A 576,716-nucleotide genomic window follows, 5' to 3' on the forward strand; every position below is an offset into this window, starting at 1 on the left:
AGACACTATTTAAGTCAACAGACATATAGCAATGACACCACAGGGTTTTAAAAAAGTCCCTGTTATCCTAAAGCTAACTTTCCATTAGCTTATTGAAAATGATATTTTTCAATGTGAAGGAGCTAACTCACATTTGGAATGGGTGTTCCTTCTAGGAGTCCGTATCAAAATTATCATTTGTATTTTTTGCCCGATGGGAAGTTGTATTGTGAACTGTGCTATGGCTGATGTGTTTATCTGGCGTATTCTTCAGTTATTCCAACTAGTTTCTATGTCCTATTTTAGAATTTAATTAAAATTCATGTGGTTTCATTCTTCCCTTCTGACTCTGGAGGGCTCTGCAATATGCTTGTAATCCTTTCTAGGCCCACAGCAAGGAGGAAAACCTGTTTCTACTTGAAGTTGGGGTTCTGTGCTGAACTTGTTCTGTGTTGTCTCCCTCCTGGCAACGGTACGTAACTGTGAGATACTGATTTGCGCACAGTGCTGTCTGGCTTTGCTTCTAAAAGGAATAATGTGCATGGCTGGTCTCTGATTGATGTGTGGGAGCTGCCATTTGGGGGCATAAAACACTTTATTTTCCATCCTGCTTAGAATTCTAAGGCTCAATGGCCAACATCTGCCATCCTTCACTTTGAAATTTTTAAATTACCTTTTAAAAAATGATTATAACAGTAATATTATTTATTATTAAAAATTTAGCAAATATAAAAAGTGTAATGAAGAAAATAAAAATAACTCATAATCCAATGGCTCTGAGTTAACCATCATTAGCCTTCTATTTGCATATATTTTATAATACATGCAGTTTTAGACCCTGTTTATATTTTGTCCTCAGCAGTCTATTGTGAGAATAGTCTCAATATTATTAAAAATCTTTAAAGATCAAATTTTAATGGCTGCATAGTATTCAATCATATAGTTTTATCACAGTTTATTTAGCCAATACCTTGTTGTTGGATGTAGTTTCTAATTTATTTCTCTTTAAAAATACTGTGGGTAATAGTCATATGATATATTTTGAATCTCTAAGTAATTCCTTAGGAAAAATTTTGAGTAATAAAATTATGGGATTAAATGACATGAACTTTCTAAGGCTTTTGACACATGTCACCTAATGGTTTGGAAACTGTACTCTTGCATTCACATTTCAGAAAATGCATTCACATTTTAGAAAAATCTTCGGCAATTTATCAGGCAAAAGAAGTATCTCACTCTTGTTTTCTTTTCTAGTTGTTAGAATTCTAGTGAGATTGAACATGTATTTCATGGGTTTATTGGGCATTTATTTGTTTTTTTATTCTATGTGTTGTCTCTTTTTTTTCTATTGATGTGTGCCAGAAAGAATATGGGCTCTCAAAGATGTCCATAATCTTGTCCCTGAACATGTGAATATATTTGCTTACATGGCAAAATGGACTTTGCAGATGTGATTAAATTAAGGACCTTGAGATGAGGATATTATTCTGAATTATTTATGTGGAGTCGTTATTGGAGGGAGACAGGAGAGTTAGAGTCAGAGCAGGAGAGTTGACAAAGGAAGCTGAGGTCACAGGAGGGTGATCTGAAATATTACATTGCTGGCTTTGAAGATGGAAGAAGAGGCTGTAAGGCAGGAAAGGCAGGTGGCCCGCAGAAACTGGGAAAGGGAGGGAAAGGATTTTCTCCGAGAGCATGGAACAAGCTAGCCCTGTTGAAATCTTGACTTTAGCTCAGTGAGAATGCTTTCAGACTTCTGACGGCCAGGAATGTAAGAGAATAAATTTGTGTGGTGTAAGCCACTAAATTGGTGATAATTTGTTACAGCAGCAGTAGGAAAGAAAACACAGAATGTTCTTATTTTTTATTGATATGTGAATATTTTTATATGCAGTAGTCATTAACTTGTCATATATATTGCAAAATTTTTTTCAAGGTTGCCATTTGCTTTTAAATAATTTTATGGTGTTTTCTGATACAGAGTTTTGTTGTTAACTTTTAAAATATCCTTGATGTTATATTAGATAAGCTTTATTTCAGTGATATACAAATTTTAAATATTATGCAGTTAAATCTATGTATCTTTTCCTTGGTGACATATTCTATTGCTTTTAAATCAGTTTTATATTCACCAGTGTTACTTCCAACATTTTTATGGTATGTGATTTTTCATTTATCATTCTTCATTAAGTTTTTATATATTTTTAGTCCTATTTCAGGACTATCTAGTCTTTCCTATTAATCTGTCAAGGCCTGTGCTATTACCACATCATCTAAATTATTGTAGTTTCATAAAAGTTTTTATGTCTAGTAGCTAAATCCTTATTCATTACTCTTTTCTTTAATTTTTTAAAAGCTGGTCTCAATGTTTTATTTTTCTAGATGAATCTTAGAATCACTTAGACAAGTTGAAAAATTTTATTTGAGGGGGAGGAGCCAAGATGGCCGAATAGGAACAACTCCGGTCTACAGCTCCCAGCCTGAGCGACGCAGAAGACGGTGATTTCTGCATTTCCATCTGAGGTACAGGGTTCATCTCACTAGGGAGTGCCAGACAGTGGGCGCAGGCCAGTGAGTGCGCGCACCGTGCGCGAGCCGAAGCAGGGCGAGGCATTGCCTCACTTGGGAAGCGCGAGGGGTCAGGGAGTTCCCTTTCCGAGTCAAAGAAAGGGGTGACGGACGCACCTGGAAAATCGGGTCACTCCCACCCGAATACAGCGCTTTTCCGACGGGCTTAAAAAACGGCGCGCCACGAGATTATATCCCACACCTGGCTTGGAGGGTCCTATGCCCACGGAGTCTCGCTGATTGCTAGCACTGCAGTCTGAGATCAAACTGCAAGGTGGCAGCGAGGCTGGGGGAGGGGCACCCGCCATTGCCCAGGCTTGCTTAGGTAAACAAAGCAGCCAGGAAGCTCCAACTGGGCGCAGCCCACCACAGCTCAAGGAGGCCTGCCTGCCTCTGTAGGCTCCACCTCTGGGGGCAGGGCACAGACAAACAAAAAGACAGCAGTAACCTCTGCAGACTTAAATGTCCCTGTCTGACAGCTTTGAAGAGAGCAGTGGTTCTCCCAGCACGCAACTGGAGATCTGAGAACGGGCAGACTGCCTCCTCAAGTGGGTCCCTGACCCCTGACCCCCGAGCAGCCTAACTGGGAGGCACCCCCCAGCAGGGGCACACTGACACCTCACACTGCAGGGTATTCCAACAGACCTGCAGCTGAGGGTCCTGTCTGTTAGAAGGAAAACTAACAAACAGAAAGGACATCCACACCAAAAACCCATCTGTACATCACCATCATCAAAGACCAAAAGTAGATAAAACCACAAAGATGGGGAAAAAACAGAACAGAAAAACTGGAAACTCTAAAAACCAGAGCGCCTCTCCTCCTCCAAAGGAACGCAGTTCCTCACCAGCAACGGAACAAAGCTGGATGGAGAATGACTTTGAGGAGCTGAGAGAAGAAGGCTTCAGACGATCAAATTACTCTGAGCTACGGGAGGACATTCAAACCAAAGGCAAAGAAGTTGAAAACTTTGAAAAAAATTTAGAAGAATGTATAACTAGAATAACCAATACAGAGAAGTGCTTAAAGGAGCTGATGGAGCTGAAAACCAAGGCTCGAGAACTATGTGAAGAATGCAGAAGGCTCAGGAGCCGATGCGATCAACTGGAAGAAAGGGTATCGGCGATGGAAGATGAAATGAATGAAATGAAGCGAGAAGGGAAGTTTAGAGGAAAAAGAATAAAAAGAAATGAGCAAAGCCTCCAAGAAATATGGGACTATGTGAAAAGACCAAATCTACATCTGATTGGTGTACCTGAAAGTGATGGGGAGAATGGAACCAAGTTGGAAAACACTCTGCAGGATATTATCCAGGAGAACTTCCCCAATCTAGCAAGGCAGGCCAACGTTCAGATTCAGGAAATACAGAGAACGCCACAAAGATACTCCTCGAGAAGAGCAACTCCAAGACACATAATTGTCAGATTCACCGAAGTTGAAATGAAGGAAAAAATGTTAAGGGCAGCCAGAGAGAAAGGTCAGGTTACCCTCAAAGGGAAGCCCATCAGACTAACAGCGGATCTCTCGGCAGAAACCCTACAAGCCAGAAGAGAGTGGGGGCCAATATTCAACATTCTTAAAGAAAAGAATTTTCAACCCAGAATTTCATATCCAGCCAAACTAAGCTTCATAAGCGAAGGAGAAATAAAATACTTTACAGACAAGCAAATGCTGAGAGATTTTGTCACCACCAGGCCTGCCCTAAAAGAGCTCCTGAAGGAAGCACTAAACATGGAAAGGAACAACCGGTACCAGCCGCTGCAAAATCATGCCAAAATGTAAAGACCATCAAGACTAGGAAGAAACTGCATCAACTAAAGAGCAAAATAACCAGCTAACATCATAATGACAGGATCAAATTCACACATAACAATTTTAACTTTAAATGTAAATGGACTAAATGCTCCAATTAAAAGACACAGACTGGCAAATTGGATAAAGAGTCAAGACCCATCAGTGTGCTGTATTCAGGAAACCCATCTCATGTGCAGAGACACACATAGGCTCAAAATAAAAGGATGGAGGAAGATCTACCAAGCAAATGGAAAACAAAAAAAGGCAGGGGTTTCAATCCTAGTCTCTGATAAAACAGACTTTAAACCAACAAAGATCAAAAGAGACAAAGAAGGCCATTACATAATGGTAAAGGGATCAATTCAACAAGAAGAGCTAACTATCCTAAATATATATGCACCCAATACAGGAGCACCAAGATTCATAAAGCAAGTCCTGAGTGACCTACAAAGAGACTTAGACTCCCACACATTAATAATGGGAGACTTTAACACCCCACTGTCAACATTAGACAGATCAACGAGACAGAAAGTCAACAAGGATACCCAGGAATTGAACTCAGCTCTGCACCAAGTGGACCTAATAGACATCTACAGAACTCTCCACCCCAAATCAACAGAATATACATTTTTTCAGCACCGCACCACACCTATTCCAAAATTGACCACATACTTGGAAGTAAAGCTCTCCTCAGCAAATGTAAAAGAACAGAAATTATAACAAACTGTCTCTCAGACCACAGTGCAATCAAACTAGAACTCAGGATTAAGAATCTCACTCAAAACCGCTCAACTACATGGAAACTGAACAACCTGCTCCTGAATGACTACTGGGTACATAACAAAATGAAGGCAGAAATAAAGATGTTCTTTGAAACCAACGAGAACAAAGACACCACATACCAGAATCTCTGGGATGCATTCAAAGCAGTGTGTAGAGGGAAATTTATAGCACTAAATGCCCACAAGAGAAAGCAGGAAAGATCCAAAATTGACACCCTAACATCACAATTAAAAGAACTAGAAAAGCAAGAGCAAACACATTCAAAAGCTAGCAGAAGGCAAGAAATAACTAAAATCAGAGCAGAACTGAAGGAAATAGAGACACAAAAAACCCTTCAAAAAATTAATGAATCCAGGAGCTGGTTTTTTGAAAGGATCAACAAGATTGATAGACCGCTAGCAAGACTAATAAAGAAAAAAAGAGAGAAGAATTGAATAGACGCTATAAAAAATGATAAAGGGGATATCACCACCGATCCCACAGAAATACAAACTACCATCAGAGAATACTACAAACGCCTCTACGCAAATAAACTAGAAAATCTAGAAGAAATGGATAAATTCCTCAACACATACACTCTCCCAAGACTAAACCAGGAAGAAGTTGAATCTCTGAATAGACCAATAACAAGATCTGAAATTGTGGCAATAATCAATAGCTTACCAACCAAAAAGAGTCCAGGACCAGATGTATTCACAGCTGAATTCTACCAGAGGTACAAGGAGGAACTGGTACCATTCCTTCTGAAACTATTCCAATCAATAGAAAAAGAGGGAATCCTCCCTAACTCATTTTATGAGGCCAGCATCATTCTGATACCAAAGCCAGGCAGAGACACAACAAAAAAAGAGAATTTTAGACCAATATCCTTGATGAACATTGATGCAAAAATCCTCAATAAAATACTGGCAAACCGAATCCAGCAGCACATCAAAAAGCTTATCCACCATGATCAAGTGGGCTTCATCCCTGGGATGCAAGGCTGGTTCAATATACACAAATCAATAAATGTAATCCAGCATATAAACAGAGCCAAAGACAAAAACCACATGATTATCTCAATAGATGCAGAAAAAGCCTTTGACAAAATTCAACAACCCTTCATGATAAAAACTCTCAATAAATTAGGTATTGATGGGACATATCTCAAAATAATAAGAGCTATCTATGACAAACCCACAGCCAATATCATACTGAATGGGCAAAAACTGGAAACATTCCCTTTGAAAACTGGCACAAGACAGGGATGCCCTCTCTCACCACTCCTATTCAACATAGTGTTGGAAATGCTGGCCAGGGCAATTAGGCAGGAGAAGGAAATAAAGGGTATTCAATTAGGAAAAGAGGAAGTCAAATTGTCCCTGTTTGCAGACGACATGATTGTATATCTAGAAAACCCCATTGTCTCAGCCCAAAATCTCCTTAAGCTGATAAGCAACTTCAGCAAAATCTCAGGACACAAAATCAATGTACAAAAATCACAAGCATTCTTATACACCAACAACAGACAAACAGAGAGCCAAATCATGAGTGAACCCCCATTCACAATTGCTTCAAAGAGAATAAAATACCTAGGAATCCAACTTACAAGGGATGTGAAGGACCTCTGCAAGGAGAACTACAAACCACTGCTCAAGGAAATAAAAGAGGATACAAACAAATGGAAGAACATTCCATGCTCATAGGTAGGAAGAATCAATATCGTGAAAACGGCCATACTGCCCAAGGTAATTTACAGATTCAATGCTATCCCCATCAAGCTACCAATGCCTTTCTTCACAGAATTGGAAAAAACTACTTTAAAGTTCATATGGAACCAAAAAAGAGCCCGCATCGCCAAGTCAATCCTAAGCCAAAAGAACAAAGCTGGAGGCATCACACTACCTGACTTCAAACTATACTACAAGGCTACAGTAACCAAAACAGCATGGTACTGGTACCAAAACAGAGATATAGATCAATGGAACAGAACAGAGCCCTCAGAAATAATGCTGCATATCTACAACAATCTGATCTTTGACAAACCTGAGAAAAACAAGCAATGGGGAAAGGATTCCCTATTTAATAAATGGTGCTGGGAAAACTGGCTAGCCATATGTAGAAAGCTGAAACTGGATCCCTTCCTTACACCTTATACAAAAACCAATTCAAGATGGATTAAAGACTTAAATGTTAGACCTAAAACCATAAAAACCCTAGAAGAAAACCTAGGCATTACCTTTCAGGACATAGGCATGGGAAAGGACTTCATGTCTAAAACACCAAAAGCAATGGCAACAAGCCAAAATTGACAAATGGGATCTAATTAAACTAAAGAGCTTCTGCACAGCAAAAGAAACTACCATCAGAGTGAACAGGCAACCTACAAAATGGGAGAAAATTTTTGCAACCTACTCATCTGACAAAGGGCTAATATCCAGAATCTACAATGAACTCAAACAAATTTACAAGAAAAAAACAAACAACCCCATCAAAAAGTGGGCGAAGGACATGAACAGACACTTCTCAAAAGAAGACATTTATGCAGCCAAAAAACACATGAAAAAATGCTCATCTTCACTGGCCATCAGAAAAATGCAAATCAAAACCACAATGAGATACCATCTCACACCAGTTAGAATGGCAATCATTAAAAAGTCAGGAAACAACAGGTGCTGGAGAGGATGTGGAGAAATAGGAACACTTTTACACTGTTGGTGGGACTGTAAACTAGTTCAACCATTGTGGAAGTCAGTGTGGTGATTCCTCAGGGATCTAGAACTAGAAATACCATTTGACCTAGGGATCCCATTACTGGGTATATACCCAAAGGACTATAAATCATTCTGCTATAAAGACACATGCACACGTATGTTTATTGTGGCATTATTCACAATAGCAAAGACTTGGAACCAACCCAAATGTCCAACAATGATAGACTGGATTAAGAAAATGTGGCACATATACACCATGGAATACTATGCAGCCATAAAAAATGATGAGTTCATGTCCTTTGTAGGGACATGGATGAAGTTGGAAATCATCATTCTCAGTAAACTATTGCAAGAACAAAAAACCAAACACCGCATATTCTCGCTCATAGGTGGGGATTGAACAATGAGATCACATGGACACAGGAAGGGGAATATCACACTCTGGGGACTGTTGTGGGGTGGGGGGAGGGGGGAGGGATAGCACTGGGAGATATACCTAATGCTAGATGACGAGTTAGTGGGTGCAGTGCACCAGCATGGCACATGTATACATATGTAACTAACCCGCACATTGTGCACATGTACCCTAAAATTTAAAGTATAATTAAAAAAAAAAATGTGAAAAGAAAAGGCAAAAAAAAAAAAAGAAAAATTTTATTTGAATTTTAAATTTGCAATAAATCTATAAATTAATTTGCAATGAATCTATAAATTAATATCAGCTCTTACCAGGGAAGAACATGGTGTTTTTCCATTTATAAAAATTAAAGAAATATATTTCTATAAAGTTTGATCATTTCATTGATGTAATCTCAGATGTTATTCAATAAGATCAGTTTTGGGCATTTTAGATGTTGTGTTGCTATTGGGATTAGAATGTTTTCTTCATAGTACTTATTAACTAATTTTGGCTAATATATTGGAAGGCTTTCGACTTTTGTAAACATGTCTTGTGCTTTACTGAACTTTGCTATTTATGTTTTCAGTATTTTTTTGATATATAAGTATATCACATGCAAATGGTGGTGGTTTCATTTTCTACATCCTAAAGTTTACCCTTTCTTTTGATTTCAAAATTTTAAAGTACTGACTAGACCTTCCAGAACCATGTTGAATGTTAACAGTAAAACAATGTGTCTTCATCGTATTTATCAGTATAGTGCTGGCTATTGTAAGATTGGCCTTATTTTTCATTTTAAGGAATTATTCTCTTCCTAGTTTAAAGCATGGATTGAAATTATTTGAGTCTTCATTTTTTTTTTCCAGTTGGATCTGTGGAACTAATATATGAATTATTTTCTGAATGATAAACTCAATTTATATTTCTATGATAAACTTAACTTTGATTATTGGACATTCTTTGCAATACAGTATAGAATCTAGTAGGTTTGTTTTTTTAAAAAAATTAGGATTATTGAATCTATATTTACAAATAAAACAAAACTATAGTTTTAATATTTTTTTCCATCAGATTTTCTTATGGAACAGTGTTTAGCTACTTAAAATATACTGGGTGCTTTACAGTTTTTTTCTGTTTCCTGGAGCTTACATTGGATGAGGATTTGAAAGAACTCACCCATAAAACTAGCTGCTTTGGACCATTTTCAGAAGTTACGTTTTTTTGAAGTTATTCAATTTTTTAATGATTTCTTCTAAATAGATTTCCTTTAAGTCATTTGTTTATTTATTTATTTATTTTACAATATTATCATTTCATTGAGATCTAGATAAATGAGGCTTCCAAAGAAAGATTATAGTGGTTATGTTTTCAATTTTCCTAAGATGGAACATAACTGCTACAATTCTAGAGGCAGAGGAGAGAAGTTGAACTGGTTGAAAAGGGCTGGTATTGAGGTAAACATAACACTTTCTTTTCTTTTCTTTTTTTTTTTTTAACTTTTAAGTTCAGGGGTACATGCGCAGGATGTGCAGATTTGTTACATAGGTAAACGTGTCATGAGGGTTTGTTGTACAGATTATTTCATCACCCAGGTATTAAGCTTAGTATTTATTAGTTGCTTTTCCTAATCCTCTGCATCTTCCCACCCTCCACCCTCTGGTAGGCCCCAGTACATGTTGTTCCCCTCTATGTGTCCCTGTGTTCTCGTTATTTAGCTTCCACTTATAAGTGAGAATATGCGGTATTTGGTTTCTGTTCTCGCATTGGTTTGCTAAGAATAATGGCCTCTAGCTCCATCCATGTTCCTGCAAAGGACATGAGCTCATTCTTTTTTATGGCTGCATAGTATTCCATGGTGTATATGTACCACACTTTCTTTATCCAGTGTACCATTAGTAGGCATTTAGGTTGCCTAAATGGTATGCCTAATAAGCATGCATGTGTCTTTATTATAGAATGATGTATATTCCTTTGGGTATATACCCAGTAATGGGACTGCTGGGTCAAATGGTAATTTTGTCCTTAGGCCTTTGAGGAATTGTCACACTAATTTATACTCCCACCAACAGTGTATAAGCTTTCCTTTTTCTCTGCAACCTCGCCAGACTCTGTTAGTTTTTGACTTTTTAATAATAGCTATTCTGACTGGTGTGGGATGATATCTCATTGTGGTTTTGATTTGCATTTCTCTAATGATCAGTGATGCTGAACTTTTTTTTATATGATTTTTGGCCACATAAATAATACTTTCAAATAATTGTAAGACTCACCTTATCAATTTTTATATTCTCTATGCTTTTTACATTTACTTACATGTGGTCTAAATTTCTAAAATTATGTTTGTTACATTTTTTTCCCCAATGAATCAGCTCTTGGATTTAATTTATAATTTTAATATGATTCTGTTTACTAATTTGGTTATATTTGCTTTTATTATTTCCTTTATACTAGATGAGTTTTTTTGTTGCATACTTTCTAATGGCTTGATTTTAGTATTTAACTAATTTCAAACAATAATAGGAGCACTCTGAGTTGAGTTGAATGCTTAAGGTAAAGGATGGGGGCAGGGGTAGATAAAGATACCAGCTTGGAAGGCTGGTATATATAGGACCAAGGAGGGCCATGCATGCAAAAACAGAAGCTTTATTTTGAAAAGCCTCTGTTTTTGTAGGAATCGCTGAATGTTAGTGGTTGTACAGCTAGAATAAGTTATATACTGTATGAACAATTTTACCCTAGAGGGTGCCCAGAGTCCACTTGCTTGTAAAGACAATCTGTGCTGATTAACCCAGTCTTTGATCATAAAGTATTTGTAGAAGAGTTGCTTCAAGTGTTATGAATGGGGCATCATCCTAGGGGCAACCCAGAACATGCAAGAGGAGCTGAGAAACTTTGAGCATTTGGTGACAAAAGCCAACTAAGTATGTAGTAGCCATTCAAAGAATAAATATAGTAGAATTTGGGATAAGCAGAAAAAGCTTTCTGGAGGCAGAATTTGAGATGAGTCTGAAAGGAGGTAGAAGAGCTCAGTAATACATGCAAAAGATTTGGAGGGCAGTGTAGAGACAGTCTAAGAGATGGGAGTGTACATTGCGGATGATTAGAGAATGAGTTGAGCATAGCCGAAGCATATTAAGTTTATGGAGAACCTAAAAGTCAGTAGAGTTGGCACTGTAGTGGTAGTGCAGTCAATGGTAGGGAACCATTGAAGGTTCTTGAATGGGGAGTGACCCAATGAAAGATTCTTTTCACATGCTTTGTATTCAGGCTGGACTGGAGTGGGGAGACCTGACCTTGAAAATCAGTTCATGCGTAAAGTAGTAAGGGTATGACCCTAGTGACCATTGGGATACAAATGAAAGGGTGATTCTGAGAGGTGGCAGATGGAAAATCAGAGAACCATGGGGGAAGATTAGGCATCTCTCAATTTTGATTCTTAAATACTTAAAATCAAATGGTTGTAAAAGGGTTCTATTTAAGATGAAATACAGTGTATTGAATTTTTAGCCTCTTGAGTTTGAGGTTGTGGCTGGACATCCACTTGGGATGCCTGGAGCTGGCTGGAAATGTGAAACTAATGTGCATAGGAATAGGGGCGAAAGAGTTGGGTTTGACTGGAACCAGGACTTGGATGAGTCCATCAAAAGGATAAATGCAAATGAAGAAGAACAGAGGACACGGTCTTATGGAGATAAAACACACTTTTGGAGATGCTGGAGATTAAATTTAATATGTATAAGCTACAATGAGGGTGGGAGATATTACATGGGAATTGAGTCCAGTAGATGTAAAATAACACGTTGGGTTAGTTGTACAGCAAAAGGAGAGACGTGCTGCTTGAAAGAAAGTAAAAAGGATTAAGTAAACAATAAAAACATTAATGATAACAATCATAATGATAGAAAAGGTTTTATTTAGTACAAACATCAGGTTGTATTTGAAGATATGCAAAGAAAGGCAGAAAGAAGTTATACAGAGAAAGAGATTGAAGTGCAGGAGTAAATTTTAGTCTTTCTCTGAAATATATGATCCATACTAAACTGAATACATTAATCAAATTGAACAAACTGAACTTGGTAGAAGTTAGGATAAAAAACTGGAATTAGTCTCATCTCAGAATATAGTATGTTCAAGGTGGTTATAAAGGCCTATTCAATATTAGTTAGCATGTAATATCCAAAAGCAAAGGAGTTGGCTACTGATGACAAATATGGACCAAGATGACTTTAAGAAGTTGTAGGATGGTTAAAATCCAGGGTTAATCTCTTCTAAAGAATAAGGACAGTTTTGTCAATATTACTGACTGGTTGGCCCTTCAATAAATGAAATCTGCGTGTCTTTGAAGTTTTTAAATCAAAGTGACTTTGATATAAGTTTCTTTGGAATAATTGAAAAAATAATGGCTTTTTAAATTTTTTTTCTCTTGAGTTGTTACTTGGAATTTGCGTACTTCTTTCAGAGCAATAAAATTTAATCTAAAGTTCAAGGTAGCTATTTATATTTTATTAAACCCTTAAGTTTAAGATAATATTTCTTGGAGTGGTGATTTATATATAGCTGAAAATTTTATAGGGAAGAATCAGTTACATAGGCCGTTTTTTCTTTTTTAGTGTGGTGGTGGGGGTGGGGGGAGGTTAGAAAGCCCTGGGAGAAACAAAGTAGAAAGACATTTTTGTTTCTAATCAGAGAAAAGAATAATAAAAATATAGGTGTCAAGGTGTGATTTCAAAAACCTTGCCCTTGCTTATGCTAAGGAGGAGGGTGAGGAGCTGGAGGACTGAAATTAGACATAGGGTGAGGGTGCTTGGAAATCAGGTTACCTAGGAGGACACCAGTGTGAAGATCAGCGTGTGAAGATGCCTAAATGAGAACAAAGAAAGACTGACAAGGAAGACAGAGAAGGACCCAAGAAGAGTCTGTAGGAATCCCCTGAACTGGTCTAATAGGGTTCTTTTGTGCAGAGCCATCTCTGAAGGCCCAAGGCCTTCACAGTTACTCTCTACATCAGGGGTTACCAACCCCCAGGTCACAGACTGGTACTGGTCTGTGGCCTGTTAGGAACCAGGCCACACAGCAGGAGGTGAGCAGCCTGCAAGCAAGAGCATTACCACCTGAGCTCCGCCCCTGTCAGATCAGCAGCTACATAGGAGCGTAAACTCTATTGTGAATAGTGCATGTGAGGGATCTAAGTTGCCCACTTTTTATGAGAATCTAATGCCTGATGTTCTGAGGTGGAGCAGTTTCATCTGGAAACCATCCTCCCCAATAGCTGCTTCCTCCATGTCCCCCACTCCTCTGTGGAAAAATTGTCTTCCACAAAACTGGTCCCTGGTGCCAAAAAGGTTGGGGACCATTACTCTGCAGTGTTAAAGACCTACCATATGGAAGCCATCATCTGAGTAGCATAATATACTCCCTATAGTTGCCAAAGGAACAGTCTTTCTTCAAGTAGAAATGTAGTTTCTCTTAAACACAGCATAATATTCTTTCTCTAGAAATCTTTCTTATTAGGCTCAATTTTGCTCTCTGATATGGTTTGGCTGTGTCCACACCCAAATCTCATCTTGAATTTCCACGTGTTGTGGAAGGGACCCGGTGGGTTGTAACTGAATCATGGGGCAGGTCTTTCCTGTGCTGTTCTTGTGATAGTGAGTAAGTCTCACAATATTTGGTGGTTATAATAAGGGGAAGTTTTCCTGCACAAGCTCTCTTTGCCTGCTGAAATCCACGTAAGATGTGACTTGTTCCTCCTTGCCTTCTGCCACGATTGCAAGGCCTCCTCAGTCATATGGAACTGTAAGTCCAATTAAACCTTTTTCTTTTGTAAATTGCACAGTCTTGGGTATGTCTTTATCAGGAGCATGAAAATGGACTAATACAGTAAATTGGCATGAGTAGAGTGGTGTGCTGCTGAAAAGACACCTGAAAATGTGGAAGCGATTTTGGAACTGGGTAACAGGCAGGGGTTGGAAGAGTTTGGAAGGCTTAGAAGAAGAGAGAAAAATGTGGGAAAGTTTGGAACTTCCTAGAGACTTGTTAAATGTCTTTGACCAAAAGCCTGATAGCAATATGGACAATAAAGTCCAGGCTGAGGTTGTCTCAGATGGAGATGAGGAACTTGTTGGGAACTGGAGCAAAGGTGACTCTTGTTATGTTTTAGCAAAGACACTGGCAGCATTTTGCCCCTGCCCTAGAGATTTGTGGAACTTTGAACTTGAGAGAGATAATTTAGGGTATCTGGCAGAAGAAATTTCTAAGCAGCAAAGCATTCAAGAGGTGACCTGGGTGCTCTTAAAGGCATTCAGTTTTATAAGGGAATCAGAGCATAAAAGTTCAGAAAATTTGTAGCCTGACAATATGATAGAAAAGAAAAACCCATTTTCTCAGGAGAAATTCAAGCTGGCTGCAGAAATTTGCATAAGTAACAAGAAGCCAAATGTTAATTGCCAAGACAATGGAGAAAATGTTTCCAGGGCATGTCAGAGGTCTTCATGGCAGCCTCTCCCATCACAGGTCCAGGGGCCTAGGAGAAAATGGTTTCATGGGCCCTGCCTAGGGTCCCCGTGCTGTGTGCAGTCTAGGGACTTGGTACTGTGTGTCTTAGCCACTCCAGCCATGACTAAAAGGGGCCAAGGTACAGCTTGGGCTGTTACTTCAGAGGTAGAAGCCCTAAACCTTGGCAGCTTCCATGTGGTGTTGAGCCTGCTGGTGCACAGAAGCCAAGAATGGAGGTTTGGGAACCTCCGCCTAGATTTCAGAAGATGTACGGAAATGCCTGGATTCCCAGGCAAAAGTTTGCTGCAGGGGTGGGGCCCTTATGGAGAACCTCTGCTAGGGCAGTGCAGAAGGGAAATGTGGGGTTGGAGCCCCCATGCAGGGTTCCTACTGAGGTGCTGCCTAATGGAACTGTGAGAAGAGGGCCACTGTCCTCCAGACCCCAGAATGGTAGATCCACTGACAGGTTGCACCATGTGCCTGAAAAGCTGCAGACACTCAATGCCAGCCCATGAAAGCAGCTGGGAGGGAGGATGTGCCCTGCAAACCCCCAGGGATGGAGCTGCCCAAGACCATGGGAACCAACCTCTAGGATCAGTGTGACCTGGATGTGAGACATGGAGTCAAAGATCATTTTGGAGCTTTAAGATTTGACAGCCCCGGTGGATTTTGGACTTGCATGGGGTCTGTAACCTCTTTGTTTTGGCCAGTGTTTCCCATTTGGAATGGCTGTATTTTATGCAATGCCTGTACCCCCATTATATCTAGAAAGTAACTAACTTGCTTTTGATGTTACAGGCTTATAGGCGGAAGGTACTTGCCTTGTCTCAGATGAGACTTTGGACTGTGGACTTCTGAGTTAATGCTGAAATGAGTTAAGACTTTGGGGGATTGTTGGGAAGGCATAACTGGTTTTGAAATGTGAGGACATGAGATTTGGGAGGGGCCAGGTGTGGAACGATATGGTTTGGCTCTGTCCCCACCCAAATCTCATCCTGAATTCCCATGTCTTGTGAGAGAGGCCTGGTGGGAGGTAATGGAATCATGGGGGCAGGTCTTTCCCATGATGTTCTCATGATAGTGAGTAAGTCGCATGAGATCTGATGGTTATTATAAGGAGGAGTTTTCCTGCACAAGCTCTCTTTGCCTGCTGCCATCCACAGAAGATGTGACTTGCTCCTCCTTGCCTTCTGCCATGATTGTGAGGCTTCTCCAGCCACGTGGAACTGTGAGTTCTCCATTAAACCTTTTTCTTTTGTAAGTTGCCCAGTCTCAGTATGTCTTTATCAGTAATGAGAAAATGGACTAATACACTCTCCAATCTGGAAATAGTCCTTACAGAAAAGAGTGATTTCATTGCACCTGTCCAGATTCATTTTTTTTCTTTTTCTCAAAGGAGCCCAAATTAAAACACAAGAGCCTGTCTCGATGCAGACTGATTCTCTCTGTGCTGCTGGAAGTCATTTAGAATAAGACTATGAGGAAACTTGGGGGCATATATGCTATGCTGCTGCTCCGTTTGTGGGATGTTCTCAAGTGAGCCAAGGTTCACGGTTCACTGCCGATGTAGTTCCCAAGGGTCATGTAGCAGAAGAGAAAGATGTTTTCTGTCATCTTTGAAATTTTGCAGGAACTTTCTTCTATGGGTTTAGCAAATCCATTATCTTGATTGTGAAAAGACCTAGGCTTGCTTTAGGTAAATTAGATATTTTGGAAAAATTATAGAACAAACTGGAGAAGAAGGACAGTGAAATGGTTAGGGTGTGGAATCTGGAGTCAGACTAACTGGATTCACCTCCCAGAGCTACCACTAACCAGTTGGGTGACCTTGGACAAGGGCTGAACCTTTCTGTACCTCATTTCCTCATCCATTAAGTGGAGATGATGATAATGTGATAGTATCTATCCCATAATGTAATACATGATATTACTAAAATAATAATAAAATAGTAATAATATTTATAATTTTTTGGCTGATTAAATGAATTGGTATATGTTCAAAAATCAACTCAAGATGGATCAAAGACTTAAATGTAAAACCTAAAACTATAAAAACTCCAGAAGACAACCTAGGCAATACCATTCTGGACATAGGAATGGGCAAAGATTTCATGTCAAAGACACTAAAAGCAATTGTAACTAAAGCAAAAATTGGCAAATGAGATCCAATTAAAGGGCTTCTTCACAGCAAAATAAACTATCAACAGAGCAAACAGACAACCTACAGAATGGGAGAAAATTTTTGCAAACTATGCATCTGACAAAGGTCTAATATCCAGCATCTATAAGGAACTTAAATCTACAAGAAAACCTCAAACAACCCCATTAAAAAGTGGACAAAGGAAATGCACAGACAATTTTCAAAAGAAGAGATAAAAGAAGAGATATGTGGCCAACAAGTGTATAAAAAAAAGCTCAACATAATTGATCATTAGAGAAATGAAAATCAAAACCACAATGAGATACCATCTTACACTGGTCAGAATGGCTATTATTAAAAAGTCAAAAAACAACAGATGCTGGCAAGGTTGCAGAGAAAAAGGAATGCGTATACACTGTTAGTGGAATGTAAATGGGTTCAACATTGTGGAAGACAGTGCGGCAATTCCTCAAAGTCCTAAAGACAGAATTACCCAAGGGAATATAAATCATTCTATTATAAAGACACATGCATATGCATGTTCATTGCAGCACTATTCACAATAGCAAAGACATGGAATCAACATAAATGCCCATTAATGGTAGACTGGATAAAGAAAGTGTGATACATATACACCACGGAATACTATGCAGCTATAAAAAAATTGAACTCATGTCCTTTGCAGGAATATTGATGGAGTTAGAGGCCATTATCCCTAGCAAACTAATGCAGTAAACAGAAAACCAAATACTGCATGTTCTCACTTACAAGTGGGAGCTAAATAATGAGAATACATGAACACAGAAGATGGAGGATGGGAGGAGGGAGAGAATTAGGAAGAATGAATAGGGGGTACTAGTCTTAATACCTGGGTGACAACAAACTCCCATGACATGAATTTACCTATAAAACAAACCTGCACATGCTGAACTTAAAATAAAAGTTAAAAAATAAGTGAATTGGTATATATAAAGAAGAACTTTGAACTGTGCCCGATGCATACAGAGCACTTTATAATTTAGTTGTTGTTATTATTAAATATTAAATTCAAAAGCATCAGAGACTGATTCCATACTTGCTGTTTTCTGTAACTTGTGGTTTACATGAGGTCAACATTGTCTTATAAAGTATTCCTCATTCCCCTAATATTTCCCATGTTTCTGTAGAAACCTAATTTTACTTTTTCTATTTGAAAATGACAACAATGTTGTTTACTTGCCATCTGGATATTGTGTTCCACATTTTTGTTCTTGTGCCAAGATAGAAATGAAGATCTTTGACTAACTACTTCAATATAGCTCAATTGATTTAGTCAGTAAGTTGCTCCTGGCAACATTCACGCAGGCGACTCTGCAAGTTGTTGTTGTTGTTGTTTATTGGCATTTCTGAGAGTCACTTCCTAATTTTTTAAAAAAGAATTTCCTTATTGGAGTTGGGACACAAAACTCATTGGCTTCTAAGGCACTAAAAATTATGAATAAGGTTACTAAAGTCAGTGATAGAAAAATCTGAAGGAAATTGTTTATTTTCTCTGCCTTTCAAAAAACTGGTGATGCTTGAACATCATGACCATGAGTTTAGGTACCTTTTTCATTTCTCATAGGCTTATGTCTCTAGGAGTAGAATTTATCCATCCGTTCAATGTATTTATTATGAAATCTTTACTGAACGTCTACTCTGAGTAAGGCAAACCACTGTCCTAGATGCTAGCAATACAAAGATAAATGAGACAAATGGTTAAACATTTTGAGGTGGGAATAAAATGCTATATGCATAATTAAAATGTATGACATAATTTACCAAATGGTACATCAAAAAGATAAGAGGAGTGCCATAAAGGTTTAGAGGAGGGAGGCAGTGAGACTAGTTTAAAGAGTTAGCAAAATTTTCATGAATTAAATGATATTTAAGTTAAGTCTTGAAGGACTGGAAGAATTTAGACAATGAGAGAAATTGGCAAAGGGAAGTTTTGGCTAACAGAGTAGCATGAGTAAATAAACATAGAGAGATGGGAAATAGTAGGGAAATTTTTAGGGAAAAAACCTATTATTCAGTTTGGTGAACAAGGTGTAGGGTGCAAACTTTAAACAATGAGCATCTATTATATGCCTGGGGCTGCTCTAGGCTCTGGAGATACAGAGCCGAACAAGCAGACTAGGCACCCAAGCCTAGCATGCATTTTAGAGAGTGGACACAGGAAATACGTAAGTACACAAATAAGGTAACGGTGAGAGGTGCTATAAAATAAAAATGAAATAATGAATGAAATAAGAAGTGACAGGATTGGGAGAAGTTACCTTAAAATGGATAGGTCAGGGAAGACTTCTCTGAAGTGAAATTTGATGTGAAACCAGAAGGAGAAGGATCTAGCCGTGTGATGGCCTAGGGAGAGGGAGCTGCAAGGCCATTGATAAAACAGGCTTGCTGGATGGCCAGGAAGGCTAGTGTGGCAGAATAGTCATGGTCAGCGGTGAGAATGATAATAATTGAGGGCAGAGACAGATGGAAGTGAGATCACATGGGTTCTTGAAGATTATGGCTACATTTTGGATTTTATTCTAAATGCAATGGGACACCATTGGGGGGTTTTATGCAGAGGAGTGATGTTATCTACATTACATTTCAGAAAGAACACCTAGGCTGCTGTGTGGAGAAGGAACTGTTGAGTGTGGAGGGAAAATACACAAATTAGGGAGATCTCTTGGAATTTACTGCAGCTAATCAGGACTAGGGTGGTAGCAGCAGAGATGGAAGTTAATTCTCGAGTGACAGCAAGTCACAGGTGAAGGGCTTTGCATTCCCTCAGTCTGAGGATTTGAAATTTATTCTGGAGGCTGAAAAGAAAGTAAAAAGTATTTACTGATTTAGATTTTTCTATACTAGGAGAGGGGGTCACTAACAATAAAGTTTTATTTGTCTCACAGATGCTCTAGTCTGAGGAATCAAAAAAGCATATATCCATCTAAAGGTGAGCTGTCGATTTTCTTGTTGGAATGTGGATATTCTAATAAAAAAAGAAGCTGAATATTTCCTGATTTTTAAAGATGGCAACTAATTTAAAACAGTAACACACTGTGTAGGCCAACACAAAATGTATTAGTAGGCCGGTTTCAACCCTGGGGCCACCACCTTGCAACGTCTGAAATGAAGTATTCACCAGCAACCCACAGGAAGGCTTGCTTTGGCTAATCTATGGTCAAGACAGAAACAAATTTCAACACCGTGAAAACTGGGACTCATTGGAGATGGCATAGAGGCAGAAAAGACTGAGCGAGTTGTGGAAAAGGCTGAGCAGGAAGAGGAAGCAGAAGAATGGTAGAAGGATGTTCAGTGAGGTATGTGGTATAGGCTGATGATGATGGGCTGAAAAAATTAGAGAAACATTCTACACACTTATCAGGACTCCATGAGTGTTTGTGGTGATCTGACAGTAAGGCCATTTTCTTTGTGGTAACAAATTGTACCTGCATCTTTCCAAACACTACAGGTAAATCTAAGGGGTTGTACAATCTGGAAGTGATATAGACATAAGTTAACTTTGAAACTAAAAAAAAAAAAATTCAGTTTCCCAATTGAAATCTCTTCCTCATTTAAACTGGACTTCCCATTGGTCTGCTGGCCCATACTGCTGGACACATCAATTTATAGTGGTGCTCCCATCAGCTGAGTATACAGTTTTGATTATGGATAATATTTAGAAATCAATCTGTTAGGTGCTCTTTTGTGACATCTTTGCATTATAATATTTGACAACGATGAATTAACTTCAGTTTTTTGTATATTTATTTTGTCTTCCTAAATACTGAGTAATCTTGAAGGCTGAAGGCCTTAGCATATTCTCCTTGTATCCAGCAGGGTTTGGCATGAAACCCTGTAGCTACCCCTAAAATGTTTCCTATCTACAAGATAACAAAACACGAAGTTGAAAAGGAAAGAGTCAAAGGTAGCCAACTGCATTGTCGAGTCCAAAAACCTATTTGATTTTTTTCCCCTACTGGATTGAGAATTGATTTTTTTTTCAAAAACTTAATTGATGGCTATTTTGTCATTGCCCAGACACAGCTTCTGTGTTATGGAAACCAAGAATACCTCTATCCAAAACAGAAGATGGTAGTAATTCTCAATCCTGAAATTAACCCATGCCACTTAATTAGCAAGTATTTAATGAAAACTTTTTTTTTTTTCGCCAACCAATCTCTATAATTGTGGCTGTTTCGTGGCTCTGTGTCTACTATAGATACAGCATCACCATTTGGATCAAGGATCATCAGAGAGAGACATAGCCAAGGAAATATGCAGTTGCAGAGCACAGAGAAAAGAGACATTGTCTTTCTTTTTCTTCCCCACAGTACGTTACTAGCTAAAAGAGAACTGCCTTGCAGTCTAGTCAGAGAAATGATTAAAAAAACCTCTAGCAGGTATTTGAAACTAAATCTTAGTATGACATAGAAAACAATGATGTAGACTTTTTAAATCTTTTAATCTTTATTAATTTAATCTAAATTAAATAAGTATAAATTAATCTATTATAAAGTTCTAGGGTACATGTGCACAACGTGCAGGTTTGTTACATATGTAAACATCTGCCATGTTGGTTTGCTGCACCCGTCAACTTGACATTTACATTAGGTATTTCTCCTAATGCTATCCCTCCCCCAGACCCCCACCCCACAACAGGCCCTGGTGTGTGATGTTCCCTGCCCTGTGTCCATGTGCTTTCATTGTTCAACTCCCACCTATGAGTGAGAACATGTGGTGTTTGGTTTTTCTGTCCTTGTGATAGTTTGCTGAGAATGATGGTTTCCAGCTTCATCCATGTCCCTGCAAAGGACATGAACTCATCCTTTTTTATGGCTGCGTAGTATTCCATGGTGTATATGTGCCACATTTTCTTTATCCAGTCTACCATTGATGGACATTTGGGTTAGTTCCAAGTCTTTGCTATTGTGAATAGTGCTTCAATAAACATACGTGTGCATGTGTCTTTATAGCAGAATGATTTATAGTCCTTTGGGTATATACCCAGTAATGGGATCACTAGGTCAAATGGTATTTCTAGTTCTAGATCCTTGAGGAATTGCCACACTGCTTTCCACAATGGTGGAACTAATTTACACTCCCAACAGTGTAAAAGCCTTCCTATTTCTTCACAACAATGATGTAGAGTTTCAACAAGAATAGGCAACATACCAGGTACTACTCTGTCAAGGTCCTATTGGAAAGCATTCACTGTATATCATAAATATGTCTTGGGAATTATTTAGTCATAAGCCTCTTGGAACCATGGGAAACATAAGGAAAAAACCATGTAATCCCTACTCTTGAGGTCTTCAAAATTTAGTGGGGGAAAAAGACTCCCTAAGTAATAGAAGTAATATAAGTAATAGTATTATAAGATGTTATGTAATATAAGTAATGTAAGTAATAGTAATATAAGATGTTATGTAATATAATTAATGTAAGTAATAGTAATATAAGATGTTATGATTTCAATGACACTAAATACACAGTGAAGAAATGAAGGGGAGGATTAATCTAGTTGGGAAAATCTGAGAATCTAATAGAGAATTTAGGATTTGATCAGAGCTGGAAGAGTGAGTGCTCACAGGAAGGAGGTGAAGGGAAAAATTTCCAGATAAGAGGACTAGATGAACAAAGGCGCAGAGTAGGAAAGTGCTGTGTACCCTTAAGGATTGCAGATTGGCCCAGATGGCTTGAGGGGAGCATTTCTGTCTGTGGTGTGTTGGGGACAAGAGGGTGGAATGTAAGTGGGCATTAAGGCCAAGAGTAGAAGCAGCCTCTTCTTCGTGCTACTCCATGGTGCTCTACAGAGTTTGTTATGTGTCTTCACTGAATTGTAGCATGGTGTTTGTTGATGTGTCTGCCTCCCAGCTAGATGAGAACTTTTTCTGGGACAATCATATTTTATTCTTTTTCCCCCTTAATACCAATAAACGCTTAATATTCTTGGTACTTTTCATTTTCATAGCCTTGGTGTTTACATGAATGCCTAGAAAATGAGGCCCTTTATAAATGTTAAATCTGATAAGCAGGGAACCCAGCTACGTACGGTTTTGTAAGCCAGGCAAGGGAGTTTGGGTTTGGTCCTGTATGCAGTGAGGAGCCTCCGAAACTTTTTAAGACGGGAAATTCTATGATCAGAGCCGTGCTTTGTGAAGATAACATAAATAACAGCATGGAGGAGAACAACTCAGAGAAGAAAAGCCCAAGGCAAGGACACCTGTCAGCAGTTGTCACGAGCATCTCAGTGAGGGGTGCAGAGCCTGGACAAAGGGGGCAGAGGCTGTGGGAGTAGAAAGAGGAATAAACTCATTTAGATCTGGCAACATTTGGATGCAGACAATGTAGAAAATGAAAGCGAGGGCTTGGGGTTGCAGTTATCTATCAAACTCGGGTTACTTGAAAACCTTTCAGCCAGTTTGCCACTTCTATGTAATTAAATAGGCTGTCTTGATTCTCTAATATCTCTCTCATTAATGAAGTCTGGCATGAAACGTGAGCCTTCAGAAAAAAAGGTAGACAAAACCAACAGCTTGATACTATCCCCAAATTATTGTGATTAATAAAAACATTTTTTTAAACAGAGACAGGGTCTCTCTACATTGCCCAGTTTGAGGCTAGATTAAAACTCCTGGCTGAAGCAATCCTCTACCTCAGCCTTCCTTCCAGGTATCTGGGAATGCAGGCACGCGCCGCCACACCCAGCTGATGAAAACTTATGAGGAGTCTTGAATACTGGAGCCAGTCGTATGAACCATGAAGGTCCCCAAAGAGAGGATTAGGGGTTAGTAAACACAGTGGCTCCCGTCAAATTTTTCAGATAAGAAATTAAAGTATCAATTACGTCTAGAAATTCTGCTTACTGGTTTGGGGTTTGTCTTCAAAATAACAAGTTCACACACCTAGATTCAATAATGTCTTTAAAGTATTTGCCTATTTGAGGTTTGTGATGATGAGGAGGCATATGCTGACTGCTTTAAAGGAATTCTATTTTTTTCTCAACTTGAAAAGTTTTGCATGAAATCAGTGAACTGTACTTCACGATAAATTGTTTTCCTCTAGTAAGGAAATATTTTGGCTGCTGTCATCAGCATCATGCTTACATGAACTGAAAGGGAGCATTCATAGCACATGTATACAGTAACTTGTCAAATTTCTTGTCCATATATTGAATGAACCATTATCTTTCTCAACACCAGCACCAAATAGATCCATTATTAGACATCACCCTAATGCTACCACAGGAATGTACCATTGTAATATCTGTGAAGGGTGAGAAATACCTCTTTTTTAAAAAGTGGCTGGAGAAATATCACAAAAGGAGAAGTGAGAACCTGACACTGGGTCAACATGTTGACTGTACTTGCTCTTGGCCAGATGAATTTTTTTTCCTTTTTTAATTTTTATTTTAGGAAAGGGAACAAATGAAAAACTGAGATCTTGGAAAGTCTTTTCTCATTCCTAGTTTATGTATACTTAATATATTAGTCTTCTCATGAGTACATTTACATATTAGGTGAAGATAGTTAGGGAAATGTGGTTAATTTAAATACATTAACTCTTGAAGGTAATAACTTGTGGATGGAGTGTTCTCCCCACCAGAATCTCTCAGATCCTACGTCATGGGCACATAGACAACTGCAAATTTCACCTATATTTTTTAAAACTTGCCTGATTGGTATTTGAAAAAGGTTTCATGAATTAATTAAAGTAAATTTACAAATCAAAGATATAAACTATGGGTGCTACTTAATAGAAATGTAGTGCAAATTACACATGTAATTTAAAATGTTCTGGTAACCACACTGAAAAGGTAAAAAGAAAAAAGGTGAAATTAATTTTAATGATATAGTTTATTTAACTCAATAAATCACAATATTGTTTCAACATGTTATCAATATAGAAATCGTTAATGATGTCTTTTATAGTCTTATTTTTGTATTATGCCTTTGAAACCCAGTATGTATTTTATACTTATAGCAAGTCTCAATTCATACTAGTTAGATTTCAAGTGCTCAGTAGCCATCTGTGCTTAGTGGCTACTGTGTTGGGCAGCATAGCTATGGATGATTGGAAATTCAACTTTGTGTATTCTCTAATAATGTGTGGCAGAAGTAAAACTAATTCTTTGTCAGTAGAGTGAGACACGTGACCATTAATTTGCATTTGACTAAATGACATTCTTTACTCCTCCTCCTACTCACACTCTGTATGAAATCTGGCACTTTACTGAAGTTCTAACTAGCTACTGATTTTTGCAGTGTTCATCACTATTTGGTAAATGTGTCATGGTATAGTATTTATCATACTCTTAAATTACATTTGAAGTAGAATAATCAAGTCTATTTTTCATTAACACTGATTTTCTCCAGCACTTTATTAGTTCTATTAGCTCCCTATAATCTGCAAAACTCAGTAATTTTTTAGATGTTCCTCAAGCAACATTCTCAGATTGAGTTAAGATCTGCTTCTAGTTCCCATTACCATGATAATTTTGGCTCCCTCGCTCCTATTTCTCTTTCTACTCTTGCTCCTCTTCTTTTTGTTTCATGGCCAGTCCTCACTGCTGCTCTCCTCCCTTTATGGCCATCGAAAGCCCAATTTTAACTTAGGCAATAATGTGCCCAGTTCCACTGGGATGAATAATGATTGGTCCAAGCCAGTTATTATGATATGATTCTACTTTGTCAGAGATTGGGACAGAGGCTCTCAAAACTTAGTGTGCATCAGAATCACCTGGAGAACTTGTTGCAGTCCAGAATTCTAGGCCCTAACTCTGGAGTCTCTAATTCAGTGTGTTTGGGTCAGATCTGATAATTTGCATTTTAATCAAATTTCCAGGTGAGGATGATGCTGGTCTGGGAACTGCACTTTAACAACCATTGGTGTAGGATATAGACATGTGGTTCATTTTGGTCAATGAGTTGTGAGAGATACTTGGCAAAGTTTGTCCTTCCTGATAAGAAGGCAACTAGGTAATAAAGACATTATTTCCTTCTCTCTCTCTCCTTGCTTCCTGCTTTAGATGTTGCCATGCAAGGGCAAGGTTATTAGAGCTGCTGCAGCCATCTTGTGACAATAAAAGAGAACCAAGAGGATTTCAGAAATACCATCCCACATCCTGACATTATGTAGCTTCTGAACCATCTATCTCCATGGATCTTGCTATGTGAGGTAATTTGAAAAATCTTTTTTTTAAAATTATTATACTTTAGTTCTGGGGTACATGTGCAGAACATGAGGTTTGTTACATAGGTATACACGTGCCATGGTGGTTTGCTGCACCCATCGACCGTCATTTACATTAGGTATTTCTCCTAATGCTGGCCCTCCCCTAGCCCCTCACTCCCTGACAGGCCCCCACGTGTGATGTTCCCCTCCTGGTGTCCACGTGTTCTCATTGTTCAACTCCCACTTATGAGTGAGAACATAGTGTGTTTGGCTTTCTGTTCTTGTGTTAGTTTGCTGAGAATGATGGTTTCCAGCTTCATCCATGTCCCTGCAAAGGGCATGAACTCATCCTTTTTTATGGCTGCATAGTATTCCATGGTGTATTTGTGCCACATTTTCTTTATCCAGTCTTTCATTGATGGGCATTTGGGTTGTTTCCAAGTGTTTGCTATTGTGAATAGTGCCGCAATAAACATACATGTGCATGTGTCTTTATAGTAGAATGATTTGTAATCCTTTGGGTAGCCACCATGTCTTACTATTTTCTGTTGTTTGCAGCCAAAGTGTTCACTACAGATACAGTGACCAACTGTCTGAAACCGCCATGCCACCCTCTTGCATGATTGAAATGGTGACATAGACTTAATGTCTTCACAGAATTGTGGTACTCAAATCATAATGCCTTTCCTTAAAATAATGCGAAGTATTTTTCTGATATACATGCCATATCTGTGTATGGTATACCAAGGCTAAGAAGTTACAGAAAGCTGTGTAAACAGAATGCTTCTGCGAGTAGGCTGAATCTCAGCAAGCTGACATAGTGTACCTAGATTGCTGTTTCATGGGCTAGAGTTAAACTATGGAGGACATGCTAATCACGTGTGCTGATGACACATAACTGGAAAGACTGGAGAATGTGTGAGGTATCCAGGATTCTCTAGTGGGAAGGAAATATTGCTTATTCCAGGTACTTCAGAGAAAAGAACTGGTACTAATGGGCAGAATTTATAAAGAGGCACATTTTTGCTTTCTATAAGGAGACACATTTTCCAGCAACTAGAGCATGTGCATAAGCTTTCACCATGAAATGGTAAGCTCTGCATTACTTTACTGTTCATTGGGAAATTGAGAGCACACTTGCAGCTCTTGTGGTTTTATCTTTCAGCAAAAAGCATCACAACAAACTAAAAATTTCCCATAACATATATTAGGTTTAAGCATATGAAAATGCTGCTACTCAATCATTTTTGACTTACAAAAATGGCAATTTCATGTGATTCAATCTAATGGAAATAGAATAATACCCTGGAGTAGAATATGAAATCTATTTTAGATCACTGATTGGAAGGGCAACCCTTAAGCTGTTGCCATCCATCTTTATGTAGGCAGTGTGGGTTGCATAAACCACAAAGTTGTATTTTGTTCCTGGAAACTGCTAAGAAGACTTGATAAGAGAAGAGCTGCTATTCTAAGAATGAGCTTTTCTTCCAACTCGATCAGTTTATTTTTTTTTCTTTTTGGGGTTGGGGGAGGTGGCACCTCCTTCAAAAGTAAGGATATATCTCCAGAATATCTTAGTTTTTGTTTTTGTTTCTGTGTGGCTTTTTTTTTTTCCCAGGAAGCCGCTGTTTATTTTGAATCTGTGTTACTTTGTTGGGAAATTAGCTTCCTACTTTTACAATCAGGGAAGTGGCTGCACTTTCTTCTATTGGCTCTATTTACTCTTTCAAGTATCTTGGGGATCTTCTAAATTTTAGCATTTTGGGATATTTTTCTGTTTTATCCATGATGTTTATAGTTTTCTACACTATTAATATGTATATTCTTGACCTCTAGCTTTCTGGAATTTGAAAGTCTCAATCTCTTTAATTTGGTCCCTACTGTTGTCCTGATATTTTTAGTTGTCTTTCATGGGCATTTTAAGTTCTAGCTATACAGACACCACTCTATTCTCTTTACTTTCACTCTGTAGTGGCTACTCTTGCTCCTTCAGATCTAAAGAGCATCCTTGACTTCTCCTACACTAGGTTAGGCACACTTGCAATGAACTCCCAGAGCAAAATATACTTCCCAGATCATAATGCTTTCCTACTATCTGTTTTTTTTTTTAATTTTACAAATACTTGATAGCACTTTTTTATGTGCTGGACACTTCTTTAAGGGCATTACAGTATTAAGTTATTTGACCTTCACAACAAATATCTGAGGTAGAACCATTACTGTCTCGATCTTATCAATGAGGCTAATGAGGTACAGTGAGGTTAATCAACTTTCCTAAGATTTCAGCTAATCAATGAGGGGGCAGGATTTGAACCAGGGTGTCTGGCTCCTGACGTCCTCTTTCCCAGCCTGTTTGCCACCACATCCAGCTGGCTCTTACTTTATGCTGATTGCCTGTTTAATGGTAATGTCATAGGCCCCCTTTCTCTCTAGCCATCATGTCTATCTCAACCACTGTCTGCCTCCATGAGATGGAGACTTTGTTCCCTGTTGAATTCTAGTACCTTCTAAGACAATGTTTAACACTTAGTTGGTGATCAAAAACCATTTTTTTTAATAAATGAACACACATATGTTTCTGTAAACAGTCAAGGATGGTAATATTTCTAAGAAGAATGAAATAACTGCAACATCTTTTAAGTGCAAGTCAAATGTGAACCAGCTATACTGGAGGAAAAGGGAACTTACCCTGACAAGCAGTATTTTGAAAATTTCAAATGTCTAAAAAAGATTAAAGCTAAAGGGGATTTCATGGTCGGTATCAGACAGTTCAATTTGAAGCAAAGCTGTTGCTATTCAAACTCTCACCACTTCCAGCCACAGGAAAAAGCAGACGGTTGTGAAAGCTTGCAGGCTAGAAGGAAATTCTAATTTTTTGGAATGCCCTGAAGAAGGAGGTAGAGTTGTAGACTCTGACTACTTTACTATAAGACTGATAACCCTGAAAAAATATAAAAAACACATAAAAGAGGGCACGAGCCTGATTAGAGGACCAAGTTGGAGCTGTGTTATCACAGGTCCTCAAGAAATCAGCAGGGCCAGAAATGAGGCAGGCTGCAGGCAATTACAGATTGTCATTAAAGTTAAAAACATGACCCACAGCACTGTTGCTGTATCGCTTTAGGCTACTAAAGCTCCATGCTGTCAGTTATGACACAAAGCACGGGAAAGGACAGTCAGAATTCTATGCTATTTCTGCATTTTTTAACAAAAGTAAAAATTTGTACAATTCTCTACAATTAAAATAAGTAAGCATGGACTGATTTTTAGAGAAAGACAGGAAACAGAGCAGAGGTATTATATCTACTTGAAAAATCGCATTCAAAGGCTACTTCCTCATTGTTTGGGTTTGGGTAGTAATATAATCAGCAACAAGGATGATTTCGTCCAACTGGTTCTTCTTTGACAGTTTTCTAAGTCAAGAATTGCAGAAAATAGACAATGTTGGTATTGTGTCTGATGAATTAAAAAAATGAGTGAGGATTATAACCAAGTAAATAACACTTCAAGTAGGTGTTTAAAGTAATGTGTGGAAAAAAATCACAACAATAGAAAGGCTTAGATGAAAGAAGATTGAATTCTGAATGAGGGCAGAAGGATTAAGTGAATGTCAAGAAGAACATCCCAGTATGGATCCATTCCTTGCACAACAATTGAACCCCTTACTTCACAATGTGGTAGAGCTTAATTTAACTTAAGAGGGGTAAACGTGCTAAATGGAAATGATTTGGTAAAGAAGGAAGGATTTTTAATGCCAAGGACAAAGCAATTTGTAATTTGATTTTTAATCTGCAGACGGTAGGTAGTATCAAGTCATCAAACAGTGCAAAGAATAGGCCACTAATTGAAACAGAACGTGGAGATGTTAATGAAATTGATTAGAAGTGACAAAGCAGCTGGATTTGTCAGCATTTCAGCAGATGGAATAGCTCTGATTGATGAAATGACAAGGCTCTGAAACAAAACTGAAAATTAAATGTACAGCCAGATAGTCCTGGCACCAAAAATGTACAATTGCATAAAATTTCAGGAGCAAACTATAAAGAGATCTGGAGAAATGCTCCCAAATGATTTACAGAATACAATTATTTATCACTTGGCTCAAATCTGCAACTTCAGATGACTGGTAGAAGTTTGAGAGTTGGTGTAGCAAAGTACTTGATGCCATTGCTTGGGTTAGATGGCAGTATCACACGTAACAGGACTGCTTTAGAATGACTGTCACTTCATTCTAATTTTGCAACCACTACTCCATAGTCTTTCTTATATTACATGAATGCCACGTTTTCCTAACTGTGTTCCTTAAAGCACTAGGGACCCCATGAGACGCTAAAAGACTCCGTGAAAAGAGTTTTTGGTCAAATAAGTATATTGTAAGTATGAGTCACTCTTAGAGAGTCTCAACACACATTAGCATAGCAAAGGCAAAGTCTGTGGTAAAGTGGGAATTTCCTAAGCTCCCATGCCTACTTAAATGAATTTTTAAGAAGTATCTATAGTATTTCGGAAGGACTATTGCTCTTTGGAGTGAAGTTTGGAAAATATTACCTTGGTAGCTCAAAAGCACTTATTGGCCAAGCACTTTACTTACTGCATTCTGGAAGAATGACTTCAGCCCTGAAAAGAATCCACCTTTCCATGAAGCAGTTTGCATTACAGTTGAGACTTCAAATATGTTTGAATGTATTTGGAAAGACGTTGCCTTGCTCTTTCTGCTTATGTTTGTGCAGATCACAGACTCATTTTCTGTCGATGATCATAGACAGGCTGCAGTTCTGTTATGCTGAGAGTATTTGTCTAGTGCCTAGTTTCTATTTCAGGTGGAAATTCTGGGTAAGGAAAATGACTCTAGTCACAAGTGCAAGTTGTGTGGTACATAGGAGCATCTCTTTAAGTTCTCTTTTAAAAAAACGAGACATCTGATTACATCGAATGTTATTTCCTTCTCTTTACACTATTATTTTTAAAGTTAAAGCACTGGTCTGAAAGGAAGCTGGGAATATTTCCCTATATTCATAGAATAAAGCCAATTTTGAATTACTTTAATTTAGAAAGTAACAACGTATGTGCCACAGGACATTTTTGGAGGGTGGGTCTCGAGGGATGAAATTAAGCAATGATTGTTTCAGACATATTTTTAAACGTTGGGAATTCAGTGAGCACTGAAACAGTTCTCAAGAGAACCATTTCAGAATTTAAAGGAATGTTCTACAACTCAGTTAAAACCACTGCATCTTCTGTCTCCTTAACTCTCTGTGATCCATTTACACAAGGCAACCCTGAAAATCATGATTTTGTGAAATATTTAGCTAAGGGTGCATCTTTTACAACTCTTTATTTGGGCATTTTAACCATGACTGTTTACAGACCTGTGACACAGTCTCATAGAAGACCGCACTGTTTGGATTCCTAGGATCTCTCTATTCTGTCTGCATCAGCCTGATTGCAGCATATCTTCTCCTATTTCATAGCAAACTCACTCACTGTCCTAGTTTTAGACATTTTATCTATAAGTGAACACTCTGTTTTTGAAGTGATTACTTCTGCTGTCCTGATTTTTCCCAAGGCTTTAATCTCAACAATTAAAGTTGAGATTGAGAGTAAAGCAATCAGAAGTATACTCTTAAGAAAGAATATCTCAGGAATGGGATTTAGTTAATGAAATATTTTCTTTGGTTTCAATTTTCTTATAAAAGAGAGTTTTTCCTGTATTTCTTATAATTAGGATAGATCTTATCTTTCCGATATGACTGGATATAGTTTATACAATGTCAGCAGTATCTTTCATTGGTGGTTTTATTTATTTATGAAGTTTTACTGGCAGAACCAGGAAGAATGCTTCACCTTGGGCTTGTTGGGACTAATTCATGGATAGCCATTTGGAGGGAATAAGAACACTGAAATTTTGGATACTTATACTACTTAAATTTGTGCTCATTTCAACTCTGTCTTCTGGGCAGGAGTGAGACAAACACAGTTTGATCAAGTTGTTCATTTGTTTCACATTCCTTTTTCGTATAAGAGAGCAAGAAGGAAAGTGGGAGGGAGATGAAAGGCAGACATTTGAACGCTAATTTACATGCGTTTCCAAGATCTTTAAATTTCTAAAGCTGAGCTATGATTTACGTATACATCAAAGTTCAAGACATTGCTTGGCTTTAAGAAGTACAGATTGTCATTGGCTAAAATGGCAAGAAAAGCGGACCCAATTTAGGATAGAATCTGTCTTATGCTCTGGTGGGCAAGTCTTCACCAGACTCTCCCCTGAGGCTTGGGGAGCAGAATAGTGGCACACTATTGGTTACTGCCTCCAGAGACTGTGAGATCCTCATTGAGACTCCAGTAACTGTAGCATGTCATTGGTTACTGCCACCAAGAAATGTCGGATGTCCATCTCAGTGATCCTGTTGGGGACTGACCCTTTGGGGATGGTCAGTTGTTTTCGTTTGTCTTGGGAAATTACACACTCTGGATGGCTTAATAAAAAACAACCCAAATATAAAGATCACAATAGAATATATGTCTCTACAAATACAGTTTTCCAAAACCCAGAACTGAATGACTTTAGAGTTGTAGGGCATGTCAGGACAGAGTCAGTGTCTGGTGTCCTGAGACTGCCTAAGCAGGGACATTTCTCTTGGTATGTGACAAGCTGTCACTAGAAAGTGAACCGTTCCCCTTTATTGGTTTCTAAGAGTTTGGCCCTTTAGAGAGTTTCCTTATCTAATTGAGCTTTTGGTGACATATTTTATTCTCTCAACAACTTTCACAGGATGAAATATTATCTTAACTAGGTCAGCCAGACCTTCCATGAACTAACTCTTTCTTGCTGGATACTTTTATCTTAGGGAATGACTGGAATCCTGAAACCTGATTCTGCTCTGCTGTGGAAAGAATGAGCACCTCATATATACCATCCTCACATCTTGGGCAGCGGGTTGCTAAAAACCATAGCTGTGTGCCATGTAAAAACTCGAGGCATGGTGAAGTAGAACTAGCAGTTTTGGAGTATTTTGGAAAGACTGGTTCACTTGATTTCTGTACAAGTCTTCCTCACTTTCTTTAACCATAGGAACTGCATATTTTCAGGTTTGAAAGATCCTTAAATCAGCTTATATGATGAAGACTCACTGCCTGTCGGAAAATCCCTTCCCTCTTTCCTGAAGATGTACTTGAGGGTGTCTCCCCATTCTCTTTTCTTTCAGCATTTCTTTGTTCATTATTTTTTCCCCATGCCAGCCACCTTAAATTCTTTTAGAATTAATTCTTTATAGAATTAGAATTCTTTTCTGGATTATGACAATGGGAGTAGAAAACAGTGTTATTCAGTGGACCTTTATCCAGAGAACAGGCAAGAGAGGAGATAGATTGGGGAGCAGGGAGAAGGATATGGAAGAATCACAGGCATCTAGCCTCGACCTGGAAGAAAGGCAGGGTAACAGACCATGTAGGATAGTCTGGGAGAGGAATCATAGTTGGGAAGAGGATGACGAGCTTAGTATTGGATGTGTTGCATTGGGATTGTCAGGGGTAAACTGAAATAGAGACACAAACAGCCTAATGTCAGAAGCTCAGGTTCACAAGGCAAAATTTGTGAGTGTATTAGTTTCCTACAGCTGCTGTAAAAAAAATTATCAAAAATGCAGTGGCTTGAAACAATACACATTATCCTCTTATAGCTTTGGAGATCAGAAATCTCAAATGAGTCTCACTGAAATTAAGTTGTCAGCTGGGCTGCATTCCTTCTGGAGCCTCCAGGGAAATAATTTGTCTCTGTGTCTTTTCCAGCTTCTCTATGCCACCTGAATTCCTTGGCTTGCAGCCCCTTCTTCCATCTTCAAAGCGAGTAGTTGAGTGTCTTCAAGTATTTCTGATTGTTACTCTCCTGCCTCCTTCTTTTACGTATAAGGATCTTTGTGATTACATTGGTCCCACCAGGAAAATCTACACACCTGCAAAGTCCCTTTTGCCACGTAAGACAACTTATTCTCAGGTTCCAGGAGTTAGGACATACACACCTTTGTGGGGGTGGGGAGCAGTATTCTGTCTACCACAGGAAGCATTTATATAGAGGTAATAATTAAATTTAACTTTTTATTATTCTCTATGCCCAAGAGAATGTGGGTAAAAAGAGAAGTCCAGAGTGCTAAAGAACAAGACTTTCTCATCGTGTTTTCCCATATCCTCTTCCTGTTTCTCTTTTCAGTATCAGGGTTAATTCTTGTCACCCACTGTATTTCCCTCCCCACTCTTTTAACTGCTCTCCAGTGTCTTATCAACAAAGGCTTCAACTCTGGTGCTAAAAGAGAGTGATTTCATTTTTTTAAGTTAATTTTTACCTGTATACTTGCAAAGCACTAGAATTTTCTTTTAAATGCAAAGGGAGTCCTTATTTTTATTTTTCTAGTCTTAGTGTTATCTTCAGTCATATCTGCTTAGGTTGAATTTCATACAATAACATTGTAGTTGCACTACTGCTAAGTCACTCACATATAGTTCATCCTTTTCCTCCACTTAAATAATGAGAAACTAATTATGTTTTCAATAGTAGGACTAAACTGCTGTGCTATTGACAAAGTCTTGATTGATTTGAAATATGAGAAAGCTGATGCCCTTCACTGAAATAATTGGCTTAGACTCTGGGGAGTCCACCTGAATTTAACTGTTGAAAATGCTTATTGAGTGCTGGCTTCCCAGTGGGTCCTGTGCTTGGTGCTGCTACACACTTGATCTAAGAGGCGGTGTGCTGTAGGCTGAGATACCACTTAACCTGTGGCAGCAGGGTGTGTGAGCTTTGGAGTCTGCATCCACTCATTTGACCATTGATTTTTTTCTTCAGTAAACATTGGAGTCCCTCTGATGTGCTAGGCATCATATTAAACCTGAGGGAATAGAATATTGAATAGACCATAGTCCCTAGTAATCAAGATACTTCAGTGATTGGGGTGAGTGGAAGAGACCCACAAGGAAATAGGCAACTATATTACACCATGATAAGTGCAGTGCTGTGACAGAGGGTGGTATACCTAGAGTATCATGGGGACAGATACAAGAAGAATCCAATCCAGATGTGGGGTTCCAGGGAAGGCTTCCTATAGAAGGTAATATCTAAGTTAGTCCTCCAAGGCCAGTAAGAGTTATTCAAGCAAATACAAAGATGTGGAGAGGGCATTATGATCCTTCCTGAGAGAAGTGCTTTCAGGTGGAAAAGATGAGGCAAGATAGCAGGTTTGAAATTCCTACTCAACTATTCTGGATATCCTTAAGAAATTACTTAAGCTGTCCAAGATTGAGTTCCTTCATTCTGTAAAATGTAAAATGTAAAATGAGCCTAACAGTGTCTCAAGGACTTGTCAAGGACATTGTGGAGTTGGGATTTAAAATATTATCTAAGGATAATGTGTTTCTTTTTTTATTTAATTTTTTCATCTTTATAAAACATTTGTTATATAGTAATACACCAGTGATCCTTACTGTGTTAGTCCATTCTCATACTATTGTAAAGAACTGCCGGAGACTGAATAATTTATAAAAGACAGAGATTTAACTGACTGACAGTTCCGCATGGCTGGGAGGCCTCAGGAAACTTACAATCATGGCGGAAGGGGAAGCAAACACATCCTTCTCCCCATGGTGGCAAGGAGAATTGCCAAGCAAAGATGGAAAAGCCTCTTATGAAATCATTAGATCTCATGAGACCTCACCCACTAGCATGAGAACAGCAGTATGGGGGTAACTGCCCCCATGATTCAATTACCTCCCACTGGGTCCCTCCCGCGACACACGGGGATTATGGGAACTACAATTCAAGATGAGATTTGGATGGGGACACAGCAAAACCGTATCACTTATCACTTCACAAAAGAACTAAAACACAAAATAACAAAAATAAAATCCCAACCTGAATACATTCTCAACCTAGCATGAATCAGGGTTACCTGTTCTGATAGCATCAATGTAATTTAGATTATTAAATAATTAACAATAATTTTATTTTGCCAATCACAGTTGAAGAACTTTTATCCTTAGTCCAATACATATGTATACACACACACACACACACACACACACACACACACACATATACACATATATATGTGTGTGTGTATACATATGTATATACATATATACACACATATATGTGTGTGTGTGCTAAATAAAGCTTGTTGATAAAGACTTATCATTTATTTTTTGAGACATTTTGACAAATCAGATGAATACACACCCACATGGCTTAAAATAGACCAATCATGGGCCTAAAATATAGCATGTGTTTTCTTTGATTTTTGTAATGTTTTTTCATAGGAAGTTTTCTTCCAGGGAAACCGTGAGTTTATTAAACTGGAGGTTCTCTTTCTGTTGTTGGTAGCAGCTGGGGACAGTGGTCATGACTAAGAGGGAATGAGAAGCATTATTTTAAGTGAGGACAGTTTAATCATGCTGACTGATGAACGCATCCTGCAATTTAGAACAATTTGTCCTTTCTATGCAAGTCTGCATCATCATTTGCTGTTGCTCTTGTTATAAATATATTAAGGACATAAGGATGCTGGGAACTACTTATTCTGGGGGAGCAGTCTTATAAAAATTATTTATTGTTTGGCATCATGAATTCATGGAAAATTGAAAAGTGGACATGGCATTGTGAGTCATAGAGTGTCAATGACAAGGTTAAGAATAACAGCTTTAATGTCAGAGAGACCTTGCTTTGAATTTAGGCCGCACTAGATAGGTCTGAAAAATTATCATTACCTTCACGCATCAGTTTTCTCATCTGTAAAATAGAGATATCAATAGTACTTTCCTCAAAAGGTACTTAAAGAAATTAAATGAAATAATCCACTAGAAGTAATTATGTTTGCTACAGTATTCCATGACAGATCAATACTATTAGATATCATTATCAAAGAACGTTTCTTGTTTTTTAAGAGATGAGCTCTTTTCATGATTGAATGGCCTTTTGAAAGTATAAGAGGAAGTAAAAAAAATACCTATTAGGTATGTGGAAGTAATCTCTGTACTGAATGTAGAGTCAAGAGATAGGAGGGAATACCTAATTCTAGAAATCTTTTCCAATGAGACCATCAAAGGAAAGCAGTCGTATATGGGCCAGAGTGGGAAAGGACATGAAACCTGAGATCTCAGGTGTGAATTTTTGTAGGCTGGCTTCGTACCATGCATGCATAGGTCCTGCATAAGTTGTTTGAATAATTATAAAGGTAATGAGATGTCAGTAAAACGAGTCAAGAAAGGTTCAAGTTAAAGTGATATGATCTTGAAAGCAGGCCCCTAAAGATTTTTTAAATTGTTGCCTTCTGAATATGATTTTATTCTAATAAGCTAATTAAAAGTGTAAAAATGAGCCTGAACATAGACTTATGTTTGACTCTTGTCTTATTTTTAAAAAATAAGTGCAGTGCTTTCTATTCCTCCCTCTTAAGATATAATTCCCAGCTAGGACACTTCAGGATAGATTGGTCAGGCTACTTCCATTAGCACGGCTATTCTTCCCATTGCAGGTGTGGGCCTGATCTATACACCTCTGAATTAATGGAGCCTCACTCCCTGTCACACAGGCAACTTGCCAAGTGGACTTCTTCTCTCCCTCAGCTCTGCAGAGGGCACTGCTGAATGCCTGTGAGTAGGCATGCTTAATTAAGTAGGGGTCCTTACTTTTAATAATGTTCTATTTTTAATTCTGAAATATTCTTAATTCTAAGGACAAGTCCACTCTTAAAAGGATCTGGACTGCAGGCTAAAAATGGTTTTTGGTGAATTTATTAGCCATTATTTAGGCTGAAAATAATCTGTTTTGTAAATCAGGAGAACTTGAACAATTACCCAGAGGTACCCTGAGCAAGTATCACATTGGGTCTGAACAGATTGCTGCTTTTTCTTTTTCTCCCCAGTGCTTCATATTACCTTTATGCCTCTAAGAGTGTGCTTAACTATAAAAGAGGCGATATAAACACGAATCTATGCGACAATATGCCGCATGACCCAGATCAAAGGCACTCTGGCTTTCCCTGAATAAAGGCTTCATGACAAGCCATTGCAAGAAATACTTCAGGGCTTTATAAGCCTAATTAGAATTTCATTAACTTAATCATAAATTACCCCTGGCTCAGGTCGGCTTGTTACCTTTTCCCTCTCAGTTCAGATTTTGACCCATGGGTTTCCTGTTTAATGTGGCAGCTGCTGAGATTCTATGTGAAGGATAGGCTTGAAATGCACGCAGTCAAGGGGCTATCTTTCTCAGTCTGTTTGAAGTACACCTGGAAATTGCAGGCTTAGCAGGAAGAGAAAAAGCTCAAATGCCCACAGATACTGCAGCTTGAAGTGGTAAATGGACTGCACTCTAAGGGAACATGGAGATATGCTGCCGCTGCACCAAGGCCGCTTTGGTCTTAGACAAATTCAGATCTCATTTAAAAAGACTTAATGTTCCTGATCTAAGTTTTAAGATTCACTTAGAATTTAAATCAGGCAACAGATAAAAATCAAAAGTTTGAAATGTCACACATAAACTTATCAGCTTATGGAAATGGAAGAATACTGAGGAAGCTGCAGCTGGACTGTTGTCCAGTAGCTGTGAGAGTTATGTGCTGCTCAAAGGCATGAATCCTGTATCACTTAAGACAATCTGCTGGCTGCTATAAGTTTGACAGTTCATGGCACATTGTAAATTCACCTGAATCTGATTTATGTGCGTGCAAACACTATAATGAGAAAAATTACTACAACTGTTAGTGGGAGATGCTATCTGAATGGGTGCCAAGATGCTGGCTGATTGTTGGTGCAATGCCAAGCTTTTTTTAAATATATATATATATGTATTCTTTCAAATCACAAAATTGCTTTGCCTGAGGGTCAATTTATAAATGCCTATGGAGTGTTTTTTATTTAATGTAGATAAATCATTCTGCATTTTAAATTGTTCAGGGTTTTAATTGGCAATATGTATGACATCTTATCTTGTTTAGTTTGATCTGGTTTTCTTTGCAGCCAAGGGCACAAGAGTTGACTGTCTCTGATAACAGTTATAAAAATGCCTTGATACTTATCTATACATTGCCTTAAAAAATACAACAGTATTTTTTTAAGTTGTTGGTGCAAGTGACTGAAATTCTTGAAAGATTTTTATTTCCTTTAGTGTTCATATCTTGAGGACTTCAGTTGGAATTCTAATTGCACTTAATTTCTGCCTCTTCACCCATCTGGAACATATCATGGCCCTAGACCAAGAGTTCTTAAACTATTTAATTTCTCTAGCTCTTGAAGGAAAAGCCCATTTACTTTTACAATTCTCTTATGAGGTTATGGGAATGGGTTCTTTAAAAATAAAGATTTTCGAGAAAATCTTTAAACTTTTTTGAAAAAAAAATACAGTTTATTTTAACTTTGGAAAACCTGAGGGAAATCTTGTTGAACTCTAGATGCATAACTCAATCCAGGATGGTGAGAACTACCTGGCCATCTCTGGAGTGTTTTCTGTTTAGAGCCAAATAAGTGATTGCTCAAGGTAGGGGAGAGAGTCTATCACTTCTGGTTTCACGAGTCCTGAGATTACTTTTTGTAATTATCTCAAACTAGCATTATAGTTCAGCATCAGGCCATTTCTCTCTGTCCTACAATATCACCCTGATAGGTCCAGCTAAACCCAGAGGCCCGAAATGTTCCTCTTCTTCTAATGTAAGCATGGCTGGGAAGAAGGGCAAACAACTGGGGCCTCAGACAAAGAAAAAGAATCGTAAGGTAACTGGCATTCCAAACCCGTTTAATGTAATCAGGCCAGAATTGATCTTTCAATCCAACATTCAAACCCCAAATTTATACTGAGTGCATACTACATTCAAGATACTCTATGAGGTATTGTGTTGTCAGGAAAAATTCTGAGAGACTGAATGGGCCCAAAAAGTGGGGGAGGGTTGGGTGGGAGAGGGAGAAAGAGAATTTGCTGTGTCTAGCATGACCTTCTGGGATATCTCTGATTTTCATTGTCTTTCTGCTATTTTATGATGCCGTAAGTTGTATAAAAAAAGGATAATAATGCAAATGATTCTTGTCCATGGAAAGGTAAATTAATTGTGTCTGGTGGGAAGAAATTGATTATAGCTCAGTGAATAGATCTGTTAGGCATCTACTTGTAAATTTATTTCGGAATTCCTTAACTGATTATATGGTTGGTACTTTAAATTATCCTCCGAATGGGTTATAACATCTTACTAGTCCCCTCACTCATTATTGTACTAAATAAAATATTTGACATGTGTTCATTTTGCATTTGTATAAAGGTCATGATTATCCCTCTTTTAAACATTGTCTTTGACAATTAAAAAATGACTCATACTTGCTCTTAAATTATTTGGTTTTTAATTGGGAAAATAAGATATATAACTACAAACAGATACACAGTTCTGAGCTCTGTCAGTCAATGAGGTTGGTGTTACTACATTTTTTTCAGAGGGAGGGGAGATCATTCTAATCAATAACTATTGTACTTATTATTCTTTCATTTCCTTTAACTAGTTGATTACTATTTGCAAGCAAGAAAATTCATGTGAAAAGATAAAAGAATAAAATTATAGGCTACTGTAGCCCAGAGAATGTTTTAAAAACACATTTTTGACAAGATTTTTTTATTATCAAAATAATAATATTATTTGGGAAATAATAAATCATAGAAAATAATAAAATTTGGAAACCATGGAAAAGTAGAGAAAATAAAAACAGTAACCCACAGTTTTACTAAGCAATGTGACCAACGTGGTATCTTTTCATCCAGATTTTCTATGCTTAGTTTTGTTGTTACTTGTTTTTGCTTCAGCTCAGTTTGGTTGGTTGGTTTGTTTCTCTTGCACAGTACATGCAGGCTGAATAATCCCCCTTCCCCTGCTTAGATATCCACATCCTAGTCCCTAATTCATGTAATTTGTGAATATATACAATTACGTGGCAAAGTAGAATCAAGGCTGCAGATGAAATAAAGGTTGCTGATCAGCTAACTTTAAAACAGGGAGAGTATACTGGATTATTCAGGTGGGCCCAATGTAGTCATAAGAAAATGTGGCACATATACACTATGGAATACTCTGCAGCCATAAAAAAGGATGAGTTCGTGTCCTTTGCAGGGACATGGATGAAGCTGGAAACAATTATTCTCAGCAAACTATCACAAGGACAGAAAACCAAACACCACATGTTCTCATTCATAGGTGGGAAATGAACAATGAGATCACTTGGACACAGGGCAGGGAACATCACACACTGAGGCCTGTTGTGGGGTGGGGGTTGGGGGAGGGATAGCATTAGGAGAAATACCTAATGTAAACGATGAGTTGATGGGTGCAACAAACCAACATGGCACATGTATACCTATGTATCAAACCTGCACGTTGTGCACATGTACCCTAGAACTTAAAGTATAATTAAAAAAAAAAAAGTGGAAGAGAGAGGCAGAAAAGGGAGAACCAGACAGATGGCAGCACAAGAAGGACTCCATCTGTTGCTAGAGAAGAGAGCCACAAGCCAAGGAATGTAGACAGCTTCTAAAAGCTGGAAGAAGTGAGGCATTTGGGTTTTCCCCTAGAGCATGCAGGAGGAATGTAGTTTTGCTACATCTTGATTTTAGGTCACTGAGATGCATTTCAGACTTCTGACCTCCAGGGCTGTGAAATAATAGTTCATATTGTTTAAGCCTCTGAGTTTGTGGTAGTTTTTTTACAGCAGCAGTAGGAAACTAATGTAGTGCATGTATGTAGATTTTTTGTCTATAAAATTATATGCACCTATGTGTTATTTAAAACATTTTTCAAACATAATTTGTAATGATACCTAATCATTTACTTATTATTTCCATTATTAAAATGATACTCCAATTCGTATCTTTGGGCATAAAGCTTTTTCTATATTTTACATTATTTTCCTAGGATAGAATCACTGTGTCAAAAGGTAGAAGTATGTTTAGAGCAAAAGGGTTGTGAAGAAAAGGCAGATTAAATGTTATAGAATTCATATTTCTGACCCATGAAGGATATATTTTCAACTTTTACCAAACTCATTCAAAAGAACCGAGTAAATAATCCTTCCTGCCGCCTTTTCTACCCCCCTTAGTTGTCTAGTGTGTTACAATCCAAAAACAAGATGAGGCAAATTCCAGAGATCTGGAATGATCTGCGTGAACATCCTGTAGACTCAGGTATAGAAAGCTGCAGAGTGGTGTCATTAATCTTAGAAATAAGTTAAGTGGCTAGGGTCCAGAATTTAGCAGAGCGCAATGAAGAAAAAAACGTTTCCTTCAAGTACATTAAGAGTGACAGTTTTATGCAATCAGGATTCATACATGACAGTGACCATCTTCGGATGGGGCCTCAGAGGCTAATGAGTACAACCTTTAGAATGCAAGAAGGTATTTTGAGGATAAACAAGTGATGCTGTATTTGGTACCATGGTTCAAGTGTTTGCTAATTTCTTACAATGAATAATTTAAGCTAAATGTTAGAACCAACTGTATTATTTTAAATATGTTATTATAATCAGCTGCAGTGTAACCCATCTGTAATTCTTACTCCATAGGGCAGGCTCAGTGATTCCCAATAAATTCTTTTATTGTCTTCCAAGGGTTATAATAATGAACCTCTACAGGTATTTTTATAGCTAGAATCTGACAGTGTTGACACACTTGACAACTGCAGTCATAATGCCTGTATCTGGAGCATGCAAACCAAGTAAATAATGCCTTCTGCCTCTTTCTTCTCCCATGTTCGTATTAAATATTGCCTTTGTCTGGATGTACTACACAACACCCTATCACATCTTAAGCTTTGTACTTTCAGAGGCGAATTCTTGAACAAAGATAAAACGATGCAATCAGTTTGGGAGGAAAAAAGTGAAGCACTGTGTCGATTAGCTCTTTTCTGGATTCCCTAGATAACTAGCGGAAGGGAGGTTTTGAACTTTGAAGCCAAACAGTGAAATGAAGAAGCCCTGATTTTTACATATGAAGGAAAAAAATGAAACTGGGGAATAGAAATGAACTCAAAGGTCCAAGCATAGTGTTAATTATTATATTTTAATTTTTCAATTTATGTAAAGTTTCTCAGCTATCACTTTATTATCTCTTTAACTTATTTTACAGGTTCTTTAATGTAATATGCTATGAGAAGGTAGATCAGGACAAGTTGGACTGTTTATTAGTGGGGTTTATGGGCTGGGAGATGATCTCATGTGAGACATTCCCCCAGGAATGATGCTCATCGTTAAACAGCAAGAGGATAGCTGGGTGGAAAATGTGTCATTCCAGGATGGAGTTGAACCTTAACTCTGCTGTGAAATGGTATAAAATTAGAAAAGGAGAGCATTAAGTGTTGACCTAGAAGACTGAAGAAAGGTTATAACTTCATTAGAATACATTTTTTTTTGAATGGGGTAAATTTTATATGGGATTACAAGGAGGATGGGGACTATTATAGATATTTATTTAAACTATTGGGAGTAATAAGGAAGAACACTGAATAAAATGGCAACAATCGCCAGAAGTAGCTCTATTTATTTTCCCAGGGTAAAGACATTTGCTTGGAATAAAATGGATTTCTGAATAATCACCTTCATCCTAAATGAGTCTACCTGGGAAGAAAAAGCTATTAAGCCATCAATGTACCCCCTCCTCCTTCCTCACCTAGGTATTAGAACAAAATGTTTGCAAACCAATGACCTCATTTTCAGGTAAGGATTGTAAGTTAACAACCTTGCTTATGGAACCTCAATTTGCAAACATATTTCAAATATTTACCTAAATACTTAAGTCTCTAAAATGTCAATTGTTTGAAGATGAGATTTTGAGGACCATGAGGCTATATAAAGAAGTACATGATAAGGCTACTTTGGAGATGTGAATTTGCAAAAAAAAAGTGTCTGAATTTGCAGTTGTTTCAACATTCAATTGTGTGAATAAATTAAGTATTCTAATTTCTTGTTCTTGCTTTGCATATGTAAATATGGTATTTTGTACTTGTGGAATTATTTAGATAATTGGAGAGTTGGATGCTGAGCTCAAATATCAAATCTTTCAAAGGCACATTTGGTTGAAAAAAGAGTCGGACAATTTTTTTCTTCTTTAGTTTTTTGAGTTTTGAGAAAAAGAGTCCTTTTGGTCAACTTATTTTGCTACCAACCTTTCAGAGAGAAATGGCAGTTTATGTGTGGAAATTAATGAGTCAAGGAGAAAACATAATTAGTGACTTAGAAAGGGAAAGTGAGATTAATGTGGAAAAACTCAAATGCATATGTGCCACACACTCTGCCACTGGGCAGCATCAGGGAACTGTGTGCTAAGGGGAAGTCTTAGGTCAGGTGTTGATTGGCCATTGATTTATTCAATAAATATTTATTGAGCACCTAATATATAGCGGGCAGTCTGTTAAGTGCTGGTGATTCAGGAGTGAGTGAGACAGATGAAACTAGGGCCCAATGGAGAAGACCCAGAAAAATGATCATCGAAGGGTGTGGGCCCACTAGAGTGAATTGTAGTGTTGACCACGAGGTGAGTACACTTTTCATTTCTACCTCATTGGCTCCCTGTTAACTAGGGAAGTTTCTGAAAAGGTCTTATGGAACATTACATACCTCACAGTTTCCCTGGACCTTGCAAGGCAAGGGTTGGGTTGCAGATGATACTCAGAGAATGGCCCTTCTGAATACACAGCCACGTGCTGCATGATGACGTTTCTATCAATGATAGACCACATATATGACGGTGGTCCCATAAGATTATGATGGGGCTAAGAAATTCCTATCATCTAGTGATGTAGTCATAGTAATGTCATAGCACAATTGCTTAACTTTAAAAATAAATTTAATGTATCCTAAGTGTACAGTGTTTATAAAATCTACAGTAGCGTACAGCAGTGTCTTAGGCCTTTACATTCACTTATCACTCACTGATTGACTCACCCAGAGGGACCTCCAGTCCTGCATACTTCGTTCATGCTAAATACTGTAGACGGGCATATCATTTTTTATCTTTTACACTGTATTTTTACTGTCTCTTTTCTATGTTTAGATATGTCTAAATACATAAATAATTACTGTGTTATAATTACCTACATTTTTCAGCACAGTAATAGGCTATACAGGTTTGTAGCCTAGGAGGAATAGGCTATGCCACCATAGAGCCTAGGTGTATAGTAGCCATCCCATCTAGGTTTCTGTAAGTACACTATATGTTGTAAGAATATTTCGTTCTCACAACAACAAAATTACTAATGATGCATTCCTCAGAACGTATCCCTGTCATTAGCTGATGCATGATTACTTTGGTGATCTAGGTTTTGTGTTTCTCAAGCAGGGTCAGACCATTCATGTTGTTAACAAAGAGTTATTTAGCTTCTTCTGGGTTCCAGGAATGGTAAGGTTGCGATGGTGATGAATCATTCATAGACCCTGCTCTCATGGGTCTTCCAGGCTAGTGGGAGGGATAGATATTAATCAAATAGTCAAGGAAACAAAGATGTGATTACAAACTGCGATTCGAAGTATGAAGCTCTGCAAAAGCACAGAACGGAGTCTTTCATACCGTGCTGCGATCTGAAGGGATGGAGAGAGTTTAGTAGGGGAGTGGGAGGGAGACGCACATTCCAGAAAAAGGCCCGTTTATGACAATTCCTGGGATTGGGGAGGAATAAGGCCGTTACGGCTGGACTGCAAAGAATTTAACAAAAGAGACAAGATTATGATCAGGGAACATAGATACAAACAGATGGAATCCTGCTGATGCTAGCTGGGTGGCTGGAGATTTCTAGCAAGCACAGAGAAGCTCTCTGCTTCTAGTCAAGAAAGGGGCTATGCAGGAACATTAGATAACTTGTTTTTTCAAAGTTAGGTTAACATTAGACAAATTTACTGAATGGGAGTATTTTGTTGTAACACTTTAAATCCAAATGGAGTATGATACTATTATGAAATACCAACATGCCATTTAGGAGTTCATCTACATCTAGTCATTTTCTCTATGTCATGGGCATTAAGGTGTGATCTGATAACACATTTCTTACAATCTAGCACAGTGCCTGCCTGGAGTAGGCACTAAAACATTTTTCTGGTAGATTAAGTTTAATTTAATCACAATAATGATTACCCTGTAGTCTAAAACCTAATGAAAACCTTTATGTAAGGGGGACAGAATAAGGAAGACAAAAGGAGGCCATAACTAAATAATTTACATTTGCATCGCAAAGGCTGAGTTGCACAAGTCCTGGAGAAAGGATTTTTTTTTTTTAATTACTGAAATTTTGGGACAATTCAGAGGCATTTTCTTATGTTAAATCTTGAGACTTTATGATTGTGAGAATTTTATCTGCATAATCTACCTGCAAAAGGTGCATCTTATCTGACAAAAAGCTTCAAACTCATTAGAAGAGGGAGTCCTATATGTTTTCATGAGTGTGTTGTACTGTAAGCTCTGGTATCAAGACTTGTATTCTGATTTAATAAATCCACTTCTAGTTTTGGTTGGATAGAATATTTCTGCTTATCTTGATTGCATTTATAACGGCAATTTTCAAACAAGAGTCCATATAAACCTGGGGGTACACAGACTTTCTAGGAGCTACAAGGTCATGGATACCTTTAAGGGAACCAATGGCCAAATCCCCAGCTTGTATGTGTGCTATGGTTTAAATGTGTCCCCTCCAAAATTCAGGTGTTGCCAATGCAACAGTATGGAGGGTTGAGACCACTAAAAGGTGATGAGGTCATGAGGGCTTTTCCTTCATTAATGGGATAAAGGCCGTTGTGAAAGAGGCTTCAGGCAGTCCTCAGCTGGCTCTTCAGCTCTTCTTCTAGGTAAGCCCACAGCATTCTGCCCCTCTGGAGGATGCAGCCTTGATCTCGTACCTCCCAGATTAAAGAAGCGTGAGAAATACATGTGTCTTCTTGTTAAATGACCCAATCTACAATATTTTGTTGTGGTAGCACAGACTAAGACAATGTGTATGTTTTCCTAACACTAATCTTCTGGACAGAATGACTGTGGTGGGCCAGTTTTCCTACCCCACTTCCCCTTTTATAATCACTCTCCTCTATTCTCTATAAGAAAATTACATCTCTCACCCATCTCTAATCTTACCATGGTGTACAGTGCTGGTATTTGAGATTGCATCATTCCCATAAAAGTGAAAGCTTTGGTGAGAATTACTGAAACATGATACATCTTATTTTCATATTCTGGTAACAAACTCATGTCTTTCTGTCTCAGTCTATCTAAAAATGAATTTGAATTCATAGGTAAGGAAGTACAAGATGCAATTTAGTGGTGTTTCTTAAAAATAGACAAGGAAGCTAGACATTTTCTGTTAGTAAGTCTGACTTGGTTGATTGGTTTGACAGTGAAGACAAGGTTTGCCAATTAGTTCCGTTGACATTTTCTATAAGCTTAACGAATGAAATTTTCAGCCCCAAGATTTTTGAAAAATATACATTTGATGCATATGTTAATGTGTAAATAATCATAATCATTTAAACTTACAGTAAAAGTTTCAGAAGTCAAACTTAATGATATGAGAAGGGATACATAGTTTTTCAAAAAGTCATGGATTTGAAATATTAGCTGATAGGAAGAAGAAAAAGTATGGTGGCTCAGTGAATGAAAAGGACTATCCCAATTATCTCACTAGGAAAATGACTTCATGTTAATTAAATAATTTAAACATTAAGAAAACAGGTTTCCTGGAGAATGATTGTATATACATTTATAAATAAGTAAATACACGCACACACACACACACACACACACACACACTTCCCACAGTTGTTCTGAGGGCAAGTGTTGGATTTGTAGTTTTTTCATTGACACTCTCCTCTTCTTATAGGGGAGCATAGGTTATGATGATCAGCAAAGTAGTCTTCTAGACATTGAGAAACAAATCTGTCATTCCAATTTTTAAACACTCTGAAGTCAGGGCCAAGATAAAATAATGTTTTGACCCTCGATTTATTATCAAAAGTCTATTTTCTCATTAGAAAAGTAATATTTGTTTCAGAAAATTTTGAAAATAGCAAAAATTATAAGGAAAACAAAGTCAAAACCAGCAATATATTATTGTTTAGCTGTATACAGATACTCTTCAATTTATGATAGGGTTATTTCTGTAAGTTGAAGAGTATTTGTTTTTGGGAAATAAACTCATTGTAAGTTGAGAATATCATAAATTGAAAATGTATTTAATGCACTGAACCTACTGAACATTGCAGCTTATCCAAAGCTACCTTAAATGTGTGCAGAACACATACATTGGCCTACAGTTGGATAAAATCATCTAATGAAAACCCTATTTTATAATAAAGTGTTGAATATCCCATCTAAGAGTATTGTATTGCATACCATTAGCCTGAGAAAAGATCAAAATTCCAGTTTCAAAGTATGGTTTCTACTGAATGCATATTGATTTTGTACCAATATAATGTCAAAAAATCATAAGTCAAACTATTATAAATTGGGGACCATCTGTATCTTTCTGTTCATTTTTCTATGTATAGAAATTTATTTCTTTTTATTAGAAATAAATTTTATTTATTTCTAATTTATTATTTATTTATTTATTAATTCATTAGAAATAAATAAAACTGTTACATTAGAACCTTACTGTGACAGTTTGTAACTACTTTTAAATTTTATCAACATATTCTGATCATTTCACCATTTCATTAAATGTTTTTTATGACATCATTCCTAATGATTGAATAGTATTCCATTAGGAGGAGCAACATAATTAATTAACTCTACATTTTTCATACTTGAGCAAATGTATGGATCCTTTTCAAAAGAAAGATAAATTTTCATGCTCCCTCCAGGCTTGATTTATGTTATTTTCATTATGTTTTTCCCCCGCTATGTAGAAATATAAAATTAGAATAAATTTTTTTATGATGCTAACAACTACAAAACCAATACAAATTTATGTTTAAATTTTGACATAAAATTAATATAAGTGAAATGTCAACAGTCACTTAAAGTGATAGCTGATATTTAATAGTAGGATGATAAGTGTTTTATATTTTCTTGGTGTGCTTCATTTGATTTTGAGCCTGATGGACTATCATTTCAGTCATCTTGAATATAATAATATTTTTCTTCTACAATAAACTTATTTTAAGCCAATGATTCATTGTTTTTATGGATCAGTCAGTTTAACAGTGCACCTCAAAGTACAGTACCATCAAAAGTTTAAACAAAAATTCTTAACTACTAAACTTAATCTTGTTAGATTCAAAAATAGCTCCTCACAGTGTAAATATGACATTGACAGCTATTTTCTAAGTGATAATTCAGCTCTCCCACAACTGCTGTGGCCTCCTTGTTCTCTAGGAGGTTTGCCTTTCCTTGGCACTATTGTGACTATAAGTGCAAACACAAACTTGGCATCAAAATCATAGCAGAGCTGAGGTGGTCTACCAGATCATCCAGAATATCTTTACATTGACATTCTTTAGATTATTTTCAACATAAAGACACTAGATTAAAAAAGGAAACCTAGGCAATACCATTCAGGACACAGTCATCGGCAAAAACTTCATGAATAAAAGACCAAAAGCAATGGCAACAAAAGCCAAAATAGACAAATGGGATCTGACTAAACTAAAGAGCTTCTGCACACAGCAAAAGAAACTATCATCAGAGTGAACAGGCAACCTACAGAATGGGAGAAAATTTTTGCAATCTATCCATCTGACAAAGGGCTAATATCCAGAATCTACAAAGAACTTAAACAAATTTACAAGAAAAAAAGAACCCCATCAAAAAGTGGGCAAAGGATATGAACAGAGACTTTTGAAAAGAAGACATTTGTACAGCCAACAAACATATGAAAAAAAGCCCATCATCACCGGTCATTAGAGAAATGCAAATCAAAACCACAATGAGATACCATCTCACGCCAGTTAGAATGGCGATCATTAAAAAGTCAGGAAACAACAGATGCTGGAGAGGATATGGAGAAATAGGAATGCTTTTACACTGTTGCTGGGAGTGTAAATTAGTTCAACCATTGTGGAAGACAGTGTGTATGGTGATTCCTCAAGGATCTAGAACTAGAAATATCATTTGACCCAGCAATCCCATTACTGGGTATATACCCGAGGATTATAAATCATTCTACTATAAAGACACAGGCACATGTATGTTTATTGTGGCACTATTCACAATAGCAAAGACTTGGAACCAACCCAAATGCCCATCATTGAAAGACTGGATAAAGAAAATGTGGCACATATACACCATGGAATACTATGCAGCCATAAAAAGGATGAGTTCATGTCCTTTGCAGAGACATGGATGAAGCTGGAAACCATCATTCTCAACAAACTAACACAAGAACCGAAAACCAAACACCATATGTTCTCACTCATAAGTGGGAGCTGAACAATGAGAACACATGGACACAGGTACGGGAACATCACACACCAGGGCCTGTCAGGGGTGCCGGGTTAGGGGAGGGATAGCAGTAGGAGAAATACCTAATATAGGTGACGAGTTGATGGGTGCAGCAAACCACCATGGCACGTGTATACCTATGTAACAAACCTGCATGTTCTGCACATGTACACCAGAACTTAAAGTACAAAAAAAAAAAAGAATTAAAAACATAAAAAAATAAAAAAGACCGTCTTTTATAACTCAGACCCTTAAGAATAAGGCTTTTGGAGTCCTCAGTCGCTTGGAACAATACAAAATTTATTATCTTATAGTTCTAGAGGTCAGAAGTCCTAAAATCAGTGTGTCAGTATGGCCATGTTCCTTTTAGAGTCTCTAGGGGGAAAAGCCTGTTTCCTTTTCCAACTTCTAGAGCCTGCCTGCATTCCTTGGCACATGGGCCCTTCTTCCACCTTCAAAGAGCATCACATCAAACTCTGCTTCCATTGTCCCATCACCTTCTATGACTTGGACTCATTTGCCTTCCGCTTATAAGGACCCTTGTGATTTCACTGGGCCCACCCAGGTAGTTCAGCCTAATCCTTCCATCTCTAGATCCTTAGCTTAATCACATCTGCAAAGTACTTTCAACCAAGTAAGGTAATATATTCACAGGTTCCAGGGATAAGGACGTGGACATCTTTGGGGAGGCCATTTTTCAGCCTACCACATCCGAATGCTAAAAACTTGTTGTATATAAATTAAATAAAAAAGCTGTGATGTTGTATGTTGCATTCATTAGCCATGATTATTCTTTTAGGACAAAAGTCTAATGCTAGAATGTACCAACCACAAGATATATACATTAAAAAAAAGACTTTTAGTAAACAATGCCAAATTACCCTCTAGAAGGGTTACTTTGAATTACACTTTTGACAGTAGTGCATAGTTGCTTGACCGCATTGGTATTATTTGTTAAAAATCCTTTGCTATTTGATAGGAAAAAAATTCATTGTTATTTTACTTTTGAGTAATTTGCTGTTAGTTATTTTGATGATATTGAACATGTAAAAATATATTCACTGGTTATTACAGAAATAATTTAGATGGAAATTTTATTCAAGGCTCTACTGCTTTATAGGGTTTACTTTGTAATGTAGAAATCTCCTAACCTGTAAAATTACAGCATCAGGAGGAAAACGTAGAATGCCTTTGAACTAAAGTTCACATCTCAGAGTGTTTAGGAGAGTGAACTAATTGTTTAAACGGATGCAAGGATGATACTGTTCAGGATGAAATAACTGTTCAGTGCATTTTGTGTATATAGTTGTTACGCTCTTCTAACAGGGATAGCCTGTTCAATTATAGATGTGTGCCCAAGTTAGAGCATGTCACTTGTTTCTGCTACACTAGGCGTGGTCTTTCCGGGGAAAACATCTTATGATAAATTTACATTATTGCTAAATAAGAACTAAATATTTTATCTGAGAGCAATTATCATCTAATTCTTGTCATGAAAATATTGGCAGCAGGAAAATTTTCTTAATAGATAAAAATTGAAGGATTTTTATAAATTGTTTTATTACACAACTATTACATACTCATTCAATAAAGAATTTTCATTGCAGATCATCGGAAGAAACAAAAACAAGCTGTGGTGAAGAAGAAACGTTTTCTAAAGCCTCTTTTATCCCCAGGATGGTTGAGAAGTCAGAGGCCTGCAATGCTAGGAAGAGAGGGTCTAAAGTGGTAAGATTAAACACATAATATAAGATGGGTAGGGGTGTATAGGTGGCTATATTTTGTTTGCTTATACTCTATCTTTTCTCCCTCCAAAGCATCACTTGTTGCTGAGTTAGGGAATCCAGAAACAATGCAAGGCAAGCCTTGAGAAAAATCATGCAAAATATTGCTTTCAGAGTTTGGAGAGGCAACAATATCCTTTCTTCTTTGCTCAGTCCCGCTGGGGCTTTGCTTTCCTTGAAGAAGATGCGTCAGTGGTTTTCTTTCTTTAAGATATCTAGGAGGAGGCTGTTTTTAGCTGAGAGCTGCTGCTTTGCCTATCACTGCAGTGTCGTGTAGGATGCCTGGTAGAGAAGGCAGCTGGAGAGGAGGAAGTCGGAAAGTGAATGCCTGTAAAGAAAGAGCTCAGGAATAAAAAGAGAATATGCTAGGCTGTGCGCACCCAGCAGGTGCAGCTTTCAGGCGTGGCAGAACAGGGTGGGTGCCTTTGGCAATCTCTAGTCTCTTGGGATCTTTTATTTGTTTGGTATTCTAAGAAGATCTGACTTATTTGTACCATTTCAATGATATTGTGAGATTAATATGTTTCCTGGTGCATAGTAATTAACATCAGGCTCTGCAGAATGGAATATTCCAGGACTTAGAGAATGCTGGACATTTTATGGGCTGCAGCCAGCAGATGGTGATAGCGTACCACAAAAAAGCCAATGAAGCGGGCTTGGTGAAGCTGGGAGGTTCAGTTTTGTTTTGCTTTGTTATTTAAGCTTGACAATACCCATCTATATATCCTGTGGGTGCACAGTGTTTGAGCCCAGTCTGGTCTTAAACTTGTTTTATGATGATATCATTATTTTTTACTGCTACAAATTAACTGTCGGTTTCAATCTACCCCATGTTTCAGCTGCCTTCAGGGATCATCTTGTCAGTTATGCAGCTTTCCAATTTTATGGCTGAGATCAAGAATGATTCCTTAAAGGCACATGGGAAACACAGTGAAATGTGGGAGAGTGGATGTGAGCTCTGCTACATGGCCGATATTATAGGTGCACAGGAAAGATAGATAAGGGCAAACCACTAAGGCCCCAATTCAGTTTGAAATTTGACTGTCTTGACATTTACTTAGGTGCAATCATTTATCTAGATATTGATGGTGACCTACTATCACTGGAATAAAATGGAGCTAGAGGAGTTTCAGTATTATTTTACAGAGTTATGTTCAAACATGTGAGAATGTAAGGACTTGTGGGCACACCAATATTTTCAGGTCCACAGGAAATTCTTTCACTAGGACATAAAGTCATTCATTCATTCTTCCTTGTGTCCAGTGCTTCTTGAGTGCTTATTGGGTGCTTATCCTTGTTCCACGCGCTAGGAAGTCCTTGCAGACTTACCTCACAGGAACTCCTCGTTGCTGCCTATCTTTTCTTGAAGTGTAAGGGCGAAAGGAGGTTAGGATCCCCTTTATAGAGAGCTGGCAGAGCACCATTGATTGATGATAAACTTGAAGGAGAAAAGGGTCATATTCTAGTTTGCTCCAGTCAAAGATTTCCATCAGGAATAGACTGTTGTAAATCTGCTGCTGAATTCTGCTACTGGCCGGCATACTGTCCAAAGATGTACTGAGAGACATTGGGAAATCCCAAAAGTCAGTTAGAAAGGTCAGGCTATTCTTCAAATGTTAGATGGACAAAGTAAGCATGGGTTCAAGCCCCCTGTCAAATCATCTGCAGTCTACAAATAGCTTATTTCACCAGCTTCCTAACTAATGTGGTATCTTCTTCTAGAACTTGGCGAGTTTTATCAGGATTAAGTAACGATGGTTCCCCTATAGCCTGCCCATTATGAGCCAGGTCCTTTCCAGGTATTACTTTAATCTTTATGACACTCATTCAAGCTGGGCATTATTATACTGTTTTGATATATAAGATAACTGAAGCTTAAAGAAGTTGATTAATTTGCCAAGTATGTAGCCAAGTTGGGAATTAAACCAAGGTCTGTCCATGCCCCTCCGACTATGCCATACTCTCTCTCTTTTGAAGAATTGTTTGCTATAACATTGTTTCATTGGCCAGAACAAGTATGGAAGGGAAATAAAGGAAGCAGTCCCAGGATTTGTGCTGAGAGAGGCTGACATCTGTAAGGGGATCAGGCAGAAGATATAATATACAGGAACCCAGAAGTGTCCCATCATTTGGTCTGCAGGGCTTTGGAATATTGGGAAACAAAATCATCAGAATTTTCTGGGAGGTGGGTGGTTAGCCTGCAGAAATAGGGTGTCTTGTTCCAAACAGAGGCTTCAGAGCATCAGACAGACTGTGGAGTTAAAAGACGAGAAGCAAAGTGCAATTAGAACTGCCATACCAGGAAAACCTTTGCTTGAATGCAGGCTACAAAAGATGGATAGCGATGCATTGGTCTTTTCAGCTCCACTCTCAGGCAGGGATAACAACATGACCGGCAGCAGCATTTTGAAACACAGACAGCCACCACCACTGATATTTATTTATAGAGAGAAAGTGCGCGAGGTGCACAGAAACACTTTGAACACTAAGCGCAGTGCAAATGGGCTCACTATTGATTCTTAGTGGAAACGTTCATGTCTGCCTCATGAACAAATATTACTCCTGAGACCATCTTTAACAAAATATTTAGTCTGACCTCTCCAGACTGCATTTACAAACTCATTTCTCTTTTCGTTATGTTTTAGTCCTTTTCACCGTGATGTAAGTAGGCTCTCCAGCAGTCCCAGAAGACTTTCACAAGAAGAGTTTCAACAACAGAAAATAAGCCTAAGTGATTGTGTGGTAGGTTCCATCAAAAGGTATCGTGGAAATACTACAGAAGAAGAATGAGAAATTATAGGAAGTTAACATAAAGGGACACAAGGGCACATCAGGGTGTAACATCAGCTGGTGTGGCAGATCTTGGAATGCCAGGAAGCAAAGTTGTCAGACAGTGTCTGTGGGGTTTTCCACCCCCATCGTGGCTCCATTTCCACACGTGTGTCATTAAGTCCATTGTGACTGGACACAGCCAAGTGTGGAGAACCACTTAGGAAACTTTAAGAATCCATTAGAACCATTAGATCTCTTCTGAGCTAGCCAGAATAATTAAATCTATGTCCAATTGGAGACTAGTGTAGCTGCCGATTTTACTTACCTTTCAAAATAATCGAGAGGAAATTCTTATGTGAGATTCACTCACAGATGCCTCCTAATGCATCTTTAAAACATTCTACTCATCTCCAGTCAAAAATGGCTTCTTATTTATGTTGCTGAAGGGCATTTTTCATAATGTACTGTGACTTTATTTTAGTAGTCTGTGAACTAAGGTTACCCATAGAATGGTTGGAAATTAAGCAGTTTGTGACTATAAGTGATGTAAAAAAAATCAAACTGGATATTTATTTGATTGCTCAAAGTTCTGAGTGCATTATCTAGATAGCTTGTCCATTTTTGTCTGGGTTAATGTCAGAAGTTTTCAATTGCAAGTCCCTCCAGAGCAGGACTGATGCCATCTCCATCAGTTTAAGAGCCCCAGGTTCCTCATCCAATAAGCATGTCTTGAGTGCCTATGATGAAACACAAGTTCTTGACCGGCACAGGGTGCTCTTGTCTGGAGATGGCAGTGAAGACATTTTTCTTCCTGCATAAATATGTGCAGGAAATCAAAGCTTTTTTTCTTGCAAACTTACCTTTCCCCTCTCCTGATCCTGTAGAAAGACAGGGAAAATGAGGCCTTTTTTTGTTTATTATTATTATTTTTTAATTTTGAGTATTCAATTCAAAGCTAAAGTTGAGGTACATATAAATGATAAATGGCTCTATGCTAAGGAGCTTGCCATTGTGTATATGGCTGTGTAGCAGACATTTGGCTGTGTTTGTTTTTTTTTCCCTTTTGCTTTAATCCCCTCATAGAAAATAAACATAAACTGGGCACGGTGGCTCACGCCTATAATCCCAGCACTTTGGGAGGCCGAGGCTGGTGGATCACCTGAGGTCAAGAGTACGAGACCAGCCTGACCAACATGGTGAAGCCCTGTCTCTACTAAAAATACAAAGTTATCCGGATGTCGTGCTGCATGTCTGTAGTCCCAGCTACTTGGGAGGCTGAGGCAGGAAAATCGTTTGAACCCAGGAGGCGGAGGTTGCAGTGAGCCGAGATCGCGCCATTGCACTCCAGCCTGGGCAACAAGAGTGAAACTCTGTCTCAAAACAAACAAACAAACAAAAACAAACAAACAAACACCATAATGCAGTCTCCCAGTTACTACACTTTCTCTACCATTGCTTCCCTTTTAACCTTTTAATTCTCCCACCAACAGCTTAGAGGCACTTTTGGCCATCTAGCAGCCTGAAGCCTGCAAACCCCATAGTATTTGCAGTCTATTTAGGGATAGACAGGACAGAACCCAAGGGCATCTATCAGTCTTGGGAGCCTCATATGTTCACAGATTTTCTCCATGGAAATGTGTTTTTTTTTTTTTTTTTTTTTTTTTTTTGAGACGGAGTCTTGCTCTATCACCCAGGCTGGAGTGCAATGGCGCAATCTCGGCTCACTGCAACCTCTGCCTCCTGGCTTCAAGCGATTTTCCTGCCTCAGCCTCCTGAGTAGTTGGGACTACAGGCACGTGCCACCATGCTGGGCTAATTTTTGTATTTTTAGTGGAGACAGGGTTTCAGGAAATGTTCTTGGTTCACCTATATGGAATCTAAAGTATTCGCCTCTTGATACAAATTATTTATATTTATAGAAAATTTATTGTATTTCTATACCCTCTAATCACCTATTCTGGAAAATGTTTCCAAAAGTAGAGAATGAAGTGTAGGAAAAAGCCCAGGGGACTAGAGATAAGACGCTACTTCAAAACTTTAAGGCTGGAGCAAGTCACTTTTATAAGTCTCAGAATTCCCACCAGTTAAAGTGGGAGTAATAATGCCTTTCTTAGCTTTGCTTAATAGAAAAGAAGTACAAATCACTTAAAATTCCAAGGTACGTTGCAAGTGTATGGTTAGAAGAAAAAAAATAAAAACATTTATTAGGTTTCTTCTATATGTAACAAGCCATGCTAAGGTCATACTATTGTATAAGGAGAGAGCCTTATCTAAATATTCCTTACTGTGATTTTTGTACATAAACAGATCACCACAACCACAAGCAACAAGGCAGTATTGGTTTCACAGTTAAAACACTGGGTTTTAGGACGGGCAGACGTGGGTCCAAATTCTAGCTCTGCCATTTTGTGATCTTGTTATTTAACCTCTCTATTTTCTCATTCATAAAACAAAGCTAATAATTTCTACTTCATGGTGTTTCAATAGAGATGAAATGAGACATGGTATGATATAGTATTGGGCACAACTTGAGGATAAAATGATTATTTAGGAACATGGGTACCCATCTACCACAAAAGGTAATTTCTCTTTGCTTTAAGTGAAATATTATGCCCTCACAAAAGCTGTAAATTCATGAGTTTTTTTTTTAATTTCATAATCATACCTTAATTTCACATGAGAGAAATCTAGTTTTAGCCAAGAACCTTTCCCACCTCAAGTCTTTTCGTGGAGAATTGAGGGTCTTCCTTCCCACTGTCTTCAAATTTGTGGCACCATCAGCCCATCAGCCTTTGTAGTAGCTACTAATTCTTAGACTCATGGTCTGCCACAAGCTGTTGGCCAAAAGGAACCCATGGGTGTCTGATTGCTGTGCTGCTTCTGCCACATCAGGTAGGGCTGAGTCCAATCACATTGAGTCCTTGGGGATGTGCTTATCAGGGAGGTGTTAAGGTTTACCGCAAAAGCACATGGACTTTGAGCTAGACCACCTGCATTCAAATCTCAGCTTTGCCCATCTTTCCCTGCATGACCTTGAACAAATTACCCTTTTAAACCTCCACTTTTTCATTTAATGAGTGGATAATAGTAATAACCAACATTTATATAAGCTCTTTCCCGGTGCCAGGTTCTGTGCCGGTGTTTTACATGCACTAACTGATTTAACTTTATAGCATCTTGTGAAGTAGGGATTTAGTATTTTCAGTTTTCAAAAAAAAATTGTAGTAAAAAAATTTAAAATGAGATCTACCGCCTTAATACATTTTTAAGTGTACAACACGTTATTGTTAACAATAGGCACAACACTGGAGGGCAGGTCTCTAGAACTGATTCATTTTGCGTAACTAAAACTCTACACCCATTGAACAATAATTCCTCATTTCTCCCTCCCTGAAGGTTTGGCAACCACTGTTCTTCTCTCTGTTTCTAGTCTGAATGTGACTATTCTAGATACTTTATGTAAGTCAAATAATATAATGTTTCTCTTTCTATGACTAGTTTATTTCACTTAGGATAATGTCCTCAAGATTCATCCATGTTATCAGAAGTGGCAGGATTTCCTTCTTTTTTTTTTTAAAAGCTGAATACTATTTTTATTGTATGTATATACCACACTTTAAAAAACCATTTATCCACCTATAGATGTTTAGGTTGTTTCTACATTTTGGCTTTGTAAATAATGCTGTAATGAAGTTGAGAATGTGGATATCTGTTCACGATCTTAAATTGAAATGAGGTGAGGATTATTTCTAACACCAATTTTACAGCTGAAAAAAAAAACAACCAGAAGCATAGAGAGGTTAAATACATTTTTGCAGGGCACACAGCTAGCAATTGTTACAGCTGGGCTTCAGTCCCACTGACTAGTGTGGAGATTGTGTTCTGGAAGTGATAACACTTCACCCTAGCATTGGACTCTTAACAGTACCTGGCACCTGCAAATACAAAATAAATGTCAGCTAATTTTATTAGCAAGGAGGATGTGCCTCTGGCTTTAGTGCTTTTGCCCACCTACCTTGCATTTTTTTAAAATTATATTTCTGAAGAGCTGAAACTCTTTGTTATGAGACTGAACTTAGGCTCGTTAAAGAGGTAAGTCTGTATTAATGTTAACTTAGAAAGTCAGTTCTAACCTCAGACTTCTATAAATTCTGGCAAAATTCTAGTGGGAAGTTTTCCCCCACTTTTCATTTTCTACACCTTCTCTCTCCTTCTAACTGGCATTTCATAAATGTATTTACTGACCCCCACACCTAAATTCAAATATTAAAAGCAAAGCCTTATTCTCTTGTACCAAAAATAAAACCAAAGCTACCATTCACTCTTTCAAACTAGAATTCTAATCCTAGAGATGATGTATTAACTCTATCCAAACATGAACAAAACTGTCCTGACCCTCAGTATCCTCTCTGGAGAAGGTCAGAACGCAGTTGTGGCCACAAAAATCGCCACTGAGCCCCGATATAAATAGCAGTGAATTGGCCATGCAAAAACGGAGAGACTGAAGGGTCAATGAAGCTAATTATAACTTGAGGGTCTTGCCTGATTGTGGGAGGGCAGGGTCAGAAGCCTTGCAAAGCTGACATTTTACTCCCAGATGAGTCTACTTTTGGGAAACTATTTCTTTATGGATGTGTATACAGCCTAGGAATTAGAGGCGGATGCCAGAGGGAGCCTTGTAAGAGCTTACGGCTGTCCTGTAACCGGAAGTTAATCTGCCATTCTCCTCTTATCCTCTGGTTCCTGGTTTGTGATTTTTCACTGCAGCAAGTATTCTGCTTCTTCCCCTTCACAGAAAATGTGGCTTTTCTTATCTGTAAGGTGTCTCAATTTAGTGGAAAAAAGAATTGAGTCCACTGCCCACTCCCTGTTCCAGGACTGTTTTTTCTCAAAATAGGAAATATATAATGTGTAGGCTGGGTGGCTAGAATTAGGTTGAATCAGTACGAAACAGGGAGATTTGTTTGCTTCAGAAGAAAATCTCCCACTGCCTTGGCTGGCTGCAGAATCCAGGACAAATATCAAGACTTGGAGCTATAGAAATCAAATCATCTTGAGTGGATTATTATAATGATGACCCTCTCCATGGATTCCTACATGCCCTTTTAACAAAGCCTTTTGTGGCCAAACTGGCATTTCTAGTTAAGATTTTGAAACCATTATATTTAATGCCTTCTCATTGATTAGGTCAAAAAAGAAAGAAATCGACTTTCCTATGGAGATAGGCAAATCTTTTCTTTCTTTTTCTGTTTTTATAATGAACTGAAATATAAAGCCATCTTGTTCTCTAGATATCCAGAGGAAATTAATCACCTCAAAATAGAGAAGGAGAAAGTTGGAAGTACAAAATGACATGTCTGAGTTTTTCTGTGGCTTCAAAATACCCACCTGGGTAAAGATACCACCAGATTTATTGTTAACCAGCCTTGGGTTCTTATTTCTGATCTACCTATTGGGTAATAAAAGATTCAATTTATTTTGATTGTTTCAGAATATCACAGAGCAACAGAGAAAATGTAGATCACTCCAGTTCTAGCACAAGGTCGGGGAGGAAAAAGAATCAGAGAGTTTGGAATTTCTAAATGCTCGTGTTTGAGAAATGGGGAGCATCACAAACTAACAGCAGAGGTGGACATTTTTTACAGGGTAAAGGATTCCCATGGAACACCACTCGTCAAATGCAAATAAAAATTGTACAAAGAAGGTAACTTCTTTCTCTGTCCCCACATCTCTCCATCTGAAACTTCATTCTTCCATTAAAACAGAATTGTGCTTTGTGATGTATAAAGTCTCTTTCTTTCTCTTCAAGTTGAATGTTAACGTTCTGCTTTGTGCCCTTAACTTAATGGATATTCTCAAAACTGGCAGCTTTTTCTTCATGCGGGAAGAAGAAATAATTCTGAATTAAGAACACCAAAATAGGTTAAGGATACATTATGTCAGAGGCTGTAGATTGTTAACAAGCAAAGGAAGCACAAAGCATGGAGTATAATACAATTAAGCGCACCCGGGTAAGATTGCCAGCCATTTCATCCCAATGACTTCACCTGTTGATGCCAGAGGTGACCCTTTCCAGTCTGTCTAACATTTTACAGAGCCCAGGTGGTTTTCTAATTGCTGAGTGATCTGCAATTAGCAAGTGTAGTAGATGCTGTGGTGCCCTGCCTGGATCCCTTACCCAGCCCATCACTCCCTTCTCCAATTGCTGTGAGTGTAGACTTCTAATGACCCACAGCTGCCCCCTATTTTTAGAGAATTGCGAATGGCAGCTGCATCTCCCAGGAGGTCATGCTCCTCGCCCCAACTAAGGGCAGCCAATGACTGATGAATGTGGGACTACAAATGGCCCCCTTACATCGAAGGTGAGGGCCATAATTTTGTGGTGTGATCCCCTGGATCAGGTCAAGACTGGCCTTTGTACGGGACCACATCCTTGCTGAGCTCTTTCCTCTCTCCTCTCCCGCTTTGCACCCCACTCTGCTGGCTTTCTCTGAAGAGCACGGCTTCACTAAACCTTATGCACCAGAACTTCCGTCTGAGGCTCTGATTCCAGTGTGCCCAGAACTAAAAGAGTGAGTTTGCTCATATATCTTTCTTAATGGATTCAATAACATAATATCATTGTTAACTAGAATTCTCTTGAAAAATGATAGACTATTCTCTCTGAATTGCTGAAGTCTTTTCTTCAATTAGAAAAGTTCTTTCAGTTCAGGTTGAAGTCTTTTCTTCAATAAGAAAAGTTCTTTCAGTTCAGCAGTGTTCTCTGTGTAGCCTTTATCCATCAGCTTACGTGGAAAAATCATGGTTGGCAAAGGATCAAAGTCACAAAGGTTGAAAATTTGAACCCTATGACTGATTCCTACTTGCCTCTTTTTCATTTTTTTAGTTTGTCTAGTATTCAACTCTATTTACAGAACTCCTCTTAAAAGCTTGGCTTTTCAAGTTAGAACAATGTTCTGCCACAATAGGAATAATTATGATGGCCTTAGTATATGGTAGTCATCTGGGTGACAAAATAAAAGATTTTTGCTTGGAATCAAATAGTCCATTCAAGTCTGAAATGATATGTATTTTCTGGGCCCTCTGTAATTAGAAATGTGATTGTATAAATGTCTGAAAATCTGTTCTGGTTTTAAAGAAATTGGCCTACAGCCTGTTCTAATCCGGACACAAAATTCACAGAATTTGAAGGTCTCCTTGTATCACTACCAGCTAGTGGTATGAGGGTGGGCTGATTCAGCAATTGGAAGAACGGTGATTCCAGCTGACAGGTGCAGTCCTCCAGGAAATGCCAGGTTGACCCTGCTGCTTAGAAAAGCAGAACAGAGAGGTGATGGCAAAGGATACAGGGAACGGAAATATTTGAAAGGCATTATTATTTATGTTGGGTGGGGCAAGGATACATGATTGCACAGTGGAAGAGTTGGAATCCTTCACCCACTTCACAATTGTGCTTTGTATCAAACATAATGTCCAAACATATTGACTGATGCACTGAATTGGATGTTACTGATTCTCAATACTATATTTTGCTCTAAACAAATTGGCTTTTTGTTTCTACCATGTTATTGCTTATTTATAATCAACATCTTCTATCCTAAAACATTCCTAAAGCAAGCAGGTTCTTGCTGTTTTCTATTTAGACATTTGATGTTCATTTGGGTCCAATGTCTTCATGTTTACAAGTGATTTTTGCTGGATTTGTAGGATGTAAAGTTTTTGCCATTTGATCTGTGACTGGGATGCATCCATTAGAAGGTCAGTGCTGAAAAGCCAGGAAATTGCTTTTAATTTTATGTAATTTACGGTTTATTTGTAAAATTCACAGAATTTCACATCCTAAGATTATTTTCCTGGGATTCTGTTTCAAAAAGGCCACTGGATCTTAAGGAAAGATGAACTCATTCTGTTATTGTTGTTGAATTTCCAAACAAAAAGGCTTAAGGCTTGGAATTTGCCATTTATTACTGAGAAAGTAGAGGTAACTATTCTAGTTGCTAATGTCCTTTTTCAATAAATATCCTTTCCCTGCCTGCCACAGGATTGTCATCCCACTTTAAAGGGTTAGATCACAGAAGAGGCGTCTCTCAAAGTTAGGTACTTCCTATCCCTCTTTGATAGGAGGAAAGCAATACTTGGTGAGTTAAAAGAAAAATACATCAGAAAATCTGAATTGTTCTATTCTCTTTCCTATGACCATAATGCATTTTATAACTGTCTTTATCGAAATGGAAACATATGTCAAATTTTTAAAAACAAGAATGGTGGCACTGACAGTATGCTTTTCTTTAAGCTTGCTTACCAAGCAGCAACTGGAAATACAAAAATTAACTACAGATTTTATATTTCAATATACTATGTTATTGGAATGTTTTGTTCTCTAACATGTATTTGTAAGATTTACTGAAAAGAAATTCAATGATATTTGAAATTTTAAAATCCTGTGGGAGTTAAAATTTTGACCTTGATTAGCTTAGGCATCTCTAGTAGTAGTTTCTACAATTAGAATCTGGCAAGGAGAAAAAAAATCAGTGGATAAGAGGAAGGACACTTTGGGAGGCTGAGGCGGGCGGATCACGAGGTCAGCAGATCGAGACCATCCTGGCTAACACGGTGAAACCCCGTCTCCACTAAAAAATACAAAAAAAAAAAAAAATTAGCCGGGCGCGGTGGCGGGCGCCTGTAGTCCCAGCTACTCGGGAGGCTGAGGCAGGAGAATGGCGTGAACCCGGGAGGTGGAGCTTGCAGTGAGCCAAGATGGCGTCACCGCACTCCAGCCAGAGAGACAGAGCGAGACTCCGTTTCAAAAAAACAAAAACAAAAACAAAAAAGAGGAAGGACACAAGGATATTTTCATATGCTTATAAATTGGCTATGTCACCGCTTTAAGTTGGTTTAATATGTTGGTTTAAAATTCAGTCTTCTTCTCTAATTATTTCTTGCCTCCCTCTAGAAATAAGCCAAGATTCCTTGAACTAGAACTGAAACTAGAAGTTCATTATTAGCCTCTCTTAGTTGTTTGGCTAGTAATTGCATGATTAGACTAATACTTTAAGTCGTCAAGGAAGATTAATCACTTGTGAATAAGTAATTATTTTTGTAGATACGACTGTGGGAAAAACAGACCATTGGTAAAACGGAATCCTTAAAATATAGTTAATCCTTAATTATCCATGTTCATAAAAAAGGAAAAGATCCAAGAGATATTTCAGCAATAACCTGTATATGTTATTAACATGCATTTATATGTTTTTAGAGCAGGTTTTCTTCTATAATTAAAATATTTAAGGCTAACCTGAAAATTACTTTACATTCTCTGAGTTTTTACCAATTAATGACAGTGATGTCATCCAAAAATACTCTGGGTGTTGAAGGTCAGTCTAGAAAGAACTCTTTTACTGCAGTTGATTGACTAAGTAAGTAAGCAAGCCTCATCTGAACACTTGAGAACCCTCTTCAAGCAGGAAAAAATGCAACAGACCAACAGCTACCAAAAAAAAAAAAAAAAAAAAAAAAAGGTGCAAAAGTCCCGTCTGTGTCAGAGGGTCTTTGTATCACAGAGTGGTAATTATTTCGTTGCATATGTAAAATATTTGTTGCATTAAGTCATGAAGATTCCAAAACCATGTAATATGAAATCTATATTGAGAAAAGATGAAACTGTATGTTGGAAGGTTAGCTGCTTCCTTTCCCCAAGAGTTTTCCTCAGGGTCATCCCAAAAATGTGCAGGGCCTCAGGTAAATAGTTTTTGTGGGTCCTCTGTCTGTATAAACAATTTGATTTAAAAAGTGTTACAAAGTTTATTCTTCAGAAAATGGGTAAAGTGGAGCTACTTACACATTCGTTTATTGTCCAATCATTGCTTGTAATGATTCCTTATATCAGCCAGTAGATTGGCATTGTATCTTCTGGTTCTTTATTGTCAAATGTGTGGTTCCTGGCTAATTTCATATCTTCCACCATGTGAGAAACAGGTAGCAATGCTGTTATTATTCACAATGCAACGGCTCTTTAGATTCTGTTTGTGCTGAAACAGTATAGACCTCTGCCTCTGCAGTTCTCTAATACCATTTATTTAATGCTGGTTGCATCATTACTCATGAGGCTGCATCATTCATATTGTCACCCATGACTACTGGTTTCTCATGACTGTCTCAAAGGCTGTTACTACGCTTTGTTGATGATGACCACAAATGCAAATCTTATCCAGCATATGCAGAAAAATGTGAATGATACATTGTTTTCTGGTCATGTAAAATTTACTGTATAGAATTTTACAGCATGTAAACTTAGAATACTGTATTTTCCAGTATGTCTTCTGCTGAATGCTTTAGGCAGTGGCCACTGTATTCCTACAATGTGATCTCTTTTAGTGCTGGCTGTATGTTTGCCTTCCACCACTTCTACCAGTGGGGAAAATAAGTGAGGGACCTACAGAGGATAAGAAGAGTGGTCCCATTTGCACAAGAAATGTCCATCCCTTGTCTAGCATGGCTCAAGACCAGCCTGGCACATTACAACATCAACACATGATGTAAGGCAAGAGAGAAAATGGATCTGAAGAGTCACGGGGTAAAGGAGAGCAAAGATCTTGAAAGCTCTTTGTGCAGATGGGCAAGGCCACCCCAAAGCCTGACCCATGGTGTAGAGCCTGTGGAGGAAGTAGAATGACAGCTCTAGGTAGAGGATACCTTGTGCCATCCTGGTTCCTTCATACACTGGAGGTGGCACCGCAGTCTAAAGAGCTATTATGCCAGCTCACGTGTGTGGCTTAAGCCCAGGAATCGGCAGAGTCCTGAATTGTTCTGTGTCCCTCCAAAGTCAGGGTCACTGTCACCCTAAGACAGCATGTCAGCACCATTCCAGAGGCCCAATTTTATCCAATCTTTCACGGTCTCATATAAAAACTATTCTCCTGGGCAGCAGTGCTTTCCTCCTAGAGGTTCTTTGGGGAATTTGGTTTACCTCATGCATGAGGCAGATAATAATTTAATTTTTTTTTTTAAGTGACAGGGTCTTGCTCTGTCACCCAGGCTGGAATGCAGTGGCACAAACATAGCTCACTATAATCTCGAACTCTTGGGCTTAAACAATCGTCCTGACTCAGCCCTGAGAAGCTAGGACTATAGGCACATGCCACCATACCCAGCTAATTTTTTAATTTTTTGTAGAGATGGGACCTTGCTATGTTTTCCAGTCTGGTCTCAAACTCCTGGCCTCAAGTGATCCTCCTGCTTTAGTCTCCCAAAGTGCTGGGATTATAGGCATGAACTACCACGGCTGGCCCAGGTAGAGGCTTAGTGAGTGCTCTGTAGAGGAGAAATGGAGACATAGGTCCTGATCTAGTCTGAGACTTCCCGACCAAATAGCAGAGGGGCTGGTGCCAGGCACCAGATGGGGACTTAGAACATTTCTTGGAAGGTGCTTTAAGGCAGGGTGCTCCCTGAGGTGCAGGCCCAGGTCAGGTTTCCTGCTTACCTGGATCAAAGGATGGTACTGGATCTCCTCTCAGCTTCTTTGTTTTGCTTCATCACTAACAATTGCCTCATACAGTCTTGAGGTTTGTTCTTAAATTGCTGCCTAGTTACTACTAAGTGCCCTCCTTGATGTCCCGGTAGGTAATCTGCAGAGATGTGCTTTTAGGGTCTCTCTGCAGCAGAGGTGAGGAAGTTTAAGATTCTGAGAGCAAATTACCACATTCTTCAAGAATTAACATAAATTCATATGCATTAGCATTATATGTAATAGTTCATCTCCATTTCAGAACAGTGGACTGATCTCTGAAGAGAAACTTTCAGCTCATGGACTCTTCACACAGAGAAACAGCTCACGAAAATGGGGCCATTATTATTGCTTACTGTGTTTCCATTTAAATTGATGAAAGCAGAGCAACTTGTCACTTCAGTAGAAAAAAGTAGAATATATGAGTTTTGTGGAAGCTTCAGGAGTCACAAGTTATGACTAGCAATGTAAATCTATTTTTTAGTATCTAGTCCCATTCAAAGAACAATGAAAGGTAGTGGAAGTCTCTTTGTCTTTTTGTGCTTAGAAGAAATAGATATGAAAAATTGGTATTCTAAAGTCATAGATCAAACATTGTAGTTTAAGAATTTTAGAATGACAATAATTAGAAAGAAATACATCTTTTATGGAAAAAGTAATACTTTTTATTTCTTTGGTGTTGCTGGGGAGAAAAGATGTGGTAATGTTCAGAGGGTAGAACTTTCTTCCTGCTCTGAAGCATAGATGAACTCCAGACTTCAGTTTTAACTTTAATCTAATCCCTTCTGCTTTTCTGTTTTCTTTTTCTTATGCTTTATCTTCTTTTTTATGGTGCCATTTCTTCACAGGTAAGGACATACTGTTAAAAGCCTTTTGTGTGTAAAGGGATCACTTCCTTCAGAAGTTGTTATTTAAATTTGCCTTAGCGGAAAATTAGTTGACTCTATTCCAAAATAGAGACTCTTGTAGGACTCGTCTGTTCTAAGAGAAGAAGGTGTTTCAGGTAGAACAATGGGTCTGATGCAAACTCTGTCCATAAATTAAAAAAGGAAATAATAAATAATTTGTCTCCGTTTTAGGGATGATTCATTGCTGATCTCTTTGCTTATTCTTATGTAACTATTAAAGAAATAAAAAGCTACTCTTAATGTGTAATGAATAATGCTGATCCACATTTGTCACTAAGGAAGGAGCTCCAAGCAAGATTAAAAGAGAAAAGCAATTTGATTCCTTTTATTTAAATTCAAAGAGGAGATACAGAGACATATTTGCATTTTATATATATATATATTTTTTCCTGGAAAGATGTGTAAGAAAACTGTTGACCATGATTATCACTGTGGTGTGGGGTTGGGAGAAGTAGGATAGGAGTAGCTTGTTTATATCCTGTTTAATACCTTTTTGCAGTATTTCAATTTCCTTACTATGTTTCTTTATGTGGTAGGCAAAATTCTCAAATGGCTCCCAGATTTCCTACCTCCTCAGTGGACATGCCCTGTGTAATCCCCAGGTCTGTGACTATGATGGGTTTTACTCTTGTGATTTAATGATGTTGTGTGGCACCATTTACTTTAAGAGGGATGATCCAAGTGGGCCTGACCCAATCACAGGAGCCCTTTAATAGCAGAGAGTTTTCTCTAGCTGGTGGAAGCAGATGATGAGGAAGTCAGACATTTAAAGCATGAGATGGACTGGACTTGCCATTGCTGGCTTGAAGATGGAGGGCACTACACGGTGGGGAATATGGGCAGTCTCTAGGAGTTGAGAGCAGTCTCTAGCAGACAGCCAGCGAGGGAATGGCGACCCATTCCTATTACTGCTGGGAACTGAATTCTGCCAACAAGAATGAGCTTGGAAGTGAATTTTCCCAGATCCTCCAGACAAGAACTCAGTCCAACTGACACCTTGATTTCAGCCTTTAGCTACTCTGAGCAGAGAACTCAGACTGGGAAATTTATTATTTTCCAGTTATTTCTTATTTCCCACACTGGATTTCTGACCTGCCAAACTGTGGGCTAAAAAATGAGTGCTGTTTAATGTCACTACATTTGTGGTAATTTGTTACACAACAATAGAAAACTACTATTACACTTTGGGAGGCCGAGGCGGGCAGATCACCTGAGGTAAGCAGTTCAAGACCAGCCTGACCAATATGGAGAAACCTGGTCTCTACTAAAAATACAAAATTAGCCGGGCGTGTTGGCACATGCCTGTAATCCCAGCTACTTGGGAGGCTGAGGCAGGAGAATCGCTTGAACCCGGAGGTTGTGGAAGCTTCAGAAGTCACAAGTTATAACTAGCAATGTAAATCTATTTTTTTGGATGTTGCAGTGAGCCGAGATTGCGCCATTGCACTCCAGCCTGGGCAATAAGAGCGAAACTCTGTCTCAAAAAAAAAAAAAAAAAGAAGAAGAAGAAAGGAAACTACTATTAGTTTTCCATAATATTTTAATGTAAGAAAGTAAATAATTACAGTAGGAATTATCTGGACAGTGAGATTATGGGTCATTTATTCCCTACTTAATATTTTTTAAAATAAATAAAAAACCTTAATAAATAGAATTAAAAAAACCAAGGATGAGTTGTTATCGTAAGGAGAATATGCCCTCTTTCAAAGTTGGATATAAAGTTACTATACCTGAAGGGAGCCATATTTTCTCATTGATTTCCATTTTATGTTTTCATTTATACATTCCTACCTCATCCTATAACATTATAAATTAGCAATGTGACTTCATGAGAGAAAATTTCCTTAAAACCAAAAAGCAAACCAATTTGAAAACTTTCATCAAGAGAGTGACCAAGCAGTTTATTGAGGGACACTAGGACTATAGGATGGAAAAGGAATGTCTGTTTGCTTTTGCCGGTAAACCCAGCCCCTCTCACAGGTCTTGGCATACTGTCTGCTTCAACACTTATTTGTCAGTTAAAACAAATGAATGTGCTTGTTGTCAATGTTTCATTTTAAAGACTTTATAAGGTTCCTTCCACTCAGGGCTTCTCTTCCACCATTTTGTTTCCTGCTTTAGAGGCAGAAACTCCTATTCCTGTGTGATTGTATCATTAAGTCCAAACAACTTAGCTTCCATAGCAAAGTCACAGCTTAGCTTCCTGCCAGCTCTATCCTGGACATTTATGGTATCTGCTATGGTCTGAATGTTTATGTCCTCCCCTACTCCCTGCCAAATCCATTTGTTGACAACAAATCCCCAGTATGATGGTGTTAGGATGGGTGCTCTTTGGGAGGTGATTAGATCATGGGGGCTCAGTCCTCCTAAACAGGATTAGTGCCTTTATAAAAGATGCCCTAGAGACCTGCCTTGTCCTTCCCACCATGTGAAGATGCAGTGAGAAAGTAGCCTCTTTGATCCAGAAATTGGCACTGTCACCAGACACTGAATCTGCTGGTGCCTTGATCTTGGAATTCCCAGCCTCCAGAATTGTGAGAAATACATTTCTGTTGTTTATAATCCATCCAGTTTATAATATTTTTATTATAGCAGCCGGAAAGGACTAAGACAATAACTTACAAAGCTAAGCTACAGTATCTCCATTTAACCATCTTGGGTGACTCTTTTACAAATTATTTGTTTCCTATTGCTTTGCTATTATAAGTTTAAATTCTCTATATACAGGATTCTCAGCACTTTCACCTTCCTCAAAGATGGGGAATTTATAGATGGCAAAGACTATTCTTATTCCTCTGTTTTATCTACATACCCAGCACAGGGCCTGGCACATATAGCTGCCCCATAAATGTAATAAATGTTAATAAAACAAAATGAATATCTGTATTGGGGAAATGTTTTTTGAAGATAAAAACGCCCTGCAGTTACTGGAAAATTTAGGCCAACTTCTTTTATTTAATCATTTAAAAGTCTAGCTATGAGATAGTTGGGAAGGACATTTTAGTCTCATAATTAAAAAGAGTGATGGCAGAAAGAAAAAAGAAAACACTAAAGATTGTAGTGAAATTACAGCCAATGGGCATCAGTTTCCCTTTCTCTGGTTGATTTCAGGGGCAATCTCACAGGGTAAGAAACTGCTTTTCTCCATCCGTCCTGGCAGGGAGGCCTTCCTTTTATTATGTAGGTATGTAAAATTATTGATTTAAAGTCCCCAGGAAATTTGACTTTTCAAATAAGGGCACATTCACTGGAATATGCTGCCTTTCCCTGCGTGCCGTTAGGGTCATAGAGACAATTAACATGCAGTGGACCTAAGAGAACACAGCTAATCCTCGTGCTTCCTTAGATCTTCAAGTGGTTGCCAACATAAAAAGTTTCTCCTTAACAGAGGACATCTTGACCCTTGTGCTAAATCTGTATCAGTTTTTTTTTTTTCCCAACTCTGAGCTCTGAAGGCTCAATTTAGCATCCAAAGAAATTGAGCTGTGTCCTTTCTCTTTTGTACGTCATTACCAACAATAAAGAGTTGAAGAAGAACTGGTGTGTTGGCTGACAATTTTGTGATGATATATGACAGAGCAGAATACAGCCTTACTTTTTGTCATCTATAGGGCCTCAGGTTATTGACAAGAGTAGGTATTTTTCAACTGGAACACAGAAGTGGGATGGTAACTTCATATGCTCAGGTTACCAAGAACACCAATCCCTTTGACACCCAGGGGCTGCGCAGGTGGCTAGCAATGTTGATAACAAGGTGGGGTGCTTTTCCGTTAGAGACCGTACAACCACCCTCCAATGTGATTGACTACTTCTCCTCACACAGCATTAACAGCAATCTTTTCATAAATTCGGGAAGTGGCAATAGGGAAACTTCTTGTAAGTACTGGCAAGGGTGTTTTGCATTTTATATCCCCCTAAGAAGGCGTCTGTGTTTTTTCTTAAGGCAAATCTAATCCTGTCACTAACTTTCTCTTATTGTGTTTATGCCTCCAGGAGGGAAAGAAGCACCCAAGAGCCTTCATCTCTGTAGACCAGGAGTCCGAAATGGATGGTCTATGCCTGTGCCACATCCAGCCAGCAGGCATTTACATTTGGCTTGCATAACGTTTAAAATGATTTGAATCAGTTGCCAAAAACTAAAAGCCAGGAGATTTTCATGTAAAAAGAAATCTAAATTTTGGCTCTTCTTAAAAGAGGCCTATGTTTTGGACCGGGAAGTCATTGGACCCCATTTCTCACACAGCAAGTGGAACTGGGTAGTGATTGCCAGTTTACCACACGCAGGGTGGCTCCTAGAACATACTTTCCCTGTGTGGGAATTAGAAAGAAGCACTGCCTCTGCACAGGTGGATTTTAAGGGTGCCCCATTGGACAGGACACGGCCCATGTGTAATAGCTTTGCCACAATTGCCACCATCTCCTTGAGTCAGTTTACTCATGTCTGAGCTTTCAGGCATTTGAGTTTGTGACCCCTGCCAAAGCCTTTGGAGGAAGTAGCTGCCTGCAGCATACATCTTGATGAAAGAGGGCTGGCCAGAGGGCTTTCTCTGATTGCTTGCACACAGAGATGGAGACACCAGCATTTGTTTGACTTAGCTCCTGTGTTTTTCTGAGAACACAGCTGGATAATTTTGCAGGAATTATATTCATAGGCTAGGTCTCTGTATCCTCATGATTCACTCTACTTCCTGAACCTCCACAATCCCCCACCCCTGGCCGCATGCTGATTTGCCATTTGTTCCTTTTTTCAGCTTATGAGAGGAAGTGTCCAAGGAGAATATAGCAAGTTCTCTCCTATGACACAGGGATATAACTCCTTTAACTTGAAGAGTTTGAGGCAGACTTCATGAACCATTTTTGAATGAGCTGATTCTAGTATCTATCTCTGTTGACAGCTTGCTCTTATTATACCCTTCCCCAAAGTGAACCCTGCAGCTACTGACAATGGATGAGGCCAAGGAGCTAAGGAGCCCCTCTGTGGCCTCAGCATACCTGAATAATAGTCTCTCTGTGGCTCTCCAAGAACAGTGAGGTTTTCTTTTTTTCTTTTTTTTTTTTTTTTTTAGCACTGGAATGACAATCATCAAAATCATTTACAAAATGCAGTGTAAGTGATGCTGTATAAGGGGTGGTAAAATGAAGTTAATATTATACCATTTGATAGCTTATAAACTGACTTATAATTAAGCAGTTGTAGGATAATTAAGTGTCTGTTTTGGCAGTAGCATGGATTTCAGATTGGAATTGAACACTGGCGTTGACACTAGTTATTTGAACTGGACTAATCATTCAATTCTGTGACCCTTAATAGAAAAGTAGTTAAATTATAACATGAAGGGTGAGACCTTAGAGTAGTTAAGAACTCAGGAGTCCTTTCTCCATTCTATCTTACTGGTTGGATTCAGTAAACTTCAAAATTCTCTACTCTTAAAATGGAGGTAAAAATCATACCTTCCAAATAGGATTTTATATGATTAAATGAGATAATGCATGTATCTAACATGTGATAGGTACACAGTACTGCTGGCATTGGAGTGCTCAGCTGGTATAAAGTAGGTTTTCAAAAATATTGGTTTCCTCCATCTTTCTTGGGTCTTACTGCTTTGGTGCTAAAAATTTTAGCAAATACGAGGAACTAAAGATTGCTTTGCTCAATAAATATTTAACAAATTGCTTTTTACAGTGAAAAGTGTATATATGTATGAAAATCAAGCTGCTTAGTTTAAAGGTGTGACTCCTTAACTAGGGCAGTTTATGTGGAGAGTTAAAAATAATTTTAGAGTTTCAAATACTGCAGGATAATGTAATGGTTAAAACAAAAATAAGAAAATATCTTTAATAATGCAAGTTACTGCCTGTTCCCTTTAGGAATGAGTTCCTGGCTACAGAAGTCTTTATCTAGACACCCAGATCAAGCAGAATACAAAGGTCACAATGCCAATTTCATCTGAAACTTGTTTTGCAGTGCTTGAGTCTTGGTTTTTAGGAAAAGACTTGTGGTTGCTATGGAACTGTTAATAATGATTGCTGCCTGTATCTCAATTCTTCATACTCCCAATCTTCAATATAAAATCACTTAGATTTGGGCTCCAGGGCAGTAAACACACTTTTGAGCAGGAATTAACTGGACTTGGGCATTAGTGTCTTAATGTAGGAAATGACTTTCATTATAACCTTTACTTATACTGGCAGTTAGGCTATGTTAAGGTTTCCTAATAGTGGGCTTAATCGCATGAGTGTCAAACTTTGCTCTTCTGGGTGAGCACTGCTAAAAGCAGAAACATTTTGGGTTTTCATCAGACAATAAATATCAGAAGTCCTTGTTTTGTACAGAACTAGTCTTAGTGAGAGTATTTTGTTTTCACATATAAAAAGAACCAGTAATTCAGCCACATACTGGATTCCTAAGCAGAAAGAAGAAAATATTCCTGTTGAAATATATACCTATTTACTTTTAAAAGAAATCTCACAGAAAAATGACTTCTTTTTTGCTATATTTCTGTGAGATTTGTGACCCATGTAATAGATGCTTACATCTATTACAATAGACCCATGTAATAACTCTAAAATTCTTACTCCTGAATTATATTTGTAAGATATGGATATCAGTCCTTATTAATGTATAACCGATCTTTGGGGAAAACTAATCCAGTTCTTGAGCTCCAGGCATAGAAAGTTAGGAATGGGTTGTTGGATGGGTGGGGAGAAGACATATCTAATTTGGGGACGTTGCTGCCTCACCAGTTTGCAAGAATAATACGAATAAATCGCTTCAATTTCCACAACTGTTTCTCTCTCTAATCCCTACAGTGTGTGATTTTCAACAATTATCTGGCCTTATTCTCTGTTTTATTGCTTAGGATTTTAATGCTTCAAATGTGGAACATAGAATAAATGTGATTGCCAGTGAAACTTTAAAAAAATGCTCAAGTGCAGTTTTCAGCTGACATACAGCTAGTTTCCAACTTCTCAGCTGCAAGAAGTAACAACTCCATAAAGGTTAAACAGGCTTGCTTTGGGCCCTGAGTAAAATTAAGTCTTCTACCAACTCTATGGCACTGCAGAAGACAAAGGATTATCTGTATGAATAAACTGAATTTACAGGTCAATACATTCATGTTTGCAGGACTATTTAAAGTATTAGAAGTTCTGATATAATACAAGAAAAATGCAGATGTAACTATCAAACTCATCAAGCTGCTGCAGTAAATTCAGATACTCTCCAAGGCTGGCAAGGTGATGTCAAAAAAGTTAAACTTGAAAAATGAGACTTAGATTTCTAAATGAGATCGGTTGGGGGAAGCAGAGTTAATAGGGGAAATCAAGACTGAAACAATCAACATTACTGCTACGTTTGGAGGACAGTTTAAAAATCAATTCTTTCTGCTTGTTCTAAAACTGTTCTGCCAAAGAAACTGACATTGTTTCATGCTTTTTATTTTTCGGTTTATTTAATCTTCTTTAACACAGCCATTGTTGGTTCAACAATCCAATATTTGAGGTTACATTATTGCAAAAATAAGGACATAGCTGAATAGGTTATGCCATCAATATGTTTGTTAATCCTATCCCTTTTATTAAAGACAAAGCACAGTTTGTTAATATTGTCTTGGATTAACTCTATTTGTAAGGTTACTTATAGTGGTTCATACTAAAGGCAGGGGATTTGCTTCCTGGGCCAATTGTCTTTAAACTATAATTTAAGAAATCATTAGCATTTTGTAATTAAAAACAGATAAAGCAATATTTTAGTACAATGTTAGGCAGCAGATAAAATTACCCTGTCTGAATATATGTGTACATATACATAAAACGCTAGCATGCTTTAAGAAGTTAAGAAATATTAATATTCTGTGAAATTAATATGTAAATAAAATATAATCTGGAATGAAATTCCCATTATGTACAAAAAAAGAAAAAATAGAATCTTTCACTTCCAAAACCTATAGATTTTAGCATCTTATAAGCCTACATCACATCACATGGAATGTAAGGGTTAGTTTAAATTTGAAGAGCATTAAAGAATAGTATGAGCTAAGTTTCCACAAAACAGTATATATTAATTGTATTTTGAAGATTTATATTCGTTCCAGTGTTAACAAGACAACATCCTTTTGAACTTCCTTAAAGAAATATTTGTAATGTCCTTTATTTATTAAGAAAAATACAGCTTTAACACTATAAAATGTTTATTATTAAAAATATTAGAAAATAAAAATATTTTGAAGATGACATGTTATTCCAGGATATACGAACTTCTTTAGTATTTTTATTTAAAGAGTGAAATAGTTAAGCTACTATTGTAAGTATTTTACTTTCAAGCACATACATTTTTTCTCTGTTTTCATTCTTTTCGGCATTCTTTGTTTCCTGTTTCTCTCATTTTCCAAATTTTCTTTCTTACTTTTTGAATAGTCCTGACTTTACTACGTATCTTACTTCATTAGCTGACTTTTATAATCTCTTCATTTTTCCTTCGTTTGCAATAAAACAATGGTTTCTAGCAAGTAAACAACCAACTGATCATCTCTTTTTACCTTTCGTAGATGTTTTCTTCTTAAAACATATAGTTATATGTTTAGCTTACATATTTATGTATATTATATATCAACACTTAAAGAATAATAATTAGATTCACAGAGTACGGTGGAAATACAATATATTACCGGTACACTATTCAGCAAGCTTATGGAATGACAAAAAAGAATGAATCACTTTTCATGACTAGTATCTTAATTATCCTCTGTTTTTTTCTGACTAAGTCAAAGAGATTAGCATTTTTCAACTGCTCAGTTTCTTCTTCAATCTTGGAGACATTCTACAGAGATAGAACCTAAGAGCAAATTAAAAGTGGAGTCCGTGACAGGTCGCTTTCATGGTAAAGCCTGGTCTCGTGTGTCTTACTATGACTATATGGTCAATGATTACTGCCTGGACAGGAACGCAGGAGTGGGTGAGTCGTGCTGGAGATGTGCAAGAGTTTGTTCTTCAGCCCTGGCTGCCCGCTTGAGCACAGCACAGGATGGCACGGTGGCTCTAAGCTCAGGAGGTCTGGTGCACCTGGAGCACGGCGGGCTGCACGGGGTCCCCATCGGAGCGCTCCGCCTCCTCGGATGTTAGCGCGTAGCTACCCTCATAGCGTACCTTCTGTGCCTGTTCCAGGGCCACTGACTCCTCCTCTTCATCTTCCACAATAGTCAAGTCGATGTTGCTGTCCATCCCCGAGTTACTCCCCCTGGAGGTCGCCTTCTCAGCAGCCTCCTCTGCAATTTCCCCTTCCACCAGAGCGCTGGCGAGGGACGCTTCGGAATGACCCTCTGCAAAGGACTCCTCTTCCTGGTCATTTGGCATCTGCTCACTGCTAGGCAGGTCTTCTGACTTGGTCTCATTTTCTGCATGGCTTTCTCCCTCTCGGACTTTCTTCCGCCCGAAAGTGAGGGGAGAAACCTTGAAGGGGGAGCTTTTTCCTGAGGATATTTTCTGGTGATTTGACGTGAGAGATTTCTTAATCTTCTCTCTCCTCTCTACAGATACGATCTTTGTCCCCAGCTTGTTCATCTTTTTCTCGATGTTCTGGCGAGAAAATGCTTTCTTGAGGCTATCCACTTTCTTCAGGCTGGATCTTTTTATTTTCTCTGCCCTACTTTCTTCCACCTTTTCCTCGGCACTGTCTTCCAGGGCCTCCTCATCGTGGGGCAAATCATCATCTGAGGAGAGGTCCACGGTGTGCAGGGTTTCCTCCAGGGATTTGTTTTCATCCGGAAGCTCCTCCTTCCCTTCCACGGCACCGGAAACGGGCTGTTTCACAAACACGCTGGCAGGGATCTCATTTTCCTCCTGAAAAGACGGACAATGTAGGTTTCATGTTAATAACATATTTCACAAATAGTCCTGAGCTGCTGTAATACGTGTGTCTGTTTTGGAGACACGGTGATGGTAAAAAAACAAATGTTTGTGGCTTGAGTTTTCTAGAATAGGAAGAGTTAATTCTAAACTCGTCAAGTCATTCTATTTAGGCTGGATAAGGCCAAGGGCAGCCTGTTGGGAATATCAGGAGGACAACCGGCAGAAACTGTATCAGTGACAGGCAGAGGGGAAGTGGGCAGTGACTGAGATAGACCAGGAAGCTGCCTAGATAACAGAGCTAAAGAACGTTACTGTGCTGTGAACCCAGAGGCCCTCTCTCTCCTATCCTCTTTTGAGGTCAGAGGGCTTGGGCCTGCCAAAATCCCACTGCAGGAGAGCCTGAAGATCAAGTTGGCAGATAAAAGATAGGGCAAGGGTGAGAACTGAGAAGTCTTCAAGTACCAGACACACACACATAAAGCCTTGACTGGGTTCCCTCTCCAACTAGGAGTCAGAAGTAAAGGTAGGGCCAGCCTTAGTATCTGCTCAAAGGTGCACACTAATTTTGCTGAGGACATCGTTTAAGAGTGAGAGAAGCAAGGACTAGGCTTCCTGGGGGTGCACTCAGGAAGCCTTCTGGTTTAGAATATCCTTTGGGGAGTTACTAAGCGGAGGTGAGATCTTAGGGTTATTTTTAGAGTAGTGAGGGGAAATTATGCTGCCAGCCATAGTTTATCAATTCTCTAGTGTTACACAGAGCTTCTTTGGGCAAGAATACTTTGGCCCTCACTTCCAGCGAAGAGTGAGGAGAGAAGCACAGAAAGCTGCCCCCTTCACCGTTGCCAGCACTCTCCTCCAGCTGCCGGGCACACAGGCAAAGATGGCTCCTCTTGGCTCTCAAGGAGCAGCACCTGAACACTCAACTCTAGAGTGGAAGGGGGATGGTGTTGCAACATTGCTCACTGGGGAGTTTTGAATGCAGACAGACTCGGGTTACACAGCTAAAGAACTCTTGATTTTTAAATATTTTTCTTTGAATACTGGAAAAGGAGAGCCAGTCAGCAAGATGTCTTCACATCTTTTTTGAAAGAAATGGCACAGTAGTGAATGTGTGGCCAGAGGCCTGAGTCTCAGTCTTTGCTGTACTACTGAATAGCAGGACAGCTTTCAGCAAATAACTTAATCTCCTTGGGTCTCAGTTTCTTCCAGATATGAACAAGAGATTTGACCTAGATTAGCAGCTTTCATACTGCACTCCCAGGGGTACCAGGGGCTCTGCTGGAATGCCAGAGGGGGGCAAAGCTCCAGACCCCCCTGCCACCTCTCCTGCAACCAGAGCCTCAGGATTGCCTGATTATATCTAAGGCTGTTCAGTAAACTTTCAGTTTGAAAAATAACTGGATTTAGTGGATTTTAAAGTCTACCTGGGACTTAAACGTCATGCAAAGTTTATGTTAATGGCAAGAACTTCCCTTCTTGTTTTGTAATTTTGATTGACCGAAAAGATGAAAACATGCTTTAAGAGTGTCACTTTATATTTGATACAAAGACTAAATAAAGTTTAGATATTATACAGAAACTTAAAAAAACCCTCTCCTTGTTAACAACTGAATGGTAGAATTATGATATTCCTTGAAAAATACAACCCTGTGTCTCCCCTTATACACACTATACAGAGTCCTTTCCATAAATTGGTTAGAAACAAAGGGTAATGTCTTGTGTCGACGCAAAAAGCAGAAAAGTCCAATTAAATAGAATTCCTCGTTAGAGTGACGATATCATATATTGTGTTTCCCAAAACTCTCTCCACACTCTGCCATTTTGAATGTCATGGTTAAGTGTCCAGGCCATAGTAAAAGACAAAGTAAAAAAATAAATAAAAGGAGCATGGGACTGCCACAGGTTATTTATAACATGGCCTTTTACAAGCACTGCTTTCCCGTGTTTCAAGTTGCGGTTGCCTCTAGTTCCCCGGAGTGTACTCCCCATGAGGGCAGGGATTTTTGTCTCTTGTCCATGCTGTGTCCCAGCACCTAGAGCTCAACAGCTGCTTGTTAAATGAGTGCATGTTGGGTGAGGTGGCTTTCTAAGAACGCCCTGAGAGTGGCTGGAATGGAGATTGCCCCTCTTTTGGGCAGGCTTGAGGACTATAAAAGAACAAGTTCAGCTCTGTGTCTAGAAGGAAGTTTGCTGACTGCTGGTGCCATTGGGAAATCAAGAGAACCTAAGTCCCAATGGGGACAATGATCTCCATTTTTAAGGAAGGATTTTCTTTGCAGTGGATGGGTGTTACTAAAAGAGGGTTAGACAACTGAAATAGCTAAGGCTTGGATGCTTAGTCTAGAAGCAAAATTACTTCTGGGGTTTGACAAGAGGGTTGAGAAGGTTTGACAGGAGTTGCTTACAGGAAAGGAAGAAACCAAGAGATCAGTGAAATGTCATTAAAAGTCCTCAGTGAGGAAAGCAGAAATTCAGGCAGAAAACTGTAAAAATAATCCTTGGCTACCAGAGAAGAGGTACATTTTGCATAGTATAATCTCTCAGGGTAATCAAAGGTAGTAAGTTGTATAACTTCCCTTTATTTAATCCCAACAAAAGGTAGGCATATTAACTGAACTTCTAAAGGAATTAAACTAATAATATTACAGTTTTTCCTTAAATATACATTTTATTATTACAAAAGCATAGTTGCTGTTGAGTTTTAGACTCTTTCGATTCTTTTATCATGTATCTTTTGAGGACAGCTTTGAGGAAAGTTATTATAAGGTGAATCATATATGATCTGTGGTAGATACACACTGTGTATATGAATGGGTATTGGGGGAAGGTAGGAAACCCAATTGAACTCTTTTGTAAAATGCCAGGGAAATTATATGAGAGCTTTTTTGATGCCAGCTATAAAAATAAACCCAGCAGGAACAGAGATAATCCAGAATGAGTTGGATGTGTCTTTATGCAACTGGAAACAAGTGAGATATGTCTTCTTGGCTAACTGCTATGCTTCTGCTGTCATTTTAATTACACAAACAGGATTTAATGTTCTGTATATTGAACAGTGTTTATTTTGTGGCTTCTGATGGCATCTACTCTGAAGGTAAGCCCTTTCTTTTCACACAAAAATCTGTGAATGTCCAAGCACATGTAGCTCTTACCTTTCCATAATGTTTGTTTGGAAGCAGAAAAATACTGATACTTTTCAAAATTTCTGTTCTATAGTAAAACATGTGAGTGGTGTTTGACAGTGAAGTAACTCTTATGGTGGTGGAAACTCAGTCTAAACTTAAGATAATGGATGCTGGATAACTGCCCTCTCCTGAGGTGCCTAATCTCACCTGCACACGTGCCCTGTGCTCAAGCTCCCCCACACACCTCGTGGAAACACTTGATATTTCATATGCCTATAAGCAAGGTGACACTTCTGCCTTCAGCCTCCTGTTGTAGTGTTTCTGATTTGCTTTCTCTTACAGGTTGCAAGACTGATGACGATTTCAAGAGAGAAGATCAAGTACACATCCTCAATTCTGTCACTGCTTCCCTGCCCTAGTTACTTCTAGGTCTACTTAGGGTTCGTAGCTCCTGAAAATGGCACTAGGAATCCCTTGTGGGCTGCACTGCTTCCTTTGGTAGTTCTGCCCAGTAGAGGCCCCAAGAGAGCTGATTATTTACCCTTTGTTTTCAAAAAGGTCCTCAGCTCCCCTGATGCAGGTGTTCCCGGTTCTGACCTTTCACGAGAACCCTTAGGAGTTTTTCAAAGGAAGGGGAATAAAACAGCACACTTCAAACATATATGACTGATATGCTCACAGCATAAAAATGAATGGAAAGAACTGAAAAAGTAGCATTTCTCCTTGTACTTTAACTTGTTTGCTGTTCATATCGATCCTAGTGAACTAATAGTCCTATTTGTATCAACACAGACAAACTTGCTAACATGCTGGACACTTCTTGGTTTGAAGCTCATGGAAGCAAATCTTCTGTGTACATATCTAAATACCTAGATATGCACACCTTAACAGAAAAGAAGACTCTATGACTCTCCTTAGAAAGGAAATCATGGTAAGTCATTTAAAAGCTTGAATAAGGAGAGAAAAAACAACAGTTTGCTTTCCTGTCACTAACTCATCATTCCTGTTGGCAGAAGAAAATAACAAAGGATGTCATATTCCCACTGGGATGCAGTAGAATCCTGGAGGGATATGAAGACCATAAATTTGTGTCCATGGAATATTTTATCCAATAATCTCTAAATACTAGTTACTAAAATGAAACTGTGCCCACCTGACATTCTGATTTATAGGTCTCTTTTACACATTGATGGTTTTCTCCGATTTGTGTTTCTGAGGTATGGATTGCCAAGTGGATACAGTCATTGATTAGAACTGCACCCCTAAGGCAGCTGTCGGTGGAATCAGCAAGTCATAAGAATAAAATGCATTAGTTATAATCCCTGAGCAGTCTTTCACATTCTGGAGGATTTAAAAGTTTCATTATTTTTCAGTGTTATCAAGGGTTCAATTCTTTTTTAAGACACACTGGTTAGGTGTTCTTTGTTACAAATAAACACAAAACAAAACCAAACAAAAAAACCAAAGCACACTGAATTATTTAAAAGCTGATGTAGAAAACCCAGTAAACATGAACTTTACCAAGGTGGGATTATAGTGTTTGTTTTTACTCATTTTGCAATTCAATTCTATAATCTCTATTATTAATAATAAAATGAAACCTTGCTAGTCACTGTTTCTCAGGGCCTCTGTTTCTTTGACACAAAACGAAGTTAAACTGAACAATTATTAAGGTGCTTTCCAGCTCTAACATGTTTGATTCTGTGATGTTAACATAAACCCCACAAAAAGAATTAACAAATTACAGAGTTGATTCCATAGTGTACTGATACCAAATGTGTTTTGTTTTATGTAAGAATCAAAACTCTAGGACCTGAGTTGCATTGGAGAACATTTTTCATTCATTCAATTCAAATAGATATAGATTACAAAGCAGTGGAAGGGGCAGCATTTACTTGGAAGGGCTGCATCTGAAGGAGTCTAGTTTTTTTTTACATAAGAGTATGCAATGATTCTTTCTAAAAAATACCAGCAATAATCAGTTATTCACTTAAAGTGCCTGGGACAGTGCTCACATTCACTAAATGTAAATAATAACAATAAGAACTAATATTTTGTTTATCTCATAAAGTAAAAGGGCACTGGATAAGTAACACATCAAAACTAATATCCCATATGGGAACATTGTAGCGTGATAGAAACATGGCGAGTTGTCATATGAAGGCGTCTTTTATTACCTATATCCTCATTTCTTCCAGGTCTGTACTAATGTAACAGTCTTCAAAGCAGTGACTTTGGATAAAGTACAGGCTTTTTAAAAATGGTCTGAAGATGTTACACTTTTAGCGTCTCTCTAAAATTCTGACCTTATCAAAGGAACCCAAAGGATGAAGATTTGAACACATTTATAGGCTCCATTCTCCAGAAATGTATCCACTGCAAATAGCTAACCTTTCTACTTTTTTCACCCAGTTTCCCAATTTTATGTGGACGAAAGTGTAAGCTGTCCAAGAGTACTCTCATTTTGCTCCCTGGATTTGAAATCATCTCCCAACTGCTTTTTCAAATAATCATTACTAGAACCTAAGAGGACGTAAGAGGCTACTGCATCCTCAGGGCCAGTTACCTGTGAAATTCTAGTCTCTTAAATCAAAAGAGAAAATTTCCTCATAAGTGTAGAGTAACTGATTTTCTGTACAAATTCTATTTTTTCTTTTAGTAAATGATCGCTGTGCTTAGAAGCAAAGTCTCAGTCTTTCTTTAGCATTTGCTTTTTGATCAGCAATGCCTATGAGTCTTATTTTATTTATGCTGGGTCATGTCACAGTATTTTGAATTCAAATATTGATCTGAAGCTATTACAAAAAAGTTTAAAAGAGAAAACTGCTGAATTTAACTAGGATTTTAAGATTTATTTTATTGCTGAAAGAGAGATGAATGTTTCTTCAGTTTTAGACACTACTGGTTATAATTTAAAGTAATTGCTAAGAAATTAGATGCTTAACAGCTATAACAATGTTGTAACACTCAGTACAGACTTAAAGAAGTAATGTCACGTTTTGAGTGGGACAAATTAAGGACAAAGTTTGGAATTTAAAAAATGCAATTATGGCCAGGCATAGTGGCTCACGCCTATAATCCCAGCACTTTGGGAGACTGAGGCGGATGGATCACCTGATGTCAGGAGTTCAAGACCAGCCTGACCAACATGGTGAAACCCTGTCTCTGTTAAAAATACAAAAATGAGCTGGGCGTGGTGGCAGGGGCCTGTAATCCCAGCTACTTGGGAGGCTGAGGCAGGAGAATTGATTGAACCCAGGAGGTGGAGTTTGTAGTGAGCTGAGATTCCACCATTGCACTCCAGCCTTGGCAACAGAGCGAGACTCCGTCTCAAAGAAAAAAAAGAAAAAAAATGTGTAAGTATCTTCAACCACTAACCAAAACAGACCTGTAGATTTCGGCGGGCTCAACAGGATTCCACAAACTGAAAATGTACTCTTCTCAACAGTACCATACCAAATATGCTCAGGTCATGGGATAGATTTTCCTTTCTCGCTCTCTTATTTTTACATAATTTTTTGTCTTAAATTAGAAACAGTAGATTTAATAAGGGGAAGTCTGGCATAGGGTTCAGATGGGCTGAAAATGATAAATTACCTAAAGACACTGAGTAACACCTGGTACATATTTGCCCTCCACATTCTCCACAGGTCTAGGAAGCAGTCCCCTTATGCTCCACTGTGAAGATTATGCTGTGACTGGAGGGTTCGTTGAGTAGGTCTTTTGGGAAGATTCCTTTGCTTTCATGGAGATGAGATATAATGTTGATTTCAACATGGCGGTAGTTATACAATACATGGTTCTCTGTGTGTAGCGGAGCTGTTTTAAGATCCTGGGCAAGGTGAGGTCAGTTTTTACCCAAGGACCATATTTCTAACCAAGCAAAAGTGTAGCCTTCTTTCTGAGCAAATGAATTTCAGATCCACTCAGTAATATCTTCTATTCATTGAGCACTTATACCATGCCAGTCCTTGCTAACTATTTTAAATGTTATTTCTTTCATTCCTCACTCTATGAGAGAGATAGGAGGGAAGAAGCATTAGTGTTCAAGAGTACGTGCTTTGAAATCAATTAAACATGAGTTTGAATCCCAGTTTCACCACTTGCTTACTAACTAGCTTCAGACAAGCCATAAACGTTTTCGAATCTCAACATCCTCATCTGTAGATTCGGGATAAATGAGATAAGATGCTTACCAATGTATGCTGGGTTTATTAAGTGCTTGATTTTTTTTGCTCTTATTAATATCATCAGTGTATAGATGAGGAAACAGGTTTGGAGAAGCTACAAACTGTGTCCAATATCACATATTTAGCAAGTGGTAGAACTAGGATTTGAACTACTGTTTGTGTGACTCCAAAATTTATCTTCTGAACTACTATACTGGACCACTCTCTAATACAAATTATTATTTTATCCATTGGCATAATTACTACTCTGGGGAAACTGCTACTTTTAGAAGGAACAAGAGAGTCCACTGAGGGACTGTGCTTGCATTAGTTTTATACAAAACAATCATCTTGCGATGCCTTGAGAGTTGAGAATTCTAATATCCTTTAGGCTAATAAAGGATCTTACACGGCTTAAGAAAGGTCCAGTCACTTGCCTCTAGTTTCCTGCCTCCTAAAATGCTCTTTAAAGGTGTCCTTGGGGATTGTTTTCTAAAGGGCCCAGAATGGAGTCCGAGCACATTTCTGTGGATATTCTTAGCTTCCAGTTTGGTCTTGAGCACCCCTGTTTCAGCTTTTACTCACTATATGGAGAATTTCTACCATATCTGGCTGCAATTTCACACCTGTCAATTCAATGTGACAAAACAGGAGACCATGTCAGACCCTCACAACAGCATATGCCTTTAAGTTCCCAAGCAGTTTTTTTTTAATGTCAGATTTATAATTCTCCTGAATTTCTACTAGCATATCCTCTCCATCCCTCCCCCCAACATCTGCAGAACATCCATGACAAAACAAAACAAAACCCAATCCTGACGAATTGTGACTTTCCTCTACAAGATAAATACTTTTTTCCTCCTCCTTAACTGAGGGATGGGACAAGAGATAATTTGCCTGATTCATACTGGAAGCAGGAAAATTTCCTTTGGTGTCTCAGACTTAAACAGGTCTGTACATGTTTGGTTTTGTTTGGAGATCAGTATTTAATTTAGAAATGGCTTGAGAGCTGAGATTTCTAATATCTCTTAGGCTAATAAAGTAAGGATCTCATATGGCTTAAGAAAGGCCCAGTTACAGTATCTCTTTTCAATTCATCTGGTGCATGAAAAGCTACTGCATTTGCATTAAAAGCTGAAAAGTTTTCAGCTGCAAAAGCCTGCAAGGTAGAGGAGGACATAGGCTCCCTAAACCTTTACAATATTCAAGTGCAATTTGAGGAGGACAAAAAAGCAGCGAGATGAGTCTTTCCTTTTATGGGGGTAGGAAGGCTTCTAACTTGGCAGAGCAGATTCATTTTGAAAAAGAAGACTCCCTCGGTTTAAATCCCAATTTCTAAATCTCTCTTGGGAGATGAAGGCTTTCCCTGTGTGCCTTTCACAATCAAACTGTTGGTTATAGCCTCTCCCCTCCATGGCTTTGAAATCCTCTCCTATTCATATGGTCACAACGAGACAGCCCTGGAGCGAGGATGGCAATCGCTTCCTGGGCTCTGTGCTGGCTGGATTCCACTGGGCGGAAGGGCTTCCAGCATTAGGCAGGGCTGCCCTGGGATTCACAAATGCCCACCACTTGGCGGAACAAGAGCCCCACGCAATCTCCCTGTCCCCAGATAGCCTCTTGCTACATTAATTGCATCATTGATGCATTAAAAAAAATTAAGTGGCCTTTTTATTCTAAGGCAACCGTTTGAAGGAGAAACATTTAAGACTAGCCTTTGTGACTATAACTGATAACACTCCTTTTATTTTACTTAACAGTTGTGGTCTCTCTGAACAAGGAGAGGCACGTCTAGTGTGTTTGTACTCTCTTTTTCTAGTGCATTTGCTAGAAAAGAACTCCACAAGATTGCTTTGCCCCAAAAAAGTCTTAAAAGAACAAGGCTAACTCTAATGGAATCAATCCTCTATTTGATTGGTCCCCAAAACGTTGATAGCCTTTGTATAAAGGGATAGTTTGACTTTTTGGTTAAAAAAACCACAAAATACCTCACATGATCACTTCATTTCCACTAAGAGTTAATGAACAGCCACTGAATTAATTTGCCCTGTCCAGCTAACAGCTGCAGCCAGAGCCCTAAGCTCCTAATGCAAAGAGACAAATGAATTTGACTAGGGTGCACGCACCTGCACATCTTCCCAACCTGTACAGAGTGCATCCAGGTGCTCCCTGACAAATGACCCGGGGCCTACTAAGCCCGGGGACATCTTCTTTGGATTAGTCTGTAGTGACCTGGGAAATTCCCACCCCTGTGTGAAGATTTCACATTTGCTTTCCGCAGGCAGACAGGGGACAGTGCCTTGTATGTGTGATCCCTGACAGGCAGGACAAATGTAAAAATGGCTGTGAGAGCCAGGATGAGCGAGATCAAGAATGATAAGGAGTTCCAGCCCGCCTGTAAGGAGGCATAGGGGGAACTGACCTGGAAGATGAGCACTTTGAAATGGTTGCGTCGGAGGAGCTGGGCGTGGTTGTTCTCCAGCCGCTTCACCTGTGCGCACTGCCTATCCATGCGCTCTTTGACCGCGCGCGTGTGGGCGCTGACCTTGCGGGACTTCTCCAGCAGCTTGCTCACCGTGTTGCTGGTGGAGGCCTGGTACTTGGAGAGCTTGGTGAGGTCATTCTGGATGCCCTTCACGGAGCCCTCCAAACTGATCTGTCGCTGCTCCATCTTGTGCTGGTTCTCCTGCACAGCGTCTAGCATGTTCACCAGCTTGTCCAGGAGCGTGAGCACCGTGACTGCGTTCACCTGTGAGTTGTCCCGGATGGCCTCCTCTGTGTTCCCTAGGTTCAGGCTGGGGCTTGGTGTGGAGGAAGGCATCGGGCTGGGGCTCGAGGGCTTTTCCTGCCGCATGTCAGACCCAGGGTGCTGGAACTTTTCGGCCTGTGCAGCGTCCTCTCCCATGGCTAGGCAGGTGGGAACGTTCTTTCTCTCTGGGAGCTGCTTCTTGCTCGGGTGAGAAGTTGCGGTGGTGAGGGTGTAGGATGAGGCCCGCTGGTTGGAGCTCAGGGCACCAGTCTCCAGGACTGGCAGAGGTTCAGACAGGCAACAACTGGCTACGCTGATCAGGGGAACTGCATTCCAGCTGCTCTTAAAGGCCCTACTCCACCCAGTGGGAGGAGAAGTTTACAGAACTGAGAACCATTTAGGGTTCAGACGTATGCACACACTTCCTAACCGCGTTCTGGGCACAGGACACTTTGTTGCAGGTTTAGCTTTTCTTTCCTGTTCCCCTTCCCTTTCAATGTCATATTTCAATCATGACTTCATCTAGAGGCGGAGAAAAACATGCTAACTTGGCCCAGCTCCACAGCTTCCAATTGGCTAAAGCTGGTAAACTTTTCTCTGGCTGCTATGCTGCAGATGCAACAGGGTGCCTGTTTCTTTTTCCTGGATACAAGTTATTGTAACGGAAAGTATTGTTTGCATTTGCCCTAGAACTGACTGATGGGTTGCAGAACACCGGGTGTCCTACTGGGAGGCATAGAGTTTAAAGGGTACTGCAGCCAAGTTTGTATTATTAGTTTCTCATTTGCAAAGGAATGGGACTAACTCTGATAATGATAAGGAAAACAGCTCAGTTCTTATTACTCTTGCAGTTGCAGATACAAAATAAGTTAAAAGAGATTGAACTTCAGGGATATTTAAAAAAAGTAATACTGCTGTTATGACTGTTATGTAATATATGGAAACTTTTTGAATGACCACATTTAAAAAAATGATTGTTTTTTTCAAGAAGTGAGACTGAGGAAAAATAAAATGTGGTCTTTTTAAGAACCTACCGTGATGATTTGTTTTAACTAACTTTGAGTTGGTGAGGAGAGACTTTCTCAAATGCCCATCTCTGCAAGGCATTTATTGACACGTGCCCAGAAGTGTCTGTTGGCAGGCTGAGTTGGAGTTTCTCAAGTGGTTCTAATGTTTGACATTTTAAAATTCCTGCTCAGTGAAGTGGCACACCTGTTCTCAAATGTGGCCCTCCTCAGCTGAACCTTGGGATGTGGGGCTTATTTTCCTAAAATGGCTTTACATGCTTGAGTTGATTTTAAACGTATCCAGCCTTTGAAAGTGCTTTCAGCAGGAAGTTTGTAATAGGCCTTCTATGAACAATTTTGAGACGAACAAATGCCAGCTCATACCAGGTCAGGGATTGATAATGGAACAATGCCATTCGTCAATAGTAACACCTACATGTAAGCCAATCAATCAGCAGGCCATTGGTTATCACGTTGGTTGAATCTCTGCCTTCTGCTATATGCATGAAGCACTATCCAGAAGACATTGGCAAAGCATGACGGAGACCCTGCTCTCAATGAGTATAGCTGCCAGTTAGGAAGATGAACTAAAGATATTTACAGAGGCCTTCAATTTCTTCAGATAATTGGTGCCACCAAAACCCACTTAAAGCAAATGCTTTAAAAATAGAGACCAAAAAAGGTGAAAAGAAGGTTTGGTTGAGATGTTATCTTTTAAAAAAGTAAGAACATTATTAAAATTAATTTACCTTATATTTAATAAAATTTAGTTGGTCAAAAATGTGTTAAATATTAGAATAAAGGATGAATCAAGTGTTGATTTTAAGAAGCATAATTTTCTAACAAAATTATATGATATCATGACACGACGTCCTTTTACATTTGACTTTTGTGGGCAAATCATAGAGTGTCACTATTTCAAAAATATTTGAGGGCTTCATCAATTTTCCAAGAGCCTCTCTTAAATTTTGACATTCAAATCATTTCTTTTTGAAGCACTTATTGTGCCATCATCCATGTAGATTTGTTCTTCTTCAAATGTTAATGTTAACTATTCCAGCTGCAGATTCTCATTTGTCAGAGGAGTTGCCCATGATTCAAGGGCTTCTCTAACATTACCTTCATCAACTTCATGATTTCCTACATATTTTGCAAAATTTGCGATTTCACATTATAATCACTTCACCCTGATTTTGCATTGATTTGCGCTGATTTTGCATTGCATTGTTGGATATTGTATAATCAGCTAGATGAATAGAGACATTAAAGAGATGGGGTGTGAGGTGGTAAAAGGAAAGAGGCTAGTTGTTAAATAGAAAGAAAGGTTTGCGTGTGGGCTTATTTATTTTTAAAATATATATTTTGAATAACACAAGTAATATCAGTCATCTATTGCTGTGTAACATACCAGCATGAAACTCAGTGGCTTAAAATAACGTTTTATTTACTCATGATTCTGTGGTTGGCTAGTCAGGGCTCAACTAGAATGGATTATTTCTGCTAGGCATATGCATTCATCTGTAGTTTGAGCTGAGGAATCTGAGATGGACTCATTCACGTGTCTGCCTCCTCAGCTGGGGCAACTAGGATATTGGGATTTCTCTCTTTTCCATTTTTCAGCCTCTGGGGCCTCTCCATCTGATCTCTCTAGTAGGGAAGTCAAACTTTTTTTACATGGTACTTCAGGGTTCTAAGAGAGTAGAAGCAAAGCTGCAGGGTGTCTTAAGGCTGCAGGGTATCTCTGGAACTCTCCCCTTGTCACTTCTACATTCTGTGTTCCAAGTAGGTCACAGGCCAAGATCAGATTCAAGGGGTGGAAATAGACTCCACCTCTTTAAGAGAGAGAAGCAGTAATGTCCCATGACAAAAGGGTGAGCCGCTTGGGAGAGACTGTTGTAGTCACCTTTGAAAACAATCACCACGTGAATAGATTGTTCTTTTAAAAGGCTATCACAGATAAAGTGGAGCCCCTTTTGATCACCATTTCCATTTTATTCCCTTCCCTCTCTTGTCAGGTAATCATTTTAATGAATTTGGCATATATCCTTTAAAAATTATATTTAAAAGTGATCAGTTCATTAGTGAATAGTTTCATGCTGTGATGCAATTTGTTTTGTTGGACAACCTTACAATCAGGGGAGCTAGAAGGAGCTATGTAATGGGAACATACAAGATGGCCTGAAACTAAGTAATAGACTACCCTGAGCAGCCAGACTTACCATTTAGTTGTCCTAAATTAAGTCTTCTTTCTGTCTGAGAGAAATCAGTGAATTTCAGCGGTCAGTTCTTAAAAGAAATGCTTAAAATAATTAATTCTACCTACCACATATTATGAAGTTTCTTGGAAATTAGGTAGTGGAGTTTAGACTTGATACAGTGACAGGCTGGGGAGGTTTTTGAACACGTGAAGGTGATGTGTTTAAGAAGAATCTGTACAGCAATAAGATGTAGAGATGGGTCACTTGGCTGGTGGGAAATAAGTGCTAGGCACTGGGGATGCAAAGATGAATGGTGTGTATTTGTTACCCTTTAAAATCTCCCACCTTAGGAGGATAGGTAGGTAGACAAATCCTAGGGATAGAGGTACAGGTGTGGGCACAGAGAGGGAATGATTAGCTCTGCTGGAGTCTAGGACCATGAAGGCTTTAGTCATGACAGGGTATGGTTAGGACTCAGAATCCTCCAGCTGATCACCAGCTCCCCCGAACACCAGTTAACCTCAGAGGTTTAAGTCACAGAAGCACAGAAGTCATTCCAGGAAAATACCTACTTTATTATCAGTTAAGGAATTGGTCCCAATTTCTATGTGGTTTCCTATTCTGAACCACTAGCCCATAATTCCTAGACCAGAGGCAGCTCAGTGGTCTCTTTTGTTGACCTTTTCCATGTAGGTCCATAAAGTAATCTGGGCACTCTTGGTCTGACAGCAATAGGAGACCTGGAATGAGGATCCCACAGAAAAGAAAGCCCTTTGCCCCAGTGGCTAAAGAAACAAAGAAAGCTAAGCAGGCTACTCCATATATATTTTCCCCTGTCCTCTATGTTGGAGTTTGAAAGCCTTTCAAAGGGTGGGTTTCCTCTTGAACAGGAGGCAGTCCTAGGGTTGTATATTCACCATATGGAAAGAAAGAAAAACCATGTGATGACACATCCACGTGTTTTATGTCATCGAGTTTTGGGGTGATTTTTTAATGCAACAGTAGATAACTGGGAACTGTAGTTTGCAATGACAGTGTAATTCTAAAATAATTATTGTTAATAGTCTAGGTTTGTTCCTAGAACCCCTCTATCTAATATGTTTTATGCATACTACTGTTTCCAAAACTTAACTGCTAAGGTAGTGTTATAAAGCAAAATAAAGGACTTTGTGTGATTATTCTCACCTTAAGAAAAACTTAACACTGGGTTTAATACCAAAAGGTGGTAGGAAAAAAGCATATTACCAGGATAAAATGCATTATGCAGAAAGGAAGGTGGAGTTGAAAGATCATCTGACCCTATCTGGGCGAACTCTATATCGAGTCATTGAATCCTGCAGTGGGTGTGGATAGAAAGTGAGGGTGCAGTTTGCAGAATGCCTGAACGTCTTGCCTTATCTTTTTCTACGGCAGTGAAGAGGAATCAAGTGTTTACTTTCACTAGAAATATTAATGATGAAAAGCACATGATTATATGATTCGAATCTCTTCCAACCAAAGTCCTTGTGTATCAATGATGTCAGTAAGAAGTAGAGAAATGTATAAGGAAATCCTACATAAATGAGTGATGAAGCATAAATAATGTATAGTGTTTACATATAAGGTAAATTTTACCCACTTCCCATGTGCTGTCATTTAGGAACTCCAAGATTTTAGAAAACTCTAGAGGAGCTTACATTCTCAAGGCCTTCTCTGGCTCTTGGGTTTAAATAAGTGTTTCTCTATGTGCCATATCTGTACTTCTCCATAACTGCCCGGTTGTAAACTCCAACCCCTTCTTTAAGTATCATACAATCCACTCACATAAAGTATTTCTAAGTGGAGTAGATGTTAATGAAGTTTTAGAGTCACAGTTAGGAAGATTTCTGACATCTTGCTGGTTTTTCTCCTCCTAGTTTTCTTTCTTCTGTTTTCTCCTTACCTCCATCCACTCTCTGTATCATGAAAAGAAATATTACTCAAACACTGGACATTAGGTTTTATGTTCTACCCCAAGAAGATATGTTATTATTATCATAAAAGAAAGTTTTCTCCCTTTCTAAGAAGAATTCTGGTGCTCTGGTGCCAGTTAACTCTTTTTTACTTTTTTTTTTGTTTTTGTCAAGAACACAGGTAGGAAGACACATTAGAACATTGTTCCTTCATAAGTCATTCATTTAACAAATATTATTGAGTAAATATTAAGTGCTAGGAATACAGCAGTGAACAAGAGACAAAGCCCCTGTTCTTATGGAGCATATATTTTTGGCAGGGGGAGGGGTGTGAGATTGGAAACAGATAATAAATAAAACACAATGTAATATCAGATAATGATAAACACTAGGAAGAAAACTAAAGCAGACTAAGCGGCCTGAGAGTGATGAGGATGCTATCTTAGGGTGGTCAAGGAAGTCCTCTTTGAACCAGGACCATTTAAGCAGAGATATGTTGCAGGAATCTGGATGAGAGGAAAGGGCTTTCTTCTGTAGCAATTTGTCGTTTTTAACATGGTGATATAGTTTTAGTTGGGCACATGGGCATCCAGCTAAAGACAACACTTCCCAACCTTTCTTTGAGCTGGGTGTGGACGTTTTACTGACTTCTGTTCAATAGATGTGAAAAGTGATATGGGCCCCTTCCAAATGCTGCCCTTCAAATAATTAGTTGTGTGCCCTGTTGATTCTTACCTTCTTTTCCCCGTATTTCTTTTTTTTTTTTTTTTTTTAAGGAGATGTCAAAAGCTGACTGTCGACACAGAAATAGAAACCATTGACTTAATGATTGAAGATGGCAGCTCTTCCTGCTCTCTCACTCTTGTCCCCTTACCTCTCTCTCCCGCCACCTTTTCTCATTGCCCTTGGTCAACAGAGTAACAGTTAAGAGCATGGACTCTCAAACCAGATTTCCCAGTTTCTGATTCCAGCAAGGTTGTATGACCTTGGACAAATTGCTTTTCCTTTGTAGGCCCCAGGTTCTTATTATAAAATGAGGATAATGATAATTCTTACTATTATGGGTTGTTACAGAGATTAAATGAGTTAATATTTGTGAAATATTTGGACCAGTGCCTGGAACAGGTAAGCAGCACATGTGTTAAATACATAAATTAAATAAAAACCCTTACTAATATAACTATTTAGTTCAGCCTCATGGCTTTGAAGGTGTGACTTTATTTCTTTTCAAAAATATGTTGATATCTTGTATTGCATATGCCATAGTAAAAATTAATGCCTCTTCTGCTGTCTCTATCTGCCCTGTTCATTCACTCAGTACTGTGTGGCGTACCTTAGGGAAATATATGGGAGTGCCTTGGCCTTTCTTACACATAAGTTAATCAACTGCCTTAAGTGAATTGCTATATGCTCAGCACAGACTTAGACTTTCAGACAATATGAAATAAATATAAATCAACATCTTCATCCTGGAGAGGTTCAGAGTCTTACAGGAAGAGCAAGATTTACGCACAAGAAACAGTTAGAAGACAATACAAGGCAATACCTGATGAAGTGTTGAATTTGTCCTTTTTTAGTTTCAGGAAACACTTAATATCACAATAACCCTTAGTTTTTGTTTTTCATTGCAGACCCCTAAAGCAAACAGGAATTGAGGCAAAGAGCTTTAAATTAAAAGGATAATTTAGTAATAATGCTTTTCTTATAATACAGCATTTTTCATATATGATGTCTTGAGATACTGTAAAACCTTGGAAAATAATGCTTGAAGGAAATGGGTGGGTATCTATTGTTTTTCCATGACCAAATTGATGCTTAGGGGAAGTCTAGGGCTCTGCAAAGAACAGCAAGATGAGCAGATAGATATAATATGCTCTTCCTTCCCCGGCTAGAGGCAGCGTTTCCACCCTTTTCCTCAGTTTTCCTTTCCCTGTCTCGTGACACCTAACTGCTGTTTATTGAATCTTAAATCTCTCCCATGAAGGCGATTTTAGAGATTCCTTTGGTCACGTTTCAGCGTTTAATAAGCCTTATTTTGAAATTGTTAGTTTTGAGGTCTATCTTGTGAATTTGTTCTTTGAAGTTTCATGATAGATGGATGTCAAGAAGTCATAAAATTCTGTCCTCTATTAAAGCAAACAAACAAGCCCATAAAAGCCAAGGACAACAACGGAAATGTGTTACCCTGTCTGAAAAGAAAGTTATATTAATTTGAAAGCTTTAGAGAAGGAAATTCTAAAACCATTTTGCTAACCAAGTCTGTTATATGTCAGGAAGTTCTTCATAAATGATTTAAATCCTTATCATAGCAACATAAAACCATTTCCTCTCATTCTGCTGTTTTTTGAGTTAATGAATAGTCATATAATGTATTTTTATGAACTACCTATTGTCATTTTTCTGTAATTACTACATATTCATATTAAAATTTAGGATTCCTGGTTAAATCAAGGCTATCTGGATAGAACCCACTGCTTATAAATAACTTTGTATCAAAAATATTTTGGCAATGCAACTTGATTCAGCAATAAAATATTTTTGTAGGTGAATAATGGTGGCAGCTAGAAGCATTTGCCTGGTGGTTTACACTTAGGAAGTACTTGAACTATCTTGAATTATCTCTGAATGCTAAAAATGTGTGATTCCAAATTCCTTTCCCTCTGGCCTCACATTTGTTGGCTTCAAAGAACTATTGTCTTAGTGGAAGCTATGGCTCTATTCCAGTTGAAAAAATAAATAAATATTGAGCGAGCCAGAAATCCAGGTAACAAGCAGAGGTGACAAGAGCAGAGGGAATAAGGGTTTGGCTGACTGTCCTCATGTACCTGACTGCTTCATTAAAACATATTTTCAGTATCTCCTCCTAAAACAATTATGGGCTGTTGCACAGGCACAGTCATCATATCAGGGCTGATTAACACAAAACATGATGGAATTTATTATAATGTGAAAGGAATTTCGTGTCTTTGGGGCTTACTTTCCTCATTTGTAAAACTGGTCTCTGATTTCGGAGGCCTTTTCCAGTGATATTATTTTATAATTTAATGAACACTTTAACACATTTTTTTGCAGAGTAATTTTGTTAGTATTGTCTCGCATTCTCAACTTTAAAAACAGAAACAATACAGCATTTTTTGGTCACTAGATTTCACCTCTTCTCACAGTCGAGGTAGTTTGACAAAGTGTAGTGTTTCAGTGGACTGAGAAATCAAAAGACCTGAACTAGATTTTTGGCTCTGACACTAACTGGATGACATTGAACACTCAACCTTGTGGGCACTGGCTTTCCTTATTTATAACATGAATGGTTTCACTGTATGATCTAATTCAATTCAACAAACAGTTATTAATTGCTTCCTGAGTTTAAGACCTTTGAATAGGACATAAGGGTGAAGTTGGGGAAAATACAAATTAAAAGCATGGAGAAAGAAACTGTTAATGAAATATGCGGCCAGTGAGAGAAAAGGACAGAGTTAAGCATTACAATAGAAAAAAACCAAAGTTCTAGGAGCACAAAGGAGGCAATGAATACATTTCGAAGTTTTCAAGTATTATGAAAGATAATGTTAACCTATAATGGAAGAGCCCTTCAGGGAAAGATGTATTTGGCCTGCATTTTGGACACCGTAGCTAGCGGATATAGTTCATTGCAGCAGCTACTTAGAGCCACAATCTACTATGGTGATTAGGCATGTCCATCTCTCGCTGCTAATTTCACTCCTCTGCAGGGTGTAAGAGAAATGAAAACGTGGGAAGATAGAGTTTTTCCAGTTCAGGGATTGACCTTTAAAGGAATCAGGGCAGAGAGAGGGTTATGTCAGTAGAGTAAATGAGTGTAAATATCCCTGACATAAGATTGAACTAATTAAGTTTAAATGGGAGGGAGCCTGATCTAAATTAGAGAAAAATATTATCTAAATTATAGGATCTTTCTTTCAAAAAATGCAATGTAATTATATTATTTTCAAGTATATGTGGTAAGTTGAACTAATTGCTAGAAAAACATTTCTAAGTTTAAGTGCTATTGGAATCTTCTTTTAATGAATAGATAAATTTGGATTCATGCGGACTATCCTTTGGAATGCATATAATTTATGTGTTAATATGTTTGAAACAAAATGGCTAATCAAGCTCTTTAAATTTTGTTCATGCTGCTAATTTGTTTAGTGACCCCCTTTATATAAATAGTTCAGAGGTAAACTCAAGTCCAATATGGTTCTAATTTTCAAAAGTTCGTTACGAATTAGTGGAGTCTGAATGAATGCTGTCTCACTCAGGTTCTTATGTGCTAGAAATGGTGCAACTTGTTGACAATCAGATCTGGCACTGTTATCCCTAAAAAGCTGTCGATAAAATCAAATCATAAAGGGAGACCAGCTAACTGCTTCAGGCTGTCATATACCATGTCATAGTAAGGGACATGACTGATGAGGTTCTGGAGGCTCTTTTTGGACACAAATATATTGATAGCAGTTGGAAGATGGAAGTAAAACAAAGTGGTCAGGAGAGTTCCTCACAGTGTCTGTTCAAGCTTAGCTATTGTTCAGGTAGGAAGAAGGTCAGATCCAGGCAAGAATTAAGGAGAAGCCGAGATGACAAAAGTTTAAAAGAAATCCTGAAAGAGGAAGCAGTCTGGATGCAGGAGCAGGCAGAAGCAAGGAGATACCGGGTGGTTTTCTTGAAGAGCATTCAAAACATGGGAAACGCCATGTGAAATTCTGGGGTCAGCTTTTTGAGCTAATCACACTGGTATTCATAATGGCAGGAACTGTTGTGAGCTGATCTTTGACTCTGCCTCCCAGAGTCACATGGTCTAAAATACCCAAATCTCCAGTATGTAGGTCCAGAAATGTAATCTTATCCGCTCATTCTTAGATAATATTTGGGGAAAATTAACTCACTCTACTGAAACTCACAGGAGAGAAATATATGAATCCAAGTATCTGTGTATTAATTAATAAAAAGAGAGCTAATTGGTATAACAAAGCACAGTGGCCATTTTGGAAGCCTAGTAAATGCTAAGATGGCATAAAAGAAGATTGATATTCCCGAGAAATGTTTTATTGAGTTGTGGGTAACTATATGTACTGATCTTTCATATTTTGGGTACATTATGCCTTGCCATGGGGGGTTTCATGAATCTGTAGAGAAATGAAAAAAATAAGGGCAATACAGTGGACTTACCATAAAACTAAATGTATTTAATTTAGAAGAATGTGCTTTATTTTTGATTATGTCATTGTTATTACTGATGTCAAAATGTTGATTTTAAGACATTATAGTACAATTTTTTTTAAATTACTTTTAACTTTACAGAATAAGAATACTGGCGACCCTATCAGGTCCCAATTTTTCCTTTTTTGGAGTGTGATTTGATTTATGGTTTCATGAAATCCCAAAGTCTGAGAACCCCTGGCTTAGAAAACTTCAATAAGATTTGTCTACCAATGGTTTTCATTTATTCATCCACAGAGTGAAATGCATTATCATATCAAAAAGTACATGCACACTCAGACATACATGAATATGTAAATATTTATAATAGAAACAGAAGTTTCACAAAACAATACTTAATCTTACCTCATTCAGTGTACTCTGATCTATTTCATTTTACTTGTTAAAAATGTCAGTTGCTATCCAATAATTTGATTTCATGACCTACTAATGAGTCACAACCCACAATTTGAAAAACACTGTTGTAGACCCAGAGTCCTCTCTTCCCAGGACGTAGCTGAATAAACACTGACAGGTGTTTCCTTTTTGGATCTCCTTTTCTAGATTCCACACAGACCATATCCCTTCTGGTGCACATTTGTTGCCCTGGATAGGTTACAATACAATTGATTAAATACAAACTTTCTATATGTTAGCTGTAATTCCGCCCTTAGGATACACCCTTGTCACCTTATTTAGTTTGAGAAATATTCTCTACTTTGTTTGGATTTAGAAGTCACTTTGGTCTTATTTTTACAAAACAAGGAAGTCCCCTGGTCTTATTAGCCCCACTTTTACAAAATACTTATTACAATAGGTTATAATGTAGACAAGCAATTTGCACTCATTTTAATTAATTTTTTTTAGCCTCAATTGCAGAGCATAACATTTTAGTTACTAATCAAATTTGAGATTTGGGTAGGGACGGGAGAGAACATCTTACTCCAGCCCTGGCCACTGGCCAAGCAATGGAAGATAACTAGACAGTCCAGAGGAAAAGAAAAAAGGCAACTAAAATGAATTACATTAATGATGACGTTAAAATGTCCAAATGTACGTTACATAGTTTAGCTATGTAAACTTGACACCAGAGTAATGAGGAACAGAATATATGCTATGTATGTTTTGGAGTAAGTATTATTTTATTTTGGATCATAGGTTTGATACCAGTGCAGCAGTGTCATGTGCTGGTTGAGTGTGGGCTGTGGTGCCAGACTGTCTGGGAAAAGGTCCATGTATTGAGGCCCCATTTTAGGATAAAGGGACTAAGCCTTACAAGGGTTAAGTGACCTTGTGCAAGTCTCTTAACCTCTCTGAGATTTAGCTATAAAATGAGTTATAAAATGAGAAACATTAAGAGTACCTACTTCATGGGGTTGGTCTGAGGGTTAAATTAGTTCTACATGTAATGTGCTTGGTCTAATGCCTTTCGTGTGGTTAAAAACTCAGTGCATTTTAGTCGTCATTGCAATCATCTTACAGCTAGTGGTTCACAGGCTGGGATTTAGAGTCAGTTACCTAGATTCGAGTTCCAGCTTATTATTCTAGTTGTATAATATTGAGAAAATTACTTAATCTTTTGAAGCCTCACTTTTCTTATTAAATAAAACTGTGCTAATAATAATACCTATTGTGGTGTTAATGTTTTGTGGATTTGATGACACCACAGAGTGCCTATTACATACAGCTCAATAAATACTAGTCAGCTAGCCAAAATTACCTATGCTACCTCATTTTGCATGTATTCACTTCATATAGTCTTTCTGCTGTATATTTCATCATTCAGATCTTGACTTATACATCAGAGGTCTTGGATAGAGTACAATTTAATTGCTGTTTATCTTTATGTCCTCCTAACAGGAGACAACATTCTACCCTAAAAGAATCAAACAAACATGAAACTTTAAATAAAGTTGCAGCATTCATTTCAATTCAATAACTGTCTTTTTGAATTTCCATTATGTGCTAAGTGTGAGTCCTATAAGACACATTTCCACCTGGCAAAGGTTGAAGAAAAGCCAAATTTAAAAGGCTACTATAATTAGAACTTTCGCTAACGGCAGTTAAACCGATTAATGTCCAATGGGACCCACTCTACTGAAACATATTTTTTAGGCAGTTATACATTTATATTAAATTAAACATTCAGTGAATAAATGAGCTTATGTATCAGTGTCTCCATGTGGTTCTTGGAGTTAATTTTGTAATGATATAGCCAGTGCCGCTGAGGGCATCTCCCTTGCTGTTTTCTCTGCCTGGAGTTCTTCCTATTCATTCTCATATGGCTGGCTTTTTTCCCTCTCATTATTCAGCTAGTCTTCCCTGACCATCCTACCTTATAGGGGTGCCATCCTCAGTCTTTCTCTCCCTGAGCACCCTGTTGCATACTCTTCACATACCACTGTGTAATTGAAATAATACTGTTTGTGAGCTGCTCTTTGCCTGTGTCACTCACTAGATCTAAAGCTCCAGGAAGGCAGGGACTTTGTCTATATTTTTCATGGTTTGTATTATGTTTCTATTATTTGTAACAAATTACCATAAACTTAGCAGTTTAAAACAACGCACAGTTATTGTCTCACAGTTTCTGTGAGTCAGGAGTCCAGGGTTAGATTTGCTGGGTTTCACTAGGGTTAGCTCAAAATTTCACCAGGCAGATATCAAGGTATTGGCTAGGCTGCAGTCTCATCTAAGACTTGGAGTCCTCTTTTGAGGTCATTCAGGATGTTGGCACATTTCAACTTCTTGTGGCTGTAGAACTAACATCCTTTTTTTCTTGCTGGCTGTAAACCAGGGTGAGGGGGAGTGCTCTCAGTTCCTGGAGACTACCCAAGGGTCTAGACATGAGACATTCTTACAACATGGCAGTTTATTTCTTCAAGGCCAGCAGGAGAGTCTCCTATCTCTAGACCCTCTTTTAGGGGTTTGCCTAATTAGGCCAAACACACCCAGGATAATCTCCTTGTCATTAACTCAGAGTCAACTGATTAGAGACCTTAATTACATCTGCAAAATATCTTCACCTTTGCTACTTAATGTAACGTAATCAGAGGAGTGATATCTCATCATATTCACAGGTGTCACCATACTCGAGGGGTGAGGATTATACAGGGCAGGTAGACCAGCGGTGGGGATCCTGGAGGCCACCTTATAATTCTGCCTACCCACTGTTGTAGCCCATTTAAATGACAGTAGGTATTTAAACACATATTTGTGCATGAATGAGTGAATGAATGAGTAAATGTCAATTAAATAAATAAGAACGGAGGAATCAGTGAGAAATGTAAATAAACTGTTGGTTGTGTTCAGATATATGTTTAGCATCCTATATTGAGTTCAAAACAATCTTGTGATTGGATTGTCCACTTAATTCACTTTTCTTACTGAGGGACTTGTGACTATTACACCGTGTAAAGAGGAATCAAGTAGTATTTTTTGTATTATATTAGCAAAGTTTCTGTAGTATAGTCTTGATTAATATTTCTAACCAAAGGTCTTATGCAGATGAAGTTGTTAAACCTGAGGATACTAGAATGGCTTGCACATGAAAGCCCGGTTTATCATTAGCAAATCAGGATTAATTGATATTAGAACTTGGACTTCTGCTGTCTGTCATTGGAAATTTAATATTCCACTGTTTCCTCAAAACCAGAGAGAAGGAAGGCATTTTAATTTCTAGGAGAAATAATACAAAATTAGGTTCAGAAAAATGTTTTCCTGACTGTAGCTAAGATACTACTTTGTGGAATGACCCTGTAAAGGAAATGTAGGCACTCCTATTATTTGAGATATAGGAAACTACAGGGATGGGGCAGGCATAGGATAGTGTATTAGGCTACTCTAGCTGCCATAACAAAATACTACATGCTGGGTGGCTTAAAAACAGATATTTATTTTCTCACAGTTCTGGAGGCTAGAAGTCCATGATCAAGGTGCCAGCAAATCCTGTTTCCAGGGAAGGTCTCTTCCTGACTTTTAGATGGCCTCCTTCTCACTCTGTCCTCTTGCAGCCTTTCCTTGGTGCACACACAGGGAGAAAGCTATGCTCTTTCTTCCTTTTCTCATAAGGACATCAATCCTCTTAGAATAGGACTCCACTTAAGGTTAAATGATTAGGACCTTGTTCAGCCTTATTATCCTTGTAGGCCCAATCTCCAAATACAGTCACCTTGGGGGTTAAGGCTTCAACATGTGAAGTTAGAGAGGACATAGTTCAGTCCACAATAGATAGCTTAGAGAGCTATGAGGAACAAAGGAATCTTTGAAAGGGAGCAGGTTCAGTAGGGGGAGTAGGATTTCAGGCTTTCGCATTGGATCACTTGCATTTGAATTCCAGCTTCATCTCTTGCTTGCATTAGGGGCAAATCCAATTCTTATGGGGCCTAGGACTTAGACAATTTTAGAAACCCTCTTTAAGATAGAGAATATAAAGTTAGGTACAGAGTCTTGGAAGGGGGCTTATGCAAATAAGGGCCTCAGAAGCTTAAACTTTATTAATTTCTCAGTAAGTTCACCTCTGTTTGCCATTGAGCTAAGGAAATTACTATATCTGAGCCTGTTTTCTCAATGATACAATGGAGACAATTATTTTAAATCACAGGGATGTTGAAAGGATTAAATGATCACTACCAAGCTCTCCCACCTGTCTATTATTATTGCTACCTTTATTATTATTGTCACCATCATTATTATTCAGCCCTTTCATTTTACAGATGATAAAACAGGCAAAAAACTATTATATGACTTGCCTTACATCATACAACCAGTGAGCTGGGAGGTTGGGCCAGAGTCACCCCTCCTGCCTCCTGGTCTACACTCTTTCCATGGCTCCACAGAGACAGCTTTTTGTACCCCTTTCCCGGTGTTCACATCCCTGAAGAGGATGTTGGAATAGTATCATAATCTTCACCTATAATATTTACTCTATAGCTACTAAAAAATGAAAGAGGTCTAAAAAGCAGAGTTAATTTGGTTGAATTTAAGCTTCTTTTTTATTTTTATATACATTGAATGGGGATAAGGTCAATGAAATATAAAGCCATAATCATTAAATACACATTCTCATCATTTGTGGAAATTTCCAATTGGAAAGCTTAGCTTCCATCTTCATTTGGAGGAAATGATGACTTGGAAACAAAGATGTTTCTATGTTATCTCATTGCGAGTGATTCCCAAGGTCCCATTTGTGAATTCTGTTAGGGACATTAGAAGACTTTCCTGGGAAAGGTCTGAGGAGTCAGTCCCAGGGGCTCTAGTCGGCCCCTTGGAAATATGCACCAGATGACAGAACTTGGCTCTTCGTTTCTCTCGTGGCTCCAAGTACATGAAAATTTTTTCATGTTATCTTGGCTCTGGGAAAACCTGTGTCTCAGAGCTGGTTTTTAACACTTTTAAAGTACAGTTAATGTTGATTCCAATGTACCTAAACATTTTTTTCCCTATGACCCACCACATATATTTTGGCTTGCTCATCAGGGCTTGGCAATCCAAATATGACTGGTGTTAGACCCAAAGATGCTAGTCCTTGAAATTAGTACAGTGGAGAATAAATAATATTTGACTCAGGCTTTAAATCTTTGGTCTGAGTCTGAAGGGAAAAAATACAACCCTGTAATAAACATTTTTCTAATTTCTTTCATTTTCAAATATGGCACCACTATAGAATTTTTGTGAAACCATCAAAACAAACCATGTAGCAATCTAATAGAATCTATACATGTGTATGGTGTAGACCAGCATGGGGCTTTCTGACTCTGCTACTGACAACAATAAGCATGGGTAAATTGTTTAACCTGTAATTCTTACTTATGTACAAATAATAACATGAGGTTTTTGAAGTTTCTAGAGGAAAAAATGTCACTTATCAATAAGATGGTTATGAATACTTTATGGTTGTTGTTATTATTGTTATTAATATACCTATCAGAAATAATGTTTTGTGGCTAGAAAACCAGTGCTAATGTTTGCCTGCAGGATCTTCATGCCGACACTCCTGGTTCATCCATCTACCAGATCTGCTAATTGTTAAACAGGCATGAACATATAATAAAACAGAACAATTATTAGAACTAAGGGGACAGCCAAGCACATTTGTCAAGGAGCCTGTCCATTCTCTTTTTCATCCTTCAAGGTGGGCAGTGGAGAGGCTGGTGGGCTATTCCTCTGAGCTCTGCCCCTTTGCCTGGCCTCCTGACTGCAGGCCCTCTGCTCTGCTGGTTTCTGGCAACCATACCTTTACCCTGCAGTTTCAGTCTCACATCTCTATTGGCACTGAGTCCTCCACATTCCAGTTTTTCAATCTTACTAGAGATGTCTATTGGCATCAGGGCTCAACTCATCTGTCCTATTGTTTTAATACCTTGCAATTGCTTGAGTTAAGAGAGTTATAAAAGTTATAAAAGTTTAAATTCCTAGTAGACACGAAGATGAAAACACCTGATTGTGAGGACTACCAGTCTTTTCTTCATAAACTTGTTCGGATAAAATCAAAAGATATGAAAAACGATCTCTTGGTCAGTAAAACATCAACGCAACTTTTTATATGTACATGGATCCAAATATTATCTTCTACGGAGGCTCCTCATTTAACGTCCATCACCATGTTAGTCTGTATGCTGATATTTGCTAGCAAAGGATTGTTTACTTCTTAATGTTTCTAAGCAGAATAGTGGGTCCAGCAGCAGTATTTTCTCAGAACTGGATTTGGGACAGTGATTCTCAGCCATATCATTCATTCAACAAATGTGAGCTAGGCACTGTTCTGGGTGCTTGGGATAAATCAGTTAACAAGACAGACCCTTCCCCCACCAAAAATTTCCTGCCCTTATGGTACTTATTTTCCATGTAACATACATATATAAAAATACAGGTGGATTTCTACACTACAAATATTTCAGTGTTTTGCTTTTGGGATGCAGCAGTTTGTGTTGCATAGGAAGTAGAGTTCCTCCCAAGAAAGTGAACATTATGTTGCAGGCTAGCTTTTCAAACAGGATTGGTTTTGGCAGGCTTCTCTTGAAATATGAGTGTGAGATAACTTCCATGCTTCTACAGAATACCAGTATGACACGCCTTTCATCTCTAGCAGGGTTGTGCTACTGGTGGAGAAATGCTACAGTCCCAGTGCAGGTTTGCATAAGCAAGATGTAGTCAGTGTTAGCTAGAGTCACCATGCAGGGCTTTCATTTATTTTTCTTTTGACAAGACGGAGTTCAAAAACAGCTTAAAAAAGTTCACTGTCACATTTCTACAAGTACTAACCACTGTGTCATTATTTTCAGTGGTAAGTATGAAAAGTTCAGGAGTAGACTTTAGACAAAACATAGAGAATTGATTGTCATTGCTTAGGAGAATTGGAAAGTAAATAATTACGCTTGAATTAAAAGAAAACTATTATCAAACACACACACACACACACACACACACACACCCCATGCTGATCCATGTCCTTTGTGTGTGCATATTTTAGGAACAGAGGAAACGTGAGTTGTGAGTGGGGGAAAATGTAAGGTATCCCCTCGCTTGAGAACCAGTAATCTTTTAGATGCCTCATAAATGCACAAGATGGTCCCTGGGCTGGATTTTTAAATTTCCGAATTAGCTGAAACAGTTGTAAAATCACAGGGAGCCAGACAGTTTACAATCAACTGCAAATCAAAGGAGGCTCCTCTATGTTGTTTGTTCTAGCAGGCACAGGGAATGTATTGAACTTGCGAAATGTGCTTTTCATATCCCTGTGATTACAACCTCCTACCTTTCCAACCCTCATTTTTCTCTTCTTACCCCAGAATCAGACAGAGTTAAAATCTTCAGCACCAGGAGCATCTAGGAGGCGGCTTTCAAGACAGGCTGTGATGGCTCATTGAGTGCACCTGGTCTGTGTTCCTAGTTAGATCCTACACATACCCAGTCCTGACATCAGAGCTGATTTCTGTCAGCTCTAATGTGCCTGAAAAATTTCTTTCAAGGCAGTTTCCTCTTCTAACACATCCCCGGGGAATTTCCCCTAGGGGGTGTGAGGCAACATTAGATTGTGACTATGATAAGATATTCCTGTGTTGGAAGAGTTTTGTATGAAAAGCAGCACATTACATCTGTTGTTTTCTTTATATAGGGTATATTTCACACTGAATGATACTGGAACACAACCCAGGACTCTGTCTTGACTCCCCTGCAGTCTTGTACTTCCTCCTCCTCAATGACGGCAGATCCCGAAACACTTAGTGACATATGGTAGCCTATCTGTGAAGTATGCTGAATAGTACATTTGCTTTCTGACTCTGGAGTATTGTGTTTCATTTTGGGCATCATATTTTTTAAAGGAGTATTGACAAACTGGAACTCAGCCACCAGAAATCTTTTTGGAACAAGGTAGAAAAACGTAACTACATTCATGTCTGCATAACTAGTACCTGTATAGAAAAGAGCTATACAAAATGGCGAAGAGTCCGCAAAGTGCCATAAGAAACCATTGAAAGAAACTGGAGATGTTCAGCCTAGAGGGATCAATTATTATTATTATCGTTATTATTTTTTGGAGGAGGGTAGTGGCCATGATTCAAACTTTGGAAAGGCTGTCATGTGAAAATGCAAATGATTATTTTTCTTTTTCCATGCAGTTCCAGTCAGCAGAACTAGAATCAATATGTAGGATTCATGGGTAAACAGATTTTTATTCTATATAAGGACGGTCATTCTGCTTATTAGTTGTACAATGATGGAATGTATGTCTGCAAGCAAAAGCTACAAGATCTTATGGAGAAAATTCCTGCACTGAGTAAGTAGTTGAGCCAGACCTGTAAAGATTCCGTGTAATTCAAATATTCTATAATTTTCTGAATCAGGAGTTTCTTGTTCTATTTTCATTTTGACAGAGGACGGACAAAGGCTTGAAAGTCTATTTCTTTCTTCCTACATTCCTTAGTAAGATAATCGAACCAATTACATGGCTGTAATGAAGTTGGTCTTATGTCCTTTATTTTTATTTTTTAGTTGTTTTCTCTGTTTGAGTACATAATCCTATATGAAGGAAAACTTACAACATCAACCAGTTATCCATGGCTCCTCATTATTGCCTGACCAACGTTCTAAAAATCCGAACTGAGCTTGGCCATCTTGTTACCTTCTTGTTTGCAGAGCTAACCTGTGGATTTTCCTACCTAGTATACATTCCCGTAACCTCTGGTAACAGCACCCTCATTTTTCTTTGGGAGACCCCTGCAGGCTGTTTTGATGCTTCCTCGGATAAAGAATCTTGGCCTCTCCCAGGCTAACGGATGAGAACTGACTGATGCTTGGCCAAGTGTCTCTTTCTTTGAATTTGAATGTTGAGTGCTATGACACAGGACAAAGAAAAGTTGGAGCTAATTGTTTCACTACAGCTCCAAGAAGGGAATGCCCTTCAGTTCTTGTTTCCTAGGTTCACATGCAGATGGCAAATAGATCTCACAAGTTGTGTATGTTTGTTATGTAGCCATATTGCTTGATTGTTAGATGAGGAACTTGTGTCAAGATTTGGAATGTGTGACCTTGTATGTTTTCAGTGAGAAGGGAAAATGATACATATGTGGTGTGTACAATTAACCATCTTTTGGAAAGAGATTTCCATGGGTTCATTTAACTCGAGGCCTAAGGGTGTGAGAATTCCTGCTTCCTGAAGTGTTGGAAAGTTAAGGTCAAATGCTGGGTGCGTTTCAAGTTCTGAGACAATACCAGCCGATTTCAAAGCTGGTGTTTGTGTGTGCGTGCATATGTGTGTGTACAGAACTGGGGAGGAAAAGCAGCCTCTAAAACTTTGCTTTGAAAGATGCCAAAACACTGAGCCACATATTTGTGCGAGAAAGATCTGTGTGTTTGGATGAAACCTGCCTCTTTTGTAAACACAAGGCACAGAGAGGCCTGCCTCCTCTTGCCCTGCTTTTGAACTTTTGTTCACATTAGCAGTTTCCCTCACCTTGGCTCTTGAACTTCCCTTTGTAGTGAAATTCACAAGTACTGTGAACTGGCAAGAAACTGTTGGAAAGAAAGGGTGTGCTGCACTAGATTGCATTTTTTCCTGAACACTCTGAAATATCAGGAAGTATGGAACATGAGTCATCACTTTCTGTTGGAAACTTCATGACCTTTACAGAGTAGGTCAAATTCCTCCCAAGCTGTGCTTCTTCACACCCCAGTGCATGACAGTAAAAGGGCAAATCCGAGGGAGGCAGAAGCATATTCATATTTTTTCTTGCAATCTGTTACACATTATCGTTTTTTGACATACTTTGCTTCACATGACAGTACTAATGGTGGAAACTGAGGTCAAGTGTGAGAGAAACTTGCCTGGTCTACCTGGTGTGACTGTTCAAAAACTCAGTTTGGATAAACCCAGAGCCTGCTAGGATTAGGACAGTGTTGAAGGGGAGAGCATTCCACTGAGGACTTGGGGAAATAACTGAGTAAAAGGAGAAATCCCTGAGGGAAGAAGGCCACATTCCAAACTGTGAATCCCAGCCACCTTGCAAACTAGCATTTGATATTATGTACCAGGACAAAAATAGGCAAAAGTACTGCAACAGTGTTCTGGCCAGGTGCCCCTTTGTAGAGGGTTATACAGTTCTACAACTCTGCCCTCAGGCATCACCGTTTTGACCAAGGATATCAATAGAGAAGAACCTGAATTATGAAGAAAAGTTTATGTTGCATACATTATACACTTAAGAATCCAGGAATTGAGAGTGTGGTGTAAGGGAGCAGGCTGGGAAAGGTCACTGGAAAATCAACAACTTTTTGAGTTGAAGTACTCAGCCATTTGAAGACCTTGGTCATGGAAGAACCTAGCTGTGTCAACACCCTTTTTAATTCTATTGGAATATTTCATCTTCCTAAAATCATTCAGAAACAAGAAAGTCTACACAGTAAAATTTTCTTTTATTTATTTATTTATTTATTTTGAGACAGAGTCTTGCTCTGTTGCCCAGGCTGGAGTGCAGTGGTATGATCTCAGCACACTGCAACCTCTGCCTCCCAGGTGCAAGTGATTCTCCTGCCTCAGCGCCATGTGTAGCTGGGATTACAGGCACCTGCCACCACACCGGCTAATTTCTGTATTTTTAGTAGAGATGGGATTTGGCTAGGCTGGTCTCGAATCCCTGACCTCAAGTGATCTGCCCGCCTTGGACTCCCAAAGTGCTGGGATTACAGGTGTGAGCCACTGTGCCTGGCCGTAGTAAATTTTTCTTATCTAAAACGAATACTTTTAATGCCTCTGGCCACTTTTTACTTTAACCGATTTCTTTTTGTCATTGTTTTTTAAGACAGGATCTCACTCTGTTGCCCAGGCTGGAGTGCAGTGGCATGATCTCAGCTCACTGCAACCTCTACTTCCTGGGCTCAAGCGATTCTCCTGCCTCAGCCTCCCTAGTAGCTGGAATTACAGGCATGAGCCAGTACACCTGGCTAATTTTTTGTATGTTTTTGTAGAGATGGGGTTTTGCCTTGTTGCCCATGCTGGTCTTCAATTCCTGAGCTCAAAGTGATCTGCCCACCTTGGCCTCCTAAAGTGCTGAGATTATAGGCATGAGCCACCACACCTGGCCTTAACAAATTTTAATACTAATCTTTCTACATGAATTACACATTTTGCTTTCATAAAAGATTTAGTTAAGATAATGTAGCATTTTCATTTTTCTATTTACTGTCAGATGCTTGGCTGTCACTTCTCATGGCTGCCACTATCTCTAATAGACTTTCTTCTGCTGTTTAATCTGCTGCTTTTCAATGGCCATGGCTAAAAATCCAACATGGCTAACTTTAGAAATTTATTTATATTGATAATATATGTCTTTGAACGGGGCAGAAGAACCTCTCTTGTCAATTTCCTGAACTTTAGTGAATGAGTTTGGTGACATGTGTTTCGCCTTCTTGGAGACCTTTAACCACATTTCATGGGTTTTTTTGTGTGTCCATCTTTGGTTCTCAGTGGGGTCCTAGACATTTGAAGTTGCCATATAAGTGATCCTCAGATAAGTATGAATTCATTGGACTGACTGCTCTTCAATGGTTAGAAAAAGAATCAAGCATATCTATGGCTGAGTTGGGAGTTGAAGTCAGCTGCAGCGTAGCTGGCAAAGTCATTAAAATGCAACAGCTTAATGGCTACTCACATGCTGACTTTCTGTGCAAGTGCAAAGGAGTCTTTCATGGTTAAGGTAGCTGTGTCAACATGAGGAGGGGCTGCAGGCAGCTCGTAAAGGTGTTGCTCACTGGGGATAGGCAGGAAGTGCAGTGTTTAGATGTAAACAGACAAGACAGAGAGGAGCCTTCTGCAGAGGGAGATGAGGACTCTGACTATGACCAACGGGTGGCGCTCTGAGCTGCTAATTGAGTCAGCCGTAAATCTGTGAATGACCTGTTCTTTGCAACTGTATTTATCAAGAAGTCAAGCGTCCTGTAAAATTTAGAGCATCTTGGAGGTGGGAGGAAGTATCCCTCTTACCTTGACCCCTACTTTTTTTTATCTTCTTTACATTTCCAGTGGAAACCCCACTTTTATTTTAGAATAAGAAAATTAAGCTGAGAACATGAGTCTGTGCTCTTGGATGAGGGGTCACCTAGAGTCTGTGACTCCAAAGCCGATATTTTTCCTATATGATAATGCTTTCAAATGTAAAATGTGTCTACAACCAAAGGTTTTCCACTAGAAGCAAAACTATCGCTAGTTTATGTATGTGAAAATCCTGATGTATTAGGTGATTTTTCACATTCAAGCAAAAGATGGCAGTTGATCGTCTATGGTATAATGGCCAAATGATTCAGAAAAGTTGTTTTTATCTTTTTTATCTATCAGTAGATGGCAGGAGATACCATCAAATCAAGCTATAAAAAGGGACACGAATGATGAAATTCAGTCATTGTTTCTTGTATTACCTAAAAAAAATTAGTATCCAGGGTAGTCAGTGTGCTGTTATGTGGGCACCCAGGGAGAGAGCATTTTTGAATATGGATTGGAGTTCAGTTATTAGCTTCCTCATTAATATGGCAGGCTTACGGTTGATTTAAAACAATAGTCAAATGTTGGAACTAAATTTACTTTATTTTGAAGAGACACCTGGAGAAATGATTCATCACTCATGTTGCTAAGATTAATTGGGCATTATAATTGTGTTAAGTGGATTCACACACCATGTAAGAATTCAGGAGCTTTTCCTATTTTCTTTCTGTTTTTTTTTCTCTTCAAAGAGAGAAGAGAAAAGAGTTAGGGAAATCCAGCATCATAATGGGCTTTTTCCAAGATTAATGCAAATAAAGCACTACAGTTAAAACAATACTAACAACACACAAGAATGTTTTCAACATTCCTTAATAGACTCTGGCTCCGTGAGTTAATATTTCCATATCCAAATAAAGGTCATTTTCATCAATATTAAACTTGCTTTTACATATTAGTTTTTCTGAAGTATAGAGTTCTCTGAGCAGTACTGACCACATGTTCCCTAATTTAGAGATTACAGAGAGGTGGAGTACCTGTGGAATTTTCAAGAGTTGAAATTTGCAGTCTTTGAGTGTGTGGTTCTCTTTTTATCCACTTGTCACCACTTAATAATGATATGATTCTTCTCTTTGGTACAAAGCATTTGAATCAGCTACTTTTTTTTAACTTATTTGAATTTTATATTTTGGAGAATTTTTTAGAAAAAAATCAGTCTATGTATATTTTTTCTTTTAGACAACAACTTAACTAAAAAGCATCTCTGGGGTAGCAAGAGCATTTACATGGGAATCAAGTTGAACATCAATCTTGGTTAATGCCAAGTTGGAGATCATAATAGGCATGACCCAGTGGCTCCCCAAGTGGAGGCTGTGTGCTGCAGAAAGTATTTAGCTCCTGAAAACAGAGATGGAACTGGGTTTGCTTGCAAGTGGACCCTTCCACTTTTCCTTATAAATTTCTCCACTAGAGAAAATTTTCACTCAAAAGCACATCATTTTTTCCCTCTTTAAAAAAATCCAAACTGTGGCTAGTACTAAAATATCCTATCAAAGAATACAAAAAAAAAAAAAAAAAAACCTCCCCAGTCTACGTGCTATGCCGTATGAAATTTCTACATTTGACAATCAACCTGTTACTGAGCTTAGCACTGTGCTGTTGTACTATTGGATGAAGATGCTCTTTTGAGTCAGGGTACAGAACCTCTAGGTGTGAGAAATTAGGTAGAACCAAGCAGTTCTGCAATGGGGTTCTAGGGTAGCTTGAATATTCTTGTTACAGTGGTTTTGTCATTTATTGTAAGCTATAAATTTACTACTCTTTATTTAATTTATTGTTCAGTAACATCCTGTTATACTCTGAAGTGACCATGAATTACATGGTCACTCTATTCACAGGTTGCCTGCTTCTACCCACTTCCCTTTGAAGAGAATTCACTTTCCTGTTTTGTGTACCAGTATCTACTGAGCTCAATTGCTAAGGGTGAAAGTTCATATTCTCCCCTATCTAAACTTGTTTTTATTAAAATTTGTGTAAATTCGTTCACATAGTAAATTATAAATGATTGATAAAGCTTAAGTCCTATCCCTCCTGAATGTATGTACATATTAATAGAAAACAAACTTTTAAAGGTGGCTAAATACATCTCACCTCTCATATAACTGTCAAGCATTGTAAAGGGTTTGAGACTTTGTTGTACTTGCAAGCTAACTAGTTGGCTTTCCATAGTTTCATGGATGCTGGAAGAAGATAAGAGACTTCTGGGTCAGAAATAGAGGACAATGTATTACTCAAAGCAATTCTAGTAGCCAGATATTCATTGTTTCAATTCTCACAAGGTGTTTCAAAGAGGGCCAGGTGACACCAGCACATGCAGTGGGTTGTATTACAACAGGGTAATCCAGAAACTTAGTGAACCGGAATCTATTATAATGGGCAGCAAGCATGTATACCCTTTGTTTTCAAGAGAGACACTATATATTCCAAGACTGTTCACAAAGCAAACATACTAGGTAAGATAATTGAGAATAAAGGCTGGGTGTGGTGGCTTATGCCTGTAATCCCAGCACTTTGAGAGGCTGAGGCAGGCGGATCACTTGAGCTCAGATGTTCAAAACCAGCCTGGGCAATGTGGCAAAACCCTGTCTCTACCAAAGATACAGAAAAAATTAGTTGGGCAAGGCGGCATGTGCCTGTGGTCCCAGACACTCAGGAGGCTGAGGCAGGAGGCACACCTGAGCTGGTGGCAGAGGTTGCAGTGTGGAGAGATTGTACCACTGCACTCCAGGCTGGATGACAGTGAGACTCCATACCCCTCTGCCCCCCCACCACCCCCAACAAAGAGAATAAAGACATGCAGACACAAGAGAGATCTGTAGAGATTTTTCCCCCAACAACAATTGCAAATCAATAAGAAGACTAGGATAGATCATTGTGGGAATTTGTTTTTGGCAAATTTAAAGTCATACTAAAGTCAAATGTCTACTTTGCTTATGCATGAGTCTGACTTGTTTTTAAAGTTATTCCAGAAAGTAAGTCTTCCTACTTTAAGTATGTTTTTATCAATAAATACATAACTAAGATCTTATTTTTCCCTGACAATGATAGTAATATTATCATACATGGTCATTATAGAAAATGCTGAGAAGTATAAAGAAAAATATAGAAATCACTTATAATTTCATTACTCAAGAGGTAATAGCTATTAATATATTGGCTTTTAATGCCTCTATATGTATATTTTTAATATACATAACTGAGATTATGTGATGTACTATGTAGTATCATGATAGTTTTGTTTTTTTACATACTAAAAACATTGCTTCAAGTCATGATTTTGAAATTTGAAAACATTACTTGTCTCATTTGTGATTTTAAAAATAATTGCATAATATTCTATCGTGAATATAACCATTTTCAAAACAATTTTTTCAGTGTTAGAAAATTTGCTACCAAATACTATTATGATGAATATTCTGGTACATAAATGCTTCTTAGTGCCTTTGGTTAGATTCCTATGGGAAGAATTATTGGGTTAAGTGTCTAATTTTATTATAAGTTCTTTATCTTTATTGCCTGATCACTTTCAAGAAAGATCACATCAGTTATACACATGGCACAATATTTATGACCACTTTTTTCCCCAACATTTTCATCACAATTGAATATTTTAATTAAAAAAACTTTCAATAGATATTTTTTAAAATATATTTTTTCAACTTATGATTTCTTAGATTATTAGTGAGGAGAAAATATTTTCTTCTGTTAGTTGGTCACTTGTATTTGTTGTTGTGTAAAATATCTGTTCATGTTCTTTGCACATCTTCTGGTAATGTTTTAGTATTTTTCTTAATAAGGGAAAGCTTTCCGATAACATTACATGTAACATTTTGTGTACTAGAATTTTGTGCGCTATTTCTCCAATATATTATTTATTATTAAATTATACTAATGTTATTTTTTGGTGTTTTGAACTTGAAAATTGGCCAGGCATGGTGGCTCATACCTGTAGACCTAATAATTTGGGAGGCCAAGGTGGGAGGATCACTTGAGTTCAGGAGTCCAAAACCAGCCTGGGCAATATGGTGAGACCCCATCTCAAAAAAAAAATTATCTAGTAAAATAATTAACCATTATTCATATGCTTTCTTCTACTGCTTAGAAATTCTTGTCCACCATGGTGGCAGGTGCCTGTAATCCCAGCTACTTAGGAGGCTGAGGCAGGAGAATCTCTTGAGGCAGAGGTTGCAGTGGCCTGAGATCACGCCATTGCACTCTGGCCTGGGAGAGCAATACTTCATCTCAAAAAAAAAAAAAAAAAAAGAAAGAAATTCTTGCCCACTCAGGGGTTAAATATTTACTACATTTTCACATATTTTTTTTTAATATTTAGTTTTTAAAATCTATGCTTCTAAGGGCACCTTGACAGCCAATTTCCCCAACAGTGAGTGAGCTCTACCTTGCTCAATTGTTTGTGGTGGTTTCTTGGTCATTCACTAATGTTATACATTGTAGGGTGTCTATAAAACCTAGTGTTTGAAGTATATTCTTCTTTCCCCTCAGAAATTTATTAGTGAGTGACAATCTTGCTTTGGATACAGGCTACATCTTTATGCTCATCTATTAGGGACTAGCATAGATATATTCAAAATACTTAATTTCATGTATTGATAGGAATAAATAAAATAACAATACTTACTGTAACTCCAACATATGCTCCGGAACCATAACAAAAAATATCTTCCAAAAGGTAACCAACTATTTAAGTGTCAAAACATATTATGATTTTTTTTTGGTCAGTTTCAAGTTTAAACATTTTTAATATGTTGAATTTTGGGGAAGTAAAAAAAATCGTATTCTTCCAGTGTAAAGTAACCTGCTTTAATATTCAGTTGCTACCCATTTAGAGAAGAAAATTGCTCTTCAAATAGCATAATGCATTTTTGTGTGTGTGATACTGGCAAAGGTAGGGAGGATTTAAGAAACATTTTACACTCTTTGGCAGTGGTGTTGATGGGGAGAAATAGAAAAATAAGAAAGGATTGAACTCGTTACTATTTTTTTTTTCCTTCAGCCAGATAATAAAAGGCAAAGCCCGATTTCATACAAAATCAATGGGGGTGAGTTATTTTGACAGAAATTTGCCATCCTTCACTGATCATGTGGTACTCCGGATAATAAATATTTTAAGTCAGTACATTACTGGTAATTTATTAGGTCATATGAAATAATAAAAACAATACAAAAGTCTGGAGATGAAAAAGTCTGGTGAAACAGAAGGTCTATGTAAATGTTCAATATTTTCTAGAGTTTTACTATTAATATTATATATTATTGGAAGAAAAGGAGATGTTTACTAAGTAGAGATGTGCATTTTTATTTCTTTTTAAATTGTCTCTCTCATTATTTTCCTACTAGGCTTATGCTTTTTCTCCTCTAAAAGAAGAAACTCAGAAATGCCTTTTTTTGTTTTAAGTCTGGTTTGTAGTTTTATTTCAATTTCATTTCTATTTCCTTCCAAAGCTAGGCAATACATTCACATCTCTAAGTTCAGATGTTGTTCATGAGGATCAATGCAAAAATTACTTTCTAGGCTGAATGCAGAAATACTTGGGTCTATGAAACTCATTCTCAATAAATTCAAGTTATTATTTTCAAAAAAATCCTAGTGGGTCACCAACTATTGAAGCCAGTGTTGGAGGAACACGACAGCTTACAGGATGCTTGGAATATAAGAGTAGCATGTACTCTGACCTTGGGGAGCCATAGGGGTCTTCAGACAGATCAAGAAGCATCACAAGGAACGGGTCTTTGAAACTAATATATTTCCACAACATTTTGAGGGTGATGATGATTTAGATAATTCCCCTGCCAGGTAGAGAATGAGTGACGCCATTGCAGTGGCTTTGTGGAGAGGTTGGGTCATGATCCTCACGTTGAGGAGTAAGTTGGGCGCTAGGTGCTCCTGAGAAAGCAGCTGTTCCATGTGGTTGAAGCAGAGAGGCAGGGTGGAGGCAAGGTAAAGAGCAGGACTGTAGACTCAGGTTGTCAGAGGCCCATCCTGGCTCTGCCACTCAGCTTGAAATTGTGGAAATCACTTTACCTCTCTCTATTTTAGTTTCTCATTTGTGAAGTGGGTAATAGCACCCATAAGCATTGTTCTGAGGATTAAATGAGCTCATCGTGTAATGCACACATGCATTACATGTATGTAATGTGGATGTATGTAACAGGACATGTGTATGTAGTAGGCACAGTGACTGAGCAGACTAAGACCTTGATATAAATGTTGTGAAATAAATAAAATAAACTTCTTGGGAAAGTTATGAGGGCAGGAAAGGAAGAACCAGGCACATGAGGTCTCCAGAGACCTACAAGGGCCTTAAATGGAGAATTCTGGGTTAGGAAAAGTAGAAAAAAAAATTAGTCCTTAGAAGACTCTGTTGGCTGCAACCAAAGTTTACATTCACTTGACAGAGTGATATAAAACTGTGATTATTGGAATGAAGTGACCTCTGTCTGAGTGTGGAGCATGGATGGGAACGACAATGGTAAAGCTGAGGACAGTGAGAGGGAGAGCTGGGGAGGCCATTTCTTATTTCTCTCTTTACACCCCCGATTTGCTCATGTGTTTTTAGGACACCTCAGATTCCTTTTGAAAGTAGGAGATAAAATACTTTTTTGTTAAGTAAAAAAGAAGTCCAGGTAATAAATAAAACAAGGAAATCCTGGGCAAAGGGATCATGGGCTGAAGAGGAGGAACACTGAGGTAATACTAATGCTTAGGCTGTACACTGACCAAGTGTTGGAGTGCAGCACACACCTCATCTGCAGGTATTGGGCTCAAGGAAAGGGAGTTATAGACAAATTCACCATAGTGGTAGATGAGCAGAGACTCTGAATACATCTGTGAAAACATTTTACTTTTCCTTTAAGTAGAGATGTTTTCAAAATAGTGGGTGATATGATGATATGAGATTAGATGGAAACAGAAAAGAGGAAAGGGGAGTACATGAAGAATTATTTTAATGTTGGGATGGCTTTGTCCACTGCAGCGAACATCCAGAGATGCAGTGACTACCATCTGCCACTGAAAAAGAACCATTGATGGAAGTACTATTTTCAATGATAACTCCTGGTAGCAGTAAAAACATGGTTTTAAATTAAATTTGGAATTTTCCTCCTCAATGCTGCTTCTTCAAAGACAAATGAGCCTCTTACAGTATGTCTAGTTAAATAAAATAATGGATGTGAAAGGCTTTACAAAACATTAATGTGCTATATAAATGGAATGTGTTATCATTGTGTACTGTGTACTAAAAAACATGCAGTAAAAAGATATTATTTTTGTAGACTAAATAGTCAAATATGGGCTGCATGACAGCACTGTGAAGTGAAGTCATAATTGATGAACGACTGTGCCCAGGGAGGGTTGATTTATGTGTGGATGCTAACCTGGAAGAATACTTCTGGTGCAATGTTAAAGGGTGTTTGTCTTGTTTTCTTTCTTTGCCCTTTTCTCACTTAAAGGTTTTCCAGTCAGTTGATGGCATACTTATCAAATTTAATGATAAGACTAGTATGGGGTAGGAAACTAACATATATCAACTTTAGAAAGTATATTGCTATATGAATAAACCAAGCTCAGATAGGCTAGTAACTTGCCCGAGACCACTCATTTAATAGTAGATGGTATTATGTGAGTAACCTAAGACTAGTAACTTGCCCAGTAGAGTGGCAGAGAGCTGGAATTTGAAACTAGGCAACCTGAGTCTAGAGAATGTACATCTAAACCACTTTGCTTAATTATTGATTCATTTACTTAACAAACAAACCGCTCACACTTACATGAGAGACTGATCTGAGCATTATACAACTGTTACTCACTCCTTGTAACAACCCTATGGGGTAGATACTATTATTATTTTCATTTCATTATGGCTTAGAAACTGAGGCACAAGGAAGTTAAATACTCTCCCCAAGGTCACGCAGTTAGTAAGCAGATTGAAACATAGGCAGTCGAGCTGGGGAGTCCATTCCTCTGACCATCATGTTATGCCACCTCTGCTCTATGCTGTGCTCCTTTCAATAATGTGCCCAGCTTCACACAGGTGATCCTGCCCTCTCCTTATACCCTGGGAACCAGGGAGTCTTTGAGGTTTCAAAGGAAGCAGTGAGCATCTATGATTCCGTTGATGCTCTTTTGACCTACCTTGGAGCATCCATGCCTAAAGACATCTTTTGTGATGCCACCAATTCAATCCTAGACTCTTAAATCCTCATCTTTGGTTCTTACTGCCAGATAGCATTCCCCCCTGCATAAAATACATCCTTATTCTCATTACATCTCCCCATAAAACTTTCATCAATTTGAAAATTGTAAAACGCATTCCTTTTTATGCAGACATTTAATCTATGGTTAAATGACAATTGCGCAATATATCCTCCTGCATACCCAAATACCATCCCAACTTGGCACTTTGAAAATAAATTGGCATAGGTTTCGAGGAAATAGAATATTCTCAACCATAGACTTTAGAGGATGCTTATCTGTAAAACAAATTACAGGGCACACTTTGGCTTGATCAACACATCGTACTTAAGAGAGGTTTCAGATAGAACCACCAGCTTAGCAAATGTGATTTGAATTTGTCTGTGGACAAGACACTATGTTCCTTTCTTATGTGAATGGATGAAACCAGAGCTTTCAACCTCTCAGCCTTTCAAACTCTCACTTTCAGAAACACTGAAGTTTAACATATAAAGGTGTTGTTTTTGCTTCACACTCAAATGTTAGATTTTCTGATTTCTTTTGATTGGCTCCAGGTGATGTTAAGTGCAATGAAGAAAATTATCAAAATCAATCTATCTTCAAAGACTTTCTTTGAAATTATAGGATCTGAATCAAAAGGTAAAATAACAGTATTTTTATTCAAAGTTCTCTTCCATGATTTTCATAGCTCTTGCTCTACTAAGGAGCAAGTAAAATTGGTAAAATAGATTTTTTTTCCCTCTTGAAAGGTGATTGTTAGGGCCTTGATATTTTCCAAAGAAATTCAGTATTTCTTAAGCAATCTGACTCTTGCTTACTGGATTTTTAAAGGATTTAATTACCAACTTCAACACATCAGCAAAGTGACTTACATTACGTATTAACAGTAAATGTAGTGCATGAATCATAGCCAAAGAATGCAGCTAACACTGGGAAACATAATACATAACCAACTATAGTCATTAAAAAGTTGAAGTATTAAAGCCTGTCACCAGAGAACTTCCAAGCACTGGAAGACCAATGGTCCTGATCAAAAGTCAAATCCAGTAGAAAACTAGCATATTCTAGGAAGCAAAACAAAATCCAGAGTAATCAAAAATATAATGCTGAAGGTAATGGTTAGTCTTGCTACACAAAATGTGATTGGCAGACTGACAACATTGACTTTTACCCACGAGTTTATTAAAAATGCAGAATTTTAGGCCACACCCCAGACCCTCTGAAGCAGAATCTAATTTTTAGCAGGATCTTCAGGTGATTCATAGGCACATTAAAATTTGGAAAGCACCACTTTAAAGTATTTTTGTTAATGGTATTATGTGAATAATTGTTGTTTTCCAAAAACAGTGTCATACTCAGAGGTAATGGTCATCCTTATTTTACAATGGGGCTATCATCTTATAGTGGGAAAAAATTCTCATACTCTATTGCTTAGGAAAGATAATAACTGATATAGAATTATTTTTCCTGAAGGAGGAAAAGCAGTTATAGGGGAAGGAATAGCAGCTCATCACTTTTAGTAACAACAAATGCCAGCTTGACCTGCATTGTTATTTCACCTTGCACTTCTCATCACATTATGCTGGTGGATTCTTCTCCTTCCTTTCTTATTTTTGAGTCAGAGAAGGAAACTGACCTAGAGGTTGCTGTAGGCATTTAGAAATATGGTTTTCTTTATCAATTCTATTCGATCTGCTGCAGCAGTTCTTACCTGAGTGATTTTAAGAGTTTATCAGTCATGTGACTGTTGAGATACCCAAGCCATCATGCAAGTACCTCTCCCATGACATGATAACTTGTGTTAATAATAAAATGAAGCTGTGATAGGAGATGTGAAACATATAGAAATCAGAGTGGTACCATGAAGGCGTGAGGGAGAAGATGAGGGAGCCAGGACTAAGTGAGGAGAACTGTATCCCTAAGTCACCTGGAAGGTTGTGGAGCAAACAGATCATTAGGCAGCACTAGTGATGGGGAGAAAATGGTCATCAGTCACTCCCTGTTCTTTCTTTGCTGCCTAAAAGCACAGATAATGCCACACATTTTCTTATCTAAGGTCTTGGAGAAGGTTTATGGCAAATTTACCAGGAAAGAAGAAAAGAAGTGGCTTTTTTTTTTTTTTTTTTAATTAAGGCTTAGCATCAGTCTTTAATGCTGTCATGCAGCATTGACAAGTCACACACTTTGGTCTCATGTTGGCAGTGGCAACTTACAGTAAGTCTAAAGGTCTGAGCACCAGACTGGCCTCCAGGGAACAGACATTTGTTCCAACTCCCCCTCCCTCCCCAAGATTTCTTCAGAATTCCATTATGGCCCTATACAAAGAGCAGTGGCTGCTGGGGACAGGTTTTATTTGAGTGTACATCAACTATACATGGAATTATAAAAACATATTTATAGATGTTCCACAGTGCTCCTGTAATCAGAAGCAAAGACCCATTTATGAAAAGGGATTATATCTAGGGCTGTGCAAAATTCAAAAGGATCATATCCCTTTGAAAGAGTCCATAGTCCATGAAACAAAAAATTACCTGGGCCACTGGTAAGCCCCAGGTGTGCCAAGATTGCCTTACAGAAATGGAAAGAGTGTGACCCACAAAGTGAGGACATTCAGCTTCACTAGAGCCAGAGGTCAGGAGGGCCCCTTGATGGGTCCAGGCTCCCAGACTCTCAAGAGAGAGGTGGCTGCACTTGCTGGAGTCACTCACTGGAGGCTGGCTCCCTTGGTGCTGCTGGAAAAAGGGGTATTGCTTGTGGGCACCAGCCAGGCAGTTCTGCAGGAATAGTTTAGGTTCTCAATTTGAGATGGCCAAAGAGAAGACAGAATTCTTCAGGGGAAGAGCAAGACATGGGAGACAAATACAGAATAAGCCAAGAACTGATCATACAACAGAAACGGAGGAGCGTACAGGGTCTGGGAACCAAGACAGCGGGTCGACATTATCTACCAGCCAGAAGCAAAGGGACTCAGAGGGATCAAGTCCAGCTGCTGGTCTGCCTCTTGACCCTGGACGGGGACTGCAGGAGGAGGATGTGGGCCCATCCTGGGAGGGCTGCGGACCCAGTGGGGCAGACTGGAATGCTTTTTCCTGCTGTTCCCACTACCTGATGCCCTATTACTCCAAAACCACCGAAGTCTAGTGTATGACTTTGAAAGATTGTAATATATGCTCTGGAAAACATTCAGCAGTACAAAAGCCCTCCCTGGGCCCTCCCACCCTCTCATGGTCCACAACTGGTAGAAAGATCCAGAAATCCTTGAGCTCTGGATAGGTCCCTGGTCAGTCCTTGGGGAGCTCAGGTAGCTCAGGTAGCTTGAAAGAATCTGCTCAAGTATGGTTCTTGATGTCTGGGGAATCCTTTCGGGGAAGATCACTTCCAATTCAATAATGAGGTCCCCACGTTTCTCTGGCGTTTTGGGGAGGGGAAGGCCTTCTCCACGAACTTTTCGTCGCATGCCAGGCCTGATGGCATCTTTGAACACGACGGGAATGGTCCTGCCGTCCAGAGTGGGGACGTTCACTGTGTGCCACACAGAGCCTCCGGGAGGCTGATCCTGGAAGGATAAATGACATCAGAACCATCTCTCTTAAAGGTATTGTGTGGCTTGTCCTTTAAAACAAAGACGATATCAGCTGGAATGTTGTTGGAGGTCTGGTCTCCTTCTTTGGGGAAGGTGATCTTGGTCCCTTCTTTCCACCCCTTCTTCACTTCGATGGTCAAGATTTTGTCTTCGTTTCGAATGCTCTTTCCGTCGGGGTTTAGCCGCTTGTGGGAGATTTTCATCTTCTTGGTACATCTTCTTGGTACAACCGCTGTAGATCTCTTCAAGGGAGACTCGAAGGTCGTGGGTGACTGGGGGATCTTGCTTCTTTCGGGTGGGCTCTTGGGCAGGGCGGGAGCGGCCAAAGTTCATGTTGGTGAAGCCACCCATTCCCATAGGGAAGCCAGAGAATGGGTCAGCAATGTCCATGACTTCCTCCCCGTTCCGCTGCCCAAAAAAGGCGTCAAACGGATTTTTGCCACCGAAGAACTCAGCAAACATGGCAAGAGGCTCTCCATGGAATGTGTAGCTGAAAGAGGTAGCATTGGCACCACCGCCGCTACCGCCACTGGGGCCGCTGCCCTTTAGGGCTTCCTCCCGGTAGTGGTCGAAGATCTCGCGCTTGCGCGGGTCTCTGAGCACCTCATAGGCCTCGGCGATCTCCTTGAACTTCTCCTCGGCGCCGGGCTCCTTGTTCTTGTCTGGGTGGTAGCGCAGCGCCTGGCGGCGGTAGGCCCGCTTGATCTCCTCGTCTGACGCGCCGCGGGCCAGGCCCAGCGTCTGGTAGTAGTCTTTGCCCACGGCCCCCGCCTGCAGCCCACTGACCTGCTGTCGCCATCCCCCGGCTCCGCCACCGCCCGGTCCCGGACTCTGTATACCCATCCGGCCAGAAGTGCCTGTTATACAAAGAGATCACATTCTTTCTTTAATGGTTAATGACAGTTACAGGAGTAAAGGAGTGCAGTTGGCTTTTTAACCTTAGTTCTCATTTTAGCTGTGACTGGAGAGAACTGCAGTTTCAAAGTCCTGGGTGAGAGTGTCCACAGTGACAATGTCACTAATGCTATAGTCAAATAAGTTGCAACACCATTGCAATCACTTCTTGTCCTGCTTGCAGAGGTTGACATTATAGCTGGGACTTCAGAGGAATCGAAGTTAACTTTGATGGTTGTACATTTTGAATAATATGATTGTCAGGGTCAAACTACCATGCAGCTGTGTAAGCTACACTTTTGTAAATAAAGAAAACGTGGCCAATTCAAACTAAGAATAAGCACCCTATGAATGCTGTTTTAAACCTTTTCTTGCCCTTAGAAGATTCACATTCACAATTCACTTCTCCTTCATGCCACCATCATCTCTTTTCCGCACTGTTCTTGTCTGTCCTGTTGCTGTGGTCTTCTAACTGGACTCTCAGATTCCATGCTTACCATCTCTTGTCTATCTTTTACACAGCAGTTGTAGTATTCATCTCAAAATGTAGTTAGGTTATGCCACTTCTCTGCTCCAAAACTTCCAGAGTGTTCTTATCTCATCCAAAGGAAATCCCAAATTCTATCTCTGTCAGACAAGCCCTGAGAATGTGGCAGGACACCCTCTGCCTGGGCCAACTCTCTGGTATCCATCTCCTGCCTCCTTCACCTTTGCCCAGCCATCTAGCCTTCTTTCTCCACCCATACTAGACAGGTCTTGCCTCAGGGTCTCTGCTTGGATTATAAGTCTCAAAGATACACACTTAATTTACCCTTCACTTACTTTAGGTGTCTGCTCAAAAGTTATCTTACCAGCCAGGTGCAGTGGCTCATGCCTGTAATCACAGGACTTTGGGAAGCCAAGGCAGAAGGATGGCTTGAGCCTAGGAACTTGAGACCAGCTTGGGCAACATAGTGAGACCCTGTCTCTACAAAAAATAGAAAAATAAGCCAGACGTGGTGGCCCGTGCCTGTAGTCCCAGTTACTCGGGTGGCTGAGGCAGAAGGGAACACCTGAATCTGGGAGGTGGAGGCTGCAGTGAGCCACTATTGTGCCACTGCACTGCACTCCAGCCTGGGCGACAGAGTGAGACCCCATTTCAAAAAACAAAGTTGCTTTATTGAGGAAATTCCTCTGAACACTTCCTATAACCCCTATGCTCCAATACTTACATAATTTTAAACCATGTAATACACTATACTTTTTTTTAATGTTTGTCTTCCCCAGCTAGAATATAACCGTGAGAGTCGACATCTTGTTTTGTTCACTTCTGTCTTCTCAGTGCTCCAGAGTGCCAGACATATATTAAGAGAAGTGCTCAGTTAATATTTGTGAATAGATGATTTTCAAGGATTGTTTATGCACCTGGTACTCTGGCCATTTACTCACTCTCCTTGGCTCACAAGCACTTTTGTACCTTCTTGCTTTTGTTGAGATCCTTCCTCTGTTCCTTTCTGCTTTCTCAAAGCTGCATGTTCAAGTCTCACCTTTGCTTCAGGTCTCACCTGAAACCTTCCTTCATTCTATTCTCAAAGCTGAACATGTCTCTCCTCTGGTCCCCCCAGAACTATCCGTGTTCCCTGTGTCTCTGTTTTGCACTAGAATGATTCCTCTTCATGAACTGGAAGCTTCCAAAGGTGGAACTCTGTCTGATTTATCTTTAGCCCCTGACACCCCCATCTCCACTCCACCTCCCCCCATCCCACAGAATCTACTTCTTGTATACAAAGAAGATACTGAATGAACATTTGGTCAATAAATATTGCTGAATAGATTTACCTTACTGTGACAATATTGATTTGATGGTGCAGCACTTGGGTAAGAAATGGTAGTAGAGTGCTCTCATAATTCTGTGCTTTTTTTTCCCCACCAAATTTCCCCTGATGACTTTTTGGTTTGGTGTTTTGTGTGTGAGGGGAGTAGAAAAAAAAGTTGCTCCTGGGTGTTACCATTTCGCTTTATATTAATAAGTGCTGAAAGAGAAAACATTCATACAGAAGACAAAATACCTAATAATCAGAATGTCAGGTTGTCTGCCCAGCTGTCTCAATCCAGGTTGGGTTAGTAACTAAGGGAAAGGTTTCTATTACAGAAAATTCTGTTAGCATCCTTCACTGCCTGAAAAACTTTTTCCCCACCTTTCTGATGGAACCCTTTCCTATATCCTAGTAGGGAGAATCAAGAGCAAGAAGTAGCTGTGCTTAGAAGTAGATACCTTTTTAAAAATCTGATTTTTCTTAGCATGAGTTTTCAACTCCAAGCTGTCAAGATTCTGCATTAGAGGTTCACAGTGTACTTCTCTGTGGAACAGCTGGTCTAATTGGGCAAGTTTTGCTGTGGTGACATTAGGGCTCATTAGGCTTTCTCTTATCAGTGGTATAAGCTGTGAGATTTCCACCAAGCAGAAGGTTTAGGTTCTAAATGAGAAATATAGATTAGCATTTCACATAATGAAATAATGGACTTTAGTGTTACCTTTCTAGTGACAAAAGCAGGAACTTAAATCCATTGTAGGGTTCCTTGTTTAATCAATAAATAAACGAGAGACACAGAAGATTTATTTCTTCTGTGGCAACAAATACCATCATTTTTCTTAATTATCCTTAGGTTTGCTTTTCCTGCTTTCAGATTCTTTGCAAGTTAAAAACTGCCTACACTAAGAAAGGGACATCAGATCTCTTTTTTTTTCTCCATCTCTTTCATACATATAGAGAGTTTTGCTTTTTTGCTGCGAGTCTTATGTTTCTTAATGAAAACCCAATAAAGTCAAAGGTTTCCCAAGGTTGTCCAGGAGGCCTTAAAGGCCAGAGGATCCAGCTGAGGAGGGAAATATCAAGGCAGATGTAGGAGAGAAAACAAATAGTTTGAACTTTGGATCCACAGATGGTTATGCCTGCCAACTGTTATGAGCCAATGAATATCTGGCCTATCATTTGTCATATTTATTGCAGTACATAATGCTGTAATTTCTCATGGCATGGTTATTTATCTTGCTGTGTTCTCTGAACAGCAAAAATTGCAGCCATGTTGAAGCATATGTATACCTTTTGGGTTTCATCTTTAAATAGCAGTCATGCAAATTGGCACAGGCCTGCCCATCAAAGGACTGGGATTATAAATGTTGCAAAAGCAATGAGTTGTCAGATTATGGAAAATTCTGACAATAATTGAAACTATGCTCCCAGTCTTTTTCCTGTGTGCTTAACTACAGAGATTAAGGGAAACAGAAGCTCTCCCCTGCAGTTTGTTTTCTCTCCAAGGTGCCAGGGTGGCTTCCTAAAGTGGTGGCTTGCTAGAGTTGTGAATGCTCTATCTGGAGATCTCTCTGGAGCATGCAGAGACCTGTCCAATTTCACAGTAAGCAAATGGGCTCTGGAAAGAGGGGAGTTTGAGAATGGGAGGAAGAAGGCATGAGGTAAACTCAGTCACTGATTTCTGACAGCAGTCGTGGGGGCACTGTGACATCAAAAGGAGCAGCAGGAACACCTGTCTTTACTGGCACCTCCGCGATTGGCAGTGGTGAGTCGTGAGTAGAGGCCACACGATGCCTTGTGACAGAAGGTGTGACTCACAGGTGGGCAGAGTCTTCAGGGCACTGTTGCTCACCTGGCACATCTCGTTATCCAGGATGATCATTGGGTCCAAATGAGCCTTGGAGTTGGGGCAAATTTGCGTGCACATTGAAGCCTCAGTGGGTGGCAGATGTGAAAATGTGGGTGCCTCCCATCCATACTGGATAAGCTGCATTCATTTCCTGGGCTGTAGAAACTCACAATCTGTTGTAGGCCCCTCTGCTGTTGGTGATGAAGGGCCTGTTGGGCATTGAGACTCCTGAGAACACAGGCAACTTCAAATCTCACTTAGGCATTGGTTTTCCTCACAATGGCTTCAATCAGAAATGTTAACACTTACTATTCCAAAGGGTTCTGAGAGCGCTCTCTTCTTTCTTTCCCTGCAAGGCAATGAAATGGGCCTACAATGTTTAGCAGAAGACAGAAGAGACCCTGACATCATTCTAATTATTATTAAGGCTAACTTTAAAAGTCTGAAGTTTAAGGCATCAAAACCCTTAAGCCCTGGCTTAACCACTTTAGTCTCACCTCTTACCACCTTTCGGTTCCTAGAATGGGTGAGGGTCCCTTCTGCCTCAGGACTCTGCACAGCCAAGACCCTAAAAGGCAAGATAACTCTGGAGAAAAAAGAAGGCTCTAAAAATGTAACCCTGATGGTATAATTCTAAATTGTTCCCTTTCCTCATGAAATAAAAAGAGTGGACTCTATGGAGTCTCTAAAGTTGGCTGAGGACCAACCACTTGGGTTGTCTTAAGTTTAAAAGGCTCTGCTCAAAGAAAGAAAAGATGGGCAGATGACCTAGTACAAACATGAAATACATGCAGGAACCTGCATGAAGAGAGGCAGAAAGGTTAAGACTCAGAGAGAACAGAGACTTTTGAAAAAATACCAAAGAGGACAAGAGGCTTTTAAAATTATCTGCAGTGCTTAGTGCTTGTGGCAGTACAAGGTCAATGGACAACAACAAAAAAAGCCACTATTTTGAGTCCTCTTTTGCATCTGTCTCCTAGGTTAGACAGAATGCTTTTAAGAGTGGAAGAATAATTGGTAAGGGAACTGGAAGGCCAAGATATGTAAAAAGATCATCAGAGAGCCCTGCTCAGATATTTAAGTCTAGACACCTATGTCCACTTCCTAGGGAGACATGAATCACTCTGGATAGCACTTGAGGGAGCAGAGACATTGGGGGAAATGCAAGCAGCCCTGAATTGAATAAATGTCCCCATTTTCAAGAAAGGAGAGTATATTATTAAACAAATGATTTGTGTACATTTGAAAAGTGAGCAAAATTGGGAATGAGTACTATAGTCACGGAAGAAGGTTGCAGAGCTAAGGGAGCATAGCAGGGAGGCAAAGACAGAACTGGATTTAGTCAAATATGTGATGAGAGCAATGGGAAGGTAACATACACAAACTCTAGGATAGGCCATCTGTGCACAAAGAACAAAAATCCTTAACACGCGGCAGCAATTCAACTGTGGTTTTAGGCCTTGGTGATAGATGAGAGAATTGCGGTTCTCCTGAAGTTCCTCTAAGCAGGCCTCTTCTGCCCCTTTCAATACAGCCAGGCTTTAAAGGTGCTTTTCTAGGATATGACTCTTTACTCTTTGTCCTTCCTTCCTTTGATCATCTCTTACACCCTAACTTGAACTGATAGGTTCAGTAGAAGAGCTATTTACATTGGAAAGGCAATTAAGAATAAATTAGGAAAGGTCTAGTTAGCAGCTGTTGGAAAAGTAGCTGAAAGAAGATTTGATAAATATATGCTTCCTGGTCACCTTGGGCAAGGTAATGACTCTCATCCTTGGTTTCTCCTCTCGGAAATGGGAGCAATAGCTAGGCAGCAATCAGATGTCTCTCACTCCAGGTTCCCTGCCCATACCCTTGCTTTTCTTGGTCTGTTCTTGGGCTTTCTATTAATTTTACTTTTGGTTTATTACCTAGCACATTTCATCAGATTCATAGGCATTTTGTTTCGCGACTACTCTAAATAAACAGCAAAGTCTCTTAAATCAGTGATATGTGACAAGAAAAGAAAATGCAATAGCAATTCAGTCAGAGCATGTTTGGTCTAATTGTCTGCTGTTTAAACTATAGTAAATAATGTCAAGGTGCCCTTCTGTTTTCTGCATCTCCTCATAGCAGCTTATGCCCTATGTGATACAAATGAGAGACAGTGACTGAAAAGGGATGCAGGTTCTAGCAGGAGCTTTGCCACTAATAAGCAATGTGACTTTGGACAAATCTTTTTACATCCTGGCATTGTTTCTTCATCAGCGCAGTAAATGCGTTGATCTATCTTATCTCCCAGGTTCTTTCCAAGTCCAGAATTTTAAAGAGCCCATGATTTAACGCCAAAAACTGTATTATGGGATGAGCTGACAGCATACATAAGTGCAAGTTGATTAGGGAAATGGCATGGAATTATTTTTTAAATTGGCTTTCACAATAATAAATCATGGACTAAAGATACAGAGAAGAGAGATCATTTAATGTAAGTGTTCAAAGAAGCATAGCTTATTTTAAACAACGGTTCAAAATAACCTTTCATTCTTTGCCCTTATATTTTTCCTAATGGATGGCCTAAAATGGATACTCAGCTTGAATAGTGGCTTTCATTCAATTTTAAGTCACCCTGTCATGTTGTGTTCTGCTACTTTCTACGTTAGCTGACATTGCAAGAGGTAGCACAATGCAGAATGAAGAGATAGAAATGTGACATGGCATGTCTGAAACAATACTTGCTTTTTGCAGATCAGTTATCATTTAAAGGCTGGTATTTAGAAACATTCTTAGATAATTCAATATCTCTATGTCTCTGGTAGGAAGGATGTCAACCTGAGTTAATTTTTTTGTTTATCAGAAATGATAGGACAAGATGACATTAAAACGGTTGAAAGAAGCCATCCAGAATGCATATTAAAATAATCAAGCAAATCTTTAAGGAGCTTAGGAGTTGCTTGGATTGATTTCCTGCAACCACAGAACTAAAGAATAAGTGATAATTGTCACAGACCATTGTCCAGAATAAACCCAGATATTTCCCATTGTTATCCTTCATCCTGATATGTTACAGTTGGCTGTGACATCACAGTCTTCTGATTTTGATTGAAGTAAAATCTTGTGAAGGAAAAGTGCTCTACAGTGACTGGGGCTTAGTCATTTATTTGTTCCCTGAGTTTACTCAGGCTCACTAATTTGTAGGTACAATAGAGTCACATTATCAGTACTGTTCCAAATTTTGCAGGCTCTCACTGACACCCACTTAAACCATGTCTGTGCTCCCCTGAAATGGTCATTTCAGAGATTCTAACATATGCCTGTGAGATGTCCAGTTGGTCTTCATGTGGTTGTTCCACTCTCTCAGTCAGGCACTGGAGTCTCCTGGTGGGCACATGAGGGATGTGACAGAGCCCTCTAAGTGGCCAAGCTGCAGGATGGTTTGCAACAAAGTGGGGGATGAGGTCTTTCTCCTGTTTTGTGTGTAAATCTTTTAAGGTATATCAACATTACATTGTTGGTGTCTCTTTCTGTATGGATTTTTAATGAAATAGGACCTTGAGGTTTTACCTGAAGCCCTCTCTTTTCCTGGGTACCAGACGGGCATCCAGCAGGAGAGAATGAGAAGTAAGTGCCAGCTTGGGTTCTTTCATCAGCAACCAAGGCAGTGTTTTGGGGTCATTTTTATCTTTTAGGATGACTTTCTTTGGAAATTTCTTCATTCTCTGAAGCAAATAAACTTTAATCAGGTCTTCCTTATCAGTTTTCCTGAGATGTCCAGATAGAATTTTCTGAAATGCAGTGGCAACATAGCCTCAAGTTGGAATCTCTAAACCTGTTCATTCAACAAACATTTTCTGGGCATAGTTTTTGTGCAAAAGACTCTCTTTGCCTTTTTATTCCTCTTTTTCCTAAATAATTTTTTTTTCTTTGGAACTGGCTTAAGTAAAAGAGTTGACATTTAGGACTTCTCTTAACAGAGACTGTATTAGTCCATTCTCACACTGCTCATAAAGACATAGCTGAGACTGAGTAATTTATAAAGGAAAGATGTTTAATTGACTCATAGTTCAGCATGACTGGGGAGGCCTCAGGAAACTTACAATCATGGTGGAAAAGGAAGCAAACATGTCCTTCTTCATATGGCAGCAGAAAAGGAGAAGTGCAGAGTGAAGAGGGGAAGAGCACCTTATAAAATCATCAGATCTCATGAGAACTCTTTCACTATCACAAGAAGAGCATGGGGGAAACCACCCTCATTATTCAATTACTTTTCACTGGGTCCTTCCCATCACATGTGGGGATTATGGGAACTACGGTTCAAGATGAGATTTGGGTAGGGAAACATCCACATCACATCAGAGACTACGAAGACATTTTCAAATAAAGCACAATTAGTAAGGGATGTACTTTTGAAATGTGGGTTTCTACAGCCAGTGCTTTTATTTACACAGAGGGCCATTACTAAATGCTTTGATTTAACTGGCTGATTAGACATCTTCGTAGAGGAAGAGGAATAATTAGAAAACTGCAGAAGTATTTGAACTCTCCAGAAAAAGCCAATGATTGATCTTTTGTAATTTATTGTTGAAGTAGATCTATGTTTATCCAGGGAAAGCATGTTTGGTTGTTTTTGAATTGCCTAGCATTTTTATTGATATTTATTTTAGAATCAGAATGTTATTATAGTAAATTATTTTTCATATGTATCCCAGTACAAAATTGTTTTATTGCATTGCATATAATCATATTTTGCATGAACGGAGTATGAGATTTACTTAATATTTATTTTTGCCTGCACATTGCTACCAAAAATTACCACCATTTAAAAAGAGCTTTGTGCTTACAGCCATCCATAAATTGCATGTTAACATTAATGGACTACAATGTTGATTTAGAAATGGCTAAGTACTGACATATTTTATATAATCATTTATATAACATTCTCAATTTCAATAAAGAATGCCTGCTGTCTAATTGTGTCCCTGCAATGTATGGTAGTTCTTCATATTAATGGCAAAATATCGTTGCCCTTCATGTTTGGAAATGATGTTACTGACAAAGATCTTTAGGAATGTATCTACCAGATCAATAGGTGATCAATAGTTTTCTGTACTCCGTGTGGAAAATACCATAGTCACTACAAGCAGAGTCTAAAATTTTTTTTAGCTGTGTCTTAAAGTTGTGGGTTCCATATACAAATTATTGTATGGACTTAAATAATTAATCAAGAAATAGTCTAGTGGATATACATGTACACACAATACCTTGGTTTTTCATCTTAACAGACTTTTGTTCAAAAGGTCGTCCCACTTCTTTTTCTGTGAAGTTGTGTGGTCAACTTAAAGCATTGCCTATCTATATCCCAGTCCATGCTTTTGGCAATATCTACTGCAATATGTGAAGACTGAAACAATTAAGAACTACAGTTTATTTCTATATACTTCACCTCTTTCCCTCTCTCAGATTATTTTGGAACAAATCCCAAATCAATTCATCTGCAAATATTCCAGAGTGTATCTTAAAATAAGAATTATCTCTCTCTCACTCTCTTTTAAACATAACACAATACAATGATCAAATCTAAAAAAACAATTTAATCATCTTTCTTCTGTATCATCAATACGCATTCAGTGTCTTTGTTTCCTGCCTGGTCTTTTGTGGTCTCCAAGTCACATTTGCCTGCCCTGATGGAAGTCAGCCTCACGGTTCTGTATGAACTCAGGCTCACTCAGTGTCTCATTCAAGCATGCATCCCAAGCCTTTCTGCACCAAGGCAGACAGCACACCACTGGGCCAAACTACAATGCATCCAAAAAGTGAGGGGATAAAAGCCCAAGGATAACACTGACCTAATGGGGACAGGAGCCTGTAGAGCAGGGTTCCAGCCTCCTATCCTTCGAATAGACAATTCCTGGCAGACTGCCGCATGCTTCTCGGAGGTCCAGCAAAATCAGCCCCCTGTGCCTATAGTGGCAACCTCCCTAATGCACTTCTGTTGGCTTTTCCTCCTTTCCAGTAAGATTTTCCTTATTCCCACAGTTCTCTTTCTTGGAATTAAATCTCAAGTCCGTGAGGTATGCAAATTATGATATCCCATACTTTTAATAGTTTGAATTCAGATCCAAATAACATTGCAATATGTTGATATGCAACTGAATTCACTTTCAAAAATTGTAGCAAAATAAATATAACATGAGGTTTATCATCTTAGCCATTTGTTTTTCTCTTTTGATACAAGGTCTCACTCTGTCACCCAGGCTGGAGTGCAGTGGTATGATCACAGCTCACTGCAGCTTCGACATCCAAGGCTCAAGCGATTCTCCTGCCTCAGCCTCCTGAGTAGCTGGAACTGTAGGCATGCACACCATGCCCAGCTAATTTTTGTATTTTTTGTAGGTGGAGTTTTGTTGACCAGTCTGGTCTTGAACTCCTGGGCTCAAGTAATCTGCCTGCCTTGGCCTCCCAAATTGTTGGGACTACAGGCATGAGCCACCACACCTGGCCCTTAGCCAGTTTTAAGTGTGTAGTTCTGTGGTATTAAGCACATTCACATTGTTGTGCAATCATCACCAGCATCTGTCTCCAGAATTCTTTTCATCTTGCATAACTAAAACTCTGTATCTATCAAAATTAAAAATACTCTCCATTCTCTCAGCCCCTGGCAATGATCGTTTTACTTTCTGTTTCTATGAATTTGACTACTCTAGGTACCTATATGTAGAATCACGTGGTATTTATCTTTTCGTAACTGGCTTATTTCCCTCTGCATAATGCCCTCAAGGTTCATCCATGTTGTAGCATGGGTCATAACTTCCTTCCTTTTAAAGCTGAATAATATTCCATTGTATGTTTATACCACATTTTGCTTTTTTATTCATCCATTGATAGACATTTGGGTTGCTTCCACCTTTTGGCTATTTTGAATAAATGCTGCTATGAACATGAGTGTATCAATATCTCTTTAAGACCTTGCTTTCAATTATTTGGGTATATATCCAAAAATGCAATTGTTGGATCAGATGGCAATCACATTTTATATTCCTACTAACAGTGCACAAGGGTTTAAATTTTTCCATATTCTTATCAATACTTGTCATTTTCTGTTTGCTTTGATTTTTAAATAATGGCTATTTTAATGGATATAACTTAATTCTCTTCTGATTAGTAAATTTCTCCTCCATTGTCTTGCTTCTATCTCTGTTTTCCTCTCTTTCTCTTTTTAAAGAAACATGATTGTCCTGTTTTTCCATAATCAGGGTTTTTCTGACTATGTGCCTATACTGTCAATTTATAATGCAAAACTTATAAAAATCCTTTAATTCTGAATTTGAATGGGAAGTATCAGTGTGGTCTGGATACATGACATATTTTTGCCTTTTTCCAAATTACACACTTCCTACTTCTGTTTTCTGTAAAGGCCTAGAACAATAACCAATCCAGCAGCAAATGAGCACCACCAGCTCATAGATTAGGGTCTCTAAAACCAGGACATTTTGGAAAAGAGGCTGATTTAAGGAGCAGGAAAACAGGGCTGTCTGGGGCAGGAAATGTACAAGATAAGGAGGGAAATCTTGTCATATTTGAAAGCAAAGCTACTATCAAAGACTGTAGGAATTGTTTTAATAGGACTCTGGAGCCAATTTGAGCAGGTTGCCACTGATCAAGGATGGACTAACTTGTGCATCAGTAAAGATAATAGTTGCAATGGATTACAACATATCAAATATATTTAAATAAATGCATTCATAATGATGCTAAAAGAGAAGAGAAAAACTCATTGCTCACCTTTGAAGGATGCTATGGGTCCAGTTCATTACTTTGAGAACTGGTAAGTAAATTGATAGAATCCAGCTTTTATTCTTCTTTTCCTATGCTAAATGTACCTAAAGCAATCACATTATTAATAAGGAATGATTTCTCTTTATAAACCATTCAAGTTAATAAATGAAGAAAAACCTACTACAATAGCATTTTGCAGCTCCTACGGACTTGAAGGAGCTGGGCATTGAGCAGCAATGGCTGCTGGCATCATGAAAGGGAAGATGGCCAGACAGTACGTGCCTCTCAATGGAAGTTCACAACACCACCTCTGATGTAGTCCTGCCAAAAAAGGAACACTTGAATCATATTAAGCCTACAGACTTATCTACCAATTTGTAGGAAATATAGGAAAGGGGAATGATTATTAATATGTTTTTCCTTAATTTATTTTTCATAATCCCTGAAAAAAATAGAAATTGAACTGTGAATGGATGCATATTCATTTTGAAAACTAAACCTGAATGTCTGTAGATATTCACACAAAAGTATACAGGTGTCTGCCTAGTTCAGATTTTTGTCTTAGGAAGGGGTTAATCTTAGTGGCAAAGGAGCCATTTTTAAAGAGGTTGACACTTAACAGGATGTCTATTATTTCTTCTGACATCCTATCTTCTTATCTTGCTTTTAGTTATGTGGAGTAAGATGAAAGAAAATTGTTAACACTCCATAGCACTGTGTGCTTGGTTTTAGTAATCTCAGCTGTGATTTAGATATTGTAAATGTTTTCCTCTCTAAAAAGGGGAAAAAATGTGAGACTCAAATAAAAAGCCAACAGGGAGAGGGGCAGATAAATTGCATTCCATAGTGTTCAGTTTTGTGACTGCAAGATTAATCCTATTAATTATCTTGTCTTCTGACCTTATGTAGTTTGGATTCTTTGTTCGCTACCTCTTGAATACACACATCTTTCAGTGAATAGTAAAAATCTGAAAATTTTGAAATGTTAAGTTAAAAGCTATTTGCTTCACTTGGAAACCAAAGAAGAATTGTAGGAGTTCTCCCCCATATCAAGTCCAGGAATATTTGATTTTTTTCAGTTTAATGACTAATACAGAATTCTTTTTGTGTGTGTGAGCAAGCTGCAAATTTCAAGATGACTCATAATGAATCTTCATCTGAAGGCTAGTTACTTACTGCTTGTCTTGAATCTATTTATGATTAATACTTATTGCTAAAGATCTGTTGTGTAGTGTCAATTCATTCCTTCAAACATTTTACACGGTTTTATTAAATATATATTGAGCAACAGCTATATATCAGGTACCGTATTGGGTCATAGGACTATAGCAGTGAATAAGATCTGTACATTCTGTCCTCTCTTGGAAGTTCTCGTTTGGTGAGTTTTTCAGGAAAGCATATGCCAAGATGTAATTAGAACTGTAAGAGATTTATTGAAGGCAATACCCATGAGGGATAACTGAGAAAGGGAATGGGAGTATATGCAGAGAGCCTCAGACCATGATGCACGCCTGACAATTTTGCAGAAGGAAAAGACGAAGGAAGGAGGATTAGGTGGAAAGAACCTAAGACTACAGTGCAGGTCTGCGAAAGTCTCAGCTAGGCTGATGGGGAGCCCTGAGCAAAAATTGCTTTTTAGAAGAGTCCCACATTGGCCAATACTGGCCCAGCTCTAATGCCTCTGCTGCATTGAGTTACCGGCTCAGAGCAGCCCTGAAAGCATATGGTCTGTGTTGCACACCATGGTGGATCTGGGGGATATGACAGCAGGAGGCTGTCAGCTAACTGCACAGGCCCTTTCCTGATGGGCCATCTGAAAGGTACATTGTTGAATGGATACAAGGGTGAAACATATTACAGTAAGTATACTATGGAGGTATTTTAGTAGTATAGCAGGACAAGTTTATATGCATTTACTTTTCTTCCAGTGCTCTGCTCTGGGTCATAGCAAGCAATGTTACCAAAATTCTTTTGCCCTAGGCCTATTAGATAGGGTCAGCCACTGGCAGGAACTGGCAGGAGATTGAAACGTGGAAGAGAGGAGAATTCAATTTATTTTCCCCTTCTTTATTTGTCTCCCCTCATCTCTCCAGCAATAGCTGCATCTCTTGTTTCCAGATCCTATCACAGTTCCTCACTTTGTGGTCCTAACTGTCTCTGAACAGCCATGGTCTCTCTCTGAGACACTGCTTGTGGCCACTGTCCTTTTATTCCATAGAGATTAAAGATCGTACTAGAAACTTCCTGCTGTTACCAGTCTCTGTGTTGCTTCACTGCCCCCTATTTGGCTTCCCAACACTTTCATCACCTTTGCTAACCAATTCCTTGTATTAGGTCCCCTTATTCTGAAATATATAGAGTGCTCTAATTTCCTGGTTATACCCTGATGGACAGACCTAGTCTGAAAGGGGTGAAAAGAGAGATCTCCTTAATGAAATGACATTTAAGCTAAAACCTGAGGTATGATTGGAGCTATCATAAATGAACTGAACGTGGCACTATCACTAGTTCAGTAGTAGTGCATTATCTTTTGTACTATTTGTTTATTTTCAAAACAATTTAACAGCAAAAAGTACAGATTCTTGAACTGCAGGGACTGGGTTCAAATCTGAGTATCTGCCACTTTCTAAATATGTGACCTCAGGTGGGTTATCAAATTCCTTGTGCTTCAGTGTTCCTTTTTTTGTTAAATAAATAAAACAATAACTTCACCTTTTATGGAAGCTATGAGAAGTCAATAAGTTAATATGTATAGGCAGCTTAATGTTTGTTATTCTTTTTCACACACATCGCAGGACTTTGGCAGAAACTGTACTATGTCAATGTGCATGTTGAGCCTTCAGGAAGATAATATTGAATATGGAGTAGACACTGCTTCATTTTTTTTCTAAAATCTAATGTTTCAGGGGAGATGTTTGAGGACAGCCTGGTTTTTTGTTACTTATTCTGGGTCACCTTCTCTTTCTGCCTGTATTCTTGTGGGTTTCTTTCTCATCCTAAAAATTCAGTAAGTTTATTAGGATACGTAAAGCTGTTGGTCACTTTTAATAAGTTTTGCTTAATGTACAGGTATGTCTTATTCTTTTCCAGGTTTGTTTATTCTTTCCTTTTGGGAGAGGTTTTTGCTTTTTTTTTTTTTTTTTTTTTTTTTAATTATACCATAGACGTTTTTCTGTTACATTAGTCTGGGGGAAGCCAGTGTTTTCCCTTCAATTTACAAATTGACTCAGTAAATTCACTTGGCATTTTATCTAAAATGTACCAGGGTCTTATGACTAAGGTAACAGATTATGGCACATGCCATCTAAATTAAGGCCAAATATGGAGATATTTTTATCTTTCTTTGGACACTTAATGACCTGTCTGATATAGACAGGACTCTGTGCAGTTGTTAGAGCTTGGGTGATTAATTGGAATCTGCTTGGTCAGTTAGAAAGCTGAGTTTGCTCTCATAGCCCATTGATTCTTTTCTATTTTCCCCTGTCCCTTACCTTTTCTGTTGTTGTTGTTGTTGTTGTTTTCTCTTCCTCATTTGGAGAAGTCCACAGTTTCACTTACAAGGAATAGCAGACTTACTAGGCCACATTAGTGATTAATACAGTTCTGGGTTATGGCCAATAATAAGCTACAAATTTCCATATATCATAGAAACAATAAAAACTTAACTGGGCAAAGAAACTTGGAGGTTGATTTGCTCATAGTAGAGATCCAAACTATTGTTATTCTTTCATTGGCTACATTGGCTCTGGAGCTACCACAAAGGAACATCTTGGGAATGAGCATTATAATTCAGGATAACCAGGACTTTCAGAACCGTTGTTCCATGGCAACATCAAGGTAAGTAAGAGCATGCATTCTGGAGAAAGATAAATGGGGCTCAAGTTCCTGTTCTTCCTTCTCCTAACTGTAACTGTTGACCAATTACTTAATCATGCTAAGCTGTAAGTTACTAACTAGTACAATGGAGATGAGAATAGAACTTTCCTCATAGGACTGTTAGTGGCTATGAAATTAGATAATGCCACTTGTGTGGTGTCTCACGCCTGAAATCTCAGCACTTTGGGAGGCTGAGGTGGGTGAATCACCTGAGCCTGAGGTCAGGAGTTCAAGACCAGCCTGGCTAATATGGTGAAACCCCATCTCTACTAAAAATAGAAAAATTAGCCGGGCATGGTGGCGGGCGCCTATAGTCCCAGCTACTCGGGAGGGTGAAGCAGGAGAATCGCTTGAACCCAGGAGGCGGACGTTGTGGCGAGCTGAGATCATGCCATTGCACTCCAGGCTGGGTGACAGAGCGAGACTGTCTCAAGAAAAAAAAAAAAAAAAAAAAATTAGGAAATGCTTCCCACAGTCCCTGAAACAGGAAATATTCAATATACCTAAGTTGTTATTATTATTACTAGTCAATATACAAATCAATACCATATATTTCACAGCTGTGCCTTTCTTTCTTTTTTTGTCTAATAAATACATTTATTCTCTTTCAAGACAAGAAATTAGAGTTGCTACTTTCAAATTTGATTCCTGAGGAAAACAACCCACAATATGGGCATGGGGATCAATGAATTGAACATTTGAGCTAGCATTCAGTTTTTAGCAAGGGTGAACTAGAAGAGAATGCTCAAAGTGTAAAACCCTATTTCTTAAGTGGCTTTGGACTGGACTCTTCTATTTTTTTCATCAGAGAAGATCAACTATCTAGTTGATCAGATTTCTGCTGCTTGCTCTTCTATTTTGTTCTTTTCCTCTGACTTTTATGGTTTAAATGTCGTTTGTCCTGACCAAAACTCATGTTGAGGCTTGGCCTCCAATATAGTGGTATTGGGAAGTGGTGCCTTTAAAAGGTGATTAGGTCATTAAGAGGGATTAATGCCTTTCACATGAGAGTGAGTTCTTGCTGTCAAGGGGCTGAACTAGTTACACTGAGAGGGTATTGTTATAAAACAAGGCTGCCTCTGATGTTTGATCTCTTTGCACATGCCTGCTTCCTCTTCCTCCTCTCCACCATGTTATAATGCAGCAAGAGGCTCTTCCCAGTAGCCAACCAGATGCAGCCTCCTGATCTTGGACCTCCCAGCCTCCAGAATTCCAAGCTAAATAAACTTCATTTCTTTGTAAATTACCTAGTCTCAGGTATTATATTATAGCAACGGGAAATGAACCATGACACTGATTTTTAATCTCTTTTTCCTTTACCTTTGCTCTCTGAAAGAGTGTGTCAAATCTTTCTTCACAGCCCAGGTTTAATGTTCTGCAAGGTCAATTTAGCTCTTTATGGCTTAAAGTGATATTTTAAATACTATCATGACGTTATTAGTTACCTTACCTTCTTTAGATTTTTTTTTCCCCAAATGCAGTCAACTCTCTTCCAAAAATATCTTCCTATATCTTATCTTTCATTTTAAGTATTATAAAAGCAAGTGTTCTAAAATGTTTGTTTCTTGGAACAAATCTTTATAAAAATACACTCCTCCAGTTTTATCATGCTATCTTGATTTTCTTGCCAAAACTTCAAAGGACTTAACACTGTTTATTTTCTGTATACTTATTTTTGATAGAAGGCAGGTCTATTTTGATCTGTTATTTGAATAAAAATTAACATGGTACATTTTTCTGAGTCTGCTCACTGTTTAGCTTGACATTTTCTACTCCTCCTTTTTATGTTATAATAAAAAAGAGATGATATGGATTTATATTAATAGTTTGGTTATTAGGCAGACAGAGAAGGATGAAGAGAAAATTGAGGCATGAACAGTCCCAAAAGAAGCAGAAGGAAAACGGTACTTTATATATTTGTTGAAGAGACAAAGTTTCCGCATCTAATTTTGCTGTTAACTTAGTGATTGCTTTTAGGCAGATGACATCATTTTCTTGTTGTCTGCCTGCCAATCTGGGCAAATGTTGTTTTGTTTTAGGAAAATGCCTCTGAGTCAGGATGAATATGTCAGTTGGTGGGAAGCTGACTGATTGTAACTCCTTTTTGTATGGCCTTATTTATTTCCTCAGCTCAGTGCTTCTGCCTCAGAGGGTTTTATTTATTTATTGATTGAGGAATCATTGAAACTGACTATAAGGCAAGTAGTTTGTTTTTCCTATAGTTTTTTGCTCCCCCTCTTCTTCCTTCCTTTCTTTCTTCCTTTTGTTTCTCACTTCCTTTCTCTCTCTCTCTTTTTTTGTTTTGGAGACAGAGTCTCCCTCTGTCACCCAGGCTGGAGTGCAATGGTGTGATCTTGGCTCACTGCAACCTCTGCCTCCCGGGTTCAAGCAATTCTCCTGCCTCAGCCTCCCAAGTAGCTGGGACTACAGGTGCCCACCACCACGCCTGGCTAATTTTTTTGTATTTTTAGTAGAAATGGTGTTTTACCATGTTGGCCAGGCTGGTGTTGAACTCCTGACCTCAGGGGATCCACCCGCCTTGACCTCCCAAAGTGCTGGGATTACAGGCGTGAGCCACCGTGCCTGGCCCCTTTCTCTTTTAGGACAGTTTTCTCATTAATTCAGAAAAGTATTTATCACAGTGGGGAGGGATGAACCATAGTAGGAAATTAGGGTTGGTAGAAATTCCTACCTTTTCTTCTATTTGGTGTAGCTTACTCCCAGGTTACTGATGCAATGGTGCAAAGAGTTCCAAGTGGAGTTGTTACTCTCTGTCTCTTGTCTCTCTTCCTTATAACCCTTAATGATCTGATGGTTTTATCAGGGGAAATCCCTTTCACTTGGCTCTCATTTTCTCTCTTGTCTGCCACCATGTAAGACATGCCTTTTACCTTCTGCCATGATTGTGAGGCCTCCCCAGCCATGTGGAACTGTGATTCCATTAAATCCTTTTTTCTTCATAAATTACCCAGTCTCAAGTATGTCTTTATCAGCAGTGTGAAAACAGACGAATACAGTAAATTGGTACCAGGAGAGTGGGGCGCTGCTATAAAGATACCCAAAAATATATATGTAAGTGACTTTGGAACTGGGTAACAGGCAGAGGCTGGAACAGTTTGGAGGACTCGGAAGAAAACAGGAAAATGTGGGAAAGTTTGGAACCTCCTAAAGACTTGCTGAATGGCATTGACCAAAATTCTGATAATTATATAGACAATGAAATCCAGGCTGAGGTGGTCTCAGATGAGTAACTTGTTGGGAACTGGAGTAAAGGTGACACTTGCTATGTTTTAGCAAAGAAACTGGTGGCATTTTGCCCCTGCCCTGGAGATCTGTGGAACTTTGAACTTGATGGAGATGACTTAGGGTATCTGGCAGAAGAAATTTCTAAGCAGCAAAGCATTTAAGGGTTGACTTGGGTTACAAACTTTCAGTCTCAAAAGAGAAGCACAGCATAAAAGTTCAGAAAATTTGCAGCCTGATGATACAATAGAAAAGAAAAACCCATTTTCTGAGGAGAAATTCAAGCCTTTAAGCCGGCTGCAGAAATTTGCATAAATAACAAGGAGTCAAATGTTAATCACCAAGACAATGGGGAAATGCCTCCAGGGCATGTCATAGACCTTTGCAGCAGCCCCTCCCATCACAAGCCAGGCAGCCTAGGAGGAAAACATGGTTTCATGGGCTGGGCCCAGGGCCCCCCTGTTGTGTGCAGCCTAGTGACTTGGTGCCCTGCATTTCAGCCATTGCAGCTGCTTTAGCCCTGGCCAAAAGAGGCCAAGGTACAGCTTGGGTCATGGCTTCAGAAAATGCAAAGCTCAAGCCTTGGCAGCTTTCATGTGGTGTTGAGCCTGTGGGTGCATAAAAGTCAAGAATTGAGGTTGGGTAACCTCCGCCTAGATTTCAGAGGATGTATGGAAACACCTGGATGTCCAGGCAGAAGTTTGCTGCAGGGGCGGGGTCCTCATGGAGAACCTCTGCTAGTGCAGTGAGATAGGGAAATATGGGGTTGAGGCCCCCACACAGAGCCCCTATTGGGGCACTGCCTAATAGAGCTGTGAGAAGAAGGCCACCGTCCTCCAGATCCCAGAAAGGTAGATTCACCAACAGCTTATACCATGCACCTAGAAAACTGCAGACACTCAACACCAGCCCATGAAAACAGCTGGGAGGAAGGCTGTACCCTGCAAAGCCATAGGGGCAAAGCTGCCCAAGACCATGGGAACCCATCTGTTGCATTAGTGTGACCTGGATGTGAGACATGGAGTCGAAGCAGATCATTCTGGAGCTTTAAGATTTGACTGCTCTGCTGGATTTTTGACTTCTATGAGGCCTGTAGCCCCTTTGTTTAGGCCAATTTCTCCCATTTGGAATGGCTGTATTCACCCAATGCCTGTACCCCCATTGTATCTAGGAAGTAACTAAGTTGGTTTTGATTTTACAGGCTCATAGGCAGAAGGGACTTGCCTTGTCTCAGATGAGACTTTGGATTGTGAACTTTTGACTTAATTCTGAAATAAGTTAAGACTTTGGAAGACTGTTGGGAAGGCATAATAGGTTTTAGAATGTGAGGACATGAGATCTGGGAGGTGCCAGAGGTGGAATGATATGGTTTGGCTGTGTCTCCACCCAAATCTCACCTTGAATTCCCATGTGTTGTGGGAGGGACTCAGTGGGAGATAATTGAATCACGGTCGCAGTTTTCCCCATATTGTCTTCGTGGTAGTGAGTAAGTCTCACAAGATCTGATGGCTTTAAAAGGGGAAACCTCTTTCACCTGGCTCTCATTCTCTCTCTGCCTGCCACAAATATAAGATGTGCCTTTCACCTTTTGCCATGATTTTGAGGCCTCCCCAGCAATGTGGAACTGTGAATTTATTAAACCTATTTTTCTTTATAAATTACCCAGTCTCAGGTACATCTTTTTCATCAGTGTGAAAACGGACTAATACAAGTAGGTTGTCATTGTACAAGAGCACTTGTCTGAGTGGAGGCTGAAATCCATACTCCTGCTGCCCAAGCTGTGTGACCTAGAGGAAGAAGCCCTATATAAAAATAATTATAAAGACATGGTTTATTTGCCCAGTTTGGAGACCTGAGTTATCCTAGAGCAAGTGCCCATTTCTATTCCATGCACAAAAGTTTAGTATGGTCTATTAGTGGTCCGTGCCACATTAGGTGAGTTTGTGAACTGTGCTTTCTTGGAAAGGAGAGCATCTTGATGGCTCGCTTTCATCTTATTCTGTCTGGGCCATCTCTGGGAGAAATTTTTTTTATGTACTTTGCTTATTTTTCAGCTGGTATGTAAGAGGCATTTGACCCTATTCTTCTGTTCTTACCTCTCTGTGAAGTCCCTACTTTATTAAAGAAAAATGTATTAAGTGGATAAAAACCTAAAGAAAAGAAGAAAAAGAAAGAAAGGAAGAAAGAAGGAAAGAAAAAAGAAAGAAGGAAAGATAGGAAGGATATAGTGAAATGTCTTTGTTCTATTCTTGTCTCCAATTTGCTGAGTTTTTTACTCTACTGTCATAAGTAGCCACCTTTAATAGTGTCCTATGTTTGCATCTATAATTTATGCATGCACAAACCAATAGAAATATAAATACTTTCTTATTACTCAATATTCTCTTAAATAGACAGGATATTCTATATGTGGCTTACATTTGAATTTTTGTTTTCATCCAACAATGTCTTCAAGGATTTTCAAATTTGCACATCGAATGGCTTTTCATTATTTTGTTCAGCTACGTAATATTCCATTTATGAATAATTCATTTAACCAGTCAATTCTAGATAAACATTAGAAATGTTTTCAATCAATTGTTCTTACAAACAATGCCATAATAAATAACCTTGTACATTATTCATTTTTGCACATGGCAAATACGTCTGTAGGATAAATTCCTAGAAGCAGAAGAGCTGAGTCAGATGGTATTTAAATTTGTAATATTGATAGATATTGCCAACCTTTCATTCATAAGATTTCAGCAGTTCAAATTCCTACCAATGAAGTTTGAAAATGTTTCCCTAATGACTTACTAGAATAGTGTCTTATCAAGCTTTTAGATTCTACCCATGCTGATAGGTGATATTTCAGTGTCATTTTAATTTGCATTTCTGTTAATGTGAATGATATTATCTTTTAATAGGACTGTGAGATATTTATATTTCACTTTCTGTGAAGTCTGTTTATATCCTTTGCCCATTATTTTGTTGAGTTATTGGTCTTTGATTATTTAAATCAATTTTTAGGAGCATTTCATATTTTAATTTAGCTCTTTCTCTGTTAAATGAGTTGTAAATACAGTTTTTTAAAAAAGAGTTTGTTTTATGTCTTTTGCCTTTGTTTTTATTTTATTTCAACACATAAAAGTCTTTTTAAATGTAATCAAATTTATCAGTCTTTTATGGCTTCTGGAATTTGAATGAGATTTTGAAAGAACTCCTTGAAACAAAGTTTATAAAGGAATTCTGCCATATTTACTTCTATGATTTAATTATTTCCAAGTAAACCTTTGATTGATTTGGATTTCGTCCTGATATAATCATAAGGTATCATATATAAGGTGGATCATATATAAGGGTTCAATTATTTTTCCGGAATGCCACTCACTTTAATCAAGAGTGAGACACGTATTCCCATGATGAACACTTTTATTTGACTTTGTACTGAAGAATAGTCCATAAAATTATACTAAAGACAGACAGCAGTGGTACAAAATTTTAAAGCTACCAGAAAAAAAAAACACTATTTGTAGATAAGATTTTATACCTGGAAAACCCAAGAGAATGAACTGAAAAAGAAACACTAAAACAATAAGAGGTTAAATAAGGTAGTGTGGTAACGGGTTTTTAGACATAAATCAGTAGCTTTCATATACAAGTAACAACTATGTGCGAGATCTGATAGACAAGATCTCATACAGCAGCAGCATAAAAAATAAAATACCTAGAAATACACTTAATAAAGTATGTGCGTAATCTATGTAAAGGAAAGTTTGGGGTACTGTTGAAAGGCAATAAAATACTGCTGAGCAAATTGAAAGATACATTGTATTTTGGACAGGAATAGTCAATAAAGGTATCATTCTTTCTAAGCTATTTCATAAATTGGCAACCCAATAAAAAGGTTAATGGCATTTTTTTTGAAATATTCATATTGATGCAAAAGTATACACGGAAAAATATAAATAGATAGTAAATTTTAAAAAATAAACTTTGAAGGGGAACTAATGCTACCAGATATTAAACTTATTGTAGAGTCTCAGAACCTAATGCAGTTTTCTATCAGTGCATAAATAGACAGATTAGAGGAATAAATAGGAAGTTTAGAAATAGACTCCAAATAATAGCGGAAATTTTTTACATGATAAGGGTACAGTCTCAACCTAGTGGGAAAAAGATGATGTTGGAACAACTCATATATTTTAAATTGCATGTTGTGAATCACCCTATAAACATAGTAAACATTCTAAAATGCATCACAACAGCCCCACTTTCTGGAAAAGCTAATGAGATTAAAAATGCACTTTACATTCTACTAAACCCAGAACTTCAGCGAAGACATAACTTATTTCCTGATCCAAAATGAAGTAAGTTACTGAATTCCATCTCTACCAATCAGAACAGAATTTGTATGTACTATATTCTTTTCACATTCCCCAGTGCATAGGCGTTATAGAGGGGGAGACGAATTAGACTTTTTACAAAGACAAAACATAATACTTTTAACCTCTAGGAGTCATTTATTAAAATTGCCTTTAAACAATGCACAGTGCTTCTGGAGAAAACAAGGTGGCATTCTTGAATAATTTCTATCATTCCTGTTTCACTCAATGTAAAGGAAACTCTAGGACGATGGGATAGTTGACCTTTATTGTGCTTTCTTCTATGCTCTCACGAAGAACACATCCAAGGCATTGGTAATCCACCAGCATGCAGGATATGCGTGGAGGCAAGCTGTGTGCAGTGTTGATTGCTTTCATTAGTGCTCAGGAATTCTTAGGGAAGTAGCATGGCTTATAAACGCAGCTCCAGGTTTTTCATCTCCAGGTGTTCTTATTCTAGGCTTGTTGCTTTATTGCCTTGCTTGCCTAATTTCACTTTCACCCATTTTCTGGTTAAATTTGAATAAAATTTCTTCAGATCTTTTGGAGATATTGGGCAAGAGAGCTGTGTTGTGTATATTAACTAATTCAGGGTCTTAAAGTCATTTGATTCAGGGTGCAGTATAAAGGCAAAGCAGCATGCACAGTAAAGCAAAATGCTAATTATTGCAGGCAATGCAGATGCTGCTTTTATAGGTACCAGATGTGTATCACTTCTCAGTTTCATGGGCTGGCTCCTGGAAAAGAACATGAGGCAGGTGAATGGTATAAACTGAGTAAAACAAATCACTTGGGAGAATAAAAACATCCAAGTAAACAGGGCTACAATTATCTTCAGAAAAATTAGAACGCTACTTTCCGAAGACATCCAGGTCAAATGGGCAACAAAAAATGTAGCAAAATACCGAGGTCCCCAATTTTTTTGAACACTGATGAATTATACTTTTGTTTGTTTTCTTTATACATTGTTTTACGGTTTAATAAAAGGTTGAAATGCCAATGAGTAGATTTGGACACAATTCAATCTAATGTGTGAGAATTTTTCAAGATAATTTTTTTTTCAATGTAGGCTCAGGATTTTAGAGCAAAGTTGGGTATTTAGCTTATACAAATGCATTATGTGCTGTGAATACCAGGTAAACACATAAGTGTTCGTGGAGAAATTGAATTGCTTTCAACCAACCACAAGGTTAAGTTGATCTCTTAATTAATTAATTTGTATCACACACCCCAAAAGGATATTTCCAGGAGGGACACATCAATTCAGGATAACAGATTAGAAGGTGACATTTGAAACCACAAAGTGGAAATAGAGATATATGCTAACTACAAGGACAAGTACAGTTGCTCTGAGTAGACATAAAAATTTCTCTGTGGCTATGTCAAAGGAGAGGGGACCTAAAAAGTTGCATAAAATTTGTTATCAGGATAGAGGGAGCATATCAATTATTCAAATGAGATCATTTTAGCATTTTATTCTGAATGCAATTTAATGCATGAGATCTAATAAAGGGATATCCCAGCAATATAATGTACTGTATTTTTGATGACAGTTTTACAAAAAATGAAGACGGGATTAGTAAAATAAATTTAGCTCAAATCTGAAAAGTTTAATATCTTATAGAATATGGGAGATACAAAAGAATCTGCCATTTCACAAGTATTTAGTGCTAGACTCTTTTATTTGTGGTAGACTTCACTATATTGATATCACAGGGACCCCAAAGTCTAACATGAATGTAAGAATAGACAAAAACAAATATTCAAGAAGATTCTGAAACCCATCCTATACAGAAATGGTTTATCATTTCAATTAAAAGGGAGCTTTATATTAGGAAAATATCTTGCTTATTTTTTTTCTGACAAGCTCCATTATCTACCTCTTTAACTCCATTTTGTCTAGCCTAATTTCATCTATAATATTTAGTACTTCAACTAACCCTTCAAAAAATAGCAGGATACACATGAAGAGCCCATGTTAGTGAATTGGTAATTTCAGGGACAAAATGAAGCACCCACATGCATAATCAGTGAAGGTGGCAAAGGAGATGAATCATCTCTGCAAACCTCTCCTATGTCCTCCCTCTCTCTCAGCAGATAACCTTGCATCCCATTTCAGAGGAAGTAGAAGCTGTTACTCAGAAATAATCTCTGCTTCTTGCTCTGCCCCTACTCAGTGCCTGCCTTCCACCCTTGCTCCTTCTCTTCTCTCATCTGGGCCAAAGCATCCCTCTCTTCTTGGATTCTCAACCCCTCTGCCTTCTCTGAGATCTCCCTTTGTAAATACGTTCCATTCTCTGCTCTTTTCCATTAGTCTTTGTGCTGACGTCTCTAGGAAAAGCAACAGTTACAGAAGAGATGACAAAGATGATGACAACTCTACTCTTCCACCCAATTTCTTTTTTCCTCTCCCACACAAACCTCCTGACATTTACAGCCCATTTCCACTTTTTCACCTCCCATACTCTCCCATACTCTCTTCAGTTTGCTGCCACCTGGCTGTTTCCTTCACTCTGTCTATAAACAGCTCTTGGCAAAGTCACTAATAATGTCCTTGTTGCTATATCCTGTGGGCGCTCCAGACCTTTGTCTTCTGAATCTCAGCAGCAATGGACCTGTACTGCCTTCCTGACATCTTTTCCTCTTTGTTCGGTGAAACATTGTACTTCTGACTTCCTGCTGCTCTGACGGCTTGTTCCCAGTTTCCTTTGTGGTCTTTTCTTCTTCCACCAATCTCTTATATTTTTGTGGAATTCTTCTCCCTGCTGGCTTTTGTTTGTTTGCACCTAGCACACCCACCATAGAGGTTCTCTATCTACTGCCATGTTTTAATTATTATCTCTCTTGAATTTTAGATTTTCATATCCAACTACCTACTGGATATCACCTGCTGGATAAACATTGGGCCGCCTACATAGAGCATGTCCAGGCCTGAACTTGTGTCTTGCCTCTAACTTGCTCCTTCTGTATGTCCTGTGCTACCCCTCCACCCAAAAATGCAGGAAGCATTCTTGACTTCCCCCTTTCTGTCAACCCCACCCCCAGCCAGTCACTAACTTCTGTCGTTTTTGCCTCCTCAATATCTCTCAAATATCTACTATTCTGGATCAAGCAGTGACAATCTCTCACCTGGATTACTTCTAGCACCTCCTTGTCTCCCTGCCTGTGGCCTTTTATTTTATTCATTTTTTTTGAGATGGAGTCTTGCTCTGTCACCCAGCCTGGGGTAAAGTGGCACAATTTTGGCCTGTCACCACGCCCGGCTAATTTTTGTATTTTTTAGTAGAGATGCGGTTTCACCATATTGGCCAGGCTGGTCTCGAACTCCTGACCTCATGATCCACCTGCCTCGGCCTCCCAAAGTGCTGAGATTACAGGCATGAGCTGCCGTGCCCGGCTGGCCTTGTTCTTTCTAATTGGTTCTCCTCGTAGCCAGAGGGATCTTGGTACAAAGCAAATCAAATTATGTCATTTCTTTCTTTCTTTTCTTTTCTTTTTTTTTTTTTTTTGAGACAGAGTCTCATTCTGTTGTCCAGGGTGGAGTGCGGTGGCATGATCACAGCTCACTGTAACCTCCACCTCCCGCACTCAGGTGATCCTCCCATCTCAGTTTCCCAAGTAGCTGGGATTACAGGCATATGCCACTGTATTAATCAGGGTTCTCTAGAGGGACAGAAATAATGGAATATATATATATATACCTAGTAAACTCCCATATATATATTCCATATATATAAATACCATATATATATAGTATATACCATATATACCATATATATAGAGTATATACCATATATACCATAGAGTATATACCATATATACCATATATACCATATATATAGCATATACCATATATACCATATATAGAGTATATACCATATATACCATATATATACCATATATACCATAGAGTATATATACCATATATATGGTATATATGGTATATATACTCTATATATAGTATATATGGTATATACTCTATATATATGGTATATATGGTATATACTATATATATATATTGTATTTATATATATGGAATATATATATGGGAGTTTACTAGGTATTAACTCACACAATCACAAGGTTCTACAATAGGCTGTCTGCAGGCTGAGGAGTGAGGAGAGCCAGTCTGAGTTCCACAATTGAAGAACTTGGAGTCTTCAATTAAACTTGGATGTTTAAGGGCAGGAAACATCCAGCATGGGAGAAAGATGTAGGCTAGGAGGCTAGGCCAGTCTCTCTCTTGACATTTTTCTGCCTGCTTATATTCTAGCTGTGCTGGCAGCTGATTAGATTGTGCCCACCCAGATTAAGGGTGGGTCTGCCTTTCCCAGCCCACTGACTCAAATGTTAATCTCCTTTGGCAACACCGTCACAGACACACCCAGGATTAATACTTTGTATCCTTCAATCCAATCAAGTTGACACTCAGTATTAACCATCATAGCCACCATGCCTGGATAATTTTTGTATTTTTAGTAGAAATGGGGGGTTTTGCCCTGTTGCCCAGGCTAGTCTCAGACTCCTGGGCTCAAATTTTCTGCCCACCTTGGCCACGCAAGGTGCTGTGATGAAAGTCTTGAGCCACTGCCCCCAGCCAAATAGTCATTTTTATGCTTAAAAACCTTCAAAGGCTCATTCTCTCATGAAGTAGTTCCAACTCCTTGATAGGGCTCATCAGACCCTTCATGATATTGTTCTTAATTTTTCTTTAGCCTCAACTTTTAGGTATGTCTACGAGCCATAGGGAAGTTATTTCACTTCCCCAACATATGGGTACAAAGTTTGTAGTTAGGAGCCCAGACTTTGGCACCAGACTATAGGGGTTCAAATTTCAGCTTTGTCACTTAATAACATCATGACCCCAGCCTGCTTACTTAATTGCTCCCTCTCAGTTTTCCCATCTATAAAATCAGATGATAATAGAATTATTGTGAGGCTTAAATGAGTCAAGGAGTATAAAACACTCAGAGCAATGCTGGGGTATAACTGATATTCGGCAAACATCACCCACTATCAATATTGCCACCAGTTCTAGGCACTGAAAAGACTGTGGGACCTCACTTTTGTGATTCAAAATAAAAACAATTCAAGACTGTAAAATACATTTCAGCCAGTAAGTCAGCCTAAGAAAGGAGTGATTTTTTTTCAATGATTTTTACTTTGATCTGTTTTGAAAACGCTAGATTGAAAAATAGAAATAGAACTTTTGTTGCTTGTGCTTTGTTGGTGAATTGACCCTGTGTTCAGTCTGGTTCTCTGTTCCAGAAAATGCTTTTCCCTCTTTCTAGGACACTCTTCCAACTTCTCACTGACTCTTCTTGGCATGTTCTTTTCCTCATTTAGGTCTCATGTTACAAGTTAGTTCTTCTCAAAGGTTGTCCTAGACCTGGAATCTGACCTAGTCCCTGATTACAAACTCTCTTCTCATTCTATATTCCCCCAGTATGACACTTCCTGTTCTGTGTCATAAATTCCATGTCATAATTTCCCCTTTACCGTATCTCGCATTATAATGCTATCACCACAAAGACAAGACCACTTCTATCTTGTTCACATTATTTTCCTTCTCTGCATAGCATAGCATGTGCTCAGTGAATCAGAGACTGACTAAGCATCAGAAACCTCACTTGCCTTTAGACATCATCTCACTAGTACAGAAATAATTCTGTGTAAGAGTATATTTACCTTTTATAAAATACTATTTGTTTTTTTTTCTTCTGACATGATGACTCTGCCTTCAGCATCACTCATAACCCAAAGAACTACTAAGTTGCTCTTTGCTGTTTTCAAATTCAAATAACAAAAATGAGATAATGAGTCTTTTTTTTTTTTTTTGAGACAAAGTCTCACTCTTGTCCCCCGGACTGGAGTGCAATTGTGCGATCTCGGCTCACTGCAACTTCTGCCTCCCAGGTTCAAGCGATTCTCCTGCCTCAGCCTCCCCAATAGTTGGGATTACAGGTGCCTGCCACCACGCCCAGCTAATTTTTGTATTTTTAGGAGAGACGGGATTTCACCATGTTGGCCAGGCTGGTCTCGAACTTCTGACCTCAGGTGATCCGCCTGCCTCGGCCTCCCAAAGTGCTGTGATTACAGGCGTGAGCCACTGTGCCCGGCCGATAATGAGTCTTTTAAGACTGAGTTTGAAAACCTTTTCATACAGTGATGGGAGTTTTCCCTGTGCTGGGTTGTGAGAACTAGTTATGAAGGCATTGCTTTTGGATCTCTTAAGTCTTAAGTCTACCACAAAATCCCTAGTGGTGGGAATCTCAATCTGGGGCTGACCGATAAAGAAGTTTCTGGCTAGCAGCCCCTCAAATCAGGGTCTTGGGGCAGTTACCTGCAAACACAGCAGCTCCTGTGTTTCATACTTGAAGGCCCCTGGGAAGTCCCTGTTCCCTATTTGGCAGTTAGGAGCTGAGATTTCATCTCACCATTATAAATTATTCAACAAACTTTCATAAGTTCTTCCTAGGAGGTTTGTACTAGTGCCTGTAGAGGCATTATGTGATACACAAAGACAAAGACGTGGTCCTGCCCTTCAGGAGTAGTAATCCAGATATCACCTGCTGCTCTTAAGAACCTCTACCCCATGTCTTAAGGGAAATCCAATAACTGCTCTAGGAGTTTTGCAGTGCTCAGGGATTTGTGCTTCATTTAGTCATCTTGGGCTTTGCTATCTTACTGATGCTGGATTTTTGTTTATTGTGTCTTCTGGGTGTTTCTTTATCTTTGCCCTAGTATCAACTCAGACATAGGATGCAGTTTCTTCCCCTTAATTCTTTGCTCTTAGTCCTAAAATATCACTCTGGGGAGCAGCTGTGGGTGGTAGCGTTTTACTAAAGAGATGGGTAATGGTGAGAGAAGTTATATGGCATTCCATAGTTAGATAATCAACAATTGAACATTGGGCTCTTGAAGAAGTTCTTCAGCCATTTCTCTCAACGTGAGTACTGGGCACCTGCTATGTTTTTTGGCCCCCTCTGTCTTTCCTCTCTGTGCTGCCTTTCAGCCACTCCAAAAAGAAAAATAGTATTTTCTCATACTGATTTATAGTGAGCAATCCAGCTCTCTCTCTTCCTACCCATAAGCTGTGCTTGGGATTCAGCTGCATGGCTGTTATTCACCAACGTACTCTGCTAAACAGTGCACTAATGATTCCATGTCCCACCCATTCTCCTTTCTGTCTGATTAGGTGAGTTATATCGCTGCCACCGCCCCCCCGCCAACTCCTCTGGAAGTACAAATGGAGATAGCCACATTCCGTTTATATGACATTTTCTCTTATTTTCCTTGCAGACGTTTGAGACCTAGAAAAATCTTGGAAGAATTTATTTATTGAATTCTTCATTTCCACACTTAAAGGACAAGGGCAAGCCTTGTTCGCCATTGTATTCCTATCACCTACACACAAAGTAAGCACTCAACGAATATTTATTATGTAAGTGAGTTTACACTTCCAGGAGAGCTGCACTGGAGTTAAACGTGTTCATTTTTTCTTTAAATAGCTCGGCACCACCTAATGTTCATCTTATCTAATATATACTGTATTCTAGTCATCATTTCAGGGTACTATTAATTTAAAAACAGGTATAATTTATCAGGCTTGCATTCTGTTCACAGCATTCTCATTGACATCTAAGGCAAAACAGTGAGGACCTGGCAAAACGTTTTTGCTTTGCTGACTGTGGCTCTGTTCTCTTCAGGAGCCATGGCTGCCAATATTCCCAAGAGAGAATGAACTTTTGACTCTGGGCATCATACAAAGCCTCAAGCTGTTCCCTGTAGAGTGAAGAGCTTGGATGGAGTTAAGGACTTCAGTGGTTCTTGCTAATGCTTTCAGGCAGCTTCACCTGTATTTGCATCATCCAGGCAGTCTGCGCCTGAGAAGCACACAGAACAGCTAAAGATCACGGCTTGTTTTGAATATGCCAGCCAGGATTCCTGGGAATCTGAGTATTGGAATCAATGTCTGACAATTTTTTTTCTTTAAATAACCCCCAACAGCTTTGCCACCACCAGTTGTCACCTGTGTGTTTTTAAGCCATCGTGTCCTTGAAAGGAGTGCCATCTCTTACGTATCCTGTTTATTTTCTCAGGTGAAATGATCTCACAAAAACATCTTAACTTAATGAAATTACCAGCCTGTACCAAAAAGCTTTCTGTTTGAATAGGGCATTTCTTTACTTCCCAAGTAGCTTTGCAATGAGAAAACTGATGGTGATATAGCTGTTGACCTTAAAGATGCAATATTTGTGAACTTTCTCAGGAGAAGGTTGTGCTATTTACCTGGTCCTTCAGTGAAATATGATGCTTCCTTACAGAGGTAGAAACGCTTTGGATTTTAGATCCACAATGTGACAGGTTTCCTTACTTTCATTGCCCACTGCCTGCATTTTGTTTGGAAGCTGGAACAAGAGAGCTGCTGATACTGTTTCAGTGGATTCCTTTGTTGTGTTCTCTTCTCAATTTGAAAACCATAAGAATTGCTACTCAATAAAAAAAATAACAGTTGAACTTCATTTTAGTATTGGTTTTGTGATTCCAGCAGTGAGCACTGCAGCAAGCTCTGGAGGAAGCTTTTGGGAGTCTCCATAATTTTGTCCTGACCCCAGCTGGTGATCAGTTTATGTCCTGAAGCTTGCAGAAGAATAGCCCTAATAATTCCTTTCCTAGTGCGGGTGCATTCTAGCTTGCTGTATCTGAAAGGAAAATCTGAAAGGTGACAGTGTTTTGAAATGTTATACCTCTGGAAACAGGAAGAGAAACACCTTGAATTAATGATCTTCTTATTTGCTAAAAAGAGGAAGCATTTTGTGTTCACATGAGAATGCTGTTCAACAACTCTAACTTATTACAATGTTTATGATCCATTTATGATTTATTTCTCCTCCCTTTTCTTTAACATATTATTTTAATCATCCAGTCACTCAATTGTGCTATTATTCTTGTATTCTTTATTCATGTATTCTTTTACTTAATACTTATCTGTTAAGTACTTTTTATGTGCAAGACACTGTGTAGAATAATTGCCCCTGCCTTCCTCAAAAAAATTATTTTTTACACCTAGAGGTTTATAAGCTAACAGGCAGATAGTAATTGACTATAGAGCTATATACAATACCAGGTGGTTAAAAATACATTCCTCTTGCATATTTTTAAACACCATTCAGATTACTTCTACTTATATTATCTGATTTAGTTCATTTTCACACTGCTTGTAGAGTTGGGATTAGAATCCATGTATTCTGGTTTTCTTTCCTTTTGTGATTGTGACTAGACCATCCTTATGCCAAGTGAATTTTACTTAGCATTGAACTACATTTACAGGATACATTTGCTTTTCTGAAAGTTTTGTCAAGGAATGCATGCAGACATTTTCCTTTATCATAATTCTTCCTTTGTTAGAAAAGTTTTTCATTATGATGTTCTTTACATGCCTGTTTGTTTCACTCATCCTGAGACCATTTGGAAGAGGGGGCATATTGCAATTAGAATGTTTGCAGAAAAGTGTGGTTGCCAGACTGGGGATGGCAGCAAAGAGACAAACAAAACATTCTAAAAGGTACTAGTAATTACTGTTTAAAATATGTGCAAAAAGAAAAGAATTCCCTGTTCTGGAAGATATAGTTAATTTACTTTTAAGAAGGGACGCAACAATCTGGAGCAGATTGCACTGGTCGTTTAACCAACGAAAGGGAAAAATAAAATTATATCTCCCAGATAAACTTTACTCTCAATTATGATCTCTATGGTCTCTTCCAGCTCTAAAATTCAATGATTCTAATTATGTTCTCTATGAACGCGTTGTTTCAACTTCTCTAACAAAATAGACTATGAGGCTGCTTCTCCCTAACTCAGGGTAGAGTGGAGAGATGAGAATATCCAGTTAACATAATAGATATAGAAAGTGAGGCCAGATAATTTTTTTCTGGCTTTTGCAATTCAGCTCACTTTATGTTATATAAATTCAATCTGAAAAAAGACCCACATAGATGAGTCTACGGTGGCAGAGACAGAATGATAGATTATCAACAACAAATTATTCCATAATGGGTAGTTAGACATGTTTATGTTACTCCAAAGTGTCATATTTGGAGTTTGTTTTTTCCCTTATAAGGCAATTTCATATTTGACATCATCTTTGCTTTTCTAATAACCCTGTGATATGACAAATATGATTAACAGCATGATGTAAACCATAAGTTCTAAAAATTTTTTTCTTCTTCAGATATCCAAATGACATCATACACTCAAATCAATAATAGAGCTCACAATGGTAGAAGTTCTCAGCAGGAGGGCTTTTCCATCCTCTCCAGGATGCATACTGGAATCTGAGGAGGGGTTTGCTCCACAGTGAATTTTATTTGCATTTCACTTCCAACCAAAATGATGCTCCTCCCAACCTCTTCCTATTGTAAACTATTATTTCTAACTGATGACCCTCTTTGATTATCTAGGAATCCTGTAAACGTCAATTGAGGGAGATGAAGGAAGTCATTAGTATTTCTAAACAGCCAGAGGAGAAGGATCAGGAAAGAGGAACACTGGATACCATCACTTTTTCAACTAATCTTTACCTCCAGATACTTGGGTGGACATAAAGACCATGCGATGGGCTATGTAGGGAACCCCTTTGGAGAACACTGAGACTAATCAGCTGTGCCAGTCATTTCTCCCAGTTAATTGAATTTGTTTACTAACCCAATTATAAGGATACTTAATTTTCATTTATGTCATAGGGAAGACTCATAATTACATGCCTATCTGCATTTTGCTTCCATAAAATGATCTTAACAGACACAAGCCTTGCTATCTTGCTTTCAAAGACAATAGAGACAAAACTTATGAATGCTAACTAACATTCATCAGGGCCCTTGAGTTAGTAGTTTATCTGTGCAGAAGACACGGAAAATACCTCCTGAAGAATATAGGATTTGAGCAGTCTCAATCATGGGTAGGATGTGACACGAAAAATTGTGTAGTTGGTATATTAGTGCATTTTAAACAAAAGTGGTTGTTTTGGAAAATGTACAATTTCCTGGGCAAAACAAAGCAACACCAAGTGGTGGAACATTAAAATAAATGAGGGAAAACTGGAGTAATTGGCCCCAGTCATGTCACAATGGGTCTTCAGTGCCAGATTCTTTATATAGAAGCATGACAGTTTTTGAGTAGGGATATGCCATGATTACATTCATGTTTCCCAAAGCTAATCTTTTAGCAATGTTTGTAGAAAAGACCAAGATGAGGCTCTTGCAATGCTCCAGTGAAAGTTTTGAGAGCAAAAATCACAATACTAACAGGACTCTATCTGGAGGTAGCAAACATAAGGAGGTAGAGGTGGAGATATGGAGGCAGAGTCACAAGATTTCGAACTGACTGGATATAAATTTGGGGTGTAGTAAACAGAGTCAGGAATGAGTTTAAGTTGGGACAGAATCAGAAGCGAGTTACAGAGGGTCAGGAATGAGTTGAAGTTGGTTGGTTGGTAGGTATATAGAATATATTTTCCCAGTGAAATAATATTGCGATGGTATGTTTCCAGTTTTGTCCATAAAACACTGTTTAATTCATAAGGTGGCTCCTACATTAGAAAAGTATGGTGGGAACAGCAGACAAGGATCAATGCAAGAGATGTGAGAGAGTTAATCAACAAAATTTACATCAAATTGGGTATGGGAGACAAGAGGAGATGATTCCAAGGTTTTGAACTGGGTGAATAAAAAGATAATGATGTTATTCATAGAAATGGGAACATAGAAGGAGGAGTTTTGGACAAGTGAAATTGAGCTGGTGGATGTGAGTCAAAGCATCTTGCTTGCCAGCTCTGTGTTCATCATTAGTGCTCTTCAACAGGCCAGTAAAATTTGGGGCCCGGAGTTTACAGATAATTGGGTTTTTGAGAGAGGTTGGTAACTATTTCCATTGTGGTGATAGTTGAAATTGCAGGAATTGGTGAAGGGGTGGGATGCATTGCTCAAATACAAAAGGAGGAGAGAAAGAGCCAGGGGAGATCTTTGGAGAAAATACATGAGAAGTATAGCTAATAAATATACTGGCTTTGTTCTATGCAGAAATCAAAAGTGTGCCAGTGAAATATACTGCCTCTCTGAAATAACAGCGTTGTGTGTGGGGAGTGAGGGGGGATAGGGTTGAATATTATATCCTGGTTCCCACTTTTAAATCAAACCGAGCAAAGATGACATGATTTGTAAATGTTCTCAGTTGTCAATCCTGTTGTAATGTTTATTTTCAGTTGGGGAATGTTTTCCCTTGTAAAGATCAAAGAAAGCTAAAGCTCCAGGTTTGTGCACAGGGAGGGTTTGTAACACACACGCTTCCCCATTTGTTGAGCCAGTGACCTCCAACTTGATTCAGAAGTAGCATTCACTGCAGAATGAGAAATGATTCATTTCTGGTTCAACTTTAGCCTTGGGCCTGTTCCTACATAAAGAATTGCTGGGTGAGCTTGATTATATTCAGAGGCTTAGAGGATTGAACTTCCAGAAAGTACTCCCTTAATCATTTCAGTCTGGTCCTCAACCTGACAGAACCAAGAGCCCTGAAGGGGAAATGCCAAAGGCTTATCTGTTTTTGACCAACATCTTAAGGGATTTTACTACTCTTGGGGCTTCTGTGGCCTGTTGCGTCCTTTGCCTTGTTTGCTTTCTGTTCTTTCTCCAATGCGTGAACGTCAAAACCAATTGATGTAAACCATGTAAGTTATCATCGCTCCTAACAGAGATTCTGAAACACCTCACTTAATTCTCGCTCCCTTGCAAGGCTCTGACAACCTCTCTATCTTATTTCTATCTTTCCTCAGCTTTATTTTCTTTCACAGACTGTTTCCCATGTCCCCTCCCTTTTGACGGCCCATTTAGTACCCTGCTCTCCCCAGTGGAGAGAGAGTTGCTCAGCAGAGTGTCATGCTGTAATGGAAGCGGGGTCCCACAGGTGCCCACTGCCTGTCCCTGAAAGCTTTTTCATCTTGTCCCTTGTTGCCCTGGAGAATAATTACATCAAAGACCAGTCCCAATGCCTGATATTTCATTACCTCCGTTTTTTTTTGTTTTTGTTTTTTTTGTTTTTTTGCCAAGCCCGCCAGTGGTGCCAGAAATCAAATCAGGGTTGCTGGCAGTGTTGCCTGCCTAGCATGTTCAGCCTCTCCACTGCCCGACACTCTAATGTTCCCTGATTGCAAACCCTGTCATCATCTTCTTTGAATTAGCTGCACCTCCTGAAATGGCATAATGGCCATGCAGAGCTGGAGTGCTGATGCGGTGTCCTGTTTTAACTGTCGGTCAAAGCTCAGGCTAATGAATGCTATTAGCATATTAGCCTGCCAGCTTTGGGAGCCCAGAAGGAGCCGGGCAGCCAAACACAGTTGGCAAAGCACAGCCACAGTGCTTCAGAGAGCTCCTTGGCAATTGTGGCACCAGAGACTCCACAATGTAAATGTACAGACATGGGAATGTATGCAGAATTGGAAAGGTTATTGTTATAATATACGCTAGCAGTAGAAAATGGGATGAGAGATGACATTTTTTAACTGTGGGGCCCACCTCAGGCATTTTAAAGAATAGGATAGCCTTGGGAGTGCCCCGGGGCACTCATAGTCTAATCTTATATTCTTTTAGAAATTAGAATGTGTGGAAGCGAGGTATACTTTCCACATGACTCTTTTTTTAAAGATGGCTTGAGATACTCACCAGACATTAATTTCATTTTAGTTGTAATGACCAGTGATGGGCATCATTGCTTTAATAATTAGGCATCATTCTTAGGACTGCTTGTTGAGAGTAGACGGCAGCTTAATGACCAGGACACCACCCTCCCAACCTTCCATTAAAATTCAGCTTGCCAGAATAGCAAAATATGAAACCAATAATAACTAAAAAAATGCAGTTTTCTAGTAAATAGAGACTTGAAGTGGATATATATTCATCACTAATTTTTACATTAGTGTTTAGGATAAACATAATGTAAGAGCAGGTACCATGGTTGCTAGGTAACCAGTGGTGATTGTCATGCCCGATATTCAACTCTTAAAGGGTATGCTTAATGGGTATAATCTTCAATTTAATTTGAGATTAATTTAAAAATGTATTGCTTGAAATATTTTATGTTAATAAACTTTTAAATATTGCAACATGGTATTAACACTAAATGTGTGACAGGCACTGAATTCCAGAAAGGTTTCTTAAAACTGTATTAACTTGTGGTTAGAGCTAAATTATTCTACCCACAAAAATAACTTTTGAATAAATTAACAAATTAATTAGTGTTATCCTTAAAGACTTGGTGAGAACCTGCATATTTCTGGGTGAAGGATTGCAGACATAGCAAGTGTAATTATAAGGCCTGTAGCTAGAAGTTGGGTCTCTGGCTGTTTTTATTTGTCTATTGTTTCTTCTATTACATATGATCACTCTTCAATCTTTACTGTTAACAAGAGAAATATATGAAGGAACTTCGACTTATTACACCTGAATGCAGCACTAGCATTTTAATTTTAATTTTGGAAAAATAATTTATAATAGTGGATCATGGCATTTTTTCACTCAAAGATCATGGTGCTTAAAATTCCTTATAATCTTCTTATTTTTATAATCTTCCTCCTGCTTGCTTATTTTTTGAAGTATTATTTATTCATTTATTCTTTCTTAAAGGTAAATACACGTATGCCTTTTTTTGGGTAAAATATGGTTAACCTGTTGTTTATTTAACCCCTTGGGAGTTGGATGAGTGTGATAAAATAAAGTTAAATAGGCCATTGGCTATTGTGGACACTGTTGGTTGCTTATTTAACAACAAACCTTACTTGTGTTTCTCCACCCCTTAATTCCTTGCTTCAGATCCTTATTTCATTCACATTTCTGGAGGATGCCTCTCAATAAGGTGGATCTTGATTAATCTGTGGCTAAGGCAAGCACAAGAATTCCAGTTCCCTTGACTGTCATTGGCTAAGGACTGGGCATGTGGTACAATTTGGTCAAAGAAACATGAGGAATATATTGAAAAAGGAGGTACCCTAATTTCCAATCTGGCATTTGAATATTATGTGATCCCGTGACGTTTGAAGCTACAACACCAAACTATAATCACAAATACGGCAATCAGGACTAAAAGAACGAAGATGGCAGATAAAAAAGATGTCATTGTTAAAACACTGAATTAATCAACTCTGGAACTTTAGACTTCTCATGTGAGAGAATACATTTTCCTTATTGCTTAGACAATACATTTTCCATTTCTTGTAGCCAAGACATTGTAAATGATATAACCTTACCATTATTTTATTTTTAGTTAGAATTCATGCAAGGATAAATGCTTATGATTTCTCATTTGCCTTCCCCTCTTTGGCCATTAAAATTGCAGACAATGTACAATATATTCCATTGCTTCAACTGGCTGCCTGCACATGGCATATGCTTCCACCCTTGCCTTCAATGCAGCAAGCAGATGAACTGATTGATTGATTGTTCTGTTCATCAATCACTTGTAGGCAAGCCCCGCTGTCAGTTACCTAGGAAAAGCTATAAATACAATACAATCCCTATAATCACAGCGTATTCAAAAAGACAAAACTGAGTTTGTGAGTGCATATTTGGAATGCATCTTTGACTGGAGTGTGGAGGAAGATGATGGATAAGGATGAGGAAGGGAAGAAAGACCTTAATTTGTATTTTCGGCAATAAAGCCCTGTTAGGAATTGCATTTTTATAAAAATTCATTGGCTCCCTCAGTGTCAATTTTCCTTCTAAGTGTTTGTAAGCAAGGTGAGCAGAGCTTATGATGAAGCACAAATGGAAGTCAATCATGCAGCATGGCAGCACCAGTTGAATATGGGGTGATAGCAGAACTTCAATTTGGACCAAAATTACTCAACTCAGGGAACCCCAACAGACTTATCTCTGTAAATAGCTCCCATTACGTGGATGGTTGGATAATATACATATACTTACAGGACAGTGCTCTCATTATTGTCCACATTACATTCCAGCCACACCAAATTATTAACAGTTCCCAACACACTAGGTTATTCTACATTCTGTTCTTTTGCACATACTGTGAACTTTACATGAGTTGCCCTCCATTCCTTTTTTGTTGACTAAATTTAACTTATTCTTCAAAGGCATCTATCTAGCCACCAATTCCTAGATCACCATCTGCTGTGAGCCCTTTCTGGCTGGGTTTCTACTCCTAAAAGAGTTAATAGTCTTATTCCACTGCTTGTATCTTAAACAGTATCATACTGAGAGGTGACAGCGTGCTGGCAGTCCTCACAGCCCTTGCTAGCTCTCTGCGCCTCCTTTCTGGGCTCCCACTTTGGCGGCACTTGAGGAGCCCTTCAGCCCGCTGCTGCACTGTGGGAGCCCCTTTCTGGGCTGGCCAAGGACGGAGCCGGCTCCCTCAGCTTGCCGGGAGGTGTGGAGGGAGAGGCGCGGGCGGGAACCGGGGCTGCGCGCGGTGCTTGCGGGCCAGCGCGAATTGCGGGTGGCCGTGGGCTCGGCGGGCCCGCTGCCCCAGGCAGTGAGGGGCTTAGCACCTGGGCCAGCAGCTGCTGTGCTCAATTTCTCGCCGGGCCTTAGCTGCTTTCGGGTGGCGCAGGGCTCGGGACCTGCAGTCCACCATGCCTGAGCCTACCCCCGCCTCTGTGGGCTCCTGTGCGGCCCGAGCCTCCCCGACGAGCGCTGCCCCCTGCTCCATGGCGCCCAGTCCCATCGACCACCCAAGGGCTGAGGAGTGTGGGCGCACTGCATGGGACTGGCAGGCAGCTCCACCTGCGGCCCCGGTGCGGGATCCACTGGGTGAAGCCAGCTGGGCTCCTGAGTCTGGTGGGGACTTGGAGAACCTTTATGTCTAGCTAAGGGATCTATATCGGCACTCTATATCTAGCTCAAGGTTTGTAAACACACCAATCAGCACCCTGTGTCTTAGCTCAAGGTTTGTGAATGCACCAATCGACACTGTATCTAGCTACTCTGGTGGGGACTTGGAGAACCTTTATGTCTAGCTAATGGATTGTAAATACACCAATCGGCACTCTGTATCTAATTCAAGGTTTATAAACACACCAATCAGCACCCTGTGTCTAGCTCAGGGTTTGTGAATACACCAATGGACACTCTGTATCTAGCTACTCTGGTGGGGACGTGGAGAACCTTTGTGTGGACACTCTGTATCTAGCTAATCTAGTGGGGACGTGGAGAACCTTTGTGTCTAGCTCAGGGATTGTAAATGCACCAATCAGCACCCTGTCAAAACAGACCACTCGGCTCTCTGTAAAATGGACCAATCAGCAGGATGTGGGTGGGGCCAGATAAAAGAATAAAAGCAGGCTGCCCGAGCCGGCAGTGGCAAGCTGCTGGGCTTCCCTTCCACATTGTGGAAGCTTTGTTCTTTTGCTCTTTGCGATAAATCTTGCCCCTGCTCACTCTTTGGGTCCACACTGCCTTTATGAGCTGTAACGCCACGAAGGTCTGCAGCTTCACGAACCCATCGGGAGGAACGAACAATTCCAGACGCGCTGCCTTAAGAGCTGTAACACTCACCGCGAAGGTCCGCAGCTTCGCTCCTGAGCCAGCGAGACCACGAACCCACCAGAAGGAAGAAACTCCGAACACATCCCAACATCAGAAGAAACAAACTCCAAACACATCCGAACATCAGAAGGAACAAACTCCAGACGCGCCACCTTAAGAGCTGTAACACCGCGAGGGTCCGCGGCTTTATTCTTGAAGTCAGTGAGACCAAGAACCCACCAGTTCCGGACACAATACTTTTCACACTGCATGATGAAGAAATTTAGCTTTATTGTTAGGTAAGTACATGTGCTTCCCTTCAACCCAGTATTGGACTACATTGGTCAATCTGGGCTTCATACCAACATGTTTGTTGAACCAACTCACTTCCGTGTGTATTATTGCATTTATAATTATCTGTGCCTTTTGTTTCTCTCTACTGAGTGTCATCTGTGACTTTCAGGTGTTGATCATTATGCTTTGGAATGGAACAAAGAGAAAAGATGAGACTCAAGAAAGTCATTGTTTCTCTTAGTAATGAGAAGGAAAAAGTGAAGTGAAACTTAACAGCGAATGTGAGAGTTTTTGATTGCCTGTGGGCTTTCATTTTTTCTTTCCATCTGGACCTACTAATTGAGATAATAGGTCAGGGAGACCTGGGTCTGTATTGGTAGGTATGATTGGATGGGCCCCAAGGAACTTCACTTTATTTTAGAATTAGGAGCTCATAGATGAGGTAACTTGATTTGACCTTTGCCTTCATTCTCTTTATCTTGAGGTGACCCCAGTAGAGTCTGCCTTTAGCGGTCTCCTTGGGTCTTTGATAAACAAAGCAGTTAGGGCTGAATGAGCTGTGAAATGAATAAGGGAATATTGATGCCCCACTATTTAATTGCCTCCTAAATCCATGGTAAATTTTTCAGTGATTTTAAACTCTGTAAGAATAGCAGACTCATTGATTTCTGTAATTCATTTATTTAGGGATTTCTATTATCAACTGAATTTGATTGATGGCTTTATGACAAATAGCTGTGTGCTCAGCATATACCAGCATTCTGTAAGCTCACTCAGCCATAAACAATTTGTGAATAATTCTTGGGTCCTTTTGCTGAGTCTGTACTTTGCTATTTAGGGAACAACTGATTGAGATTCCTTAGGTGAATGAGGTAAAGTGAAATTCCCACCTAGTTTGCTTGGATATATATATGTAGTGTGTGTGTGTGTGTGTGTGTGTATTTGTATGTGGACCCTGAGAATTCTCAAAGTCCTCTTTGAGATTCTGAGGCATTTTACTCTCAAACGTCAAGCCCCGTCTCATGATTCAGAATACATCAGAATCACTTGGACACGGAAATAGTGGTATCCTATGTGTGCTGTGATAATTGAGCCCTTCTCTAACTCTGTCTACCCAGACATAAGATATAGTAGGTAGTGATGTTATATGTTCATCAAAAATTAAAATGGATCCCCATACATCTTTTTAGTCTGTTCTTCTTGTTAAAGATTTTGATTCGCAACTTCCTCATGGATAGAAAACAAGTGTAATTTCTATTTTAGAGAAAATCAGATTTTATAAGACACCAGACTTGAAAACTTCTTTGCCAGTGAGATATTTTTGACTATAAATATTGCTTCCAGATTAATGGAAAATTGTGGCATGTATTTTAAAATCCTCTTCGTGATTTTCCTGATTATAAATCAATTTATCTATATTAGAAAAATTGAAAAATAAAAAATGTAAAGAAGGAAATAAAATTACCAATAAAACTACTAACCAGAATCACCACTATTACATTTCTAGTTATAATAGTCATTTTAACTAAATAATTTTCTTCTTAGAACAGTACACAGGCAAAGGTTATTATTTAGCAAAGGTTAATACTGGTCATAATGATGAGGCTTTTGTATTTTTGCTATTTACCTAAGATGGGCAAGCGAGTGTAGAGATTGAGTCAGAAGCTGGGTCAGGGACACTGTACCAAGTTGGACAAGTGTGTGGCTGAACGGAGCACCAGGCTCCCTTTACCTATTGTGGATGAGACATAAAACTTTTACTACAATCTGCAGAGAAAGACAACTGGGACAAATTAAAGTTTGACTTTAATCTCACATTTGGTTTTATAACTTATAAATTCACTAATAAAAGTTTCAGCTGTCTAAAATAAAATGAACCTGCAAAGAAGCAATACTGAGAGAGATTAGAAAATTATGCTGTCTTTCCAGATATATCGCATGAAAATATTTCTCTTGGAGTATGACGATTAGATGATATTTTTCGTATAGATTATGATAATTGGAAAATACTGTGATAATTTTAAAGCTAGGTAAAATAAGCAGATATTTTGAAGGCCAACATTCCTGTTGTCATCTAATGTTTATTTACACTAGCTTCCCTGAGTATAAAATAACTGTTCTTGGTTATTTGATGAAATGAGTTACCTATTTCACACTTAATTTCTTGGGATTTAGAAGTCAGTGCTGTGATGGCCAGGTGTGGGTAGTTCACGCCTGTAATCCCAGCACTTTGTGGGGCCGAGACAGGCAAATCACCTGAGTCAGGAGTTTGTGACTAGCCTGGCCAACGTGGTGAAACCCTGCCTCTACCAAAAATCCAAAAATTAGCCGGGCATGGTGGCACACGCCTGTAATCCCAGCTACTTGAGAGACTGAGTGAGGCAGGAGAATCACTTGAACGGAGGAGGGGGAGGTTGCAGTGAGCTGAGATCGCACCACTGTACTCCAGCCTGGGCAACTGAGCAAGACTCAACTTTAAAAAAAAAAAAAAAAAAGAAGTCAATACTGTGAATAACACATTAAAATAATAATATCTTATTGAAATATCATCTTTTAGGATGAGTAAAGGATTTAGCCAACTAATGTTCATAAAATTATTGCTAATTGTTCTTAGGGAAAAACTAAAGAAAATAATTTATTAATGCTAATTTTCTAGTCAATGATGAGTTAAACTCTTTGTATACAAATAATATAACAAAACAAATATTTGGAACTTTTAATGGACACTTTTTGTTACATGAGTTGTAGTTGATTGTCTCTTCATAGTAAAGTTATGGTTTGTGATACTGAACTATGCAACTAAAAGTTTGGTGTCATAGTTAATGTTCAATTATAGTGAAGGAGAAAAGTGACACCAATATATCAAAGATGAAGCTAATCCAATACGTGTACACTAGAGTTGTCCATGTAGCTTACTATTCCAACTCTGAGGGGTACCAAGAAATATTGTAGTATTTTTGATCTTATTAGTTTCTTCTCTACAAAAAAGTGGATTTGTTATTCTAAGTATCTACCAGTGATCTTTAATAACTTGGACATAAATGTATGGAAACTTTACTTTCCATGCCTTTGTACTTTTAGTTGCAACACTTTCTTGGGGGTAACATCTTTTTAAAGTTTACTCACACCGTATAGTGTTTTATTAATTTAGTTTGAGAACTAAAGAGGTAACATTTCAAGAAGTCCTTAGTTCTAGGAACTGGTAAATGAAGCCACATTCAGTCATTTTGTATGCTTTTTTTACTCAATAAATATTGATCTTAATATATCACCTAAGCTTTGTGTTTCTCAGCTTAGAAGTTTTAATTGTTTGAGTCTATCTTGATACAGAGTCTAGTCAACCTCTCTAATGATTCTACATGCTGCTCTCTATACTTCATTCAGTTTAGTTGTACTGTCATTGAGATGTGAATTCATCCAGGAAAAGCAGATACTTTGCTGCCTCAGACATATCTAATTTTAAAAATGTTTTATTTCCAAAACCCTTTCCTAGGGGTGCCCAGCATTGTGTTTCTCCTTAACTACAGAAGCAAAGTAAGCTGATTTTAGGAAAAATTGTTTCTAGTTCTTTCTAAACATTGGTTTAGACTTTTAGTAATTGATAAGATCTCATATCTTACACATATATGTCTATATCACTGTTCTCTAAGGTTAATCCTTTAACAATGGCACATGTTAAAGATCATACACCAGTTTTCTTTCTACTTAGGCAGTGTTGGAAGTGTTGATGTTGTAGTTGTTTGTATTTTATTTTCCCTGTAAGCTCAGACAGTTCACTACTGAAGTGAGTTTCATATCACCTACAAACTTGAAACCCACTGTGTGTGTGTGTGTGTGTGTGTGTGTAAAATGTTGGTGTGAAACTTTGTCAAAATGTTTCGAAAGTCTAAATAAATAGCACTCAGTGGTTTCCCTTTGGACATATGCTTATTTCTATATTCCCTTCTTGATTAATTTTTAGCTTTATTATGGAGGTTTTCAAACACACAAAAGTGGAGAGAAAAGGTTATAAACTACTGTGTACCCATCTTAGCAACATGTTGCTTTCTTTTTTGTTGTTGTTATATCTATCCTTTTCCCTCAGTTCTTTTTTCTAGGAATATTTTAAGGTGAATCCTGAATACCATATAATTTCATCCATACATACATCTATCTGATAACAGAAAAGTACTCTTTAAGAAATTCAACAGAATTTCCATAACTTCTTAGTATCTGGTCCAAGTCATCTAAATTGTCTCTCAAAGGTTATTAGCCAAGACTCCTCAATATATAAACCGTAACTCTCATGGATATTGCATCTGTAACTTTTATGGAGATGCCATTATCATATCAAGATTAGAAATCAGATTGAGAGCCTTTTGTTTCCAGAATCTCCTCTGGAGTCCTTCTTATGGGTGTGAGTCACACTGGCAAGCTGCCATTCTTCTCACATAGTAGTGGTTATTAACAACAGGTCACACATTTTGGCCACCGGTTCCATATTTTACCCTTGAGTTCCTTTAGCAGTCTTGGGTGAATGCCATCTGGGCCTGGTGATTTATTTACATTTCGTTTGCCACTTGGGTCTGGGAAAGTCCTGTTTTCCACTGTTTGTTCCAATTCCTCTGACCTGACGGCTTTAAAGCAAGATGCAAGTGAGACTCTTTTCTAAAGTCTTCTTCAGTAAAGACTGAAGCAAACAATTCATCGATCCTTCCTGCTATCACCTTTTCATCCCTGAATGGCCTTTGCATTTTCTAGCTGGCTTCCTGACTTTGTTATACTTAAAGGGGTTTGCATTTTTGCTTTGGACTCCCCTGTGAGGTGCTCTATTGATTTCTTCATGGACCATTTGTTTTTAGTTTGCTTCTGACCTGCTCTACATTCCTTTTCTTTGAGAGTAGCAAGTTTTACATTTAAAAATATTTGTATGGCCTTTTCGTGTTACCAACTTGGCATTTGAGGCTCTTGTTGAAGAGCTCTCTGTTCTGATTGTAGCTCACATTTCTCCTGGTCTCCCAATGAGGTGTTTTAATGTGGTCTCTATGGGGTACTTGTTTATTTTGAAAACGTTTCCTACCCATATGTGTACTTTTCTCTTCCTTTCCCTTTCACGAATTGCAAAATCACAAGATGGAAATGGAACTTGAGGCTTTCCCTGTCCCACTTGAATGTCTGGCTCATAAGTGTAATTGCTGTTAATGAGTGGTTCTCCCACAAGCTACTTCTGGCTTTATTTCACAATCCACTCCTGAGAATCATAGGATCCATGTCTAGTTTTGGGAGGTGCTATCCAACTTCCTTCTGTAGCCACAGACCAGCCTTGTGGGCAGTTGTTAAGGCTAGCGTTTCCATACTTGCATTTAACTGACTGGACAAGGGGGAGAAGTGAGTGGTAACTTGTTCAAAATTTAGGAAGAGCCAACTCGAGATTCATCATTTTATCATTTGGTTTATTACTTACAACATGGATAATATGCCACAGATAATTAAGGTTTGATCTTACATGTTGGTTAGATGATATAGAGCATCAGAGTCTAAGAGAAATGTATTGTGCATTACATGCCCAACTTAAAATTTTCTGGTTACCATATTCTGAAAAGTAAAAAGCAACAGGTGAAATTTTCAATGATATATTTTATTTAACCCCAGTAGTTAAAATGTAATGATCTTAACATGTAATCAATATATACATTATTAATACGATTTTTATATGTTTTATACTAAATCTTTGAAATCCAGTGTGTACTTTCTATTTACAGCACATTTCAATTAGAACCAGCCATATGTCAAGTACTTAGTAGCCACATTTGAAAGTGTCTATCATATTGGACAGTGTAGCCTTTGAGAGGGTTATATAGGGTCCTCCTCAGAAAACAGTCTTTTATTCATGAATTCTACAGAAATCATTCAGAATTCACACACACACACACACACACACACCCACACACCATTTTACTTACATCTGTGATAGCCCATCAGAGTAACAAACTCTGAAGGAGGCATTTTACCTGACAAGAACAAAGTTGATGAATATATTTAACTGTATTACTCTAATGTACTTGGTATATCTCCTCTAATTAAAATAAGATTATCTTACAACTTATGAAATGAAGATCTGGCATAATAGACTTAGAATATGATGAAAATGTTTTCATTAACTGCAAAGATACCCTGCAAGGCACGGCATTTTATCTCAAGTCCCCGATAACATTAATATACCCTTTTAATCTCTGAAGCATTTAAGACTTAATAGGAACTCCTTAAAGAATGACAGAATTGTAAGACTTTACAAGGTTGCTTTAATTGGAAAGTCCTTACAGCCCTCCATGATTTTGAACAAGTATAAAATAAAATTCTTCATTGGTGGAATGTACGAGTATAGTCTTGTTTACTCTGCGCAAAACTCAAAAGCCAGACGTGGGGGTGGGTGTAAAAGAAAGGAAAGTAGGGGTTAATGGTGTTTTCCGGTGATTGTCCTTAGCTTCAGTTATAGCATGTGACTTGGCTGCTCTTCCTGCTAGGGGCTGTGTGTACATAAGTTGGGAACTCAGTGCATGTGGTTTGGGAATTTTATCATCACTCTACAAAGCAATTTTTGAGAAAACTGCAGTTACTAGATCTCTACCTTCTTTCACATCATTTTTTTGCATGTGTGTATTTATTTGTTGCTTTTCTCTAATAGATGAGCTATGTACACAGATAGTAAATATTATTTTGTTATCTGCATTACTGCAGATCCCATTTGCCATTCAAATTACAGAATGCAATATTGGGGATTCCATTGAGTGCTTTATCCCATTACCCACACTTGATGTTGAATAGATAGATATAGCAATATTCTACTGAGGATTGGGACAACTGGAGTTTATTTCTCCCCTTTCCAATTGGTAATACCGGCCAGGCACAGTGGCTCCTGCCTGTAATCCCAGCACTTGGGAGGCTGAGGTAGGCGGATCACTTGAGGCCAGGAGTTCGAGAACAGCCAGGCAGAGGTTGCAGTGAGTTGAGATCAGGCCACTGCACTCCAGCCTGGGTGATGGAGTGCAATTCTCTCTCAGGAAAAAAAAATACCCACTTTGGGTGACTCAATATTTATTTTGTTTTGTCTTACTTTTATAGCTATTCTAATGGAACAGCTTAGAGCTCATTAGGGAAAAGTTGCTACATTAATCTGAGAGACCAATATGGTAATACCTCGTTACACTAGTGAGAAAATGATATTCTTTGGAATTGTCTCAAGTACGTGTTCCCTTTTGACATGATAACACTATTAGCCTGTAATGTTTTGTCCTGTAACTTTTGGTCTACACAAAACTTTTAGTGAACAATCTATATGCCCTTCTGACCCTCCACTCTGCTAGATCCAATATGACTTTTCAAAGGAAATAAACAAGAGTCCTGAGATAAAGACGCTAACATCTGCTTGCATTAAATGAGATAGGAGGGAGGAGGAGGAAAGTTGAATAAAGCATATTGGAAGAGCTCCTTACATAGTGGGCCTCCAGCTTTAGTGGATGAACATAGAAGCAACTGTGGGAGTTCAGCCCCACCCTTGGAGAGTTTCATTCAGTATACTTGATCAAATGAATCTGAAATTTAACTCATGCTCTGGATGGTTATGAAGTCAGTGATATGGACACTTCAGTTGGGAAACATTGCCAGGATCAGCAGAAAGACCACAAGATCCCTTTATTTTATACCGATTCCTGGGCTCTAGCAGCTGACCAGTGTAGAGGGTTTTATTTCTTTGTCTTGCTTCAATTCTCTTAGACTTTGACTTACTGACTATATAGCTTCTCATCCATTTTGTGGAGTCTCTGGTGGAACAAGCATTCATACTTCTAATGGCCTATTTACTTGGTGTGAAGCCCTTGGCTTTTTTTTTTTTTTTTTTGACAGTCTTGCTCTGTCTCCCAGGCTAGAGTGCAGTGGCACGATCTCGGCTCACTGCAACCTCCACCTCCTGGGTTCAAGCGATTCTTCTGCCTTAGCTTCCTGAGTAGCTGGGATTACGGGTGCGCGCCACCATGCCTGGCTAATTTTTATATTTTTATTAGAGACGGGGTTTCACCATGTTGGCCAGGCTGGTCTCTATCTCTTGACCTCATGATCCACCCACCTCGGGCTCCCAAAGTGCTGGGATTACAGGCGTGAGCCACTGCAACCAGCCCAGCCCTTGGCTTTTGACCCTGCTCCTGATCACATCCCTGTCTTATCTGTTGCCTTCCACCTGGATCCCTGAGTTTCCTGTTACCTTTAGCCAGAAACCCTGGTCAGTTTAAGCATCACCTGTCATTCAGTTTAATGGACTCAATTTTAGCATTCCCTGATACTCCATTATCCTGGAAACCTGCACAGTCATTGAAAACCCATCACCCTCAGGGTGAGCTTGGGTAAAACAGATAGGTTAGTTGTACTAACTGCAAGCTTAAAAATTTTTTTTTAGTTAGCGAATTTGTGGCTGTGGAAAGACAAAAAGAGGAAGCAATGTATAGTGGTCACAATGGCTCAAATAAACACCTCTGCTGAGAACATCATGGAGGTTAAATTGTGCCTGACACATAGCAAAGGCACTAGGTCTGCAGGTCTTAAGAGAAGTTGTCTGACAACATCATTCTAAAAGCAATCAGATCTGTGGAGCTGGTGCCAATAAAACAATGCCATTATAGGCTGATTTTCCAAACATTCTAAACAGAAACTCTTTCTTAGAACAAAATGGTCTTTTTTTCCTTATTTGACTAGCATTCAGAATGCTGGTCCTCAGCTACAACTGAGCTTCCAAGGCCTTATTACCAAGATGCCAAGAGACCCAGACTGAGCAGTGCTCATACTCACATTGACCTTTTCTCCTCCCTGGAGCTTTCTTTGCTCGTTTGAACTTTTGGTTGACTCACCTTTTTACTTAGTGCAAGCCCCCAGGTCAGAAGGAATTCCTTTTGGGTTGTGAGATGGCTTGGTAATGTGATTGGGTTCATAAGAACTAAGAGTTTTTGTGTGTGTTTATTCAATCAAGAACTGATTGGCTTAAAACTGAGCTCACTTCAATATTTAAGAATTTTTTTAAGATGTGGGCAGGCAGATGATTTTCATCAGAATCCCCTAGAGATCTTTATTAAATATTTAAATTCCCAGGTCCTTTCTGGATCAACTGAATCTGAATTGATGGGACTACTATCAAAACAACTTCTTAAGGTGATTCTCATGCACACACAAAAATATTGAAATGTATTACTCCAGTTGCCAGATGTCATTTTTATAATTTAAAGTACTTATGAGATTTTTAACAAATGTGAAGCAAAGAGCAATACCACTTAGTGTACACTGTTTTAACACAGCTTCAGGAGTATATGAACACATTTCAGGGCAGATGCACAGTGTTCCTATTTGTGTACCTAATGACTTGTGTTAAACAAAAGCCATTCACTGCCTGTAAAGGTATGTTTATGACTTCTTCACTACTACAACTGTTGTTGCCCTTATTTGGCACGAACATTACTAGGGTGTTATAACTTCTTATCAGACAGTCATTCACTGAGTGAATAAAACTTACTTACAGCAAAGGGATAAAAGTCCAATGACAAGGAAAACTATACCCTCCCTACAATGTTAGAAAGCATCTCTAGGTAGCTTTTCTGCTTATGATAGCCTGACCAAAGTGTGGCAATAGTGAGTATTACTGAATAAAATCAAGACAACTGTGTCATACATATTAAATCTTAGTTCCACTTTGAAGTCCTTAAGCAATTATAATAATAAGAGGCCAAATAGGTAATTGTCATAAATGACATACACATGTAGCTTTATGGGGTTTCAATGTGGCTTGAGCACATTGTGTGTAGACTGTGAACCACACTGATGAATTAATTTGAACTTCAAATGGTACTTTTGGCTATGTTGAGGTGAGCTGTGAGTAGTTCATAGGAAGTTATGATTCCCATGGGTGGGATAAATCGGATGAGAAAGACTGGAAGCCGGCAGAACTTTCAGGAAGCCACTGTGGCCTGCCTGGCTGTTAGCTTTGCTCTTCTTTTCCAGAATCTGTATCTCTATACGTTTTTTACCATGTAATACTCCCAACGCCCAGCTGATTGGTCAAGGGGAGGGTAGCTGATTCCAGTTGGATCAATCAAGTTATCTCTCAAGAATATAGAATTTTGGACTAAGAGACCCAAGAAGGGACTACGAGACCCAAGATGGTAGAGCTAGAGAGAGAGCTCAACTAACTCCTGCTGTTGGCTACTGTGGCTCCTAGCTTTCCTAGACTTTTTGGTAAAACCTTTATTGAACTTATGAAATTTGAGGTATTTGACCTTTCACAATTGCAGGATCTGCTTAAGCAGCCTCTATAAGATTGTAAACTAAACATACATATGGCCCAGAAGTCAGAGATGCTGAAGGGGAAAGCCCCGTGGGAAGGTGGAACAGCTGTTGGAGGGGAAAGCCCCATGGGAAGGTGGAACAGCTGTTGGAGGGGAAAGCCCCATGGGAAGGTGGAACAGTTGTGGGCCTGGCCACTGCCTTGTGCTGATGAGTAACTGCCAGGTCAGCAAGGCTGTTTGTGTCTCCATTTCCACAATCCATCTTTCCTTTGAGAGTCACAGAATGCAGAACCCATTCAGAGGATCCTTAAAATTCTGTTTCTAGAGTCACTCTGGAATTAAAATGAAGTGGTGGATTTTCACATAACATATTACCCCAAAAGTTAGTAGCTGAGAAAAACAAACCATAGTTTCTGTGGGTCAAGAATCTGGGAGCCACTTAGCTGGGGGGTTCTGGCTCAGGGTCTCTTGCAGACTGCAATTAAGATATTGGCTGGAACCATGGTCATCTGAAAGACCAACTATAGAAGGATCCACTTCCAAGCTCACTCCTGTGGTTATTGAAAGGCCTCAGGTCCTGGCTGCATGGGCTGCTTCACAATGTAGCAGCTGGCTTTCCCCAGAGAGAATCAATAAGAATGGGTGAGAGACAGCAAGCAGCCAAGACTGAAGCCATTGTTTAAAAATAACCTAATCTTAGAAGTGACATCCCGTTACTTTTGACATATTCTATGCATTAGAACTCAATAAATATAGCCAACACACAAGGGACGGGGGTTGCACAGAGCTTGAATACCAGTGAGGATCATGGGGCTATTTGAGGCTGCCTACCATAACCCTAGATTAGTTTTCTTTTTGTCTTATGTGAAACTTGAATTGTTTGCTGTTACGTAAAACTGAATAAATCTTCCCTAATATGATAGAATTGCAATAGTCTAGGTAAGAGTTTGGGTTTTACAGTGATAAGGGCAAGAGACAGACTAATACAATAAATATTATGAAGTTAGAATTGATCATCTTGGCAATACTGTGCAGTAGTTCAGAGTTAGAAAAATAGTATTACACTTTGACCATTGCGTTTATTAGATACTTGACCTGGGGCAAGTGCTAAACCAATTTTAAGTCATAGTTTTCTCACCTAAAAAAGGGTAGCTATCTTATAGAGAACATGGCACACCCAAGCAGGGTGACTGAGAAAAGTTTAACAAAGCGAATGTTTACCACGGTATGGGCAGGATTAAAGCAAAGAGCCAGGGATGGTGATGTGGATCAGTTACCACCCCTAGGACTGAGGAAGAATACGTAGGGAACTGTAGCTTTAGGAGACACTGCTGGTTAGGGTTTTGGATAGAAGGACATAGCCAACTTGCTGTGACAGGGCAGAGAGGCAGTAGCATCCTGACCTTATTTTTTTCTTTCCCACCAATATGCTTCAAGTGACTTGCATGTAAGCTGAACCCATCCAGAAACCTGAAGACAAAGAAGTGTGAAGATGCTGTCCAGAGTGGTCAGCCTCCCAGGGCACAGACACTGGCTCTGAGGGGCAGATGAAAATTATTCAGCATAGCCTGTAAAGCACTTAACACTAATTATGTCGAAGAGTAAGAGCTCAATAAGTGACAACTATTATTATAATGATTATTGCCCGCTAATGGGATCTGTGAATGGTGATAAGCTGGGTGAGAATGTATGTGTGGGAAACTTTGATGAAACCTCATTTTTTCCTACCCAGGAAGACTGGATCTATGTGTCCCAGTATTAGGAAATTCGGGCAGAGTGGAGTTTATTGAATTGCCTAGCATCATTTACCTAGGCCAAACTAAGAGAAGAACCTCATTCAATACAATACTCTATTCCCTGGCCCATTAACAAGAGTTCTTTTCTTCATTTTCTGACCATTTTGGAATGGTGGAAAGCTCCCTATTTGATTTCTAGAAACTCTCGAGATAAGCCTTCCGCTCTACCTTTGAGAGCTGGTCTTGCTAAGCATGGCAGGTTGCTCCAGCAAGGCCCTTCTGTCCAACTCTCCTCCCACCCAGCTGCCTGCCTCTTTCAGTTCAAGTATCTGTGAAAGGTGACACTCCCACATAATTCAGTGCAGAGTATTCTGGGATTTCCTAAGCAGCAGGCTGGCAACCAGCACCAGATGGAGAAGCTGTGTAACACCGAGTGGAGGCTGCAAAGAGAGGTAGGCAATGAGGCAGATAGCCAAGTGGGCAGTCTGGGAAATGGAGGGCCAAAAAGCAGGCAGAGCTCTTGCTGCCAAGATAGAAAGATTTTTATGAAGTTGTAAATTTCACATTGCCACCTTTCTTCTTCCCACCCTCTCCCCCACAACCTATCTCCAAATTCAGCAACTCTCATTTACCCATTTTTCCAAGGTAGTAATGTGTCATCACTGCCCCCAAGTCTGATGTTCCCCGTAAGGCTGAACTTCAGCAACTCTATTGTGCCTTTAAGGAAGAAATCAACATGGTACAGATGGTATTTCAAACATATTTGTTTCTATGTCATCTGCTCTGAACATAAATATCAATTCAGTAACTTCACTGTTGTAAGTGATAAGTTGAAACATCATCAGTTGTTTTTCAGTTAAATGACAGTAACAAAATGAAAAATCACCATTAAAAAGGCTATATTTGCATATTTTTATGCTGTCAAAGAACATGGCACTAATGTAGCATAAGGAGAATTCTTAAACAGAAACATTACCGTTTTCAAAATCTAAAGAAGATCAAAAGATAAATGCTGAAATTTCATTTATAAAAAGAAATGGAACAGTTATTTCATGGCAGAATAATAAAAGCACTTTCTAGTGGCATTTTTAATAGCATATTAATTCAAAATTGTAATTTTGAGGAGTGATTCCATCTACATAAACACCAAATGCATTTTAAATGCTTAGTATTATCATGACTAGAAATTAAATTAATAATGCTAGGATAGTTAAATCTGATGTAACTTTCTTAAATCTTTGTAATTACACGAATTTTAATCTACATTCATGTTGAACTCTCATCCTGAACTTTGTTTGTTGTTTAAATTTTTCAAAGAACTGAACATTCCTTCGCTTTTAGGAGGTTTGCTTTGGGAAGTTAACTTTCAAAGACATTTATAGTAATTTGAACCCAACAAGCATTTTAATAGCTGTAGGGCCTGACTGGTCTAAGACACATATACACACACACAATCATATTGTCAGTAATTGTCTTGCTATGTTGCTGATTTTATTTTAACTAAGATGGCTGAACTGAAATAGGTACCATTTTAATCCTGACTGAATGAAGGATTCTTTTCAATCTAAGTTATAATATCTGAGCAAAATTTCATAAAATCAAGACACCCATAAGTCAGGGGAAAAGATTTCTCTCCTCCATTAAAGAAGACTATAAAAGTACTACAAAAGGTTTTGGTAAACGATTCCTTAGGAAGAGTTCTTTGTTTCTTTTCTTCTCTTTCAAGTGTACAACAGGATGGTCAGCAAGTCTAATCCTGCTGATCGTAAGGCCTTTAATGAGACATAGGGCAGCAGGTAGTCTAGATTTCAAAAGGTACATACTATTTAGGGCTTCATAGACTCAGAGTCAAACCTAGAATTTGATTGTCTAATGTATGAGTATCTAGGGTAATTCATAAAAAGTGGACAATTCTCCCAGGTAATGTAAACACTATTCAAAACATTAAGCAATGTGCTTTGTTTCACCACCTTACTACTTGGCAAGCTTTTGTTAGTATTGTACAGGTCCTTGGGTCTCTTTGTTTCCTAGACTATATTCAGCCTTCAAAAGTGATTAGGACATGCGACTGATTCTGTAATACAGCATAAAACAAGGCAGATTGTGCTTCACACAGGATTATCCTTCACTGCCAGAACACCCTGCTGCCAAAATGTCAGTGTGGTGGAGTCCTTGGCCATAATAGCTATGGCCATTGTAGTGCCCAGATGAGATTTTTCAAAGGCTGTGCAAAACAGCCGCCTTACCAAACCTGGTGTTTGTGCTTTCAGACTTGGATCCTCATTACCCCTTTCCCTAGGCCTCCCAAACCCCAAACTCAAGAATGGAAAAAAATCAAGGAAATGCTAAATTGTAGATTTCCATAGTCAGAAATTATTTATTTTGATAGCTTGATTTCAACTGGAAAACCATGGTGATATTTGTTAAACAAACAAACAAACAAACAAAAAAGGAACCAGCAACTAGTGTGTATTATTCATAGGTAGCTTGGCTTCAGAGATTTCCTTGCAGTTTGTTTTTAGAGCAAATCTCTGCTCAGAAGTAGAAAATGCATGGCTAACATTCTGCCTCAATTCCCATGTACGCAATATGGAAGTCCTTGCAGTTGGCACATCCCTTTATAGTTAGCTAAGGTTGTCCTTGCACTGAATTTGTTGTCCCTAATATAGTTCTGTCCCCATTGCCTCTTTCTGGAATAGTTCATTGGACCCAGGACAGATTTGAATGGATCCAATTCACAATAACAAACACAACATGATATCTGCTTGGATTTCTAGTTTACTTTTTTTATACCAAAGAAGGAAAGAGTAATCAAATTTTAATAATAAATGTGCAAACACATAATAGTAACATATACAATTAAAAACAGTTTTATTTCCGGTAGTATCTTATGGATTTTTTCTCTCTAGCACATTTTGGGTCTGACAGATCCAGGGTCTTCTACCTACTAATCATTTTAACTATTAACAAGCAGGCTTTTATTTATTTGAAATTTTAAACCAGGCGGGGGTGGAAATGCACATCCTTAGAATTAGGTAATTTAAAATGGCTTTTCCTCATTTCACCCCTCAACTCTTCCATATGACATCAAAAGCCTGGTTGATGAATGTTGTTGCTGGTGGTAATTTATTCTGAATACATCTCTTTCATTTATGGCTGATCTCATGGAAGGAAAGGTTCATTTTACACCTTTTACCTCAGTAGCTTTGGAAGTACGCTTCTTAGATAACATTATTTTTTCTTTTTTTCTTGAATCCCTTCACATGAATGGCCAATGATAAAATCAGAGCCTGTGTCTTCAACAAATGAAACAGGACTAGGTGCCCCTTGTTCCTTTATTCCTGTCTAGTTTTGTGTTTGAGTTTTATTCTACATATCCTTTCACTTTTTAGCCACTCTGATCTCTGCCAACAAGAGCCACTTAAAAAGTTTTCCTTCTTTGAGTAAAGGTCAAAAATAAGTGATATTAATAAGAAATAAAACGAGAGCACATTTGCATTTTGACAATTGTAAGGATGTATATATGACGTCTGAAAATTCCAATAATGACTTGACAATCATTGATTTTTTTCTGAATGAGCTTTAGGATGTGCCTTTCTTTGGCAATCAAGGTGGTCACAATACATTGTCCCCTCATGCTGCTTTGTACTAAGTATTGAAAGGATACAACGAGAGACAAAGGAAAGAGAACAACATTTACAAATGAATCTTAGAGTTGGAATGCCTTTCAGTGGCAGCAAATCATTTTTAATCTGACAGCTCCTAATTACATAGATTGCAAGATAAAATGCACCTAACAAGTGTCAGACTCACGTGAGTTAAAAAACCTGGTGGGTTGCAAAAGGCATTTGATGCTCCTAAACCTTCCTGAAAGTGAATGTCCTTGAAAGCTCTCATGGCAGTGAGTTAAAGAGCTCAGCTGGGGGGTCTGCTGACATGTTGTAATGACTATAATTTATAGCACACCAGCTCCATACTACCCTTTACCCCAGCAGGGTGTTTCCTGGAAACTGGTATGGCTTATGGAGAATTGGAAGGAAGAAAGAGGAAAGGAAAACATGACTCTGAGGCCCTTTTAGCTGCTTCTGTACTGTTAGCTTACACTTTTGGGGCTCCATTTAGAGACCAGTAACTTTCATACTGAACATATCTTATTCATCTTCTGCTGATTAATGTCATAATGGCATAGTTACGTTCTTGACTGGCATAGAGCAGTCATATCACACAACTTGGAAGAAGCTTGGGGATGACTTAAATTTCACCCATTTATTCATTCATCAAGTTTAATTGGGCACCTACAAAATGCCAAGAACTGTTCTTAGAACTGGGGTCGTATCAACTAGACAGGCTTCTTGATCTCACGAAGAGTAACATTCCTTGGGCGTGAAAAGGTGTAAGAGGGAAAAGATCCAAAAGAAAAAACAACTAAACATACACATGAACAAGATAATTTCTGATATGATATCACTTATAAGACTCTGAAGCTATCTTGTTTAGCCTTTTTCCCTGGCAACTATACTTTAGGCAAGAAGAACTTTGTGTGTGGTTAAGTTTGTTAAAATTGGGAGAATGATGAAGAGGCATGAACAGAAAGGTAGAAATTGAAAGACAGCATCCTTATAATATGTTAAAACAGGCATTCTGGTGTGGTTCATAAACTATCTCTGAGGATAATTTCCATAGCAAAATTTCAAAATAATTGAAGCAATTGCACCATCATTGGAGTAAAAATTTGGATGCCAACATGTAACTTCAAAAGATGTATTATTTCTTCAATTCTAGTATAAAACAGAACATAAAAAAACAGCATAATATGGTGGAGCAGAATAGATTTTGGTTTGATTTGGGTTCAAATCTTGGCAGTGGCTCATCCTGACTCTGTGACCTTTGCCACATTATTTGCAACATTACCTGTTACTTTATGTCATTTCATCCTAAAATTGGCAAAATAATAAAATATCTGGGAATTTTTATAAAAAATAATCAAAATAATATTTAGAAAGTGCCCCAAACAATCCCACTCCTATATAGGATGAGTAGGAGGTTCATACATGTTCCTGTTTTTATCCTTAGTCATAAATTATAATTTTATATACATTACACATTATTACAATCAATAAACCATGATATCAATTCTTAAAATCTTCAAATGCAGCTAGAGAGACAAATTCAGTGCTTTAAGGACAGCTTCATTCCATTACTATCAGGTCAAATAAAGGGTTTCATGTGAAATGTAAGGCGTTTTGATTTTGTGTATTCAGGATCAAGCCTGTCATACTGTTCCTTTGAGTATGGCCACTATTCAAGTCATAGCTTTTGAGGCTTTTTGATATTGTGAAACAACAACTCAATGAAGGATCAAAGGATGGAAAATTGAAGGTTGATTCATGCATTTTAGAGTAAGGATGCCTTATAGCATCGGGCACAATATGAAAGAGCCAGTGCCAGGGAGATGATAACTCGGGAGAACAGAAAGACCTTGATTTCAAAGGAGCAAACAAACAAACAAAAAAAAATCAAGAACTTAATCTCTCTAATGCCTCAGATCCTGACAGAAAAATTTACAATGATGAAAGAAAGAAATAAAATACAGATGACTGGAAAAATTTCCCCCACAAACTGCCAAGTGACCCTGTACTATCTCCAGACTTTCCAAAGATACCTTTGAAAACCTCTCCCACAGAAGCCTTCCTAAATTTAAGGACTTGAAAAGGTCGGTACATTTAACATTTTGTTGCAAAATAAGTGGGCAGGGATTATGAAGTAAAATAATTTTGTATTATATACCATGCTTGCACATATTAAATGCAATTCTTGGTTAATGATTTCTGGTTAATGATTCTTTTATAAAAAAGTGCTTGGTATGTTATAGGTATCTAGTTTATTAGGAATAGTGTTTAGAAGTATTTCTGAAGAAGTTAAGTACTGAGCCCTGAGTTAGGAATGTGATTTTTTTTTCAATATTCTGAAGATAAGATCCAATTTGCTTAATTTCAATTTATAATCCTTTCTTCCAAATGCAATCTGCTCTAAGATCTTGTTCTTCCACGCTTTTCCTAGGTGCTCACAGGTTATCTTGTTTTCTTTCCCTCCTTCAAAGCCTTTTCTCTACCTATGGTATCTGGTGCTTCTATGTACTAGGTGAAAAAAGGTTGACGATGTGGCAAAATGAAATTGCCATCTTTTGTGGTTAGCCAGTGCAGTGAGTGTTCAGTCCCCTTGAGGTATTTTTGTGCAGCTTTTTAGAGAAGCATTTTCACGTCCCCACTGAACTGATAACGATGAAACTTCAATCCCTGTTGCCTTCAATCATTTTCTCATTGTGCCAGCTCAATGAATTTTCTTCGACTCCAGTTCTGGCACCTGGTCTGGCAGAGGCGGAGAAAAGGAAAAATTCTTTTGGGGTGGTTTGCAATGAACTTCACTTTTAATTCTCTGTTAATGTGCATTCTGAAGTCCTATTCAGAGAAAAATTCTGTTCATGTTTGTGACAAAAAGCAGGATGCAGAAAAGTGACAGATGTAAGATGAGAGAAGGGGCAGCCTTTAATCATCTTGTTGTCAAAGCAGCTTTGGATTGCCCTTTAAAGAAAGCGTTTTCTTTGCTGCTTCTGGAAAACTGGAGACTCATTCTCTTGCCCTTTGCAGATTCCTTACCCAGAGGGTTAAACTCCACATTGTATGCCAAACTTCAAAACCCTAGATCTTTGCTACAAAGCAATCCAGTTTATACATTCACATTTCAAAAGAATTGGATTCCTTTGCTCTAACTAGATAAAAACTCTGGTGACTCATTTTACACATAATTCTGAGGGAAGTTTACACATAGTCCTGACTCAGTTTACACATTATCCTGATCCATAAAAATATATGGCAAATCTCAATGACTAAAGAACTCATTTTCATTTATGATTGGACTAGTTACTTCATGGAGAGGCTAAGTGTTAAAGCAGGTACTGTTTACAAAGCAAAAGCCCCTTCTCCCTTAATCCCTGTGTGACTGTAATTAAGCAGGAGAGTTAATTTTATGTAAATCATGCATTACTGTAATTGGGCACAAGTGAACATTCATGTACATCTTATTTAAAAGTGAAATATAATGTTATTTTGAGGATGCTGGTGTAGCAAAGTCTCAATCCTCTGGGGGGAAGCCAGCAACATCACTGGCTGTTTATAAGACTCACTCTTTAGTCTGTGAGCTTAATTACAAATCACCCAGCTCTGTTTAGCACTATTCTGTGAAGAACGAGTCACGTGCCTTTGGAATAGCTGAGAAGTGGAACACTGGGGCTTCCATTCCTATTTCTTTCTTAACCTCCACTTAAAGAGCAGTCATTTTTCTCTTTCTACTCATCTTTTCAAACCTAAACAATACTTTCCAATGGTTTGCTCCGCTTGGCAGTTCTGACCCATATATCCCCAGGCAGACTACAGATGGATTTGTCTTCTACATGCAGGGGCTAGTCTGCTTCCTTTTTTAGCTTGTCTTTTCTAATGCTTCTCAGGGCTGCTTTATAACCCTAGGATTTTGTTTTCCAGGAGTAGCCAGATCAGATACTATCCAGCAGCCTGCACTTGTGATTGCTACAGCACCTCCACATCCCTGGGAGGGAGGGCTAGCCTCTGGGTGGAGAGGATGAGCCTTTCTTTTATTCTTTATCTGGAGAGCAGACCTAGTGCTTTGGGACAAGGTTGCCCTGCAGAATATACAAAATCTAATTTACATATCTTGAGGTCAAGATTTGTAAGGAAGAAAATATGCACATGACAAAACTTTTATTTTAAACATATTCTCCTTCTCACCCAGAGTCCTGAAAATCATTTTTTGGAGTTGTGCCTTGGCCTGATTCTGCCCAGCCTGCCAAGCCAGCTCCTCTGCCTGCAAACTCTGTATACACAGAAGGTTAACCTTCTCAGACTTCGGGGCAAGAGGCCTTCCCAGCGATGCCACCTTTCTGCTCCCTGCTTTCTTGCTGTCATTTCATAGTCCTGAAATCCTGATCAGATATTTTAGACTCAGTTCTTCTAGAAGGATTATTTGAATGGACAATCTCTTACATTCCTCTTCCCATAATTGCCCTCCTCCTACAATTCAATAGTTTGTTATCTTCATTCCTTTCACCTTTCCAGGGCTTCTGATTTCCCACTTAGCTCTTTCCGGTTCACTTTCTTTTTTCCCCCATACCATATATTGTCATTTCTCATGCTGAGGGTGACTTACAGGAACTGTCATTGGTGAAGAGGTTACGGATGTGAACAGATGAAGTAATTTCTAGCTAAGAATTTTGTTTTCCCCGCAAGTGAGTAGTAAGGAGATAAGTGTGTTCTTTAGTGGCCATAACATTTTCTCTTCCTCTTGGTTCTTAGAAAAAGACTCCTTTAGGTAACATGTAGTGAAGCCTGTTAGTAGAATTCAGTCTGTCTTTGCTGAAGTAATTCTTCCAGTAAAATTCAATGCCATTTTGTATTAGCTAACTTCAGCTCAGGTAATGGGTAGCAGCTATTTGTATATTACTTAAAGGAATGTACATGATTTTTTTACATTATTTTTAATTATTCAATTTTATGTTGTGTTTAGGCTTGAGAGTTGGTTTGAGTGCTTTTGAATATTATCAGGTGTTGCATTTTTGAATAAATAGAAGTAAAAATATGTACACTTAATGTCATTGCTGTTGTTGTTCAATGTTACACTACTTATACAAACTCCTGGTTCTGAACCAAGCTGAATGCCTTAACTAATGGCAGTGAACAGCTCTTTACTCATACTGTGCAAGGCAGAGGAAGAGACATCAGTGGGGAAGGAGAGCTCCAGTTTGAGAAAAATAACTCAGCTTTGAGGCTAGCACCAATTATGAGATGAGTTTAACTTAAGTGTGAACTGGTGAAAGAATGGCAGCTTCAGCATAATGTGTTGTGAGCATGCGATGGTTAAGTGGCAAAACCCTGGGCTTCTCCAGCTTAGGGATCAGAGGAAGAGACCTCCACAAGGTGAAAAGAGAAGAAACAAAGCATCTTTAGAGTGAGTGGGGGGAAAAACTGCCTTAGCATCTCTGGATCTAGGTAGATACGACTTAGGCACAGGGATAATGAGGGAGAAACTGTCAATAAGGTTTCCATGCTTTATGGGTACACTTTGGACAGATGCAGAGCATGAGACTGAGAATGCCTTCAGCTGGCATGAAAGTGCGAAGACAAAAGGCCCCTTTTAAGTAGTATGTGAGATGGTGGAAGGAAAGGTAAAGATGCAGTGCAATAGAGATGATCCTCAGCTAAATTCTTTAAAGGCCTCACTGACTCGTAACTGAGAGTGATTGAAATGTACACAAAAGCTACACTGTATATGTGTAGTTTGACAAATTATGCTTAATAACTATTAAACTTCATATTCTTTAGTGAGGATTCAGTTTATTAATAAATTATTTTGTCTTAGAAAAACTCAACATATATTAATATATTCATATAAATTATTTGAAACGATATACACAAACACCATGGTGCTTTTCTCTTGGTGGTGATACTATTTTATGCCTCCGGCTTATCTATATTTGCTAATTTTGCCAGTTAATAAAGTAATAAAGTGTTACGTATGTAATATATTTATTAATTATTTGATGTACTTCATGATAATTTGGGCTTTGTTTTCATGTCTAGATTCATTAGAAGGCCCCTGTTTTCAAGGTCTAAGTTCATGGAAAAGAATGAAGCTAGATTGTGGCAGAGAAGGGCTATAATGGAGGATGGCTATTGCATGAGGTGAAGAAAAAAGAGGTGGTTATTACTTCGAGAAAGAGAGAAAGCCCAATAAGGGGAGACATCCATAGAGAGGAAGGGAATAAAGCCCTCTCAAAATACAGCCAAACCCAAAAGAATGGGTTTGACTGTGTGGGTCTTGACAGACGCTGCCTCGGGACGATCACCGTGGCTGAGCCACTCGTGTGGGGAGTTCCTGTGATGGATCAGGAAGACAGGGAGGTTTAGCCATGGCAATGGGACCACTGAGAACGGAGGGTGGGGCCTTGCTCCTGTTCGTCTCTCCCTTTCCCCTATAATACCTGATTTGGAACTTCTCATTAGTTCTGAGTTAGGTTCTTGTCCTGGATTAAATTTGGCTTGGAAAAATAAAATATTATTTCTTTCATTTCTTACCTGATACAAGAGAAAGAGTAAAAATTAATTAAAAATTAAAAATGTACAAAAGATTCAAGTTAAAACAACACATTTAGTATTACTGGAAGTAGATATCAACCAAGGTGCCATACCCAGAGTGGAGGTGTCAGTAGATTTCTGTCCACGGTGAGGCTGGAAGGAGGCTTTGAATGTGCTGGGTAGCAGGTGGGACATCACACATAACTTCCTGATGTTGATTTCAAAGGTTCGTATTCATTTGTATATTTATGCACTTGTTATAAAACCCACCCCATTACTTTGTATCATCCTCTGTTTCTCCTTTATCCGTCCTTTATGTGAGCTTCCTGAGGATGATCGTATGCATGTATCAATTAATTCAGTGAAAAACCTTTTATCATTGATATTCAGATGATTAATTATATAACTAACACGTCTACTGTAACTGGGGAGGAACAACAGGTGGTGCAGGGGTTGCATAATTTTGGCAAAGGGAAGGAGCATCTGAAGACAAACATTAGTAGAGAGTCTAATATGACATAGAGATAATCTCTGTCATATTTCAATAGTCTGCACTGATTTCTCCAGGATCCATGCAAGGGAAGACTTTGATCCTGCAAAGTCACTGCAATATTGACTCACTCATTCCCTGTCTGAAATCACACAAGAGGTTTAATGGTATGTGCTTTATCAGGATAGACCTATTTTAAAGTAGCAGAATGACCCCCTCTTATTCAGACACAATACCAGTGGACCCATTTGAAAAAGAGAATTAGAGATGCTGTGTTGTTTCTTAACTCTATATTGTCTTATTTTCCAGAACCAAAACCAGCTCTCTTGTCTTCAAAGAGATGAGAGATGGTTTTTTTTTTTTTTGAGTAAGGATAACTGCTTGATTCCTTCTGTGACCATATGATTCCCCCATGATGCAATATTTAACTGATGAAATGTGGTTTCTTCTTATTTATTTACTTTTACAACACTTATTTATCAAATCTCTATAAAATAATTTCCATATATTGGAAGTTCACTGTGTGCATGTCACTATTCTGAGCACAAGTATGGATTGTCATGTTCATTTCTCAAACTAGTCATATTCGACATGGAATATATTTTTTTCTCCATTTAAAATATGAGGCATAATGAAGTTAGGCAACTAGCCCAAGGTTAGTTAGTAAAGTGAAGCTTAGACTGGCAGTCATATCTGCCTTGCTTCAGAGGCCAAGTTTTAAACATTATGCTCACTTTGGAGGCACCCAGTCCTCACTCACTACCCAGTCACCTTGTCCTATTTTTAATTCTTTGTGTAGAACTTGAAACTTTTCAGTTTTTTTCTTTTTTTATTGTTTGATGAACCCTCTCCCCTCATGCACCTTCACCTCCTCTGCTGAAATGTGAGCCCGTGAGCAGAGACCTGTTAGGCACTTTATTGCTACATCACAGTACTTAGAATAGTGTCTGGCATGGTGTAGTATCCAATAAATGTTTCTTAAGCAAACGAAAACAATTGGCAAGGCACTGATTTTCTGTTTTTTTGTCACTCCTTTGCTAAGGGAAAAACAGACTTGCATGGACAATTAAGGAACAACATGAAAAGCACTATAAGATAATTAGGAAGATGGCCAAGGGAGTCAGAGGGGCTTCACTGATAAGCTGTTATTTGCTCTGGGTTTTGTGAAGAGAAGGGTGTGAAGAAAGCATGAGGAGCATGTAAAATATCAGAAGCAAGAAGTCAGAGTATGTGTGGAGAATGATGAAGTCATTCTGTGTTAAGAGGACACCTCTCCAGCCTTGCAGTTCCTCTTTCAGGGTCCCCAAGCACTCTGAGCTGACCAGTATCAGAGCCTTTGTCACATTCTTCATAATTTTTTTATTTACTTCTCAGTCTTCCCCATAGGACTGTGAGATCTCTGATGCAAGGAACTGGGATGTTCTGATGGTGAACTACTTTCAGGCAGGGACTCTGCCTTATTTATCTTTGTCTTTTTGTAACTTAGCATGGTGCTGGTAACTGAAGGCCCTTGGTAAATTGATAATAAATGTATAATGAATGAATGAGTAAATGAGGGAATGACATGGCTTATTAGCAGTTTATTTATTTATTTGTTGAGACAGAGTGTTGCTCTTTCACCCAGGCTGGAGTGTAGTGGCGCAATCTCGGCTCTCTGCAACTTAGCCTCCCAGGTTCAAGTGATTCTCTGCCTCAGCTTCCCAAGTAGCTGGGACTACAGGTGGCGCCACCATACCTGATTAATTTTGTATGCTTTTTTTTTTGTAGAGATAGGGTTTCGCCATGTTGGCCAGACTGGTTTTGAACTCCTGGACTCAAGTGATCCACCTGCTTCGGCCTTCCAAAGTGCTGGGATTACAGGTGTGAGCCACCACGCCTGGCCATTAGCAGTTTACTTTAAAAGGATTTTGAATTTAAGTTGAGGATAAGCAATAAAAGTAGTTAATATGGTCCTTGGTAGCAATAATATAAGTATAGTGCCTTTTTCCTGAATATATAGAATCTTGATAGAGAGACAGAAGTGATCTTATGGACGAAGAAACTGAGATCTGAGATATGAAATGGCTTGTTCATGGTTCCACAGCAAAATTGCAGGTCTAAGTAGAACATGAATTTAAGAATCACAGCTCTCAATTAAACTTGCTTTCTACAAGTTCTGCTATATAGCGTGCTGGTCAGACAACTGTAGTAGACTGTGCAATTCTGAGCTCTACACTCAAAGAAATATAATGATAAAGGAGAATTTGTCCAAGGAAGGATGATGCAGATGCTAGGGGGATGTGGAAGTGATATCACATGAAGAACAGATGAGGAAATTAAGGATGTTTCACTTGGAGATGAAGAGAGTTGCAGGAAGGCTGTGGGGTGAATGGGAAAACATGATTTCTGTCTTTTTATTTTAAATTCATAAGTCATTATTCCTTTGCTCCCAAGAGAAAAAATAGGAGCCCTGGGTAGAAACCACGTAGAAATAAGCATCATCTTGATATAAGAAAGAATTGTCTGAAAAATTATAATTGCCCAAGGATGAAATTCCAGATTATCAGAAATATGCCAGTAGAGGCTGGGTGATTATCTGTTAGTTCTAGATTGTGAGTTTTTTTTTTTTTTTTTTTTTTTTTTTAAAGCAGAGACCATGTTTTATTTGTATTTCCCTAGGACCTTAAATAGTGCCTCTCACATAGTATGTGCTCACTTAAGATTGTCATGCATCTTTTAAAAGGAATTCCTTCATGGGTTGGGTGAGCATGGAAATGGGCAAGAGTGTATTGTACTATGAACTCCAAGGACTTAGGTTTATGATCATTTGATAAAAATTCACATACAGCAATGCATCCATATCTAACAAGTCAAATCATTTCACCCTCCTACAAGCAAGAGTCAGTGGAATTTTTTCTTTTAATCTCTATAAGTCTCTGTGGATGTTGCATTTTTTCCTCTTCCTTTATGGGGAGGAAGGGTTTCTTTGTCACAAGTATCTTACAAAGGAGACCCTGGCTCGTTACATCTTTCTATCTGTTAACCAAACTAAACTTCCACGAAGAAGTTGAAAAGGAATTTGTCTTGTACAGGTGGTATAGGGCAGATTTATGGGAACATTTGAGTGATGGTTGTGCCAATAGAGTCACACTTTTCACAGTGATGACTAATCTAGAAAACCAGGTTTTTCAGAGTCCTAAATCCTACTTAGATTGTCACCTTTATTTATGTTTTAACGAGTATTTTAAACAAACATCATTTCAGAAAATAAATTTTCACTGAATATTTTATATTCAGAATATGTTGATTTGATATTTGGAGTGTCCTTTTTTTTTTAAAGTCCACGCACAGGTTATTTGAAGGAGACAAAGAGAGCTTTATTTAAATTTACTGTGTTAGCCATGGAAAGCTTTGCAGAGCTAAATGATAATAATTGATTTATTTTCATCTTATTCCTTGAGAATTTTCACAGCTTATTTTTTCCAGATCAAGTTGTGATACCTATTTGTATGCACAAATCAAACAAAAATCCATACCAACTTCCCAGTGAGGTCTTTCAGATGCTATAGGATTAATTTTCTTTCTTACCTCACCACATAAATATGCTCAAAACATCTCTCTGTTTTCATGAAATATCGTCATCATCATCTTAGTTCCATTACAAATTATGGTGCTGCATTAGCCACAAAGCTATTCATGGGGTATTGGTTGTGATTCTAACTTCTTTTCAAAGAACTATATACTATACATATTGTATGGTGCTTTTGAGAATTCACGATTTTGGTGTTTCACATCTAGTGGTGTTATTACATTTTTCCCCTGGTAATTCCACCCACCTAAATGGAATATATTTTGCCACTCTGTGTATACCTAGTATGTAACTTGTTCAGTAAGTTCAGATATATGCACTTAACTGGGGGATTCTAAGCTACTTCCCCAATAAAAACCAATATTTTCTTTCCCTCTCCTTTATGAGTTATAAAACACTTTCCCTCCCCTTCTTCTTTTATTTAGTTTATATGCCAGAGATTTTTCTGCTCTAGGGATGAAAATGGAAGACCAGGGAAGAAAGTTGATGAAATAGAGATGATTCAAAGATCGGAAATATTTTATCCTCACTCGATATAAAGTAAATTATTTTTTCTCTTTTCCAATAACCATCATTTCCCTTGATCTTGGAATCATTCAAAACCTAGCCACTGAGTCCTGTACGAACTAATGTGCTGTCTCAAGATGAGAAGAAACATGAAATATTGGTAGCTGTACAGATTGTACTAGTCTGATTATATTTACAGTTATGAGATACCGCAAATTTAAGAATGCCAATTTTTTCTCATCACTGAGTATTTATTATATATAACAAATACATGGGAAAGAAAAAACTATATTGTGTGATATAAATAGTTTATTTACATTACAGAAAAAACATCAAGACAATGTATACTATTTCAAATATATCCATACATAATCAAATATAGCTGTAGTACATGTTTTCATTGGTGTAGATTACCACAAATGCAAGGCAACATGTGTAGATCTCTTGTCTTATTCTTTTGTCTATAATACTGTATTGTGTAGTCCAAGCTCTCGGTAGTCCAGCCACTGTGAAACATGCTCCCTTTAGATTAACCTCGTGGACGCTCTTGTTGTATTGTCTGAACTGTAGTGCCCTGTATTTTGCTTCTGTCTGTGAATTCTGTTGCTTCTGGGGCATTTCCTGGAAGGTTGGAAAGTTTACAAATCTCAGTCCAATGCTATTACCTAAAGTTTGGCCCTACAATCACAGAATAAAGATGTGGATTAAGCAAATTATTAAAATATTTCAGATGAAAGAATTTATCATTAGTAGAAGCTTGGATTATTTTGGAAAAGTTATTATTTTGCTTTTCTGTGCAGTTGTCTTTAAATTTTTGTTGGGAATTGAACACAGGCAGAAGTTGAAGAGGAAGACATTTACTTTGTCCTTAACTGCTTACTCATTAAGGCACAAAGAATGACTCAGCACAATGCAATCAAGCAAGTCATGGGCCCATTTTATCTCACTTTAAAGGTCTTCAACAATTTTATATTTCAAATGTCCTAAGAATGAATGTTATATTGACTTTTCAATGTTATGAGTTTAAATCCTATCAAACCAGAGAATGAACCAACTGTTAATATCTGATATGTAATGGAAAGGAATATTGTTTTGGACCAGCCTAATATCATTTTTGTACATTACTAGTATAAATTAGGGACATAAATTGGTACCAGTTATTTAGCATCTATAAAAATCTAATATTCAGTCAAATTATCTGAAAATGTCTGACTTTTTTCTCTTGTAACAAAAAATGCTTTGACTATGCAAATGAGAATAGTGGAAAGTTCATATAAAATTCTATTATAATAATCTGTGAAGTATCAGAATATATAAAAATATATGAATATACATACACATATATATCACGTGTGTATATGTGGGTTTATGTGTATGTATGTGTGTGTGTGTATGTATGTGTATATAAATATATATATGTATAGTTTTAGAGGGAGGATAGATCTGTTAAAGAGAACATGGAGCTGAAATCACATTCCCAGCAAATGGCAGCTAGAGATAAAAAGATCAAAAATCCAACTTCTCAACAGGGCAACTCTTCATTTTGAAACATGTCTCCAAATGTCCATACTTTTTGTGACACATGTGGTGTTTAGGAGGAGGGCAGGTGTTTGGCTAAAATAGTGATGCAAAAGAGAAAAGATTTTTTTAAAAAAAGAAAGTAGAAAGAAGGAGAAGAGATAGAAGAGAGATGTAGAAGACAGGAGAGACCAGATGAGGAAGACGAAAAATCAAAGGAAATGGGAGGACTTCTGCTTGTTGCAATTTTGTAAATCTTTTAGCAAGACCTATTTTGAAATAGGTCTTGACAGACAAATGTGGCCAGGTCATCAGGAAAGTAGGGTTTCTGGGGTTTGGAGACAGACAGCCTAGTTGGAAAGTCTGGTTTCAGAGCAGAATGTTTTCAGGTGAGTGAAATGAATCCACACTGGGAATTGGTGTGCTTTATTGACTAGTATGAATCCTGGAAAGGCTCTAGAAGGTTTGGTGGTCTTAAGGCAGATTTGTAAAAGGCATTACAAAATACTAATACAGTTTATGTGCTATGCCTTCCCCTCAAAAGCCAATAAATTGAGGACAGGTTTTATTTTATTATAACATGGAAAATGAGTAAGTCTATGTGCCTTGGAAAAATAGCTTACTCTAATTTGGAGCTCAGTTTAGATAATCTTGAGCAGCAGAATACACAAAATCCTTCCCAGACACAGTGCAGTATGAGCATGGTGAAGTGTCCAGGCTCTGGCACTAGGCCACCTGGACACCATTGCTGCCCTTGTTGCTCAGCTGTGTGAAGTCAGCAATTTGCCAACTTCTACCTCAGGGTCTCTATCTTGAAAGTGGAGATAATTGTTTCTTCTTTGTAATGTTATTAAATGTGCATATATATGTGTGTATATGTGTATACACATATACGATACACACACATAATATGTGCTTACACAATTCCTAGTGAGGAAAGGACCCTGTATATTTCTGTTGCTTTTATTATGTATGGGAATGCAACTGTGATTCATAACAGAATTGAAAACATGAGCTAAAGTATTTACAGTTTTGCATTTGTGTCAGTAGTCGAAGTAGCAATCAAATTGTTGAGATTATATCCATTAAATATAGGTTTTGTTTTTCATGTACTGATATTGGCTAGATATTAGAGTAATATGGCATAGTTTCCTATGTTTTAGATTCTTTTCTTTTTCTTTTTATATGCAGTATTTTTGGTTTCTTGTAATCCTTATGTTCCCCAGAATCTATTTTAATATAATCACTTGGCATCTAAACGTGAGAGTCGAGTTGATGAACTCAACTCGGCTTAGAGCAGCCCAAAGCTTTAGTCAATGACCTGCCCTTAAGCCTTGAGGCCAGGCGAGGATTTATGAACCATATTTTGTCTTTTTCAAGAGCAAATGCCACACTTGTCCTCAAAGAAGATTGTGCAATACCATACTGAAATGCATTATGACCCTTATTTTCTAAAGATACGATACTTTCTTTTATTTTTGTATCTGTTCAAAACAATTTTTAGAGAAACATTCTGATTTACTGGAGAGCTGCACAAATGAAGAAAGTCTAAACGCCTTGTGAATTTGGTGAAAATCTTAAAAACTTCCTTGGAACTTTTTATAGAAGAGTGAAATCAAGTCAGTAAGGACTATCTTCAATGACTTTTCTGGTTACACAGAACATAAATGATACGCATTTTGCTTAAAGTCCAATTCTTGGTTGGTTTGCATTTGGCTTGAAGTCCAATTCTTGGTTACCACTGGTTTGCATGCAAATGAAATTAAGCAAGTACTGGCCTCATTCCTTTACTCCAAGCCCAACGTCAGACATTGCTAATTAATCATGGTTTTCTTTTCTGTTGAAACTAAAGGAAACCCCTGTGTCTTTTAACCTGATTCTCCAGGAAACAATTACCTTTTGATTAGGCTGGGAATTTGATATAAAAGGTTGTTGTGATATTTGCTGCATGTTTTTCTGTATCTAAGGTTTTCATTTACCATAAAAGTACAACTACTTGTATTTTTGCATTTTGTGACTGAAAACTATTTTGTCATCCTAAGATAAAAATGTGTTTGTTATTATACCAAGATATGTTAAAACTGATTCAGATACATAAGGATACTAATCCAGGTAGATAAGGATACTAGTTCAAGCAGGTAAAAAAAACAATCTTTATCATCAGGCAAAATTAAGGAAAATAATTTGTACCACCCCAATATGCTATTGTACCACTCCATTGGCTATTCAAATACTCTTATGCTAAGGACATAGGACTCATAGAGAATGGATGGCTGCAGAGTCCATGAAGGAACTCACCTCGGAGGGATCTGATTAAATAAAAGAGTAACAATATATCCCTTTATTTGGGTAGCCACCAAGTGCTGTTACTGACCTTGTGATGCAGAGGACCACCACACAGATGACAGCAATCTGAATTGTTCCAATCACAGCTGCGATTAAGACATACTGAAATCGTACAGGACCGGGAACAACGTATAGAACACTGTAGTCCTTTTTTTCACAGTGTTGTCCAGTATAACCAGCATCACACCTGGAAGAAATTATAGTGCCCAGTTACCTGTAGGGTGCTGCATTCATTTTTTTTTTTTTTTTTTTTTTTTGAGACGGAGTCTCGCTCTGTCGCCCAGGCTGGAGTGCAGTGGCGCATCTCGGCTCACTGCAAGTTCCGCCTCCGGGTTCACGCCATTCTCCTGCCTCAGCCTCCCGAGTAGCTGGGACTACAGGCGCCCGCCACTATGCCCGGCTAATTTTTTGTATTTTTAGTAGAGACCGGGTTTCACCCTGTTAGCCAGGATGGTCTCGATTTCCTGACCTCGTGATCCGCCCACCTCAGCCTCCCAAAGTGCTGGGATTACAGGCGTGAGCCACCGCGCCCGGCCTGCATTCATTTTTATAGTTGATTGATGGGCATTTATTTTCATCACAAAATTAGGGCTTTTTGTGTCCCTTTCTAAATAAATATTACTTTGTGGCTATGGCTCTCAACTACTTATTTTCAACAAGATGTCTTTGTGTTTCTCGGTTATCAGATATGTGGTTTCCTTTTACATTTATGATAATAATTTCAAAGGTAGGAGGATTACTAGATAATTTGTTTTTGGTGACAATATAGAGAGATAATACATGTCCAGGAATGACTGTTATTTCTATATTTTCTGGAAGGTGAGCTTTACATTTTATTTAATTTGCTCTTTAATCAACCTAAGTCAACATGTTTACTTGAAAAAATATGTGTTTCTGATGACATGGGTACAAAAATTAGTCTGTTTTGGATGAAACATTCTCTATGCCATTGTCAGAATAAATGTTGAGAAATATTAGGATCAGAGTTACAGGATGAGTCATTAATTTTCTGGTCAAAAAAATCATCTGCTGATGATAGAGTCAAATTTTGTTAGAAAAAAGTAAGTATGACGTAGGCAACATAGTTCTGCAAAACAAGACGAGGTATTGTTCATCTGAGAATGAATGTTGCCTCCTCTCACTCAACCCTCATGGAAAGCTCAGGTAGACAATCTACATAGGAAAATTAGCATGTGTCAATGAAATGAGAAAATAGCTCATAAGAAAACAATACTTAAAGAGGATCAACATATCATTGATTTTGTGGAACTATTCTATTACTTCACTTTGAATTTCTCATAACTACATCCTGAGAAATTTTTTCTCTCCATCAGGAAGGGTTTAATAATAATGACACTGCTGGGGAGTGAGGGGGTAGCAAGAGTAACTTCTCAGTTTTGTTCACTCTGCCTTACTTCAGTTGAAGGCCTGTGCTAGTATATTTTGTGGAGGGAAAACATGAAAGGAAGACAGCTCTAGGTGGGGGGCGGGGAGGGGGGAGGGAGGAAGAGTGGGAGAGAGAGGGAGAGAGAGAGAGAGAGAGAAATCTTCTGTTGTAAATGAAAATACAATCTATTTCATCATATGTCACTTGTACTTAATGTAAATAAAAATAAAAATAAATTATGTTTTCATTTTGGCTTTGCCATCTCTGAAATAATTATATTTTAGACATACAGTAGGTATTTAAATACATATATATTAATATATATATAAGAGGCGGGGTCTTGCTCAGTTGCCCAGGCTGGAGTGTAGTGGTGTGACCATAGCTCACTGCAGGCTTGAACTCCTGGGCTCAAGGGATCATCCCATCTCAGCTCTCAAGTAGCTCCTGGACTACAGGTTGCATGCCACCGTGCCTGGCTAATTCTTAATTTTTTTTTTTTTTTTTTTTTTTTAGAGATAGGATCTCCCTTTGTTGCCCAGGCTGGCTTCAAGTGATCCTCTCACCTTGGCTTCCCAAAATGCGGGATTACAGGTGTGAGCCATCATGCCTGGCCAGTATTTATATTTATAAACTAAATCCAGATAAACAACTTCTTTGTGTCTCTACTGAGTTTGAAACTGGGGGGGTATGGCTAATGATTTCACTTTGCACGGCTCCATGGGAGAGCAGATCTATAGAAAATAGTGAATGCCTGGCAAAACAAGGATTGATGATATTTATGAGAAGACCTGAAGGACTTAGGAAAAGATGAACTCTGAGAAGCAACTATGCAATCTAATATACATAAGGCTTCATCCATTCATTTGTCTGATAAATACTTATTGAGCAACTATTCTGTGTTCAGGAGAAAGAGTGGTAATATGGAGGAACTTGTACCTTTAAGGAGCTTATAATGCACAAAGTACAATTTCAAATTCTAGAACAGTTCAGTAATGTGTTATATAGTACTTGAGTGTGTAAGGTGCACATATTTTTGTTTTTTTTTAGTGTGTGAGTATGTGTGTATGTGTGTATGCATGCACAGGAGGAGCAGAGAAAAGTTTTGTTGCTGATTACCCATTCAAGAAGAATGTCTACCAATTTTCTATAAACATCTACAATTTAGTTTCTACATATTAACTTTATACATTAACTATTCTTGCGAGTAAAAATGTTACCTGCAAGATGGCTCCTGCATATTGATAGAATGCTCACACTTCCCATGCATGCAGAAGCCATTGTAATGTTCCGGACAAGGTATGTGGTGTTCTCTGGCACTTTCTTCTAATTTGTTAGCATTCTCTGTGAATACAGATAAAAGTAAGCACCCCCTGTAAATACTTAGCCTGGTAAGATCAACCAGTACATTAAGAAGCAAAGCTATGGTAGGCAAAGATATTTAAAAGGGCAAGAACTAAAGGGCTATGCTTCAGAAATAAGAGGAAGAAAGAACTGAAAGACGTCTTTACAATTGTGTTTAGAGATGAAATTTGCAAAATTACCCAGTGCTTTTTATGCTTTCATGCAATTTCCTACATCTTTAACAGCTAGTGGTGTTTCTAGGACTTGTCAGACAGCTTTAATTTTCCTCACATAGGGACCGTACATTGATCATGAAATACTCCAAGAAGAAATATCCTATTTTTTAAATTTCAAAGCCCAGCATAATGTCCTTAAGAGTAAATTGCTGTAATACCTTGATACTTTCGCAATACGAAAGCTTAAAAGTTAAAATATGGCCGTGTTCAATTGTTAAACACACATTTTCCAAACCGAATGCAAATTTCAACAAATGTATTCTTTCAGGCTTTTAAAATCTACTGCAAACATGATTTTCACTAGCATCCACACATTTTTTTGTTGCCACAATAAACCTATTAAATAAGAAAACGTTATTTCAAAATCACTTATGTAGATATTCACATAGTATACACTGAATACTGTAAGTGTATTTAAATGCATATTTGGCCTGTATTAACAATGCTATGTGAAACCTAAACTTACGATAACGAATAAACGTGGATTCTAAAGTGAACACTTTTGCCTGCCATTACAACATGTTCTACTTGTTTTGCCATGTTTTCATAGATATTTGAAATTTTTTGACCTTTGTTAGTCCAAAAACGTTTGCTTCATATTTGTAATGCCATATTTAAGTGTCTTTTGAGTCTTAATATGTTCATTTTATGATAAAACTTTTGAGTTTTCCCTAAATCTGAAATATGATATTCTTGAAAATTTCTGCCCAAACACATGAGAAATATAGCTTTTATGAACTCAATCTGAAGACACTCTTCAATCTGAAGGTACTCTTCAACACCCTAGTAATTAGTCAGCAGTAATGGAAAATGGCAAATGAATTCCTATTTTTATGAAATGGTTTATTTCCATATAAGGGTATAGGTTTTATTATTAGCAGTCACGGATGATAAGCATATTCATTGGAAGAAAAAAACATGCCTCTGGTATTAGCGAATCAGACAAATCTATTATTTATGATTAAACAGAGCTGCAAAATATCTATACATCTTTAAGATCCAGATGCCATCTGCAAAACAAAGTCTGAAAAAAGTTGTAAAAGATGTATAGTGCTTTCTTGTGTAGAGATATTTATATGCATCATTATGATGGGCAATATTTTATGTTACACACCCAAATTTGTAAGGGATTTACCATCAAGATACTAGAGAGCCTGTAGATGACATTTAAATCATTAGTTTGTTTCTTATCTGTGTCTCTTTAGCTAGGATGGTTGGTGATTTTTTTGTTTGAATTACAGTATTTGCACATCGATAGCAGCTATTTAACTGAACATACCACTTCCATGGAGAAAACTAAGAATGTATAGAACTTTTTTGGTTTCTTCCCTCTTCTTTGAAGTTACTTTGGAATTTTGTGGTATAATGTTTTTGGTAGCAAGTGCAGCTGCAGTAAGCAAATACACCAAAATTAAAGTGGGTAGTGTTGGGTGAAATTTCCCACATGGGAACGTGTGACCAAAATGGAAGCGGGGCAGTTCATGAACCCATGGAGGAGGCTGTGTTCATTCTGTGCCAGGGCCGGGGGCTACACACTATAGCGATCAAACCATGCACCTGCTGTTTAAAGGAGACTTTAGCAGTGGGGTTTGCCAGTCACACTGCTGGTGTAATGAACCAGCTCTGATTTTCACTTTTATTTCTGGACCTTCTTCCCATAACAAACTATTCGACACTTCTATGGTTCATTAATAACCCCTCAGTGCTTCTGAACACCTGCATGCAGGGAAATTTTCTGTGACTTCCCTAAATTTCAGTTATACACTGTCTTTTCAGATATAGTATTTTCCAAACACATCTTATTAGGACTATTTTTCTTTCTGTCAGTTACAAAAGAATGTCAAGAATTTTTTAAAGTGAAAATCCGGTTTTTAGTCTATTTTATTTTTAACACTGTACCTCACCCCATACTGACAGTTTGTTTCTGGATTCGTGCCATATTCACAATTATGAACTGAAGTATAAGGGAAAAATAAGAGCTTGTCTGAATGAGGCTGCTGCCTTAGTGTGGTAAGAGATGGATATTTTCACAAAGTTCATTATCCAGCCAGGGTGATCACATGGGTAGGGAATAGTTTCCATTGTAAAATCTGCTAATTAGTTTACACTATTCCTTATGAGCTTGGAGTGCTCTGTTATGCTGCTCATAGGATACTGTCAAATAAGAAAGCAGAGAGATTGAAAATAAATTAGTAGAAGAAATGATCTCTGGGCAAGAAAATGAGGAATCATCAATATATGTCAACAAATTTATAGTCAATCCAACCAAGTAAATCAGTTGATTGAAAACCTGAATATATAACCACTGCTAGTAATGCAATAGACATATTTTAGAAACAAGATTTTAGTATATTAAGAGTAGAAACACAGAAATCTAATATCCAAACAAACATGTATATGAACCATAGTGTTTGTGATCTTAATGTTTATGTATAGTAGGTATTAAGCAATAACAAAGCATTAAAACATTTTAAATTATATAAAAATTATATATTTCTGGAAGTCTGCATGTTTCCTTCAGTAGCTTATGATTTAGACATTGATTTCTCTGTCCTCCATTTAAAAAGAGGTTTAATGTAAGGGTTGTGCTCTTTCTTCTAAAATAGATAAAAGGCTATGGTAGAAACTCTTCATGTCTGTGTTTAAAATCCTCAACTAGTTTCCTGTTTAAATGTTTACAAATGGTTTGTTCTAGAGAGTTCCTGACCCTTTGAAAAAACAATTCTGATACAATCTGAGTTATCTGCAGCAGAGCTAATAGGGCTCCATGCCCATTGCTAGTCAACACTTCAGTCAAGAGCTATTGAAGTGGGCTGTTCTATAGTACAGCTACTCATATTGTTTCTACCCTGGTGCTTGCAGGGAAAGAAACAGGGAAAGCTAAAGAGACAGAGAATGGCAAATGGTGAGGCCTTACCTTACTGCAAGTCAAGTAAGGTTAAGTGGGTAGAAAGGGGGCAAAGCCAGATTTAGCAGTTCAGACTTAAATCAATACAGTCCAGTATGTACATGTGTGTGTATGTGTTTACCATTGCCCCTGTATTCCTTTCCCTAAAAAGTTGAAAATAAGATGTTGTTTAGATAATTAATCTATCAAAGGAACACATTATGGATCAAAGCAGAAATATTACAGTGTAAAATTTGACTAAATCTATCCATATTTCTAAAAAAGAGAATGTTTTCCTTTGGACAAAGATTAAAGGTTGGCCAAAGAAGTCCTGAAAGTTAAGTTGTATTATCTATCCAAGTGCTCTCCAAGCTGGTGTGTCTTTGTTTTTTAGTTTGAGAGTCTTACTCTATTACCCAGGATGGAATGCAGTGGCGTGATTTTGGCTCACTACCACCTCCACCTCCTGGGCTCAAGTGATTCTCGTGTCTCTGCCTCCCTCTTAGGTGGGACTATAGGCATGTGGGACTAGCTAACTTTTTGTATTTTTTAGCAGAGATGGGGGTTTTCCATGTTGGCCAGGCTGGTCTTGAACTCCTGGCCTCAAGTGATCCACCTGCCTCAGCCTCCCAAAGTGCTGGGATTACAGTCGTGAGTCACTACACCCAGCCCAAGTTGGTGTGTCTTAAAAAACCAGCCTGAACTAGCCAACCCAGAGTCCCAGGTGCAGAGATAGATGCACCAGGTTATTAGTTTCTGATGCTATTAAATATTTATTCAGTTAACCCATTTCTCTTGTTCTGATGCTCTGTTGTCTAGTCATTCTTAAAATAATTCGACTTCTATGTAGCCTTCACATTGGAATGGCTTTGACAAAACAACATGAATATCTTACCCATTTAACAGTTAACATATTTCATTTCAGAGAATTGACTAGTTCTGAATTTCTGTTTATTTTTTGAGGGGGTCACATGTCATCTTCATCCCACTCAATTCTGAAGTTTTTTAAGGTCAAACTTGTGCTGTATAGACCAGAGAACTAGACCCTACCCGTTGTTCACTACAGTCTGCGAGGCCTTTGGGGGCTGGTCAAATGATATTTCTCTGGTAATGCCCCACTTTAATCAGGACTTTATTGCAAATGTATACAAATTCTTAGGCCATTGATTCATACAGAAGAGTCTGATTCTGTGTAAGCGTTTCTGAGAAAATTGAAAAGATCCTAAACTAGAGGAAACATCAGGAATTTAGTGGATGTTTTAGGTGGGCAGATCTCCACTGCATATTTTTAAACAACTAGAGCTGTTCAGTAGGAGAATGAGTGAGTTCCATTGTAAAATAGTGGGCTTCTGGTGGTATTGAAAGGAGCTGTGTGGCCATTTCTCAGGGATGTTGTAGACTGTTAATGTATATCGGTTAGATTACTTCAGAGCTCTAAGTTCATTGAATTCTGAAAGTAACATTTATTTCTATTGCTAATATTTACTTATGATTAATCATGAATATTTACTAACATTTACTAGAGAATATTATTTTTGATACGCTAGGAGAAAGACGTAGAGAAATAGAGATATTATTTATATATATTAAACAAAATAAATTACTTTTGCCTTAATTATGGGACATGCTACCTTTTGAAAGGGTATAAAATATCTTAAATTTTGACTGTGTCTATAATTCAGACATTCTAGCAGAGAGGACCTTTACTATGTAATGTATTGCCTTTCTTTTGTTTAGTGGACCTAAGTTCAATTTTTAAAATCATGCTTTAACATCCCATATGATCTTGACACGCACATGCGAGTATTACAGTTTGGTTTATTATCTTTTCAACTATCTTTTGCTGTTGGTCCACAAAATGTGTCATACTTCTATAGAAAAACAAAAATTTTCAGTTTTGAATGTGTTTATGTAATCTTGCTATTTTTTACATGTAATGACAGTAGAGGGAAACTCCAGTATTGAAATATTCATATTCTTACACACCTTTTGTAATTACTTAATTTTACCCTCCCCGACTTACTGCCATTTCTCCAAAGCAAAATGAAACTACTTTTATTTAACTAGAAAAGGAAAAAACTGTTCTGTTCTCCTTATATTTACATTGTGCCTGGGACAGAAATAAATTATAAATACAGAAATAAAGTCATGATTGTTCCCATTGTTGGTTAGAGTTGGTTTCAAAGAAGATATACAGTTCTTATGATTTCCTCTCCTTATCTTATCAGGTATAAACATATGAGGCAGTAAAACCTCATATCTAGCTTGAGTTGCAATCCAAGTTTTTTAAAGACTAGAAAAGCATTCCTATTGAATGGGTTCTGAATGTAATGAAGTCTGAGTTCCTGCAACTTAACAGATTCCACAATAACCTCACCTGCTGTCATAGCTTCTGCAAGGCATATACGAGTAGATGAGAAGAGTCTCTCCTTTTTAAAGCTTCTGGGACACAGACTCAAATAAAAATGCTAGTTAAAAGTGACAGCCTAGCATGAGGGACACAGAGAATTTAAGGATACAATCAATTCTCAAGTTTTGTAAAGAGCAGAGACCCAGTCATAACATTCTTGTTATTTAATCTCTGTTAAAGACTTAGAAAATAACACTTCAAAACAGAGACCAAGTCCTTCAACATTCTTGCTACAAATTTAACATTTCTTCTGCAAGTTGAACATTATTCTATTTTTTTCAGAAAAATAATTGAAACTACTTGGATCAGAAACTTTGCTAGTGAGGCAGTGGTATGGGTTGGGAACAGGATGGATGCAAACAAACAGAAATTCCTCTTCATTCCACCATTGATAGGCACTAATATAAAATGTGAAATGTGATTATCCTTATCGTTGCTTGCATATGCTATAAATATTCTTATTGAACATAAAATTAAAATAAAGTGTAAGAAAACTAATTTCCATGTTACTGGATTATCAGGCAAGGCCTTGATGACATGATTCAGGGATTGCTAGAATTTAAATTGGAAAAAGTACCAGCATCTGAAATATACATAGTAATTTGGGGACTGGAGTAATTGAAATGCAACAATAGTGGATGATTATTTGCATGGGCTTTTATTAACTCAGTTTCTATTTGTAATATATTTACATAGATAAATACTGAAAAATCTGTAAAATCTTGGGAGAAAAACTTGTATGCAACATTTTCACTTGACATCCAAATACAATTATAATCCAATAATTTGGCATAACAAGGCTCATGTAGATTTAGTTAGAAATCCTGGACCTCAAAAAATTTTATTATTAATTGCAAAATAAGTAGCTCCTTAGCTGTTTGCTCTGTTTTTTGACTCGGCAATGCCCTGCCTGGCTTTCGATGGCAGAGCCCTCAGAAGAGTGAAGAGAGCAGGCCGCTGGGAGAAGTTGTGTTCTGTCTCTAATGGTCCTTTTCAAACTTCACCACTCAGTCCAGAGCCTATTAACTCTCAGCAAGTGGGTAACTCCTATCAGTTTACAGGTCTTGGTTTGAAGACCTTTTAAAAATACAGTATTTAATGGAACTTTAGAAGTCTTTGACAACATTTCTGTAAGTATCAGGCCTTGGGAAGAGGTAGGAATCTATGGTTCATTAGCCTCTTGGGAGTCCAGAGCTGGAGTTGCCTTAAGCTTATCTGGGGCAATTTGTTGCAGCTCTCCCCATTGAGTTTTCCCCTCAGCATCTCCTTGCTTTCAAGCTGCTCTCAGGAGACAAAGTTTGCTATAAACTTTAGAGAAAGAAAATGCCATGGGAAGCCATTTTATGCTAAGAATATATTTATTCTCTTCCTTTTTGTCTTGAACTAAATCTATGCATTTTTGGCCAAAATTATTTGCTTGTGGTTAATCCAGGCATCCTTTCTTAGTGAGCTTCATTGGTGACAATGCTGAAAATGACACTAAGTAACAGAAGAAAGAAGCAACGGGTCAGGTCCCATCTACTCTAGTCTTCTGGGCCATGTGAGCCAAGCAGTTTTCTTCTTTGTAGGCTGCGTGTGCAGAAATGGATAGTCAAGACAAACCTCCTCAGGTGATGTAACCGTTTTCTTCTGTGACCCTGAAGTGACTAACTGGCAGAGAGTGAAGAGGATTGAGGCTAGAGCATTTACTGGAATATAGTGAAAGCAAAGGTCTGAATAACACAGATAGAACACCAAAGCTGTCTTTCAGTAATTTATTATATGAATATTTCTTGAGTAGCTATTATGTGTCTGGCACTATGCTATGTGTTGTGTATCCATACGCTAAAGCTATTGGTTGTCGCTCAGTGATTTTGCTTATTATCTTCTAAAGACAATCAAGAAAACTGATTCTTAAGACAAGATGATAGTAATTATGTCTTAAATTACTTGAGAATCTTACAACAGGACCATCATTGTGTTAATACTTAACATGGTCAAAATGTATTCCTTAGTATAGCCTTTCAAGGTAGATTTATAAAATTTCCATTTTTTTATAGATTAGGAAAATGAAATTAAAGTAGGTTAAATTACTTGTCTTAGTAATTTACACAACTTGTAAACAGAATTGCTGTCGAAGTCAGGGCTCTTTCCAGTGTGATATGTACAGTATGATAGTTAGGAACTTATAAAAATACACGACAACATCTGGCCTTCATATCTTATTTATCATTTGTGTTTGATGACTCCTGACTCTTTATCCCACCTAGATTCTATTGCTACTCTAAAAAACAATTTCCTTCCTTTCTCTTTCTTTCTCTCTTTCTGTCTGTCTTTCTTTCCTTCCTTCCTTCCTTCCTTCCTTCCTCCTTTCTTTTCTTTTTTCTTTTCCTTTTCCTTCTTTCCTTCTTTCCTTCTTTCTTTCCTTCCTTCCTTTCTTTCCTTCTTTCTTTCTTTCTTTCTTTCTTTCTTTCTTTCTTTCTCTTTCTTTCTTTCTTTCTTTCTTTCTCTTTCTTTCTTTCTTTCTTTCTTTCTTTCTTTCTTTCTGCCTTTTAACCCATGTACCTTGTCTAGGGCCAATCCCTCATGAATCTCAACCCCTCCATCATCCTCAAGGGCTCTCCGTCAATTATCTCCCTTTGTTCTTGTATCTTCAACTCTTCCTCACTCTTTGCTCATTTCCATCAGCATTTCAACACACTCAAGTGTCTTCCTTCTTAAAATAAAAATGAAAAAGGCCCTCTCAATCCATGTCCCTTGGTAGACCTCGTTTCCTTTATTCCATTTACAGTGAAACTTACAAGTGTTGTCTCTGCTCCTTTTCTTCACTTCTGCACTCACCTCTCCTCATTCTTGCAGCTCTCTGGTCACCCCTTCAGAGAAACTATTATGACCAATGTTACCAACAACACTGTTGTTAAAACTAGTAGTCTCTTCTCAGGCCTCAGCCATCACAATCTCTCAGTAATATTCACTACAGCTGACCACATCCTCCTTTTTGAAGCCCTCTCTTCCCTGGGTTTCCATGATACCACCCAGTTCTTGTTCTTTTTGGTTGGTCCTTCATAGTCTACTGTGTAGGCTCCCATTTTCCAACTGATTCCTTAAATGTTGATACTTCCCTAAGGTTCTTCTCTTGTTGCAGTTTAAACATTTTCCCTGAGAGAGCTCATCATCACCCAAGGCCTTTATTTGTCATTTTACTGCCTCTGACTTCCAAATATTGATTAGTCAGCCCAGATCAACTTTTTATAGGTGATGAGGTGATCACACTTTTATGGAGTTTCATATCTATATATCAACATTCCTAGGGTCTCCCAGGTACCTCAAACTCATCAGATCCTTCTCCCACTTCCTTCCCCTGCTTCTTATCCCAGGCATATTTATCTACTCATTGACCAAACAGGAAATCTGGGTTTCACTTTTAAATTCTAACTGAGTAAATCACCAAGATTTCTACTTCTTAAGTATCTCCCAAATTTGTCTATTTCTCTACATTTCTACTGCTACTCACTAAAGTCAGACCATATGTCAGCAAATCACCATGCCTCCAATTTTGCCCTCTCGAAATATGTTTTCCACCTAGGCCAGAGTGATCTTTCTAGAAGAGAAAACGTGAGTACATTTTGATCGCCCTTAAAACTTCCCAAAGAAATAATTCTCAAGTTATTCCTCACTGTTCCTTTAATGAGCCAAATGCTAACAGTACTCAGAAGGCAATTCAGAATCTAGTCCCAGCTTCTCCATTCTCACCTTTTGCAATTCTTCTGCATCTTCTTACATTCATCATATGAAATTTTTCTCTCCCCTCTGGGACTTCCCATATGCTATTCCCTTTGCCTGGAATGCTCACTTTCCTTCCTTTTCGTTTACCAAAGTCCTGCTCATCACTTAGGTCTCATCCTTGGCATTATTTCCTCTAAGAAACTTCTGCAATGTTCTCTTCTGTCTCCTCAGTCTGGGCTCACTGCCCCTCTGACCTAAAACCACTCTCCTATTCTGGCACCATCCACACCAAATCTTCATTATTGTTTACTTGTCTGTGTGACACGTTAGTTCAGAAACTCCCTTTTAAAGGCTGGTAATATATTTGATTTAAGAAAAAAAAAAAAAACTTGCGTAGTCTCTGTACGTAGCACAGAACATAGCACAAGATGATGAATACATAGTTTTTAAAATAAAGGAATGTTTCCCTAGGTTTCTCTACTGATATTGGGAAGTTTCCAGAAAATATACAAAAGTAAAAGCAGTAGAAAAGGAATCTTAACTTTGCTTCATGGGAACAACTTTTTGTAGGTGAGGGTGGCATGTCAAAGGGGACTGTAAGTACTGCCTTATGAAAGAATATCTGCCAGAGGGGAGTGGCTGCAGATCCTGGAGAAGTGGAGCCAGAGAAGGGGATGTGGTTTCTTCTTTCCACAGCTTCTGGTGAGGCTAATGGAGAAATGAACAGATCATCGAGTTTTAAAAATAATATCACTTCTGTTAGCCAGGGATGTGTGTGATCCTGAAAGGAAGAATTTATTACCCCTTTCATTTAAAGATTGAAGTATGGGAACTTTAGTTCTAGGTGGAAAAATTTGTCATTTGTATGCATGTCATACCTCAAAAATCACAGTGGAACTATGTATGGTCAATTCTGAATTAACAGATTCTAATTTGGCCATTCACACTGTGTGTATAGCATTGTCCAGAAGTGAGAATATTGAAAATTTTCAGGGCAGAAGGAAACTTTTATTTAAAAAAGCAAAACAAAACAAAAAACAGGCAAATGAATTTCAAAATAGAAACTAGTATTTTAAATTAATAAAACATTTTCCTTACTTGTCAGCTTCAGAATAAAACCATGCATTTATTCTCATACTTAAAAGTATTTTATGGTAATAGATGCTAAACACCACAATTAGCAGCACAGATATACTTGATGATACTGTGATAAATAAAACTAGTGATCAGTTTGGTTTTCTACAAGAGCATCCTAAAAAGAACTGGAGGGGTTTTTATAATTTATTAAACTAAGGAACAGAGGTATAGCTTTTACTCTTCAATAGGCTTTCTTGAGCACAGTCTCAAAAGTGCTTGAGAAAAGACACTAGAAGAAATGTAAAATTCTCGATGAAAACTGGTTTAAAACTGAACTTCTGAGAAAAAAAAAAAGGAAACTGAAAAGTTCCATAAAATTGGTAGTAAAAGTGCTTCTAATAGCTAGAAATGTTTTGTATTATTTAAATGGAATATTTAAGTTTAATGTTTAATTCTAAACACTAATGAACTACCCAGTTTAGAAATTGTAGATAGCCACAGTTGGGGATATTATGCAATGCTAGATACCTGAGCAGAATTTATAGGTATTATAGGTACAGCACCTTAGTACTGTATTTGGACATCACAGGATCTTAGAGGATGCTGTTGATGCTCTGACACCCCTCACAGAAGTATGTATATAGATATATATATATCTGTGAGTTTTGTATAAACACAATTCTACTATGATCTCTTACAAATAGCTAATTTTAAGGATAAAATAGAATTATAGTACACTAAAATTCCCATTTTAAGGGCAATGCTTCTTGTTCTAGTGCAGATTGACCTCCTTCCCTTGTGAAAAATAGATTTCCAGGCTTTGGTCTTGATCAGCTCAATCAGAATTACCAGCTGAGGGGCCTGGATCTGTCTTTTAAAAGGTGCTTTAGGTGATTCTGACGTGCAAATAGTGTGCAGCCTGGTGTTCCTGACCTCACGTCACCATTTTTTCTTACCTCTCGCAGGCTTTGGCTATCTGATGCTAGGCTTTCCTGCACCCTGGATCCCCCTTCCTTCCCCTGATAACTGTCCTACAGTGGCCCACCTTTCTGGTCCCAGGTCTATCTTAGCTCCTCTCTGTAAAGTGCCAGTCTCCGCTGTGGTCTATGAGTGTGTGAGCCATGGTTTGCCCTCTGCTGCTCTTCCCGCATCCACTCTTGGATGTTACGGGAAGTCCTCAGGGGACCTCAGCTTGCCAAGCCTTCCTTACCCTTCGTAGTCAGCCTGGAAAACTCACTCTGTTTTAGAATGTCTTTGTCTCTTTTGAGAACACTCCACTCCATGTATGGCCTGTGTGCCTGTAACAAGTGCCAACATCTGTGAGAGATTTCTAGATTTTGTCAATTCTCAGATATTTGGAGACCAATTTTTTCAAATCTCCAGGCTTCTTTAATGACTCTGTTGTATAACTAACAGAATTGACAACAAGAACACCCTGTGTGAAAGCAAATGAAGCATCCTTGCAAATACAGGAACAGATAACACAGCTGAGAAAAGGTGCAGATTATACCAATGTTTATGATTGCTTCAATTTACAGATGAGAGTAAAGGAGCATTGGGCCACTGGTGATATCTATATCAGCTCAGCTAGTCCGTGGGAAAGATGAAGTCACAAGAAAGGTAACAGCGGCAGGAAAGAAGACAAATAGAGGAAAACAATTGGAGGCAAAATTACTATTTGTGTCACTGTGGCAACTGAGATAAATGATATTAAAACAAAGAGTGGGTATTGACAGCAGAATAGAAGAGGCAGAAGTTGAGAAATATCTCTTTGGTTTCATGGGGCAGGACAAATGGCCACCTGTGCTTCTAAATTGCAGGCCTTACGGACATAGAACATGCTCTTTAGACCAGAGTTTCCTGAGGGGAGCTCTGTTGATGCCTGACTACTTCTGTAGCAGAATTCACGGGAAAAAGGGGTTCTGTAGTCAAATAAATTTGGGATAGAGTGGATTAAACCAAATTATATTGGTTTCTTTACTGCTGCTTTCCTCAGAGCCCTTAAAAGGCTAACTTACACTGTGAGATGCCAGGAGGGGACAAGCATTATGTAGTGCTTCTAGACTCATTTCTCAATGGAACCTCCCTGCTCTTTGGAGGAACATTTTGTGGGACTATTCCATCAGACTTCATTCTGGGAAACACTGCATTAGATTATGGCATCTCCAAATTTTTAACATCACCATACATACAGAAAAAAATAAATTGAGTTTTTGGTAAAAAGAGGACATTATAAGCCTTGGGGCTCTAGCCACCCAAGCCACCCAGAAGGCTAAGGTGGATCACTGCACTAACACACCTGTTACCTATTCAGGGCACATAAGAAAGTTTTGCACTAGATTATACCCTCTCTTTGGGCAGAGACTGTGTATTGTTTCCAGGTTTATATATATATATATATGTTTGTGTATATATGTATGTATGTTTGTGTATGTGTGTGTGTATCTATGTGTGTGTGTGTATATATATATATAGAGAGAGAGAGCTAACGTTTAGGACAGAGACTGACACAAAGTGTTCAATATATAGAATGAATAAATAAATGAATATTATAGGCATAGGAGATATGTTTGGCAGCTACTTCTACCTCAGTGTGGTGGCTTTGAAAAAATTAATGCCCCTGGTTGTTTGCATCAGAGCCAGCTCATCACCACTTCAGTGAAATGTCCATAAAGGTACAATCAATCCCTACCTTAGGTGACAAGGTAAGGTGCAATATGGCAGAGAAGTCTACTCAATAGAAAGTATACATTCCAGTACAAAAAGACTAGGTGCATAGGTAAGAGCCATATTTCCTATGTATTTCAGTCTCCTTCAGCAAAAGGTAAAAATATGCAGAGCAAAAATGTGTTGCTAATCATGAAAGACAAGAAGGATATCCATGAATGGTGTGAAAGGTCAAGCATAAGCAAATGTTGATGGGTTTGTGTATGTCTCCTGAATGATGTCATGGCCCAGAAATGGCAATGAGAGAATTTATTGTGTAGATCTGAATTAATTTATAAATCTGGAGTACTGCCATTTGACAGTACCTGACCAAATTAGTGTAAGCAATTCTCATTGAAAGAGCCAGAAGGCATACCATCTCTTCTCATAGTCAGGAATAAGATAAAATTATTTAAAGAAACAAATGTAGCTGATTGTGCTATGAGTATTTCTGAAGGTGGGTTTGACATGTTAAATGAGCATTCTAAATAAAACTGGCAATAAAAAAGTCATGGAATCACTCTAAGAAAATCACAGAATTTTATAGGTTTTGCTAAAAAATAACTTCCAAAGCCAGTATAAGCCCTGAAGAATTTAACAACTTTTGGTATTTCTCAATCATCTATTGGTACATGTCAGTGAATCAAATATCTTTGTGTTTAAGCACAGTAAGACTGTCATTGAATGTGATAATGCTGCCTAAAATAAAACTTTTAAGATGTGAAGATCCATGGTAGATTTCCGTGTTGTCCCTCTATTTAACCTGTTAAAGAGACACAGTAATACCAATGAGCAAGTTTTTTTCATGCCCAGCATTACTTTTTTTTTCTATCAGCAAAATATTATATCTAGTGATTGGTAAAATAATGGAACCAATAGTTTATTGGTTACTGTCTTTGGTAGATCCATGTTTACCCCAAATTCACATTCACCTGGAACCTCAGAATGTAATCTTATTTGGAAATAAGTAATTACTTAAAATGAGGTCATACTGGATGAGGGTGGGTCCCAAATCCATGACTGGTGTCCTCAAGAGGAAGGGCAAGGGAAGACGCACAAGCAGAAGGTCATATGAAAATGGCAGCAGACATTGGAGATGTGCCACTAAAACCAAAACATGCAGGAGCCACCAAAAGCTGGAACAGCCCAGGAAAAATTCTCCTTTTGAAACTTGAGAGAAAGTGTGGCCTTTCTAATGCCTGAATTTCAGTCTTTTAGCCTCTAGAAATGTGAGATAATAAATTTCTGTAGTTTTAAGTCTCCTCATTCATGGTAATTTTGTTATGGCAGCCCTAGAAAAAGTAGGGTTTGTACATGGTTGGTAACCATTTACCAATCAAACTCATATTGATAGAGTGTATCTTTTAATAGTCCAAATGGAGTCAATGAAAGTGAGCTGAAAGATTGGTTTCGGCTAGGATGTGACCTGGAAAGTCTTCCTTTATTTATGTCTATTTTCCCAGCATAAATTATTAATCGTGTACTGTTTTACTCTCAAAAGTTTCCTACTTTGAATGATGAATTGTATGATCACCTTAGCTTAAGCTTAAGTTGAAGTACCCGTGATTCATTGCATTTGCATCCCCAAAATTATGTTTTTAAGAGCTGATGTGTAGCTAAGATTCATTTTTTTTTCTTCCCAGTTTTGAACAACTGACTTGCTTCTGGCACTTCCTTAATTTCTAGTCAGTGATAACTGGAGTGCAAAAAACTACTTTAGAAACAGTTAAGGATCCAATGTGAGTCTAAACAGTTTACTTCTACATGGACATCATTTAGGGCTGGAGATTAGTTATTAACTAAATGGTACCTTGTGATCTTATAGTGTTAGTTTACCTTTTAACAGGTTTAACACCCTCCAGGTATATAATTACACTCCTTTCTAAGTACATGGTTAACCACTCAAGAAATCAATAGGGGTTATAAAACATGTACAAATTTGAATTTGGAGAGAGTCAAACTTCTATCTTGTTCCTAGAAGTAAAATGGCTAACATTTAGAATTGGGCTTATAGGGAGCCATTTATTTTGAAATAGAAAAAGCACAAAATAGGTATGTTCAGAGTTGGGAGCGAAATATGACATTGATAAATCAAACAGAGCCCCTCACTTTTGCTTTGATTGATGTTGTCAATAGCAACCCACAACTTTTGTTTCTTGATGTGTGACTATATAGCCCCCTGGATCCAGAGAAGGTAACAAACATGTTTTCTCTCATGAGGTTTCTAAATTTACTAGAGCTTGATCCTACTCACACCTAATTAATTCATCAATAATATTCATTCATTTAAAATATTGATGGTTTCCTTCTATGTGTTAAATACTACAGGTATAGTATGTACAGTGGTGAGTTAAATAGACAGTTTCTCTCTGGAAGAGCATGCATATTAGAGAGTGAGATAGGCAATAGATAAAAACAAAAATCAACATCTAAATTAGAAATGTCACAGGAAAAAATAGGGTGCTCAGATACAGAATAGTAGCGTGGGATACTAGAGAGGTGATAAAAGTCATATTGAGGAAAGGAAGGATGAGAAAGAGCTGGTCAGAGATAGCCCCGGAAGAGCTTCTGACTGAGTGAACACAGAGAGAAAGACAAATGCAGGAAAGAGGTGTTCCAGGAAACAGCCTTGTGGCTAGAATGGAGAATGTGCCAGCTATGGTGGAGAGAGGGATAAAATGAAGTTGGAGAGGTCAGTAAGATCCTTACTATACACCAAGCTAAGAAGTATTGCGTTAGTGTTTTTTTGTTTTTTTTTTTTTTTAGACCGAGTCTCACTCTGTTGCCCAGGCTGGAGTGCAGTGGTGCAATCTTGGCTCACTGCAACCTCCGCCTCCCGGATTCAAGTGATTCTCCTGCCTCAGCCTCCCGAATAGCTGGGATTACAGGCACCCACCATCATGCCCAGCTTTTTTTTTTTTTTTTTTTTTTTTTTTGTATTTTTGTAGAGATGGAGTTTCACCATGTTGTCCATGCTGGTCTTGAACTCCTGACCTCAGGTGATCTGCCCACCTCGGCCTCCCAAAGGGTTGGGATTACAGGCATGAACCACTGTGCCTGACCTAGTTTAAAGATCAATGGGAAAGCATTTGGGTAGTTTCCAGCACATCTGTCTGTTACTAAAAATTGATCATTAAGGGGACACAGAGGAAGCAGGGAGAGCAAACAGGAGACCAGTACAGTGGTGTGGGAGAAAGACAATGTCCCAGTCTTCAACTTGGGTAGTAGCAATGGAAGAAGGGAAAAAATTACTTTTATTTCCCTTGTACCTTACAGGTGGATTGAATATGACCTGTTTATGTATTGCAAAATGGTAGGAACTATTCCAAGATGATGCAGTTTTTGGCTAAAACATCTTGGTAGTGCTATTTTGTACAATGGGAAAAATTAGAAGAAACATTTAAGCTCCAATGTATAAACATGACAGATATCCCTTATTAGGATTTTTGAGATTACATTGAAAATTCTATGTTTATATTTGGGTATGTCTACAGTAGAATTGATGTTAACTGGAAAGAATCCGTAGTTCAGTGGAAAATTATTAAGGGGTGAACTAGCTACTAAATAATAGTAAGATAATGTATGATTAAGAAATGAAAACTTACAGCTACGTGATATCTAAAGTAGGAGGAAGGACATTTGTAATTGTCTACGAAGAATTTGGGGATGTAAATTTAAAGGCAAGATAAGTAAATCATGAAGTGAAAGGAAAAAATTAGACTATGCAGAAACATCAGTGAGAAATGCTTTTAAGCAAAACTTTGCTTTCTTTTTGAAAAATTTATCACAAGAAAATAAGAGTTCTTTTAAGATAAAAAGTTCATAGATTTGGTCTCTTCAATGTCCATTATATAACGTAGGTTTTCTACTTGCCAAAAGATTATTAAATAATATTATTATTTTATAATCATATAGTGACTTAAAATTTTGTTTTTGTAGCTCTTATTTTGTTTGAGACTGCAACACTCCTAACAGGTATGTAAGTTTAAGAACATGAATACATATTTATATATATGTGTGTGTATATACACATACACGCACATGCATATATACACATATGCATATATATACCTATACATGCATACATATATATTTATGTGTTTGTGTATAGATACGGTTTTTTCTTTGATAAAGTAGGAGCTTGAGGTCAGAAATATTCAGTGAATCTCTAATGTCATGAGAGGGCTAAAGGCAGAGAACTCCAGAAGCCATGTGTGTCTCCTAAAAATCTACTTTAAAATAGATTTAGGTTTAGAGAAAAGTTAACAAAGATAGTGACATGGTTTGGCAGTGTCCCCACTCAAATCTCATTTTGAACTGTAGTTCCCATAATCCCCACATGTCACAGGAGGGATCCGGTGGGAGGTAATTGAATCATGGGGGCAGTTACCTCTATGCTGTTCTCATGATAGTTAGTGAGTTTTCAAAAGATCTGATGGTTTTATAAGGTGTTTTTCCCCACCTTCACTCTGCACTTCTCCTTGCTGTCACCATGTGAAGAAGGATGTGTCTACTTTCCCTTCCACCATGATTGTAAGTTTCCTGAGGCCTCCCCAGCGCTCAGATCTGTGAGTCAATTAAACCCCTTTCCTTTATAAATTATCCAATCTTGGATATGTCTTATTAGCAGAATGAGAATGGACTAATACCCAGAAAGTACGGAGAATTATTACATACTCATGCCCAATTTTTCTGTGTGTTCTCATTTTTAATCTGGTGTTTTCTTCACAATTTTTCAGTGGTAAATAATTGTCTTAGAGTTTTACATGTAGAGTTAGAAGAAAAATGAAAGAGTCAGTCATCTGGATAATTCCAGATCAGAAAACAATTTTGTGTGAAAGCTATAGATAATTGAGACAGAATTTTTTTTGTGTGTGTGTGTGGCCTGGAGAGATTCCTATGATTGCCTTCTTCTTTCAGTTGAGTCTGTAGGTACAGTCATAACTATAGGTGTTTCGCATACTACTGTAATAGGATACTGTATATCATTCAATATGAAGAATGTGGTTTTTTTTTGGAGGACTAAATTGCTTGGTTCTATATATCTTTTTCTTAAAAATAAAGTATATTGGCTTTTTTGCTATAAAAGCAATTCACATTGATTTGAGAATAGTAGAAAATATAGATAGGAAAAGAACAAAAGTACTGAAAGTTCACAACCTAAAGAAGGCCAAAATCAAAATTTTATTTATTTACATCTGGTCTTTTTACTATGTATATATTTTGGATCTGTTTGCTTAGTTTATGCAAATGGCATTCTTTTTTATGTTTCTTTATTTTTTTTAATTGTAAGCTTAATTTCCAGCCATGTCTATAAAAGCTGCTCTAAAATATCAGGGAAGTTAATGTTCAGTGTGGGTCATTGTAAGTAGACCATTTAGTCTATCTGGAGAAGAATTGTAGTTTTTGGAAGTCCACTTATTATGTTAGTTGGCCAGTGGTTAATGGTGCAGAGAAAATTTAAGATACCATCAATTGGAAAGAATATGGTAGAGACTTTCAAAGAGGAATGTAGTAGCTCATATATCAAGAGCCTCAAGCACAAAGACTCAGGTTACAAAGAGATTAATTAATTATAACATCATCCAAAATGGTAAAAAATGGGAAATTACCTAAATTTTCCACAACAGTGTAATGGTTAAATAATGTTACAACAAAATGATAAAATGTTATTTAAATAGAAAAAAATCATGAAGAATTTTGATGACATAGAAAATGAGAAGGATGCTAATTAAAAAAATATATAGGAAATATAAAAAACTAGAAGGAAATTCACCAAAATTTGACAGTGATTATTTCTAGGTAGTAGAGATAACTCTAATAATTGAAAAATGAAGGTCATCAGGTGATTTTTTTCTTTTTCTTCTTTTTTTTTTTTTTTTGCCTAAAAAGGGATGGTCAAGTTTTTGAATTTAAGATTTTATTCTCACTTCGTCTGTTTAGATTTGTTATATCAGAGCCTTTCTTTACTTATTAACAATCTCTTGTAGTAAACATGTGTAATCTGATTTCCCTCAACTTTCTCCAAACTCAAATATCTACAAATCACCTTCATGTCTTCATACTATTTTGGAAAATAGTTTCTCCAGTTCTCAAATGTTACTGAGTGTATTTCCATGTCCCAGGAGCTTGGCAATTTTTTTCTATCATAATTGGCAATACCAGGAATGGGCTAATTGCCTTTGGAGGTCAGAACTTCTTTAGTAGTTTTATTTTTTTATTGGTCTTGGGTCACTAGAAGGAACTGTTACTGTGTCCTGGCTGTGGCTAGCAGTGACAAGACTGTCTTTTGAGGGCGCTGCCAGGCTTAATTGCATCCAATATAGGGATCTTCATCTGAGATTTGGAACAATGAATCTTCCATGCCAATTAAAGATGAGTTTAATATAGAGAATATGAAGTATGCCTAGCAGAGGAACAGTTTTACAGAGCCTCAGGATCCCATCTGCCTTTCTACAACACAGAATTGGACCCATACAAGCCCTTTATCATCTCTTCAAGCTAGGACATTCCAAAGAAACCAGGAGCAAAATATGAGCATGGAGAGCTTTAGGCATATTCATTTCTCTCTTATTCTCTAAATATTTCTCAGTGTTTTCTAAAGGATTCTGAACATAAGGTATGTTTGCTGTTTGTCTCACAACACATAATTGATATGTTATCTAAGTCAAATAGTTTGGTAATTGACAGTGAATTTTTGCAATACTGAAAATAATCTCACTTCTTATACAAATAAAGAGTAATTGTGTCAAATTGAGTTTAAAAGCCAGTGCCTCTGCCTATTAGTTATGGGGCCCAAATCAAGTCAAATACTCCTCTGTAGATATTTCCTTATCTGTGAAATGGGGATAATCATAGTATTTGCCTTACAGGTTTATTATGAGGAATACATGAGAGGATCCATATAAAACCCTCAGCAAAAGAGCTGGCAAATAATCAGCACTTAATAAATGTTTTAGTTGTTATTAGTCATTAGAATCACATCTTCACACTCTTATTTTCAAACGAATAAAAAGGAACCATTGAGAAGGAAGAAATGGACATAGACATACATTTTCTCTGTGCTTTTCAGGTCACTTTGGCTTTGTTTTTATGGGATATCCATCTGTGGAGAAATGCCCTGGCTTACAATTACAAGGGTCATTCCGCAGAAAGAAAAGTGCAGACTGTGGAACAGAGGGCTTAGTCATTTATTATTGTTAATGGTCTTTTGGCAATTTCCTTCATTCCTCAAGGCTTTTGTTTCCTTATCTAGAAAGAAAGAGTCTGAAAAGCAAACAGGCAAATACAATGCAATGTGATGACTGGGAAGAGATAGGAGGCCCATGTTGGACACAACAGGACTTAGGCCCAGACTCCGGGTGGAAGGTGGGGAGTGAAGACCTCCATTTAAAACGGGTGAAATAACAGATACCTATACACACTTATGAAGTAATAAGATCACAGGCTTGGGAGTTTGAATGTCTTGGTTCAAATCCTATTTTCGTTTGTTTTCCTTTTTTCCTATCTGTGACCACGGGCAACTTATTAACCTTTATGCCTGTCTGGCACACAGTAAGTACTCAATAAACTATAGCTATTTTAAACTAATGTGTGTCATGAGTAAAAGAGTTTTAAATGTGAAGTCTTTGTTTAGCCAAGTTCCTGGCACATAGTAAGTGCTCAATAAATGAAAGTGGCTGTTATATTATTTTCATTCTCAGAGGAAGGCTATCTGAAGCCGATACATGAAATATGAACATGAATTAGCCAAAGACAAAAGCAGAAGAGTATTCCATGCTGGACCAATAGACACAAAAAACTTAGACGGGAGAGAGAGCATGGCTTGTGGGGGAACTAGTTGTGCCTGGAGCAGGCTAGAGGGCATGGATTGAGGAGTGTGGTCCATGCCATAGGAGCTATTGTACAGTCCCGCTGCAAAGGCGGCACCCACTAACCATCACCTGCTATGCTCTCACCTATGGGCAGTCCCACTGCCAGGCTTGTTTTAGCCTCTGAGCGTGTGTCATTGCTGGCATTTTGTGGAAGACAGTCAATTGTATTCAGTAATGAATTTTTTTTAAAGGCTTGCATAGTTGAAGGAGCTCTAGACAGAAGCCAGGGAGAAGATTACAGGGTCAGTAAAGATACACTTCATTTTGACAATTTACAAAGGAAACAAAAGCCATGGTGTGTCTGTTGCTAATAAAATAATCTCTCCTTCCATGAAATCTTAGAAATGGATTTTTTGTCTTGACAAAATAAATATATATTAGGTTTAGGTCATTTCTCAAACTAAAGGCAATATTAAAATTGTAATTTGAATTACTTATTAATAACAACAAATCTTATGACTTGAAGTGTATCTCATCTCTTAGAAACAGAGTTGCTGACTCAATGTGATCTATTCTGATGGAAACAAGTTTGTTATAATAAGATAATATCCATATTCCTCTTTTCAAAAATAACTATGTTTTTATGTTTGATGGAATGATGAGATTCTGTAATACACTGGAAAAAATGCATGGTATTCATTCATTGTGGCAGTATATCATAATTACTCAGCTTTTATCATTAATAACAGAAGATTGTGAATAAAAACATACTAATATCCACCAGATGTTCAGAAAAACATAAATATCCCCACATGTCAGCACTTTTAGCAGAAACTCAACAAAATTTTCTCTACTTCTTTTTTCCTTTTTTAGTTTCCTGAACATGTTCTTTTGATACGATATTTTTAATCCTCATTAGGGATTTGTTTGGGTTCCTTTAATATCTGCCACAAGAGACTGTATAGTTTCGGATGTAGCCAGTATGCATCTTGCTACCTTTTCCCTGTTACTCAATTTATCGAGAGGCAGGCCGGTATAATGGAAAGCGATCGGCCAGCTTTGTGGTCAAAGGGATCTCAGTTTATACATACTCTCAGCTTCTTAAATAGGTGGGTGGCCTTGGAAAAATTGCTTAATCTTTCTGAGCCTAAATTTCTTTATCTTTGTAATGGTGATAATAATTCTTTCATTGAAAAGTCATTTCAAAGAGAAGCACTAATAAAATTGCCAAGCATTCAGCCCTATTAAAAAAAAAAAAGCAATTATATTGATCTATCTGAAGACCACCCTGATTTCTTGCTTTCCTTTGACTATTGAATTTTCCTTTTTCTTCCCCATTGATACCTTAAGCTTACTAAAATGTCTTTTTCTCTAAAATACAAGTATTGCCCTTCAGTTATCATTCTAGAAGCTTATTTTCTCAGCCTGAGCTCCCTTATAAATATGCTATATAAGGGCCAGGGCAGGCTTTGGTATGCTTTTTAGCACCTAAAATGAAATTGTGGTGCAGGCACCCCTGGTAGATTGCAGTCAGCTCTTCCTGGTAGGGAAACATAACTCCCACATGGACTGCATGAAATGGTCAGTAAAAATTACATAAAATAATTTATTAAGATTTTTTTCTTCTTATGGTGAATTCCGTAGCCTCAACTTGGAAAGCAGCAAATGGCCTATTGTAAAAATAATACCAGGGCACCTCGTCTCCAGGAATGGGCTGCCTATTCAAGTGAGGCCAATTAACTCCTCCAGGAGCTGGGAGAACCATACAATGTAGGAAAAATATAGTTTAATTGAATGGTACTCTGGTCTTCTGGAGGAAAAATTCATTTAATACAAGGAGTTATTTATCCCTATATGGTAGTTTACATATTAGGATTTACCGGAGAAATGTTCCCAAAGTGACCGTCTTGTATATGGGCAATGAAACAAATATGAAATAGGAAAGAGGTAAAAATTAAATCTTTTCTTCTTTTGGCTTAACCTTTAGGACCCCACCTGAAAAACAATTCTGGCATAGAGGCTAAGTGTAGGAGACCTCACGAAGCCTTTGGTTTTCATGTCACTGTTTAGAAAGGAAGCAAATACTTGATAGGAAGTTCTCAGTTTTTTGATCTGTGAATCCCTTTTCTTCCAGCTGATTCATTTCTATTGCCATTCAAACACTGTGGGATTTGATTTCATTTAGGTTTGGATTTTGGCCAGGTGGTCTTTGACCTGGAGTGCCACAACTGTATTAAGAGGTAGTAAAGATGTGCTTTTCTATATCTTGAGTCACTGCTATTCTATTAGTTTACTTTACTTTGATAGAGAAATTGGCTAACGCTATACAAAACTCTCCCCTTCCCTGGAATTCAGAGAGCAGCTTATTTATATGTAGATGTAGCTATATGACATTTTCAAATGCCATACATTTGCATATGAAGGTCTCTTTTTTCCCCTCTCAGTAAACAGGCTGTGCTATTACTTCCAAAGCAATGTTTGGAATTATATTTTCTATACAAGTTCTTCCTTAAAATGTTTTTTAAATGCCCAGTAGAGATAAAAAAAAAAAATTAAACCCTCTAACTAGGATCCATTTTGTCAGGAGTGAAAATTTTTAATTTATGATTAATATATATCTATATATATCTCTATCTATCTATCGATCTATCTATCTATCTATATGTTTTAGCACCTGTATGTGGCTTTGCATTATAAGTTGGTTAAATAATATTAGTATGGTTAGAATTTCTTGAGAAGAAAGCAAAGAGATATTAATTTGGTATGGAGCTTCCTTTAAAATTTTATGTAGTTTGGTTTCTAGAGAGGTAGCTCTCAGTCTTATTCGTTTACTCAACAAATAATTACTGAGAGTCTACTATTTGTCAGGCATTCTTTTAGGCACTGCATTTACAGGGAGGAGCAAGACAAATTCCCTGCCCTCATGGAGTTTCTATTATGAGAAAAGATGACATAAAATAAAAAGGTAAAAGCATAAATACATAAATAAATCTGCTCACATTAAACACAGTGAAGGAAATAATACACTATTGGCAGAGAGAATGCATGGAGTGACATGGACAGGAAAGAGAGTGGCCCAGCAGCCCTACCCTGGAAGGTGTGAAGGGCAGGCCAGGAGACGATGAGGAAGCACATCTTTGTGAGCACAGAAAACAACCAGGGCATATTGTGTTAGGCCCCAGTGTACAGAAAAATAAGTGTTGCAACAGGAACAACATTTTAAAATACAACTCTCACAGTGAAATCATTATTCATCTGGCATTAAAGAAAAACATGAAGCAAGAAGAAAGGAAGAAAACAAAGGAGAAAGAAGCTAATGAGTGTTTTCACAATTTCCATCTGCTTCCAGGGCTTCTTGTTATTTGCCCCATGGTTACCCAGGTATTTATTTGGTCATCTTTGCTTTTTCCTCCACTTGAATTCACTGCCACCCCCAGCGTCTGCCTCTACTTGAGGGTTACCACATAATCATTTCCATGCCCTCTTCTCTCCAGACCTCCAGTCATCTATGTTGATGAAGACATCAACATAGAAATGAACATATTCATTATTTGGCCCCGAGTCCTACTCTTCCTGATACTTTTTTCCCTATCTATCTTAGGGAATGGAACTGTCATTCATCTAGGCAGCCAGATGAACCAGGAACCTTCGTATTTTTCCTGACTTTCCACTTCTCTTTGCCTGGTCAGTTAGCAAATCTGGTAACCTTTTATCTCCTAAATCCAACTAAAATCTATGTATTTCTCTCTGTTGCTACCATCATCCACAACACTCATTCTTCATTGTTATGACCGTAGTCTTCTAATTAATCTTGCCTAATGCCCTCCCTCTCTAGCCTGTTCTTCACTCTGCTGCCAGGTTTTTTTTTTTTATTTAATAAAAAATACGACATGATTTAAAATACCTTAGTGACTCCCCTATTGAGCAGAAGATAAATTTTAACTTCTATTGCAAATGAGGAAAGAGACTTAATTGAAGCAACAAACTACTACTCTCACTTAGCTCCAGTTGCTCCACTTTTTCATTCCATGCTTTAGCCATGAAACTATTTGTCATTCCCTGGGCATTCCCACTCACTGAAGCCTCTTTGCCTTTTAAATGTTGTTCCCTATGTCTATAACATTTTTTCTCTTCTCTGCCAGGCACACTCAATGCAAACACTACCATTTTCTGAAACACTCTTGACTTCCCTTGTTGCCAGTTATAGTTACACACATCAGCTGGAATCCCTGTTCTATTGCATCAACATTTCTGAGCTATGCTTTCCTCATTATACCTGATCCCCAGGCAGGTTGTGAAGAGATGAGATAGCGTGTTGTATATATAATGCATGACACAAAGTAAATGCAAAATTAAATGTGTTTCTATTATTTCTACTTTAGCATTCTTAATGCTTTATTTTCTATTTGCCATAAAAGTTATTTGAATAATTATAATTTGGCATATGTGTATTTGTTTGAGTAACATGGGTTTCTGAATATAAAGTTAGAGAAGCTTGGGTGCAGTTTGCCCCTGAATTTCCTTATTTCCAAAAAGTCATAACAAATATTACCAGCATCGGTAATACATTTATCAATCCTCATAAGGAAATTACTAATTAAAATTCTGATCCCAACTAGCTAATTAAATCATAAGCTCCCTAAGCCCCTTCATCTTCCACATGAATAGATTTCGTAGGTCTTAGGTTGCTTTGTTATATCTGCCGCTTTGAAGTCCTGGATACCAGCAAGCCTAAGAACCAGGACACGTGACTTTATGAATGTCACAGTTAAACTCAAGTCACTTGATACTGTCTGAAAATCACTGGTACTTTTCTAGGCTTACAATTTATCATTTTGATGGTTTGGGCCAGCAACGTTGACTACAGCAACAACAATTCTGAAGAGACACTCTGAATTTGCTACCCATTTTCAGGATTCTACCATATCCATATTTATGCAAATTCTGGGAAAAGTCATTATTTACCAAGGACTGAGCACTTCAGTCCATGGCTTTATGTGTCATTATTGTACAAATTAATAGAAAGGTAGGCTATTATATGAAACAGACATTAGAGATTATCTATCTAAGATCTGTAATTTACAGATAAGAAAACAAAGACTCACGGAGGTTATGGTCAAATGTAATACCTAATACAGGTCTTCCTCCTGAGGATTAGTGTATAGCAACAACTAGAACCAAGGGTGCATTAAATCTCAGTTCTGAGATTTTCCCATCTACATGGAAATGCCTCACTTCTAAGATATTATAACCTGTTTCACAGGTGTTAGCACAAGACAATGAAAACAGGCAAAAAAAAAAAAAAAGTCAAAGAGCATGGAGAAAGTTACACTAGTTTCAAAATTACATTAGATGTAAAATACAAATGTTAAAAAGTGACTTGACACCAGTGAACAATTTGACTGACTAGCTAGTTTTAGAAGTTATGAGTTTTATACTAAGAATAATAGATGAGACATACCAAGATATTGCTTGAGTTTCTCATGCTACATCATATTTTTCTATCAAAATTTCCATTTCATTTTAAATTTTGAATGTAATATAATATTACTAGGCATTTGAGTATGTACAGTTTTATCAGAACAGCTCTTCTTTGACTCCTTAATTTTAAAAGTTTTGTTTATTTGTAAGGTGTGTTTTAACCTCTTAGAACAATTTCCCAAGATAGAAATATGGTGGATTTTATAATAAAAGTCATTAGAAACAATAATTCATTTACCAGAAATAAGATTGAGGTGGAGCTTGCAGTAGAAATGGGAGTCCGAAATGTCTGCATATTCTATGAAGCATGAGGGGACACCGAGTGTAGCAATTTATTGGTGGGAACTCTGGCCTCCAGTAGGATTCTACTGTCTCCTATTTGACAGTTTCAAAAACATCCTACACTCTAATGCTTTAAAAACACAATGCAAAAGAGGAATGACCAATAATAGACAATGGTAGATCAGGATAATATTACAAATTGGATGAACTGACAGGCAGGTGGTGAATAATTTTAACATGACCCTAAAAATAGTGGAAGGATGTTTGCACATTGACACTTCTCTAAAGGCAGATGGATATGCATGACCTGAGTTTTTAGACAGGTGTCAGGAATATTGATGGGTAGTACAAGGATGATCATTTTCTTGGCACTGTTGCAGTAGACAGTTTCCATGATTAATGATGCATCTTAGCCTTTTTTTTTTTTTCTCCTGGGGCAAAAAGGGATATGAACCTTTGTTACTCCAAGGAATGTAAGAATTTTGCCTGAAGGCTAAGGCAGGAGAACTTTAGTCACCTAAAAGCACCATATGCTTTCTACAGGTGAAGAAATAGTGGTAAAATATGCAAGTGCTCTTGATATATAAGATGACAGTGCCTGGTAGAATGATTATAACATGCCTCTTATTAAGAGGGGTCTACCCCAGGGCATAGGAGCCTTGCACAGCTCTGAAGTACAGAGCCCAGTAAACCTGGGCTCTGACAAAAGTGACAGCAAACTGTGGCTCTGGGATACATCTGAACACATACAATGTTTGAATGAATATTAAGAACCACTCAAAGGAAACAGAACAGGACTAAAGCAGGAAATAAGAGGTGAGATCATCTGCCTAATGTTTATATTCATTTCAAGTTTTTAGAGACAATTTTCTGATTCAAATCAATTCAATATCGTTTCTAAATGGTGAATCCAGTGAGAAAGAACTTTTCTTTTCCAAGAATAATATTGTTTGTTCAGCTTTTTAAAATGTCACATACAGCAATGAATGAACTATGCTATTTCAAGGCTCAAAATGTAATCCAAAGTCGAATAATAGTTTGTATGTATTCTGCTAAACCCTAGTAGTCCATCTGCTGAAAATATTATGTTAATTAAAGGTAATATAAGCTATGGAGGTAAACTTCGTAAGTTCTTTTTTTCTTTTATTTTTCTTTTTAAAGTAATAAAGGGCACTGTTGGAAATCAAGTCCAGTGAAAAAATTTTGTTAATTAAAAAAATGAATTTCCTTTTTATACAAGGGATATTAGCTATTGGATTAGGTGATCAAGAAAACTTAGAAAATCTGTTTTTCCAAAGTTAATCTAAGTTTCTCCAAATAAATTTAAAAACAGGATAAAGTCTCATATATATGATGGGAGGGGTTAGAATTTAATCTTCCTGAACCCCAGTAACTACATTGGTGACTTCCTTACTTTCTGTTTATCCAGAGAGAGAACAAGAGCTACAACGTAAAATCCTTCCTTTGATGATACTAGAAAAGTTTATGTTTCTATTCATTGAGAAAAAAATCTCAATGAAATCCCTGAAATGAGGGAATGAAATGTAGGAACGATGGGGTAACATGCTCTTAACATTTTAAACTCATAAATTTAATGGGCATTACTATTACATTCAAATTATATAATAGATTTCTTTTCTAAGGCTAAATAATATCATCTTAGACTAACATAGTATACTTTGTGCACACATTCTGAAACATTCTAAACATGTTGAGCCCAATAAACTCGTCCATTAGTTAGAAACCCATTAGGGGAGGGGAAAAAAACTCATTGTAATAATATGAACAGTTGCTCCAAAGAGCCCTTATCCTTTTGGGAAATGGAGTTTGAATGAGATTTAAGCCAATCAGTGGGGAACAGAACTACGTGGAGCATAAATTTGAAGCTTTATATATATATTAACATATATCAAAAAAGAGTCCATCATCCTTATCATCTAATTTTTAAAAATATTACCCAGTTAATATACTGATACACAAAAATGGGAAAATAAAAATGTAGAATTTAAAAATCTTCAGTCTGAATTTTGTTAAGATTAGATCAAATTATGCTATCCAAATGAAACAATTACTTCTATCTAGAAAATATGAATTTGATGACAATATGAAAAACACTTAGAATGAGGCATATCCATATCCTAAATCTTTGTCAATAATAATCTCTTACAATTCCATAGTGAGTTATATCTCACAAAGGGCTTTAATATCTGAAACATAGGAAAAAGGAAAAAAAAGAGATGTAGATACAATATTTTACAGATTCTCAGAGAAGTTATATAACATTTATAAATTTAGGAGCTAGGTATAGAATTTAGTTTTTTTGATAATTTGTCCCAAGTATTTTTCACAAAACCAAAACATTTCAGTAGGAACTAACAAATCACATATGGAATAACATTCACAAAATAGGTTATAAATAATTGTATATTATTTCACCAGTCTGTATCAGAGGGATTTACCTCAGTTTTTCTTTTAATGACTTTTAGCATAAAACTAGTGAAGATAAAAAACAAAACAACTGTTCCATCTTTCAGAGATAGTCTGTTTTCACAAGACATTGTAAGTTTTCTGAAACATTAACACAAATTTATCAGACAACTTATTAACCAACTCCTCCTTCTTAGATATTTTTCCCAGTAAAAGAGCAATGGTGCACATACTGTATGAATAGGTAGTAGTGTAATCTAAGACAGAAAATAACATTGCTGTGAAAGTTATTCATTTGTTTCAATACTACAGTAATTATTGTGGCAAAGTCTTGCTCGTTTATCATTTCCTGTTGTCTTTGCTATTTTTTCAAGCTGTCTTTTTAAACAAATATCCTCACTGTCCTTGTTGCAAGACCAATAACTTTATTTCAGTAGGTAAGACAGCACACCAATACAATCAGGTCTATTCCTGTTCCAAGGAGGGTCTGTTACTTGGAGCCACCTAACAGTATTGCACATTCCTGTCCTTCCCAGAAGAATGTGACACAGTGTATCTGGGTACTAAGTTGCCATTTAAGAACCTCTTCAGGTTCCCCGTCTCCTTGAGCTATGAAAGTTTTCATGAACACTTCAGTTTTAATGGCATGCCAAACATTTTGTTCCATGAGCAACACAACAGTTTTAAAAATTGCCATTGAGTGTTTTAATAGAATTTAGCCAGTTGTTTTTAAATATATTTCTATGAGCCAAGGCTTACAAAAATGTATAAAGAGGAAGTGCCCAGATATAAAGAAGCTTTGAAATGGTTGCTGTTGCCTCCTTAAAAATCATCATTAAACAATCTTTCAAACAGTCAGTGTTTGGCTCAGTAATTTAATCAAAATTTGTAAGAAGTAGCTAGAATGAACAAAAGGATGACATGGCTTTGAACAGAAGAAAAGCAGGGACCCAAGTTATGCAAATACTAGTTAGGAATACTGAATAAGATAAGCGATCCAATTATGTCTGTGAGACTTTCCTCAATAACCTATAACTAAAAGAAAAACAACTTCTTTAGCCAGATGAATTTTCATCATTCTAATGAGCCTTTGTAGAGACAGATATTGCCTCTTATTTGTGAAACCTCACATTTCTATTTTGGGACAACTATCTTTTTTTTTTTTTTTAAGTGGGGCCGAGTGTGGTAGCTCACGCCTGTAATCCCAGCACTTTGGGAGGCCAACGTGGGCAGATCACAAGGTCAGGAGTTTGAGACCAGCCTGACCAACATGGTAAAACCATGTATCTACTAAAAATACAAAAATTAGCCAGGCATGGTGGCGCATGCCTGTAATCCCAGCTACTCAGGAGGCTGAGGCAGGAGAATCACTAGAACCAGGGAAGCAGAGGTTGCCGTGAGCTGACATGGTGTCACTGCACTCCAGGCTGGGCGACAGAGTGAGACTCCGTCTCAGAAAAAAAAAAAAAAAAAAAAGTGTGTTTGAAGCAGCAAGATGAAATGACTGAGCTGGTGATCTTCATTCTGGGATTTTGTCTCCTTTTGGGGAACGGGAGAATTCAAGAATGATTAGGCAGGCCAACTCTGGACTCCACAATACCTCCTAACTTCTAGACCTCATCTAATATGTACTTTCCCCTAATCCCTAGCACCAAAAAGCAGGATTTTAAACACAACACGATTGACATTCTGGCTGGATAATGTTGTCCTGTGCATTGTAGGATGTATAGCCGTATATCTGGCCTCCACCCACTAGATGCCAGCAGTACTTACCCCTGCCCCTTCCCCAGACAATCAAAAATGTCTCCAGATAATGCCAATGTCCCCTGAATGGGAGGTGGGAGGGAAATGAGGAGGAGGAAGGTTGGTAGAGGCAAAATTGAGAACTGCTGCCATAAGGTGATGGTCAACAATTTTCCCTCAATCATGATTTCTGAACTAAAGCTATATACTTTGTTATAGACATCGAAAGTTGGAAAGACAACATCATAATCTTACTTTCTTTTTACTTTTTTTTTTTTGAGACAGAGTCTCACTCTGTTATCCAGGCTGGAGTGCAGTGGCATGATCTTGGCTCACTGCAACCTTGGACTCTGGGGCTCAAGCTATCCTATCACTTTAGCCTCCTGAATAGCTGGGACTACAGGCGCATGCCACCACACCCAGCTAATTTTCGTGCTTTTTGTAGAGACAGGATTTCACCATGTTGCCCAGGCTGGTTAATCTTACTTTCAAATGTTACTGATGAGAAAACAGGTTCTGAGAAGCTAAGTAACTAAATTTAGATGAATTAGAACAGAGATGAGACTAAGTCAAAAGTTCTGCATCCTACTCCAAGCTCTTCTGCAAAATGCTATTTGTAAGTCATTGGCTCTAAAATCCAAGTGAAATTAAAAATATGATTATCCATGTCATTGGAGAATAGCCTTGTAGAGAATCCAAAACAACAGATAACACACATATAATTTCTAGGTGATTTTGGAATGAACTAAAATGAGCCTATTCCAGTGGTATTATTTTCCTGATGATTATAATCATGATGATAATCATGAGTATAATGAAGATGATAATGGTTTTCTTAGGATAACATTACAATTAGCTATGTTTCCTGAGTACGTATCAATTCATGGCTAAGATGAACAGCTCGGAAGTATGTTAAGCTGCAGAAAACAACCAGCTTCAATATTAGAATATAGCACTGACAATCTACTTAGACACATAAGCATTAATAGTTGCCTATCACTGTTGATGGAATGTTAGGCTTACTCTTAATTTTTCTACATATAGAAGACAATGTGGACACTTTATTAAAACCATCTTACAGATAAGTTTCCCTGGTCTGCCTGTTGGTTGTTTCTCATGCTTCTATAGCTATATTTCATTAAAAATCAAAAATCAATAACAAAGGCCTATGTGCCAGCTGTAGGGAATGAGTGAGTGGCTAGGGGTGTGAGGATAGCTCAGAGATTATTTCAAACAACAGGAAACCTTCAACTTCCCTGGTGCTCTTTAAATAATAGAAAAGTAAATAGGAAAAAATCCAGTGGTGCAAGATTTGTAGAATAATTTTGACATTACACGAACAGCCAATCTGCAGAAGTGAATTTGGATGTGTACTGCCTGACAAAGCACTGATCGCTTGTTCGTTTAAAGTCTATAGACTAATAACATGGTCTTTCTGGAATACTGACTTTCTAGAGGACAAATGGAGCTTGATTTTAGTCTCCATTTTATGAATACTTAAAAACTATTTTTTTTTTTAGCTAAACAGACATTTATTTTCATTAGTAAATGAAATTTTTAAAGACATACTTTTGGGAGGGAGTTTTCTAATCTATGACACACACAGCTTTCAACCTCAGAAGATGTGAAAGAAAGATTAAGGCAGAGGTTTTTTTTTTTTGTTTTTTTGAAAATCATGTGAAATATATTTTACAGGAACATTACGTAACGCTATCAAACATTGATAATGCATCAATAACTCTGCAGAAATGCAGGATAATTAGTACATTCACTCTGTGTTTTATTAAGTTAAACATTAACAACGTCACCATAAAAAGCATTTGCTAGCATAAATGCTGATCTACCATAGGAAAAAATATTCACTTTTCTTTGTTATTGGCCAAACCACTTTAAACTATATGTTAAAAAATGCCTTTCAAAGTTAACTTTGTGAAAAAACATTTGCAGGTTTCCCATTGCAGAAGGACATAGCAATCCAATAAGGACTGAGATATATACTAAAATGGTCATTTCTTGGGGGCTACTGAGCTACAGATCCCAGAGGAGCTCAGGCTTAAAGTCATGAAATGGCTTCCGTGAAACCAGGCCTCAATTTTATCCTGATTAAATTTACTATATCTGAGAACACAGGTGGACTGAGTGGGAGGCCACCCAGAAATGGAAACTCAGACCAAGGATGGTCAGGTCAAGAATGTTAGAGCAAGTTATGACAGTTGGGGAGGAGGTCCTAGCCAAGGACACTTATTTATCCTAATTTGAGGGCAGTGGAATCCCTATTGTGTTGACATTTGCATCAGGCTGTTTTAGCTCGATGCCTTGATGCCCTAAACATCTAAAGAATATATGCTCTAGTTAGGCTTACCAAGTAACCTCAGTATAACTGGGCTTCTCAGGCAATTCAACTCTAGGAAGAGAAAACACTGGTCAGAGGATGTAAATTGTCTGTGAACATTAACATTTCTGAGTGAAAATTTAGATATCTGAGTCCACAAGTCTGAGAGCCATACCTGCCCTGATCATGAATTTAGTCACTATCCAAAGTATAATTCTGGCATATCCTGTCCAGTTATCCATCTTGCACCAAATCATCAGACCCACAATGTGCTGCCCTTGTTGGTTCTTGGCCCTTGATTAAGCCCATTTCTCTGCCCCCCAACTTCCAAAAACTTCCCAAAGCTCACCCAAAACTATGCTCCAGAACTGGCAAATTCCCTTCTAGCCTCAGATGCTTCAATGAAATTCTCACCTTTCTTCTTGCATACTGAAACACTAGATTTTTCTGAGAATACCAAACCCCTTCCACCCTCTCACAAAGTGGCTGTATATTCTACCCTCCTCCCCTGCACTTCAGGACTCAGAGGTGGAGTACTGTCCTCCTTAATCCTCATTACTATTCCTAGATTACTAGGCCACCACTTCCCTCAAGCCTTAGCACTGATTACTACATTCTTGTTATGCCTGGAGTTTGGTCCACAAGTTTGGTTCCTTTTGATTACATCCAAGTTCAAAAGTAAAAGTGTGTTTTCTGAATGAACAACTGGAGGAAACAAACTACAACCATGAAACAAATAGCTGTTTAGAAATGTAATTTCTTTGAGACATTTTGTTGTATAGATATTTTAAGACTTTTTTAGTTGATAATGTTTATATATAGTTTCAAATCATTAAGATGTGAGAACTGCATTTTTAAAGCTCTTGATAATGTTGGCTTATATATTTGGGGCATGTCAGACTCTTTAACAAAAGCAGCAAATCAAAGTGCTCAGAATAGTGTGTGTGTGTGTGTGTGTTGTTTTTGTTCGAAATGGCTTAAATTCTATTTACTAGGTTTATGGAAAACATTGTGCCTTGAAATTATACAGAGCATTGGGATATATCCTACTCTTCTTTAAGCTTCATACATTCTACCTGCACTTACATTACTCTTCCTAGGAATTGAAATAACATATACTTGAGGTAAAAAGATAAATTAAGGTGGAGAATTATGGCATTCCACTAGCAATTGTCTAGATGTTTGAACTCACATAGCTTTTTTCTCTTCGTCTTCCATGCTAAATAGACCTGTCTTTTCTTTACTATGAGTTCATTAAAAACATTTGTTTTGATCTCTTTGCGGGGTGTGTGTGTGTGTGTGTGTGTGTGTGAATTATTGACATGTGAACATTAACATTTCTGAGTGAAAAATAATGTTTTATGTAAACAGAAATACATTTCCATATACTACATTCCTTTTTTTAAATAATGAATATTTAGGTCCTCTAAACATATGGACTAGAGTATAAGTGATTGACTTTGAAGGTTACATTGAGGAAAGCATATGATATCATCATTCTGCAGTTGTGTCATAAGCTATGTCTTCCTACTGAATTTCTATTTGAATTTCATGTTGTAATAATCTCATGATCATATTATATTTTATGTGATCTAAATATACCATACATAAATTATGTTGACTAGAGGAAAACCAGAAAATTTGCTTTGTGAATATTTAGACGTGTTAATGTGCTGAAAACTTATAAATAAGTATTCAATAAATATTTCTTTATAGATGAATTAAAAAGTCAGCCAAGGTCTCTTGCAACAAGCTGTTAGATGACTTGGGTAGGAAAAATAATCCAGAAACTTCTTGTAATTGTACGAGTCCATAAAGGATAATATATGTATAACAACTCTGAACACATATCATACAGATAGACTATATTCCATAAAATGTGCTCTATTTCCCATAAAAATCAATTCTCTTCAATTTTCAGACCAAAAGGAAAGTAACAATAGCTAGCTTGCTAATTTGCTTGTTAATGCCTTACATGATGTCTTTTAATTTAAACTTCAATCCTTTGGAAGTAGACTTATTATCTCCATTAAACAGATCAAGAAACTGAGGCTTCAACTAATCAAGAAACCGAGCCTTCAACTAATTTAACAAGGTTAAATTACCACGATAGCATGGCCAATGTTTAAACTCAGTTCCCTCTAATCTTGTGGTTACAACCGCTAAACCAGCTGCTGCACACTTATGGCAGAGAAGAGTAGATAAGTAACACTGCAAGGTGAACGATTTGTATCAGAAAGGAGCATTTCAAATAGGAAAAAGTGCACATAAATGATGCAGGATGCGTTTATGAACTGGTGCATAAATACAAAGTTTTCCAGAGTGTCTACCAGGGCCCAAGGCAACTCTTCAGTGGAAAATCTTCATCTGTATTGGAAATACCATTTCTATGTTTATCTATAACCATGAACATAACATAATATTACAGATGACTGGCTACATGATTTTATGGGGAAAACAATGAAAGCACAGAAGTTCAAGAGAGCAGGAAAAATTGTGAGTTAGAGTTCATAGAAAGCTTTATGAATTTTGCAGCACTCTAATGTAAATCCCAGAGGGGAAAATACTTGCAATGAGACACTTTCCCTCAGAAATCTTGAAAAAATCTTGACATCTTAATTCATTTCCTAGGCTTAAATATTCTAGGCTAGTCTGGTGGCACTGTAATAGCCTGGGCAAACATTTTTATTTATTTCACTGTTGATACCAATATTTGTGCTACAAGCTGCTGCCTGCATTTGCTGCTATTTATTTATTTCCTACAGATCAAATTATTGGCCCAGACAAAACGTGGTTTCTGGTGAAGTGCTCCTTGTGTTCACGAGCAAATGGAAAAAGCTTCCATTTTAAATGTAGGTTTTTGCCACATGACTGAATTAATTCATTTTATAAATATGATATGAAATCATTTGATATCCATGCCTAAATATGTACAGTTGAGGCATAATCAAGGCAAATATTAGGTAAATCAAGCAAGCACCCTATTTACACAGGTAGGCAGTCAAAATGTCAAAATACTGTGTCCGGTTCCGGCTCAGCCACTTAGCTTCTTTGAGACTCAATTTTATTTCCTCTAGTATTTGTACCCTTAGTGCTTTATTGGGTTGACATAGAAGAAATGAAGCAATGTGAGTGAATCTTAGTAAAGCTATGACATATCACAATATGGCTAAAAATTTTTACTTTCTGTTTATTTTTATTTTTTTATTAATGCAGGATTACTCAGTAGCAAACACTTTCCTCTTGCTTTCTCTTCTCTATGTGGAAAAATAGGAAACAGAAGAAGGAAAAATTTAAAAGCAAACATTATATCACTTATAGGATGCTTAGAATATATAGATTTGAGTAACTCTTTTGAGCATCTCACAAAACGTAACATCATGATGAAATATTTTTGGGTCTGGAACTGCCAAATGGTTAACGCTTAGGGTGCAGAGTCAGTCCCAAAGCTGGGACTTGTTAGATAGTGACACTTCTTCCCTGGTCCTCACACTTGCTGGATTCTGGAATTAGCAATGATGGTTTTAACCTTAGTTCTATCACATTCTCTTTTTATTTAATCTCCCTGAACCTCATATCTCACCTGTCAAAAGCATATAGTATCTCTTTCACATGTTTGTTGTGAAGACTGAAGGAGACAGTATATATGAAAAGGCTTTGTAAATTGCAATGGCTTCTACAGAGAACAAGTTATTAGGACAACTCACTTAAACTATCTAGATACCCTTTCCAGATGTCAGCTTCCTTTAATGTGGAAAAACGGGATGTTACTAATAGGATGGACAGAATGTCGTTTAACTATTTCTGATTTCTTTCTTCCACATTTCAGACCTGAGATTAATGTATAAATTATTGTTTGAAGATGAGGAATGGAAATTTTCCTAAAAATAAATATTACAAGAAATAATGAATTGCCACAGTATAATGTTCAACAAGTAAACACAGGAACTCGACGCAGGCCTGTAGCTAGACTCAGAGATAGGGAGGCCCTGTCTCCCCTCCGAGGACATGAAATCCAGGACTTACATTTTTCACGAACAGCCAGGGGAAATATCTTCTCCCCACATACATACTATAATCCAGCATAGTCTTTATCTTAACTTTACTCCTGTTCCTGTTCAACCTATGTATCCATGAGGAAAATAAGCTCAACATGCTCCTCCTCATAGCTATTTCCTCTGTATTTTTTCCAATTTGGAAAATTGGAAATACCCATAAATGAAAGTCATTACTTTAGTCTGTCATAGAAACACTGTCCTTGAGTTATACATATTTTAATTCTATGCTCTAGGATGTTGTCAAAAATTGATTTTAAAAATTCCCAGCCATACGGAGAGCCTCTTGGCGTATTTTGTAAAAATCATTGTTGAAGATTTTATTCATTTTATGTTTTTCACTGATGCCTTGTAGAAAGATCTATGCTAAATAGTTCCTTTATAATTTAGCATAGAGAAACTTTGTCTTTTGTCTCTGAACTTATTTTTTATTTTTTATCAGACAATAAAAATCTAAGTTTCATTTAGCAGATACCTATGTTGACTTGTTCACCTTTGTAAAACCCCAGGACAGGGGCTTGCATATTGCGGTGACTGCAAATATTTGTTGAATGAATTGATTCAACCATAATTTCTTCTTTTGTATTGGTTGCAAAGAAACTTAGGGCTAAATACAGTAACTGTAATAGTCTGTGTTGCTGGTATATGTATTTTCTTTAACAATTCTGATTTTATGTTTTCAATTTCTATTTAAACAATTTCAATTTAAAAAATATGGAAGAAAAATACAAATGTATTTTAATTATAAAACACTCCAAACTCTGAAAACTGGTGTAGGATGTCATAAAATAAAAAACATTTTATTTTCTAGATAATTAAAACCAATATCATCTGACTTCATTTTATAAAATATCTAACAACTTATAAAATTAAGTACATTTTTACTGGAAAAAATATAGCCTTTTTTTTTTTGAAGCATGACCAAACTTTTAGACAGAAAAACAACACAATCAGAAAATATACATATATATACTGGATAAAGAAAAACAAATAGTTGAACTTCATTTTTCTTTTCCATTAGAAGACATGAGGGACACACACACACACATATATACACATATATATGAAAGAAAATGTTGCAAATTTCAAGAGGTGTAAAACATTTGCTATTTAAAAACTTCCCAAAGGACAGTTTAATTTTAGCAATTTAAGACAATGAAAAGCCTGGAAAGCCCTAGCTTTGTGTGTTTGTAAAATTTGTGTTCCCGAATCTTTCTGTGGGTGTAGAGACAGACCTAACTCTAAGCCCAAGTCTTATATTGATGAAGGGAGAATAACATTAAATGGCCTGGTTAGCTCATCTGACAAGTATCCTGTCACTGGGCTTTGAAATGAAGAGATCCAAAGCCCTTTATTCAAAGCTCTGTAATGCCTTGGGTCTCATTAAAGGAGAGAGGGCAGAATAGAGATCCAAATCAAATGCAACCAGAAAGTAATACTGGCAGGGATGATTGAGCAAATTCTTTGGTTTCCTAGTGTTGACTACATTTATGTGCCTTTGAGGATCATGGAATTCACATCTCTGAGCAAGTATGCCACACTCTAGTATACTGCACATATTAGTTTTGTTGAAGGCATTGCTCCCTTCGTTTGCATTTATTGCACGTTTTGGTAATTCACCTCCTGCTGATCCTTGCTGGGATCTCTTTTAACTGATATTAAAAATGAGATACAATTAATTTATTTTAAGATTTAGACTTTCTTTCAAGAAGATCTCCATTTTTATAATCAGAAACATGTGTTCCTGTATTAATAGCTCTTAAAGTAGGCTCAAAGAAAAAACTGAGAGGGATAAATAAGGGTTTTTAATCTATAGTGTTAACTAGATATAAGGCAAAAATGATAGTATGTTAGATCCTTACTTCCCTCAGGTGGGAGAGTCCGTGAATGTGTGTCTAACAAGGGAAGTGGCTGTGACATTAAATGAGCTGTGAGCACACAGCAAAGTTTGAGGGATACGAGTCACACAGTTCCTGTTTTCCCTCCTTGGACAGATTTTAGCATATGAAATAGTAATTAAGAGGACAATGACACATAGACTCTCTATTTGGTTCCTTTTAATTTTTTCCACAGTTTGTGTTCCCAAATTCAGGAAACTGTAAATACTATTGGAAGCTTGGAAATGTTGAGGAACATGACTATTACTTAAATGATTTCTAAAGAGGGTGTATATTGTATTCTAATGAAACCATTAATGAAGACAAATATATCTAAAATTTCTTGAGAATCTTGACGTATGCAATCTATGTTTAACTAGGAATTACAAGCTTCAATTGACATTATCTTTGTTCCTGTCTTATACTTGGATTTCAACAAACATGTATTTTTAAAATTTACTTTTATCTTAAAAGTTTTTCTTTAGAGTTTGCAGGATAAATCTGACACCAAACTAGAAGATCCTGGACTACAATGAGTGACAGAAGAGTTTTCATTTGCATGTATTAAAAATGTATTTTTTTCTTCCTATGCCTAATAAAGCAGTAAGATAGGAAAAAAAAATGCCAATTAAGAACAGTGACACTCAACATTAGAGATAATCTGTTTAAAAAACCAAACCCATATATAAATACTTTTTGGAATAAAAATTCAATTATCAAATCTCTTTGAAATGGGCAAAATGTTAACATGCAATATGAATGACTTTGAGAGATCAGTAGAATCTCTCATGATATTTATTGGAATAACTTTATAAATGCATATATATTTGTATATTGACACTGATCAACTTGAAGAGTTCTTTGTTTCAGGAACAAAATTCTCAGGGAGAGGCTTGATTTTTCAATGAGTACAAAGACGGATGGTTCACTAAAGAAGATATGCATAAATTCTACATTTTTGAAGATTTTTCCAAATGAATTAGTTTGCAAAATAGGAGTAAAGGTATTTTAATTGCAGTTAGTAGCAGTGGCTTATAATACCATCAAAATATAATAATTGTTTATAAAATATATACAATTTAAATTTGTTTTCATTTAAAATTTAAAATATATACAATTAGCCTCAGACTTTTATTTTTCATTATTATCTTTTATTATTTTTGATAATATTTCTGTGGATCAGCATATCACAATGTACATTCTTGGAAACAATACTGCAAAACATGCCACAAAAATGTGTTATCAAACAATTTTGTTAAAAGCTGTGTACTATAAGGAACTATTCATAATTTTATTAGGTATGATTACAGTATTGTAACTTTGTTAAAAAATTGTTGATTTTTTTTCAAGATGCATGCTAAAGTATTTGTGAATGAAATGATAAAATTTTCAGGATTTGCTTCCACATATTATGAAAGTATGGAAAAAGGATAGGGGTGAGGACAGGGCTGGGTTAGCCACGGGTTGGTGTTACTGGGCTTGAATGATGAGTACTTGTGGGTTCAGTAAGCTATAGAACCTACATTTGTGTATTTTACCTTTATTTGAAATTCTCCACAACAAAAAGTAAAATAAATAAATAAAAGATGTATGTCTCTTAAATATTTTATAATGAACATAAGAGCTGTGAGAAGTTCTGGGTAGAAGACCCATTTGTCTGTATGAGCTCTTCCAAACTTACAGATCACTGAACTATTCTTTTCAAGGAACATCTGTAAATTTCTCTCCTGGACGCTTTGGGAATGGCTATACATTGGTAGAACCAATGTTTTTCCATGTATAATTGTCCATGATAATTTCTGTCTTATAGCACATAAAAAATCCATCTACATATTGAAAAACATTAAGATAAAATGTGGAAAATGTTTAAAATATAAATGTTTAAAATATCTTTTTTATTTCCAAATTCTAAGAGATTTCAGATCTCTATATTAACTAATTTTTTAAATTTCATACACATTTATCCTGATGTTAAAGAAAATGAAATTTCAGAAAGAAAGAATAGATGGTAGTATATATTTTAAAAGACAAGAAACAACTCTTTTTGATTGAATATTTACCATAAATCTAGTTATGATTGCTTAATATCTAAATGAAAAGCTCTGCCTAAAAAACTTCACATATCATTATCAACCTATATACTATTTATATATTTTATCCCAAATTTCTATAAAATTTAAGTATCTGTTAAAATTTCAGTTGTATACCCATGAATTATTTCTCACTCTAGAAAAGTTAGATTAGCTAGAGACATTCTTCAAAGTGAAATAATTGTTAAATATGATTTATATTTATATAAAATGCTTTATAATTTTGCATGTCTGAGAAACTACATTTTAGTTTCAAAATAAGTTAAAGAAATTTACTATTAAAAAAACCTATACATACATTTTTAACTTTGCATCTAAATAAAGACAACCTGCATTATTATTTGTAGCTGTCCTTTCTAGCTTTTTAGAGACTAGCAAACTTTTCATTGTTGACTTTTATGAAAATTTAAACAAGAACATTTGCATTTATTATAATATATTGCCAGAAATTGCATTCATTTCCATTGATGCTATTAATTTGATAAATGTTTTGTTATTTGTACTATTTGCACTGTAAAGACAAGCTAATTATATCTTAGTGACATTTTTGACAATTGCTTTAACTCTGGCAAAAACCGTATGTCTTCTTTGCTTCAACAAAAAATTACTCTTGCCTAATGAAAGCTTGAACTAAGCAAGAGAAGGCTAGCACATGTTAGAAGTCTTGCAAGCTTCACTTTGGAATAAGTAGTAAACAACCATTTCCCAGGACTCTCTTTTAATAGAAGAGCTCACATTTTGTAGAAGAAAATATTATGTACCTGCATAATCTGTTCTTGCATAATGCCCATCTTCAGACTTAGTAGTTGTAGTTGTGTTATCTGTGTTAAAAAATTAACAATAAAAATTGATTAACTGCTTCCTAAATATCTAATATCAAACTTATATATTTCCTCCAACAATATCTTCATTGCAATTAAGGAATTTTTACAACTGTAGTTCTAAGCAACCTGCATCATACTAAGACAGATTTACAATGTCAATTTCTGTCTGAGAGCAAATAATAAAATGAAGAGAGCTTTCTAAAGTTTGGGAGAAGAAGAAGATTCACAATTATAACTGAGAAAAATTGGTCAAAGGAGTAACAAAACCTAAGAAAATGCTTGTTTCTGAACAAGAAAGAAAATAGAACATTCTAGTACCTCTTGCTTTTAAAAATGCATTTTAAATATTTGTACTGAATCAATACATAAAAATGAAGTGATTTGCTTTTAGTTTCAAGGATGTCTAATAAATTCTTAGATTCGTTTTAAAAATGTTTTTGAGTTTCTTTTTTCCCTTTGCAAGAAAATTGTCTGCTATCTTGTGAATATTGGCTTCTGTGTTTATGGCATTGTGACAATACAGTTCCATTGTATAGAGACAGATCTGGACGGTTGCTGAGAGCCCCTCAAAATCCTATAATCGACACAAATGCTACAGTAGACTCTACTATCCATTGTAAATAAGCACTGCATTTTGGAAATGGAATAGCTGCCTAATAAGGAGTTTTCTTCACTTTTCATTTTTGCACAAAGACTAAAATCATTCTTTGAAATGAATTTTGGTATGAACATTACCTTGACATCGACCCAAAGACATGACTTCAATTTTCTCCTGTTTCTGACACGATGCTTCTTTGATTTGGCATGCATTATCATAAGATTTCCCATCAGAAGCGCAGAGGGGATTGAAGTTGGTTTGAGAACAGTCAATATTACACACACACCTAAAAAAAGAGAGAAATAAAAACATGTAACATCAATAGTGTTGTTACCACATTATAAATAAAACACAAATGAAAGAATTGCTAAGTTGACAAAATGCAAGTTGGCAAAATTGAATTGTATCCTTCCAGGGAAGTTCCTTCACTTTTCTAACTGAGAAGAAAAGAAACACAGAACTAATGGAAAATAATTCAAACAACTGAGCAATGGATAAAAAATAAAAGGAAAAACTCAAAAATGATCATCAGTTAATTTCTGCCCTGGAACTTTTAAAACATGTACATAAATTTCCATGCTGATATCTGCAGAATATGAATAGGCTGAGGTCATGAAACTCTGCTTTAGAGTTTTCTTAAATTGAATCTTACTCTTCCTTCTTTTCTTGGGATATTTGAATGGTTAAAGCTTGTGGAAAACTGACTCAGAGGACAGTTCAGAGAAAGCAAACAAGTAAATTATTTGGCATGCAATCAGGAGTCGTATTTCTTTGGCATAAATAAGGACGCACATAAAATGTACTAAAAGGACCAATCTTCAATGGTCCTTAACATTTTGGGGGGGCCACAAAACCCTTTGGAAAAATGAAAGCTATAGATCTCTCCCCAGAAATATCCATATTCATATAAACAACCCTTCTGTATAAAATTTCAGGGTTGTCTTGGGCCCCTTTAAGCATATCCTATGAAACCCCTTCCGAGATATACACTACTATTTTTCTACCTCTCATTTTAAATAATAAAATAATAAATACAAGTTGATTGCCACTCATGATGTTAATATTTTTCTATAATCTAAATAAAAATTCAGTGATTTAATGAGAATTAGGTTACCTAAAGAAGAATTAAACATTTTCAAGAAAATTTTATATGATTGTTCCTATATCTTTACACTTCTCTATTTTATTATTCTGAATATTGTGTCTTGTGTGTTTTCTGGTGTATGTGTACAACCATGTTACAGCTTTAGAATATAAACTCATATTTTAAATTTTTATTAATATTTATGTTGTTTTTGTAAATAGATTATATGTTTCTCAAAGTCATGAAGCATACATTTTTACTTCTGTATATTTTACTGAGAGCTAGGCATACAATGGCAAGCAGGTTACTACATGCTAGACTCTCAACATGTATTGCTTTATTTAATCCTCACAACAGCTGTTTTACAGACCAAAGACATTACATAAGGTTAGACACTAGTAAATTGTGGAATAAGGTCCCACTCATAGATTTGTTAAGCTAAAACCCAACCCCCTCTCTCTAATACCACAGACTGTGTTATTAGAATCTCCTGGAGAACTTTTAAGTATACAGATTCATAAGCAGATTTCTGGGCTCCAGTAAATCTAGGGTAGCTTCTAACATTCTATATTCTTAAGTAGTCATCCTGGCACCAGACTCAATTCCTGGGAATCACTGCTTGATCAGTCTGTTGATTGAGAGAGGCTTTGTATACACACCAGTGCATCTCAGAGTGTAGTCCTTAGACCATCTGTGTCAGAATTACCTAGATTGCTGTTTAAAAATGCTGGCAGAAAATGTGCTAATGAACTTACTTATTTATTTATTTATTTTGTAAGAGAATTGCTGTAGGAATGCCTGGTTATTTTTACATTTACCTATTTAGGAACAAATAGCTACAACAGATGGCAACCATCTCTAAACACTTAACTCATTGAGGAGCGGTGTTCCTACCTTAGCTTTGATGTTGCCATGTGATCACAAGCTACTGGAACATGACATTGCTACCTCAGCTGATTCTTGGCATCTGAAAACCTGAGATCAGGAGCTGCCTACATGTTCAAAGAGCTTCTGGTTCTTATAGAGCGGATGTGGATAAGTGACTCTGTAGGCCAAGCCTTAATCATTGTATTAAATAAAAAAGGAGTGAGGAGGTTGACATTTGCATTTTTAAAAAGGTAGTTTCTTTTGCCTTCAAACCAGTTTAGATTCTGACTGTTGTTGTGTTAGACTCTAGGAATTATCTCCTTCAAGGTCTTCTATAAAGTTGTTTGTTAGCAACTGAAAAACAGAAAGGTATGTTCTGTCACTTGTCTACCTAAATGGTAAATTAGATAAGATATTAGGGCTTTGACGGTATATCCAAATTAAGTCCAAAGAAATTTAGAAATGTACACTATATATATATTTTACATTTTTATTAATATTTATGTTTTTGTAAATGTTTTGTAAATAGATTATATATATATACAGTGTACATTTCTAAATGTTTCAGTGAAAAAGTCACATATATATATAGACAGAAAGTAATTGGCAGTTCAGAAACCCATTTGATAGCATGACAAAATGGTGCAAAGGGAATAGAGATGGTGATATAGTTTGTCTGTGTCCCCACCTAAATTTCATCTTGAATTGTAGCTCCCATAATTCCTATGTGTTGTGGGAGCGACCTGGTGGGAGATAATTGAATCATGGGGGCAGGTATTTCCCTTGCTGTTCTCATGATAGTGAATAAGTCTCATGAGATCTGATGGTTTTATAAAGGGAAGTTTCCCTGCACAAGCTCTCTTCTCTTGTCTGCTGCCACACCTTTCACCTTCTGCCATGATTGTGAGGCCTCCCTACCCACGTGGAACTGTGAGTCCATTAAACCTCTTTCTTTTGTAAATTGCCCAGTCTTGGGTATGTCTTTATCAGTAGGGTGAAAACAGACTAATACAGACAGAAAGATAAAATTTGATTGAATTGGACTGGTTAGAATCAGTGTTTCACTGAAAAATTCACTTAAGCTTTAACACCAAATTGAACAATTGTGTGGGATATTTTACAAGATTCTCCAATTGGTGTATTTATTTATTTATTTATTTATTATTTTTCAGTTTGACTAATCTGATTTTGGTCCCACAGCTTTTCTGCTGCTGACATCCTTCCCCCTTTCCTTTCCTAGCATCGCTTGCTCAAGGCCTCCTTTTAAGATTTGTTTCCTCTCAAAATTCCTGGCTCTTGTTGCCTCAAATAAAGCCTTTCATGGAATGGCTAAGAAACAGGTATAGATGGTTGATGTTTTTATTCTCAGCCCAAGAGGAGGACATAGATTCATTCCTTGAGGTGAAAGTTTCCCTGGGATATAAGCTTCAGGAATGCATGGATTATATTGGTCTTTTTCTCAATTGCATATCCTCATCATTAACTTCCATCTTTGCTCCCTACTCTATATACTTGCATATATTAAATAAATGCAAGAGTACATTTTAAAAATACTTCCTGTGACTCTCAGCAATCACTGGAAATTGGAAATCTATGGAGAATATTTTTTTTTTTTTTGTGAATAAGTGGAAGAAACTTCAAAGATTTGCTAAAATGGCTTGAAAACAATAAGCTGGCCGGGCGTGGTGTCTCATGCCTGTAATCCCAGCACCCTGGGAGGCCAAGGTGGGCGGATCACCTGAGTTCAGCAGTTGGAGACCAGCCTGGCCGACACGGTGAAAGGCTGACTCTACTAAAAATACAAAAAGTAGTCAGATGTGCTGTTGGGCACCTGTAATCCCAGCTACTCAGGAGGCTGAGGCAGGAGAATCACTTGAACGGGGGAGGCGGAGGTTGCGGTGAGCTGAGATCCCACCACTACACTCCAGCCTGGGCAACAGAGTGGGACTCTGTTTCAAAAACAAAACAAAACAAAACACAAAAACGATGAAGCTTGGGGAAAAGGAAATGTTGTGACTGGATTACCAAGGACCTACCATTTCTATGTTTCCAAAAGACCAATAAACTCTGATTACATAATCATTATTTACTATATTCCATGTATATATGTCTATTAAGCTTATTCAGTCAGAAAAACATGCAGGATTCCAAGACCATGGTCTGAAACTCTAAGTCCATCTTGATCTCTATTTGCAGTGATTGAATTATCTTTGCAATCCCCAACCCGCCCAATATCTTGCACACATGAAACTTTCAATAACTACATGTTGGATAGCTAAATGAAATGAATGAATACACTAACAATTTTACATTCTTAAAGAAAGGTTGCTATTCTAAAAGTTACTATTACTATGCCCATCTTACAGATAAGAAAATTGAGACTTGGAGAAGTCTCACAGCTTGAAAATCGAAGAGCCTAAATTCAAATTTAGGCAGTCTGATGTCAGAGCCTGCCCTGTTCTACATACTGAAAGTACAAAGAAAGACAGACCCAAACTCCTATCACAGACCCAAATTCCTATCACTCTCTGATTAAAGGAATCCTTTGAGTAAATAGGATTTGAAAACCAAGGCTATGTCTACTCTTGGAATATGTCATGATTTTATGAATTTAAATCATATTGACTCTTGGTCCTTGTCTTCTCAAACAAGCAATCCAGACTTTTTGTGCATCACTGGGATATATCAGTGAATGTTAGTTTTAAGACATTGCAAATTAAAACCTGGTTTTAGAATTAGTAACTAATTTTATGGGCATTAGATTAACCTGACTATCTAAAGCATCAGTTGCTCAAAATATTTTATCCTTAAATAAAATGCTATATAAAGATCCACATGAAAACTAATATTTACACGCAAATACACATACACACAAACACACAAATGTATAGCTCAATGAACTCTACTGAAATTACAAAATTAGAGAGTTTTAGCATTAATTTTTTTCCAGGTGTCTGCTTCAAAACTTTCAAAGAGGAATTTGGGGAAGTTTACATTCATGGGGTAGAGGTGGTTTTGTGTGTTTATATGAGTGAAAAAATTTGTGTGTGTGTGTGGGGGGGGGGCTCACACTCACCTCCATGGTGCATTTACTGCATTGGTAATGCACCTGTTTACTTGTTTATACCTCTACTTTTCTGCAACCTTCTCAAGGGCAAGGTGTTTTACTTACCTTTGACATCCTGGTACCTAGTACAGTGCATTACAAACATCTTCAATAAATGGTTGTTGAATAAATTACTGAGAATGGCAGATGGTGTTGAAAGAGTTGAAAATATTCATTGTGCTATATATTAACACCTAGGAGAGATAACTTTGTGCTACTTGGCAGATGTGGGGTCTCCAAAGGAGAGGGGGTTCCTGAAGAACTAAGGCTCACTGTCCTCCTTTTATTTGTGTTTCCACAGACAAAGGAAACAGGAAACAAACAGTTAGTAATCTTGATGGCATCAAAGTCCAACTGGGGCAAGAAAATGTTTTCACCAGGCAGGCTACTACTTCTCATTTGTGGTATTTGGGTACAGTTTCAGGCACCAATATAATTTGAACATGATAGCAACTTGTCAGTTTATTGCTACATTAAACCACTGAAAAACATAAGGCTCTGATAAAAAGGTGACAGAAGAGCCAGGTTCAGTGGTGTATGCCTGTAGTCCCAGCCACTCAGGAGGCTGAGGCAGAAAGATCACTTGAGGTCAGGAATTTGAGAGCAACCTGGGCAAAATAGTGAGACCCCGTCTCTAAATAAATAATTAAAAATACGTTTTGAAGATTAAAAAAGAAAAAGAAAAAAGGTAGCAATTATCATATAATGTAATGGTGAAACTGCAGGTCACTTTACCAACTTATGTAAATTAATCAAGGGTTTTTCTTTCTGCAGAAATGAAAAGCACACGTTTTTGAAAACAGAAACTATCCCTTCACTGCTTTTGGCAAATAATTGCATTATTATTCATTCTGAGAGGAGTAACTAGTTAATTATAGCATGTCACAAGTATTTTATGTGAGCCAAAGATTTGTAAGGCTGAGGACTGCACGAATGCCTTTAAGGTTTTTTGTGTTTTCTTTTCTTTTCTTCTTCGTTTTTTCAACCTATCTCAGTCTTTTGACATTTTGACACTGCGATTACATAGATCTCTTTTCTTCTAGGCTACAAAGAAAAAGAATCAGCCTTACTCGAAAATAATAATTTCAGGGGTCTGTATGTGGTAATACTACCCTCTGAAAATCCTTCAAAGAAAATTAACATTGACTGAAAACCTTAGCTCTCTGAATTATAAGATAGAAGAGAAATAGGAAATAATTTTTAAAGACCACTTGATGGAGTAAGGAACTTAAATTATAGCAGTAAAAGGTAGCATTTGAGACAACTCACATACATTTGTAACTATCTCATCAATATTTTCGGGGGGTTTGACATTAATTTAATTCCCTGCCTCACTTGAAATGGCTCTTCCAAGGATGATCTGCAATGAGTTAAATAAGCTTCTCTGTGTATTTAGAAGTGCCTTGTCATCTGCCAGAGTGTGAGAATGCAGAACCTGGCAGCTAGCAAATTACATATTCATGTGTCTGGTTTGTGGCTGCCCTCTAATTTCACTAGATTTTGTTTCATCTATTAAACATGGCTGTCACTTATTCCTCTCCCAAGGTCTTTGACTTGGTGTCCATTCCGTATTTTGACCATACAATATTCCTAGTTAGTTTCAAAGCACCCAACTATACCGCAGTGAGGCTGGCTTTCTGGTTGTTTCGGACCTTAACTGTGGTTTTTTTGTTTCTCTTGAGGGTGTCTGTCTCTGGGGCCATTACGCAGACCCTCTCTGGCCTGGCCAGTAAATAAGGTCAGAGCTGCTGTCTGTGATCCCTGTCAGATCTGTAATGGATGAACTGCATTATATTAATAACAGTAAAAACAGTGTGTACCTTTCATTCAAGATGCTTATGATACTTTAAGCCCATTTACTCATTAACTCTCACATCACTCCTTTTGATGGAACTTGATTATAAGTATTTTATCTGTAAGGAAACTGCAGTGCAGGAATGACTGTGAGTTGTGAGAGAAAATGAGGTAAGAGATGTGAAAATGCATTGAAAAATTAAACCCTGTATTCAAAGGGTAGAAAAGCATTAACTGACTGGTAAGGCTAATAAGTCTCCCATGTCATTACTCAGGTCTCAGGTGACTTTTTTTTTTTTTTTTAACTTATAGTGGGCAATCCTTTTAGTTTTGAAATCTAGGAGGAATGAATAATGCCCTTCTCCAGAAACATTACCCAGGACTGCACTCAGGTTTTCCAGGGTGGCCAGGCTCATCTTGCACGTGGAAAAAGCTTAGTTGCCATTAGTATCGATCTCTTTATAAGGATGCAAAACATAGAAGTTGGCCCATTACATGGGGAAGGTCTTGGGAATACTGGTCCTCACTGATCAGAAATAGACTAGGACAACAAATAGCCAATCAGAGGAAAACTGAGCTGCGAAACTCTTGCCCTGGGTGGTCCCAGGACTTCCAAAAAACGGAATCACATTTTGAAGAGAGGGAACTATTGCTGGGAAAGAGACTGATGGCCACATATTGAAATAATGTCTAATTATAATAAAGACAGATGGAGAATGTGACTACAGGTTGGAACTTGGTATTAGACCTCTATTTAATGAGGCTTATTTACTAGCTGGATGGCACTGGGCTACTTCACTTTCCCAAGCTTTAGAATCCTCACCTGTGAAAATGGAGATAATGACTCAAGACTGTAGTCACTAAATGCATATCAACTGCTTAACAAAGTTTCTGAGAAGTTGTAATCAAATACATACTGTCCATCATTAACTTCTGGCTTTCAAATCCTGGATTTCAAATTCTGGATGCAGATCAAAATCTTCTGTGGCATACTTAAAAAAACCAGATGACTGGGTTGCAACTCAGAGATTCTCATTTAGGAGGTCTGGTGTGAGGCCTAGGTAGTCGCTGTTGTCAAAAATGCTACGGGTGATTCTGATGTGCAGACATGGTGAGTTGGAGTTATATTAGATACTCTTTCTCACCCTCTAAGACTAAGAGATTTTCCAGATTTACTGTATATAAGATTTATTGTGACAAATTTTGGTGCAATAATATCTGGAGGGGCATTCAGAAATCAGTATCTTAAAGCAAGTTAGCTCTTTCTGTGGGAGAAGGTTTGCATCCCCTATTGAGAAATCTCAGCTACTCTGACTCCAGCCACATCTTTTTTCCCTTTCCTATTCATTCCATTTTAAGAAATTTAATATTCTTGTTTAATGTACACTATTCAGTGACATGCTTTAAAAGGCTTTATTCATATGGCACATACTCCATGCAATGTGTTTGGTGTCAGATGAGAGGGACAGGTGATTAAACACACTGATCTAAAAAACATCAGTGGCAAAGCTGTCAGCAGAATTAATTTGCCAAGTAAAACCAAGACCAAGTGGCAGAAAAGGGGGTGAAATTATCATGAGGTTCCCCTGTGTCTGGCGCCTTGCTCCTACTTCCTTAAGACTCTTTTGTTTAATGCTCATAAGATAGGGAGGAGGAGGTGGAAAGTGAACTGTCTGGAAAGAAGAGTAGGATTTAGATGAAGAAGAGTGGTGGAGAGAATGCCTGGGGAAATGTATGGAGGAAGACAGTATACAGTGTGCTGGGAGGATCACAGATCAGTCTGATTAGAATGAACTCTTCCCATCCAATGTGGCTGAACACAACGCTCTAGACAGATTGCAAAGGGCCTCAATTCCAGTCCAAGGAGTGACCTTTATCTTCTGGGGAATGAGGAGGCCTGAAAGGTTTTTGAGCACAGTGTGATGAGAAGGTCAACATGATGAAAGCGGTGCTTTAGAAAGATGGCGCTAGCAGTAGAGTGCAGGCAGAGGGACTAGTTCCCAGGCTACTGCTGTTAGGTATAGAGACAAGGAAGGAAAGCCCCAGAGTGAGGCATTCACTATATGGAAGAAAAGGAAGAATCATTAGGGTTTGGTGGCTCGCTACTTAAGGCATATTGTAGTGAAGCACTAAGGCAAAAATGTCACCCCATGTCCTTCCTGCTCTACTCTTTCCTGCTTTTTTCCTGATCTGTACTACGTTCCAAACTAGAAACTTATTATAGGAGCTGCCAAGCTCAGGGAGGGAGGCAGCTGTGTGTGTGACTCAGGAAAGCTTTCTTTCCTCATAGGGAGAGTTTTCTGCCCTCACTATTGGGACAGAAGCAAACAGGCTTCTATCACAACAGTGACAGCATGCAAGCACCCTTAACTACAGCTGAAGGAGAATAATGCCTTGTATTAATGTATACTCTGCCTGGTTCCAGGGTTGATTTAAAATGACTGAAACAAAACCACAGGGGCAGCAGAGACTTATTAACGCCCACTGTGTTAGTGAGCAAACAAGGCTCCTTTCGAGGCAGAAGTTGCTCCCACGTCCCTCTTCAGTGCATATGATAGATGGAAGCAGGATTTAATTCTCCATCCATTGTCATAGGTCACGATTGCCTTTTCCTCAGGATTATTCTTTCTTTTTAGAAGTAGCTGCATTTACATCTTAAAATACTCAAAGCAAACAATTCTTCCTCATGTACGTTTTTAAAAGTATCTTGAAGCAAAATTCCTCATTAGCATCATGTGTATGTGCTTGCTCATTAAGCTGGAAAACATATTCAATAACCAAGGGTAACTTCATGATCACAGAGAAGTGCGGTCGCTCCGACTGGATGGGTCTTTATACACACCTGAGTCAGGAAGCATGAAAACCCCAGAATAAAAAGTTGGAAGGAAAAACAATACAATAAAGTTACTTAAAAAAATCACTTTTGAATCATGTGGTAGACTAGATTCCCACTTGCTGCATTCTGTCATTATCATATTGAACGTTTAAGCACATTCCCAAGCGCCAGGATTCCCACACCCACTTTAGTGATCGGGGTGGCTTCATGTTTGTGTTTTACCAACTGGCCCTCTGTTATGCTTTCACTTGACAAAAGGCTTTTAGGAGTAAATGTGTATGAACATCATTACAGTTTAGATTTCCCACGAAACTGCAATTTCACATCATGCCCTTGGATTTTATCCATGAAAGATAAGAAACAACAGACAAATTACAGCTTTGCATTCTGGTAAAGTTGCTAGTTTGAAAATAATTGGCCACTACATTGTTCAGGTGGCTTTTATTTGTTTGGCTTATGTTTGTTTATCTTATTGTAAGAACACTCATGATAATTATTTTCAGAGAACACAAGGTAGTCCTACCTGGTGATATGGCACATCTCCTTTTATTAGATAATCGAGTCAGTTATAAGATCTTTTGTATTTTCCTTTGGTCTTGGCTCTCAGGGAGCTCAGAGATAAGCAGTGAGTAAGTGTGTGTGATTGTGCGTGTGTGTATATAAAATGAAGGACAGGTGGTATATGAAAACAACAAATCCTCAATTTCACAAGTTTCAATAGATTTTTTCATCTTATGATATAAAGGTAGGAAAATAAGGTGACATTTGTGCACTTGCAACAAATCATCATGGAATTAATTCTTAGTGTTTTTGTAACATGTTATTTCCCAATTGATGTTTGCTAAAGATTATACTGCTATAATTGAGTATAAAAATAAAGTACTAATGAAATCATGCTGGTATTAACTCTTCATAATTAGAACTGATACCAAATGTTTATCCTTCATGATTATATCAATCTTTTACTTACTGATTTTGGGGTCAATTTACTTTAAATTTACTTTAAAAAATAATATTTAATACATATTATACCATGCTATAATAAATATCATATTTGAATGAAGACAAATATAATAGAAATATTTATAGGAGTACTGTACTTGAAACCTGGAAAGAGAAGACGGGAAATATGATTAAGGTAGGAGAACACCTTAATTTTATCTGTAATATTATGGTTCTTAAGATCAAAAGCAAATATGCTAAATGTTTGCATCTGTTCAAATTAGGTGGTAGAGCACAAGTATTATATTACTTTTAATATTTTCAAAACACTGTACTTTATCATTTAAAATAAAAATATTAGTTTTGACATTTTGCTTAAAAATGTTTAAATTATCAACCTTGGTAAATAGTTTTTGCATGATTTTGATCAGGAAAGTTTATTTCTAAGTTGTTTAAACAAACTTTGAAAAAGAAATATGTGCATGGAGACATTCCACTGGACCAAGATAATGTTTCTTTGTAAACAACTATTTGAGTTTGTGTCTGTATAAAAGCGACTTTCAAGCAGAGTTTATCATATGAAGGGAATCATCTCTCTCTTTGTCCTCATCTTATGTGTTTGTCCACTAAAATGTTAAACTCAAAAACACATGGTGGCATTTTAGTTTACAGGCTCAAACCAGCCGTTCCTCACTGACTTCCTGCAGTATTGCCGGTGAGTTCTGATTGCTCCGAGAGAGGACTGTGTGGTCAGAAATAGTTGTGAGCTATTCTGAAACTCTTGCGATGAAGGACTTTAAGTAGAAATATTTCAACATTTTGCCTTGAAATAAAAATGCTTCTGAGTTTCTCAAAAATATTAAGCTTTAAAAAGTAAGAAAGGAAAGGATCTGTGAGTACCCTCCTAGAGTGAACCCCAGGTAAGGTCCTCTGGTCAAAGGTGTTTGGAGGTCTGCAGCTATTACTGCCACTTTTTTTTCCCCCCACTGAGGCATATACCTTTTAGTTTACCATAGATCTCATTTAATTCAATTGAATCACATAAGTGTAGCTGAGCACCTACTTGGTACCAGGTACTAGGCTGAACATCAGAGACAAAGATGATGCTTGTGATTACGGTTGGCAACAGAGATCACAACAGAAGGAGGAAAACAAATATTCATAAAACAGAGTCATCAGAGCTTGGGCTTGTTAGCATGAAAATGTATTTTGCTATCACTGAGCAGTAATAACTACTTACACCTGGCGGGTACAAAAAAGCTTTCACGGAGGATGTGATGCTTAAGCTGGAACTTGGAAAAGGAGTAGAATTTCAGCAGGTGGTCTCCCTGGTGCCTTCTAACAAGAGGACATGTAAATCCTTTCTCCACTGAGGATTTCCCCCTAACAGTGTCATTCTCATCCCAGATAAGTCAAGTAACTCAGAATTGTATTTTAACCTAAATCTATCATTCACTCAAAAGCATTTTTTAGGTACTGATAATGGGCTGAATTCCTCATTGCAAGATTCATGGGTCTATGTATTTTTCACTAAACTGTGTGAAGAAAACGGGTTGGAGATTAAGTGACTATAGCTACAGATAAAGAAGGAACAAAGAACCTAGGAGCATCCACCCCAGGAAGGAAGCATTCCCCAATGATAAAGAGCATAGTTGGAACCCTGGACACTTACAAATCACTGAATAATTTACTGATTGGAAGGACATTAAAGAAATGCTGAAAAATCAAACAGGAATCCTCATTAATCCATTCATTCACTCAACCATTCTATGTGGAGTGGCTACTCTGTGCAAAACACTGTGCTAGGGGTCAGGGAAGGCAGAGGAACTTGCTAAATTCACGTAGCAAAGGATCCAGCAGAGAAGAATCAGCAAAGACTGCAAGGGTGGTAGGAAGACAAGAATGAGCTGGATAAACAATTGATATTATTCTTAAGCCTGAGTGTACAAAATGGTTTTGCTCTTGGCTTCATCTCAGAAGACTTTTTAAGCTGCATAAACAAATGTAGACTTTTCTTTCAATAATAGTAAGTGGATGCTACAGGAATATAATATGTTTTTTTAAATGGGTGTTTTGAATTACTTCTAAGAGGAAATATCATTTTTATGAAACCAACAAGCTATTGACAAACATTAGACTTATCAGTTATTACCTGAAATTTGGCAGTATTTTAATTACTGTAATTTGTTTGGTCAATGTATATATTATATATAGTGTGTAAGAGAGATCTGATTCATCTTTACCCAGTCTAGTCATCCATTTTATACATTGTCAGTCTTCTATTTTAAGCAAGCTCAGTTATAAACTCTAAATTCAAAATATTTTTTATTTTTACATATTATCTTTTTTTTTTGAGACAGCGTCTCGCTCTGTCATCCAGGCTGGAGTGCAGTGGCGCAGTCTCCGCTTACTGCAAGCTCTGCCTCCCAAGTTCTCGCCATTCTCCTGCCTCAGCCTCTCGAGTAGCTGGGACTATAGGCGCCCACGACCTCGCCCGGCCCACCACCAGGCCCGGCTAATTTTTTGTATTTTTAGTAGAGACCAGGGTTCACTGTGTTAGCCAGGATGGTCTCAATCTCCTGACCTCGTGATCCACCCGCCTCGGCCTCCCAAAGTGCTGGGATTACAGGCGTGAGCCACTGCGCCTGGCCTACATATTATCTTTTATCTTGTTTTCAAAATAAATATCTTTAAGTGTCACACTATATATGGACATAGCATAAAACATAAATTCTGTTTAAATAAGTTAGCTTATAGTTGATTACAATTTAAAATCACTGGGTGATAACTTTTGTTGTGTCTCTGAATAGTATGTGTTCTATACCTTTGTCACTGACATAAGGTCTACTGAGACTTGACAGTTATCAGGCAGGCAGATTTGGAGCATGCTTAGATAGATTATCATCACACACATATCAAGGTACAATGGGACCTGGGCCAACAAACCATGCAGGATACTTTCATTATTCATCCAAATGTTGTATTAGCTAGGGGCCCCTTCACAGGAGTTGAAGTTTAAGCTTATGTTTTCCTTGATAAAATGCTAGCCCCTAAATAAATGAACTAGTTTGTTCTCTAATTTAGGATTTTTTTTCCTAATCGGCAAAAGTACTTTTAAAATGTAAAGTTCTAATCAAAAGTAACAGAATATAATTAAAAATATGTAAAATATTTAGAAAGAAATGTGATGACTTTAACTTTGTATCATACTCATAGATTACAGAGTCACTTGGATCACAAAATACTCATTATAATGTTAGGAAAAATTACCAGTATATAAATTGGAATACAAAGGTATAGAAAAATTAGTAAAAATGTATACAAATTAAAAATACTCCTCCTTGATTATAGAAAAACCTAGAGGCTAGTCCACAATTAGGATACTAAGATGCTCAGGATATAAAAAACAGCAAAAGATAAGTCCATATGTATAAATTACCAGGGAAATAAGAGAGTTTCTGAATTGCTCTCCCATTTCTACTTGCCTTTCCTCAAGTCAGTTCATGCTGCAGCTAGGGCAATGCCTTTAAAATGTAAATGAGAATCAGTCCCTTGCTCAAAATCTAGCAAAGGCTTCCTTCCCCTGGACCTTAGAATAAAACTTGTAGTCCTTACCGTGGTTCATGAGGCCCTGTGTGATCCGGCTCTTGACTACCTATGCCATTTTATTTCTGATCAATCTTATACACTCTTTCCGTGCTCCAACCACACTAGACTTTTACTGCTCCTCCAACATGCCACATGCTTCTGCCACCAGCACTTTTCACTTGCTGTTCCCTCTGCCTGGAATGTCCTAATCTCAGATACTTGCATGGCTCAAATATTACTTTTCTAACAAACCTACCCTGAGTGCCCTATCTAACACAGCACCTATTTCCTCTCTGAATCATGGTATATTACATACTTTTTTTTTTTTTTTGAGACAGTCTCGCTCTATCCCCCAGGCTGTAGCGCAGTGGCACAATCTCACTGCACTGTAACCTCCGCCTCCTGGGTTCAAGCGATTCTCATGCCTCAGCCTCCAAGTAGCTGGAATTACAGGCGCCCACCACCATGCCCAGCTAATTTTTCTATTTTTAGTAGAGACAGGGTTTCGCTATGTTGACCAGGCTAGTCTCAAACTCCTGACCTCAGGCGATCCGCCCGCCTTGGCCTCCCAAAGTGCTGGGATTTACAGGCATGAACCACTGCACCTGGCCCATACTTGATTTTTTTAATTGTCTGTTTTCTTCACTAGAATGTACACTTACACATAGAAAGTGACCTTGTCTGCTTTGTTCAGTGTTGTACTCTTCACAACTAGAACAATGGTTGATGCAAAATAGGCACTCAATAAATATTTGTTGAAAAAATGAATAAGTAAATGAATACATTCTGAATTTAAAATATGCTTATATTTCAGTGATCTAGACATAAAGTTTAGATTCAAATTACATGTTAATTAGATCAATGCATATTGTTTTGCTCCAATTATCAAAAAGTATTAGTTCATTTATACATATGATAAATATTTGTTAATTTTTGTTAAATGACTAGCTCATAGTGGATGTGCAATAGATATTTGTTGAATAAATGGAGTACCTACCATGTACAGGTTATTAGACATTTTGGTATTTAATTACCAAACAATGGTCCAAATAGTCCTATTAGGTAGAACAGGTTATTTTAAACATGATGATGAATTTTGTGCCCTAATGATCAGTCTTCAGTAATCAATGTGAACGGTAAAGGTCCCCAGAGTTTGAGAGCCCTAGGCTACATGCAGTGCATACAATTAGCCTTTTCACTATCTATATACATTCTTAGTATTAAAATCCATATTATATAATTTTCATATTTTTTCATTGTCATGCCCAAAATGCTTTAGATTCTCTGTCTGAATCTCCTTATTCTGAACAAAAACTCAATCAGCCTTTTCTTTCAATGGTTAGTTAATCTGTACCAATCTTTGTTGTTAGTATCCTTAAGATCACCTATCCTTCAAAATATGACTCAATATTTATTCCAGAGGTGGAAAATGATTGAAGGTTACTGTCTGCTGTAAGCCTTTCCCAACTGAGCAGTTTCTTCTTTAGGCAATTCAGTATGTGTCTAATTTAAGTAATTTGATCATTTGATTATTCTGATCTGACTTCCGATTATACTTGCATCAAGACATCTATTTCATTTCAAAGATGCAGGGACAGCTACTGAGAAAGCAAATAAACTTGGGCCTGTTTTGGTTGAAACTACTTTCTGTGGGTTCAAAAGTTTAGGTAGAACAAGAGGAAAAATGAGTATCAATGTATTACTTATGCAACTATTATTAAATCATGAACTACAACAGAAGGATGTTAAATATTACATAAATACTTTGAAGTGAAAGATGTTGCCTTTTCACAGGCAATGTTTTTATTTTGACTATGATTTCCAGAGCCTAGTACTCATAAGGCATCTTTGCAGTAAATGTAGTTAATAAGGCAAGCAACTGCAAAGCGGATAATACCTCCCTTTGCATACTTAAAGAGACTTCTTAGGCAGCAATGTTCTTCTGCCTTTCTGATACACATGTTCTGCCTGGGGAGACAGCATGCTGTTAGGTTTGTGCCTAGTTAACATTAGGGATTGGGCTGTATCTTGATATATAAGGTTTAGGCTAAACAAAGATTTATAAAAATTGAATCTAAAGATGATAACTGTGACTTGTCATTGGAATATTTTTATTGACAGAGGGACATTAAAATGGTTCAATGGCATTCTAGAGGCTATCACTGAAGCTTTTTTTTTTTTTTTTTTTTTTTTGCCAGTCTGGTAATGACTAAAATGTATACAGGGTTTTAGATGCTCATTCCAAACTTGGTCCATTCAGCTACATAATCTGCGATATGTGTGCCCCTTTAAAATAATTTATGATTAAAGTCTGCAACTGTGGCTAAATTGCACACATTAGGGTCTACTGTTTTTTAAAGGCTAAAGAATGATTATCATATTCACGATGTTTTTAAACAGCAGAAAGCACAAGCCTTTAAAATATAATACACTTTGAAGTAATTGTATTTAAGCAGTCCACACTAAATAAAAGGGCAACTATATTTTTAAAAGATAATACATATGCAGGAAACAATGGTGACCACTTAATAAGTAGCTGAAAACATTTGAAATGTGACATTTAGGGGAAGGCTCGTTTCTATGAGAAAATACATGTGATTTTACTTGGTATCATATTGTGGAAAGTGGAACCAGAGCTGTCAGGTTACTTAAGAGACTAGGGTCCATTCTCTTTTCTTTGAAGCATAATGCCAGTGTCACAAATGTTGGTGTTGTCTCACTGTATCATAATACAGTGTCATAGTTCAAGCAATCACTGTCAGCCTAAACTAACTAAAAGTATAGGCTTATAGTCTTAGAAAATGATAGAAGTTTTCACAGGACAAGACACTTAAAATGAATGTTGATTAAACATAAGGTCTGTACAGAGATGTATCAATATATCTATTCAATGCCTTGGGTCACACAGAAAGGTACTCACTTTTTGGCCTATAAATTCTAAAGACTACTTTAAACAGAGAACAATGATGGTACCAATATTTGGGGTTGTGGCCATATCATAAGACAGAACTTGCACATGGACCAAAGCTGACAGCATCCCCTGAATTGAGAGATACAATTAACTCTTAAGAAAATCATTAGAAATCAGGGTATAGGGAGCTGAATGGGATGATTTTCATTTTCATTCAACATTGTCTAATTAATTGGTGAATACATGTCTACCTTTCTTTATTAACAAGTCAAAATTAGGTTAGATTGATCAAGGGTCATTTATTTTATAATCTTTTTGGACACTACAGTTTGATCATGGCAACCTAAAACTCTGCAGTAACTATCTGCATAAGGCACTCAATCAAATGACTAATATCATTTTGATCCCATGCCTCATCAACCGAAACATGAGCTGTGAGACACTAATACTGACTCCTGGCTTAAGAAGACCCTGCTCTCAGTAGATGAAATATGCCAAGGATCCTGTGAGTCCATCTTACAGCCTTTCACACTTTCATTCATGTTCTTTTAGCAGCTAGTTATTAGAAGTCCAGTAAAACTGGATGTTTCTCTTTTGCAGCCAAAGAATGAAAATCAGAGTCCAAAAGGTGCTATCCTCAAATGAAATGAGGAAAAAGAAGCTAAGTTGTGTTTTCTTGAGCATTACCAAATATTACATCTTCCAATTGAGTAATAAAGAAGTATGGCAGAAAGCTGTAGAAGAAAAATTGCAAAGCAGAATTTTAGTGTTTTCATTCATTTAGTCATTTACTCAACAGATCTGTGCTGAATATCTAACATGTCGCATCACTGTTTTTTTGGATACAAAGATGGGCAAGACAATACCCTACAATTAAGAGGAAAAGACAAAAAAATTAATTACAGAGTGTTGTTTTAGAGGCAAATGCAAGGCTGCATGATTAACTGAGCTTGGGGTGTGGTGGAGTGTCAAGGTTTCCTAGAGAAGGAATGTAAGTCGAGTAGGACTTGGTCGGGCACAGAAGTGGGAGACAAATCTCCAATATAGAGGAAAGAGTTTATGCCCAAACACAGAGGCATGAAGCCATTGTTTAAGGAGCTACAGGTGGCTTGGTAGAGCTGGAGGTTCCCATGCACTGGGGAGAGGAGTGCAGTGAGGCTGGAGAGGCAGGTGGGGCCAGGTCATGCAGCAGGTATATGACCTGCTAAGGACTTTGAAATTAACCATGTGGTAGGTGTATGAACTGCTAAGGACCTTGAAGACACAGGGAGCTTTGAAGAATGGGAGCAGAAGAATGACAGAGAGAGTTGCCTATTTTAGAAGTACCCTCTGTCAGGAGGAATAGGAATCGATTGGAGAGATTGAGACAGGAAGCAGGGAGACCAATTCAAAAGCCATATATCAATATAGTGGAGAAATGTGGAGGCCTGGATTAACTATCTCATTATGCCTTTTGGCAGCACTCACCATAGATGAACATTCTATTCTTTTTCTCACTTGTTGTGTTACCACTCTCGCTGGTTTTCCTTGTACCTCTCTTTCCCCCTTCTCAGCCTGTTTAATATCTCTTTTTATCTTTCATGCTTTATAGGTTGGTGTTCTTTAAAGCTCAGTCCTAATTCCCCTTTTTCTCTCTTTGCAGTTTCTCTATAGGCAGTCTCTTCAATTCAGTCTGATACGTTCAAATTTATTTCTCCAGGCCAGAATCCATTAGAACCCAACCACTAGAATTCAACTGCCTGCTTCATATATCCACTTGGGTGTCTCATAGGCACCATAAACTAACATTAAAAATTAAACACTTGTTCTTTTCTCAGAAATTTGCTTCTACTTGAGTTGACCCTCCTCAGTAATTGGCATCTACATCCACCTAGGCAAGTTAGAAGCCTATGAGCCAGAGTTGATATATCCTTTCTTACCTCTCACTGTAATCTTTCACCTCTTTACCCTCACTTTCTCCACTGTTACCTCAGGTGACAAGCTTATCAAAGATAACAAGCCTTTGGCTTGTTGATGGAGTCACAGCAAGAGATTGGAGGGGAGGGGGAGAATTTGTACCATTTGATTCTATGAGGATGATAAATTCTACTGGAGTCTGTAAGAATGCAAGCCTTGTTAGAGGCAGTTTTTGTTTATCTGAGTCTCAGATTTCTATTCTCTCTCAATAAACAAATATTCTTTCTAATTGGCAAACTCACTTGAGATAGCCAGGAGGAAAAACTATCTAGCTGTGTTAGAATTTCTATACATCACAGAGTGAGAGGTAAAGGGCTTCAACGTTTCCTCTTTGCTTTTAGCTTATCCTTATTATATTAAATTTCTTTTTTTACCCTTACATATTGAGACACCATAAATAACCACTTCCCGATTCTCCTTCCTTCTCAATTTTGCAAACATTTTTCACTTATTCATACGCTTTAATCATTTAGAGTACTTGATTTTCTTCCCCTCATTTTATTTTATTCAACCATTACTTAAAAGAGGATTTGACTGACTTCATCCTATTGAATTGGTGTCCTGTAGCTTGGCAATGCTGGGTGGGGATCAGCTGGAAATAGTGCTAGACTAAATCTCCTCTCCTCCTTCTTCCCCTCTTGCTCTTCCCCATCCAAATCCCCTGATGATATTCACTTGAAATTTTGATCCAATATATTTTCAGGCAGCAAAAGTATAATTATTTAAACATTTTAAATTCGTGAATTTGAGAATCTCATGTATTAACTGGCAAAATTATAGTTTTTCCATGAAATTAGGCAATTTTTTGTCCACTTGTATTTTTTTCAAGGTAGCAAAATAACTTTGCTACATTTATGTAGTAGCCAGGATATGCTGAGATCTTATTCTTAATTTGCTGTACTTATGTGATCAAATAAATTCCTTCTAGCCACAATCATATTAATATTATTATACAATATTATTATTCTCAATTACACACATTCAGACAACATCTACTGTAATGCTTGGTGTTTAAAGAAAAATCTTCTTAGAAATAATTTTACATTTTGTACATATCTATTATAAATAAAACGAATAAATAAAAGTAAATAAATAGTTGCTATTTTTCTATTAGACTGCCACTATCGCAATATATTATGTTGAATGTGTTCTTTTTTATGTTAATCATCACATGCCATCTATTTGATTTCAGTAAAAGAGTAGAAGTAGGCTATTTTTTTTTAACTTGTACTATCAGAACTCTTAAAACATAAAAGATGGTAATAAATTACTCAATACATCTTCATTAGAATCATTATTGAGAAGTATTATAAATATTTTTAGTTAGATAAGTTATACAAAATTTGTTATTTCAGCTCACAGTGCCCTCAAACATATAAATAAGTAGTTGCTGATCTCACTTTGGCTAAACAATTTAAATAACAAAAAAAATAAAGCCACATTGCATACCAGGAAATTGACTTAATTCTGAGCTTAAGGAAGGAAAAGATAACTCTACTATAATGGATGCACATTTAGAAAAAATAATGTTAATGTAAAAATAGCTTTGAAAATTTGTTTTTAGAATTGCTTCCTTCCTCTGAAATGATGATTATAACATGCACAAAATATTACATTTTTAAATGTTGTCTTTTTTTTTTCTTTTTCAGGGTCCTTGTATTTTGCATTGGCTTTTCCTGATGATATATTAAAGTTTGCACATTTTTCTTTACTAAGAATAAAGGGCATTGAAAAGGTGCTGGATGGTGATTCAATAGGACAGGCGCGGTTAATCAAATAATTAGAATAATATGTAAACTATGTTCAAAATGATTAGAACACTACATGGAGAATTGGTTTTGGATGATGAGAATTATTTTAAAGGCCTTGAGGTTTCATAATGTGAAAATTTTACTGCAGTTATACTATTTTTCTTTGCTCACATAGATAAAGTGTTCTCTTTCAGAAATGTGTCTGAGCAGATACACACACTAAAATAGTAGGTTTCATACTATGCTTCTAGGAAACCATTCTGTTGGGAGCACAACCAAGATGTTCTGCCACTAAAATAAAATAATAACAGCTTTTTTCCAGGCTCTGAGGAAAACAAGCTAAAAAAGAAATTGTTCTGAATTGTAAGTTTTTCTTCCCTACCCTCTTTTCCCTAGTATTGTTGGTTCTTCAATTTGCCTAGTGGCATGTGCTGCTAAATTTGACAAAATGAATGAACCAAGAATATGTAAGAAGCAAGGCAAATCTTACATATGTTAATTCTCAAATATATGTTATGAATCATTACTTTTTATGTGTAGAGACTTGCATACATATAAAAAGTCATATTTCTGCAGGTGAATTTCCTTCTAATTCAGTTCAATTAAAATGTCGTTATTTCATGAACATTTTCACCAAATATCAAGATTTTCAGGTGCTCAAGCACTTAAACATGACTGCAAACCACTGAATTATAATGCTAAATTTACTCATTTTATATATATGTATATACTTAGTATAAATTGCAATCCAGATATTTTCAACTATATTTGAGAATCAGGAGTAAGTATGATGATTATATCTTATATCATTTGAGCTCATGAATTTCTCTGAAATAGCAAAGAAAATACAAATAAGTTAGAAAATGGATTAGCCCATCTCTGTGTTGGGAAAGTTATTTTCAAAAAGTGTTATGGTAAGGGATACTATTAATGGCTGCATATCTAATTTAACTTGAGACCTTGAAGATGGTCTCTAGTTTGCATTCCATTAAAAGTTTTTAATAAGATTTCAACAAAAATAATAGTAAAAGCATTCCATTTCACCTTTGCTTCTCCTTAACAATTCAAAGTATCAATTATAATATAACCTTCATTTGACTTGCAACCATCTCTGTGTCTGTGCTTTCAACAGCATATTGAATTGTATGCTAATACTTTAAGGGCAAAATACATTTCTTGTTTTACTTTTGAACTTTTGTTCCATTTTAAAGTGACCTCTCAAATGTGTAATACTCAACAACACTTTATCTATTTAATAGTTTTTCTTAAGCATTGATCATTCAGAGTAGTTTGAAAAGCATATTAAAAAGTTTAAGAATACCTAGTCCTCCCTTACATCTTAAAGAGAGACTGTATCTTTGCAAGCACAGGTGTTGTCTTTCTTTTTAAATTCTCACACCAATACTACTCTGGGGTTGAGGACACTTACTTACTCAATTTTCTTTGATTTTACCAGTCACTTTCCTAGGAGAACTGATCACAGGGCTCTTAGAAGAACTAGGCTGAAGCAGAACATCAAAGAAAGAAAATAGAATTTTGATTATTGAAGGTTCCAGAGTACTTTCTCCCTTTAGATAAGTATAGAAATTAAGAAAGGGAATAGAATAAAATTTGAAAAAGTAAGAAAAATGAGAAGATATAGAAAATGAGAAGATATAGAAAAAGACAAAGGGTGAAACAGACACAAGAGAATTATCTTTCAAAGCAGACTCTACCATTCCTCCTAGGTACTGATTTTGTGGTATGTGTGGGCCCCAAACTGAAAGAACAGAGACCATAGTAAACCTGAGAGCAATTTAAAGAATAACGTGGCTAGAACCAAAGTGGAAAGAAGAGATAGAAAGGTAGTGTGATAGAATAACATGCAGGACTCCATGTGCCATAACTAAGTGACAAGACGCAAGCAAAAGTGTGAATTTGAGAACTGCCCCCAAGAGCATCATAGTACATGGTAACATTGGGCTGTGGAGAAGAACTTCAAACTGAAAAGGAGCAGGGGCAGATGGAGGTGTGGGAAATCTAAGGAATTTTGAAAATCTGTGTGAGCTGAAGTAAGGAGGATAGATGTCTTCGGATACGAAAAAAGCAAATACAGGAACTAAGTCCTTAGCTCATAGCTTAGTTCTTTCATAATTCAGTTGCCATTGTTCCATTGTTGCCTGGAATTAAGATTTGTAGAAGAGAAGCCTGAGGTCATTCTCATTTTTGTTCCTTTGTAGGTATCTAAGTTGCAACTGCATTTCACAGAAATCCTCTTGTGCACGGTTTTGGGTTAGTGTTGGCCATAAGAGAATTGTCTGGAAGTGAAGCTATACCCATTAGTCTCTGCACATCTATGGAGGGTGCCAGGTGCACCTGCTGATCACACTGATCACTGCTGATCTGTTGCTGCCTCAAGTTGTTGGTGTGGGGCAGCAGGGAGGCCTGCAGCATCTCAAGCTCCCACTAGATCTCCTCCATAAGCCTCTCTGAGTCCAAACCCAGGTGGGTGTGCAGCTTCATAGTAAAGGTTTCATCTTCTACAGGTCATCCTCATCATTGAAGTTGAAGGCTAGGAGAGAGAGATATGTGGTCCAGTTTGTCCTTGCATGTTCTGGTTTGTCCTTGACTCACATTCAACTTTTCTTCCTGATTAATAACCCTGTTAGTCTATAGTGACTTTGGGACCAACTCAACATGCAGAGGCAACCCCCTACCATGTTCTACTTTATTACTTTAGCAGCTCTCACAAATGTGTAGGGGCTTATTCTCATGAAACATCCCTAATTTTGTAACATTAGTAGTGGCTTTGTTTCTTTGGTAGAACCCTTCTGATAGAGGAAGCAAAGTGTTTCTTTGTACCTGGATATTTGTCAGTTTTTCTTCTCTGTCTTTATAATTAAAATCTTATTTTATGATATATCTTGGAGTGGGCATCTATTCACTAATTCACTGATTTTGCCTGAGATTTTTTCTTTTAATCTGCACTGAGTTTTTGTTTTTTGGATTTACTTGGACTCAGGAAAGCAGTTTTTGAGTCATCTCTTTAGTTTCAATTGTTTATCAATAATAATAATACTTACTCTTTATTGGATGTTTACTACTTGCCAGGAGCTGTGCTAAGTGCTTTCTAGATAAATTACATTCTTTATCTTATTACAATAAGCTTATGAAGTAAGTATCTCCCAATCAGTCACACTAAGTATTATGTTTGATTTCCTTTTGTTATGAAGTATGGAAGATAGAAAAGACATTGAAGATTTTTTTATCTTTTTTTTTACTTGCTTATTCATCTTTGAATAAGTCCTGATTTACCTAAACCTAGTTTGCCAATATGCAAGTTGTACGGATTGTGATTTATGCTATTTTCTGTTTTCTTGCACACTGGCCATATTCCCTTATTTGTCTATGTTGGCAGGTTGATGGACAAAGTTCTTAGTTCAAAGCCGAGTGCCTAGGCTTTTATCTAAAATGGCTGACCTTTGCCCTCTAAGACATGAATAGATTGAGTACACACAAATCTATAATCATGGATATTTTCAACATCCATGACTCTGCCTATATTCTCTACCTCTTCTGCCTGTAGCATTTTTTTCTTGTGGGAACTACATCAACACCAGGTACTTCCTATTTCTATGTCATGCCTAATTATACGCTAGGAACTGTAATTTCTGCCTGAGTTTTGAGAGAGAGGTGACAACTCATGGGAAACAGAAAGGTGATGACAGTATTATTTTTTTCTCCAAAAGCAACATCAATCTATAAAGGAAAGGCTGCACAGTTTTTGATTGGTTTGTCCTTATGTTCTTCAAAATAGGCTGGAGGTAGGGGTGGGCACTCTTTGTTTCTGCAGACAAAGAAATGGAGGGTGTTGATTAAATTTTTAAGTCCAGTTTTATTGGCTTTGCACTTATGCTAATTTGACTTTTTCATATCTCTGTCTGTCTGTTTGTTTATCTTCTATCTATGTTTCTATTTATTAGTTGGGAAAATTTCATTAGGTCTGCTAGTCAGACACAGAATTAAACTGGGAGAGCTTTCCTCTCATCACCTCTATAGCTCCTTTTTAGTGATATGTCTATTATCCTTAGATCACCTGACTTGGGGGCAGACTATACTCATTGGATGAAGGTTTAGCAACTTTCATTGAGTAAAGATAATCACAAGCTTCAAAGTGATTAAAAGGCATGCTAAAGAAAGATTAACACTAAATAGAGTGTTTCTTCTGGAATTCTGTGAAAGAACACTGCCAAGGGGACAGTTTGGGGATGAATGTGTGACAAATTCACAGATATTCCTTGTGACAGTCACAAATCTCCTATGCATATCTTTATGATTGCTAAGGCACAATATTCCCATATTTCTCTATTCATGTGATAATTTTGAATGTATTTCCCATAGATGAGGGTTTTCCATAGTTGATTTATCATAAATACTAAAATAGAATTATATTTTATGGATACTTCCCACTCTTCATTCTACTATAAGCTGCATTAAGTCAACACAAGCTGTATTAGGCCAACACATTATTTCAATTTATATATAGCATAAAATTGTATATTGTAAAAAATTCAGGAGTGCCCTTCAGTATTTTGTTCTTTTTGTTTTGCTTTTAAAAATATGATGGATTCTTGTTCTTTCATAAGCAGAAAGAGAGAAGCTTTACAATTTATCAAAGTAAGTGAAATGCTTCCTTATGTTAGCATGGTATAGAATAGAGCTGTGTCAGGCATGTGGAGAACACTGGTAGTTCCTGAATGAATTTAAAAACAATTATTCTACAGTAAAATTTTAAAATTTGAGTTAGAATTCACCTATTTTAAGTGTGCATAGCAGGCACATTTTCTAATAATGGAGACACGTTTTAAAATATATACTCGCGGAGTACATATATGGTTGGTGTTTCATGAGAGTTTTTCCCCATTAAGGGATAAGGAAGATGAATGCCAGAATTTTACTTTTTTAAGCACTTTATTTGGAGTCTAGCCTCGGCTTTATTTATCAATCGTCCAATGACTTTTGCAAAAACATTTTAAATTAAGCATCTATTTCTATGTCAATGACTGTTGAAATGCTGTAGCATGAAAGTCAACATAGACTGGACTATGAGAAGAATAATTCTGCCACCTCTTTATGCAGCAGAGTTTTCTAAATTAAGTTCATTGCATGGATAATTTCCTATAACCACAGGGAGCCAGAGTTGGCTGGTTGGCCAGGAGAAAATTAACGAAAAGCAGAGAGGCCCGAACAAAGAGGGAATGAATGAGGTATACTGTTGCCTATTATAAAGGAAATAGACTAATGCCAAGATGAAGGGAGGTGATCAGAAGTTTACTCACTCAGGACTAAGTAATGATCCGAGGGAAATGCATGGTAGTTAGTGAGGAATCCAGACTTCAAGCTATATCAAGCATTGTGTTGGTGATGGACAGAGTGCCTATGGTTGTTTTGTTTGAATGATGCCCACTTTTCTAGGACTGTTAATGGTGTGTTCAATTTCAATTTAAAGCATTTCTATTGAGCTTTTGAATTATTGATCGGGGATGATGAAGGATGAGCCTACAACCAAGTGTGAAGTTACTGGTTAAGCTGATGCTGGGTAAGGTCTTATCTGAGGCAAAAATTCAGCTAACAGAAGGGTTTTTTTTTTTTTTAATTTAATGATATAGCGTTCTTGTTAAAAACCAAAAACCCAAACTTGCTTCATAAGAAGACATGGAAAACAGCACAGTTCAAATCTAAGAAGTTGGTGCAACTCTCACTTAGGCATCACTTATAAAGTGTAGAAATTGTTTTCTGTGTAGCAAAAAGCAAAATTTCTGCTTCAGCATATTATCGTGGGGTATAAAATTCAGTACTTGCATTTTCTATGGGAAGAGATCTGTAGATGTGCCATAATAATAAAAAACTCTGTCTGGAAGCAATATGTTGATTTTTCGGCATATGTCTTTTTAAATTGGAAGATTTAGAATTGCATAAACAGATTCCTGGTGCTTCCTTCCTATTTAGGTGTGGTACTATTCTAAAATGAAGCAGGATATGGGATGGGTGCTAGCTCGAGGGGGCCTGATCCACAAGGGGGAGATACAATGTCTGAATGCAGGGCACAGATACAGCACAGCTGCTTTTGCCGCTTAATACAAAGAGAAAAATACATCCCTGACTGAACTATTTAACCAACACATTTATTTCTAAACTGCGGAGTTGACTTGTTGCTTGGTTATTCATACATTCTTACATAAAACATGATAAAAAGACAATGCATTTATTGCTAACATGCTGGGAAGAAAATGGTAAAGAAAAAAAATACAATTCATTGCTTGTGAACTCCTGCCCCTGTGCGCCCCTCCCCACCCTAAGCCCCCAAGTGGCTTTCACTTTTGCTCAGTTCACAGTATCATAAACCTGAAACAATAAATGTCAATCCTCTCTTGATCACACATTAGCCCAATAGGCGTTTTATTTTAACTAAACAGGCCACCAGTCACTTGGCTGCCAGACCTTCCTGGAGTTGCTCCTTAGGGTACAGAGTGCTTTGTTTTACTTAGGCATGGGAAGTGGAGGGAAAGCTCAAGTGTAAAGACAAAGGTGAAGGGAGGCATAACCCTATAGCAGCTCACTGTGGGTACTTTCCTGCTGTAATAGACGACTGTGTGTCAATGCACATTAATATTTGATGCGCATCATCGTTATCATCCTTTATGTGCCCTTTCACAATATTGTGAAGCAGCAAGGTTGCTTCAGACAAGGATTTATGTGGCCAAGTGCAGTGGCTTTTACTTGTTGAAATTAGCACACATCCTGTCCTTACAACGTCAAAAGGGATGCTTCTGTTTATATTGAATAAACAGGCAGAGGTTGAGTCCAGCCTTTTTTTAAAACACTGTATTATCTTGAGTGCATAAACAAGACTGACAAAACAGTTTTTCTTAAATGGCACACTGATGCATTCTGTATTCTGCTACTTGGAAACAAAGACTTAGCTTCTGTCATTATAAAAGACCCTTGAAACAGATCTAGAAGTGAAAGCTTATGCATTGTGGGATAGACCGAAGAAGAAAACTGAAGAAAATGCTTAGATCTACAAAGACTTCTGTTCATTTTTATTTTCTTTTTCTGAAAATTGAATACAAGCACTGGGAAGCATTATTTGCTCACACAATGCCTGACCACATGTGCAAGCCATTAAAAGGGCGTAGCTCCCCTGCCATTTTGATGCAGTCCAAAATAAAAATATAAATGCCAATGGAACAGTTTCTCCAGATATTCTCCAGCTGTCCCTTGTATCATTAATTTTCTTTTCAAGTACAATAATTCACCCCTAACAATAACTTAAATAAGATTTTTTAAGAGGTCAGAAAAAATCCATGTTTAGAGGGGGGACAGTTCATGACAAGGGGGAATAAAGAGAAATCAGTATATGTGGCTTGTGCAAAAATAAGGATCTGAAATAATAACGACAGTCTTAATCTTGCAATATTTGAGGAAAATATTAAGGTCAACTTCTCATTATGGTAATTTTTCACGAAGACTGATTACCAGAATTTAAATCAAAGTTCCACTGCATCATTAATTCACTTATTCATTCATTCCAAAAGCATGTATTCAGTCCTTGCTTTGTGTTGTATATTACATATGATAAAGGCATGTCAGGATATATATCAGAGAGGAGCGCTATCCTTAAGGAGATTATCACATAGAACAGTATACAAAATAATATGTACATGAGTAACTATATAGAGAGTATACGAAAGAAAAGAACAAGTCAAAACAGAAAGATGATGTTGGATGTGGCAGCAACATCTAAAATGGTCCTCAAGGGTCTTGCCTCCTGGTATTCATGCCCTTGTGTAATGCCCTACCCTTGAGTGTGGGCTGTAACTAGTAACTATTCTTGTAAAACAGGAGAAGTGATGGGCAGGGCTGGCTTTACAGGCATGTGGCCAGTGCACACAGGGCACACAGAGTCCTGAACTTGGTTTAATGTTCTGTTGTCATCAACTTGATATTCTTAATCATTTTAGCTTTGAATTTTGTAAATGAAGTCAAGTGAGACAATGGATCAGAGCATGAGCTCCATGAGCTGTGTTCAATATGTGTGTCTGCCTCCTCCCCTTGCCACCTTGTTCACATAGATGGTTCTCAGTGCCTCATGAGCGCAGGATTCTGGTGACCCCATGAGTCATGGGAACTCGTGAGACTCAAAGCAAGTACAAGGTAAGTGCTGTTATGGTTTGGCTGTGTCCCCACCCAAATCTCATCTTGAATTTAACTCCCGTAATTCTCCTGTGGGAGGAACCTAGTGGGAGTGATTGAATTATGGGGGGGGGGGGGGTCTTTCTTGCACTGTTCTTGTGATAGTGAATGAGTCTCATGAGATCTGATGGTTTTAAAAATGGAAGTTTCCCTGCACAAGCTCTCTTTTTGCCTGCTACCATGCATGTAAGAGGTGACTTGCTCCTCCTTGCCTTCTGCCATGATTGTGAGGCTTCCCCAGCCATGTGGGACTGTAAGTCCATTAAACCTCTTTCTTTTGTAAATTGCCCAGTCTTGGGTATGTCTTTATCAGCAGTGTGAAAACAGACTAATACAAGTGCATTACTTCTATGAGTAAGTAAGGAGGAAGCAGATTGCCCCAACAAGATGCCTCTTTTGTTCAAACCAGAGCTTGTTTATCACAGAGAAAGATGGCAATAATGTCCTGAGAAATACGAATGACCAAGGAACGCTATCATACTGTTTTGTGTGTGTGTGTGTGTGTGTGTGTGTGACTTCCCTGGATGTGTGGAAGTTGACTTCCCTGGATTAGCCAACCATTTATACTGAAAATTATGACACTGGTGGAAAAAGACAGGGCAGACTGTATTTTCTTTTCCTTTCAGTCATTTCTTATCAGCAAGCAAAGGTAGGCAGAGTTGGTAGAATGCGTGAGCATCATGATGTGCAATAAAAACAGTTAAATTCGTTTTGTGTAAGTTTCCACTATTCTTGTAAGAATGAAATACACATGAATGTATAAGCTATGAGATACAAATTGTGTAATTTTGGTGATTCTATATAAAAATTAGATGCTCTTATATTTGCATCTAAACCTGGCATAGTACAATATAAAAATGAATGGTAAAATTATGCTAATTATTTAAAATTTTAACCTTTCTCTACTCAGAATGACAAAGCAAGTAAAAATCACCATAGGAAGTCAAGAAAAAGACACCAACAGAAGAAAGAAAAAACCCTTTAAGGGAACTTCTTCCTGCTTTTTGAACTAGGGACTTCACATATTTCTTTTGCATTGGGCCCCACAAATAACAGGCCACAATGATGCTATGTTGCTTCCAAGACTAGATTATAAAAATAATACTCTGGCATCCACCTCTTCTCCCCCTCCCCCCACGTCCATTCTCTACCTACCATCTCTTTCTTAGGGGTTGGGGGAAGGGAGGGAATTTCAGCCATTTTGTCAAGACACCTTGGCCAACAACCACCAAGAGCCTGAGTATTGCCAGCAGACGCATGAGTGAGCTTGCAAGTGGATCTTCCCCCTGCTGAGCCTTGAGAGAACTGCAGCCCTGGCTGACATCTTGATTGCAGTTGTAGGAGGAACCCTAAGTCAGAAGCACAGCTAAGCCACACCCAGATTCCCAACCCACATAAACTCTGAGGTATAAACATTGTTGTTTTAAGCTGCTAAATTGTAGGATGATTTGTAATGCAGCAATAGAAAAGGAATACATTGAGATTCAGTGGAATGACAGCTTCCTCCCAAGGACTGAGGAAGAGTCCTCTGACCTAAATCTTTTAGGATGAGCATTTCGTGATGGAGGAAGTGGCATCACAGGTAGAAGATGCTACGTAATCTAGGCCAGGACAACATTTCCCAAACCACTTTCTCACAGAACCCCATCATAATCTTAAAAATTATTGGAAGACCCCAAAGAGCTTTTATTTATGCATTCTATACATATTGATATTTATCATATTAGAAAATGCAATTGAGGCATTTAAAATTTGTATTTATCGATGGATTTAGAAACAATAACATACCCATTGCATGTTGAGATAGATAACATTTTTAAAAAAATGAATATGCTTTCTAAAAATAAATTCAGTGAGAAGAATGGCACTGTGTACATTTTTGAAAACCCCTTTAATCCTTGGCTTAATACAACAAAGCTGGATTCTATACCTGCTTCTTCATTGAATCTGTTGAAGAGCACATATCAAGTAGCCTCTGGAAAACTCCACTGTGCATTTGTGTAAGAATGAGAATAAAAAAGGCAAATAATATCTTAGTCGCTGGACCACACATTGAGACAAACCGATCTAGGGCATGGAGATGAGAGAGTCCAGAGCACATACTGACTAAACCATGTTGAAGAAGGAAAAATAAGGTTATTCTCAGAAGGCTTGCATATCATAGTCAATAGTTTATTCAGTAGAGGATTTGGCAGACATTATTTGCTGCCCATCCAAAAGCCATTTCTGCTCCCTTTCTTCCTTGCTAAAGAATCCTTGAATCTGTTCAGATATTAGAAGGTCATGAGTTGAGGGAAAGCATGTTGATTGGTGTTCCCTTTCCCATGATTGCTATAAGCACACATATGTGACACAACCATGGTGATGAAAAGAAATCAGCTGTGGTTGGTGGTGATAGCAAAGTGTAAGCTTTCATTGATACAGAGGCTTACTCATTTCTGCCTTTGGTTATTGTGCTGCTTCTGCTTGCTGTAGCCTTCCTGTTTCAATGATGAGAAGGCCAAAGGAATCTGTGAGCTGACCCAGAGCCCGCATGTTGTTGACAAGCCACAGAGTTGCCCAACCTCTTTTATTGTTATTTTGATTCAGGGAATTCCTGAAGATTCTGAAATTGTGAACTGACAAGCCCATGGATGTCTACAAAGAGTGAACTGATCACTGTGGGCTGGCCTTTGAGGCATCAGTGAGGTGATTATTAAGATAGTCAAGTTAAAGGTACTATGGGTCTGAACTACACTGGTGTCAACAGAAACAAAAAGAATACAGTAAATGTGAAAGAACTGTGGAGATAAATTTTTAGGACTTAGCAGCTGAGTAGATGGACATTGGCATGCACGGACAGGGGAACAGAAGGCAAGCATCAGCAATGGCATGGTTAATTCTTCGCCTGCATGATTAGAAGAATAGAACAGAAATACTGCAGGTTGGGCGGGGCGGGGAGTTGATGGGTTAAATTGGGACATACAGAGTCAAGAAACAGATACCTAAAATAGAGTGCATGTGGTTGGTGCTTACATAAATGTTTGCTGTGATCTGGGACAGAAATGATCTGATAGTCATAGGGTTTGTTTCCTCATCTCCTTCACATTTTTACTAAAATATTGCTGCCTTAGGAAAGCCTTCCTTGGTCATCCTATCTGAAATTGCAATATTCATGACCTACTTCCTTAACACTCTTGTCCAATATATCCTAATAAGTCCTGTGTCACTTCTACACTATTTTTTTACCTGAGCATTTATTTATATTAAACTACATATATGCTTACTTATTTATCATGTTTTCCTAATAGAAGGTAAGCTCAATAATGGAACTTTTTATCTGTTTTGCTCACTTTGTAGCTCCAGTGCCTGGGACAATGCCTGACACTTAGCAGACAGTCAGTGAATGTGTTATATAAATGAATGAATACTTGGAGCGTGAGAATCAGAGCGGCAAAAATATTTGTCCATAATATGCCTAAAGATAAAAACGGAAGCCTCAGAACTAGATAAGTGCATTGTAATTGAATGCTGAATTCACAGAGATAACATCTGAGATTTATTAAGCATCAAGTCATGTCTTAAAAATTTTATATACATTTTAGGATTTAACTCTTATAAAAATCCTGTGGGTAAGTACTGTTGTCTCTCCCACTTTACAGGTAGAGAGGCTGAGGTTCAGAGAGATTAGGTAACTCAACTAAGGTCAAAAAGTTGGTCAGGGAGCTGGGCCTTTATATAAAACACCAAAATGAGCCCTTGTGTAGAACCCTTGAGAGAGATTTTAATCTAATGGCTGCAATTTTAAATTGTGTTCAGTTGTGGTATGTAGTTTTTCAAGGAAGATGACCCACAGCCTTTCTTGCTTTCTGGCTTTGGAAAAGGTAGAGATGACCACTTAAACATTCAAGGAAAATAATCCCTGACTTTGAAATCAGAAGATCATTCAGATAATATACTTACTTATAATCATCCTCTCTAATGTCTGACTAAAGCAAGAGTAAAAGATTGACTGAACAGCAACAAATACTTTAACAGTTAAAAATAAAATTGATTGGTCTGTTGGAAACACAAAGCACTTTTAGCCCCATTGGTTTTCTACCTGAAACCAGAGTGAAGTGACCTGAAGGATCTCATAAGATATATAAGACCAGCAACTATAGGAAAGATGATACTTTTCTTGAAGTCATATATTGTCTAAGTTGAAGTTACATGACTTAGAAGGTCAGATGTGCCATCTTTTCCCTTAATGCCCCAGAGATTCTCTTCACCAAGAAAATGACTACATACTTATTTCATTTAAAACAGACTCAGCCTAGTGATGGTTTTCCTTCTTCTATAAAAAAGCAGGCTATTCATGAAGATAAGGACCCTTTTGGCTTTGCAACACGTTTTCAACATTTTACTCATGGACATGAGATGGTAAAACAAGATGAAAATGATTCTTTTATTGGGCATTCAATTAAAAAATGTCATGACTTTGCCATTAGTTTGTATAAATCCTAGAAATGAGTTTCAACGAGAGTGTGTTATTATGTTGGGAAAGAGACGGAAGTGTATAACCTTGGGCAGATCGTTTAACTTCTCTCTGCTTTACAGTTACAAGCGGTAATACAAAGAGACAGGATTATATGATCTCCAAGGTCCCATCCAGCCCATTTAACACGGTATGATTATTTGAGAGGCAATTTAATGAGGTAGTGAGAAGCCTGGGCTCTGGAGCCAGAATGCCTATGTTCAGATCTTGGCCCCCTTCACTTATCAGCCATAGGACATAGTGTAAGGAATGTACCTCCTAACAGTTTCTCCCCGTTTCCTCATCAGCAAAATCAGGATAGGAACACTCACAGGGTCCTTTTGAGTAGCAAACAAAGTCGTCTTTGTGAACAATTGCTGTTAATTTTATATTATAAATAAACCTGTTGTTTTTTTCTCTAACAACAACAAAGTAACTTTCCTAAGATTCAGGATGGTATGGTTTTTCTTGGTTTAAGCTCTTTATTTAATACCTACACTAGTATTCAAAGTATAAAAATAGATTAAAGCACTAATTTTGTTTTTACAAACCCAAACAATTGGTTTGATTGTGTTAATACCCACTCACCTCAAGCCCCCAGTAGAATAAGTGCTAACATGCATGGCCTATTTAAGTGTCTGCTTTGGAGTCAGATAAAGAATTTCTGTGATGAACTAAGACACTATCATACAGGTAATCAATAATGACAGAACAAATACGTTCCTCCAAATCAGTATAAATAATAAATGTTTAAGACATAGGCAAAGATACTTTTGAGATAAACTTCTTTAGATAAGCAATTCAAAGAAAACTGAGATTGATGATAGTTATTACGTATATTCCTAATAACTTCATATAATAGATGTTCAAATTCTCTTTATATGAATGAGAACCTGGTGACTCAGGAAGGTTAAGAAATTTGCATAAGGCCACACAGCAGTAAGTGGACACACCAAAATTTAAGCCAAGCAAACTGATTTTAGCAGCTCAGCTCTTAATTAGACTGCTTTTAGCACAAAAAAACCAGTTTGGATTTTTTTTTTTTTTTTTTTTACACAAAACCTGTGCTCTCTCAAAATACCAAGCTGCCTCATTAGATAAGTCTCTCCATACATCCATCTGTTTGGCCCTCCATCCATCAATCCATCCAAACATATTTTTCCCTATTAAATATGACCAGGAGGACTGGAGCTCTTGGTTCATGGTCAATGAATAAAGATAGGCAGATTTTTACATTTAAATTTTGATATAGTGTGATTATCCCACACCTATGATTTGGCTACAACTCAGTCACAAATTGACCATCTATCCTGGTAACAAGGCCTTTTGTTAGTGAGAATTCTCTAGTTAGTTTTTACTAACTAAAGAGGTTTGCACCTCTTTCTCCTTTAAAAAATCCTTTTTTTGGCCAGGCATGGTGGCTCACGCCCGTAATCCCAGCACTCTGGGAGGCCTAGGTGGGCAGATCACGAGGTCAGGAGATTGAGACCATCCTGGCTAACATGGTGAAACCCCATCTCTACTAAAAATACAAAAAATTAGCCGGGCGTGGTGGCAAGCGCCTGTAGTCCCAGCTACTCAGGAGGCTGAGGAAGGAGAATGGCGTGAACCCGGGAGGCGGAGCTTGCAGTGAGCCGAGATCGTGCCACTGCACTCCAGCCTGGGTGACAGAGCAGGACTCCATTTCAAAAAAAAAAAAAAAAAAATCCTTTTTTTATAAATATGATTTTGAGTATCAAGAAAAAATAAAATTTAATGAGTATGTTTTTCATTTACAGTTCACAAATCTTAGAATTCCAGTTAAAATAACAATCTCAATATAGTGTTAAGTACAAATCCTAAAATTTAAAGTTAGGTTATGAGAAGTAGTCAAAGATTGAGCTGAAAAATATATTCATTCCCTTCCCTTCCACTCTCCCATCACTCCTCCATGGGGAAAAAAAATCACGAATATGTTGCACGTTGTAGGAACAAAAATGGATTTACCTTTTTTGTCTTCTTTTCCTTTTACTAATCTCTACATTGGTAGGTCCTATATGGAAAATCAATTTCTGCTTTATTCTTGTAAGCTTGGTTTTATCTTTCTAAATATATTCTTCTTGTCAGAACCCAATCAAGCATTTTACTCTCTCCTGTTTATAAATTGTTGTCCTACTTTATAATTTTGGTTATGATTGTCTCTGGTTCATTTTATCCTTTGTCATAGGCATTGTGGCTCTGGAGACCTGGAAGCACTGCTAACTGTTCTCTCGATTTTCTGACGCTCGGCCACATCAACCTGTCATACTAGTTGTGAGGAGAAGTCAAGGACAGTGACACAGCCAGCCAGTCTGAGGCATTTTCCATCATCCTGAAGGAGTTGCCCTATCCTGCTTTTCACTGGAGGGGGCATGGATGGGTAGGTAAACACACCTGCCGTGAAGTTTCCAGTTCTATCCTCCTGCAAGGCCTTCGGGGATAAGTGTGTTAGAAGATTGGTCAGTATCATTTGCCAACTTGATGTCTCTTCCTTTTTTAATGATCCTTAGTTTCCCCACTGTTTCCTGTCACAGGATTCAATTTCACTCCACATTCATCCTTTCTTACTGGGCACTGATGTTGAGAGCATCAGGCAGGGTATAATGTTATGTTGCAGTAACAAACACCCTCAATATCTCAGTGGCTTAAAATGACAACGATCTTTTTTTTGTTTGTTTGTTTATGCTCTATATCACCCAGGGATCCTGGATGACAAAGCAGTCACCTACTTGAACACTGCTAATTATGAAGTCAGAAAGAGGAAAGTTTGCAGAGTTTTGTATTGGCAATCAAACATTCAGCCACAGGTCACAGTCTAGAACCAGACACATCAGTGTCCTCAACTGCAAAGTAGCCAGGAAGCAGCATCCCATAACACAGTCCTATGTCCACTGTTTTGGAGGTAGGAAATTGGAAATATTCAGTGAGTAGCACTGTGAGTAGGGCAGTAATTTCATTTTTTAATTAAACAAATGGAAGATGGCAGCTCCTCAGTTTTTTCTTCTATGGTTTATTTCTGATGTCTTATCTTAATTAATATATCCTGATATCTATTTCCCATTACTTAGTCTGTCCTTTTTCCCAATATCCAGTTATTTTCAGTAAATATTTTCTGTCATTACACCCAGCAGTCTAACTTTTTGCGACTTCAGTGTCTATTCTCATTCCTCAGTCCCAAATCCATTTTCTTTATTAGATTTATCTGAACTCCTGCAGCTCTTTCTGTCTGCATCACACAACTTAACCTTTAATTACTTGCCTACTGGGCATTCTACTTGGTTCTGCCTTTTATCAGCTGAATCAGAACATAACTTTCTCTCACCACCTCCCTCCCCTACTCCAAATTGACTTTACCTCCTGATCCCCTATTTCCAAAGTGGTTCCATTATTCTTCTCAGTGCTCAGCCTTAACATCTTCGTTTCTGTTTGACTTCTAATCTCTGGCATCTCATAATTGTGCAGTTACCAAACTCTCCCCCATGAACTCGATGTGCTCATGTGGATCAAATGACACAGTAAAAGTGAAAGCACGTTGTAGACTCCAAATACAAGAGGATACTGCTCTCTATTCCTTCAACTATTTTTCATTCCTTATTTATTTATTCATCATTCATTTATTCATGTAGTTACTCAAGACCTAAGTGTTTTCTTGGAACTGTGTTTGTTACTGAGGAAGCCACAAATTAAATATAAGTCTGCTCTTCAAGAGGTTACATTCCAGTTAAGGAGATTGCATATCCATATTTCCAGAAGTACCAATGTGATTGAAGCAAGGGAAATTGCTATGGGATATCTGACCAACTGGATATTCTGCTGGAAGAGCAGAATGCACTTCAAAGACTAGCCAATAAAACTCTCATGTAAGATATGTTTTTCTTTTTGTTTCTATTTAACTAATGAATAGAACCTCAGTGATTTAAGGAAAGGCAGGCCCATGATATGGAAAGAGAAGGGGATGATGATGATATTCTGGAATGGTCGTGCAAGGCTTCAGGAGGAAGTGAGAGTGATGATTGAATCATATAACTCCTGAATAAATATCTGGAATAAACATCTCCAGAATAAAACATCTGGAGGATTCTCAGTATACTTAGAATAAAATTGAGCCTCCTCATGAAGGCCTACTAGCACCTTCATGATCAAACCCCTTTTCAACTTTGACCTTCTTTCTTATTTTAGGGGCTCCTGACACACTGACCTCTGTCAGTTCCTTCAGCACACCAGGCTAATCCCCAGTCTTGCGCCTTTGGACCAGAGGTTTTCTTTGCTCAGAATACTGTTTCAACAGATCTTTGCATAGCTGGCTCTCGCTATTTGACTAAAATGTCAATCCTCAGAGAGGTACTCCTTAAATATCCAATCTTAAGTAGCATCCCTTTCTCCCAGGATCCTGTTTTTCAGAACTCTGTTTTCTTTTTAAAACACTTGTTATCTGAAAGGATGTCGTCTGCTTGCTTGTTTGTTCATTTCTTTATTGTCTATTCCATCTCACCCCTTCTCAGGATGTAAGCTGTTTAAAGGCAAGGACCTTATCTGTGTTACATGCTGTATTCCCAGGGCTCAGACAGAGCATGACCTATCGTATGTACTAAATAAATATCTCCTCATACTGTAAAGCTTTCCTGACTCTAATCTCTCTTTTGGGGACCATTACCAAGCCTCATTACTGGCTTCTTTCTCTTTAATGCCACTTTTACTATATAGCAAATGTTCTGGCCAGTGGGATGTTGCTAGAAGTGCAGAATGCACTTCTAAGACTAGCCAAAATAAAGAAAGAAAGAAAGAAAGAAAGAAAGAAAGAAAGAAAGAAAGAAAGAAAGAAAGAAAGAAAAACAGAAAACAGAAAAAAAAACCTCTCACTTAAGTTTTTTTTCTTTCTATTAAATTAATGAATAGAACCTCAGTGAGGTTCTATTTCCTTAGAAATAGAAGGAATTTCTAAGGCAGGTCCTTCTGCCTTAGAAGGAAAGGCAGGTCCACGATATGGAAAGACCCTTGGCCCCTGCAGGACCTTGTATTAGGCTGCCTGATTGGCACCATCTTCTCTGACCTATGATGAGAGTAACAAGTGTGTGTGTGTGTGTGTGTGTTTGTGCGTGTGTGAGAGAGAAAGAGAGAGAGGAGAGAAAGAGAGAGAAAGAGAGAGAGAGAGAGAGAGAGAGAGAGACCTCTGAGAATTTGGCACTTATCTGTTATAGCATTTGATATTGCTTACCCTATCATACATGGCAACAAAATCTTCCATCATTTGGCTACATGCACTTTTCTAACTCTTCAAGTACTATACACATTCTCAACCATAAACTGTTCTTTCTTTTGAAAGGACAGTTTTTCTGTCTTAATTCTACCTTGACTTCTATCCTATAGCATTCTGCAGTGAAAAGGACATGGACCTTGGAATTAAATTTGAGATTGAACTCAAGATCCACCTCAACCTACCAACATATATTCGGCATGTTACCCACCTCTCTGAACCTTGCTTTCCTTCTTTGTACAGATGGAGGAAAGTCACGACTAACCATTCTGTTGTGAAAGATTAAATAAGATGGTGCACATGACTTCATATATGTTCATTAATACATTTCTTTCTGTTTCTTCAAGAAACTTCTTTCCCTTCTTTACACATGTAAAAGTCCTTTGAGTCTTACAAGTTCTTCACTATGCCCCAGGTTTTCTAGAGCACATTTGGAAAGAATGTTGACAGAACAGGTAAGAGTACGACCTCTGGGTTCAAATTTTGGCTTTGACCTTTAAGAGCTAAGTAAACTTAGACAAGTTATTTAACACCTTTGTACCTCAAGTTCATCATCTTTAAAACTGGAATACTAATAGTACATAACTTGTACTGCTCTTTTGAAGGTTCAATGAGTTAAGGAATGCAAAGTCCTTAGAAGAGTGTAGTGCACAAAGTAAGCACTACAACAATAATACTTAGTTGTTATTTTAAATTTTTTTTTTAAACCTTTCAAACCTAACCATCCCAACTCCTACTGACACTGCTCTTTTCTTTCTTTTTTTATTTATTTTTTTGAGGTGGGGTCTCACTCTGTTCTTAGCTCACTGCAGCCTCTGCCTTCCCCAGCTCAAGTGATCCTCCCACCTCAGCTTCCAGAGTAGCTGGGACTACAGATGTCCACCACCATGCCTGGCTAGGTGTTTTTGTAGATACAGGGTTTCACCATGTAGCCCAGGCTGGTCTAGAACTCCTGGACTGAGCAATCTACCTGCCTCGGCCTCCCAAGATACTGGGATTACAGACTCGTGAGACACCCTGCCCAGCCTCCTCTTTCTATACTTAAGATACTTGTTGTACCCATTGTATTGTTTTCCTTTTAAAAAGAAAGCCTTCCTGACAAGTAACTTTGCAAGCTACAGTTTTTAATATCCACACTGTTCTATATCAACCCTTCTAGCCAATGTTATAGGCAGCAAAAATAGAATTTAACTAAATTACATTTAAAAAAATGCAAGCCTATGGCCCTCATGCACTCTACTTTATTGCCATGTGGTTTTTGGTCCTTAATGCAAAGATATTTCCCGCCCCCCCCATCTAACTTAACATTATAGTAGAAGACTTTAATTTGAAATGGTGTCTTGGTTTAGGGCAAACAAAAATTGAGGAAAAGACAGGCAATAGACGAATAACTGGGTTAAAGTTTTCAGCAGCCTGATTATACTAATGAAGGACTACAAGTCCTATTGTGAGGATTTATAGGAAAAAAAGGCAAATATAACTAGAAAATTATTGGTTATTTATCAATTCTATGAATAAAAAAAGAAAGAACAGAATTGGTAGTAGGAAGTCTTATAAGTAAATTTATCTCAAAGTCAGATTGGATGTTCTAAACCCATAATTATAATTGCTAGGCCCAAAATTGGATATGTTGCTATTGCTTTGTACATTTTTCTCTTTGCTTCTCATTTGTGTTTTTAATCAATTAATTACAATTAAAGCAAGGATATTTATCATAAAACTTTGATCAGACCAATGTTTTCCAATCTGTGCAACTTATATAACAGCAATTTCTTTTATTCTTAGTAGTAAAATAAAATATTTACAGAAAAATAAACTATGTTGGGAAATGGTACTTCATTGCCACAAACCAAGTCATCTAATTTCCCAACTGTTCATAAAGTAGTTTTGAATAAATCGGAGAATGGTTCAGGAAACACTATCCTAGGACCATCTCAGGACACCAGGCATTCATTCTTATTCTGCCATATGAACAAGTGATTTATTGCTCAATAACTACTTAGTTTTGCTGTCTGTGAATGTGAATTATAATTTTAAAGATTCACATTAGATATTTTAGAGATGCTTCCTAATCTCTGGCTGAGATTATTGATAATTGAAAGGAGACTAAGGAATACAGTGGCCATGTATTCCTCATGTTTTACTCCTGTACTGGCTCATATAACTATAACAATGATATGCCTGGATACCAGTATTCAAGTTTTAACAAAGAATCACCTACAATTTTACAAGTTTATCAGTAATAAATTATATTAAGTTCCAATATAAATAATTTTATGTAATTTATAAGCTAGTAATCAAAGATAGTGTCATTTATTTTATTCAAAATCATATTAAATGTACACAGTATACATTTTTGTAGAATTCAGAACTGGTAAAAGTATTTCTTGATGAACTAGTTGTCTTTTCTAACTACACCATAAGAGTTATTTCTTTTCTTTCTCACCTTGAATTCAGAGCACTCAGAGATAAGCCTTTTGATTAATAGTAGCAGCTTCTCTTAGCCTTGGTTTTCCTTTAAATCTATTATTTCTATCCTGCCTTTTACATTCTTCCTTCTCCTCAACATTGTCTTTTTATTCAACTCGAATTTTCTCTCTTATTTAAGTATCTTCATTATATGTTTACCTTTTGTCATAGCTGCTTCAAATCCTTTGAAGAGCTTCCTATTTTCTGTGCTTTCTAAAGAGGTGACTAGCTAATATGAAAAACTTGTTTCTGTTAATGTATAAGGATTAAAATATAAAGTGGGAAGTCTTGCCTTCTGGACATGATAGATTATCTTCTCAAATTTAAAAGTCACTCTGGAAATTTTAGGCCAAAAAGAAAGAGAAAAAAATGCCACTAGGACCACTGGGGACGCTTTGGGGGTAGTTCTTTAGAGCTCACAGTAGTTCTTCTGCTATGATAGATGATGTTAGAGCCCAAAGAAACCATAGAAACCTTATAGAGCAACACCCTCATTTCCTGAATTTTACATATGAGAAAATGAAGTCCAGTTGTAGCATAAGAATAGATACATAGATCACCGGAATAGAATGAGACTAGAGAAATAAATCTTTGTATACAGGGTCAATTGATTTCAATAAGGGTGTCCAAAAAATTTGATGATGAAAGGCTAGTCTTTTCAACAAATGGTGTAGAAACAACTGGATATCTACATGTAACAAATGAATTTGGACCCCTTCCTCACTCCATCTGCAAAAAATACCACAAAATGGATCACAGACCTAAATATAGAGCTAAAACTATAAATCCCTTAGAAGAAAATATTGGAATAAATATTTGCTCCCTTGGGTTGAGCAAAACCTTCTTAGATATAACAACAAACACAAGCAACAACAAAGTAAATTGGAGTTCATCAAAATTAAAAAGTTTGTGTTTCAAAGGATACGGTCAAGAGAGTGAAAGGCAATTCCACAAAATAGAGAAACTACCTGCAAACCATATATCTGCCAGGGAACTTATATTTAGATTATATATATTTTTAAAACTCTTACAGCTCAATAACAAATAGACAAATCGCTGAATTTAAGAATAGACAAATGATCTGAATGGATATTTCTTCTAAAAAGATAAACAAATGTTCAATATACAAATAAAAAGAGACCAACACCATTAGACCTGTGAAATGTGAATCAAAACCACAATCAGATACCACTTCATACCAACTAGGATAGTAATAATCAAAAAGACAGATAATTACAAGCATTGGCAAGGATGTGAAGAAGTGTGGACACTCATACGCTGCTGGTGGAATATAAGTGTTGCAGGTACTTTGGAAAATAGTCTGGCCCTTCCTCAAAAAGTTAACCATAAAGTTACCATATGACCTAGCAATTCCACTCCTATGTATATACCCGAGACCTGAAAACATACATTCCCACACAATCTCGTACATAAATGTTCATAACAGCATTATTCATAGTAGTCAAAAAGTAGAAACAACCCAAATGTTCCTCAACTGATGAACAAATAACCCAAATATGGTATATTCATACAGTGGAAATACTTTTCATGCTAGGGAAGCCGTAGAAAAGGAGAGAGATGGGGGATCAGCGGGTCAGTAAAACATATAACGTTTTATCAGTTAAGTTTACTTGTTTTATATGGGTTTGGTTTGGGTGCCCCAAAACAATTACAGTAGTAACATTAAAGATCACTGATCGGCCAGGTGCGGTGGCTCATGCCTGTAATCCCATGGGCTGGGGGAGGTGGATCACCTGAGGTCAGGACTTCAAGACAAGCCTGACCAACATGGTGAAAACCTGTCTCTACTAAAAATACAAAAATTAACTGGGCGTAGTGGCAGGCACCTGTAATCCCAGCTACTTGGGAGGCTGAGGCAGGATAATCACTTAAACTCAGGAGGCGGAGGTTGCAGTGAGCCGAGATCACACCACTGAACTCCAGCCTGGGCAGTAGAGTGAGACTCTGTCTCAAAAAAAAAAAATCACTGATCACAGATCTTCATAACAGAAATATTTGAGAAAGTTTGAAATATTGTGAGAATTGCCAAAATATGACATAGAGACATGAATTGAGTACATGCTGTTGGAAAAAATGTGCTGGTAGGCTTGCTTCACGTGGTGTTGTCACACACTTTTAATTTATGAAAAATACATTATCTTTGAAGTGCAGTAAAGCAAAGCACACTAAAATGAGGTATGCCTGTACTGAACTCAAGTTCCAGCGGGCACCTAAAAGTGTGATAGGAAGTGAAATCCGTGAAGAGGTGTGCTACACTCCAAAAGAACTACCTAAGTTCCTAACTTATACAAAAATCCCAAAAACATGTGTAGGAATGGACACTAGGGTATGGGATAATGGTGAAAAGAATATGAAGTTATGAATCAGGCTGAATTTATTGATATGAGCTCACTTGGCAGATATTTAATATTGCATTTAATATTGCAACTTGGGGAATTTGAAAGAGCTCTGGCAGTTTGGTTGCTTGGTTGACTGAAACATGGAGCAAAAGGTGGTCCACAGTGAGCGAATTAGAAATGCTAGGCATGCCTCAGTTTAACACAGAGAAAGAGGTTCAAAGGCTTAGAGAGACTGGAATGCTAGAGTCAATTTGTCATTTAAGACCTACTCACACACACCAAAAGGGTCCAGAAGATGTACCTTCTACCCATATTGTTAGAAACAGATTGTGAGGAGAGCCACAACATCCTTGAAGAGCTCTAGGACCACTCTTCTCTGCAGGCCAGAACTTAAATGGGAATAGCAGTTACTGACTTGGGAAATCTAAATGCAATTGGAGTAATTGGGTCTCAGGGCAGCAGGGGCCAAGTGGCAGTACTCGACTGCCAAAAGCAAGGTCAAAAGCAGCAATCAGAATAGCCAGATTCATGGAGACCTATGGTATTGGCTAGTGTTCCTTGCTAGTGTTTTAGGATCATGGTGTTCCTAAAAGTGAAAAAATAGATGGAAAGCCTACTAAATCTTACTTGATTTGATAAGCAGAAACGTTCTTAAACAAAAGTCTAGCCTACATCATAAAAAAAGAGAGTCATGGTCCCTTAATCAAGTCTCAGACTAGAGCCAGTTTATGGACACAGAACCCTTTGCATAAAGGGGAGGTCAGGTCCCCTTGAGAAAGGGCCCTGGTACAGTGCCAAAAATGTATACTGTTAATCTTTCTCTGAGCCTTCCTCAAAAGGACCTTCAGCTGTTTGCCAGAATAACTGTGCATTGGGAATCAGACCTTTCACGGACTAATGGACACTAGCTCTGAACTGACACTAATTACAAAAGACCCAAAACATCACTGTGGTCCACAGTCAGAGTACAGGCTTATGGAGGTCAGGTGATCAGTGAAGCTTTAGCTCAGTTCCATCTCACAGTGGATCCAGTGGGTCCCTGAACCTACACTGTGTTTCTTTCCTCAGATCTGGAATGTATAATTGGAGTAGACATTCTCAGCAGCTGGCGGAAACCCCGCATTGGTTCCATGACATGTGGAATGAAGGCTACGATGGTAGGAAAAGATAAGTGGAAGCTGCTAAAACTGCATTTACCTTGAAAAATATTAAACACAAAGAAACACTACATTCCTGGAAAGACTGCACCATCAAGGACTTGAAAGACTCAGGGACGGGGTGATTCTTATGTTCTCACTCAACTTGCCTGTGCGGGAGTCAGATGAATCTTGGAGAATGACAGTGGATTATTATAAGCTTAACTAGGTGATGACTCCAATTGCAGCTGCTGTACTGGATGTGGTTTCATTGCTCGAGCAAGTTAATACATCCCCTGGTACCTAGTATGCAGCTATTGATCTAGCAAATGCCTTTTTCTCCTTACCTCTCAATAAGAACAACCAGAATCAGTTTGCTTTTAGCTAGTAAGGTCAGCAATATAGCTTCACTGTGCTGCATCAGGGGTATGTTAATTCTCTACCACTATGTCATAATTTAGTTTGCAGGAATCTTTATCACCTTTCCCTTCCAAAAGATATCACACTAGTCTATTACACTGGTGACATGATGCTGATTTGACGTAGTGAGCAAGAAGTAGCAACTACTCTATAGTTATTGGTAAGACATTTGCATGTCAGAGAATGAATTTTCAAGAAAATTCAGTGAAATTTCTAGGGGTCAGTATGTGGAGCATGTGAGATATTACTTCTAAGGTAAAGGATAAGTTGATGTATTTGCCTCACCTTCAACCATAAAAGAGGAACAATGCCTAGTGGGCCTCTTTGGATTCTGGAGGCAACATACTCCTTATTTGAGTGTGTTACTCTAGTCCATTTACTGAGTAAACTGCTTTTCACTAGTTTTCAGTGAGGCCCAGAACAAGAAGAGACTCTGCAACAAGTCTAGGCTGCTGTGCAAGCTGCTCTGTCACTTGGGCCTTATGATCCGGTAGATCCAATGGTGCTTGAAGTGTCAGTGGTAGACAGGGATGCTGTCTGGAGCCTTTGATGGGCCCCCTATTGGTGAATCACAGTGCGGATCCTTAGGATTTTGGAACAAAGCCCTGATATCTTCTGTGGATAACTACTCTCCTTTTGAGAAACAGTTCTTAGTTTGCTACTGGGCCTTAGTAGAGACTTAATACTTAACTATGCACTACTAAGTTACTATTTGACCTGAGCTTCCCACCATGAACTGAGTGTTGTCTTACTCGCAAAGCCATGAAGTTGGGCATGCACAGCAGCACTCCATCATCAAATGGAAGTACTTTGTATGAGATTAGGTCAAATCAGGCTCTTGGCACAAGTAAGTTACATGAAAAGAAGGGGCCTAATTGTCATGGCACCCACTCCTATTACAGGACCTTCTCTCTCCCGCCTGCTTCTGTGGCCTCACAGGGGAGCTCCTTGTGATCAGTTGATAGAGGAAAAAAGACTCAGGCCTGATTTACAGAAGATTCTGCATGATATACAGCTACCACCTGAAAGTGGGCAGCTGCAGAACTGCAGACCTTCTCTGAAACATTCCTCAAGGACAATGGTGAAGAAAAATCCTTCCAGTAGGCAGAACTTCAAGCAGTGCACCTGATTGTTCACTTTGCTTGGGAGAAAAGGTAGGACATGTGACTGTACACTGATTCATGGACTGTGGCCAATGGTTTGGTAGATGGTCAAGGACTTGAAAGGAACATGACTGGAATATTGGTGAGAAGGAAATTTGGGGAAGAAGTATGTGGATAGATCTCTCTCAATGGGCAAAAAACCATGAAGATATTTGTGTCCCATGTAAATATTTACAAAAGGATAACCTCAGCAGAGGAAGACTGTAATAATAAAGTGGATAGAATAGCCCATTCTGTAGCTACCACTCAGCTTCTTTCTCCAGCCAACCCTGTTCATTGCCCAATGGGCTCATGAACAAAGTGGCCATTGTGGCAAAAAAGGGGGGTTATGCATAGGCTCAGCGACATAGACTCCTACTCACCAAGACCAACCTGGCTACAGCCACCACTGAGTTCTTAATCTGCTAGAAGCAGAAACCAACACCGAGTCCCTAATATGGCACCAATCCTCATGGTGGCCAGCCAGCTCCTGGGTGGCAGGTTGATTATATTGGACTGCTTCCATCATGGAAGAGACAGCAGTTTGTCCTCACTGAAATAGATATTTACACTGGATATACATTTTTCTTCCTGCACACAATGCTTCTCCCAAAACTACCATCCATGGACTTACGGAATGCTTTATCCACCATCTTGGTATTCCACACAGCATTGCTTCTGACTAAGGAACTTACTTCACTGCCAAAGAAGCATGGCAATGGGTATATGCTCATGGAATTCCCTGGTCTTACCATGTTTCCTGCCATCCTATAGCTGCTGGCTTGATAGAGTGGTGGAATGGTTTTTTGAAATCACAGTTGTAATTCCAGCACTTTGGGAGGCTGAGGTGGGTGGATCACCTGAGGTCAGGAGTTCGAGACCAACCTGACTAATATGGTGAAACCCTGTCTCTACTAAAAATACAAAAATTAGCTGGGCATGTGGCATGCACCTGTAGTCCCAGCTACTTGGGAGGCTGAGACAGGAGAATTGCTTGAACCCAGGAGGTGGAGGTTGCAGTGAATCAAGATCATGCCGCTGCACTTCAGCCTGGGTGACGGAGCGAGACACTGTCTCAAAGAAAAAAAAGAAAAAAGAAAAAAGAGAAAGAAATCACAGTTGTAACACCAGGTAGGTGACACTGCTTTCTAGGACTGGTGCAAGGTTCTCCAGAAGGCTGTATGTGCTCTGAATCAGCATTTAATATGTGGTGCTCTGTCTCCCATAGCCAAAATTCATTGGTCCAGAAATCAAGGGGTGGAAATGGAACTGTCACCTTCCACTATTATCTCTAGTGATTCACTAGAAAATTTTTTGCTTCCTATTCCTTTGTTTCTCTGAATAACCCTGATTAATATACCAATATATTGATCAGTGCAGGGCTTCTTTTTCTTTTCTTTCTTCCCCCCAAGTCTGACCACCCAGTGTAGCTGTAATGCAAGCAGTTCTGTTGTGTTTTCTTTTTCCAAAAATCAACATACTTTCTGGGGAAGACAATTTTAATTGAAAGTTAAGTTGCATACTGTAATCAAATATATCATTTTTATTTTTCATCATTATTGATAATTTGATGTTATATTTGAATATCCTAAGTTCCAAATTTATGCAGATACCTGTGTTACCTGTTTTTTTTTTTTTAATTTTTATTTTTTTAGATGGAGTCTTGCTCTGTCACCCAGGCTGGAGTGCAGTGGCGTGATCTTGGCTCACTGCAGCCTCTGCCTCCCAGGTTCAGGCAATTCTCCTGCTTTAGCCTCCCAAGTAGCTGGGACTACAGGCACATGCTGCCATGCCTAGCTAATTTTTTGTATTTTAGTTGAGACAAGGTTTCACCGTGTTGCCCAGGTTGGTCACAAACTCCTGAGCTTGGGCAATCTGCCTGCCTCAGCTTCCCAAAGTGCTTGGATTACAGGCATGAGCCACTGTGCCCGGCCTGCAGATACCTATGTTTATTACAGAAATACATCACTAATTTTTGCTAATGTGAAGCTAATATTTTATTTTATTTCTTATTTTTGCCTTTTTCCAAACTGTTGTGCACTTCTCCCAGATAAACATCTCCTAATATCTGCTTATTATAAGCCCTTATGGCTTGTTAGAACCTACCATTACTTTTATTACCATGGATAATATAATTTTGATTGTAGAAAGCTCATTTCAGGATGAGCTCAGAGAATACAGTGAACTACTGTGTCAAAGACTTTGAAAGGCTGCAATAAATAAAAGAGAGCTGTGGTAAACAATCTTCAGAAGATCATCTGTCCCAAATGCATTGTCCTGATTTCTTATGTTCCATTCATAGCTTAGTGATAAAAGGATGAATGGACCCACTCTTGATTAATTTTACTTTACATTAGGGGGGCTAGAAAATCAGATATTCGTTTTCATTATTTATTGGCTTTTTTCTGTAATAAGCATTTAGACTTTCAGCAGTATTGATGTTTTGATTGGGTGTTGCATATAATTTTACAATTTGTTCAATCATTTATTAGATATTATATGCCCTGTTTGTAGGGAAATGTGTCTGGAACAGACTGATGTTGGCTGCTGAGGATGGTTCACTGATTTGTAGTTTAGATGAGTCAACACATACAATATATTACTATTTGGAAGTAAACCACAGAAGACCAGCAACAGTTTCTACCCGATTTAATACACCTTTGGGAGGACAGTTTCTCATCTAACAATGCTTATGCCTCAGAAAGCTATTTATTATGAACACTCTGGATACAGACAGTGGAAATGTTTTCAGTTAACATACTGTCTAATCTCTTGGAGTTAAACAAGAAAAATGTTTAACACAGGCTTAGAGGGGATATAGGCTTTGATAATTTTTTAGATCACAAATGTTAGGACAGTACGCTCAAACGAATTTTTTTTTTTTAGAAGTGCTGAAAATTTAGAAAGAATAATCAGAGCTTGGGACACAGAAATTGCATTCCAGTATAAATACATTATTCTTAAATTGGTTTGGCATTCCTAACAATCACCAAATAACTCACCCTCAAGATTAACTAAAAATTTTCAAGATAAGTGGTTTTGTTAATATGTAAAATATTATTAGATTCTCATAAAACACACACACACACACACACACACACACACACACAGAAAATATATCTCCAAATTTCACAATGGTTATCTTAGAGAGGGATGACATTTTCCTAAAGTTTTTGTATTTCTATTTTTTTTTAAATCACTATGATGGAATGTGTGTATTTATATTTAGAAAAAATGTAAAACCCATTTTAATATAACCATCAAAAATATATGTTATATTGGAACATAAGAGGCTTCACATCATATTTTAAGTGCTAAATTAAAAGATACAGCAGGGCATTTAATCTACTAAGATACAGATTAAAATCCACTGTCATATTTATTTTTATTTAATTTGGTGACTCTTCCCTCTTTTTCTATTTCTCATCTCCAGGAATTTCTATTCTTACAGCAGAAATAGACATTTGTAATAAGCTTTGGCTCACAGTCAGGGTTGCCACTGCCACTGCAAAACAGGCAAATTGAATTGAAGCAGCTAAAAAAACCTCAGGTTTTGGTGAAGGTATGTCTCTTCTATGCAACCTTAAGTCTAGTAACATTCTCATCTGATTGGATGCATGCATAACCATGATAAGAATAATTCAATACCTCTGTGAAAAACAAACAAATGAAAACTACACAGTCTTGAAGGGGACTACAAAGAAATATATTTTATATACTGAGTGAAAAAGAACTTCAAGGGCATCATACACAATGTAGGTGTGTTAGTGGTGAATTTCATCCCAAACTGCCACTTAAAGTCTTTGTTTTCCCATTAAAACATGTAAAATTCTATCCTGAATATATAAGATAGATACATTTGGTCTATGTGTGTGTGTGTGTGTGTGCATACTCACAATATACACTTATATACACACATAATTTATAAGAGAAGACCCTGAGTGGTAGTTAAGAGCATGGAGTCTGCCTGGCTGGCACAAATTGTGGCTCTCTCACTTGCTGTTTGGGTTTGGGAAGTTTGATTAACCTGTCTGTGCCTCAGTTTTCTGTTTTGTAACATGAGAATTACTAGTGTATTACATTCATAAGACTGTGGTGAGGATTAAATGGCTCTATAAATCTAGACATTTAGGATGGTGTCTGACACGCTTTGGAAAGGTTTGTCACACTTTGATAACTACAATGAGATTCCTATTATTATCTTTGAGACTGGGATGTTACACTGGGACATCGGAACATGGAGCAGGTATTCCCTGAGTGTGGAGACAGGAATCGCTGACTCAGAATATGCTAGAAACTGAGACATGAAAACTCAAGAAGAAATAGAGAGTGAGTTTAATGAGTGAGCACCAAAAGTTAGGCAACCTACCATTAACAGGGTGTGGCCTGCAACAAGATTTCAAAAGCAAGCAAAGATTTAAAAAGCAAGTAAAGGCCAGGTGCGATGGCTTATACCTGTAATCCCAGCACTTTGGGAGGCTGAGGCGGGAGGATCACAAGGTCAGGAGATTGAGACCATCCTGGCTAACACGATGAAACCCCATCTCTACTAAAAATACAAAAAATTAGCCGGGCGTGGTGGCGACCGCCTGTAGTCCCAGCTACCCGGGAGGCTGAGGCAGGGGAATGGTGTGAACCTGGAAGGCGGAGCTTGCAGTGAGCTGAGATAGCGCCACTGCACTCCAGCCTGGGCCACAGGGTGAGACTCCATCTCAAACAAACAAACAAAAAAAGCAAGTAAAAAGAGAAACAAGTAATGAAAACTGTTAAGTTAGTGGTAGAAATACAATCTGTACTTAGGAGTTTTGTTTCCTTTGTTCTGTTGCCATGCAGTATTTTATGATTTTGATATAAAATAGAAATTACATGATTTAAACTGCATGGCCTAATAAATATTGTAAAAACAAATAAAACACATTGAAGTTCAGAATTCTTTATCCCCATATTTCTTGGTATTCTACACCAGATCTGGGTTTGTAGCTGTCATAACCTAATTAAGTTTCATTAATCACTGTGATAGCTAGTACAGTTGAGGTATGGATACAGAGAAGAATTTAAAAGATTCTCTAGAATTTATGTGAAAACCCATTTTTTTAAATAAAAAAGGTAGGCTAGCATCACAGAAGACTCAAGGTTTTAAAGACTATTGTTTATTTTTATTTTTCAATTTTTTTTATTTTTTACTTTCATAACCCTCCTTTTTCTGGAGGGGTGGTTAGTTGTTGTTGGTGGTTGTTATTATTTGACTATTGCATATTAGAAGTGTCATTGTTATTCATTTGTCTTCCTGAGTAACATTTGAAGCTTTTAACTTCAGTTTGCAGGTTGGATTACCGGCAGCTACTGCAGAGAGAAGTTTGGATTGCAAATATGGCATTTGTTGACCCTGGGCATTGTTTAATGCCCTGTATAGACCATCGTACAGACCATGTCAGAATTCCTAGTCTTTTACTTCTAAATTTTATTACATCGTGTGAAATTTAGAAAAATATAAGCTGTTTATTTTCTTGATCAAGATAGGTGAAGAAATACAGAAAAGAAAGAAATAATGAAAGCAAACCCCAACTTTCAGATTTGGACACACCTTTGCTAAAAACTATCAACATTTTCCCCTTGAAATTCTGAGTGGAAAGATATGTGCTTCCCTAAGTCAGGAGCTGTATGTGCACTCCCCACCCCGAAACATTTTTTGGGCAAATGGAATCATTAAAGGAATGAGAGGTATCTACTCTTCAGTTCCCACTCATTGACACAAACAGAAAACGCTACTGCAGCTTTCAGAGGTGACAGCTACTGTCTTCAAGGTGGAGATAAGAGGTAAATGGAGGGAGGTCATACCTCAACTCCAGGAATCTTGAAACTAAAATGTTTTCTCAAAAAGCCATGCACACATTCAAAAAAAACCTTGGATTTTCTAGAGCAGATCTATTATCTTTTTTCTGGGTTTTTTTTTTTCATTGTCTCCATGAGTAAACTTATATTAGAAACCACACCTAAAATTGGTTACCAGTTACACTTCTGGGGCCAGAAAGCAAAGGAAATTAATAAAAGGGAAACACCCTAGGGAGAAACTGAATGAACTCTTAGATGGCTAAAATTTTGTGACTAATCAGCATCCTCTTTAAATGTACCATATCCAAGTCTGACCTTTTTACTTAGTAGAAAAACAATACAAAGATTGCAGTTTCCATTTTAAATACAATCTTTTTGTTCAATTGTCAACCAGGAGTGGTTTTAAATAAAACCACTTTCTGTATTTTCCTCAGAGGTGTCTTAATTTTCCCTATCAAACTCACAAACCAAAGGTACTAAAGTCAGCAAGACCTAATGTCTAATTTACTTATACCTATGATGAAATCTAGTGCCAAGGATCATCCATGGCCATTGCCCCACTTCAAATATTCATGAGCCTCCACAATCCAAAATGCATTAAATGTGGGCAGGTTGCCAATAACACACAATCTTCCTAATGACAGGGAGCTTTCTCAGATCAAAGGAGCAAGATGTTAAAGACTTCAAACTAAACTGTCTTTGTAAGAGACACCCAGAAAAGAAATGCCAGATCCCACACCCTGTTTCAGTTATGAAACATCAATGAAATAGAGAAAATAATAAACATTCATTCATTCCTCTTTGGAACTCATTTTTTTGCAACAACTTTGCTTCTTTCCTTTCTTACCATTGCACTCAAACACTAAGGATGTTATACACTAAAACTGGAAAATATTATTAATGCTTTCAAAGACAAAATGACTACTAAGGAGTTAATAGCATTTATGCCAATATGATATCGCTAATGGAGCCTGAGTGGCATGTAGAGAATACTACAAAAGCAAAGTTAAAACAGGGATAAAGAGCTATGAAGAATACATATAAAGCAAATATACCTAATAATTTAAGTTGTCCCTTTATGTCATTTGTCATCTGGCTGCATCTGCTCTTAAACCTGTGCACCTGTGCTCTGTTCCTGGAAATATTAGGCATGCAGCCAATTTCATACCCAGCCATTCCTATGGTCAGACCCAGCTATCAGTGCTTTTGTATGTATATGTATATTAAATCAAGTATCAACCCCCGGGCTCTGAACTACTTCTGACTGACAGAACCAACAGAAAGTTCCAGGCTAATTACTTCTAAGGAATAGTTCCCAGAGAAAAGAGTTTCCACTGACCTACTTTGGACTTACTGAGATAATTTATCAGGTAAGATAATTAAGGGAATATAAGGCTGTTTCTAAAGTGAAATCAGAAATATTTGCTGAAATCATAAGTTGGTATTCCCAATGCTATCAGATGGAGCTTTATTACTTTGCAATGAGTCAATTTTATTATATTTGACTTATTTATAAGCCATTCTTCTTCTTTATAAATTATATTTGGCAGGGTGTATTTGAGAATCCCTTTTATGTATAAATGTATTAGTTTTGACTGTTTTCAGTCTGGATATAAAGAGAAATGATATTTTAATCCCTTTCTTCTTCTCTTAACCCCTTCCCCATAAACAGGCACACACATCCCTTCACACAGGTGTTTCAGTTACTTTCGAAGTCCATCCTTAATGAAAGATACCTCTATTATGAGAATGGATGTACTGGCGTGTGAATAACTTGTCCTGTTGAATTTTAACCCTCTTTTGGAAGCTTAATCCTTTCCTACATTTAAGTTAATATCTATAACTGAAAAAGTATTTTGTAGCAATGGTCTTCCTTTCCTATTGAGAGAACCTAAAATTTTCTGATTTTTTACAGCCTTGATGTTCTCCATGTAAGGAAAATGCAAGAGAAAAACCTTGAAATGAAATCATAGAACATAAACTACGGTCTTAGATTAGATTACAAGCCATCTGTTTTCTCAAAATAAAAGCATTAAAATGTTATGTCATTAGTATCATAGTTTGTCAATGCCATCTAATTATTATTTTTTCTCTTCTTCTTTTATTCTCCTTCTCTTTCCCCTATTTATTAATTTTTTTATTCCCATCTCCAGTGTGACTTTCTTCTGAACTCAAAAACTCATCTAACTATGAAAACATGATCAGCTAACTGTGTACTGACTTTTTTATTCTAATAAAGATTTATCTTCATCTTGAAAGTACTTAAGAATGTTTGAATAACTAGATTTAACCCAGTGGGAAAATGCAAAATATTAACTTATTAGGCCAGGGTTAAAGAAAGATCAGGAATTAATTTTTCACCTTAGTTTCAGTATTGTGGATATAGTAAGAACATTATTTCACGTCAGCAGTTATTCACATCTTGTTATTATTTCATAATGCAGGATTGAGGAAATCTGTACACATAAAATTATAGTTTAGTTAGTGTTAAAGGCAAAATAAAACAATAAGTTGTACTCTTTGTTGCCACTTATCATATGTAGTATTTTATGTTTGAGAGAACCTGGCCGTGGTGTCATCCAAAATCAATAGCGTATCAACGCTCCCTTGATTTAGTGAAGGTTCTGTTGCCTAGTACTATAGTCAGATCACTCCGCTATTGCTTCCTATCTTACTTTACAGCCTCTTTCATTCTATGCCTATTTAATTTCACTCATTGCTTTATTCCTGTGTCCTTCAGCTGTTTCCAATCTGCCCTTCATGGCCATGACTAAATACAATATGTTAACATACAAAGGTACGTTAACATACAAGGTATGTAAATGAAAATCAATGCACTTGTCATTTCAGCACAATTCCTTATTGCTTACATTCAACATTTTAAATACATTTTATTTAAACACTAATAACTTTTGTTCTTGTCTTGGAAGTCTAATGATCTTCTTGGCTCCCTGCCCCTACAGCCCTCTAATCTTCACAGCCGTGGCCACTTAGCCCCCATCTGGAGGTTCAGGCTTATTCTGCATCTTGGAGCTAATCTTGTCCCTATGCTGGGGGCATACAAGATATCATAGCCAAGAGCTAACTGATTTAGCACTCAGCTTTGCTGCTGGTTTCATTCTGATCTTGTAATTTATTTCTCAGATGTAGGCTATGCTTCTCCCAGCAACTTGTAACCAAGGCTTGGCTTTGTATACCAGTTGCAATATCTATCCAGGCTTTCCTGTTTCAGTTCTTGACGAGTTTTTCTGATTGACACCAATTTCTCCATGACTAAGGTTCTCCTTTGTCCTTCTCCTTGTCTCATTTGTAACTGAATTTATTTTCTGAAGTACAGTTGCCATGGCTGGGCCCTGTAGACAATTGCTAAGCCTTTCTGGTGCCACTATCCTTGCCCATATCTTTTCATACTGCCTTCATACCATGGATCTGAACTTTTGCAAGAATACCAGGATTAACCCCCTGCTTGCCTGGATGTTTTCCCACTTCCAGCTGCAAACATCTACCTAGACCAGCTCTAACCTTGCAGGCCTTGGAGAGTCACTGCAAATATGCTGCCTGCAATCTGGCCATCTCATTGTCTAGACATGACAGCAAAGACATATTGTTTCAATTGCATCTTTGGTTGAATTGTTATGCTAACAACCTTTAGTTACTTTCACCTCGTATCTTCATCTTGGTCCTGCCACTTTAACACTTTAAAACTCAGTTTTCTCTTTTTAGAGTAAAATAATAATGGAATCTACCTCCTATGGCTATTTTGAAGATAGCTGAGAAAAAAAAACAGTATACAAATGGATAAAACCCATAGTAAACAACCAATAATTTTCAGCTGCTCTTAAAAGCTCATGTCTTAAATGTCTTGGAGAATGGAGCTATACCACTTAAAGAATAATCATTAAAAAGATAAGGAACTAGGAAAATTAAAATTCTTAAAAAAAAGAGACTCATGTACATTTTTTAAAAAGTGAAACAATTTATAAGAAAACAGCTTGAAAAAATGATGCTGAAATACAGATGCAGTCACCAATAAACGTTAGAAACGAAATATTTTAAGGATACATTTCCTATTTGTGTGTCTTGATCTTATGACTACAGAAGAGCCCTAAAGCATTTAGGAAGGAGAAAGAGTCTTTGAATTAGTCATTTATTTTAGAGTAGTATTTCCATAATCCCCTGGGGGTCTTGTAGAAAAGTAAAATTTTGAGTCCCACTTCTCTGAAATTCTGATTCATTAATTTTGGGGCAGAACTAAATAACTGGTATGTTTAAAAAAATTCTCAAAGTACTTCTGGCAATCTCTCAGTTTTGGGAACCACAAATTCATCAGCCATTAAGGTCCCTAGGATGTTTTTTAAAAACCATACATTTGTTGGCTGGGCGTGGTAGCTCACACCTGTAATTCCAGCACTTTGGGAGGCCGAGGCGGGCAAATCACCTGAGGTGAGGAGTTTGAGACCAGCCTGGCCAATATGATGAAACCCCATCTCTACTAAAAATACAAAAATTAGCCGGGCATGGTGGTGCGCACCTGTAATCCCAGCTACTCAGGAGGCTGAGACAGAAGAATCTCTTGAACCCGGGAGGCGGAGGTTGCAGTGAGTTGAGATCGTGCCACTGCACTCTAGCCTGGGCGACAGAGTGAGACTCCATCTCAAAAAAAAAAAAAAAAAAAAAAAAAGAAGCGAGACTCTGTCTCAATAAAAAACAAAAAACATACATTTGTTTACCTCAAGATGGTCAAACCAGTGCATAGACTCTCTCACTCGGCTCCTAGCTGCCCATTGGCTAGAAGTGTTTGACAGGCATGAAAACTCTACTGCTGTCTGATTTTAGTAATAGATGTTTATTTCACTTGGCTATTCAAAGGCAGTGTTTACTTGTAAGTACGTAGTTTACCCTAAGAACCACCATTTGCTCAGATAGAATCTTCACTTAAAAAATATTTTAAGTGCAGACTGTTTTACTACTGCCACATAATCTTGTCTTAATTTTTTTTCTTCATTTTCCTTAGATGAATTTTCCCCTCTACTCACAAAAGTTTGATCAAAATGATGGTTAACTGCTCTAGGCAAGCACAGTCTACATACTGCAGAAAATAAAGAGCAGCCAGATGTTTTCCTGAAAGGGGTGAGGTATATGTAAAAAAGAAAAAGAGAGAAATAATAGCAATAATAATAATAGGAAGAAGATGAAGACAAAGGAGAAGGAAAAGAAGAGGAGAAGGGGAAAGACAGGGAGGGAAAGGAGGAGGAGGAGAAGAAGAGGAAGTGGAAGAGGAAGAAGAGGAAGAGGAGGAGGGGAGGAGCAGAAGAGAGAATAGGAGAGGAATAAAAAAAGGCTGCTGCTTTTCATTATCATGACACAAAGAACTCCCTCAGAAGTTTGAGTTATTCACTTTTCAATGTGCTTAAGGTGGGACGAATACAGTAGAAAGCTAAAATGTTGGCACCCATTCAAAATAATAAGTATTATTCATTATCTGATGAACATATCTTTAAAAGAGTAGTTACTCCATCATCTTAGAAGTCAGATTAGCAACTGGTATGATCTGAATGTTGCTGTCCCCCTCCCCAGATTCATATGGTGAAATCCTAACCCCCAAGATGATAGTATTGGGAGGTAGGACCTTTGGGAGGCGATTAGGTTATGGGGGTGAAGCCTTCATGAATGGGATTAGTGCCCTTATAAAACAGGCTCCACAGACCTCCCTTGCCCTTTTTGCCATGTGAAGCTTCAGTAAGAAGAAGGCTATTTTAAGAGAAAGTGAGCTCTTATCAGACACTAAATCTGCCTTGATCTTGGACTTCTCAGCCTTCATAATGGTGAGGAATAAATTTCTTTTGTTTATAAGCTACCCAGTTTATGGTATTTTGTTATAGAAACCCAAACAGACTAAGTCTGATCATCTATTGCTGCCTGATGATGCCTTTTAAAAATCTTGAGATAAAGTCTCACTCTGTGGCCCAGGCTGGAATGCAATGGCATGATCACAGATCACTGTAGCCTTAACCTCCTGTGCTCAAGTGTTCCTCCCTCCTCAGCCTCCTGAGTACCTGGGACTACAGGCTAGTGTGACCATACCCAGCTAATTATTATTATTTTTTTTTATGGAGATGTGGGTCTCACTTTGTGCCCAGGCTGATCTCAAACATCTGGCCTCAAGCGATCCTCCTGCCTTGGCCTCCCAAAGTGCTGGGAGTACAGGCCTGCTGGGAGTACAGGCCTGAGCCATCACACCTGGCTCTGATGATACTTTTTCAAAGATATTCTAGTAAATAAGACTTTTTTTTCCCTCTATATCCTAACATTGACAGTTTTGGGGGGCTTCAATGATATTTTAGTGTGCCTTATCAAGTAATGCCATGGATAGCTGCTTGGCTGGCCCACCTCTTAATCCAGTTCCAGAAATTCCTTGCCCTCATTTTTTTTTTCACTTGGGAACTGAATAAGAAAATAAAAATGCAGACAATGTCTTCTGTTGCAGAATGGTTGATGGTGTTAAAAAGAAATTAATCACTGTCATTATTTTGTCTAAAAGAATAAAAACAGCATATTACCAGACATCCTCGGCATCTTCGTCACATTCTGCACCAAACTGGCAAATATCACAGGTGGATGTCTCCTTTTGACTAGTTTCTCCAGAGCCTTCATGGACTGTAGGACAGAAAAACAGTAAAAGGAATTCAGGTAATTGTGCATTATATCTACAACTCCAGGACAATTCTTTAATTAAAGCTGCTACTTTCCCAATGGACCTGTCTGCTATTGAAGCTTCATAAGAATGTCAAAAGCAACTCTTTTTTTTCCTCCAATTTAAAGACAACTCTAACAATAATATGTTTCCCATTGGTATGTGGTGAACACGTTTGCATTTTGCATGCTAAATAAAACAAAAAGCATGTGAGTTTATTGGATTCATCAAAATTATTTGCCTAATAGACCATATGAAAGAGTTATTTAGTTAAAAGGGAGTTAAATTTTCACCTCTCTGAGGGAGAGATCTACTGTCTATTTTACTGAAACATATTTAGCATTTTCTTATTTCCAGATTATGGACTTTTTCGTTCAAAGAAAGTTTTCATGTATAATTTTTAAAAATTTAGATGAGCATCCCTGATTTATTAGATAATGCCCCCATTTTTCCCCTCAAACTGTTAAGTACTTATAAGAAAAAGTATGTTGATTATAAGTTTTTAGAAAATAGTTTTTAGTTGTTTTTTACTGTCATTTACTGAATCTTACATAAGTATTGCATAGAGCTAATCACAGTGATTCATTGTTAGAGGGTTATGAACATATATTTTATTTTAAAAAAATACATTGAGTCACTGTTTAGTCACTGATAATGATGATTGATATTGGTCCTTTTTTCCTCTAAATTACAAGTGCAAAAATAGGCAATATATCACCTAATTATAAAGTTAGTCTTTCAAAATCAGGATACAACAGTGTAAATTGAGAAAAAATTTCTAGTATTTGAGTACAAGGAATGAGCAACACTTTCAAGGTGAATTACCTGTTTTCCCAGTTAAAAATATATAGTTGAAAGAAAAAGTAGTTTTATTTTAAAATGAAAAATTACAATCAACTAACTACCGCATAGATAATATAATTCCATACACAGATCATATACATTTAAAAACAGATGTTTAAATCAAGGGAACCTTTAAGAAGTGCACTTCTGCAAAAGAACATTTTCAACAGAAAAAGAACATAAGCAATTAATCCCAGCATTAGTTCCTGTCTTTATGAACATTTTAAACAACAAAGACAACTTATTAACATGCACCTTGAACCTGTCAAATCCAATCTTACTTATTTAGTTTTAATATGTTATTTTCTCTTCATTTCTTTTTTGTTTATTGACAAGTTTTTCATACTTATAAAATCAAAGATCTTTAGTTTTCTTTAGTTTACTGCTGTTCAGATGAGTAATTTGATTTACTCAAAAAAGGACAAGAAGACATCCCTAGGAGAGTTATCTGTTTTATAACTCTTCCAAGAAAGGTGGAGGGATTTATTTTTTCTAAAACATTTTTTTCCTGTGCTTGATAGTCAACGCTTACATTTTTAAAACAATATGAATTAAACAGGTCAATTTCAATTGCAAAAGTATTGATGGTATAGTTTTCAATTTGGATGTCTTAAAAAAAAAAAAAGGTGTCCTCCCCAAAAAGAAGAAGGAATTTTAGACTCTGATAAAATAGACAGCACTTATCTTATTATTCACTCTATTACTTTAATATAGGCAAGACCATTAGAGTGGACCATGGGGATAAGAGGGAAGCTGGGGCCTCATCTCAGGGGAGACCGAACAGCTGAGGTCGGTCTCTTTATTACTTTCTGATTATTAATGCAACACAGAAGCTGCTAATGGGAGAAAGCCTTTTAGTGTTAGCAAGATTAGCAACTTCCAGACTAAAGCTTCCCATTACTCAGGAAAGATAAGAACACAATGGCAAGGACCTTAATGAACAGTGATGGCCACTTAGAGACAGCCCCATTTTCTTCAGCAGTTGAGATCTTTGGTAAGGGATTGACTGGAGGTCATCCAGGGATAAATTTTGCTATCTCAGCAGGACTAATAATAATATTTCTACCAGAAGTCATATTACATTTCTATAAAAGGGCAATTATTGGTAAAATGGAGATGTTTGGAAATTCTCTGATAAGGAGAAGTAAATTCAAAAGAAGCAGTAGGAATACCCCCATCAATAAGTATTGTGTGAATAAAGTGCCTTTCTATGAAGTCACCCACAAAGAAATATAAAATAAAGTATTTCCATATTACTGGAAGCATTGGTTTGCACCTTTGTATAACAGTAAACAAACAAATGACTTAATCGGTGCACAACTTTCATTTAACTTTTTATACCAGTGGTTCTTAAATAGGGTCTGATTCAGAGGCTTTCGTGGATCATATTTTTTTTTTTTTAATAAAAATGCCCTGAGATATCCTTGGAGATACTGAATTGGACTTAGTTTGGGGCTTCAATATGCCTATTCTGAATACAGACTATCTCCGAGGAAGAGTCTCTGCCTTAAGCAATACCAAGAAGACTTCATCTGTCCAGAGCATCCTCCTCAGGCATCGTCTAGCACAGGGCTTCTGATGCTTTAAAGTGCACAGGAAGCACCTAGAGGTTTAGTTAAAATGCAGATTCTGATTCATTAGGTGCGAGGTATGGTCTCAGGTTCTGCATTTCTTACAAGTCCCCAGATGCTGCTGCTGTTGGTCCACAGACCACATTTTGAGTAGAAAGAATAGCACTGTGTTTTTCAAACCACAGTTCACAACCTTTTAGCGGGTGGTGAAATTAATGCATCATGACTTGCATTTCTGTAAACATGAAACAGACTATACTAGTCTAGTAAGTACCAGACTCCATCTTATTTAGCAAGTACATGTTTTATTTTATAACACAGCTTTAGTTATACATATGTACGTACATGCAGGGCTGCAATATAAATTGCAATTCTTAGTAAAGGTCACAGTCACAAAAGCTTGAAAACCACTGATTTAGTACATGTTACACTCTCAGTAAATGTGTGCTAAATTGGACTGTTGCTTCTTTCTCTTCTTTCTACATTACCAGTAACAGGAAAGATCAGTGCTTATTTGCATTCATACACTGATTAGGAATAAAATTCATTTATCTTAAAGTATTATCTTAACCATGCATTTATATTGTAAGCTCTTTTATTTTGAGTTGCAAAGTAAGATAATTATTTCCCATTATTTTATAGAAACTTAGGTTTTGGCAAGCGATTGAGGGAAATTTGAGGGGTGAGGGAAATGGAGCTACTGAAAGCACATTATCCCTAATATTCTGCCCTGCCATTAAAATGTATTTAATCATTTTAGGGAGGTTTGGAATCGGAGGGATTATAAGAAATGATTGAGTTACTTCTCTCTCAGATCTCTCTGCCCTGGTAATTTCTTCTGAAGGTTGAATTCCATCACCACCCTGTTCTTCTTGCTGGTCCTACATGATGATGTGCCTGCTGAACCCAGTTCTCACTATCATGCTTCCTGTGACTCTTATAATATTCTTAACCTGTTATACCATTTCTGAAAACAGTGAACTATAATGTTCAAACACATGGGTAAGCATTGTAATTCACTCTGATAAAAATGCAATTAAAATTGACATTCAGTGAAATGAAGTCATCCATCAATATCTGCTGGTTCCCCATTCACAAATTCAGCCAATCTTGAATCAAAATATTCAGAAAAAAAGTACAAAATAATAATGCAGAAATAAAAAATAATAAAAAAATAAAAATAGAGTATAACACATTTTTACACAGCATTTATGTTGTATTAAGTATTACAAGTAATCTAGAGATGATTTAAATTATATGTGAGGATGTGCATAGGATACAGCACTTTATATCATCAGGGACTTGAGCATCCACAGATTTTGGTATACTGTGGGGAGGGCGGGTCCTGGACCCAATCCCCTGAGGAGACTGAGGGATGACCATGCACAGATCTTAAGGGTACCTGATATGGTTTGGATGTTTGTCCTCTACGAATCTCATGTTGAGGTGTAATCCTCAATGTTGGAGGTATGGGTTGGTAGGAAGTGTTTGCATCATGGGGGTGGATCCCTTATGAATGGCTTAGGGCCATACCCTTGGTGATGAGGGAGTTCTCACTCAGTTAGTTCACATGAGATCTGCTTGTTTAAGAGTCTGGGTTTGTTTAAGAGTCTGGAACCTCTTCGTTCTCTCTCTTGCTCCCCGTCTCGCCACATGACACACCTGCTGCCACTATGCATTCTGCCATGAGTAAAAAGCTCCCTGAGGCCTTACTGGAAGCAGATGCCGGCACCATGCTTCTCATACAGCCTGGAGAACCATGAGTCAGAATAAACTTTTTTTCCTTATAAATTATCCAGCCTTAGGTATTCCTTTAGAGCAATGCAAATGGACTAACTCAGTAGCCTTTAATTAGTGTTGAGTGCATATCAAGACACATAGAACAACTCTATCATCCCAGAAAGTTCCCTGGTTACCCTTCCCAGGCATTGCCCTACCACTACCCTGTCTATATATGGGCAGATGTCTGTCACCACAGATTAGTTTTAACTATTCTAGAACATCACATCAGTGGAATAATTCAATATGTAATTTTTGTGTCAAGTTTCTTTCACTCAAAATGATAGCTTTTGAAATTAATTCAGGTAGTTGCATGTATCAATAGTTTATATCTTTTTATTGCTTAGTATTCCATTGAATGATACACTGCAGGTTATTTATTCATTCTCCTGTTGAAGGATATCTGGGTTGTTTTCAGTTACTGACTGGAAATTATAATTGGGTATTTATGAATAAAGCTGCTGTACAAATCCTTGTAAAAGACTTTGTGTACACATATGTTTTGATTTCTCTTGAATAAATAACTAGCAGCAGGATTACTGAATCTTAAGGCAAAAATTATTGTTGGTGGTGGTTTTTAAATTCTCCACCTGCAGGAATGTTTAATATATTTTGGGTACAAATCTGTTGTCAGATATATGTGTTGCAATATTTTTCTCGGTCTATTTTGTTGACAGTGCTAACCTTGCATTCCTGGGAAAAGTCAAACTTGATCTTGGTATATTAACTTTTTAATATATTGCTGGATTTCATTTGCTAATATTTTGTAGAGCATTTTTGTATCTATTTTCTTGAGATATGCTGGCTGTAATTTTCTTTTCTTGTATTTTCCATGCCTGCCCTTCATGAAATGGGCTGAAAATTGTTCCCACGTCTGCTATTTTATGAGAGTTTGTGTCAGAGTAGTATTATTTTTTATTCATAAGTTATAACTCACTAGTGAAACTATCTAGTCCGGGAGTGTTTTTTTTTTTTGTTGTTGTTGTTGCTATTCAATTACAAATTTGATTTCTTTATACAAGGCTATTTCACTTTTTTTATTTTATTGATTTCTGTTCTTTTTATTATATCCTTGTGCTACATACTTAGGACTTAATTTATTATTTTTCTAGTTTCTTAAAATGGAAGTAGAAATGCTTGACTTTATGCCTTGTTTTCTCATATAGGTATTAAAATGTATAAATTGCCTTCTAAAGATTGCTTTAGTTGCATACCACAAATATTGATATGTTGTGTTTTCATGTATTTCTGTTCAAAATATATATTGGAATATCCTTTGAGATTTCTTAGACTCATGAATTATTTAGCAGTGTGTTTTTAACTTCCAAATCTTTGGGGGGTTTTCAAATGTATATTATTTTTATTCATCTTCATTAAATTTAATAGTTTAATTTATCATCATTGTATTATTTAAATACTTTGTTTAATTTAGGTACTTTGAAATGTATTGTAACTTCTTTTATGGCCCAGGATATGTCTATCTTTTTGAGTATTTCATGTGCACCTTAGAAGTTGTAGCTTGCTCTAGTGTGGAATGATTTTCTATTAATGTCAATTAGCTTACATTGATGGTTAGTGTTGTTCAAATCATCCATAACTGTACTGATTTTTATTTAATTGTTTTATCTATTACTGAGAAAATAGTGTTAAAATCTATATTGGTGACAGTAAATTTGCGTCTAGTTCTCTTTTGTTTTGTCAGTTTTTGTCTCATACTTGGGAGCTTTGTATTGGGGGTATAAACTTTCAGTAGTCTTATGTCTTCTTGAATAAGTGATTCTTTTATCATTATGAAATGCCCCATTAAAATCTCTGCTAGCACTATTCAGCTTGAAATCTACTTTATTTTGATATTCATATTGCCTCACCAGCTTAATTTTTTGCTTGATGTTTCCATTATTTTACTTCCAATCCCTTTGTTCCTTAAGTTTAAAATGTGTTTCTTTTAAACGACATACAATTTAGTCTAACTTATAAAAAAAATCTAGTCTGGATTTAATCAGCGTGTTTAGTCCTTTTACTTCAATTATTGACATGTTTAGTTTTAAGCTCACCAACTTGGTATTTGATTCATATTTGACCAATCTTTTGTTTCTCTGTTTCCAATTCTTTTTTGTGTGTAATAAAGTATTCTTAGGTATATGTTTTACCTTATCTCCAATAAATTTTTGGTGGGGAAGTAGTGTTTCTTTGTTATTATGATGGTGGTTGCTTTAAGGATTACAATATGTATCTTTAAATTATTCTATTACTTCATGAAAAATTTACTAACTTTATGACAATATATTTCTAATTATCATATTCCAGTCTTTGCATTCTTATTGTCATGTATTTTATTTCTACCTATGTGATAAAACTCATGTCCTTTTAAAACATTATTTTTACTTTATACAGCCATTCTACTCTTTTGTGTTAATTTCAAAGGCAAAAAGCTAAAGTTTTCTATACTAATGAAGACCCCTGCCAATCGCTACTAAATGATTTGACGTCTGTTCTGTATTTGCCTTAACTTTTCAAGACTTATCTATAGTACCACATTCTCCATGAAAAACACTTTTGGCATATGATGCACAGTAGATTGTATCATTTCCCCCCATTATCTTTCCTCCCTTTCTGATAAAAGGATTATATGTTTCTTGCCATAGCTGCATGACTTGCAGTTCCCTGATATCATCATTAGTTTTCTGACATGCTTTTGCCATTGAAATGTGAGTGGAATTGAGAGAGTTCTTAATAGAAGCTATTAAAAAGCTATCATGTGAATTTCTTCTTTCTTGCTTTTTCCTTCTGTACAAAAAAGACACATTCCAAAATATGGGCTGTTCCTTCAACCAGTTCCAGAAGGAAAAGATACATAGAGCACAGCCACAGTTGACTTTAGTTATCAAAGCAAGGAATATGCCATTGATTCTGTAAGCCTCTGGGATTTTGAGGTCATCTGTAATTTTAGCTTTACCTAATGAAAGCTGACTAATAAAATATGGATCAATGTTCTTGATAAATTCTAAGGAAATAAATATTTTTACATCACTTTCCACAGTTCAGATTTTGGTTGCTTTACTTACCTACACAAACCAAGATCTCCTTTTAATTTTCTCCAAATCTGCCTTTAAACTTTCTAATATTTTCTTTCTTTGTCAGCTTAGATTTGATAATAGTTAAGGTGTGTTTCTTCTATTATATTTTGGCTTTCTCCCAATGTAACGCTACTCTTCCTACTTTATGCATGGTTCAAATTTTATCTTCCATGTAGCTCTAGTACTTCTCTCCTACTGACATGTAAGACGTCCCATTTAAATTAAGCATAGCATAACATTAAATGCAGTATAAATGTGCATAAATAGAAGCATTTACATACATCAAGTGTGAAATAAAGCAGGCAGTCCCTGAAACTAACAGGTTATGTTAACAAAAATAATGAGACTTCTAGATTTAAAATATGACACAAAAATACTGGTTCTACACTCATTTAAATTATTACGAGGCTGAGAAAAGAGCTTTTACACACATTTTATGCAGATATTAATCTGGTTATCTCAAACTTTAGAATGCACATTTCTGCTATTTTAGTCAATATCAATCTAGTGGTCTGTGTTTTTTTCTTAAATAGGTAACAAAATAGTTCTTGATAGGCTTATCTTTTTTTACTTTATTTACATAAATAAATGATGAGTGATAGCATTTAATATATCTGTTGTAGCTAAAATGACTATCGAGTTATGAACAATTTTTCTTTTTGAATAAATTATAAAAATTATTGTCTCATTATCACAAAAAATCTGAATTGTGAGTTTACGCTCAAATAAAGGACATATTTGACTTAGAAAAATAAAAAGAAAATTTTAAATAAAAACTCTCCATTCTGTTCTTTAATTTGTACAACTTGCCTATTTTGCATCTTGTGTGAGTTTTCCCTCCATATGCTTCTCCCACATGTGAGTAAGTTGTATTTAAATGATGGAAGCTGTTGACAGTTCCTAGAGGCCCAGACAATTCTAAGCTGTTGTTTTTGAGCTGTAGTCATATTTTCTTTAACATTTTCTAAATTTTCCCTAGAAACCCCAATATGACTTTAAAGAAAAATAAGAACAAGAAAACACTTTCCTTTTTTTTCATAGATTATGATATATGAGCCATATGAATAATAGTTATACTGTTACATCGTATTATTAAAATGGGAAAACAAGAAGTAGCATTTTGGTTTGTTATCTATAAAACTAAAACAAATTAATACTGCATATGTATCAGTGTCATAGTGCAGTAACGTGTTCAGATTTTAGGGAGGAAATCCATTATCTTTGTTTCTTTTTGATTAAAAAATCTATCACCACTGATAATTTTTAATTTTAAATTGATTTTAATGCCAAAAACTAAAGGAAGCCTGAAATTACACTTAAACATAACGGTTTACGGTTCTAAAATCCACTTGAAAAGCCCAAGAACCAAGCTTATGATTAAACAAATGTAATTTCATATTAAAGACTTCAAAAGAAGAGATCATTACAGAATATTTAATTTTTCATAATTAAGCTAGTTTGCTAGAGCTTGACAAAGCTTCTTTAGAAATCACATATAATTTATCTTTGCATATTAATGAAAAATAATTTAAGAGATTAATACAAAGCTACTATGTTGAGGGACAATTCTATTATCATCTAAGCCTGAGTTACAACTGAAGATACTAAGTTCATTTTAAAAAGGAGAAAGAGATTAATGAAGTCAGGAAGGAAGAAAAGAAGAAATGAAGGAAGGAAGGCAGACAGCCTGATATCATGCATAGCAAAATTCATTTAGAGCAGGTTACTATGCCAGACTTCATGAAAATATATCATATCAACTATGGTATTATAATTAAATATAGCTTTGTTATTCCCAGGATAATTTATTTGAATCATTTTATGCATATTCATATAAATGGTTTTTAATTTTTTCCTTATTTAATTCCTGAAAGATGAGAAATTTCTTTTTTATTGGTAAATTATAAACAATCGCTTGGGCTACTGGAGGGCAAATCCCAGTTAGAGGAGATTGAGAAAAGCCTGGGAGGTTACTAAGTGGAAACAGCAAATGTAGCCAATACTTTTGCAAGATTTGCTAATGAGGAGAACAGAGAATGCATCATTACTTGGATAAAAATGTAGGGTCAAGAGAGAGATTTTATGGAAGAGTAGTGTTGAGGCATCATTGTATGCTAAGAGGAATCATAGAGCATAGAGGAACAAAGTTAGATGGGAAGGAAAGGGGATAATTACAGGAGCAAAGTAGGGATTGGGTTTAGACAGAGGGGTAGTGGTTGGTCTTAGAGGCAGGACCATGTCTTCTCCTGGAGGAAGAGGGATGGCAGAGTATGTGGGTACATATGTAGAGAGGTGGTGCCACTGAAAAGACAAGATGAAGTTGATCTCCTCTAGTTGTATTCATTGTCTCTCTTGTATTTACATTTAAGGAGGTCATCAGTTGAGGTGATGTGACAAGGAAAAAGATGTGAAATACTGCAGGAAAATTAATGTGAATAAAGGAAGACCTAAGTCTTTCTAAGTCTTCCTTACATCAATTTGTTGCTTGCCAACTTTGTACTTAATTCTTCTAATTAGTAAGCCTCTAATGAATAAAGATGTATCTTTATTAACTTACACTTCTGTATGTCTTTAGCAAATGGCATTTGGTTTTGATAACTTAAAGGTATTTTGTGATAGAGCAAGTTTCATTTGAATAATCAAATAAAGACTTAATTGCCAATTGAGTTAACTTTAACCTACTAAAAATTTGTTTTGGTAGAGGGAGTTCACAATCTGTTAATAACTTACTCCATGTTTGTGTCCTAAATATTTTCCCATTCTGTCACCACGGTAGTAGTTGAGATCTTTATCATACCTTGCCTAAATTTTAAAGTTACCTTCTAACTAGCTGATTTCTATACTTAACAAACCTGCCTTTCTTAAACATATCTCCCATGTCACTTACTGAAATGAAAATCTGATAGTGACACTTAAAACTGAAAATGGCATTAATTAATCTAAATGCACTTGCATCTTCACAAAATTCTCCTAATGCGAAAAAAAGTAGAGTTGGGTTGCCCAGATTCTTTCTTGAGGCTCAGAACTTTTACTTGTAAAATGAGATGCCTGCCCTGCTCAGCTCACAGGCTGTGGAGCACATTAAATAGGAGGATGTGTGACTTTGCTTTGCAACCTCTAAATTGCTCTGCCACTCTAAGGCGTTATCATTAAGAAAGTGTTAAAGGTGAAGGAAAGTCATTCTCTTATTCCAAGTAAGATGGTTCTTTGAAGGAAGTCCACGGCTGAGCATCTCAAATGTGAATTTTTGACCTTATAATGATGCTGAAGTAGAAATCTTTGTATGAACAGAGGAATAAGAAACACAAAACAGCATAACAAAAACAGATAAAAATATTATGGAGCCTATAGAAAAAGTCTTTCCCTGAAACATCTAAATTTGGTTTCTTATATTGAGGAGTAAAAGGATCAAGGGAGGAGCAAAGGAGCAAGTAAGAAATAAATAAGAAGTCCCTGGTAGATATCTTCAGAAATTGCCCGGAGCTCCAGCCTCTTTGTTTTAGTGCACTGGACTTTGGATAAAAGAAAGCACTAAAGTGCTATTTTCTCTCTTTTCTTATTGATGAAGACAAAAACAAAATAAGGGCTTTATCCTTTTCTTTTAGTACTTGCCTACTATGGGCATTAGTTTTCACTGTAAGCCTGAAACACTATCCATCTAAGTCTAACTTCTAAGTCGAGGTAAAGAAGAAATTTAAAAAATCAGGCTTGTTTAAATATATAACTTATTTGGTATAAATAGACCAATGAAATAAAAGAGTAGCAAAAAATATAAAAAGCCAATTTTAAGAGGTCAACATATTTTATAAAATCGGTAGTTGTAGCAATAATTTTTTTGAATTGCCTGTAATATTTTCCAGCCTAGTGTTGTTACTTAAGGCCCAGTTCCTGTTTTTTTTTTTTCTTCTGGAATTACAATATCCAAAACATTAGAAAGAATGGCAAAAACGGAATTCAGTGCCTGTAATTAGCTTCAGTCTTTTGCTAGATCCAGCTACATACCTTCCTTGACCCCCTACTCGACTCACATTGAGAGACCCTATTTCATCTCTACAATTTCTCTTTTGCTATTGGCTCTAGGTGGTAGAGTCAGTGACTCCTGTGATTCCCTCTTCCAGCTTACAACTGCCCCTCAAGCTCTGGTTTCAAATCAATAATTTATAGTCTACCCGCTAGAACCCCTGAAGACCTCTGTAGTGATGCTCCATCTTGGAATTTGCTCCACTAGCAGCCAATTAAGGAGGTCCCAGCGCCTTAGGTTTCATTCCCATCCAAACAAAGTGTTTTCACATACTTCATTTTAAATCATCACACACAAAAAAAATAGATAACAAGAAGAAAAATGTATCCTCAAACATTTAAGGACAGGAAGGTCAGATTTATTTGATTTCAGGTATGAAAGAAGACATGCCCATCTTACACAAAATGAAAAAAAAGAAAACAAACCAAAAAAAACCCCACAAAATGGTCTAAGAAAGCTGAAGAGCTGGAATAGGTTAGAAATTGACTTTGAACTAATCAATATGTCTGCTTACGAAACCATTAGCTCAGTCTGAAACTACAAAGTGAAAATAAATATTTGTGGAAAAGACATCTAGTTTTAAAAAAATTGCATGAGTTTTAGAGAAAATTTTACTGCCATTAGATCACCAAGGTTATCCAGAGATAAATGCAAAGAGATAAATTTTTAAAAATTAACAATGCTCTATTTAGAACTTCTTAATGAGGCTAATTTTTTCAACTTTAGGTTTTTAAATTCAAACTGCTTTCATTCCTAGCTGCATCAAGTTTCATGGACCTTCTATTTTTAAACGCCTTATAACTTAATTATAATATAATTGGAAATTAATCAATTTCCCTGTTTTTTCTAGATTTAGAAAAATGTGTGTGTGTGTGTGTGTGTGTGTATATATATATATATATATATATATATATATATATATATATATATATATATATATGTCTTCACGTTTGGGGGGAAAATTGCTATTGGCCTAAACTATGAAGATTTAGGTTTAACCAGCACCATTATTATTTTTGTTTAATGCTTGTTTTTAGGACATTATACAAAATATTGAAGGACACATAAGCTAAAATTTTCAGGTATAAACTATGATTTAGATTTGTGAATGAATAAAGCATATTGGTAACAATAATAAATCCAAGAAGCATTTTAAATGTCAAAGGATCCGTCTGACCATAACACTGTGAGTCACACTGATGGAATTAATGACAAAATTTTTGAAACTCATGTTTTGTAGGGCTTCACTGCTGTTCATATAATTTAAGATTATGCCTCAGTTTAGAAGCCAATGAGGTATTTCTAATAACTATGAAATACAGGTTAATAAACAATTTTGAATGACTTCTTAAAAATATAAGTCTGATTAAGATACAAGCCTGTTTAGTTCAAAGGCTTTAAGGATGAAAATTCACAGTCTTTACCATTGTATTCAAAGTCTTTCATGATTTTCCCCCACCCTACCATCTCACCTTCATCTCTAGCCTCTTGGCATGTTTCTTATGCTGCAATTATACTTGTCACATTGCCAGGGATTTACACATATTTTATATCCATCTTAGCATGGGGCTTGAGAGGTAAGAACTAGTGGTCAGAGAGAGAAATTTCAGAATCTGAGATCTTTAAATCATAGAAGTTCTAGGTAATAACAAGGTGTAACCACATGTCCAGATGGTTAAACCGAAGTTGAGGAGTCTGAGGACTATGGGGCCAATGTTGAGAAGAAAGATCAAATAGACCCTTTGGTAGTTATTAAAGTTGTGTACTAAATGTCCAGGCATAAGGCAAGTTTGCATTTCCTAGGTGCCTTGTGGTTGACTGGGTCACATTATTTATTCTGACTAATGAGTTGTCGAGTGGAAAGTGACACGGGGTCACTTCAGGGTATAGCATGTAATTGCAAGTTGCAGACCCTGAAGAGCACTCTTTCCCTACTGAGCGAATGCTTTGAATAAGTAAGGGAGGAGGCCAAATTAGGAGGCTGTGCAGCAGAGAGATAGTAAAAAGTGTCAAATGTGTCATGTAATTTGAAAAGAGAACTGACAAGATTTACTGATGTACTGGGGACAGGTGTAATGTCAATGTTTAAGATAGCTGCTCTCTGCCCAGGTCCTCTGGTGACTACAATATGCAGAGCCAGCTGCCCCACATAGCATCTTGCCTAACCAACTGCAGTGAACAAGTAGTGAGAGTGAAAAGTGATCCTTGGTTTTCTTAAGCCACTAAATTTTGGGGGATGTTCTACTACTGCCTAACTTTACATAACCTAGCATTACCTGAATATTTTACAAGATGAGGCTAAGTGGCACGGATGCAATCTGCTTATTCTTACATGTAGGATGAGGTCTATATTACAGACCTAATACCTTCTTAGAAACCTGAAACGTGTCAATTTCACCATTAGCTCTCAAGTACCCAGCTACCTGATTGGTTACCCTAAAAAAGAGTACCGTCATCTCTCAGTGTCTGCGAGGGATTAGTTCCAGGAACTCCTGTGGACACCAGAATCCACAAATGCTCTATTCCTTAATATAAAATTGTGTAGTAATTGCATATAACCTATGCACATCCTCTCATCTACTTTAAATCATCTCTGTGCTACTTATACTACTACAATGTAAATGCTACGTAAATAATCCTTATACTGTATTTAGGGAATGATGGCAAGAAAAAATCTGTACATGTTCAGTACAGACGCAACCATCCACGTATTTTCAAATATTTTATTCCTTAGTTGGTTGAATTCATGGATATGGAACCCACAATACAGAGGGCCGACTAAATATGAAAATAAGTTACGTGCTGAGTCACTGAGAAAAATGATAGTGATGTGGAGTTCAGCAGCTTATAACTAAAGTATGGGGAAAGGTGGCATAGGCAAATAGCATGAACTTCAAATAAGAAGCAGTTTATTGGGTAGTAATGCTGGATTGCATTGAAAATGGTTTGAAAATACAGTATGAAGCAAGGAATATATAGTCTGCTAGCCTTATACGAGAGGTGAGAGTAGAAGTAGATAAGGTTTGAGAGGTGTTGCTCTCTAGCAGAGCAGAAGATAGGAAGAAACTGTTGGAACATTTAGAACAATTTAACCTTACTTTTTCTATAGAGCTAATATTGATAATAACTATCAAAAAAGGTGCAAGAATATACCTAAGTTCTTGTATCCTTAAATAGGCCCAATTTCACTTTCACAGAACATACAGGAAATATTTTCTAATAATCACCTGTATTTTAAAAGCTACATTCACATGCATACTTTAAAAAACTTAAAGCACTTTGATACAAAGATCAGATTGTGGCTGATTCAGGGTATCCCCAAAAGGGGAAAAAAAAGCAACACATTTTTTTTCTATCTCAAGACACATTCTGTTTCCTGACCAAATTCATACCCACACAACATCCTGTACTGTTGCTTTCATTTTTCCTCAATGCTGCTTAGATTTCTTCATGCATATTCGTATTTTTAGATTAGATAAAATGAAGTTTTTTTCCCTGAAAAATATGTGGTGTGATTCAAAGAAAATGTTAATGAAACGAAATACTTAAAACTTTGTGAAATATTGATATGTAGCAACTGATTTTGTCTCTATACTCAAATGCTTTCTCTTTGTGTATCTGAAGCACCATTCTTACGGGATTATATGGATGTACAAGCACTGGTATTGACAGCATTTTTAAATGGGAGAGAAGGGAGAGGAAAAGAGATTTAGTCTATATAGTAGTCCACGGAGACTGCATCATATTCATTTTTTTCAGGAAAACCACCTCTATATAGGAATACCTTCCACCAGCACAACACAAGTACTCCAAATGAAGAGGACTCCACCTGAGTTGCTAAATTCCATGTCAGAAGCATGGGCTGTCTTTCATGACAAATCTCATTCCTCCTCTGCTCCCACACTGCCTGACAAGCAGTTCAAAGAGAAAGGTTGTTAACCACATTCCTTTGCCTAAAAAGGGTTTCCAAATAAAACATGTACCTTGCTTTACTCTTAAGAGGGTCAGATGGTTGAGGTAGTGATTTCTGTGTATATAGGTGGGTTTGTGCAAATAAATGAAAAAAATATTCAGGTGAGGTATTTTTAAATGGGGAAGATGTGTTTTAATCATAGTGTGTATTTTATATCAGCTGTACCTGGCAGAATCCCAGGGCAAGGTGAGTATACTATAAACAATGAAATCTCCTTAGTGAAAACTGCTATATGTTGACAGGAATCTGTGGGTGGGATAGGATGTAACAGCCAAGGGTGTCACTTGTGAAACCTGCTTTTAAAAACATATACTACACATCAGTTTTAGTGCAGCTGGGAATGATTTCAACTTTTTTTTTTTAAGCAAGTTACTTGTATTTAACTCCTATTTAAAAACTCAAGACTATATATCATCAGCAGCCCAACATTAGATTATAAATAAAAACCAGCCTCAGAACTTCAGGAAAATTAAGAAGCCAGTTGCATTCTTGGTGCGTAGAAATGTACACTTCAAAACCTACTAGTTTGTTTAGTAAGTCTGTTAAATGATACAATATCCATATCTATGATTACTCCAGAGATCAAATTAGAAACATTCCTCATTTTTTGGTTTGTCTCTGAGGAAAATACAGAAAAACAAATGCTAATGAAAGTTAATTGACTTCTCAATGTATAATACATTAACCATTCCTTCACCTTTTAAGAAACAAAAATAAAACAAAATAAGGTGTTATCTAATATATTCTTGGTAAATATTATACAATTTTAAGATCTTTGTCAGAATGAATTTAAGTCTGTGAATCTTTTCTGAATATTTCTACAGCTATCTAGATAGAAACACCATACATAAAAATGTTCTTTATTCCAGAATAGATGAAACTCCCAGTGGTAAAAGAAGATTTAGGTATCTCTCAAGGTTTCTTATCACAAAGCAGCATAACTCTCTGATGGTTCAGTGCCTGGGAGGGTCAACTGAGATCACTCATCAAATAAATCAAATAGTCAGATGACTAAAAGAGTGGGTACCTATAGTTCCTTTATTTTCTGACCTCAAATCTTTCTTCTAAGAAGCCAGTAGAGAAATTAATATGTCACTTGGTGTGGTTTATCCAAACCTGAGTATCAACCTGCCTTAAGTTGCTGCTATTAGTTCTGAGAAGGTTTGACTCACTTTTGTAATAATTATATTTAGTTTTAACATTTTAAATTACAAATTACAAAACCTCATATGTTGAGGAAAAGGGGTGGTGAGAAGGTGGAGAATGTAGTGAGTTTGGTCTCTAAATTTCTAGGAGGAATCTTATTGCAAGCATCAAAAATCCATTTTGTTGGGTGATCATAAAATATTCTATAAATATTTATTGAATGATAACTAAACTATTTTATATATCTTTTTGGTTAATATTTGTCTAAAAGCAGTGTTTTAAATTACTATTATTAAAACAAAACAAGTCTTTTAAAAAATGGAAATCAAATGTTCTAGGTTTGTATTTTCCAACACGGAAGCTAGTAGCCACCTGTAGCTGTTTAAATTTACATTAATTAAAATTAAATAAAATTAAAAATCCAGCTTCTCAGTTGCACTAGCTACATTTCAACTGGTCAACAGCAACATGTAGCTGGTGGTTACTGTGAACATGTCCATTAACACAAAAAATGTTATTGGGTAGTGCTGCTCTAACAAGTATATAACTCGAATACATTATATAATAGCATCCATGAATCAATCTTCCCAATTCAGGGCTTTTTAGAGCCTTTCAGACTTCCAAATTTTATAAAATAAGAGATAGCATGACTGCCATTTTCATCTTCTCATGAAGTGGAGAGAATATCTTACTATGATCATATATGTGTGGTGTGTCTATGTGTGTTATTTTTGTATATATTTCTCTTGATAAATAAACAAACACAACAGAAAACTTTAATTAATAAAAACATACTCATTGTATCCCAAGAGCTCAAACAAAGCTGTCTTCTAATTTATTCTCTAAACATCTTAATGACGAGCATCAATATTACTGTGGCTTGAGGTTCCACAGATTAGAATACTCGAACTAGGCACAGAAGGATGAATGTCGCTATAATGAATATCTTTGGTTCCTCTGTCCGAGGCTCTGGCTTCTATATTTGCAATTATATTTATAGTTTGGATTAGCATGCCTATCTCATCCACTGAGATTAATTATTATACCCAGAGTACAGTACTATTATATATATATATATATATATATATATATATATATATATATATATATACATACATACTATGTATATCCTTGCAAAAGTGCTTTCTTTTCATGGGGGCCTAATTCTTCCATGTATAAATTTTGCTCTGTGAGTTTAAACAAAGACAACATGGGACCCTTGAGCAGCATATTACTTGTAATAGGACAGACTTCATTTTCGGTGGCTAAAAATTTCCTACAAAGAATTACCTTCCCAACTGACATCAACAGGTCTCTCATTACTAGCAGTTTGAGGAATGAGATTAAAGCAAAACGAAGGCATATAGAGATTTAATTATGTGTTCACATCTAGAAGCAATGATAAGCTGGGAATCTGCCATTGCCTTGATATTTTGGAGATAAATGGGTATCTGAATAAATAGAAGCCTTCAGCCTCTGCAGCTGTCACTAACATATTTTGCCCTAATTGCAAAATATTTATTTTAAATATTAGGAAGCACACTGAAGAAGCTAACTTCAGTGGAGAAAAAGAGATTTTCAATTTCTAACTTTTCCAGATTAATTCAACTATTGCGGGAGATACTAAGGATGCATTTCATTTTTCATACTGTGGACTTTGTATTCTGTACTTGAGGAAGGAAGAGAAAAAGGAGGAACAAATAAAGGAAGAAAAGAAAGATGGAAGAAAGGAAAGAAGGAAGCAAAGAAGGAAAGAAGGAAGCAAAGAAGGAAAGAAGTAAAAGTGTAAGGAACTACCTCTGTGGTCTCTCTGTGGGCATAATCTGTTTCATTTTGCTGTGTGTTAGCAGCCACACATTACTTGGCACAGAGTAGGTATTTAGGGAATATTTATTACATAAGAAAAAGAATAAAATTACTAAATTTTGTCAGAGATAAAAGTCTTTTTTTCCAACTTAGTATTTATAGGTATATATTTATAGTTATAAGCTTTCTTTACTCAAATATCTATTGCTCTGTTATATTTGAGAAACTCACATGCATTATTGTCCTCTCCTTTCTATGTCTCCCCTATTCTCTTTCTTCCTTTCCTATTATTAACAGAGGTTTTAGACTGATCAATTAAATTCCTAATATTTGGGAGCATGCACCACAAATATCTTCTCTAAATCTTTATTTACTTAAAAATAGAATGCCATGAGAGAATCGAAGTAAAACTAGATATAATTTTTAATTCAATGATATAAACCAATCTCTCTAGCGTCTTCATTTACTCCACCAACACTTACTAAACACGTAAGTGGCAGAATGGAGAGAAAACTGAGCTAAATAAAGTCCCTGTCACTATGGATATTATAGTATCATCATGCTTTAAGACCATGCACTGCACTCTTCCTTTTAAAAAAGCAGCAAGTTCATTTATCCCATTTCTCCAATTCACTCCCTTGCCCACCCTCTACTAGCACCACCTCATTGGTAAGTGGCAGGGAGAGTGAAATTGAAGGAAGCAATTTTGTATTACTGGATTTTGATATTGTGGAACTCAGGCTCTGGGGCAGGGTGTCCCACCACAGATGGTGAAGTGGCATGTGAGTGATCAGGGAGCAGCCAGTGAGCCAAAAAGTCTGCACAGGAAGTGCTTAGGTGTGTAATTAAAGTGGGAGTGAAGATCAAGCTCAGGGCTCAGTCTTCTGACTACATACCACCTCCTGCAATTCTCCAAATGGGACAATCCGAGCTTCAGTTTGACCCTTTTCCTACTGTTAGCATTTCATTTTCTTTTTCAGAGAAATCGGTCATCAGAAAATGATATCTAAATGGTAATGTGTCACTGTGCTGATGAGTAGGGTTACAATGCTTGAGACAGATAGATATATGCAAGTAAGGCAGCTAGATGGCAGATCAAAGGCATTTCCTGACCAGAAGGTGGAAAATAGCGGTTGAGAGTTTTAGCAAATGCACTTAAGAATCTAGAGGAGCTTCTCAGGCATTTATTACAAGCTAATTCAAACCCTTAAGGTTATGGAAGATTTTGTGAAAAGCACTTCTTAACTGACCAACTGTCAATTAGCAAAGAAGAAAATGCCTCAAGTACTCCATTATGATGATGATCAAATACATGGCCTTTGATTACTATAATAATGGAAGTATAATGTATAAAAAAACTCTGGTTTTCGATATGAAAAGGATTCATAACTGGTGATCATCCGTAAAATCTACTGTGGAAAACTACAAGTATAATTGCCCAATGATGCCAATTTATTTTTTTTCTTCCTCAAACTTTTAGGTGATCTATTATAATGAGAAACAATAATCATTAAGGTTTGATCATTCTAATCTAATTTTCTGGATGGCTTATTAACCTTCCAAGGGTGTCTTTCTTCTACTTCTTGATCGTTAAATCAAGCAATAATGAGGCCAGGAATGAGGAATGTCAATTATATAATAATGTCTGAGTGGATACAGAAGGTATCATGGATATTTAAATTTATGTTTTCAAGTTTGTCTACATTTATGTGTATATAAATGAACATATGTGTTCATATATACTTGTACACATACAATTTTATATGTATGTATATATTTGTATATGTTTATATATATAAGCACAACGTTCTGATTTCTTATAAGAGACTTAACAAAACTTCTATGTCTTAAAACATTATTTAAATATTTTTTCTAAACTAAATCTGACTCCTTGCCACCCCCGTGTGTGAATTCTAGAAAATAAACAGACTCTAGCAAGCACTAGAGTCTGCCATAAACAGTGCACATTCATTTAAACTGTACTATAGTCTTTTTTTAAAAAGCAAAAATTTTCAAATCTGACCAATTATAAACACTTAAGAAAAGGAAAGAATGCTTATTCCAAAGGACTGTTCATTAATAGAAAGCCAATGGCATAATTAAAAATTGATGGGTTCTGGATGACTGAGATCTGAGTATAACACCAGGTTAAGTCTGTACTGGCCATATGTCTTTGGGTAATCAGTAAAACTCTGAGCCTTAGTTCCATCATCTGTAATATGAGGGTAACAGTACTGATTGCAGGGATATTGAGATTACATGCAACATATAGAAAGATCTTGACATATGTCAATAAATGGTAGACTTTCAATAAATAGTAGAAATTATTCTTTATCTCTCTGGATTGGAAGCTATTTCTTCACTGAATTAACTCCTTGGATCTGGACAAAAATATTTATATTCAAACCCAGTCTCTTGTGTTCCTTTTCCTCAGAATTAATTCTAGTAGTTGGATCTGGACAGCAATAGAGAGTAAGAATTTTTACTGTGAGTGTTAGAGATACATTGCAGAGATATTTTTAATTTAATCAGGAAAATTCATCACTTATCCTTGCTGATTCTCCATATTACAGCTTATTTGTGGGGAATTCAGGCAAAGGACCCTGATTAGCTCTTTCTTATTCTTTCAGCTAAATCTCAATACAAATGAAAAACTATATTCTATGTAGTGTCTGTTTATAAATTTTAAAATATCACAAATTTGACAACAAATTCTACTCTCTAATCGACTATATCAGTTCTGGTCTGAAAAAGGAAAAAACTATAAATGTTTCTCAAACTTAAGAGCACACATGACACTCACTGCTCTGATACAGCCCTCTTCCAGATAGATTTAGCAGGATCCAACCAATTATTAAATCAATATTTCTTTGTATTCTATTCCTACTAATGGGATATATATGCATATTGTGCCAACAGCTGGTGTACCCTGAACCCATTCTCCCTTTATTACATAATATGGCAGCCTTGGAGGCATTCATCCCAGATCTCACATTAAGAAAAGAGCTTGCCATGTAGTTGCAAGATAGGCAGTTGGCTGAGCACCTTCAACCGTTAAGGCCTTCAGGATTTACCTCAGCTTTCAAGCCAAGGCCACATTGTTCTTGGGCAGCCACAGCCAAAAATTGAGCACAGTGAGGGCTTTAGGGTCAGCCCATTTTTGCCCAATATGAGACTTCTATAATAAGCAATATTTGCTCTGCAGATGTACACTGGGCTGACCTAATCTTCACCAGATTTACATGATGGTCTCAGCTTTGCTGTGCAAAATCTTGCCTCCTTTCCTCTTTCTTTTCATAGTTTTCGGACCTGCAGCACAGTTGGAAGGCTTCTGTAGCCTAATTTTGCTTCTTCCTCGTTTTATCTTCCACTCATCAAATAAGGTTTTTTGTAAAATTACATTTGTTACAATGACTATTTCTCAGAGGACCCAACAGAATTAAATAATAGAAAAAACATGGATCTCTGAGTGATCGTGTGGATCAAAGCTGTTCATCTGTTCTGCAGGCCTAGACGGTCATTGTGAGGGAGAAATAAACTTTATTTTTTGAGTTATTGTGGTACTATGTATTGTTGTTAGAGTATTAGACTCTAATATATGTACAAATAAAGATTAAAATGATTTTTCCTTACTTTCCAAATTTTATATTCCTCAGTCATTTCTTTATCTAAACTTTGATCAGCTTTCTAAAAATAAATTCTTGATTTGCTTACTGGCTTTTTAAGATCTAAAATATTCCTTGTTTTTTATTAGTTTTTAAATAACCCAAACATGTGTATTGCTTGGTATTTATATATCGTGTTGTGTAAATACAGCCTAGGAAGATAGAAAAATATGTAAGCTTGAGTACCATGATACATGATAAGTATAAAGATGATTAGATTCCCTTAATCCAAATAAGTTTACCATTATTTTTAGAACTGGTCTTTTCTATAACCAAAAGTATGCGGTGATAGAATTGAGGCTGGCAGAGCAAATACAATTTTATAAATGGTTAAATGATGATGACATAGTCCAATAGAGTAATTTACTATCAATGTAAATTAAGGCATATTAGCTCACATCAATTAGACCACATTATAACAAAATAATTTACCATCACATAGGCTTACTCCAGTTAGTCATTTAGGAACTTATGTGGCACACATTTCTTGGACACTGATATGGTTAGGCTTTGTGTCCCACTCAAAGTGCATGTTAAATTGTAATCCCCATAATCCCCACGTGTCAAGGGAGAGACCAGGTGGAGGTAATTGAATCATAGGGGCGGTTTCCCCCATGCTATTCTCCTGATAGTGAGTGAGTTCTCAAGAGATCTGATGGTTCTGTAAGGGGCTTATCCCGCTTTGCTGAGCACTTCTCCTTCCTGCTGTCTTGTGAAGAAGGTGGCTGCTTCCCCTTTGCCTTCTGCTATGTTTGTAAGTTTCCTGAGGCCTCCCCAGCCATGCTGAACTGTGAGTCAATTAAACATCTTTCCTTTATAAATTACCCAGTCTCAGGCAGTTCTTTATAGTAGTATGAAATTGGACTAATAGAGACACGTTTGTGAGGCTTGTGTTGAGGTAGAGAGAGTAAGTCAATTTGATATTTCCAGAGACACTGCAACTGCACAAATTTTACACATATCGATTTAAATGACCAGTTTGATGTCTCACAATTTCCTTGTTTGACTACAATAAAGACTTGAACTATATAGAGTAATCTCTTTTCCAAACCCCATACATGTACTTATTAGGCTACTGTTTTATACATCCAAAAGCTTATTTGATTTCCAAATTTTCATCTTCTGCTTCTCATTATGTATAATGCTTTGCAAAATATTTGATCAAACATTTTGATCAAATATTTTGCAAAACATTATATGTAATTCTGTGTGATATTTAAAGGTAAATCTTAAAAGATAACTATCCTTTGTGCTTTTATTTGTCGTTGCTGAATAAAGTATTTTTTAAAATTAGCATTCATTGCAATAATATTTAGAAAGATGGTATAGAAATGTTACAAGAACAGTAATTTTTTGTTATGACAGTGATCAATGAAAGTAAGAACATCTTGTAACAGGTATTTTCGGATGCAATACTAGGGACTATCCAAAACACACATAAATAAACTGAAAAAGCAAAGTGATACGCTTTGTTTTTCTAGTAGCAGCTTGCTGCATAGCTTATTGGTTTACCACAAATCTGCAGAAAATGCAGTGTGCTTTGTAATTTAGTCTTGAAGATTTCTCTGAAAAATTTGTTTGCAAAGAAGCTTGTCTACTTTAATACTAAGCCTGAAAATGCAGGGCATGAAAATTTGTTTCATACTTAAGTAGTTTGAGGTTTTGTTTCATTAGCAAATTTCCGTATAAAGAGGCACGAGCTGGAAGTAATTTCTTTCCAGCCTTATTAATTCTAATTTAAGAAAGATCAAACAATCAGCCTGATGACGTGCTAATTTGTTAAATTCATATACCTGAAATTTAATTTCTACAGAATCAACTGTGCTAAAATATGCTTTTCTTTCCATAGAATCAGGGAATCATAAGTATTATTTTTTAAAATGCCAGAGGGTGAGGGATGATACAAAACTGATCTCAGTGGCAGAAAACTCCTAATGCTTTTTAACCAACTTAGTTATTATTTTCTGTTTGCTTACCATATGGGCATATTACATGGAAAAATATAACGGAGGAATGGAGGAAATTGTCTTCAACATGATCTTTAAAATCATACTTTTAAATACATGAAAATCATTGATGAGGTACCATAATTATTAAACGATTTCCCTTTTTTTTTTTTTTTTTTTGACATGGAGTCTCGCTCTGTCACCTAGGCTGGAGTGCAGTGGCGCGATCTCGGCTCCTGCAAGCGCCACCTCCCGGGTTCATGCCATTCTCCTGCCTCAGCCTCCTGAGTATCTGGGACTACAGGCCCCCGCCACCATGCCAGGCTAATTTTTTGTATTTTTAGTAGAGACAGGGTTTCACCGTGTTAGCCAGGATGGTCTTGATCTCCTGACCTCATGATCCACCCGTCTTGGCCTCCCAAAGTGCTGAGATTACAGGCGTGAGCCACCGTGCCCGGCCTATTTCCATTGTTTTTAAAGTTGTCATTTTTTGCCATTACAGTTAATTCTGTGATGAACCTCTTTATAAATAGATTTTTTATATTGTTTGAAACATTTGCTTAGGACTGGAGTTTTTTTAAATCAAGGAATGTTAAAACCATTTATCCTTACTTCTTACTATTGTTCCCTTACCCGTGGCACACACTTCTCGTCTAGCCTAGTGCTCTTTCCCGCTAAGACCACACGAGGCTTTAGGATTCTTATCAGCACAGAGCGCCAAACAGCACTGGAGTTAAACAGAAAGTCAGAGTTAGCATGCTAAATATTACCTACTTGTCATCTTTCACCTATGATTTTCTAAAAGAATCATCCAATTTTCAATGCTACCAAAAACAAATGAATATGGAGACTTATTGCAACTTTGCTAACATTTTGTCACTTTTTTTCATTTTTAAACTTTTAAATCATGTGTATCATAAGGCTATTGTATTTGTTTCTTGGACTATGCCTGGAGTAAACATCTTTCTATATGTATGTTTGTTAACTATGTTTACTCTGGAATGGACTTTTATTAAAACTGCTTTGCCTATTTACTTACTGGGATTCTATAGAGAAATGACATTCCTCGAGAATTAGATTCGGAACCTCTTTTCTCCACTTGGTATTTATTTTGGTGCATTTCCCCAAACTGTTATTCCTAAAAATTAATTTTCATGCACTTGAGTTAACAGTTTATTTTCAACCATAAAATATGTTTTCAATTACAAAAAAAACGGAAGAGAGTAAAAGATGTCAAAGTGCTAAATAGAACATTTTACTTTATCAGTTAAGTTTCCTGCGTTTGGAATGTGTCGACATCAACAAGATTTTTAGAGAGTTGATTTTTTTTTTTTTTCCGAACATGGTCTTTTGATTACCTCTGCGTTCTTCTGTGATGTTGCTGAAGCTCTTGTCACCTAAAACATTTTCGTTAGGGACACATAATACTATAATATTATGTGCTAAATCCCTATATTTATATATGTGACATTTACAGGCCCTTAGGAAAAAAATTTCAAGATTCCAACTGGGAGGTATAAAGGAAGGCAAAATTTGTAGTAGGTAGTGTCCAGGGAGGAGTAGAAGAATGACTGATGAATGTGGCTCTGCCTGTGTTCTTTTGTACCCAGTTGTTAAAAATCACTGCCCCCTTCCTAGTCTGTCCCCAGTTCTCTCCATCAGGTGATCTGAAGGCTGGGGCAATCATCTAAACTCAGTGTATCAAGGAACAATTCTACTTGTCATATGTGGTTTCAGGAGAGTATAGAGGCCAAACCTCCAAGATTTCCTATTTATGCAGAAAACAGCAATATGGACAGTAAGTCTATTGGGACTTACTGGAAGGGGAATGCAGATGTTGATCAAGAAAAATGTCCTTTTCTGGCATTCTGCAATTATAAATACTTGATGAAGTGAACTGAATTGAACTTCTCCCTCTGCTATATTAATTTGGCATGCATATGGAGAAAAGTTATTTCAAAGTCAAGTAGTAGAAAAAAATCCTCTACATAGCGGTTACCATATGTAGTATTTAGACAGCTCATCAGCTTTCAAAACGCATGTGGTAGTACTTTACAATCAACACCTACCCCCTGAATCTAGTATGTTCATCGTTTCTTAAAGGCCCTAATTGTATTTTCAAATTCCAGACTTTGTTTACTCTTTATTCACATATGAAATGTCTGTCTCCAATTCTAAACTTGTAGGATCTATTTTGACTTAAGGTTCAACTCATGCAATTAGAGTTAGATGGTGTTGCAGGTAAAAGGGGTCTTAGAAAAGGGAATTGAAATTCATTCAGAGCTTTTTCTATACAAGTCACTGGTTCCAGGAGTTTGAAAAATGCTCTTATTACTACCACCACTAGAATCATTGTTACCATTGATGGGAAAGTTAGTTGTGTATATTTCTAATTTAATACTCAAAATAGCTCTATTGGGTAGATAGTATCATCCCTTCTTGTATCTGGGGAATAAGTCCTGTTCAACATCACACAACTCATCGTGGTAGAGATGGTATTTGCAAACAGGTCCATCGGAACCCTAAAGTCAGGCTCTTCCGCTGTCTGTAACCATCTTTTGTGCTTCTGCTTTGATTTGGAAGGCTGATTTTTTTGCTGTAACATGCATTTCTCATCAAAACACCCGCAATATTTACTGTGTGTGCCACTTACTTGACATTTTCTTCTCTGTATTCTCTGTTCCACAGCAAAATTATAACTTCCTTGAGAGAGGAAATGATATTTTCCAAATAGTGCCAATTCTGCTACTTGGCACATATGGGTGCTTAATAAGTGCCTTTTGTTGAACATAATAGTTAACCTAAGCATCCATGTAAAAAAAAGGGCAAGTATTCTCTATATTTTTTAAAAAGAAGAACGGACCCAAAGTGGAAGGACTCTTACTGAAGAGAAGAAAAAGATAAAATCACATTTTTACATTTCTCCACTTTTTATTTTCACCTTTCTACCTCTTCACTATAATTTCAAACATGCTTATATGTTGAGTTTTATTTCTTTTTATATTGTTTTATACTGGGAGCTACATATAAGTGGTTGCTCTAATATTATTTTAATTCGTTAAACAAAAAATGAGATACCGCCAAAAAAGGCATTTGATGCTTATGTATTTTATGATGACAAAAAGCATTTTAAAATGTGAGTGGGTGTCTAGCACAGGTTGATTGTGTTCTTTTTCATTTAGTTTTACATTAACATTTTATCCAGAGGGGATTCATTAGGTTTTTGCCACTGAATTACAGGCACTTTTTAGTTTCCTTGTTTTACCTACTGTTAAAAATGCAATTGTAGCTGTTCTTAACCTTAACACTGCTTGGCTTTTCTTTAAATATTTTAAACTGAAAACTGTCATAAAAGCCCTTAAAAATTGAACCAGCCTCCAATACAAGCAAAGGTTTAGCTTCTTTTCTCGTCTCCTTCACAGAAATGAAATCTGTATTCAGGATGTAACGCTTCTTCTGAAGTGCTTGGAGAATCAGAGAGAATGGCCCATTTTCATTTTAATGAATCATGCTGGAGAATAAATTTACATGATGTTAATACTGAGACCTGGAGATGGTATGGTATAATGCTCATAATAAAGGATTTAGGAACCATGACAGTTCTGGGGTATGAATTCTGGTAAGCCACTCATGTGTGACTTTGGATAAGTTCCTTGAGCTCACAGTTCCTCAGTAAATTGAGATGGAATGCTGGGGAGAGGCAGCACATTCGGCGAGGCCAAAATGAGATAAACAAGGTATCAGGGCTTTACTCTCCATATGCACCCTGGCATTTTCTGCACATCAAACAGCACCACATAGTCGGGCATCACTCACTGTGGGTTATTTAAATGAATCTGACAGCAGCTGAAAGGCCTTGCTCCTAAAGATGGCAAGGCATGATCCCATCCCAGGCAGCCATATGAAGAGATAAACTGGGAGGGTGCAAACCTCAAAACAGTGTGCTTGGTTCCATCTCGCTATCTCAACTATGAAATCTTCTGCACTCTATATCTAATAACCACATTAAAGAGGAATGTGATGAAGAAATCCATATCTATGGAGATAGAAAGTGAACTCATAGAAGCAGGAAAAAAAAAAAAACCACAAAAGAGGTAATTTCAGAATTCAGTAAACAAAGTCAGGTCAGAGAAACCTAGCATACAAATGTACAAATCTGATCACGAAGCTCTTAAGAGAGGACTTTCACCATCATCTCACAGGAGCATTGACTAATCATGCAATTAGTATTCTAGAGAACTCTGCATTTCAAAGGATATATTCATATAGACAGGATTCATTTCCCAAAAGCGAAGAAGAGCAACTTCGAAATGCTGCTATGATCTTTAGTAAATCCTTACCTTTTTCTGTGTGTCAATTCCCTCATTAGGAAAACCAACTCCCATCAATACTATAGGCCATTGCAAAGATCAAAGGCATTATAGGAAAGATGAAATTTGTTATTTTGTGTAAATCTGTATCTTCGGCCATTAATGATATTAGGGAAAGGCAATTATTTAATAATAGTTGGCTAGAGGACTCATTGATATCTGTCCACAACTGATAGCATCTAAGCTTTTGGCATATCCGGTTGTTGGTTGACTTATTTTTGCCTTCATAATTCTATGCAATACCAGTGAGCCACTATAAAGTCTATATAAAAGCACATTTCAAGGTTTGTTTTCCTCCACAAATAATATGCGTAAAGATAACTGCAATTATCCTGTAATTTAACCTGATTTCTTTAGAAAATAATATCCTTCTGACAAGGTTTTTGTCTTGAGTCAAGGTTTATGTAGATGTCTACCAAATCCCTGATTATGGAAATTGCTTACAATTTGGATGCCCATGAAATATTCCTGTTGTAATTCCCATCTCTTTTGTTGTGCATGCTTTGTAGTATGTATTACCTTGGTAACACTTCAAAAAAGGTAAAGGGCTGTTAGATGAGAGATGAGGTGGTGTTCATGGGTCATAAGTTTGGGTTATAAAAAAAGTTCATAGTAATAATCAAATTTTATGATCCATCTACCTTGTGGTAGGTGCCAAGCTAATACAAAACAAGACAAATCTCTTACCCAGGGGACAAGCAACCTTAAGTTCACACGTCTTTAATTCATTGTGGAATATACTTCCTATTGTTTTTGGCCTACATGCAACCTCTCAAGACACTTGCTTTGAAATATTTTTATTTTGTTAGCATATAGTGTTGCAATTTAAACATGGTAGGAAAATACATTAAAAGCCAATTTTCCCTTTTGACTTATGTATAATAAAAGTTAGGCATCATTTGCTAGATTGGATTTAAGAAGAAAATAATTGAAGTATATATCTTTTCAACATTAAAAAATTTCACCTCAGACATTAAATTATATTCTCAATTTATAAAGCCATAAAAAGATATTTGTATTTAATATATTATATATTTATTGTAAATATTGATTTATATAAATTATGTATTTATTATAAACAAATATACTTATTTATACCCTACTCTGGGAAGGAGCTCCAGGAAAAAAATCCAGTTAACTAATCTATGAGGAGGGTTTTGTCTGTTCATTCAGAAAAACGATAGAGTAATTCATTCACTATGTCTTAACTTTGCAAGATATTTAATCCCCAACCATGATGGCTTTTAGGAAGTACATGCAACACCTAGTGAAAAAAAACAGCCTACAATTTAATTCAATACAGTGCCAGGGTTGCGGAAATCATAAGTTGGAGGGAAGACAACATTCAGCTTAAAAAGAGGAGAGAAATCTGAGGAATTAATATTGGTCCTGAAGTGTGTGGGTTTCACTTTCTTATAGCATCCTGGGTCCCAACAGTACAGTGAAAAATCACCTTAGGGGTAGTATTTACAGCTGCAAGAATTACCTGAGGGGCTCGAGTTTAGAGACAGCCCGTCAAATCTTTGTTTGTTTAAAAAGCCTAAGGCATACTGCCAAATTGGTTAAATGTACCATGTCTGAATTCACTCAAGCATGTTACCACAGTGAAATTAAAGAAGAAATGAAAAGGGAGCTGATCCGTTATAACTAGATACAATAAATGAGACTCAAGATTATATTATAAACTTTACTATGTTTAATGTACAGTGGGTGTGACACTGACAAATGCTCTTCTGAGGAAGTTCTCTATATCATACTCATACTTGACTGACTCAGATCCCTGTACTGTCTGTTGACTCCTCTGTTAATACCTTTAAGAAGAAAACCATAATATTATATATTTTGGCTATACGACATTTGAATATAAAAGGTGAAATAATGTGTTTATTAAACCAAAAGTAAATTTACTTATAAAGAATTAAATGCTGGGAGGCAATATTTACTACAATTAGTTCCTGCTCCTCCCCTTGAGCAAAACACTAATTTAGAAAAGGCAAACTCTTTTCAGTGTGGTTCATAGCCCTCCAGCTGCCTGGTTTACTAAGAAACTGCAGCATTTCAGTGTCAGGTTTTTTTGTCGGTAACTCAACAGTGAGAAAACAGTTTCTTTGTAGGGCCTCTGAATATAGACATCAATTTTATCACTTTCTAGAAATTTACCATAAGCTCATATCAAATAGTTATTTTTTTTTTTCTAGCACATCCAAGGAAGCTAAATTGTGCCCACAGGTAAGAAAAGACTGAATCCATGAAGGGATGTAGAAGACTAACAGGGAGGTGGGAAAGGGAGTCTCACACTGCCTTTACTAACACTGACTATTTACATGGACTATTAACGTTGACTATGTCCAATAGCTGGGGAAATATGCGGTCGATGGATTTTTAGCTGATGGAGTGTCTGCATTTTTCCAAATCACCTCTGTGAATTTGCAAAGAGGGCCGGGTGTCACCTGACCTGACTGGCAGAAGCAATGAGCAACACTTAGGTCAGGGGAGTTGACTTTAACATTATGGGCACCACTATAGCGATGGTGTCAGCATAAGCTGCTACAAATGAAACGATATGCAGAATATAGTGCAAAATTGAATCAATTATCCTGTATTTTCTGAAATACTCATGTATTCTTTGCTCTCTAGGCAAACCCAAGTACTCAAGTTTGTTCCCTATTCATATTTCATGTTTTCCCACCTTTTAATCTTTTAATTCATGCTATTCCTTTTGCCTAAAATTGGTTTCTTTTCTTCTGCCATCCCTAAATGTCCAAAGCCTATCACATACATTTCAAAAACCACCTCCAAAATACCTTCTGTTCTTAGCCTTTCACCTACCCTTGTCCCTTCTTACAGAAGTCTTTCTCTTCTGAGCTCTGAAATAATTTAATCTGCCTAGCTCAAGCTATTAATCATGTTCACCCCAGTTACAGGGTTAATTATGGGTATGTGGTCCCATAAATATCAATAAACTCTTTGAGGATGGAATCTGTATCTAATTGATATTTGTATCTCTTAAGCCACTTTCCATAGGAGGTACTCAGTAGACATTTGTCTGGTAAGTACACTTATTGAAAATCAAGACAAAAGTGACGCTTGGGGATTGAATTGCTCCAATTCAGCTAATTGCTCCATTTTTTTCACTGAATTAGGGTACCTAGACAAAGCTCTTGCTCCCTAGGCTCCAGCACAGTCTTTCCTAACCTCTTTTCCCTTTATTTTTAAATCCCTTTAGGCTCAGGAAAGGCCTTTTTCCTCAATCCCACCCAAGCATCCTCCTACTTGACCTAGTTATTTGATAGAAGAATTAGGTAAGCAGCCTAGGGACCAAACAATCTTAGTCTTTTTTTCCCCCCAAAGGTTTGGATGACTGAATATTGCTCTCTAGGCAGCAGATAATTTTGCTCTTGAAATTCTGTGATAACTCCAGAGAGTGCAGGATCTCAGAGAACAGACTCTCCCCACTCTTTTTGAGTGGGTCTTAAAGTCAGCACCCAACTTCTGGAGTAAAACCCTTAGAATCTTTGACAGTCTTCATGTATTTCTCCATACCCACAGAGTCCTGACCATTTTTTCGTGAGAACAGCATCTGCGATTTGGGTCTACCTCTGGGTTCCCACAGCCACCATCCTAGACTGAACCTGCATGTAGCCACTATTTGCACTGTAGCCGACACACAGTCATGTCACCAGGCTTCAGACCAAGTTATTCCTCTTCCAAGCTGTATGACTTTACGTAACCTCTTTAAGGTTTTGTTTTCTCATCTGTAAAATGGGGACCATAACTCTTTACATAACTTTACAGAATTGCTGAGAAGGTTAAATAAGAAAAGACATATAAATCATGTAGCACAATGTCTGGAGCACAGTAACCCTTAAACTTAAGAAATGGTCTTATCTGTTCCCCTCATAAGCATATTCTTTTCTCCACGCATTGACTTCCCTATGTAAGATGACTTCTCTTCTCTTTTCTTGAGAATTCTATCCATCCACCAGTTGACTGCAATGATGTTCTACATCATTCTATCCATAATTGATCTGCTTCTCTTTTCTGTAAGCATCACTTCACTTATTTTCTATAGCATACAAATTAGAAATGGTATATATTATTTTGCATTCTTTCCTCTTGCCTTATGAATGATAAACTTGACTGTAAAATCTTTCAGATTGGGGTCATAGTTTATGGTCAAGTGTGCCTTGGCCTAGTGGTGCCTAGCCTAGTGCTATCATATAAAAAGTAAACAATAAACATGTATTGGCTCAACAACTGAAGGAAATGCTGAAAGACAAAAATTGTAGATTCTTTAGTGGAGTGACTGAGTTTTTCCAGAATTTTTTATGATTGTCTGTTTTATTAATTTTAAGTGTGGAAAAAATGTACTAGTCCATTCATAAAGTCCTTTGGCATCATGACATGTCTTTAATCTTCAGTAGTTAAATATCATCACAGTCAAATGCAGTGATATAATAAAAAGCAATCTATTATCATAATAAATTGCCAGGAGGACAATCAGTCAAAATGGCAGTTCCCTGACATCTTGCCATCCCTAGTCTCCCTCCACAATGTGTGACATGAGCTAATTTTTATGTTTTCTGTATGAAAGGAATCATGGAAATCTGATCATTGATGTAGGAGCACCAGGAATAGCTTATATAATATGTCAAATTTGCCCATTGTATTCAGGATGCAACTCAGATGTAGGCATTTGTATTCAAATTTAGTACAGCGTTAATCAATTTGGAAAATACCTGTCTTCATGGTCCAAATGCCACAGGTAGTTGAACAGCCAAATCAGTGTAAGACATTGAACAGAGCAGGTATGATGGCCCAAGAGTCTCATTAGTTATATGTGGATTTTTTATAGGATAAGAAAGACTTCATTGCTCTGACAAGAAGTTATTCATCTACATCTTAAAACTGGCAAGACATTACAATTTCATGGTTCTATTCCTGTCACTAGGCATGCCACGAACTCTAATGCTCCACTGATGTGTTGAAAATATTACACGTGGGAGATGGTGAAAGCAGCATCTGTCTCACACACTCAAGCTGCCTGCTCTTTCACCTCCAGTCCTCTGGACATTGTTGTCAACTCTCAGCTCCCCAGATTCCTACTCCAAGTAGTATCACGTCTGCTGCCAGGCTTAGCGATTCTCTCCAGGCAACTTATGGCAGTACTTGTGGTACTTCCCCCGTGTGTATCTGTTTAATGCTTTGATGGTTGTTTAATGGCTCCTCTCAAACACCTATTCGTGAATGACAGGGTTATAAATCCCAGCATAAGCGAAAGTCACACAGTAGCAGAAACATCAGGGAAATCACAGAGATGATCAGGACATTAGATCAGTTACCTGAACAGTTATGCTCAATACCCTCCTCCCCTGCCCCTAACTCCCCTTTACATTCCCAGGACACCTACTAAATTTGCAATTGCACAAAGGAAAGAAAAGCGTTGAATATTTGCTTTCTAAAAGAGAGAAAGAAAAACAATATTTACTTCCTTTGCTTGTCTGCAATCAAGTAAGAAGCTTATTCATGCATTTTAAATTAAACCCTTATTTTAATAGCTAAACACAAAGAGCAAACACTCAGAAAGTGGACTGTCTCTGTAACATTTGCTGGGAGAATTTTGCATGCTATAGTTGGCATTGTGGTTTTATTACGTCACTTTATGGGCAGTAAGATTAGTTTTTTTTTTCAAGTGCAATTTATCTGAAGGAAAATATTAATTTGGAGGTTATTATCACAGTACTGAATTTCAATGTAATTCTCCAACTCATTAAAAGCTATGAACTGCTATGTGCCTTTTATGCCAAAATATCCAAAACTGGAGTGAAAGGATGGGGATAAAATTCCTAAAGGGCAGTGACACCTAGGTGCTGAAACCCTGTCCTCACTCCAGGAGACGTGTATTGCTGCCTCTTCAGAAGGATTTTTCTTTTATGTTAGTGTGACTACTTCCTCTTAAAAGTTTTAAAAACATACAGCGGCTTGCTTTCTTCATCAGAAACTTAAACAACTGATGTCTAGGTACTTGCCCAGGATTTGAACCCTTAACTAACAGCTCTTTCCCTCAATAAAGCTCAGTAACAAAAATAATATTTCCAGAAGACTGGCTAGATATTATATTCAAGGGACAATTCCTATTGTATTCAGTGTGATCCTTTCTCCTATTTCTGATTGAATGAGTGGAAAAAAAATGGAATCACAATAAAGTTTTCACAATAAAGTTTTATATTGCTACTCAGAAACTCTCTCCAATATTCTCCTTCATTTATTTTCCTATGTGAAGGGTTTTCTATATTTATTTTCAAATATACAGGCTTCCTTTATATTACCATATGAGAATTTACATTTAACAAGTATGTGGTACACAAAGATACTTTATAGATTATTTAAAATTTTAAAAAGAAATCTGGTGACTATAAAAACTGCCAAAAAAATGATGTTCCATATTTTACAGGGATCTTCAGTGCTCCCAACAACAATATATATTTTTTCATTGATTTAGGACTGGCTGGGAAGGAAGTTTGTATTGAACGCTATAGTAGGCAGAATAATGGCCTCTCAAAGATGGCCACATCCTAATCCCCAGAATCTATAAATATGTTATCTTACATGGCAAAAGCATTCTTGCTGATGTGAGTAAGGACTTTGAGATGGGAAGAATATCTTTGAGTATCTGGTTGGGCTCAATGTAATTACAAGGGTCCTTGTAAGAAGGGGGCAGCAGATCAAGTGAGTAGAAGGTGATGTGAAGAAAGGAGCAGAGAGGGAAAAGGCATTGGGATGAAGGGCTATGAACCAAGGAATGGGGGTGACTTCTAGAAGCTGAAAAAGGCAAAAACACAAATTCTCTCCTATAGCATCAATAAGGAATGCAGCCCTTCCCACACGTTAATACTCGCCCTGTAAGATTCATTTTGGACTTCTGACATCCGGGGCTATAAGACAATAGAGTTGTCTTGTTTTAACCCACTAGGTTTATGGTAATTTATTACAGCAATAATAGAAAAGCAATATAGACCCCCAAATTAAGAGTTTAATTAGAAACCTTCTCTTGATATTTCTCCAGCTGGCCTTTGTTGGGCAGATGCCCATCTCTGCTGTCTGTTGAGCTGTTCTCTTTTAGCTTTATTTGTAGATATCATTTAAGACAGATGCTCTCCTTACCCAGTGTGTCCCTGATCTCTTGCAGCTCACATTTTACTGGGAAGAAATAGATGTTACACAAATGTTGGTAGATGATAAAGCAGGTAGTAAGACAAATAAAACAAGGAGATAGTGATGTTTTAGTGCTATGTATTTATTTCGAGGTAGTATTTGATCTGGTTTAATAACTTTTTTCAAGAATACATCTCAAATTCTGTTTCTATGTTCTTATAAATTATTTGTCCACAAAAGAGCGTTCATTTGGGACTCCCAGACTCTTTCTTGTTTCAATAATATCCCATCTCTCATCACATATTAGAAAGCTAGGTGTTCCTTATTTTTAAAACGTAGCCATAATTAGCCATGTAGAAAATAGTACAAGAAACATTTGGATGCAAGTGCCAAATCTGAATTCCAAGACTTCAACAGCGTAAGATATTTCTATCCTCTTTCTTTGAAGTTGCTGAATGAGAACCAGACAAAAGAGACGGCACCAGGAATCTCCATAGAAAATTGTATCATCTGATAATGAGTAGACCCCGGCCCAATCAGACCTTATTTGCCACTTCTAGATCCACTGCTGTGATTTTAGGGTTGAAACCCAAGGTAAAAGCCTTTGTGATTACGTTTAAACCTGGAGAACTCCAATGTTAAAAGGAATATATTTCTTAAAAAAAAAAGAAAAAGAAGAGGGAAAAGAACAGTAAGAAGACAAGACTAGAAATCAAAAGAAAAAAAAGCGAAGTGAAAGGAAAAGAAACTTGCGTTTTCATCTAAGTTGAGGCTGGTCTTAGAGACACATGGATCCATGTTGCTATGGCCAGGATTAGGTTTTTGTTGTGTTTTCTCACGCCTGTGGGTTGTTTATAGATTCACAGTATTAGCAGTAAAGTTCTGATAATTCTCTACATTGTCACATTTTAATGTGGTTACTTTTGGATGTACTTATTATTAATTTGGTTTGAATGAAGCTTATCCACTTTATTTAAATATGTGTTTGAAAAGGAGAAATGTTGAGATACTTCATTCTGGTTGAAGTTTTTGAGTCTGTCAGCTTAGACTGAGAGGGTTGAGTACAATTGTGGCTTACAACACAGATAAAAGTTGAATGCTATACAACTTTTATTATCATGCTCCTCATGTTTCTTTGCATTTGTTCTCATTTTAATGTGTGATGCAGCTTCTCAACCTACTTGTATTCCACGTGATGTACATACAGCTAGGTTTCAAAGGCACTGACCCAAACGCATTTCAAGTGGTAACTGAATACTCTCAATAAAATTCTACCAGAGGCCAATGGTAGAAAATATTCTACCAGAGGCCAGAGGACAAAATATTCTTAGCAGTGTGTGTGTGTGTGTTTGTGTGTGTTTGGTCAATCTACACACCTCAATTTTTACCCTCTCTTAAGCTATTTGTGGCTGAAGAGGATGCCCTCGGAGAGAAAAAAAACAAATATTTTCAAACTTGATGAAAGAAGTCTCTTCTTAAACCAGTCTATCTATATGTGATCAGAGATCATGTTTGAAAATTTAGTCGAATTTTATTTATACTTGGTTGACACCCTTTAAATGAAGCCTGTGATTTTAATGTTTGATTAAGAAAGTATTTGGAAACATGCTTCCTCTCCTCTAGTAACTGTTAAATTCACCTTAAGAATTATTACACTTTCTTTTTCTTGATTTGCAAAGGGCATGATAATCAATAATAACTGTAAAATAATATAGAACAATTAGTTTTTCTTGCATGTTCACAATTTGTGTTGACATCAGTTGGCAATTGTTAGTGTATACATTGGAGAGGGAGCTATTAAGCTTCCAATAATTAAGTTTCAAACTTACTGCTATTTTTAGCAGTTTTTGGCTTTAAACAAAGGATTTTTGAAAAATTTATATTCCAGCATCCCACTAGCAACAGAAATGGATGTATTCTCCTCTAGAACCCAATGACTAGTTTTTTTTGCCATGTGGTTCTTAGTTATCCACAGCCAGCTTTCCTTTCTGTGTAGACTGCAGAGTCCTATTAGGCTTCTTCCTTTAGAGTCTACAAATCTAAAGCTTGGAAGGCAACTTGGGTAAGAGAAAATAGTTGAAGCCATAGAGAAGCCTCTCAAATTGCTGGGATTACAGGTGTGAGCTGCCACACCCGGTCCTAATTTATTTTTAAGAGTGTTCCTTGCAATATTAAAATTATACAGTTATGTTGGCTCATGTCTGTAATCCCAGCACTTTGGGAGGCCAAGGTGGGAGGATTGCTTGAAGCCATGAATTCGAGACCAGCCTGGGCAACAAAGCAAGGCCCTCATCTCCATGCACAGACACACAAGTAAATTAAAATAAAATAAAATTATACAGTTATGAGAAAACACAATAAACCCAAAACTTTTCCTGCAGCAAAAGAAATATAGAAAACAATTATTTCAAACAAAAATAAAGAAACAACAACAACACAAATCCTCATAATACAGATAATTTTGTTACTAATTTATTGTAGAGGCAAAGATCAAAAGACTTTCCAAAATGATCCTCACAATAAACTAATGGCAAAGCTAGAAATATCAGTTATTCAACCTACCACTTCTAAATTCAGGCCTAGTGCTTTCTGCACTCTGGGAGCGCAGCTTTTAGTAACTTACTTTAAATATACAATAAATAAGAAATAATTAACTGACAAAATATTTAGCAAATAAATAATAAATATACAGCAAATAAAATGTATGTAAGAGAAGTATCCTTCCTAGTTTTTGACATAATCCCTAATTTGAGGTTAAGATATTAATATATTCAGAGGTCATATGACTAACTTAAAAGATGTTTTGGACATTTGTAGTGGCTTAGTCTTCTGTTATTACCCTTTAAATTGTGAAGAGGTTTTCATAATGAGAAGTGGTATTATGGGAATTTAAAACACTGCTCTACAGAACACTTACTGGCAGGAAAATGGCATTTGGATGGGTGTTCTACTATGAAAAACAAAGCGGTTGATATTACTTAACTTTCTCTTCTGCTCAAACTATGACTTGGTCCCCCATTAATGTTACAATGAAATCAATGGAATATTCATTGGGCCTGTTTCATTTCAAAGGACAGTTTGAGCCTTTTATATAAAGAGATTTTCAACTGAATTAAAAAATTTTATACACATAAATGTAGACGGAGCACTAGTACAAAACAACAGACATGTGACTGTATGCTAGATTAATTTTTAGTGATTTAAAGGGTACTATTATAAGAGGTTTCTTTAAAATGTCATTTGGAAATTAATACTCATTCTACATATAAGAGATATTCCTTGCATGACTGATTTTTTCAATTAATCCTTTATGCCTACAAACAATTTTGTTTTACAAATGAACCCATTATTCTGAATATTATTTTAAAAATTTAAAATTGAGTGTATATTTAAATTTCAGTCTTTGTAAAATTAGTTCTAAAACACCAATATATATTTTATGTCCATTTTAGTGCTATTTCTTTTTTTCTTTTCTTCTTCCTTCCTTCTCTCTCTCTCTCTCTCTCTTTTTTTTTTTTTTTTTTTTTTTGAGGTGGAGTTTCGCTTTTATTGCCCAGGCTGGAGTGCAGTGGTACAATCTCAGCTCACTGCAACCTCCGCCTCCTGAGTTCAAGTGATTCTCCTGCCCAAGCTTCTCGAGTAGCTGGGATTACAGGCATCCACCACCAGGCCCAGCAATTTTTGTATTTTTAGTAGAGACGGGGTTTCACCATGTTGGCCAGGTTGGTCTCAAACTCTGGACCTCAAGTGATCCGTCTGCCACGGCCTCCCAAAGTGCTGGGATTACAGGCATGAGCCACCAGGCCCGGCCCATTTTAGTGCTATTTCTTAGTATTTAATGTGCTAAATATAGTATTTGGTAAAGAATGAAATCATCAAATTTGTGTGTATACTGCCTCTTGCAAATAGCACAGCAGTTATAGGTACACACATTTTCAAAAAACTTAAGAAAATCATGTTGGCTTCACTTATAAGTATTTATTGAGATGATTTAACAAAAATTAAGCGTGCACTTCTACACGTGAAAAGCTCCTTTAATTGTTTATTACAAGCATACTTACTACATTGTGCACAGCACGTTTTGCAAAGGATTGCAAGTAAAAAGATCTCACAACAGAAGTACATAGATTTGGTTGTAATTCCAGTTGATTGTTGATTTGTTTCCTGATTCATGTGTCTGTATCATCTTATCTACTCAATCAAAACTTACAAAGAGCATATATTCCTTAACATATATTCTTTAGCTATGCTAACAGAAATATTTTGTTAGCTCAAAAGCAATCATCTGTCAATTTAGACAATAATTCACCCAAACATTTCGAATAGATTTTAAGATACAACAGACACCCTCAATGGACCTACCATACACTCTTCTCTCAGAGAAAGAATTATTTGACTGCTCATTTTTAATCTTAACAAAATGGAATAAATCTTAATTACAATTTTCAATTCATTCTCCTGTTTATGCGATATAGCAGGAATAAGACAAATACACAGGTCACGTCATTTCTCAACTGCACTTCACTATGTGCCCTTTGACCTCCATTATTAGTATTTATTAAGGTCTTTATATTTTTATTTTTAATTAGACTATACAGATATATCACTGAAGAGAATGTGTTTGCATTCAAAGCTCGTATTAGCCTAAAAATTTTATAAATGAATTAAAGAAGGTGCGCAGTTAGGATCCTAGGCACAATACGTATAATATCACATTTACACTTGGCCAAAGTATTATTAAGTGATAACAACAGTCTCTGTTTTCAACAGCAGCTTGGACGGAAGGGAGAATGAAGAAAAGAAAGGTCACAAGCATTTGGTGAATGACAATTAATTTGCCACAATTAACCAAATACTGAGGTAAAATGTCGTGAATTCTGTGCTTTCTATTTAAATAGTACACATCATCACTTGACAATGCTTTTGGCTAGGAAGTGATCTAAAAATAATATTCTCAAATTTGAATTTAACCACAATAGCAAAGTGAAATAAAATACTAGCTTACATGTTCTTTAAATACAAAAGTGACTTTTTGCTCAGTGAGTGCCAGGTAACATTCTATCAAGCAAAACAACGTCAATTCAAACCTTATTTGAATGAAACCTTGACCTCCCTGTTTGAAAAAGAATATTTAAAATTATGTGTGTTTAATATTTGAACATGTTTGGTCAATATGAAACCAATATTTTCAAAGTAATTGATTTGTCTGCCATTCGGAATTAAAATAATTTGCTCCAAAAAATTTCTTCATTATCTGACAAGACAAGCTGCTCAAACGAGAGTAGGAAAGTGTTAAGGGACTGTCTTTAAAGGAAATACTCTGAGGTTGCCAGTAGACGTTTCCTGATTTGACAGTGAGATTTACGAATAAGGGAGAACCAAGGTACTACCATGTTTTCCAGTTTAGTTTATAGCAGGGCAGCTGAGCTGGAGGCAGAAGCCATCTGCTGCTCGTCTCTCAATTGGATGATAAAAGTAAAGTTTGAAAAATAAATAAAAATTAGCTAAATTGGCAGTTCAATAAAGCTGCAGTTCCTGAAGATTTTCTCTCCTGGGTAAAATGGTACCTCCAGGAAGGACAGCAGGATGGCTAAAAGCACATCTTTGCCAGCTAGCCGATCATCATAATTCATTATTTGTATGTGAGTGAATACTACAAAATTTTAGAATAAGTCTTGAGAAGACTTTGATGACATTTTATTCAGTTTAGTTATTCACCAAAAAATTGATTTGAATTTTTTCAGAGTACTTCAGTTATAGAAACCAGGCATGAAACTTAATGGCGTTGGTTTTTTAAAACAGAGGTATTATATTTTTGAAACTCTCAACAATGCAAACCTTCCAAAACCACTTTAGTACTTGGTTCATATTCTCCAAAGACAGCCAGGTACCATCATAGGACACCCATACTGAGGGAACCAGCACAAAGCATGGACACACTCAGTTGAAGGAGAGTCCACAGAGAACTCCTTCCCTATTTTCCTTCCCTTTTTTTCCTCTTTTCAGGTTGTTACCATTTCAATCTTTATAGTAAACAAAATGTTATTTTGTTCTTCTCACATAGAAATAGGAACTGAAACTCTGGGTAACTATTATAGGTAAATTTCATTCCTTAGTAACCAACAAATATATTTTTGTTTGTGTGTTTATTTGTTACTACCTAAATAATGTCTAGGTAGGTTTCAATCCTTGACAGTAAGTAAATCCATGAACTAATTCTTTGAGAGGCTTAGGACATTAGATACTGTGGCAGCTTTTAGATTTACTTTTTTATTCAAGCCAGACACTTTTGCATATAGATTTCTTGTTCCCATTGTGTTTCGAATTTTCTTGGGTTGGCAATGCTCTGTTTTTCTAAACCCTTGAACTCAGAACAAAATGATTTTCTTTATTCACAATTATGTAAGAATAACTTAAATTGTCCAGGTTATTTGGCGATTTCAGATGGCCCATATACGAAGCCCCACAACTTACAGAAGTTGGCTTCAGTTTTTTGGTATTGATTTTTTTGAACAACTATCAAATTAATTATTAGCTGTCTATCAAACTTGCACAAATAGCTAGGGTTTTACTCCCATGCATATGTATTCCCACAATACATAATAATGATGGGATTGCTTTTTTTTTTTTCCATCTTAGGAGTGATGGCATATTTTGGTTCAGTAGTGCTTCTGAATCAACATAGTTTGACAAATAGATCAGTGGAAAAAATATAGACAGCTTTTGGTTTTTCAAACTGTTTTTATATGTATTACTCAAGTGTATTCCAAAGATCACCCCATATCTTGGCCAGAAAAGTTATTGACAAATGCCCACAGTAAGAAGTGCCAGCCTAATAATGAATTACAGTCCTGTTCACACTTTTATTATCAAAGTTAGTAATTGCTTTAAAATAGCCATAAAAATAATTTTGAAATTCAATAAGCCTTTTCATATTTTATATTAGGAAACCAGCCTTACTGAATTTAATTCAAATTTAATTACATTAAACAAACATATATTGAGTGCCTACAGAGACTGGTTTTACTTAAAATACACTGCGCACATTTCAAGGTAATTTCTTGATTGGCTTGGAGGCTTAAAATCTGATCTTGTTCATGATGGTGTGTCAGACTGTGGTCTGCTGGAAACTTTTGTCCAGAAAGCCTTGCCTCATGCCTGGGCTTTCAGGAAAGTTTGACTTCAAATGTTATTTTCCAACAATCCTCTGTCATGTCACTGTGACCGAAGTCTTCTAGCATGCATTTTCAAAGCACATCTTCTATACTTCCAACTTCTGGTTACTGCACTTAACCTTATCGAACAAAGGCTGTTTGGGTAGAATGACTATCTTCACTCACTACTACTGTGATACTTAGTGAAGAATGACCCTTTTATTAATTTGGTAATTAAGTTATGGGAAAACACACACTAATATTAAATGCTAAAAACAAACAAACCAAAAACCAACTAGTGGCTTAAGTATAGAGATAGCCAGTAAAGTAGAGCTGTTTAAAACTCCTTGGATTTCCTCAAATGAAGGGGATAACAAGGTTTCACTTATAGATGTAAAATAATCTGATTTTTTATCTGCATGTTGACAATCTTTTTAAAATTAAATACTCCTGAAATTTCCAAGCATCCAGAAAACCATAAAATGCAGATTATATATTATAGTTCACGGTGATCAAAATGTTAAGTATTCAGGAGTGTATACCATCACAAATATGTTTCCTTATATGAGTTCCTTTTGAATTTGCAACTTATTTGCACAAATTTTATATTACTCCTTTATGGAGACACATGAAGTTTCTTAGCTATCTGTGAGTAGAACAAAATTTTACCAGCTGTATCTCCTTCCTCTCGCTTATTATAAACTGTACTTGAGAATAATGCCACTCTGTGTTTTATGAAGAACAGAGCATTGCAAACTGGATTTCCATATCACATTATAGTTCATGGGATGTTAAGTATACCATGAAAAAGAAATTTCCCAGGACTTGGTTTACTGTGTTTCAGCAGCTTAGCTAGTGAAACAGTAGAGTTTAATTATGCAGCCTCCTCAGAGTCTGATGGGCAGCTTTCACTGCAGGGCTGGAAGAGAACAATACTGGGGTTATTACCCAAAATAATTTTACCGTGTAATTAGTTGTGTGATATTACCAAATTGAAGTCATGTGCAGAGGCAATTGAAGAATATATAGCCAAAAATGGATTAAAAAATGAAAAAAACTCTAGAGGATCATGTTATTTACAAAACAACAATATAGTTACTTTTTTCTGCAGTTTATAATTTGTGTGGTATTTGTTAACTTTTTAAAATTCATATTTTGCTATGTTTTATTTTCTCTACATGAATAAATACTCACTTTCATGCCTAATTTTGTATTCTTTCTCTTAAAATGTGATCTCAAAATCTAATAGGGCTTGAATCCTACTTTAGGTACTGTTATTTTATAAAGAACCAAAGTGAGAAACACAGCTGGCAAATGGATGAGCTGGGATAGGAACCCTGTGTTCTGATTCATTTGTACATATGTTGAATCACTAGACTGACTATGCTATGTCCCAGGCAGCATCTCATGCTATAACAAAAGACTGAAAATGCAGACTGTCTTCTCGCTTAGACATCTAGTCAGCCTGGAGAATGTACTCTCTTGTAACGAAATATTAGGCAACCTAAAGAAAATATCTGAAGGGGACAGTCAGGTCCACAAAAACAAGTATGATGTTAACTCCGGTGACGATACATGCTCTGGAATTCCTAAGTTCTGTGCTTTACAGTTTCCCTATCAATAAAATGGTGGTGATGATTATTATGTGCTGTTGGAAGAGTAAATGAGATTCTACATATAAAGCATACAGCACAATGTCTGGCACATACAAAAGCTCCATAGATGTGATTTAACTTAGTTTTGGCGTGACTAAGCTACAAAATTAGAAGGAATTAGAAAGCTAAATAATAAATAGTATGTCTGGGAGAGGTATATAAAACACTATGCACAAATTATTGAAGCTCATATACTAAGAACCTATTATCACATAAAAAAGAAAAACAAAAAAAATGAAGCCTGCATTTACTTCTCTTTCAGCTTTTAGCTAACCATTTTGCAGTGGTTAGTCCAGGAATAAAGGACATGCTTACAAGCTTATCACCAGCACACAGATCACGTATTCTTCTGTTAAAAAACCATCTCGGAGCATTTTCTTTCACTCAGAATAAAACACAAAGTCTTAACCATGGTTGTGTATAGGGTCCCACGGGTGTGCCTCAACTCCAAGCCTATTTTCCATGCTTCTCTTTCTCCTCACTCTGCTCCCCTACTCTAGCCTTCTTGCAATTCTTAAGACAGGACCTTTGCAGTTGTCCCCAGTGGTTAGAATGCTCTGCTCCTAGATATCTCCATGGCTCCCTCTCTCCTTCCCCTCCTTTTATTTTTATTTTAATATCATCTTCTCAATAATTTCTTTCTTTTCTTGTTCTTTTTTTTTTTTTTTTTTTTGAGATCGAGTCTTGCTCTGTCACCCAAGCTGGAGTGCAGTGGTATGATCTCGGCTCACCTGTCGCCAGGCTGGAGTGAGGTGGCACGATAATTTTTGTATTTTTACTAGAGACGGGGTTTCGTCGTGTTGGCCAGGCTGGTCTTGAAATCCTGACTTCAGGTGATCTGCCCACCTCAACCTCCGAAAGTATTGGAATTACAGGCGTGAGCCACCACTCCTGGCCTCAATAATGTCTTTCTTGACCATCCTATTGAAAATTGCAACCTGTAGTTGATCCCTAAAATGAAACTCATTTTTTTTTTCTATGAGCATTCCGTGGTGTGGAATACTGCATCTGGGACTACTTGAGTTTTTCCCAAAAACTTTGGGTCACTCTGGACATTAATGATGGGAATAGTGACTTCTCACTAATTCAGACTTGGAGCTGGCTGCCCAGACACTCAGAAATTAAATTCTATTCTATCAATGATACTCACTGTCCTATAACTCAGTGTTTCATCGAACGTGGTACTTCTTGATCTTCTCTTTTTCTAAAACTCTGTTTTCTGATGTTTATCCCTGCTCCCAAGGAAATTCTTTTTATGAATATCACTATCCCAAAGTGGGTACAATTGCTGTCGTATTTCCTTTCTCCACGCCCCTTTCTTAGTACCAACTGACCACTCATAAGTACTTTCACCAATGACAGGTATTAGATTTTTTCTCATATCCTGTTCACACCTCTGCTTGGATTACGGCCTGGATATGGACCTTTTAGTTTTGGATTCACCTTAAGACATCTGCCCTCTTTTGTTTCTCCTTAGAATAATTGGTCTTTGTCTTGCTTCCATTTCAGATGTACAGTAATCATTTAGTTCAACTAGGACTTGGATCTAGCCTTCCTACTTTATCTTGTTCTTTTGCTAATTAGACATTAACGAAACCTGAGTTCTGACTCAGTATCTAATTCTTTGTGTTAAGTAAGCTTACAGGAAGGTAGTCTTGTTTTCAACTCTTCAGGTAAAGAACCTAGTAGAATGCTATATGAACCGTAAATTAAGTCACATTTAGACCTTGATTACAGGGCTCTCTTGGTAAGAATCAAAGCAATGGTGGGGTCATTAGTAGAATGAGAAGGAATATGAGAAATTGTATGTCTTTGTTTTATATGCAGAGATGCCATAGCCTTGAGGTGAGGGCATGCTTGGTGTGTTTGAGAGAGTAGAGGGAAAAAGAAAGATAGTGCTACGAGATAAAATCAGAGGAATAGCAGCGGGTCTAGATCAGTATACTGCTGTGAAGTTTATTATAAGACCTTTGGCATTTACTCTGAGCAAGATGGAAAAGCCACCGGGAGTTTTGAGAGGACTAACGCTTTCCAACTTTCATTATGAAGGCACATTCTGATGGTTGTATTGAAAAGAAAGCAAAGGAAAGCAACCACTAAAGCAGGGAGAACTAAGAGACTATTTTAACAATCCAGAGAGAGAACAAGAGATAAAATGTTGATGTTGGCTTAAGGTAAAAGGGGGTAGCAGTAGGCATTTCTAAGTACGCTGAATTTATTTCATAGGTAGCTTCTGACAGGATTTGCTGACAGAAGTAGCGTTTAGAGAAAATCAGGTTGACTCCAAAGTTTTTGGCATAAACAACTGAAGAATGCTGTTATTCAGAGAAAGGGAAAGAATATGGTGGGTGAAATTTTAGGGGGCAGATCAGAGTAATTTCCACTTAGGTTAGTTTTCTTTGAGTGAATACATAACCTATCTACATAAGAGGTTTTCTTTTAATGTCTCAAGACATAGGTCAAATATTTATAACCCTGGAAACTCATTACATTGTATACTCCAGCTTAGTCTTCTAACTCATATTGCAATATATGAAACCATTAAAATGGTAATAAAAAATAGAAAGTGGTTACTGGCAAACATTTTAATGCAAAAACCTGACAATTTTAAACCTCTTCTATTCATATTGTATTCATCTTGGATAATTTAACTGGATGAATTAAAGATAACATAAATTATTCAACTGTAAATGATTTGAAAGCAAACAGCACATTCATTTCATCATTTTTTTTTCCTTAGAGCCTTTCATTACAATTCAGCCATTCTGCAATTAATTGTCACAAATTTCTGGCCAATACATTCATTTCCTATCATATTCAAAGAAAATTATTTGAATTTAAAATTCTTACTCTAAATGAGGTATATTGAACATTTCGAATCTTGACAGTTTAATTCTATATTTGTGTCATGAAATCAGTTCTTTTCTTTTTACCTGTCTTATTTCTTTAAGTTAGTTATAGGTAAAATTGTAACCCTGACTGTTATCTCATGTTAACGCAAGACAAGAAAATATGTATGAATGTCGGGAAGAGATTTGACCTGGAAACTTTTCATTTATTGAAAAGGCTGCTTTTGAATTTTGTCACATGAATTATTACCAGAATCCTTTAAATATTCATATAAAGTTTAATTGATGTAGTAATGTTGGGCAACATACTCTTTTCATTTGACCTACTCTAAAGTGACACAAAGCTGTGTTTTTTCCCCAAATTATTTCAATGTTCATGAGATAGAGAGGTTGATTATATACATATTTTATGAAGTGTTACTGAAGTACACATAAAATTAATATTATTTTTCACATTTCCCCCTTATGTAATATACATTCTACAATAAATAAAACCACCTACTGAGCATATCTATCAAGTAATGAGCCTGTATTTTAAGCAGATATTTTTGAAATATTATAGGTAAAATTAATAACAGCTATTATTTTGTGAAGACATTCTAGTTGGAAGGCACTGAGCAATTTACTTTATATGCATTATTGCATCTATCCCTCACAACCACCCTTCGAAGAAGGTATTGTCATTATTTCTATTTTGTGAATAATGAAATGGTGGCTAAGAGCTGTTAGGTATGTTGTCCAACATCACACTATGGTAAGTGGCAGGAAACACTTTGAACCTAGGCAAGTTAACTTCAGAACTAGAAAGCTTCTTTAATTCAGTTGGCATTTCTGAATTTGCAATACTAAGTCATCATATACTACATGCCATTCATGTGCCATAATAAAACTAATTCCAAAACATATATGCAGAAAATGGAAGGTAAAAAAGGATCCAAGTTATTATATCCTTAATCCAACTGCATTTTCTTTATCAAGTACTTCAATATCTAATAGATAAGAATTGTACCATATCCCAATTTTGAGGAACACTTTAGAGAATGCAACTTGTGTCAGAAATAGGGTGCTTAACACAGTCACTATTGGGCATTCCAAAATACTACTGTTGCCAAAAGAAATTGGCAATAAAAAATGTTTGAAGGGCATGTTATTAGTGAATATCAATAGCTTTAACAATACACATATGTCTTGGGAAGAACACTTGCATTTTTAGGAATTAATCTCAAGAAAATAGTCCAAGATGAGCTAATGATTAAATTACATAAATGAAGCTAAAATAATTTAAATACAGTAAAAAATTAGGATATTTGAAATGTCCAAAAATAGAAATTATGGAGATAAGAAAGGAATGCTAGGCATTCATTAAAAATAATGTTTGAGGAGCATATTTATCAAGATAAAAAAGGTCATGATAAACTGCCATTAAACACAAAAATATATGTACAAAAAATGCATAAAATATATGTACAGAAAAATACATAAACTATGTACTACTTTGTGGGGTTAGAAGTGAAACTTGGTACATATGGGAGTTATTGTTGATATTGGAAATAAAATTAATTTCATTTTTATGGATGTTTTTGTTTCTTATTATAGAATAAATGTATAACTTGATAATAAACCAAAAAGTTATTTTCAGAAAGTTACCATTTCATGTTATTTTCTGTTCTAAAACACTGACAACACTTAGCCTACACTGTTTTCAAAAGATGTCCGTGATTTACCCATGTGTTAATTATTTTCTTTAATGAATAATAAAATTTACTCTTCTTAAAAATAACATTTTATAATCTATGCTTGAAAATGTAAAATTCATTCAATTCAAAATAATAAACTCTACTTCAGTACTCCCTATCTGCATGACACTTTTTTTGGTGTTTTGGTAAGTTCCAAGATGAATATATTGTCCTAGTCCCCATGGAGCTCACAAATAGAAAAAATAAAGCACATAAAGCCTAATTTTAATTTCAGATAACATGTAAAAATACATCAATAGTGGCAAAAGTTCTTTTAGTGGCAATGTGGTGAAAATTATTTCCCATTCAGTGAACGGAGAGAAGTTTACTGGAAATGATGGCATTTGATCTTGAAATTGGACTTGAAGAGTAAGTAGGACTTTTATAGGTGGAGTCAAAGAGTTAGGCATGTCTATTTGGCTGGGATTACATGAAGGGCATGTAGGGAGTAAGGCAGAGTAAAATGTACGGTTTATTTTATACCCTGAGTATTTGATGAGTAATAGTGAAATATAAGGCTGAAAAGAGAGTTAAAATGAGTTCCAAATATTCTGAGAAAAAAGACTAAAAGTGTTTGTACTTTATTCTCTATTTACTGTGGAGTTATTAAAACTTTTTCAGTTAGAGAATTACATTATGATAAAGCATGAATAATATTAATGTTAAATGCACATAGGATTAAGGCACTACTGATTCAATACCCATGAACTGAACCCTGGATTCTGGGTGCTTCAGCATCACTTACTGATGAAGAATCTTGATATTGTCATGGATTAGCACAAAAGAAAAAGAAAATTTCCAGAGCTTCCTTCTTTCTTTCAGCTAGAGAACCTGGAAAACTTTATGTTCTCTTCTACTTCAGACATTTTAAAAAGATTCTTAAATTTACCAAGGAGAATGTTTTTATATCTTACCATGAACGTCAGTGTAAATGCTATGCTAGATAAAATAATTTGTAGGAAATGAAGATATAGTATTAGGAAAAAAATAGCTTTTTTAAAGCAGAACTGCCCAATTTATACAATCTCTAGAATCTCATATGCTGATAGTCTATCAAAACAAGGAGCTAAAGTTTTTTATAGACTTGGAAAATGTATATGCATTCACAAGATATTCTTCCTATGTTTATAAGACACTGAAGTCTTTGTTAGTTTCCCAAATATAATAATTCAAGTGTTTTCTCCACGTATGGCAATGTGAGTATATACACTGCAGTAAGAATGAAAATTCCTGTATCCCAATAAAATTGACTCAGTATGTCAGTAGTGCAGAACAATCAAGAAATCACAAGGCAAAATGGGAAATTAAAAGGTCATCCTATTCATCCTCTATCTGCCTTACAAAACTATCTCTCTAATTCTAATTCTATACAAAGATAGAAACAATATAACTGTTTTTTTTTTTAGAAAACAGATAATTTCTGTCATAACTTCATAATGACAATGTGTTATAAACTAAATTTCTTTCTTTTGTTCTGGCACTGAATAGAAAAAAGTGTAACCAGATAGCTAGTCGTTCGTTATATGTGATCAATTATCTTACCTAGTTCAAACAGGTCAATTTTTTAAAAAACTTATTTTTAGAGCAGGCAATTAACTCTGATATTTTCCATAGACAAATTACTAATCTAGCCAGTAAATTCAAGATGAATACTTTTGCTTATTTGGACCTTGGACAAAACAAAATACAACAAAACAAAAAGTAGCTAAATCAGAGTAATGTTTCTGATTCCCTAACAACAACTTGAATTGGATGCAATATTCATATGGATTATTAGTGTAATCCACATGTATGAAAGACAGGGCATTATTTAAATGTAATCTTTTTTTAAATGAAAATAAATATTAGATTATTCCATAGCCTTCTTTACACTAAAAGTCTTTTTCCAGGTCATTGTGCTGATGCTTTTTAACCTTCGTGTTTAAATTCTTTAATGTCGTTAACACATTGCAACAAATTCTTTATGATTTCTAAATTATCAAACACTGAATTAATACTATACTTGAAAAATTAACAATGAGAGGAACCCTGTATGTGGGTGGAAATGTAAAATAGTACAGTCACTGTGGAAAAGAGTTTGATGGTTCCTCAAAAAGTTAAACAAAATTATCATTTAGCCCAGCAATGACACTCCTTGGTGTATACTAAAAATAACTGAGAACAATTATTCAAACAGATACCTGTACGCCAATATTCACAGCAGTGTTATTCGCAAAAGCCAAAAGGCAGAAACAACACAAGTGCCCATAAACTTATGAATAGATTAAAAAATGTAATATATAGATACTGATGGAATATTATTTAGCCATAAAGAGCACTGAAGTGCTGATTTATGTTACAACATTAATGAAACATGCCAAGCAAAATAAGCCAGACACAAAAAGACATATAGTTCACGATTCCATTTATATGAAATACCTAGAATAGGTAAATTCATAGAGACAGAAAATAGATTAAAGGTTACTAGTAGAAAGTTATTGCTTAATGGGTAGTGTTTCTGTTTAGTGTAGTAAAAAAGTTCTGGAAATAAGTAGTGGTAATGGCTGCACAATACTGTGTACGTAATTAATGCCACTGAATTACACACCTAAATATAGTTAAAATGGCAAATTTTATGTCATACGCATTTGTCCCCAGTAAATATATATCAAGAACAATATGAAATAAATAATTAGTATGAGAGTTCATGTACTATATTCTTATTTATGGATCCTTTATTGATTTTTAAAAAATCAGCAGACATATACTGTTGATTCACATGCAATCTACTGCAAGTGAAATCTTTGCAAATCCCTTTCTGTTTTATCGACTCACTGCTGGTTGCTACCTCTTATCAATTTCCCATCCCTTCAAGGTATCTGTTTCCTTAGTATATTGATCCTCATTGCATTTATTTCTAACCTCTTTTACCTGACCAAGAGATGTTAAATTTTTAACCAACAATAAATAATTTCTGAAGATGCCTCTGGATTTAATGAACACTTACAATGTTATCTCTGTTATAGATAAGATAAAAATAAGTAGACAGCTTCAAGACAGACTGACTGTCAGGTCCACACTACCTGATGACGCACTACATATGGTGGGGAGGTAGAGGAAGGGGCAAATATTGAAACAACCATTTGTTTTCTGACTTAAAAAATTGAATTGAAGTAGGAACTTCAATTAGAACTCCAGATTTTGATATGTGCGAAATGTGTGCATGCCTGTGTGTAGGAGGATAACTCATTTGGTTTGGACATATTATGTTGTAGGTTCTTTTAAAGCATTTTTGAGATATCCTTAATTGTCTAATATTGTGTAAGCAATTACACTTCCAAGTCTGAACCTCAGAGAATTCTGGATGAGAGACCTAAGTGAAGATTCCATTGGCATATAGATCATAAAGTCATAGGTATGAATGATATGGCTTAGGGAGAAAATTTAGAATAAGGAAAGGAGATGAAAAGAAAGAAGAACAGAGAAAAAGGATGGGGGGAGTCTGTGACTATTCACTGAGGAACTCCAATATTTAATGTCTGGATGATGAAGATGAGCCAGCAAAAAGAGACAGAGAAGTAGTTATTAGAAGCATGATAAACAACTAGGCCCAGAGAGCAATACAAGCTGAAGAAACAGAAGATTTTCAAGAACTAAGGGGTCAATGGAGTCACCCACATCTAAGTGGTCAAGTTGAGGACTAAAATATGTCCACTGGATTTCATAACCCAGAGGTCATTGGTGACTTTACAAAGAGTTATTTATGTGGTAAGATGGGGTAGGAAACCAAATTGAAATGGGTTGAGTGGTGATTAGGAAGTGGAGTTAGAGGATATAGACAATTATAAACAAGAGAAGATAAGAGTGATGGCAACTAGTGTGCTAGTGGTAAAGGAAAGTTTTTGTTGTTTTTAGCTGATATCCTTCATCTTTTGAATAACACTCCAACTGTAATTTTATTCTTTTCTGTCTAAATATCTCTCTTCCCTTCCAAGACAATCCTTACCCAATTCTTTCTATTTCTTCTAGGATAAATAGCATTTATCAACTATTTACCATATACGAGCTTGTTATAAACACAGAAATGTCAGATTTGTTGCAATTCTAGCACATCTCTTTGTACCATTAATTTTTCATTTATTGCTGTTTCTTTTTAACATAGCTGAATGAAGTCTTGTTAAGATGTGTGTTTGTTATTTTGCATTTACATAGTTGATATGGTTTGGCTGTGTCCCCACCCAAATCTCATCTTGAATTGTAGTTTCCATAATTCCCATGTGTTGTGGAAGGGGCCTGGTGGGAGATAACTGAATCATGGGGGCAGTTTCCCCCATATACTGTTCTCATGGTACTGAATAAGTCTCATGAGATCTGATGGTTTTATAAGGGGAAGCCCTTTTTTGCTTTGCTCTCATTCTCTCTCTTGCCTGCTGCGATGTAAGACATGCCTTTTGCCATGATTGTGAGGCCTCCCTGGCCACGTGTAACTGTTAGTCCGTTAAATCTCTTTTCCTTTATAAATTACCCAGTCTCAGGTATGTCTTTAACACAGCTTAAAAATGGACTAATACAGTAAATTGGCACTGGGAGAGTAGGGTGCTGCTGTAAAGATACCCAAAAATGTGAAAGCGACTTTGGAACTGGGTGACAGGCAGAGGTTGGAACGGTTTGGAGGGCTTAGAAGAAGATACAAAAATGTGGGAAAGTTTGGAACTTCCTAGAGACTTGTTGAATGGCTTTGATCAAAATGCTGATAATGATGTGGACACTGAAATCCAGGTTGAGGTTGTCTCAGATGGAGATGAGGAACTTGTTGAGAACTAGAGTAAAGGTAACTATTACTATGTTTTAGCAAGGAGACTGGTGACATTTTGCCCCTGCCCTGGAGATTTGTGGGACTTTGAACTTGAGGGAGATGATTTAGTGTATCTGATGGAAGACATTTCTAAGCAGCAAAACATTTAAGACATGACTTAGGTGCTGTTAAAAGCATTCAGTTTTAAAAGGGAAACAGAGCATAAAAGTTTGGAAAATTTGCAGCCTTATGAAGAAAGAAAAACCCATTTTCTGAGGAGAAATTCAAGCCAGCTGCAGAAATTTGCATAAGTAAAGAGGAGCCAAATGTTAATTGCCAAGACAATGGGGAAAATGTCTCCAGGGGATTTCACAGAACTTTGTGGCAGCCCCTCTCATTGCAGGCCCATAGGCCTAGGAATTAAAAATGGTCGGCTGGGCCCATGGCCCCCCTGCTATGTGCAGGCTAGGGAGTTGGTGCTCTGTGTCCCAGCAACTCTAGCCATGGCTAAAAGGGGCCAAGGTACAAATTGGGCTGTGGCTTCAGTGGGTGCAAGCCCCAAGCCTTGGCAGTTTCCACGTGGTGTTGAGCCTGTGGGTGCACAGAAGTCAAGAATTGAGGTTTGAGAACCTCAACTTAGATTTCAGAGAATGCATGGAAATGCCTGGATGCCCAGGCAGAAGCCTGCTGCATGGATGGAGACCTCATGAGAACCTCTGCTAGAGCAGCGCAGAAGAAAAATGTGGGGTTACAGCCCCCACACAGAGTTCTCACTGGGGCACTGCCTAGTGGAGCTGAGAGAAGAAGACCATCATCCTCCAGACCCCAGAATGGTAGATCCACTGACAGCTTGCCCTGTGCACCTGGAAACGCTGCATACACTCAACACTAGGCCGTGAAAGCAGCCAAGAGGGAGGCTGTCACTGCAAAGCAACAGGGGCAGAGCTGCCCAAGGCCATGGGAACCCACCTCTTGTGTCACCATGACCTGGATGTGAGACATGGAGTCAAAGGAGATCATTTTGGAGCTTTAAGATTTTACTGCCCCACTGGATTTTGGATTTGCGTGGGGCCTGTACCCCCTTTGTTTTGACCAATTTCTCCCATTTGGAATGGCTGTATTTACCCAATGCCTGTACCTCTATTGTATCCAGGAAGAAACTAACTTGCTTTTGATTTTACAGGCTCATAGATGGAGGGGACTTGCCTTGTCTCCGATGAGACTTTGGACTCTGGGCTTCTGAGTTAATGCTGAAATGAGTTAAGACTTTAGGGAACTGTTAGGAAGGCATGATTGGTTTTGAAACGTGAGAACATGAGATTTGGGAGGGTCCAGGGGTGGAATGATATGGTTGGGCTATGTCCTCACCGAAATCTCATCTTGAATTGTACCTCCTGTAATTCTCATGTGTTATTGGAGGAACTTGGTGGGAGATAATTAAATAATGGGGGCTGTTTCCCCCATGCTGTTCTCATGGTAGTGAATAAGTCTCATGAGACCTGATGGTTTTATAAGTGAAAACCTCTTTTGCTTGGCTCTCATTCTCTCCTGTCTGCTGCCAAGTAAGACATGCCTTTCACCTTCTGCCATGATTGTGAGGCCTCCTCAGCCACGTGGAACTGTGAGTACATTAAAATTCTTTTCCTTTATAATTACCCAGTCTTGGGTTGTCTTTGTCAGCAGTGTGGAAACTGACTAATAAAATAGCTTCTTGGAAATAATGATCTGAAAATCTATATTTTGTATATTTCAAGTGTTTTAACATGATTTAATTAATGTTGAAGGTTGTAGAGGCACTTAAAATTAATATTATGAATAAGAGTATTTGTTGATTTGAAAATATTTAGGCTTATACACTATTGAAAAAGTATTGGCACTGTAGCAAATGTTAGAGAAGATTATGTCAGTTGTATTATTCTTCTCCCAGTGATTGATAATAATTAAAGGATTAATAATTGGGCAGGTTGAGTAGACAAGTCTGCATATTGATATTTTTCAGTAAATTATAGTGTTCCTTGAAAAGGTAAATTATTTTTTATATATTCTTGAGTCTTAGTTATCACATATCATATGTTATCACCAAACAAGAAAACTATTTTCATGAATGAACACTGGTCTTATGGTTACGCAAAGTAAATAGATAGATAGATTATAGAACATATTTTTGTTTGGGATATTTCTTCCTTAAGAAATTTCTTTTCTCTGCATAGAAATAATGTGGAATAAACATATCACTTAATCACATTAAATCAATTCTAATAAGCTGTTTAGGTTGTTTTAAATATATATTCTGGTAAATATAATTAGCATCCCTAGAAATAGTAGAGGAAAATGAAAGGTATTTTTCAATAAGCAATAAGCTTATATATGAAAATAATAAAAGTTCTCAAACAGTGAGTTTAATACTGGCAGTTGCTCAAAAGCAGGTGAGAGTAATAGTAGCTAACAGTTGCTGGGTACTTAGTATTCACCAAGCACTTTATTGTATTTGTATATCTACACCCTCCTAATGAAGCAAGAACTATTATTATCCCCATTGCATTGATGGCAACTGAAGCTCAGAAAAGGGCACATTGCTAACAGTAGCACAGGGATTTCATCTTAAATCTCTTTTACTTCAAAGTGTGGCTTTTCACCTCTATGCTTTAATAACATTGACAATCAAAACCGATATGGGTTTCTACACAGATTTACTTTTTACTTGAGAACAATATTGAATAAAATCTGGAAATTGTGTGTGTGTGTGTGTGTGTGTGTGTGTGTGTGTGTGTGTGTGATAGCCCTTAACCAATAATAAACATCTTTTCTCTTTAAAGCACAAAACCCAAAAGAAAATATAAAATAAACAACTCAGATTGTAGAGAACAGGAATATAGCCCTTGATCCAAAAGAATCATATTATGTTATATGAAAATAAAGTTTGGATAATATTACCTGTTTCTGTGGCAGATAATTTTGCTTTATCAGTATAATAGTTAACATTAAATTCTGACAATATATTTGGAATAAATAAAATATAAATTAAAAATATAAAAATGCAAGGATGATAAGGAAGAAGACAAGGATGCCCACTCTCTCTACTGCTATTCCATATAACACTGAGAGTCCTAGCCAAAGCAATTCACCAAGGAAAAGAAAAAAAAAGGGCATCCAAATTGCAAAGAATAATGTAAAATGGTCTTTGTTTACAGATGACATAATCCTATATATATATATATAACTCTAAAGAATTCACCAAAACTAATGAGCAAATTCACTAAAATTGCAGGATATCAAATCAACATACAAAAATTACTTGAGTTTCTACACTCTAATGATGAATAAGTTAAGAAAACAATTCTGTTTACAGTAGCATCTAAAAGAATAAAATACTTGTAAATAAACTTAAACAAGGAGGTAAAAGTTCTATATACTGAACACATAAAACATGGATAAAAGAAATTATAGAAGACACAAATAAGTGAAATAATAAAGTGTCAAAATGTCAATACTACCAACTGATAGTTATAAGATAAACAAGTCCTGAGGCTCTCATGTAAAGCATGGGTGATGATGAATGTGTTAATTGATATTATTGTGATAAACATCAAACAATGTATATGTATATCAAATCATCACACTATATAGCTGACTATATATAATCTTTGTCAACTAAATATTTTTTTAAAGTCCATACTACCCAAAGTGATCTACAGATTCAATGCAATCCCTATCAAAATTTGAATGGCATTTTTCTCACAGGTAAAAAAATTCCTAAAATCCATATGGAGCCACAAAAGTTTCTAATTAGCTAAAGCAACCTTGAGTAAGAAAAAATGAAACTGAAGGCATCATATTACCTGACTTCAAAGTATACTACAAAGCTATGGTAATCAAAACAACATGGTAGTGGCATAAAAAGAGACATATAGATCAATAGAACAGAATAGAAAGCCAAGAAATAAACCTATGTATATAAGACAAACTAATCTTCAGCAAAAGCTCCAAGAATACACAAAATGGATTAAAGACTTAGACATAAGACCTGAAACAGTAAAATTCCTACAAGAAAACATCAGGGAACAGCTGTATGACATCAATCTTGGCATCTTGGCAATTATTTTTTGGATAGAACACCAAAAGCACAGGCAACAAAAGTCAGATAAACACGTGGAATTACATCAAACAAAAAAGTTTCTACAGAGCAAATGAAACAATCAACAAAGTGAAAAGCAACATATGGAGTGGGAGAAAATATTTGCCAGCCACGTATATGAGAAGGGGTTAATATTCAAAATATATAAGGAACTCTACAACTCAATAGCAAAAATCAAAAACAAACCCCCCAAAAAACTCAATCAAAATATGGGCAAAGGCCATCATTTATTCGAAAGCTTACATCTAAATGGTCAACAGTTATATGAAAAGGTGATTAACATCACTAATCAGGGAAATGCAAATGAAAAACACAATGAGTATCACCTCACGTCTGCTGGGATGGCTATTATAAAAAAGTCAAAAGATAAGTGTTGCCAGGGATGTGGGGAAAAGGGAACTCTTATAGACTGTTGGTGGAAACTTAATTTGGTGCAGACATTATGGAAAAATAGTATGGTGGTTCCTAAAAAAATAAAAATGAACTACTATATGATCCATCAATCTGTTCTTCTGGGTATATACCAGAGGAAATTAAACCACCACCTCATAAACTATCTGCACTTCCATGTTCATTACAGCATTATTCACAGTAGACAAGGCATGGAAACAACTGAAGTGTCCATCAACAGGTGAATGGATAAAGAAATTGTGATACACATAAACACAATGAAATATTTTTTTCAGACTTAAAAAGAAGAAAATCTTGCCATTTGCAACAATATGGATGAACCTTGAGACAATTATGCCTAGTGAAATAAGCTATACACAGACAAATACTATATAATCTCATATGTGGAATCTAAAGAGTCAAACTCATGGAAACTGAGAGCAGAGTGTGATTACGGAGTGGGGAGAGATACTGAGGAAATGGGGAGATGTTGGTCAAAGAGTACAAATTTTGGTTTATAAGATGAATAAGTTCTAGAGACAAAATGTACAGCATCGTGAGTATACTTAATAATAATGTATTGTATACGTGAAACTTGCTAAGACAGAGTAAATCACAAGATTTGCCTAGTGTTATTTAGTAAGCAAAATGAAAATAAATGAATCAATTCAATATATGGTTAAGTTAGTATATTTTGCTAAAAGAATATATACTAATATTAGTCACTGGATATAACCATAAAGGAAATAATTTTGTAGTTTTGTTCAAGTTGTTAACAATCTGAAAAGATTGACAAAACAGCTAAATAATTTTATTTAAAATGTAACTACTTGTATTTTAAAAAGTATTCTCTGAGAGCTGGTCTGAATCTTTGTGAGATGTGAGACCTATGTATTAGAAATCTTTTTATATAAATTAAGACTGCTGCCTTTGTCATGACGTAAGAAATTAAAGAATCAAGATCAGGATTATTAAAAATGCTAAATCTCAGTGCATCATGTTACTTATGATTGCTGATAAGAGTTTGTAAACCTTTTAAGCAAGAGATCAAACATCTATGGCTCAATAGTCATTCAGAACAATGACATCTTATTTATATAGCTATTTTTTCAAAAACGTATTTTTCTTATTTTCATTGTTATCTAACAGCACCATTTTAATAAGTACTGCTGTATATATTTTCAATAGATGTTTGATATTTGTAATGTTTTTGACCAATTATTTTCTTGACAAATGATACCTTAAAATGTGATTACTGATAGATGGAGGCTATAACAGAATGTCTGTAATCAGATGTAGTAAAAAGACTGTTTCAGAAATCTTCCAAAAGCACAGTGCTCTCTCAGAGTTATGAATAGCTACCTTTAAGGATAATTTTCAGAAACTATACGTGATACTAGAATTTATTTCTGAGACCTATAATCAACTCAATGATAAGTAGACTTAAAATTATTTAATATCATACTGGTATATACTGTTATGTGCTCACATAAATTTGGCATAAAAATTTAAAATACTGGTAGTAGGTTAACTACTAGGTAGAAGTAAAAGATTCCTCAAGTGAGTAAGATGGTAATTTATTTAATGGGATCCAAATAGAACACTGGGGAAAGGAAAAACAATGAGTGAGAAGTACTTAAGTTAAAAAGAAAATTTTTTGTTTCTGAGGAAGGAGAATAGGGTCTGGAGGCAGAGAACCTAAGGCTGATTAAGGCTAGCTTCCTAGAACTCCAAACTCCAAAATGAAAACTCCAACTTTCCATGCCCAAGTAACAAAAGGACCATATGTGACTCTTTTTCCACCTCCCCACCCCCCACTTTTCTGCATGGCAGATGAAAGGACCTCTGATTGGTTTCTATCTCACAACCAATCAGACTGGTCCCAGGCCAAGTCTTCATTTGCATAGAAGTATAACTTTGTAACATCACTTCAGCCTCTGATTGCTGATCACTATTTCATTTACATAGGGTGTACACTAAGTAACCAATGGGAAACCTCTAGAGGGTGTTTAAACCCCAGAAAATTCTATAACCAGTGCTCTTGAACCACTTGCTCAAGCCCGCTCCCACTCTGTGGAGTGTACTTTTGTTTCAATAAATCGGTGCTTTTCTTTCATTGCTTTGTTTGTGGGCTTTACCTAATTCTTTGTTCCAAATGCCAAGAATCTGGATACCCTCCACTGGTAACAGTTCCATTAATTAAAAAAAAAAATAGATTTGGAATAAAATTAATCTACTTGAGAGACATTTGTTTTTATTTCCTTATGATTTACTCCATAAAGGTAATGACTTTCAGTCTCAATTTTGTAAGCTTCTCAGTGATGTTCTAATCAAAATGGAAGTTTTTTTAGCAAGAATTTTAGACTAGAGATTTTTTGGTAACAGATGGATATGCCAACAGATGTGTTTGATCCTCTTCAATTGACTACCTACAGCAACTGCCAGTTTTTGAGAGTTCTGTAAGGATTGTGTTTCTAACAGGCAACCACTTTGCAGTAAAAATTTTGGGAATGATGTAACTACTCCTCCATAATAGCTCTAAAAGAATCAAAGTTTCGACAGAGAAAATTGCTTTGTCTTTAAAAAGTATATATAAGTCACAGTGTGACAAAATGAATTTCCCCTTTCTCCAGCTCTGAAGTGCCCTCCTTGTGTGTTCAGAAATGCCTCTATGGGTGATGTGAAGTGTACAGTAAACAGTGAAGAGATACTTGCCGGTTTAATTACAGAAGTTGTCTCAGGAACTGAGAGTGTATTCAGCACACCTAAATATGAAGGCAGTTTTCAGCTTTTAAAAAATTATAACAATTTGCTACCTGACAAGACAAATTCCTTGAAGACCAAATTTCTTTGTACAGCAGATGTAAAATGTCCATAAAGTAAGTAAATCTGAGCTAGACCTGAGCTGTCCAGATATGAAAATACTTTATATGTAGATTTCCACCTGAGGTCCCATATAATTTTCATAGCCCTTTATTCTGATGCCAATTTCAGAAAGTAATTCACATACATATTTTAAATATATACCAATATTATTGTTATATATTTTACCAAATTATTTAGAAAATAGGTAAGCATACTACTTGACAATACAAGTTCTGAATTGGTGAAAATGTCTCTACTTTATTCTCAGAGCTTATAAATATACCTTTAATAAATACATATTTATTGTTTTGAATGTTTAATCTCTGCTTTTGTTTCTAGAAGTCAGAAAACTTTTTCTGTAAGAAGCCAATGAATAAATATTTTAGGCTTTGTGGGCCAAGGGGCAAAATCAAGTATGTTGTCCAACTACTTATGTGACAAGATACCAAACTAATTTTCACAAATTTGTTATTGATAAAATCCAAAATATAATAGTAAAAATGGAGTGAATATTGTGTAATACAAATCTACTAGTGAGAAAATGAAATTCTTTGGGGAGTATATAACATTTTGCATAATTGAGGTTCAAAGTTAGTATTCTTTATCATTGAAATTAATTGCAAATGTTCTTCTGTAATAAGATTTTGTTTCTTACATCTTTGAATATGTTTTTCCAACCAGATAGGTAGTGCTAAAGACTTACATAAATTCATGAGCATATGATTTTAGTTGAGTATATTTGTCACTTGGAAGGAATTCATAGAATTCCACTAGATTCATCTCTCAATATATGCCTTTTAGCATGTCTTTAAATTGTAGACCAATGACTTCCAATTGAAAGTTAAGTGGAAGCCCACAATCACACAGTTATATGCATTTTAAAATAGAAAAATTTCCTTTGCATTTACTTTGGGGTTTCACCTCAGACAATACATCCCTCATAAATCTGTGTGAGAATGGAGGTTTCATTTCCTGCTTTAACTTTGACAGTACAGGGAGGGAGTTTGTTTCTAATGCAGCTTGATATTACTTGTGATTCAAACAATGTCATCTGTCCTCTAAATGAATTGACAGCAGTGTAGTTTTCACATGTAGGTGTTGTATGCCTTCAATCGTAGGTGGAATTTATTAAGAAACATTATCAACTTTGCTGCAACAGCTAATTTTTAAAGCCAACCTGGGTTAAATTACAGTGGCTGAGCCCTGAACTTGGTCCTGAGTAATTTCTGGACCCTGTTCTAGAGAATAACACAGGAAATTGCTTAAACTGCTCTCTAGTAAATATTATGATAGGAAAAACTGAAATAGACATCTCTTTATCAATTAAGATGGTCCCTAAGTTAAGGAAACAAAAGTTTCCTATGGGTCAAGGCTCAGGGCTTGGCTGGTAGGGCAAATTTCCAAATTTCTACCACCATAAGACAAACCACAGCCCTGCTAAATACCCTAACAGTAGGAGCTATTAGGCTGATTTACTACCCAGACCACTACAACCCTGACTGAACAGAGGACTGGCCTTACATTTTTTTTCTGAAAAGCTATGGCAGACCTTAAGCCAGTTTCAGCCAGTTTGTAGAGGCTGCACACAAACTGTCTTTGGGTCTTATAGTTCACCTTTTCATGGAAAGAGCGAAATTCCACCTCTTTTAATGCTCAAACCCCACCCCACAGTGAACATGGGATGTACATTACATGCATGTTTACCTATTGTGCGTGTGCTCAACACTGCTCATAAATATATACAGCTTTTCCCCTAAACCTGTTGAATATGTATGATACTGGCCCTGTGAGGCATAAAATCCAACTTGTTCTTCCCCTCTCTGAAGAGAGAGCACCTTTGTGCCTTGTGGAGACTTTCTCTTCCCAGCTTGGAAATTGATAACGCCAATAAAACTCTCCTTTCTACCAATTTACCATCCTTGTGGTCTTTTGGGTGACAATGCTTGTTTCTATTTGCCTTGAGCAAAATGTAGAGATCTGTTATAGTATCCACTCTTTCATAAATTTATTGAATAAACATTTTTTTTTTTTTGAGATGGAGTCTCGCTCTGTCGCCCAGGCTGGAGTGCAATGGCACAATCTCAGCTCACCACAACCTCCGCCTCCCAGGTTCAAGCGATTCTCTTGCCTCAGCCTCCCGAATAGCTGGACTACAGGTGGGCGTCACCATGCCCAGCTAATTTTTGTATTTTTAGTAGAGACGGGGTTTCACTATGTTGGCCAGGCTGGTCTGGAACTTCTGACCTTGTGATCCGCCTGCCTCAGCCTCCCAAAGTGCTGGGATTACAGACGTGAGCCACCACACCCAGCCTGAACAAACATTTTTCTAGGGGCCTACTATGTACCTGAACTCTACTAAGTATCAGAGAAGAGGAAAAACAAAACAAAAGAAAACAAAAAAAACAAACATACACCGAGTCTAGTGGGGGAAGGAGACATGTTAGCAGGTAATTCTAACAACACAATCAGCGCTAAGAAGATAGAAGCAAAATGTGCTATAAAGCAGAGGACAGAACCAAATAATTGTAATTTGTCAGATGCCATAGTTTGAAAAGAAACTCCAGATGAGAGGATATCTGGTCTCGGTCATAACAACTATGTAGAAGTTTCTTAGGTCAGGAAAGGAAATTCTGGACAGAGGTCACTTTGTACATAAAGAGCTAGAGGCAGGAAAAGTCCATTGTGAGCCTAGAGAAGGGAGAGCCAGTGGAGACAAAGTAGAAGGAGGGGAAGGAGGAGGTGGAAGGACCAGGCTATAGGGGCAAGATAAGGCTAAACTGGAGTGGTCTTTGGAACTAGGGCTTCAGCTTTTAAATGAAAATATATCATCTGGGTGATCTTAAAATTTAAATTCTGATTCAGTTGGTCATGGCTGGGCCTGCCATTCTGCCTCTGAAAGGAGACTGCAGGTGATGGTAATACTGCTGGTTTTAGGATCACACCTGAATAGCAAGATTCCACACCACACTAAGGGTTTTAGCTCTCATCTGGTCATGGATTAGACAGTTGTCATTTTTCTAGCAGAACAGTAACACAATCAAATTTTGGAATTACAAAGATAAACTCATAGCTCAATGGAGTATAAACTGCCTGTAGGAAACAACAAGCATAGGAGAGAATTGCTGAGAGAAACTTCTCAGAAAAGAAGATTCAGCAAAAAAAATTCTTACAGCATTTATCTTCAGGAAAGAAATGCTGGATGGATAAGGAGTACAAAATTACAGTTAAATATTAGGATTACATTTTAGTGTTCTATAGCATAATAGAGTGACTTTAGTTAACAATAATTTATTGTACATTTTAAAATAGCTGGAAGAGAGAATTTTGAATATTCCCAACTCAAAGAAATAATAAATATTTCAGGTGATGAATATGCCAATTACTATAATTTGATCATTACACTTTATAAACATATCAAGGTGTCATATGTGCCCCATATATATACATAATTATTATTTGTCAAAAAAACTCAATGGAAAAAATATGGCCATACTTCATCCCAACCCCTCTATTCACCAGTGAAAAAGCAAAAACAGAATTTGATTTTCTTAATGCTAAAAAAAGGTACTTAGTAACAGGACTTACTCCAACAGGAAATATACAAGAGAAATATTTTGGCGTGTAATAGCTAACCTCCAGTCTGCTGAAACTGATGTCAGAGGAATTTAGACTCTGCCAATGTAGAAGCTTTATTTTAAGGTTTCAGAAAATATTCAGGTGATAAGTTATGCAGTTTTTCTTTTCTTAAGAATGGGATAGGCCTTTCTCCTTTAGGAATGGCTTAATTCTGCCAAAGAACAATATGATTTTTAAGGTATTTTAAATATGGTGTATGGTACTGCATTATACGGCTTCGGTACTGATCAACGGGGCAATGAAACAGACTGCATTTTACCAAGTCTGTTTATGAAATTAACCGTGCACATCTGCTTGGTCCAAAGACTAATTTAGTGTAGAATAATAAGTAATTAGAAGATTACCTTTATGAAATAAATATGCAGGATAACACTACATATAAATAAAATACCCTGTAATCAATGCCTTTAAAATACTATCAGGCACTAACAGATTGACACAGCTATAATCCTACATTATTCAATGTGATTCAATCATTTATAAATACAGAAAAACATAACAGAATAGCAAAATGTAAAGTGAGAATATAAAAATCAGATTTGAACCAGAAATGCAATTAGGAAGCATATATTAAGATGTATTTGTAATAATAACAAGGCACACAACTTTGGCTCTGAGCTCTATAGCAGCCATGCAATAAAGTTATTTATCTATTTTCATGTGAATATTAAAACAACTTATCCTGTATACCCAATGGGAGAAAAATGAATAAGCCACCACATTGCTGCACTCTAAAATCATATTAAGGAGAAAATTACTTTTCAACCTTTGGCAAGTTGTAGTTCATTCTTGATGTGTTAATGGCTGCTGTTTCATAGTTCAGCTGAAGTAAAAGGATCTACTCTTCAGTGTATTTACTGGGGTGATATTTATGATGTTTGGCAGCATCTGTTTTTCACATTTAGTTATCTTGTGCTGTACTTCTGATATGATGTGCTAATTTGATTTTCTCCTACTTGTTTTGATAAATAAGTTTATGTTTTTTTTCCTAGAGTCAAAAATTGAGGTAATCGATCTAGATTACAAAAACAATTAAAACTGAGTGAACCATGGGAAGTCAATAACACTTAAATCTTTGAAGTTAAAAATATGATTTGTAATGTGTACATAGAATTGGTTTTCATAGTGTAGTCTGCAGTGTCAGGCAAAGATTACATAGTAAATCCAGATGATCTATATTAGGAGGATATATAGGAGTTGCATTATATTTACTATTAGCAAAATAATAGTTTAAAATTGACTTTGCTGCCTTGGCACTGATATTCCACTACAACCCAACATCGGAATCCTTAATGTAAAGTTTCAACATCTGTATCAGTTGCTATTCTCAACTAAAACTTACTCTGTTAAAATCAATATTCTTGTTTATAAATTAGTCCTCTGAGTTATTACAAACCATGATGATGTTTTGAACAAGCTAATGGTCACAATATTGTTAATCGATTTTCCTACTTGGAAAAAAAATGTGCAGATAGCTGCCTCTTATTCACTATTGAGTTGGTTCATTTGTAGACTGATGCTGATTTCATTTTGATTGAGCAGGATTATGAGAAATAAGAAAATGTTTGAATTTTCAACTCACTCCTTTCTGTTGTGACATTTTGTTCTTTCATTCCATCATCTCCATTAGTTTGCCAACTGGCACTGACAGGAGTGCAAAACTACTGCAAATTGTTACTTCAGCAGTACTCTGCCTGCCAAGAACTGATCAGCTGCTTCTCTTAATGCACCTTTCACTCTTTCCTAACTGAAGCAGTCTGAGTCTGCAGTGCTGCTGGGTTACAAATCTCATCCAGAGCATTTGGATTTAATCAATCACCTGATTTCTACCACTTTAAGATAAACATGCATGAATGCAATCATTACAAAAATGAATGTCTAGTCTGAAAATTGGAGGGAATGTGGGTATAGGACCACAGGGGTAAACATTCATGCTCTATTCAATTTATGGTTTCATTTAGACTGATATATCCAACTCTTTCTCAGCCCCCTGTCTCAGCAGTTATAAACAGCATCACCTTTTCTTAACCCAAGAATGTAGTCAAGCTTTTCCCTACAGAAGACATTCTAATGGGGCTCTGAGGGTCACCTGACAAAGGCCTGGCAGAAGTGATGGATGCTCCATTCTTTCTTCTGTGGATCTGGATGCGTTGCTCCTTCTCTGGGTCAAATTAAGACTCCTGAGAGGAATATCTGGATCCCCTATACAGTTGTGAAACTGCCAGGATCTTCTGGATGGATAAGATCAGCAATTATTTCAAATTTATGTGGTCAACCTCAGAGAAACAGACTGTACACTTATAAAAAATTTTCAGATGACAGAAAACACAAATTAGCAGCTAAAAATGGGTTTCCTGGCTGACACCTGGCAAATGGAGTTTAAACATTTAAGGACAGAGGAGTAATTCATACTGATCATAAAACTAAGAGGAAACATTCTTCCAATATTTCAGAGTTTTGTCACAAGCCAAGGGTGCCTCATTTCCATAATTTGTCCTCATTGCTCCTCTACCATGTCCCTTGGAAAGAGTGGGTATTAGTCACTCCGCAAAACTGTTTTGCCTCTTGTCCCCTTTAATTACTTGTCTATTGTATACCCAGAATTAACTCTCCTCCATTGGCTAGCAGAGCCTTATGTTCTCTGTAAAACTCTTATGACCAAACTTCTCCTAAAAGAGGCATTAATTAATTGGGAAAGGATACCACAAAAGATCCATTACCATTCCTCATCCCAAACAACAACACTTGTATGAAATTATATAGAACAGAATTATATTTTTAAAAGTTTTCTCAGCTGGATGGGAAGACATTTGGAATCCAGTGTGTCCCAAAGGTTTGTGAAATTTCCCTTCTTATCTTACATCTAATCGAATATTTTAAACTAGAAGTGAGATCTTAAAATAAACGTTACAGGGAGAAGATAAACAAGTAAAACATACAATTATTTTTAAGCTATTATATAAAGTTCATCTCTGAGTTCAAATAACATTCAGCTCAACTCTAATAAAAATATACTATTTCATAATTTTAAAAAACATATAGAAATATAAATATCTTTGTATTATAAGCAATAATATTGGGTTTTTCCACTTAGACATCTTTTTAACAGATTGATTTTTAAGATCATCAAGAATATCCTTAAATTTAAAGTGAAGCTAACTACTAATTTCATTTAAATTCAAGCAAAAATAAAGTATTTAAGAGAAAGCAGGTTTAATAAAAGTTTGTTTCTATTCACAATAGTAAAGACATGGAATCAATCCAAATGCCCATCAATGATAGACTGGATAAAGAAAATGTGGTACATAAGCACCATGGAATACTATGCAGCTATAAAAAGGATGAGATCATGTCTTTTGCGGGGACATGGATGGAGCTGGAAGCTGTTATCCTCAGCAAACTAACATCGCAGGAACAGAAAACCAAACACTACATGTTCTCAATTATAAGTGGGAGCTGAATGATGAGAAGACGTGGACACATGTTGGGAAACAAGACACACTGGGGCCTGTCAGAGGAATGGCGGGAGGGCAAGCATCAGGAAGAATAGCTAATGATGCTGGGCTTAACACCTAGGTGATGGGTGGATCTGTGCAGCAAATGTCCACGGCACACGTTTACTTATATAACAAACCCGCACATCCTGCACATGTACCCCAGAACTTAAAATAAAAGTTAAAGAAACAAAAGTTTGTTTTTTGAAAATATACCAATAAGTGGATATACTCAAATGCAAGTGAAAAATTCAGTTGATGATTCAGATATTTGAAAAAGATAAAAAGCACATGTATCAACCCAGTGGTAAAAATAATACGCACCATGAATTACCGTTTTCTGAAATATTTTAAAATCTTTGCTCATTACATTTAGTTGCATATTACTTTCTACATAAAATAGATCCTTAATATGCTGTGCTAATTAATGAAGTGATGGGGAAAAGTACAGTCTGAATAACTTACCATTTCTTTTCTATGGAAATGCTTTTAATTGCTAATACATCTGCCAAGTCTATATGATGACAGGTTACATAACAGAAAATATTACAAATTATTTTGATATCTCAAATACATTAAAATATTTGTATAAAGATATTGTATGATATATGTCAGAAAAAAATATCAAGATGTGTAAGGGAACAATAAAACATGACAATTAAAACTGTCAGTCCCAAACTAAAGATACTGACTGTATTTTTTAGGTTTCATGTCACAACTTGACACATTCTAGACACTGCTATGGTAATTACATTTGGTATGAAGGAAGTAAGGCATACTTGCAACTAGAAAGAAGGAGAAATGACTAACACTTAGGATATTTGATGTTTTACATTCATGATCTTGTTCCCTCTGACAGTCATGTTAGGAAACTGAGGCTCAGAGAGACAGGGTAAATTCCTCAAGGTGGTAAAACCTAGGTTGGTTAAACTCCAAAACCTGTCCTTCTTCACTACGTGGAGTTGCCTTCTAACTACAAAAACAAAACAAAACAAACAAACAAACAAACAAAAGCTTGTTTTGGCTGCTGTAAAATAATGCCCTTCCTCCCACTTCAGGCAATTCAAGTATTTCAATATAGAAGTTAATTTTTGCTTTGGGTTTTAGAATTTTGTTGTTTTGCTATGTAACTTAGAACTGATATTTAATTATGTGCCAATATAAGAACAGTAAAGCACTCTTATTTAGACAGCTGTAACACTAAGTACATGAATGAGATTATTAGTGCCAAGCAACTCATCCCTCCACCAGGCTTTCTGACAGATGAGAGTCTGTGGCTCCTCCCCAAGTCATGAAAGAATCTAGTGCACTAATGACATCTGGATCACCTCTGACAATTTTTAAAAGATTCAATGATTCTCTGTCAGCAAGAAGGAAAAACTGACTTGACCTATTGTTCATCAAGGTATAATTTTGTAAATGCTCACAGAAAGCCAAATATTGACTAATAATAGAGCAAATTATACAGGGCTCATTAAATATCACAGGCCACGTAATTCATTGCTGTTTTCTGAGTGAACACTCAATGGTGTTAGAATATTTGCCCTTCTGTCTTTAAGTGTTACCCTTCCTGCCTTCTCTCCTACTTCTCTCTTCTCTAAATCCAAAATGTAAAAATTATTGCATTTGAAAAACATTCAACAAATCAACAATGTAGCTATTTTTTGTTCAAACTGGATGAGAAATCCTCTTTATTTTGGGGAAACCTCACTTGCTGGCATGGAACTATGATTTGGGGCTAACGTTGAAAAATTGTGCTTCAACACATGACAAGAACATGAGCTGACTATGTCTAAAGTCAAAAATTGAGCAACAGTACAATTATGTAACTGTTTGTTTTATGTTAACTGAAAGGCCCAATCTTTGTAGCTTAAATCTTAAATAAGTTAGTTCAATAAGTCGTGACAATTTTAAGTAATAATATTACTTTGTGTGTTATTCTTGCTATCAATGAGTCAAAGCTTAGCAGAAATCCTTAAAACTACGTAAGAAATGTTCTATCTACTCAACTTACACTATTACATTCTTCTAATCTTAATTTTAATTTTTATGTGCTACATAACTCCTCTTTGGAAACCCATTAATTTAAAGTTTTGAGATATGTAGTTCTGGGCTCTTTTGTAGCTTTTCTTAGCCCTAAGTCACACAATTCTACTGTGCAAGGTAGTGATAATTAATATTTCCAATCTTGATTTGCCATTGCAACTTTAGATTTTAGGGCACTGTAGTTTTTAGTATTTTACATAAGTTCAGCCTTTCACTCATTAAACTTAGGTCCAAATAAATTGCATCTGTCACAATTTTTTTAAAATTTGCCATTACAGATAAAGCCTACAATTTTCAAGAAGCTAAAAATGCTATTTTTGCTCAATGTCTATACATATATTTATTTTCAGTTTTTCCAAATCTACTTTTATACTATGTAAGAATTGACAGGTGAGGTAACAAATCAGCATTAGTCGAATATAAGAATATTCTTAGTTTCTAATTAGACTATTGACAAACAAAATATTGCAATAAGTCACTGTAGCCTTCAAATTTACTTTTAATATTGCCTATTACAAACATGTCTGAAATGATTTTCCTTTATAAATTCTTGCACAGATCTAACATTTTGACAAAAGAAAGGACATCTTAAAAATGAATTCCTGAATGTACGGATAGAAAATGAACATCAGAACAAGTGAAGTGTTGCCTTCTTATCGCAAGAAAAGAGTAGACAAACAGTATCTATTTTAATTCTTGTGCAACTCACTTTTAATAGGAAGAAAGTGCTGGAACAGTCAGCTTTAGTAAGGCTGCAAGTTTTAGAAGCTTATCAGGTATAATATGTTAATCTTTAAAAACAGTATGATGAAGTCTGAAGCTTTCAGAGAGATGAGACACTGATAATGGGCCTGTTTAAAACAACATAACGAAAACCTTGATTGTGGGTTGCCAAGCAGCTTCCAAATGTTGAAAGAGAAAGCAGTTTCTTCAAAGGAGGCTGTTGCTCACAGAAAATGCATTTTCATTCCAAGTGCTGCAGCGGCGCATTTTGGCTTCCCCCGGGGAGGTAGCAAAACTCTCCAGTGTGTGGCACATGTGGTGCCTTTTGTGTTACTTGTGCATCTGATGTATACAACCACAGTGCACTTTTCAGTAGCCACACATTTCCTCTGGGACATGCCTGGGTGCCCCATAGGAGAGTGTTGAGCACCCAGCAATCTTAACACCCCCTGGCCTGGGGCCCCTAAATTAGGTATTCTAGCTCTGGTGCCAGTTTATGTTTCTGTGTACCTACATGGCCCAAGGCTGAAAAAATGACTAGGAATCCTGGGATCCTCGTGCAAATCTTCGAATTGGTTCCCTGAGAGTTCCTCAAGCACATATTCTGGATTGATTTTCAGTTTTTTAAAAATGTCCACTAACTATCTCATTTAAATAGCTTTTGTCATCTTGAAAATATAACCCACGGGTTATTTTATAAGAGTAGAAAGCAGTATACTCTGACACATTTTACCAGCATGTTTAATAGAAAAAAAAAAAAAGAGCAATATCCTCAGAAAAATACCTTTCTGACCATGATGTACATAGTTTTTGGGCCATCCAAGGAAAAAAGACACTCTTAGAGGGATGGGTTTTAATACTACTTTAGTTTATGTCAACCTGAAAAATTCCCCATGCAGTGGAACAAGAGTTTGAGGACCCCACATGCATTCTTACATTTCAATTCTAAGATGAATCCAGATTTCAGAAATATTAAATATGAAAATAGTGCAGCATAGAATTAAGGAAATGCCATATTTATGGTGAGGGAGTTGCTGATGTTGCTCCAGGACTTCCCAGTTTGAGGATTTGGACTAAATGTGTACATCTGTGGGAGCAAGGTCCTTTGTATATGTTTGTGTGACTAGCAAGCAAGATTGAGGCCCACAACACTGCATAATCTACAGTACATACATCATAAAACAGTCCTTTAATTTTACTTGTGGAATTATTTGTCATGCCAAGTCTTTGTTTTTAGTCATTTACATTTGTATTTCTTACCGCAGTTTTTCTAAAAACAAATTAACAAAGACGAATATTGAAATAATTCGCCTGACCCTAGCATAGGTCACTTAGCTTAATTTAACTGCAACTGTATTATTTTCCCTAAATATAAAACAAATAGATGCAAAATGTCTATAAGTGATTTAGATTGTATTGCACTGTGATTTGTAGTTTTTAAAGACTAAAACTGTCATTTAATTATTACTTTTTGTTCTGTGAGCGTACGTATTAACAATCTTAATTTGTCTAGTGAAATAAGGAATTAAACAGTTACTATTATTTCTTCTTCCAGGATTGCAAATATAAAATAATTTAAACTAAAGAAAAAAATAAAAGTAAGAACTCAGATTTTTTTCCTAAATTTCATGCTATGCTGTTCCTTTTTCCTTCTTCTCCCCTTCCTCCTCCTTCTCCTCTGTCTCCTCTTTCTTCTAATAATGCAATCTCCATAATTTTTAGATGAAAATTTTAGAGTTTTCACATAATACCTTAGAAAGAGTATGTCAGGCCTCTGAGCCCAAGTCAAGCCATCGCATCCCCTGTGACTTGCACATATACACCCAGATGGCCTGAAGTAACTGAAGAATCACAAAAGAAGTGAAAAGGCCCTGCCCCGCCTTGACTGATGACACTCCACCATTGTGATTTGTTCCTGCCCCACCTTAACTGAGCGATTAACCCTGTGAATTTCCTTCTCCTGGCTCAGAAGCTCCCCCACTGAGCACCTTGTGACCCCCGCCCCTGCCCACCAGAGAACAACCCTCTTTGACTGTAATTTTCCATTACCTTCCCAAATCCTATGAAACGGCCCCACCCCTATCTCCCTTCGCTGACTCTCTTTTCAGACTCAGCCCGCCTGCACCCAGGTGAAATAAACAGCCATGTTGCTCACACAAAGTCTGTTTGGTGGTCTCTTCACACGGACACGCATGAAATTTGGTGCTGAAACCTGGGAAAGCAGAGAAGGGGTAGAGACAAGGAGAGAAGGGGTTGGGGTACTTGCCCCAAAACTCCGGCGCTGGTCACGGACTGGGAAGGCAGCCTTCCCTTGGTGTTTAATCATTGCAGGGACGCCTGATTATTCACCCACGTTTCAAGGGTGTCAGACCACGCAGGGACGCCTGCCTTGGTCCTTCACCCTTAGCAGCAAGTCCCGCTTTTCTGGGGAAGGGGCAAGTACCCCAACCCCTTCTCTCCTTGTCTCTACCCCTTCTCTGCTTTTCTGGGAAAAGGGCAAGTACCCCAACCCCTTCTCTCCTTGTCTCTACCCCTTCTCTGCTTTTCTGGGAAAAGGGCAAGTACCCCAACCCCTTCTCTCCTTGTCTCTACCCCTTCTCTGCTTTTCTGGGGAAGGGGCAAGTACCCCAACCCCTTCTCTCATTGTCTCTACCCCTTCTCTGCTTTTCTGGGGAAGGGACAAGTACCCCAACCCCTTCTCTCCTTGTCTCTACCCCTTCTCTGCTTTTCTGGGGAAGGGGCAAGTACCCCTCAACCCCTTCTCCTTCACCTTTAGCGGCAAGTCCCGCTTTTCTGGGGGAAGGGCAAGTACCCCTCAACCCCTTCTCCTTCACCCTTAGTGGCAAGTCCCACTTTTCTAGGGGGCAAGAACCCCCAATCCCTTATTTCCGCACCCCGACCTCTTATCTCTGTGCCCCAATCCCTTATTTCCACACCCCAACCTCTTATCTCTGTGCCCCAATCCCTTATTTCCGTGCCCCAACACTTTCTCTGCTTTTCTGGAGGGCAAGAAACCCCCATCCCTTCTCCGTGTCTCTACTCTTTTCCCTGGGCTTGCCTCCTTCACTATGGGCAAGCTTCCACCTTCCATTCCTCCTCCTTCTCCCTTAGCCTGTATTCTTAAGAACTTAAAACCTCTTCAACTCTCACCTGACCTAAAATCAAAGCGTCTTATTTTCTTGTGCAATGCCGCTTGACCCCAATACAAACTCGACAGTAGTTCCAAATAGCCGGAAAACGGCACTTTCAATTTTTCCATCCTACAAGATCTAAATAATTCTTGTCATAAAATGGGCAAATGGTCTGAGGTGCCTGACGTCCAGGCATTCTTTTACACATCAGTCCCTTCCTAGTCTCTGTGCCCAGTGCAACTCGTCCCAAATCTTCCTTCTTTCCCTCCCGCCTGTCCCCTCAGTCCCAACCCCAAGCGTCACTGAGTCTTTCTAATCTTCCTTTTCTACAGACCCATCTGACCTCTCCCCTCCTCGCCAGGCCAAGCTAGGCCCCAATTCTTCCTCAGCCTCCGCTCCTCCACCCTGTAATCTTTTTATCACCTCCCCTCCTCACACCTGGTCTGGCTTACAGTTTCGTTCTGTGACTAGCCCTCCCCCACCTGCCCAGCAATTTACTCTTAAAAAGGTGGCTGGAGCCAAAGGCATAGTCCAGGTTAATGCTCCTTTTTCTTTATCCCAAATCAGATAGCATTTAGGCTCTTTTTCATCAAATATAAAAACCCAGCCCAGTTCATGGCTCGTTCGGCAGCAACCCTGAGACGCTTTACAGCCCTAGACCCTAAAAGGTCAAAAGGCCATCTCATTCTCAATATACATTTTATTACCCAATCTGCTCCTGACATTAAATAAAACTCCAAAAAATAGATTCTGGCCCTCAAACCCCACAACAGGACTTAATTAACCTCACCTTCAAGGTGTACAATAATGAAAAAAAAAAGTTGCAATTCCTTGCCTCCACTGTGAGACAAACCCCAGCCACATCTCCAGCACACAAGAACTTCCAAACGCCTGAACTGCAGCGGCCAGGCGTTCCTCCAGGCCCGCTTCCCCCAGGAGCTTGCTACAAGTGCCAGAAATCTGACCACCAGGGCAAGGAATGCCTGCAGCCCAGGATTCCTCCAAGCCATGTCCCATCTGTGCAGGACCTCGCTGAAAATCGGAGTGTTCAACTCACCTGGCAGCCACTCCCAGAGCCCCTGGAATTCTGGCCCAAGGCTCTTTGACCGACTCCTTCTCGGCTTAGTGGCTGAAGACTGACGCTGCCTGATCACCTCGAAAGCCCCGTAGACCATCACAAACGCCAAGCTTCGAGTAACTCTCACAGTGGAAAGTAAGTCCGTCCCCTTAATCAATACGGAGGCTACCCACTCCACATTACCTTCTTTTCAAGGGCCTGTTGCCCTTGCCTCCGTAACTGTTGTAGGTATTGACGGCCAGGCTTCTAAACCTCTTAAAACTCCCCAACTCTGGTACCAACTTAGACAATACTCTTTTAAGCACTCCTTTTTAGTTATCCCCACCTGCCCAGTTCCCTTATTAGGCGGAGACACTTTAACTAAATTATCTGCTTCCCTGACTATTCCTGGGCTACAGCTGCATCTCATTGCCGCCCTTCTTCAGAATCCAAGGCTTCATTTGCGTCCTCCTCTTGTATCCCCCCACCTTAACCCACAAGTATAAGATACCTCTACTCCTTCCTTGGTGACCGATCACGCACCCCTTACCATCTCATTAAAACCTAATCACCCTTACCCCACTCAATGCCAATATCCCATCCCACAGCATGCTCTGAAAGGATTAAAACCTGTTATCACTCGTCTGCTACAGCATGGCCTTTTAAAGCCTATAAACTCTCCTTACAATTCCCCCATTTTAGCTGTCCTAAAACCAGACAAGCCTTACAAGTTAGTTCAGGATCTATGCCTTATCAACTAAATTGTTTTGCCTATCCACCCCATGGTGCCAAACCCATATACTCTCCTATTCTCAATACCTCCCTCCACAATCCGTTATTCTGTTCTGGATCTCAAACGTGCTTTCTTTACTACTCCTTTGCACGGGTCATCCCAGCCTCTCTTCGCTTTCACTTGGACTGACCCTGACACCCATCAGGCTCAGCAGATTACCTGGGCTGTACTGCCGCAAGGCTTCACAGACAGACCCCATTACTTCAGTCAAGCCCAAATTTCATCCTCATCTGTTACCTATCTCGGCATAATTCTCGTAAAAACACACGTGCTCTCCCTGCTGATCGTGTCCGATTAATCTCCCAAACCTCAATCCCTTACAAAACAACAACTCCTTTCCTTCCTAGGCATGGTTAGTGCAGTCAGAATTCTTACACAAGAGCCAGTACCCCACCCTGTAGCCTTTCTGTCCAAACAACTTGACCTTACTGTTTTAGCCTAGCCATCATGTCTGCGTGCAGCGGCTGCCACTGCTTTAATACTTTTAGAGGCCCTCAAAATCACAAACTATGCTCAACTCACTCTCTACATTTCTCATAACTTCCAAAATCTATTTTCTTCCTCACACCTGACGCATATACTTTCTGCTCCCTGGCTCCTTCAGCTGTACTCACTCTTCGTTAAGTCCCACAATTACCATTGTTCCTGGCCCGGACTTCAATACAGCCTCCCACATTATTCCAGATACCACACCTGATCCCCATGACTGCATCTCTCTGATCCACCTGATGTTCATCCCATTTCCCCACATTTCCTTCTTCCCTGTTTCTCACCCTGATCACGCTTGATTTATTGATGGCAGTTCCACCAGGCCTAATCGCCACACACCAGCAAAGGCAGGCCATGCTATAATACAAGCCACTAGCCCGCCTCTTAGAACCTCTCATTTCCTTTCCATCGTGGAAATCTATCCTCAAGGAAATAACTTCTCAGTGTTCCATCTGCTATTCTATCTGCTATTCTACTACTCCTCAAGGATTATTCAGGCCCCCTCCCTTCCCTACACTTCAAGCTCGAAGCTTTGCCCCTGCCCAGGACTGGCAAATTAGCTTTACTCAACATGCCCTGAGTCACAAAAACTAAAATGCCTCTTAGTCTAAGTAGACACTTTCACTAGATAAGTAGAGGCCTTTCCTACAGGGTCTGAGAAGGCCACCGCAGCCATTTCTTCCCTTCTGTCAGACATAATTCCTCAGTTTAGCCTTCCCACCTCTATACAGTCTGATAACAGACCAGCCTTTATTAGTCAAATCAGCCAAGCATTTTTTCAGGCTCTTAGTATTCAGTGACAGACTAATGGTCTATTAAAAACACACCTCACCAAGCTCAGCCACCAACTTAAAAATGACTGGACAATACTTTTACCACTTTCCCTTCTCAGAAGTCAGACCTGTCCTCAGAATGCTACAAGCTACAGCCCATTTAAGCTCCTGTATAGATGCTCCTTTTTATTAGGCCCCAGTCTCATTCCAGACACCGGACCAACTTAGACTGTGCCCCCAAAAAAACTTGTCATCCCTACTATTTTCTGTCTAGTCATACTCCTATTCTCCGTTCTCAACTATTCATATATGCCCTGCTCTTGTTTACACTGCCAGTTCACACTGTTTCTCCAAGCCATCACAGCTGATATCTCCTCGTGCTATCCCCAAACGGCCACTCTTAACTCTTGAAGTAAATAAATAATCTTTGCTGGCAGGACTATGCTGAATCTCCTTAGGCACTCTCTAATCAGATGTCCTAGGTCCTCCCAATTCTTAGACCTTTTATACCTGTTTTTCTCCTTCTCTTATTCCATTTAGTTTTTCAATTCATACAAAACCGTATCCAGGCCATCACCAATAATTCTAAATGACAAATGTTTCTTCTAACAACCCAACAATACCACCCCTTTCCACAAAATCTTCCTTCAGCTTAATGTCTCCCAGTCGAGGTTCCCATGCTGCCCCTAATCCCGCTTGAAGCAGCCCTGAGAAACATCGTCCATTCTCTCTCCATACCACCCCCCAAAAATTTTCGCCGCCCCAACACTTCAACACTATTTTATTTTTCTTATTAATATAAGAAGGCAGGAATGTCAGGCCTCTGAGCCCAAGCCAAGCCATCGCATCCCCTGTGACTTGCACATATACACCCAGATGGCCTGAAGTAACTGAAGAATCACAAAAGAAGTGAAGAGGCCCTGCCCCGCCTTAACTGATGACACTCCACCACTGTGATTTGTTCCTGCCCCACCTTAACTGAGTGATTAACCCTGTGAATTTCCTTCTCCTGGCTCAGAAGCTCCCCCACTGAGCACCTTGTGACCCCCGCCCCTGCCCACCAGAGAACAACCCCCTTTGACTGTAATTTTCCATTACCTTCCCAAATCCTATAAAACGGCCCCACCCCTATCTCCCTTCGCTGACTCTCTTTTCGGACTCAGCCCACCTGCACCCAGGTGAAATAAACAGCCATGTTGCTCACACAAAGCCTGTTTGGTGGTCTCTTCACACAGACGCGCATGAAAGAGTATTTTTCCTTTTTTTCAAAATAAATAGTAATCTACTAATTAAACTCAGTATTTCATGACCTATTAATTCAGCAGTTATTATAATCCATCTTTAATTGGATTAGCTATAATTACAATTAAATGGTTCCCTGAATCTTAAAAGGTTAAATACAAGTCATTTTCCATTTAAGACTTAAATATGAATTGATAATGATAAGACAAGAAAGAGATTTCATCCTAAGGTTAATTGCTAAGTATTTTCCCCTATTTTCAGATTCAGCTTCCTTATCTCTTGCCTTTTTATGATTCATAAAATCTCAACTCTAGGACATACTGTCCAAATACATGGTATCATTTTTTTATAATTCTTAAATTAGCACTTACCTGTATTTTAGTGTAGAATAAAATAATTCTTTTCCTATATTAGGTGATGTTTCCATTTAAATTGAGTGTATAGTAGTATTACCAAGAGGAGGAAAGAAATATTGAAGACCTTTATGACCAAAACATAGGTAGATTTATCATTCTTTGCGGATTATTTCTTCTCTTTTTTTCTCATTCCTTCCCTTCTTCCTCTCTTTCTCCTCCATCTCCCCGCTCTCTCTCTCCTTTCCCTCTCTCTCCACACACATTTATGCCTTTTTTAAACATTAAGTTTCATAAATTAATATTTGACACCTGTTTCCATTTGGAAATAAGTCATGAACAACTAACTAAAGATAAACAACTAACTTTAGATTTATCAAAAGAACGTTATACTCCAGGGGCCTTTCATCTAAAAGATAACACATGGTTGTGTTAAATCACTAAGTTCAAATAATTTGGCAGTTATAATCTACTTAGGCACTTTGAAATTAACTACATCATTTGACAAAATTTTAGGAGGGGGAAAAGGAAAGAGAAGAAATGATTAAATGAATTTTTACAGCATCATATTTACTTCCATTCAACAGATACCGTTAAGGATAAAGGATATATCCATGTCCCTTTTTAACAGAGGGATAAGTCCCTAATCGCATATTGTAAGAAGTGGTGTGTAATCAGGCACATCAAGCATAACTTTCTGTGCTCCTTTGGTGCTTACCAGAGGGAGAGGAGGCAAGATGAATGACACTTAACTAAGTTACATTAAAAAGGATTCGTGAGGGTGGGGTACCCAAGAGATGTGAAGTGAAAGATTTTAACAGGGGAAGTGAAGGTAAATGGCCTGCTGAAAGGATGGAAGAGAATGAAAAAAGGCCTGGGGCAGAAAAGTCCAGGGCACAACACACATTCCCATCCCATTGAATTGGAGAGTGTGCTACAAAGTAGGCAGTCATGAAATGAAAGTGCGGAGAGGATGGTTGAAGTAACATTACAGAGAGCCTCATATGCCAGTGTGAGGAGTTAAAAATCAGCAGAGTTTCCAGCAAGGAAATGCCATCATTAGGGCTGTATTTTAGGTCGACTTACAGAAGAATGGATCAGAGTGAGAGGAGTTTGGGAGCAAGGAGAGCAGGCATAGGTGGTTGGTATCATCTGGCAAGACCAATAGTGGAGAGGGTGCCAAGAAGTTCTCAGGCAAAACAATCTTGAATGAGTCAGACTATAGGAAAGGCCTCAGATATCTGCATACCTATACACTGAGCCTGAGTAAAATACATCTATCTATATATCTACTTATATATATAATATATGTAATCTATTTATATATATATGTAATATATACAAATATATATATATATTTTGAGAGGGAGTCTCACTCTGTGACCCATGCTGGAGTGCAGTGGTGCGATCTAGGCTCACTGCAACCTCCACCCCCACAGTTCAAGTTATTCTCCTGCCTCAGACTCCTGAGGCACTCCTGTAATCCCCTCCTGGGATTATAGGCATGCGCCACCACACCCAGCTAATTTTTGTATTTTTAGTAGAAATGGGGTTTCAGCATATTGGCCAGGCTGGTCTCAAACTCCTGACCCCAGGTGATCTGCCTGCCTTGGCCTCCCAAAGTGCTGGGATTACAGGCATGAGCCACTGCGCCCAGCCTCCTGAGTAATATATTTTTGAAACACTGGCAACTTAACATTAGAAGTTCAATATCTTACAGTTACTACAATGTGTTAGGATGCAACTGTGTAATATAGAAGACTCTGTTCAAAAGAAGCATGTCCATAGAAAAGGCAAGAATACTGCATGTATGGTATATGTGCATCTGCTTAGAAAATTGTGACATCGGTACAGATATCTGAGCCAACGTAAGTGGCTAAGGGATAATACATTGCATTGCTTCCCACTCAGAATGTAGGGATGATGCTTTACAATAGTGCTTCTCAAACTTTAGTGAGAAGGAGAATTATCTCAAGGACTTGCTAACACACAGATTGTTGAGATCCACCTCCAAAGCTTCTCACCCCATAGGTCCGGTCTGAGGCCCTGAATTCACTTTTCTAATAAGTACACATATGATGCTGATGTTGCATTACACAAATCATAAAGTGGTGAAAGTAGCAATTTCGGGGAAATCTCAACCACCTGGGCATGTAACTCGACAACTCCTTCTCCTAATAGAAAGCATTTGAAATTATTGTGCTATCTTGATGAAACAGCATTCCTCAGATTGAAGACAGAACAAGGAAGGGAGTTTCTCATTCTGAAGTTTCTATTCTTGATTTAATCTTTAGCAGCAAAGAGGAGCTTATTCCTGAATCTGAAATAATGGAAACTTATAGAGAAAGCATCCATGACATTTTAGAGGTCAAGAAAAGGCTACTAAAGTACACCTTAGGTTTTAGGTAATTCCATTGAAAAACAATTTAAGAATCAACAGCTATTATTTTCTCCCTGGGGGGTTCAATGGGCAGAAAATATAAAGGAGATGGAAAGTAAAAATTGAAAATCTGGTAATACAATCACAAATGATATCGATGAGAAAAATAAAGAATCTGTATCCAAGGAAACCATCATAGTTGCTTAGGGCTCTCTTTCTGATGAGCTCTGATTTAAACAAAACGTGTACAACATATGAAGGGAAGAACATATAACCAAGGTTGAATACAAAAGAGAAACAATAATCTTTAAGAAAAGGACCAAGTGGCTGAAATTGTCACTTCTTACCTTTACTAAGGGACATTAAAGAAGTCTTCGCATAAAATATGTGTATATGTGATATAAATACTGTTTTTGGAGTAAATGAGACTTTAAAAGTGATGAATATAATCATCGCTTGGGAACAATGATATATTGTTAAATGTGGTAAAATGGTGGTTTGCTTTTATTTCTCTCCACTGGGAAAATTATTTTCACATTAGGAAGGACAGCACCATCAAGAGGTAATTGAAGCACAAAATAAGAGCAAAGATTATGAGAGCATTTTGTCTGTTTAAATGAATGTAGCAGTCCAAACACTGATGAATTACATTTGAAAGGTGAAACAAATCATTCTGGGTAATCACTGGGAAATGATGGTGAACAGAGTAAATCCCACAAGATCAGAGATGAACAAATGACCAATTTTCAAAAATGGATAAAAGTCAAAGTATAGAATCCAAAGATTTATGAGACTGTTATTCAACCCTGGACAATTTCATAAAAAGTTTTGCCAAACTAGTAGTTTGGAACTTCTAGTAAGTGGTGAGCATGCTGCATGCCAAACGAATCTCATTATTTCATGAGGTCTATCATTATATAAATCACACTTTAAAAATGCTCATGCTGCTCCCTTTAACTATGATGGAGAATGTGGGTTGAATGCTAGAATCTTTAATGAATTTGTAGCTATAGAAGAGCCCTACTTTAGGGATTCTAATTGTAAATCTGTAGGAAGGAGTCTAGAGAGGTAGCTTTCATCCTTGGCTCTGCTCCATTCAGTTCAACACTTTTTTTCTTTTTTCAGCAACGTCTTAGCTGAAAACTAAATGGCTTCCTTATCAACAAGGTAGTTGACTCAAAGCTGGAAAAAACTGACTGCTATCTTTGACACCAGACACAGAATTTTAAATGATCTTGACAGGTTAAAGGGATGAGGCAAAGCCAGCATAATGAAATTTAACTGGGATAAGGGATGAGACAATACCAAAATAATAAAATTTAACTGAGATAAATGAAAAATCTTAGATTTGTGTTGAGATGACAATTATACACATTGAGGACAGAAGATGTTTTCTTGACAGCAATTTGTTTGACAAGAACATGGGAGTTTTAATCGAGCTTTATAAACTTTACTGAGATAACATGTGGAGGGTCCTTATGGTGCCTGGCAGATACAGGCACTCATTAAATCATTATTTGTTGAAGCTCACTATGAGCTAACCACATAATCTGGCTGCTAAAGTTGTAGGCTGAATTATAGGAATGTGGTGTCCGCACCGAGGGAGATGATATTTCTACCACATTCTGTACTGGTCAGATCATTCACACAGTATTCTGCTCAGTTCTGGGTTCCACATTGAAAGAAATAGACTGATAAGAATGAGCAGCATTTAAAAAGAGGATGACCAGAATGGAGCCATATAAAAAAAACACAACGTGGGGGTGAAAGGTCGGTGAGGTTCACCATGATAAGAGAATGCTGAGGGTGAGCACCGTATCAACATTTCAAGGATTGGCATGTAGAAGAAAAAAAAATAGTACTCCAATTCCACAGGCAGAGGTAAGAGTGAAGTGGAAAGAATATTTCAGCTCAAAACAAGAAAATTTTCTAATAATTTCAATTTTTCAACAAGGAAAAACACCATGTCATGAAGTCATGAGCTTGCACGTATTTTAGCCACAGGCAGGACAGGGGGAATGATGTAGAGTTGATTTCTGAATAGGGCAGGAAGCTGGTCAATGGCTCCTATAGTTTCTGCCAAGTTAATTCAATAACTATTTATGGAGCATTTACTATGTGAAAAGCATTTTACCCCTTTCTGGGTATACAAAAGTGAGTGGGATGGAGTCTTTATCCTAAATATGCTTATGATCTTATAATGGAGCTAAGGTATGTACTCCATTAATTTTAAGGCTCAAAACTTATAGGTATGTCCTCTAAGAACCGAGAGGGTCCTGGAACCAGAGAAGGTGAAGGCTGTTAGAACTGTAGGAATATTATAAGCATATTGGCCAGGCGCGGTGGCTCACGGCTATAATCCTAGCACTCTGGGAGGCTGAGGCAGGTGGATCAGTTGAGGTCAGGAGTTCGAGACCAGCCTGGCCAACATGGTGTAATCCTGTCTCTACTAAAAATACAAAAATTAGCCGGGCATGGTGGTGCATGCCTGTAATCCCAGTTACTCCAGAGGCTGAAGCAGTGGAATCGTTTGAGCCCAAAAGTCGGAGGTTGCAGTGAGCTGAGATTTTGCCACTGCACTCCAGGCTGGGCGACAGAGTGAGACTCCGTCTCAAAAAAGAAAAAAAAAAAAAAAAAAAAGAAGTGTAGAAGTATTTCATAGAGCTAGGTCTCAAACATGCATTTGACTTTTATTATTATTTAGTAAAATAATTCCAGGTAGATGGGAACATTGTTAACAAAGCTACTAAGCTAAGAGAAACCCTGAACAGAAAGTTGTTTAGTTTGGATAAAACACAATGGTAAAGAGGAAGCATGAAAGAGAGGGCTTTGAAAGCTATGCCCCATCTTTAGAGGCAGGAAGGATCCACAGCACATGTTGGAGTGTGAAATTACCATGATTGAATTTATGTTTTAGGAATTGGCAGAAGTGGATAAGTTGGACAAAACAGGTGTATTAGAAAGAAGGTGACCAAAATCGAAACAACTAAGGATATTTGTATTTATTACAAACTGTCTATATTCCAGGGCACTAGGTTGAGGCTCTTTACAAATAACATCTCCTTCAATCCTCCTAGGCTTATATGGGAAAATTTAACTAAAAAATGATATAGAATCAAGTATATATTATCACATTATGATAATATATGCCACTGTATCACACTGTAATTTTCAGTGTGATAAAGACTTTACAGAAAAAATAAGAAAATAATCCATTAGAATATTTTTTAAAGACCCTCTTTGGGAAGTCAAAGAGGGAATGAAAGAGTTTGATGTGTGTTTTCATTATATCTAGGATCAAAATGAGATCTTATTTTAAAATGTAGTTTGTAAATTCTTGGCACTCTGTGAACGTTAGGTATCATATGTTTGTTACATGTAGATTTAAATCTTGGATTCTCCTAGAAGCAAAGAACTCAATCTGGCATATTGAGGTGACTTTGGTGAATAAATTAGTTCTCAGTGGGCCAAATGTAGTGCCTTTTGGTTTGAAGATCTGGCATATTTTTCAACATTGAAGATGACACCATTTTTTTTTCTTATTCTAAACCCATGAAGGAGTACATATACATTAATCTTTATAAAAAAGTTACACAAATTTCTCGTTGTTATAGATGCTAAAATTTTATCTGAAGATTGGCAAACGATGGGAGTAGCAATTAGCCAATTCTTTTACTGGACATTATGGAATTACGGAATCCCATAATGACTGGAATTATGGAATTATGGACTGGAATTATGAATTATGGAAGGCTGGAATTATGTAAAATTCTCTTGTGAACCATAAAGAAGTGTTAACTAAAAATATCCATGGCCTGGAATGCAGGTACTGATAGGAAGGTTTTATTAGGTTGGTACCTGGGATCTATGAAACGCAGACTATACCTACAGATTGAAGAAGCTATCATTTATTAAAAGCTACCACTGATCTAACACAGTGGACTGCTTCATATTCATACACCTGTGAATAAGGAAATGTAATAAGATTCCAACCAGATTCCAACCAACAAATCCCTAATTGATCAGTTTTTAGCCTGCTTATGAAGGACAACTCTACATAAAGCCCTATAAAAGATCCCAAACTAGTTGCTGACAGTAGTTCTTTTGTGTTCCACTAGCTGATTAAACATATTACTTGCCCACATTTAAAAATTAGGAGGTTTTGCAGAAAAATATTTCATGGAAACATGTTCAGCTTCCCATGAAAAATCAGATCTAGCATGTATGGATTCAAATTCATGCAGGACAACTATTAGAGAAATTAACTTGCTGCTGCTCATTTAGACAAAGCATGAGCTCTTTAGTCTACGTAAAACTCACCAGCCCCTACTACTCCTGAATTTTTTTTTAACAACTATATTGTTCACTTATTTGCCTGATCTATTTATCTAATCTAATCTTGATCTGTTTATCTAATTTAATGTTAGCAGCAGAACTGGGCATTTGAAAGCTGCTCAAATTCTACCCTGAAAGAGTGGTCTACTGCTCAGCACTACAGCAAATTTGACACACCAATTGCTTCTGGTGTATGCGGGCTATTGCATCCTCTTTGATTAATTTTTCTCCTAATAAAAAGTGCAAAAACTAACAAAAGTCAGCCTTCTATATTTATAAATTATTTATTTATTTATGCAAACCCATATGAAAAAATTAAATTCCTCAGTGAGTAACTATAATTGTATTTGTTGTGAACTTCCATGACAAAATTTGCCTAATTTACATATATTGCAAATTTGGTATTTATTCATTTTTTTAATATCATGGATGGCTAGACAGTCACATAATAAATATGCTTTTACCTTGCATCAGTTGAACTTCAAGAAAAATTAATTACATTCATCATTTCCTGATTTCTTTCTTTCTGTAATTTGAGTATCCCCATGACAACCACACATTTTCGTTAACTTCTGAGTAGCAGAGGCACCTTCCTGTAGCATTCCCTGCATTTACCAAGTGGTTTATTTGAAGGATATAAGACCTATACTCTCTTCTCAGTGATATTTTTAATAGTTACTTTTAATTTAGAATGTAAAATCTTTTGCACATACAGCGGTTTATTTTTGCCTGACTTTTTACTTCATAATGTCATGCTCTTAGGCCAGTCTTTATTCCATTTAACCATTTATTAGCTATGTGTTCATTCACACAAGTGGTTACACTACAAAAATAACACTGCAAGTATTACTGGGTTATTTTAAAACTGTGGTGGATATCAAAACACTTACAAAATCATAAGTCTTCATTTATGTGGTAAGAAAAACATAATTTCTATTTTTTGAAATCTGCGTTCAAGTACTTGAAAGACAACAAGGATAACTTATTCCTAAGAGCCCACAGTCCTTCCCACATCGTCGCCATCACCATCACTCTCCCCATTTTCTGATTTCATTTCTCAAATATCACCTGGGAAGTTTTTACCTCCTTTTTCTTTATTTTAATGATTAGTATGAAAGATTAATTTTTCCTCATTGCCAAGGGCATGATATTGGAGAACAGGTAAATAGATTTATCTGATGCTTTAAAAATTTTGATTCTACTGCTTTTCATCTTCTAGTCTCATCCAGACTCATACTCATCCCATACCCATCTCTAAGTATCACGCTCTATTTGTCCAATAATGTTAGAGCAGAGATAGGAGCCATCTTTAGCAATTTTAGCTTACCTAGCCCTTATCCAGCAATATTTTTACTGAATTGTCTAGCTTTATTCTGTCCTTTATTTTGTAGACAACCATAGAATTGGCTAAATTAATGTGTGTGCAAGTACGTTTTAACATTCATCTGATAGTACTTTAAATCTTGTTCCTGAATGAGCAAAAGCAAATGACAAAAGGTTAAATAACTTATTTAAATGTAATAACAACAAGTGCAGGGTTGTTTGGCTTTTATTAAGTTTTTTATGTTACCTTTTTCAAACAGAAGATAATGTTCCTGTACATGCTGAGAACAGGTGGTTTAACATACAAAGTTACAGTCACTAGTGGGATCATATCTAACTTGACTTAGTAGACTTCAACTCTTCTGATAAAATGATTAAAGTGATTAAAGGCCAAATCATAACTAATTTAATGTAAGATTTGGGAGTTTTCTAACATTTTCAAAAAAATACAAATCTGGGAGATTTTTGAGTAAACATTATTTGTTGATATACTTGAAACAAATAGGTATTTTATTCTGAGATATTTTCCCATTTTGGGGAAAACTGAACATACATTTTTAACAGAAAAACAAAATTTTCTAAGGATGTAAATATGCATATTATATAGTGCTAGTCCTAGTACACAAGGAACACTAAATTATATAACAATATCTTACATTATTAATTACTTATTAACTTTATTAAGTACAAGAAATTTGATCTTGATTCCTTTGAAAAGTAACTAATTTTGCAACATTATCATTAGAAAATACATACTTGTGTTTATAAAATTCTGATTATGTATTCTATAAATTCAGTAACGAATGTCACGAATCTTCATTGTATATAAGAACTTTTAAATATGTGTGCATTTCTTTTTACAGTAAAATGCTGAGCTGAAAAGAGACAGCAATATAGAAGTATATGGTAACACAGAGTACCCATTTTTAAGTAAAATTTTATTTCAAGTAAGCAATTCCTTGGCAGTAGCAAGGAATTAAAAGTCTATATTATACTAGGAATCAGAGATTTTAATTAATACAATGTAACGTTTTGAAAGTATGTCCACTACATGATAAAAAAAATGACAAAGCATTCATCTTAAATAATCTTTTGGGGATGGCTCTTCTGCATAATTGAAAAAACATGAGTAAATTTCTGTGTGAGAAGAACAGAGTCATGGCTAAGGTCACAGATTCTAGGCACAGATTACTCACTTTAAATACTGTACTGTCAACTTACTAGGCACGCAGTCTTGGGAAAGTTATTTAACTTCTCTGTGCCTCAGTTTTCATCGGTATATTTTAGGGTTGCCACAATGATTCAATGTTTTATTCTACTTATAGAACTTAGAATAGTGAGCAACATCTTGCAAGCACCATATAAACTTGTTCTTACCATGTCAATGTGGCACTTCCAGAAGATGAAGCCCTTTTGAAGACACAAAAAGAAAAAAAACTGAAAAGCAACTTAATTGCTTCAGTGAACTGATTAACTAAGCATATCACACTCAAATGTTAGCAGGTGAGGAAATAGAGCACGTTTACTCCTGTGTTTACTATCACAAGACAGGCAGGAGAATCACCTCATGCAGGCAGGAAAAAAAACACCATAAAAATATTCACAAAAATATAAATATCACAAAAGACAAAATAACTGACATCCTGCCACCATGCTAGGTTCCATCTCTATGACAACTGCAAAAAATTTTTTAAAAGTCTTTCTAGTTAGGAGAAAATGGATTATTCTCAGAACATAGGCTACTGGCCAATAAAAACATTGTGGAAAAAGAACTGACAGAAACTCCAGGTTTGATTTTTAAAGAGTTCCTCTGACATTTGATTTATTTTAAATATTGGGCTAGATTAAAATATGCCAGGAAATGGGTGTGGAGGGGAGGAAGAGATCTGAGACTAGAAAAATTAATGACCTAAAAATATTGTAATTAATTTTTCACATTGGCTTTAAGTGATAATTATTTTAGATTTTTAGAGTCTAATGACAGCATTTTCCCTAAAGCCCAATTTGCAAGCTCTTCTCCCCAAGTGTCTGCTTAGTCATCAGCTTAGTCATGTGAACTGCTACATTTCTGATTCATTGAGAGAATGTGAATATCCTATTTTCTGAATTTGTAAGCTTTATAGAGGCCCATAGAAACAGCCTATAGTGTGTGTGTATGTGTGTGTGTGTAAGTTATTCTCCAATTGCACATTTTCTAACAACTCTTTTAAATCTAAGAAAAGAAAAAATATATTCCAACAAACCATACATAAAAATACTGGCCAGAGAAACTTGCATAAGAGCACCCAGAGCCATATTCATGGCTTAGTGATTACACTCTTGAACAATTTTCCCCATTTACAGGCTTACAGCGTAAGCTAAGCAATACTGGTTGTCTATGAGTCTGCAGGGGAATTTTTTATTTGGAAAGTTCAAAGGAAAAATTGTAACTATAATAAAACATAAACATTTCAGTTTTAGTTTTCAAGACTTCATACACAGCTTTTATTTTTAACCATAGTAATACATTAAAAGGCATAATTAAAATACTCAGTCTATAAATAGATGACAACTGCACTTTACTTTAGCCTTCTGCTTTCTTGGGTCACTCTTCTTTTTAAGTGGCTTTTAAGACTCCCCTTTCCAGAATTATTGATATGAGTAGTCATAAGAAGAAACAGGAACTCTTGTAGATATAGTGAAAATATGGACTGGCATCTACTAGTTAAACTGAAGATTAAATCACAGTGGGTATATATAAATTCAGATAGACACAGTGAGCTAGAAGTAGCAGACAGTAGTCCACTTATAATGATAAACAATACACTTCAGTTATCTTCCTTTATGTTTTATTTTCTCTTTTTTTTATTATACTTTAAGTTTTAGGGTACATGTGCATAATGTGCAGGTTTGTTACATATGTATACATGTGCCATGTTGGTGTGCTGCACCCATTAACTCGTCATTTACGTTAGGTATATCTCCTAATGCTATCCCTCCCCACTCCCCCCACCCCACAACAGGCCCCGGTGTGTGATGTTCCCCTTACTGTGTCCAAGTGTTCTCATTGTTCAATTCCCACCTATGAGTGAGAACATGCAGTGTTTGGTTTTTTGTCCTTGTGACAGTTTGCTGAGAATGATGGTTTCCATTTTCAACAAACGTTAAAAAAAATTAATACCCAATTGTGCTACATCTACTTGCAATTTCAACTAACCCTTTCATCTTACTATAATCAACCCCAAACATTTGACTGGGGCTCAGTGGAAGCATTTACTTGACTTTCAACATGATAGCCATTAGCTATTGGATGGCTATGATTTTTCATGCAGCATGCAGTTTGCTTTTTTTCCCCCTTATATCCCCAAGGTACAAATAAATAGATACAGTAGTGTATTAACATCTGTTTTACAAAACTGCTTCAGTTGTGATATATATTTTTAATATAATAAACTGACTGCATTATGATGAACAATTCTAGAATGAATAAACTCATAAAAATTCATTGGTAATGCCTGTTCCTCAATTAAGGAAAGTCTGTCTATTGAGCTTAGGAGAATTGCTTGTAATGAGTGGAAAGCTCAATCATGTGTCCCACAATCACTGCAGCTAATGCTTACATTTAGGTTGCACAGAGTATCAATTTGGGCTATATTTCAAGGACAAGCTCCACTAACCTTTCTGCTCTTTTCCTCAGCAGTGATACACTGGTTCACTCAAAAAGAAAAAGCCTGGTTTTTAAGATCCTGTTACTAATCCATTTAGAAAAGCAGCAGTGTTGTTTGTTCAAATATAACATGCATTTTGAAGAGAAAGTGTTGGATCTGAAAGGTTTCATATTTTCCACAATAATATGACTATCACAGAAGGGAAAGGCAAGGTTTTCAGATATTATAATGATATACTTGATCGACAGTCCATGGAGAAAGTTGAGATTTCTGTTCCCCTAGGTTTGCATTCCTCTTCCTTGTCCTTCTTTCCACACTTGACATGCTACAGAATTTTGACAACTGAAGAACATCTCTGGAGTACTTATTACTTTGCTTGTGAACTCCTTGGCCTAAGTAGGGCTGTGTGATATGTCATTGACTATCAGAAGGCCCTTAAACTGTTTACTCTTCGTTAATATTGAAGAATGCTACAGTGAGTGATCTGAGGAAGTCCAAGTGGCCAAAGGACACATTTTAAATTTGTTTTGTTCCAAGGCATTACACAGTAAAAGCATAGTGCAAAATTAATCTGGCCAGCAGGAGAGTGCAGGTTACACAAAGCATCTGCTGGCTGCCTCTGGAATAAAAACACTGCATTTGTCTAGACTTTATTTACGATTCATTTTTGGCATAACTAGTTGTTACTGCTGAAAGCCAAATTATAGCAGCCTTGTGTAACAGATTACCTCAAAAGAAGACAAATTCTAAAGTGGAATTTTTTTTAAATTTTTAAACAAATGTATTTTTAGACTATCTTCTGTGTCCAGGAGGTCCCTAAGTCCCACAGCATTTTCAGCATTTTTAGAATGACAAGAAAACCACAAAGAGAGGCGAGAAGAAACAAGAGAATGGCTTATTTTTTCCCCATTTCCCTCAGTCACAAGCTACCAATCACTTAGTGACTACAATATTCAGGCCTTTAATTTTGCATTCAACTGCTGTTCATTGTCTGATAGGTTTTGTTGGATTGGGAAGTCGGATGGTTCATGCCTAGGGCCTCAAGAGGAAGGGAGCTGCGTCCCTCAGAATGACGTTCAGTGAAAGCTTTCTCTAGAAGCACTTGGTAGTCTGATGAGTGTATTTCAGCTTCACAGCAACATGTTTTCTTTTGCTATTTCATTTGCACAAAAAGCAAGCAGTGCTCTTCTGCCTCCAAAAATATGTACGAGTGGGTGTGTATACAAGAATGAGAGAGACAAGCATAGTGAGGGGGGAGGAAGAAGGAATTGAAAAAATAGCTCCAATTATGCTTTTTCTATTCTTCAAATTTCATTTGGATCTCTTCTATAGGAGAGCTGTGCTGATTAAAGACTTCTGGGGGATTTTTAATATTTGAAGCAATGGAGCTTTGAACTCAGAACATGGAAAGGGAATATTAGATGTACATTTAATAGAAAAGCTGCCTTAAATATGAAGTTCAGAGTATAAACTTAGTTTGTGAATTTTTTCACACTTACACTATGCACATGAGCTCTAAATTAAAGCTTATGGTAATGATAGTAATGGTTATACTACTGTCTGCCTTAAGAACAGTAAATAACCTGTGATGAAATATGTTGGAGTCACACATTCTAAAGACAGAAGAGTGTAATAAGAAGTCTATCTTACACGTACCATTACATATTTTCATACAATTTCTTGATGAAGGGATTGACTTGTTTATTGTTAAACACACAATTCCATGAAGGCAAAATATTATATAACTTCCTGGCTAACTTTCAACTATAATAATTTAATATCTCAGTAACTTTATTAAGTGCAACTTCTATCTAACATTAGTTTAGAAGGCCCATTATACAGCAATTCTTTGTAAGGCTCTGGAAACCAATGTTTTGTTGCCAGGCACTATTTAGAACTGATATTAATAAGTTCCACTTGTGATTTTTGAGACATATCTTGTTCATTTATATACATCATTTTAAAATTAATTAAAATATAACTAACAAGTGAACAAATAAAACACACAAGATGTTTTAGATTTTTTAAATTTGTATTTTTCCTCAACGGAAACTTAGTTACCATATTCCTCTAAAAAAATATACAAACAAGGATAGTGACACACAAGAATTGTTATTAAAATAATCAGGCTGACGTTGACAAAAGAACAGAAGGAAACTGTTAGTAGCCAGATGTCAGCCATGCCCCTAACAATATGGGCCAGTGTGGGGTGTTTCACAATTCACTTGTATCAAGCCTTGATCTACAATCTTGGAGAAACATTCACCGCTCAGCCCAACACTGTCCAGTTGAATGCTTTTTACAATGTTAAGAAACAAACCTAAGGAACAGAAACTAAAATCAGGGATGTTTTTGGTGGATGCTTTAGTGCACAACTCTGCAGTAATGCATAGAACAGGTGCATCCAGGCCCTGCACTACATCCTATGTTCTTTATTCCACTATCAGTTCTCTTCTGGTTTGGGTTACTTTTCCTAAAGTGTCTCATACTTGAGGCATCAAGAGTGCTTCCAAAGCACATACTCCTAGGTCCAAGCAGAGGACACTTCATGTTTTTTTTTTTTTTTACATTCAGTTCTAACTTCTCAGGGAACAAATGGAGGATGGGAGCCAGAATTTCCACCCTAGTACATTTCTCCTCCCAGCCTCTTCTTTGTCTTTGAAAAGTTTGAGTTTAGCATGTCAAGTTTACATTTTCATTCTCTGTGGTTGGAGATGAGGTGGGTCACACATTTCATATGAGTTTTTCTCCCTTAGAAAGGATTCATTACTTTGGTGATATGGTTTGGTTCTGTGTCCCCACTCAAATCTCATCTCGAATTGTAATCCCTATAATCCCCATGTGTCGAGGGAGGTACCATATGGGAGGTGATTGGATCATGGGGGCATTTTCCCCCATGCTGTTCTCAAAATAGTGAGTGAGTTCTCATAAGATCTGATGGTTTTATAAGGCAGTTTTCCTCAATCTTGCTCACTCTCTCTCATCTGCTACCATGTAAGACATGCCTCTTCCCCTTCCACCATGATTGTAAGTTTCCTGAGGCCTCCCCAGCCATGAGGAACTGTGAGTTAATTAAACCTCTTTTATTTATAAATTACCCTGTCTCAAGTATGTCTTTATAGCAGTGTGAAAACAAACTAATACACTTGGTTAAGAATATGGGCATCAGTTACTTTTTAAAAACTCTCCACATAATTCTAATATCTAGTAACTTTTGAGAACCATTGGTCTGCTACTGTTTTAAGATGATCACCATGGCTGTAGTATGTATAACTGTTTAGAAAAATCAAGAGTTGCATTTTCACATGTTCATTTGGAGATGTCTGAACCTGAATCTAAGAGCAACTATGTTGATTAAGAAACTCTAAGGGAAAATTGGGAAAGACGAGTTTGCTTTTGTTTGTTTATTTGTTTGTTTTTTTAACCAGTGACTATCAAGAGCGTGATGGTTAGAATTTTGAGGTAAATTTCCAAGTTTAGTCCCCCAGACTAGAAGTGTAAACAGGAACCAGAGAAGTAAATTGTTCTCAAACTTTTCTCTGACACTCAGAAGGCCCACCCTGCAAGGACTATCATGAGAGAGTCTAACATGATGGGAAGAAGACATTCTCAACATTTTTGCAGAGGAGTTTTAGTGATGAGATGTTTAAATAGTCTCATCTTGGGAGAGCCTACAGGTGGCAACATAAGTGGGTTGTGATTGCATTACTAGTGGGCATGCACCTGGCTAACTAAGCAATATGACAAAAGAGAGTTGGGCTGCAGGGGAGGAAAATGGCAGATGTTCCATGTTGGCTAAGGGTAATTGTTCAGGAACCTTGTGAGTCATGTCCTTAGTGGCTTCTAGAGTGGTTGGGGAAGTATTCAGGGAGGAAGAGGGCTTGAGGTCCCATAACAGCAATTATGAGGTGGTAATCCGGAGATGAATGTGTTACCCACAAAAGAATAATGCATTCATGCATAACCAAGAGCTGAGAGCACAAGGATGGCTGCCAATTTTTATCTCATGCATAACTCAAGTAATCCATACTGTCCAGCTGAGAACAACACTGGTGTGACTGTGGGTGACAGTGAAGGCTTGTCTTTTGTATTGTAAATATTATACTAAATGCAAGGTTTGAATCCAGATAGGAAAATCAGTCATAGGAACTCTTCATCCCCATATCTATATGGTTTTCAATTCACCAAATCAGAGATTTCTCTTTAGCTTGTTTCATAGGCACTAAAATTACCTAATATGATTGCTGTTGTAATCATTTCTGACCTCATGGAAGGTAGTTAAGCAAGAAAGAGACCAGGACATTATATGATATAATAGGGTCATGAAAAAAAAGGATTTGATGCTGCAGTAAAAGTAATGAGTGGCCCCAAGGGGGCACAGTCACATTTATCAGATGCAAAACTTCTTATTCACGTTTTAAAGACTGTAAAACATAACGTCTATGAAGGTAGCTAGTATGGTACCCGCACACAGCAGATAGTTGCTATGAATCTATTTTAATAAAAGTGAGCACAGATTATAGATTAGAAAAAAGACAATTATTTAATCAACCCAGAGTCATTTGATCCATTTATAATATTGGCATTATTTCAACTAACAACTGTATTTGTCTAGTACATACAAAAGAACTATGTTGGAATAACCTACAGGCCACTAATTTTAACAGGTTGATGAAGGCTGAGAACTGTTTTCTAACTATTATAATAACCAAAGACAACCATTCTCAGAATATATTTAATCAAAACCCTACTTTAGTGGATTTATCAGCATGTACCATAAGGATGAACTGGTCAAGTCAGGTTCCATTACAACCTTAAAACTGAGACTTTTATGCATGAAGATATTAGTTAATTTGGTGTATAATTTAAACTGATTGGAAATGTTAAATTTAAGAAAATTCTTCAATGGTCAGTACAGAGCCTATATTTAAATATTTTAAATATTTAATATTTACTATTAAATTAAGAATTATTACTCTTTTTAATAAATCTAAGAGTTAGTTTATTTGCTTAAAATATATACTAGACCTTTTAAAAGAAGTAGGTTATAGATATTAAGAATCTAAACCAAATTATATTTTTCTATACTTTTTAATATTAGCCCTTATAAATAATCTCACTGCATTTTATACAGCATGATATACCTGAATACTGGTATTTTTTTAAAAATTATGGATTTATAATTATTTCCACAGATGACTTTGCATCTAACTTCCCACTGTGCTTCTTTCCTAGCATATATACCCATTTCATACCTACCAATTTATTGATGAGTAGCCAATTCCCCAATTCTTACTTGTAGATGCATCTCCATTTTGTGCAGATTCACTGATGGCAGCCAATGATCAGGTACCAGGGTCAACTTTACCCTGTTTGTGATAGAGCAACAACTATTGTGCAAGCTGATCATCAAATATTTTGCCAACCATGGGACATTTTAATTAGACTATTTAAAATCAACACTCAGACACAACTCATGATGGGTAATATCTGTTGATGTGCCATTCTTATATTTCCTGGGGCAGAAATCAACACCTGTGGTATGAAAAGCATATTACAGGCTGTCTACATTGTTTTCTGTTTTGAAAGATGCTGATCTGTCACAGATGCTGACGTACATTGTAATGCTCAAAATACTCTATACTCGAATAGGGATGAAAGTGCTGATGCTACTCAAATAGGGATGAGATGGCTGATGCCTACTTGGGAACGCACCAGAATGGCTGGCACAGGTTCAATCATTAAATAAACATAAAATCGCTTTTTCATTTTGAGAGAAAATTCTATCAAAACTAGCTTAAATTCTTACATGGTTGGGGGAAGGGTGAATACAAAACAGTGCTTGTATATTAAATTTGAAGGCAGAGGAAGTTAAATGCAATGCTAATTCCATTAACCAGTTTCTGATTAGTGACATGGCTGCTTTTGAAAATGGGGAAGGATTATCTTTGTGCTTCCAGTGGTTCCCTTGGGTTCCTATGATTAGAGGAGTCCAAGACTATAGGGGAAATGTTACACTTGGCAATGTTACACTTCAGTATTTAGAACCAGGACTTATGACCTTCCTCATCCAGAAGTGGTGTATGTTTGTGGGGAGGAGAGACACTAAATAATATGTAACACTGGGTACAACTCTCTCTAGTGAATAGTTCAGGGTTGGTGTGTGATAGAGCTTTGTATAAGAGAGAGGACGCTCTGATTGAGGATGTGGTTTGAGTAAGCATGGACATAATGATAACATGTATACTTTCTACATTGGTACAGTAAGCATGCTAAGTTAAATTTCTGACTTAGCCATGACTGGCATTCACTCCTCAAATTCCACAAATCAAAAACAGTGGAGAGCTTCTATTTAGAAACTACTTTGGTGCTTGTGTCTCCAATAAGGACCACAGACAGAACTTTGTATCAACCTTAATGAATTTTATCACTTATTTCATTTATTTTGGGATAACACATAAAGTAGCATCTCTTTTTAATAATCCTTCTAAATTATAAAAGCTTCCATAATGCTTATAGCAGGTACGTTCTTTTCTCTCTTTTCTCTGGAGACTGTTCAGGTGATCGCCAAGGGACTGTTTGTGCTTAGATTCCACCTCCACAATGGAATTGAAACATATACATATTCTTATGAGGCTGGTGATATTGCAACCACCATCTTCATGCAGCTGATTTTTGAGGGCTTCTTGCCTGCTTCTCATCCCTGGTCTTTGGAAAGTACATTCCCCCACTTTGACAGGTTTCTGTACCACTGCATTTTGGGCAGAATAGGTCTAAATGGGTTTTCAGCTTCTCTCCTTCTATAAAACTTATAAGATCTTTATGCGAAATTTTCATACCCTTCCTGGGAACTTTAAGTTGGATATCGATATTTCTTTCTGTTAAAAAAAATAAAAAAGGCAAAGTTTCCTCCCATTGGCCAATGCACCCTGTGGTGACAATTATTAGGTTTTGGTGTTGTACTATACAATTTTCTTGTTTTCCAAGCTTATGGTTGGAACAAAATCATTTAGACAACAATAAAATATTTAAGATAGTACAAAGCTGGAAAGCACCTTATATATCAGCATGATTTTGACCGAGAGCCTATTGGGAGAAATAATTTAGTTTTGGGAGAAATAATTTAGTTTCATTAACTAAAGTGGCTATCCTTGTCACTTTGGCTAATCAACAGTGACTCAGGAACTATGTCTATCTGGGAAAGAGTAAAGAGAAGAAAGCGTGGGTTTTTAAGTAAAATAAGATACAGATTATGAAAATCCTTATAAACACTTGGCTTACAGTAACTGTAATTCTAAAGTATTATTACTAAAACTGAGACTGAGGGTGAGATTTTTATCCAACTTAGACTCTTCAAGATAGGCATTAGTTTGTATCCAAAAGAGTAGGATTGCTGTATTTGGAATCCATGGTTCTAAGCCATAGCTGCTAATTGGACAAGAGAGAGGGGAGGCTTAGCTGTATTTCTGGAATTCCTGGATTGTTTTTCTCTCTAAAATCAGTTTAAAAACCATCTGAGGCAGTTGGCAATGCTGCCCAGCAGCTGCCCAAGTAGCAACTGCAACAGCTGGATCAATACAGCTACTGCTACAACAAAGAGAACTGCCAAGACCCATGAAATGTCTAAATAAGCAGAGGCCTGGTTTTATTTACTTGTCAAAAAAAGAAGAAAAAAGATGAGGCCTAACACTTGTTTTTATAAGAAATTATCTAAGATTTTATGGTATTTCTGCTTAAAATAGCACAGAGGAACTGAAACAGGAATCTAGAGACCAAAGCTGTTACTTACTACTCATTATGTTATAGAATTTATAGCATATGGCTTAATGCTCTTGAATACAAGAAACATTAAAATACAGAGGAACATTTGAAAAAAAAAAACAAGATAATAGAGGTTTCAACGTCATTGAATCTTGAACTATTCACTCAACAAATATATGTTGGGCACTTAATCTAAGCCAGATACTTAGGCTGGTGCCCAGGAAACAGATATGGAAAACAGACAAAAACCTCTGCCCTCTTGCAGCTTACCTTCAATATTTTTATTTTATCCATTAATTCTGTAGCTTCTTTAATTCAAATAAGTGATCTCTTATCCATAATGCTAACAACAGGTAACATTTCATGAATGTTTATATGTACCGGATACTGTTCTAGGTACTACACATACATGAATACATTTAATCCTCAAAACAACTCTATGAGGCAGAAATTGTTTTTACAGATGAGAAAACTAAGCCACAGAGAACAGCATTAATGTGCCTAAAGTTCCACAGTTAGGAAGAAGTGGCATTTCCAGTATTCAAACCCAGAGTCTGGGTCCTTAATCCTTATACCCTACTGCCTCCTCATACAACAACCACTCCACAATGCAGTTGATGGGTATTCTTGATTAGTTTATTTCTATTGATTTAAAAATTAAGCACATTGGTACCTTGTCTTTAAAGAACAAGTTTCTGTTTATAAACAGGGTATATCACCAGTAACAAATTTTACATATGCCAGAAATATGTAGGCCATGAGAGTTCTTAAAAATAAACACAAAAATCCCAGCTCTCAAATCCGATTCCGAATTTGGCGGTTATAAAATAATCACACTTAAAGTGTCTCTCTCACCTGTAAGCCAGCATATACCGTATCTACAGACTGAAATGCTATTTATTTTGCAGTGAGCACAGAATCCTGAGACCACGCAGAAGGATCACTGGGATTATTAGTCTAAACTGTTCCTTTTAGAGATGAAGAATTAAGGTCGAGAGAGGTTAACATATGTTCTTAAAGTCACATTTGAGAGCCTACTATCACTTAGAGATTGTATAATAGTCCCAATTTTTCTTTAACATAATTTGAGGATTAATGGACCAAGATGCAGTTTGTATAGGATGGTGTAGATAAGATAGCTATGAAATTCTTCCCTGGCAACCTCCAGAATATTTAATATGAATATTGTGATTTAGGGAAATCAGTGTCAACTTTTCCTACCTGACATTTGGGACAGTTTAACGAAAACTTTAAAATTTCTTTAGAACAGAAGGTGTTCAAACCCAAATATGGTATAGATAAAGTCTGACTGAGGTAAAGTGGCAACACAGTATAAACTATTAACTTTGTTGCCAAACATATCTGTTTGAATATTGATTTTGTCTCTTAGTAACCTGGACATCTTAGGCCACTTTTTTTACTCTGAATCTTAGTTTTCTCATCTGTAAAATAGGAAGAGAAATGCGTATTACTTAGATTGTTATATATATCTTAAATAAGTTAATGTATATAAGTATTAAAGCTTAATAAAAACACATAAAAGTTAGTTTCTGTACTCTGTGGTTTTCTTAATTATTGTGACTAAAAAACAAAATAGCTCACAAGAAGTGTAACACTTATTTGGATATACGTTTCTGAAATGATGTCTCCAATATATCATATGTCAAGAAGTTTGTAAATATATATTTATTTTTAATGTGAAAGCAAGACATCACTTTGACACCACGTATGGCACTTCTAAGCTTATTTATTTGTTTCTACCGTCCCTATTCCCTCAAATTTTAATAAAAGTATACCTGAAAAGCCCACTATAACTTTATTCCAGGCTATGGTAAAAAAGATAAAATCTTTGATAATAGGAAATTATTTTAAGTGTTAAAAAATCTTCATTGTCTAGCTTAAAATGACTTTTTAAAGCATCACCTGCACCCTTTCTCTCCTTGCATTTCATATTCTAGTCATGCCAAACCATCTGTTGTTCCCTGAAAATGCCATGCTGTTCCGCACTTCCATGTCTTCATGTGCGTTTCCTTTATCTCAAATGGCCTTTTCCTTGTTCGTTTGCCAAGTTCTTACCTGTTTTAGTCTACCAGTGGTACAATCCTTAGAGGCAGGATCCACGCCAAATTTATTTTTGCCTCCCTGGCACAGTATGAGTACCATGCAAAATGTTTGTTATGTGAATTTATGAAGCAGATGATCAAGCAGGGGCAATACCATCTTCATAAAAATGTGAATTTCACAATAATGTAAGAAATTTATCTGTACAGCCGTCTACTGGCACTTTAAGAAAGACTGAAACACAGACTTAAAAAATCTATGGAATGATGGTATTACTGTTCAGATATGATTATCATTTCATAGAGGACCAAATTTAAAGGACAGAACTTATTTGGATATACATTTTTGAGATTATATCTCTGATATATTGTGTGTCAAGAACTTTGTAAATCTAGATTTATTATTTTTAATAAAGCTAGACAGATCTGATGCTAGCCAAGCATTTTAGCCATCAGTAATGTTCATTACTTGGCACAGAGTTGGTATTTCCTAATAAATTTTAAAATAACACTATGCGATATTCAGTAGAAAATAATATATTCAAAATCTACTTTAAAGCATTTACATCAGAATATCACAAACCCATGTAAAAATTACCCATGGTTACACTGACTACTGAAAATTAGCATTTCCCCTATGTTTTTGTCTCCACTCTAGTTCCCTTACATTAGATGTTATTACTCCACACTTTAAAACCTCTAGTGCTGGTGAGACTTACAAGTAAGGATTCAAGGTATTAATCCTCTCCTAAAGCTAGAAAAACAACCACAGCAACTCACAGAATGATCCACTGAAATCAGGAATAAAAATAATTGTGCATCGTATGCTTGTCAATAGGAAATCTTTAGTACATGAATTTAAAAAGAGAGCAAATCGGAAAATGATAAAAATGCCAAATTATTCAACACCTAAACTATTCTTTAATGTTTAACTCATGTCCCAACTCCTTTCTAAGGTTCTCCCTATTGACTACCTAACATAGGGTCGAGCGATCATTTTTTTCTGAATGACTACAGACCATACCTTCTGATCTGAAGTTCCATGTATGGAGGTTTTCACTCTCTCAAAGGACTAGAAACTCCTCCTCAAGGCCAAGAGATTATTCTATAAAGATTATTTTGTAACCCCACAGTGCTAAAAGCATTGTAGATAAATAATAAATATTTGATGACTCTTATTTGTCAACAAATGCTAAATGGGGAATCGCAGGCACAATGCAGATTGTTTTATGCTACCGTTATTTGTAGTTAAGGGAAACCCCCAAGGCAAGACTTTATACAAGAAGGAACAGAGAGGAGAGTGTTGAGGGGGGGATCAAGGCCGAAGGATAGCATCAGGGACTAATTCTTCATTTGACAAATAGATTGTCTCCTGTTCCCCAGGCAGTCTGCTGCTGAGCATAGATGAGCTACAGTAACCAGATTGGCTCATTAAAATATAGTCCCTTTAGTTCAACATGACTCATCTTTATGATGAAGCTGTGATTCTGGGAACTGAATGCGCTAGTTTTGCTACTGTCATGACACCCAAAAGAATAGCATGAAACTTAATTTTTAATGACTTCATATTCAGTTTACTGCCATTGTATATAGTTCAACCTCTGTATGGACTTAACATCTAATAAAATTTGGTAATACAAAAAACTGTCATAGTAGTCCCTTTGAGCAATGGCTTACCCTAACTGCTTGGTATTGAAAGCTTGTTAATCTATTTCAAGGAAGTGTTCTAGATAATTAAACAGTCTTCTTCCATCCCTTAATATTTCCCACCTCATTGCCCTGCTTCAGCAAAACTTATTGCCATGCTAGCACAAATATTGTCTGTTCACTTCTCTAGTTGCAGAACCTGAATAGGGGCCTGATACACAAAATGTTGATCAAGAAATAAAAGTCATTTGCCAAACCAGTTCTTTGGAAATCTCAAAGTCTGAACCAAGAACTTGAACTTCTGCTTTGTGTGAGACAAGGGCTAATGAGAAGAAGTAATAGGGCCAGTGATAATTACTGGGTTACCATTTCCTTTGGCAACGAAATGAATAGACTCTATTGCTGCCAGAGGTTTAGTATTCAGAAGATGTTTTCTATTGTGATATTACTGCCTGGAAAAAGGGCATCTTGTTTGACTGCCTTCTAAAATTTTGAGAGACTTAGGCCTCTTAGGTGGAGCAAATATGTGTGTTTGGGGAGGGGAGGCCAAGTTGGGTGAAATTGAGAGAGTACTCAATAGATTTCAAAAAGAATTTGGTATCAAAGTCAATGTGAAGGCTGAAATATAAGTTGCTGGGTGAGTCCTATTAATACTGTGTATCAACATTTGGTTTGGCAGAAATTCTATGTACCCTGTTAAACACATTTTTGCAATATCTGTACTGTAATATCCACTTTAGTGATAGATGTTTAAGATACCATATTTTACAAGAATTGTCGAAGAATCCATTAAGCTCTATTAGAAAATTTGGCTTCTGGCACAACTCTGGACTAAGAAACTGCCTGGGAGAAAAAAAGATATTAAAAATATTCATTAAGAAAAGAACAAGCCCTACAAACAATTTACCTACAGAATCATAACACAAAAGCAGCAGCAGCAACAAAAACAACAAGGCAACTGGAAGGTGAGCCAAAGATTTGAATATTAAAACCCATGGGGAGAGACTGATCTAAGTCTCTGTGGAGCCTGAGCTTTTGCAATTTAGGGGACCTTCTTTAGAAAAAAATACATTTAACATTACAAAGGCACCATGATGTATATAGATGTATCTTACATTTCCAAAACAGGAAATATAAGATAAATGGAAAAGGATGTGCAGAAAGAACAGAGAAAAAGGCATTTGCAGCAGCAATGATGGCATGGTAATTATGCATTATAGTAAACTGGATGCAATAGGCAGCAGTAATGCTGACAGAGAAGAAAGTTTATGTAGAGGAAAGAGAGGAGAAAAAGAGACCTTGTGTGAAGTAAAGAGATCTTTAAATCCGAGAGTCTAGAGTCATCACTCTGCCACGCTAAAGGCTTATCAATCTTAGGACAGCCATTTTATTGCTAGAGAATTGCTAGACAGTTGTGGAGCTCACCCTAAGGAAGTGGGGACACTTTACCGTCTCCCAGTCTCATCTTCCCATGTCATCTCCTATTCCTCTCCCCTTGCCCCCTCCCGTTTGCATACCAGCGTCCAAGCAGATTCAACCTATGAAACAGCATATTAATTTATTTTTATTTTTTTGAGACAGGGTCTTGCTCTGTCACCCAGGCTGGAGTACAGTGGCGTGATCTTGGCTCAGTGCAACCTCCGCCTTCCGTGTTCAAGCGATTCTCCCTAGTAGCTGGGATTACAGGCACCCACCACCATGCAGAGCTAATTTTTGTGTTTTCATTAGCAGGGTTTCACCATGTTGGCCAGGCTGGTCTTGAACTCCTGACTTCAAGTGGTCTGCCCTCCTCGGCCTCCCAAAGTGTTGGGATTACAGGCATGAGCCACCTCACCGGCCTGAAACAGCATAGTAGTTTGCAAGAAAATTGTATGACATAAGTGAATCCATAAGCCATGTCCATCTAAAGGCAGGCATAATGCACTTCCAAATTTAAAGACTTTCAATTTTGGGATGTATAGTGTAAGCAATTAGTCAACTTGCTTGAGTCAGGAACGATGTGAAAGTTAAACATGTGGACCAGTCTGGAGACAACTGTGTCCTTTTCTTCTGTTAAAGAAAACAGGCTTTGGAGCCATCCTTTCCCCAGTACACAAAATAATGTGTTGCCTAGATCATGAGTTTGTTGTGGGCAGTGATAAGCCCTGTTCATCTTTTATTTTTTAATCTCTGGTCTCTCACTCTGTGCCTGGCATTAAAATGGTGTTCGATAAAGCATAAGGAACAAGCAAAGAGAGGAAGTGTGATTCTTTTTTCATTTCCTGTGAACACATTAAATGCTGGGGGTGTGGAAAATTACATTTGGCATGATGAGATGCTTGATGTTCACCATATTAAAGGTTCTAAAATTACAGAGAGCGTTTTGAAGGGTGCTGACAACTCAAAGGACAAACATAACAACCTTGAAGAAGAAAAAGGAATAGAAGGATGCCTCAGGCTGCTTCCTTACTGATGTTGGTGAAAGTTAGCTAATCATGATCTTGATGCCTTTGGGACTACACTTGATGCCAATGTAATGAAGAAGGCAAATGACCCCAAAGTAAACTTACTTAGGAGACACTTACCAGAAAAACAAGTTGAACTCTATGTCCATTGCTACTCACATCACCATCAGCCATGTTTACATGAAATTACAGCCATGAAACAAATATGAGAAACCCCTTAAAATCAGGGGTGAGTGTGCTGTGTCTGTTATTTATGGATTAAAAAATTTGATAATACCTATCAGGAAAAAAGTCTTTTAATATGTTTTAAATTCTCCACATTAAGCTATCTGAAAACATCAACCACAGCATGCAGTTTCATTAACCAAAAGCCACTTAAACTCGTACCATAGTGAAGATTTACAACTTTAGCAAAGTTTAACTTTTCAACAGGGGGAAATAACTTCTATTCCAACTCATAATCTTTGTTGGCTTTAGAGTTAAAATAGCTCCACCCTTAACTACACAAACCTACAAAATTTACTTTTCGCCAACCCACAAAATAGGTATGATATGAGCGCCCCCTACTGGTACAGCACTACTCCCACTTCATGAATACAGTGAAGGATAGCTCCTGTGAGTCTTAGGGGGAAAAAAAATTGCAATTTACTATTAAAGAAGAGGAAAAGCTAAATGAGCTTTTAAAAACCAAACAATAATCCAAGACAAAACAGAAAATAACTCTTCTCACTTTAAAAGAATCTCTGTGAAAGAAAAATGCACGACATGTTTACAAATATTTGACAGCATCTTTTAAATCCTTGCCCAAGATTAGACAGGCAGAGTGAATTAAATGGCTGTCACTCTCAGGATGAACTGGAGTCCTTATTGATATTCAGACATCACAACAAGCAGAGCTTAATTGTAGTGATGCTTATATATTGATAATAAGATTTTCCCCAAATACCACATATGAAAATCTGCAGGCTTTAGAGAAATAAGCTAAGGAGCACCACGGAGGCTGAACAAAGTCTATGGGTGGGCCTTGGGCTTTCTGCATCTGGAAGTGACTTTCTATATTGCTCTGTGAACTGGGAAACTGAAGGTGGAAGCCATAGGCTTTATATTTCCAGTTACTCAAATTAGTTGTCTCCAGAGTAGAAAATCCAATGTGAGAAAATTGATGGCAAATATAGGTAAAGCGCTATTGTGTGGACATTTACATTGACAAAGAAGGAGAAATGCTCCAAAGGTGTTGCTAGTGATAAGCTGTTACAGAAAAAATATAATGAAAGAAATGAAACTCCCACTCTTTGAGTCAGCAGAAGGGAGCTGTTTCATGATATTTGCTATATTTGTAAGGCTGCAATTTGATTATATCTGATTCTGTTGTCACAATCTGTTACATATCCTACATAGAATATAAATATGTGAAGCCATTTAAAGGCCAAATTATGGAGCTGTCTATTTTTATATTTTATTTTTTACTGCCATACCAGTGATGGTACTTAAATTGTATAAATTTTAAAAGGTAAGTGAAAAACAAAATCATCAATATACTCAGGCTTTATTGAAAAGCCACTAGTTAACAACCCCAAAAGTACATCAATCTGTTTCTCTCTTGAAAGTCTGAGAAAATTACTTTAGATGAATATAGTAGGCTCAATGCATGGGCTTTGGTTTTTAAAATAATGCTTTTTATGACACATTTTCATGTCTTAAAAGTAAACCTACACATTCATTTATGTTAAATGGGCATGGAGAACTTGGCGAGTGCTAAATGACGTGATGGGGTTATTTCTTTTTCTTCCCTTTTCCATATCCTTCTTTGCGTTGGCATGTAACATTTTTGTTCACACCAATAACAATATAGAAAGGAATGGGAAATAATGAGGATAGACATGGCCCCCAGGACATCTGTCACCTTCTCACCACCTTTGTTGCCACCATATTATTCAGGTCAGGATCCTCTTTGCCTGCTCCACTATAATAATCTTTTTATTGCTTTCTTTGCACCTACTCTTGCCTCATCTACAATTCATTCTCCACACAGATGCCAGAGCAATCTTTTGAAAATATAAACCGGATTATATTACTGTCTTCCAAAGGCTTTCCATGATGCAATGAATAAATTCCAAATTCCTTACCACTTCCCTACTCTCCTCTTCTACCACTTTCCTGCTCATTCACTATGCTCGGGCTGCACTTACCTTCCTTCTATTTCTGGATTTCACTAAGGCATCCCTTAGGGCATTGGCCTGTGCTCTTCCCTTTGCTCCGAATGCCCTGCCTCTGATCTTTGTGTACCTTGTTCTTTCTACTACTTAAGGCTTCAGTGAAAATCTCACTCTTACCACAAAACCTAGTAACTTTGCATAACATCACTGTTTTACTTTCTTAAAAGTAATTACAGGCCAGGCGCGGTGGCTCATGCCTGTAATCCCAGCACTTTGGGAGGCTGAGGCAGGTGGATCACGAGGTCAGGAGATCAAGACCATCCTGGCCAACATAGTGAAACCCCGTCTCTACTAAAAATACAAAAATTAGCTGGGCGTGGTGGTATGTGCCTGCAATCCCAGCTACTCAGGAGGCTGAGGCAGGAGAATCGCTTGAACATGGGAGGTGGAGGTTGCAGTGAGCCAAGATCATGCCACCGCACTCCAGCCTGGTGACATAGCGAGACTTCGTCTCAAAAAAAAAAAAAAAAAGTAACCACACTCTGAAATGTTTTTGCTTATTTATTTGCATGGTTCATGTCTGTTTTTTCTCTTCTGAATTAAGCTTCCTGTGAATTGGGACTTTATCTGTATCTCTAGCATCTAAAATATGGTTGGCACAGAGTATAATAATATTATGCTATGTTATCAATGCTCAGAGTACAAATATAGCAATATATAAAAGTTATTAATACATACTAGCAGAATGAATACTCTGAATAAAAACTGTGTGTGTGTGTGTGTGTGTGTGTGTGTGTACCTGTGCACACATACTTGCATGTGCAGGAGACTAGCAAGCCAAAGACACATCACACAAAACAAATAGCACAGATGTTTCTATGACTAGTGCCGTATTTCTCCTTAATAGAAACACCTTACTTTTAACCAAAATAACATATTTAACATATTTTAATATGAAAGTTTATAATTTTCTGTTATAAATCCTTGACTTTAAAAAATAACAGACTACACATAAAGACAGTGGAGAAAAGGGAAACTTTGGAGGTCCAGGAGCCTGGGTGTAAATCCTGGCTTTGCCACTAACACTACCTGATGTTGCATAAATAACTTAATATCTGTGTCTCTTATTTTCTTCACCCAGAAATGGAGGTGATATGTCTTTCTTGAAGAGTTACAGCAAGTACTTAACATATGGCTATAAAATGCCTGACACATAGTACGTACTCATTATAAGTATATTAAAACAAGATAGTTTAGTCTCTAGAGTGTTATACTGGGCTTATCAATTATGGGAGAAGATAAGCTGTATGAACTTTTGTGAGTCATACAAATACACACACACATAAAATTTGTAAAACAACAGTGATGTGTCTTTGTCAGTGTTTCTATAATTACCCCCTTTGAAAGCAGCATACCTAAAAGTAATATACTATTTGAAGTACTTTCCCATCCACTCCCTTTCCTCTCCAATAACCCCAGGGAACAGTAGGCAACTACTGCATTTTTCTTTTGCATAGTCTTGTCTCCGAGGTAAAAAAAAAAAAAAATTAGAGACTTTGTCAAAAAGAATGCTCCCTCAGCATTAGCAGTAGATACTGTGTGCTAGAAATGTCAGAAATCATACTTTTTAATTCTCAGATATTTAGAGGTGAAAACTACTTAGAGGAAGTTAGACAAATATCTCTGAATTTAGAAAAAATTCAGAATTAGTTGAAACAAATACAGTTTTTGAAACATTATTCAGTGTAGTAGATCCCCTTTCATACATTCATTTGCCCAGTCCTCGGGTGTTCACTGAAATGGGCTTGCCTTTTATGACTGTTTGCAGGTGAAGGAAAAGGCACCTGTTTCTAGTTCGTGACGCAGTGGGAGTATAGGTGTGTTGAGCCAGATGAAACTTTTAACTGTTGGTTATTTGAAAAGAAAAATAAGTGAAACTAAGTGGCTGTGAATTTGAATTTTTCTCCCTTTCCAAGCATTGACATTGTTTGTCTTCCGTTTTATGCTTCTTACTCCTTGTCTTGTTCTTCTACCTCCCCTCAGGTATGGGAATTGTTCTTACAGAGAGGGCTCAGAAGAGAGTTATCGGAATGCCTATGTTGCCATACCATGGCAGCCTCAAAACTCTTTATGACTTTCTTCTTTGAAATGTACACATACTTCCCAAAATATACAAAGACTCATCCAGAATTATGTAATGGAAAATGGAATATAGACTTTTTAGGGATTTTTCTTACAATGTATTACATTCCTGTAGAAATTCCCAAAAGATTTGCATTAAGACAGGTACATATTTGTAAAAGATATTGAGAAAGGAGAAATATTTCAAAGTGATAAAAATATTTTCAATATGTAAATTATTTTAAATTTCAGGCTTAAGGCTTTAAGTACCTCTAGTCTAAGGCTCAGGAGGAAACTCAAGCAGTTACAATACTAGACCATTCCTCAGGCTCCACATGCCCTGCAAAACGGGGCAACAAAATGGAGAGACTCCAGGGGCCAGGAGAAAAATGGATGGGATTAGGGCAGAGTTTCCCAAAGTGTGTATCATAGATGACTAATCCCTTTGAATTTTAATATTATTGCTTAAGAAAAAATGTTTCATTGTCAGGTATTCTTTTAAAAAACACGTTTCAAACAAAATTTAGCATATTTCTTACTTCAAGATATATATGAATTTTTTAGAACAGTTTTTTAGAACTGAAGAGTTTCCTGGGATACAAGCTTTTCAGTGCTAAAATCAGAAAAATCCTGGGCAAACTGGCACTGGTTGGTCACCTTATATATGGCTCTTGAAAAGGCATCAAAATATGTTGCTTTTATCAACCTCACTTAAATGGATACTCTTTTCAGAATAGCATCTTGAGGCATTCAAGTCCCACAGAACACATTTTTAAAAGTACCGGAGTAGAAGAAGGCTGTCTAATTCTCCTAGTCAGCAGAATGAAGCATTGATTTCAACCTTTGTCTTATCTGGCAAGAACGAAACCTATTTTTCCTAATAAAATATCTAATGGCAGCATTAAATGCTATTTTAGATGGGTGAGAAATATGCATGTGGTGGTGGAGTTAGGAAAAAAAATCTCTGCCTGGAACACATTTTTCTTTATTTTCTTCTGAAAACATGTGTTGGGCGTATAGAAACAATCAAAGGGAGAAATGCATAAACTTAGTAAATATTGTATATGTTAATACTGAAATGTTAAGAGAATGTATAAAACTAATACAGCCTACCCACGCCTGCAGCTATTTAAAATTCCATCTTTTTTTCCCTTACTTAAACATTAAAACTTTTCTACAAAATGCTGAACATCACTGCTTTCTCCTTTCTCCTTCTGTTATTTTGCATAGAAAAGTCCTTTTCTCTTCACTAGTTTGTTCTTTTACCTTCTTTTTCCAAGTTCTCCTTTTTATCCTCTACACTTACATTTTATATTCGATCAGAGCATTACTACATTGCTGAAGTTTCATGTGTGAAGCAAACAGATGAGATAAAAGAGCATGAGGACAGGGGTAGGAGATCTGGCTTGAAGTTAATGGATGAAACAGAATCACTTTGCAGGTTTCTTCAGAGATGATGTGTATTATGGCATTTCCTATGCCCACTCTCAGTAAGTTGAGGGTCATAGTTAGCAATTACTGGGAAGTAGAAGAGTGGCTTCCGTGTTGATGCATGCATCAACTAATTGTATTCCTAGCAGTTCACATCACTTCCCTGACAGTTCATTCATTCATCCCTTAATTTAACAAGTATTTAACAAGCACATAGCACACGCCAGACACAATTCTATGAAACGTTGTTGGTTGAGTCTTTACTTTCAGTCTGCTGACAGTGATGTGACTTACTCTAAAATCATTTGATCTAGAATCCCCATGGCATCAGATGGAGGCTCCATTTTTCTCTCCATATATCTTTGAGTATTTCAAAAGTCAAATGCTCAAAGAATTCTATTCTCTTTGCTCACAAAAGTAAGAGACTTTCTAGATATGAGGAATTAATATCTAGCATTTTATTTTCCAAGTAATATGCTTTGATGGTTAAAGTAAATTTTATGAACTTTATCATAAATTTACTATCATTATAACTCCTTGAATATTCCAAAAAGACAGTCCCCTGCCACCCACCCCCCACAACTGGTTCAATGTCAAATTAAATGAAGGCATCAAATGGAATTCCAAATAATACATTCTCTGGCCAAAGTCATTTGGGATTTGAATAAGTAATTTGGATGTGGAATAGAGTATTCATATAGGTGAAAATTACCTCAATTACAAACAAACTAGCTAGAATCCTAAAATATCTTCAATTCTTTTCTTTCTGCACACTACTTTTGGAGAATGAGGTAGATCACAAGTTCATATACTGGTATTAGATGACTCTCAGGCTAAGCTTGCAAACCATTTTTGCTAGGCTCCTCCTGGCATGCCATTATTTTTTTATTGTTGTTGCTGGTTTTCAGTCATCTTTTATGAAGTTAAAATACTTCTACAGTTATTTTAGTACACAAAACCATTCATATCCAGCTTTTAATTTAGAATTTCAAATAATTTAAATGGCAGCATGCGAATGTGAGTGGAAACATTTAGAAATTTAAGCACACTTTCTTTTTAAATTTTATTTTTTTGTTTAAATTTTTGGTTTTATTTGGAGATGGGGTCTTGTTACATTGCCCAGGCTAGAGTACGGTTGCTATTTATAGCCACTATCATAACATACTGCTGCCTCTAACTCCTGGCCTCAAGCGATCCTCCCACCTCAGCCTCCTCGGTAGCTGGGACTATAAGCACATGCCATCACACCTGAATTAAGCACACTTTTTGTTGTTAGTATTAATGCATTGGTTCAGCTGAGCAAATATTTAACAAAATTCTACTAAGCACCAGGCTTTCTTTTCTAATATACAGGTATTAATAGTCATTAGCCTGAGGCACATATAATACACAGACTATTTGAATGAATCAGACTGATGATACAAAGTATAATTGATGAGAGACATGTAGTCCAACCAGAAGATTGAGGACAATCATCCTGATGTAGATTTTCATTGACTTTAGTCTTGGAATATGAATGATGTTTAAGCAAAAACATGGGAAGGGTTTTGGATAAATAGAAGAACATTAGCAAAGCATGGAGGTATGCAATCAATTGATGGTCTATCCCACTGAACTACTATCAACAAAAAGTTATACTGGAGTGTCAAGTCTGAGGTAGAGAAAATGAATGATGTGAATGGAGAGCCAGGAACTGAACCAGTTCTGGTGGTCTTTGTATCTCCTGTTGGGAAGACTAATTTTTATCCTAAGGATGATGGACAGCCATTGCTGAATTGCAAGTAGGGGAATTATATACTTAGATAAGTATTCTATGTAAATATTCTGACTGTGCAAGTAAGAAATATTTTACGTAGGCAAGTATGGAATTGGGGAGGCCTGTTAGGAGGCTTTTTTCCAATGCTATAGATGAGAGATACCTAAGGGCTGAAATATACTATTGGTGGAGGGTCTGAAGATATAGATCTGAGAACTATTCACAATGGAAAATCCACAGAGTGTGCTGACTTGTAGAATTGGACCCACTTTACAGCTCTGCCACATTCTATTTCAAAGCAGTTCTGGCATAAGGGAGCTCTCTCTTACTGAAAGGCCAAGGGAGTTTCCTGAATCAATGCCTGAATGTGGCTGGGCAGCCTGAACTTCAAAGGCAGTGTGGGCATGAGCTTCCAGAATATAACCATTTAATATCACCCCACTATTTAAGATGCACTATTTAACTGTACTACTAATTCCTTTTTTTCCTTTAAACTGCCAGCTGTGTTTCTCTTTAATTATATTTTAAAATAACAGCTATTTTAAAGATAACCACATTGAAGTTGCTATTACAGTTGTCTTTTGAGTAACTGAATAAAATTCTCAACACTGTAAAACTCTCTAACCCTTAAGGATTAGATCTCAAACTATATCACGAGGCTCAAAGGGGCCAGAAAAGATGACACTGTATAGCTCCACATGTCCTTTCAACGAGTTGCCACCACTACCACTTAAATCAGTGTGTCAGAAATTCTACTTGCCAAAGGTCATATTTTTCTGCAAGTGCTATGTTCTCTGGAGAGGATAGTCAGCATATCTGTAATGACTTTCACACCATCTCAATGCCCACAAGAACATGCAAACTTCTCAATGTTGCCAGGACCAAATATATGCAGAGTACACCATTTTTTTTTGTAGATGCAATTATAGAAATGGGTTCCCTCTCCAACTGATTCCACTAATATGTTCCTTGTGTTTGTGGCCTTCACCAAAAGAAGGTAACGACAGAATAGCAATCCAGTCAGACAAATTACAGGAGAAACGAGTAAGAATGCAGCTGGAAAATTAGAAGAAAATAGAGAAAAAGTTCAACTTTATAGGAAATATTATTTAATTTGGAATGAATGCAGTTTAAATAACCAATCTGCAGAATAGGTTTGTGGAAGCACCAGGCCAACATTATTTGAAATCCAGTTAATTCTCCCTTTATTCTTTTCAGAGAGAGATCAGCAAGGAACACAAAATTAAAAGATTTTTCAGAACTAGTTTACTAAGTGACAGGCACTGGAATAATTCTTTTGGTTTGACTCATTGAGCCAGGATGCCAACATTATTTAAACATATTGTTTTCTATTTATTCCTGGATTTTTTAAAATCCCAAAGCTGTAACAAGTGAGTGTGTAATTTACCAGAGAAAATGAAATTGCTCTTTGTTAAGTACACATTGAAAATCATATCCTATAATATGTATTGTTCATTTAGTACATTGAAAGAAAAAGCTGTATTTTCAAATCCAAATTTGAAACAAATTCAATGCAATTTGGCATGCACTGCAGCATGCAGAGACATTCCTATGCCTTAAATACTATCTGGAATTAAAAATTTCAAAAAGAAGAAGGATATCTTAAATAAAACCCCAATATAAAAATACCTTATGAGGATTAAAAATAGATTTGACTACAGCAAAACCTAGGATATTTTCTCAATATACTCAATAAAGGACCATACACAAAGTCCCTCAGATGAGTAGCAGAGTGAATGTCTAAAATAGACAAGAGATACTGTGATCCCCAAATCAATGACAACAAGAGAAAAGAAACTTTATCTTTTTTTTCCTTTTAATTGCACAGGTCTCCCTGCTTTCTCCCTTACTCTCTTACTTCAGCAAGGCATGTTCTCAACACAGCAGCCAGAGTGATCTTCTAAAATCACCAGTCAGATTACAACATTCTCCTCTCCTTCAGACCCTTCCAATGGCTCCCTGCTCACCCAGAAAAAGAACTTTCTGTTTCTGGCCTTGAGGGTCACTCCCACTCTTTTTCCACATCTTCAACCAAGCATCTTCTCACTCATTTTAGCCCAACTAACATCCTTGATGTTCTTGGAATATCCCAGACATGCATCTGCTTCAGAGTTTTCTCATTTGCAGTTCCCTTTGCCTGCAATGTCCTTCTCTCCCTCATCTGCAGGATTTGCCCCTTCATTCCCTCCTGATCCTTCTCCAAGGCATTCCTGATCACCCCAAATTAGTAACCTCTCGTTTCCCTTCTATCACTTTCCTCTTGCTGCATCACACTCATTACCATATGACAATCTGTGTTTTTCCTTTTTTGTTTACTGCTCATGTCTCTTTCCAAGAAATAAGTTCTACAAGGTTAAGAATTCTGTTATTTTGTTGTTGTTTTATATTTTACAGATCTTAGTGGATACCATGGTGCAATGTCCACCTTCTTCCCTCCTCAGCTACTTAGAGTATTTCACTCAGATAGCTTACAGTTGAGTCCCTCTCCAGGTCCAGTCTGCAGCTGAAGAGAGCTGCCTGGCCCACGGTATGCTCCCTTTTGGGAACTGCTCACATCTATGGTGATTAATGGTGGGGTATAAAAGCTCAGCCCTGCTTTTCCAATTGATGACAACTCATAAAGGCCATCCCATCTTGAGAACTCATATGGGCCACGCTGTGTAGCTTTTTTTTTTTAACTGCACCAATTCAAATTCACCCTCTTCCCAATCTTACTTTCTTCCCTTCTGCAGATTCTGATCCTGAGAGCACAAATCCCTAAGTTTCATGTGCACAAATCTCAACTTTAGAGTACTTTCCTGCATACCATGCCAGGGTCACAAGTAAAGAAATGAAAAACATAGAGTCTAAGTAGCCTGTCCAGGATCAGCAGCTACAGTAAGTACTGGCCAGTAGCCTGGCTAGTAAGTGGTGAGCCAGGATCATATCCAGAGTCTAGAGCTCTAGAATATGTGCTTTGTACCACTACCTTCTACTGCTACTTACACAACTATCCTATATATATTTTTAGCAATGATTTAAAGTATCTCAAATACCTTAGAGTGAATACTTACAGAAGATCAGGAATGGGATTAGGGTTAGATAAACAAAGGGGAAAAGTAATAGAATAGTTGGCAATCATTAAGTCCCATGGACTGAGGTGTGTGATTAACTTAGATAATTACATTGAGTAGAACAGATGATTTCAGAATCAAAAGTTAAAGTGGGAAGGGGATGAGGAGATGTAATAATAGAATGTCATCGGACTGCTGGTAGAATTGATGATTTATATAAACCATAGAAGATGATGTCTGGTATAGTTGTTGCAAAGAAGTACAAGAGGTAGGGCAATCTTGCAGACTAGTTTCCTTCCTTCTTGAAGTTCAAGGACTGGCTTAGTCACCATATTTACTGCATAAAGTGCTCATTCTTTCTGATCTTCATCTACACATCCAAAAGCTGTTGCTGTGGTTTAAAAGGGTGGGATAAAGACAGGATAGCTAATGGGTTCAAAAATACAGTTAAATAGAAGGAATAAGATCTAGTGTTTGGTAGCACAACAAGATGACTATAGTTAACAATGACTTATTGTATATTTCAAAACAACTAAAAGAATACAATAGGAATGTTCCTAACATGAAGAAATAATAAATGCATAAGGTGATGGATACCCCAATTACCCTGATCTTATCATGATACATTGCATGCTTATATCTAAACATTATATGTACTTACAAATATGTACAACTATTATGTGTTCATAAAAATTAAAAACTAAAATAAATGCTATAATAGTGCTTTCTATAAACTATACAGCATTTTATAAATCATTATACATGAACATAGGGATTCTTATAGATTTAGCTAGTTCATATTTTGACATCAAGCAGAATTGTAATAAAATCTTCCCATCAATTTTGAAAGAATCTCTTTCTAAAAAGTTTAATCCCCTAAGAAAAATTTTGCAATGCTTAGTGCCCTCACAAACATTCTTTCTTGTAAGTATACAGAATCTCCTACATTGTGACTCCCTCCTACTTCTTCTTTATTGGTTTTCTATAAAGGCAATATGCCTGCCACTGTAGTTTTAAGAATAATTATGTACTGTTTTGAAATTTTAAACATTATTCCTTATTTCTTACCTATCTTGTGTAACTGCATTTCCTCTGGATGCATTTATCTTCTATTATGTGTATTAACACAGTGATTCCACTTGCTTTCAGGAGTCAGAGCTAGCTGTGTCTTCTAAATACTAGAAACTGTATTGGATTCTTAGAGTTATTACTATCCCACCATCAATACTTTAAGCCATGGACTTAAAATCACTAATTAAAAGATTCAAAATTCTAATTAAACCCTTCGGAGAAATTATATTCTTATAGTATATGGGAATAAAGAGCAAAGGTAACATAAATTCTTTTAATTTCATTTTGAATTTTTTGGAGTTCAAAGTTATTTGCATTACTTAATTTTAATCATCTTTCCTATAGATACATATTACTGTTTCACTGACAAAATAAGTGAATCTCCCAGGAAACTGAGAGCAAAAATCAAACAGGCATTCTTCAAGTCAGCTAAAAATCTAGAAGGCAAATCTCCTGATTCATAATCCAAAGCCATTTCTATCATACTACACACAATGATTAACTTTCTTTTCCTATATATAGTTTTTAAAAACCCATATGGATGATTCAGACAAAAGTTTGTAGCATCTATTTCACATTCTTAAGCAATGTGCAGAAATTCAGAGAGCTATTACTGCTCTACTGGAAGAAAAAAAAAGTTATTTTTATTTGTAAAAACGTATTCATGTGTGAAAACAAACTATAGCCATGCTGATAACAAAGGTCCCTTTCTCCTCCCTTTTCATTTTCCATCATTCTCACTTTATTTTCCTCCTTCTGTTTGCTTTCTATATTTTTCCAATTTTGTTATCCATTACATGGTCCTCATTCATTCTATCTCTATTTCATTACTCCATTGCTATACTGTTCTTCTTTTAGGTAAAGAGAAAGTAAGATGGATTTCAACCTAAGAAGAGCTGAGATAAGATTTCAATTGAAGTTCAGATGGCTATACGCTCATCTCCAGCAGAACAGCAGCTCTCAGGTGTGGCAGAGCAAAAAGAGGATAGTTTCTGCTTTCTTCCCATATATATTGCCTGGGAAGAATTTCAGACGTGTCATGCTTGGTAGAATTTCTTTATTAAATCAGTATTTCAGCAGAAGTTGCTTACAATTGACACCTGTCAGACTTTGGCTGTAATGTGAGCCCAAGCGCTTGGTGGGGGGAACAAAACATACAACCATGATGAGGTATGTTGTGTTTGCCAGACTTTGACCATGATAGTGGAGAAGTGGAAAAGGTATGCTGGTTGGAGAGGGAATTAGTACAGCAACATGGAAGGGAAAATTACTTAGCCTTTTACAAGCATATTTTATGGAATAAATATTCAATTCCTTGTTATTTACAGTATATTTAACATTTTATTTCTTCAGAGGAATAATTTTCTTTTCATAATTAGAATCATAATTTTTTCCATTGTGTGCTCAGAAGAGAATTTACATGTAATCTCCATGAGTGTAAAGAACTGTGTCATATTCATCTTTACAGCCCCAGAAATCTTGCAAAAATACCTAGGTTATAGTACTACCTTCCTTCAAGTCAACCAAATTACTAAATATTATAAAATCCACATTAGAAAGACAAGGATTTTTTTAAAATTATCTCCATGTTTCAAAGTGCTTAAAATATTTTTGCCAGTTTTTAGCAGTTCACATAATCAGAAATAGCAGCCCAAGATCTACAATGTGTTGCCATGTAAACCTTTCTTGTTCTATCCAATATGTATATGAAGCAAATGTCTTAATTATGGACATCTTTGGTAATGTTATATGAAAATAATTTGTACTGGAATTTTTTCATTAAATAAAAACCATATGTCAACTGATTTTCTACACCAAATTTATCATAACAACAATTATCTGGATAATTCACATAAAAATAAGGCTTTTTTATACAAATAAACATAAATTTAATTTGACTTCTACATATCCAACAATAACCTATTAAAGAATTATCTTAAAATTGTATATAAATATATAAATTGTATAAGTAAGTTCCGTGCTTCCTTTTATCTCATGAAATAAAAATATACTTATTGTATCTATGCTGTGTATCTTAGATACATTTTATTTCTATAAACATTATCATACAACTTCCCATAAGATGATATTAAAATTTAACTGTGGATTCTGCTCATGTACAGCAGGATAATACATTTATAATTATTTTGATAGTTAAAATATGGTTTTAATTTCACCAGACTTATTTATTTTTCAGAATCTAACAAAGATCTAAGCAATACATAAATATTTAAAAAAAACAGTAATGGAGATATTCATAGCATTGTCTTTATAATATGACTGAAAGACTTATAGAGAAAAGCAGGGGTTAAAAATTATTCTTTAACCACCCACACACCTCTGAATTTTGAGAGGAGGCACCTTTAATACTTTTTCTTCCTGCAGTATTTGTTGCTTAAGGAAGTCTGTGGGTGGATAAGAGGTTATTATCCCTCCTACACACACCCGTTTTCTTATTTACAACATTAAACTTCCATATATAAGTACCTGAAACACCAATCGTTTTCTTTCTATCACTTTCTCAAATTCTTTGGAATTTGGACCACATATTACCTCCCTATAGCACAATTCACAGTTGTAGTTTATCTTGAATTTTTTTTTGTCAGGTGTGAATCTATCCAACAAGTTTATTTGATGTAGATGCCTTTCAAAACAAACGTTTTTGTTCGAAAACAGAGTTCCATAAATGGCGGGTCCTATGTTCAAAACTAATAATACAAAATTATCTTTTGTATTAATGAGTTTTCTTAAACACTAAAAGAAGAGGATACAGTCAGCGAAATGCGACAGCCAAACATTAAGATTTGTATGAAGTATTTGTATCTTATTACTCTACAAATTTCCTTTAGGAGAGAATGCATCTTTGTGGGTCATGTTGGAAGCACAGTAAATGTGTTTTATCTCAATACAGTTAACTGTTTGAATTGTTTCAGCTGAATAAATAGGTCAATGGTTGAAGATTTTAGAACTCCCTATAAAATGTACAATAACAAGTTAAAATAAATTTTATAAAACCTTTATGTCCCTTTTATATTGCAGTAAAAATGTTCTCTCAAATGCAGTAAATGACAGACATACCCTTGTGCAAATGGGTTAAGCTTAAATTATTTTTAGAATAATCAGGTCTAATTTTCATTACTAATGTAATATTCATTCACGCTAAAATATAGGAAAATTTTTAAAAAGTAATATTTGATATATTTTTACATGATTTTAGATTTGTAAGTTTAATGATATCATTTATGATAGTCACACATGATAAATGTTTTACAAGTAAATTTGTTCCCTTCACTCTTTTGTTCAGTGTACTCCATTTTGGAATTATATTAACTTTTGTTAAAATAAGAAATTAGAAAATAACTATTAACCATCCAAAGTGCTTGCCAAGTAAACCCAATTATTAATTAAATACACATTACTGAGAATATGTTATATAGAGATTAGTTAGAACAATCACTAGTTACAATTGTTGGATTAGCCAAACAATCACAAGTTATTCAATCACTTTTGCTTTATTCAAAAATGAAGGAAGCTGATTCTGCCCTCTCAAAACCTTGGTAATACGAATTCTACAAAAATACAGAGGAAAGTCTATCATCTGTATAAGAGAGATAGCAAGTCAAATATATCTTACGATTACAACCCAATGGATATGTGAACTGAATTTGTGCAAGTTATTCTAAACTAGGTTTTTAGGTTTTAGTTACTAAGCATTTTTGGCATCCCTCAATAAAGAATTTAAAGAAAATTAAAACTAATAGTCTTACAGACCAAAGTAACATGTAGACTAGAAAAACAAGCAGTTCTGTTGAGAAAAACCTGATCAGTCTCTAATTTTAAAAATTGTATGCAATTAGGAGCAAATACTCATCACCACAATTTTCAGAACTGCAGTTATTTAAAAGAATAAGCTCAGAATTAAATGTGTTATATGCTTTTTTTTTCTAAAGCAAACATCGGAAGTTGTTTTTGTTTTCTCCAAGTTACTATGAAGCACCTCTAACTGAAAGGAAGAGTGATTAAAAAACAGAAAAAGAGAAAGAAAATAAAGTGTTTTCCAAGTGATGTTTCACTTATATGGTATAAGTTATACATGTCATATTCATGAGATTAAAATTATTTCCTGAAAAAATGTCTTATTCAGATCACAAGACAACATAATGAACCAAAGATTTTAATATAAAACGCAACAGGGAAGAGTGAGTTTGACTTCATTTCCATTTGCATGTGCTAATAACAATGAATGAAAACTAGAAACTAGTATGTGAAACAAAGTTCACATCTTATTGTTAGAAAAATAAAGATATGAAGTACAGTATGGTAGGATAGTCAAGCAGAAAAAAGTAAATGATGATGCTTTAACAGAAAGAGAAATGAAGACATTCTTGGTATGTTTTATTTTGTCTTTAAAGATGCTAGAAAATTAACAAGACTGGTGGGTAAACAGTGGAACAGTTCAGTCTCAGCACAATATTTGCAAAATTAGGTAGTCTACATATAAAACTAAACAGCTAGAAAATATACAGAATTTTGCATAGAAACTGTTTCCTTACAAAAGCAACATTTTAAAAAATTAATTGATTTCTTATTAATAATATTCCCATGGTAAAACATCTACTAAAGGAACTGCCTTTTTTCCTGTCTTTTTTTTTTCTTTAAGATTTAATATGCTATTCTAAGGTCTTATTTTCAAAACCTCTAGGGACGCTTTCTTGGGAATACTATATTAATCAGCTAGGAAAACTTTTATTAGAAGTAGAGAAAGACTGTCCAGACATCAAAGGACTGTCCAACATCATGGGACATTGAAACATATTCTATGCTTGAGTCTTGACTGCTGTTCAGTTTTAGTCTTTAGGAAAAAAATTGTGTTTCAATCTGCTGCTGTTCAGTTTTAGTCTTTATGAAAAAAAAATTGTGCTCCAATATGCTGCTCTAATTATGTTCTGTGGGTATTGCTTATTTGAACTAGTTAAGTCTTTCATTACATAAGGAAACTTGATAAATCTTTCAAGTGTTTCCTGAACTAGATAAAGGGTGCACTAAATATCTGCCACCCTGAACCCAAGGCCTTCTTTTACTTATCTTTTATCAAATTCTGTATTTAAAAACTAAAATCAACTTGGAATAGCACATTTAATTATTTTACACAACTGAAGCAAGGTCTTGAGAGAATGCTTTTATTTGTTTTGTTTTTCTTAATCTTGAAATTATATATAGGTTGTGTTTTGTTTTGCTTTGTGTGTATAAAAGTCTAATTTTGTTTGAATTTCATCGGGAAAAGTATTTGGGACATTTACAATTTAGTTTCAATCTATAGGTAAAATCTTTATTTGGTAGTAAGTACATTAGATCAAACTTTTAAAGTTTCTCTCTCTCTCTCTCTCATCTTATATACTTCCCTAAACAAAACTAAATAATGGGAACATATATCATACTTTAGTAAAAATAACTATAGATTTAATCAAGGAAGCAAAGATAATATTTTACTTTCATTGGACTTCATTTTATCTTTTTCACTTTTATGAACTAAAGTTCCTTCAGTTTCAAATTATAAATCTGATAATTAAAACCTTGGCTATATGGTAGGTTATGTATGTCTTATTAGCACCTAGTAATTGAGAGCAGTGTCATATATTTAAAAATCCAATATTTAAATGATTTCCTCATGAATTCTTTCTTCCCTGCCAAATATGCTTACATGCTTCTCTTCAGAAGTTTTTACATTATGCCTATCCATATCAAAGATAACTTACAAACAAACAAACAAACAAATGAACAAGGAAGGTTAACTGGAGATAGAGTATGATTCATAAGTATGCCAAATAATTTGCACGGTATATACATGTACTTAATATGGTGACAATTTTTTATGGTTTCACCTTTCCTAAAATGCAAAATATGAAATTTGTCTTAAATATCTGAAATGGAACATACATAAGTAAATATACATAATAATATCCACCAGTAAATCTTCAAATATGTAAAAAGGCAACTCCTACCTCCATCTCCAGATCCTGATCCTGCATCTGTGGGGGGAAAAGTTATATTTGCTAGTAAAACATATTCAAAAATATTTATGACTTTTTAAGCTCAAGTTTATTTTCTTAGTTTAATACTGCAATAATATTGTTTGAGAAAAATACTAATATTTAATCCAAAAACGTACATTCACATCAATTTAATTTAATATCTATTAATGTAACTTCTATAATAAATTATCCATCATTTTTATTCCAGAGCTTTACGAAAACATTATTGCCCCGTTTGGAAAATTTCCTAATCTCGGCTATGAAAAATTCCTAATCTTGACAGGCTGGATTTGGTGCCATTAGCAAAATAAAGTATTAAAAATGAGATGCTTGTAACAATCAGTAAGTTTCAGAAATTAAATAGTCTAATGCGTGTGGCAAATAAACCCATAATTAAGGCTTGTATTCTTGCAAATTGCATATGAACAAAGAGAAAAGCAGTTTAAAAAGAAATATATTTTATATGGGTGTTGATATGTTTTACGAATACCACAATTGTGGATGATTCCATCTGTGTCAAATCATCCTTTGTTTTTGAAGTCAGTAGAAGACAGCTTAATTTTTGCCTTTGTGCTTAAAGTCAGATATTCACTAAATGATTCTTGCAGAAAAAATCATACTTCCTCTTCTGGATTTTTCTTTCACCACTTCTTCTCTCCCCTTCCTTCCTTTAATTACAATTGGTCAAAGTTGTCTATTTCTGGGAAGGTAGTTCCCAGAAACACACAAAATTTCAAGTTGAAATCAAAACCATTACGATTCCATCTGCTTCTGCTTCTTAAGTGTAGACATCATCTTCCTTCTGACTTTCCATTTTTGTTTGTTCACAATACATTTGGTTATGTATTTTAATGTTAATACAGGGAAATAAGATTAATATTGATATTCTCTGCCTGATGTGCCCTTATTCCACAGTGAAATCTCACCCAGGGTTCAAGACTTATACCAAATGCCACTCTTAAGAATTTACGGTCCAATTAAAATAAAACATGACTTTTACTTGTTTGCTTCCATGATACTTTATTGAGAAACACCACATAGAAAGAGGCATGGTGTTTGAAAATCCACAGAAGGCTGACAAATATGGAAGAAGGAAGGCCTTCCCAGCAGCCCTCCTGTTTGTCATGTATTGGCATTAGCAGTACCATGAAGGAGCAGTAGTTTGAACTGTCAGTCTTGTTGGAGGCCCACATTAACTAAATTTATAGGGTCTAATACTATTATATTAGAATGTCAAGTAATCAATTAACTATTAATGTGACAGGACATATGTCTTTGGATCAGCATATCTTTTCCTTAAAGGCAAGTTAATTGGTAAAATAATTTATGATAAAAATTATTCTTAGTAAATGTAGAATCAAACAAGGATTTTAATCATAAGAATTGACTGTTTAATGATAATAGACCAAGAAAGACTGATGAATTCATGTTGATATTAGAATATTCCTACCAACTAAACTGACTGTCATAAGTCACAACACCATCTCTTTTGGACAGAACAGTGCTTGGGTGCTTTTTGTATACTTTCACAGACAAAAATTTTAATTGATTGTATTTGCATTAATTTGAAAGTTTAATTCAGTATTACTTATACTCATTCAGGGCTAAATAACAGACTGTGGTATTACAGTGATAACACATTCTAAATATATTTTAGTTAAATGTATATAGTTTCTTTTAAATTTTCCCCTATAAACTTCTTTAAGTCAAGGAAAATGTGTTGTTCATCACTCTACACTTATATGAACATAATGGGAAATGCATAAAGGCTTAGGAGTTACAAACTCCAAACCTTACTCATTGCATGACAGAGAAATGTTATTCAACCTTGCTAAGCATATTCCTCCTCTATTCAATGGGTACAGTAATATCTAACCGATTGGGCTATTTTGAGGCTTACTGCACAGTAGCATATATTAAATGCTTAAGCACTGTCAGGAACATAATAATTAAAATGTACAGTAAACATCTTGCCTATTCATCTACGAGTATTCTAATAAATACATATGACTGGGGAAAATCAGAAAAAAATGCCAATAGCATTTTAGCTTGTATTTCCCACATGCATTTCTAAAACTTCAAGGGGCATGGTCCTTAAGACAATATTTGATTTGACACAAATGAAACAGCCAGGAAAAAAAAGAAGGAATAGTTTAGAAAAATGATCACTTAAGTCCATGGCATCATTATGAAATCATTATGGGAGGCTTTAATGATTTTCCTTTATTATATGATAAGTCATCCTGGCCAACTGATGATAAATAGCCTACTAAAGTCTTATTAGTAAGACAGAAACACCTAAGAAAAGAAGTCATGCTGTTAGACCTAAATCTGAGCTCCTAGTTAATGCATTTCCTACAAGGCAAAAAGTTAAATTGACGGTAAGACCATTGAGCAGATTTCACAATAAGAGTCCATTCTCTGGACAAAAAAAAATTAAGTTCAATGAAATATAATAAATATAAAGTTATATCTTCTACTGCCTATTATTCCTAGAGCTTACAACTTGCCACTTCCATTCAGTGTCAAACAGCATTAAAAAATAAATGGGAAATATACAAAGAAAAGAATGAGAATCCCTTTTAGATCAAAAGTCAGAACCCCAATTTATTTACAGTCAGACCTGGTTAATCAAAATTACTTTGTTCTCTCCGTCATTATTCAGATCAAAAACCTTTTAGATTTACAAGTCCATGGAAGATGCATTCAGCAAGACTGGCTTACTAATTAAATCCTGTAGAAATCTAAGTATGTGAATGAGCTAAAGATGGATTACTCGATTGTGATTAAATTTTCTACTTGGCTAAGTATTTATTTTCATAGTATAACCAGCACATCAGGGACTAGAATGGAAAGACTTGAATGAATCAGGAGAATGTGATTATATGCGCTGACAAGAACTTGGAGGTTGGCAAGTAAGAAAGAGAGATTTTGCTACATTGGCCATAACCGTAACTTCTGGTCTGTTTATTATAACAATTGCCTGGCAATTCTCATGTGGCTATTGTTAGAAAAGAACAGATATCCTCCATGATCTTGATCTTGAAAAAGCAAATCCTTTCCTCAATACTCTACGGTATTTGCCTTCATCCTTCCTGGTTCCTGGGATTTTACTTTTTTTCTATTCAATTTGTCCTAAAGTACTATTTCTCATTTCTTTGGTATGGCTGACTGATTCCTCATAATTAGTTTGCTCCTTGTCAAACTTTCTATATCCCCCATCCTTAGTATGAGAGCAGCATGCTGGTCCTCCTCCTTTCCTATTGGAGAAGGCTGCCCATTGACTCTCACATATTGCTGTTTCTTTTATTCATGACTTGTCACTCACAGACCAAGCAGCAATGACCTGTTTGCTTTAGCAAATAAACAAATGGAGTACCAGCCCAGCTTGCCTCCTGACCACCCTTTCATGAAGAACATTCACATCTGAGCAAATAATCCCTTAGGAGAAAAGACTACTTACAAACCAAAACCAAAACAAAACATCATTGGCCATGAGATATGATTCTATTCTCTTTCTTCTGCTAATTCTCAGAAACTTGGGTAGTCACCAGTATAACTTAGTATTATCAATTACTAACAATCAATATGCTTAAGATAATCTTTTAAAGAATATGAGGCTTTTCTCTTTGCTCATTTTCCACCCTGCCCCAGTCACTTAGCACATAACTTTTAACATCATACACTAGATTAGAAATACCTGTTATCTAAGAGGGACTTTTGAATAAATAGACTTTTCATGACACTATTCTCTGCTTCTATTTTTAGAGAAAGTTTATAATTGATGACGTTGTTATTATTCCTGAATATGCTTATATCATCCAAATTCTCAGGAATTATGACTTTCCAGAAAGATGCTTATTTGCCATTAAGAACAACTATTATGGCACCTTACAGCCTCTACAATATATGTGATTTTGATATCAAGCTTAACTTGAAAACTCAGCCCCATTTTAAAGCATTCCCCATTTTAAAGCATAAGCTCTAACAACCACTGTAGACACAAGGAAAATTTGAAAAGCTACAGAGCACATGAAGTCACTCTTTCTTCTTACTTCCTTTATAGCATTGTTGGTAAGCCATGACTAAAAAACTTTGTAGAATCCCAGGTTAATTGAGTCAGAAATGACAAATGTCACTAGAAATTATGTCCATTACAAACACATTAGTCAATAAAATCTACTAAATAGTAAGAAGACCATTTTGTAGAGCTGCTAAGATTAGACGTCAACTTCAGAGCCCAAACCTGCAAGATTGCCTTCCAGCAGATAATGCTATTGTTCAAAACAAACAAACACAAATAAACAATACAACTGTATTCATACATAGTCAGGTTTCTCCATATTTGGCACGTTGGCAGTCTATCTAGATTTCTAATTATATGTGGCTTTTATTCAACCTGCCTGTATTTCATTTAATGACATACGTACTTAAATCTACCAGTGTCCTTATGGTAGATATCCTCTTTCTTCCAAAAGTGATTTGAAATGTAAAAATGACAAAGAATAAGAATAACAAATGTTTTGAACAAAACAATACGGCTTGTCTAGTCAACATATAATCTGAATTATTTATTGGGAGATAACAAGAAATGAAAGACATGGTTTTTGGATTTGGAATCCATGCAGAAGGTTTCAAAGAAGATCACACACATACCTGTGGCACATGATCCTTCTGACACCACAAGTATCTCACTCTGCTGTTTGCATGCAGCCTGTCGCAGGTAACACTCATTCTGGTAGCTCTCCCCATTGGAGCCACACACAGGCACATAGTCATTGTTGCACTGGGAAACACACAGATGTAAGCCTATAGTTAGTACTGGAGATTGTATCCCTCTGACACGATGAACAGAAATAATCATTTACAAAAGAAACCACTTGTCTTCATTTTCAATGATTCTAATTGTGTCCAATAAGTCTTTATAAGGGCATCATTGAAAGATGCACAAAGCCAATTTCAAGTTAGCCAACCAGTCATTTGATTTAGATAGGGCAAAAATAAGCATCTAAATTGATCAGGCAATTCCCAACAAAGTGACTGGACAAGTAGCACAATAAAGATATAGGAATAAATATATTAATGCTACTTAATATTATTTTTAGTATGTAGCCCATATGACTTGATGGAAAAAATTAAAATACAGTTTAATTTCAAGCTATTAAAAAACAAAGGTAATGTCTATCTGTGCTAGGAGTGGAAATATATAGCCAAAATGCCAAAGAAATCAATTAACTCTTAGTTGTTTTTTTAATTGAATTTAATTGAATTTTTATTGAATTCTAGTCCTTGTAAATTTCCAAATAGTCAGATAAGATACTGATTTACTTATTTTTATACCTCTTTAGACTATTGTATATTGATGTGGATATGGTCTAGAGAGAAGCAAAACTATGGAACTCAGAGAAAAATTTCAACAACTACTGAACTATAAGTAAACTTTACCGACTATTCCAAAGTATGTCTATTAATAGATATTCCATAAAGAGAAAAGTTCATTTTTAAAAAACCTCATTATTAAAAAAGTACACATATTACAGTGAAAATTAAGGCAACCAACAGGGTATAGTCATCATAATATAATCATACTCTAAGGCATTAATGATACTTGGCTTTGTTCTATGCCTGCTAATTACACCAGGGATGTGATTATCTCATGATTACTACTACTTATGTGCTTCATTGTTTAATTATAAAAAATATAATGATCAAGATTATTATCTGTATATGCTCACCTATGCCAGAAACTAAGTAAGGAAAATCATACTTACAGATGCATGTTAAAAACTCTATGTTTTACTTTTGATTAATATATTTGAATCTTTGATGTGCTGTGAGTTCAGAATACATACAAAATAAACCAATAATACAGTGAGATGGGTAGTAAAGTTTAAATATATGTGATAACAAACCTAAAACCCTATCATAAATAAACCTCAACTCAAGAATGTATGCAAAAGAAAACACCTCTCAACATGTTGATAATCTGATTGATTAAAACCTGAAATTTATTATTTTACTCTATTTCCTAACAATACCTAAACCTCCTTATTCCTAATCAACTATTTAACTCTTGCTCTTTGCCTTTATATAATAATAGCTTAATTATCATAACAAATTTAAATGTCAATGTTCTTTGAAATGAAAGCCTAATTCTATAAGTTTTACTTTTTCATATATTATTAACAACTTAAATATAATGTTTTGGTAATTGTGATCAACTTTTTTCCAAACAGTAAACCCAAATGGTATGACAGTCATATTAAGATGACCATAATTACTAACAGGATGCTTTAGCACATATTTTATAAATATTCTTTATCTTAATTTCTACAATATATAATCTAGATATTCTGCAAGTCCTCTATATAGTAATTCTTTTCCACAGTTGCATTTTTGTCTCCCAGACTCAGTCTATGTATGTGATTATATTTAAAAAACTGATTTGATTAGAGCTTTTCACTAATCTTTTGCTAATGTTTAACTCAATCAGAAACTGACTTCTGATTAGGTGATACCTGTGTAAGCACTGTTTTCCAGGAGCTTTCCAAAAATTTGTTTTAATTTACATCTGAAAACTGACTCACCACAGGCCTGAGCATCTCCACTACCATCCAAGAAAGAAGGCAGGAGCAAAATGCCTGTAAGATTTGAATTTTCCAATGAGTAGTACGGAAGAGACCACAAATAAATGTGGCTTGTGCTCATGCCAGAACTGTGGCCAGCAAGGCAAGTGCAGGGATAGGTGCTTGATAAATGTGCTATGATCAGAACCAGGGACAGGAGAATGTAGGTAGGATTATGTTGATCTATGAACACTACAGTGGTGTCTGAGCACGTGGAGGAGAGACAAGAAAGAAGGAAACAGCTGGTGACATAATGATCGATAGACTTGCCGATCCTTTCAGTAGACAGAAGAGAGTCATAATGTGTCTATGGCTAGCTGGACTAGTTAACATCTCATGCTTGAGGCCTGGTATTCTTGCCCCGGGCTACCTTTCAATCTCCATCTCCATCCCTGCTTATAATACTTTGTATGTAGATTATTTGGGTCCGTGTTTTCTTCTCTCCGATCCTTAAATTTTATTTATTTATCCTTCTCAGATTACTCAAATATAAAGTCAGTGAACTGGGAGTGGAGAGTGGAAAGTATTTATTATCTCTCCCAAGTGCTAGTACACAATGCTGATATGCATCTTAAAATATCGAATAAACTGATAAAGTGCTCATATGCCGCTTCTGAGGGATGCAGTAAGCCAAATTCGAACAGTTCTAAAAACAGAGCTGCCAAGTTCCATGCACAAGCCAAAAGGGAGATTTCTACAGAGCTGAAAAGAGCTTAACTGTAGATTACTGGCATGATGTTTTTGGCCCTTAGTATCAAGACTTGCACTTATTAATATGAAGAACACCAGAAGGAAGCACGCTGTAAATCATGAAAGCTCACGAGTGGGAGTCTAGTCCTAAGTTGTCCTATCTCTTTCACTGTCTTGGTGTAGGACCTTTTGTATATTAGTTAACAATGAAATATTTAACAGGTTTATAGCCTAGTTTTCCCATTTGAAATGCTTACCTGGAACTTTTGGGAAATTAACAAAGTCATGTTTTTAAAACAAGAAATATCTTGTAATACTCACTTATACAAAGACATGTAAATTATTTGCTTTGTATGATATGTATTTTAACTAGTAGAGTTATCATCTAACTCTAACATCAAGCCATGGTGTTTCTAGAATTAGAAAAACAAGAGGAAACAGGCTAACCCTAAGCATGAAATAGCCTAACTACTGCATTAAAATATGCCAAATTATTGGAAATAGTTTTTAGTAGTATTCATGATACTGCTCAGTTTCAGATGAAGGGACGGACTCAGATGTTAAGTGACCTGCTAAAGACCACACAGTTGCCTGGTAAGAGGAAAAACAAGACTCAAGTTCAGATGGTTAGGTCCATAAACGTATGTGTTGTACAAACTTCCTCTCAGGGGAGAAAGTGATTCTATTTTTCTATGTTTTAAAAATCTTATGTTTATTTTCCAAATAAGTGTTTTTCAGTAGAAGAATTCTGTTCCAAAATGGGCTACCCACCACACTAGTGGATTCAATTACTTGGCACACTAGAATGCATGAAATTCATTTTTGCTACAAATTAATAAACATTATGTGAGAAGTTTTTCATGGGATTTATTGCTTGTTTGATTAATACAGGTTTTTTGAGCTGAGATTTCAGCATCTAGAAGCTTATGTATGACTTATGTTTTATATATTGCCAGCACCTTCCACAGAGTCTGGCATGTAGAAGGTGCTCAACAGATGTTAAGTCAATTCTGTTATATTCCCAGTTGTCAAAGGCTTAAGAAGAATGGCTTGGGATATGGTATATTTTTCTTCCAAAAGGGAAAAAAGATTAAAAAAATCTGCATATGTTCCAATCCTTTGGCCATTCCATAAGTAATTTTTACTTTTCTGTGATTTATATTTCCTTAAATGTAAAAAAATTATGATTTTAAGAGCGGACAGGCCTGTGACTATGGTGGAAATGACTCTGTGTGCCTTCCCAGGCTAGGTCATTAACGGATATAGCTTCTACCTGGCTCTTTCTTTCTCTCTGGATGCTTGACTTTGAAACTCAGCCACTATGCTATGAGGAAGACAAAACTTGCCCGTGCAAAGAGATCAACATGGAGAAGAACCAAGGTCTTCAGCTGACAGTCAGACATATGAGTGAGAACCCTCAGATCGGTATAGCACCAAGCCTTTGAATTCCCTCCCCTCACCATCAGCTAATGCCAAAGAGAGCAGAGGTGAGCTGTTTCGATTAAGCCCTACCAAAATGGCAGATTCATCAACAAAATAAATATTCATTGTCTTAAGACACTAAGTACTGGGCAGTCTGTTACGCAGCTTTACTAATAAGAACATTTGTAGATCTAAAGCACGACTTATTAAATAAAAACATTTAGTATCTGAATTAGGTAATACCTGAAAAACATAAGGCTTCATCATATTTTTAAATTATAAAGTGGTTATTGATCACTGCATGACCAGGGTTATCTATAAATATCTGCATGCATCTCCCTTCCTTTTTTCCTCCCTCTCTGCCTCCCTCCCTTCCTTCCTCCCCGCTTTTCTATCTATCTATCTATCTATCTATCTATCTATCTATCTATCTATCTATCTATCTATCTGTCCATCTACTGTCTCCAAATTTTCATCCTCATAATTACTGGGCTTAATACCTGGGTGATGAAATGATATGTACGACAAACCCCCGTGACACATGTTTACATATGTAATAAACCTTCACATGTACCCCAAAACCTAAAATAAAAGTTTAAAAAAGGGGGGAGAAAACAATTATCTCACCGGGTTGTGAGAAATAAATGAGATAATATGTTTGAAGGACAGAAATCAGTTTATTTAAAATCGTCTAAGAGAGGTGAAGGCTAATAATGTTTACTTTAGTGTTCCAGTGATAAGGCAAATTGAAAACATTATAGGTATAAAAATATATGCCCATTTCTCTTTGAAATTTATCTCTCAGCTAGAAAGACTATAGATTGCAGGCTGGGTGTGGTGGCTCACACCTGTAATCCTAGCACTTTGGGAGACCGAGGCGGGTGGATCTCCTGAGGGCAGGAGTTTGAGACCAGCCTGGGTAACGTGGTGAAACCGTGTGTCTACTAAAATTCAAAAAAATTAGCTGAGAATGATGGAGTGCACCTGTATTCCCAGCTACTCGGGAGGCTGAGGCACAAGAATTGCTGGGACCCAGGAGGTGGAGGTTGCAGTGAGCCAAGAGGGCATCACCACTATCCAGCCTGGGTGGCAGAGCAAGACCCTTGTCTCCAAAAATTCCAAAAAAAAAAAAAGGAATGCACGCTTGTACCTGAAAAGGCAGCAGAGAAAGAAACAGAAGTTTAGGATAATATATAGGAAAATAGATTTTCAATACCTCTCCCTTTTTATCAGATACTAGGGCTAAAATAACAAACACCAAAAACTCAAATTCATGTATTGGGAAAAGATGGACTCAAGAGACTCTTAGCTTAAAATATCCTATTTATTATTCTTCATGCAACTTATACTTTTCTTTGATTTTCAACTTAATTCAGCCACTCTATATTCTTGGTATGTGCAAAGTCTACATTTTCCACTAGGGAGATGTTTATTTTTTCTTGCCAGATTGACAACTATTGCAAAGCACAAACTAATAGCAGTAGTAGTACACTAGTACATTTAAAATGCCACAAGGATTACAAAAAAACAATTTACATTTTAGTTTCTTACACAGACTTGCATTCGTTTCCACTCCCCCATCTATTCCACTTAACGATTATTTAAATTAATGACAAACATGACTGGCCAATGTATGAAAAACACAAATATTTTTGTTGATAAAAGTTTTACCAAAATCTTCTGTGGCACCTATAAAATGAAAACAATTCCTTTAATAAGAAAATTATTTATTTTCATTTCGTAGCATTCATCCCTTTAGAGTTCTGTCAACCCCTTTTTTTTTTCTCCTGGTGAAATCTTAGAACCATGGCTTTACATTTCAGGAATGTTTTTCCTGGTTCATTTGATACTTTTTATGAGTTCATTGCTTTTGTCTACCCATGGTTATGAAAATAAGACAAATTTATGGAAATCACAAAGGGAAAGAAGGAAAAAATTCACAAAATTCTCTGGGACTTTAATTAATGATTTATCCAACTGTGCTTTTTTCCTGTTTAGTTAACATTTGGGTAAGTATGAATTGGGGAGTTCTCATACTCTATCTCTCTCATGTAGTTCATTGGAAGTACATAATGGCACTGTTTAATGTGGCTGCAGACCTTAGAAGTTGACGTTACATGCATATTAAATATGCAAGAATATGTTTCTGACACTATGGTATGGTCTAAAAAACTGTACAGTCAGAGCACTACTTACCCACCAGGAGGTGGTGCACTTTACAAATATCAGTTGTCTTATTATGTTTCTTAGAAAGAATAAAATAATGTCTAAGAAGGTTTTAGCATTTCTAAAAGCCACTTAAACTTTATTTAAATGTGAATTCTCTTCTCTTTCTTAGTGGGAGGTTGAATTCCATCTAAAATATTTAAATTTCATCAATAATTCTAAATATTACTTATTAACCAGATATCTAGGTCTAAATTTGAGTTTATTGTTTTTATTTGTTCTATATCATTTTTATTCTTACAATCTTAGAAAAGTTTTCATTATCTCACATACAGTTTTGTTTATGTGCATATTTCCTGGTTGAGTCATATTGTCAGATTTTAAAAGTATTTTTAAAAGTAACTTAAAATACTCAAGGGCAAATATAGGCTATTAGTACAACATCCATGCTACTTGAAGTTCTGCATGATTATATGAACACTTTGAGAGGAAAAGTTTTATAACTTACATGGTGGAAAGCATTTGTTAGCTAATGACTATACTAATGACACTAAAAGTTCTATCTTTAATAGATACTAATAACCCAGTTTTGATCATGCCAGTAGTGCAACTTCTTTCTCTCTTTGTTAGTTAAAAGAAATTAACACAAGAAAAAGTACATTTCCTGATGTTCATAAAATGACTTGTGGATCTAAATGCTCTTCTGGATTCCTAGGGGATTCAGTTCTAATTGAGTGTGGTATCTATGAAAAAGCTGATATACACTAATTAATAAGTTCCATGATTTCCAAATTAGAACAAAGTGTTGAGGTTACACTAATAAGGAGTTACCTTAAAAACCTAGTCAGGTTGCAAGGATAATAAAGGCCAAGACCATTAAAACAGATAGCAATAAGATAAAAAGATGATAGCCCCAATCAAAAAGAACAAAAGAATAAGTCCACACTTCTTACCCCCTATTTTGACTATTATCCCCAGTCAATTCACTTTTAAAGTGATGCTAGAAGGGTCAGAGAAACATAATTTTCCTTTGACATCCCAAAAGCACAACCTGAAGCTTTCTACCTCCAGCAGCATTTATAACTTTGGCATATACATTTCTCCAAAAAGCGTATGTCTTCTTGACATCAGTTGGCTCTCTTGCTAGTACTTTTGCTTGGTGCCAGCTTCCCTCTTAGCTTGCATAGCTATAAATTTCCAAGTGATAGGCTGTAAAGGAAGATTCCTGCTTTGCAGTCTCATTAATGAATTAGAAGATGCAAATATAAGACTTCTTACCTTGAACTGACAGACGCAAGTCACAGTGTCTCCAATTCTTAAACATTCCCCATCAAATTTACAGGTGTTGGTGTCACAGAGGAAGAGATCATTTTCTCTGTCATCATAACCTCAAATTCAAAGAGAACACTCCAGTCATTAAAACATCTTACAGATTTTTAACAAAAAAAAGCACTACTTTGAAGCTTTAAAATACTTGTCCTAAATTTTAAATCCAACAACTATAGCTGTACTGCAAGGTCACTGTCTACTGATAACCTCAAAATCTAGTTAAGTGATCAATATTCGTTTCCATTTTCCACAATTCTTTTCTAGTCAATTCTCCTTTAGTATCCTTTTCTGATAGTGCTATTTTTTAAAGCTTGCGTTAATACTGACAGTGGTGAATGAAAGCTTAACATTTGCTTCCTGTTTTTTTTTTATTTTTATTTTTTGCTCATTAGGTGGACAATATTTATGACCACAAAACTCCACATTTTGGAAAAGAGCTAGTGATGATCTCTGAATACCCTTTTACCATTTCCCCATCTTTAATTGTTCTTTTGCTTCAACGACTGAAACAACCCCTTATTTGAAATGTATCCAGACAAAGAGGAAACAAAGCCTCAATAATAAAGATAAACAGGCACAGTGTTTTCTGTGATGGTCTGTTTGGCTCAAATGAAGATTGATCACCTCTAAGTTAACAGGGGTGGAAGCGGGGTGCCAAGTTCTTGACAACCTATCTGCAAAACCAGTTTATTCTCTTTAGTTTATGCAGTCCCCTTTAAAATATCTGGTAAATATGTAATTTCTTGATTGCAAATGTCAACTTCACATTTAAGTTAGTTATTTCCTAAAACAATGCAAGGGCTAGGAATGAAGCAAACCAGTCTGTGTTGGACTACAAAGCCATCAACATTTCCAAAAATTGTTTTTGCAGGCTCATAATTATTACCATAATAAAGCATCTAAAAAGTGATTAGGCAATAGCAAAGTGAAACTTATTCTTTCAAAAACAACACACATGTACGCATGAATCAAGAAGTTATAGAAACATGTTGAGTTTTATTAAAATGCCAAATTTAGAAACTGCCAAAAAAGAGAACAATCTATTGACCCAAATCTAATAGGGTTGCATATCTCAACTTGTCTTTGTAAAGGATAAATTAGAATGATGCATAATAATTTTCCTTTTGGCATTTACATCAGTAATAACTAGGAACTATACAGGCTTTCACCCTGAGTTACAGTTGGTCATTCCCTCCTCTCTAAAGTTACATACACTTCAGCTTATATACATCTTTGAAAGACACTTTATTCAGAGCCAGATTTAACTACAGCAAAATTATATTCACAGAAGATGAAAAATTACATACACACTTGCTAAAACTAGAACAGACCACACCTAGGGGACAATACCCAGGCATGTTAACGGAGTTTAAAATGCCAAGGAAATTACACCACAATTCTGCCCAGTATACTACAGGCTGTCAAACCGAAATGCTATGCCAGCTAGGAGTGCAGCAACTCCCATCCTCTGGCCCTATTTAATTAGGAAGCTTCAGCAGAGCGAAGCCTGCCAAGCGTTCGCCGTCAGAATCTGAAGGAACCCGAGCGAGCAAGAAGAGTGCCTGACCCACTCCACAGAAGCCTGTCCAGAAATGGAGGAGTCAGCGCCCACTGAAGTCGGTTCCGCCCTCGGCTCGCCTACATGGAGCCTGACCAGCCTCAGTCATGCCCACTCCGGCCTGGGAGACCCGCAAAGTGTTCTTTTTCTCAACTCCCCTGTACTACCTTGAAGCTTAGGGAAGCAAAGAGAGGGGCATATCTGGACTGCAAAACCAATGTCTTTTGCCGCCTAGGAGAGAAGGGAATGAGAGAGAGAGAGAGATAGATAGATAGAGAGAGAGAGAGAGAGAGAGAGAGAGAGAGAGAGAGAGAGAGAGAAATTCTATTGAAACCCAGCTCCTCTAGAATCTGTGTGACCTGGTCTTCAACGGGAGACCAGTGCGACCTCATGGCACCTTTGCCAGGAATCAGCGATTCCCCTGCAGTCACCATTTGATTTATTGCTTTCTCGCTCATTCTTTCTCATAAAGTTATTTCTTCCTCATCCTAGTAAGACTTTTTTCTTTAATGATGACAAAGCTTCTGTTTCAGTGTTTCCCCTAGGATTGGTGCTCTTTCAAAACAGTGAACCCAGAAAACCATCCCGTTTAATATTTCTCAAAATCCTCGCAGCTCCAATGTAAGCGCAAGCATGCAAAGGTTTCCTGCTACACCTGCACTTTCTGCCCATCCCAGAACCACCCCTCACCCCCGGGCCTGCAACAGTTCCCCTTGTTTCTCTGGATAGAGGTGGGTGGTATTAGGGGTCTAGGGCAGTAGGAGGTGAGGGGCTGAGGAGGCGCGCTAGGGTAGGCTGGTCTGTGCTGGATACGCGTGTTCTTCTGCGGAGTTAAAGGGTCGGGGACGGGGGTTCTGGACTTACCAGAGCAATTCCAGCCGGTGGGCGTTTGGCAGTCACTTAAGGAGGTAGGGAAAGCAGCGAGCTTCACCGGGCGGGCTACGATGAGTAGCATGACGGGCAGCAGCAGCAGCCAGCAAAAGCCCTCGCAAAGTGTCCAGCTGCTGCACTGCCGCGGGGACTCCCACAGCACCATGACTAGTTCGTGCAACTCTGCAGCAGCAAACGGCTTCCGAGGAACACAGGATCGCGGGGGCCGGGCAGCGGGCTACTGAGCATCCCGCGGACGGCGGCAGCAGAGGCGGCGGCGGTGGCAGTGGCACCCGGCGGGGAAGCAGCAGCCAAACCCGCGCATGATCTCGAGAGTTTCAGCAACATCCAGGGACTGGGCTCAGCCCCGGAGCGAGAGGGTCGTCCGCTGAGAAGCTGCGCCGGAGACGCGGGAAGCTGCTGCCATAAGGAGGGAGCTCTGGGAAGCCGGAGGACAGGAGGAGACGGGAGTCCAGGGGCAGACGAGTGGAGCCCGAGGAGGCAGGGTGGAGGGAGAGTCAAGGCGCCCCGCAGCCCGGCAGCCGCCTCTCGAGCTCTGCCGCCCGCATCCCTCTGGCGTTTGGGAAGCAGCAGGTCCTCAGCCCGCCCGGGGTCACGTGGGAAGAGGCAGTCGGGCTCTGATTGGTGGAGCAGGATGCAGGTCCCGGGAGGGAGGGGTCGACGAGGAGGTGCAAGGATGCAAGGAGGAGGCGGCCGCGGAAGCCACAGATGGGCTCGCTCGCCAGGCGCTGGCCCGAGTGGGGCTAGGCGGGGATGGCTCAAATGAGAAGCTCGGGCTTCAGGGTGGGCTACCCGCACACTCATATACCATTCGCCTCACTCTCCGCTCCAGGACGCCCCCTACCGAAGGCGGGGTCCGGACTAGCGCCCCTCTTCCGCGCGTGACCCCGGGCCGCGAGTGCGGGCCGCGGCTGGGTGGCGTCTCTCCGAGCTGGAGATGGTGGGGGCGGAGGTGTCAGAGGAGCAGCAGCAGCAGGGCAGAGAGGGGCGAGTCGGCGCGGGAGAGGGCGTCCTGCTGGCGACCGGCGCTCCAGCGTGCGGGAGCGCGCCGCCTAGGCTGTAGGGGGATGCAGGCTGGGAATGTCGCGGCGGAGAGGCCAGGGACGTTTCTCTAGGGATTTACAGGAAAGAGGGTGAGAGGCGATGGTGTTAGAACCGCTCTTGCCGACCTGGAAGCAACAGCAGCATCTCCCACAAGAGCGTGCAACCCCAAGGCTGCTCGCCGAGGCAGCTCAGCCATCCCGGCAGGCGCTCTCCTTCCTTCTCTCTTCTCCCCTCTCTCCTCCCAGGCCCCCCGCAGCTCCGACCCAGCCCAAGCGTTCGCAGGTTTGAATCCCTCTCCTCATCACCCGCTCCTCTCCAGCCCGTAGCCTATTAGTGTGTCCACCTGGGAGGTGCGGTCAGATGTGTTTGGAAGGTCAGATTGGTCGGGACAAGTGGTCTGAGAGAAAGAGAAAGGCTCCTCTGCATACGCCGCGGGTGGGTTGCCGGGAGCATCGGCCGGGCAGCGGCGTCCGGGAAGGGGAGAGCGGGCTCCATTTGTTGGCCCAGGCAGTGACCCTGCGTTCCTTACTCGGGTCTTTGCCGGATGGCCGGTGACCTGGGGCGACGAGAGAAGGTCTAACTCGGCAGGAGTCTCTGGCTCTGCGCGTTTCTTTCATTCTCTCCAGCGGGAAGGGCAAACGGCATAGCGGGACCCGCCTTCCGTCTGCTGCATTCTTCAGGCAGTTAGACACACTCTTTAGCCTAATGGAATTTTAGTCGCCAGTAACGGGACCAAGAGCTTTCGGGGACAAGGGTGGAGAGGAACATCTTTCTTCCATGACCGGGGTCACTATTGCAGTCTCAGTGTTTTGGATGCCCCATAGGGAAGAGCTTTCTTTTTGGTGTGTGATTATTCAGTGATTCCTGTTTTTGTTTTTGTTTATCTTCTCTCCGCTCTCCTTCTCTATTCCTCTCTGTTATCCCTCCTCCTTCTTCTCCCCCCGCTTTCAAAAGCCTCCGGATCCTCCCTTTTTCTATTTAAATTCTCCTTTTGTGCCCCTCTTTCTGTGTCCCCTGAATTTAGGAGAGCATTTGATAACATTTAACAGGCAATTAGTGTCCATTCCCAATCACTTAAAAGAGGCATTCATATACTTTGAAAACGGGACTATCTATCCTTTGCAGACACCAGCAGAAAAACAAATTGTACCCGAGTAATCCTTTTAAGTACTTTAACCTCCAACCTCCTCCCACTTCCTTGCTTTTTAACTTCTCCTTTGAGAGATGTGATCGTGCAGCACCTCAGTGCCTCAACGAAATCTTTTTTTTTTTCCTGTGTGAAATCCATCCCTTTATCTTACATCTCCGCCTCCGTCCGAGACTGTCCCTCTCCCCTCCCACCTCCAAAGATTTCTGAATCTCAGTGTCTCTCACTCCTGGCAATTAAGCAGCAGATCCCAGCATTCTAGTCGGTGGCATCTCGCTCCTCACCGACGAAGACTCCATTAAAACAGATCAATTAGACCAGACGTTGGAGGCATCAGAAAATCGGCTTCTAGACAGAGCAGCTAAATTCTTTAAGGAAACAGAATACCCATTAGATAGAGCTGCCAACTAATATTGCAAAACAAGGAATTAGAAATTTCTTTCGCTACAGGCTTTCAGCAGAGAAGGCAACATAAATATAGATCAAGATTTAACAACTCTACAGCAGAGAATGAGAACATGTCATTTTCCATAGCAAGGCTGGTGTGGTAACTAATCAGGCTTATGAAAATAAGTCATGCTTGAAACTAAAGGCAAAGTCCTTAAAAGTGTTTATGCAGTAATTATGATAATGAAACAGGACCTGCTAGGATTTCAGAGTTTGGCTATGTAAGTAGAATTTTAGAGAACCTCTTAGCAGAGGAAAACTGTTTTTGAATTTTCTGCTAAGTAAATTTTTGGCATACTTTCTAATAATATATGCTCTTCCTAAGACGTTTTGCCAAAAGTAAGTTAAAACTCCAAAGGAGTTAATTACTGGTTGTAACTGGTTAACAAATGCGGTTGCTTCCACAGAGGTCCTTTAAATTATTAAACAGTTTGAAGCAAAGCCTTTTCAATGGGAATGCTGCAATTTTGTTGCACTTACTCTGTACTTAGTGTTATAGTGCCACCAAGAAACAAATTCTGAAACTGGCAAGCACCACCAAGTGGCAGAAGAACATCACTCATTGAGCAGAGAATTGTATTACTGAATATGTAAATAAAAATATATACATTATTTAGACTTGTCACTAGGTACCAAAGAAGTAGACAAGACTGCATTAGCAATTGGATTAGTGCTTTAACTTTTCCCCAGCAAGGCAAAATCAGTTTACTTATTAGAATTAAATTTAAGTCTATGAACTGTACTTTGCATTGCGTATCATATGATTGCTAGTAATATGACACAATCATACCATGTATTTGCAAAATTCTTATTTTAAAATACTATACCATATTTACTTTCAATCTTCTTGAGCTAGAACACTTTATTTGTGGCATATACACTCTAGAATTGATGCAGAGGAGCAGAGTCCAGTTGTTAGATTTTTCAGTAGAAATAGTGCAGATATATTTTCTCCAGAAAACTTAAGAACATTTTTTTTTCTCATGGAAAGAACATCATTATAAAGTGTGAGATTACTCACAGCTTAAGTAGGGGGCTTGGGAGTTATTCTCCAACAAGAATAGTTTAAGATAAATAAATGAACCTGGGAAAATAAGATACACTGCCAATCAGAACTCTTATCTCCTTCATGATTTCATACTTTCTGATTGCTTCAATAAAGGTAAGATGTATCCTTTGCTTCTTAGGTGTCAGGCATTGTGCCATGTAGGATAGAACATGTTATTTTTATTTAATCTTTAAAACACCCCTATGAGACAAAGAATATTATCTCATTTTATATAAAAGGAATATGGCTTTGAAAGCATCAGGCAACTTGCCCCAAGAAACAAATCTCGTCAGTGACACTGCTGGGACTCTGTGAAATTCTGCCTGACTTCAGAGCACAAGACATAAGTCACTAATTTCTGCTGTATTGCTGCCTGTTAGCTTCTGAGAGGGGAAACTAACTGGGAACGTATCAGTTCTGTCCATGATACTTCATTTGCCCTTTCTGTGGAGCCGCAGTAAGGCCCAAACTTTAATTCTCAAACTTCGGCAATAAGATCCAGTGATTTCTGAACCTGGTTGATCATATGAATTCCTTGAGAAACTTTGAAACAATAGACAAATTCCAAGTCCCACTATCAGGGATTCAGAAAATCTGGAGTTGGGCCTTGGGATCCACATTTCAATATTCATCCTTGTTGGAGAAGTAAGGTACCACCTATACCTATATGACAAATGAAAGGATACCTCGATTTTTGCTCAGTTTTCACAGAGAGGTTTCTGAGACAGGTTAAAAGCTTTTACTCAGTGTAAAGATGAGCTGTTGTACATGTCTGTCTCTCTGTTTTTATGCATATGTTCACCAAATATGTATTAAGCTTCTAATATGTCTGACACAGTAACTTTGTGACTGTAGACAATTTCCTCATTTGTAAAATGTGAGTAATAACAATACCTGCCTCCTGGGCTTGTTCTAAAGATTAAAATAAAAATGTATGGTTTAATGGTAGTGGATTTGGGGGGATCCCCTATATAAATAAGTGAATGGAGGTATGAATAAATAAATACATAAAGATGTGTGTACTTATATTTATACACATAATTAAAAATAGTTAAAGATGTACAAATTAAAGTTAAATGTATGTGATATTGAAGTATATGTTGATTATTGATAATGAAGTACAGTATAATTTCTAACCCCACACCTTAACATCTCATACTTAATAACTCATATCTTAATTTCTAGCCTACTTAAGATACATAGATATAGATAGAATGTTCTAAATCATTATTGCCTTAGTTTTAATGTATAATATTCATATGAAAAAGTATCTATCAGTGTGTAGTAAATGTATTAGAACATTATTTATAGGTCAAATGATATTGACAATGTTTCAGAGTCGTCATCTTCATTTCTGGATAATTTTTCAAACTGAGAGTAATTAAATTTGCTATTTTTTCACCCTTTTCTACAATGGCAAATAACATATAAACAATGAGCTGTGATTTAAAGAAATAATTTTATAATGTAAAAGCTTCCCTATGCCTTATTGATTCCCATGCCCTTAATTAATTTTGGTAGTTTAAGTTTGTGATTTCAGTGCTGAGGAAAGTTTATTTCATCTTAGAGCAGTGGGGCTCAGTCATGATTTCACATCACAATCACCTGGATAATTAAAGAATACTGATGCAGAGTTCGTATTCAAAGACTTGGAATCCCTAGAAGTGACACAGAAGCATTGGTATATATATATTTTTAAAGTTTTCCTGGAGAAACACATAGCCATGATTGAGAACCACTGTCCTGGGGAAAGTGACTATTTTCTCATTACTCAAATAGCCAAGTTTCAGGAGGTAAAATACTTACATTTTTCTCCATTAAAACTTGTAAAACACATATCTCACCAAAGACTATTAAAACATCTAGCCAAAGCAATATGAACTAGTTAATGTTTGCCACTAGCTTGCCAGTAGTTAAAAAAAAAAAAAGGAAGAACTGTTATTGGAAGAGAGCTAGATTTAATAAGCAGTAGTCATCTCTATACAATCTGGTGTCTTTTTATTTATAAATTCAAGTAGGTTTCCATTGCTATTAATTTAATCATAGCCTTCTTAGGGCTTAGCCTAATGCTTTATTTCAAACTCATTTTGAAATTTATTCTCTGGAGTCAGAAACAGGAACTAGAATCAGCTTGGAATGAAACTACCTTTCATGTCTCTCTTTGGCTACTCATGGCTTCTATTGGGGGAAATTAGAAAAAGACTTAGTAAAGGTAGTTCTTTCCAATTTGTATTATTAACACCATCCAGTATTGCATATTCTGAGCATTTTACTCATTTATTTCATACCATAAGCCCCAATCATTTCTCCCTTTATTATCTGTGACATTGATTTTTTTTTTCTCCAAGTTACTTGTTAGTGGTAGAACAGACCCCCGGAGCACTAATGTTCCCAGCCGCTTTGCTGCTGCTCTTCTACCCACTTGTCGTTCTTCTAAAAAAATAAATAAAGAAAAAATAGAAAAATGGAGGGGAGGAACTTCTTTCATACAATATTTAGGAAAACTTAATATAAACATCGCTCACTTGAAGCTTCACAGTGTGCATTTACACATTAAAGGCTCTGAGGAGCCCTGCAGTGAAATCAAGCCAAAACACATCAAGCAAAACTAAACACCGGTTTAACTTTATTGACCTCAGATTTTCTAACATTATTTGATCATGAATCCCTTTTAGCAAGAAACCACTACAATAAACTATGGCAATGGATTTCCATATATTACTCCATTAGTAGCAATAGTTTAAGGAATGAATGAGCCTTTTGAAAAGTTGTGTTGCCATTTTTAGGTGCCAGGGCTGGTCATTCCCTTTGACTTGTCTTTTCACCAATGAAGTCAGCTCACAATCAGGTCTTTACATTAGTAGTGTAAATGTTCCACAATTGTATCTTCTGATGTAATGTATTCTGACATCATAAGCATTTTCGGAAAATGATTAAAATGTTAGCCTTTCCTGTACTCCACCACATTACCGCCTTTAAAAATCTTCCTTCCTTTATTTTACCTTACATAAATTCTAAACTGGATACTGTCATTTCCTTAGCAGTGATTGTAACACAGAATCAGATACAGATTGTGTCTGATAACACTACTTTCCAAAAAACTGAGTCTTATGTTGTTGAACATGTTAAAAGTGTTTAAATAGAAAATTCAAAAGATTTAAAAGAGAATTTAATTGACTTATTTACATGTCTATACTTATTTCTTTACAGTATAAATCTGGACATTTAGCCACTTGCTGATTATTATTAGAGCTTCCAATATAATGACATGGCAAGATCACATGACAGGAGCTAGGCAGCTGTTGACTATTTGAGTTGCAGTCTTTGCCTTGACATTTATAAGCATTAAAAAGCTCACTCGCTATACAGATATCTCCCATTTTTAGATGTACTAAATGTAAAATATATAATTTTACAATAATACTATATAATATATAATAAACATCTATTGTAGATAAAGCCAATCTATAAACACTTATATTCAAGATGGATATAAGTTACTTAGTTTCTCTGAGCCTCTATATATTGTCTTGGCCAGAGTTCATTTTAATACTGAGGTAACAAAGAAACCCTGGTGTAAAAAGAGGAAGAATATGTTGTGGAACTCTAGTGGAGTAAGGACATAGATTATGGGAAGGACTGAAATATACAAATAGGAAATCATCAAGAGTTAAAGCACACTTTTAATCTTTCTGGGGCAGCATTGTCTCTATTTTTTACTTTAGCTATTTACATCCTTCTTTGTCTGCATGGACCAGTATTCACTGTGATCCTACCATCCCCATCTTGGATATAAGTGTTTATAGATTGCATTTATCTATAATAGATGTCTATTATATATTATATATGTATTATTGTAAAATTATATACTTTACATTTAGTACACCTAAAAATGGGAGACATCTGTATAGCGAGTGAGCTTTTTAATGAACTATAGAACTAGTTTATTAATAATTATGTAAATTCTCTGACTTTCATATGTAAGATTTTCTTTTTTTTTTTTTTTTTTTTTTGAGACAGGGCCTGAGGCTTGCTGTTTTCCAGGCTGAAATGCAGTGGCACTATCATAGCTTACTGCAATCTCAAACTCCTGGGCCCCACCATGCCCAGCTAATTTTTAAATATTTTGTAGAAATTGGGTCTCACTATGTTGCCCAGGCTGGTCTCAAACTCCTGACCTCAAGCAGTCCTCCTTCTGCAACTTCCCAAAGTATTGGGATTACCGTCATGAGCCACAGTGCCCAACTAGATTTGCTTTTGAATGTAAGAGTCAAATAATGTTGAATTGTAAAGATCTTTAATTTTTGCTCAGGTACATCATTCTTCATATATGTATATACAGCAAGATGTAGCAAATTGACATATACATAGTTGGCGTGCAACAAATGGTGGTAAATTAAATTGAAATGTTAAAACTAAGTGTATTAATCGACACACTTTGGCAAGAATGCATCTATTTACACTGTTACCAGGGATGGTAGTGAAATCCCCTTTGAATAACCCGGAAGTTCTTTTACCCTGTCTTTTATGGGCAAGACCTATTTTAGAGTCAAAGTCCAGCACTGAGAATGTGAAGATCAGAGCACATCAGAGGTTGCCTAAGCAAGGGATAGTGAGTTTTAACTGTTCACATCTTCTGCTTATGTGTTCCCTAAGGGGTGGTCATTGGTTTTATTGCCTCACTATGAGAGTATGTTATTTGTGTTTTGGGGGTGTTATTATGCTTTTAGATTTTTGCTATCTATGTATTCCCATGGCTTCATGTCAGGAAATCCACTACCCAATTCATCAGACCATAAAACAAATAAATGAAAATTCTCTTGATGCAAAATTTGAGGTTTTCAAATGAAAGGAAAGGAAAGAGAAAGGAAGGTAGGCAGCAGGTGATATTTGGGGACCTGACATACACAGAAACACATGTATAGACTCTATCTAATCTATCTATCTATCATCTATCTATCTTCTATCTATCTATCTATCTATCTATCTAATCTATCTATCTATCTATATCTATCTATATCTATGTATGTATCTATCTAATCTATCTATCTATATCTATCTATATCTATGTATGTATCTATCTATGTTTCTATTTATGTGTCTATGTATCTATGTATCTATCTATCTATCTGCCTACCTACCTATGTCTCTATTGGCATATTTCCGTTTATTGTGCTTTGCTGCCCCCTTTTTTTTTTTTTTTTAACAAATTGAAGGTATGTGACAACCATGCATTCAACAAGTCTATGGGTGATAGTTTTTTCAACAGCATGTGCTCATATCATGTCTCGGTGTCACATTTTGGTAATTCTCACAATATAGCCAACTTTTTCATTATTATTACATCTATTTTGGTGACTTGTGCTCAAAACTTCAGTGGAAGAAGTAACTGCAGATGTGGTGGAAATAACAAGAGAACTAGAATTAGAAGTGGAGCCTGAAGATGGGACTGAATTGCTGCAATCTCATGATAAAATTTGAAGGGATGAGGAGTCACTCATGGAAGAGCAAAGAAAGTTGTCTCTTGAGATGAAATCTACTCCTAGTAAAGATGCTATGAACATTGTTGAAGTGACAACTTAGCTGATAAAGCAGTGGCAGAGTTTGAGAGGATTGACTTCAATTTTGAAAGTTCTGTGAGTAAAATGTTACCAAACAGCATCAGATGCTACAGAGAAATGTTTCACGAAAGAGCGTCATTTCAGCAAACTTCTCAAACTTTATTGTAGTCTTATTTTAAGAAATTGCAACAGCCACCTCAGCCTTCAGCAACCACCACCCTGATCAGTCAGCAACCATCAACATTGAGGCAAGACCATCTACCAGCAGAAAGATTATGACTTGGCTGAAGGCTCAGATTATTGTCAGCATTTTTTAAGCAATAAAGTATTTTTAAATTAAGGTATGTATATTATTTTTTAGACGTAATGCTATTGAGTATGTAATAGACTACAGTGTAGTGTAAACATAACTTTCCTATGCACTGGGAAACCAAAACATTTGTGTGACTCACCTTATTGTGGTGGTCTGGAAACTAACCAACATTATCTCCAAGGTATGCCTGTACACACAGACACACAGACACATGTATATACATACATGTATATTATATATAATATATAATGTGGGTATATATATGTATATATAAACACATGTATACATATACACATTATACACAACTCAAAATTCAAATCACAAAGAGTTTATATAGAATCATCCTGGCTTTTTAGCCTCAGATCTCACTCCACAAATGTAGCCACTGTCACCAGTGTTTTGAGAATCCTTTCAGATTTGTCCAGGCCCATCATCCTGTCATACCCTCTCTTTCTCTCTCTCTCTGTGTATGTGCGTATATATATTATATATATTATAATTTTATATACACACTATATATAATATATGTGTGTGTGTTTGATTTACAAATGAGCTCTTACCATATATACTGTTCTATTTCTTGCTTTATTCACTTAACACAAGGATATCTGCTTCATTTGAGTTGATAGAATGCCATACTAGATGTCTCATAATTTATTCAGTTTCCTGTTTATGGATGTTTATTTTATTTTATTTTGAAATTAAAATTTAATGCAATTGTGACACATAATATCCTCTCTTTGCAATGAAGATGTCTACCTCATCCCCCAACCAAAAGGGTAAAGGCCACAAGGAGAACATTACTATGTGTTTACTGGGAAATGTTGAGGTAGCTAGCCAAACAAAGGCTTACATTTTCACTCTTAACTACTCTCAGTGAGGAACATGTTTAACATGAGTGCCTTGTTAGAAATGTCTTTCAGATTTACTTCATATATACTTGTAAACAAATGATGCAGTTGCAACACGATTTCTTACAAGCTCTGACTTTTTGTTCATTTGTTGTCATAATACATGATTATAACCCTAAAATCTAATGTAATATTAGTTACCATATTATATTTCAGTGTTATGTGGATGGGTCTTGAATTCTTTCCAAAGAAGTTTAATTATATCATATCACAGTAGATGCATCTATTAGACATTAAAAAAACAGTGTTTAACGTGACACACCAGCGTAGACCAAGTGAATTAGCTCTTTTCTCCTACAAAGCTAAATCTTTTCTTTCAGTTATAGAAACTTTCTTTTCTGTTCACAGACCCCTTTGACAGAACTTTACCTATATAATAAACCTGCACATGTACCCCTGAGCTTAAAAGAAAAAAGGAACTTTCTTTTTCAGTTATAGAAAGTTTGTTGCTAAAAATGGCTGTTTTTTTTTTGTTTGTTTTTTAATTTTCCAATGTGACAATTAGCCATGGATTTACAATTATACCCCAAACAGGTTTTGGGGCAATAGTCAGGACACTGAACTTGAATTCAAAAATCTTGTTCCATGTTCTGGCTCTGATCCTTGTGATTATGTAAGTCTCACCTTCCTGATGCTCAATTTCATTATATATGCAACAATATGAGGATTAAATACGATTTGTTATCTGTAAGATGCTCTGTAATAAGACAGGTATTATTTGCTATTCACTATGTACAAAGCAAAATAAGTTTATGCTATTTGATTTTTGTTGCCAAATCCTAAATCAGCAGCCATTACAATTACTGGTGACAGTTTTTCTCCAACTTTCCCAGCTCCACACACTCTGGATTAAGAAATTACCTCTAATTCTAGACCAGGGTAGATATAAAAAATGTAAATAGGTGGATCTGTGTTAGGGTAAGTGTATTATGTATTATATTACATATTAAATTTTCTATTTTTATACGTGAACTAATGAAGTCCATAAAACTAGGAAACTTTGGAAGATAGGTCCCACATATTTTAAATACAACTAAGATAATTTGTCTAAGCAGAAAATAGTAGTTTTCTTCATAATTCTTCATTTCATTGAACTTTTAACTGTGATTCCCCTTTATGTAAATTAAACAATAATTTAGAGATTTTAAACATTTTGGAAGAGTTTTGTAGCTGACATTATCTTTAAGATATTCGTGATGTATGATTTAGTGAATAGGTGAGGAAATACAATGTCATGGTGAATAGAGAAAAAGCCACTTAATTTTATGACCAAATATATTTTTAATAGGTCAACTCTTTGATTATTTATTAGTAATAACTTTAACAATATTTACACAACACTTGTTTCTTACAAAACTGTTCATATATTTCTCACCTTCCTTAAATGACAGGTATTTTCATTTCCATTTGAGCCAGCTGAGAATTAATGTTAAAAGATTTACCTAATGTTTTCTGAGAATTCAATGCCCTGTAAAAATAAACTTACCTTATGAGTTGTCAAGATGACTACAAAGAGCTGAAAGAAAGCTTCTCTAGCTAGAATATATGTATTGTAAATATCAGTTTCTTAAACCGTTATTAGAGTGTAAGCAATCACTTCCTTGTTGCGTACATTCTCTCACTTGCCAAGTTGTACTGGAAGTGGATGCTAATAACTTGCACTTGGCTTGTACTTTAATGCGTTGGAATAGCACATTTCTTAATTGCGTATCATCTAGAGCGGTCTACCAATTTAGATGAAAGAGCTCTGTTCAGCACACGACTGGGAGGATATTGTGGTGAAAAGATATCAACAATCACTCCATTAATGTTTAGCTTATACTTGCATCTAATGGGTGATAATGCATCTTACGTGACATATATGAAGATAAATTTACAGCATTAATAGGCTTATATTCCATAACGATAAGCTATTTCTCTAACAAGTCCTACTTCGCTAATAAAATATTGTCTTCCTAGTGTCATGTGATAGATAAGGGTTAGATGATGTATGTTGCTTTTATTGACAGCAACAAAATGCCTTCATCTTGGTGTACAATATATATTTTTATTATATAAAAACAGAGAACATTGTCACTGTGTGGAAAGTTACATTTCATGAAAATATACATTTGGCAACATTAAATTATCTGTCTGGAGACATGGGTCATCTGCATATAACATTTAAAACTGCAGTTTAGTTTTTAAAGCTATTTATTTTTACTCCACTTTCAGATAAGATTTAACACAAATTTAAGCCAGTTAAGTAGTCATTTCGATATCTCTGAAATTGTACATATGAGGTAGCAATCAATCAGTTCAATCATGTTAAAATTTTCTTTCTACAGACATACCCATTGAAAGTTATTTCAGTCATAAATTCCTCATCTTAAAATCACTTACCATGAGTTCTGAGCATGTGAGAGTATAAATGATATTAATAAAAAAATAAAATAAATCTTAAATTTATTGTTTTTCCCACTTCAGCATTAAGATGACAACCCCATGTAAAAAGTAATTTTAAAGTCTCATTAATTTCATGACCCATCTCACTGTGGACTCATAGGCCCTTTTAAATATATTATTAGTACATATATTTTAGGGTATCACATTATTGAGAAGTGAATAAAAGCTGAAGTTCTTCATCCCAGAAAAATACTCATAAGCTTATGCCAAAATATACACATAGTTTCAGGAGGTACAAAGACTTCTCCAAAACTCATGAAGCTTAGGATAAACACCATATTTTATGAGTTATTTTTTATTGTTAATAAGAAAGATAATGTCACCACGTTATGTAAGCCATTTTCATAAAAAAAAGAAGCAATTTGTTGTGGAAGCATGATAGTTTATTTCCAAATGACTTAGTTTAATTTATAATTATATAATATAGATTGACTCTGATAATAAAGATCTATATTGATAAGTTGCATTAGATTTCAGATTGGGGCATATATGAAGAAATATAAAACTGTTGAATGCATATATTATTACAAAAAATATTTGTATATTATGTCTGTGGTTATTTCAATATTTTTATAAATCTCTATGTAAACTTACATAAGAGGAAAAATATATTTCATACATCTGTATACCCATATAAGTTTTTTTGTTTGTTTGTTTTTTTAGACAGAGTCTCACTCTGTCGCCCAGGCTGGAGTGCAGTGGCGCGATCTCGCCTCACTGCAAGCTCCGCCTCCTGGGTTCACGCCATTCTCCTGCCTCAGCCTCCCGAGTAGCTGGGACTACAGGCGCCCGCCACTACGCCCGGCTAATTTTTTGTATTTTTAGTAGAGACGGGGTTTCACCGTGTTAGCCAGGATGGTCTCGATCTCCTGACCTCGTGATCTGCCCACCTTGGCCTCCTAATGTGCTGGGATTACAGGCGTGAGCCACCGCGCCTGGCCATACCCATATAACTTTAAGAATATGCATATTGACACCCTTGTTCTACTTCTTTCATTATTCAATACTATCTTTAAAAGTAAAATTTTGCATTAAAAAACAAACACAAAAAGCGATGTTACCAAAAGAATTTTATAGGCCACTTAAAAGTTTTAGTGAATGAAAATATTTTTGTGAGTAACTTTGAACAAAATTGATCTCAGAATCTAGCATTAGATGATTATTGCTAACAAGAATGCAGGCAGTACCAAAGTCTGCTCCAGTTGTCGCTTAGTATACCCCTCTGCACATTTTTTCTTGATTCACATTACTTGTTACAGGAGCATCCAGTGAATTTATGATAGGATGGGATAAGTAAAGGAACACCATCTATGGCAAGAGGGAGGTGAGAATACAATTTTGATCTCTATATCAGAGTCTTGTATTTAATTTTTTCAACCTTCAATTTCACTTCTCTTTTACATATTCTTATGATACAATTTTTAAAGTTATCTGAGTGCTTTTATTTTCTAGGGTAAGGTAGGTTTTAATTAGGAAGCAGACATTATTATGACAATAGCAGAAATACTTAACTCTCAAATCAATGATCTTTGCTATAAAAAAGATACACTACGTTGATGTGGGATTAATCCTAATTTATTAATAGTTTCTATTTTCAGTATATTGATTTATTGTTAATAATTTGGGACCATTTCTCATCATTTCAATGTCATAAACACAGTCATACAGCTATATAATGAAAGGTATGTAGATGAGTGTGCATGGATGTAGTAGGATTGTACATTCATTTTTTCCACAAAATTGAATGCCTGTATGAGTCAGACCCCAAGCTACCTCTGAGGATGCAGTAGGGAACAAGATTGACAGTCTTAGGGAGTTTAGGAGGAAAATGGGTTTAGTGGCAAAGATAAACATTGAATAAGTAAGGACACAAATAAGTAAATGTAATTGTGAAAATTTTCATGGAGGATTAGTGCAGGTTTCTCCTGCACTAAAGTATGTAAAGTATATAATAATATCAAGTAAGTTGATCCAGGGGCCAGGAAGCTCTTCCTTCTTTTCTTCATTTACTCATTTAAATATTGGAGTTTCTCAGGGCTCTGTCTCACCCCCACATTTTTCTCATCTCCTTCCTGCTTACGTAGAGTTGAAGGTGAACTGTTAGGGGGATTGAGTAGGTATTGCTGTTTAGATAGGGGAAAACCATGACACAGAGTGTTTACAGGAGTGAGTAGGGAACTTGCCATAGGCTTTGGAGAGGCCAAATAAGATAAGATTAAAAATGTGCCACTTGAGTTTAGAAGTTGGTGTTCACTGGTGACTCGTCAAAGGAAGTATTAATGGAAGGGGATCCAGAGAGGAGATGGTAGATTGGGAGGTAATGTGAACAGATGATTTAGCTTCATCAGACCATGAAAGCAAGCTCTGTGAGGGCAGGAATTCTGCATCCTGGGAACTATAACAATGTCTAGCATATATTGCACTAATAATTGTTTGTTAAATAAATAAATGTTATGAGTTCTGGAGAGTAAACAGGAGCCAAATTTAGTAGATCATGCAGGGTCTTGTAAGTCATGGCAAGACTTTTGGCTTGCTGCTTTCTAAGTACAGTATAATGGAAAACCACTCAAGGATTTGCTCAGAGCCTAGCCAGACTGGATTTATGTTTTAAAATGAACACAGATCCCCCTCATGTAAAATGGATTGTAACTGTGCAGGCTGGAAAGTTATGAGGCTTTTGCGGCTTTCTTAATGGAAAAAAATAGAGTAATTGAGCAAGCAATCTAAACCAAGTAACCAGAGAATGGGTGGTCAGAAAGAGAGATGTCTGAATTTTTTTGTGATGACTAGATAAATGAAGTTATAATTATATAATAAATGATAGAAAGTAGCATCTCTATTTTTTAGATTACTAATATTTATAAGTGGCATAATTCATGTGGCCTTTATCATTTATATAACATGACTGCCCTGTGATTGATGACTGGCTATCATAGTCTAACTCTGAATCCATAGGAACTACTTCAGATCCTTCCTAGAATCTAAAATAATTCATTATTTCTATAAATCAGTCATTCTCTACTAACTTATTTTGCTTTACCATGTTCCAGGCACTATGCCAAATACTGGGGATAGAATGGTAAACAAGGTATACATGGTCTCTGTCCTCACAGTTTAGAAGAAAAGACAAAGCATGAGGAATATCATGAAAGGATAAGAACTAGAAAATGTTTGGTAACATCAAAAATCAAGGTGATTAAACCTATTCTAGGAGATCAAGAAAGCCCACTAGACAAAAAATAAATAAAAATAAGTTGAGACCTTGTTATTTGGCCTCAGATGGAAATGGGGAAGAATAACATTTATGGTAAAGAATCAATGAAATATTCAGGCCAGGATTTATGCAGAGGCTGGCTCGCAGAAAGGAATACAAGGGCCAGAAAACAATGAGCAATGATGTTGTTTGATAGGCAGGAGCTAAATTGGGCATAGTCATGTAATTCATGTAAATGATATTGGACATTATTACCAAAACAATAGAGAAATAAAGAGGTTTCAAGTAGAAGAATGAAACAACTCACCATCTAGAGTCGTAAGCCAGTGCCATATTGAGGTTTCCTGCTCTTAAAAGATTTTGTTGGGCTTGGCCTGAGTTTCAATTCGTTCATCTGTGATGGAATTCAAAGTCTTACCCACAATTTCTGCAGATTACAAGATCTCACTGTCTTCTACTCCTTTCTAATTCTGTACTGCTCCAGGCTGCTTGGTGATTGTATTTGCTTTCCCCCAATGGACTTACAACTCAACTCCTTCATCCATTTCATAAGCAATCTACACATTAAATATTTCATAACTCTAGTGGGTTTTATTGTGACTTTAAGAGGTCACTGGAAAGAGACTCATCTCAAAGAAAGTGCCCCTATATCATTTACCTTATTCTATCTCATTTTCTTATCTTCTTTCTTTCATGGAGCCAGAAACAATGTTTTTCCCTTGTCATATTTAAAATTATTTTACTCATAACTCTTAGGGTCTTCTATCTTCAAGTATTTATCAATATATTCTTTCCAAAATTACACTTCTCTCTCTAAGATGAATTTTGGTGACAGCTGTTTGTATATTTTTCATCTTGTAATTTAATAAATATTCTTTAACTACTGAGTGGAAAAATTATAGTTCATTACAAATAAAAGTTCATAATGATAACCTAATCTGATTCTTTTATAGAAAAGAAGACACTTACACCCAGAGAGGTCAAGTTACTTGCCATTTTGCTATTGGCATAACTTGTTCAAGCAGTTGGACAGTTTGGCAGTTTTCCTAATCCACTGGACAGATATTTAGGCAGTTTTCCTAATCCAGTATTCTTTCTGTTGAGATTGTGGCTCTTCTTAGTATGCCTTTTATCTCATCGGAACTCATAAGCTCATAAATCCTCTCTATGGTTATAGCTTTGCCCCTAATTATAACTTGCCTATGTGGCCTGACCAAATTTTTCATTCATCCAAGGGAGTTGTCTTAGATCATTATAGCTTCTGTATCAAAATACCATAGACTTTGTAGCTTAGTAACAACAGGAATTTATTTTTCACAGTTCTGGAGGATGGGCAGTCCAAGAACAAGCACTGGAAGATTTGGTATCTGGTGAGGGCCCTTTTCCTGGTCTCTTCTAGCTGTGTTCTCACATGGTGGAAAGGGTAAGGCAACTGTAGGGCCTCTTTTATAAAGGCACTAATGCCATTTGTGAAGGCTCTGCCCTTGTGACCTAATTATCTCTCCAAGGCCCCATCTCTTAATTCCATCATATTGGGTATGAAGTTTCAACTCGTGAATTCTGGGGGAAGACACAAACATTGAGACCATAGCAGAATGGTAAAGGATAGCTTTTACTCCACTAACTTTGTTGCAGAACCATGCCCACTGTGTTAACCAGGCTGCTATTACAAAATGTCACAAACTGGCTAAACAACATTTATTTTCCACAGTCCTGGAGGCTAGGAAGTCCAAGATCAGGCACCAACAGATTCAGTGTCTGGTAAGGGACCTCCCCTTGGTTCATAGATGGCACTTTTCTCAGTATGTCTTCATGTAGCGGAGGAGGTGAGGGGTCTCTTTCAAACCTCTTTTATATGGGAACTTACCCCATTCATGAAGGCTCTGCCTCCATGACCTAATAACCTCCCAAAAGCTGCATCATCTGATATCATCACCTTGGACTTAAAAACTTTATTACATGAATCTTGGGAGGACATAAACATTCAGACCATAGCACCTACTCAAATGAGCCACAAAATAAAAGCAATTATAATAGCCAAATGTTCTCATTTTTTCATAAACAAGTAAATCAATGAAAAGATTGCTTATGTATTGAAGTATAGCTCAACATACATACAATCAATAATTTTAGATGGCATATATATTTTAAATCTGCACAAATATTTAAATCATAGTCATTGCTGAAACCTCTTGTTTTTTCACTAAGCAGGAAAATAATGGCTCAAAGGAAAGGAGAGAAAAATAAAGAAAAATGGACCCTATATTCCCTTTGCTTAATAACATGAATCTTCACTTTCCTTAAGGTGACTAACCTCCGGAATATTCATGTTTCCTGAAATGTATGGCACATACTGTGGTTTTTTTTTTTTTCTTCTTGCCATTTGATGATTTGTCCTTTTCTTCTCTTGGCTGTATATTCACCTCTTATGCCCTAATCCAGGCATTTTCTAAGGTTTTTGTTCTTGACTGTCCCTCTTTTACCTTCCTTTCCCATTTGTCATTATCCTCTATTCTCAAGATTAAATAATTTCCACTAAATGAATGATTTTTAAGCCTTTATCTATGGCTTATTTTCTCTTTCTCAAGAAACAATTTGCATTTTAACCTTTTGGAAATTTTGATGTAAGATGTATAATTACCAGTGTCAACATATTTAAAACTTTCCCTGACATTCCCTCCAATTTTCTCCTAAATGTTTTTCTAACCCCACTCTTTCTGTGTTATCTGTGTGCTTTCATCCTGGTTACCTTCTATAACAACAGTTTATATCACAGGACTCACAGGTAGAGGACTATCAGGAAGGGATTGTATCATCAGGCCCTACTTGTTGAAGAGCCTGTAATGAAGCATTTATGTAGAGTCTTTATCAAAAAACCGTCTGATACCTATTTATCTGACAATAAGAGATCATGATCATCATTATTTCATCAAGTGAGATTATAGATGTGAAATCTGTCTCTAAAGTCTAAAGAAAGGCTCAAATATGATGCATTTTTACTTATTTATTTTGTGGTGTATTTTCATCATTAAACTTTTTGAAATCACACACAATGCTACCAAGGTGAAGAAGCAAAATTGCAAATACTCCAAGTTGAGGTCAGTTACTGCTTTTTTTAAACCATTGCTATAGGAAATACCCATGGCAACAGGTAATTTTAGTTTCTTCTATTTGTCTTGTTTTCTGAATTATATATTTTTGCTCTTTTAGAAACAATTCTATGCTCTATTTTAAAGACACATACATACATAACTTTTTCTCCTGTTTACATTTATTACATATTAAATTGCCTTAGTAATTTTTACAAAAAGTAAATATTTAATGAAGAGCAAATTTATTGAGTTTCCCCCTAAATAGCAGACTGGTATAGTTGCTGTCTTCAAATGCCTATTTTCAATTTCTCAATGATCCTTTATACTTGACAAAACCTACCCAAACTGTAGAAAATGTTTTCTTTTTTAATTGAAAACTTATCACTTCAATCTCTATGTGATCTGAATACTGGTTGAACAGTGAATGGAGGAATAAAAAAAAATGACATATTTAAATATTTCTAATTTTTCTTCTGTTTAATGAAAAATCTTTTGAAAAAAATTTAACAGCTCTATTATCTTTGGAAAGTCATAAAATTTTACATAGCCTTTGTTTGAATCCCAGTTCCACCACTTAGTGGCTGTAAGAATTTGAGCACGCTACTTTATATCCCTGTGTTTTTGATTTCTCATATGTAAAATAAAATGCGGAAGTAAAAGGATTGTCAAGAGAAATACACTGAATAAAATATAATAGACAACACTGAAGAACTTCACTTAGTGTCTGGCATATAGTAAGCGCTCAGTAAATTTTAGCTGCTATCAAGAAAATATTATAGGATGAGAACTAAGAATTTAGAAACACCTTAACAGGGGAATTTTCTTATTTCACTCATATCACAGAATGTTATAATTTTTCTGTGTACTAGCATAATGTATGGAAGAGTGATTGTACTGAGAACATTTTTAAAAATCTGTCTGTATAAGTTGTTTTAATCCATTACAAATGTTTTCTGATTTCTCCTTTACTAAATTCTTTGTATCCAAACAATATGAGGCTTTTACGTTGTTAGTCTCCTTTCTATATTTTTATTTGTGGAGGAAAATATATCTAAGTCATGATGTTGGAATATTAAGATAATAAGCACTTACACCCAGATTAATACAAAAAGAATATCATAAAATTAATTTTATTTAATAAAGTATAAAGACATCAATATATTTTCCATTTTGAAGGCTTACTGGAACGTGTAAAATTATCATAATCAATAATGATAATATAAATCTTAATTCTGAGAAAGCATAAAACCTAAAGTTCTTCCTAAAATTAAACAATGTTTCCTTCACTGTGTTTTAAATCATGGAGCAGATTATTTACAAACATCATAAACTGTAAAGAAATGCAATATTTATTGCACCCAGGAAGCTGCTACAACAGAGACTGAAAAAATTTAATCAAGCCTATAATTAAATTATTTTAAGCCAATTAGTTATTCTCTAGTAAGTGTTTCATTAGACAATAGCACTGTGTGTTTATGTCAGATTTCTTTTCTTGCTAAGAAAGAAGAAGTAGTAGATTTTTTTGATGGACATTTATTTATCCTTTTTAATGTCATTTAAAAATTAAAAGGAAAACATTGATGTGATGTTTCTGCTTTTTAGTTTGACAGATAATCTCTCTGCCTTTAGTAAAATAGAGGACTTAATCAGAATTGTTAGCTACAACACTTAAATTGTGTAGTTCACTACTGAGGTTGTGCCAGGAAAAAGAGTGACATCACTCTACATAGGTCTAGCTCACTGCTTCATTCATAGCCCTTCTTAGTAGTGCAAGCTTCCCTGGGTATTGCAAAAATGATGGTGCCTTCATCATTTAGAGATGCACAAGTTTAATAAAATTCCAAGGATTTTATCTGGTTTTCCAGCTGAATCTTTTAATAATATTAGAATGAAGGAGATTTGTTTTTAAGGTTGATTTCTTTTTTCTTCTAAAAGCATGAAATCTGAACAGATGGGATCTCAGATCCAGCTTAGTGAGAACTGAAGTTGTTTCATACACTTTTTTTTTGTCTTTAGAAACAAAAACTAACAGCATTAATTTAGCCTGAATCTGTACAGTACTAGTATTGTCCATCATAGATAGCTCAATGATGAAGTGTTAACTGCAGCTGCAGATTCAGTATCTAGGCCTTTGTTGTATTTCTTTTTTTTTTAGGAAGCTATTAATGAGATTCTTTTTTAGTTTAAGGCCATCTCCCTCCCTTTTTATTTGCATTTGCTCTTTCAAGAAAATACTTAATTTGCTAAAACCTGGCATCAGTAATAAGAAGGACACTTTAATAAAGTATTTCGGAATTAAGCTTGAACTAATTCTCAGTTATTACCTATTTCCTTTAGGAGGAGGAAATAAAATATTATATACTGTTAAATTTATGATTATATTTATCAGCAGTTATTTATAAACTTCTTTCTTGCTATTGCCTACCTTGATGGGTAAATCACTGTAATTAAGTAACAGAATGCCTCCTGTGTTAGGTGTGATATAACTTAGATTCTCCTAGGTTCTCATTTGCTAAAAATCTATTTTATATCTTTACAATATGAGAGTATTTCTCAATATAACTTCAGATATTTAGGGCATTAATTAGATATTTAAAAAGTGTTCAGTGTCATCTGATGGTAGTTTTTTGAGCAATCATCATATATTCGCTAATCAGATAATAAAAATTATTACATCATAGAATTTTAGAACCCAAAAGAAACATAGGGCTTATATAGCCCTACTCTCTTGGTTTTCAGATGAGGCACTACATGTCCAGGGAGGTGAGGTGACAGACGTGAGTCACATGCCTGGCCAGTGACCATGTCAAGATGAGAATCCTAGTGCCAATCCAATCTGTTTTTTGTTACCTCATAATAGTCCTCAGTGGACTTGGTCCTTTTGTTGTCGATTTTTCCCCAATACACAGTTATATTCATTGAATTTGACACTCTAGTTATGTTAATTATATAAACCACAATTTATCCATTGCATGAGAGCAGAATAAAGCTATTCATACATGCCAAGGTTTAAGAACGCTTTAGACAATGCAGTGTATTGTGTTTTGCAAATAAAGACATTAAAATGTTTACATGCTGTGAGCTAAAAGCTCATGGGTACCTGTAAATACCAGAAGGAAAGCTTCTCAAAAAAATATGAAATACTTGAAAATGTCTTGTGTCAATTGGTTTTTGTTATTCTTTTTACTTCATTACCTTGGTGTCTTCAGTTCTTTATAGTTTGTAATCATTTATTAATAGTTTTTGATACAATTCTACATTTCTTTTAGTGTAGTCAACAAAACACAAACTTAAATTATACCCTTAATTAGAATTATTAATTCTGGAGGCTCTTTCTAAACTTGTCATTCACTTAAATATTTTGGTAAAAATACATTTATTTTTTGTTCTAACCTTCATAAATACCACCCATTCTGTATTGTAACTATGAAAATGTTTGAGCACGCAGAAAACATACTACTTACCAAATAGATTTCAGTCTGAGATGCTTAAAGTGAAGCAATTAATTCTAAAGAATTCTTATGTATTTGTATTACCACTTTACTAACAGGTGTCCAGCAAGCATTCTTGTGTGTGTGTGTGTGTGTGTGTGTGTGTGTGTGTGTGTGTGTCTATATCTATCTGTCTAATGTATCTCGTATTCATGCTTCAAAATCTCACTTAAATGTCACGTCTAAGAAGAAGATTATCTAGTCCCCTACCCAAAGCCAACCTAGCTGCTCTCTTCACTTTATACTGGGAGTAAGATGCTCAATACAATTACCCACGTACCTTTCTGAGTCTTAATCTAGACTGCAAACTCTTGAATTGTGGGCCTCCATCATATTCTTATTGTTTATTACTTTGCCTGGAATATAACAGATACTCAATGACATTTTTGCTGAATTAATACAATAATGTCTTAATAATAAGACAATAAATTAATAAAATAATTTAGTACCATATAATTATATAGAAACTCTAGGAAATTCAAATAGAACGAGAACAAAATACCCTACATTTAGGTGATAAATGATAAAGCCTGAATCTAGAAATATGTACATAGATTAGTTGTAATGACTATCAGAGCTCTAAAACTACATTTTAATTCCAAAATAATTTTGCATTTCTGTACAGAAAAGAGTGAAGTATGACTTATCAACTTAGAAATGTCTTATTTAACTATTTATCCCTAATGATTTTTACTTTCACTTATTTTATAAATTACATTAGGTAAGATACAAGTATAATTTCTTTAATGCAATTAGGTCAACATTTTTCCTGAAAAAATCCTTTCCTGTTCTGTTTTTAGGGCAACTTGCCTAAAATTATTTCAGTGTCTTTTGAGCTGTTTATCTCCAACATTTAAAAATATATTTTGGCCGGGCGCGGTGGCTCACGCCTGTAATCCCAGCACTTTGGGAGGCCGAGGCGGGCGGATCACGAGGTCAGGAGATCGAGACCATTCTGGCTAACACAGTGAAACCCCGTCTCTACTAAAAAACACAAAAAATTAGCCGGGCGTGGTGGCGGGCGCCTGTAGTCCCAGCTACGCGGGAGGCTGAGGCAGGAGAATGGCGTGAACCCGGGAGGCGGAGCTTGCAGTGAGCCGAGATCGCGCCACTGCACTCCAGCCTGGGCAACAGAGCGAGACTCTGTCTCAAAAAAAAAAAAAAAAAAAAAATTATATATATATATATATATATTTTATGTAGCTGTTATTTTGAAATTAATGCCATAAATTATTTATATTTTTAAATATTGATACCAAAATAAGCCATGTTTATAATTCAATTATTTGTTATGCCAATCTCTTCATTAATCAATATAAATGAAATTCCATTTTTGAATGTGGCGGTATTTAAACTTCTTGAGAAAACAGAGATTGCAGTCTGTAGAGGTCAAGGCAGCTGGAATTTGCCCAGTAGAATACCTACGGAGAAGAAAATGCAGAGAGAGAGCTAGAGAGACCATGAGAGCTACAGAAATCTGCAGAGGTTTCCCTGAGTCTTTGGCAGAATAACAGTTTGCATATGTATGGGATGAAATCCCATAAGGCCAGACAAGCACCACTTCTAAGGAAAGAAATTTACTGTGGAGCTGTAAGATAGACAATTCTCAGAGCTCACACAGGGCTGGGATTTTTTTTTTTACTTCCCACCTTATTAAATACAGGGGCATTCAGTAGACATCCAGGCTGGGCCACAACTTAGATGAGGAGCTTACTCAGCACTAGAATAAAAGCTACACTGGACCTGCCTTAAAAATTTTTTGAAAGAAAGGTTCACAAGATCATAGTAATCTGTAAGTAACTTAATCCGACAGAAAAAGTTAATCACTTAAAAGAATACAAAAAATCCAACGTTCTTGAACATAAATTCATGATGTCTTTCAGCCAGCAAAAAATTAATATTTAACAAAGAAGCTGAAAATTTCTAATCAACTCCAAATGTAAGTTGTTAAGCTTTTTTGATTTTAATTGCCAAAAGTTGGAATTCAATTACTAATTAAGTAGCTATAGTTCTACTGTCACTAGAATATATACAAATACTGCATTTTGTGGAGACTTTCCTATAAAGACAGGTCATGTATTTATAACGTCATCACTTACCAAGCATTTTTCAATCTTACCTTAATAAATATATACCAAACACTATGTGGTCATGATGATAATTTGCTAAAATTTATGTTGTGGGCAAGTGAGGTTCAGCAAATTTACAATGCTTGAAGTACCAAAGAAGAAATTTCAATCTACTGACCCCAAATACACATTATATTTTTATGCTGACAAAAAACTTCATGTAAGTGTATGATTATGAAAAGTTGCGTGGAATTTTATTGGATAAATATTTCTAGTTATTAATCATGTTTATAGATTGTTTCCTAAATATATATCTCCTATATAACTGGTAGTGGTACTTTCTACCCTAAGAGAACTGCCGTAAAATAACTTAAAAGCAAAGCTCAAAAGTAAAAAGGCTAATACTATATTATTATTATTTAGATGTCTTATAACAATATAAAGAAATTTACAAAATTATACAAAGAAATGATTTGTAACATTACTTTGAGATTACTACAAGGTACACGAATGCAAATTATTGTAAAGCAATTATTTAAAGAGAAAAGGAAATAAACCTTGATTATCTGCAATACACCTGCTTTTTCTTCTATCTTTCTGACCAATTCTTCTGTTTCCTTTACTCAAATACTCTTTTCTGTTCATCTTTAAAATATTAGGGAGCCTAAGGACCTCTCTATACACAATATTTTTAGGTAAACCTATCAATCTCATGTTTTTAAATATTCAGATATCACTTGATGCCTTCAGCCCTGATCTTTTCTCTCTGAAATCTAACATTATTCAACAACCTATTTGACATTTCAAAATGGAATTTTAATAGACATTTCAAACTTTATATTACTGGAACAGAATTCTACTCCAAAACTGCTCCCAATCAAATCTTCTCTGTCATGGTTAACAAAATTAATTAAAATATGATGTCTTGTCCATCAGGCCAAAGTTTACAAATTTCCCTTTTTCTCATGATTAAGTCATCCATTCCATTACCAAGTCCTATTGATTCACTTCCCAAGCAAACCTCTGATTACCTCTATTATCACCCACACCCAAGCCATGGTCATCTCTCTCTCCTGTGCTGTATAGTTGCAGTGCTTCTAACTGGTTTCCCTGTACCTACTCTTTCCCCCTTCAAAATCCATAGAATAATCTATGTGCAACTCTAAGCCTTTTTTATTGATATTCTATTTTAATTCAAATACATTCAAATCTCTTACCCTGACTTATGAAACTCATGATATCTTACATGACCTTGTACTTCTCTAGTCTAACATCTTCAACGTCATTCCAACCACTCTCATTATCCATCATTGTTGGTTCTATTCACAATGGCTCTTCTGTACATATATATTTCCTTGAAATCTTAAAATTATAAGATATAAAATTCCAAGCCTACTTTCAAGAGCACTAGTGATGACCATGGGAGTGACAAGGTGCATATCTATAGGTAAGTCAACATAGAGTTTCGAACATGGTTTCAACCTCAATTTCAAATAAATAACAAGCAATTATTAAGAATCCACAAATATTAAGTAGGTTAGACTAGGATATTGTGAGGAAAAATGAAATTCAGATAAAGAAAAATTCCTGGATAAATCTGAAAATCACCTGTGAGGAAACACAGCCAAGGGTAATTGACCTCCCAATGGTGAAATACTTAATAGAACAGACAATTATCTACGTAGCAGTTTGAGGGTTTTTTTTGACTTTCTTATTTTTAACCTGACAATGAAATTTTCAATTTCTACTCCTTTCCAACTTCTTATTTCCTATTTGAGGAAAAAGAACTCAGATCAAAATTGCTCCCAAATCCTACTATTTTATTTCTGATCTCAGATAACAACACTGGATTAAGAAAGACTGGATAGACTTTCTTAATCCAGTCTATCATTGTTGGACATTTGGGTTGGTTCCGAGTCTTTGCTATTGTGAATAGTGCCGCAATAAACCTATGTGTGCATGTGTCTTTATAGCAGCATGATTTATAATCCTTTGGGTATATATCCAGTAATGGGATGGCTGGGTCAAATGGTATTTAAAAGAAGACGTTTATGCAGCCAAAAGACACATGAAAAAAAAATGCTCATCATCACTGTCCATCAGAGAAATGCAAATCAAAACCACAATGAGATACCATCTCACACCAGTTAGAATGGCGATTATTAAACAGTCAGGAAACAACAGGTGCTGGAGAGGATGTGGAGAAATAGGAACACTTTTACACTGTTGGTGGGACTGTAAACTAGTTCAACCATTGTGAAAGTCAGTGTGGTGATTCCTCAGGGATCTAAACCACTTTTAATAGTTAAAATGAACTACTGGAAATTTGTAAGAATACGGGTTTTTTAGATAAATATCTTCATTGCTGAAATATATTTAGGTAGGTTAAATAAATATATTGCCATAAATCAGATAAGATAGTGAACTTCTGTATTTTAAAAAAATTTCTTATACAAAAATATCTTTGATGTCTACATAGCAGTATACCTTGTATATTGTCTATCAATCTTATTTTTTAAATAATAAAATAATCAATATGGAAACAGTAAAAGGGAAATAGAAAGCTTTACCTTCTCACTCAGAGAATAGAATAGAAAATGGGATATAAAATGAAACTTAGGAAGCATTAATAATAGTAACAGTCTTAGAAAAATAAAAATGATGAAAGACCCAAATCTATTTTATTAGCTTTTACCTATTGTGATTTATTTGGAATGGAATCATATAACCAAATTTGCTTCAATCAAGTCAGAGTACTAAGTCATATTGATTACTCCTATTAGGGTAAAGAGCCTATCTGTGCACACCTGGCCTTTTACAGTTCAAATGCTCCTTGCTATGGCATTTTAGGATATATGAAGTATACATAAAATTGGCTGCTTGATATTCTAATTTGCACATAAAAAATGAGTTCTTTTCATTTGTTTCCTTGATGGCAATATATATATAAGAAAGACTGGATGGTGTATATATGTGGCACATATACACCATGGAATACTATGCAGCCATAAAAAAGGATGAGTTCATGTCCTTTGTAGGGACATGGATGAAGCTGGAAACCATCATTCTCAGCAAACTATCGCAAGGACAAAAAACCAAACATCGCATGTTCTCACTCATAGGTGGGAATTGAACAATAAGAACACATGGACACAGGAAGGGGAATATCACACACTGGGGCCTGTTGTGGGGTGGGGGGAGGGGGGAGGGATAGCATTAGGAGATAAACGTAATGTTAAATGACGAGTTGATGGGTGCAGCACACCAACATGGCACATGTATACATATGTAACAAACCTGTGCGTTGTGTACATGTACCCTAAAACTTAAAGTATAATTTTAAAAAAGTGGTTTAAAGATGTGATTCAGAGAAATCCAAGTTTGGGCGAACCAGATTTTTAATCCTTATTCTTACTATATCTGGATGCATGTCAGCAAATTACTTAATCTTCCTGGATCTCAGTTTTCTTATCTGAAAGATAAGAAAATCAGTCTTTATGATCACTGTATGTAAATTCTATGCTTTATCCAAACACCAAATACAATGCTTTTAATGAGAACAAGGTCAACTATGATGTTTCCACCCTTAGCTGCTTGTTACTACGAATGCCAGAATTTGATTAAAGTGGCAAGACACAACTGCAAAGGCCACAAGCAATTTTAGCACTCTGCTTTCTGAGGTCATCAACAAGCTGAGTTTATTGAGTTCCTTTCACTGTGGTAGTTCCAAAAAGGATGCAAAAAACAGAAAATATAGTCACTACTCTCATGGAATTTGAAATTCCTCCTTCTGTAAAGTCTATTAAAATGATGGTATACTGTGTCTTTAAATAATAATATTGGCATATTATTGCTGTTTTTAAATTTCTATTACAAAATTCTATTTTGAACAACTTAGACCAAATAAAATATCATTAGCTAATATAATATGCCACAAAGGTGCAAGGGTATAGTGGGGTCTTATAGATTATTAAAACCAGCACTATAAGCACTCCACTAAAAAAACCTCAATTTTTCTCTCTTGCTATCCATCTGTCCCTTCACATTTCTCTCTACATGTTAATTTTATTCTCTGAGATTGGTCACTTCAGCACAGCTACTAGAGTTTCAAGTTCACATTTCTTAGATTTTCTATGACAGATGCACTAAGAATCATCTTCGTTCTTGTTCCAAGTTAAAAACAAAACAAAATAAACACACCAAAAAACAAAACACCAAGAAGGGCACACATTGGTCAGGCAAGGTAGTGTAATAATACAGTGGGCTTGGTGTTGGTCAGGTGTTTACACCTGGTTCCTCAATGTTGGCCAAGTGACAGTGGGATTTGTAAGAAGAGACCAGGTGCAGCTGGAACCACGAGGTTGAGCAGAAGGTAAGGAAGGAGCTTGCACTAGAAAAGAAGGAATGCTATCCTGGGAAAGTAGCTACAGCTGAATAGATAATAAACTTATTCAGAGAAAAAAAGTTATTGGACATAACTCCTAAACAAGTAAGGCTTTATCAAATAGCTGCAGACTCGATGTAATCCAGCTGGATAACAGCTAAAGCTGGGGAGACAACAACAGTACCAGCAGGAGGAGTGCAGGTGCAAAATATGCTTAGAGGCAGCGTGGGGGTTAGTTCAGAGGAAGCACTGATACAAATCCAATCAAGCAAGGTCACTTCCTCTGGAGATGCTATTATTTTTATTCCCTCTTCGGTTTTCCACTTCAGAGCACATTTCCAATCTCTCTATCTTTAGAGATTTCTATGTGGTTGCTCTTTTCTTTTGTCATAAATGATATGACACCTGCAAAAACACGTACACTTGTTTTCTGAAGAGATGAGAATTAGTATAACCTGGGAAGAAGCAATTGATCTAAAATGAAACAGTTGGGGATTGTAATAAAAAAGAGCATACCCAACTTAGGGAAACTGTGCCACAAGAGAAGGCAGCTTAAAATTATTGCAGGCATCAGGTGTGGAACAGTGATCTGCTGGTAATTCTCATGCAACAGGAAAGAACAGCGACTTGATAAATAGAACACTTCACTCTCCTTTTGGGAACATTATTTCCAGGGAGATAATAAGTTTTCTTTCCTTAGATACCAAGGAAACTTAAATATCAGATAAAAATGAGTGTGCTTGTATTCGTTTAAAATATACATTCTAAGCCAAGTCATTATCATTATTTCATTTTATTTTTGACTTCATTTGATATTTTAAAGAAATTTGACTTCTGTTTTCTATAAAATAAAACTATATTATACCATGATAAGAGGAAAGCGGAAATAGAAACACAGCCCCAAATTGATTATCTTCACTGTTAACTCTCTCGGAATAAAAATTTTCCTTCTAATATTAATGAAATAGATCTTTTTAGTCTTTGATTATATGGCAATTCCCTCATCTTCCTCTGAAATATTCAAAGATTCTGCCTGTCTTTCTTCCTTGACTATTTCTTTTCTGATTGAAGCCCCTACTGAAACCAGAAATTTAGATGTCATTAGCAAGAGGTATGACTTTTTTTTGTGTGTGTGTGATTTGGAGAACAAGAGGGACTCAATATCAAGAATGGATATATCAGAGCCTACAAGCAACTGCTTCTAAAGCAAGTTGGGGGTTAACACGAAATTAGTGCAGCATTCCTGTAGTCCTGATACTGTAACAGTGAAGTAAACTTTGGCTCTGGCGCTGTCTTTATGGTAAATCTGAGGTAATTGTAACTTTCTATTAAACCATAAGAGAAAAATAAAAAAATAAAAATTAGTTCGAGAGAAATGATTTTAGTACATAATTAGTACTTAGTGAGAAGATTGTTACAGAGTCTGGGGGCTGATATCTAGGAATAAGCACTGAGGAACAGCCTGGAATCCCCACCACTTCATTTTCAGCCCATATAAGGAACTATTAACTTTCCTATTTCCTGAATAATATTAAAACAAGTAAAGAATAGGAAAATAGCACCATATCTTCGAGTACTCAAATTAAACTTTTTTAATAATATAAGTTTTTGTAAATGTTAAAATAACAAAACTATATTTATACAGAATAATAACATCTAAAATATGTTCATTTCTCATTGAACAGCATATGAATGTATATTATTTCATTAACTCTTCACAGTAACACTAGGAAGTGGTGTTAATCCCCTTCTAGAGATAACAAAATTGAGGAGTATGCTTAAACTTTCCAAACTTCAAGTTGCTATGCGTAAATAAGTGATGAATCCAACATTTTAACCCAAGAGTGTTTGAATACAAATCCGCATTTTTATCCAATCTGTTCTGCATTTTCTCAACATGGAGATTTAAGCAGCAAATTGGAACAAAAATTTTAATTTTATGAATTAATTTGCAGCCTTTGAATGCAGCCAAATACACTTTATGTTAGAAACAGAAAAGTACAGACCTAGATATTTCCTGAGAACCTCAAGAGAAAAAAATACCAATATTTTGGACAAGAATGTTAGGCCAACAATGATGAAAATATAACAAAAAAGGCATGAATTACTCAAGCTTTTTCATCATCCAACAAACACAAAGCAATAGACAGTCAAAAATTCAGGCTAGGCACAGTAGCATATGCCTGTCCCAACATTTTGGAAGCCCAAGGCAGAGGTTCACTTGAGGCCAGGAGCTTGAGACCAGTCTGAGCAATATAGTGAAACTTTATCTCTATAAAATAAAATAAAATAAAATAAAATAAAATAAAATAAAATAAAATAAAATAAAATAAAATAAAAATATTAGCCAGGCATGGTGGCATGTATCTGTAGTCCCAGCTACTCAGGACTCAGGAGGCTGAGGAGGGAGGATGGCCTGAGCCCAGGAGTTTTAGGTTGCTGTGAGCTATGATTGTGCCACTGCGCTCCAGCATGGGTGATAGAGCAAGATTCTGTCTCTAAAAACAGATAATGAATAAATAATGAAAAAATTAATTAAGAAACATGGATCAAGGATCAACAGGTAGCTTGCTGATGTCAATGATTACTCTTAAACCTTATTGCTATGTCATTAAGAACAGTGTTGCTGCTTGTGGTCTTCCTAAAAAATAAAACATTATCATTTATTTCAAGTAAAATACTTTAATGCAAGTCAGAGAATAATTGATAAAAATTAAGCACAAATAATTTATAATACAGTAGATGAATAGGGATATACAAAATAATGCTGCAAGAAAAATTTCCATTGGAAATACAGTTAGAGGAGATAGCAGTTTTAATTGTGAAGATCAAAGGAAGGCTTACAGAGAAGGTGAATTTGAAGGATGGAGGATGGGGGGATTATAACAGTCAGGAAGAGAGGGCGAAGATTACACTAAAAAATGTTTACATGCATTAATTCATTTTCTTAAAGGATTGGGACAATGGAAATAACAGATTCTCTGAGTTCTATAACTGCCAAAAGTTAAGAGCTTCATTTAGTCAAGGAAACTGTGAAGAGTTTAGTTGGGTGGAAGCCAAGGAAAAGGAAGAGGACTATTATTTACTGACCATATAACATATGGCAAGATCCATATTAGATGTCTGTGTTTCCTTATTAAATTATTACAATGGCCTTCTAAGTTAAACATCTCTTCTCATTTTACTGGGAAGGAACAAAAATCGGAAGATTAACCTGTCCCAGGTCGAATCATTGGTGAATGCTGAGGCTGAGATTTGACTCCAAGGACATCAGATTCCAAATCTCGTGTTCATTCCACCATCACAAATGTTTCCTAAACTGTGTCCTTCAGAACAGTACTCAACAGATACTCCATTAAAAAAAGGTGCTTTACGTAAAATTCATTTGGGAAATAGTTCACTCTATATCCACTCTCTGGCTATTTTTAATTCACACTAGCATCCTAAAGCTTCTGAGAACTATAGAAAAGAGACATGATTAACTTTGCTTATCATATCATTTCCCAAATGCATTTGACCTTGGAGACTTTTTTTATTAAAATATAACACCTATTAGTGTCCTGAAATTAGTGTTCTTAGGGACATCCTGTGGGGAACTCTATTGGAAACAAGCAGAAAAGTGCATGAGCAGTGCTACTAGATGTTAAGAGATAAAATCGAAAGAGTGAATCAGTGCCAGATCACAGAATGCTTAAAATAAAAAGCCAAGGAGAATCAACTTAATTTTGCAGGCAACTTGAAAAGAATCTTTGAAGGATTTTGGACAAGAAAGTGATGTGGTAATATATTCCTCAGAATACCCCCATGTATCCTGAATATTTAATGATAATTACAGATTTCAGCAATAATTTTTCAGACATCACACCCTCTGCTAATATTTAGTGCTTCATTTTCACAGAAGAAAATTTGCATCTCATGAGCAGAGTGAATGCCAAACTTTACTAGAATAATGGTTCAACTGTTTTTGTTCTGCCATCATCTATCTTCTAAAATAATTGTTTTAATGGATTTATCATTTACCATGATGAAAAACTGTTGAATAATATACCCAGGATAACTTTAGTAGAGGTAGCTCTATGCAATTAATTGTGAAAATGTTTTCACCCTTGACACATCAGTTGAAGTTTGCTTTTCTATGAATCGTGTGAATTGTTTTCATCAATAAATAATGTTTTAAATGGTCAATTTATAGCTCTTTATGTTATACCAGTCTGTGTCACATAAGTGTAAACCCTTTATGGAAAGAGCTTGCTTACAACCAAGTTTTCTAAATCACTAGAATGCCAAAATTTCATGTAGGCTCATCAGCATTTGTGAATACTACATAATATGATGTTTCTCAAAGGTGTAGTCATCAGAGGACCTTCTCATAATTATCCGGGGTGCTGGATAAAAATACAAATTAGGAGGTTTACTCCCAGACCAACTGAAATGATTTATTGCAATGGGGAACTTTTTAAAAATAGGATTCTGGGAAATGCAGGTATTTATGAAGATTTGAGAAAACACTGACCTATTAAGTCAATGAAAAAAGAAAAAAAAAACCTCTTTCTAATTTCAAAGGTAATTGCACAAATACAGTAGGCCAGTTATTCAACTTAATAAACAATCATTATGTGTAAAAGACTCCATAAGTTGCCTTCATATAAGATTGCAAAAATTGTAAAAACAGAAGAAATTTGGAAAAAATGAAAAAGAATGGACAATATAATCTTATAAATATATGCATCATACATATGTGCAAATATTACATGTAAAAGCCACAGGTATTTAAAAATAGTGATACATTGATCAACCATTATAGACATGAAAACCAAGACTGAAAAATGTAGTCATATCTCAACAATCCAAGCATGCTCCTAGCTTAAGGACTTGGAATTTTTTATTTCCTTTGTTTAGAAGGCTCTTTTCCCAGTAATTTTTCGTGGGCTTCTCACAAAGCAAAATTTTACACCTTGTGATGTAATTAGGGAATGCAATTCTAGGGAAGCAGAAATGAGAAAAGGGGGGAAGGAAGAAAAGACAGACTGAGGGAGAGAATAAAGAGAAAAAAATAAAACAAAGGCTGGGCTATAGAGCTGGCTACTGCTTGACATCCAGTGCAGCTAATGTCTCCATTTTATGGACCCATCTTCCAAGGTCATGAAAGAGTGTGTCTCAGGATTTACTTCTGGAAGAATGAAGTGAGAAGAATTTATCCTTCAGCTCCCCTCTTCATTGGTTAAAGTATTCTCCTTGAGGCATTGACTCCTCTGTGTTTCCAGATTGTAAGTGAATGGATGTTAAGGAATTCAGGCAGAATGTCTCATGCCTCAGCATCAATAGGGAAGCCACTGCCTGAAGCAGGATGCAAGAGATACATGAGTAGTTCTTGGGTGATGTGTCTGAGTAAAGTTAGTCAGAGCCCATGTGCAGTTACTTTATGTAGCAGAAGCTGGGGAGGAACAGGTATTTGAAAGACCAGACAGGTGAGGCTGAGAGATTCTGTAACTGGTACATAGGTATGATAGGGATAGGAATGTGAGTTTATATATAAAGAGTGTCTGGTAGGAATATAAACATGGCTTCTCTGCCAAATGTCACTTTTACAGAGAGGATATCTCTACTCCTTGCCCTGCATATTTTTTTGTTGGAGTAATTAATACTTTGTGATATTATGTTACATACTGTTTTGCATGCAATTTTCTTTTCTTATTAAGATGTAAGTTCAGGTTCAGGGTCATTGTTTAGATCATTGCTATCTATCCACTGCTCAGTACAATACCTTGAACATAGTTGATGCTCAGGAAATACTTCTTGAATAAATGAGTGAACTAATTTATTAAGTTACTTGCTCAAGTTCACTCAACCAGTGACAGAGAGCAGAGGAGAACTTAGTTAATGTAGATTCAATTCATTTAACATTGTCTAATCTGGGTACAATATTTTGATAAACTATGATCCAAATTACAGAGAGTTAGATTATAATATGATGAATTAAATAAGGAAAAATCACTAAAATTTCATATGTCATAAATTATCTAGGTCAGCACAGTCCAATAGAAATTCAAGTGATGATAAAATGTCCTATATCTGTGCTATCCAATTTGGTAGCCACTAGCCCCATGTGACAATTGAATGCTTAAAATGTGGCTAGTAGACTAAGTAACTAGATTTTTAATTTTAATTATTTTATACTTAAAAGGCCACATGTGGCTACTGGCTATCATATTGGAGAGTTCGTCTGTAGGTATTTGTTTATAATTTCAGAAACTAATCTTTTTTACAACTGCCTACTTGACAAATGTGTCAGTTCTGAAGATTTAAATCAAGTGGGACCAATAATTTGACTCTCATTTTATATTTTAATTTTTCCTTCTAGAAACTTACATGAGGATTAATTAAATAAAGGGGAGAAATTGATTTAGAATGTCAGAGTAAGTACTTGGGGGACAGATATCACTGGGTTGTTTCAATAGTCTAAGATTTTCTGTTTCCTCTCTGAATGATCAGATTGCACCCAGTACTAATGTGAGTAGGACAAAGTTTGGGCAAATGGAGCTTAACTTTCTTAAATATAAAAATTATTACTTATTTTTTTCCCCTTCAACTCTTCCCAGATAGCTTGATGATTTAGCTTACTGGGAATAGTCACTCCCATCTTGGAAGAGAGCACAGCACAATGAGCAAATCCCACTCACTTCAGGGGCTTGAGGAATGCTTTTAAACTGTATATAAAACTGGTTTAATGAGTATTTGGGATATTGTTGTATTTTCTCCCAGATTTTAGTCTTTCTAGGAGCAAACAAACTGTCCTAACCTTTTCTAAAAGTGAAAAATCAACGTGGAGTAAGCATATTCTCTAAAATATCTTTACACAAAAGAACAAAGAAAAATACATTGGGCTGGCACAAGTCATTTTGGTTGTATTCCTTGTATGTTATACACATTTTAAAAGGAGAGAGTGAAAGCCAGTCAAAGAAATATGTCCCATCCTAATAAAAATATAATCTGTTATAATGCCAAAATAACAGGGATAGTAACATAACAGCAGTGAAGAAAACACGTGATAGAAAATTAGAGACATTAGGCTTAACCCAATTAAGATGGCATATATTTAATGACCTCCGGAGAAAGTTAATTTTTTAAACCACACTCTCTCGCTACCTGGAAATATCTCTTTATGTCTGACTTAAATATCTCACAGTGCAATTTAAATTCATTTCCTTTTTGTGATGCCCAGTGGAATAAAAAGTATGCACTACTTTCCTTTGAGGGGTAAGCCATAATTTGTTTAAAGATCAATAAATATTCAGCTTCTCAGATTTCTTCAGGCTAATGACTCTATTTAATGTTTCCTTAGAGGTCTCCATTATTGTTGTCATTCTACCCTGAACTCTGTCTAAATTCTGTGTGTTCTTTTTAAGCTGATGAGCCTCACAGTCATTTTCACAGACTGCATCTCTATACGCTAAGTGAATGGCCCAGAGCACTCAACAACTAGGCTTGGCTGCCACAAATGCCCTGCCATTATACACAATCACCACCGTGCCTGTTGTTCTGCATTCTCTTAATGTACTACATTGGAGTGGAGTCAAGTATGAACAGAAATGCCAAGCATTTGACTCCACTTCGATGATATTTGTAGATATGTAGGTAAAAGCAGTCTTTTGAGTATTTACTTTTCCCACTCAATATTTTTTTCCTCTTTATTTTTTGCCCTCTTAAAAGGTACGTTGCTGAGATCTGGCCGTATGTGGCTTGGTTGCTGTGTTTTAAACACTCCCTCTGTGTTGTTCCCTTGAAAGCCTTGGCAAATAGGTTAGAATACCCGATTTGCTGCATTTTCCATGCTTATTGCTGTTTTCTTTTCCAAGCTTGAGAAAATAACTCAACATGGTGTGTGGATGAATGCCTTTCATTCCTGTATGCTGCCTCCAACTTTTATAGTTCTATTTAGTTTTCTTCAAATTATTATTTCAACAGTTATTCTACATTTCTCTACTGTTTCAAGAGCAAATATCTTTTTTATTTTCTTCTGGTTGTACAAAAAGTTAGTAAAATCATAGCCTGGAGCTTTTAAATATAGAATGGGCATTAACTGCACTCAAGTAACTATTTCATCTAGGCTAGGAAAGATATTGAATTTGGAGAGCTGGGGACAAAAACAGTAAGGAAGCTTTGTGAGTGAGCACAAGATAGATCTCCCTAAATGTCACTTTGTATTTTTGTGTCTTTCTTCCTTCTTATATGAATATGGTGTGATCAGTCACAGATTCTTTTAGTTTGTAATGCTCTACGGAAAAAAATGTAGCTTGTCAGAGAGGCAAGTTCTTGGAGAGGCAAGGGACTCTCACTGGGGGGCCCTTGACCCTTCTCCGGTCAAGGCTTCCTGTGGGAAGCCTTCCCTGACTGTCCTTCTTCAGTCCTTCTCTGAACTGGAATTGTGCTGGAATTGCCTATTCAAAAAAAATTTAAAAAACCAAACAAAACCTCTATGGAATAATTGAGGTTATTGCTAAGGGGTTTTCTCTATATTTGCAAATGAAGTTCTTAATTGTGACATGTCTCATAGCTTACAGTTGATGACCATTGGCTCATACTTAAGAATAATGCTGAAAAAATTAGTTGATCTGTGCAATATATTATGTATTGTCAAGGCATGTTTTCCACAATAACAGTTCAAGGTATTTTAATTTCAGATTCTCAAGTAATTTTCACTTCCTCAAGTAATTTTCACTTCATGCTCTGGAATGCTGATAATTTTCACCCATTTTAGTACAATTGTTTTATTATTCTGGTTAGGAGATCTATTATATTTGCAGTTAAAGTTAGGATTACTAGTTTTCTTAGCATCAATATAATGTAAATGTGAAAATTTTTACATGTTTGAAAACGTCATCATTTCCCCCCCAAAGGAATGTTGGATTGCAATTGAAAACGCTAAATCCAAAAATTTCCTTCTGAAACAAATCAGCACTTCACCATAAAAATTGAGTGTCCTTATCATTTAGTATCCTTATTAATAATTATTCCTTTCTGCAATGGCAATCATTAAAGGCTAATATTAGACTATGATGGATAACAATGTATGCTATGGTGACAAGAATTAGCCTGTATAATAAATAATGTTTTACATGGTGTTCATACAGACAAAACTTCCACGACTAGTTTTTTACTGGTATAAATATATAGAATAAATGTAAATAAGTAAGTTCAACCAGACACTAAAATTGCTTCTTAAGGGCATTATTGCATTTCTAAGAGTAGGGAGGTTCTAAGTTTAGTTAAATTGATGTTACTCATAAAGAAAAAATGAAGCAATTTGTAAAAAATGCTGAGCAGAACATTAGGAAACATTTATGAAAATATTTATTACATAATTATCAAGTCAGTAGTATCTTAAGTCAACATGGTGGAGGGAGATGAGGTTTATATTAGAATATAAGTTGTGCCATCTAATAACTGTGAGACTATGAAAAAATACTCTGTAGAACTTATTTCCTTCTAAAGTAAAGGCTCATGCCACCTCATACGTTTAAGTGAAATAAGGACTATAGAAATCCTGACTGATAAACTATTCAGTCCATATAGATTTTTTTTTTTTTAGAGAACCTACCATGTGTGGACTTACAGCATATATAACATAGCCTTGGTTCTTGCCTTGACAAAATAAATTACACAGATAATTACAATGTATTGAAATCGAGATGAGTGCTATTCAGGAAAAGCAAACAGGGACAGAACGGCATCTATTTCTAGGATCTAACTTATTGAAGGGTAAGTGAAGCCACACCCAATGGAGTGCCATTGAAATGGGAACCTAAAAGCAAGAAGAGGAGGTATTGCCTGATAAAGTGAGAGAAAAGTCTTTCTGTCAGATGCAAGAGCTGATGACTCTGGAATCTAAAGCAGCTTGGCATGGCCCAGAAATGAAAAAAGTTCAGTAAGGCTATGAGAGTCTCTTAAATTTCTTTTTCAATATCTTACTTGTTTATGAACTCCCTAATATTGTTAAGGATCTTATTCTTCATTTTTTTGTCCTAATTTTTAATATGTAAGTTTTGTTTATGGCACAGACCAAATAATTACTGAACTGAAGTCTGGCTATTTTAGGTGTCTAGACTTAACCTAAGTATGCCTTCCTAAGCATGAAACTTAGCCATAACTGTATGTTCACTGACTACCAGACTGGGTCTATCAGGAATGATAGGATTCTCATGGGCCTATTCACATTTTAAAATTTGTTATTTCTTATAGTTACTAGTAGTAAAAAACGTGCATCTGTACTTTTGCTCCATTCTTTGGCAAATAAATTGTGATATCTCTAGTTGGAAATATTTTTTAAAACATGAGAACTATTTATTAAACCTAATTGCTTCCTCTTCTCTAATCCTCTAAATTTAAATTTATAAAATTCTTTATATAGGAGACAATTTACTTTCATGTTTTGTTTCAGGAAAATAAATGAAGCTTCCTGAGCTATTTTCCAGAGGCCTTATCACTAAACAATGTACTCATTATTTTTAGTTTAAGCATGAACAGATGTGGGTTTTTATTTATTTATTTATTTAAACTAAGACCTACCATTATGAGAAGTAATTTAACAGCCATGCTGCTTTAGGACAAAGGATTCAATAAATGTTTATTGCAGTTGTTATATATTGAACGTGTGTCCTAAACTGTCACTTCTAAATTAACTGTTACTACTACTATTGACCTTTAACACAGTTTCTTAAGTATATAATTTAGAAGGAAAATTATCAACTATAATATAGCCATCAAAAACAGTTGTTTTAGTTGCTATATTTCCTTGGTATATTACAAGTCCTAATTACATATTCCATATGTTTTGTGAGGGCACACAATGTTAAAATAACTTTTTTGATTTTTTAGTTTAATAGCTTTAATGCCAAACAGCAAATATATTCAGAGTGAAATTTATCAACTATCATTTAAATGAACAAGAAAGAGTGTGACAAGTAGATGTACTAAAATTGTTTCTTTTAAATCAGGTAACTGCAGTACAAGTAGAAGTAGACTCTAATTGAAATGCATTTTCATGTATTCGGTTTATTCCAGACACAAGCTTTATGCAATTACCTTGTTAGCCCAGAATAGGAAAACATGAGAACGCAATACTTCTACTGACATTTGACAATTTAGATGTTATTGACATATATTGATTGATTGATTGCTTAAACTATGCAGATATTAAGATTTTTGGGGAGTAAAACTGTAAATCTGCCTGTGGGTTTTTGTTATATTATGATTTTTTTTGGTAGAATGTCATGCTTTCTCTTCCTTATAACACTTTCTTGTCTCATTATATCCTGTTATTTCATTTTCCTTGGCTCTCTCTTTTCGCCAATCCAGCTCCCAGTTTTTTTAGTAATTTAAAATCTTTCTCAGCTTAACAAATTTTCCTCTTCCTTCATTTTACTCTTTGTCTTTCTATTGTCCACATTCACTCTGTTTAACCTGACAGTCAATCCCGTAAAAAAGTTGATTTCTGTGATCTGAAATGCTTATCCTGAAACATCGGACAAATAAAAGACAATGCTGAATGTAACATAACATGATCTTTCCTCAGTTGTAACCACCAACATAAGTATATTTTCTTCTTTATTGCACCCCAGTCTTAAACTTACTTGATATTTTCATTCTGCTCCACTTCTCTAAATATTTTAACATTTATACTTATATTTTCCCATTGTTATTAATAATACTTAATAAGTCAAAAATTTTCTTATGTTTGTTCTTCTTTCCAAATATGAATACATTCTATATGACATTTTCAAGAGCCCTAGTTCTTGACATGCTTAATGGGTTAAAACTTAAAAGAGATTCATACCACAGCTATTATTTAAGAAACATTATAAAGCTGCTTTCTTCTACTGGTGGATTCAGTTCTTGAGTTTTTTATTTTTATTTTTAAATTTTTTTTATTTATTTTTTTTTGAGACGGAGTGTTGTTCTGTTGCCAGGATGGAGTGCAGTGGCGTGATCTCGGCTCACTGCAATGCCCGCCTGCCTGGTTCAAGTGATTCTCCTACCTCAGCCTCCTGAGCAGCTGGGACTACAGGCGCCCGACCCACGCCCGGCTAATTTTTTTGTATTTTGGTAGAGACGGGGTTTCACCATGTTGGCCACCATGGTCTCAATTTCCTGACCTGGTGATCCGCCTGCCTCGGCCTCCCAAAGCGCTGGGATTACAGGCATGAGCCACCGCGCCAGGCCCAGTGCTTGAAATGTTTAACGTTAATGAGTACTATAGCACTATCAACATGAAAAAGTTAGCAACTTGTCTGTCAGCCTTTTCAAAAGTATTTCCAGCTTAAAACATAATCTGAAGTATCTGGCATATAAATCGCTTACATTCTTTCGGTACAGTTTATTATTCTTAAATTGGACAGGATTAGGTAAGATGTTAAAACAGAGAACAATTGATTGTTCTCCAGGATAGTGGAGGATTGGGAATAGCTGAGAGAGAATATCAAAGGGTGAAGTTGTCACTTGTTGGACGTTAAGTTGAACGCTGAAGAGGCTACTGATTTTCTAATTTTGTTTGGGCATGACAATGGAAGAAAGAAAACTTTATTGCTCTCAACTTTCCCATGTACCTCCCATGATTTCACTTGGAGAATATCTTGCCTCTTCAACTCTGAATCCATGCCTGCATTTCCTTGTTTTTCTCATTATCCTACAATGTTGATTTGGTGTTTTCTAACAGGCGATATGGATATTTGAGAAAACATCTTGGCGGAAATGATTATAAACTTACCTCATGTCCAGCAGAGAAGACTGTTTCTACACACGACCACATCTATACTTAAAGTTTTTTGTTGGAATTAACTGCCGAATTCCAAAAATAGTTTTGGTAGTACTCACTTCTTTTTTCTGGGAAATATTGAGTCATATGGTGACTGATTGATTTTTCTTAATTTTTTTTACATATAGAAAAATTCACTCTTAAGATGGAGTGTTCACCTTGGTTTCAACTTTCCTAAAGTAAAATTTCATAAAGTAAGACTTGATTTTTTTTGCGTTGATGCATCAAGAACATATCTATCAAAATTAATTTGATATAATTTTACTCTCCCTTTTTCCCTATACCTGAAACCTCAATGTTCATTTTGTATCCTGGAACAACAACCAACAATAATTTGTGAAAGCAAAACTTGACTGAGTTCATTGGGATCATTTTCTGTGGCAATAATCTAACTTTTCTATCATAGTAACAGTAAAAATAAAACATTTTCAAAGTGTTAAATAAATTATTAATGATTAAAATGAACAAACAATATTATACACTTCTAATCATAACTGCATAAAAAAATTCTGACAGAATATACAAGAAGCTATTGTGAGTGTTTGTTGCCTGAGCAGGGGACTTGGAGCCTAGTCTGGGAGGAAAATAAATTGCCTTGTATACTCTTCATTGTTTTAATTTTTATTTTTTATTATTATTATTATTATACTTCAAGTTTTAGGGTACATGTGCATAATGTGCAAGTTTGTTACATATGTATACATGTGCCATGTTGGTGTGCTGCACCCATTAACTCGTCATTTAGCATTAGGTATATCTCCCAGTGCTATCCCTCCCCCATCCCCCCACCCCACAACAGTCCCCAGTGTGTGATGTTCCCCTTCCTGTGTCCATGTGTTCTCATTGTTCAGTTCCTACCTATGAGTGAGAACATGCAGTATTTGGTTTTTTGTCCTTGTGATAGTTTGCTGAGAATGATGGTTTCCAGCTTCATCCATGTCCCTACAAAGGACATGAACTCATCGTTTTTTATGGCTGCATAGTATTCCATGGTGTATATGTGCCACATTTTCTTAATCCAGTCTATCATTGTTGGACATTTGGGTTGGTTCCAAGTCTTTGCTATTGTGAATAGTGCCGCAATAAACATATGTGTGCATGTGTCTTTACAGCAGCATGATTTACAATCCTTTGGGTATATCCAGTAATGGGATGGCTGGGTCAAATGGTACTTCTAGTTCTAGATCCCTGAGGAATCGCCACACTGACTTCCACGATGGTTGAACTAGTTTACAGTCCCACCAACAGTGTAAAAGTGTTCCTGTTTCTCCACATCCTCTCCAGCACCTGTTGTTTCCTGACTTTTTAATGATTGCCATTCTAACTGGTGTGAGATGGTATCTCATTGTGGTTTTGATTTGCATTTCTCTGATGGCCAGTGATGATGAGCATTTTTTCATGTGTTTTTTGGCTGCATAAATGTCTTCTTTTGAGAAGTGTCTGTTCATATCCTTCACCCACTTTTTGATGGGGTTGTTTGTTTTTTTCTTGTAAATTTGTTTGAGTTCACTGTAGATTCTGGATATTAGCCCTCTGTCAGATGAGTAGGTTGCAAAAATTTTCTCCCACTCTTAGGTTGCCTGTTCACTCTGATGGTGGTTTCTTTTGCTGTGCAGAAGCTCTTTAGTTTAATTAGATCCCATTTGCCAATTGTAGCTTCTGTTGCCATTGCTTTTGATGTTTTAGACATGAAGTCCTTGCCCATGCCTATGTCCTGAATGGTATTGCCTAGGTTTTCTTCTAGGGTTTTTATGGTTTTAGGTCTAACATGTAAGTCTTTAATCCATCTTGAATTAATTTTTATATAAGGTGTAAGGAAGGGACCCAGTTTTGGCTTTCTACGTATGGCTAGCCAGTTTTCCCAGCACCATTTATTAAATAGGGAATCCTTTCCCCATTGTTTGTTTTTCTCAGGTTTGTCAAAGATCTGATAGTTGTAGATATGCGGCATTATTTCTGAGGGCTCTGTTCTGTTCCATTGGTCTATATATCTGTTTTGGTAGCAGTACCATGCTGTTTTGGTTACTGTAGCCTTGTAGTATAGTTTGAAGTCAGGTAGCGTGATGCCTCCAGCTTTGTTCTTTTGTCTTAGGATTGACTTGGCGATGCGGGCTCTTTTTTGGTTCCATATGAACTTTAAAGTAATTTTTTCCAATTCTGTGAAGAAAGTCATTGGTAGCTTGATGGGGATGGCATTGAATCTATAAATTACCTTGGGCAGTATGGCCATTTTCACGATATTGATTCTTCCTACCCATGAGCGTGGAGTGTTCTTCCATTTGTTTGTATCCTCTTTTATTTCATTGAGCAGTGGTTTGTAGTTCTCCTTGAAGAGGTCCTTCACGTCCCTTGTAAGTTGGATTCCTAGGTATTTTATTCTCTTTGAAGCAATTGTGAATGGGAGTTCACTCATGATTTGGCTCTCTGTTTGTCTGTTATTCGTGTATAAGAATGCTTGCGATTTTTGCACATTGATTTTGTATCCTGAGACTTTGCTGAAGTTGCCTATCAGCTTAAGGAGATTTTGGGCTGAGACGATGGGGTTTTCTAGATATACAATCATGTCATCTGCAAACAGGGACAGTTTGACTTCCCCTTTTCCTAATTGAATGCCCTTTATTTCCTTCTCCTACCTGATTGCCCTGGTCAGAACTTCCAACACTATGTTGAATAGGAGTGATGAGAGAGGGCATCCCTGTCTTGTGCCAGTTTTCAATGGTTTGGATATTGCAATAAAGGAAACAAATGATTTTTTATTCAAATAATGAATGATGAGGATTACTGAATAGCATATGACATGCAAACTATAGATTTGTGTCTTGACCAATAACAAAACTACCAGGAGAGTCATCAAACATATTCGTTTGCTGAATAACCTGCTTGTTTTCTAGAATGTGTACACTACACTACACATACACACACACACAGGCACACACATGTAGAGCTGCATTATAGTTCCAATATTTGCTAAAATATTGGTAGTCATTTTGTAAATTAATATGATATCATATATATATATATATATATAAAATACTTAAAAGTCTAAATCATGGACCTATACCATCATTATTTAGAAAAAACACGCTAACTTTTTTGATGATTGTATAAATGTATTTTTAATATTGATTATACTTCTGACTAGCTATTACTTTTGCTCATGAGAGACTAGACTCAAAAACAGTTGTCCAGTCCCATGCAGAGATAGTACGTGCCAGAAACATTGTAAGATACCACAAAGACTAATGGAGACTAAAAGCCTCACTCCTCTGTTGAAGGGATCATCTTGTCCCCTACCTCCTTAAAGATGGGTGAGCTGTGGCCCCTCTGGACAAACAGAGCCAGAGAACACTGTAAGCCACAGCATGACAACTTCTCTGCTTTCCTAGACCAAACCTACCTAGTTTTTTTTGAAAGAAATAGAAGATAGAGTCACTTTTCAAAGCTATTATGACATTAATGCCCTTTGGAGGTGAAATTCCTAGCAGATAATCTAAACAAAATGATCATATTTTAAACTACAAAGAATTAAAACATAGTCTATGTTGGGAAGAAAATGGGACTCACCAGTGGCACTCTCATAATGTTAATTTGATTGCATGTTGGCCTGCGTACAGCCAGATGTCCTCCTCTGCTATTGAGCACATTGAGAAATTAAGATTCCATGCATTTCTCTTATTGCTCCCTTGAAATGAAAACTTCTGTGCCTTTCTCACAGCCATAATCAAAGGCAAAAACTATACATCTATGTTAGTGCAGTCATCTTTAACAACAAAGATTGAGAGATGACAGTATTACTAATTTAATGATTGGTCTTGTATAAGGATAGCAATGATATTTTATTCCCTAAAATGTCAGCTGCCCATTGCAAGTGAACCTCTGAAAGTAACAGTTAAATTTTTTGGTAGGCTAACAAGTGCAGATACATACACAGCAAAGGAACAGTGCTCTTGGTTAATTATCTAGTCAGTAGTTACTTCAATATTCCCTACTAAGAAAGATATGTTTTTTAAAAAGTCAGAAAGAGCTTGAGTGGTCTTGGCTCCAGGAAAGAGGGTGTTAAAATGTAGAAATTTTGATGTATGTCTAGCAAAATTTTAGTTAAAATTAATTTTAAAAAATTCAGCCAATGGCCTACATAGCCAGCTGTCTGCAAAAATGCTTCTCTGTGAAATTTCAACTTGGTCACTTTAAGTTAAAATAAAACATTTAATATATCAACTTCATGTTTTACTTTTAAAAGTTTTAACTGGAAGAATTGGACCTTTTGGTTCCAAGCTATTTCCCACCCCTGTAAAGCTGAACAGATTAAGGGCTTTAATCATAAAAATGTGAATTTATTTATAATTAGAGAAACACTATGTATTCTGATTATCATCATACTTGCTAAAAAAGAACTAATGTAATTATATAATTACAGCTCTTTAATTCTATTAATACAGTGACATATGTTAACTTCTATTTAGATGAACTATTTCATTTGCCATAATAACCCCTTTATAATTACTTCAACTGTATTAATTGTGCAATTTACTCTAGACAGAGGAAGATGAGAGAAAATAGACAAGTTAGCATTGTGAGTATATTTAAAATACGCAAAGGAGGTATAATTTTCTTACTATAGGAAATGAAAATATGCAACACAGAATATAGCTATAGAGAATACGAATCAATAAAAACATAAAAATTTGAGTACGTGATTTTTCAGAGGAACCTTGAGACACTAGAGCATATCTGGAGGAGAGCCATCAAGAAGATAAGGGGAAAGTGATGTTGTAAGTAATTTTTAAATATAAATATGTCTAATCTGAAAAATTATGGATTTAGAATATGATTCTGAAATTACATATATAAATTAAATGACATATATAAATTAAATGACATATATAAATTACATATGCACACATGTATGTATTTATGTGTATATATATTTTTAATTAAACTTAATATATGTAGAAATGTCAGAGCAGAGGTCAAAACTAGTACAGAATGATTAAATTTATAGGAAGGCAATTTTTGACTTTTAATAAAGTATATTGTTCTAACAGCTGCTTTTATTTCTTTGATTTTTTTAATGTTTCCCTCTATTGTCCCACTCCTGGTTTAAGTCTCCATTGATTTTGCATTTGGACTAGTATAATAGCCTGCTTACTGATATCCATGCTTTAAGTTTCCCAACCTTAATGTTCATCCTTTATTCTGGTGTCACACAGAACTTCCTAAAATATAAAATGAGCACATCCTTTTCCCTTTGCCAAACTTCAGTTATTATCTTTCACCTAGAGGATAACATCAAAACTCTAAGACATACTGCAGGCCTTCACCATCCTTAAGAAATATATTTCAGGTGTTATTTTTCATCCTTCCAATCACTCCACACTTCTTACATGTAAGTTCTAGAAATTTGACTTATTTAGATTATCATGCACACTCACACATCTAAACATGTGCTATTTCTCTTATGCTTATTTGGACTACACTTTCTCCTTTATTTTTCAATTACCCAGCAAAAATTGTTTGAAATGTCGCTCAAATATTCTTTCTTTTATGTGGTCTTTTCTAACTTTTCAAAGAGATAGTCTCTCTCTACCTTCTGGAGACTTTATTCCATTGTGACACGTAACATACTATTGTCTAGTTATTTGCTTGTTGGTTCATCTCTCTAAGGAGATAGAGTGCTTCTGGCAACCAACACACCCAGTATTCATTTTGCTAATTGCAGCATTAATACAGTGTATTAGTCCATTCTCATGCTGCTATTAAAGACATACCTGAGACTGGGTAATTTATGAAGGAAAGAGGTTTAATTGATTCACAGTTCTTCATGGCTGGAGAGGCCTCACAATCATGGCTGAAGGTAAATGAGGATAAAAGTTACATCTTACACGGTGTCAGGCAAGAGAGTGTGTGCAGGGGAACTCCCCTTTATAAAACTATCAGATCTCATGAGACTTATTCACTACCCCGAGAATGACATGGGAAAGACCTGCCCCCATGATTCCATAATCTCCACCTGGTGCCGCCCTTGACACTTGGGGATTATTACAATTCAAGGTGAGATTTGGGTGAGGACACAGCCAAACCATATCAGAGAGTATCTGGAACATAGTTGATGCCAAATTGATCTTATTTTTTTAAGTGTAGCAAATGGAGGTACTTACGCAGGAAGTAGATGTTAGCTTCTCAGGGATGCTAAGAGGAATTGTCTATATTGATATGAAGATGGACTTGGAGTCTTCCAAGAACACTAGCAAAACATTAAGATTTTGTGGTTGCAGAGTATTTTATAAAAAAAGGTCATACACGCACAAACACACACTCAAAAATAACAATAGTAGCAAAAGGGTCTCTTTATAGAAAATCATTATAATAAAAATTTTTCTTGAAGTAATTTGTTCCAGAGACACAGCATGTTGGAAATTTCATATACTCTTTGTGCTTAATTGCAAATGGAAATCATTGAGAAAGAGCAAATAAGCATGATATTATATGAAATATAGATATTCATTGGATATTCTTGACTACCTAGTGTAGTAAAACTGAAAGTTTCAAAAATTTGAACAATTTGTTTACCGATGAATGGCACTGCATTTTTGACTCTATTAACGTTCATTGTTAAATAGAAAAAATAACTAGTGTTTAGTGCTTAAGAAAAAAAGGGACTTCTGTAAAAATCTTACAGAGTGAAAAGTGTTTATATCATGCCTTCTGAAACTAGATGTAAAAAAAAGAACTCTCAGAAATGTGTATCAGTCTGAAATAAAGGGGAAAGATACCACATTATTTGTTGGTTTTGATTGAGATCAGGTGAAAAATATATTTTTAAAGATAAATACTAAGATATAAGCACAACATAAAGATAACTGCATAAAATAAGTTTATATATTTAAGACATAAAATTCAAATTTGATTATATTATAGAATAGTATATTAATATGACTAAGTGGTTGTTAAACTGTGGTTCTCTGCCAGTCTTCTGTTTTATCCCTATACTTAGAAAAAATAATACGAATTACTTGAATTAAAAGCAACAATAACAAATCAATGTATTTCAACTTTTCTTGTGATCTGGAGAAATATTAACCCTGTGCTACATGGTTGAGCATGCTGCTCCAGCAGTCTAAAGTTGTTATTTCCATTGTACAAAATACATTTTTTTCTCTATCTAAAGAAGAACACATAAACCTTTTTCAGGAGAAGAGATGCACAGATGGAGGTGGACAGCAGCATCTTAACTCTTAAATTAGTTCTTTGCAGCTTAGTTCCCAGATGTTCGTTTCTTCTGCCCCCTGCTTTCTTGAAGAGAGTTTGCCATTGTCTGTCAATGAGTCATATAGTGTCTTCTCAAATTTGGAGAAAACACAAAGCTACAGTTGGATATGGTGTTAGTCACTGACAGACAATGGAAAGCTCCAAGATGATACACTCAGAGGTAACTTGCATTGTGAAGAAAATTGATCACTTATCTTTTGTCCTGACATCTTCTAAATACTCAGGGTTTTACTATGTTGTCAAAAATTCAGCCACCGAAAACAGGTATTCCACTCAAAATGAAAAATATTTTTTAAATACAAGTGTTCTTTTTCTTCCTGGAATTTTATTCACCTCCCACACTAGCCTTCATTTTTTACTGTATAGATGGAATGTCTTTTTCTATCCTCAAGGTGCATTACATTCATCTGACAAGACATAGAGATGAACAGCTTTTTACTGATTCTGTAGGTTCACAAACGGTGAAATAGGTCCCTCTGACACCATTGGGTCATCTGTACTATATTTCCAAGCAGCCTTATCACAAGATGGCATCATGAGAGCTGCACTGTCACCTTATGTCCACCAGAAAAAAACCATGACAGTCTCCTTTGGAGGCATGCAGTATATTAAAATGCAGATAATTTGAAAATTTCATTTTCCAACAATGAAACATTTAAAAACAGATACTATATGTATGGCTCATGCTATATCAATGTATACAAGGGGAACAACTAAATAATGTAATGTTATGATAGAGTTTATCATAAAGCAAAAATGTTCAAACATACAATTCATTTAGCCTAAAGAAATGACTGTACTTTACACTGAATATATTTAGATTTTTTAAAATGCACACAAAATTGCTGAAGTTCTAGCCTGTTTAAAAAAATTGGGGGTAATGGGACTACCACAAGAAAATATAATAGCTAATTTTTAGATATTTTAAAAGTCAGTCATAAAATAAAGGTTAAAATGCTTAGTGTCACTTAGAGGGAAAAGCTAAAACTATTGCGTGTCATTCACAGGAAGACAAACTTCAACACAATATAAATATATATTTTTTCTTATGAAAGAGCATGATGCCACACAGAGTAAGATCTTCCTGACATTGGCTAAAGAATTAGTTGCCCAACTATCTTAAATGCTTTGAGAGATTACTGAAATATAAACTCCTTAAGGGCAGAGACATTTGTATTTTGTTTTGCTTACTGCTGTCTTACTCTCTGTCCCTAGAACAATATCTGCCTGATGGTGGCACTTAATGTGTCTCATAATGAATCAAAAGAATTGAAGACTTTTAAGGTTTTAACATAAAATCTGTCATTTTGTCCTGAGAAATCACCTTTATATTCAGTGTCTTTGCTTATAACCATAGACTATACAAGAAAGCTAAAATAATTTTGATAGTAATTTAAAACCAAAAGATTTTTAAGGTAGCCAATATAAATTCATGAGAAACTTTGTTTAAATAGTGTCCAAAGTTGCCCTTAATTTTCTTTCATTTTATTTTTGTTCATATATTAATAGCTAAACATGAATTTTAAGTGAAATTCAGGGTAGAGGCACTAATCGTGGATGATCACTAATTCTGCATCTTGATTTTGATGTACCATATGCAAACTGAATATATATCTAGAAAATTTTTCACAAAATTTTTTTTCTATCAGATTGGCACTGTAGAAATAGTATTAGCTGTCTATTGCTGTGTGTCAAATTGATGCATAATTCAGCAAGAAGACAAAAACTCTACAATATCTCACACAATTTTGGAGAGTCTGGAATCCAGGAGCAGCTTTAATGGGTAATTCTAGCACACAAGGTTGCAGTCAAGCTGTTAATCAGGACTACAGTCATCTCAAGGCTTAACTGGGGCTAGAGAATTTGTTTTTAAGCTCACTCATGTTGTTGTTGGCAGGCCTCAGTTTCTGAGTTCTGTGCTGCCTGTTGGCCAGAGGTTGCAGTTCCTCACTACACGGGCTTCTCACAATGTAAGAGATGGAGTGAGCCCAAGATGGTTGCAATTTTATAACCTAATCCCTGAACATCATTACATATAGCGTGTTATTAGTCACACAAATTATCCCTCGTACAGTATGGGAGTCTGAATACCAGGATGTAGAGGCCATTGAGGATCATCTTGGAGACTGATCATTGCAGAAATAATTTGATCTATAATTTGTTAGTTACTTCTAAACACAATGCTTAATTACACATACAAATTAAAGACAACAATTTGGAAACCATGATGGGGAAAAGAAGGCCAAGAATTTTCTCATTTAGCTGTCTAAATAGATCAAATCCTGGAGCTCAGGTTTATCTGATTTGGTTAAAATTCATTTTAGTCAAAAGTTATTTGCTTTTTTAATAAATAGAGAGGTATAAAAGAGATAGTCATTTTATTTCATGTTGTGATGTTACATTCTTTGAAAGAAATAAAGATTGAAATGATTACTACAACAGTCAAGGGTGTCAAAACAACATCTTTCAAGACCTGTCTTGCATCCTCATCGAAAGGTCTGAGTAGTTGAAATAACTGGAGGACTAATTCTAGAGCTTTTTCTCCTGTAAGGAATACAGGTAGTATTAAAATATCACCTTCATGGTTATTAATATAGTCAAGCTGACAAGAGTGTTATTTTAGCATGGGTCAGAGGCAAAGTTTGCTTCAGTTTCTATTCACATGCAACAATTCTTTGGCAATTTTTCTAGAAACGCATATTATCCTCAAATATAATATCCTTGGAAATAACAGCCACAGAACAAAATGCTGGATTACAAAACATTTTGAGCTCTGGTGGGAACAAAATTTGCAAGGAAAGTACAAAGTGTTATTAACAGCAGATTCATGATTCATTCCAATTCCCTCCGGGAATCCTTTCCTCTACCCCAAGAGAAGAAATTTCCAATGAAGAAAAGGCAGAGGACCCAGCTGTTACATCTAGACTATGTCCCGGGGATTAAATCTCTTCTGGGCTCCAAGGAGCACAGGGATCCTCTCTCTGCCAGGATTCTTAGTTTTCAACAACAAAAAATTGTCTCTGAAATATTTAAGTGGAAAAAGGCATTTGCTAAACATAAAAAAAAAAAAAAACTGGGCAGCTCAGAAAATTCTTAGGAGGTCTGGCGTATTGGGCTTGAAGATAGGCAGCCAACCATACCAACTACATAAAGAAGAGAGAAATAAGGAAACATGGCTTCCAAAATTAATAATAATTTTTTTCAACGTTTGGCATATAGTCATATGTCATAGCTAAAGACCATGTTCTAATACATGTAAACAGAGAAATTATCTGTACATTGATTCTTCAACATGCACTCAACAGATACACATTAAACTATGGGCCAGGTATTAGAAATAGAGTTGTTAGAGAAATTCAAAGTTCTTACCCACATGGAGTTTATATTCTAATGACTTTAATCAGTTAACATCTTACTTACACTGCTTTTTTCAACTAAAATTTCAACTACATTCACCTCATTAAGTTTACTGTGCCCCTACTATACGTTATATTCCAGCCTCTATGGGGTTGCTGAAAATTGTGGAAGCCAGATCCTTATCTGGACTTCATCAATATAATCCCATAATATCAGACAGTATAAGAATAACAGGATCCTATGTAAGTATTAAAAAATTTGACAATAAAATGATACGCAAAACGTTAATTTCAGGATTTGCTAAAAGTCATTTTATGGTATAAAAAGCAGCTAATCCAAATCTTATTTTTGGCCTTTACATGGAAAAAGTTTCTGTAATTGGAAAAGTCAGTCTTTGTGGATATATTACACATAGCCAATAGTTCAATAAGTCTCACTTTTCTATAAACTAATGAAATGTTCTATATGAAGGATAGTACAATCTGTATAATTTTAGTAGATCCTTTGTAGATTATATAATCAGTTTCACACATGTTAGAGGGAGGCATGATTCTTTTCTTTAATCCTTTATTTACTTGAAATTGAATTAAAGTCGGTTGGAATCAGCTGATGAAAGCTCTTTTGGAAAGTTGGAAGCTGAGGGACAGAATGTTATGAGGGCTCTTAGGTTGGGAGGGAAATTCATTACATTTGACTCATGATTTTCTTATAGTAAACTAAAACAGGATGTTATTTCCCACAATGTATCAACTATTTTTGAAGGATAATTGTTTAGCAGCTCACCAAATTCTGGGACATATGGATGGCTTAGAAAGTTGAGGGAGAGATAAGTTACTTTAACGCTGAAAAATGCGAGATGTCACAATTTTTTAAAATGTATCAATCTAACCTAGGATAATTAAAAAGCCATTTTGTAAAGCAAGAAATTTATCCATCTAACAGCTATATCATGGGAGAAGAAAATTTAGAAACACTCCAAAATTGAGTGATACGCATAAACAATTTTCCATATAATCCCACCACAACATCTTCTCACCCTCTCTTATCTCTGCCTTCCTTCTTGTTTCTGGGAGAAAAAAAGTTGGTGATCTTAGCAAAATTCAGCCTCTTGTGCATCATACATAATTCCCTTTCATCTACTTAAGGGTATATTTCTAGTATTTTTTTCTAATTGATTCTTGTGTTATCATATGACATGCCTTAATCTCTCCGATAATAATAGTATCACACACTTTCTTGATTTTTTGTTTGTTTGTTTTTATTTTTTTGAGACAGAGTCTCACTCTATTGCCCATGCTGGAGTGCAATGGCGGGATCTTGGCTCACTGCAACCTCTGCCTCCCAGGTTCGTCATTCAGCCTCTCAAGTAGCTGGGATTATAGGTACGCACTACCATGCCTGGCTAAGTTTTGTATTTTTAGTAGAGACGGGGGGTTCACAACGTCGGTCAGGCTGGTCTTGAACTGCTGACCTCAGGTGATCCACCTGACTTGGCCTCCCAAAGTGCTGGGATTACAGGTGTGAGCCACCGTGCCTGGCCTACACACACTTTCTTGAAGCCCCACTTTCCCTTCAGTTCCAAGCACATTTCTCTGTTTCTTTTTATTGCACAATTCTTCAAAAAGTTGTTTCAAAGTCCTCTCCTTGGGTTTACTCTTCAGCTTACACTAATATTCCTTTTTGCCCACATGGTTCCGTTAAAACTACTCCTGTCAAGTCCACCAATAGTATCTATAATACTAAATCCAATAGGCAATCGTCAGTCCTTATGTTACTTGACTTCACAACATTAGATGAAGTTTATTTCTTTGAAATGCCATATACTCTGCTGATCCCCTTCCTTCCTTTATTGCTCAGTTATTTCCCTAAAGTTTCAATGGTAGCCAGACCTTGGACATCTTTTCTTTCTCATTTTGCTCACTTCTTAGGGGCTTTCATACAATCTTTTGGCTTTAAAGCCATCTATTTGTTGATGACTCCCCAAATTCTATCTCCAGTCTAAACATCTTCCCTGAATTTCAGAGTTCTAGCTATTTGTCTACTTCACAGTCTTGGATGTCTTTTGTTTGTTCTGTGTCTATTAAAGACATAAGAGACTTAACAAGTTCAAAAGCCACTCCAAGCCTTTTCTTCTAAGCTTTCTCCCATGTTTTTTCCTGACCTCAGGTATGGCAAGTCCATCCTTCTTAGGCCAAAACTTTGGGGCTATCATTCAGTTCTTCTTGCCACATACATTTGATGCAGTAGCAAACCGTGTTCCCTCTACCTTCCAAATATATTCAGGATCTGACTATTTCCCACCACATCCATTGCTACCACCCTTCCCCACGCCACTACCTCTCCCACTTGAGTTGTTACTAGAGTCCAAAAGTTGACTTGATCCTTATGCCCTTGTCACCCCCCACTTACAATTTATTTTCCACACATCAGATAGAGCTATCCTTTTAAAACATAAATAGGATCATGCTACTTCTTTGATAAAAACATTGCCTCTTACTCAGATAGAAGACTAGGTCATTGTAATAGCCAGCAAGTTCCCAATTTCAGTGCTTCTTGACATAAGCAAATTAAAATCACCTGGGCAGCTTTTGAAAGACACCAATATCAGGGTCTCTTACTCAGAGATTTTAATTTAGCAATTCTTGTATGGGATCTGGACAATGATATTTTTAAAATGTTTTGTTAGGTAACTGTATTAGTCTGTTTTCATGGTGCTGATAAAGACATATCTGAGACTGGGAAGAAAAAGAGTTTTAATTTGACTTACAGTTCCACATGGCTGGGGAGGCCTCAGAATCATGGCAGGAGGAAAAAGTACTTCTCACACGGCGGCAGCAAGAGAAAATGAGAAAGAAGCAAAAGTGGAAATCCTTGATAAGCCCATCAGATCTCGTGAGACTTATTCGCTATCACGAGACTAGCACGGGAAAGACCAGCACCCAGGATACAATTACCTCCCCCTGGGTCCCTCCCACAACATGTGGGAATTCTGGGAGATATAATTCAAGTTGAGTTTTAGGTAGGGACACAGCCAAACCATATCAGTAACTATCAAGTGCAGCTTGGATTGAGAACAATTGTATCTCACTTTCTGGGCCCACTATCTCTTTGAACTAAATCTTTTCCTCCTAGATCATTCTGCTTTAGTACCATTTGGCTTCTCTGATATCTGAAAAACACATCAAACATTTGTGTACCTCAGAGTCTTTTCATCTGTTTAGGTTTTCCCCATAATTTCATTACATTTTGACCTTGTGTGTTTGGTGTATTTATTTTCTGTAACAATTCAATAGAATATAAACTCCAGGAGGGCTGGAATTGTTTTTCTGTGTTGGTCACTGCTGTATCCTAACCCATAGGACAGTTTCTTGTCCATAATACACTCCCAAAAATATTTGTTAAATATATGGTCTATTTTTAAATCCTTATCCCAATACAAAATGTGAAATACATGACATTTTTTTAAAGAAATTTGGGCTTGGGGAAGTGGCGATCAAAGTGTTCTCTCTTTTTGATGTATTGATTTGAGCCACTAGTTGAATACCTATATGAAAATGTCCATCAGGAAGACGAAAATATGACTGTATTTATGAGAGAAGTCAGGGGTGTAGGGACAATTTTGTTACCTGTCCAATTAGAGTTGATGGCTGAAGCCACAGAAAGTGGTTTAGAGTCCCACTGAAGAGCATTTAGAGGGAAAGGGTTATTGATACAGAAAATACACATGTAGAAAATATACCAGCATTCATAAAAGGTGAAAGAAATCAGTGAAAGAGGCTGAGGAGCTGTGGAGGGTCTCTCTACTCCCCTGGCCAAAATGCCCCAGTCTCTTTCATTGGGCCCTCCCGTTTCTCATGATCACTGAGTGCAGATGCCAGGAATGAGCTGCACATGTAGTATTCCTTGCTCTTTCCCTGATGCAGTATCAGATAAGTGAAGTTATTAGAGGCCTATACAGTTGTCTCAACTTCCCTGTGTCAATAAGGGACAAATAAATATTCTCCTTGGTATTACAGAGATGAAGTCTGGGAATGCATCTTGTGAATTTAGCCTGTACTTTGAGTTCTTGTGAGGTAGTAATGCCACTTTGTATTCAAAATGGAGTTTAGCTGATAAGCATCTGCAGAGACTTCACAGCACCCTCTGCAGCAGGGAAATGTGGAGTGGAAGGTGCTAAAACTGTAATTAGAACAAGGCATCTGTCTCCCAGCTCCTACAGAGCAGCTACTAATCAATGTGATCACTTGCTTTGAGTGGGGAAGTGCTCACCCATGGCTCTGCTGGACTTTTTCCCAGCCACTAGCAGACTGGATATTGGTAAAGATTACCATTGGCTCTGGAGAGATAGAAGAAAGTATTAGTGCTTGGGAAAAGCAGCAGTTTTAAAAGGTGTTTGGTAGGGCATGTGTTGATTTCGATTTCCTGTCAATCGCATATTTCCAGAATAATCTGGAGGCCAATTATTACTAAAAGTATAGCTCATGCTGAAGCATTTGCAGGCTGGTTATACAGAACTTTTTTGATTTCCTAGTCCATATGTTTACTTGCCCTTAGGACATTTTGCTCTTATTTGGCAGTTTTCCTGCCAAATAAAAAAAATCCACTTAATGCAATCATATCAATTTGATATCTATTACCAATTCTGATTTGAGCAGCATTTTTCAATGTATGATCTGTAGAATACTTCTTTAAAAATCGCCTTTAAAAATGTTTCTTTAATTCAATATTCTGGATAAATGCTACATATTATATCCCCCCTTTTAAAAATTCACAGTACACACTGGGGTATTAAAGGCTTCTAGCTCTCTTGCAAAAAAGAAACTGGTTTTAACTGTGTTGAACCTAGCATTTCCCAAACTTATTTCTTTAGAGAGTTTTTCTTTTTCTTTTTTTAAGACATAAAACAGAATTAATGTTCCAGAGAAAAGACTTTAGTAAAAGCTAGATTAAATATTTCTTATCATTGACGTTTAAATTATGCCTAAAATGAGGTCCAGAGATTTCCTGAGAATTTCTTCATCCCATTCTCTATTACTACTGATAATTGCATGTTATGTAATCATTCAGGATAAGTCAGCCAGGATTCCAGCTCATTCTTCTGCTCAAAAGAATAAAAATAAAAGCCAGTCCTTTTATCATAATCATCAGTTCATTTAAAAGTTGACTCTGTTCTCACCCAATTTAGCCCCAGCAGACACAGACCTGGTGCATAGCCTATGTCCTGCACAGACTTTGATAACCTGTGTCTCTGAAGACTACCCAGGCAGACTAAGCCTTCTCCTCCTTGAACTCTTCACAGTGGGGAATGTTCATGGCCTAATGACATATAGTATAGCTTCCCAAAAAGCTGAAAAGAAAGATTCACTCATGGACACATTAGGTTATATTCTTATGTAAAGATTTAAAATACAGGAATAAATAACAGCATATTATAAATGTCTGGAAATAAAATATAAATATAGTTTAAAAGATTAAAAAAAGCCCAGGGAAACAGATAGTAGAAAAAGTATGATCAATGATTGCTATAACATTACTTAAATATCTAACTGCATGTGGTGGAATGCTACACAAAAGAATTATTAGGCTTTTCTGACATACAAAACTACATGGCTCAAGACAGAATGAATCAGTATGAAAGGTAAAGAACCTTGGGGAGGCCAGAACAAATATGTGGGTACTTCATTGGGAGGGATGAAGAGAAGATTAAGGAAAAGTCATCAAATGATTTAAAAATTATATTTTATAGCTGAAAAAATCAGTTATAAGGATATGTAATTTTTGCTTTTTTGCCCTAGAAAAATGATGACTAACAGGATCTTCCTTTTGTTTTACCAAGTGAGGAGATGTGTGAGTTACAGAGAGAAGGCTTCTCCTTGTTGCTAGTCTTTAGATGACCTGGAAGAATAAAATGTCCTACAGATGGTTTGCATTGTGCATGCAGTGGTGGGAGAGAAGGAGGCAGAATAATTAGAGGGAAAAAAGACAACGAGAGAGAGAACTTTAGAAGGCTAGAGATTACTAGAATACATATAAATGTGTTTGTATATATACATGTGATGTGTGTGTATGTATGGTTAGCTTAGTAACATGTTGTGTAGCTCTCTCTTCTCTATGTCTTAAAGGGCTTTTTAGAAGACAAACAAACATTTTTAGTGCTTGCCTTCTGCAGTCAGATATGGGATGATATACTGCCAAAAAAAAAAAGGCCCAAGGGCTTTTGGTTTCCACTTATATATGAAACAATAGGAATTATATTGAGATGCTTTAATATTCAACAGATTAAAAGAGCAGTGAAAAAGAAGAACCTGTAATGTTTTATTGCAAGAGATACCTCCATAAAAAAGTTATCTGAAAAAGAAGAAAAAAGTTATCTTCATTTTACCTTCTAAAATAAAGATTAATACATGTTTGTAGGCAAATGCATGTTTTATATCATTTTAATTTATATTTATTCAACGAAGTTTATACGAAATGATTTCATCTATGGTTTTTATGCCACTGGTAGGTGTTTTTGAGGTGTAGACTGAAGGTAGTAAATACTCATTTGTTGTTCATAGACTCTACCAGCTTTAAAAATATACTTGCTTCTGCATGACTGCCAAGCTTTGCTGATCATTTTTCCACATTCATAGTCAACCTTCTCTGCATAGAATGGTGATTTTATTAGTTAGGGTTCTCCAAAGAAACAGAACCACTAGGATGTATACATATATACAGAAGAAGATTTATTTGAAGGAATTGATTTACATGATTATAAAGCCTGGCACGTCCCCAGATCTGTAGAGTGGGCCACGGGCTGGGGTCCCAAAGAAGAGCCATGCTGCAGTTCAAGTCTAAAGGCCATCCGCTTTGTAAAAGAGGATAAAAGGTAATGAGAATGCAGGAAGATAATGGTGATGTAATCAAAATAAACTATAGGAAGTGAAAACTACATGTAATTAAGATAAGAAAAAATAACAAACTGTGATTGGCAATAAAAACTGTAAAACATGCTACTGAGAGTTTTTTCCATATTTGGCTTTATACATATGAAGAATAATATTCATGTTACACACATGGACACACACACACACACACACACACACAGTAGTCTTTCAAATAATAACGAGTGAAATAAAAATCAACTCTATTTACCAGCAAGAAGCATACACATGCATTTTTAGGCTGCTGACTCTCTTGTTTTACTTGAAGAACTCATTATATGTTCCTTTATTTCCCTACCACACTCCTGGAAAGAGAAATTTTACCATGTTATCGTAGGCTCATATAAATCCAAGATAAATTCTGGATCTAAGTAAATAGGATTTAAGTGTCATCTTGCCAGTAGAAAGTGGGATTGTGTGAATTTTTCCACCATTTCAACAAATGCTGTCAAAAACATCCTACTTTGATATTCTCAAACTAAAAGACTTAAATTCACTTAATGCTTTTGAAGAGACAGTCTCTATTGCCTTAGGGAACATTCTGTGTTCTTTCCTCATCACAACCCTAGTCTCCATAGGATGTCTATTTTATTCTCAAATTGCACTGTCTTTATTCCATTTGCTTTAAACTCTCCAATAGTTAGGGTGTCCACAGCAGGACGCAGTAGCTACTTGTTCTAAATCTGTTCAAAATCCTTCCATCCTAACTGCTGGCACGGCTGGGTCTGGTGCCAATCAGACAGTTCATTGTTCCTGGTAGCTCACACAGCTGCTCATCAAATACACAGCTGTGGCACTGACCTTTAATAATATTATTCAAAGAATCAGTCTAATTTTATGAAACAGGCATGTCCTCATTTTAAATTCCCAAGGATCTTCTACTGGCTTTGTAATTGAATCTATATTTTGTTAAACCGTCAAGGAAGTTTTTATCAACAATCACATTTTATATTAGTAAAACTTGCCTAGGACCTCATACAATGCCAGCTAATATAATCAGGATCACAATGGTCTTCTGGCGTTATGAAATTCAAGAAAAGTAAAACAGAAGGGGCTTAAGCGACTTGAGAAAATGTTCATATGTTGCAATCTCAGCATTTCTGGAAACTAGAACAATTATTATTAGAAGGCCTGTCTAGGATATGGTTTGAGGCAAAAGAAAATAAGTCTGCTATGTATTGAAACAAGAGATTTTTAGGTAATTGGGCATCTATCATCGTCCAGGTCACACTTAAATATTTTAAAGCGTATTTTATAACTCCACAGAATTTTGTGAGGTGCTTTTTAAGTTACATGACTATTCAATGAATGCATATTCCTTAGGCCCATAACTTCTTTTTAAACTTAATTTTTAATTATCATACACTAAAATAGACTATTTTGGTGTGCAGTTATATGAATTTTAACACATGCATAGATTTATGTAATAATCACAATCAGAAGACAGAACTCTTAAATCACCCTAAAATACTTCTTCATGCTGTCTGCTTATAGTTACATTTTCCCCACCTCCCTACTCTTAACCCCATCTCTATAGCTTTGTGTTTTCGAAAATGCCATATAGTTGTAATTGTACATAAGTGTGACCTTTGAGAATGGCTATCTCACTCAGCACAATGCCTTTGAGATTTATCAATAGCTTGTCCCTCTTGTCATTTTTTTGTTGCTGAATACCATTCTATGTATGGCTTTACCAGTTTTTCCATTCAAATATCCTCGGACATTTGGGTTGTTTCTAATTTGGGGCAATTATAAAGGGAGCTGCAATTACAAATTTGTGTATAGATTTTCATGCAAATAATGTTCTCTCTTTTCTTGTCTAAATACCCAAGTATCATGATTTGGTAAGGATATTTTTAACTTTATAAAACATTGCCAAATTACTCTGTAGATAGGCTGTACCACTTTGCATTCATATCATCAATGTATCAGAGTTCCAGTTGTTCTTCAGGCTCATCAGTACTTGTTATTTTATCAGTACTTGGGTATTGATTAGTTAAGCCATTCTAACGTGTATAATGATATCATATGGTGGTTTCAATCAGCATTTCCCTAATATTTTATGATGTTGAACAACATCCACATGCTTATTTGCCATCCATATAATCACTTACATGAAGTATCTGCTCAAGTCCTTTGCTCATTTTTTAATTAGGTTATGTGCTTTCTTATTTTGAGTTTTTGCTTTCTTGAAAGTCGCATATATAGTTTGACACAGGTTCTTTGATAGATATGTAATTTGCAAATATTTCTCTCAATCTATAGCTTGTATTTTCGTCTATGTATTTCATAGAGCAAAAGTTTGTTATTTTGATAAGTAATTTTAACAATTTTTTATTTTGTGGATTGTGCTTTTAGTGCTACGTCTAAGATTTGCCTGATCTCAGGTTATGAAGATATTCTCTTACATTTTTTCCTAAAAGTTTTAAAGTTTTATATTTTAAATTTACATATATAATCAATTTTGAGTTATTTTTAGTATAAGATGTGAGATTTAGGTTGAGATTTTTTTGTATGCAATTTGTTGAAAAGATTATCTTTTCCCCATTGAATTGCTTTTACAATCTTGTAAAAGACCAAATGGCCATATTTTTGTCATTCTATTTCTGCACTTGTTATTCTGGTCCATTGATCTATGCATCTATCCTTCTGCCAATACCACACTGTTAATTACTAAAGTCTTAAAGTTAGGTAGTGTGATTTCTCCATGCTTACTTTCATTATTCAAAATTGTCTATTCTAATTCTTTTGATTTTCCATATAAATTTTAGAGTCAGCTTGTCTATATCTATAAAAAATTCTTCTCAGTTTTGACAAGAAGGTCATTGATCAATTTGGGGAAGATTTGTCTTTTATTATGTTAAGTCTTCTAATCCCTAGACATGGTATGTCTCTTCATCTATCTAGGTGCCTTTTTATTGCTTTTGTCATAATTTTGTAGTTTTTAGCATATGGGTCCTGTGCATGTTTTGTTATATTTATATATTAGTACTCCATTTTTTGGAACCATTGTAAATGGTACTCTGTTATTTTTACTTTCCAATCATACCTTGTTTTTATAATAAAATATTATTTATTTCTGTGCATTGATCTTTTGTTCCCCGACTTTGCCAAAATTACTTATTAGTCATAGGAAATTTTTTATTTCTTTAATTTTTATTCATTTATTTCAGATTCCTTGGGTTTTCTAATATTCAATCATGCCATTTGCAATTAGGAACCATTTTATTTCTTCCTTTGTGTTTTGTATGTTTTTATTTGTTTATTTATTTGTCTTATTTTACTGGTCAGAAACTTTAGTGATTGTATTGCCATATTTTCAGATTACCATCATATATGTTGAATAGAAGTGGTGAGAGCAGATATTATTGTCTTGTTCCTAATTAGTACTCTTATTTTTTTCACTAGTAAATATGATGTTTACTGTAGATTTTTGTATGTCTTTGTTAAGTTTAGAATGCTTCTTTCTATTCAAAGTTTTCTGAGAGTTTTAATCACAAATGTGTTCAGCATTTTGTCAAATGCTTTTTCTACACTGATTTATAGATTGGTGCAAAAATAATCACAGTTTTTGCCATTGTAATGCAAATGCCAAGTAATGAAAAAAACCCCAATAACTTTTGCACCAACCTAATATATGATAATGCAATTTCTTTTTCATTAGCCACAGTGTGGATCACACTGATTTTTAAATATTTAACTGGACTTGTATTCCTGGAATACAATCCGTGTTGTCATGGTTTATAATTCTAGGCACATAGTGCTGAATTTGATTTGCTAATAATTTGTTAAGGATTTTTGCATCCATATTCTTAAGTGATATTCCTCTGTAGTTTTATTTATTCCTCCTTTTTTTGCACTCTCTTTGTTTGGTTTTGCTATCAGTGTTTTACAAAATGAGCAGGAAAGTGTTCCTTCTTCTGTTCTGGAAGCAATTGTGTAGAATGTGTATAATTGATGTTAATTCTTTTTTTTTTTTTTTTTTTCAAACTTAGTAGAATCCTTCAGTGAAACCATCTGGGCCTGGAGGTTGACTTTTTAAGACTATATTTTAGAGCAGCTTTAGATTCATAGGAAAATTGAGGAAAAGGTATAGATATTTCTCATATACCCCCATTCCTTCACATACATAGCTTCTCCCATTATTAACATCCCCTACCAGAGTGGTCCATGTATTACAATTCATCAACCTATATTGACACATCATAATCACTCAAAGTTCATAGTTTACATTAGGCTTCACCTTCAGAGTTGTGCATTCTATGGATCTGGACAAATGTATAATGACTTGTGTCCACCATTTTAATATCGTTCAGAGCATTTTCCTTGCCAAAAGCATTCTCTGTGCTGTGCCTGTTCACCTCTAACTCCACTGCTCCTCCCCACTGGATATTTCTTTTAAATGATAAATTTAATTTCTGGAAGAGTTGTAGGGCTTAAAACAGGAATTTAAAAAATCTCAGTTTCTTTGGTTCAGGAGACCAGGCAGGGCATAGTAGGGTCCTCTGTAAGGCTGTAATCAAAGTAATTCTCTGGGTTGTAGTATCAACTGAAGAAGAATCTGCTTCCTTGGTTGGAAAGTGGTTGTGGGTCTGTGGGTTGTCAGACTGAGGGCTTCAGTTCCTTGCTGATTGTTAGCAGAAGTTCATCCTCAGCTTCTTTGCCACGTGGTCCTCTCAAGTCAGGCTACAACATAGCAACATTTTTTTTTTAAGCTATCAAGGGAGAGACAATTTCCTCCCAGGAATAGAGTTCCAGAAATATATAACATAATCATACACATTCAGCCACTTTTGTTGTATTCTACTGGGCAGAAGTAAGTCACAGGCCCCATTCACACATAAGGGAAAAGGATTATGCATGGACATCAATATAAGGAGGTGGGGATTTTGGGACCACTTTAGAATCTCTTCACCATATCTATCTTTATCATCACATTTGAAGTAAGTTTTTTTGTGCGTACCATATACTTAGGCCATATATAGTCTTACATTATGGCATCTTTGCCTTTTAATTGTTGTATTTAGATTAATTGCATTCATTGTAATTATTCATGTGTTTGGATTTAGATTTGTTATTATGATACCTGGTTTCTATTTGTCCATCTGGCTTTTCTTCCTGTTTTCTTCTTTCCCAGCTTCTACTGGATTATTTGAATTTTCAGTTTTCCATTTTAACATATCTGTTATTAATCTAATTATGTATTATTTTAGTGGTTGCTTTAAGACTTAATTTCCACAGGGTACATTAAATTAATACTTCACCACTTCAAATGGGATGTAGAAATATTACTATCATGTAGGTTATCTTACCTTCTCTTCTTCATGTTATAGTTGCCTTATATTTTACTTCTGCATACATTGAAAACAGCATCAAACTGTTATAATCTTAGTTTTCAACTGTCAAACATTTTAAAGAACTTAAGAGGATTTAAGTAGTTTATTTTATTTACTAACTGATTTAACATTTCTGTTTCTATTGCTTCATTCATGATGTTCCAAATTTCCTTCTCATTGCAGTTCCCTTTTTTCCAAATAACTACTTTCAGTTTTTTCTTTAGACCATAACTGCAAGCAAAATTATCTTATTTTCCCTTTATTTGAGAATATCTATTTCAACTTCATTTTTGAAGGATTTTTTTCTGGATAAAGAATTCTGATTTGACAATTCTCTATTTTAGGATTAGAAAAAATACTGTGCCATTTTCTTGAGTTCTCCTTGGCTTCTCATGAGAAATATTCAGTTATTTGAATGTTTGTTCCTCTCTAAGCATTGTGTTATCCTAGGCTGCTTTTAATATTTTTCCATTTTTGATTTTAGTCCATTTTATTATATTGAGTATCATTATGGTTTTCTTTGGGTTCATCATCTTTAAGGCTCACTGAGCTTCTTGTATCTGCAAGTTTATCTTTTCCATCCAGAGTTTAGAAAATTTATTTTACTATTTCTTCCATTATTTTTTCTGTCTCAAAAAATATTTCCATCTGGTACTAATTACACATATTTTATATCTTCTGATATTTTTCCACAGATCACTGAAACCCTGTTTTCTAAAACTTTTTTTCAGCTCTTTATTTTGGATAATTTATATGAATCTAATTTTAAGTTCAGTTGTGCCTGCTTCTGTCACCTTTATTTGCTATTAAGCCCATCCAGTGAATTTGTAATTTCAGATATTGTACTTTTCCATTCTGGAATTTTCATTGTAATATTTTTTTCATTTCTATTTCACTTTTGAGAGTCACCATCTATTCATTTATTAAAGTCATATTTTCTCTGTCTTTAAACATAAAATATAGCTATAAAGTCTTTATCAGGTAATTTCAATATTTTAAATCACCATAATGTTTGTTTCTAATTGATGCTTCAATATTCAAAATAATTTTAGACTGTATTCTAGATATTAAGTTAATATTTGTAGAAACTCTGGATTTTTATTGATTTTTGTTCTGCAAGGCAGTTAGCCTGTCAGGTGACACATTCTAAACTCTATCTCTTCAGGAGTGGGGAAGCTGAGATCTGTGCTCCGTTCTTTCCAATTACTTTCCTTTGAGCCTCTGTGAATTTCTCCTGAGCACGAATGCTTCAGGTGTCAACTCAGGATTGGGTCAGGGTCTATATACAGATTTTGGGGCTGGAACCTATATAGCTCTCTATTCTATTACTACCTTCCACCATGGATCAAAATTGATTGCAGAAATTTTATACTTTTAATTATTAAATTATTTCATGCATTGTAGATAAAAAAAAAAAGAAAGCACACGCACACAGGAAGACATAATAATGTTGAAGCAAGTACACTTGCTTTCTAAACATGGCACTCAAGACAGAAGACTGAAGAAATAACATTATGGTTTAAATTCATTGTCTTAGTTGAATAAATTTATTGAAGTTAAATGACCTTCTTTAAAAAGTTTTACTTTCCCATGTATAAAACAAAGATAATAGTAAGTATTATTTAGTAAAGCTGTGGTTAAACTAAACAAGATAAAATATATAAAGTATTATTAAAGTGTTTGGGAACAGTTAGCCCTTCACTATTGTTCACTACTATTTATTGATTTAATATTTAAAAAATTCAAACTGTCTGTTTCCAAGTACTGTAAATAAAATTAAAAATCAAAGGCAAAATTAGGATTATATTTTTGTAATCTTACAGAGAAAAGATAAACACAATTTACATATAAAGATATGTTATTAATAAATAACAGCTCAGGAAAACATCAATAACAAAAATTGCAGCCCTAAATGAATAATAAACATATAAAATTAACCTTAATATTAAAGAAACAAATCAAATTAAACATCAATCTAGTACAATTTTCTGCCTACCAAATTGGCAAAGGTTAAAGGGAAACAAAATGACATATTAACATAATATGTGGATAAAATACTGGAAGTCCACAGCAAATAAAACCATTTAGATCCTTTACTTAATTAATGAGTCTATGAATATTATTCAAATAGCATGCATAATCTTCTTGGCTAAACTGTCCTGCCATAAAGGCAGGGATCAGTTCATTCTTGTCAATGCCTAATACAGCACTATTTACTCTCTCTATATATAGTATATATAGTAAATATATATACATATATATGTGATATATATATACATATTGTATATACAGTATGTATTATATATACTATATATTGTATATATAGTATATATAATACATACTGTATATACATGTATATAAGTATATATACATATATACTGTATATATGTATATATACATATATTGTATATATGTGTATATATAGTATATATGTATATACAATATTGTATATACAATATATAGTATATGTACATATATATGGTGTGTGTGTGTGTGTATATATATATATATAAGCCAACATTTATCAAATAAAAGAAAAATCATTTAACCCAATATAGCTTTCATAAAATAAGAAAATAAACTAGGAATATAGTGTCATTTCCTTGTACAATAATATACAATAATGTACAATAATGGAGAATTTACATGCTTTCTTTTGCAAATGTAGACACTAAACTTCGTGAAGAGGCAGATGATGATCAGGAAAAAAGAAAAAGTTAATTCATGAGAATAATGGCCTACTTTATTAGTCAGAGTTTTCCAGAGAAATAGAACTAATTGGAGATACACACACACACGTGTGTGTATACACACATACTTCTTTCTGTGCTTCTTTCTCTCCAAATACATACACACATATATGTGTGTGTGCATTTGCGTGTGTGTGTGTGTGTGTGTGTGTATTTGGAGAGAGAAGCACAGAAAGACAGACTGAGAAAGAGAAATAGAGGGAGAGATTTAATATAAGGAATTGGCTCATATGATGACTAAAAAGCTGAGAAGTCTCATAATCTACAGACCAATGTAAGCTGGAGGTGTAGTTCCCAGCCAAGTCTAAAGGTATGAGAACCAGGAGAAATGATAGCATAAGTTCTAGTTCAAGCTCAAATGCCTGAGAACCAGGAACACTGATGATGTAAGTTCCAGTTCAAGGGCAGAAGAAGGCTGATGTTCCAGCTCAGATAATCAAGCAGAGAGATACTATTCTCCCTTCCTCTGCCTTTTTGTTCTATTTAGGTCTCCATAAGATTGGATGAGGCCTGCCCTTATTGGGGAGGACAATCTCTTTTACTCAGTCTATTGATTCAAGCGCTAATCTCTTCTGGAAACACCCTCACAGACACACCCTAAAATAATGATTGTCCAGAAAGCAGGGTACCTCATGACTTAGTCAAGTTGACACATAAAATTAACCATCAAATATATCAATAAATATTTTATTCCAAAATAAAGTGAGAATTTTTCCTAGCACAGTACTTGTAAGGTATTATGACTAATTTCCTAAGGCAATCTACTTATTTTACTTTTCTTTTTTTAGGCATAGTCTCACTCTGTCACCCAGGCTTGAATTCAGTGGTGAAATCACAGCTCATTGTGGCCTCAACCTTTCCTGCGTTCAGGTGATCCTCCCACCTTGGCCTCCCGAGTAGCTGGGACTACAGATGCATGCCACCATGCCCGGCTAATTTTTGTATTTTTTGTGGAGATGAGGTTTCACCATTTTGCCCAGGCTGGTCTCAAACTCCTGGGCTCAAGCACCAGCCTCAGCCTCCCAAAGTGCTAGGATTACAGGTCTGGCAATAATTTACTTTGTATGTGTCACATGATTGCAAACTATTTCTGAATAGCTAGAAAAAAAAAGATTTGCTTTTCTTACTCCTGTGTATTCGCATACATCTGTCTTGCTTTTTTTCTGAAAAGATTTATATTAGTAGTTCTGTAGATGCCATAGGATCTATGCAGGCATAAAAAGGATTCAATTAAAAATGTTGCAAACAACTTTATTGGCAGCATAAATTCTATTGATTAGGTCTTGTAAATTCATAAATCAGATTTTTCTCTATACACTCACTGCAATCACAAAACCAAATACATGTAAATTCCCATTATATCATTTGTTCTGAGTTTTTCTTTAATGATTTTTGAAATGTGAGGTTTTTTTTTGGAGTTCAGACTATGGAAACTCGATTTCTATAATAGTTAATGTCTCTAAACATTATTCTTACAAATTTTGAAGTCAAGGTTTTATATTAAATAAACTCAACAAATACATTCTTTTTATTATAGCTTGTTTAAAAAATAAGTTTTGGCTGGGCATGGTGGCTCTCGCCTGCAATCCTATCACTTTGGGAGGCCAAAGAAGGTGCATTGCTTGTGTCCAGGAACTCGAGACCAGCCTGGGCAATATGGTGAAATGCCATCACTACAAAAATTGCAAAAATTAGCCGGGCAAGGTGGCGCGCACCTGCAGTCCCAGCTATTCAGCTGTTCGGAAGGTTGAGGTAGGAGGATCACTTGAGCCTGGGAGGTGGAGGTTTGAAGTGAGCGGAGACAGCGCCACTACACTCCAGCCTGGGTGACAGGCTGAGACCCCCCGTCTGGAAAAAATACATAAAAATTTTAAAAAGTTTTATCTTCACTTATTTCATTTAATAGTATATTCTTTGGTACCAGATAATGTTTTATGACCATATGATTATTCATTTTCGATAATACCTGGCAATTGAAGTGATAATAATTATTGCCTCATAATTCCCAACAGAGATTAAAAAGTGAGAAACTGAATCTTTGAATCCTTGTAGAAACCTTGGCATCTCCTGAAACGATAGATGCATTTCTTTTTTGTGTTTTGTTTTATGGCTTAGGCATCATTTAGACAGAGGCATTATTTAACACTTAAACACCTATTTTCCTGAAATGTAACAAGAAAAACTACATGTTTTTTTTTTGTTTGTTTTTACCCCAAAGGAAATACAGTTGGTAGAATAAGTCCTGGACCTGAAGCCAGAGGAACTTGAGTTCAAGTAGACAGAGGCTCTGTCACAATTTACATGGAATGTCTCAATTTTCTCTTTCTCTAATCCTGAGTTTTCTCCACTGCAAAACAGGGTTATAGTACCCTCACTCTTCCTATCTCACATGGTGAAGGTAAATATCAGATTGAATGAAGTAATGGATAATTGCAAACATTAACTGGGTTCCTGGCAGGATCCAGGTACTATGATTTCTTTTTCATATGCAAAATTGCATTTCATCTTTGCCAAGACCCTCTGAGAAATGTATTATGCTTATCTCATTTTACTAGTAAAGAAAGTTAGCCTAAAAAAGTTAAAGCGACTTTTCCAAGTCCCATGATGGTAATGCAGTCATGACTAGGTTCCAGATTTTGTGATGTTCATGTTCTTGACACCTGCAACTGGTTGAGAGTATCGTGTAACCAGAAGAGTGTGCATACCAAAGCTCTCATAATTAACAGGTAAAACATTGTGAGCAAAGAGATTCAAGCTATTTGAGAGCTCTTTTAATTAAACAACATGTTACAATAAAATTTAAAAAAAACACCAAATGGGGAGTCAAATAAATGTGTTTTTTTCCTCATTTTGGATAAGCTACTCTTAGCCTTGACTTCTGAAACATAAGAGTGCCATTAATAGGCAACTTCTTCAAAATTCAATTAATGCAACAAATTGAAGAGAAGATAAAGAAATCATATTTTTTACTGATAATTTAAAAAAATTCATAGGAAATAATTTGGATTTAGACATGTCTTAGAAGTAGGGTGACCAACTTTTCCAGTTTGTTCAAGATTCAGGAAGTTTCCTGGACACAGTACTTTGAATGTTGAAACTAGAAATATTCCAGGCAAATTAGGCATTGGTCAACATACTCATAATCTTGAAATCAGCATAGTTAAAATCATTTTTCCTTATGTTTAAGTAGAACTTGTTCTAGAGAAGGAAGTAGATTCTTTTTTCCCCAGAATTACTTCAAATGAGTGTTGAATCCTTTGTGGTCTATGTAACATAACTGTCCCAGAATTTTCTATTAAAAAAAAAATGACTTCAAGTTGAAGGCAGTTTACATAAAATCTTAAAGTCAGAATACTTTTCTTAGATAGGTAGGCTTAGTTTCTGCCACACCAGGTATCCCTTCATTCCTTTCCAGTTGATCTGAGGGCTTCTGCTCCCTGTATTCTTTGATTTTGCCATAAGAAAAATCTTATTGGAATCCTGACTCTCATATACTTTCAATCTGTAATGAAGCTGGAACAAACAAGGAAAAAAATTCCAAGTATCATTGAACTATGTATCATCCATATTCTTTTTTTAGCTGTAAGCAAGACAGACTAATTCAAGGTAGCATAAACGAGAATAAACAGTTCCTTTATTTTAATAACATGAGGTGTCTCTGAACAAAATAGGGAACCAAAAATGTGCAAAGGACTTTGCCTTTGTATCTCATTCGTTCTTCATTTTGTGTGTTCTTCATTTGTTCTTCTTTGCACCAGCCTTGTGGCTTCTCGAGTTCACATGGTGAAAAACATGACATATATAGCTAAAATATTAATGTATTATAGGTTAGGTGACCAACTTCATGAGAGAAATTATCTCTTTGGGCCCCAGCTGAAAATTCTTAGGAAGGAAATTAATGACTGTCCTTAGATTGTTGGCTCCATCAACTAAAACCAGAGTGCAGAGTCATGCTGCAGGAATAAGACTGCCAAGAATTACTCCTATAACCAACCAACTATATGTGCTCAGACAGGGGAAGTTTCCAGAAAAATGAAAGACTGGGCAGATAATATATGAAGTATCCAATTTGCTGTCTCACTCAGCTTACAGTGGCAGAAAATAGCCTACACATGTTTGCTGAAAAATAAAATAATATCGAATGCAGGTTCATGTCTGACAGTAGCCAAGAATTTGTCTGGGTTTCTCTTGCCTGCAACTTGATGTCATTATGTTTTTTAATGGAAAATTCTGGGGCAGAGTTATGTTATATAGACCCACAAAGGATTCGACTTTCTTTTTCTAGAAAGTTACTTCATGGAATAATTCAGCTTAATAACAACAAAAATGTTTAGCCAATCTAACCAAGTTAAAGTTGTAGACTGATATATTTCAGTTCACTTGGACTTTTTTAGAACAAGTGGAAGATGGAGAGAAGCCAGTATAAAAATGGCATTAATGCCTCGATATCATATGACTGACGTCAGCTTCCTCAAGAAGTCTTTTTGACAATTTCTGCTCACTATTTTTCTCCTTTCTCATAATTTGTTTATATTTATAGTAAGTACCTTTGTATGTTATTTGATAATATCTTGATAAATTGATTTAAATTGATTTTAATAAAGTATTGTTCCCCTATACAGTATAAATTACTTGAGATCAAGGCCAAAGTCTTTATACTGTTAAATATTGCTCATTTTTTTCTTGATCTTTTTTTCTTTTTCTTTTTTCCACTCTCCTTTCTTGCAACCTTTTCTTCACCAATATGGAATATGTTCAATATATCTTCCCATACCCTGGATGCTGGGACAGTGTTATGAACTGAATGTTTGTGTTCTCTCCCCGAAATTCATATGTTGATATTAAAACTTCCAATATGGTGGTATTAGGGGGGACTTTGGGAGATGATTAGAGAATGAGGGTGTAGCCTCCATGAATGGGATTAAGGCCATATAAGAGAGATCCAAAAGAGCTCATTTGCCTTCTTTTCTGCCATATGAGAATACCATGAGAAGTCTGCAACCTGGAATCAGACCCTCACCAGAACCCAACCATGCTAGCATGGTGATCTCAAACTTCCTGCCTTGAGAACTGTGAGAAAAAAAAAATTCTGTTGTTTATAAGTGACCCAGTCTATGGAACTTTATCATAAGCAGCCTGAACTGCGACAGACAAAAAGCATAAGTAAGAGCAAATATTTTTTGAATGGTTATTATATATCTGGCAATTTGCTAAGAACCTTACAGTGATTGACCCATTTAATCTTCCTATAAACCTAGGGTGTAGGTGTTGTAATTACCAATATTTTACAGATGAGGAAACTAAGAAACAGAGTTTAGTAAACTGTCCAGATCAACTAATAAGGAGCTTTCAAAACCCAGCATAATGTTAACTACCATATAATATGATATTCCCACATTATATGGAATTTCAGGCTCAAATAAGTTATGTGAAAATTTAGGATGACTATTATTGTAAGTTTATTCTCTACTTCATTCCCACACTCTATTATTTTGCAGCTGATTTGAGCTGTAGATATAGCTGGATTTCTGTAAATATTTTTTGATAGATTAATACTTTACAATAAAGAATATATAACAATTAAATAGCATTGCTGGAATTTGCTTTCTTTGTTCTATTAGAGAAGTTTCCTTTTTAGAATCTTGTGCAATATGAATCCTGATGACATACTGCATCTCATTGCCAATATCTGACTAATTCCCTGTATGAAGTTGAAATAAAAATTACTCATTTCCTGTACAAAGCTTATGTATACAGGAATTAGTTTTAACCTAAGTGGGTCACAAAATGTAAATGTGCAAAAAGCATAATAAATTACATTCTGCTGTGAGATCAAGGAACATATAGTGCCCAGTAAAGACAATTAGTTATTAGTTGAGGAATCAAGTTCATATGAAGATATTTGCATTAAACATAATTTCACTTCAAGCCATATTTCCAGCACACATATAAATACAGATGTAATATTAAGCTTGGAAAATTAATATATGGAATTTTCTAAGAGGGCAGAGATAACAATAAAAGTAAATAATTTCTATTTTATTGAGTTTTTTGCCTCAGATATTTTTTATTCTATATGTGCTATTTTTAGTTCACATTCAGTTTTACCAAGGTAAGTGTGAAGTTCTTCTAATATCAGTTACTTAAGTTAGTGATATTTCAAACAGAGACAAGGGGTTGGTTGTGGTAAACTCTACTGAGCTCATATTAAGCCTTTTGTAATTCTCTTTAATAAAAACAAACCAAACAACAACAACAACAACATAAAACCGATTATGCCAATAAAATGATATTTTTAAAATGAGATAAATTGTTCAAAGGATAATGCTCTGCCAGGGGTTATGCTTGAATATCTAAAATGTGTCCATTATTCTAAAATGTTTTTTTTTCTGTTGGTTTTATTATTATTATTATTATTTCATTTATTTATTTATTTATTTATTTTTATTATACTTTAAGTTTTAGGGTACATGTGCACATTGTGCAGGTTAGTTACATATGTATACATGTGCCATGCTGGTGCGCTGCACCCACTAACTCGTCATCTAGCATTAGGTATATCTCCCAGTGCTATCCCTCCCCCCTCCCCCCACCCCACCACAGTCCCCAGAGTGTGATATTCCCCTTCCTGTGTCCATGTGATCTCATTGTTCAATTCCCACCTATGAGTGAGAATATGCGGTGCTTGGTTTTTTGTTCTTGCGATAGTTTACTGAGAATGATGGTTTCCAATTTCATCCATGTCCCTACAAAGGACATGAACTCATCATTTTTTTATGGCTGCATAGTATTCCATGGTGTATATGTGCCACATTTTCATAATCCAGTCTATCATTGTTGGACATTTGGGTTGGTTCCAAGTCTTTGCTATTGTGAATAATGCCGCAATAAACATACGTGTGCATGTGTCTTTATAGCAGCATGATTTATAGTCATTTGGGTATATACCCAGTAATGGGATGGCTGGGTCAAATGGTATTTCTAGTTCTAGATCCCTGAGGAATCGCCACACTGACTTCCACAATGGTTGAACTAGTTTACAGTCCCACCAACAGTGTAAAAGTGTTCCTATTTCTCCACATCCTCTCCAGCACCTGTTGTTTCCTGACTTTTTAATGATTGCCATTCTAACTGGTGTGAGATGATATCTCATAGTGGTTTTGATTTGCATTTCTCTGATGGCCAGTGATGATGAGCATTTTTTCATGTGTTTTTTGGCTGCATAAATGTCTTCTTTTGAGAAGTGTCTGTTCATATCCTTCGCCCACTTTTTGATGGGGTTGTTTGTTTTTTTCTTGTAAATTTGTTTGAGTTCATTGTAGATTCTGGATATTAGCCCTTTGTCAGATGAGTAGGTTGCGAAAATTTTCTCCCATGTTGTAGGTTGCCTGTTCACTCTGATGGTAGTTTCTTTTGCTGTGCAGAAGCTCTTTAGTTTAATTAGATCCCATTTGTCAATTTTGGCTTTTGTTGCCATTGCTTTTGGTGTTTTGGACATGAAGTCCTTGCCCATGCCTATGTCCTGAATGGTAATGCCTAGGTTTTCTTCTAGGGTTTTTATGGTTTTAGGTCTAACGTTTAAATCTTTAATCCATCTTGAATTGATTTTTGTGTAAGGTGTAAGGAAGGGATCCAGTTTCAGCTTTCTACATATGGCTAGCCAGTTTTCCCAGCACCATTTATTAAATAGGGAATCCTTTCCCCATTGCTTGTTTTTCTCAGGTTTGTCAAAGATCAGATAGTTGTAGGTATGCGGCGTTATTTCTGAGGGCTCTGTTCTGTTCCATTGATCTATATCTCTGTTTTGGTACCAGTACCATGCTGTTTTGGTTACTGTAGCCTTGTAGTATAGTTTGAAGTCAGGTAGTGTGATGCCTCCAGCTTTGTTCTTTTGGCTTAGGATTGACTTGGCGATGCGGGCTCTTTTTTGGTTCCATATGAACTTTAAAGTAGTTTTTTCCAATTCTGTGAAGAAAGTCATTGGTAGCTTGATGGGGATGGCATTGAATCTATAAATTACCTTGGGCAGTATGGCCATTTTCATGATATTGATTCTTCCTACCCATGAGCATGGAATGTTCTTCCATTTGTTTGTATCCTCTTTTATTTCCTTGAGCAGTGGTTTGTAGTTCTCCTTGAAGAGGTCCTTCACATCCCTTGTAAGTTGGATTCCTAGGTATTTTATTCTCTTTGAAGCAATTGTGAATGGGAGTTCACTCATCATTTGGCTCTCTGTTTGTCTGTTGTTGGTGTATAAGAATGCTTGTGATTTTTGCACATTGATTTTGTATCCTGAGACTTTGCTGAAGTTGCTTATCAGCTTAAGGAGATTTTGGGCTGAGACGATGGGGTTTTCTAGATAAACAATCATGTCGTCTGCAAACAGGGACAATTTGACTTCCTCTTTTCCTAATTGAATACCCTTTATTTCCTTCTCCTGCCTGATTGCCCTGGCCAGAACTTCCAACACTATGTTGAATAGGAGTGGTGAGAGAGGGCATCCCTGTCTTGTGCCAGTTTTCAAAGGGAATGCTTCCAGTTTTTGCCCATTCAGTATGATATTGGCTGTGGGTTTGTCATAGATAGCTCTTATTATTTTGAAATACGTCCCATCAATACCTAATTTATTGAGAGTTTTTAGCATGAAGGGTTGTTGAATTTTGTCAAAGGCTTTTTCTGCATCTATTGAGATAATCATGTGGTTTTTGTCTTTGGCTCTGTTTATATGCTGGATTACATTTATTGATTTGCGTATATTGAACCAGCCTTGCATCCCAGGGATGAAGCCCACTTGATCATGGTGGATAAGCTTTTTGATGTGCTGCTGGATTCGGTTTGCCAGTATTTTATTGAGGATTTTTGCATCAATGTTCATCAAGGATATTGGTCTAAAATTCTCTTTTTTGGTTGTGTCTCTGCCCGGCTTTGGTATCAGAATGATGCTGGCCTCATAAAATGAGTTAGGGAGGATTCCCTCTTTTTCTATTGATTGGAATAGTTTCAGAAGGAATGGTACCAGTTCCTCCTTGTACCTCTGGTAGAATTCGGCTGTGAATCCATCTGGTTCTGGACTCTTTTTGGTTGGTAAACTATTGATTATTGCCACAATTTCAGCTCCTGTTATTGGTCTATTCAGAGATTCAACTTCTTCCTGGTTTAGTCTTGGGAGAGTGTATGTGTCGGGGAATGTATCCATTTCTTCTAGATTTTCTAGTTTATTTGCGTAGAGGTGTTTGTAGTATTCTCTGATGGTAGTTTGTATTTCTGTGGGATCAGTGGTGATATCCCCGTTATCATTTTTTATTGTTTCTATTTGATTCTTCTCTCTTTTTTTCTTTATTAGTCTTGCTAGCGGTCTATCAATTTTGTTGATCCTTTCAAAAAACCAGCTCCTGGATTCATTAATTTTTTGAAGGGTTTTTTGTGTCTCTATTTCCTTCAGTTCTGCTCTGATTTTAGTTATTTCTTGCCTTCTGCTAACTTTTGAATGTGTTTGCTCTTGCTTTTCTAGTTCTTTTAATGGTGATGTTAGGGTGTCAATTTTGGATCTTTCCTGCTTTCTCTTGTGGGCATTTAGTGCTATAAATTTCCCTCTACACACTGCTTTGAATGCGTCCCAGAGATTCTGGTATGTGGTGTCTTTGTTCTCGTTGGTTTCAAAGAACATCTTTATTTCTGCCTTCATTTCGTTATGTACCCAGTAGTCATTCAGGAGCAGGTTGTTCAGTTTCCATGTAGTTGAGCGGTTTTGAGTGAGATTCTTAATCCTGAGTTCTAGTTTGATTGCACTGTGGTCTGAGAGATAGTTTGTTATAATTTCTGTTCTTTTACATTTGCTGAGGAGAGCTTTACTTCCAACTATGTGGTCAATTTTGGAATAGGTGTGGTGTGGTGCTGAAAAAAATGTATATTCTGTTGATTTGGGGTGGAGAGTTCTGTAGATGTCTATTAGGTCCACTTGGTGCAGAGCTGAGTTCAATTCCTGGGTATCCTTGTTGACTTTCTGTCTCGTTGATCTGTCTAATGTTGACAGTGGGGTGTTAAAGTCTCCAATTATTAATGTGTGGGAGTCTAAGTCTCTTTGTAGGTCACTCAGGACTTGCTTTATGAATCTGGGTGCTCCTGTATTGGGTGCATATACATTTAGGATACTTAGCTCCTCTTGTTGAATTGATCCCTTTACCATTATGTAATGGCCTTCTTTGTCTCTTTTGATCTTTGTTGGTTTAAAGTCTGTTTTATCAGAGACTAGGATTGCAACCCCTGCCTTTTTTTGTTTTCCATTTGCTTGGTAGATCTTCCTCCATCCTTTTATTTTGAGCCTATGTATGTCTCTGCACGTGAGATGGGTTTCCTGAATACAGCACACTGATGGGTCTTGACTCTTCATCCAACTTGCCAGTCTGTGTCTTTTAATTGGAGAATTTAGTCCATTTACATTTAAAGTTAATATTGTTATGTGTGAATTTGATCCTGTCATTATGATGTTAGCTGGTTATTTTGCTCATTAGTTGATGCAGTTTCTTCCTAGTCTCGATGGTCTTTACATTTTGGCATGATTTTGCAGCGGCTGGTACCGGTTGTTCCTTTCCACGTTTAGCGCTTCCTTCAGGAGCTCTTTTAGGGCAGGCCTGGTGGTGACAAAATCTCTCAGCATTTGCTAGTCTGTAAAGTATTTTATTTCTCCTTCACTTATGAAGCTTAGTTTGGCTGGATATGAAATTCTGGGTTGAAAATTCTTTTCTTTAAGAATGTTGAATATTGGCCCCCACTGTCTTCTGGCTTGTAGGTTTTCTGCCGAGAGATCCGCTGTTAGTCTGATGTGCTTCCCTTTGAGGGTAACCCGACCTTTCTCTCTGGCTGCCCTTAACATTTTTTCCTTCATTTCAACTTTGGTGAATCTGACAATTGTGTGTCTTGGAGTTGCTCTTCTCGAGGAGTATCTTTGTGGCGTTCTCTGTATTTCCTGAATCTGAACGTTGGCCTGCCTTGCTAGGTTGGGGAAGTTCTCCTGGATAATATCCTGCAGAGTGTTTTCCAACTTGGTTCCATTCTCCCCATCACTTTCAGGTACACCAATCAGACGTAGATTTGGTCTTTTCACATAGTCCCATATTTCTTGGAGGCTTTGCTCATTTCTTTTTATTCTTTTTTCTCTAAACTTCCCTTCTCGCTTCATTTCATTCATTTCATCTTCCATTACTGATACCCTTTCTTCCAGTTGATCGCATCGGCTCCTGAGGCTTCTGCATTCTTCACGTAGTTCTCGAGCCTTGGTTTTCAGCTCCATCAGCTCCTTTAAGCACTTCTCTGTATTGGTTATTCTAGTTATACATTCTTCTAAATTTTTTTTCAGTTTTCAACTTCTTTGCCTTTGGTTTGAATGTCCTCCCGTAGCTCAGAGTAATTTGATCGTCTGAAGCCTTCTTCTCTCAGCTCGTCAAAATCATTCTCCATCCAGCTTTGTTCCGTTGCTGGTGAGGAACTGCGTTCCTTTGGAGGAGGAGAGGTGCTCTGCGTTTTAGAGTTTCCAGTTTTTCTGTTCTGTTTTTTCCCCATCTTTGCGGTTTTATCTACTTTTGGTCTTTGATGATGGTGATGTACAGATGGGTTTTCGGTGTGGATGTCCTTTCTGTTTGTTATTTTTCCTTCTAACAGACAGGACCCTCAGCTGCAGGTCTGTTGGAATACCCTGCCGTGTGAGGTGTCAGTGTGCCCCTGCTGGGGGGTGCCTCCCAGTTAGGCTGCTCGGGGGTCAGGGGTCAGGGACCCACTTGAGGAGGCAGTCTGCCCGTTCTCAGATCTCCAGCTGCGTGCTGGGAGAACCACTGCTCTCTTCAAAGCTGTCAGACAGGGACATTTAAGTCTGCAGAGGTTACTGCTGTCTTTTTGTTTGTCTGTGCCCTGCCCCCAGAGGTGGAGCCTACAGAGGCAGGCAGGCCTCCTTGAGCTGTGGTGGGCTCCACCCAGTTCGAGCTTCCAGGCTGCTTTGTTTACCTAAGCAAGCCTGGGCAATGGTGGGCGCCCCTCCCCCAGCCTCGCTGCCACCTTGCAGTTTGATCTCAGACTGCTGTGCTAGCAATCAGTGAGACTCTGTGAGCGTAGGACCCTGCGAGCCAGGTGTGGGATATAGTCTCGTGGTGCGCCGTTTTTTAAGCCGGTCTGAAAAGCGCAATATTCGGGTGGGAGTGACCCGATTTTCCAGGTGCGTCCGTCACCCCTTTCTTTGACTCGGAAAGGGAACCTGACCCCTTGCGCTTCCCAGGTGAGGCAATGCCTCGCCCTGCTTCGGCTCGCGCACGGTGCGCGCACCCACTGGCCTGCGCCCACTGTCTGGCACTCCCTAGTGAGATGAACCCGGTACCTCAGATGGAAATGCAGAAATCACCCGTCTTCTGCGTCGCTCACGCTGGGAGCTGTAGACCGCAGCTGTTCCTATTCGGCCATCTTGGCTCCTCCGACCTCCTAAAATGTTTTTAAGTGACCAAAATTTGGGATTTTTTGTATGCTCTGTCTTAAGTGATAATGAAGAACCAAACATTTGTCATGGAACCACAGACCTGAGTACCATCTTGTGCTTCAGAAGAACTGAAATCCTTATACTAACAGGAGGTAGAAAAAAATGCCACTATGATGCTCAGTTTGCAGAACAAAGAGAGCCAGCTGCATGATCACTTAGAATAGAGGTGTGCTCATTACAGAGGGTGAGAAAGGCGGGGTGTACGAAGCAAGGCATTTGCCTTGTCAACAGCCAGGCCATATGGAGAATGTATGTCACTATGAAGCTCTTGAATTTTTCAAAATTTTATTGGCAGAAGGGATTCTTTGGAAGAAGGGTCAGAGAGTGCCACATTATAACTCTTGAAAGTAGCTAGGAGATCATCATCTTGCCTGAGAAGAAGTCGAGGCCCAGAGAGATCAAATAATGCCCTCAAGTTCACATGACCCATGAGAAAAGGTGCTTTTTTTCTTTCAATCCCAAGAGCTCTTTCTATGACATCATGTGTCTTGTGTGTCTCGTGTGATCCTGTTAGCAAATAGGAAGCTTCTTTCCGTATTCTCCACTCCTTAAATTTCTTTAACTTCAAGTAATTTATTTTGTGATTCCAGGAAATAGTGCTTAAGTATTCTTTACATCTATCAAGATCTGCAAGTTAATTAGTTGATCTGTTACTCTTTTTAAGCAAAAAGGAATATTTGTTGTTCTAGTTTTTCTAAATATAATGTGCTTTATTTTAAAAAGCATTTTTTTTGCAATTTATTAATTTATTGTAGAATTGCCCTGGCTAGTTATTCAGTGGAACAGAGATACAAAATAGAATTTTCTTGAAGCTTAAGGTCTGTTTAAAACTATTGAGATATTGAATTTCCCGACAATTTTTTGACCACTTATGAGATTACATTAAATATAATTTCCCAGCTCTGAATTAACTTGGGTAAAAGTGGTGTGCAGGTGAGCATTCTGAGAACTTTTATTTCTTCATTTGACCCCACTTTAACTTGGCAACTTGCTCTTTAACTTCGTTACTCAAATCTCACTCAAACACCCTAAGTTCTGGAGAAATTTTATGTTATTGAGTGTTCTATTTTATATACTGGGTCTTGTAATGCTAACCAATTACATACATTATAACACTGTATATTTAAATAAATCCTGGAAGTTAGGTAGTATTATATTTCTCATTTTCAGATGTAGTGATTAAGATACAGGATTTATATTGCATTTGTAGTAAATGAAAGAACTAATAATGGCACTCATGCCTGTCTGAATCTAGTGTGCCTATATTTAATCACTGTGCTACACTGAAATATAAATTACTTTTTACGTGCTAGTCCCAGGACACATGATGCATTATTATACCTCCACGTCCTTAGTTACACTATTTTCTAGAATGCAATTGACCAATGCTCAGTCTGACATTTTCTACTACTGAAATCATTTTACACTTTAAGCTTCTCATCATTGTCAATTTTTATATGAAACCTACTTGGATATTTCTGATTACAATGAATCCTGTCCACTTACGGGATTCTCAAGTAGTATTATTCAACTTATGACAGTTTGAATGGTTATACATCAATTTATAAACTCCTTAATGGTGGAACTAAAATGTACTTGTCCTTGAATCTCCATGACCTAGGTCAGCATGTAGAAATAGATATGGAGTCATTATAAATTGATTTAATTTGATTGAACAAAAATCTGTAGTAGAATATATTTTATAACTCCTTCCCTGTCTGTCTCTCTTCTGGTGTTGCATCTGAAAAAAAAGCAGTTTTATGCTCAAGTAAGATACATATTTCCTTTTTGTGAAAAACTATTCTATCTCGTTTATCTTATAAATTAAAAATATTCATATTAAATCCTGTATTGGTCTGTTCTTGCACTGCTATAAAAAACCCTGAAACTTGGTAATTTTTAGGTAAAGAGGTTTAACTGGCTCATGGTTCCACAGACTGTGCAGGAAGCATGGCTGGTGAAGCCTCAGAAAACTTTCAGTCATGGCAGAAGGCAAAGGGGAAACAGGAATGGCTTACACGCCCAGAGGAGGAGGAAGAGAGAAAAAGGGGAGTTGCTATATACTTTAAAATAACCAGATTTTATGAGAAGTCACTATCATGAGAGCAGCAAAAATTCACTTCCATGATATAGTCATCTCCCACCAGGCCCCTCCTCTAACATGGGGGAATAAAATTTAACATGAGATTGAGCAGGGACACAAATCCAGCCATATTATTCTGCCCTGGCCACCCCTGCCCTCCCATCCCCCACCCCACCCAAATCTCATGTCCTTCTCACACTGCAAAATACAATCATCCTTTCTCAACAGTACCCCATGTCTTAACTCATTTCAGCATTAACTCAAAAGTCTACAGTCCAAAGTCCCTTTTGAGACAAGGCAAATCCCTTCCAACTACGAGCCTGTAAAATTAAAAAAAAAATTAGCTACTTCCAAGATACAGTGGGGCTACAGGCATTGGCTACATACTCCCAATCCCAAAGGTAGAGATTGGCCAAAACAAAGGGGTTACAGACCTCATGAAGTCTGAAATCCAGCAGGGCAGGCTTTAAATTTTAAGCTTCAAAATAATCTTCTTTGACTCTATGTCTCATATCCAGGCCACACTGATGCAAGGGGTGGATTCCTTAGGTCTTGAGAAGCTCCTCTCTCGTGGCTCTGCAGGTCTCAGCTCCCATGGCTGTTCTCAAGGGCTGGTGTTGAGTGTCTGTGGTTTTTCCAGGTGCATGGTACAAGCTGTTGGTGGAGCTACCATTCTGGGGTCTGGAGGAGGGCAGCCCTCTTCTCACAGATCAACTAAGCAGTGCCCCAGTGGGAACTCTGTGTGGAGCTCCAGCTTCACGTTTCCTTTCCACACTTCCCTAATAGAGGCTCCCCATGAGGGCTCCACCCCTGCAGCAGACATCCAGGAATTTCCATACATCCTGTGAAAACTAGGCGGAGGCTCCCATGCCTCAACTTTTGCCCTCTGCACACCTGCAAGCTTAAAACCACATGGAAGTCACCAAAGTTATGGCTTGCACTCTCTGAAGCAACAGCGTGAACTGTACCTTGGCCTCTTTAAATGACCAGCATATCCTATGGTCAAATGCTCCTGCAGCTGGAGCTGCGGAGATGCAGGGTGCCATGTCCTGAGGCTGCACAGAGCAGCAGTGGCCCTGGGCCTGGACCATGAAACCATTTTTCCCTCCTAGTCCTCCAGGCGTGTGATGGGAGAGGTTGCCTTGAGGCATTTTCTCCACTATTTTGGCTATCAACATTTGACTCCTCTTTACTTATGCAAATTTCTCAGCTGGCTTAAATTTCTCCCCAGAAAATGCCTTTTTCTTTTCTACCACATGGTCAGGTTGCAAGTTTTTCAAACTTTTATGCTCTGCTTCCCTTTTGAATATAAGTTTCAGTTTCAGATCATCTCTTTGCTCATGCATATGAGCATTCTTGAATGCTTTGCTGCTTAGAAATTTCTTCTGGCAAATACACTAAATCATCACTCTCAAGTTCAAAGCTCCCAACATGTTCTTCATCTCCACCTGAGACCTCATCAGCCTGGCCCCTTCTGTCCATATCACTATCAGCATTTTGGTCAAAACCATTTAACAAGTCTTTAGGAAGATTCAGATTTTCCCACATCTTCCTGTCTTCTTCTGAGCCCTCCACACTCTTCCAACCTCTGCCTGTTACCCAGTTCCAAAGTCACTTCCACATTTTCAGGTGTTTTCATAGCAATGCCTCACCTCTCAGCACCAATATTCTGTATTAGTCCATTCTCACACTGCTATACAGCAATACCTAGAACTGACACAAGTATATATTTTTCACAAGAGCTTTAATTGGCTCATGGTTCCACAGGAAGTACAGGAAGCATGGCTGGTGGCTGGGGAGGCCTCAGGAAATTCTGAATCATGGCATCAGCAGAAGCAGGAATGTCTTACATGGTGGAAGAAGGAGGAAGAGAGCGAATGGGGAGATGCTACACACTTATAAACAACCAGATCTGATGAGAACTCACTCACTATCATAACAATAAGGTGGAAGTTCACCCCCATGATCCAATCACCTCCCACCAGGCCCCTTCTCCAACACTGAGGATTACAATTCAACCTGAGATTTGGGCAGGGACACAAATCCAAACCATATCATTCCTAAACAGACTTACTACCATACAGAAAATTTGATATAAGAATGAACCAAAGATGAGCAATTATTTGAAACAATTTGTGTACATTCCTGTATATCATGTGACTGTGAGCATGTACATAAGCAGGAAGTTACCTCTTAGGAACTGCTGTATCTTTAGACATGCTGATCACTACCCACACACCCAAAAAAAAATCTTTTTATCTTACTCCCAGTTTCTGATTTTTTGATGAGTGTGCAATGACAAGATGCCATTATAATTTTGTTTGCTGTCAATGTCTTTATGGAATTTGATGAGTGTGTCAAACTGTAGAGTGCATAGTATATGTTAAGAAATAGAACATTTGTCTCATGAGGTAAATGTTGACACACTTTTCAATTTGGTTAGTGGAACTCCTGGAACCCTTCAAAAAGTAAAATTCTTGTATGAAGTCTGTTGAGCAGTTAATCTCCTAATCCCTTACTCCATATAAAGTGAAGTTAGTGCATGCCCAAATTTTTAAACATTTTACCCAAGAGTCTAGCAGTAATAATTAGAAGAGCAGCTTGGGAACAATTCTGGTACATCTATTTTAGGGTTGTATTTTATTTGATATGGAATATATATATTAGAAGAAGACAAATGTAGCCAAACAGAACCACATCTAGCCAAACTTATTCTTGGTTCTCAGAACTGCTGGCCTTGTTCTTACAGACACACTTAGACATCTATGTTAATGCTCTCAGTGAAATATCTGTAAGGTATTGTGTGAGCGAATTTAATAAATATGTCTCTATGAACTTACAAAAAATAACATGCTAAAGCACTTTGGAAGTGGTTAAGGGCTACACTAAGGGGTTTCCCGTCAAGACAGAATAGTGCTTGCAAACATCATCACACCCCCTGTACATCAGTCTGGGCAAGAAGCAAAATCCAAGTCAGATGGGTTCAATACAGAGATTGAAATGAAGGAATTACTTATAGAAATGCAGGCAGGGAAAGTTATTATCACTTCCAGCCCTGCTTTCTCAGGTTTTTTGTTCCCTGATTTCCTCCTTGTGTGTGCCTTAAAAAATTCCAAGAAGTTTGGGCAACAAAGTCTGTTAAATCAGTTTCTCGGAGTATAATGCATTACAGAGAAGGGAGGATAATAAATCTGAAAAGAGAGGTTGCTAACAAAATTGAACCAGAATATTCTATGGTCAAATGCAAAGCAACGAGACAAAAAAAAAAAAAAAAAAAAAAAAGGGAGAGAAAACTGAAAACTTTATACCTAGAAAAAATACATATGAACTTTTTTATAGAACAAAAATTGAGCAGCAATATAAAAACATGAACTAGAATGAAGCTCTGGGCCAGCTGCCAGCAGCTTAGTATCTGAGGTAAGAGGAGTCTTACATGTTTGGTGCCTTGTTTAGGTAAGGGGGCTAGAGCTAATATACTGCTTTAAATAGCGTTTTGAGTGTCATCCTCTCAAAGGAAGGCTCAAATAATTTGCTGTATGTGGAGACACAGTCTTGGAGATTTTCAAATAACTGAAGTTAAAAATGAGCAAATCTTATGAAAAAATTAATATTAAAAATATGTTGAGCAAATAATAATATTTATGTTCACCTCGCGGTAATTTTTGCATATGATGAGAGGAATGGGTTCAGTTTCATTCTTCTGCATATGGCTATCCAATTTTCTCTGCACCATTTATTGAATAGGGTGTCATTTCTCCAGTGTACATTTTTGTTGGCTCTGTTGAGGATTAGTTTGGAGGTATGTGGTTTAACTTCTGGGTTCTCTACTCTATTCCACTGATCTATGTGTCTGTTTTTATTCTAGTATCATGCTGGTACTATAGCCTCATACTATAATTTGAAGTCAGATAATGTGATGCCTCCAGCTTTGTTCATTTTGTTAAGGATTGCTCTGGCCATTCAGGCTCTTTTTTGACTCCATATGAATTTTAGGATTTTTATCTAATTCTGTGACAAATGATGTTGGCAATTTGAGAGAGATTGCATTGAATCTACAGATTGCTTTGGGCAGTAGAGCCATATTAACAATATTGTTTCATCTAATCCATGACCATAAGATGTTTTTCTATTTGTTTGTGTCATCTATAATTTATTTCATCAGTGTTTTGTAGTTCTCCTTATAGAGGTCTTTCACCTCGTTGGTTAAACATATTCATAGACATTTTATTTTATTTAGCAGCTATTATAAATGGGATTGCCTTCTTGATTTGGTCTTTGGCTAAGTTGCTATTGGTGTATAGAAATGCTATTGTTTTTTGTATATTATTTTTATATCCTGAAAATTTACTAAATTCATTTATCAAATCTAAGAGTGTTTTTGGTAGACTCCTTAGGATTTTCTAGATATAAGATTATATCATCAGTGAACTTGACTTTCTCTTTTCCAATTTAGATGCCTCTGACATTTTTCTCTTGCTTGATTGTTCTGGCAAGGAATTCCAGTCATATGTTGAATTAAGAGTAGTGAAAGGCCAGGCACAGTGGCTCACGCCTGTAATCCCAGCATATTGGGAGGCTGAGGCAGGTGGTTTACTTGAGGTCAGGAGTTTGAAACCAGCCTGTCCAACATGGCAAAACACTGCCTCTACTAGAAATATAAAAATTAGCCAGGTGTGGTGGCTCGTGCCCATATTCCCAGATGTTCAAGAGACTGAAGTAGGAGAATTGCTTGAACTCAGGGGGTGGAGGTTGCAGTGAGCCAAGATCATGCCACTGTACTCTAGACTGGGTGACAGAGGGAGGCTCTGTCTAAAAAAGAAAAAAAGTGATGAAGTTATAGTCTTTCTATGCCTAGTTTGTTGAGGATTTTCATCATGAAGAGATGCTGAATTTTACTGAAGGCTTTTTCTGAATCTATTGAGATAATTATATGGGTTTTAACCTTAATTCTGTTTATATGATGCATCACTTTATTGATTTGCATATGTTGAAACATCCTTGTATCTGCGGGATAAGTCCAATCTTTTCATGGTGTACTATCTTTTTGATGCTCTGTTGGATTTGATTTGCTAGTATTTTGTTGAAGACTTTTGTGTATATGTTCATCAGGGATATTCATCCGCAGATTCCTTTCTTTGGTTGTGTCCTTGTCTGGTTTTGGCAGCAGGATGATACTGGCTTTGTAGACTAAGTTAGGGAGAACTCTCTCTCATCAATTTTTGGGCACAGTTTCAGGAGGATTGGTATTAGATCTCTTTGTATGTTTGGTATAATTTGGCTGTGAATCCATTTCATCCTGGACTTTTTTTGTTAGAATTTATTTTTATTTTTATTTTATTGTTACTAATTCCATCTCGCTATTCATTATTGGTCTGTTTGGAAGTTCTATTTCTTCCTGGATCAGTATTCAGAGGTTGTGTGTTTCCATAAATTTATCTATTTCCTGGATTAAAGACTTAAACATAAGATCTGAAACTATAAAATGCCTAGGAGAAAACCCAGGAGAAACTCTCATGGACATTGGCCTAGGCAAAAAATGTACGACCATGTCCTCAAAAGCAACTGCAACAAAACCAAAAATAGACGAATGAGACTTAATTAAACTAAAACTAAAAGTTCTGCATAGCAAAATAAACAATCAACTGAGTAAATAGACGACCAATAGAATGAGAAACACATTTTCAAAATATGCATCTGACAAAAGGCTAATATCTAGAATCTACGAGGAACTCAAACAGCTCAACAAGAAAGAAAACCCATTTAAAAAGTGGGAAAAGGAAATAAACAGACATTTTACCAAAGAAGACGTACAACCTGCCAACAAACATATGAAAAAATGCTCAATATTGCTAATCATCAGAGAAATACAAATTAAAACCACAAGGAGATACCATCTTACACCAGTCAGAATAGCTATTATTAAAAAGTTTAAAACCAACATCTGTTGGTAAAAATGTGGAGAAAAGGGAACACTTATACATGGTGGGAATGTAATTTAGTACAACATTTATGGAAAGCAGTATGGTATGGACATTTCCCAAGGAACTTAAAATAGAACTACTATTCAATTCAGCAGTCCCACTACTAGGTATCTACCTAAAGGGAAAGATATGATTGTATAAGAAAGATATTTCTGCTAGTATGTTTATTACAGCACTATTCACAATAGCAAAGTAAGGAATAAATCTAAGCATCCATCAGTGGAGGACTGGATAAAGAAAATGTGGTTTATGGCTGGGCGTGGTGGTTCATGCCAGTAATCCCAGCACTTTGTGAGGCTGAGGTGGGAGAATCACCTGAGGTCAGGAGTTTGAGACCAGCCTGGCCAACATGGTGAAACCCTGTGTCTACTAAAAATACAGAAATTAGCAGGATGTGGTGCTAATTTATCGCTGAGTAGTATTCCATGGTGTGTGTGTGTGTGTGTGTGTGTGTGTGTGTGTGTGTGTGGTATATATATGCACATATATATACATGTATATATACCATGTATACATATGTATATACACACACGTATATATACCGTGTATATATATATATATATTATATATATATATACACATATATATAATATACACACACACACACACACACACACACACACACACCATGGAAAACTACTCAGCCATAAAAACATGAAATTATGTCTTTTGGGGTGGCCATTATCCTCAGTGAAATAACTCAGAAACAAAGTCAAATACCCCATGTTCTCATGTATAAGAGAGAGCTAAACAATGGGTACCCATGTACATACAGAATGGAATAATGGACATTGGAGACTGGAAGGTAGGAGCGTGGGACAGGAGTGAGGGTTGAAAAGGTACCTATTGTGTATAATGTTCACTATTCCAGTGATAAATACACTCAATGCCCAGAGTTCACCAATATACAATATATGCATGAATTAACCTGAACTTTACTCCCTAAATATATAAAACCCACAAATAGTTCTATGTTATTATTTGCAAAATAAATGAATGCAAGTATTGGCTGGATTCTCAAAAATATATTAGGAATAATAAAAGTTTCTTTAATTTTTAAAATTTATTTATTTATATTTATTTATTTATTTATTTATTTATTTATTTATTTTGAGACAGAGTCTCACTCTGTGGCCCAGGCTGGTGTGCAGTGGAATGATCTTGGCTTAGTGCAATCTCCGTCTTCTGGGTTCTTCAAGTGATTTTTCTGCCTCTGCCTCCCAAGTAGCTGGGACTACAGGTGTGTGCCACCATGCCTGGCTAATTTTTTTCTGAGACAGAGTCTCACTCTGTTGACCAGGCCGGAGTGCAGTGGCGTGATCTCTGCTCACTGCAACCTCAGCCTCCAGGATTCAAGCAATTTTGCCTCAGCCTCCCGAGTAGCTGGGATTACAGGCACCTGCCACCATGCCCAGCTAATTTTTGTATTTTTAGTAGAGACGGGGTTTCACCATGTTGGTCAGGCTAGTTTCGAACTCCTGAGCTCAGGTTCCTCGGCCTCCCAAAGTTCTGAGACTACAGGCATGAACCACCGCACCTGACCAGAAATAATAAAAGTGTTTGTTTTTCTTTTTTAAATAAACTCATGAACCAAAAATTGAGAAAGGAAATAAACACAAGTCTATATGAAAGGAATCAAAATGTCAAACATTTGGGCATTTGGAAAGTTAAAATTCCATAGACTTATAAACTCTATTAACAATTGATATGAGAAAATTAGTAAATTTGGGGATGGCGTTATCCAAAACATAAAGATATGTACATTGTGTGTGTGTGTGTGTGTGTGTGTGTGTGTGTGTGTGTGTACACAAGCTCATAGAGGTAATGAGGCATTAAGGCTAGATTGAGAACCTCAACATACAACCCATGAGAATTGCCAAAAAAGAAAACAGAAAAATGGCAAAGAATCTATAGCTAAAGAAATGGTACTTTAAAAATTTTCAGAATTGAAGAAAGACCTGTATCTGCAAACTGAGCAAGTAAAATAAATGAGTAAATAAATCATTCTTGTTACACTGTAGCAAAACTGCCAACATCAAGAAGAAAAGACAACTATTTCCTAGTAAAGAATGGCAAGCAGGGCTGGGCACGGTGGCTCACGCCTTTAATCCTAGCACTTTGAGGGGTTGAGGCAGGCGGATCACCTGAGGTCAGGAGTTCAAGACCAGCCTGGCCAACATGGTGAAACTCTGTCTCTACTAAAATACAAAAATTAGCTGGGCATGATGGCAGGTTCCTGTAATCCCAGTTACTCAGGAGGCTGAGACGGGAAAATTGCTTGAACCCGGGAGACGGTGGTTGCAGTGAGCTGAGATCGTGCCATTGCACTCCAGCCTGGGTGGCTGAGTGAGACTCAGTCTCAAAAGAAAAAAAAAAAAAAAAGGGCAAGTAGAATACCAGCAGGCTTTTCAACAGCAACAACATGCGCTGGAAAACAGCAGAGATATTTTTACAAAGTACTGGTGAAAAATAGAAAATTGTACTCAAATGAAATTAGCATACAATGGGGCAATAAAATAAAATATCTTAGATGTTTCAAAGACTAAGAGGGTTACCACACACAGACCATCACTAAGATAATTATTAAATGACATATTTTCAAGAAAAGGCAAAAACAAACTCAGAAGGAATATATGGAGTAGAAGATACATAGAGAATGAAACTAATTAATAGATATAAGATGATAGTAAATTTCACTGACTAATTATTATTTTAAAATAACAAGATGAGCCATGTATAAAAATAAGTGAAACAACATGTTAGACAATAATACAAGATTGGGAAAGTTGGGAATCATGTAATAGTTTAAACTTGCTAAAGTCCATTCATATGGTCTTGAAAGAAAGGTTAAAAATGAATAACTTTAGGAGTTTTCAAAGAAATATTTATAACTAAGGATGTATTTTTAAAAATTGTATTCACTCAGAAAGAAACCAAATATATGTAGTTTTAGGTTCCAAATGATTAGAAAAATACAAAAGCACAATGGAAATATAATTAATCCAAAATAGTAGGAAAGAAGAAAAGAAGCAGCAATAAAAGCAGATGGGAAACAGAAAATATGAAATAGGAAATAGGTATAATTTTATGAATAATTCCAGTAAGTATGTAACTCGCTTACCAGTTGTATACAATTAAAATTCAGTTATAATGTCTTTGCAAGAAAATATTCAAAGACAGAAAAAAAACAGAACAGCTAAAATTAATGAAGGGAAATAATATTTCAATCTGTGAAGGAGACACAGGCATTTTTGTAATAGTATGATGATAAATCTTATGTTTTACAGAATTATTTCTGAAAAATTATAGGCTAATGAGAAAAATAAGATTGAGTCAGACCACTCAAAGTTAATGTAGCTTCATAATTAATTAAAAGGGTGAAAAGAAGTCCAAATATGTCAATAATCACAAATAATATAAATGGACTAAATTAGCAAGTTAAAGTGATATTGTAAAGAGTATGTTTGAATATTTGTAAAACTAATCCATTAAATGGCAATTTACATTAATTTAGTAGTTAAGCTCAAAATATAAGAACATAAAAGGATGAAAAAGATGTGGTATTCATACTAAATTAAATAGATTGTGTGGTCGATGTTAAAAAGATAATCAAGGAAATGCTACACTCCATCTATTAGAATGGCTCAAGTTGAAAAGACTAACAATACTAAGGTTTTCTGTGGATGTGGAAAAAGTGTCACAACTGGAGTGGTGCTACTGGCATCTAGTGGGCAGAGGGCAGGTTTACTGCTTAACATCTTACAATAACAGGACAGGCCTCGCAACAATTATCTGATCCAAAGTGTTAATAGTGTTGAGGTTGAGAAATCCTAAAATAGAATCAATAGACATGCATAAAAATATGTATTTAAAGTGATTCTATCAGTAAGAGCTGATGAATACACCTTTTCAGGTTAAATTTTGGGGGTTTACTTATAACATATGCTTATATGTATACTAGTAACATACTAGTCAAAACACTCACTACAGTTCCATGTCAAAATTTTGTTAATAGCAAAGGTAGCAGGCATCTGTTTTATTGTCAAGAAGTAAAATCAGGATTTCCTATCTTTCACATGAGCGAGGTGTGACAAGCACTTATCTCTCTTGATTGTTTATTGGTAAAACTGGGTAATGCTAACAATTTGGGATTGAGTCTATCACAGATGTTTAAGGCATGCACAGTTTTACTTTGAACAAAAAGTGACAGTTGTAGCAAGAACTGACCCTATCATGTTTGTTCAAAGCGGCTAAAAGTAAGACACTATCACTGAAAATAGCTTCAATTTTGTTTTCAGAGAGGATACAAACATCTCTTGTTACCATAGAGATTTTTGCCATATTTTACATTTTTGGTAAAAATGGATGGGTCATTTAAAAAATCTTAGAGATATGTAATGTTTAGAAGGGAATAAATTATTATTTTAATTAGAATGCTTTCAAAATCAGGGTAATTTTATGATCCACAGATAAATAGCAAAAAGTCAGCTTAATCACATTGGATATTTAAGTGCTCAGTGCCTAATGTATCATACAATCAATGGCTGTGGTATTTGGTATGTGACATTAAGAGAATCATGAAAGTTTCCACAATACAATCAGTTTTATCTGACATATATGTATACATATTTAAATATCTGATAATATATATCATTAAAAACATTGTGACCTCTCTCTATAATGGCAGAGTTAAGCATACATAGTACATGTCTTATTGTGAGAGGGATAAAGTTTTATATTTCTCTTATATACTTTCCTGTAATACAGTAGCAAGAGTAAGTAATTGATAGACACACTATGTACATGTTTATTATTGTTGAAGAAATTCTGTGTAAGGGTGCTTTCCTATGATTTTATAGACAATGCACCATGTAATGTAGAAAGATCTGTAAAAAAAATAGATTTTTCTAGCTATTCTCTATCATAACATACCATTCACACTTTATATTAACATACAAATTGCACAAGGTATTGAAAAGTATTCTGCTCTACCTTATTGTAGAAATCATCATTGCAGCTGGATAACATTTTCCTAGTCATAGATTTTGTTGGAATTTTGTGAAAAGGTTCAAAATTTGTGGTCTCAGTTTGCTGACTTAATAGGTTGCAATATTGCTGTGCAGATTAACTGTGGAAATCTATGAAATAATGTTAAAACAAAAATCTATGTAACATTGACATTTAGGTTTTATCAACAAACAATATATTACAAAATTCCCTGATTTCCGTAGCCTATGCTATTATCTTCTTTTTCTGAATATCTAGGATATTTTACCTACAGCTTAACTTTATATGCTACATTTAGCTCTTTACTATCAGGTAAGAAAATATCTAAAGAAATAAATAGTTGCAAAGAATCCTGATACCAAAATGCCACTCATATATGGAAATTATCTAAATATAGTTTTGAAATTGTGTGTGTTGGGGGTGTCATGATCCTGCCTATCAGTTTGAGTGGTGCAAGATACCCAGGAAGCTACGTTAGGAAGAATCAGAACATGGTTTCCAGATTTTGTAGTCTTTGTGTAGTCCATAATATTGCCGTACTTGAAAATTCATGAAATATAACTGATTAAGACTGTTATAGCATAAGGTAGGTTGTCCAAGGCAAATATGATGGTTTGTTATCTTAGCCATAAAAATTACCTACAAAGTGAATTGCCCATCTGCACAGGCTTGGAATACAAACAATTCGAATGTCACATTTGAACTGATGTTACCATTTTATGTGTTTTCTAACAAACCATTCACAAAATCAATTTTTGCAGTTGATCTCATTTACTAGGTTTCCTGAACATTTTTCTTAGAAAATGAGCTTTATACTTTTTTCTTTATGGCACTGTGCACAGGGGAGTAAGCTTGCCCTTAAACAAACGAAGGAACTAATTGTCACATTATCGGCTGTATTTGGGACATAGGTCAAAAGGTCAATTGAATGCTATGTAGAGCACACTGGGCAGTCTTCCAAGTTCCTGGTACTGCTCCCTCCACATTGAAATAAAAATTTCTGAGGAAGAAAAATGGGCCACTATATGCTCTAATTTAAGATTTCCAAGAAATCTATTATGGTTCACTATTTCTAGAATCATCAACAAGGCAAATGTTATATTGAGATGACAACTTAATTTTCTTTATGTATTTTTTGCCTATTCATCATGAGGTATGTCCAGAATAGGCAAATACAGAGAGCTAACATGTTGATTATTGTTGCTTATGAATAAAGTGATGGAGCATTGGGAGATGGATAGTGGATATATTAAACAGACTTTCTCAAGGTGATGAAAATATTCTACAATTCATTGTGGTGATTGTTGCACAAATCTGTGACTATATTAAAAGCTGTTAAATTTCCCACATTAAATAAGTAAATTGTATGTTAAATGAATTATTTTAAGTATTAAATAGAGAACAACCACTTCTTTCCATGCATTATTTCATCTAGTAAAAATTCTGATTAATATATGTTGCATGCTTAATACATCCCAGTCAGTGTTCTAAATGCAATACATATGTTTAAAGTTTTTTTATGAATTATCTCATTTGATCCTTACAACAAACCTATAATATTGGTACTATTATTATTCCAATTTTATTGATGAGGAAATGGAGACACAAAGAAATGAAATGTTTTGCCAAGGATACACAACTGAATTAGATGGCTTCTCTTAAGTAAAAAACAGCAAACTCAATAAAGTGGGACATACTATAATGATAGTTGTCCTTAGAAACACAGCTCCATTTTTAGCAATCTCCTAAAGCATTCAGCAAGAACTTCTGTGTGCTTCTTTCCCCAAGATACAAAACTTCATTTAAACCCTTCAGGGAAAATTGTGTCAAATTATAAAATTGGCACATAAAAAACTGTACCTGTAAAGCAACTCTAAAATAGCTCCTAAATGTATTGCTGTAAATAAAAAATTCTATGTATTTGTTTGTAAATACACTTTAAAACTTAGATTTGGTTTATCAAAGGAACAATTGTTTGGACTAGGCTTTTAGCAGACTTAAATACATAAGCAAAGTGTTTGTACGTGGTATGTGGTTATATGTACAAGAATATGAAAACAATACATTATGTGCAATTTCCAGAGTAAGAAGTAGAAATAAAAGGTGATAAAATTAGGTACCAACAGACAATATAGATTTATTAAAGGATTCAAGAGGTAAAGTCAGACATTCATAAGGAGGAAATGAAGCCCAACTGAACTCTGACCTGGAAAGTCATCAATCAGGGCTTATTTCTTAAGCTTTGAGAGTTTCTATGGTCAATCACACTTCTAGATCGCTATATTTCTCTCCCCCATTTTTATCCTTTGTTTATCTGCTTCTTGGAATTACTTGAATTCTGTATGTCCACATATGGCAGCTTCAGCTCCAATTTTACTATATCTTAAACTCTAAACCCAGGCTAAATACAGATTGTGTCTTTTAATTCTGAATCTTGAAAAAAGGAATGCGATGTGCATGACTAAGCCAATGAATTGTCTAATTTGGGGTCACGTGTATGTATCTCAGCCATTGCCAATGGTGCAGAATCCTCTAGTACAGCGATCTCCAACATTTATGGCACCAGGAACTGGTTTTGTGGGAAGCAATTTTTCTGTAAATGGGTGCGGGGTGGGGACGGTGGTTGAGAGGTTGGTTTCAGGATGATTCAAGCACCTTACATTTATTTGTGCACTTTATTTCTATTACTGTTATATTGTAATATATAATGAAGTAATTATACAACTCACCATAATGTAGAATCAATGGGGTCCCTGAGCTTCTTTTCTTGCAAGTAGACAGTCCCATCTGGGGGTGATGGGAGACAGTGACACCCTAAGTTTTCAACACCTGAAGTGTCTACTCCATAATCTAATTTTGGTAGCTGTCACTGCAGAAAACCCTGCTTCACAAAGATAGGATGTTGAAAATGGAAGCCGGCTTTTCAATGCTTTTGTGGCAATCTCAGAATATTTCACCTTGACTTTCAAACAGAATGCATGGCGATTTGAAGTTGTTTCAAACATAATTTTAGGGCCACAGTCATTTGTGATCTCAAACAGTTGATCCTCTTTCTAGCTTGGACAAAGTTGATTCACCTGGCTTATTCACAAATGGGTTGTAGATTCATCTCTTCTCAGTTCAGGGGTCTTTTGTGGTTGGAAAGTAATGCTTAAACTCTTTTGAAAGCTGATATAGGTGATCGTGATCATGCACCAGCTGAGAGAAAGAAGACCCTGTCTCAGCCTTTCTCAAAATCTCTGGTAATGTTTGAAACATGTCAGAAATCCCAATGTTCGCCCCCATAATTCTAGTTTGGCTTTGAATGCAGCCACTTTATCTACTCACTTGAACACAGTTGTCATTCTCCCCTAAAGTGATAGATTGAGTTCATTGAGCAGGTTGAATATGTCACACAAGTAAGCAAGTTTTGCCACCCATTCTGTGTCAGTGAAATGTGCTGCCAGTGGTGACTCTTTTTCTAAAACAAATCTCTGGAGTGGCTCTTGTAACTCAAAAACTCTGGCCAGCGATCTACTTTAGAAAGCTATCTCACTTCTGTATAAGAGAAGGCATGTGTGCTTTGAGTGAGTTAAAGACATGTACTTTAACTTTAATTATTGTGGTCAATAATTTTAATCACATCATGCAAAACATTGCTAAGTTCAGGTAACATTTTTCAGCTAGCCAGCATTTCTCGATGGATGACACAGTCCATAGACTCACAATCAGTAGTGGCCACTTTGACTTGAGTAGTGAAATCAGAAAGCAGTTCAGTCATGGCAGCCACTCTGTGCATAAACTGACACAAAATCACCAATTTAGTTTTTCTATTGTGTAATCATTCAAAGATTTGAATAGTTCTGCATCTGTGGTGTTGGTTGGCAAAGTGCACACAACATATGCTCAGGCACATCCTCCTGAAAAAATATATCACACAAAAACATTGTTGTTTTGTTGTCAGCATTGGTAGATTCACCAACATGGATTGAATATCACAGTGACTCATTAATCCTTTTTAACAATTGTGCCTCAATATCCTCTGCTATTTCAACAACTTGTCTATTTATGGTGTTGGCTGAAAGAGAAACACGTGCCACCTTTTGAATGCAGCCTCTCCTAAAAGTTCATGATGAATGTCCTTAGCAGCAGGCAGGACCAACTCTTCACCAATAACAAAGGGCTTATTAGCTTTAGCAATGCAGTTAGCCACTAAGAATTATGCTGTCAGTGCAGACACATTTGATGAAGTGGTGGCCTTCAATAATTACTTCTGTTCTTTGTGTTCACATTTTTTACTCTTTTGAAAAACTCCAAAGACATGTCTTTTAATGAAGTGAGCTTGGTTTCCATGTGGTGAAGGAGTTTTGATGGTTTCATGGCTTCGTTGGATAGTGGGTCACCACATATCATACAAAGTGTGCTTGAAGAATGTGAATCACCTGTTGCAATGAACCTGGAATTTCAGTGGGACTCCTGGTTTTTTCTTTTAAATGCAGCTTTCTTTATGGTTGACATTCTTAGTGTCTTAGAGTCTTCCGCTGTCTCATCACTGGGTCTTTCCCCCTTTTGAAAGATGCTCTCCAGTGATGTTTGTGTTTTATTCATTTTGGCTAGGGTTAGCTTGTGGGCCTACCAAAACTGTGACTAAGACAAATGCACAGTGCGGGAAAGAGGTGTGGATAGAAATGGTAAATAATATAATGATGGGCGGCCCATGCACAAACCAAAATAAGTGTCAGATTCTGACTTAAAGCCTGCCACCAGATGCAGCTGTACAATTGGAGTACATCAACTCACTTGCCACTATAAAGCCTGCCACCAGATGCAGCTTAATTGCCACTTGCCACTTACTGATAGGGTTTTGATATGAATCTTCAAGCAATTGATTATGGTCTCTGTGCAGTCAAACCTCTCTGCTAATGTTAATCTGTATTTGCAGCCATTCCACAGCACTAGTATCACTGCCTCAGCTCCAGCTCAGATCATCAGGCATTAGATTCTTATAAGGAATGAGCAACCTAGATCCCTCAAATGCACAGTTCACAATAGATTTCACACTCCTGTGAGAATTTAATGCCACTGGTGATCTGACAGGAGGTGGAGTGCAGGAGGTAATGCAAGCAATGGGGAGCGGCTGTAAATACAGATGAAGTTTCACTTGCTCACCCACCACTCACCTCCTGCTGTGCGGCCCAGTGCCTAACAGGCCACAGATCAGTGGTACCTGTCTGTTGTAGTAGATAAATATGGTCCTCCAAAGTCTACAGACAGGGCAGGTTTCTAGAAGGAGACTGAAGATGAGTGTTCATATGCAATGTTTTAGAAATACATTGTTATTATTATTAGTTCTTATTATTTTGATCTAAAGGAACAGCTGGTAAGAGTTAAAAAGCTGTATTTCCAGCAATGCCTTATCTTTTTGTTCTTTGTTACAATGTCATAGTTCATTCAGGCTGCTATCACAAAATACCATAAACCAGGTGACTTATAAACAACAGAACTTTATTTCTCACAGTTTTGGAGGCTAGGAAGTCCAAGATCAAGCTGCCAGCAAATTCAATGTCTGGTAAGGTCACACTCTCTGGTTTATGAGCTGTGTCCTCACATGGTAGAAGGAGTAAATAAATTTTCTGGGGTCTTTTTTATAAGGGCACTAATTCCATTCATGAAGGTTCCATTTTCATGATCTGATTACCTCCCAAAGGCCTACCTCCTAATACTATTTATCACCTTGAAGATTAGAATTTCAATATATGAAATTTTTGGTGGGGGGCAGACAGACATTCAGACTATAACATTAGATTATACCTAAAGAAAGAAGATGAACATTTTCTGATATGAACTATTGCCAAATATCTACCCTGATATAAAGTGTGATTTCAGACTTAGAATTTACATATGGAAAAATGAAATTCCCCAAAATAAAAAATAAAAATAAGTAGAAAGGAGGAAAAATTACTAGCATCATTGCTGGCATTTTTTTTTTTTTGCATATTAGAACAAATTGTCACAATGTGCTAATTACAGGGAAATGACAGCAAAATAATGATGTGTTCATCAATACTGGGACCCTGCCATGATTTCCTGTGATGTACACCTGTTTTTCTTCAATGTGGAGTTAGTCATAGCTCAAGATTTTGAGGTCTTCAAAAAACTTACAAAACAGCACATACAGAACCAGATTATAATAGCAGTAACAAAATATTATATTTTTTGATTTATCAGATAAAGAGTTGGCCCACTCTCATCCTCCAAGCACACAGCTTTGTATTCAAACTAATTTAATTTGCTTTTGTATTTGATGAAGACTATCATATTGGTGAAAATTCAAGTCAGAGAATGTTATTTACTACATTAAGAAGTGTGACATTAGCTATAGCTTTTTGGGTAAGAATTTATATTCTACAAATGAAATATTTAACATCTGTCAGAGTTATACTCCACTTAGATCTTAAGTGTTGATAAGATTGGAAGGCGCTGACTTCTTTGTAAAGAGAAGCTGAAATAGAGTGACCAATTGTCTTACAACCTGCGTTCTAGAATAAGAAATCATGAAGAGAAAGAGTAAGAGCTTCTAAATAAATATTTAAAAAGAGCAATTATTCTCTTAAATTTGTGTCCTTTCTGGATTACTAGAATTACAAACTCCTAACACCTGTTTTCCAGGCATGCACGGCAGTTAGAAAAGTGCATAACTGGCCGGGTGTGGTGGCTCACGCCTGTAATCCCAGCACTTCGGGAGGCTGAGGCGGTGGATCATCTGAGGTCAGGAGTTCGAGACCAGCCTGGCCAACCTGGTGAAACCCCATCTCTACTAAAAATATGAAAATTAGCTGGGCATGACAGCGGGCACCTGTAGTCCCAGCTACTCGGGAGACTGAGGCAGGAGAATCATTTGAACCTGGGAGATGGAGGTTGCAGTGAGCTGAGATCATGCCATTACACTCCAGTCTGAGTGACAGAGCAAAACTCTCTCAAAAAAGACAAAAAAAAAAAAAAAAAAAAAAAAGAAAAGAAGAGAAAAGTGCATAACTATCAATTTTTGGTTTCTGTATTGCAATCCAAAAGGATGTTTATCTGCTAATCAAACCCTTATGTGATTTTTTTAAATAATTGATTGTTTATTCTTACCCCAGTGTAGAAAAGTCCCAGTGTAGAAAAGTTTTAGAATTTTTTGATAATTATTGTTTATAAAATGGCTACAATACAGCTTAGTTCTTGTGTATAATCTAAGATGACTCAACTCGTGTATTTATTTTAAAATAGTTGAATTTTTATTATTCATTTATTTAAAAATAGTTGAATTTAATAATAGTCTTTTACTTGTAGGCCGGATGATTCTTATAAGCCACCTAATTTGTTTAATCTTCTTCACTTTTAAATTGTAATGCCACCTAATTTGTTTAATCTTCTTCACTTTTAAATTGGTGGCTTTGGCAGTTATTAGACTGATAAAAATACAGAGTTGCTTTAGATACCAATAATGAGTTCATTAGATGGGCAGAGGGACTATGAACAAAGTTTGAAGAATTGTATTTTTAAAATTTGAAATGGTATCTAGCACTAAGAAAATTTGTAAAAAGTTAGTTGGGATCCTAACAAAATCTATTAGTGTCTGGAAGAATATTACTCACTTTTTTTCTAGGAAACAAGAAAGAAAAACAGAGTTTATTAACTGAGGGAATAGAGAGCAAAAATTACGATCAGTGAGCATTTCCTATTTCTCTTGTCCCCATTTACTTGAGGCACTAATTTAATTTAGACAACTGGAGAAGACATGTTTTATATGGTTTTCCTCTTCAGAGTCCTAAACTTTAATCACTTGCATATAGTTAGAAAGTAAGATAATGTGTTTCTGTCAAAGGATGTCTCAAGCTGCTTTCTTCGGAAGTAGAATGAGCTAGGAGTTCACAGAGTCAACTGGAAGACTTCAGACATCAACAAGGAATAGACCTGAGTTCACATCCTATTCTTGCCACCTGATATCTGCGTGTTGTTGGGAAGTTACTTGTGTATGTACATGAATCGCTGTATCTAATTCTAGAAAAATGAAATAAGAAGTACACTTTACATTATTATGATGATTATGTGATAACATGCAAACTGACTCAACATAAATATTACTTGCTTACCCTTTTCATATCTGCAGAAGGAATAGGGACAGAGACCATTTCACATTGCAGTATCTTTGGGACTAAGAGATCAATTGTACTTTTCTTTCTACGCTTAAGAGTTTCAGCCTGGCATCTTGTCCATAGCACATGCTCCATATCTGTGGATTACATGAAATTAAATCTACTTCTGATATCGAGTACACAATTGCTAAATTGTACAATGTGTAACTGATAAGTATATTTTCCTGGGATGAAAGGGCTAAGAAGATACAAAAATAAAGGCAAGAAGCATTCTCACATCATAAAACTATAATTTGGGTTGATAATATTTAAAACAAGTTAATTGATCAAAGTCGGTGTCATTCTAGATGTTTTGTGTTTCTATAATAAGGATATTTCATCCATAACTCTTTGTGATCTTAGGAAGTTACTTGTGCTCTTTCACTTTCTGATTCACATAAGAAAAGATTTGATCTAGATGATGTCTAAATTACCTTTGATTAAAAAGTTTTAAAATTTTGTAAACTATAAACAACTCAAAAGTATTTTGTATTATAGCCAGCCCTCTTATGCTGTCTTATTCTTGTCTACTCTTATGTATCTCTGTATTTCTGCATGAATTTAGTTTTATATATATATATATATAATATATGCATACACACATATTCACATATAGAAAGTACACATACATACATATATTCGTGTGTGTGTATATATAAATATATATATCATATGCACATTGCACACAATTTTAAGGTTTAAAATGACAATACTATTAATAGGTTTTCTGACTTTTTTCTCTCAGTTTTATGTCTTAATGTTTGATAATATTGTTGCCTGTGGTTGTATGTGATCACTTTTACTGTTATGCAGTAATTTATATATATACAGATGTATACATATATACACTTCAATTTATATATGAACTTTCCTAAAGTTTAATTACACATACAAGCCTATACATATTTTTATATATAATTTAGATCAAAGTATATATATAATTGATATTGTAATTTTTTACCACTTATGTTTTAAGAAATTTTTAAATTTTAGTTTAAAACTCTTTGTGACAATATTTTTAATGACTTTATTTCTTTTATTTATGTATCATATTTCCTTAAGCCATTTTCTAATGATAGAATTTGATTTTCCTCCAATTTTTCTCTAATAAGTGTAACATAAATATCTTCACAAAATTTTTCTTTAATGCTTTATTTCTCATTATTTTATAATAATATATTTCCAGAAATAGAATTAGTTATTCAAAGAGAATCAGTGTTTCAAGGCATTTTATTAGTAATTGAAAATTGCTTTTATAAGTAATTGAACTAAATTTTTCTTCTACCAATTCTATATGCAAATAGGTTTTTGTCTGTGCCCTACAATCATTGGGTATTTTCAAAAACAAATAAAAGGCAAACAAACTTTGCCAATTTGTTAGGCAAAATTTTGTAATTTATCTTTATTTTCATTTGCATTAGTAAAATGAATGATAGTTCACTATTTGTTTTTCCTCCTTTCGAAAATATCTGTTTATATAATTTGCTTATTTAATCCTACTGCATTCTTCTTTTTTAAAGAAGAGGCAGGACTACTAATTCTTCAGTGACTCATTTGATCATGCAGATGGTGCCAAACATAAAATGGTTTGTTTTCTTGAACTGAATTGATTACTTTCCTGTGAAAGAACCCAGGGAAATGAATTCTAAGTGATGTGACTTGTCCGATTCCCAGAAGCATAATGATTTCAGTAGGAAGAGTTATTTTTGCTGATGGAGTTTTTCAGAAGAAAATATTTATATAACTCTGAAAAGTCAGTTTTCACATGCAAATTTACTCTTCTGCATTATAGAAAGAGTCCAGTTGCGGAACTGCCTCATATTTTTTCATCACTGACATTTCAATATCCTTTTATTTCCTTCTAATCTCTTTTTCTCTTTTACTCAGCTCATGCAAACCAACAAACATTGGACCCAGACCAAGTTTTTTACTTACCCCTTTTTTCTCTCTTAGAAATGAATAAGAATTGCTTTCAAAAAGCTCAAGTATATGAGTTAGATCTTAGCATTACGTTTATGACACTCGCTTTTCTTTTCCAATGACTTCTCTCATATTTCTACTTATTTTAAACTACTCTGTTTCTACTTACTCAGTATAATGATTTCTATTTAATCATACTTAGTATTGCTATAGATACGCAACAACAAATCAAGATTTTAAGCATGTTTAAACAGAGTTTAGTGTTTTATTGATGTTTAGTTCAAGGACATTAGAGTCAACTGTCTTGGTTTAAAATAGCATCTCTGCCACCTTTTAGCTATGTAATATCTTAGTTCCACCACACTGGAAACTTCTCTGAGATTCACCATTTTAAAGATTAAATGATATACGGTAATTAGAAAGACAGTTTATCATTACACATATCAAAGAGGAAGCAATCACTAACTGGTCACTGTCATGTCATCTAAGCACTTTTAGTATCTTTTCTTTGCCATATTTTGGGGGAAGTGACCAAATAAACACTTTCTGGAAAATACAAAATACAACCAAAGAACAAATAACTTGTTTAATAAAATGTGTGCAAATTCCAGTTGCTAGATTAGTGGAATGACTACTTTCTCAATATTTATTTTTCTGTATTCATTAGGATAAATTCTAAAGGAATGGTTTCCAAACCGTGTATCACAGATTCTGGAGACTCTGCAGACCTAACTTAGAGGCTAATAGAAGCAAAGACCCAGTGGGTGGCATTCTATCTCTCCTCTGGCAGAGCAGGTCCACTTTCCACTTTTTTCTTTTTATGTTGAGAATATTCTGTCTTTTGAAGGCGGCTGCTATTTTGCTTGCGGAGGACAAACACTTCTGAGATTGGTATCTCAACCCTTTGACTCTATCAGAAATTTTCAAAGATGGACAGAATGAGCCACACAATCTGTAGGTCACATGCAAAATTAAAATGCAGGTCTCTTCAAAAATTATTAGGAATTTGAAGACAGCAGAATATTAAACCAAATCAGGGGCTCTTCTGAGTGTAGGGCCCTCTGTGACTGCACAGGTTGCAGGCTCATGAAGCCAGCCCTAAAGATGGGACAGGAAGAGGCCTGGGTGGACACATATGCATAGGATTCTATTGCTGTGGCTTTGCCAAGATTCCATAGGAGGGGAGTGTGCTGCCAAATGCTCATCAGAATCAGCGGGTTCCTCCTCCCCACTTCTGCCACCAGTGTGCTGAGGCTTCTAGCCGTTAATTAGCATGCTGGCATTGTTTGCCTGAGTCATACCTCCACAGCCCTCTTCTGATGGAAAACAGTGAAAAGATAAGTCAGATTTAATATCAAACTAAAAGAAATGAAACATATTCGAACAGCTGTTTGTAAGTTGCATGTATCTTAGAAATCTTCTCTACCTCATTAAAAATTAATTAAATATTTAACCATCTTAATTTAAAATTGAGCACATTGTCTCTGGAAGGTACCCATTCCCTAGAAGAGAGAGTCAATATTGAGAATGAGTGTCCAGTGAACTGCTGCTTCATGGTTTATTATTTTTTCTTTTCTTTGGCTTTTCAGATGAAGACATAGCTATAATTCTTATGTATTTCATTGGAGTGATAGCCCAGCAATGTCAAAGCTGTAGACCTAATGAAGCTGGGCATACATGATGATGTAAAAGCTTTGATTATGTATCTCTACCTCAACTTGGGATAAAAGCTCTCATGGCAAAACAAAACAGATAAACACAAAGTATTTTTTTTCCCTAGTCAAGGTTCATTTTTCAGCTTCTTTCCCTTGGATCTACTTCAAGGATGCCATATCTGAGACACTTTCAGATTCTGCTATTTATAAGCTTTGATTTAGGAGGCTTGTTCTTAGGAATATCAAGCTGTCAAATGTCAGGTGCCTCTGGATTTATCTTTTTTTTTTTTTTGGCTATTCTCTTGCAACATGAAAGCTATCTAGCAAGGAACCTTCTTTGTCAGACGGCTCTTCTGAAAGTAGCACAAAATTAAAATATTAATAATAGCCACTTGAAACTAGTTAGGGAGGTACAGCATTGCAATGTCTGACACACTGTCCAGACTCCCTGTTTATCGTTCTGGATGTTATAAAGCTCTGTCCAGCTTTCTTCTTCAAGACTGAGCCACTGGTTACCCAGCTACTGGGGAGGACGTCAGTTCGTGGCTCGCCCACTGGCTTCCTCCCTGGCAATTGCCTTGGCCTAGGAGAGCTACCTTCCCAGTATAACCTGACTTCAATAACTGGCAGACACAAGATTTAAAGGCCCAATACTCTCACTCCAACTGGGAACACCTGCAAGGGCAATCTATAGTAGCTTCAGAGTTTCCTGTGGAGTTGGTCCAGCCCTTTGTGTGACTGTATCAGACTTCTCCCTTGGTCCAATCCTGCTCTCTTTTTCTCCTATAGGTGTTAATCCCAACAGCAGGACCGACTACATAATTTGCGGGACACAGTATGAAATGAAAACGCAGACTGATTCTTCAAAAAGTAGGAAATGAAACGTATCCGAATAGCTGTTTGTAAGTGACATTAAAGGTACTAAAACATAAAGCTTTTCCCTTTCTTTCATGGGTTCTCTCTTCATCTGTCCAGACGTTTTTGTTGTTGTTGTTATTGTTGCTTAATGGCATTCTAGGTAAATAAATATTAAATGTTTAAAGTATTAGCATGAATTTTAGTGTTAATCTTTAGATTGTGCAATGCTTATTTTAAAGGCAAACATAGAGCATTTAATTCATATTTTGAATCGTTGAAATTACACAATTCATTTCTGTAGTAGTCTGAATATTTGTGTCCTCCAAAATTTATATGTTGAAAGCCAATCACCAATGTGATGGTATTAGAAGGCAAGGCCTTTGGGAGATAATTAGGTCATGAGGGCGGGGCCTTCATGAGTGGAATTAGTGCTCTTACAAAAGAGACCCTGAAGAACTCCCTTGCTCCTTCAACCATGTGAAGACACAGGGAGGGCCCCATCTATTAACCATAAAGCTGGCCCTCACCAGACATCTGAATCTACTGACCCCTTGGTCTTGGGCTGCCCAGCCTCCAGAACTGTGAGAAATAGAGTTCAGTGGTTCATAAACTAACACCAGGGGATGGTGTTATGCTATAGTGTCCTGAACAGTCTAGCACAATTTTTCATACCTCCTACATGTACTCTATTCAACTCTTCCCTTGTGCTCCCTTTATATCTCTATATACCTGTAGGTAAGGAATTTGGCCCAGAATTAAGTAGGAGAACATGAAGGTATGGTTTAGACAATCCTGGGTGGGGAGGTATGGAGAATTTATTAACATTGTTCTGAGAAATCTATATTATTTGTGATTCTATAGTAAGAGAAGCTTCCCAAGAGGCCAGAAATATTTAAAGGTTTCTTCTGAAAAGTGTACGCCAGTACATGGTACACAACATTTGCTTATAAAAATATTTAAGATGTCTAACACATTTTGATTGAATGTAATATTTAGGTAATGTGAGCAGTTGTATAAATAATAAGCATCTGTATCAAAGTAATCCGTTTTGGGGAATAGTAATTTTAATTATTTATGGGCTAGATAAATGAGATTGGAACATATTTTTTATAAGGCATTATGCACCTTTGTGGAGTCCTTCTGCAGGTCTCAAAAATAATGAGCTATGTACAGTATCATTTGTCACCAATTACATGAATCAGAAAGTTATGAGTGTTTTCACAGTTTCAGTGTTAGATACTTTAATTCCAAGGCATATTCCTAGTGTATATATCAATTCTATTATACTTCATTAACAGAAAATAGAAAGATATTTATCAAAGCATTACAGAAATAACTTTAGCAGAAAGAAAACATATGAATAGAATCTTCTGAGAAATACTTTAAGTTATATTATTTGGGAGGAAGTAATGATACTCCATTATTTAATCATCTGAAGAAAGGAAATAAAATGTTTAAATCCCTCAGATTATAGATCTATAGTACTCATTGCTGAATTAATTAACTTCATATTTATGTGCTTCTTTTGCTACTAAGTCCAGCTTTTACCATATTTAGGATTCTAAAATAAAAAATATTCTCCATTTTATGAGCTATAAAAGTGTATTCTTTTAAGAGGTATTTTACAGTCAACACACACATAGCTCTTAGAAGAAGGCAAACCTAACATACCTAACTAGCTCCTGATACTTTTTATGTTTTCCATTTTGCTTGAATTTTAACAATGGTTGTCACCATCCAAATAAGGTTTTACTTCACATAAGCTATTGACAATTATCTTTCACTAGAATTACAGTCAGAATCCCAATTACCTTACTAAAATATTTTCTTCCTATTTATAAAAAAAAAACATGGTTTTTTTGGCTTTAATATGTATACAGAAAAATTTTCAGGAAATGGTTATTCAGTTATAATCTAATACTTTATTTAGTGGGCAGCTTGGTTTTATTTAGAGGTTCTTATCATGGCATCATTGATTTTTCTAGAGCATTGATTTCTATTTTCCCCTCCTTTTTGATTTCTAAAGTTACAAACTGTTTTCATAAGTTGTACCAATTTAATATAGTAAGGGGCCCTGTAAACAAGGGTTACTACAGGAGAATAGAAATATGAAATTAGACCACATCACACGTTTTTCTAACTTGATGAATTTTAGGCTGTCTATTATTACACAAATGGACCTATTTATGTATGGGGAAATGGGACCAAAGTCAAACCTTTAAAAACAGACTTCTAGGAAAGCAGATCTTAAAGTTCACATGTGGAGTAAGTAAAAATTGAATGAAATGACTTATTAAAGGTACATCAAAGTTCTTAGGCCATAAAAGTTTTGATTCAGTATCATAAGGAAGTTCACATTTGATGTCAGGTTATTAAAAACAGAAAATGAAGGAAAAGCAGGACAAGCCAAACCTGAAGCTGGGACCAGCTGATGGAGTGAAGATATCTGTATCTATAGCTGTGTATATATATATACATGTCGATTTCTATGTATACATCTAAAGTTATTACCATGGAGAACAATAAGTACAGAATGAGCAGTTGGTGAATATTATGCATATATAGGGCCAATCCAAGATAGGGGATATCTAATCAGACATGAGGACAGAGGACAGGCGAGCAGAATCTGGGCTTAGACAAAGCATTTATTCTGGGCATGAGACAATAGAGAATAGCAAAGCTAAGATTAACATCTTAGATTCAATATTGATAGAATATTTTAATAGAAGTACCATTGGGGTTAGATTATTTATATTATTTTAGGAGCTACCTGCTCTGATTATTAGTAACTCACTTGGCTGATGTATGCCAATATTTTGCAAAGCAGTCTCTACATGGGGTGTATTCAAAGACTATAGGGTATACAAACATGACATGACTATAGTCTTTCAACATATAGAAATATAGAAAATATTGTTTGGCTCAATGAGAGTTAATAAGCCTAAAGGTCCTGAATGGTCTTATATTGTACTCTGTATTTGGAACAGGCCACTGATCCTTCTCAAATAGGTTTAACTCATCTTCCAATGTGAAAGTTTTTGTCCACAACATATAAAATGTCTACACTGTATTCACATATAATTAGAAGCAGGAGCTACTCCATATTTGTATGTAGCTTTGGACGTTGCCATTTATTTGATTGTGACAATACCTGTTGAGAAAGGGATCACTGGCATTATTTCCATTTTTTAGATGAAGAAATGTTTCAGAAATAATGTATCCATTAAATTTCAAGTGCCTAATATAGGGGAAGGCAAGAGTACCAGAAATATATATTCTGATTACTGGATAAATACTACTGATACTAAGCAATCTTGCATTCACTAAAGCTACCAGATTCTGTTTGGCATCTATGTTTTTCTTGCTACTTAATTTTTTTGTTGCTTAATGAAAACTATATAAGGTAAAATTAACTAATGTAATTTACTATTTAATGACCTTAGAATACTCAGGGTTTGATTTAGAAAATATCAATGATATCCATTCCATTCATAGAATAGAAGTAAGGGGACATTCTAACTCAGGCATGGGTACATTTTTAACTCTGTAAAGGGACAGAGACGAAATAGTATAGGCTTTGCTGACCACATAGTCTGTGTTGCAAGTATTCAACTCAGCACAGACAATGCATAAGCAAATGGGCATGGTTATGTTCCAATAACACTTATTTACAGAAACAAGCCTCTGCTCCAGATGGTAAAGTGAGCACCTTTTCTTACCATCAAATACCTAAGTGGTCTCAAACACACAAAGAAAACTCTGTCCTACTCCTCATATTCTTTAGGGATTATTTTAATGGCATATACCTATATTAAATGGTTTCTACCCAGAAACCAATACATTTGATTGGAAAAATAAGGCTGATAAAGATGAAATCAGGTCACATATAAAGGAATCAAAACTATTGTAGAGATGACTTACACATGGTTATATACACAGTATTGACAGTGCATCCTTAATTAACTATTACATTATTATCTGAATTTGAGGTCATTTTAATGAAAAAAAGAATTTCTAGGAAAATTTTTTGCAATAATGTACATGAGTAATTAAATTGTTTCTAGAATAATATATTATTGAACTAATGAAAGTTTTATAAATTGAAAGAATAATCTTGGAATTGCTTATTTGTTCATAAGTTCTAATGATAGATTAAAAAAGGTGTTCATGAAATATATGTGTATGTTTACAGCCTTGAGATTACTTCAATTTAAATCTTCACTATTTGACTTTTTGATTTTTTAGGGTGGAGATTTTAGCAGAATAATAGCACATAATAGTAAATAATGATTGCATTTATTTTGTTTTTGAACTTTCTCTGAAATCCTTATCATCAAAGTTATTTTCTTTAGGTATTTTTTGACTATACAGTTTGAAAAATTAGTGCAATTTAGAAATGAATTCCCTTCCCCTATGACATCAGGCAATAGCCTGAAAGAAAGGCTTTACACATAGCCAAGCCAAACAGGAAAATATACATATCCCATGGCGATTCTCTTCCTTTGTATTAAAAAAAAAGAAAAAAAAGCTAAGATGCTTTGATTAATGGCCAATTTTCTACCTAGCCTAATTTGTAAAACTACCTCTACCAATACACTCTAAAATCATATACATAATTCAATGATTTATATTTAATCCAGTAATGTAGATTTTATCAAATAGTGAGAGAACTTAGGAAATACTATATCTAGGGCACACACATATATCTGTTTTTATGGAGTATTTTCTTCTCTTTGCAATATATGTAACATATGCTATATGTTTACTAATATTTTTTCACTTATAAATTTGTAGGCTTTTACATTTATTTGTGTACAATTTAAATAACTGGTTTGATTATTTGTTTTTGAGACAGAGCCTTGTTCTCTCGCCCAGGCTAGAATGCAGTGGTCCAACAATGGGTCACTGCAGCCTCTAATTCCCGTGCTCAGCCTCAGACTCCCGAACTGCTGAAATTACAGGCATGAGCCATCATGCCAGGCTAAATAGTTTGTATAGTACACAAAGCATAATTAATTAAAATATGTCTGTAATCTCATTGTAGGCCATACACTGCTTTTTTTGGTTGATTTTCTGTGCAGCAGCCACTCCTCTTGACTTTCAGTATAGGAACAGCTCAGTGATTTTCCCATAGGAAATCATTACTTTCCACTTCTCATTTCATATGGTAAGGGAACACACATTTCACCCAGCTTAAGTACATCAGGTTTATTCCTTTCCCACAGCCACACTGATTTATTTAATAATAAGCAGATGACCCAAATGGAACAAAGAAGGTCAAGTTCAGGACTTTTCCTGGAAATACTGGGAAACAGGTGTTTTCTTTCGATGATGTCCTTCAACAACTCGGACATGCTCTTGTGTGGGCCCAACATAAAGAGTTTGAGAATAAAATCAAGAGAGGACAGAAGAGAACTGTGCACAGATGACATAAATGAAATTTTGAGTTATGTAAGTAATGAAGCTCACTCTCCCTCATCCATTTACCTTTTTGTTTGTTTGTTTTTGGCTTAAGCAAATTGGAGAGTGTTTGTTATCACTTACAACTAAAAGGGTCTTTACTAGTACACCCAGCATCTAGAGAAGGTCACTGGGAGCCATTTATTGTATTTCTTTCCAGTGGTTATGGATGAATGTATGAATGCATTTGTCATTATGATTATTTTTTATAAAATTATATAAGAGTTTAAGAAAACTGAAAGTAAATTTTATCCTATATAGTTTTAATTAAACAATGATATATTACTAGTCAAAAAAACAGTTAAAATTATAAAGAACTTTTAGTCGCTAGAAAAGCAAAAATATCACTCTCCCCTTCAATTTAATAAAAAATAAAAATGGTAAATAGGACAATAGACGTAAAACACAGTAAAAACAATCTAATATAAGTAGTCTATAGAGAAGATAGAAAAAGGCTAAACATTTCAATGTTAACAATACTATAGGCTGGGCCGGGCGCGGTGGCTCACGCCTGTAATCCCAGCACTTTGGGAGGCCGAGGCGGGCGGATCACGAGGTCAGGAGATCGAGACCATCCCGGCTAAAACGGTGAAACCCCGTCTCTACTAAAAAAAAAATACAAAAAATTAGCCGGGCGTAGTGGCGGGCGCCTGTAGTCCCAGCTACTTGGGAGGCTGAGGCAGGAGAATGGCGTGAACCCGGGAGGCGGAGCTTGCAGTGAGCCGAGATCCCGCCACTGCACTCCAGCCTGGGCGACAGAGCGAGACTCCGTCTCAAAAAAAAAAAAAAAAAAAAAAATACTATAGGCTGGGTGCGGTGGCTTACTCCTGTAATCCCAGAACTTTGGGAGTCTGAGGCGGTCAGATCGCCTGTGGTCAGGAGTTCGAGACCAGCCTGGCCAACATGGTGAAGCCCTGTCTCTACTGAAAAAACAAATATTAGCCAGGCATGGTGGTGGGCTCATGTAATCCTGGCTCCTAGGGAGGCTGAGGCTTGAACCTGGGAGGCGGAGGTTGCAGGGAGACAAGATGACACTATTGCACTCTGGCCTGGGTGACAGAGGGAGACTCGGTCTCAAAAATAAATAAATAAATACACACACACACACACACACACACACACACACGACTTAAAATTCCATATAAAAGGGAAGACTCCATAATGGAGACATTATTTCATTTGATCAATTTTGAAAAGATTAAAAAATATTAGTGTTGTTACAGGTTCAATAAATATATCATTCTCATGTCACTAGAGGAAACTGAAATTGTTTTAACCATTCCAGAGGACATTTGGTAAAGGCTATTGTGATGTAGAGGTTTGATATCTGTTTTATATTTAATTCTTCCTCCTGGAATTTGGGAACATTTTCTCCAGGTTGTAATCTGCACTATAGATTTAATATTGACCTTTTTCATTTCTAACTTTCATGAGCATATATCTAGCATCCCAAAGTATAGAACTCTGAAGGGCAAAAAACATAATACTTAATTTTATGTCCACAAAAGCTAGAAACTAGTTTCAAATCATATATTGTAAATAACTATTTTGATGCTAATATTTTAGACACACATAATTTATGTAAACTTGATATTTCATTCCTTCATCTTAAATAATTCATCCACAAAATAATTTATTACCTGAGACAAAAATCACATATATTGAGTGATTTGGGATAAGTGTCATTCACATAATAAAATTAGATAAACCACTATTTTATTTTATGTGATATTTATGTGAACATAAAAAATTTAGTATTGAAGATTAGAAAAGTAATATTTTTAATTATGATGTGTAAGACATTTCTACTGAATGACTTTTATATATTTTATTGTTTAATTTTCTAATAGGTAGATTTAGTTATCATAATGCTCTGGACAGGGGAAGTAAAGTTTGGAGAGATTGTGTAACTTGTCCTTATTACATGGCTTGTGGAGGTGGAAATGAATGTAAACCCGACCATCTTATTCTCAATTCTGTATCATGAGCTCAACCAAATGGCAATACTATTACTCTGGCTCTGGGGAATTTAGTGGATAACTCTTCCATAGAGAGGGAGGAAACTGGGGTTGTGGGAATGGGATGACATATTAGTGGAGGCATTTGCTGAGCATGTGTGTTCCCGGCACCATGTCATGTGCTTTATGTATATTAGCTTCATGAATTCTCATAACCACCTGACAAGCTGTGATTTCTTATTATACCAGTTTGAGACATGAGAAACTACAATTGAAAAAGATTATGAAGTTTTTCTAAGGTCACACGGATAGATTTGAAGCCAGGCTTTGAACTATGATGGTCATCAGAGCCTATGCACCTTAACTGCAGGTTAATCTGCTTCAGAGGAAGAAAAATGTGAGCTAGGTGTTAAATAATAAGAAACAATAAAATAGGAACAGTGACTCCTTGAGAAGAAAATAATATTGCTTAGTGATAGAAATATAATTAAGTATATATTAATCATTTCAACAAATGTAAATTCATTTACATTAAAATAGTATCGTAAAACTTTTCTAAAGTACCTATGCAAAAGTCAAATAATCCCTAAAATTTCTCCCCCTCCAAACAAGGGTAAATATTGACTAAAACAAAACATATTTAGTTTATCTTATTTGATTAATATTTTTAACTTACTCAATATGTGCTTTTTGTTATTTGTCGGTCTAGAAAATGATAATTATATTTTATGTACTCTGTTAAGCCTCTATATCTGTGCTGTCCAATACAGTGGCCACTAGTCACATATGACTGTAAAACATTTGAAATGTAATTACCGAACTTGAGACAGGTATTTTTAAATTTTATGTTGCTTTAATACATTGAAATGTGAAAAAAGAAGGAATATTTTTCCTTCAAACATAACTAGAGTTTTGGTAAGACTACTATTTATCCATTGCATCACATAAATATTATTGTTGTTTTGCAGTGTACATTTGGCTACCTGTATCATTTTTTGTATTACACATGAACACACAGCTAATCTAGTTGGTATCAACAGATTGATTCATTTAAATGATTATTTAATATTGTAATATGTTTAATTGAATATCTTATGCAGACAGTTATAGTGATACTAATGATACTTAGGTAAATCAAAATTAGTAATAAAATTGAGGTACTTAGTGTTATTTTAATTATACCGTAATTGAATTATTTGAACAATTACAATTAATTTAGAATAATGATGCAATACTGATGCAGAATCAAGTGGAAATGCTGAGACTGGCAGATCCAACTGGAAAAAAATAAATGAAAAAGACTCGGTAAGAGGTATGTTACAGATTTCATAATAAATGGCAGTTTGGTTTGCTACAGAACAAAATGTAAAAGCTGTTTTTTAATGAAAAAAAGAATAGTAATGAAGTAAACAATTGGAGTGATTTTCAGCAAATAGGGAATTTGATATATTTTGTCTTAATAATAAAAAAGAATCAATGAAATTATTCAAAAGAAATAAAAATTAAATTTGTAACAAAATATTTTAAATGGTTATTAACAGAATCTGATCTTTCAACTCTGGCTGACTATAAAATGGCTTAGATTCTTGCGTGAGTACATACACACAGAGTACCTATGCAAACACACACATTTTTAGGTGAAGAGATAGCAACTTATTACTTTATAAGTTTCTTAAAACAAAATTTTAAGTAAAAGAGTAAAATTGAGGTTTTTTAAGAAGTGACAGATCTACAATTAAGCCATCAATAACATTTGCTTATGAGTTAAAATCTTTCCTAACATATAAAGATCAATTGCTCCAACAATTTAAAATATTGCAAATATCTAATGAGTCATGCTATATAAGAGACGTGACTCAATGAATATTTTGGTTGTATTTTGTCTTAGAGGACTTACAAATATTGGTGAAATGTTAATTTGCAGCCTAAAACTCAAATTTGTAGAATCTTCTACACTTAACAAAGAAGTATTTTACCTGGATTTGAAAAATAAATTAATTCTATTATGAAGGACAGTATCCTAGTTATGTTAAGAATAATCCAAATTTATTGGAATTTTAAAACAAGAGATGGATATTTCTTTTATTGCTTAATTCTACCATGTGATAGATATCAAAATGTTGGTGCTCAGTGTTCTGAGGCAGATCCTAGGAAAGCGTCATGACTACCAATAAACCAATGCTTGTTGATTGAACTATGGAAATGTTTTAAAACAAATTACTGTGCTCTTGTTTTCATTTCAAGATTCCTATTACAACAAAAGAAATTATTGCCAAATATTCAATAATCATAGACAGAAAGATAATACCAGCATTATTTACATTCTCTCATTGGTATCACCCTATATATAAAAAAGCTAAATTTGGCACTCCAAGGAAAGGAGAACTCATCTGCCACCTAGCTAGATTGTTATGAGAATTTATGTTGACATTCAAATTTTTCATATACAAACCAAATAATAAAGATTTTATACATTTTCTACTATAAATCTATATGCAGAAGATTTAAATGGTAACCAAATAGTGTTAAATAAATTGACTAAGAAAGCTATAGAAAAAATTTGAAGAACATTTATTGATTTCAATACATTTAGAATTGTTTTTCAACTTACTCAATATCCTTTGAATTCAACGATGATAATACTGAGTTGACACAAGTGTTACTGATATTACTTGGACAGACAGTTTTGAAACTAATATACATTCACTTCATGGTGAAATAAAATATTCTGAAATAGATGATAATATTTTGAATATATTTTATTTAATGAAATATATCATTTAAATTTATTTCACAAATCTCTACTTTTTCAAAGTTATTACTTTTTTTTATAAATGATTGTTGCTTGCATTATATTTATATTGAATGGCACTACTGTACATCAGCTAAGGGGATTCTGATTGTTCGTCTGGCATTGCCAATGAATAGATTTTTTATTTCTCTTTAATAATATTTGACTAGAAAATCAGAGAAAATTATGCAGATTCCTTTTGTATACCACTGTTTTTAAATATTCAAAAAGCAAAGATAGTCATTACATAACTCTGGTTCAATATCTTGAACTCATAACTCATAACTCAAAGTCTTGAATAGTCATTCTTTGGACTTTTTCAAAGTACAGCACACAAAATTACTTTGCAAACTGAACAATATGATGCAACATGGAGTTGGAAAAACCCTATGTTTATTTATATGTAGAATTTCTGTAATTACTTAAAGGCATCTTCATTAAGTTGTCTGATTCTCTTGCGGATCAGTTTTCACATTTAAAATTCTTGTAAACCTTTTTACTTAATTCCTTTATCTATATCTGTTTTCTATACTGTGGGTTTTCCTTCCCATTTTACCCTCTTTTTACCTGATTAAAAGCTCTCTAAATATTTTGTTTTTAGAACTCAGTTAAATTGTGCCTATGTGATGACTAGGAAATATAGCAAGGGACCATTTTGTAAATGTAGTCATGGCTACATGTTTGCCTAAATTGTCAAGTGGGCTAAATATATACACCTGCTTGCTTTGTGAAACTCATAGGAACTATCAGGGTGCTACACAGAACCCAATATCACTCTATTTCCTTCTTTTCAGTTTTGTGGAAAAAGTGTTTGAAGCAGTAACAAAGCTCCCTCTCTCTTTGTATGTATAATGCTATGTTTCCACTGTGCAATGAGGGAATACATTGGGGAAAACCATTTTACTAGACTATATTTTTCTTAGTTACAGATAAAATAGTTCCTTTTCACACTTTAAGTCTTAAAAGACACCATGTTTATGTTTCTTTTATAACAGTGCAACTTTTCTGCTGACCAGGTCATGGGCCACAGCCCTCTAGTTTGCTACATTAAGCAATTTTTCATAGATAAAGATTGGGAATTTGAAACCACCTTGAAAGTATGTTTACCTTTTATTGAGCTCACTTACTGCCCCTCTGCTTGCTTTTCTTCCTTCCTTCCTTTCTTTCTTTTCCTTCCTTCCTTCCTTCCTTCCTTCCTTCCTTCCTTCCTTCCTTCCTCTTTCTTTCTTTCTTTCTTTCTTTCTTTCTTTCTTTCTTTCTTTCTTTCTTTCATTTCTTTCCTTCCTTCCTTCCTTCCTTCCTTCCTTCCTTCCTTCCTTCCTTCCTTCCTTCCTTCACTGACTTTCAAGTCAGGTGCCAATTTTTAACAGGTCTTGTACTTTGTAATATTGCAATTGGCCCTGAGTGTGTAGAAAGGTTACAATGTAAGGTCACTGATCTTGCTTTCAATTGTCTTCAGCTCATAAGTAGCCCCTTTGGCCAATATATGTTTGCACACATACATATGCATTGCAAACACAAGCACACACACAATTTATCCAATGCAGATCCTCCTAGGTCCTGTTGTTGATTTCCAATTGTGAATATAGTCATGTTCTTCATTTTAAAACATGCTTTGCAAAACCAAGATGACACATGGGAATTTTAGGAAGATATCCTGCAGGAGGTTCCTTGACATTTTCTTTTTGAAGCCTTGGGGATGCGTTAAATGACATTCATAAACTATTTCTGAAAACAAAGTTCTATTTTGAGAGCCACCAAATGACTTCCTTCAAATAGTTTCATTTAATAAGAGTATGCAAATTTTAATTATGTTTCTAAGGAGACTGTGCCTAGAGTTCTGAGAAAAATGACAAGTATAGCAGTATTTGCATTTACATAGTATTTGCTTATCGAGCTAAAATATTTGAATAAATACCATTATGTATGCCTAGATAAATTCCTGAAAGGAAGCATCTGAGTAACATGACCAGAGGGTTTAGTTTTTTCTGTTTATTCTTTTATTTTTTAAGGGGAGATTTTGTTTACTTTATGGATCCTAGAAAATGAGTAAATCTGCCTATCAGGAAAGAAGAAAAGTAAATTTATGTATCAAATATCATAAAGTAATAGAAAATATTACCTGTTAATACTTTGCAACTAAAAGTTATAATGAAGATCATTATACAATCATAAAGCTATCTCCATTTTTTACATAATGAGTCTGTTTGGTATTCATTTTAGTTCTACACCATTCCCTGGCAGATCATCATGCTATAACTTTGTGATTTATTGTATTATTTCATTAATATAATTACCATATTGCTGCAAATAGAGAAGAATCACTGCACAGTCCTCTTCCTGCTATAATTTGGATAAACTCTTTATTTCAATCATCTATCCCTATGAATATATAAACATTTTGGACTAAGTTGGATATTATTTTCTCAAATATATAAAGGAAAAACCATTTAATTATGAATACTACCATAATCCCCATTATGAATAAAGATATACTGATAAATCATAAAACGACATACCAAAAAAGCAACTATCAATAAAACATTGGTTACTGGTTTGATAACTTTGCTTTCCCTCTCTTTCATTGCATTAACTCTAATTTTAAATTTGGGTGCAAATCAATGTTATTGATTGAATGTATTTTGAAAATGTCTCATATATTCCTGAGTTTTATTTCTTCTCGCTCCCAGAAGAAAATAGACTAGAGAATAAAATATGAGATTTGTTTGGGGGGCATATTTAGTCACTGAAACATAACTAATTTCAAAGCAAAAAGATATTACATACAATATGTATGCATCTGTATATAACTAATAACTTTATATCCTAAGTACCTAAAAAATAGTGATGATAATTTTTGCAGAAAGTGGAAGGCAGGAACGATTATGGAAGATTGAAATGAAAAAAGTATTTTTTTAAAATAATGACTCAGAGAACATACCATGGATTATAAGATAGATATTACAGAATACAATCATAAAGGAAAGTTTTGTGAACACCTAGAAACATTGGAGAGCATTTTTTAAATTGGTTAGAATGTGTCAGGAGATTGTTGGCAATCGCAAATTGGAAAAGTTACTTCCTCAGTCCCAGATATGATCTAATACTTAAAATGACACCTGGTGGGAAGTCATTGCATGTAATAACAAATATTACCTCATACTTCTTGCAGGTAGATTCAATGACATAAAGGATAACATTACTGGAGAATGTGCTGGTAATGAGAATGTTTTGGTACTTCTGCTTTTTTGCTGCTGGGTCTTAGACACCATGATCAGAGATGTAGAAAATGGCTTGGACTGTAAAATTATACAAATAAAATCTCCAAACGAATGATAATGTTATGGAATCTTTGGGGTGCTGCTTTTCTCGGAAACTTGTGGCTAGTGGCGCCTTGCCCTAGTTTTGCTTAGGTGTGCTGGGCTTGTTCCATCCACTCGGCCTGGCAGTCTGTGCTCAGCTCACACTAGCAGCCTGGATCCTGTGCCTCTAAGGGAGACTGCGAAACAGGTGTGGAGTGGCCAGAGGTGTGTGAGCAAGCGTGGGGTCCGGCTACTTCGCAGTCACAAATGCCAGCTGCTGTCCTAGCGTGGGCAGCCCCAGGTGCTGGCATGGTTGCTGGATGTGGCGCATCACAAGCAGCTTCCCTGGCTGGACTGGGGAATGCTGTGGTGCCCGGAAGCTTGGAGATGCCAGGAACCACAGGGCCCCAAAGAGGGAGTCACAGCCCTGTCTCAGGGATCTCCCTGGTCTGGGCTCCCCAAAGGGCTGCAGCTCTTCTCTCCTCTTCTCTTCCAAGGTGGTTAACAAGGGGCATGTTAGCCTCGCCATTCAGTGGGTCCCAAGTGCTTGCTCTGCGACCAGAAAGAATGAAGTATGTAGACAAGTGAAGGCCGAGCAAGATGAAGAGAAGCTTTATTAAGCAATGGGACAGCTTAGAGAAGACACACAATGGCCGGCTCTTCTCCACAGCCAGGGTATCCCGATGAGTGTTTAGCTCCTAGCAGAGACGGTAGCTCCCCATTAGGCAGGTCGTCCCAGTAAGTGTTCAGTTCTCAAAAGAGAGGGTAGCTCCTCTCTCCAGCTGTTCTTCCCGACAAGTGTTCAGCTATCAGCAGAGAGAGTAGGTCCTCTATGTAGCTGGTCATTCCATTCTCTGGAGCTCTTGGCAGAGAGGAGGCCATGGAGTGAGCGGCTCCTCCATGCAGGCAGGTTGTCCCATCGTCTGCAGCTCTCGGCATGGGGGGTAGCTCCTCTCCTCCTCTCTGCAGCTGGTTGTCCTGTTGTCTCTCTGTCCTCTGCTCTGCTTTGTCTCAGCCTGGGACTTTTCTGGCCCTCAGAAGGGAGGAAGTGTCTGCCAATTTGTCCATGGGTAGCCATGGGCAGGCGGAAGAAGCCATGGGCCCAGGCTGCTTGCCCCAAAGGGTATCTGCAGGCCAGTGCCGAGCTGCCCTCAGCCCCCACCTCGGCTGAGGCCCCAGCCCTGCTCCAAGATCAGAGCGGGCGCCAGGCGCAGGGAAAGGCCAGGCAGCAGAAGCATACACCTCTGAGCTTGCAAGGGCAAGGGGGGGCCTTCCTGAGCCTCCAAGAGTGCAGAGAGGCTCGGGTCCACAGCCGCAAATTGGGCAGCTGCAGCTACGCCCAGGGGGTTGGAGATCCTGCCTGCTCCCGGCTCCCACAGGCTCCGTGGCATGTGCAGGCCCGGCAGTGTCCCCTCGCAGCCTGGGGCAAGGGCTTAAGGTCCTCTCTGGGCCTAGGCCAGCAGGGCAGGAACAACGTCCCCCCATGGCTCCGGTATTCAGGGGCGGCCCTGTGCAGAGCCTCCTCCCAGGGTGCAGGAACCCAGCACCCTTGGCGGGATGGGTGCAGTGACTATGCAGCGGGTGGGGTCCGAAGTGGGTGCTGCTCTCACTTCCCACCCCGGTCCCTGAAGCACAGACCCAGCTACGCCTCCTACTGGAGTAGCGAAGTGGGGCCAGGGTCTCCAGCTGCGGAGGCTCTGGGCCTGGGGGCAGGTCCCACCCAGCCACGGAAGTGTTGGGGTGGCACAGTTGGCTGCCTCGGGGACACGGGGCATCGGGGACCCATCAGTGCCATTGCTGCTCCTGCAGCCGCCCCTGCAGCCACCTCCCAGGCACCCCCCACTCCAGATGGCCCACCGCTGCCATCAATAACACAGTGGAAAGATTACACATTTTATAACCCAAATTTTGGAATTTAACAAGTTACCTATAACAAGTAATATGGTATGTACATTGGAACTGGCAGCCGGGTCCCCAGCCTTCAGGCCACTTGCTGGCCTGAAAGTGGGGCCTCTGGGGACCTGCCCACTCTGCCCAGGAGGCCATCTGCCTCTTGCTGCCCCATGGGGCCCAGGCTGCTTGCTCCAAAGGGTACCCGCAGGCCAGTGCCAAGCTGCCCTCAGCCACCGCCTCAGCTGAGGCTCCAACCTTGCTCCAAGATATGATATCTACATTAGATACCATATTACTTGTTAGCCACTATAGATTTTAGTGTTCAAGAAGCTAAATGTGAGTAAACAGCATGATGTGACCCCAACAAAAATGAATGGTTATTTGGTCTACTTTAACTTGTAATATTGAGAATCAGGAAATACCATAATGCTCTGGGTTGAATTACATTAAATTCATTGAATTACACTGAATTTTGAGGACTTCACTTTAAAGGTAACATATACAAACTGGAAAGCATTTATATGGCTTTTAGAATAATGAAGAGGTACAAAATATTTGCCAAGAAATATTGAAAAGAATGAAAGTAACTAACTTAAAGGAGAAAGAAACATTATTTTCCCTTAGTGAAAGAAGTCATAGCTCAAGGAGGTTAGGCAGCAGTGAAACATGGTTGGGAGGTTAGGGGATTTGTCCTCAAGTTGCCTTGGCATAAGAAATGCTAGAGGAATATATATATATATGTATTATATATGTAATATATATGTTATATATATAATATATGTATATATAATATATTTTATAGATATACTAAATCTAACCATATTACTAATTACATTAAGTGTTAATGGTCTAGATTCCTCAGTTAAAAGGCAGACCTTGACAGAATGGATAAAAATTCAAGACTATTCTATATATTATTAGGAAGGTATTCACTTTAAACTTGAAGAACAGATACATTGAAATAAATGGATAGAAAAAGATTTATTATAAAAACTACAAATATAATTAGGTTGGAGTAAATATTTTAGTATCCAATAAAAGAGACTTCAAGACAAAGGATTTCAACAGACTGAAAAAGAAGCACATTTATAAAAGAAACAATACACGAGCAAGACATAACACATATAGCTGAATAAATCTAATAATAAAGCCTCAAAATACGTAAAACAAAAATTTATAGAATTAAAAACGGAAATACAAAAACCTATAATTTTAGTACATTTGACATTCTTCTCTGCAAATGTGTCAGATAAACTAGTAAAAATGTAATATGCTGGAAGAGCTGAACAACAGTATCAAACATTTTACCCAGCTGATATTCATAGGAAACTACTTCAAATGACTGCAAAAAGAAAGAATTTACTTTTGTTTCAGGTGTACATGCTATTCACCAAAATAGAGCATTTCCTGGTGCAAAAAACAATCCTCAATAAACACCTAGTGGTTTAAGTATTTCAGAGTATATTTTCTGATCTTAACATAATTAACAAATAAATAATACAATATTTATGAAAATTACAATATGTGAATATTAAACATCACACTTCTAAATAATTCCTGAGTTAAATACCAAATGACAAGGGTGATTAATTTTGAATTGAATGGTAATGAAAATACAACATATAAAGATTCGAGGGTGCAGCTATAACATTCCTTAGAGAGAAAGATATATATTTAAATGCTTATGTTAAAATAACATGCAAAGTCAATGAACTAAGTTTATTTATTGAAAGAAATAGAAAAAAGTAGATTAAGAAAACCAAAGCTAAGACAAGGGAAACAATTATTAAGAGTAGAAATCAATAAAATAAAATAAAAAACCAGAGGAAAAAAAACAGTTGGTTTTGTGAAAAGGTCAATGTAACTGACAAACTTGTAGCTGTACTGAACACAACCAAAAGAGAGAACATAAGTCACCAATACATGGATGAGAAAAAGATTTCACCAATGGATCCTACAGACATTAACCAAATAATGAACAGAGAGTATGGTCAAGTTTATGCCAACAAATTTGATGACTTCAATGATATAAATAAATTTCTTGAAAAATAACTTACCAAAATTGATACAAGAATAAACACCAAATCTGTATAGCCCTATTGCTAATAAAGATATTCACTTTGTTACTAAAACCCTTCTCCAAAAGAAAGGTCAGACCTAGGTGGTTACTTCGGTGAATTCTATCAAACATCATAGAGAAATAACATTAATCTTACAGAAGCCTTTTAGAAAACAGAGGAGGTATATTCACTGTCTAATTTAGTTTACGTAGAGTTATGATGCCAGCATAACCCATAGTACCAAACATGACTAAAAAATTACAAAAGAGGAAATTATAAATTGATAGTCATCATGAAAACAGCTGCAAATAACCTTGGTAAGATATTGGGAAGCTAAATTCAACAGTAAAATACATAATTACCAAGTGTATTTTATCCTGGGAATGTATGTTTGGTATTAATGTCATTTACCATATTGATAGAATAAAAGAGAAAAATAAAAGAATTTCAATAGGTGTAGCAAACATATTTTAAAACGTCAACATACATCTATAATGAAAACTCTCAGCAAACTACAAATAGTAGCAAATTTCCTCAAGTTGATAGTGCGCATGCAAGAAAAAAAATCTAAGGCTAACAATATATTTGATGATGAAAAGATTTAATTGTTCCCATGACATTGGGGACCAAGAAACAATGCTGGTTCAGGATGGCCTAGTTTTATATATAGGGAAAAAATTCGTATAGGAAAGCCTAAAACTATCTCTGTCTTCAGACAAATGTGACTGTTTATGTGGGAAATCCTAGACAATCTGCAAAACAATTTTTAGTAAACAATTAAAAACACAATTTAAAAAATCAGCTTACAGTAGTAGTTCCCAAACATCTAAAACACTCAGGAATAAATCTAACAAAACATGTCCAAAATATTCACACTGGTAACTGTGAAAAATTGCAGAGAGAAACTAATGACCTAAACAAAAGGGGAGATGTACCATACATATGGATTGGAAGACCCAATATTGTCAAGATGAAAAATTTGGCCAAAATGATCTATAGATTCAGTGCAATCTCAGTTGAAATTACAGCAGTACTTGTTTTCTAGAAATTGAAAAGCTGATTCTAAAAATTATATAAGAATGCAACATGTCTTTAATACTAATGCAATTTTTACAAAGAGGAGCGAATTTGTGGGCCTTATCCTATCTGATTTTAGGTTTTATATTTGTATTTAGATAGAAATGTAGATAGACTCAAACATATATGGTATATTAATTTTTGATAAAGGCACTTAATTGGGAAAGAAAAATCTTCAAAATGAATGATGGAGAATGAACTCAATAGCTATGCAGGAACAAAATGAACATCCATCCTTACCTCACAGTATATAATGTTAAATCAAAATGGACAATAGATCTAAACATAAAACCTAGAATTGTAAAAATTCTAGAAGATAACATAGAATAAAAATTTTGTGACTTTCATCAGAGTCAACATGTTGTATTTTGGTCAAAACAAGGAAAGAAAAATTGATAACCTGGACATCATTCAAATTTTCAAACTTTGCTTTTCAAGTCACTACTAAGAAGACAGAAAGACTGCAACACACTTGAAGAAAATATTCACTACACATAAATTAAAGGACATGTAATATGAATGTATAAAAAACTTGCATCTCAATAATAAAACTAACAAACCAATTAACAAATGGAGAAGCAATTTGAACAGACACTTCATAGGATATATTCATAGCAAATAAACATATAAAATGATGCCCACTATCACCACTCAGAGAAATGCAAGTTAAAACAATGAGATATCTCATTAAAATTATAATGTGTCTGAGTTCATTGTAGATTCTGGATATTAGCCCTTTGTCAGATGAGTAGATTGCAGTAATTTTCTCCCATTCTGTAGGTTGCCTGTTCACTCTGATGGTAGTTTCTTTTGCTGTGCAGAAGCTCTTTAGTTTAATTAGATTCCAATTGTCAATTTTGGCTTTTGTTGCCATTGCTTTTGGTGTTTTAGATGTGAAGCCCTTGCCCATGCCTATGTCCTGAATGGTATTGCCTACGTTTTCTTCTAGCCTTTTTATGGTTTTAGGTCTAACATTTAAGTCTTTAATCCATCTTGAATTAATTTTACAGGAAATTCAAGAAAAAAACAAACAACCCCATCAAAAAGTAGGCGAAGGATATGAACAGACACTTCTCAAAAGAAGACATTTATGCAGCCAAAAGACACATGAAAAAATGCTCATCATCACTGGCCATCAGAGAAATGCAAATCAAAACCACAATGAGATACCATCTCACACCAGTTAGAATGGCAATCATTAAAAAGTCAGGAAACAACAGGTGCTGGAGAGGATGTAGAGAATTAGGAGCACTTTTACACTGTTGGTGGGACTGTAAACTAGTTCAACCATTGTGGAAGTCAGTGTGGCAATTCCTCAGGGATCTAGAACTAGAAATACCATTTGACCCAGCCATCCCATTACTAGGTATATACCCAAAGGATTATAAAACATGCTGCTATAAAGACACATGCACACGTATGTTTATTGCAGCACTATTCACAATAGCAAAAACTTGGAACCAACCCAAATGTCCAACAATGATAGACTGGATTAAGAAAATGTGGCACATATACACCATGGAATACTATGCAGCCACAAAAAAGGATGAGTTCATGTCCTTTGTAGGGACATAGATGAAGCTGGAAACCATCATTCTCAGCAAACTATCACAAGGACAAAAAACCAAACACCGCATGTTCTCACTCATAGGTGGGAATTGAACAATGAGAACACATGGACACAGGAAGGGGAACATCACACACCAGGGCCTGTTGTGGGGTAGGGGGAAGGGGGAGGGATAGCATTAGGAGATATACCCAATGTTAAATGACGAGTTAATGGGTGCAGCACGCCAACATGGCACATGTATACATATGTAACAAACCTGCACGCCTGCACGTTATGCACATGTACCCTAAAACTTAAAGTATAATAAAAAAATTTATAATGTGTCATATAATAAGACACACCCATTGGATTGGCTAACAGATAGCTGATCATACCAAGTGTTAGTGAGAGTACAAACCAACTGGAACTGTCATACAGTAGTGACGGAATTGTAAAATGGCACAGCTGCTTTAGAAAACTGATTTACAACATTAAAAAAAAGGTATTTCATACTAACCAGCCACTCTATGCATATATATATAATATTACAGAATAAAACAAAGAATAAGACAAAAAGTCCATATAAAAATTGTAATAATCAAAACCTGAAAATAACCCAAATGTTCATCAACAGATAAATGGATAAACAGATTATGTCATACCTTATAATCAAATACTACTTAACAGTATAAAGGAAGTTAATATTGGTATATATCAATCGCATCGGTTAAACTCAATATTACTATACTGAGTGAAGAAATTGAGTCTAAAAAAGTATACATGCTACATGTTTCCATCAAAATATGTTTGTTTGTTTGCTTGTTGTTTGAGATGAGTCTCGCTCTGGCATCCAGGCTGGAGTGCAGTGACGACATCTCGGCTCACTGCAGCCTCCACCTCTGGGGTTCAAGCGATTCTCCTGCCCCAACATCTCGAGTAGCTGGGATTACACGTGTATGTCATCATGCCCGGCTAATTTTCTGTATTTTTTTTTAGTAGAGATGGTTTCACCATGTTGGCCAGGCTGGTCTCAAACTCCTGACCTCAGGTTATCCACCTGCCTCGGCCTCCCAAAGGGCTGGGATTACAGGCGTGAGCCACTGCGCCCAGCCAACATAATTTATTTAATTCAAAGTAAACCATAATGTCAGAAAATGAAATAGTTTTGCCTGGGGGTAGGTTTGAGGGGAGGAAGGAGATTAAAGAAAGGTATGATGGGTGATGAAATTATTTTTAAAATTGTGACTGTGGTGGTTATTTCATAGGTGTATTTATATGTCCAAATTTAATAAATTATATAATTTAAATATGTGCAGTTTATGATGTTTCATTATATGTCAATATAATTGACTTTTAGGTTTAGGGCTGGGCGCAGTGGCTCATATCTATATTCTCAGCATTTTGGGAGGCTCAGGCAAGAGGATAGCTTGAGCTCTGGCATTCAAGACCAGCCTGTGCAACATAGTGAAATCCTGTCTCTAGAAAAATAAAAGTAGAAATAATGAGCAAGGTGTGGTGGCCATGCCTGTGGTCATAGATGCTCACAAGGCTGAGGCGGGAGGATTGCTTGAAACCAGAAGTTGAGGCTGCAGTGAGCCAAGATCATGCTACTGCACTCCAGCCTGGGTGACAAAGACACTGTCTGGTGAAAAAAAAAAAAAAAATTAAAGTTTAGAAAAATATAGCTGTAAACTTTATTGACGATACATGGAGTTAATGAATTTCTACAACAATTAAGAATAGCATAATCTTTTTATAGTCTTACTCTTAATATGTGATTTTTCCAATGAAACCATTTAATTATTATTTCATTTATATTAATTTTATTTGTATTTAGGTATAATGTACAATTTATTTATAGACTCTAAGCCTAAGAAATACTACAATATCTGAATCTTTTTTCTTTCCCTCCTTCATGCTTCTATTTTCTCTTCCTTCCTTCTACTCACTCTATCTTGAGATGATTTTAAGTTAAACTGATTAATATTCTGAATTTAGAATATTCAACTCTTTTAACTTAAATTGATTTCTATAAATCATGTTTTTGGTTTCCTATCTAAAAAATTATTGCCCAGCTAAAGCGAAAGAAATTAAATAAGGTAAATAAGTGGGTAGATACACTGTATTATGGATCAAAAATTCAATATTGCTAAGGTACTCTTTAATTGAACAATAGATTCAACAGAATTCCAATCAAAATGTCAGAAGGATTTTTTTGGATAGAAATTGACAAACAAAAATAACTTTAAAAAATAACCTTACAACTTACATGGATAATGATTTTTTTCACTACTTTCTCATAGAAGTTTTAGAATTTTAAGTTTTACATTTAAATCTATAATCCATCTTTACTTATTTTTTGTTTATGGTTCAAGGTATAAGTTAAAGTTTACTTTTTGTTCTGACACCATTTATTGAAATCACTTTCCTTTTCCCACTGAATTACTGTTTTACCTTTATGAAAAATTGGTTGACCACAGATTGGTTTCTGGACTTTTTATTCCTTTCTACGGATTGAGTTGTCAATCTTGACATCAACTCTACATTGTCTTGATTTCTGTAGCTTTATAATAAAATCGTGAAATTAGGCAACGTAAGTCGTCCACGTAAGTTGTAAGGTTCTTTTTTAAAGAAGCTTTTTTTTGTTGTTGTTGTTCAATTTCTACCAAAAAAGAAAAAAAACTGTTGACATTTTGATTGGAATTTTGTTGAATCTATTGTTCAATTTAAGAGCACCTTAGCAATATTGAATCTTTAATCCGTAATACAGTCTATCTATCCATTTACTTACCTTCTTTAATTTCTCTCAACAATATTTTGCAGTTGTTAGTGTACTGATCTTGCACATCTTTTGTCAGATTTAACCCAAATAATTTTACTGTAAATTGTGTTATTTAAAAAAAAAAATTTTCTGATTTTCATTGCTATCATATAGAAACACAATTAATTTTATATATTGATACTGATTTTTACAAACTAATTTGCCCTAGGCAATATTTCTCCAAGAAAAATGCAAATTCAGAAATTGGAGCGGGACAGAAAAAACACCATAAGAAATGCAAGTTCATCTCCATATAAGGACTGGAACATGAAGGTTTACAAAATTGCAATGTTAACTTGTAGTACCATCAAACTGGGTAACAACTCAAATGTCCATCATCAGGTGAACAGGTAACTAATTTGTGCTATAGCCATACAATTAATTATTAATCAGCAATAAAAATCAGTGAATCATTTCTACATGCAAAATACATGAACAAATAAAAAACTAATTACACTGTGTGAAAGAAGTCAGATTTTTAAAGGTACACATTTTACCTTTCAATTTTTATAAAATTCTAGAAAACACCGTCTAATTTATAATGACACAGAGCAATTCAGTAGCTGTGTAGGGATGGGGTTGGGGAGTGGCGGGCATGAGGAAACTTTTGGGTTAATGGATATAATTCAATATTTTGACTAGGATGATGGCACACATGTGCAAAATTGTGTCAAATACTACAAGTTAAATATGTGAGGTTTCTTATATGTCAATAATATAGCAAAAAAAGCTGTAAAATTGCTAAGTATATCTCAGAATTATCAGGGCTGTGAAAAATGTAAAGGGCTGTTATAAATATAAAAAGAATGCACCATTAGAGACTTGGTACTTCTCAATCATGAATATCTCAAGCCAATGAAAAAAATATAATGACTGTAAATTTGGGATATCATTATAGCTTTATATTTCAGGAAACAATCACACTAATTGCATCTTTCTGATAATGCTCCCATGCTAGTAAAATATTAAAATAAAATAACACATCCAAAGAAATTAGGATAACTCATGGAAAGTAGAGGCCCAATTTCTTTATCCTTTCTTTTTTTGCCATAGGTATAATGGTATTTCATATTTATTGCATTATTCAAGAAAAATACTTTCAACAATATATACGTGAGTGACTGTCTCATGCTAATTTAACTTAAACACCTCAAAGGAATCTATAATGAACTGTATTAGCCATTTGCATTTCATACTTTTAAAAATAAAGTCAAACAGATTTGCATGATAACTCTAGTGATTTTCATTCCCTAATTACTCTAATAGCATCTCTAATGGTGCCAAATTTTCTATGAAATTATTGGCAAAAATACAGACTTTTAAAAAATTACAGAAGCATTTACAACGTGATTAGCTAAAATAAATAAATGTATACTAGTAAATAATAATAAAGTAAGTATTCAGGGAAGACCATATTCAGAAATATCATATATTATACCTTCCTTCATGATATGTTTCTTTTGAATTTTTTATAGCCAGTACTTCTGAGGCATTTTAATTTTTCTATTGTAAATGATAATTATTATCAGATTGATATAAATTTTATCATTCAAATGTGCTTTTATTATTGTTTTGCAGAAAATTTATCCCTTATGAATGGAAGATATCTACTACAGTCAGTGTAACTTATTGCACAACAACAAAAAAGAAATAAATCTATAATTTAGGTGTTTTCATTTCTAGATAAAATGTGTTCTTAAGGATAGATTTTTTTTCTGAGAATAAAGGTTAATCATGGATTATTTTTCGTGGAGATACGAAATGTAAATTTTTAGTACTAAGGCAACATGAATGTGGAGACACCGTCACAGTCATAAATCACTGGGTATACTGACAAGTGCCTGAGACACTGACAAAATTCTTCTTAATTTCCATAATTTTAAAGGGATAAAAATTCATTTGACTAAACATACAATATAGGGCATTTTGAGTTAGTATTTTGTATTAGTTCAACTACAATTCAAGTTAATGATTAAGAGTTTTAATATTCATGAAGAATGGAATTTTTTAACCCTAATGGTGACCCTTCTGTGCTGGCATTTTTTTTTTTTATTACCAGCTCTCAATTTAAAGTAGCTTCAGATAATTAGAACATCCAGATTTTTTTCCCTCTTTTCCCAGAGCTTAAGCTTTAAATTAAATTGTCATGAAATTGTTTGACACTTTTCTGAATACCCTATGGCGAGATGAATTTTATTTAATTTTTTGTGCAAAACAGACTTACTTTATAAATAATCATTATTCTGACTGAACAACATTTTACAAGCATCTTAGAAACCCAGTATAAATTGTTGAAAATAAATGACATTGAACAATTAGTGTTAAATTGATTTTTGGGGTTATTAATGTTATTTTTTCTCTGAAACAAAAATAGTAGAGAAATCCAGTTTTGACTGCTCATACGATATGGCAATTTTTCAGTAAAATATCCATAATATTAATATTTTCTAATAATCATAATTATAATGCAGTAAATATAATCTGTGATAAACATTTCTGGTGAAAGTGTAATAGAGTATATCCTTTTCTCTTTATAGTTTTGAAACTGAGATAAGCATGCTACTCAAATATTCATTTTTAATATAATATAGATAATCAGAAACACATATACTGCTCTGGCTTAAATATTTGGGAGGGCTCAACAAATTTGTTATCATCATATTCATTGAAAGTTTATATTGCAGTCACTATGTACCAGGATTTTTATAATTTGGTTAATGTGTATTGCCTCATTTATGTTATCCTAACTATTCTTGTTAGGCAATATTTCTCCAAGAAAAATGTATTCCTCATTCCTCATTCACAGATATGGAAACTGAAATTAATTATGCCAAGATTCCCATTGTTGTGATGCAAATCCCTTGTCTCTAAAAGCCATACCCTTCAAATTGTTTCCCTTCTATTAGGTTATAAGTGTAAATACTAAAAAAAGATGAATTTCTTTCTCTCTAGGAAATTAATATAAGGTAGTTGATTCAAACGAGCCAAAAGATGTGAAAAAGAGAGCTTAATATTTTGTAACCTAGTTACATTTACAATAATATACAATAACTTAGTGTTTAAAAGTAAAGAAATGCCTGGTAGGGTAGCACAGATGAGAGACAATTAACTCTGGTATCACTGGAGGATTAGAAGGTGCATGTGAAAGTCTCCTTGATGATGTCCCGAAAAAGCAGTGAGCATTGGCCACTCTAAAAGTAACAAAAGGGGATGCAACATCAGGGAAAAGTCTGTGCAATAGGCCCAATAAAACAAGACACCTGGGTTTTGCTAGCAGGCTCAATTCACCAGAACACAAAAGGACTAAGACTCTCTGTCTGCTAATCTTATTCTAAACAACTCCGATCATACAATAATTAAAAAAAAAGACATTGAGATGGGACAAAGCGCTCAGGGTATGTAGAGAGGAGTTATATGTATTGGGCAATTAACTTAAACTGAAGCCATAAGAAAGAGAAGCCATGAGATAGATGAGTGTTTTAGAAAAAAAGGATGTTGGTTCAACGGATTATAGATTCCAACTGAGTTCAGGCATTGATGGAATTGGGATATTGGAAAGAGTTAACTGGGCAACTCTTTCCCAAGAAGATTGTGATAAAAAAATAACTCATGAAATTAAAATTATGGAAACTTGTTGCTAATGATATGCTATAGTGTATGACTATGGTGACAAATGGCAGAGGTGATGTAGAAGACATGATCAGCTGAGAGAGAATTCAAGGAAATGAGTGGTCAGTTGTGTTGAAGAAACTTCTTTGCAGGTGTTTAAAATTTAAGAAACATAATTTAAAAGGTAGCATTTAAGGTAGGGCATGCTAGTACTTATTTCAGAACTTGGAAGGGCAAAAGAAATGTATATGCCCGAGGGAAAGCATATGAAGATTAAAATGGGGAGGAATACTAGAAACACAGTAATTTCTATCATCATTTTGCCAGTGGCTAAAAAATATGTGATGGGTCTGAAATTTTGCCCTGTGTGCAAGTTAATGTGTTAGCTTGACATCATTTCATAAATGCTGAAGAAAATAGAAAACTTCATGGTCAGGGACAGGTAATGTGTTATTTCCAATAACAACAGTAACCAATGTATCAGCATTTTGAGGCTTGTCCTCTGAGCCATAATCCCCTCAGGGTAATCCTAAGGGGGCAGGTGCACATGCAGTGGTTTTCATTATAGAAGAGGATCTGGGAGCTTCATAAACCTGAATCTTTTCTAACAGGCAGTAAATATACCTGGCTTTTGCTCCGGAAGGAAGCACCATCTCTATCTTCCCAAAGCGGTTTGCTGCCCAATGTCTTTGGAAAGATAGTACAGAATATATGTAGCCAGTGCCTCACCCACAGGAATGTGAGAGCCTCAGGAAGAATTGTCTTGCAACATTGACAGCTATGCCAAATAATAATTTATCTGTTTTCAATCACTATAGCTTATCGATATGTCTATGGCCAATGGATGCATTCTTTTTTTCTTTTCAATCAATGAAGAAACAGCACTGAAAATGCATTGATTTTTAAATAGCATATATTTATTACTATAAAATGACCTATACAACCCTTTAAAAGAACAAAACACATGTAGCAGTGAGTTTTTAAAAATGTATTATCTGAAAATGTTATAAAAGGGAACTGAAAATGTTATGTGGACTAGATAGTTTTTATGGTCTGACTGCCCTTCCTTTTCTTTTATTAAAGTTATACTATTTTTAACAACACGACACAGCAACAACAAACTCAGGATTTCCCCATTTTTCCTTAGTCTCATAAAGCATTCAATTACATTTCTTTTATCTTCATGTAGTTACCCAAATCAACACCTTGGTGTCAAGTGTCTAGGGCTGAAAATTTTCCTCAATGGTTTTGCAGATGTTATGTATTCACTATGAATTTTAATGGTAGATATCATTGCACTTACACAACAAGAACTAAACAGAAACACCATAATTGAATTGAAACAAAAAGCAAGTAGGATTTAGAAACAAAACATCTTAAGGGTGAAAGCCAGTCCCTTGAACACATTTGAGAAAGTGACAATTTTAATTAGGAACACACATTGTAGTTCAGGGAACACTGGCACTTCAACTAACACAACTGCAAAGACAAAACACCTCATTGTATGATCTGATGTCTTCATAGCTGAGAAGAAACATCTTACATTTTATACCGAATAGGACGGGTGTTCTTTACTTGGCATCTGATGTCTTTCACTAAGCAGTGGGTCAATAGCGCAAATCAAGTATAACATATCTTGCTGCTGATAGCAACTTCTGAAATATCTTATAATAATGCTATATTTAGAAACCACCTTGCAAATGGAAGGGTCTTGAGGGATTTTAAAAAACTTTGACAACCAATTTACAATATACGTATTATAGGAATGACATTGCTTGCTTCTGGAATACTGACATCTCTTGGGTGAAACATGACAAGTGATTAACAGAGTACAGCAACATTGCCAAGTGGCATAGAATTTTCCCCACTTAGTGGAAGCTGGGGAGGAGGGATCTTAAGATAGACAGAATATATGTTAACAATTAGTGGTTGGCTAACGCACTGGGGTCAACATTCTTACTTTTGAAAGGTGTCACAATTTTAATAAGCACAAAGAGCATTGAGCTCTTAAAAATAGAGTCTGTTATAGAATGTATATCAAATAAATCAGAATTTCATTTCACTGAGTCACTAGAATATTGAAACGCAGGTTTAAATTTAAGTGTCTTCTTCTCTGTTTTCAACCACTTAAAAGATCCGTTTTAGTAGATGGGCTCTTAAGGTGTGTATTGGCAAATGTCCTTTTTCATCAACAATAAAGGTCAACTCAATGAATATTTTTAGGCATTTGTAATGTGACAGACACTCTAGAAGGTACTAGGACTATACACATAAATAAGGCACGTATTCTGCGCTTGAAAAATTCATCTCACCTCTACATTTTCTTGAAAGTTTTTAATGTTAGGGTGTCCCAGGTATTATTTTAGAAAGCTTTGGGGCAAACATATGTTAAAAATAAATTGATTCAGTTGTAAAATGTTAGTATGGATATTTTCAGAAAAAAATTTAATTAGCCTCACTTTTAAAACTATAACAATTACAATATAACTGCAATGTGTATTTTTGACTAGTTATTTATTGGGTAGATTTTTAAAGATAAAATATGACATGAACAGTGGCCTATTACATCCTCATAATAAGTATTATAGTACCATAGTAAAAAATAACCAGGATGTAAAAGGAAATTAGGTGGGGTTTTTTGTAAATCTAATATTAAATAAAGTAGAAACTATTGGTGACATTCATCCTGAGTCTGCTTGAAGATAAAAACATGCTAAATTAAAATAAATTATTTTTAGTGTATGCAAATGTCAGACAGGAATGCACCTTGCTAAGGCCTCATTCTAAAAGTGCTACTTCTGACTTGATTTACCCACTCTGTGAATTCAACATTTGATGGCAATTATATGCTGAATTCATTTGGCTACTAGGGGAGTTTTTTGCTTAAGATTCCATTTAAAAATCACTTATATAGTTTATTAGGAAAGATTGAGCCTACATTTTAAATGATACATGGGAATATAAAAATAAATAGGACATTTAGCTACACCTAACTATTCCATTCAAGTTTTTTCTTTGTGTTTTGTCCCTGTGTTTCTGTGTCAGCTGATACTCCTTTACTGTGTTGTGACAGTGATGATTGGAATTAGGGTACTAATTGCAATGAATTCTTAGCACTTGCAAGAAATCACTCACTAATTCATCAATAAAAAGGAAGTCTTTGAACCCAGGGAGGAAGAAAAGAATCTTTTGGAATTTATTCTTCTGTCTCCTTCTATTATCCTAAGCCCAACTAGTATACTATGTTAACAGGCACTTTCATATCTTTAAGTCACCTGCTTTTGTCTGAAATGTTTGAGATGAGAGAACAAAGGTTAATCTTTGTGTGATCACAAGCGTGCAGGCAAAATTCCCCCTTAATTCCTGGAACCTGTTCATATGTTACTTTACATGGCAAAAAGGGACTCTGCAAATGTGATTAAGTTAAGCATCTTGAGATGGGGAGATTATCCTGGCTTACTTGGGAGGGCCCAATGTAATGACAACGGTCTCTGTAAGAAGGAGGCTGGAGAGCCTGAGTCAGAGAAGTTTATGTGGCATGTGTAAAAGGACACTGAAAAAGTTGGAGTGATGCAGCCACAAATCCAAGAATACTGGTAGCCTATAGATGCTGGAAAAGGCAAGGGGACAGATTCTTCTCTAAAGCATCCAAAAGAAATGTAGCTCAGCCAATATCTTAATGCTAGGACTTCTAACTGGCAGAACTGTAAAATAATAGATTTGTCTTATTTTAAGCCAGTGCCTTGGGCTATTTGTAATAGCAGTGACATAAAATCAGTACAGCAGGCAAAAGGAAGGAAAAAAGTAGAAAGGAAGGAAGGGGGAAGAAAGGAGGGAAGGAAGGAAGGAAGGAAATAAAGAAGGAAGGAGAGAAAGGAGGGAGGGAGGGAGGAAGGAAAATTTGGGTTAAATCTTCTTTGTTCTTTACCCTGGAAATTCATTCAATATATCAGTCACCTTCTTTTGAAAGAAGGTTCTTATAGTTGCCCAGAGGAGTCTTCATTTCACAAGATTAGTCACTGAAAGAAATTTCTTGTTTTTAATAATTAGAGAACTGGCCCAGTGTTTAATGGGGACATGGGATTGGTATTTTAGATACCCCTTCCATGAGTCATTTTTGGACTCATGGAAGTCCAGTCATTCATCCCAACCCATTTGGGATTGCTTGTGGAAAACTGTCCTATGAGTCTAAGACTTAAACACTTTTCAAGAGTATATCTTTCTCCCACCTGTCCCTTGAAAAATCCAGGTAATATAAAATAAAATCGTTGCAAAGTACTGAAATAGTCAAGTTCAAAGTCACAGCCAATTAAAATATGACTCAAATAGAGTTATCACAGAACTGAGTTGCAGACACAACTTTAAAGGCAAGAGCTGCACTTTTTTTTAGCTTAACAATATTAATATTCTAGAGTTGGATATTATCATGCCAAAATGGCCTAAAAGATTAATGAGCAACTTCAAAGAATCCTTAGTGACAAAATGAATTTTCTCATTATGTTTTCTTTCTTTTCTTCTGTGTTTTCCACATCATAGTTGAGAGATGCTCAGAGGAACAGAATGCATATACACTTGGCCAGACTTTTCTGTTGTGGATTCTTTGTCTTTGGAAGACTAGATAAAGGTAAGATTAAGTAGTAAATTTTAACACCTGCATCGGGTACTTCCTTCATTGTTTTTCTTTTTTCACTTCCAACTTGAATAATCAAACACTTGAAGAAAATAGACCATCTTTATTCTCTGGCAAGTTCAACAAATGGGTTTATAAATTACTGAGTGTTTGTACAAATAATCTGAAAATCTGAATGTAGAGCTCAGCAAAATTTGAAAGTTCTTACTGTGAAAGTTGGCAGTCATTTTCAAACCTTGCAATGTAGAAGATCAGTCTGAATATCTGATTAATATCAATGTATTATCAGTTGTTTACTGACTATCATTCACCATGCTGGATGGGAGATGGCAAAGGGAGGTAAGCAGAATAAAAAAATATCCAAATGCAGTGAAGAAACCCTGAAAAAGTGGACAATGGTAACATTCAGACAAGATGCGGTGATACTAGATGAATAATACATTATTATGGCATGGATACAGCATTGATGATATGGGAGTGGCTATAGATCCCATACATCACAAATCCTTTTGTTTTTCTTTTGTTTGTTTGTTTCTCAAATTCTATTTTTCTATCATTAGTAAAAAAAAAATAGTGTCAATGTTTTTGATCATTTATTGTCTTCAGAAAATTTCTTACATATCTAGATTTATTTTAAGAACAATGTTTTCCCAGCTTAGCTTTCTTCTGTTTCCTTAATTTTTTCAGGTTTAAAAACAGGTTACAAAAGACAATACTTTGCTTTGAGTATTTTGAATAAAGGAAAAGACTTGTATAAAACAAGCTGCTAGATTTTTCTTACAAGCAGGTGTATGAGGAAGGGACTTCCACTATACACTCATTTGTCTATGTTTACCCAGCTGCCTTTCCTATTTTCTTCCTCCTTTATCTCTGTCTTCTCCTTCTTCTCTTAGGCTAGGAGTAAGAGTTGTTGAAAAATTTAACACCCTTCCCAGTCTGATTGGAGACATGAGCAATGAGCTGGGGTGATAATAGATTCCTAATCTTTCAACCCATGAGACAAAGATGTCGAGAAAGCTTTGTAAAAGCTTCGTAAAATAATTGTAAAAGAAAGAAAATTCTAGACGAAAATGCAACTTAGTAATGATTTTATGAATCTTGTCAGTGTCCTTTCTGCTCTCCATTTCTCACAAATCTCTATCTCATATAAAAGTGTGTTTTGCTTTAAGACATTCTTTAAGAGGCAAAGAAAAAGTCAAGTATGGGAGAACTAATAAGGAATTTGGTTTCTACTTAGACTTGTTACTAATTGCTGTGTAATCATGGGAAAAATTACTGTTTCTAGTAAATGGAGTGAAAAACCCAGAGACTAATGTTAGTAATCAAATTTAGCATCCTACCTGGATCCAGTTTAAATAATTTACCCATCATCTTGTTTCTAAAGTGGTTTTATTAGGACCTGAAAGTAACTAGAGGCTCATGAGGATGGAGGTTGAAATTAAATGCACAAATGTATGTTAAATGTATCCATGATATACAATCTCCTTCAAGAATGCTAGGAATAAAAGCTCATGGAAATAGTCTTTAAAACACCAAAGTATCTTACACATATCAGATTTTTATTTACCTGAGAATTACATTGAAATACTTTTATTTTTCTATTTTTCTTTTTCTTAATATTTTATTAAAGACCAATAAAGACTCTCCTCTCCCACTGCAAATTTTCCAAAACTCTATTCAAAGAGCTCACATTGCTTCTGTCTAATCTCTTCTTCTTCCTTTTTTTCTTGAATATTTATTCTTCTCTCCAGTAAGTAATCAGCTTTTAAATATAAATCTCTTAGCTTTTTCAACGACTTTATAGCTACTTCTGCTTCATACTAAGATCCAAAATCTGATAGGCTAACACTGTATCTGAGAAGGTAGTATGCTTGAAAAGAAAGATCCAGGGAATATCAATGGATTCTCCTTAGTGGGCAGGGGAAGTAGATGCTATAATCACTTAAGCTCTGATCCTTCCCTCCTTCACTCCCTCCCTCCCTCTCTTCCTTTTCTCCTTCCTTCCTTCCTTTCTTCCTTTGCCTGTATGTTGTCTTCCTGCCTGCTTTCTGCATTATAATACTCATTCTTTTAAGTTTAAAGGCAAATTATAACTCAGTCATAAATTATACCTGGTCAAATCAATCACAATTCTTAGACTTTATTTCTCTATCAATCAAGCTATTGATCAATCATCTACTTTGTATAGCAATGTTAAGTTTTGATTATGCAGTAACCATTTTTCTCCCAATTCTTCACAGTGGTTAATATAACTTTATCTGGTTTGTGGAAATATGGAGAGTGTTTACCAAGGGATTGTAGATTTGTAGTCTCTGCCTAGTCCTGGCTAATTATGCTCTCATAAATATCAGCCTTAAAAAAGTACAGCTCTCCGTTGACTAATTTAAATAAAACTGCTGCTCTCTCTGTTCTCTAATGAGCTTAATTTACAAACATATGTCCTAAACTGGTGAATTGGATGAGTTTATAATTAGGACTGAAAGAAGTGAGTCACTAACTGTGGCAAATATTGGTGATGAAAAAAGTTTGGAGGATGTACGACAGAGACTCGCAGAGACAAAGTGACTTTGTGATATGCTATAGCTGTTTGTAAGCATCTTTGAAATAGTTCCCACTCTCTATCAATATTTTCAAAAACAACTGATTCAACATAAGAAAGTACGTCGGGATTAACCTTATGCAGGAAAGAAAGTTACAATTGACGCTGCTTGTGCAACTGAAAGGACTGTCCAATTTGTCCCTTGCTCACACTTTAAAATTGAAGCCAGAATTAAGGGCAGAGAAAATTTGTCAGTGTTTCTGAGGTAATAAACACCACTTCCTGTGTTTTACAAACTATTGAGAAAGAAAACCTGTGAGTAAGGAAAGGAAAATATAAATATTTGTGAATTCAAATCTAGGGTTCAATTAGAGAGTTTCTTTGTGCCTCTGGAAACCCATGAGCATCTGACTCTTTTCCTTTGCTGATGTATAATATATCATATTTCTCAACTTTGCCTTTAGCAGAATTTTCATATTATTTTTGTTATGCTTATTAAATCATATTATGAATATAGTTCTTTCCAAATTAGTTCAGTTGAAAAAAGTAATATCAGTTATTTCATGTAACTGTTATGGTTGATAATGACTTTAGAGCTTCTTACAGTTATATACTTGGCTCAAATACTACTGAGTGATATGGTTAAAGAGGATGTCTCTAATAATAGCTAATTAATATGATGAGAACAAAAGCTTTGTAGAAGATGGATGTAAAAAAATAGCATGAACTTCACAGGTGTAATAAACTTTTGAAAATAAGTTGTATATTGTTTCCTTAATTCCACTCTTTAAAGCTAATGTTTTCATTCAGAGCACTTATGAATATAAAACTTGTACAGAGTAAAATTATATTAATCACAAAGACAATACCTATAACAAGATTTCTCTTTTATATAAGCTTCGATTAAAGTTTGAGAAATGCCATTTGTCATCCAAGTTATAATAGATAAAAAATAGGATATCAATAGGTGCAAAAGCAAAGAAGCATGTATAAAAATCAACTAAAATGAGAACTTGAAAAGCTGGAGGTACTTCAATATTAGTGATCAGATAGAGATGCACCATACCAGAGGGAGGAAAAGTCACAGATGTACAATCAAGCCGCCACACAGCAGCGGAACCTGTTCTAAATCTGAACAGTAATATTTGCCATTTCCCATTTAGAAAAATGCCTTCTCTCAATTTTATATTCCCAAAGTACATATCTTCTGGCAATCTGTAACACTGTAGGCTCTTTGCTTGGTTTTCAATTTGGATTTTTAAAGTTACCATTTTAAAGCTACCATTGTCACCCAAAATTGATCTCATCTCTCCCTTTCATCTTCTACACTTCTGAACTACTGCTATAGTGTCATGATTTGATATCTGTGGGTAAAGCTTCTAAGAAGGAAACAATAGGAAGAAAGATTTCAGGGTAAAATGGTTATTGTCATTGAATGTAGGATTATTGATAGAGTTTGTGAAATCATTAGGATACAGATACTTTGATGAACACAATATTGAATAATTTTAATAAAATAAAACACTCAAGTTGAAATATTAATTAGAAACACATTTAAGGCTTAAATGTATAGTAGATCAAATTATAAAAAGATAACACAAAAGTAATTGCTATCAATTTTCGCTTTGCTATGTGTCCACCCATAAATGCATTATATAGTCTTATTAGATCCTTACAATTGAAAAACAGTAAAAATTAAGTGCATTTAATTAAACACATAAAATACATTTAAATAAACTTATAAATTGAATTATTTAAAATCTATATTGTCATCATAAATCAACACTCACAGGACAAGGGGATTAGAATTGTGTCCCAAGTATTGGCATATTATGTGTAAATTAAAAGAGGAAAAAGCAATGACAACTGAAGGAGCAATATGAATGAAGCTTAGGAGATGAGAATTGATAAGATGTTGAGTGAACATATAAAGAATGGATCACATAGAGCATGCCTTCTCAGTGAAAGCAATATTCCCCCCAAAAGGGCAAAATTGGTTTGGTGTAGAGGGAGAAAATCATAGAAAAAAATCTTAAATATTACAATGATTTGTGGTCCTTTGAGACCCAATTATATTTGACAAAATCTTATTCCTTAACATTTAATTGCTTTCATTAGGTAGACATTAAATAAAATTTTAATTAATTAAATTAAAATAAATTTTTTTTCAGGAGGGGCATCATAAAGACAAATAGATTGAGAAACACTGGTCAAAGATAGAAAATGTTTGGAAAAAACTTTAATGGCAATGTTGTTCTCATTTATTATAAATTCAAAAACAAAGAATTCAAGATAAAACA

At 36.6% G+C, this 576,716-nt stretch overlaps 2 protein-coding genes, 3 long non-coding RNA genes and 1 pseudogene across 13 annotated transcripts, besides 12 other annotated features; 3 read left to right on the plus strand and 3 right to left on the minus strand.

The window, feature by feature from the left end:
• Positions 2,063-2,656: an enhancer, noted in NCBI's record as "H3K27ac-H3K4me1 hESC enhancer chr2:192626233-192626826 (GRCh37/hg19 assembly coordinates)". NCBI's record gives its function as "activates a minimal SCP1, AML or CMV promoter by ChIP-STARR-seq in naive H9 embryonic stem cells {active_cell/tissue: H9 hESC(naive)}" and the evidence as "EXISTENCE:reporter gene assay evidence [ECO:0000049][PMID:30033119]".
• LOC105373812 (uncharacterized) lies at positions 19,750-33,009 on the plus strand. The gene is made up of 3 exons (XR_923718.3): positions 19,750-20,185; positions 25,897-26,045; positions 32,891-33,009. It is a non-coding gene; the product is annotated as an uncharacterized LOC105373812 (long non-coding RNA).
• A 386-nt stretch (positions 33,010-33,395) lies between these two features.
• Positions 33,396-60,805, plus strand: LOC729254 (hCG2045843). The gene is made up of 5 exons (NR_157850.1): positions 33,396-33,477; positions 33,831-34,015; positions 52,077-52,197; positions 54,899-54,995; positions 60,517-60,805. It is a non-coding gene; the product is annotated as an hCG2045843 (long non-coding RNA).
• Positions 66,304-66,879: an enhancer, noted in NCBI's record as "OCT4-NANOG hESC enhancer chr2:192690474-192691049 (GRCh37/hg19 assembly coordinates)". NCBI's record gives its function as "activates a minimal SCP1, AML or CMV promoter by ChIP-STARR-seq in naive and primed H9 embryonic stem cells {active_cell/tissue: H9 hESC(naive and primed)}" and the evidence as "EXISTENCE:reporter gene assay evidence [ECO:0000049][PMID:30033119]".
• Positions 74,866-87,644, minus strand: CAVIN2 (caveolae associated protein 2). The gene is made up of 2 exons (NM_004657.6): positions 86,999-87,644; positions 74,866-77,273 (listed from the first exon to the last, which is right to left on the minus strand). Exons 1-2 carry the CDS (start codon positions 87,479-87,481, stop codon positions 76,479-76,481), a joined length of 1,278 nt encoding a protein of 425 aa, NP_004648.1. The 5' UTR covers positions 87,482-87,644; the 3' UTR covers positions 74,866-76,478.
• Positions 87,044-304,385, plus strand: CAVIN2-AS1 (CAVIN2 and TMEFF2 antisense RNA 1). Of its 4 annotated transcripts, NR_187184.1 has the most exons (4): positions 87,044-87,327; positions 275,250-275,441; positions 284,213-286,973; positions 289,276-304,385. It is a non-coding gene; the product is annotated as a CAVIN2 and TMEFF2 antisense RNA 1 (long non-coding RNA). The 4 variants fall into 4 exon arrangements; NR_187186.1 differs by lacking the exons at positions 87,044-87,327; positions 284,213-286,973; positions 289,276-304,385 and adding exons at positions 268,711-271,236; positions 277,241-277,677; NR_187185.1 differs by lacking the exons at positions 87,044-87,327; positions 284,213-286,973; positions 289,276-304,385 and adding an exon at positions 268,711-269,954 and having other exon boundaries at positions 275,250-277,677.
• Positions 87,349-87,857: an enhancer, noted in NCBI's record as "H3K4me1 hESC enhancer chr2:192711519-192712027 (GRCh37/hg19 assembly coordinates)". NCBI's record gives its function as "activates a minimal SCP1, AML or CMV promoter by ChIP-STARR-seq in primed H9 embryonic stem cells {active_cell/tissue: H9 hESC(primed)}" and the evidence as "EXISTENCE:reporter gene assay evidence [ECO:0000049][PMID:30033119]".
• Positions 107,579-107,873: an enhancer, noted in NCBI's record as "tiled region #6341; K562 Activating DNase unmatched - State 5:Enh, and HepG2 Activating DNase unmatched - State 1:Tss". NCBI's record gives its function as "activates a minimal TATA promoter and a strong SV40 promoter by Sharpr-MPRA in K562 cells, with weak activation in HepG2 cells {active_cell/tissue: HepG2 | K562}" and the evidence as "EXISTENCE:reporter gene assay evidence [ECO:0000049][PMID:27701403]".
• Positions 109,819-110,113: an enhancer, noted in NCBI's record as "tiled region #2977; K562 Activating DNase unmatched - State 8:EnhW". NCBI's record gives its function as "activates a minimal TATA promoter and a strong SV40 promoter by Sharpr-MPRA in K562 cells {active_cell/tissue: K562}" and the evidence as "EXISTENCE:reporter gene assay evidence [ECO:0000049][PMID:27701403]".
• On the minus strand, positions 120,548-122,809 carry DNAJB1P1 (DNAJB1 pseudogene 1; annotated as a pseudogene).
• Positions 147,679-147,973: a silencer, noted in NCBI's record as "tiled region #5853; HepG2 Repressive non-DNase unmatched - State 23:Low". NCBI's record gives its function as "represses a minimal TATA promoter and a strong SV40 promoter by Sharpr-MPRA in HepG2 cells {active_cell/tissue: HepG2}" and the evidence as "EXISTENCE:reporter gene assay evidence [ECO:0000049][PMID:27701403]".
• TMEFF2 (transmembrane protein with EGF like and two follistatin like domains 2) lies at positions 189,602-435,489 on the minus strand. 6 transcript variants are annotated; one of them, NM_016192.4, is made up of 10 exons: positions 434,909-435,489; positions 432,436-432,545; positions 424,910-425,039; positions 420,224-420,250; positions 298,235-298,331; positions 239,616-239,764; positions 238,818-238,877; positions 196,811-196,934; positions 194,235-194,393; positions 189,602-190,963 (listed from the first exon to the last, which is right to left on the minus strand). In NM_016192.4, exons 1-10 carry the CDS (start codon positions 435,078-435,080, stop codon positions 190,867-190,869), a joined length of 1,125 nt encoding a protein of 374 aa, NP_057276.2. In that variant the 5' UTR covers positions 435,081-435,489; the 3' UTR covers positions 189,602-190,866. The 6 variants fall into 6 exon arrangements, with proteins under 6 accessions (NP_057276.2, NP_001292063.1, XP_011509192.1 ...); NM_001305134.2 differs by having other exon boundaries at positions 189,602-191,020; XM_011510890.4 differs by lacking the exon at positions 420,224-420,250.
• Positions 243,079-243,331: a silencer, noted in NCBI's record as "fragment chr2:192867249-192867501 (GRCh37/hg19 assembly coordinates)". NCBI's record gives its function as "represses an EF-1alpha promoter that drives an FKBP-Casp9 reporter gene in an ReSE screen in phorbol 12-myristate 13-acetate-treated (for megakaryocytic differentiation) K562 erythroleukemia cells {active_cell/tissue: K562(+PMA)}" and the evidence as "EXISTENCE:reporter gene assay evidence [ECO:0000049][PMID:32094911]".
• Positions 269,762-269,931: an enhancer, noted in NCBI's record as "active region_16884". NCBI's record gives its function as "activates an Ori minimal core promoter by ATAC-STARR-seq in GM12878 lymphoblastoid cells {active_cell/tissue: GM12878}" and the evidence as "EXISTENCE:reporter gene assay evidence [ECO:0000049][PMID:35858748]".
• Positions 351,920-352,530: an enhancer, noted in NCBI's record as "NANOG hESC enhancer chr2:192976090-192976700 (GRCh37/hg19 assembly coordinates)". NCBI's record gives its function as "activates a minimal SCP1, AML or CMV promoter by ChIP-STARR-seq in primed H9 embryonic stem cells {active_cell/tissue: H9 hESC(primed)}" and the evidence as "EXISTENCE:reporter gene assay evidence [ECO:0000049][PMID:30033119]".
• Positions 370,813-371,505: an enhancer, noted in NCBI's record as "NANOG-H3K27ac-H3K4me1 hESC enhancer chr2:192994983-192995675 (GRCh37/hg19 assembly coordinates)". NCBI's record gives its function as "activates a minimal SCP1, AML or CMV promoter by ChIP-STARR-seq in primed H9 embryonic stem cells {active_cell/tissue: H9 hESC(primed)}" and the evidence as "EXISTENCE:reporter gene assay evidence [ECO:0000049][PMID:30033119]".
• Positions 371,506-372,197: an enhancer, noted in NCBI's record as "NANOG-H3K27ac-H3K4me1 hESC enhancer chr2:192995676-192996367 (GRCh37/hg19 assembly coordinates)". NCBI's record gives its function as "activates a minimal SCP1, AML or CMV promoter by ChIP-STARR-seq in primed H9 embryonic stem cells {active_cell/tissue: H9 hESC(primed)}" and the evidence as "EXISTENCE:reporter gene assay evidence [ECO:0000049][PMID:30033119]".
• Positions 435,435-436,010: an enhancer, noted in NCBI's record as "H3K27ac-H3K4me1 hESC enhancer chr2:193059605-193060180 (GRCh37/hg19 assembly coordinates)". NCBI's record gives its function as "activates a minimal SCP1, AML or CMV promoter by ChIP-STARR-seq in primed H9 embryonic stem cells {active_cell/tissue: H9 hESC(primed)}" and the evidence as "EXISTENCE:reporter gene assay evidence [ECO:0000049][PMID:30033119]".

This window comes from Homo sapiens, chromosome 2, assembly GCF_000001405.40.
Source record: "Homo sapiens chromosome 2, GRCh38.p14 Primary Assembly".
Classification (NCBI taxonomy): domain Eukaryota; kingdom Metazoa; phylum Chordata; class Mammalia; order Primates; family Hominidae; genus Homo; species Homo sapiens.

What these genes read in the sequence shown, in the direction of transcription:
- CAVIN2 (NM_004657.6), bottom strand. Translation starts at nt 87,481, where the DNA reads ATGGGAGAGGACGCTGCACAGGCCGAAAAGTTCCAGCACCCTGGGTCT. An exon ending in TCAAAGTGCTCATCTTCCAG is followed by an intron (nt 77,274 to 86,998) that starts GTCAGTTCCCCC and finishes CCGTCTTTTCAG; the next exon opens with GAGGAAAATGAGATCCCTGC.
- TMEFF2 (NM_016192.4), bottom strand. Translation starts at nt 435,080, where the DNA reads ATGGTGCTGTGGGAGTCCCCGCGGCAGTGCAGCAGCTGGACACTTTGC. An exon ending in GAAGATGCCGAGGATGTCTG is followed by an intron (nt 239,765 to 298,234) that starts GTAATATGCTGT and finishes CTCTTTTTTTAG; the next exon opens with GTGTGTGTGTAATATTGACT. An exon ending in GTCTTTGGGTCGATGTCAAG is followed by an intron (nt 238,878 to 239,615) that starts GTAATGTTCATA and finishes TTTTTAACACAG; the next exon opens with ATAACACAACTACAACTACT.